At 46.6% G+C, this 576,716-nt stretch overlaps 3 protein-coding genes and 1 long non-coding RNA gene across 7 annotated transcripts; all 4 read right to left on the reverse strand.

Moving 5' to 3' along the window:
• Positions 1–78,826: 78,826 nt before the first annotated feature.
• On the reverse strand, positions 78,827–346,496 carry LOC144768244 (targeting protein for Xklp2-A-like). 3 transcript variants are annotated; one of them, XM_078651761.1, is made up of 16 exons: positions 346,354–346,496; positions 333,630–333,740; positions 328,510–328,633; positions 328,191–328,430; positions 327,254–327,304; positions 326,932–327,039; positions 324,600–324,721; positions 324,359–324,513; positions 290,681–290,855; positions 276,898–277,030; positions 261,571–261,784; positions 261,099–261,266; positions 260,828–260,899; positions 256,809–256,908; positions 256,293–256,451; positions 78,827–79,050 (listed from the first exon to the last, which is right to left on the reverse strand). In XM_078651761.1, exons 2-15 carry the CDS (start codon positions 333,730–333,732, stop codon positions 256,306–256,308), a joined length of 1,911 nt encoding a protein of 636 aa, XP_078507887.1. In that variant the 5' UTR covers positions 333,733–333,740; positions 346,354–346,496; the 3' UTR covers positions 78,827–79,050; positions 256,293–256,305. The 3 variants fall into 3 exon arrangements, with proteins under 3 accessions (XP_078507887.1, XP_078507888.1, XP_078507886.1); XM_078651762.1 differs by lacking the exon at positions 78,827–79,050 and adding an exon at positions 209,199–209,671 and having other exon boundaries at positions 328,200–328,430; XM_078651760.1 differs by lacking the exon at positions 78,827–79,050 and adding an exon at positions 209,199–209,671.
• LOC144766666 (uncharacterized) lies at positions 120,816–128,008 on the reverse strand. The gene is made up of 4 exons (XR_013597872.1): positions 127,918–128,008; positions 124,632–124,700; positions 124,441–124,529; positions 120,816–123,833 (listed from the first exon to the last, which is right to left on the reverse strand). It is a non-coding gene; the product is annotated as an uncharacterized LOC144766666 (long non-coding RNA).
• Positions 346,497–380,492: 33,996 nt separating the features above from the next.
• Positions 380,493–415,145, reverse strand: LOC144768971 (uncharacterized). The gene is made up of 3 exons (XM_078652962.1): positions 414,870–415,145; positions 414,542–414,655; positions 380,493–381,146 (listed from the first exon to the last, which is right to left on the reverse strand). Exons 1-3 carry the CDS (start codon positions 415,143–415,145, stop codon positions 380,520–380,522), a joined length of 1,017 nt encoding a protein of 338 aa, XP_078509088.1. The 3' UTR covers positions 380,493–380,519.
• Positions 415,146–422,819: 7,674 nt separating this feature from the next.
• LOC144768247 (targeting protein for Xklp2-A-like) lies at positions 422,820–547,189 on the reverse strand. 2 transcript variants are annotated; one of them, XM_078651768.1, is made up of 13 exons: positions 547,059–547,189; positions 537,183–537,293; positions 515,162–515,285; positions 514,880–515,083; positions 513,454–513,561; positions 511,194–511,315; positions 510,961–511,112; positions 503,004–503,184; positions 495,278–495,410; positions 472,741–472,951; positions 469,375–469,471; positions 468,880–469,035; positions 422,820–422,962 (listed from the first exon to the last, which is right to left on the reverse strand). In XM_078651768.1, the coding sequence occupies exons 2-12, from the start codon at positions 537,283–537,285 to the stop codon at positions 468,893–468,895; spliced, it is 1,578 nt and encodes a 525-aa protein (XP_078507894.1). In that variant the 5' UTR covers positions 537,286–537,293; positions 547,059–547,189; the 3' UTR covers positions 422,820–422,962; positions 468,880–468,892. The 2 variants fall into 2 exon arrangements, with proteins under 2 accessions (XP_078507894.1, XP_078507893.1); XM_078651767.1 differs by lacking the exon at positions 422,820–422,962 and adding an exon at positions 463,720–464,165.
• Between the last annotated feature and the right edge of the window lie 29,527 nt (positions 547,190–576,716).

Consider the following 576,716-nt stretch of genomic DNA (forward strand, 5'->3'; position numbering starts at 1 on the left):
AGGCCTTCGATGCATACAAGGCCCTAGATGTTGACGACAGATAGGGCTACCGTCAGGGTGGCAGCTGCTCGTTTTTGGAGGTAAGAGAAGGTGGGTGTGGCTGGGTTGTTGAACACCTGCATTTCAATCCGTTCTTTGGCAGGGATGTCCATGTGAACAGAGGCATTGGATGTCAGAGGGCAAAAGGGAGCAGCAGTTTACCTGTTTTGTTCAGCCAGACCCCATGATAAAAGTGCGACATAGTTTTTCTGGAAGTGGCATTATCCCTGTAACTCTCTTGCAAGAGGATCAGCCAAGCAAGGCAGGAACCATGGACAGAGAAAGGTGAAGGAATGAAGGGGATGGAATGTCCAGTGGCATGTGGTATCAACCCACAGATCCAGCAATTTGTGGCATTGGCAGCAAGGTTGTGTTGATGCAGCAACTGCACGAAGGAGTTGTTCCAGAACTCCTTACGTCTTTCTCGGAGTTGAGGTGAAAGAGAGACCAGGTAGTGTTCTTTCATGGTGGTAGGCTGTGCAGTAGTTAGAAATGTCTTAGGAGCTGGTGCGCTCTCTTCCACGATCCAGAGGGTAGTCATGAGGAGGAGGCAAAAGAGAAGGGCGATAAAGAGGGCAATAGTCTTTGAGCTGTGTAACCTGTCAGTCTTTGGGTTTCTGTAGTGGGTCTTCGGATGTCCGGTTGCTTCCATCACCTTCTTGTCGGGTGCTTCCATCATCTTCGTATCGGGCGCTTCCATCACTTTCAAGGGGCTCGGTAGCGGGCAGAACCACAGACTTCGTTTGGCTTCTCTCCTGGCAGCCTTAGTAGTGTTAGGCGGCCGCTCTGAGAATTGTAACTTAGCCAGTGGTCTGCTTAGCCGAAGCTCCCTCCTTTCGTCGCAGGTTAAACCCTTCTCTGGATGGCACAGTGGGATCGGGGAATTCAGCCAGTTCAAGTGTCTCTGTATCAGTGTAACAGCTCAGGGATGGTCGGTCTTGGTTCAGGAGCTCTTCTTGGGTGGCCACGTCTTCGGTCGTCGTCAGGGTTGAGGAGATTTTCTTACAATGATGTGCGTGCAGCCAGTGTTTCTTCCCTTCCACTCGAAGAGCTGTTCGGGTGGTGATCATGACTTGCCAGGGGCCCGTCCACTGAGGTTCCAGACTCTTTGCACGCTGGAAGTTTCGGACTAGCACGAAATCTCCAGGTTGGAGGTCATGTCCGGGACCCCTGGAAGCATCGGGGATGGCCTGCAGCACCTGTTGATGGATAACAGACAGTGTCTTAGTCAGATTGTACAAATAGTCAGACATTAGGACGTCCGGGACGTCGTGAATGGACGTCGGTTTCGGTGCAGACCAAACGCTCATAGGTCGGCCGAAAACGACCTCGTAAGGGGTCAAATGGTGTTTGGTGGGGGTGGAACGCAATGCCAGTGGGAGAGCGTCTGGCCATTTCAGTCCTGTAGTAGCCACTATCTTAGCTAGTTTGAGCTTCAACGTGGCATTATGTCGCTCAACCAGTCCGGCAGATTGGGGGTGGAAGACTGCATGAAATTTTTGTTTGACACCCAACCCCTTCAAGATGAGTTGGATGACTTCGGCTATGAAGTGGGGGCCATTGTCGCTCCATAAAATTCGACAAAGGCCGTAGCGAGGGAAGAATTCCTTCAGTAATACCTTTGTGGTAGCAATGGCAGTGTTGTCGCGAGTTGGATAGGCTTCCACCCACTTGCTAAATGCGCACACGACAACAAGTACATATTTCAGACCTTGGCATCTTTCTAGTTGGATGTAGTCCATTTGTAGGACTTCAAATGGATGATTGGGGACCCCAAACCCACCCAGAGTACGACAGTTCCTTTCCCAGGGTTGTGCTGCAGGCATATCAGACATTGTTGGACTAGGCATTTAGCTGAGTCTGTGATCTTGTCATTGTGCCAAACTTTGGAGACAGGTTCGGCCATAGGGGCAGATCCTATATGTGCAGGGGAGTGTGCCATGGTCAGTATGGGGATCAGATATGAGTTGGGTAGCAACCATTTGTTCGTGTCTTTTGTCCGCCAGCAGCCTTCATCGTCTTTCAGTCCCACCCGTGCCCATTCAGTCAGTTCGTGGGGTGAGCTGGCCATTTGGATGTCCCTAATAGTTTCCCTAGCGTCCTTCCATTTTTCTGTTTGTGACCTGGTCACATACATGCGTGTCGTTGTCCTATTCTCAGCTGTGGTCCGGGCAGTGATGTCGGCCAGTGCATTCCCCTGCCCAATGATGTCCGTCACCTTTTTGTGTGCCTGGCATTTGATTACAGCAAGTTGTTTGGGAAGGAGGACCACTTCAGTCAGAGCAGAGACTAGATCTCCGTGTAGGATGGGTGTGCCGTGTGAGGTCAGGAATACCCTCTCCTTCCACAAGAGCCCGAAATGATGAACCACCCCGAAGGCATACTGGCTGTCTGTGTAAATATTTGCTGTCGTCCCTGCTGCTAGGATACACGCTCGTGTGAGGGCAATCAGTTCCGCTGCCTGTGCAGATCGTTGTGTGATGCAGGCGGTCTCAACTACAGTTCGGGCTGTGGTAACTGCATAAGCAGCTGAGGTGGTGCCATCGGGGAGTTTGATACAAGAGCCATCTACCCATAGTTCTCCGTCAGGATCTGGAAAAGCAGTGTCTCGGAGGTCAACCCTACTCCTGGTCTGTTCGTCCGTGAGGGTCACACAGTCATGTATAGGGGACACATTGGGGTCGTTTTCAGGTAGGGGCAACAAAGTGGCTGGATTCAGCGTGGTGCATCTTTTCAGTGTGATGTGGGGTGCAAGCAGAGTCAGTTCGTACCCAGTCAGTCGTGCACTAGTCAGATGCTGCGTCTTAGTCTGGTTTAGGAGGGTGTCAACCGCATGGGGCACTAACACCGTAAGGGAGTTCGAGAGCACGATCCCCTCACTCTGTCGGATAGAGATAGCAGCGGCAGCTACAGCTCGAAGGCAGGCAGGCAAAGCTCTGGCTACGGGGTCAAGAGTGGCAGAGAAGTAGGCACATGGGCATTGCTTGGGGCCAATGGACTGAGTCAGGACAGACAAAGCGCACCCCTCCCTTTCGTGAGTGTAGAGGGAGAAGGGCTTTGTATAATCGGGGGTTCCTAGGACTGGTGCAGAACAAAGGGCGTCCCGTAGTTCTTTGAAGGAGGACTGGCATTCGGGGGTCCAAGGGAGCGGGAAGGGGACATCTTTGGCCAGCAGGGAAAGTAGTGGTTTCACAATGAGGCTGAAATTTGGTAACCACTGTCGACAGAAGGAGGTGAGGCCTACTAGGGAGCGGACTTGTTTCTGTGTCTTAGGGACAGGGGTTTCTAGGATGGTCTGAATTCGATCGGGTGTAAGTTTCCTCCCGTCTTTGGACAAGAGATGGCCTAGGTAAGTGACCTGGGGTTGGCAGAATTGCAACTTCTTCTTGGAGACCTTGTGGCCATTTTCCGCGAGGAAGTGCAGGAGTTGGATGGTGGCTGTGACTGCAAGTGGAGTGGTGTCGGCCGCTAAAAGGATATCATCGACGCACTGTATCAACACCACTCCATCCGGTAACTGGACTGCGTCCAGCTGTTTCTTGAGGGCCTGGCTGTAGATGCTGGGACTTTCAGTGTAGCCTTGGGGTGCTCTACAAAATCTGTACGAGCGGGATTTTAAGGTGAAGCTGAAAAGGTAGCGGCTGTCTGGGTGGATGGGGATGGAGAAGAATGCGTTCTTGAGGTCGATTACCGTGAAGGTGGTGGCAGTGGAAGGAATCAGAGTCAGAATGGTGGTGATGTCTGAGACTACGGGGTACTGAGGTACAACTACTTTGTTGACCTCTCGTAGGTCGATGATGAAGCGGTACGCTTTCTCATCTCCCTCACCCTGCTTCTTTACAATGGGTAGGATAGGGCTGTTGCAAACATTGCTAACTACTTCCTCTACCACTCCTGCATCTATCAGGGACTGGATGATCTTTACCAATGCCTTCTCGCCCTCGGGCGATATCCGATATTGTGGAAGTTTTGGGAGCACTGCGTCCTGTCGAACAGTTATATGCACAGGGTCAATCATCATGCGTCCTACGTCCGAGTCAGTTTTGGCACACAGGTACAGAGGTAGAGTGTCGAGTAGGGACAAGTCAGCATCAGTGATGGAAAACATGCGTGGAGTGGGACAAGATCTGAGCAGAGTCGGGTTGTCGTACAGAATGACTCGAACCCCGTCTTGTGAACACCTAATAGTAGCTCGGAAATGTTTCAATAAGTCAAGTCCCATAATGACATCGGGGGTGTTGGATGAGAGAAAAACGTTGTGTCAGTGGTGTTATTTTCCAAGTCAAAGGAGATCAGTGTGGACAAGGGGTTAGTGGAGGGCGTTCCATCAAAACCTATTGATGTTACATGTGAGCCAGACAAGGATGCCCTTGGAATCAGTCGTTTAGATAACGCGCTACGTGTTGCGCCAGTGTCTACCAGAAATGGAGACTTCGTACCCAGGACCTTAGCGGTGACATAAGGACCTTGCTGGTCAACATGGAGCTCGACTGGATCCCTCCCTTGCCCTTGGCAGTCCTATGCGAAGTCGTGGGCGTCGTCGCAGTCAGACTGTTGGTACTGGTTCTGTCGGGGACGGTCAAACGTGTTCGGTCTGCCTGGCCTGTCGGTGTTGGTGTCGTTCGTGTACCCTCGTCCTTGTCCTCCATTTCTTGGCCCACCCGCTACGTTTCTTGTGTCCCTATTTTTGTTTGCTTCTTGCAGAACCGGGCACTGGGATTTCCAATGACCAAATCCTTTGCAAAACGCATACTGGTTCTCATCGATGTCTTTACGTCCAGCGTAGGGTGCGGATGTACGGTCTCTAGGGGGTGGATTTCTAGGAGCATTCGATTGGTAACTACCTTTGTACTGTTCCCTTCCTATTGTCACCCCTTGCAACTGTGCAATCATCACCCTTTCCTTTAGGTCCTTTTTCTTTTTCTCAGTCGCCCTATCGTTCTCATTCTTTTGATGTTCGTAGTACTGGGCCATCTGAAGGATAGCCGCAGGTTTGGAGGCTGCCTAACTACTCTCACTAGTCTGTAGTTTCTGTGAGACTTCCTGCGACAGACCTTTGACATAATTCTGGACAAACAGATGATGTCCGGTTGCGGTGGTCATGTCCTGGCCACTGTAATCGGAGAACACCGTCTCAAACCGGGAGAAGTATTCTGATACGTCTTCCTGGGGTTTCTGGCGGCAGGCCGTTACTATCGACCAGTCCGACCTTCTTTTGTGGGATTAGTGTTTTCAATTTCTGGACGATCTTGTCTGGGAGGTCTAGAATGGATTTTAAAGGTTTCTGTCCGGGCTCTCGTTGCCTATCTATGCCATCGAGTTGTGACCAGGTATGTCCGAACAGCTCAAGGTGGTCGACTTTCCGGATTTGCTTCCACACATCAGCTGGCAGACATTGCCCAAAAAACAAATCGATGTCCGCTAGGGTCATAATCGTCGAACCCAAGGCTGTGCCTAATTCAGTATAAAAGGCAGTGGGTTCTTTCGTAAGTCAGGCAAGGATTTTCGGAAAGTCAGGATGTCTTGCCGATCCCATGGTTGGTAGACCCAGTTGTAAACCACTCTCCCTCTCGCATCTTGGTGGTTAATGTTGTCATGCGTTCCCTGTCCTCTTGGGGGAACCCAGTAGGGGGCGGCCTCCTTTATCGGCATCATTGTGTCAGTTTTTTCTGTTCGAGGCTCGGTCGCTACAGGAGTCGTAATGTTAGTTTCTAGCCTCTGTTCAGTGAGGTGGCAGAAAACTTCAAGCGTACGTGTGAAGAGGTCCGTCACATCACACTCGCCTTCATCCCCAATGTCAACTTTCCTATACAGAGTCGTTAGGCTCTCAGGACCTTTGTCTTGGTATCGATCCTCATAGGCATTGAGGGTGTGATAACAAAATCGCACAACAAAGTGTCGTCTGTGGCTATTGGCATATGAGTTGTACATATCCGTTACGTATTCCTCACTCTCTTTTCGTTCCACCAGTGTTCTCACTATCTTATCGATCCCTACTCGTTCATCTTTGCTTAATCGGTTCATTCTAGTGGAATCTTTCCTTCTAGTTTCAGGGTCATCTAGTGTTACTGCTTGCGCTGCGTTGAGTACAAGGGGCTCGGCCGGCGCGGGGGCCGTGAGGACCGAGGTCCTGGCACTATTCTCACCTGTACTTGGGGGCTGCGTGTGTTGTATTAAGGGTTGGGAAGGGGCATATGGAGGGGGCATGTAGATGATTGGGGGGCCTAGTAATAAATCTTCGTTCGCTCGTTGTTTCGAGGGCAACTCAGGGTAGAGCGTAGAGGGTGTTCTAACGGGACACTGGCCCGATGTTTCGGACTCTTGCTTCTGCTTGGCTTCCTCTCTCTCCTTTATCTCTTCCTTTCATTTTCTAGCAGCTAGGTGAGCTGCTTTTCGTAGCTCTTTCTGTAATCTAACTTCATTTCTCTTTTTTCGTTGCTCAGCTTCTTTGCGCCACATGCCGAGGCTGTCAAGCATAGTGGGCGTTGTCTTATTGTTACGAAGGGCTGTTTCCAGCACGTTTATTTTATCGTCATCAAAGGATCCTATCAGTGGCCACTGACTTTCCTGATCCTTTCTTGTATATTTATGCCATAGCTTACTATAGGCTATGGCGACTAGTCCATATTTAGTGAACATGTCCTTATTAGGGGTGCCTTCCAGTGGAGCTGGATGGTTCATCTCTAATAAGCGGTCCGGGCTGATCCAACTACCGATCAGTGGGGAGAAGATAGGCATGACAGATTACAAAGGGGGACAAAGGTCCGCACTACCTATCCTTTCACTACTTGCAAAGACTAGACAGAATATTTCTATTCTACGTTATTTGCAAACAGAGAATATCTCAAAAAGAACCAACTTCGAACAATCAATGTTTGGACAATCAATCAATCAGTGGGGAGAAAAATAGGCACGACAGATTACAAAGGGGGACAAAGGTCCGCGTTACCTATCCTTCACTATCTGCAAAGGAAGAGAGAATATTTCTATTCTTTTAACATACCCTCCGGCTACAGTTAATTACTGGGTAATCACACCATTCGTTATGTTTAAGCTTCGAATCCTGGAGGAAGGTGCGATTAAACCTTTAGATTCTTCACAAAGTCAGACCTCTCATGAATGCGTCGCCTAAGATCATACCATCCACTATTTGTTTTCACCTTAATGCTGATTTCTAGAAGCTTCTGTCATTGAAATATGTTGTCGTGTAGTTTGATTATTTACGTTTTAGGTCTCACACCTGGCGATTACAGCGCAAAAGCGCTGTCTCGCCGCAAGACCTATAGTCACCGGCTCTGCTTCCCAGGAGACAGGAGATGGGCACGAGCAGCATGCCGGAAACTAATCAGGTCACGCGTGTGTACAAGCGCTCCGATTCCGGCATGCTGTTCACACTCACAATGGATCAGGACGCACGCACACACACACACACACACACAGACACAGGCGCACACACACACAGACAGACACACGCACACACAGACACACGCGCGCACACACAGACATACGCGCACACACACACACGCAGACAGACACACGCACACAGACACACGCGCATACACAAGAGCACACACCCCCCTCACTGACCGGGCTCTTTCCGCTACAGGCTCCGTCACTCCGCCGCATCACCTGGCACACGTTGTGTGCGAGAGGGCTCCATGCCTCCATCACACGGGCTAAAACACGCGGGGCTCCCTCAGCTCACGGGAGCCCCGGACACTGCCGAGCGCTCCATGCCCCAGGCAAAGTTGGCCGCACGCATGCGCAGTGCGTAAGGACTGCGTGTGTGTTCCTGTGAGGTCGCGCGCTTTCGCTTTCACTTTCCTTACCCCCTATGGCTAAACCCGTCTGGTGGTCCTGCCTCTAAGGAACACTCATCTCCACCCCCAGTGCTCCAAGCTTCTCAACACGACCCACAAGCTTGTTTTCTAACCAGTCGCATGATTTATAGGGAAGTACTGGTATTAGGAACCTCCCAGGAATGTACCTCAGCCTGTCAGCCGCCACATCACTGGCTTTCCGGTTACCTGCATCAGTGCTCATTTATTTCAAGTTGGATTAAGTCGAAAACAGAAGAGAAGCAGTCTCGGTTATTTAACTTCTTCTTTCGAGAGGAGGAGGTGAGACTGACGTTCGGAAAGCTTCTGGTTGTTTTTGGAGACTTCACTTGCAGAAGAGTGTGAGCAGGGAAATGGAACCCCTAGATTAGGGGCAGAGTGGGAGATTACAGGTCAGGGCCGTGTGCTGTCCGACGAGGCTGCTGGAGGGAGTGCGAGAGTCAGTTTGTTGGGCTGGGGCAGAGGAGGGGGTCTACAGCTTGATGGGGGTGGAGGGTGTTTGTTGGCAGGCTGGGGACAGCAGCGGCAAATGATGGAGTTGAAGATGGAAGTCTGCAGGTTTGGGTAATCTACAGGGCGATGTGTTAGTTAGAGGATGAAGCCTACAGGCAGAGCGGTAGCGGATGGAGTACAGAGAGGTTACGCAGAGAGACTACAAGCGTAGTCGAGGCAGTGTGCATTGCAGGCTGGAGGGCTAGACAACAAAATCTGCAGGAGGAAGTAGTAGACCGAGTGTGCAGATGAGGCTTGGGTAGAGTAGGGAGACCAGAGGCGGCCGTAGGCATGTGCAAGCTCTGCACCTGCACAGGGCCACCAAACCCCAGGGGCCACCACGCCAATATATATCCTTAATATAATAATCCCCTGAGGATGGATACATATTTGCGTGGCGGCCCCTGGCAGGGATTTGGCGGCCTCCAGCTCTGTTTCACTTCCAAACACCCTAACCTCCCCCTCTTCACTGGCCTCTGCACTCCGCCCCGCCCGAACCCCCTCCTCCGGGGCCCCCTACCTACTCTCCCTGCCCAGGGCCGCCATGAGCCTAGAGCCGTCCCTGGGGAGACTATATTCATGGGGCCGAGGATGCAGACTGCAGGCCAGGGGTGGTGTGGGGTGGAGGAGGTATCGTGGAGCTTAGAAGGCAGCAGAGGGAGCTGCAGAGAAGCAAGTGCGTGCTCATGGTTAGAGGAAGGTGTGGACAAGCTTGAGGTGAGCAGAAGGTGGAGTTTGTACTCTGCAGATGTAGACTTGGGATGTGCATGTTTATGTATGTACTACAACTTATATTTGTTGTTCTGTAAAGTGTGAACTTCCCCCAATCGGGTTTCAAAATGCGATACAGAAGAAAGGTGTAAGAGGGCATCAAGTAAAAAGTCATCAGGTAGGAAGTCAACCATGAAATGATCGGTAGTGTATCAGTGTATTACAGAACAACGTTGGTCATGATTCACAATGACAGGCTTGTTATTTAAGTAGAGGTTTTATATACAAGGACAAAAATCATCCAAGCACAACCTCAAGCATGTTCGGAGGGTTACATGTATTTAAGATTTCCTGAGTGTATTTTGTGTTTTAAGGAGTGTAGCATTTTTGCTTTGTGTTCATATGTTTTCTCCTAATTATAATAGTAACAGCAGCATTGTGTAATTTAGGACCTTTAATAAGTGTTATAGCCTAGTGAACCAGCAACCTAATTTGTTTAATAATTTTAGTTAAAAATAAGGTCGTAATATTTTGCAGCAATTCATAAAGATCTATGTTATGTGTCTTAAGAAATGCCTGTATGTCAATGAAGTGCAGTTCGATTTTTTTCCTACTTTTTTGTGTCACTGACTTCAGTTAATTCTGAAAAGAGCCATTTGACACCATTATGTATAGTAACTGAGAACAGTTAAAATTGTCGCTTCTCTGGGGGCGTGGCTTAGCCAGCTAACATGTCAGACGTGCTTTAGCACCGCTCCTGCAGCCTGCCAATAATCCGCCATTTATCCTGTCTATAAGTGGGCATTCTCCTGCCTCGGAGCCTGTAGATGCCTGGTGAACCTGCTCCACAGCTGCAGAAGCCTTTCTGAGCCCGCCCTGTCGAGATTGCCGGGTGACGACCTGACAACGTGGCGGCCTGGTTCTTGCGGGACACGCTGCCTGCCCTGCCTGCGCCCACCTCCCCACTTGTGCATCCCCCGCCCTGGAACCTGCGGCTGCCTAGAGGCACCAGGGCGCAGTGACGGAGAACTCCTTGTGCCCGCCCGGTCGTGAGCCTGAGGCGAGGCCCTGGTGACATGGCGGCCTAGTGACTGCGGGATGCGCTCCTGCCTTGTGGGCACCCGTTGGTACACTCTGCTTGGTGGCTGGTTCGGCGGGGCTGTGGCCTCAGAACTGGCCGTACGGGACCTGGTGGACCGAGTCGGGTCATGGCGAGGGCTCCGGGCCGCCCCCGCTTGTGTTCGGGCCTTTGCTGCGGTGGACCTCACGAGTGTTGGCACCGAAGCCTTCGCATGGGCCTGACCTGAAGGGATCACAGCCATACCTTGCCTCTATGACACAGGGGGAACATTCTGGAACCTAGGCCAGCCTGGAATGACTGCATTGCCACCTGATGGACAGGCTAATGTCGCTGCCTGCCTCCTGTGTACTTTCAGGGCCTTGCCTGATTGGTGACGCGGGGCGCCGTCGCTGTCCGCTTTGCGCTCCCCATTGACCTGTGTGCTGCCCTGCTGTTCTACACCTCTCCTGAGTGCTGTGTTTGGTGCCAGCGGCTGGGGGACACTGACCTACGACCTGTACAGCTACTGCATTGTGGACTGGGAGTTTTAACTGGACACCCATTAGGGAAGGCTGGGGTGCCTAGCTCGCGGAGGCGGCCAAACAAAGGTTTGATGCGGCTTGTGGGTGCGGTGCGGACCGCGGACCCTCCCTCCGCCCGCCATGGGCAAAATACCTGGCCCATGTCGCCCATGACCTTTCCGCACACGCAGTGGGAGATTGCAGTGCCCAAACTGCTGGACCGCCCTCTTTGGCCCAGTGAGGCTCTACAATGGCCAAAGTTAAGCCTCTTGGCGCGTCCTCCAAGCAATGTACCATGGACAAATATGCTAGAACTGTGGCATCGGGACCCTCATTGGGCGTCCCGGAAGCCCATATGCCGGACAATGTGGCACTGCTGGCGGCAATCACGCAGTCGCGGGAAACATTGGAGACCAAGATAGGGGCAGTGGGCGCAGACGTTATGTTGCTTCGGCAAGATCTCCGAAATGCCGTGCAGCGTATCACAGAGGCAGAATCCCGCATCTCGAACGTGGAGGACACAGTGGGCACGATGACGAAGAAAGCGTCTACCCTTGAATCACTTACTCTGGGCCTGGCAACGCGAGTGGAAGATGTGGAGGGACGTGCCTGCCGCAATAATCTCCACTTTATTGGGTTTCCGGAGGGGTGCGAGGGAAATAATGCGGTGGAGTTCCTTGCCATGTGGCTCAGGGGTTGGCTCGCACCAGACTCACTTCCATCATGCTTTGTGCTGGAACTCGTTCACCGTGTGTTGTTACAGAAGCCGCCGCCGGGCGCCCGTCCTCACCTCATCATCGCCTGTCTCCTGAACTATAGGGACAGAGATGTAATCCTACAACAGGCAAGAGCGAGGGACTCTCTTACCCATGACTCTCAGCACATCCTAATATTCCTGGATTACACCAGGCTCGTACAGCAGCACAGACAGTCCTTCCTTGAGGCTAAGGCTCGCCTTCAAGGTCCTAAGCTTCCATACTCCTTGTTGTACCAGGCTCATCTGCGGGTGGTGTACCAGTCACGCACCTACGTTTTTGAGTCCCCGGAGGAGGTGTTACAGTGGCTTGAGGAGACGATGCGGGTTAAACTCAACACTCCACCCAGGATTGACTCCGACTCATCGTCTAGTGGACCTAGACATGGTCCCCTGGGGGTGAGTGGCGTACAGCGACATTGTTCCCAATCTATGAAGAGGTCCAAGACTCGCAGCAAATCTGAAGATCAACCAGAACCCTCAGCGTCCTGAATGATGTAGCTCCGAGAACTGTAACTATTCATACCATATGACACTTACTGTACTTTATATTGCAGGCTTGCATTGTCTAAAGAGTCCCTGACCGTCCGTTGTTTGCAGGAGACTCTTACTGGGGATCCATTGGCTGCTCTTTGCCGCTACCCCCTATTGGGGTCTTGGCCTGGATCATGCCGCGACAGATACTTCCATGTTTGTGAGGTATTGGGGTAGGGGGTTGTTGGGGATTTCATGTGGGAATGTTTGTTGTTTTCTAGTAATCCCACTATGTCTTCTGCTATGTGCGATTCTGGGATAGCCACTGTTACTCAATTTGTTACTTCATCTACATATGCCACTGCCAGTCATGCTGCAGGATTTAGCTGAGGTCGGGAGTAGAGAGCTCCGTGACCTTAGTTGGAATACAAACGGTCTGCTTAATAAGATCAAGTGGGGAGCTGTGCTGCGCCAAGCTAAGCATCACATGGCGAGCATTCTTTTCCTGCAGTAAACCCACTTAGCAGGTACCATTAAACCTTGCTTGGGTAGGTTTGGATTTGCACACACTTATCATGCAGGATTTACTAGAGACTCCAGGGGGGTTGCAATCCTTATACATCGCAGCGTCCCCTTTGTTCATAGTCAAACGTGGTCGGACCCCCAGGATAGATTAATTGTGATATATGGGACACTGTATGGGGAATCCATTGTTCTGGGTAGTGTCTACACCACCTCCCCTCTCCTGGTCCCTTGTGGAAAAATTGACGACACGCTGGACTGAACTTCCGTCGGGGTTGACCCTGGTTGGGGGAGATTGGCCCGATGTTATGTCCCCGTCGCAAGATAGGTGGCGTGCCACGGCCTGAGTAGCAGACACCCAGTACTCTAGACTATTGCCCCTAGTTCAGGGATTGGGGTGGGTTGACTCGTGGAGGACCCTACACCTCACCACGTGTGCGTACACTTATTTCTCTGAAGCCCACAAGTCCTTCTCTCGCCTAGACTACATTTTTCTCCCAGGGGCGCTCACCCATAGATTGACCGCGGCCGAAATTCTCCTCAGGGGTTTATCAGACCATTCACCGGTATCCCTCCTCTTGTCTCTGGATCCCAGGCGCTCCCACTTTCGGTGGTGTTTGTCACCGTGGCCGCTACGTGGCAAGAAATATAGAGCACATATTCATAAACCTCTAGTGGACTATCTTCTACTAAACACAGGCACGGTGGAATCTCCATTCATTCTATGGGAGGCAATGAAGCCCACTTTCAGGGTAGCGCATATTGCCTTTTGTACTGCGAACCGTCGACAGCGCCACGATAAATTACTTCAACTTGAGGCCCAGTTACTCAATCTGGAGCGCGCAGGTAGGGTCGCAGAGGGATGTGTTGCACGCAGACAACTGTTGAACGTACAGCAGATGTACCCCAGAGAGCTCCTGGATGAAGCCCGGCTATATTAGCTCGCCACCCGTAGCCGGATATACCAGTGGGGAGACAAACCTAGTGCCTTGTTGTATCGTCTGTGTCAACAGACACTGCATCCTCAGAAGCTCCCATGCATACGCAGTCCCGACGGGACTGCTCCTACGGACCCATCCACCATTGCTGATTGTTTGCCTCATATTTTGCAGACTTGTAGGCTCCCCATGAAGTTCTACCTGCGGCACGTGTTCAGAAGTTTATCGATGATTTTCCCCCTCGGGCCTTATCTGATGAGGTGCAAGACATGGATGCTCCCTTGTTGGTGGAAGAACTGCTGACTGCCCTGCTTGGTATGCGAGCAGGAAAGGTGCCAGGCCCGAATGGCTTCCCCTGCAAGTTTTTCCCGAAATACCACCCGCAACTGTTAAAACCTTACCTAGTGGCACTTGAGGCTTCTGCGGAGAGTGGTGGTGATCCTGACGGATTGGCGGCAAGCCGAAATTGTTGCGTTCTTGATGCCGGGTCGTCCTCCGGAACAATACTCGTCCTACCGCCCGATCTCTTTACTCAATGTGGAAGGCAAACTTTTGGCCAAGGTGATCGCCAACTGCCTGGTCCTACATATTACGGATCTGGTTCACCCGGATCAGGCAGGCTTTATGCCTGGCCGTGCCATGCGGCATAATATCAGGCATGCACATAATGCTATTGCCGTGGTTGATAGACTTGGGAGCTCGGCCGCACTCCTCGTGGCGGATATGAATACGGCCTTTGATTCCCTTAGCTGGACGTATATCTTTGTCTTGCTTGGCCGTCTAAACATTGGCCCCCGGTTACAGAATCTTATTCATCTGCTGTATACTGACATAACCGCTTCGGTCCGAGTGGCCCACTCGGCTTCCAGACGCTTTCCTATCGGGCGGGGTATGCACCAGGGCTGCCCACTCCCCCCTTATCTTTTTGCGCTCACCATGGAGCCTTGGATTTGAGTAGACACGCAGATGCGCGGTTTCGAATGGGCACTGGGAGTTTCCGATCGCATAGCGCTCTATGCGGACGACGTCTTGTTTTTTCTCACGAATCTCGATCGGACTGGTCCGTGTCTTCTTCGCATTATGCAGATCTTTTGCGAGACCTCAACCTCTATATCAATCGGGGAAAATCCTTTCTGTGGCGGCTGCGGTGTGGGGATCGGCTGGGCGACTGGTTGCGGGCGGTAAAGGTAGTCCTGGACGGCTTTAAGTATTTGGACGTATTTCTCTCAGCAACTCAGACTTTGGGGTGGAACAAGAACCTCGCCCCCCTTTGGATACAGGTGAGTGACCAGACGTGCATGTGGTCTCACCTGCCCCTATTTCTCTTTAGCAGGTCCGCCATTTTTAAAATGATTTTCCTACCTCGTCTTCTTTATCAATTGCAGAATTACCCCTATCCAATAAAGCCAATGTCGTTTCGTCAATTAAACGCTATTCTAGCCCGTTTTCTTTGGGGGGGAGGTGCGTCGCGAGTAGCCCTGAGGACCTGCTTCTAGTCTACATACTCCGGTGGATGGCCATCGCAGGCGTCCAAGTGTACTACATGGCCTCCAACCTCCTCATCCTCAATGACTGGTGGTACGGCGACCGCGGAGACCCGGCGTATGCCATGGAGCGTTGGCTGCTGGGAGATAATGCCCTCCACATGATTCTCTATTCAGCGGCGCTGCTCAAGGGGCTACCGCCCGCTACAGTCACGATCTTCAAGATCTGGAAATCTGCGCTTCCTCTGATGGGTTGGTGGGGGAGAGTCACCAGGGAAACTCCACTGTGGAACAACGGACAGCTACCATAGCTGGCACAATTGTCCGGCTTTCGGGGCTGGAGAGCCATTGGGATAGACACGGTGGGGGCAGTTGTACGTGGCTGCACCCTCAAGTCCTTTCTTGGCATACAAACGGAGTGTGATATGCCCCACATGCAATTCTACTGCTATCTTCAATTCAGACATGCCTTCACCCCATACATATCACATCTAACAGAGATACCCGAATTTAACCCAGTTGCAGCAAGAGTATTTATGGGCGAACTGTACACTTATCAAGAACACACCTACTACATTGTAAGTATGCATATTTAGCCCATATCAGTTTAGGAAGTACATCCCTGTGTCTTTTCAAATATTAAGGTCCTGTGTACTGCATTTCACCTGTAGCACATTTTTGTTACACATTTTCCTACAGCAATATTGCTAAGACTGTCCAGAAAAACCTTTTATTGCAAATAGCTAACAGGGAGTATATGGATAAGTGGTCCATGTAGACTGCTGGTGCTCCAAGCATCTAGCTGCACACGGTAGGCCCCACCATGGGCAGAATCCTGGATGTTTCCACATCTCTGTTTGTAGTGTTCTGTGTTATGTGGCTGGATCAGTACCATATGGAATTAACAGTCAACGTGGTATCTTTCATGAAACGGTGTTAGAGAATGTCCACACCAACGTTCTCAGGCTAAATTGTTGTAAATTCTTCTAAAATCAAGATTTCTCACTAAAGAGTTAAAGGGAATTTGTAAAAGCAATTGCAAGACTCACACGCTTGCCATACTGTAATGTCACAAGTGTAGGAGAGTAGGGTCTGCAATCCTATGATCACCCAGATTTTTGCTTTTTGCTGCACTGGTTTACGACTTTCCCTGGCTGTGGGCCTGCTAATCAGACCCACAGCCTAGCTGTTCTCTCTATCCAAATTGTACTCAGGTACTGAATTGGCACTGGGCCCTCTCTAAGTCCCTGTACCCAGGGCTGAGGTGTACCCAGAAGTCTCCCAGGGGCTGAAGCACGTATTGTGCCACCCCTGGGCTGACTAACTAAACTGACACAACTGGCTGCACGACAGCTGGGGCAAGGTGGTGTAATCACCCTTTGCTTTAGATATAGTATACCTATATCTAACCCTAAAATGGACACACAGATCTCCTATCAGTCACTCCTATGGCAGGCCTTAACAATCCTGAAGGCAGAGTGCTTGGAATCGTGTGAGATAGTGCTCTGGCATGAGCTGGGCCTGTCTGCGGCTTTCGGGATCCATCCCTTAGCCGTTTCCATGATATCGCATACCATATACTCTTAAGTGCATTATAATCCTCGCGGTTATATGCCAACTCTGCTATCGCTTTATCAAAACATGTCGAGTAAGGTGTCATACGAATTGGAATACTAACCCCTCGCCAATTCTGGCGACGGGGTTAGCATTCCACCCTTCTAGAGGGACACGACATGCATGTAACCTATAACCCCGGTTAAAGTCAAACAGAGCCTCAGCTCCACAAAATGGATGCTGCCACCGAGACACAAGTCTGCCCTCCTGCTGCTGGGAGTCCTCCCAGAGCAGGAGATAAGGACAAAGGGTTTCCTGCCAGGGGCGGTGCCAGCACCGTCCCAGACAGGGTTTTGTGTATTCTAGGTAGGCAGGGCTACAGAGGAAGGTGACTGCAAGTGGCACCCCGGTGCTCACTGTGCATAGGCCGGCCTGAACCAGTTCCAGGGGCACACCAGCCCCTGAGCTGGGGAAAGCCCGCCAAAGGAGAGGGGTGTAACCACCCCCCTCCTGGTCCCACCCATAGGGCAGGACTTAGTCGCGTGCCAGCCCCCTTTTCCCAGATAAAGGTAGGAGCAGGCCCCCTTCCAAATTAGATCATCTTTGGAATCAAGACACGACTTTCTGCGAAAGGACTTCAAGATTTCTTCTTCAAGATTCTCCCTTGTGACTAAGGAGTAGTCACCCTGCATCCGCAGGCACCATCTCAAGAACACTGCGGCCTGCTGCAAGTCCTTCCTCCGGAATCCGACTGCCCAGCTCGACAAGACCCGGCTTCCCTGGCACCTCCGACCTCTACTCACCTCTACAGCCAAGCTGAGAACCGTGAGTGCGACGAGACCTCAAGGGACCGGCTATTGCCAAGACTGCACATCAGGCCAACTTCTCACAACAAGTACACTAAGTTAATATAATACTGAAGAGAAGGATATTATATATTGGATCATGGCTCCTTGAATGCAGCATGATTCTTCATACTGTGCAGCTGTCAAAGTCTCCTCACTCCATTTTTAAATAAAAGCTTTGATAGAGTGGACAGAACAAAACTGAATTAAAATGTTGGGTTGCAGTCCCTCAAATTGGCTAATGTGTTATCGTTAGCAAGAGTTATCGTTACATTTGATTGCACATTAGACTTTCAAGGATTGCCATAGTTTCGGAGCCTATAAATATCAGCTATGGGGTTGAACTAGGATGAGTGCTTGGCCCCTACTCTTTAACATTTACATAAGCAATTTTGCTACAGATGTTGGGGAGTGACATATTTCCACCTAGCTTGGTGCTAAATACATACCCTCAGTATGTACGTCTCCGATGCAGCATTTGGCTAGTGGTGGTAATTTATCATTTGGGAGTCCATGCTCTGGCCAACAGTCTTGCCTTAAATTTGGGGAAAACCCAGGTAGATCTTTAAATTTACTACAAATTCTCATGAACTTGACTGATGGAGGCCAAAAGTCATTTGTCCACAGTTTGTCTGAAGCCCTTATGACTTTCAGTATCATCTTTTTTTTTTAAAAAAACCTCTTTTTATTGAACAAAACAACGAAAAGCACAGCAACACAGATCATCAGGAGCATACATTCAAGTACAGAAAATTTACAGATGACTCTCAATGTATTATTCCAGAAATCGTTCTTTATCCAGTATCTCCCCCTTGATACTTGATAGATCTTGCAATCTTGCTTCACAGTAAGGGGCAAGCATATTTCACCCCGTGTATATTCCAGGCCACCCACTTACAATCCCATTTTTTTGGGCATCCCCTATGCTTGAAAACATCCTTCTCCGCAATCATGGCTCTATCCATATCTGCAACTCATTCTCTGATAGTTGGTTATCCCCCCACACACCATTTTTGTGCAATGTTTTGCTTTGCGAGGGCCCAACCTAATGAATTCACAGTTTGGGTTATATCCGTGGCCTCCCATATGTTTAGGAAGCATAATTTCAGAGTGGCAATTCTTTTTTTCCCCCCTGCTCTCTCCATTTGTTTTGTGACTGCTTTCCAGTATGTTTGGGCAACTGGACATTCCCACATTGTGTGAAAGAAAGTTCCCTCCTGGTGGCACCGTCTGAGGCAATAAGCATCGGCCCTCCTACCCATCTTGACCAGAACTCCCACGGCAAGATAGATGCGGTGCACAATTTTGAGTTGGACAAGCCGCAGTCTCATGGGAATAGCTATTTCCCTGGGGGAGTCCAGCGCCCCTTGCCAATCATCTTGCTCTAGCTCACCCAGGTCCGCCTCCCAGTGCTGCCGCAAGCGCATTAACAGGTTAGGTTGGTTATTAATCAATTTTTTGGATGTTAGTGATATGGCCTTCTTCGTCATGGGGTCAATATTAGCCTGTCTTCTAGCAGGAAAGCCTCAGGAAGTGGGCCACTCCACGGTGTTGCTGTTTTAAGAGCATGGTTGATCTGCAGATATCTAAATGTTTCAGTTTGTGCGAGGTCATAGTCCTTCTGCAGATCTGTGACTGTGGCCAACCGTTTGGAATTATACATGTCTCCCACTATATACCAATCAGATCCCACTTATCAAACCCGGGGCAAGTACTCAGACGGCCCAACTGTTCAGGCTCCCAGAGAGGAGTTGCATGTGTATGTTTGTTGTGCCAGCCCAATTTTTTGTTGACCGCATGTCATATTTCAATTTTGGGGCCAGTCGGTCTATTAAGGCCCAATTTCCTGGGGTTCGTGTATAATGCCTTGTGATACCCACCTTGTCCCATGAGCCACCAATATGTATGGAAACTTGGGTCACCCTGATCACCGTGGGCCCAGTGGTTGACCACCATGAGTTGAGATGCCCAATAGTATGACCTAAGGTCAGGTAAGGCGATTCCCCCTCCATACCATCCCGCCGTTAATTTCTGCATCGCTATACGCGGCGCCCGTCCGTCCCACAGCAGGGTGCCCATGGCGCTATCAATGTTTGAGAAGTAAGAGTCAGGGACTCTGTAGGGAGTGTTTTGCAGAGCGCAGAGAAAGCGGGTCAATGCCAACATTTTAAAAAGTGCGTGACGTCCAAGGAGAGTCAATGGAAGGGAACACCAGTGTTTTCCGTCAGTGCAAAAGTGTGTCAGGTGCCCTTTCAGATTTTGTTTGTAGAAATGGGTTGGATCTGTCGTTCTATATATTCCTAGGTAGCGGAAGCCCTCCTGTGCTACAGGGATGTCATACTCCCTTGGTATGCGCGACTGCGGGCCATGCAATGAGTAGAGTTGCGACTTAGACCAGTTTATTGTATACCCTGAGTGATTGCAAAATATGCAGAAGACGTAAAGAATATGATGGAGGGTAGATGTCGGAGAGGCCATATATAACAATATATCATCCACATAGGGCGAAATTCTGTCCTCGTGATTCTCAGTCCATTTAAGTTCCCAGATCAGAGGATCTCCCCTCACCCAAATCACTAAAGGTTCTAATACTAAAGCGAATATTAGGGGGGACAGGGGACACCCTGCAGAGTTCCCCTACCCAGCTGAAACTGTCTAGATGTGTGCCGGTTCACCACAATTTGGGCTGTCGGGCTGGTGTATAATAACTTAATCCATTTTATGAAATTGAGCCCGAAGCCCATTCTTTCGTGGACAGCAAACATATATGTCCATTCAATAGTATCAAAGGCCATTTTGGCATCAAGGGACAACAGGTCCACATCTTCCCTTATCATGTATTCCCTACCCAGGACCCTGTGAAGGCGAAGTAGATTCAAGGCAGTGTCCCGGCCGGGCATAAAGCCTGACTGGTTCGGGTGTATCAGACCAGTTATCAATGGGATGAGTCTATTGGCCAGTAATTTTGAAAGTATCTTAGCCTCTGTCATGAGGAGAGGAATAGGCCTGTATGCCTTACAGTCATTTGTTGGTTTGCCCTGCTTGTGTATTACCACAATCGTGGCTAACCGGATCTCTTCTGGCAACAGCCCTTTCTCATAACTTTCTAACTACATCTGGCAGAGGTAGGGAGTTAGTTTGGTAGCAGTCGACTTGAAAAGTTCAATTGAGAGTACATTAGGTCGCATGGCCTTGCCCGAACCTATGTCACGAATAGCGTGTTGAATTTCATCTTCTGTGGGTTTCCCTTCAAGAGAGTCTCTCTCTTCTGGTGATAGGCAATTAACATTGATAGTGGAGAGAAGATGCCGTGCTTGCAGTGGCGTGACCGCCACTGCCAATGTATATACCGATTCGAAGTAAGTGGCGAATGTTTCTGCAATATCTCGGGTGTCAGTTATATCTTCCCCCACGGGCCCTTGAGGTTGGTGTACCCACCTCGAAGCCTTCTCCCTCTTTTCCAACCAGGTCAATAGCTTACCCGTTCTCTCTCCATGTTCATATATCTTGTGGTAGATTAACTTTTGTTTTGCCTTGGCCGCCTCCGTGAGGAGTTGTCTGTAGTCTAGAGTCTTGACCGCCAATAACTGCTGAGCAGCATGGTCGGGGGACTGTGCCAGAGTTCCCCCCCCCCTCAGGATTTCTACTTCAAGTTGGTCAATCCGCGTAGTTAATTCCTTCTTATGTCCTACCATCAAGGCCACTGCTCTTTCCTTTATGACAGCCCAAATGCACCCCATAGAGTTTGGGACGAGGTTACACAGCCAACATTTTCCTTAAAGTATTGGATCGGTATCTTTTGATAGTGCCGCCTTGATATGAGGTATTTTAAATGCCCACAGATTTATCGTCCGGGTTGTACGTCTAGATTGAGGCCCACCATGATTTTAGTCAGAATGGGCGAGTGGTCCGAAATACCACGTGCCACGAAACGAGCCTCACTAAATTCGGACAAGTCCTCAGCATGTGTAAGCATGTCATCTGTAAGCATTTGATTGTTGTGGGCCCCTGAGTAAAAGTTGAATTGTGTGGTCGTGGGGTTAAGTTGTCATAAAATATCCACCAGGCCGAGGGACGAGAGGAATTCAGCCAGTTTAGACCCGGAACCAGGATCTCTGCGCGGGGGCAATTGGTCAAGTGAACCGTCTACGGTGAGGTTAAAGTCTCCTCGCTAGCTGTTTACCTATTTTTCATGTTCTATTTTTTATCTCTGTTTTGCTTCCATACTGCCTTCCTACTATGTAATGCAATTTCCTTCTGTTTTACAGTGTGTATGTAAAGCGCTCTGATACCTACGGGTCAAGCTAGCGCTATATAAAACTTTTAAAATAAATAAAATGCCAACCTGGAGGTCAAGGATACATTTACTGAGATCTTGTAGAGTGGACTGTTGCAGTGCAGGGGGAACGTAGACCGAGAGCACATTGAGTGTTTTTCCCTCCCAGGAGCCAGATACCACCACAAATCTACCCTGGTCATTCGTCCATGTTTTCTTAACAGTATAGGGGCAGTTCCTCCGCAAGAGCACACCTGTCCCATGGGAGCCGGAGGAAAACCCCACATGCGCTATCAATTGATAACCCCATCTGTTTAGGGCCTTGCAAGTATTGCCTATCAGAAGGGTTTCTTGCAAAAGGGCTATATCAGGAGCCTGTCTCTTTAGATACTGGAGGACATTTCCTCGCTTCAGTTTGTCCCCAAGCCCATTTATATTCCATGTAAGGAACTTAAGTTCTGCACTTGGCCCCATTAGCGTAGATGCGTGTGGAACCCATGTATGGTGATAGCGGAACACCAGTCACCCAGGGATTACAGTGATATTCCTTTTTACGGGCACTCGTGTTGTGTATTTGTTTATAGATTGGACTCACGCTGCTACGTGAAGACAGACACAGATTACACCCCCACGTGAAGACAGACACAGATTACACCCCCATACATTGTTGTAAGGCCGCTGAATATCCAGGAATGAGAATCTAGAGCCAATATTTACCCTCGAGTAATCACTCGTTCCTGTGCTAATCTAAAACTGTAGTGTAGTTCCTATTTTCCCAATAGGCTCTGCGCATTGGAATAGTACCTACAGCAGTAAAGGCCTAGGCCAGACGTTAACTAGGTCTACTACTGTCGATACTAGACTTAATTTTTGGGTTTGCCAGCTAAGCTCAGAGTTCGCTAGAAACTTTCTCGAATGTTCAAGGAAGGATTAACTCCCCTGATTAGACAAGAAGGGATTTAGTTTCTGACAACCATAGAACATGACAACTTTGCTCTCCCCTAATCAAGAGTCAATCTCAAGAGTCGTGTGAGCACAAGGCAATTATTTTACTCAGTCAGTACGTGCATTCTTAGTCTCATCAGAATGTAGAGAAAAGGAAGAGACGGGCGTGTTCAATAAAAGATGTTATTTATTGATCAGTCTCTTTTCTCGTACAAGAGAAATGGATCGATATTATTGCGATACTTATAGTTAAGTAAAGTGCATACATTAGAAGCAATAGTATAAAATAATACTGTAAAAACATTGATATGGTTTCTGAGCCATATGATGTTTAAAATGATTAAAATATATTTACATACACATATACATTTGACTAAACGTACTCAACTGGTGTTTCTAAATACGCCTACCCCGTGTACCTGACCTAAGTCTAATGCGTGGGCAGGAATAGAAAGTTACAGTTTAAGTTAAGTTTGTTTTTGCCAAGTGAATAACTAAAGAATTCTCTAGGAGGGGTTATTCAGTTCTGTACCTGGAATTTAGGATGAATGAGGAATGGTATCTCTTTCTCTGCTCTCGATATTCCAGGCTGCCTGCGAGGGCTACCCGGAAGCGCCGGTGCTGGGTCTCTCGGCTTGAGATAGCAGCGCGTCTCTCAGCGCGTCAGGAAGGCGGGGCTGCTGCCAGCGGGGTCTGCTTCTGCTCTCGGCTTCGGCAAGTGTGGCTGCTCCGTCTTGTCACCACGCGTGTGTTTTGCATAGGGCAAGATCGGCAATATTTATACCTTAAAGGTGCCGGGATTGACGTAAGGATGGACATAGGTACGTCAATAAAGATGTCATACGACTTGCTCGTTAGCACATTCTTTACTAAAGTTCTCTGTGAAATCAAAACAATGGCCGCACGGATTATCCAGGTTGTCATAGGTTTGATTTGTTATGAGAACGTCGTATGCCTTATCAGGGGCTGGAGGAATATCGCTTGTCTAATTAGATCTCAAGCGTTATGACCTAATCAGATAACACGTTCCTGTGCCGTAGTGTGACTGCGTCAGATAACGGTATCTGCATCATGGGGAATTTCTTGCCTCATGGGCTGACTGTTAGTTAACTAGCTAGGTAGTTTAACCAGAATAGGGTCAGGAATAGGGGGATCGATTCAGAACCTATAGAAATACACGACACCCACTCCACGCTAACTATGGTCATATCTACTAATCTATGCATAGTATAACATAGTACAACATACTATAGAGTATAGTGTATACCTTACCACCCCAAAATACATAAATGCATTTTGAAATTTTCAAATATACTGAAAAATTGCAGTCATATATATCGTATGCACTTAAGCTATGAATCAAATGCAAAAGTAAACACGCATTGTTATGCATTATTGTTTGTTGGTATATGAGAAATACACATGAAATGGCTCTTAATATGGCTATACAGAAAAAAAGTCGAAACCATTTCATCACATAAAATATATTGTGAACATACCAGTGGGCAGCTAAAGTCTATATAAAGTCTATAAAGAATCTAAAAAAAAATAGAAATCTTAGTTCTCTAGGAATAGTTTCTTACTTTAAGCAGAAGATCAGTGTCCCGGGAAAAAATATATAGAAAAATATTTTAGGGGCTTGCTGAAAAAGTTGCTGTCCGTGAACTGGATTGTAATTGTTCATGTGACTTTATTTTTAAAGTTGAAGGCCGAATTCAGGGAACGCCGCGTGCGAGTTTACTCAAAAGTCTCTATTTCTGTTCCGGAGAGAACATCATATCATTCAGGCTTTCGAAAAAACTGTCAACAGCTTCATGGGAAAGTTCCACTAAGTCGGAAATAGGGGTAACCATGCATTCGTGCGCATGATTGTCTCCATTGACATTCTGATTTGCATTGCTGACAGAAGGTCGTACCTGTTCGATGCTGCTTTCATCTTGAACTTCACTACTCTTCAATCGCAGTGGTGAAGATTCCAGGAATGCCGTCATCAGAATTGGCAGCCTTTGAGGGCAGCACAGTGCGTGAACCTTGGTAGGAACCAACAGTGTATCTGCATCCACTGGCGCATCCGATTGTAGCGTCAGACAGGTGTCTAACACGCATTCTTCTCCGCATAGCAGACACCTTAGTACAGGTAAAACACACCTTTGCCACATTGGTCGAAATGATAGAAACCAAGTCATGTTTAGGTCTCTAAGCCGGGAGAGTCCCAGGATTTTTGATATCCGGTCCCGGTATCCAATGGCTAGGATCGTATCTTCCATTGTCGTGAGATTTTGTTCTGTGACATGGGTTGCCATAACGAAAAATAAGGACCAGGAATAGGATTCCTGCAATTAGTCCTAGGATCAGGGGAAGTCCGCCAAAAATCGAATGGACGAAGTCTGGAAAAATACCCAGTATGGCTTTGAATGGTGTTAATGCCATCGAAAATACTGTCTTAAATACCTTTGAGACCCCTGTGGTATCAGAAATATTTAAGATTTCGCTCAGGATTTCCGCGAAATGTACGGGGGAATTGGTTGATAATAATGTATGTATCTCTGCAGTCGTCCTTGCGACTTGTAGATCATACGTTTCTTTTGATGACGTGAGCCTTGTAGGCGTCTGAAGAAGCACTGTTTTCATTCTGCTTAAAGTGTCTATTCGAATAGAAGTAATTTTCAGACCGGGCCATGCCCTTGCCTCCCTGTCTGGAAAGGAGCTGGGGAACAAAGAACGTCCACAGCACTTGACCTTCGCCGTCGTAGTGACGAGATAAGGAGTCCCGGGCATAAGACTACAGCATCTGCGGTCTACAATAAGAATGTAACTCCCATTATAGAGTCTTTGAAAGAATGGTTCTATTTCAGTTGCAGGTGCGCCTTGCTGGTGACATGAAAGGTTGTATGAATTCCCTTCACAGGCTCCGTGCAAACTAATACCGTTACACAGAAGCGTGCCGCTCAGTGACATAGCACAATTGTTGCCACTAAGAAACACTTTCTGTCCTTTGTTACTGACACATGCATGTGAATAGGGCAGGTTCCAAGTTGTTTTAAGGTACCCTTTTCCCAATTTCTCGTACATGCCAGCCTGTATATATTTTTGGCAGTATTGAAACCTGAAGGTTGAGATTGGAATATTTATGATTCCGTGTATTATCCATTCACTGACAGGTCGTTCTGACATTGTCATTGGTAATCTTTCTAGTTTTTCAATGCTCAAGATTGTATAATCAGCACCCTTCTGCGCCATACCGATTTGTCTATCAGTAAGGTTAAAGATTTGAAATAGTGACGTTGTGTTGATTAAACGCCAAGGCACATAGCCTGAACGCAGATTTTGTAACGTCCAACCAAGCTGTACAAAAGAACGCAATTGTGACTGACCATGTTGTAATAATAGTAAGTCTTGCGATAATATATCGATTGCTGAAGACACAATGCTGTCCAATGAAAAAATTCTGGAGGACAGAGTCATTAACCCATTGTCCACTACAGAAAGTGATTTTTCCAATTTCCCGTATTCTTTCTGCTGTCTTAATTTGAGTAACCTTCCAGGCCTCATTGTATGCTGCATATACAGAGGCTGCTATGAAACGCTTATGACGCTGTTTGCGTGGTCCCAGTATGAAATCACGCAAGTCAGCACCATCAGTAAGTAAAGTTAGGTGTTGCTTAATTTCAGGCAGTGTGGAATACTGTAGCCATTGGAGGCATAATTTGCCCACACTGTAGGTTGTTATTATCCCTGGGTGATGTCTTTGAGGATATCTAGGGTCTGGCCTGTTCATTTTGAAACCCTGTGTTTTATTCAGGAATCTATCTTGACAGTTATTTGTATCTGTGGGCCAGATCAACCATTGTTTCCAATCAGGATGTGTTCTGTTTTGGTTAAGTATATGGTTTATGTCTATTTCTTCATCTGTATCAGAGTTATTGCTAAACATTGTTGGCTTTGGAATAGACAGGTTATTTAAATCTTTGATTTTTGCTAGGCCAAGACAGGTGGTTTGTTGGACGGTGTCATTTAAAAATATCATTTGTTCTGGGATCATGCAGGCTCTAAACAAAGCTTCTAAACCCTGTACTTGCCATTCTTTTGTACCCCAAACACTTTTCAAATCAACATGTTTGTCCCAATAATCAAATCCAAAAGTATTCATTTTTTCAAAGAAAGAATCTGAATATATCAATTTTGTGTTGGTTATCATGGTTTTCATCCCTGTCTTGTTTGACAATTTGTAATAAAATGTTTCAGCATTAGTTATGTTAAAACCTGAAAAATATGAATATTTGTCATATACGGTTCTAGAGCTCCCTTTTGGAGGTGTAGCACAATGTTCCCATTGATTATAACTTAAAACATTTCTAGGTTGTGCAGATTTATGCAAGAAATGGTTACCATAGTGGTTATAGCAATACATACTATCATAATTTGTAGAACCCTGCAAATAATCATGTTTTGTAAATTTAGCAGACATTACTAAGTCAGACATCATATTGTTAATACTTTCAAAGTCCCAATCATCAGCAAATGAGTTTGGTTTTGCAAAGTCACTCAAAGAGATCTTGATTTGGTGTGGATATTTCAGGATCTCGACCGGACCATAAATTTCATAGTCAGTGTTGTCCCAGGCTACCCCACCAGGTATTGGAATTGCTGTGAAGTTGGCTGAAGAAAGTTCTGAAGAAAGTTCTCGTTTCTCGACGTGTGAAGATGTGTGTGGTTTGAGGACCAAGTTGATGTTCTGACTTGCTGTGTCCATTTTAGCATATTTTCCCTCAATGAAGCGTCCCAAGGTAAATACCATGATGAGCCAAAGTATGAGGATAAATGCACCAAAACCCACCCAAAATTCAATCCATGGAGAAATCAGATATGTTTCTTTTAGTTGTTTCAAAAGCTCCTTTGCTTTGTCTTTAAAGGATTTTGATGATGGCTGTGTCTTTTGTTCGCTGAAGCCTTCAGAGGAATCATCGAAGTTGATGAAGTAACCGGATGCAGTTCTGTCAATTGTTCCAATTGGTTCAGGATTTTTGTTTCTTGCATTTTCACTTGGTACTTCTGTATAGATTGGTGTGTCTCTACTAAATGTCTTTATTTGGGTTTTCAGAGGTCTAAGTTCTATTGCATTGTTGCATAGTTCTTGTTGTTCTTCTGTAGGCGTTTCGAATGTGATGAGCCTCTTTGTCAGGACCTCTGTACTGGTAGCAAACCTTGGTGTTCTGCTACTTATTGGGAGTCCACTTGGCCTACTGTTTGTTATCGGCCACATGTTGTGGTTTTACCAGGTCGATGGATACAACTCGGTTCTCCTTTTTTCCAGCAAGTGGCGGTAGTACAACTGATCTTGTCCCGTTGACAGACAAGACAGGAACTGCTTTTCTGTAAGAAGGCCCAAATTCCTTCTTTACCGCGATCTTTTCCCTGACTAGATCCCCGACTTTTGGAATCCAGACAGGTCTTGCTGGGACAGGTGGTGAATCTTCAGTGGTTGTTGGCTGTTGTTTCAACTGTATGTTGCTCAGGTCTTTTCTTGTTTTGTTTAAGTCCTGCAAAATAGCCAAACGGTCTTTGACATCAAAGGTTTTTTCTGTTACCACTGAAGTCTGACTATCAAGGTCAGAGATCAACATCCTAGTTCCGAATAATAATTCGTACGGACTGAATCCCTTCAGAGAATTTCTTGGCAAGTTATTTAGACTACGTTGGACACTTATTAGATGTTTGACCCACCCAGCTCCCGAACCTAATATCCTTTCTATTATAGATTGCTTTCTGTCTTGGTTTTTTCTTTACACCATCCCATACCCTCAGGAAGGAAGTGAGAAGATTCCCGCTGGGCTGTGCTCATTTGGCCATTCCTTCCCCCCCCAGGCTGGATTGCTTGAGAAAAAGAAAAATTGGTCGAACGTAGCATGCTCTTAGCGTATATGCCATTTAGACTCGCAAATCTTGTATAACAGTCCGGACGTCAGCCGAGTGCTGTGGATCTACATTATAAGTGGAACTAGCCTGTGTATGTTAATCGCAAGCCATTCTTTTTGCTGGTAATATTATCTGCCTTGATACGACGAGGTATTAAACTGCTTCTCTCCCCACTGCGATCTCTGTTACAGTTTGGGCAGTTTTTTACAAACATGGTGTAGTGCAGGCTCATGCCTGGCCACCAGTACCGTGATTGTAATTCTTCCAGAGAATCTTTTAATTTAAGGTGTCTGTGACCCTCGCCCATGTGTGCGTCTGCGATTAACAAGTTTCTCCTGTCCATGTTTGGAATCACTCTATCCCCCACTCCAGGGATTCGAGCAAAAGGGACGGAGTTTGCATCGATTATGTATGTATAATTGAGTGGATAGTTGATCGGTAACGCTGAGCAGTCGCCTTTTGATGACGTTTTCACCGCCAGCAATGTTTCCCCGTCAATGTATTTTAATGTACGCTTTTTTCGATCTACGGGAGCCGATTTAGTGGCTGCCGCTGCGGCTGTCTCAGCCAATGAATTCCCCACAACGTGAACGCCATCACGTTGATGACTCAGTGAGTGTGTCACGTGAGTCTTTGGTAGTTCTTTTTTCAAAAGAGCTACTTGTTCCCAGAGAAGTCTCTGCTTTATTGGTGCACCTGTGTCATCTTTGTAACCGTTCTGAATCCATGTCTGCAAATCCTTGTTATATGCTTTGACGCAGAAATATGAATCTGACACTATAAGTGTCGGGAATTCGCGATCCGCATTATCTAGCGCCATTTTCAAAGCTAATATTTCAGTTTGTAGTTCTGAATTAGTTTCTACTGAGTGTGATTTTGTTAATAGAGGTTTTAGTTTACCTCCGCGCCACACTTCTTTTGTAATCTCACATGTGGGGTTGTATGCATGTTTTCCCCAAACGGAGGGTTGAGCATGTCCGTCTGTATAGATTACACAGGCGTAATGTCGTAGAGGCAGAATGTCGATTGGCAGAGGATACGTTTTTTCATATTTTAGATTTTTTAATTCTTCTAGTTCTTAAAAGACTGTCAACCAGGCAATACTTGATAATTCATATCCTCCGTACTGAATTTTCAGATGGGCAATTCTGGACTTTTTGAAGTTGAATTTGTAACCCTCTGCAGTGAAACCAAGTATTATGGTGTTCACTCTTTTCAAGTGAGTTTCCAAGTCATCATCTGTTAAGTAAATGTCATCGACATAAGATAATGCTTCATCATCATATTGTTGTAGTAATTCTGTTACTCTCGCTGAGAATACCCCCGGGCTATTCTTGTACCCCTGGGCTAACCGACAGAATTGTTTTTGAGTGCCATTTACTGAGAATGCAGTTAAATATCTGCTCTCTGGTGCTATGTTTTGACAAAAGAATCCGTTGGAGATGTCCAAGGTTGTTTTGTATTTTTTGCGCACTATGTTATTCATTAGTGCAGCACTGTGTGAGTTTTGCACTGCAAAAGTTTTGCAACATGTGTTAAGGTGTCGGTAATCCAAAACTAGACGGTACGAATTGTCTGGTTTGGAGACCGGAAACAAAGGATTGTTCATTTGTGAGGTGCAAGTTTCAATCACCCCTTGGTATTCTAGCTGATCTAGTATTTCATTTACTTGTTTTTTAGCTTCTTGCTTAATTGGGTACTGCCTTTGTGCAGTTGGTTGTGATTTTAACTGGACTTTGTGAGGAGGAGAATCCTCATCCCATCCTACATGATTTTTATATAAAGCAGGTGCTAAGGCCACTGCCCACTTTCTAGCAAGTGTGTATTTTTTATGAATCGGTATTTGATTCGAGAAGGCAGGCATAATTACTTCTTCGCCATGAGGGCACTCCCTGACAAACTCCGGTGGCCAGTCTTTTTCAGCTAGAAGGATGTCATAGCCTTTGGATAGGTTATCCCAAAATAGTCCCCTTATTTTCCTAGTCTTATCTCCCTCTATACGTAATGTTATCTCGTATATTTTGTGGGGCTTGCTAACTCTGGTATCTGCAGTTTCCACTTGAAGGTATTCATTCGTGTCCACTGTCTCCAGATGATTCATAAGGACTTTGCGAGCTATGCTCACCTCTGCTGCGCTGTCTAGCATTGTCTGAGCCCACTCTCCGTTTTTCAATTGTGTCCTCAGTATTCTCGGCATTGTTAACTACCTTGATACTGGCTACCTTCTTTTTTGGAAATTGTGATTTCTTTTTCAGTTGAGCAGGTTCCTTGTCTTTGGACTTGGCGTGCTCTTCTGATCGTCCTCTTCTTTCCGATTTCTGCGAGGAATTCTGAAAAGATTGAGAGGGACGTGTATCAATGTCTTGATATCTATCAGGTTTTTTAATATTATCCCTATTTCTAAGGTTATATCTATTCCCAGAGGGTTCACTCTGAGGTGACCTTTGTCTCGGGTTTGGAGATTTCTCTCTTCGCCTAGGAGACCTTCCTCTGGACTGGAATTTCTTTTCTTTTGGATTGGATTGTTTGTTTCCATCCCAGTTCTTTTTTGGTGAATTATTATTATTAAAAAATATTTTTTCTGGACTTGTAGTCAGTTGCGGTTTTACCGGTATTCCACCTAGACTATCTCTGCCTAGTTCTTCATAGGATTTTTCTATGATTCTGGCAATTTCAGCTGGTTGGTCTGCTATATCTGTCTCTTTTAACCTCTGGCGGATCGCCACGTTTGCTGCTTCACCTTTTATGTTGGCTAGTAATATAGCCGAGACCTGCTTGAAGTCTTTCAGTAATTTCATACCAAGAGTTAAAGCAGGTTCTGGACCGTATTCATCTTGAATTTGTTTTTAGCACATCTGGTATCACCGAAATGGATGGGACACCGTGCGTTTTTGTGTAGATGGAAGCAAAGACTGTACCCCAAGTGTCACAGTCCTCAATGTGTGGTGCGATTCCCATTGGGAGACATATAGTCAGAATCCTGTGTTTTTCTAGCGGGGTGGTGTCAGGAAACACCGCCTCTATTTGGGTGATTTTCTGTGCCAACCAGAATGGTATCTGTTCCCGTTTAGCTGGAACCTTACCTAGGCAGGATTGGATGTTCTGTGGTGTAATTTTATTTGTGTTCCCCTGGTGAGAAGTCAGCTGTGGTAGTTTAATCGCTGGCTGAATTGTAGAAGTCCGCATTACATACTGAACTAATTGTCTGTGAATTTTTAGTAGTTGTTTTAGCTGTATTAATAGCTCTGGTGCAGGCATCTCGTCGATGTCTGGATGTGGTGTGTATCCGGCTAAGACCGGCCACGTTGCTCCTGGTCTTCCTAAAGGACCGAGCCTTGTAATGTGATTATTATGTTTTAGGGCGCCATCAAATAAGAGCAAATGCTCTTGGAATTTGAGTGGTACTTCCACCTCCTCGAAAGGAGTGTACGTTTCTGGAGGAACCTCTATTTTGTAATAGTGGAAGTACTTTGTTACAGCATTTGCTGCTGGAAAATGTATCCATGTATAGTATACCTCTGTCTGCCGATATTCGTGTGCCTCGATTACGAATATGACTGTGCCACCTCTAGGTGTCAGTCCATTTTCTATAAGTTTTAAGGTTATAGATCTCCTTTTGGCGACCGGAATGAGTATTATATCCGCGTCCGCATCTAGTGCAGCATTATCAGCTGCTGCTATTTCAGCCGCTAATCTAACTGTTTCTCTTTCTCCATCACTGTCTCCCATTTTACAGACAGGATGGTATTATGTTTATTTGCAGATCAGGTTTCTTTATGGAAACAGAGATTAGGTGCACAATATTTTGGAACTGTTTTATCCTTCAACGTTGACTATACCAAGAACCATACATAGGAGTTCCCTCCTGCGAGGTTTTGGAGGATATTATAACCTTTCACCCACTCCAGACGTCTTTGGAGTATTTGGGAAAAGGGGTCTGAGTGAGAAAGCACGACTGAGTTACTCTAAATGTCTTACGTTAGTTTTATCGCCCTTTCCAAACGCGTTGGGCGCCATGTAGTGTAGTTCCTATTTTCCCAATAGGCTCTGCGCATTGGAATAGTACCTACAGCAGTAAAGGCCTAGGCCAGACGTTAACTAGGTCTACTACTGTCGATACTAGACTTAATTTTTGGGTTTGCCAGCTAAGCTCAGAGTTCGCTAGAAACTTTCTCGAATGTTCAAGGAAGGATTAACTCCCCTGATTAGACAAGAAGGGATTTAGTTTCTGACAACCATAGAACATGACAACTTTGCTCTCCCCTAATCAAGAGTCAATCTCAAGAGTCGTGTGAGCACAAGGCAATTATTTTACTCAGTCAGTACGTGCATTCTTAGTCTCATCAGAATGTAGAGAAAAGGAAGAGACGGGCGTGTTCAATAAAAGATGTTATTTATTGATCAGTCTCTTTTCTCGTACAAGAGAAATGGATCGATATTATTGCGATACTTATAGTTAAGTAAAGTGCATACATTAGAAGCAATAGTATAAAATAATACTGTAAAAACATTGATATGGTTTCTGAGCCATATGATGTTTAAAATGATTAAAATATATTTACATACACATATACATTTGACTAAACGTACTCAACTGGTGTTTCTAAATACGCCTACCCCGTGTACCTGACCTAAGTCTAATGCGTGGGCGGGAATAGAAAGTTACAGTTTAAGTTAAGTTTGTTTTTGCCAAGTGAATAACTAAAGAATTCTCTAGGAGGGGTTATTCAGTTCTGTACCTGGAATTTAGGATGAATGAGGAATGGTATCTCTTTCTCTGCTCTCGATATTCCAGGCTGCCTGCGAGGGCTACCCGGAAGCGCCGGTGCTGGGTCTCTCGGCTTGAGATAGCAGCGCGTCTCTCAGCGCGTCAGGAAGGCGGGGCTGCTGCCAGCGGGGTCTGCTTCTGCTCTCGGCTTCGGCAAGTGTGGCTGCTCCGTCTTGTCACCACGCGTGTGTTTTGCATAGGGCAAGATCGGCAATATTTATACCTTAAAGGTGCCGGGATTGACGTAAGGATGGACATAGGTACGTCAATAAAGATGTCATACGACTTGCTCGTTAGCACATTCTTTACTAAAGTTCTCTGTGAAATCAAAACAATGGCCGCACGGATTATCCAGGTTGTCATAGGTTTGATTTGTTATGAGAACGTCGTATGCCTTATCAGGGGCTGGAGGAATATCGCTTGTCTAATTAGATCTCAAGCGTTATGACCTAATCAGATAACACGTTCCTGTGCCGTAGTGTGACTGCGTCAGATAACGGTATCTGCATCATGGGGAATTTCTTGCCTCATGGGCTGACTGTTAGTTAACTAGCTAGGTAGTTTAACCAGAATAGGGTCAGGAATAGGGGGATCGATTCAGAACCTATAGAAATACACGACAAAACAGGTAACTAAACTACCACCCTCCCAACAGGGAACTCCCTCCACCCCCCTCCCTGCCTCCCCGCACAACGGAATCCACTGACCCTCTTCTCCAACTGTGCTGAGTGCCCGTCGCCCTTTCAACCCTGAAATGAAGGAAATGTAGGCTCAACCCGACCCTCCCATCCCCTCCCCGAATAATCACAACTTAAGCGACAGGAATGATAATGTGCAGTGAAATATACTCATCGCAGTCCAGGACAACGTTCCTCAGTCATTGGTGCAGATTTCCCATTCAATCTGTACCTGTGACTGGACCATACTGGCAGCCTGTAAGTTAACAGTTCCAAGTTGATGTTGCAGCCCGTTTTGCCCCCCCCAAGGGTGAGGCGACACAGTTTGAGTGTTGAGCTGAATGTTCACCACTCGAGTCTCGGCTCCAGCTCCTGGGGTGATGTAAAAATAAACTGTTGTGTGTTGTTCTCCAGCGTCCTGGGAGGATTCTTGCCTATTTTGCATCTTCACCTCTGACCGTTCTTGTCGATCCAGGCGTCCCTTCTCACCCACTCTCTGCCAGCCATTGAGCCAGTCCATCACCTCTGCGGGGTCTGTGAAGAACCAGCTTTTGCCCTCGGCCCACATACACAGTTATGCAGGAAACAGCATGGAGTACTTGACTTCCCTGTCCCTGAGAGCCATTTTAACCTCAAGGAAAGATTGTCTTTGTTTCTGGACTTTGAAATCAGGGAAAAATGTGATCGTGCTGTTTTCAAATTTGAGGGTGAGGAGGGGGCACACTGGCCGTATGGAGAAAATGGTCTTGATCTCTAAAGTCAAACAGGTTGAACGGGCGCCCCAGGCTTGGGCCTACCTCCTGGAATACAGTGGGCTCTCTCAATAGAGAAGTAGTTGGAGAGGTACTTAGGTTGCAGGCGTCACAAGGTCCTCAACAAGAAGGTGCACTACTGGCCCCTCAGCCCTCTCCGGCACCCCTAGGCCGCAGACGTTGGTGCGCCACAATGTTCCTTCATAGTCGTTTAGTTGGGTCACAAGGAGCTCGGTGCTTTGTTGTAGTTCAGAGACTTGTTTTTTCAAAGTTGATGCGTCGGTGACAAGTTCTTGTGTGACATCCTCCACCTCCTTCACCCGAGAGTCCATTTTTCACAAGTCTGCTCTGAGCAAGGAAATATCAGTGACAACTGATCCAATGCAACCCTCCAAAGATGTGTGCACCCCATTGATAGCCTCCAGGACATCTTGGAGCGTGGGTGGTTCTTGCTCCCTCACTTTCTGCTGGGCATCTTATTCCAAACCCAGATTCGGCTGACCCCCATCTTGAACCTTCTGCCATGCAAATTTGTCAGCTTTCGGCTGGTGCGTACCACAACCTCCCTTATTCGTCGCCATTTTGTAGTTGAGTCCACGGGCTTCGCAAGCAGGGGTAATCACCGCTGCCTACCGTGGCAAATACCACAAGGCCTGTCGATTTCTCCCCCCCTGCAGAGCCATGGCCTCTCTGTAGTAAGCTTTAGGATATAAGTGTTGGGACAAAATGTTTAAGCACCTGTTTTTATAGTGCTAGTCCAGAGGATGACATCTCGGGTTCCCACTATAGGCAGACAGCAGTTGTTGGGAGCCTAGGTGGGAGGCACCATCTTCCCTTGAACCCCGGCTCTCCCCCCAAACCTTGTGCTAACCTCCAGAGAGAGAACCCCAGTCAGGGCCCTTCAGCTATCTGGCAGCCGTTCCGCCACACCTCAATAATTGTTCAGCATGTGTCCCCTTGGGCAAGGCCTTCCTTATACATTGTTCTTTCACCGTCACCCCCACACCTTTCACCTGCATCCAGGTTAGGGATTGTGGGTCAATTGTCCCAATGATGCCGCCAGGACAAGCCTCCCAAACAAGGTTCTGAGTCAGAGGAGCTCCCGGGGTCAAAGCCGCTGGGTGGTAGATAGTGCTCTGGCTTGCGCCTCCCGCTCACTCATCCCTAGGGGTCCATGTGCATGAGTGCACCGATCTGTGGCTCAAACTGTGCAGTCTTAATGATTTGAGGGTTGCATATGCCCTGTGTCGCCGGTCGTGCCCAATGTCAGGCCTTGCACGGGGGAAAAAGGAAAATCAGCGTACTTGTTGGCGTTAACAATGGGTGCGCTTCACCAATCTCTCTGCATCCACTGGGATTGTGATTATTTGCATGGATAGCAGAGCGGGGCTCCCGCCGGGCAGAAGTCTGTGTGCTCCGTCACCAGCGCGAGACGCAATGTAAGTAAGTGTCCAGATCCTCCTCTCCACGTCTGAGCACTGCTCTACCTGAGTCCGTGGCTGCTCCGCTGGGCCGCAAAGCCACCGACGGCTTCTCCCGTTTGCCGATCACACTCCAGACCTCGGAAATAGCTCCCAGGAGCCACCAGAGCCTCTCACCCAGGAATTGGCCTCCTGTAGCCGGATGGATTGCAGGATAAGTTAGGGGAAGAGAATAGCCGGGGCCGGAGCCGCGCTAGTAAGCAGCCATTTTCTCCGGCAGTTGGCCGCGCCCCCCCAACAATGTTCCATCTTGATGTAATTAAATAATTTCTTCAAAGTCCAAACAGTTTTTCTCTTTGTCTGGTACATTGAGCAAATGTTACAGTAGAATTATATTCTGCTCGATATAAAATTTGAATCATTCAAGCATCACCATGACCCATCAAAGGTAAATACAATTTATTTCCAAATCATGAAAGCGAAAGCGCACGATGCGCGCTTTCTTTCCAAGCAGCCCGGGACAATGGCGGACGCTAATTTGACATTTATAAGAGTTTGAGCTATTGGAGTTGTTAACGACAATGCCTTTTATTTATGTGTTAATTATCAAAACAAATAAATAAAAGGCATTGTCATTTACAATGCCAATAGCCTAAACTCTCACAAAGTCGAGACCTATTGCATTTCAAATACTTGTTTCTTTTTTTTTTTTCAGGGAATGGGAAATTAGTACCCAAGTCCTAAAATGAATGCCAAACATCTTGCTTGATGTGAGGCAGCCAATTAGATCTTAATTTTTTATTTACTGATCCTGCAGTGCTCACGTCTCTAGCTATCTATAAATTATGAATTTACATGTTTTTAAACTACTGAATGGATTTACACCAACTCACAAAAAGCAACTTGCTGGGTAAAGATCTAGCTTTCTACCAAATTTTGTGTAATTCTGTTCATCTGGTCCGGCTGTGCCCATGTCTAAAGTTTCTAAGGGAAATTGCATGTGAAAAACAAATTTAAGCCCTCCCTTATCTCTGCCCTACTCGATGAGTCGCCCAAAACTTTCCAGGAAAGAGCTGAGGTGGATGAAGATTTTCTTTACAATGTTTTTTAAAGATTTATTAAACAGTGCCAAAGTTATTAGCAAACTAAAAAAATTAATTTCCTATAGAAACCTTATCTTAACTATAACTACACAGTGGCAATTGCACTGTGTTATGTATGTATGTATGTATATGTGTGTGTGTATATATATATATATATATATATATATATATATATATATATATATATATACCGATAAAAACAAGTCATCTTTCTTTGCAGGGTTATTGCATACAACTGGGGTTCTGTTCTTAGTTTTCATAGTTTTTGTACTGAATTTTCATGAATTGCGGATTTTTCTAGATTAGACGGTTATGATGGGTCTCGCGTCTTATGTATGTTATTTTTAATAGGTGGGGGTTATGCCAGGATTAATTTTGGGATTACATATTTTTTTGCACTTGCACACGCACTTTTCAAAAATATATTCACATAAACGACTCCTAGTGACCAGTAGGATATCAATGTGACTTGTGGTCAGAGCCAGATTGTAGACTAATTGGTTTATGGCCCACATGGGCAATATCAACAATTTGTACAGCATGGTTGAGAATTCTCTATTTGAAGTAGCTATTCTGTTGAAAGAAAATATTCATATTTGGATGGGCTGCAGTATTAATTTGAATCTTGCACTTGCAATTGACATCAATCTGCAGATACACGTGTTTTTTAAAATCGAAAATGGGATTTTTTTTAAATTGTAATAATATTATGAATGATAAATGATTTTACCATATTTATTCATTGTATAATTAGCCAGATCAGATATTGCACTAACTTGTAATTCTGTATAGCTACTGAGAAGTATGTCTTCTATGTTGTTCGCTATTGGCTCTGCTTAATCCTTGCACTAGCAATTTAAATACTGGTCACCGCCTAACGCAACTTGCCATGTGATCAAGCTTCGTTGGAAGCGAAACGCGTTATGGCGGCTGGCTGACTGAGAAATAAAGCACTCTGAGTGAAGCACAGAATTCGGGTCTGCTTTTTGTCATTTACTACTAAGGCAGGAGCCTTGTCTTTGGTGGCGAGTTACTTGCATATACATATATATATATATATTCACTGAAAAAAACAGAGGTTAAAGTAATGTTATAGTTAGGTGACTTTCCCAGTGACAACATTAACACTTTGAACTAAAAAAGCACATAAATTCAGCAGGTATAGTTAGCAGCACTAACTGTAACTTGCAGCCCGCAATGCACTGCTTATGACCTCATATATGACATCACTCATGACATGTTCTATGACATCACTCATGAAATGTCAAATGACATCGTTGAGGACATCATGATGGGTCTGTTAGTTTGTTTTATAGTTTACATAATGTAGGGTAACTACCATATTACTTTTCTACCTGATTGTGTACAGCCGGTGCCCATCTAATCGCGATAAGTATTTAAAAAATGTGCTCCTAATACACCATAGATGTGTAGAGGCATTGAACATGTTATACATTTTTGTATTGAAGACTAATTCTGTGTGCAGGTAACAGTTGACTTGTGTTCATTATGTTCCACACAACACAATTATTTTGGTATTTCAGAAAAAGCTTCCAGCAGGACAAACATTTTACGTACTACATATTAAGGTTTGTAAGGAGCCTCGAGTTCTTGCAGAGAATTGTCTCAGCATGACAATTTCTACTTAACAAACAATACTGTGTGCACCAGGTACTAACCTATGTACATGTACTTGTTTTGCTCCAGAAGATGGGCTACCTGTAAAGTTTTCACCACAGTATAATGTCTGCATGTAGTATGATCTTTAGCACCTTCCAACCTTGGTTATTTTAAGTGAATAGTCACTCTTTGGACAAGTTTTGCTTGAGTGTACACAGCTCTCAATAGATAATTTATAATACTTTGTGGTGTATCTTTAATGAGAGTTTCACTGTCTGCAAACAGTGTGGTAAAGAGTAAACTCTCTCCATAGAGTAAACAGTGTTAACAGTACCCACTTTTCTACTCATATCCACTTCACTTCTCATTGTAGGGTTAGTGACTGTCAGGGGTTTGATACAGGTAAAGACTGTCCGTAGTAAGGCATTAGTTATGAAACAGGGCTTCACTATCTGGGGGAACTTGGTTTCCCCTGAATATTTGTATACAGATCGAACACTATGTGCAGGATAAGTTACCCTGTCATCTGTGGCTAATAATAGTCAACATTAACTCCACCACCCATGAAGTGTATGGTATAGGGTTAATTTTGCAAAGAACACAAGCTTGCTTTACCTATGGTGATTGTATGTATGACAGCAGTAAAGACACTTCATATTCTTCTGAGCTATTGTGCACTTACTTTCATAGCTCTAATGGTATGCCTGTTTATAGAGCAATGTGTACAAAAAGCTTGGATGTCATATATGAGATCATGTCATGAGTGATGTCTTTTGTGAGGTCATAAGCAGTGCATGGGGCGCAAGTTATAGTTAGTGTTGCTCACTCTAACTGCTGATTTTTCTTGTTTTTCTTAGTTCAAAACATTAATGTTGTCACTGAAAAATTCACCTTACTATAACATTACTTTAACCTTTGATTTTTTTCAGTGACTTTCTAGTTTTTTTTATTTTAAACAAAAACAAATCTTTTTATTACACCTAACTATAACATTACTTTTACCTTTGTTTTTTCAGTGAATTTCTAAAGTTTTTTTTTAAACAAAAACATCTTTTTATTACTCCTAAAGATATAGCATTGCTTTAACCTTTGTTTTTTCCATAAATTTCTAGGGTTTTTAAAAAACCAAATTAATCAGTGTGTGTAGTAGGGTGTGGGGGGGACTGGCCTCTCCTTTCAGACCCCTCTCTCAGCTGATGGGTGTGTCTAGTAGGGTCGGGGAGGAACTGACCCCACCTTTCAGACCTGTCACGACAGGTGTGCGTAGTAGGGTATGTGGAGGTACTGGCATCTCTTTTCTGACCCCTCTCTCAGATCACGGGTCTGCATAGTAGGGTGTGGGGAGGGACCGGCCTCTCCTTTGAGGCCTCTTTTTCAGATGACGAGTGTCCATAGTAGCGTGCGTGGATGGACTGGCCTCTCCTTTCAGACCTCTCTCTCAAATGATGGGTGTGCATAGTAGTGAGCGGGGAGGGACTGCCTTCTCCTTTGACACCTCTCTCTCAAATGACAGGTGTACATACTAGGGTGTGTGGATTGACTTACCTCTCCTTTGAGACCTCTCTCTCAGATGACAGCTGTTCATAGTGGGGTGTGTGCATGGACTGGCCTCCTCTTCAAGACCTCACTCTCAGATGATGGGTGTGCCTAGTAGGGTGTATGGGAAGCAACACGCCTTTCCTTTGGAACCTCTATCTTAGATGGGTGTGCATAGTAGGATGTGTGGATGGACTGGCCTCTCCCTTGAGACCTTTATCTCAGATGATGTATATTCACACTAAGGTGTGGGAAGGGACTGGCCTCTCCCGTGAGACCCCTCTCTTGGTTGATAGGTGTGCATAGTAGGGTGGGAAGAGCCTTGACTCTACTCACAACTCTTTCCAATCCGATGGGCATAAATAGTAGGGCCTTATAAACATCATCTCCCCTAAGACTCCTTCCTACAATAACAAGTGTGTATGCCAGTGTGTATTCAAAGAACACCTACTCCTTCCTATTGTTCACAATCCTGCGAGAGTCTCGCAAGATCGTAAAAAATGTTAAAACAAGAATTAATGTTCAACTCATCACAGTACTTATGTCTTACAATAACAAGGGCCATAATATGCATTTCTGTTAGTAGAATGTATTAAGAACTCACCTACTCCTTTTTACGTCGAGCCTCAGGCATTGCTTTAGCAATGCTTGTGTGGCGAGATTTATAGTAAGGCTTTCAAAAGTCTAACCAAACTGCGGATTAGGTACAGTTCGTGTGAGCCAGGCGTGTGCACATCGCCAGCCACATAGCACAGAGCCTCAGCATCAGACTTCAAAGGAATTCGCTCCCCCGCCTCCCTCCCATCAGAGTTCAAGGGAATGCGCTCCCCTGCCCCCGCAATACCGAGAGCTTGTTGTCTAAAACCCGTAAAGCACATCTGCAGAATTGTCCCAGCAGCTGCCTCCCGGTTTCAAAAGAAAATCATTGTTTGATAAACCGTCCTGATTCACCACTTTCTCTCGAGACGGTACACTCACCTTTGACCTTTCTATGATTTCACATCAGGCCTGCTTTTCTTTGCTCCTCAAATTGCTGGAAAAACTTTGAAATGCATGCCTTGCTTTCCCCTCAGCTCAGGCCCGCCTCCATTTGCCACCCCCTAGCTGCACCCTCTGTTCCAAACACCTTTCGAGTTGTGTTTGAAACCTTCCCAGTTCATTGGCTGGTGATGCTCCTCCGTGTGGGAGAAGGGTAGGGCTTCGATTCCCTTCTTGCACAATATTCCTTTCTACCTCAGGACCGGCACCGAAGCTGATGCAAGGCCGAGAGGGACGTCATCCTTTTCACTTTTACCCCTGCCTCCTCCCTGGACCGCCCAGTGCTCTGTGAACTCTGCGTTTCCGGTGCCCCACCTTCTGACCGGTTCTCCTCTTACTGATCACCCCTTGGCTCTACGGTCACAGTAGAAGATCTGAATCGTCGGAAGGGTGCACCTACCTGTGAGCCATGGCAAGCCACTGAACCCCAATCATCCCGCCCCCTTCCCTGTTCCATTGGAAAACCACCCCCTTGAAGTTGTTTCCCACCTTTTCTTGCCTTTCACCTTTGCTCCCCGCTCTGTTCCTTCGGGCTTTGTGCCTGTGCCCTGACTGTTTCCGTCTCTTACTGCAGCTTCTTTTTCCCAGCTTTGCCCTAGATGCCGACTCGCCCACAGGGTGCCCGCGGGGGCTCACTCCCCCATTATATCATTGTAATCCCCCCTCCGGGAAAGCACGTGCCTTGTGCAATGAACCCAGCTGCAGCTATTTACCCACCCAGCAGCCCCTCCGTAAGGATCTACCTGACTACTCCCCCTTTGACTAGCAGCTGGCGTTATTGCCCATTGCCCCCAGAGGCAGGACTGCAACTGATGCAGGAGACAAGGGGGTTCATGGATTGATGTCATTATGGACCCCATTTTCCCACCGTAGAAGATTTGATCCCTGTGTCTGCTCCCTAACCTTTGAATGCCCCACACGCCCCGACCCACCATTAGCACCCTTCTCAGCGTCACATTGACCCCTAGGGGCCCAGCTGTAGTAGACTTGTCCCCTTGTGTCTGCTCCCAGCCTTTGAATGCCTCCCCCACCACCCCTGACTGACCGTTAGCACCCTTCTTAGCGTCACATTGACCCCCAGGGCCGACCCTGGTAGACTTGTTACCTTGTGTCTGCTCCTATCCTTTGAATGGCCACCCGACTCACCGTTAGCACCCTTCTCAGCGCCACATTGACCCCCCAGGGCCCACCGTAGAAGACTTGTTCCCTTGTGTCTGCTCCTATCCTATGAATGGCCACCCCACTCACGATCCACCGTTAGAACCCTTCTCAGCGTTGCATTGACCCCCAGGGCCCACTGTAGAAGATTTATTGCCTTGTGTCTGCTCCCTAACCTTTGAATGCCACCCCACCCCCTGACCCACCGTTAGCACCCTTCTTAGTGTCAAATTGACCCCCAGGGGCCCAGCTCTCTACACCCCTCTCTCTACACCCCTCTCTCTCTACACCCCCCCTCTACACCCCTCTCTCTCTACACCCCTCTCTCTCTCTACACTCCTCTCTCTACACCCCCTCTCTCTACACCCCTCTCTCTACACCCCCTCTCTCTACACCCCTCTCTCTCTACACTCCTCTCTCTACACCCCCTCTCTCTACACCCCTCTCTCTCTACACTCCTCTCTCTACACCCCCTCTCTCTACACCCCCCTCTCTTTACACCCCTCTCTCTGCACCGCTCTCTCTGCACCCCTCTCTCTGCACCCCTCTCTCTCTACCCCACTCTACACCCCACTCTCTCTACACCCCACTCTCTCTACACCCCACTCTCTCTACACCCCACTCTCTCTACACCTCTCTCTCTCTACACCCCTCTCTCTAGACCCCACTCTCTCTACACCCCACTCTCTCTACACCCCACTCTACACCCCACTCTCTCTACACCCCCTCTCTCTCTACCCCACTCTACACCCCACTCTCTCTACACCCCACTCTCTCTACACCCCACTCTCTCTACACCTCTCTCTCTCTACACCCCTCTCTCTAGACCCCACTCTCTCTACACCCCACTCTCTCTCTACACCTCTCTCTCTCTACACCCCACTCTCTCTACACCCCACTCTCTCTACACCCCACTCTCTCTACACCCCACTCTCTCTCTACACCCCACTCTCTCTACACCTCTCTCTCTCTACACCCCTCTCTCTAGACCCCTCTCTCTCTACACCCCTCTCTCTAGACCCCTCTCTCTCTACACACCCCTCTCTCTCTACACCCCTCTCTACCTCTCTCTCTACACCTCTATCGCCCTCACTCTATCACCCTCACTCTATCTCTCTATCTCTCTCTATCTATCGCCCTCACTCTAACTATCGCCCTCACTCTATCTATCTATCAATCGCCCTCACTCTATCTATCGCCCTCACTCTCTCTACACCCCACTCTCTCTACACCCCACTCTCTCTCTACACCCCACTCTCTCTACACCTCTCTCTCTCTACACCCCTCTCTCTAGACCCCTCTCTCTCTACACACCCCTCTCTCTCTACACCCCTCTCTACCTCTCTCTCTACACCTCTATCGCCCTCACTCTATCACCCTCACTCTATCTCTCTATCTCTCTCTATCTATCGCCCTCACTCTAACTATCGCCCTCACTCTATCTATCTATCAATCGCCCTCACTCTATCTATCGCCCTCACTCTATCTATCGCCCTCACTCTATCTATCTATCTATCTATCTATCTATCTATCTATCTATCTATCTATCTATCTATCTATCTATCTATCTATCGCCCTCACTCACTCTATCTATCGCCCTCTATCTATCTATCGCTCTCTGGGCTGTTTAGGGGGCCTACCCTATGGGTGACCTATAAGTATTAAAAAGGAAGGTTTGGGTTTGGCAAAAGGTTTAATTTACTAGATCGAAATTGCAGTTTAAAACTACTGCATACACAGTTTGCAATGGCAGGCCTGAGACATGTTTAAAGGGCTACTTAAGTGAGTTGTACTATAAGTGCTACATGCCCCCTAGTATCCTTTCATTTACAGGCCCTGGGTACAAGTAGTGCCACTTTACTAGAGATTTACAAGTAAATTAAATGTAGCAATTGGATGTAAGGCAATTCTACCATGTTTTATGGAGAGAGCACAAGCACTTCAGCACTGGTTAGCAATGGTAATGTGTGCTGTCCTAAAGCCAGCAAAATGGGTTCAGAAAACAGGAGGCAAAACGTCTGGAGATGACCTTGCAGAAAGGGCCAAGTCCAACAATAACCCTTATTTATTTCAAACTACATTGAATACGTAACCTGAAATCTTAATGCATTTAAACTGCTCTCATTTTAAATACATTAAAAAATGTGTCCTAGCCCTTTATTAATTCCAATTATATGACTTCCTCATCTGTGTACCATGTTCCAGTTCTTACATAATTAACATTTTTCCCAATGCACAGACATTCTTTACCTATCCAAGCTAAACTTAAATTGACTCCAATATGGCTTCTTCTTGACTCCGGTAGTGTCTTCCCCTCAAAAGCACTAAAGGAGGAAGCCAACCTGGGTACCTGTTTGTTTTTCTGTCCCAGGAAATAATTAGATTTGCCTAACATCGGGGTGAAATTCTTTCATCAGAGTCCAGTGCCCCACTGCAGCCTTCAACACCAAGCACTGAGAAAAGTAACCATGAATATTGAGCAAGGCAGCAATTGTCCCAGTGCCACTAGCAGAAGTAAGTTCAGGGAGCTATTCAGTCCTATTATAGGGGAACAAGGCATCAGGGAACTTCAAACCATTCCTGGTTTTAAAGCTGTGAATTTCTGCATCCTTCATCAATATTTCAAGATTGTCTCTCCTCAGGCCATTCTTCCCTTGATAATTCCCGGGAAATCTCCTGTTTTTGCTGGATCTGCTAGATGCCTACCTTTATAGTCCAATTCACCCACACTCACAAAGATATATTTGCTTCTGCAGCCAGCATCACATTTACAGTCTGAAGCACTATCTTTATGTTTGGCTTCTGCTCCAAGAGGTTTTCCACAAGTCTTGGAACCGCTGGAGGTCATGATTCATAGTCAATGCCATACAGGTATTTCCATGGCTGGGTGACTGGTTTATCTTTTCTTCTTCTGTTTCTAAAGGCTTCAAGGATGTTCAGCTGCTTTTCAGCATTCAACAAGGTGATGGCTTCCTGCTCAATCTGAAAAAGTCTCATTTTATGCCTATTCAGAATCTTCAATTCATAGGTGCAGTCACTCTTCCAACTCTAAGAAAACAAAAGTTGGTTTCCTGATGTTCTGCTCTGCTGTTCAAAGCATCTTCAATGGTATGAGACTGGTAGAGGGCCAATGTCTACGTGGTGTGGACTCTGCCAACCCTTACCTGGGCTTGTTGTTATTTACAACCACTGATCAAACATCTTCATAAGTATTGGAACCCAGTGTCTCAGAATCACAAGGCACTGACTCCTGAAACTCCGCGGATTCATTGGTGGCTAATTTTAGACATCCTGAACAGAGATCTTTAGTAGCTTTGAATTGAATTGAATTTAGTAGCTTCACCTGCTGCCATGCTTTTAAAAACAGATGCCTATGTCCTGGGGAGGGCAATCTGGCAACTGATGGCCACTAGGACCTGATGGAGAAGGAGAACTCTTCAATTTGGAAAGGCTATTCATCATGCCCAGCTTCACTAATATCCCGTTTGACAAACCAATCTGTACGAATCAGAACCGACGACCAGGCCTATCTTACATCAAACAACAGAAGGTATTGAAGATTTCGAAAACTGTTACTGTCGCCACAGAAAATATGCTTTTAGGTGGAGGCAACTTTGCTTTCTCTGTCAGCAGCATTTCTTCCAGGGAAGGCGAGTGGCAGGGGCGGCTCTAGGCTCGTGGCGGCCTTGGGCAGGGAGAGTAGGTAGGGGGCCCCCGGAGGAACAGGTAGAGGTCCCCCGGAGGATACGCAGGTGCAGAGGCCAGTGAAGAGGGGGGGTGGTCAGGGTGTTTGGAAGTAGAACAGAGCCGGAAGCCACCAAATCCCTGCTAGGGGCCGCCACGGAAATATGTATCCATCCTCAGAGGATTATTATATTAAGGATATATAGTGACGTGGTGGCCCCTGGGGTTTGGTGGCCCTGTGCAGTTGCACAGCTTGCACATGCCTAAGGCTGTCCCTGCGAGTGGGCCTGGAGACTATATGATCCATATGTCTCCTTCCTCAATTATTCTTTCCCTCCACCCCAGAATGTTTTTGCAGGTGGGAGAGTTTGGCCAGCTTTGCTAGATCTTTTGCTTCTCCCCATTTTTTGCAGATCTGGTTCCATCTCAGAGAGCCTAAAGGATATTGCCCCCGTTGCCTGGCCACAGGGTCTACCATATACATTTCCACTGTTCCAATCGATTCCCAGGATGCTTCTGAAAATTCAAAACAGTCATGCAGAGGTTGTTTTAGTAGCCCTGTGTTTGCCTTAAGATCCACAGTACATCTTTTTCTACAGATATCAGCCACATTGTGTAGTTCCAACTTTGACTACCCTCGCAGAGCTCCTTGCTTGCCAGCATCTCCCCTCGTTTGCCTGCATCTGAGGGTTTTGAGCTTGAGTGTTTAAATCTTCAAGCCCAGGTTTGCTCAACTAAAGTTGCTGCCTGTATCCAACAGCAAAGAAGGTTGTTTGACCATTAAAGTTTACACCCACAATTGGAGTTATTTTAATGATCAATTTTTATCGAAAGGGCTTCATTTTTCTAGAGATTCATCTAGAATGTAGGATTTTTTTACAGTAGTTGTTCTGGGTTCAGCAGTGTCTTCTATGTAAGGTTTCAGGAGATCGGAAGACTAGTCTTTTCATTACTAGGTACTTGCCGTTTTCAAATGGATTTTCTTAGGAGACTAGTCTGTCATTATTCTGTTTTTCTTGGGATATTGGCTATATTCTACAGGTTTCACAGTGCTTACCTTTTGAGTCACTACATTCTGTTAACCTTAAGTTTCCTTTGTTTAAAGTAAAATTTATAGTGGATATTTGTTTAGACAGGAATGTTGGAGAAGCAAGTGTCTACTTCTGTTCAAAATCTTTTTTGCATTTCTTGCCAGATAAAATAGTTTTCCACCAAAGTTCCATGTTTGTGCCTAAGGTTCCTTTAAATGTTATAGTCATTAGATGTATATACAGCATTCTCCATATATTTGGTCCAAATTGACTCTTTTCGGAAAGTGAATTATTTGTTTGTAGCTTTTGAAGGTTAGAGGCCTGGGCCGTCATTGATTTTCTTCACCTCTTAGTCACTGCCATAGGCAGGTCCCTTCTCTTTCCCACAGTTTGGCAAAAATGGACCTTCAGGGCTGCTTCAAAGTATGTCCTCTAAGAGATTGGTGTTTTTAGGTCTCGCCTGAGCCAGCGCATGCGCTGATCTGCGAGACATTTAGAAAGCTAGTTTTTAAAGTGCTACCACAGGCATTTTGGTGGCCTCAAGCTTGTGTGCACGCTTGCCGCAATCTGTCTTTCCTCCTGTCATGGGTCATTAAGTGGATCGCGATGCACTTTCACTATCGCGGCGCGCGATGCAAAAAGAATTCGGATTCTTATTACCATAAACGTTAAAGCCTTCCTGCGGTCCCTTTAAGAATGCAGGGGGCGGTGCTAAGGGGTCTACTGTAATTCAGTTTAACACGAAGAGGAAGCAGCATGGATGTGGAAAGCCATGGGCCCTAGAGGGTGAGTACATTTCTTGCAAGTTTGACTTTAGCCCGGGGTGGGGCTCTCCACGCAATAGGACAATGTCTTCTTGCCTTGCAGACAGCAAAGTTTTTGTTATCCTTCTCCGATTTTGCAGCAGCACAGATCCAAGCAAGCCCATTTCCCAGGAAGCTTCTGCGCCCTCGGCTGTCCCAGTGACATGCGCGGCAGCCTTCTAGACAGTATTCCACACGTCTGCCAGTCCAGCATGTCTCGAGAGCAGCCAGGTGTACCTAAAACCCTCTATGCCCCCTTCCTGTAGGTCGATTGAACCCACCCGAGCATGGCTGCTCGTAGTGCTGACGTCCAGCATGTCGCTCCTGTAGTGGTTCAACATGTCTCTCCTGTAGACTCTCAACGCTGTATTTCCAATGTGTCCCGCCTCTAGTCATAACTATGAACGCACCCTTGGATTGCCACCTTTCTCAAAGCAAAATAAATACATCTAGTTATTAATTCAATGAATGATCTGTTTCCTAGGAATGGCCTTGCTAAAATAAATACTGGCAATTTTAATGCGAGTGCCAAACATTCTTTTGGTAGGTAGCCACAGCATTTTTTAAATATCCCAGTTTCTTCAGTGAGCAGCTTTGCTCTTTCTCCTAGCAGATATTTACAATTTTCTGAATATTCCATTGTGCAAGTTTCCTTACCACCAGCCATTTTACTTTCTAATGCCTACCTCTCTTTATAATTCCTGAATAAAAAAAGTGCTAATGCCACAGATAATCCGATTATGCTTTCTTACATTTGTTTGTAATGCATCTCCCAATTGCTCTGATCCCGCTTTCAGTTCCCTGCTCAGTGTGCGCCATGGCTCGTCCCATTGGTTGTCTTGTCTTTTTTGGACTGACTGTCAACTGAGCCCAATATTTGCATCTCTGATTAACATGCCTCTACCTGTGTGTGGTAGCCAGCGTAGTTGATAGTCGGCTTAGACAAAGAGATTCTTCAATTAAATAATGAACGCCTGTTAGAGCTTGCATGTTTTTGAACATATGCAACTCTTGGTACATTCATTTGTCCTGTGTTAAGTTACTCAATGAAAGCTTTTAGTGTTTTGTTTTTGTTGTTTTTTAAAAAAAAACTTTATTTGTAGGAAAAGGAATACAGTTACAGGCCTACAACCACCAGGGCCGGCCAGTTATACGCAGTAACAATAGCACAATAATACACGGCTGTGGGGATTCCAGTGGTGTATCGAAAAGGTTGACAGACACGGGGGCTCGTGGTAAGGAGGCTTTTATTTTAGTACACAATCTCCGTTTCTGTACAGGCACTCTGTAGAAGGGGAGCGGGGTTTCAGCTTTCTCCGACGTGGTGGCTCCCGCTCCGGACCGCCGTTCCCACTGCCTCCTGGGGGTTGTAGGCCGTCTCTCCGCCGTCTCGATGACTCTCGGTACCGGCAAATGAAAGTAAAACAAGTGTCAGGCAGACTGTCCTCACTCTCGGACTTGGTACAGGGGAAAAGGGGTGAGGATACACACGTGCGCACAAATACCCCTGTCAAGTGTTGGGGTTTCAGTGAGGGGGGGGCTTTTAGTGCTGAGGAGGGGTTAGGGTGTGTGTACTCAGGACGGCTTGTTCCGTCTAGTGCCCGCCCACCCGCTGAATCTTGACCGTACCTGGTCAAGCCACACTTCGCGGGAAGCGTGGCTGGGCGATGCGTTGTCCCGTTGGCCTCCCGGCTTGTTGTTGTTGCCGCCGTCTCTGTCTCCCGCCTTCGCTGGCCTCGGTGTCTCCGCCCTCGGATCCTCTGACCTCCGCTCCTCCTCAGGATACTTTTCCGCTGCTCTCCACTCCTCTTGTCTGTCCTCTTCCTCCGTCCTCCGCTGATCTTCCTCCGTCCTCCGCTGATCTTCCTCCGTCCTCCGCTCTTCTTCCTCCGTTCTCCGCTGCTCTTCCTGCTCCCTCGAACTCCACTCCTCTTCGCTCTCGCTCCACTCTCGCCACCAGTCTCCTTCGCCTCCTCCGGGTGTCTCGCACACCTGTGTGCTTTCTGGGACGGGTTTTACCGCGGTGTAGGGGGTGTGTCCCAGGACAGGTGCCGCCCAGTTAAGGTGCAGGGTCGCAGTGCGGACTCCTCCGGCCGGCTGCTGATGACGTCAGGGGTTTTCCATGCCTCCGTATGCTGAGAAGAAAGAGGAGACACATTACTAGGTAAGCCAGGGGGGCCCGCATCCGGGTCCCCATCGTCACACACCTCCCCCCTAGGAATCTCCCGATCGGGGAGAGGAAACCTGGACAGAAAGTCCGCATTGACGTTCTCACACCCCTTCCTGTGGCGGACCTGAAAGCGGAATGGTTGTAGGGCCAGGAACCACCGCATGACTCTAGGATTGTTGGAAATGTTCCTGCTCATCCACATTAGGGGGGCATGGTCTGTATACAACACAAACGGACGCCCCTCCAGGTAATACCTCAGTTTACCGATGGCCCAACGTATGGCAAGACACTCTTTCTCGATAGTCGGATAACGGATCTCACGGGGAAAGAGCTTTCTGCTGATGTAGAGGATGGGTTTTTCCCCACCCACCCCTGTATCTTGCAACAACACTGCCCGATGCCAAAGTCAGAGGCGTCCGTATTTAGGATGAAGGGTTTATTGAAATCAGGGGATGTCAATACAGGACTTGTCGTGATGGCCTTCTTCAGGGTTTGGAAGGCGTTCCACATGGCAGGGGTGGGGCTGTGGTAGTCCACCCGTTTGTGCTGTTTCTTCAATGTGTCCGTCAGTGGTGCGGCCACGTCCGAAAATGAGGGTATGAACCTCCTGTAGTATCCTACGAGCCCTAGGAAGGCTCGCATGTCTTTGGTCGTTTTAGGAAAAGGGGTGTCGGCGATTGCCCTCACCTTTTCTATTTGCGGCTCTATGGCCCCATGTCCCAAGAGATATCCCAGGTACTTGACCTTCTGGTACCCAATCCGGGATTTCTTCGAATTCACGTGGAGGCCGGCGTCTTTTAAGTGTTGGAGTATTATCTGTAAGTTCTGTAAGTGCTCTTCCCAGGACGGGCTAAAAATGATGATATCATCAAGGTAGGCCGAGCTGTATCGGTGATGCCCCTGCAATACCCTATTCATCAACCTCTGGAAGGTGGCCGGGGCACCATGGAGGCCGAATGGCAGCACATTAAAGTCAAAGAGGCCGTCCTGGGTGGCAAAGGCAGTCTTTTTCCTGTCGTCTTCTCGTAACGGCACCTGCCAATATCCCTTGGTCAGGTCCAGGGTACTGATGTACTTGGCTTCCCCTAGCTTTTCAATAAGTTCATCGATCCGAGGGATCGGATACGAGTCAAAGGAGGATACCGCGTTCAGGGCCCGAAAGTCCATACAGAAACGGCTACTGCCATCTGGTTTTGGCACCATTACGATGGGCGAGGACCACTCGCTCCGGGACGGCCTGATGACTCCCATTTTCAACATTTCTTCCACCTCTCTCCTTATGCCCTCTCTCTTGGCTGCGGGTATCCGGTATGGTCGTTGTTTGACGGTGGTCCCGACTGGTGTCTCTATCCGGTGTTCAGCTAGTGAGGTCATGCCGGGACGGTCGGAAAAGATGGGAGCAAAGGGGCGAAGGGTCTCTTGTAACCCCGCCCGTTCGTTCACAAACAGTTCGTCGTTCACCACCAGATCCCCCAACGTGGTTTCCGTGGTGGTCGCTGCAGGAGTCGCCAGGTGGGCCGCCACCGGTTTAGGTCCCAGCCATTTCTTTAATAGATTTATGTGGAAAATCTGGGTTTTCCTCCCGGCGAGTCGCAGGCGATAGGTGGTCTTCCCGACGGTCTCGATGACTTCGTAGGGACCCTGCCATTCGTTCCGGAATTTCTTCGCCGTCGAGGGCAACAGTACCAGGGCCCAGTCGCCCACCAGCAGCGATCTCCACTTCTTCCCTTTGTTATATTGTACCTGTTGACGGGTTTGGCTGTTCTCAAGGTTAGTGAAAGCGAGTTCCCTTATTTTACCCAGTTTGTTCTTTAGGTTCGTGCTATATTCCAACAGGGTTCGGGATTCCCCCGTCTGTTCCGTCTCCCACACTTCTTTCGTCATATCAAGGAGACTCCTGGGTTGTCTTCCGTATAACATCTCGAATGCGGAACATCCCAAGCTGCTTTGTCTCTGACCGCGAATGACGTAGAGGGCTAGCGGCAACAGAGAGTCCCAATCCGTGTTGTTCACGGCCAACATTCTCTTTAACACGGCTTTTAGGGTCCCGTTATAACGCTCTACCAGACCATCGGTCTGGGGATGGTACACCGAGGTTTTGATTTGGTGTAGTCCTAGCAGCTGACATACCTCCTTCATTACTTTGGACATGAATGGGGTTCCCTGGTCCGTGAGTATTTCCTTGGGAAACCCCACTCGTGAGAACAACTCCATGAATTTCTCCGCTATGTTACGAGAGGTGGGTGTTTTCAAGGGAAACGCCTCCGGGAAACGAGTGGCGTAGTCCACTATGACTAGTGCATATTTATGTCCTCTTTTGGTCGGTGGTAGCGGACCGATCAGGTCCATCCCTACCCTTTCGAAAGGGGTTCCTATTATTGGTAGGGGTTGCAGAGGAACCGCTGGAGGTCTCTGTGTGTTTTTCCTCTGACACAGGTCACACGTCTGGCAGTGTACTTTGATATCTTGATATATCCCTGGCCAATAAAAGTTCCGGAGCACGTTTTGTGTTGTTTTTTCGCTCCCGATATGCCCTGCTAGCAAGTGGGTATGGGCATAAAACATGATCTGTTCCCGGAAACAGGACGGTACCAGCAGCTGCAAGGGGTCTTCCTGCTTGGCTTGGCGGTATAGGAGGTCGTCTTTTATTACAAAGCGCGGGTATGTTTCAGGCGTGGTGGCCATCTCGCTATGGGCCTGTTCCCATGCATTGAATAGTGAGGTATCGTTTGCCTGGGCAAAGCGGAAACTCCTATCCCCCTCCCAGGGTCCGGCAGCCACTAGGGCGGGGACGGTCACTTTGTCTCTACCCTCTCCTTGTGTCTGGTCTTTGAAGAGATCCAGGAAATGGGGATTGTCTGTACCCAGGATCAGGGGTTCTGGGAGCGTGTTCAGGACCCCCACTTTCACAACCATCGTGTCTTTTCCTTCTACTTCAAGGGGGAGAAACGCCACCGGGTAGTCCTTCACATCCCCATGCACACATTTTATGAACACCACCGCCCCCTGCATTACCTGAAGGGGCTTCACGTAGCAACCCCGGATGACAGACTGTTTACACCCCGAGTCTAGGAGAGCCCTCACTTCCATCCCGTTGACAGTAACACTCACGTGGTAGGCTCCTCCTAGTTCTGCGGAATACATGACGGTCTTGGGTAGGTAGTGGATGTCCATGGGCTCTTCCGGGGCCCGTTTCTGGGGGCATAGACGAGCAATGTGCCCCCACATTCCGCAGTCAAAACACTGAGGACCTCGGAAGGGGGTTTGTTCTGGTGCAGACGGTCTAGGGTGAGGGAGGGGGAGCCCCGGTGGAGCTCTCATCCGTCGCTCTGGCCTAGGTGGAGGCTTGTGTGGTTTCTCCGGCTCAGGGTTGTGGAGACGTGGCTGTGCCCGGGCGTAGGTGGAAGCCATTTCCATGGCTTGGGCGGTGGACAGGTTTGAGTGCTGCCTAAGCCATCGTTGTGTTCCGTAGGGGAGAGCCTCGAGATATTGCTCCAGGTAAATTCTATCCATGATCTGTTCCTTGGAGCTGGTTGCTGGGGCTAGCCATTTGTCTGCTGCTGATTTTAGACAGAAAAACAGGGTCTTCGGGTTGTCGCCTGCCTGCCCCCTTTCCTTGCGGAATCGCACTCGATAAGCTTCCGCGTCCAGGCCCAGATGATCCAGTATTATGGTTTTAATCTGTCCATAAGGGGTCTGGCCGTTTCCGTTGGCCACTTGATAGGCCGCCTGAGCCTCCCCGCACAACAAGGGGGCCAAAAAGAACGGCCATTTCTCTATGGGCCACCCACACGCCAAGGCCACCCTCTCAAAATTGGTCAGGAACGCATCTGGGTCCTCACCGGCTACGTATTTCTGCAGGGAGATGCCCGGAGGTGTTGGAGAGGGGCGGGGGTCTCGCACTTGCAGACTGGCCGGGTCGCCCGTAACTCGCATACCCTCCAGCTGTGTAACCACTGTATTGCGAAAGGTGTCCCGGTCCAGTTGGGCGGCGGCGAGTTGCTGTTCCACCGCCCAGGCTAGCTGTTCTTGTCCCTTTACAAGCGCCTGTATCATTTCATCCATCTTTGTGTCCTGGATGGAATCTGTTAAGCTGCCCGCATTCTCCACCACTTGTGGGGATTCCAGTGGTGTATCGAAAAGGTTGACAGACACGGGGGCTCGTGGTAAGGAGGCTTTTATTTTAGTACACAATCTCCGTTTCTGTACAGGCACTCTGTAGAAGGGGAGCGGGGTTTCAGCTTTCTCCGACGTGGTGGCTCCCGCTCCGGACCGCCGTTCCCACTGCCTCCTGGGGGTTGTAGGCCGTCTCTCCGCCGTCTCGATGACTCTCGGTACCGGCAAATGAAAGTAAAACAAGTGTCAGGCAGACTGTCCTCACTCTCGGACTTGGTACAGGGGAAAAGGGGTGAGGATACACACGTGCGCACAAATACCCCTGTCAAGTGTTGGGGTTTCAGTGAGGGGGGGGCTTTTAGTGCTGAGGAGGGGTTAGGGTGTGTGTACTCAGGACGGCTTGTTCCGTCTAGTGCCCGCCCACCCGCTGAATCTTGACCGTACCTGGTCAAGCCACACTTCGCGGGAAGCGTGGCTGGGCGATGCGTTGTCCCGTTGGCCTCCCGGCTTGTTGTTGTTGCCGCCGTCTCTGTCTCCCGCCTTCGCTGGCCTCGGTGTCTCCGCCCTCGGATCCTCTGACCTCCGCTCCTCCTCAGGATACTTTTCCGCTGCTCTCCACTCCTCTTGTCTGTCCTCTTCCTCCGTCCTCCGCTGATCTTCCTCCGTCCTCCGCTGATCTTCCTCCGTCCTCCGCTCTTCTTCCTCCGTTCTCCGCTGCTCTTCCTGCTCCCTCGAACTCCACTCCTCTTCGCTCTCGCTCCACTCTCGCCACCAGTCTCCTTCGCCTCCTCCGGGTGTCTCGCACACCTGTGTGCTTTCTGGGACGGGTTTTACCGCGGTGTAGGGGGTGTGTCCCAGCACAGGTGCCGCCCAGTTAAAGGTGCAGGGTCGCAGTGCGGACTCCTCCGGCCGGCTGCTGATGACGTCAGGGGTTTTCCATGCCTCCGTATGCTGAGAAGAAAGAGGAGACACATTACTAGGTAAGCCAGGGGGGCCCGCATCCGGGTCCCCATCATCACAACGGCCCATCAGCCGACAACCCGAAGGCCCGGCGGTGAAAAAGCGTGATGTTATCTAGGGCTCATGGCAACAAGAGGATAAATAAAAGGTTTCATATTTTATACAAGATAAACAACAAAAACTGAAACATAAAAGGAATCGAGGCGGTACCCTGCAATGTAATGACTGTCTCATACGGCAGGGGGAGAAGGCGAACAATAAGCAGTGCTATGAAGAAGGAGAGACCCTGGGAGAGGGGGGGGGGGGCAGAGAGCAAGCAACACATCACACACAGTGGAAAACTAGGAAACCGAAACGCACAGTCAAGGAGATTGAGGAGTGTCGAGAGCTTCAGTAAGGGGGGGAGCGCATATCTCTCCTCGGTATGAATTCCATTGACCCCATATCCTGCCCCATTTCTTGGGCCTACCACGGGAAACATACACAATTTTTTCTCTAAACATGCACCAGTCCATGTTTTCTTTCCAGGTGAGGACTGATGGTGCCCTCTGAGATCCCCACAATTGAGCAATGTCTCTTTTCGCAACCATGTTGCCCAGCGTGACCCATTGAGTCTGAGCAACAGTGCAGTCATTCGGCTCCCAAACGTTCAACAAACAGCGTCTGGCCTCAGGCAATAACCCAACGCCCGTCACCTCACCCATCACCGCATGCACTCGAGTCCAATAAACCACTACCTCCGGACATTCCCATATATTGTGAAGGAAGGTAGCAAGCATACCACAGCCACGCCTACACAGCCCATCCGCAGAATAACCCATATGCATCAATCGTGGACCCGTGACATAGACTCGTTGCAGAATCTTCAGCTGTACCAGTCGAAGACGCGCCGGAATCACGACCTCTTTAGGAGAGGATATCGCAGCCTGCCAGTCTTCATCGTCCAATTCCAGTCCATCGCTAGTCCATGCACCCCGAAGCTGTATAAGGAGGTCCGAACGGTCATTGATGAGTTTTTTATAAATAAGAGAGATAGTGCTATCAGGGACGTGTCCGTCCAGCACTCTGTCCTCCAGGGGAGAAGACTCCGGGATCGTAGATCCAGCTGGGAAAACCGATCCAAGTGCGTGACGGACTTGGAGATATCGGAAATATTCTTTATCACTCAATTTATACTCCTGCTTCAGTTCATCAAAAGTCTTAACTCTATTTTTGGCCCAGAAGTCGCCCACCTTGCTGATGCCAATAAGGTCCCATCTATCGAATCCCTTCGACGTCCATAGACCACCCAATCTCTCCGCAGCATATAGGGGGGTCGCTCTAGTCAGCCTATCCTTCCACCCCGTAGCCGTAGTTGCACTACCCCACACTCGCACCGCCACCCCAGTGGGACCCGTCAGGTTCTTCCTGGCGGCTCTAGAGTAGAGCGCTCTATTATAATCGCCCCCGGGCAGTTGCCACCTATCCATCTCGAATGCGGGATTCGGGACAGGACCGTACATGGCATGGTTAACAGCGCTCAATTGAGATGCCCAGTAGTATATTTTAATATCAGGCAACGCTATACCACCGTCGTACCAGGGCAAAGTCAGTTTTGCCAATGCAATGCGGGGACGCCCGCCCCACACCAGTCTCCTCTGGAGGCCCTCAATTTCACGAAAATAGCTAGCCGGCACCAGATCAAGTGTGTTTTGGACGGCGTACAGGAAGCGGGGAAGAGACATCATCTTGAACAGGGCCGCTCTTCCCAAGGGGGACAAAGGCAAGCCACACCACGCCGTAACATCCGACCTAAGCCGGGCAAGTGGAGCTAATAAATTCCGCTCATAGCGTACCGCGGGGTCCAATGAAATGTAGATCTCCAAGTATTTAAAGCCACCTCTAGAAACGGGTATCGGGCAAACGCGGGGCAGAGAAGGTGAGTCTCCAGTGAGTGGGTAGATACAGGACTTGGCCCAATTGATAACTAAACCGGAGTTCTTCCCGAAGGAACTCAAGACGTCGAAGAGGACTCCCAGTGACTTACGGGGAGAGGTCAGGTACAACAATATGTCGTCGGCATATAGTGAGATACGATCCTCCAAGTCAGGGGACCATCGAATGCCCTTGAGCGAAGGCTACCAGTGGAGCCACGCAGCAAGGGGTTCAAGGGCAAGCGCAAATAGGAGTGGCGACAAAGGGCACCCCTGCCTCGTGCCGCGTCCGAGAACAAAGGGTTTTGAGGCCCTGCCGTTGACCACCACCTGAGCCAGCGGTTGCTCATACAGAAGCCTGACCCACTCAATGAACTTAGGGCCAAAACCAAACTTAGCAAGAGCAGCCCACAGATATGGCCACTCCACCGTGTCGAAGGCCATCGAGGCATCAAGAGAAACCAAGATGGCCGGCTCAGTGAGAGACCCCGCCCTCGCCAAGACACCGTGAAGACGGCGAAGATTGAGCGCGGTGTTCCGTTGGGGGATAAAACCAGACTGGTCCGGGTGTATCAAATCACTGATCACCGTAATCAGCCGGTTTGCCAAAAGCTTCGCCAGGATCTTGGGTTCCGCATTCAAAAGCGATATCGGCCGATACGATGAACAGTGTTCGCGAGGTTTGCCATCTTTATGGATGACCAATATGGACGCCAATCTCTGATCCCGGGGAAGGGACCCAAGGTCTCGCGATGCCGAGAACACCCGACAAAGATAAGGCACCATTTTGTCAGGACATAGCTTGTACAGTTCGACTGGTATACCGTTCGGACCGGAGGCCTTCCCCGAGCGAGGTGAGCGGATAGCGAGCGCAACTTCATCGGTGGAAAATTCCGCCTCCATAAGCTCCCTGTCCGATTCTGACAGGCTAGGCAACGCGACATCCCGAAGCAACAAGTGCGAGTCTTCCTCCGGTCTATCCGAGACCGGCGCGTAAACGTTCTGAAAATGCTGGGCAAAAACCTTGACTATCTCAACCGGGTCCACCACTCGCGTTCCGTCCACTTTCTCAACAACAGGCACCACCCGATTCAATCTATCTCGTTTGTCTAGCCAAGCAATCAACTTTCCCGCTTTGTCACCCACATCATACAAACGCCCCTGTTGCTCACGATTCATTGCCTTGGCCGCGTCAGTCACCAGAGCCCTATATTCAGACTGTTTAAGAGCCAAAAAGTGCAGTCTCTCAGGTGTAGCCCCAGACTTCAACTGTTCCTCCAACCCAGTAATTTAATTTTCCAAGCCCACCACTTCCTCATTTTTGCGCCTCCTCTCGCCAGCAATCAATGACAGAGTCTGACCACGAATCACAGTTTTATAAGCCTCCCACAAGGAGACAGGGGAGGACACCGACCCCTCATTCTCAGCAAAATAGAAGTCCATACACTTAACCACCTCCGATCTAATTTTGGGGTTATGAAAGTGCCATGGGTTGATCGGGCAATCCGACCCCCAGCCCCCAGCTGTACATCAATAGTGAGCCAGAGTGGGGAGTGGTCGGAGACCCCCCTAGCTAAATGCCTGATTTCCCTTACAGAGACCATCTGCACCGCCGGTACGAGGATATAATCGAGTCTCGAGAGACTCCCATGAGCTCCCGAGTAAAAGGTGTACTGGAGCTGTCCAGGGTGCAGTTGCCTCCAACAATCCGCCAGACCCAACACATCAAAAAATTTCCCCAGCCATAGCTGCGATGTGGGAAGGAGTCTGGGGGGGCTACGGTCTTCCTCCCCATTAACAACTGAATTAAAATCGCCACCTACTACCAACAAGCCGTCAGGAAACCCCAAAACCACCCTACCCAAATCAGTGAATGTGTTGGACTGTAGACCAGGCGGAACATGCACAGACAATATGGAGATCGTCTTCCCCTCTCACCTACCCGTAATAGCCGCATAGCGGCCTCTATCATCCAGCATCGTGCCATCTATCTCCAGGGGGAGGGAGTTCCTGACCAGGATGCCCGCCCCCCCTCGACCCAGTGGTAAATCCGGAATGGGCTACCAACCGGTAACCCCGTCTATTCAGTGCTTGGCACGTACTTCCTACCAAATGCGTCTCTTGGAGTAGAACTATATCCGGGGAGCATCTCTTCAAATATTGCAGTACTATCCCCCGTTTTACCCTATCACCCAGACCGTTGACGTTCCAGCTCAGTACCCTCAGCCCCCTACCCCCATCCCAGAAGTAAACATTCCGCCCCCCGCCACGAAACAGGCACATAGCAGCAAATATGGAACAAAGCGCAGCCTCGATACAAACAAGAAAGAAAAGACCCCCCCACCACTCCCAAAGAACCCTCAAAACACACACCCCCCACCCTGCACCCCTGCAGTAGATCAAAAAACCACCCCAACTTGCAGTGTGCCTGTCGCCCCATTAAACTAACCTACAAGAGAGAAAAAGTCCCCAGAGGAGGAAGAGTCCTGAATCCCCCCACCCCCAGGTATCCATACTGTATAAACATAACAGTCACAGAACCACTGCCAGAAAGTCAGGCTCGCCGGTGTAGACCCACTACTCCTGTTCTTCCAAGCCGCCATCGGCGCCCCTCGATCTCTCCGGGCTGGTATTGTGCGTCGACAAAGTGTCTAACCAGTCACTGGCCACCTCGGGGCGGTCAAAAAAGAGCGCACGATCTCCATGTTCAATCCGCAGGCGGGCCGGGAAAAGCATGGCGTATTTCAGTCCCATGTCCCTGAGTCGCCGCTTCACCCCCGTAAAGCCCATACGTTGTTTCTGCACCGCCTGTGTAAAGTCCGGGTAAAAACTGATCGACGCGTTCTCAAATTTGGTGGGACCATTGGTACGTGAGGCTTGCAGGATAGCGTCCCTGTCCCGGAAATTAAAAATTCTGGCTATTATGGGCCTCGGAGAGGCTCCCAGCTTAGGCTTCCCACCAGGGACTCTATGAGCCCGCTCCACCGTGAAAAGTTTACTGAGGCCCTTTGGTGCCAAGTGGTTCAAGACAAGGTCTTCCACCAGGACGTCTGTAGGCAAGTCTGTGGAGGTCTCCGGAACACCCACGATGCGGACGTTGTTGCGTCTGGCCCGGCTCTCGAAATCATCCAGCCGACGGGCAAACAGGGCATTGGACGTCCGGAGAGTGCGGACTTCAGTCTGGAGATCCGAGACATCCGGGGTCAGGCTCGCAGTCTTGATATCAAGGGACTTGACCCGCTCATTGGTTTTTCCCAAGTCCGCCCTGATGAGATTGACTTCGATCGCCACCGTGTCTATCTTAGCCGCAAGGGTTTCATACTGCTGACCCATAGTAGTCCGAACACTTGCAATGGCGCCCATAACATCCTTCAAAGTTGGCTCCTCAGTTTCAGGAGCACCCTCACCAGTTTCCTCGAGGACCTTACTCGCTCCACCTGGGGATCCCTTCAGGCGAGTAAAACGATCTATAGTCTGGGATTGGGCAACCCCTCCACGGGATGGGCCTCTGGTGGTACGCTTCTCGACATCGGCCCTGCCCGCCATGATGGGCGACGAGCTCTGACGGAACCTTTGGGATCTGGTCAGAATGATTACCGTCGTGGCAAGCGCGTAGAGGCGAGAGGGCAGGGATCCAAAGCCGGCTTTGGGTTGGCAGCAGAATCAGGGCAGACGCGCCGAACGGCAGCAAGTCGCCGTCCACAATGACCAAAAGCGAAACCGAAAGTACCACAGGGGCAGCGGACGTGTCGCACCAGCCGTTGTTGTTCAATTGCCACCTGGGGACTCAAGCCCCGGGATGGTCTTCGGTATAGGCCGCAAAGTTCAAAGTGCAGTAAGTCCGGTTCCCGGCGGCCAATTCGATTTTCGGAGAAAGTGTGTGCATCAGCAGGGCATCAGCAATAAGTACCTGTCGTCCAAATCAGGATTGTTTACAGGATAGATGCGGGAGGCGGAAAGGGTCTCGGGACCCCTGTGCTCACGCGTCCATCTTGGAGACGCGCGAAGCTCCTCCAGCTTTTAGTGTTTAAAGTTTATACGTAATTTCTCGATGCTCGGCTCAAAATTCTTAGTGACCAAAGCAATAATGCACAACATGTTTGCTTATTACCTTCTGCACATGTAATCGTACTTTGGCGCCTTTACTTCATAGTTACTTTGACTGTGAAGCATCATTTACATAATCTGAATATTAAATTCACCATATGGCTTCAACCTAGGATGCCTCTTGTTTTCATTTTTTGTCGATGTTTTAATTTTCTTTGTTTATGGGGAAATGTGTGTAATTTTAGTCTTGTTTCAGGAGAAGGGCTATTTGAATGAAAACGGGAATCTGTCAGGGTTTAGTGAACCTTGCTCAGCTTAGGTGCTATGATGGGAAATCATGACGTCCTTCAGAAGGTTGTAACACTATTTGTACCACAAGGGTGCAGTGGGTATTAAGTGCTGAACATACAGATTTAGTAAAGTTGCCTGCTTTTGTCGCCCATGTTAGCTAAACAATTTAGATGACATTGGAAACAAGCATTAAAAATGCAATAGGTCTCTCCTTTGGGACCTTATAAGTGTTTAGCCATGCAACAGTTGCTGATGTTGCAACAAGGATATGTTGCTGCATAACTAAATACTTATAAGGTCCCAAAAGCGAGACCTATTGGCTATGCCAATGCTTGTTAAAGGTGCCACAATGAAAGACATTTGTAAAGTTGGAACTTTAGTAACACTGCATACTTTTATGACACATTACTGTCTACAGTTGGGCAGGGGATTTCTTATCTGAATTTGTTTTTTGCGTTCTAGACTCAGTATTTGCTGAGCGTTCATAATTCTTTCACTGAGTGTTACAGTATTTTTGATTACAGTATTATTTCTTTGTCGATCTGTTTAACGCCCTCTCTTTTACATGTTTATATCCTTAGCAGATAAGGGCTGGGATGAGAGAGTTAATTAAAGCAATCCGAGTCTTGATCTACCTCTTAACAATGCTATTTTTCCACCAACCATACCTGGGAATTTGCTGATGCACCCACGGGAATAATAATGCTTGCTATCAAGGGGAAGTATGAAGGGCGGCTTCCTCCTGTAGTGTTTAGGGATGGTGGAGATGAAGGGAGTATAGGAGTGTATAGGTTTGGCGTGGATATGTAAACAATGACCATGTATTAGGAAAAATGCTTATCAGGTAAAGAATCTGAAGACCAGGATTCGAAATAATAAAAATTACCAGTAAGTAACTGGGCCAATAATTTAGGTCAAATTATATAAGAACCTTTATCTTAACCCTGACGCTAAGTAATCCTAGGAATTTCCAATGTATTCAAATAATTAACCCTTGATTATTTTATTTAAATATTACCCCGTCCTAACTTGTAATAAATAAAATTAAATTAAATAATTTACCATAACCCTTAAGTTAAGTCAGAAAGTAAACTAAATAAGCCTTACTAAGACCGGTAATTGAAATTAAATGGATTTACATTACCCCTTAACTAAATAACAGTATTCTCAAATGTAATTAAATGTTTTTGTACCTTTCTAAATAAACATATTTGTGTTCTCTGTAGTAATAACATCGATGTAGTGCTTTTGTTGTAGTGCTCCCATGAGGTTGTTGCCTCCGTCTAATAGGGGTTCACCAGATCTATCTAGCCCAAGGTCACAATGCATTTGTGGATGCTTACCAGTGCTTAATATGAGCCAGTGGTTTCCGGTGCTGGGCCCCCGGCACATAATTGTCAACACCGGCGCTAGTGACAATCTGCCACAAGGTGGCCTTGTCTTCTGACTAATTTAGAGATGACCACAACAACAGTCAATTATTAATTCAATATACATAAAAAATGAATACTAGGAGGAGCTACGCTGCGAAGCAAGATGGCCGCATAAGCTCCTGGCTCCTCCGACCTCCGCCGGCAGCTCGGATATCCTGCTTTCTATCCTTTCCTCACGCCGGACTCCCGTGCATATGAAGTGCTCCTGACTCCTGCGGTGCAATCCCGGAATTTCCAATTTACCGGGTGACGAAGATATGTCGTGTTTTCTTTTCGGCCTACTTCAGGGCTGAAGCCGGGGCCTCGATTTCTAGCCCATCCGGGTTAGAGTTGATCAACATCGGCTGTGGGACCAGGGTTGCGTCCGGTCTTCCGAACTCGGATCATACTTGCATTTCCGATTGGCTACTCAGTAACTGGCTTACGCTAAGGACACGGTACAGTGACGCAAGTGCACATCGGTAGCCGCGGTCGGGGGTCCGACGCCCGGAGACCCTGCTGGGGGGGCCGGGGTTGACGGGCTTGGGCCCCGCGAGCGGCGAAGGTGTCGATATTGCCAGTTTTGAGAGCGCCCACTGTTGTCATCGGCTCCGTGTGTGCCTGGTGCCTCGGGGTTGTCCTCTCCGGGGTTCGAGTCCTGCTTCGTCGCTTCGCGAGAGGAGATGGAGGGGACGGACGGCACACCAACGTTGAGGTTCGTAATGGCCGCCATTGGGGCGCTCCACTCTCAAATCACCGTCATGTACCATCAGTTGTCTGTAACGCTGGACAACGTCTGTCTGAGACCGGATGACGACACTCCGACATTCTATCAGCAAACTGTGGTTCCCGTGGAGTACTCTGCCTACCTTTTTGAGGCCCCCGTGCGGAAGCCTGATTCAGCCCGCTTTGATGACTCTGGCTTCATAGATAGCGCACCTATGATCATCGTCAGCTTTCCCTGCTCGAACCCTGCTCGGCGGAACATCGTTGCTAAAGGTTTTGATCGCCACAAACAGTTCTTCAGTGACTATCGGAGAGGCTTGCCATTCTTCTTCACTCTTCCTTGCCGGTTTTGTAGATGTCGCGAACTTATATCCTGTCTTCGATCCGATTTCATTGACTTGAACTTTTATGAACGCTTCAATTTCCTCATGGTGACTGTGGCCTGGGCGACAAGGGCTCTCGTAAAGAACCGTACTGGCCAGGGTTGACTTTGCCTTTTAGGGTTTGCTAATTTACGTTATATGTACCGGGATTGTACATTATAGTGTAACGGGAGTCGGGTGGTTTTGTTGATGTCCTCCCCAGGCTGGGGTTTAATACTTTGCTTCAAACAGTGGATAATACGTCTTGGGGAGGTCGCTGATGGCGGGTGGTATGGGAGCCCGGGAGTGTGTTTTTTGTTCTCCTCCTCCGCTTTTCTTTTCCTTCCTTTAGGGCGAGTTTCGGGGCGACAGGCACGCTGTTAGTGGGTTAGGCTGTAGCCATTACAGGGGTGCAGGGTTGGGGGATACGGGGGGGGTTTTGTTATTTTAGTTTGTTTTGTTCTATGGTCCCTTTCTTTTCCTTTCTTTCTTTTCAGGGTGGTTGGCTGTTTATCCTTCAGTTACTTCTTACTCTATTGGGCGTCTATACTAGCTTTTCCTTACTGTCTCCTAAGAGTGGGTTTTCTGGATGGTACTCGCACTAGATCGCTCGCTAATTGATTATCCTTTACTCCTTGTCTGCCTCTGCTAGACGTTGCGTCACTACGGCTATATTATTCGTTACCTTCTATTGACTGCAGTGCGAGTACATCCCCCCCATCTCTAATTGCTCCTTTTTATATGGTGTGACGCCACTTATAGTAATGCCACTACTGCTTCTTCAAAAAAGAAAAAAAGAAACCTCTGTATTATCCTTTTTATTGATATCGCATTCTACCATACGCTGTAACTTGCATCACAGCTGGTGCCAGGGCTGTTGACTGATAAGTAAATTTCCTATTTGATTTGCTGAGTTTACGGCCGGCCCCTGTGGTTGTAGGCCTGTGCTTGTAATGCTTTTAATTGCTTCAATAAAGGTTTAAAAAAAAAATGAATACTACTTGCCGTCCAATCCATTAGCGTTGGGGGCCTGAAATAGTCCGAACAGTCACCCTTGTAGGAGTATGATGGTTAGTAGTTGTGTTGTTACTATCATTGGCAGCGCGGGTAGGGGCAGTGTGTGGTGCAAGCTGCAGTGGCCTCCTGACGAGAGCCCTGGCACTTATCGTTTTTTCCAAATTAAGCACTGAAGTTTACGTTACGTTAAACTGTCCCTTTTGTGGCAGGTATAATGCATCACTTGTTCAGAACCTGAGACCTCAGTAAGCCATCACTGAAGGAACAAACTGAACTTTTCCAAAAGAGATATATATCTTGCCTCCAGCCCAGGCCTCCCTTCTCAAGCTGGTGTTTCTCTATGTTTCCATGTGCTACAGTCTTGTCCCTGATTCAGTATTGGCCATGTTTTGCTACTCGCGACTCATTACTTTTTGCTCAACCTTTGAGCATATTACTTGACTTTCCTCGTTTCTCTACAAGTTTTGTCTCATAGCACTTTGCATCTTTTGGTTTCTATAATCATACCATCTTTGGGCCAGCAGGACCTCTGTTTTAAGGCTGTAGTTCACTAACTTAATTGCTGCTGAAATTGGTCTGGAAACAAGTATTCTAACCTACATTCCTCCTGTTCCGCCTGTGTGCATCAGCAGTACCACTGGACGCTGCTTAGAAGTTACTAAACAGTAGTTGCAGCTTCCTGTGTGCAGTGTGACATGTTTCTGGTATAGAAACAAAACAAGCAATGGCAATGCCAACAGTTGTGTCTTTAAACCGGCGATGTGATATAATGTATTAGCAGCATATTTCAAATGTTCCTGCGGTTTGGCAGGTGTGACCGAGCCTGCAGGAGACAGCCTGACTGAGTCTGATGCACATAGGAAATTGTGCTGAGGTATGAAGCACGGGACTAGCTGGGATGCTTGCAATCGAGGCAGCAAATTAAACCTGACATCTGTGTTTCATGTCTACGAGTAATAGTACAGACTTGTTTCCAAATATAGCTCACTACAGCAGTCTTTCAGTTTCATAGCTCTAAAACAGGAGTTCATGTTGGCTCTCTTAATCCCTTGCATGCTGCCGCGATTCTGCGCCTGTGCGGCAAAATCGCGAGTGGGCGGGTTTATGACGGCCCCCAGCCGTCACCAGCACACGAGCGCCGTAGTGCATGACGGATGGGGCTGTCATCAGCATGCAAGGGGTTAATGCCAGTGAATGCATCGAGCCCTGTAGAATGAAAGATTGAACTGGCCATTCTAAGATTTGACATATCCTCCAATTATTATAAGTGGACATCTATACCAATGTTCAATTCAGTGAGTCACGTGACTCGCAGGAACGCGCAATTACTAAAGAACATGAGGGGGTTTTGCTGAGTGACAATCTTCCTGGTTTGGCCATCGTCTACTGAAGCAGAGAAAAGAAGTGGCAGGTGCAAGTGTCTTTGAGATCATGGTGCAGTATGTCTGGCAACGGGGGCTCCTCAGCTATGGCGTTGGAGCATCGCCCCACCCCCCATGTGGGATTGGCCAGCTACCTTAGGACGGCCGAACCGACATGCGCACTGAGCTGTCTTCAACTCGAGCTGCGTTGGAGGCAGCAGGCACAAGATCCCAGTCTCTTTGGGAGCGCAAATCCAGGCCGCTCAAGCCAATCCCGACGATGCTGTCATGCTGAAAGCAGCATCAGGATTGGCCATAGGGGAGTCTGGGAGCCTGTATGGAGCAGAAGAGCGGCGATGCAGCAGGCGCCAGGTAAGTCATTTTTTTTAAATGTAATTTTGTAGTCATTGTTGATTCCCTCCTGCCCCCCGCTCAGGCACTCTGCCATGACACTAGCTGCTACTGGTGTCTGGCTGATTGGACTCGAGTAGCTATTCTGGAGCCGAGCCTGGTATCATTTATGAAGATCGGTGATGTTGGAGACCATGAATCCTGTAAGAGTACATATCAGCAGGGTCACTGGAATTACGAGATTTTGCGGCCACAGCTTTGTTCGCATAATTAAGAATTTGCCACAATTGCTACATAATCCGTCATCTGCTGCATAATCTACAGATTTTAACCCAAAAATGTTGGGGCATTCCAGGTTAAACAGATCAAAGGTTTCTAAAAACGTGGCAATATGTGTTTGCACGAGTTGGAAGACCCTTGGCAAAAATTAACAGGTCATCTTTAAGTTGCTTAATTATGTATTTGGGTGTGAAACCTGTACTAATGAGGTGAAATCTTTGCCCAGATAGTGATACCATGTGTGAAAATGGCAAAATAGTAGAGCAATCCGATAAAAAAGTGCCTCATTATGCCGCATAATTTGTATTTTCTTACCGCATAATTTAGTCAACCCTGCCACATAATTTGGGGCACCCCTGCCCCACAGTTCCAGTAGCCCTGCATATCAGTCACAAAAAAGGCTGGTTAGATTAACGGCGAGAAGCCCATGAGTGGGAAATAAACCCAAGTGCAGTGTGTAGGAACCTAGGGGCATATTATCAAGTACGGCGTTAAAATTATCGGCGGTTTAGCAGCAGAAAACTGATGCTAAAGCGGCGATAATGGGCTTGATAATATGCCCTGGAGAATTCCTATAGAAGCCCATGTTCACACCAGAACATTGACTTCTATTGGAATTCTCAAGGGCATATTATCAAGCCCATTATCGCCGCTTAAGGGGCAGTTTTCTGCCGCTAAACCGGCGATAATTTTAACGCCGTTCTTGATATTATTGCCCCCTACAGCAGTGCCTCTGTCACGACTGAGACAAAACCCATTCCTCACAAGAAGCAATGCTCTCGCAAAAAACCCACAAAAAATAGTGCTAACAAACATTCTTGACGTTGTGGGTGAAAGTGCCCTTGTGGAACATGCTGGAGGCCCTGGGCTGCTGGAATCCGGAGGAACCAGTAAAAACGAAACAAACCCAATTGAGTTAGTTTCGTTATTATTAAGTTGCAGGCAATGATACCAGTGGCACAGAACTAGCAACGTGCTCAAGGGCAGTCAGATGACCTTGTGGGTGCTCACTCTGAAAATCAGGAATATTCAATTAACAAGCCACTGCACGTCTGTTTAGCAACATACAATGTGCCAGACAGCTTCACTTACCACTGCTGATTTTTTTTAAACAAACATCTGTGTTTGCTCTTCCTTTCTTTCAATCCAAAGCGAGGGATTTTTGCTGTTTTTTTTTTTTTTTTGCAGTTAAGCCTGGGCCCAGGGACACTCTTGCTGGGGTGAAGCAGAATAAAAGGGAAAGGCTAAAAGCACGCAAAAGTTTTTTAAAGCATGTAAACAAAAACAGCTACTTGGTTCACAAAATTGACCTTTAAATTACTTGAAAATAGCTCAAAAAGCAATGAAACACATTAAGGCACGTTATGAGACCCCACCAAAGAGAAAGATAATTCCACACCCAGTTAAAACAAAAGTGAAATTCGGCGCGTGAGGTTACGCAGTCACACCCCCTTCACTTGGTAACATTTGTGCAGGGAAAAATGAAGTATCCTCATACATGTTGGAGTCCGTCAGTGCAGTCGACATTTCGCGCGCCCCCCCACCACCACCCTCGCAAATCATGTCCTAATACGTTTTTAATTTTACCAACCTACAATTGTAATAAACCATTTCTATTACACAAGACCAAACATTAACAATTATTAATGTTATTAAACACATTTTTTTAAATAAACCAGCAAAAGTTTATATATTCAATGGGCACATTACATTAATACAGTATTTTCTCTATTGAGTATTTCATGTAAAGTTTTTGTTTCTTTGAGTTGATTAGTTTTTTCTATCTTTTTGGAAACAATTTAAGAAAGCTTGATTGCAATTTGCTTTCAAGATCAAATCAATATTATTTTGATCAGTTGTCGCGGGCCCCTAAAAAGGAGTGGGGCCTATAGGCCGGTGCCTGCTTTGTCTATTTGATAATCCGGCACTGGGAATCCAAATTCAGATGCAAACACAACTTTCTCCTGCAGAAGGCTTTCTGTGGATTCAGATTACAACCCACTACCGTTTAATCCTGAAGTGTGATTAAAACTAACATTTTAGTGAGATCACAACAAACCAAGCCATGTCCATTTCACTTTGTTCCATGAATACAAAGTAAAAACAGGTTTGATTTATTACATTTCCATTCTAACGTTTTTATGTTTCACATTTATAATTGTCAAAATTAGAATCCCACAAATGAATGTTTGTGGTAGGACACCTACAGAGACTTGCCGCTTTTTCCGGGGAATCGGTGTCGCATAATTCAAAAAGCCCCAGGGGAGGAGGGGTCGCCTACATCTCCCTATGCTGTGCGCCTAAAAATCACCCACCACTTTCCGCTGCACAGGGCGCCTACAGAGTCTAGCGGCTTTTGCTGGGGACTCTGTGTCTCTTAATTCAAAAAGTTCTAGGTGAGGAGGGGCCACCAACATCTCCCCAGTGCTTTAAAAGCACCCTCCACCTCTGGAGCGAGGGACGTACGTGTGCAGCATCCGTTGTAGCCCGGAGGATACTCAGCTGGGCCACCCCTCTTGATCTTTGGACAGAGCCTTCAGATTAAGGTAGGACCTTTTTACTACCTTGGTAACTCTTGTTTGGGGCATTTTAACAAGGGCTGGAGATAAACTTATCTCCGCTTTAGCGTCCGTTTTTGGGCGAAAAGCAGCGATAATTTTATCGCTTCATCCGAAAGGACATAGCTAGCGCGTGTTTTGCATACTTGCATACTTAGCGCCCGTACCCAGCACGCCTAACTTTGCATCGCTAATGAGATGCAAAGTAGGTGTGCCTCAAAAAAGCTCCATGGATAAATATCGCGAAGGCAGCGTCGCAATATTTACAACAATGGCCCGGCCGGCGTAGCGATGTACAAAATCATGCTAGCTGTCCATTATCGCAGGATTTGAACGTCTGGTAAAATCCAGACTTACGTTGGGGGTGGATTATGGTGGTATGACCACAGGGTCGTATCACCAAGGCTATCGCCGTTTTGAGTGTTGGCCCATTTCCCTGGATATCGCTGGAATATTATCGCCCTGGAGTAACGCGTTGTTAATAGCGCGCTAACCGGTCGATAAATTCCAGCGATAAATATAAAAACACTACGCGCGCTATGCGATATTTATCGCTGTCTGTTGCTGACATGCCCAGTTTGTTTTTTGTCCATCTACATTTACAAAGATGGGAAAGAAAAAGTCTATTCACCAGCCTAACCCTGGAGACAAAGGTAATTCATCTCCCCGCGAAACATATCATATTACTCTCATACTATGGTGCAATATCAATGGAGTTAGAGCAAGTGGAAAATCGGATAGATGCTGTCCAGAAGCTAATTAAGTATGCACAAATCCCACCTCCTAAGAGTAAGCGGAGCGATGGAAAAAAATCAAAGGGTTGCAACTAAGATCCACAAGCCAAAGTCAAAATCTGATGTTCCACCGAACAATCCAGCTTTCCCGGTCTTATCCGGCCTTAGGTCTGAATTACTTAATACTTGCAAACCCTTCTTTGACAACTTAGAGTCCCTACTGATAAGTTTAGCCAAGATGTAACCTCGAAATTATAAAATATTGGGGATAAAGTGCAAATCTTGTTAGATAACCAGTGCAAGCAACACTTCTTGCTACTCCTTAGAACCTACAATATGTGAAAAAGCCCTTCCTCTATCTGTGACTCCAGTGGTAAACACAGATTTGAATCCCAATGACACCAGCCTGATAAAGGCCTAATGCCTCATGATGTACCAATATTGAACAAAATGTTGATAGACGCCAGGCACCTAACATCCCAGATCATTATCATCCAGTGGACTATTTTAGATATGAGTCTGTAAGTAGCGGGCAATTGGTCCGTCTTCGATTACCGCCTGAGTGCACCTTAAGTGATAGTTCTTACTGGCGTCCCTTCCCTGGATAAGTACTCATCTGAAGACTGGAGGGATTTAAAATACAAAGCTGCTCAGAGGTACAAGAATAAATCAGGCTGGTCTGCTGGCTTGGTAGATGAGATTTTCATGGTACAGAGGGTAGGATGACTAGGTCATGGCCCGAAACCTGTACAGGGGACTGTGTTGTTGTGAACTTCAAAAAGACCTCTGTTGGTGGGCGCACTTCTTCACCATTTAGACTTTCAAACAATCAATTAGGGCAAGATTTGTGCGGTCCCACTGGGTTTCTTTTATCGCCCTCCTTCTACACCAGCCTCAAACAATGTAAAGCCTAGAGAAGTGCTATGTTGGCCAACCCTATTTCTAATCCTAGTATCCATGGGAATCGTTTTGCCCCTCTCTCTGGGCTATGGGACAACGATTGACTGGAAACTCCTAATCTGGCAAAAACTACAATTGGTAAAGACCTGGAGTTGATGCCTCTGGTAGTCGAGGAGCTGACTGTTAATAATACAACATTGCCGAAATTACAAATGTGGGCGCTTGTTCGGGTACAGCAACTGACATTGACGCGCCACTGGTTGTCTCTAAATCTAATCTTAAATGCCTGTTCTGGAATGATGCTGTTCTGCGGTTCAAATTGGACCAATTTAGTTAAAGACTTCAATGTAATTTGTCTACAAGAGACCTGGACTCGGGATGTAGCTCACATAAATGGTTTTATGTCTTTTCATACACCAGCTGTTTATTCGAGTGGGGATCATCCCAGAGGTGGTCTGCTGACACTTATTTCCATCACTTTAGATTGGAAGATCCATACAACACATCTTGACTCACCACATTTTCAAATCATCACTTTTCGGCATAAAACCAAGGAAAAAGTTATTGTGGTTGATTTCTATCACAATAATGTTGTTGTGAGCAACACAGAGCTAGCACTTTCCCTTAACCAATCCCTTAGAAAGATCCTGAACAAGTTAGACAAGGTTAATATTGTGATTTGGGGGGGGGAGGGGGGGTGACTTTAAGTGCAAGTTATGCACAAATCCAAGTAACCCTGTCTGTGGGGTACCAAGTAATGATACTGATGAATCCTTGCACTTCGAACAGAATCAATGTGGACAGATTTTGAATTCCATTTTGATAAAGTATCTTCTTGCCCTCGCCATTGACCATATTTCTACTCCCACACAAGGTCTTATCACCTATACCTGTAGAGGTCGGGGCAGTCTCACTGATTTTATTGTTCTTCCTTTACAATATAAGCACAAGGTTATTGATTTTCAGATATTACAGATTGGTCGAAATGACCACAATCCCCTGGCAATTTCTTTAGAATTGGGCAAGGAAACGCACTATTGTAAACTTACCATCGCCCTAATTATTTTGAATAAAAACAAGGTACTTCTTTGGAAGTGGGCCACGGTGGACACAGGGTGTTTGCTGGAAGACCTTGTTGTGAATAACGGGGCACAGTTATCGGTCTGTCTGGGCAATGAGTTAGACCCTAAACTAATCCTGGGAGCATTTAATGGGATCTGTCAAATCCTTACAGGGTTTTTGACAGACAAAAAGGTCAGTCAAGATAGGCCTCAAAAATGGTTTGATAAAGCTCGTTCAGAAGCACATAAAGATCCCATTTCTGCCCTGAAATAGGTACAGAAAAAGAGAGGTGATAATAGAATTCAGAAGGTATTATAAGCAAGCCATTCTGAATAGGAAAACGGCAATAAGGCAAGAATCATGGGAGAATCTGCATCAAGCCAGTATCAAGAATGATGCTCGTTTATTTTGGAAAGCTGTTAATGCCCCCTACTTTGGCGATAATCACAATTTCCCCTTAGATATTGTTATACCGCATAATAAAAGGAAGGAGCATTTTTCCAGGCTATATGAAAGAGAATCTGATTCTGACGCTCGTCGCGACACTGCAAAGGTTTTTACACAGTATGCAACCTTTGGCCACAGAACAGATCAAACTAGCAATCAAGCGGAATGTGATGAATATGGCTCCTAGGCCTGATGGAGTGTCAATGGAACTTTTTAATAACAACATCAACTTATGGACTCTACTTATCAGCAATGTTTTAAGGTGCACAGTTACTAGTGGCCTACTTAAATCATGGTCAAACTCCATCATTATCCCTATTTTTAAAAAGGGCGATAAAGCAGATCCCCGTTGTTATTGCTCTTTCTCTACTTGATTCTACAAGCAAAAGTTTGGCCCAAATGCATGAATCAGTCAGAGGTTGCATTAGGTATGGAGTTTATGGGCAATGCACTGACTCTATGAACATGAAGCGAGGTGTAAGACAATGGTGTTTTTGGTCTTGTTTCTTTTTTATCTGTATATTAACGATCTGGACACTTCCCTGATTATGGGAGAGGCAGACATTCATAGGGAGGGATCAAGAAAACGACCTGCTTTGTTATGTGCAGACAGCTGTGTCTTGATGTCACTAACCAGGGCTGGGCCTTCAGAGGTTCCTAAATAGATTTCCCTTTTACATGAGTGATTTGGGTCTACTGACAATGACAAATACTGCCAACTCATATACTATGGACGTAGGGCGCACTCATACTAAGCCCAGATCACATTTTATTAATAAGGAAAAACTTGTACCTGTTTCAACTTTGACCTATTGGGCATCCCTTATGATCAGAAAGCCACTGGATGTCATGACTAGGATCTATACTGTTCACTGCTGCTCTGCTATGATATTTGAGCTGGGTTAAGGGGATACTGTGATACTGCGCTCATACAGGCTAATGAAAACATGTTTGTAAGAAGACTTTTGTCTGTCTCTAATTCTTTACCTATATTCCTTTGCCACATGGAACTAGGCTTATTGAATATGGAAGATTGCATCAAGCTAGCTCCCTTCGAGCTGTGGCACTCGGTCTGGGCCAAACACGAAGTCTTGAATCAGGGAATAATTGATTGTCTACGACTAGACAATGCTCGCAGTATTTCATTGCTAAGATGCATATAAAAGAACAATTAGCATTGCTAGGAAGTGCTGATGTATTTTATAGCCCCAAAAGTTCCACTTCTATCTCTAAAAACCAATGAAAGACAGATTCCTTGACTGCCTGTAGGCAGCAAAGAGAAAGCAGTGAGGTGGGGAAGAAATGCCGCTGGCACCACGACACGAAGGGGAGTATGGGGGGACAGCGCCCTAGTCCCACACATCTGGCGAGCGCAGCCTGCAGCGCGCCCCCGGTGCCGCCCCCCCGGCCATCAGCCAATGGGGAGGGCTCGCTGTGGACGGGGGAGGGCGCTGCCAAGGTATATACTGGCCAGCAGCTAGGCTGGCCTTTCTCTCCCGCGCTGTGGCTGCTCTGCGCTGTAAGACAATGCTGCAGTAGCACAGCTGTACCAACCCTATATTCTGCAGTTTGAGACAATCTCAGCAGTAGCACAGCTGTACCAACGCTATGAGCGATCGTTCAAGGAGGGACGTAGTTCAGCTCCCCGCCGGATCGTATTGTACAGTTTCCGGAGCATAAATCACTCGTGGGAAAGGAAAGGGTTTTAACTGCCATCCTTTCTGTTGAAGCAATCTTCAGGCAAGGATGGCTGATCAGGGGGGATTTACCCAACAGTGACAATTTTGATGTCTTCCAAGTATGAGAAGAGATAACACGCATACAATGCAACGGTCTCGCCTTTGCAAAATTTAGAGCATTGGCCTTGTAAATGACACAAATTTATGTATGGTTGGTCTTTGAAAACAGACGAAGGGAAAACAGCAGGGGCAGTTTGAGGAACGTGCGAGGCAGTTGGAACACAAAACAAAGTGTGCACAACGAGTACATTTTTGTTCTGTCAGATCACGCCAAATACAAAAGAGTACCACACACAGGTGCAAGGACAATACTGCAGAAATGGCAAATACTTCACAGGGACTGCATCACTCTTTCCAAGGCAGGATGGGGAGCGCTTGGAGGCAACGTGCACACGATACATGGACATACATTGCGTAAAGGGGTAATTACAGCAGTATACAGGAGGGGTTGCAGGAGACGGCGAGGGTTACAAGGGATAGTAGTACCACCACCTGTTAGGTGTATCTGCCAGGCCATGCTATAACCATTCAGATAATGACCTTACAGTGTTTAGCCAGGACATGCACTGTCATAATTGTTTCGGCTACTGTGTTCACGCAGCAAGTAATTAATCCTGATCACAGGGTGACTTCCATAATGCTTTCGCTTGCTTGGTCACATATCACGGGTTTTCCAGCACCAGTACAGTAAGGCAAATAGGCACTGGCCGAATACTGCTTACGTTTGTTCATTATGCAGATAGTAAGAAAGGTGTACTACTATGACATCTTGAAATAACATCCTTAACCACTTGGCTGCTATGCGTTTTCCCCCCCGGTGCTGGGATCCCCCATTTTCCATTATTCATGACGAGCTGGGCTCGTCATGAGCGTGCGAGGAGGCTACACCATGACGAGCCCAGCTCGTCATGAGCGTGGAAGGGGTTACATTCCCTGAGGGGAAGGGGAGCATGAAGGCGTGGTCATGGCACTTGGAAGGTCTCTAGCAACTATACCGTATTTACAACATTACACGGGAAGGAGGATTGCCGGAAATCCATTGTCATAATGACTACTATGCCGTGCCCGTATTACGGTTACATGTTACAAAAGAGTGCTAAACACAAGTACAGGGAAATACCGCAGCAAAATGGCAGTGACTTAGGATAGTCATGCCTTGACTTGTTCATCCTACATATAAGTACAGACACTGTAAGATTGTCAGATGTCTTTCTCTGTCCTTGTACTTACCCAAATAACGTGATGAAGCACTATTCTTCCTTATAGCACTACTCTTCTCATTACAGGATGGTAGAGCGCTTTTAGTAACATGCACATTATACAGGTACAATACATGGCGTAAGGGGTAATCACAGCAGTATACATAGTATTCATGTGTCGGCGAGGGTCACAAGGTACAGGAGTCCCATATCTTTCACAGTCCACGGTGGTACGTTAGAAGGATTCCAGTTATGAGCTGCAAGTAAAGCATAACAAATACTAATTTAATGAGTCATCTGTTGAGACATGATGGCTTTTCACTGCAGGCATTAATGTTATGCCTGCCATACCCTCCTCTTTTGGTTCCTGGGATCAACACCGGTCTTTCAATAGCAGACGATAAAATCCTGCAAATAACATGCAGAATGCAACAGAGAAGCTCAATACAGGTCTTCCATTAGCATCCGATAAAATTTTGCAAATAACATGCAGAATGCAACAGAGAAGCAGGGACCAAGCGAGGATGTGCGGCCCCTTTGTAGATATTGACTGCTAATGCCAAACAGCTTAATTCAAACTGCGGGGTTCACAAGAGGTGGAGGGCCCTGGGCCAGGTACAAATTAAGCGGGTGCCCTGAGTCAGTGAATTATGGGTTATTCAGGTCCCAAGGTGGCGAGAGCAATGTTGTGGTAACTAGTCCTGTGTGAGTGGGACCTACCCTTGTAGCATAATCTAGTGCGTGCAGGTTCAGATGGGGCGTTACCATGCGACAACTGGGTATCCAGTATGTATTAAAGCACTTTGAGGCTCAAAAAAGTACAGCACCCTGTGTACAAAGGTGTCTTTTCTACCTGTACCTACGCATCCCCATATGAGGTGCGGCTTCTGTAACTAAGGGCGTGTCTACGCAATCCTCATTAGAGGTGCGGCTTATGGAACTAAGGGCGTGTCCTAAGAACGGTTGTTAAGATATCCCCATAGTGGTGTGGCAAAGGGGACTATGATAGAGGTGCATGAAACAAAAGGGGAAGATGATAGAGGTGCACGAAACAGTGTCAGAAAATAGATAGGTGGGTGGGGGGCTCTGTCATCGACGGAGGCCTCCTCCAGAGCTGTGGCGGAGTACAGGGCGATCTGGAAGCAGATGGACAGTAGGGGTACCTCTGCGGCAGAAGGATACAGTCTAAATACCTCTGCCTGGCACAGTAGGTTGCCCGAGCCATGAACCTGGAGCCGAGGGGGCTCCAGGAAACAGCGTCGGCGCCCCGTTAGTCCTTCGGGCGGTCGGGGGGCCTGAACCGACCGGGGGTGTGCCTCATCTCCCGCCCTGACAGGGGGGGCGGGAGTCTAACAAAATAAAGTGATAATGTACTGCACCGTCTGAGCATCGACTCGCCGTGCAAGCAAGATGGCTCCTTGGGCATGCGGGTCAGCGAGAGGCTGCTGCATTGGATCGCCTGTAAGATGACCCACCTATCAGTACCAGTGTTGTACGCAAATAAACCTGCACCACTGCTTTCCCACAAATATGTCTCATGGTATTCTTGGTATGTAAGTGTATGCGCGCAGGGCGAAGTGAGCACTGATGGTGTGGGCACTATGCCGCTGGCACCACGACACGAAGGGGAGTATGGGGGGACAGCGCCCTAGTCCCACACATCTGGCGAGCGCAGCCTGCAGCGCGCCCCCGGTGCCGTCCCCCGGCCATCAGCCAATGGGGAGGGCTCGCTGTGGACGGGGGAGGGCGCTGCCAAGGTATATACTGGCCAGCAGCTAGGCTGGCCTTTCTCTCCCGCGCTGTGGCTGCTCTGCGCTGTAACCCACCCTGAACCCTGACCCAGCTGCAGAGCGGTTGTCACAGTTTGGAATACTTTAATGATCTTGTTTATGTTGCAGGCGGAGTCACAGGGCGATCTGGAAGCAGATGGACAGTAGGGGTACCTCTGCGGCAGAAGGATACAGTCTAAATACCTCTGCCTGGCACAGTAGGGTGCCCGAGCCAAGAACCTGGAGCCGAGGGGGTTCCAGGAAACAGCGTCGGCGCCCCGTTAGTCCTTCGGGCGGTCGGGGGGCCTGAACCGACCGGGGGTGTGCCTCATCTCCCACCCTGACAGGGGGGGGCGGGAGTCTAACAAAATAAAGTGATAATGTACTGCACCGTCTGAGCATCGACTCGCCGTGCAAGCAAGATGGCTCCTTGGGCATGCGGGTCAGCGAGAGGCTGCTGCATTGGATCGCCTGTAAGATGACCCACCTATCAGTACCAGTGTTGTACGCAAATAAACCTGCACCACTGCTTTCCCACAAATATGTCTCATGGTATTCTTGGTATGTAAGTGTATGCGCGCAGGGCGAAGTGAGAACTGATGGTGTGGGCACTAAGAGTGTCCGCCTACATTCCAATGGTGACTTCGGACTAAATGGAATCATACACTTTCTCTTCAGCAATGACAGAGATTTTACCTGATAAGGTTCAGGTTCAATATAGTCCATTTACTGGTTTCATAGCCTAGTAAAGTATTTTACAAATATGACCTTGAATCTTGTCCTTGTGACTCAAGTTCTGCCCATACTACACTTTTTCTTCTTCTGTAAATTATACGCTATACCCAGGCAAGCATTCTTACTTCCACTGCTGAGGTCTTTGAACATCAGAAGATGTAGGCCTGCCATACAATTATTCCTTTCAGAATATATTTGCTTTATGCTCTACAACTTCATCTCTGCTGCAGTTAGCCTGAGGAAATTGGTGGGTAAGTAAATATATTGATGGTTTTTACTGTGGTATTGTAAGCCTGTTGATCTTTTATTTCAACGACCGCACCTGTATAATTTATTCATGTTCTTGTCCTTTGAGGGTCGTTAGTTGATTCAACTGCTGATTTTGTACATGTATTGAGGAAGTTTTAATTTTATTGCTACCTGTTTAAAATGTTTAATACAGGAACTTTTATAGGTTGGCTTTGTAACGAGAAATATTGTATGGAAATGTTAATGTACCTATGTTTGCACCTTACTCACCTTGCACTAGGAAGCTATTTTAATTTATTTCGATCATTAGACGGAACCCCAACAAGGTTTATTGCACTTTATTCGCAACTCATGCACTTATTTATAGCTTTTATGGTGTCATTGATTTTAATATGAAAATGAAAAATTTCCTAGCGCCCGTAAAGGAAAGTTTGAATTTAATTAAGGACTCGGACGTGAGGATTAGGCATAACTTTCTTCGTTTATTTCATCCACCAGCCATTTTGAAACAGGTAACAAATAAGAGCAAAATACTACATCTCCCATGATGCTTGCTGGAGATGAACTAAAATGCAACAGCCAATCAGCACTACACATTCTTTACTCCTTCCTCTGAGGACGCTCCTTCCTTCTCTTTCTTCGTGCGAACACCGCCGGAGACCTCCAATTAATTCCTGCTTGCCTGAATCGAACCTGGGAATAGAACAGACAATTTTACCCCAGGAAGGATCCATAGCTATCAAAACACTCAAATAAAATATCATCCAACTTTTACTATGTTTAGATAATAATGCACCTCTTAACATTATATTCCGTACAGGAAAACAGATTACTTACAGTGTCAACGAAGGTCACGTAGGGAAGGCAGTTACAAACCTCAGCGTCCTTAATAGAATTGAATCTTTCCTTTATGATAGCTAGGACATTTTTTAGGTCGAGCTGGAGAAAGCAATGCGAAGCATTGCGTCCAGCTCGACAACTAATGTTGCCCGTCTCCTGGGAATCTGAGACAGGGGTCAGGCACGCGCGGCGATTGGGATCTGTGGACGCGCACTTCCAGACCGGCGCCGTGCCCATCTCCTGCCTCAGATTCCCTGAAGAATGCAAACACACACGCACGCGCGCACACACACACAGAAACACACACACACACACGCAACAGCCACACTCACTCACTCATACACACACACACACACGCGCGCGCAGGCGCACCCCCCGCCGTTCAAACAGCCTGCAAGCTCTTACCGGCTCGGTCCATGGCCTCCCGGCACGCCGCGGGGCTCTCCTCACCACCTAACCGGAAAAGGCGGATCTGATGGGCGGGGCCAGAGAAGGGGAGGCGGGCCTCTTACCCGCTGACTGGCGATGGCCGCGCTTATGTGAACACCCTCCGTTGTGCGCTCTACGCCATGCTGGTGGTAAATGTCTATTGCATAATCATCCGACGCTGCCGCTGATTTGCAGCAAATTGCTGAAAGGAGGAGTCGGACTGGTCATGGAAGTAGGTGGACTTGTGGTGGCAAGGCATGAGTGTGGTGCCCGGAGATGGGTAAAGGGTGGCGGGGGAGGGACTGGTGCGGGGCAGGAGACGAGCAGGGGCTGGGTGGCACGCGATGGGCAGAGAGTGACAGACACGGCTCTGTTGGCGGAGTCAGCTCACTGCCCCCACCGCCCTCTGTCACCGCTGTGCGTGCTCGCCACATGATCTAATCTTCAGTCGCCGCTTCCTCTTATCTGTCAGTGCCGCCAATTCAAGGGAATTTAGACTAAAGTTGCCACGGAGGGAGGTTAACCCTTTCCAACCCAGATGACGCCCACGTGCCACTGGAGCGCTCCCAACTTTACTCAGAGTTTGAAACTCTCATTAAAGTTCGTCAGAGAGTGAGCTGCAGGCAGCAGCACCCCCGGGTTGTCTGTCAGCCCCTGCAGCGGACAGACAGAGGACGTCTTGTCGTTTGCCCCCCTCCCTCCAGAGTCAATACATCTTGCTTCTTTGTTCAATTGTTTGGTATAACATACTTTTCCGTGGGACAGCCGGTCTTTCTCTCCATTCCCTTGCATGCACAGATCTCCCCTCCAAATGACTTCCTTAACCTTGTTTCACCTTGTAGACCAGCGCTAAGATGTTATAAATGGTGGCCTCATCAGAATGGTTATGGCCTGAGATCTTCTCCAGATCCTCCGATGCTGTTTGCAGAGTGGCACGGCAACCTCATAGCGGCCCTGAGAGGCATTCTGGATCAGCAGGTTGTTGAGCACACATAGGCATACTAGGATCCCTTAGCCTCCCTTTTCACCTGCAGCAGCAGCAGGCCCTCCCAAACAATGCCTCTCTCCCCCTGTTTTCCAATTCCCCTCTAATCAGGGCTGCAACGCAGCCCACTACAGCCCCTGCCCCCTCCACCTTTCAGTTTAAAACCCATGGATACCCGTGTGTTATTGGATTTTGAGGGTTCCCGGACCACATTCGGCAGGGGGCCCCATCACTTTGCGTCATGGCACGACCTCAACATATCTCCCTGTACACTTGGAACTGGTACAACCTTAACCCGGAGGTTAGATTGTGAATAACAAACAAGCCACCCCGCTGATTTGTGTTTATTACTATTCTGGTTCTACGCAGCTGTGCTTTGTGATGTACATGCTTTTTTTTAACAATAACATAATAAAAAGAATGATTGCTGCTCCTGAAAAACTAGAACGGCACATACTAATTATTGTCATGGTAGATAGGGAGAGAGAACCATGGCCCATTGACCACAGCCTCTCTCCCGCACTCAGAAGTGATGACTTCATATTCAACTCTGCACACCTGCCCTTACGGTAATAATTATATATGCTATACCTCTGAATATAGAAGTTACCCAATACGCGTGTTTTTGAAGCAAGTGCAGTGGTAAATGCAAATTCAGACACTTATTCGTACAATGTATTGTATTGCAACATTTATATAGCCCTTACTACCCCTGTGAGGCACTAAAGCGTTTTCCTAAATGTGTAAAGATAAAACTCGTTATTACTTAGTACCATAGTAATGGGGAGATGTTTCTAAATGATAATACTCTTAACTTCACTGCTTCACACTAAGGGTCTCTGAAGTCAAGATAAATAGTGTTCTAATTCAGTTTAAACCGTATTTATAAATATTAACTGCGATAGAACTATTTTGAAGGGTGGAGGGTATTCTTGTAGAAAAGTTTGATCCGACACTTGGGGCCCGTCCACTGCAACAATGCTGGCATGGAACAGAGAAGGTTTTTCAGGACATGCCGTGCGTCGGCCCGCTGGAGCTGTTTGTAACTGGTTGTATCGAGCAGTGTTACATGCTCTTAGTCAGTGAAGCAACCGTTGCTGTTGTTGGTGCCTAATAAGATGCTGCTGCTGGGGGATGTTGTTAAAAGCATTACAACTCGAGGGCGTGCCATTTAGGTTAAGGGACACTGGCCAAGCTGCTAAGGCAACGAAGTGGCAGCTGATGCGGAGAAGAAGCCTTTGATATTGAGAGGTTCCCGACTTTGTGCAGTTAATGGCTCATGCTGATTGTGAGAAAACAAAAATAACCTATTTTACCAAGATTTTATGTGAACGGGTGTGACTTATGAAGCTTTCCTGAATTTCCAATCGTGTCTCGCCTACTCATGGAAAAAAGACTGCCTCACTGTTTTGTCTTTCGACAGTTCTTGCCTTTTGGATAAGTGCTTCCATTGTATTGCATTTGTGATGTATGCATGACATTGGACTCGTTGGTGTAAGTGTGATGTGATAATTTACGTTTTGCTTTTGCAAGATCAGTGCTGATCTGTTGGGACTGCTGTGGTAGGCTTTAATTACGGCCTCTGAGCATTATTTTTAGGTCTCGCCTAAGGCATTGCTTTAGCACACACTCTGCACCCTCACACACACTCTGCACCCTCACACACACTCTGCACCCTCACACACACTCTGCACCCTCACACACACTCTGCACCCTCACACACACACTGCACCCACACACACACACACACTGCACCCTCACACACTCTGCACCCTCACACACACTCTGCACCCTCACACACTCTGCACCCTCACACACTCTGCACCCTCACACACTGCACCCTCACACACTCTGCACCCTCACACACACTCTGCACCCTCACACACTCTGCACCCCCTGCACCCACACTCTGCACCCTCACACACTGCACCCTCACACACACTCTGCACCCTCACACACACTCTGCACCCTCACACACACTCGCACCTCACACACACTGCATCCTCACACACACTGCAACATACATTCCAAATACCACTCAGTGCCACATAACTACACACCACATAATTACACTGCACTCAATGCAACATACACTCCAAATACCACTCAGTGCCACATAGTTACACAACACATTACACTCTACTGAATGAAAACACACTCCACACAATACCACTCATTGCCACATAATTACACGCCACACAATTACACTCTACTGAATACAACATAAATATACTCCACATAATACCACACAGTGCCACATAATTATATGCTACATAATTACACTGCACTCAATGCAACATGCACTCCAAATAATACCACTCAGTGCCACATAATTATAAGCCACACTATTACACTCTACTGAATACAACATAACCTCAACATAATACCACTCAGTGCCACATAATTATATGCAAAATAATTGCACTGTACTCAATGCAACAGACACTCCAAATACCACTCAGTGCCAGATAATTACACACCACATAGTTACACTCTACTGAATGCAACACCCACTCCACACAATACCACTCAGTGCCACATAATTACACGCCACATAATTACACTCTTCTCAATGCAACGTAAATACACTCCACATAATACCACTCAGTGCCATATAATTACAAACCTCATACTTACACTCTACTCAATGCAACATAAATACACTTTATCTGTCTATCTATCTATCGCCCTCCCTCTATCTATCTAGCACCCTCACTCTATCTATCGCACTCTCTTTACCTATCTATTGCATCACCACAGCATCACTCAGCACCACCACAGCATCACTCAGGGGCACCACAACATCACTATGCGCTACCATAGCATTAATCTGTGCAACCATTCAACAACTAGTTCAAATATGTTCTCTCAATGTTTCAAGCTTTATTACAAATGCCACAAAAATCTGTTAATATTTCACTTCTGTTCTTGGATTTTCGTCACAATAAAATACAATGAACATAATCTTCACAAAAGTTATTTACAGAAGCTATTGCCATTATAAATTACAATCACTTTTATTTAAGTATTATTAAAAAAAATAAAAGCCATTTTTATTTGTAATATCAATACATCTAAGTCACGTAAATACAACACATATTGCATTACAAATGCTATAGGTGTCACATTTGCGAAAGTTAAAACTATTGGCATTGTAAATGACAAAGCTATTAATTTCGCTATTTTCAAAACCAACACATAAATAAAAAATCTGTCATTTACAATACCAATAGCTCAAACTTTCCAAATGCGAGACCTATTGCATTGCAAATGCTTGTCATTCTATGTCAGGACCAGAGGTGCAGATTAAGCAAGTTCAAAGCTTATCCAACACTAGCGAAGCCAGATTTCTAACCGGCTCAAAGTAGAACCTCTTAAAGGTGGAATCTGATGACCAATCTGCCGCTTTTAGGATATCCTCCACACGAGCTCCAAGTGCAAACGCCTTTGAGGCCATGGCTCCTCGCACTGAGTGCTCGCCAAATCTAGATGTATCAATCCCTTCCTCTTGCATAGCCCAAAAATCCCAACGGGCAATAGTAGGAGGCCTTACCGCCTTGTGCGGTTTTGAAAGAGCAATAAAGAGTTGAGTCACACCGCGAGGACGAACCTCTTCAGTCATAGTCTCATAGGCCTCGAGAGCCCTAACTACACGGAGTTTAGGGGAATCGGGAAAGAAAGGATAAGACACAGTCCTCAAATTAGATTTAATTCTTCTGGAAATATGAAAAGTAACCCCCTCCGGGGTAAATACTCTACCTGTCAGATCCAGTGCTCTGACCTCAGACACTTGCCGACAAGAAATCAGGCACAGAAGAGTAGCGCGTTTAGCGGACAATTGTTTCCGGGATAAGTATTTATTGGCAGGCCATGATTTAAACAAACATACAACTGCATTTACATCCCATAACTCAGAATAACGAGGGTCTGGGGGAGAGGAAAGTCTAATACCTCTGAGTAATTTGCAGACTAGGGGATGTTCCCCTGCTGGGTGACCATCTTCCGGAATATGCCATGCAGAGATTCCTGAGTGAAAGGTATTAATCGTCCGGTAACCTAACCCATCGCCACTAAGGACGCCAAAAAATTCAAGATGGGCACAACTCCTGCCCCCATAGGATCCAACTGTTGTTGAAGACACCAACTCCCCCATCTGGACCAGACTGACCTGTACCTCTTGTTGGTGCCCTCTGCCCAGGCCTTTGTGAGTAAGGCGGTAGCCTCCATTGGAAGTCCAGGCACCGCCCAACGTCACCTGTAACCCACCATGCCATGAGGTGGAGAGAGTTTGTTAAAAGAAGGCGATGGGGATTCCCCTGGGGATCCAGTAGAAGATCTCAAAACAGGGATAAAGGGATTGGAAAATCCCAAGAAAGTTCCATCAGAACCGGAAACCAGGCTTGTGACCTCCAAATTTGGGTAACAATCACCAGGTCCGCTTCTTGACGCCTCAACTGAGTCAATACCCTTGTTATCATTGCAAATGGAGGGAACGCATGCCGCCGTTTCGAACTTCAATCCTGAATGAACGCATCCACTGCCACCGCTCCCGGATCTGAACGCCAGCTGCAGTACCTCCCAGTTGGTTGTCCAGACGAGAGGCAAAAAGGCCTATTGAGAAGGGGCCCCAGCAGCTTTGGAGACTTCGAAACACCCCCGGAAGGAGCTTCCAAAGCCTCAAGTCGTACCAGTGGCGAGAGTGCCAATCTGCCACGTGGTTAGACGTCCCCAGGAGATGTTCTGCCGACAACGCAATCTGGTTGGACAGGCAATATTCCCAAAGATCCCGAGCAAAGTCCGATAGGTTCTGAGAACGAGTCCCATCGAGGTGGTTAACATAGCGGACCACTGCTACATTATCCATCTTGAGGAGGACGCAGCATTGAGCCTTGGTCCAGCATTTCACTGCGAAAGACCCTGCCAAAAGCTCTAGACAATTGATATGGAGGGATAGTTCTGCAGAACACCATCTTTCTCCTGGAGAAAATTCTCCACAGCGTGCTCTCCAACCTGAGCCGCTGGCATCTGACTCTATAACAATATCTGGTTGGGACCCAAAAATCGGGCAGCCGTTCCAGGCCTCCATATGTGCAATCCATCATTGGATTTCCGTCCTCGCTTCCTCCGGAAGGGGAACGAACTGAGAATTAGTGGCCTTTGCGGAGGTGAAAAATGTTCAGCCCTTGAAGGGCCTGGTAATGAAGAGGCCCCGGTAACATGGCCTTGATCGAGGACGAGTGAAGACCCACTATCCTCGCCAGGTGGCGTAGAGAAATGCTGGATTTGGAGAGTGTCCATCTGAGCTTGTGCCTGATCTTGGCGAGCTAGCGAGAAGGGAGGCATTGACCGAGTCCACCATAATGCCCAGAAACTGGATCTTTTGGGTCGGGATAAGAGCCGACTTTGAAACATTGATCAGGAAACCGAGACTCCAGCAGGTCTACCGTGAGCTGCATCTGAGAAATTAGATGACGCGTACATTGGTTCATGATGAGGATGTCGTCCAAGTAAACAACCATTCTGATCCCCAAAGAATGGAGGTACTCGACCACCGGCTTCATCATCTGTAAAGCACCAAAGAGCGGAGGATAACACGAAAGGGAGGGATGTGAACTCGAAAACCTGCGACCGCCACTGAAACTGGAGGAAGCGACATTGTGGCGGGACAATCATAATCGTGAGATATGCATCACGAAGGTCCATTTCCTCCTCCTCATAATAATCATCATATCCCTCTATATTGGAGTCAGAATAGTTCTCTGTGAAAGACATGGGGAGTTAAGGGACAGGGAATACCTGCGTAGCAATAGCCAATCGCCCACGGTTTGGGACCACCACCCCTTAGGTTAAATGGGGTAATGCTGCCTGGGCTGGTCCCCGAGAGACTGCCACACACATGTCCTACCCGAAACGGGTGTCTCGCTCCAGCCAGGAGCTCTGTATAATGTGGAAATGTCCCGCCTGCGGTGGAAACAGTAATGCGCTTTAGGCCGAACTACCCCCGCGTTCACACTCGCTTGTACGCGGCTTCACCAAGCCAAGATCGTGGTGAAATGACGCAGCGGGTGTGCGGGGGTCAATACGCACAGTGCGCGTCAGGAATAGGTTGCGGCTCCCCAAGCAGCTCAGAGCCAATGGAAAAAACTAGCGGCTGCGAAGGGACGACAAGCGTTCCTGCGGCTGCGCTGAAAGAAAAAAGTTTGCGTGTCTAGGCAGTAAGAAAACAATTAACGCAGTGAACAAGGTACAACAAGCATTGGCATAGCCAATAGGTCTCGCTTTGGGGACCTTAAAAGTATTTAGTTATACAGCACAATATGCATGCAACAACATCAACTGTTGCATGGCTAAACACTTATAAGGTCCCAAAGGCGAGAACTATTGGCTATGCCAATGCTTGTTTTTGTAATCAGGGAACCCATGTTTTCTTTTGACAGATTAAAACACTTCCCACATGGGCCAGCCACGCAGTCGGACACTTTCCACCAATGCCCTAGCACCTTACAAGACTGTGCGTTTTATCTTGCACACCTTTTAGCTTGGCCACACGCCAAGGCTTGACAATAAAAGCAAACTAGGAATCAAGCTTTGGTCCTCGTGCATAGCATCAAAACACTAGTATCTCATCGGAGCGTAAGCCCCTGCAGTGGAGTGTAATCTGTTTACAAATGCGCTACGTAAGGGGTGCGAAGCACTGCATACAACTGTGATATAATGCTGTAATGTGATCAGTGTCTGTCCCTTTTTCAAACTTTCAATGTATAGGATGTACACCACATAGACTTTAACCGCAGCTTGAAGCATTTAAACATTGATCTATTTTACTTGTTACATTTTCTGAAGTACTAAAACAGGTCGCCTAATAACTCCAGGGTAATTTGATAAATAATAGTATTGGCTGAAACACAAGCGAGGTTGGCTGTGTCCGTACAAGTTATTCAAAGTTCAGATATGGGTTTCTATCAAGCATGTGTAGCTGTCACATGCGTACAGATGTACAAATGAACACTCGGTTTTGTGCACCAATGCTAATCCTAAATACTGTTTGGTGTAATCACAGCATTTCTGTCAATACCGAATTACAGATAGATACTTAAACAACAAATGAAATTAGTCTAATACAAAATATGCAGTAGAATTAAAAAGTAAAACTTTACCACAGAACATCCCCACTTACAATATATTTTAAAACTTTCTGAGTGAAAGACAGAACAAAACAGACTATGACCATTTATTTTCGAATAAACACGCAGCACCTACCTTGACATCTAGGGCCCGATGTAAGTAATTCAGATTTACCGACTCTTAAATACAGAATCATACCGAGTCGGTATTTAAGAGTCGGTATATCTGCAGCAGGCAGACGTAGGTAAAAAATTACAGAATCTATACGAGTCGGTATTTACCGAATCGGTAAATACCGAATCGCTGTTTCCCATTGATTCCTATGGGCCTTGAAGCCTATAGGAATTAATGGGAAATACCGAATTGGTATTTACCGATTCGGTAAATACCGAATCCTGCAAGGGTGCAGAGGGTGTCACTTTGACACCCTCTAGCACCCCAAGTACAGGCATGTGTGCCATGTGGCACACAGACATGCCCTAAGGGCATGTCTGTGTGTCACATGGCACAGGTGTACATGCACAGATGTGCATGTACACCTGTATTCGGTATTCTACCATCCAATAGGATTGGGTGGTAAAATACCGAATTCTGAAGGCCTGTAGCACTGTATATAGTGCTACCTACATCTGGAATTTACCGAATCGGTAAAATTACCGATTCGGTATTTTACAGAATCGGTACATTTACCGATTCGGTAAATTTACCGATTGTGCAAAAGATTGGCCCCTACATCTCAATCACCAAATACCGGTCGGTAACGGCCGAATTCGGTATTTGGTGACCTACATCGGGCCCCTAATTTCTTCCTTCCCTGCATTACCTGACTTGACAAAACGTAAAAATGACATATGCAAAAAATACTCAGGCACTATGTCGCTGATCGAGATAGGCATGTTTCCGGCTATACAAGTTTCTCCCCAGTAGATTCTCGAAAATGAAGCTACAGCGCTTTAACTGATCTGAGCCGTCACGCAGCATAATAGGAGGGAGGGGAAAGCTGCTGCCAGAGATAGAAGTAGGACGGCGCTAAAAAAACCTTGGCACATTGTTGTAATTTTTTTTATCTGCAGCATGTTTTCGAACGTAAAAGGAAATGTTTAAATCAAAGTGGTAAGACAAAATAAAGCGCATATTTTACAAGTCTGTAATTAATGCAAATGACATTTCTTACAAACATTTCACGTTAAATATATTATGCAATTTGAGCACGTAATGCAAAGATTATTTTTAAATTATGCTGTATTGTTGTCAATGGTTACACACATACAGACATAGGAAAGCTAAATAAACGAGCATTGAGGTGGATTTTAGAATACCGGTTGGCGAGTTCAGTTTACCGACGTGTGTGTTAACGGCTAGAGCGGCCAACTTGGAAGCTGAGGAGCCAGGTTCGAGTCTGACGGGAGGCAGAAACATTCTGGCCAAATCATACTTCAAAAACGAATGTGTACATCTGTAATGCAACTGGTAAAGCGCTCCGATACCTTCGGGTCGAGTTTGCGTACATCTGCAAAAAATAAATTGCATGGACTGCGTGCTTAAGCCCGGTAACCGACGAGGACAAAAAAGTGAAAGTTAACAAAAACAAGTCCGGGAGATGTGTGTGTGCGCGCGCTAAAAGAAACAAGCATTGGCCACGCTGCTGTGAAAGTAATGCAGCCGCGAAAGTGATCGCGATGCACTTAATGGCCCGTGAAAGGACGAAAGACAGATGGCGGCTGCGCGTGTGCACGCGCGCGTAACCGTAAGCTTGAGGCCAACAAAAGCCTGTGGTAGCACTTTCAAAACCCACTAACTAAATGTCTCGCAGAGCAGCGCATGCGCTTGGTCAGGTGAGACCTAAAAACCATGCACAAAGAAAGGAGCAGAGGGCACTTATATCATTGCTGCAGGAGCAGCAAAGAAAGAGGAAGAAGGAGCGCCCTATGGGGAACGAGTAGAGACTGTGTAGTGCTGATTGGCTGTTGCATTGTAGTTCGTCTCCAGGAAGCATCATGGGAGTTGTCGTTTTTTGATCTTATTTATTAACGGTTTCAAAATGGCTGCTCGAGAAAATAAACAGAGGAAGTTATGCCTAATCCTCACATCCGGTCCTGACATAAAATTGGCTACACTCTATTGGTGTTCCTGATTTGTACATATCCCGAAAGTCGAGATATGTTCCATACCTTCCTTTGAAGCCAACTCGGCCGAGCTTTAGTGCAAGAATCATGCCTGTTTTCTGTATATGTGCTTTTTTTCTAAATGCATTTATTATTATATACTGCATTTCAATGGTTTTAATAATCAAGCAATAAAGATGTATCCTCTATTTATACTTATGTGGTTTTTAACTGAATAAAGCATGTTTGATGATGATATTTATATACATAATTAGTCATTGAATGTTTTTTCACAACACAAAGACATATATCTTTTCATCTAATGTATTGGCACTTGAAAACTTGAAATTCACACATTAATATCAGAACCGTTATTAATTTAGTATATGACAGCTTCTGTGATACCTTTACAGCGCCACATACATGAAAAAAGAACAGTCCAGCGCATAGAATCCTTTCCCCATAAACACCAGCAAGAAGGCTGTGGTAAATGTGTAGTCAGGAATATGTAAAAGGGTGAAGGAGCCGTGTTACTGCACAACTGTGTTTTGCTTTATCTTTATCTGAAAAAGTACTAAATCAGGGAGGTAGATGTGAGAAGTTGGCCTGGTATATGTTGTTCACTATTCTAGTGAACACCTTGCACCAGTCCAAACAACCCTTATGGTGATGGTTGTAATGTCAACCTTATAGACCAGCTATCCTAGTGGTAGCGTGGACAGAACAGTCTTAGGCTAAAGGACTCTTGAGGGCGTGTAAAGCCAGCTGTTTTACCATATGTAACCCCTTGAATATCAAATGAAAGGACACCACACAGGATATATATAAGATATATGTATTTATTCACTAACACACTCCTCTGAACTCTTTATGAGAACAGAGGCAAAAGCACATAACAAGTTACTTAATCAGAATACGTTAAGTTGCACAATTTACGGTTAGGCCCTAGGGGCGAAGCAAACCATATACTAAGTAAGTGGCATACGTACCACGTCACGGGAAAAGGAAAGGCCTAGGGCCTAGAGAATCGCTGGGGCTACACTATCTGAACCTTAGGTTAGGAGTAGGAGGCCCACAGGCGGCGCGTGCAGTGTCTTTACACACACGTGAGAGTCAATGTTAAGTCAATGGGAACTTAGAAGTTAGAAAAAGAAGGATTTAGGACACTTCCGGTCTAGCTAGAAGGAAACAACTAAAAACCTAGACACTTGGATAGTCAATACCCTTGGGAACACCGAAGTACTCGCGTTACCTCACCCACAGGAAGCGGGTGCATAGGTGTGAAGATGTGTCGGGTTTCGCCGTTGAAGTCTATGGAGCCTGTGAAGAAAGATGCTGCAGGCGACCAGGAGGAAGATTTACGGGTGGGTCCAAGGGCGGATCGAGGATGAAGAGGACCTGAAAGCAGAGGGGACAGAGTCTGGGTCACTAGCCAGTGACCGGGTGGAACCAGGAAGGAACCAGACGACGTCGAGGAGCAATCAGGTGCTGTTGTGAAGCTTGTCTCTTCAGCCACGCGGACCAGGAGGCGTCGAGGACGACCAGATGCTGGAGAGGAGCTGTCCCACGAAGGTTCTCACAGATGGAGGGGTCGACCGCCGGATTGGAGTCAACAAGCCTTGGTAAAGGCAACCCACGCAGGATACAAAGAAGGCTTCTGATGCAGACCAGCAAGGTCTGAGGTGCCTCACCTTTGCAGGGAGGCAAGGGCCAGTCTGGAGCAACCAGACCAGCGAGGTGATTCGAAAGGTTTGTCGTCACAGAGGCTACTAGCCATCGGGCCAGCAAACGGACAACGAGTCGAGCAGAACACAAGCAGAAGGGCCCCACGCAGAACTCGTGGAGTGTGTAGGGCTGATCTTCGGTGCAGGTGGAGCTCGGATTCGGAGCTTTTCAATCCCCAGTGCACAGCGTCGAGGATACTGTGAGAAGTTGGCCTGATATATGATGTTCACTAGTTCTAGTGACCACCTTGTATCAGTCCAAACAACCCTTATGGTGATTGGTTGTAAGTCAACCTTATAGACCAGCTATCCTAGTGGTAGCATGGACGAAGCAGTCTTAGGCTAAACTCTTTTGGCATGTGAAGCCAGCTGTTTTACCACATATAACCCCTTGAATACAAGATGAAAGGACACCACACAGGTTGTTATGAAAATAAACACTATATTTATTAATAACAAACACCTCTGAACTCTTTATGAGGTCAGAGGGCTAAGCACATGACAATCTCTTGGAAAAATACGACAAGTTGCACAAAATTACAATGGTGCCCTAGGGGCACGACAAACCATATACTAAGTAAATGCTATGAGTAGAACGATAGAAGGAATGGAGCTGTCCAGAGGCTGTTGGTTCCCTAGGACTACACTATCTTAACCTTGGGTAAGTGATAGGAGGCCCACGGGACGCGTGTGCAGAGTGTGAACTCACACGCGAGATGCAGAACAAAGTCAATGGACAGTACAGTTCAAGAAAAAGGTAAGTACAGACAATCCTGACTGGTTAGGACTAAAACGACTGTGAATCTGGACACTAGGAGAGTTAATCTACCCTTGAGCACCGAAATGCTCTTGTTACCTCACCCACGGGCTGCGGGTGCATAGGTGCGAAGTTGTGTCGGGTTTCTGCGTTGAAGTCTATGGAGCCTGGAAGAAAAGATGCTGCAGGCGACCAGGAGGAAGATGTACGGTGCGATCCACGGGTGGATCGAGGAAGAAGAGGACCTGAAAGCAGAGGGGACAGTGTTCAAAGTCGCTAGCCAGTGACCGGAGTGGAACCAGGAGGGAACCAGATGCTGTTGTCGCGATCAGGTGAAGAGTGGACGCTTGTCTCGGCAGCCACGTGGACCAGGAGGAGTCTTCGACGACCAGGATGGAGGCACGAGCTGTCCCACGCAGGCTCTCGCTGTCGGCGGTGTTGGATCCGGATTTGGAGTCAACAGGCCTTGGCAAAGGCAACCCACGCGTTGAGTGGAAACGGCGTCTGGAGTGGACCAGGAGGGTCCGGGGTGCTCCTCTTTTGGAAGGGAGCAAGGGCCAGTCCAGCCCAGCCCAGTCCAGACCAGCAGTGTAGTTTTCAAAGTTCGTCGTCTAGGAGGTCACTAGCCAGCCGGCAAGTGACCAGACAACGCGTCGAGCAGCAAACAGGCAGAAGGGCCCCACGCAGATCTCGTGGATGCTGGAGGGCTGATCTTCGGTGCAGGAGCTGCTGCAGGGCTGGGGCTTCTCAATCCCCAAAGCACTTGTTTGAGTTTACCTCGGGAGTCGTGCTGGAAGCGAAGAGCAGTTTCTCCAAAATGGCCGGTCCCACGTGTCTCGTCGCACCCACGGATCTCAGCTGTGCTGCAGATGTGAGTTGAGGTCGGAGAGGTCTGGGAATGCGGGTCTCGTCGGGCTCTGAAGTCTGGATCCTCGAGGGAAGACGACAAAGTGAAGCCGCTGGACGCTTGATGGTGCCTGCAGTTGCAGGGTGGACACTCCTTGCCCACAAGGAAGATTCTTCAGTCTTCTGTGGAGCAGAACGTCGAAGTCCAGAGTTTCTTCTTGTAAAGTTGTTCAGGATAATCTAATCTGGAATGGGACCAGCTCCTACCTTTATTCTCATAAAGGGGGCTGCACTAGTGACTAGGTCCCTCCCCTGGGTGGGACCAGGAAGGGGGGTGGTTACACCCCCGATCCTTTGTCCGGTTTTGCACCAGAGTTGGGGCAGGGATGCCCCAGCAACTGGTTTGAACCGGTGTATGCACAGGACACCTTGTGTGCCCCGGGCATGTCTCATTCCTTTCAGGCCGGTCCTACCCAATACACAAAATCCTGTCTGGGGTGGTGCTAGCACCTCCCAAGGCAGGAAACCCTTTGTCCAAGCCTCTCGCGCTGGAAGGACTCCCAGCAGCAGGAGGTCAGACTTGTGTCTGTGGTGGCAGCATCCATTTTGTGATGCCAAGGCTCGAGTTAACTTTAACGGGGGTTCACAGTTACATACATGTCGTGTCCCTCTAGAAGGGTGGAATGCTACCCCCATCGCCAGAATGGGCGAGGGGGTAGTATTCCAATTCGTATGACACCTTACTCAACATGTTTTGATAATGCTATACCAAAGTTAGCATTCAACCGCGAGGATTATAATGCACTTAAGAGTATATGGTATAGCGTTATCATGGAACAGCTATTAGAACTTGGTTCCGAAAGCTGCAGACGGGCTCAGTTCATGCCAGAGAACCATCTCACATAATTCCAAGCACTCTGCCTTCAGAATTGATAAGGCCTGTCATAGGAGTGACTGATAGGAATATATGTGTCCATTTTAGGGTTAGATATAGGTATACTATATCTATAGCAAAAGGGTGATTACACCACCTTGCCCCAGCTGTCTTACCAGCCAGTTGTGTCTATTTTAGATGGCCAGCCAGGGGTGACATAATACATGCTTCAGCCCCTGGTAGGCCCTGGGTACACCTATGCCCTGGGTACCTAAGGTACACTGTACAGGGACTGATAAGGTGGCCCAGTACCAATTGGTAAATGCACCTAAAGTACATGGATGTCAATTTAGAGAGAGAACAGCTAGGCTGTGGGTCTGATTAGCAGGCCCACAGCCAGGGAAAGTCGTAAACCAGTGAAGCAAAAAGCAAAAATCTGGGGTGACCATAGGATTGCAGACCCTACTCTCCTACAGATACCTCAGGAGCTGCACAGTTAGCAAGTCGGGGACTTTTCAAGATGTCCGGTCCCACGTGTCTCGTCACCTCCACGGATCTCAGCTATGCTGCAGACGTGAAGAGAGGGTCAGAGAGGTCTGGAAGTCTGGGTCTTGTCAGGCTCTGTGCTCGGGTCCCGGCGGGAGCGTCGAAAAAGCAAGCCGTTGATTTGCTGGATGGTGCCCGGTTGCCCAGGGTGGTCACTCCTTGGCCACAAGGGAGATTCTTCAGTCTTCAGCTTCAGCAGAACGTCGAAGGTCCAGAGTTTCGTTTCAAGTTTCAGTTCAGGATCAAATCTAAAGTCTAGGGACACAGCTCCTACCTTTATACAGCTAAAAGGGGCTGGATTTGTTCCTAGGTCCCTCCTATGGGTGGGACCAGGAAGGGGGGTGGTTACACCCCCTTTCCTTTGTCCAGTTTCGCGCCAGAGCTGGGGCTGGAGTGCCCCAGCAACCGGTTTGAACTGGGGTATGCATGGAGCACCTAGTGTGCCCCAGGCAGTGTCTCATTCTATTCAGCCCTCCCTGTCCCAATACACAAAGTCCTGTCTGGAGTGGTGCTCGCACCTCTCCAGGCAGGAAACCTATTGTCCAAACCTCCGTGACTGGAAGGACTCCCAGCAGGCGGAGGTCAGACTTGTGTCTGTGGCAGCAGCATCCATTTTGTGACGCTGGGGCTCTGGTTAACTTTAACCGGGATAGTCAGTACTAACATGTCTTCTCCCTCTAGAAGGGTGGAATGCTACCCCCGTCGCCAGAATTGGCGAGGGGGTAGTATTCCAAAGCGTATGATACCTTACACGACATGTTTGGATAAAGTCAAACCAAAGTTAGCATTCAACCGCGAGGATTATAATGCACTTAAGAGTATATGGTATGGCAATATCATAGAACAGCTATAAGGACATGGTTCCGAAAGCTGCAGACAGGCTCAGCTCATGCTAGATCACGATCTCACACATAACCAAGCACTCTGCCTCCAGGATTGTTAAGGCCTGCCATAGGAGTGACTTATAGGTTACAGTGTGTCTATATATAAGTGTAGATATAGGAATACTATATCTAAGCAAGGGGTGATTACACGACCTTGCCCCAGCTGAGTGATCAGCCAGTTGTGTCAGTTTGAGTGGACAGCCAGGGGTGTCATAATACATGCTGCAGCCCCTGGTAGGCCTTGGTTACACCTATGCCCTGAGTACCTAGGGTACACTTCTACAGGGGCTGATAAGGTGAACCAATTTCCAATTGTGGATGTACCTAGAGTACATGGTGTGAATTTAGAGGGAGTGCATCTGGGCTGTGGGTCTGATTAGCAGGCCCACAGCCACATCTAAGTTGAAAACCAGAAAAGCAAAAGCAAAAAGTGGGGGTGACCATAGTAAGCAGACCCTACTCTCCTACAGTAGAACCCAGCATAAAGTTAATCCTATTACTGTACTTCACCTGAAATTTTGGGCTCCATTTGTAAAGCCATCTTGCAGTTGTAAAACCCGAAAATCTCAAGATAGCAACTGCAAAATGGATTTTTGGAATCTATGAAACACATTTTGCAATTTCGAAAAAGCATTTCGAGATCACAAAATAGGGTTACAAAACTAAACCAATTTACAATAAAGGAGGGACCTGAAAGGGGCTTTCATTCCTAATTACGATTCACTATTAGATAAATGGCCCCCTGTTAAGTATGGGTTTCAACAACATAGTGACCGCTTCAAACTACCATTCAATGCTTTACCAATGTCTTGGCCACTAAGCTTCTAATGAAATGTAGGACCAAATTATGCACCCTGGTTATCTGAATTGTGCAGCAAGAAAATTCGAATTCAAACCCTGATGGAAGCCCCTTGTCGGGACGAAACACGTTGGCTGGGCTGCAGTTTGATGTGAAGAATAAAGAAAATCTTTTTGGGAATATCATATATCATGAATGAGGAATAAGTTGGTTAAATAGGCGGATGAATGGATGAAGAGGGTGAGGGTAGTATACAGGGGTGGATGGATGAATGTATGGATATGGATGAATTGATAGATGCATCTGGGTAGGCACATGGATGGATGAAAAATGGGTAATTTGATGGATGTATGGCTCTTGGTAGGTGCCTGGATCAACTGATGGATGGATAGATGTCTGTTTTGTGTTAGGATAAATAGAAATGAACCATCTCTTGATGTGTACTGTTCACTTTCTGAACAATGTTGTGTTAACCTTTCTGTTGAACATCAGTTTTACATGAGCCCCTACTTTCTGTATTTCTCAGAGGTAAAGGGTTTCTGGCTTGGACGTTGATATAAAGTTGCTGCTGCTACCCATATGGATACCATGAATGTCTGTGAGAATAACTAAAGGTAGTTTGAAACAATTGTGTTTCTTCAGACACTCACTGTGCCCTCTAGGCTTCTCTTGGTACAATCAGAGTGAGCACCTGTCAAGCCGTCGATCCTGTCAGAGGTACGGTTATTCTATGCTACCACATCATAGGGGTGTTTGCCTAGAGATACACGCGCCATTGGCCACTTTCCTACTCTGTAGAGGGCTCCAGTACATGGCTCAGCAGCTTCTCAGCTGCTTCAGATAAGAAGGCAGACTTTAGTTAAGACCCAGTCAGCCTTTTAAGGCCAGAAACATGCTTTAAAAATTGTCAACGCATCAAAGAGGAAGTGAAAGACTTCTATATACTGGATAGTGCTAAAAATATTACTTATTGCACTGACTCAGTCTAGCTCTGTTGAATATCTTTCTGAGGTAGGGTGACCACCTGTGCATTAAATAGAAGGACTGTCTAAATTGAACCTAATGTCCCCTGTTTCGTAGTAGTAGCGCACTGCGCTTTGAATGTTGGTGGACTAGAACATTTGCAGGAGTACATTACTCAGTGGGTGGTGTTGCAGGGTTCTGAGGATGAGGGTGCAGAGTTCCTTATGTTATATTTAAATGTCCTATGGGTGGTGAGGCAGTAGTCATTGAGTGGTAGTGCCTTCCTGTTGTCTATGTGGCGGTGAACTAAACAATGTTAATGGAAGCACACTATGCAGTACCTAATGATGCACATTGTAGAGTATATTGTGGTACACTGCTTAGCACAGCAGTCTCCAACGTTTTCTGTAAAAATATCTACTCATGTTCAATGAAAATAATCCCGAGCTGCTAATATTATTAATGATTTAATAGTGACCATATCAGACAAGATTACATTATTGACCATCCAATGCATGATTATCAGCAGCAATCAACTTAGTGCATCAGTGACGGTTGTCTGTAGCAATGTAAAAAAAAGCTTCATCGGTTTGGAGAACCTCTAAATCGCTAATGAATAACAACCAGGGCTGCAATGCACCACGGTAATAATAAATCTTCCCAAAGCTGCATGATTTATCAAAAATCATCTTTAACTATAACAGAACATAACCTGTATTTTTAAGCTGCATGTGCACCCTAAAGCTGTGCTTAATTTGTGCCTGTGGTTTATGGTACTCGCTACCGGCACTTATGACAGTCTGCCACATGGGGGTGCGGTTTGTCAAATGTAGAGATTAGCACAACAGTTGTTTATTCAATACGTATTACAAATGACAGATATCTGCTGCACAAGCCATTTTTATAGCTTTGGGAGACTGGTGTAGTCTCAGTTGTTACACTTGTAGGTGTGTGATGGCAGTCGTTGTGTTAGTGCTGTCACAGGCAGCGGCAATGAGTGGTGCAAGTTACAGTGACCTCTTGACAAGGGCCCGGCACTTGTTCTTTTTACAAATTAAGTACTGCCCTAAAGGTACCTTGGCACTGAAATAACATATGTTGATTATTACCCAGCTCAGTGGATGCAATGGTTAAATTGGAAATTCAAGTAGAAATTCAACCATTTTTTCCAAACATCAGTTTATGAGTTCTGAAAATACACACATTTTCATCTCAATTACTTACTTTTCAAATTGGTATGCATAAATTAATTCAACTAAGCGAGAGCTTGTAATTTATTCAGCTGGGTTGCAAACAGGTGAGCTTCTTCCAACTAGCTTGAAAGCTGCCAGTAGCTCATGAGCTATACTCGTTGGAGACGCCTGGCTTATCACATCTCCGGTATGATTGAGGATTGTATGTGGGGGGATTTTTCCAATTTGTCAATAGAGCATAGCTTCCGGTGCTGTTATTCAGACTCGGCAGAGCACTGTGTAGTAACTGTACCTCTTATGTGGGATGTCAAAGTTTGCAAATTTTTGCAAGCTGTAAATAAGCCCCGTTACATACGATGTTCAATACTGCTTTGTATTATACAAACCAAAGAACTACTTTGATTTCTCCTTGTGTTATCAGTCTATTTGCTTATGGTTATATTTTTGCGTGTGTCCGTAAAATTGACCTTTCCTACAGAATTTTGACTTTCTGTTCCGAAATCGTACATGCTTCCCATCTACATTCCAATGCCAGAACATTGCATTAGCTGCATTGGAAAATAGCCCTTGCCACAATAACCCTGCACCATAGAATAACAATGCCTCTATGGCAAATGGCCACACTACTATTTGCTTGTTTAGTTTTAAGGAAACTTCTTCCTAACTTGCTGTCCACGAGAGAGCCCTCCACGCAAAAACCCCAAACACTTGCTAATCTGCAGACTTCTAGGTTGAAGCTCGCTTTCGCCGGGGGGGGGGGGGGGGGGGCTCTGCAGGGCGGGGGAATTCTTACTGCGTCAGAAGCAACGTTCAGCTGAATGAATCCGAGAGAGGGACTTTCCAGCTCGGGCCGCCATGGGGACCGTACGTCACGTGTGTTTATTTCTGGGTTTCAGAAAGGAAAGCTTACGCCTTAAAACAATATAGGAGCATAAACCAGAACAAAAAAAATGCGACAGAAAGGGAGTTCCAGTGTCGAACCTATGTCAGAAGCCACTAAATTCGCGCGCCGAGCAGTAATGAAGTGGGCCACCCGGGCTGTATTTTAGAGTAATCTACTTCCTGTCACATAACTGTCGTAACTAAGGTTACAAGATGACCCCGTTACCAAGGGGACAGTGCTCCGGTCCTGGGCATGTTTATCACCCCATTGCATTCTAGACGGTTCAGTTATTTACACTGCAGTTGATCCAATTAAACTAAGACCGTTGAAAATAATGGTTTGTAAGATAAAGCCCTCGTTGTATGATGTTGTTTATTTCATGGTGGTATGTTCCACCCTTTTATGATTTTAACAAATCAAATAAAATTATCTTAATTCACTTACTTAGTGGCAGAGTCAATCTCAAACTCATAGCTGTATTTATGTGTGACATTTTCATAGTTTGTATCAGTTATGAGTGACATTCAATGACCAATGTGTGACGCTTTCTCGCAAGCAAAAAAAGTCCATGGAAACAGATAGATACCAGAAGTTACACGCATTTGAGCAACGAGAAATTGTAAGAGGATCTTGAAACTGCTGCAAAGCGCCCAAAATGGAAGCGGACTAATCTCTCTTTCGCGGGCGGAACCAGTAAAACAAGCCCTGGCTGCAACCGCTTACAAATACACAGAACACACGGGCCTCTGCATTACATGGGGGTCGGAGCTACGATGGAGTGAGCAGCAAGCTCACGAGCTTCGGTCGGTTGGCCGCCATCCGACGTCATCCGGACGCCCTGAGCAAATCCGGGGATCCTACAGTGCACCCTCAAAGCTGCACAAGGTAGTGCTGTACTGATAGAGCGCGCGAGGTCACCCAGCCAATGATTCCGCCGTTTCCGGCTTCAGGGCCCATATACTTTCAATTCACACTACTCATTGACAGGGCGACTTCACGGGCTGCTACCAATTGTGTGTGTTCCCTACCGTTATTGCTCAGAGTACCCGACTTACCATCCACCGACACGGGTACCTATGACCTCAACGGATCAGGGGCCTAGCTGTAAAAGGAAAGGCAGCAAATGCAAATTCAATTGACATTCAATACTGTTGGAAATGACCACGGACAACTGGAAGTTTTAAAATGTTTATCTAAAGTTCGTTTTCATCAAGCATCAAACTTACAAGAATAAGGCAATCAATAACCAAGATAATGAAAAGTACATAACTATAGAGAAATAAAGTCAGGGTAATCATTAAATGCGAATATGAGATGCAAAAGAAAAATGCTATGCATTCAAGGCAAGAACTCTTTAGAAAATTTAAGTAAGGCCGTTCTAGACCATATCAGGAAATGACAAACTGCAATGCAAAATATGATTTCTAAAAGGTAGGGTAACATGGGAACATATCAAGAGAATATGCAAATGACTTTTCGTTTCAATAGTTGCGGCAAAAGCATGGAAAAATCAACATATGCAAAATGTGTCTTTATTAAAGCAAAAGACAGAAATATAGAAAGGTGCAAGTTTAAAGAATTTAGAGCAGTATTTACCTAGACTGGTGTGGAAACCAAACCCTGGCCACGGGTCAGTTAAGGACAGGAAACCCTCAAGGAAGGATACCCCTCAAAGGACAGCAGGTGCAGACTGGACACCCAGGACAGGACAGGATACCCTCGGAATAGGAATCAGGACAGGACCCTCAGGACAGGACAGCAAACCCTCAGGACAGGACCGCTCAGGACAGGACCGCACCCGCAGTTTGGAAGCAACGCCTGCGCTCCACCCTCTCTGCAGCTATCGATCAAGACCCCGATTGGGTCAGCGAACTCCCAGCAAAGTGCTTCGCCAGCACTTTAAGGCTCAGTAGAACCTTAGTCTATGGTCAATTTCGGACAGAGTGCTCCGCAGCGCTCTGTATCTTCAGTCACCTATTGAGTATGATGGGTCAGGGACAGGTCAGCTAAACCAGACAAGTCGGACAAATTCCCTAGGTGAGCCTAGGGTAGATATACTGTTTTGGGACAGGGTACCACCCCCCAAATGTTGCAAAGTGTCAGAATCCCCAATTTCGATTGGTCCTAAGGTAGGTTTTGGGTAACACACCAATCATAACACACTATTTGGATGCTTCATTTACATATTTGGGTACCGCCTAGCGAGATTGGGGTTCCCATGAGAAACTGCAGAGAAATACAATGATAATTTTACAATGTATCGGAGCAGGAACACATGACTTCGTCCAGCCGAGTTTGCTGGTCAGTTCTCAGGAGCATCTTGCCCATCACTGCCAGCTGGCTAAGTTCCATCAGCCAAGGTTGTCAGGTCCCCGGAAAGTCGCATATGCGCAGAAGGGACCTCCAAGATGGCTTTCGGTACAGACAGACCCCCATTCCCCGCGGTACATGAAAAGCAAGCGAAAACAAATTAATACATGGAAATAACATTATGAAAACACATCATTGGGTTTGTACTTTCAACTTATCATAAAATATACTTATGCAGTCTAAATGTTAGCTACACATACACAGGAACAAGAGCGAACTGCACGAGCAGTACAAGCTATGTATTACGCATGCGCATTATTTTCCCTCCAATTCTGCAGACACGTCAGGACACGTGAGTGTGGCTGACGCATGCGCAGTATCTAAATACAAGCGGCGGCCATGTTTTAAGGACACGGATTAAATGCATTAGAAATACACATAGGCAAGCTTCAAATCCTTGCTTAAACTTAATATGAACGTTAGTAAAACATACAATTATTACCTTGTTACACACAAACGAGGTTCATGAATACAGAAAGTCGCAAAATATGCGAAGCTTTGCTTCATCAATCCCCTCTTTGATGATATTTACTATCATCACAAAATATAATATGGAACCAGATGCCAACTTTTCTTTCACACTTTATACAGCTCTATTTCTTCCAGCAATCGCTCCAGCTTTTCTCTTTCAGTTTTGGTAGGGTGAGAACTTTTCACCTTTTTATAGATCTGATTATTCATCTCTTCTAATTCGAGCTCATCCACACTTCGTTTCACCCCTCTTGCATTCACTTCATGCTTTCTGGTGCTCTTACGGCATTTACAACAGACAAATATGGAAAATAGGATGAGACCTATAATTCCAATTGGCATCAGTACTTTGAGCAATAAGCCTTTACCTACGCTAGCAAGCCAATGACCTACATTTGAGAGACCATCTACCAGTCTCTTCCAGGCACTATCAACCTCGAGTGGTCTGAGTTCCTTTGTCAAATTAGTAATGTTTTTCACATATCTTTTGAGCTGTACACTTTTATCCGGAATATAAGTGCAACAATGTTGCGCCTTCAACATCCGGCAGACCCCGCCCTCTTTCGCTAATAAGGTGTCAAGAGCAAGTCGATTCTGCAAAACCATTGATCTGATCGCAACCATTTCGGTATTGACCAACAGAAATCCATGAGCTGTCTCAGTAGACAATACATCCACTATAGTGGACAGTTTACAAATTCTGTGAGTGTTGAGAACCACTCCCACTCCAGGTATCAGTGCACTGAAAATACTACCCATAATTTCACCTATACTTTCTCTTTTACTACGCACTAAGCCATTAGTATTTTCACTGCTTCCAGCAACTCCATTCACGTGGTATATTTTCGGGAAGACAATGCCAAAATAGCAGCTTCCATACCAGTGATCCGGCAATTTGAAATAAGCCTTGTCCCCACAAATATAATAAATTCCAGGAAACACAGGCTCTGACCCATTTTTGAAACCCCAACCTCCAATTACCTTGTAATTATGTTCGCATTCACTGGAACCAATGAAAATGTTATTATAATAGCTAGTCTTCTCGCGGTGAAGACATAGCTTGCCTTTCTTTTCAAAATCCAGCAACAGAGCAGGACCCGCCCCACCAGTTGAGGTGCCTTCCATGTTCTCTGCCCATCTTGGCCTTTTCTGACTTTCGTCATTAGCCTTCTTTTGTATTTTAATTCTCCTTTTCTCTGCCATGTTCAGGAACATCTTTTCCTGCTCACGCAAAGAACAAGTCAAGTTATTTCTGTGTGCGTCCGCTATGTCAATGTTACCTATAGTCAGAAAGTAGTCTCCCATATATCGTATTACGTCACTTTTGGTATGTACAGGATTCAAGTTCCCACGTATAGGAAGTTCAGAAAAGATCACGTCATTGTTAGAGTAATAGTACTGTAACGGTCCTCTTTTGTAAAATAAACTAGCTAAAATGCTACAGGAGATTCCATATGTCAACGGCAAGTGATGGTATGTCACGCCTTCAGCCACAGAGGTAGGTAGCTTCATGCAGACATAGCAATCTTCAATTTCCATAGTCTATACATAGTGTATTAACAAGTTTGCGAAAACATTTAAGTGTGTCTTGTTCTTAACTCCATGATAATGTAGTCCTCTCTCATCTGATGCTTCTAAGTCTTGTTTTGTTTGTCTCAGTGCTCTCTCATGTCTTGCTACACTCTGTGTTGTCAGCTCCTCACTGTCAGTATTTACAATTTCAGTAGGGACAATATTAGTATCTTTACTTACAGCAAAGGGAATAAAAATTGTTAGTCCTATCCAAAGTAATATCAGGACAACTACACTACAGACACATACCTTACAGCATGTTTTGCAACAGCTGCGACTAGGTCTACCATTCACGTTTGAATCAGACATTTTGGCTTCAGAAGAAGTTTCTCGACCCCTCTTTGTGACTTTACACGAGTATCTTACTTTGTGCAAATTCACGGCGGCTCGTCTTCTTCCTCGTCAGAGTACTCAGGGACGGGCTCTCCGTCGCTTACGTCAGTTATATCAAGATCTTCAAGTTCTTCCAACACAAGTGTCCATTCAGGTGACTTGTACTTTTTGTTTTGTTTCTTTATTCGATCACTCCTTCGGTTGGAGGTATCTTGTTGTTGCTTAGCTATGCGTGCACTTCTCCTTTCTTCTGCACGTTTCTCTTCCACCGTTTTTATCCTCAGTCTCAATTTCTTTACGAACCTGGGCTCAAGATGTTTTCTTTTCTTAAGTCTTTTGGTTGGTATTTGGACTTCGTTTCCTTCTCTTGCCCTTTTGTTCTCATTAGCTGTTGGCAATTCTGTTTCAGTTTCTTCTTCTTCTATCTGACTAATTCCAGGACTCGCATCTATTTCTTCTGCCTGGGTGCTAATCTGGCCTTGTTCAGGTAAATTGGGTGTTTGCTCTTCAAGTATCTCTGATTCTGTTTCCTGAACACGTTCTTCTAATTCTATCTGATCCTGTTCAAGCACTTCGATCTCTGGACTTTCTTCTGCTCGAACTATTACACTATGTCTAGTCTGTCCCTTCCCGATATCAGGAGTCAGTGGAGGAGTATCAAACGCTGGCTCTGTATCCTTCACTTGTTCAGTATCGGGCACTTGTTCAGTATTATTCACTTGTTCTGTATCATTCACGTGCTCTGTCCCTGTCTGACCTTCTCCTTCCTCAGTTTTGATGTGAATCTCAAGATTCTGAGGTTCTTCGCCTGTGCCTTGCTTTTCCTGACTAGTCCACTCTCTACCTTCCCAAAGTCTCTCACTTGTTCGAATAGGGTCTTCAGTGAGGTCAATCAATGGAATCCACTCTTCTGGCCATATGCTTGGCAGCTCGTCTTCAGCTACTTCTGGCTCAGCTTCTTGGACCCCTTCAGCAGGCTGGACTCTTGGTAGTTCGTCATCAACTATTCTTGGGCCAACGTCTGCTGATCCTGCAGCTCGACTGGTACTGGGCTGTACGTTGTCAGCTACTTCCGGTCTGGCTCCTGCAGAGTCCTCTGCTGGACGTCCTTCTGCTTCAGGCACCTCGTCTGGTAATACCTTCTGGGTGTGGCTGGCGTGTACCCAGCGTGGAACTCCTGCACACTTTACTGCTGTGGTAGTTACCAGGATCACCTGATGTTTTTCTCCCCACCTTGGCTCCAGGCAGCTCTTCCGAGTATGCTTCTTTATCTTCACCCAGTCCCCTGGGACCAGTTTGTGGAGAGGAGTCGTTGGATTGAGGATGGCGTCTTCTCCGATCTGGCGAGAGATAGAACGCACTTGGTCACCCAATCTCTTGCAGTATTCAAGCACCAAATCATCAGTAATACTCAACAGTTTGCTTCCTGGTACCCATGCTTGTCTCATCACTCTTCCCATAATGATTTCATGGGGACTTAGGCCTGTCTTGCGATCAGGAACACTTCTGAGTCCCATCAGGACCAGGGGCAGGGCCTTCACCCAGGTCAATTTAGATGCATCACACAGTTTTGCTAGTCTGTTTTTGATAGTTCCATTTATTTGTTCCACTACTCCAGAAGCCTCTGGACGGTAGGCACAGTGAAGCTTTTGGGAAATTCCAAAGGCCTTACAGAGTTCGTCGATCACTGCATTCTGAAAATGTGAGCCTTGATCTGATTCAATAGTGACTGGAACCCCGAACCTAGGTATCAGTTCTTTCAACAAACACTTGGTTACTGTTTTTGCGTCATTTTGGGGAGTAGGGAAAGCTTCCACCCACTTTGAAAATAAACAGACCATGACAAGGACATACCGCTTCCCTTCACAACGGGGCATGGTGATGAAATCAACCTGTATTCTCACAAAAGGACCCCCGGACCTCCCAATTTTGCCCAGTTCCACCAAAGTTTTCTTCCCTGGGTTCATCTTTTGACATGACAGGCACCTCTGGCAGAGGGACTCTGCTACTTTCCTGAACTTTTTACTGTACCAAGTCTGTTGGAACACTAGAATCATGGCATCCCTACCAATGTGTGATCCTTCATGTATCAACCTCGCCATGGTGCTAAGTAGGTGTCTAGGCAACACAGGCATACCAGTTGGACCTAAGATGACACCATCCACACGTCTTGGTCTACACCCATCGTCCTTCCACTTCTCTCTTTCTTGCCAAGGTGCCGCCTGCTGCCACTCTTTCACTTCATCCCATGTAGGCACTTCTTCAAACACCTGAAGTTGGCAGCTGGTTCCTGGCCCCCCTCGTTTTGGATTTACGATATACCGATCTCTGGCGCACCATTGGGCCACTCGATCAGCATAATCGTTTCCCAGTGATACTTTGTCCATGCTCTTCTTATGAGCAACACATTTTACCACTGCCAGTTCCTTTGGTAACTGGATTGCCTCTAAAAGGTCCTGAACAACCTTTCCATTTCGAATAGGGGTACCTGATGAAGTCAGGAACTCCCTCTGTAGCCACAATTGGCCAAAGTCATGCACAACCCCATAACAGTACTGACTGTCAGTATACACTGTTATGCGTAAGTTCTTCCCAATTTGGCAAGCTTTTATCATAGCAATCAATTCGGCTACTTGTGCAGACTTTATGTGATACAGGTAACCTGCTTCTTCAATTTTCTCTAAGGAGACTACCGCATAGGCAGCACTCAGGCCTCCTTGTTCATGCCTTAGACATGAACCACCCACAAATAGTTCTTTGTCATGCTCAGGCAATGGCATTTCTTTTATGTCTGGGCGTGGCTTGGTGTTGAATTCTGTTAGATCAATACAGTCATGTTCATCATCCACCCCCCCCTTCCATGTCCTTTGGGTCGGGGAGTAAGGTGGCTGGGTTCAGAATACTGCACCTAACAATGTTTACATTTGCAGCACCCACAAGAATCCTCTCGTATTTAGTCAGCCGACTAGGGGTGAGATACTGAGTTTTTGTTCTGGTCAACAAAATTACCACTCCATGTGGAACATACACAGTTACCGGATGTCCCATGACAATGGACTCACTCTGCTCTAAACTTGCGCAGGTAGCAGCTACTGCTTTCAGACAACCTGGTAATCCAGCAGCCACTGGATCCAAGGTGGCAGAGAAATATGCCACTGGCCTTCTGGTTGTGCCATGTTCTTGAGTTAGGACAGACAACGCGCAATTATCACGAGTGTCACAGAATAGGGCAAATTCTTTAGAATAGTCTGGCATTCCCAATGCAGGTGCTGTACACAGACAATCTCGCAGTTTGGTGAAAGCTGTTAAGCTTTCATCATTCCATTCTACCATATCGGGTGCTCCCCTCTTGGTCATTTTTATCAAGGGCCTGGCCAGGACTGCAAATCCCAGAATCCACTGCCTGCAGTATCCTATCACACCCAGGAACATTCTGATCTCTTTCTGAGTACGAGGCAACTGCATCTTCTGAATTATTCTCACTCTTTCAGATGTCACTTTCCTGACACCTTTTTCTATCTGGTGTCCCAGATATTTTACCGATTTTGCACAAAACTGTAACTTATCAGGGGCCACTTTATGTCCCTTTTCACACAGGTGATTCAATAGGGCAATGGTGTCAATCACACAATCCTTATGACTTTTAGACGCCACCAAGAGGTCGTCTATGTATTGCACTAAGACGGAGTTCCCAGGTAAGACCAAAGTTTCCAAACATTTTTTCAAGATCTGATTAAAGATAGAGGGGCTCTCTGTATACCCTTGAGGGACCCGGTTCCAGCAATACACGTGACCATTGAAGGCAAATGAGAAAAGAAATTTGCTATCTGGATGCAAGGGAATGGAAAAGAATGCATGACACAGGTCTATCACGGTGAACCACTCAGCATCCCAGGGAATCTGATACAGAATCACTGCTGGGTTCGGGACAATAGGGCAACAGGGAACTACTATCTTGTTGACTTTTCGTAGATCCTGCACTACTCTGTACTTGCCACTAGGCTTCTTAATGCCCATAATTGGGGAGTTACATGGGCTACTCATTACCTCCTGTATGATGTTCCCTTCTAGCAATTTCTGTATTTCCACAGTAACACCAGCTTTCACTTCTGCATTCATTCTGTAGGGTTTAGTATTGGGGTATACTGCATTGTCCTTTATTGCTATCTGTATGGGGTCCACGTTTTTCATTAACCCTACATCTTTCCCAGTAAAGTCCCACACCTCTGGCTTCACTGCTTCTTGGAGTTCTTTGGGTAAATCCTGCATGGTCATTCGTTTAATTTCCGAGTCAGGGCGGACCAACATTAATTTATAAATGCCGTCTTCATCTGGGGTCTGAATTTCAACACCCTTTGGTGTGCAAAAGATGGTACAGTTCATTTTGCACAGCAAATCACGTCCCAGCAAGTTCACTGGACTGGTGTCGCAAACGACAAATCTATGCATTTCCTTAAAGTTTCCAATTGATATTTCCATGGGCTTGGTAACAGGAGTACTAATCAATTGATTAGATACACCCACTACTTGGATGGCTTCTCCCGAGAGGGGTAGGTTTGGAACGTCCACTGTTCTCACAGTAGAACGGGTAGCGCCAGTGTCCAACAGGAAGGTGACATCATTTCCGTCAACCTTTCCTTCAATGTATGGTCCGGACTGGTCTACCGGCAAGGAGGCGCCAAGTACGCACTCCTCGTCCTCCCCTCTCAGGCCCCGTCAGTACTGGTCATCACAAAGTAAGGTATCATTTAAAAGATACTGCGAAGTTGCTGCATTTCTGTTCTCATTGCTTTCCCAGACTTCTATCTCATCTCCCTCTGCCTGTTTTCCCCTGTATACTTGCTTTGGTGCTCGGGGCACCTGAACTGTTTTTACCTGTGGTTGAGTCTTTCTTGGTCTTTCTTTCTGCGTCTGTGGAGTTAAATCAGGTGTTTTGGGGTTATCATCTGGCAAATAAGGACACTCGTTACGCCAGTGTCCAATTTCGCCGCACTGATGGCAGGGAAATTTCTTCATAGCCTCTTCCCTGCTCATTTTGGGCCGGGGCTTGCCTCCTCCCCCTCCTCCAGGACCTTCGTTCTTAGCATTTTTGACCATGTTACTCAACTGCTTTTCCTGCTGTTCTGCGAGCTTCACCTGAGCCCACATGACTTTCTCTTTGAGAGCCTTTTTCTTTTCTGCCATCTCGTCCTCGCAGTACTTTGCGTACCGCAGGACCTCGTCTACCTTTTTGGAGTGCCAACAGATTTTGTTATCTTTTATCCACTGACAAATTTCAGGTCTTAAACCGTTTACAAACCTGTAAATAAAGTGCGTCATATCCTTCATCTCGATGTTATCTATACCACTGTAGGTTTTGAACACCTGCAACAGCCTTTCATAATAGGAGTGCACTGTCTCATCCCTTTCCTGCGTTGTTCTATCTATCCTGGTCCAATCAGTTTCCTTTGCGGGCACCTTTTCTTTCAAGTGCTGAATTACCTGCTCATACTTTCTCATGACTTCCTTTGAAGGTTCCCCTGTTTCTTTATCTCTTGTGTACTCCTCACTAGGCCAGGCTATGGCTATTTTACACTCGGTCCATAGATCGACCGGGACCACAATGTCGAAAAACCCATCCAGGTCTTTCCACAGGCATTTTTGCACCTTTACGAACCTTTCCACTTGCCGGAACCATTCAACCGGTTTCTCGCGCAGTTTCGGAAAATCGTTAGTAAAGGACACAATATCCTGTCTGGACCATGGAACGTGCACATACCTCCCACCCGGTACTTCACGCATGGGGCATAACGTTTCGGGCTTATCTACTTCTCTCAGAGGGAACTCAGGGGTCGCTTGTCTGGATCGGGCCTCATCTTTCTTTCGTGCCCACCTCGTTTTCCACTTTTCCACGTCTCCCCATTTTTGCAAAACTGCAAGCAACTCTTTAATCTGCAACTTCCTCCCTGACACATTCAAGTTCTCTAAATCCTTGTCTGAGAACTCAGCTCGGTATGGTTTCTGCAAGGGCTTTGATCTCGATATATCTATCCCCATACTAGCTGCGGTGTCTGTCAGTTTCTCGTGGAGCACCCTAGTACTCCAGGTAAGGCTTTTACACATAAACAGCAACTCCTCTTCAGAATAGGTATTCAATCTGTCTAATCCCACATTTCCTGCCATTAATTCTTCTATTTCTACCCTCAGCTTGTACAGGTCTAAAGGTTTCGTTTGCGGAGCCTGTTTCTCTAATTCACGACTCCAATTCTCAATTTCTTCCGGGGTTACCAAAGAGACACTCCTGGTACCCGTTGCTGATTCTAATTTAATTTCTTTCGCGTCAAAAGGATTATGCCGCTTCGGCACTCCTTTTCCGGTCTGTTTGTTTGGCAGGTCCAAGAACGCAACTTCAGACTCACACTCACTGGACTGATCATCTATTATTATGGGTTCCTGTCTGGGTGGTGCCATAATTGGGTTCATAACTGGAGGATTCGGATTTCCCTGACTATTCCCATACAATGGAACCACTGGTCCGATAGTTACCGGAATAGTCAGAGCTTCCGGACTGGTATTTAACTGGGAGATTTTCTGAATTATTTCTGTTCTCTGTCTAGCTAGAACTTCTTGCTCCCTCTCTTCCAGTATCCTTCCTAATGTTCGTTCAGGCACTATCTGTGGGGTCAGTTGAGGCGTACACTCGGGGCAGTAGGATGCGTTTTACTTGGTCCCCCACCATAATTTGGTTTCGGGAACAAAGTTCCTGTGCCGAATGACCTGCGCTCCTCCCCATATGGAGGCTGCAAAAAGGGCACTCCTGAGCTTACTGGCTTTTCTTCGTTTTCATAAAGAGGTCTGGGGAAAAAGAGCTTTTCTCGGGAATATTTTTCTTCCGGGCTCACGGGCATACTGGGATATATATTTCGTACCCCCGCGGGTCCGGGATTCTCAAAATAGGGCAACACCTGGCCACCTCCCCCCCTACATAGGGATCTGTCCTCCTCCTTAATAGATGGACGCTGGAGATTCTCTCCTGCACTGGAAGGTCGGGCTCCCTCATTATAAGGGGGCGGACTTCTCGTAAAGATGTCATCTAACAATTCATCGTCTGACTCCCCAGGGGCTCCCCAATGCTTACTCTTTTCTGTCTTTTTCTCTCCCGCCGAAAGGTTACCTGCTGGCATCATGGGAAACAGACCCTCAACAATCATACTCTGTCTCCACTGTTTCATCCTTTTATCCCTGCTCTCTTGTTTCAGCCTGGGGTACCACTTGGTCAGACCTTTGTCCATTCGGGGTTTCTCTCTTTCAAAAGCCTCAATCTCCCATTCCTCCAACGCCTCATACTGCGTTAGTCTCGGTCTGGGATGCAATTCATTCATGCGGGTTCTCAAATTAAATAAAATTCTGCCATTGAAAGTACCGTCTAACGGAAAAGCCAATACTCCGTCATCTTTTGTGTACTTTACCCAATTCTCCAACCACACACAGGTATTGTACCCTCGGTCAAACATCATGAATGAGGCGGGAGTATTCGGTGGCGGGACAATAACGCCCTCTCTAGACTTAATTGGTTTGTCCGTTTTGAAATAATTCTTTACCCTATTTACAAGGGACATCTTTCTCTTTGTTCCGTACATAATATCGTATCTATTGGCTTTCCACTGATCCCTTTCAAACCCTTGGTTTCTCGGATCGGGTCTAGTCTCTGGACAATACGAGTGCCACATACGATTTCTACGCTTAATTCTGTTTACAAAGTTACCTCCAATCAGAACGCGCCTTGCAATTCCGTGCAACCAATGGGGTGCACGCGTTCAAATAGTTTCGACCAATGGGTGCGCGGCCCCTTCGTGAGACAGTTCTCACTCCTCGGCGCTTCACCCCTCCTTTACAATTCCAGCCCCGCTACCCGCCCGCTGTTTCTACCAATCCCAGCGCGGCACGGAGTGACGTCAGAGACGCTTCGCGGCTGACTCCCTCCCTTCACAAGGTAACGGAAACTTTCTTTCTTTCTAAAGTGCTCAGTGCTTGGTTATTTAACAACGAATACACATTCGCCACAGTGCTCAAGTGTCTAGACAGAAAGATTTCTTTTACTGCAAGTAAACTACTTCCATTTACTTTTCACACGCTGCGGGTAGATCTCTTCCACCTACCCTTCACTCTAGCATCAGTGAACCTGTTATTCCCCTAAACTCATCCACTTCTCTGGGATATATCCGAGTCTAAGGTTTCCCAGCGGACCCCTCTGCTTTCACCCAAGCTCCGAGGAACCTGCTACTCTTCCGATGTGACCCTTACTAGGTTACGCCACTATGGGAATTTTGCCAATGAACCTCGTTACTAACATTTATTCACACATGTATTCAGAAAACCCTAGTTAGTGCTTCCCGGTTATCCTAACCTGCACCTAACTTTCCTTAAGCCTGTGACCTCAGGACAATGGATTCTATTCACCACTTGCCCTTTCAATTCCCTGGGGAGTTCGGACAACAAGAAACAATACGGTTTACAAACGCATGGATTAATACATATAACAATATAAGAACAAGAATAATAACAATACAACAATTCATGAATTTCAGCAGCGTATTCACAAGAGAGTGATCGGGTCCCTCGGAACAGCCGCTCTTATAGCAGCATTAATGTACTAGCAGCTACCGACTTAACTAGTTTAACTAGTCCTACCTAACCTTTAGCTAGTCCCTAACCATCCTCTGATCTACCAGAAAACTGATAGAGCGCGCGAGGTCACCCAGCCAATGATTCCGCCGTTTCCGGCTTCAGGGCCCATATACTTTCAATTCACACTACTCATTGACAGGGCGACTTCACGGGCTGCTACCAATTGTGTGTGTTCCCTACCGTTATTGCTCAGAGTACCCGACTTACCATCCACCGACACGGGTACCTATGACCTCAACGGATCAGGGGCCTAGCTGTAAAAGGAAAGGCAGCAAATGCAAATTCAATTGACATTCAATACTGTTGGAAATGACCACGGACAACTGGAAGTTTTAAAATGTTTATCTAAAGTTCGTTTTCATCAAGCATCAAACTTACAAGAATAAGGCAATCAATAACCAAGATAATGAAAAGTACATAACTATAGAGAAATAAAGTCAGGGTAATCATTAAATGCGAATATGAGATGCAAAAGAAAAATGCTATGCATTCAAGGCAAGAACTCTTTAGAAAATTTAAGTAAGGCCGTTCTAGACCATATCAGGAAATGACAAACTGCAATGCAAAATATGATTTCTAAAAGGTAGGGTAACATGGGAACATATCAAGAGAATATGCAAATTACTTTTCGTTTCAATAGTTGCGGCAAAAGCATGGAAAAATCAACATATGCAAAATGTGTCTTTATTAAAGCAAAAGACAGAAATATAGAAAGGTGCAAGTTTAAAGAATTTAGAGCAGTATTTACCTAGACTGGTGTGGAAACCAAACCCTGGCCACGGGTCAGTTAAGGACAGGAAACCCTCAAGGAAGGATACCCCTCAAAGGACAGCAGGTGCAGACTGGACACCCAGGACAGGACAGGATACCCTCGGAATAGGAATCAGGACAGGACCCTCAGGACAGGACAGCAAACCCTCAGGACAGGACCGCTCAGGACAGGACCGCACCCGCAGTTTGGAAGCAACGCCTGCGCTCCACCCTCTCTGCAGCTATCGATCAAGACCCCGATTGGGTCAGCGAACTCCCAGCAAAGTGCTTCGCCAGCACTTTAAGGCTCAGTAGAACCTTAGTCTATGGTCAATTTCGGACAGAGTGCTCCGCAGCGCTCTGTATCTCCAGTCACCTATTGAGTACGATGGGTCAGTGACAGGTCAGCTAAACCAGACAAGTCGGACAAATTCCCTAGGTGAGCCTAGGGTAGATATACTGTTTTGGGACAGGGTACCACCCCCCAAATGTTGCAAAGTGTCAGAATCCCCAATTTCGATTGGTCCTAAGGTAGGATTTGGGTAACACACCAATCATAACACACTATTTGGATGCTTCATTTACATATTTGGGTACCGCCTAGCGAGATTGGGGTTCCCATGAGAAACTGCAGAGAAATACAATGATAATTTTACAATGTATCGGAGCAGGAACACATGACTTCGTCCAGCCGAGTTTGCAGGTCAGTTCTCAGGAGCATCTTGCCCATCACTGCCAGCTGGCTAAGTTCCATCAGCCAAGGTTGTCAGGTCCCCGGAAAGTCGCATATGCGCAGAAGGGACCTCCAAGATGGCTTTCGGTACAGACAGACCCCCATTCCCCGCGGTACATGAAAAGCAAGCGAAAACAAATTAATACATGGAAATAACATTATGAACACACATCATTGGGTTTGTACTTTCAACTTATCATAAAATATACTTATGCAGTCTAAATGTTAGCTACACATACACAGGAACAAGAGCGAACTGCACGAGCAGTACAAGCTATGTATTACGCATGCGCATTATTTTCCCTCCAATTCTGCAGACACGTCAGGACACGTGAGTGTGGCTGACGCATGCGCAGTATCTAAATACAAGCGGCGGCCATGTTTTAAGGACACAGATTAAATGCATTAGAAATACACATAGGCAAGCTTCAAATCCTTGCTTAAACTTAATATGAACGTTAGTAAAACATACAATTATTACCTTGTTACACACAAACGAGGTTCATGAATACAGAAAGTCGCAAAATATGCGAAGCTTTGCTTCATCAGTACCACGCAGACTTAGAAATCCCAGATGAGAGGCTGAAATCGGCAAAGTTCGGGGAGCCGATCGCAGCTGCGAGGCGAGCAAAGATGGCGGCGCCCAGGGTGGAGCAACACGGCTGGGATGATGGCCGGGATGGAGCCGGGACAGATCAAAGCAGTGGGTGTCCCCCCTTCCTTTGCCAACCGCAAGCCCTGAAATAAGCCCAGAGACACCCCCCCACCAGCAATCACACCGGAGGGGCAGAGCGGGAGCTGGTGCGGGCTGCACTGCGATCCCGCGCGGCAAGCGCTTCGGAGACAGAGCACCATGAACAGCCGGCTGCAGGAGAGGCAGTGCCCCCCCTCCCCCCCCACGGATGCGCTCGTGGAGAGTGAGCCCAGCAGAGACGGGTGCAGAGGTGACGGCTCCTACAGCGCTCAGTATGGAGGCAACATTGAGCAGGTCACCATGCAGCCCCTGCCGTGAAAGGTGAGCCCTGGCTGCGCTGTAGAGAGCGCTGTAGAAAAATGCCATTCTACCCCGGTGATCACCAGGCCCGTCTGATGTTACAAAACAAGGGAAGAAAGATGCCGAAAAACAAGAGTGAGCTCGGGGTCGTCCCCCTTGTTTAACTTTCTTTTTCTGACTTTGTTGCCTCCCGTTCTGCGAACAGCTGCCTTGGCGCCTGAGGTCTTCCTTCCCTGATCCCTGGTCTCCAGATCGAACTCCTCAGCCCCAGCTCCTCATGGACGATGAGGCTGTGACTTTGCTGCAGACTGCCTTTCTCCCACCGGACTTCCTGGCTATGGCAGCCCCCTCTTCCTGGACTTTCGGACTTGGACCTTTGCACTCCCCGCCATTTTCCTTTCTTTTTATGACTTGCTTCTTCTGCTACCTCTCTCCTCCGCCATTTTAGCGTTCTCTGACCTCTCCCCTCTCTGTCCTAGAGACCTTTCTATTGTCTCTCCTGTTGCCTCTGACACACTCCTCGCTGTTGTTACTATCTGCTTCCCCCTCTTGTTTGTCTCACTTTCCTGCCCTTCTCTGTCCCTCCCCTGGTGCTGTGACTGCATCCCCCCTCCGACTGCATTCCCCCTCCAACCACACTTAATGGAACTCTGCTTTTCTGTATATAGAGATAACTCTACTCGCTAGTATATGCAGTAGACCGTTGTGCTCTCTACCATTCCTATGTGACTCAGAGTATATCCAGTCATATCCTTCCCTATGTATATAGAGATAACTCTAATCACTAGTATATGCAGTAGTCCGCTGTGCTCTCTACCATTCCTATGTGACTCTTAGAGTATATCCATGCGTATCCCTTCCCTATGTATATAGAGATAACTCTAATCACTAGTATATGCAGTAGTCCGCTGTGCTCTCTACCATTCCTATGTGACTCTTAGAGTATATCCATGCGTATCCCTTCCCTATGTATATAGAGATAACTCTAATCACTAGTATATGCTGTAGACCGTTGTGCTCTCCACCGTTCCCATGTGACTCTTAGAGTATATCCATTTGTATCTCCTCCTTGTGTGACTTTACATCTTGTACATTTGCAATTTTTTTCTGTTTGTATCCTTTATGTAACGCATGTAATCCTAAGTCCTTATGTTTTTCAACTGGTTCTTATGTAAAGCGCTCTGACACCTTCGGGTAAAGTTCGCGCTATATAAAATCGCATAAATAAATAAATAAATAAAAAAATAAACATGCAGTAAGGTAAAAGCAAAGTGAAACACCGTCAAGAGATGGAAAACTGGCTTACGCAACATGCGGGCCACTGCACCACAACAGCTGAAAGAAACAATATTATTATTAAAAGAAAAACTAATCCTACCTTAGAAGTCAAACCACATAAAAACTATTTCTAAAGGAGGCCCCTGCACTTTGAGGTATTCCTGCAGCAACCTTCACAGAAAGCCAGGCCCATGGTGCCACAACTCCGTGCTGAAGCAACGTGCTGCCCTGAGTGTCCATCGGTTGAGGTCAAGGAGGACAGTCAAACACCGGCCGGTGGCAGCAATTACTGGATTACATGAAATTGAAATAAAAAACACATCAGGCTGACGCAGCCTGCGCTGAGTTCGGACCCTGCAAAGTAGTCAGACAAACTCTGTCCACGTGCACCGACCTGAGAGGCGCCAGCTTCCCTACTCTGGGGGAAGGCGCCAATTTAAGATAGCAAGAATCGTTCCCATTGTGATCCTCTGCAGAAAATGCAGCACACAGCTGCTGAAAGGTGTAAGTGGCACTAACCAGGGGTTAGTAGGGTGAGTGCAGCAAGCAACCGCCAAAAGGTGTCAGTGGCACTAACCAGGGGTTAGTGGGGTGACGACATTCGTTAAAAATAAAAAAAATAGCAACCCAGGAAGGCACCACCCCCGATTCACTTGGCTGGCTCTATTCTCACTGCTATGACCAAGATGGCATTTCAGACTGCACAAAATGGCAGCGACGGGTCTTACAGCGGTTTATAATGCAGTCAGCTGGTCCCAGCCCGTCGCGATAGTCGCTCACAATCAATCACGTGTCTCCCTCACAGTGCACCAGTAGTGTAAAGGAGGTAAAAATGTGTGACTAATGTATTTTAGTGCAGGGATGCGGACCACCACACTAAAAAGCGTTAGTGTAATGCCTGATGCGTGGTACTTGGCAGGACTGTAAACTTGACCTTAACCAGAGACTGATGGGTACCACAAACATGGCAACATTTTAGAAGAGGAAAGTGGGAGATTACAAATAGAGAAATAAACATCAGGAGAATGTATTTCTCCCATTGACTTCTATTGAGGCCTGAATTGGGTTAATAGTCATGTGTGGGACTTGTAAGTGTGCTGCTGCAGGAACAGATTAAAAAAAATTCAAAAATGCAAATACTTTTTTTTCATTATCTGTCAGGAGCACAGAAAAATCACTGTGGGAGGCAGAGAGAGCATGCCAGAAATGTTGTGCACTGCCGTGTATGAGCAGGTTTCTGGCAGTGCATACTCAGATGCACATAGGACCAGTCCCTGTCGGCAGAGGCCCACAGAGGAATCAGGAGGGTTGTCGTGTATGGTTCCAGGACAGCCCAGGGAGCACTAAGGAGATCAGTGGGTGAGGTCAAGTCCACATTCTGTCCCCAGGCCACTGTACTGGATGAAGGTGGGTAGACAGCAACATGTGACTAACGAATAAATATCACAAAATGCGATAGTGCAAAATCCTTATCCATCAGAAATTCCTCTGCCAAAGACATAAGAACATCCTGAAATGTCAGAGATTGACTTCCTAGCAAATCTTTATTATTCTCTAGCATAATGTAACCATGAGCATCTGATTCTCAGCAGGAGAAGATGGTCACACAGGAACCAACAATGACTCCTTGCTCCAGCCCTCCATGGCATTCTAAAAATGGAAGCACAGAAACAAAGTTTCTTATAATCTGCAACAATAAGAGGGACCAAGATGGCAGATACGAAACCTTTACAACAGAAACACAATGTCATGTGCACAACCTCAACATATGATACACACCGCCAAAAAGGAACTGATGAATGGAGGAAGGTCAAAGACAATGCCAGTACAGAGAAGTTCCTCACAGCACTACCCTATAGAAACTCTACTGCAGGACACTCAAGGCCATACTTCTACAACTTCAACAGAGAATGAACAACGCTACGAAGGAACCCATGTATAAGGAAGGTCGAATAGACTTAAAACATATACAGAGACATCCACAGAGTCACTACCCTAAATGTACTCAATTAGAAGGTACACAGGTCCAGGCATGGAGCTATACAAGACTCACAAACCAATGTTGGGAATATGTAAGGCAACCTGGGGTCGTATTACATGAAGTTCCCCAGGGGTAACAGGCATTTGTGTCCACTTTACGTGGCCTCCAGGCACTTTCGTGTTACAGAAGGCAATCCCTTTTCCTCTGTGCCCGGGCCCAATTGCAGACGCAGGCGTAGAGGAAAATAAGCTCTCAGGCTGAGCACTAACATTGTGCCACCTAAAAGGTGGTGCCCTGTCGGTGAGCACCCTGACAGCAGCCCTCTGGAGGGGTGAAAGGGGGTCCCATGGACCCACCCTGACATCCCCTTGCAGGCGGGTGTAGTCACTGACTGCACCCACCTGCAAGGGGATCTCTAATCCCCTTTAAAAGTGCAGGCGAGTTGCCACCTGCATTGTGAAAACAAGGAGTGGATTTAAAGCAGCCGCTCCATTTTTCACATGAATGCGCTGCCCTCAGCATGAGTTTGCGGCTGCCCTGGGAGCAGAACTTTCCACGTAATATGGAGCACCTTTCCTGTTTGCAGCTGGTGCACCTGCGTTAAGGTTCCACCAGGTCAAAAATTTTTAACTGCCCAAAGATGGTTCTTGGAAGGATTCAGTTTTCCATAGAGTGAAGATGCTCCTAGGAATTCAGCTGCAACCAGAGAACTATATGATCATCGCAAATTATAGGGGAACATCCTTTACAACGCAACTTTTTCTACGCACTACCATTACAAAGCAACTTTTACAACGCAAGTGCTTTTACAACACATATCTTTACAACGTACGTATTATGTTTTATTTTTATTAAAAAGTATTTTCTTTTTCGTTTAAAAATGTTCTTAATTTATTATTAAAATATTTAATTAATACTCAAGTAGCATAGAAAATATTTAGATTATATATATTTTTTTATGATTTATAATTAACATACAGTTAGTACTCAAGTAATAATTTGAAAAAACGGCAAAAGATATTTAATATTTATTACTGTTATTAATTTTATTTAAAATTAATATTTTACATAGAATTAATACTCAAGTAAAAAATTATAATTTGAAAAAGATATTTCAAATTTATTTTTAAAATATACTATTAATACTTAAGTAGACTAAATAAAAATTAGATACATTTTATTTATTTATAATTAAAATTAAAAAAAGAATACTCATGTAACAATTAAAAAAAGAAAAAGATATTTAATATATTTAAATAAAATATCCCATGTATACTTATGTTGCATAAAAAAATTAGATTTAATTAATTTATTATGTAATAATATTTAACATAGTATTAATATTCAAGTATTAATTAAAATAATTGGTAAAGATCATTACAAAAATTAATTAAATTATCCCTTTAATTCTTAAGTAGCATAAAAAAAGAAAAAAAGATTTTCTAGTATTTATTCTTTATATTTAAATTTTAAGAATTAGATTAATTTTATATATTTATAAATATGTAAAATAGAATTAATACTCAAGTAACAATTTAAAAAAGAAAGATATTTAATATTTTTTGATAAAATATCCCATTAATACTTATGTTGCATAAAAAAATTAGATTTAATTAATTTAATATTTAATATTATTTAACATAGTATTAATATTCAAGTATTAATTAAAATATTGGTAAACATATTTAAAAAAAATAATTAAAATACCCCTTTAATTCTTAAGTAGCATATAAAAAAGAAAAAAATATTTATAGCATTTATTCTTTATATTTAAAATAGAAATAATACTCAAGTAGCAATTAAATACGAGAAATTTAAATATTTCATATTTAAAAAATATGATTTGAGAATACATTTACAAGAATAAAAAGTAACTTAGATCTAAAAATTATTGCAAATATAAAGTTAATGAAGAGAAATTAATTTTACAAGAAAAATGAGGATTAAAAAAGTAAAATAGATATTTTCCCACGCTTTTGTATTGAAATCAATGGAGAGTATTGTCCTTTATTTATTTCCATAGTTGAAGGTATGAATCCCACGGAACTTCTTTACAAGCTGCTAAAATGGGAGAAAAAAGAAGTTTCGGATGGAAAAGGAATAAGCATAGAGGTAAGTACATTTAAACATTATTATTTAAGATAAAACAAGATTAAAAAATAGTTATTTCATATTAGAACATTATTAAAAACATACACACAGTAATTTTAATTAGTTTTTTTATTAAAATAATTTTTGCAGAATAAGTATATTTTTATTACTTTTAAAAAAATATCAGGAAATTTTGAAATGAAAAGTAACTATTTTAAATAAATGTTTAAATACGTTTATTATATCAAAAATAGAAATAGTCCTTTTTTCATCTTTGTAGCTCCTGATGACGTCGACGCGTAAACGTGTATGTAAGCGGCCATTTTGAACAGCGTCGATGGTGGAAGCAGCAGGAAGCTGATCTGCGCTCAGGTAGGAAACACTTTAAACTTTATTTATAAATATTAGAATGTTAAAAAGTATATATATATTGTAAAGAAAGGATAAGGAGAGGTTGCATATGAAAAATGTTAAGTTTACGATGTTATTTCAGCATGTCGCCGATCATGTTGGAAGAATATGCCTTTGTCGGGTCGCTATAAATAATAGGTTAAAGTTAAAAAGGTATGTTTTTTAAAAAAAAAATAGAGAATGTTATTGTTATTGTAGATGTTTCATTACTTCTTGCTTTTAGGAAAGATATAATTAAAAATGCATTTGGAAAAAATATCTTTTAGTTAATCGAATACATGTATTTGGAAGAACTTTGGAGAACCAGATTGAAATTGCGATTGTTTCGTGAATATAGGATAATTTGGGTGTTGTAATTTGAAAGAGCATTGTTTAATGAAATGGTGGTTATTAGGCCGTTTATGTTTTTTGGAAAGATTGGCTTACGGGTACTTAGTAAACTTAAAAGATGAACTTTGGAGGAAAATGTATTTGTAGGATTTGTAATTTATTTATAAATGGAATTCGAAATGTTTTTGGATTGCGTGCATGTAATTTTATTCACAGGATGCACATGGAATTTGGAAATATTTCCAGATTGAATATGAAAAAATATCTTTTTTTGGACTATTGATTATTAACAGGATGAAGATGGCTTTAGAAAACCATATCAGATTAACTATTGGAAAAAACATCTATGTCGAGGGCTTTGGATTCCAAACAGGATGCATATGGACTTGGGAAACCTTACAAGATGGACTTATTTAAAAACATGGATTAAGATGAGTTTGGATTATTTATAGGATGCATATGGACTTTGGAAATCTTTACAGATGGAGATTGGGAAAAACTTGGATTTCGTTGACTTGGAAAAACAAACAGGATGCCTATGGAGAATGGAAACCTTAGCCGAGGAACTTTAAAAAAAAACATTTTCTTGGACTTATAAATATTTAAAATAATTAGAAAAAAAATAGAAAAATTAAGTTAATAGTCTGGGAAAGAACATGGATTTCGTGGACTTTAAATAACTTAAAAGGATGGACTTGGGAAGGTCTTGCATTACAATTTATAATTTGAAAAAGAAGATTAATGAGAGGACTCCAAAAGAAGCTTTTTAAGGGAATATGAGGTTGGATTGGAGAAGATATTCTTTTAACGATAATAAATGCATTTTTAAATTATCTATAGTGCATTACAAAACATTTGGAAAATCAAAAAGATGAACAAATTAAAAAAAATTAAAAAATATTTTAAGTAAACATCCTTGGATTGCTTGGGAGATTGGATTTTGAAAAATATGGATTTAATTTGGCGAAAGAAGATGAAGATTAAGAAAGAAGACAACTACAGGTAAGGTGACCCGACGATATTTAAATAAAAAAAAATTTGAAAAATGAAAATGCCAATTGAATTAAATTGTTTATATAATTTAGGTAACAGCAGGAAAGTAAGGTGTAAAACATATTTAGAAATGTAGAATGTTAGCAACATTATCCAGGTAGTCTAAAGCCACACACAACGAAAACTGTTGTAAAATAGCCAATAGTCTCTCAGACATTTCCTTTGATTTTTTTTAAATTCGTGGATTTAGGCTACCAGTTAATGTTTGAGAAATTCTCATTCCTTGAAAACTTTGCTCCTTCTTCAAAGTTTCCAAAAATGAATAGAAGTTAGGGTGTGGTTTGCCAATTGTATGGTTGAAGGAGTTATGCTATCCCTCCTCTATGGCATTGTTTGTTTTTGCTTCTCCTTCTAAACAGCTCGTGTAGCAGTTCCACCACTCCACATGGAAACGTGGCTTCCTCCTGCGACCCGATCTGCTTAGATGCCCAATCCATGTGTCCTCAAAATAATTTAGTAAGGGTGCCAATTTATCTTCGTTTTCGTTAAAAAAATCTGATTCTGTGATTGCAGTGTAGTACTCGTCTACACTTTCAGGAGGAACAAAACAAAGAGCTGTTAATTTTTTTAATTCAAACTGTAGTTTGCTATCAGTTGAGTAATCTGCAACCAGGGATGTTTTTTGAAGTTTATGCCAAAATGCCTGGGAAAAATGAAAAAAACATCCCTGAATTTGGGTATCCGTGTACGTTTTAGTGATCACATTGATCATAGTCAATTCAAAATCCACAATTATCTTCCTAGGACTTTTATTGGAGGTTTTGCTTTTAATCACTGATAAAAGCTCAGTGTAGGTTGTTCACGCAAAGATTAACCATAATGTAATTCCCTTAGTGTATAGTTTGCTACCAGATAAGCAATCTGCAGTGTAAACTTGGGTGAAAGGATGGGGTGTACTTTTAAACGTCCCATCCATCATCCAAATTTCACTGTTCTCTAACTTCACAAGGTTGCGGGGTGTACTAAAAATAAGAATACGTTTATGAGGGTTTTGGTTGTCATGTAGGAGGAAAGGTTCATTAGAAAAAGAAATAGTGAGTTCAGTAGGAATTTGAATGTCAGAAAATGTATGAGGAGTTGTAGTATGTGTATTACTTGCCTGCTTTTGTCTTTGAATAATTCTCCTCAAATTGGGAATAATAGGCATATTACTAGCAACATGACTGGGGACATGCTGTGCAACCTCTCTTAAAATAGATCCAGTAGTGTCATTGGAGGTGCATGCAATTTCTTTCCTGTCATTTATTGTTTCCCTTACTTCAATCTCCATTGCAGAGGCAGAGTGGTTATGTTCGGTGGTTTTAATAATGATTTCATTATGGGTAACCGCTCTGCCACTGCAATGGGATGAGTAATATTGCACACACCTCCAATGTCTACGTGGTTCACTTATCCTTTCTTTACAATATATATAACCAGCATGTTTCAACAAACGGTTTCCTTTTTTTGATTTGATGTAGGATGCTGTTTCTTGAGTTGACATTTTCTGCTAAAAAAATATATAAATTAATTATGTGATTTATTAAAAATTTTTAGATTTACAAAACCATAAGACACTTTTTCTACAGATTATCCTTTATTGAGTGAGAAACGTAAATTACACCTCAACATTCTACCTCATTTTCCTACTGCTGCACCTTTCTGGAGTTGGAATAGAAATGTATACTCCTCAATATCCTACACAATCCCTACTGCTGCAAATTCCTGGAGTTAGAATGGAAAATTGCACTCCTCCAGTATCCTAAAATTTCACTACTGCTGCCTTTTCTTAGAGTCAGAATAGTAAATGGAATGCTTATATTTTTACACACTTGCCCTACTGCTGCATCTTTATGGAGTTAGAATAGTTTGTAACAACCCTACACTATCCTTCACTTTCCATGATGATATGTCTTTTTGGAGTTAGAATATTTAATTATAACCCTACATACACTATCCCTTACTTTCCCTATTGCAGCACCTTACTGGAGTTAGAATAGAAATTCTTATGCTTACACTATCCCTCACTTACCCTACTGCTTCAACTTGTTACATTTAAAAAACTAAAGTATTATTATAAGTTTCCTATTATAGTGTCGCATTTTGATTAGATTTACCTTTTTAGTCTTGTGTTTTCTCTTTTTACTGTAAACTGTGTTTTTGGTTTTGGCTTTGCGTTGGGTTTCTTTCTTGGATTGTTGTTATTCTGCAAAAAGACAAAAAGAATAAATATGTTATAGCATGGTTTTCTTTTTTGAAAAAGCTTAGATGTCTGTATTCCTGTGCAGTATCTATCCTTTCGATTTACCTTTTTAGTGTGCTGTTTTTTCCTTTGTTCAGAAAACTGTGATTTAGATTTTGTCTTTTCGTTGGTTTTCTTTGATGGGTTGTTGAGATTCTGCAAAGATTGTAAAGAAAAAAAATGTTATAGCATGTTCTAAAATTGATAAAAATTTACAAGACTGTATTTCTGTGCTCTATCTTATCATTCCCATAATGATGCACCTTCCTGGGGTTAGAATAGTAAATGGTACCATTACACCATCCAACACTTTCCCTAATGTTGCACCTTCCTGGGGTTAGAATAGTAAATGGTACCCTTACACTATCCAACACTTTCCCTACTGTTGCACTTTCCTGGAGTTAGAATAGTAAATGGTACCCTTACACTATCCAAAACTTTCCCTACTGTTGCAGCTTCCTGGAGTTAGAATAGTAAATGGTACCCTTAACACTATCCAACACTTTCCCTACTGTTGCACCTTCCTGGAGTTCGAATAGTAAATGGTACCCTTACACTATCCAACACTTTCCCTACTGTTGCACCTTCCTGGGGTTAGAATAGTAAATGGTACCCTTACACTATCCAATACTTTCCCTACTGTTGCACCTTCCTGGGGTTAGAATAGTAAATGGTACCTTTACACTATCCAACACTTTCCCTACTGTTGCAGCTTCCTGGGGTTAGAATAGTAAATGGTACCCTTACACTATCCAACACTTTCCCTACTGTTGCAGCTTCCTGGGGTTAGAATAGTAAATGGTACTCTTACACTATCCAACACTTTCCCTACTGTTGCACCTTCCTGGAGTTAGAATAGTAAATGGTACCCTTACACTATCCAACACTTTCCCTACCGTTGCACCTTCCTGGGGTTAGAATAGTAAATGGTACCCTTACACTATCCAACACTTTCCCTACTGTTGCACCTTCCTGGGGTTAGAATAGTAAATGGTACCCTTACACTATCCAACACTTTCCCTACTGTTGCACCTTCCTGGGGTTAGAATAGTAAATGGTACCCTTACACTATCCAACACTTTCCCTACTGTTGCACCTTCCTGGAGTTAGAATAGTAATTGGTACCCTTACACTATCCAACACTTTCCCTACTGTTGCAGCTTCCTGAAGTTAGAATAGTAAATGGTACCCTGACACTATCCAACACTTTTATTTGCGGGTTTGTAACGCGCTGGATTCGACTCCCGCAGGAGTATCTCCGCGCCTTTGGCGTCTAACAGCATAGAAGAAAGGACAGACCGCCAGATGGCGTACAGAAACTAATTAATTGGTAGATCTAAAATAGGAAAGTTTTAAGGAGTTTTCTGAACGGGAGGTGGTCTCTGCATTGTCTGAGAAATTTAGGGAGGCTATTCCATAGGGTGGGGCCTGCCACAGATAAGGCTCTGGTGCCATGTCTGGCTTTCTTTGCCCTAGGTACGCAAAGCAAACTTTGCTCGCTTGACCTACGAGAGCGGGTAGGGACATAGGGGATGAATTTATTTGCCAGGTACACTGGCCCAAGTCCGTTAATGCTCTTGTGGATAATACAGCATATTTTAAATTTGGCTCTCTGTTTAACTGATAGCCAGTGTAATTTTTGCAGCAAGGGTTTGGATGGAGTACGTGGAGGGGCGTTCAGTACCAGGCGAGCGGCGGTGTTTTGGACTACCTGGAGTCTGGCCGTCACCCCTTCATTTACAGACAACAATAAACCGTTACAATAATCTAGTCGGCTCAAGACCAGTGCCTGTACTAGTGTCCTTCTGGTGGAGTCTGGAAGCAATGGGAACACTTTACGTAGCAGACCGATGATGTGGAAACAGGAACCCACTACCTGACTGCCGTGTTGTTTCAGGGAGAGTTCCTGGTCCAGTCGTATTCCCAGGTTTTTCACTACCTGTTTGGGCTCGGGAACTGGGCCAAGGTCTAAAGGCCACCAGTCCGGAGTCTACAGAAGTTTGGCTTCCCCGAATAGCATGACTTCCGTCTTTCCAACATTGCATTGCAAATAGTTGGAGGACATCCAGTATGCCACCGCTTTCATACCCTGGGAGAAAGAGTTTCTGACCTCAGTGGTGAGAGATTTGAAAGGAAAGAGGAGTTGGGTGTCATCCGCGTATGATACCGGGATGAAGCCGTATGTTCTCATGATGTTAGCTAGGGGTGCCACATAGATGTTAAAGAGAGTTGGGCTCAGACAGGAGCCCTGTGGCACCCCTTTAGAGAGCTCCACCTCCTCTGACCGATATCCTCCCATAGACACACACTGGGTACGATTGGACAAGAAACTCTTTAACCATGCTAATGCCTTATGTTTCAGGCCGATGTTAGTGAGCCGGGTAGTCAAGATGTCATGTGACACGGTATCAAACGCCGCGGACAGATCTAGTAGCACCAGGATCACAGAAAAACCTCTATCCCGGTACATATGTAGATCGTCCGCGACTGAGAGCAAAGCGGTCTCGGTGCTGTGTCTTGGCCTGAAACCTGACTGAGAATGATCAAACCCTCCTGCTGACTCGATGTATTTAGACAGATGTTTATTAACAAACTTCTCAGTGAGTTTGCTTAAAAAAGGGAGCAGGGAGATGGGTCTGAGGTTTGACAGTTCAGTCCAGGGGATGGCGGCATTTTTCCTTAGTGTTTTTCCCTACTGTTGCACCTTCCTGGAGTTAGAATAGTAATTGGTACCCTTGCACTACCCAACACTTTCCCTACTGTTGCAGCTTCCTGTGGTTAGAATAGTAAATGGTACCCTTGCACTATCCAACACTTTCCCTACTGTTGCAGCTTCCTGGAGTTAGAATAGTAAATGGTACCCTTACACTATCCAACACTTTCCCTACTGTTGCACCTTCCTGGGGTTAGAATAGTAATTGGTACCCTTACACTATCCAAAACTTTCCCTACTGTTGCACCTTCCTGGAGTTAGAATAGTAAATTGTACCCTTTCACTATCCAACACTTTCCCTACTGTTGCTCCTTCCTGGGGTTAGAATAGTAAATGGTACCCTTACACTATCCAACACTTTCCCTACTTTTGCACCTTCCTGGAGGTAGAATAGTAAATGGTACCCTTACACTATCCAACACTTTCTCTACTGTTGCACCTTCCTGGAGTTAGAATAGTAAATGGTACCTGTATACTGTCCCTTTCTTTCCCTACTGCTTTAACTTTCTGGAGTTAGTATGGAATAATACTCGCCTACACTATCCCTTACTTACCCTACTATTGCACATTTCGTGAGTTATAATACTAAAGTATTGCACTATGTTTTGCTTTATACTGTTGCATTTTGATCTGTTTTACCTTATTATTCTAGTCTTTTTTCCTTTTGCTGAAGATTGGGTTTTTGGTAATGGCTTTCGTTTGTTTTTTTTGGTTGGGTAGTTGAGATTCTGGAAAGATTGAAAAGAAAGAATATGTTATAGCATGTTTTAAATGTTTAGAAAGGTTTTCATGATTTTATTCTTTTGCACTATCGATCATTTTGCCTACTGCTGCAGTGTAAATTTTAGATTTGTAAATCACATCCCTTCATTACCTTTCATTTTCTTTTTTGATGCACATTCCAAAACTTGCAATATTTAAATATTGCTCCTTGTTTAGTTTTATATTGAAACCTTTTAGAACATTTTACCTTTTTTTTGGGATATTGCCTTTTCAGGAAATGTTTTCTTTGGATTTGCTGCCTTTTCCTTTCCTTTGGAAGGTTATTCAGAATCTGTAAAGATCGAAAAGAAAGAATATGTTTTTGAAATTTTCAAATAGTTTTAAAATTTTATTTGAATGTATTTAACTGCATTTTCTATGCTTTTTACTACACATTCAACTCATAGGAAGTACATTAGAATTTTAAACCCCTAAACTATCTCTCACTTTCACAAATTCTGACCTTTCCTAGAGTTAGAATAGTAAATTATACCCCTACACTATTCCTCACTTTCCTTACTGCTGCACCATCCTGATTATACCTCTGTATTATCCTAACCTTTCCCTACTAATGCATCTTCATGGAGTTAAAATAGAAAATTACACCACTACATTATCACACATTTTCTCTACTGTTACACCTTCCTGAATATAGAATAGTAAATTGAATTATTACTTTAACCTACACTTTCTGACTGCTACATATTATTTCTACACTATCTCAAATTTATACTTTTGCAACACATTGTAGGATTTACAATACTAAATGGTACCCCTACAGTATCCTACACTTTCCCTATTGTTCCCCCTTCCTGGAGTTACAATAGTAAATGGTACCCCTACACTATCAAACTCACTTAACTACTGCCACAATATGCTGGAATTAGAACGGAAAATGCTATCCCTAGACTTTTGGAAAAAAATGTACCTTTTGAAATATCGTCCTTGGTATTTTCGATTAAGGAAGCTTTTTTTTTATTCTCTTATCTGTGTGGAAATGGTAATACATTTCTTTGTATCAGAAAATGCTCTATATGTTTTACGACTTTCCAAAAATGTAGTAATTTTCATTAAAAAGTACCTTTGAGATACTGTTGATTTGGAGTTTTGCTCCTTTGCAAAAACGCTGCTTTTATGGTGTTTTTCGCTTTGTCAGATTAAAATCGTTTGCTGTTGAGAAATTATATTTGACATTTGTTTATTTAAAAATGGAAGTAAATTGATTATCTCTTATTAAACATTATTTAAATACATTTTTTATAATAAAAAAAGTATTACGCTCTGATCTTTGTCATTTAGCAAACTTGTTTTCATTACTTTGAAAATAAAATTATTCTTGCCCTTTAAATATCTTTTTTATACTTTTATTTATTTACAAACTTACTTGTATGTGTCAAAATATTGCTTTTTGAAATACTCCGGGTCGTCGCAGTTTCAATAGGTCAGAGGGTCAGGTTTTGGCTCTGCTCTCTCTGGGAGTTGATAATCAACTGGTTTCAAAATGGTGTCTTGCTCGTATTTATACGTTTTTGTCAGTGTGTTCTTTATTTTAGAGAAAAAGTGTGTTTTAAATCGCTTTTGACACTATTTTTTTTCTGTGGAAACATGCAATTTAATTAATCGATTTAATAAGTGTAGTTTTAACTTTCTAAATCCGTTTTGGCATCCATTTTGTTATCACTGTTTTGATTTTACGTTCATGAAAAGAGTTGTAGGACTATTTTGTTATCTACACTATTCAAAATGGCTGGTATGTGTTTGTAAATAGTTGGGTATTTTGTAGAGCTATTTTCTTTACTCGTTTATTTTTTTAAATGTTATTTTTAAGTCGTGCTTTTTAAAAAAAATAACATCTTTTAATGTTTCAGTATTTATTTTAATACTCAAGTATTCATTTTAATATTCGAGTATTTATTAAATAAGCCCTTTTTTTTCGGAAAATTTACGTGCAGTTTCTTACCACATTTGAATACACTTCCCCACCCAAAACCCCTATTTTCCCTGCATCCCGTGCCAGGTTTTATTTGACAAAATTAAAAAAAATATATATATATTTTTTTTTATGCGTTATAAAGGTATGCGCAATATGTTTTTTCGTTGTAATGGTACTTTTCCTATGTTTAGACTAATTCGCGTTGTAAAGGTATGCGTTGTAAAGTCATGTGTTGTAAAGGTACTTGCGTTGTAAAAATGCGTTGTAAAAGCATGCGTTGTAATAGTATGCGTTGTAACGTCATACATCCCAAATTATATGTCAAATGTAACTAACTTGGGCAAACCTGAAAATAACAAAACAGGCAGTAGTTCACATCAACTTCTTTGGTATAAACATTGTTTTGTTTATTGAAAGGTGAAAGTCACTTCTCTGCTGGAATGTAAGGTTATTTCATCTCGTACTCAGTTAACACTATTAGGGGCAACACTTTTCTCTTATTCTTGTTTAACTATGAGAAGAACAACTTGATCTTGCTGCCTCATATTGTAACTTTCATTTAAACACCAGGTTCTGGAGACAGGTGCAAATCCACTTAAGACATCCATTGTAGATATTTCTTCCCTGTAACCTCTTGCAATGTACATGCTAATAGCTGGTCTGTGTATTGCTCCCTACTTAGTGTTTCTAGTTGTGCTTAATTTGTGTCAGCCTTTGCCACCTGCATTTACTGATGGGGGCAGGGCTCTTGCCGCAGTCCCAGAGGCTTCTGTCCTGATAGTAAGTTTGCTACTTGATTTTGCAAGACCAGGTATTGGCGGCTTAATTTTAACATGTAACGTCACCACCGCACACTCATTGGGAGCACACTTCCCTTAGTCCCAAGGCCTGCTGATCTTGTTAGCAGTCATTCACTTCAACAACCAATGACTGGCCGCCCTGACAAGAAATAGGATGTACATATTTTTCTTCCTGATCATTAATCTCCTTGCGAGCTCATTTCCCGATACTCGGCTCGGCTCAGTCTCTTAGTGAAACAATCTTCTAAACCTGACTTCTGGGTTTCCTCGCTGGGCCTTAGCCAATGGCAGTGGTACCTGCACATGTGTGTCACTGTACATATCCGCCCATACTTCTGGAACTGCAGCATTTGTGCTCGCTGCCCTGGCATTTCCTGTTTCTTGCATCCTGCCCATATATCACAGAGTGGAGTGAGCCCTGCTGCTTAATCTGGGAACAAGCATAGGCAATGCCAATGATTCTTGCTTAAAAATTAAAGTGCCTTTGATTAACTGATGAGTTTAGGCACTCAATAAGTCATCATACATGTATTCTTTCACTCATCTTTGCACTCATGAATCCATTTATTAATCCACTGACTCATTCTTGCATTCAAGCTGTGACGTAACCACAATAAAGCACTCAAACTCACCATATGCACGATAAATTAAAAGAACAGAAGTAGAACAAAAACAGCAAGGTACCTTAAGACAGCATCACTTTCTGCCACCTTGGTAGCCATATCTTTAATCTTGCAAAGGTGGAAGTCTCCTGAGGTTCCCACTTTTAACTCATTTGTAGGCAAAATGAAGAAGGTTAAGCAACAAGAAAATCTCTACGCTCGAACAATTGGGGTCGTTAAAAAAGAAAACCAGGTAGATTTGGTGTGATGTGCCAGATTTATTGAAGTATTACGACTTAGGGCACCAGTGTGCTCGTGATATGTAAGATAACTTTATTTCTACAGCACAATGTCAGTGCGCAAGAGAGATCACCGTTGGTCAGTTCTACTGTTTTCATATTCATGTTATGAATGTTGGTGCTATATTTTGCTAATGTGTATGAATTTTGAATCATGGCAATTGTTTTATAATGTTCTGCCTGATCAATAAAATATTTTTTTTTTAAAGAAGAAAAAAGAAAACATAGTACCATCTAAATATGGTGGGCATATGCTTGCAATAACAAAACTAAACATAGCAGTGGGTGTCCGTCTTGCAGTGGTGTTTCCTACATAGTCTACCATTGCCTTAAAGTTCCAGCATGACCACCATGTTTAGAACCAAAGCATTGTGTTAGCCATCTTGGAACAGTAAAACTACAATACACTTGAACAACGCCATACCATAATGGTTGCCTTGTATAGAGGAAGTAGCAGCACAGTATATGGCACATTGTAGATTAAATGAGCTGCAAACAAGATTCCCGTTAGCACTACTTGGAGTTGTAGCATCCTTTGAAGAAAAATCTACAACAAAAAGAGGAGAAGGAAGGAAAGGAAAAGGGAACTATAAAATGAGAAAACTAAATGATTGGCAAACAATTTAGAAACTGAAGCATACTCATTTTCAGGTGGACGGGCACATGATCAGAAATTGTGTCAGAGACTGACGTGGATGAACTGTTACCCCGGGCAGCTCACCACCATGGATGGAAGCAGTGTAAATGACACTGAGATAGACCAATGGCAGAACATGGCTGACCCAGGCCCTCAATGTATCCATATGGATATATATGTCTTTATATGGATGCAAGTATTATTTATTTTATTTTGTACTACAAGATCGTTGCAGACAGCTAACCAGGTCAGGCCTTCCAAAGACATTCTAGCAAGAATTATTACAGTGCAAATCTTATGTGTCTAAGGTTTGGCAAAGGAGATAACCAACACCAGAACACTTCCTTGCAAAGTTAATCTGAGATTTATAGTAGCCAAATACCGGACTACATCCTTTAACATATTGCGAAAACAATTGTCTCAAAGTTTTTTGGGGTTTTAAACGTGTGCAACATAATGAATAAACCAGGCCTACTACCTTTCTTGTAACGTTTCGTAATACTAAAATCAGACCTATGAAATACCTTTTCCTAGTGAAATAATCCATTCAAATAATCTATAGCTCGTTCTAAACTGCTCATCGGGACCTGACATGACACTGTCTGGGCTACTCGCTGCTGAGTGCTTCTATAGCGCTGGGACACCTCTGCCGGAGGTAACTGTTCGCGCTCAACAAATGGCGTTTTCATTATTATTAATTATTATTAAAAGTCATAATCATTAAAAAGTCCCTTTAACCAACCCCGGGCTACTGTATTTAACCTAGCGTCAAGGCAATACTTTTTATTGAATAAGACCCCGACCGGGATCAACAATATAAAATGAAATAAAATTACCAGAATCAAACTGTAGAGCAGAATGTACAAATACATAAAACATTTAAAACAATTTCAGAAACGATTTAAAAAATTTAAATACATTTTAACACACAAATTCATTTGGCGGAGACCTTATAACACTTAACATTTCCTCTATACTTGTTATGCTGAACTTAAAATATAGCAAAGATATGTAATGACGTATTGAACTTAAATTTTACCACAATGCTACCATCAGGTTTACAGTCATAAAAGTTAAAGTATATACAAAAGTACTATTAGTAAAGCCAAATACTATTTCTTCTATGTGGGTCTAAGAAAGATTCTCAAAGTGCAAATCTTCTGTCCTCCCAGTCTGGTCTGTCACAGGGGCTAACCAACACCAAACCTCATGCCTACTACCATAATCTGAGAGATTAAATGTAACAAAATACCTCTATGCTTTAATAGAGAGTAGGAATCCACCCTTAGATGTCTATTGACTTTACATATGCTTTTCACAATAAATAAGTCAGGCCTACTGCTGTCATCGTAACTTGTCATAACTAACAAACAGGTGTATAACCTTTATCATTAGCTTATCACTATAACTTTATCAGACCTTCTCTGTTGTGCATAAACTTTCCCATCAAGCAATATTTGTAATACAATTACAGATATGGTAAAAAAAAAAAGAAGAAGTTGTTAAAACAATATAACCCCCCCCCCCTATGAAAAATTAATAAGGATTATCACAGTGTACATTTTCTATCTCTATGGATTTTACAGGATGGTCACCAACACCCACGCCTACGCCTACTACAATAATCCTTGTGATTGCATGTAACAAAATTACCGCCTACAGGAAAGTATAAGAACAGACCATAATGGTCAGAAAGGGGGTAACAATTCACACAGGAGAAAGTGGCGCCTGCAAAATAACATAATGCAAAACACAGCATAAAAATCAAAACGATGCAACAGGTGAGGGAAAAACCCCTAAAACCCACAATTTGGGACCAAAAGGTCCAAATAAATATAGACCGATCCTGTGCACAAGTATACGTGTAGTTCGAAAGTTCGTCGGCAGTGGGAATGAGACCAGCGTACTCGCTGTAGGTCCCGTGGCATACTTCGCCCAATTACTGAATAAGGATAAGCGCACTTGTCTGAGATTTGGAAGACAATTTGGCTGTTGCTAACTGTGTTATACATGTCGCTAAGAATTATTGACATTGAAGAATTACAATTTTGAGATTGGCGAGCCCTACTCTCCGGATACATAGTACATAATTGGAAAGACCTAGCCGGGTCGGAAGTATAACCGTAAACTAGGCATTGAATTGACATAGCCCTGAAGAAGTTGAGGGTTATTTTCCCGGCGACGAAACACGTGTTGGCTGGACCTTGTGGTGTTCTTAGAAATAAAGAATACGGATTCTTACAAAATACTTACTGGCTCTATTTTCAACCTTGGATTGAACTTTCAAACTACACGTATAAGTGTGCACAGGATCGGAATCTAATAACAGACCATCCTTACAGCCTACTGCATTTAACACATGCTTTTCACTTTTAGTCAGGCCTACTGGCTTTGTCATAACGTTTCATGATTAACAGATCAAACCTATGGAATCGGACATAACATTTCTCCATGATCCGAAGAGGCCAATAGCCTTCACCAATGGCTTGACACCACAACCTAGTTAAGTGTGCATAAATTGGCAACCATCATGCATACTGTTATAAATTTAGAGATATGTAGAAAAACAGTTTGAATAACAATATACATCAATATCTCAATAGGGCCTAACTAGAATCATCACCATAAAATGCACCACAGGTTTGTCAGAGTGGGTGGCTATGACCAACTTCTGGCCTTCTACATTAATAAACACGATCACGTGTAACAAAATACCTCTCTATAGCTTGTAGCACTGTAGGTGAAAACCCACTGTTAAAGGTCTGCTTGATTTAACAAATGCTTTTTGCAATAAATAAGCTAGGCTCACTGCCTTGGTCATGACTTTCATAATACACAGATCAGACCTATGGCATTGAATATTACTTTTTCCCAGGACACCAATCGAGCCTAATGCTCATCGCCATATTCATCTCAGACCTACTGTGTCAGCACAGGTTTTCCAACAATGCAACCATCAGGCTGACAATCATAACATGATGGTATGGTATGCAAAATCACAGTTGACTAACCAAAATACTATCTCTCGTGCGAGGGCCCCCACAAATATTCACACAGGGCAAATCTTTTACATCCACAGTTTATCGCAGAGGGGTAAGCAGCACCAAAACACTGGCCTACTACAGAAATATGCGAGATTCCATGAAACTTTCTCTGTAGGGCATTTGACATACTAATAATACACCCATAAATTGATTGGTTCCATCATATGCGTTTCACAATAAATACACCAGGCCTACTGACTTTATCATAACTGTTCATAACAAAAAAATCAGGCCTATAGCCACACAAAGACTGTGCCTGATATTTAGACATAGTTTTAGGAAGCCAGCTACACATTTTGCATTATATACAGAGTCCAGGGACTGTAGTGCCAAGTAAGCGGGTCAACACTTTCGCAAACCCATTGTGCGCAATACAGGCAAAATCCAGCGCTTACGTGGGGTCGTATAATATCTACAAAACAATATTATATGAATTGTTGACTGGTCCGAGATCCCATCACAGGGACATTTCATTAAATTGTGTGACCAGTCTTGTTGCTTTGGATATGTGACTAGGTGGTAAAATGTATTAAATCTAAACCTAGTCAATAAATATTTGTCGTAGGTACTTAAATAAAAAGTTAAGTAAGGCTGGATCCCCAGAGTAGTCTGAAGTGTTAAGATATGGGCGTTTGAAGGTTTGCTTATTTCCTGTGTCAATCGTAGTTCCCTGAGATGGGAGAGGCAACGTTTTTTCAAATCTTTCAGGTGGATCCCAGAAATATACGATGCGATCCAGGTCACCTAAGAAATTTTTTACATATTGGAGCCATGGAATATTGTGCCAATTAGCTAGGGCCAGGCAGTCCGTTAGGAGTGAGCGGGTTAGGTGGCACTGCGTTTTGGTCCAAACACGGTGCCACAAAAGGATCGGCTGAACCCTGATGTTATCGGTCAGATAGTCGATTCCCAGCTCAATATGGCAGCCGTATGTAGGGGCACTTTGAGGTACAGCCAGCAGATATTTTATAAACCCATTCTCAACTACTTGAAGGGCTTCAGCTGGTACATACCCCCAGACCCCTGCACCGTAGGTCGCTACGCTATGGCATTTAGCGTAATAGATTTTTAGTAATTCCGCTGCAGCAGGCTTACCCAATTTCCTTGAAAAGGAAACTAGGACTGAAGTTGCTCTCTGAAAGAGCAATTTTTTTACTAACTAGACCTTGCTTCCAGCTTAATTTATCATCCACTAGGATTCCTAAGTATGGATACTCCCTGGTTCGCTCCAACCTGACGTTATCGATAACTATTGGTTTGGTTTTCCTCGCCCTGGGCCCAATATGCATTACAAAAGTTTTATTTTTATTTACTCTTAAACCCAGGGATGACATAAAAATTCGCAGTACTTATTTAATTGTAGTTGGAGTTGGTTGAGTGTTCTTGCTAATATAACAGAATCATCTGCATATAATAATGCAGGGATAGGGCGATGATTAATAGTTGGAAGGTCCTGACTCCCTGCAAGCATGGCCACTTCTAGGCCATTTGTATACAGATTGAATAGGAAGGGAGCCAGGACACAGCCCTGTCTAACCCCCCTATTGATGGCGAAAGATGTTGATAATTCTCCGTTCACTCCATATCTGGCGCAAGCTGAAGCTTCAGAATAGAGTTCGCGGAGGAAATTGATAAGAGGGGGGTCGACCCCTAGCTCGCCGAGTATAGACCACAGCTTTGAATGGATGACGCAATCGAAAGCTGCGCTAAGGTCGACGTAAACTAGATATAAATTAGCCCCTTTAACTCCTACATACTTGCCAATCATCACAATCAAAACTTGTACTCAGGGGACCCAAAATGTGTGAGAAATCTAAGCCACTCTCTCAGTAGAACTCTGAAAGCTCTTTTTTGTTAATCACATAAGGTCTGACAACAGCTGTGCCATTGAGCCTAAAATCGTAAGTTGACTTGGAACAATGTGACATTGTGGTAACAGATTTTGCTTTCGCTCCCCTAAGCTGTATGTAGTCAGGCACCCCAAGTGAGAGTTCTAATCTTCTCTCACATGCAATTGGGAATACAGCACATGCTCCCCTACATGTGATTGCGTGTTTTCTGTCTAGAGAATGAACTTGGCCTGGCACTAGGGACATTCTCCTCTTAAGACCTTTGCAAAGTGCTAAATTTGAGCCAGTGGTTTCCAGTGCTCAGCACCGACACTTATGACAGCTGCCACATTGTGGCGCTGTTTGTGTAATTTAAAAATGAACCCAAAAACAACTATTTACTAGTTCAATATACAGTTGAAACTACTAATACCTACCTCTCAAGCCATTCTTATAGCTTTGGGGGCCTTGAACAGTCTGAATTGTCACACTTGTAGCAGTGTGATGGTTAGGAGTTGTGTAGGTACTGCCAATGGCAGAGCTGACAGTGACAATGTGTGGTGCAAGCTGCCATGGCCTCCTGATGAGGGCCTTGGCACTTATTATTATTTTTTACAAGTTAAGCACTGCCTCTTTACCCTCCTTGAAGGTGCGCTGCAACTACAGCTCGGACTCTTCAGGGACTGGAAGAGGCTGAGCCGAACAATTGTTTGACCGCATAAACGCCTGTGATCTGTCGGATATGTTACGATGTCCCAGCTGGCCTTCTAGGGGCACTACATAGTCATTTGGTACCTGACTGTTCACCTGCTTTCTAGTACCACTAGCTTGACATGTGACTGACACTGACCCAGTCTTACAAACTTCACTAAAGTGCTGGCCTAAACTCCTTAACATTAGTAACTCTTCCATACACCTGACTTTCACAAGCACCGGACTGACAATATGACTGACTGTGCAAGCGTGGTTGTCTTTCAGAAAGAAGAAGCTGGAGGGGCATTTGTGGGGCTCAGGTGACATTGCACCCCTTGCCGAAAGTTTGACCACACAAGCTTTACTAAAGGGGCGGCTCCTCAATGTGGGCTGGGGAGCGTCGCCCCACTGCTTTCTCGCAGTGCGGGACCCGACCAGGAGCTGAGATGGCACGAGACCCAGGAGGGTAATTTTTATTATTATTAACCCCCCCCCAGCATGGCCCCCCACAGTGCTAGGTGTTTATTTAGACGCAGGGCACTGGAATTATGCAGCAGGAGAGGGTCAAATTATGCGGCAGGGTTCAGTAAATTATGCGAGGAGAAAAGGCAAATTATGCGGCATAATGCGGCACATTTTAAAAATAGTATTCCTTCATTAGTTGGCCATTTGTAAACTTAGTAACACTGTCTGGGCTTTGGTTGCACCTCATTAGTACTATTTAATATCCAAATATAGCAATAATTAAGAAAAAGTGGGTGACCCTGTGTCCCTCAGCGATACAGAAAAGGGGGTGGTGATGAACAGAGTGTCTGAATTAAGCAGACCACTCTTACCCAGTCCAAAGATCAGGGCTTGATCCATCACCGTTATTTATCTCACTGCCCCATCCCAGCTCAGAACCTGGCTATATGCAAATTAGTCTGTCCCTGGCCCAGTGCATCATGGGAACAGGGCAGACCAAACTACCAAGCCAATTCTTCACCAGAAAGGAGACAAGCTACCGGGGACCGGTTTCTGGCATTTCAGCCTCTTCGGCCCGGCTTGCTTGAATCCTGATGGAGCAGTGAGAAAGGGACTCATGTCTGAGTATACCCTGCCACACCTATAGTGGCCAAAAACGATACAGAAAAGGGGGTGGTGATGAACAGAGTGTCTGAATTAAGCAGACCACTCTTACCCAGTCCAAAGATCAGGGCTTGATCCATCACCGTTATTTATCTCACTGCCCCATCCCAGCTCAGAACCTGGCTATATGCAAATTAGTCTGTCCCTGGCCCAGTGCATCATGGGAACAGGGCAGACCAAACTACCAAGCCAATTCTTCACCAGAAAGGAGACAAGCTACCGGGGACCGGTTTCTGGCATTTCAGCCTCTTCGGCCCGGCTTGCTTGAATCCTGATGGAGCAGTGAGAAAGGGACTCATGTCTGAGTATACCCTGCCACACCTATAGTGGCCAAAAACGATACAGAAAAGGGGGTGGTGATGAACAGAGTGTCTGAATTAAGCAGACCACTCTTACCCAGTCCAAAGATCAGGGCTTGATCCATCACCGTTATTTATCTCACTGCCCCATCCCAGCTCAGAACCTGGCTATATGCAAATTAGTCTGTCCCTGGCCCAGTGCATCATGGGAACAGGGCAGACCAAACTACCAAGCCAATTCTTCACCAGAAAGGAGACAAGCTACCGGGGACCGGTTTCTGGCATTTCAGCCTCTTCGGCCCGGCTTGCTTGAATCCTGATGGAGCAGTGAGAAAGGGACTCATGTCTGAGTATACCCTGCCACACCTATAGTGGCCAAAAACGATACAGAAAAGGGGGTGGTGATGAACAGAGTGTCTGAATTAAGCAGACCACTCTTACCCAGTCCAAAGATCAGGGCTTGATCCATCACCGTTATTTATCTCACTGCCCCATCCCAGCTCAGAACCTGGCTATATGCAAATTAGTCTGTCCCTGGCCCAGTGCATCATGGGAACAGGGCAGACCAAACTACCAAGCCAATTCTTCACCAGAAAGGAGACAAGCTACCGGGGACCGGTTTCTGGCATTTCAGCCTCTTCGGCCCGGCTTGCTTGAATCCTGATGGAGCAGTGAGAAAGGGACTCATGTCTGAGTATACCCTGCCACACCTATAGTGGCCAAAAACGATACAGAAAAGGGGGTGGTGATGAACAGAGTGTCTGAATTAAGCAGACCACTCTTACCCAGTCCAAAGATCAGGGCTTGATCCATCACCGTTATTTATCTCACTGCCCCATCCCAGCTCAGAACCTGGCTATATGCAAATTAGTCTGTCCCTGGCCCAGTGCATCATGGGAACAGGGCAGACCAAACTACCAAGCCAATTCTTCACCAGAAAGGAGACAAGCTACCGGGGACCGGTTTCTGGCATTTCAGCCTCTTCGGCCCGGCTTGCTTGAATCCTGATGGAGCAGTGAGAAAGGGACTCATGTCTGAGTATACCCTGCCACACCTATAGTGGCCAAAAACGATACAGAAAAGGGGGTGGTGATGAACAGAGTGTCTGAATTAAGCAGACCACTCTTACCCAGTCCAAAGATCAGGGCTTGATCCATCACCGTTATTTATCTCACTGCCCCATCCCAGCTCAGAACCTGGCTATATGCAAATTAGTCTGTCCCTGGCCCAGTGCATCATGGGAACAGGGCAGACCAAACTACCAAGCCAATTCTTCACCAGAAAGGAGACAAGCTACCGGGGACCGGTTTCTGGCATTTCAGCCTCTTCGGCCCGGCTTGCTTGAATCCTGATGGAGCAGTGAGAAAGGGACTCATGTCTGAGTATACCCTGCCACACCTATAGTGGCCAAAAACGATACAGAAAAGGGGGTGGTGATGAACAGAGTGTCTGAATTAAGCAGACCACTCTTACCCAGTCCAAAGATCAGGGCTTGATCCATCACCGTTATTTATCTCACTGCCCCATCCCAGCTCAGAACCTGGCTATATGCAAATTAGTCTGTCCCTGGCCCAGTGCATCATGGGACCTGGGTAATTAATGGTTAATTAGAAAGTGGTTATGTCGGGTAGAAACACAAAAAATGTACAACTGCTATTTAATGCAATCAAAGAATCCCCTCTGGAAAACCCACAAGACCAGGCCCTTACACTGAATGAAAAGGAGACCTGTGCGTGATTCGTTGTACTTTGTATTTATCTGAATTAAATTCATTCAAATTGATATTTCATACATTAAGTACAATGACTGTCAAGATAAATTTAAAGAGCAAAAGTGTGACAATGGTGAATAGTGATCACGTGGTGAAAAAATATATATACAATGACGATACAATCCAATGCAATCGATATGTACAAATATATACAACTGTTTTATTTTCTGAAGGCCGTCTGCTGGTATGATTTTCGAGAATCCTATTTATTTATTTCAGTTTGGTAGAATTCTAGAGGTGCTGGGCCTGTGAAGAATGTCTACGTTTCGACCCTTCAGCGCCCATGTGTAAGGTCGCGGCGGGTCTTTCTCAAGACGGGTGTGCAATGCACGACAGTCCTGTTGTTCAGGTCGGTCTGAGTCGCCTGAAGTGGAAGGGCGCAGGGGCCTCAAATCCTAGTCTGTGGATGGATCGCGTCGCTGGTCTGTGGCACTGCTACTCATCAGACAGCTGCAGACAGTCTGATAGCATTAAGTAACAAAAAGGTGACCAGTCCAGCTATGCAAAGGGCCTTTCAGTGAGCTAAAAATCTGCAGATTATTCGGCACATGATGGAGTATGTGGCAAATATATAATTCTGCAAAAATCGACGCGGCCGCACAATCGCATAATTCCAGTGGCCATGTTTATAAGTCCTGGTGAAAGGCGTGAACCCACAGGGGCCTTGGTTGTATGCCTGATTCATGCTGGAAGGATGCCAGGAGAATTGTATTCCTGAGTATCTACATAATTCCCTTTTAACTTTACCAGGGGCTCCCAAAATAAAGGGATACCAAGGTAACCTTTAGGTATTTTATATTTCTTTTCAGCGTGTTTGGAAAGATTAAAAAGTGTTCCTTCCAGTTGTGGTTGAGCCCATCCTGGTTTCTAGGGTACCCATTGAGATCCGATGATGAAGCATGCCACTAATAGATTGGGAAGGGGTCTTACAAAAAAACAAATAGACTCCTGCTTTGAGATTAACGGTTTTAGGACACTTATTGATTAGGCTGGGAGGCAGTATAAAGAGAAGGTTCTGATTCATCCTTTTCCCCTCTGTTACTTTTGTATGTTTTAGAGACCCTGGCCTGGCATGCCCTATCCTCCTGCAGTCTTTAGCACAGGCACTAGGACTAGAGAGGAGGTTGGGAGGGAGGCTATCCATTTGATTTTCCCAGTGGTTAATTTGTAAAATAAAAAGTGCCGGGGCTCTCCTCAGGAGGCAGCGATAACAGGAGAAATAGGCTGGTGCAAACTGGTGCAAACTGCCTCCTGACAAGAACCCCAGCACTTATCATTCTGGAGAGGACTGGGTCTAAAAGCTAGAGCTGCCGATTTAGGAGCTGGGAAACCGGGTTCGAGTCTTGGCGTGGTTCAAAATCCTGTGATTATGGGGAAAATTGCCTGCCTTCCAAATGAGTAGGTCTTTAATTGGTGCTATAAGCACGGGTGCTGAGGATTAGGTGCTGAGCACCTGAAAGCCCCTGCTCAAATTAAGCACTGGATTTTCCCTGCTCTGGTATTCAGGCCGTTGATGAATAGGAGCTCTGGACCCTGACTGTGGTTGCAAAGGTGTGATTTTGGAGCAAAGCAGATCCAAATAGCACTTAGTGCAAACTGGCAGTGGTGATGTACAGAGCCCCTGATAAAAACCCATAGTGGAACACTCGCTGTGGCAGTTCCCTGATAACAATCCCCCATTGGCAAGCCAATCGGCATGACCTGCATTTTTCAGTCCTGGCTAAAACTAGCAGCAATGAGGGAAAAAAATTGTTTTCTCTATACACTATATCGATGAGATAAATTAATGTGTGATGACTGTTCTTATAAAATAGCCCCTCAGGGCATTGCAATGCACGCACTACATAGAAGACGGAATAACATACCATACAGCCAATAGCATGAGGCAAGAGGATAATGCTTCTCTAGTGGGAGCCCAAGTCCACTTTCTATTGGTTGTACAACTTACCACATGCCTTTTCCATGTTATAGTTACTTGAGATAACACAACTCCTGAATTTCTGGGGTTTTTAAGAGTTTAAAACAGTAAGTTTTCACCTAACTATAACGCTACTTTAACCTTTGTTTTTTTTCAGTGAATATATGAATATATATATATTTAAAAAAAGCCATCTGTTTTAGGAAAAGTATGGATGGATAATTATGCTGCGAACGTTTTAGGTGTTTTTAAATAACACAGTAATTTATGTTCTTAACTAAACACTGCTCATACCTATAGTGCCCGCTGCATGATCCTTTTCTTTGTACTGTATACTGTGTCTCTTACATGTCATATGCAATGAATTGTCTGGAATGCTTTTTAATGTGTACTTATGAATTGTACTTTTATGATTGTATTACTTACAATCGAATAAAGATTTTTGAATTTGAATTTGAATATATATATATATATAAAATAATCCTTCCACTCCTGCTCTAGCCGTATAGGAACAAGACTGACGCAGCACAGAATTCCATTGATACTAATTTATTCAAACAAACATTTTGCCAAGTAAAACGTTTCAGCCTCTGAAACGGCCTTTCTCAAACTTGGCACACACCATTTGAAATACATCTTTTATACTTTTCAGCAGTGCACATGATATATAAACATAAAAAAATACCACCAGGGTCACTGCCTTCCACATAAAATACATAAATAGCTTTATAACCCCCTTTGATGTGTATTATACAAATATAACATTTTGCACTTGTGATCAATATCAAACCTGGCATGTCGACATTATGGGCAGCAAGGACCTCCGGTAAAATACCTAAGACCAGTGTTGGGTCCTCGGTGCGGACTCCAAACCACTGCAACTAATCAATAACCGCACATGCATTGTGCTAAATTATAATATATTTATACATATATCTTTTACTGAAAAAAACAAAGGTTAAAGTAACGTTATATTAAGGCAAAAGAATTTAAAAAAACTTAGAAATTCACTCCAATACCCTACTCCTTATCCCACCTAAAGCTCACAAGCAAAATAACATGGCTTGCTCTCTCTCGGGGAAAGCTCCAAAAATCTGGAACTACATTCCAGTACATACGAGGACAAACCCCCTCCTTCTTGAGCTTCAAGAGACAGCTAAAGGATCCCCCTCCTCAACCAAAATCTCAACCAGCAGGATGTCAATCACCATCAAGACATGAACTCAGCCCTGCTGCTGAACCGCTGTCGTATTTCTAGCTTATCCCAAATGTATGATTATATTGCTATTTGTAATGATCATGCACTGATGTAAAGCGCTCTGATACCCCCGGGTCTTGCCAGTGCCATGTAACATTCTTTAAAAAATATAATACTTTAGAGTCACCTAAGCTAACTAGAACTTACGCCCCCACAATATACTGCTTATGACCTTTTTTTTTTTGTCCTCATAACCACCATATAGACAAGGTACCAAAGGAATTAATGGAGAATAGCTGTCTCAGTTTATCTGAAAAACTGGAAGGGACACGCGTCTTATGGGGGCCAACTATCCCTCAGCTTTCAACCGTATTCCAGGGAGGCACAGAGTCCATGATTTACCAGTCTGTGGCATACCTTGGGGTAAATTTAGCAGCCAAGTGGGGGCCGGGCATGAACCAGATAACGGCTGTTCCATTGAACAAAGTATAGAAGCACCATAGTAGATCAATCATTGGACCCGGGGAAAAAGCCACGAAAGTAGATGCCATGAGGCCCTTTTTCTGTGATTACCAGATCTGGCCAGATCTGTAACTGAGGTCTGCAATACTGAGTTTTGCCAGTCTCCAAAAGTAGGAGGTAAAGGGCTTTCCACTTCCTGCAGATCTCTCTTCTTGCGAGCAGGATGGCATAAAAGACTAGACATCTGGCTGGGTATTGTACGCCTTCTAGGACTCCAAATACTATTAGAGCCAAATCCATGGTGACAGGTCTTCCCAATGATTCTGTGAGGGAACTGCTGATATCCTCCCAAAATGTGGTTAATACTGGGCATTCAAAAAACATATGTGTGTCTGAAGCAGCGATCAAACCACATTTAGTACAAGACACTGACTGACCTCCTGCGAATTTAGATAGTCTAAGAGGGGAATAGTATGCCCTATGCAGGATGAAAATATTATTTCTGCGAAGCCAGGGCGGCTTGACAATGTTCCACAGAAGCTCGAAAGAAGTCATGCAAAGATTTTGTAAATTCTGATCCATCAGAACAGAACCCCATAATGACTCTGGCAGAACAAAGTCCCCATCTGACTCCTCCAGAATAAAATTATACCATATAGATATTTCTTTCTTTGCTGGACCGCTACTTAGTAAATCAGAGATAAATGGGCTATGCCCTCCGAGTTTAAACTTATATTTATTGGCAGGAGATGTTTTATAGGCTACAGTCCAGCTGTGAATCTGTATATATTTAAAACGTGAAAAATTAGGGCCAACCTTGGCTTACAGATGTTCCCACGAAAGTAAATCTCCCTCATAAAAGAGGTCACCCCACACTTCCAAGCCTGCCTCTCTCAAAGGAATTGCTAGAATGTCATCAAGCCAGGCAGGATTTTCAGGCAAGTCCCACAGCGGAGTTTTTTCACAAAAGTAATTTACTTTTATGGATTTCATGATTTCAGCCCATGTTCTGGCAAGCCCTTGTAGGGTCTTCAGTTTAATTTTTTTTTAAAACATAGGATTACCAAACTTAAGAAGAAAACCAGAATAATTAATTCTTTCCCCATCCAACATAGCTGCATACATAAGACCCACCCCCGAGGCTACAGGACCCTTCAACAGAATTCGTGAGTGAGATAATTGAAAGGCCCAAGCATAGATTTTTAGATCTGGAGCCGCCAAGCCACCCTTATCACGTCGCCGTCTTAGTTTTTTCCAGGCGATCCGTGGAAGATGATTGTTCCAAATAAAGGATGAGATATTTGATTGAAACTTGGCTAAGGTATTTTGATCAAAGTATAAAGGAATGGTGTAAAATAAAAAAGAAATTTTTGGAAGAATAGACATTTTGATAAGATTGGCTCTACCTATTAATGAAAGAGGCAGGTGTGACCATGATTGGAGAAGCTTACGGCAATCTTTAAGAACTGCGGACAAATTAACTTGGACTATTTTATTAATATCTTTTACTATTGTCAAGCCTAGATATCGCATTGAAATGCCTGGTTGGGGTTCTGTTGGAGAGTTCTCATCATTCCAAAGAAGCATTTCGGTTTTGGCTGCGTTAATTTCATATCCCGACACTTGTCCAAAAGCATGAGCCAATTTCACTATAGCCGGAAGAGCCGTAGTGGCTTCTGATGTTAAGATAAGCACGTCGTCGGCATATAATGCCACCTTCCTCATCCAGCCTTGATAATAGAAAGGTTTGATGGAGCCCTCCTCCCTTAGATATTGCGCAAAAGGCTCAATGTAAAAATCAAAATGCAAGGGGGAGAGCGGGCATCCCTGTCGAGTTCCCCTAGTAATGGAAAAAGGACTCGATAAATCACCATTGACGAGAAGGGATGCAGAGGGATCACTGTACAGCAGGCCAATCACCCTACGGAATCTTTCCCCGACACCAAACTTGGCCAAGGCCTCCGACAGGTACACCCAGTTAACCCTGTCGAAAGCCTTGGTTGCGTCCAGCATAAGGGCCGCCAATGGAAGATTATTGGATGTTGCAATATCTATGGCACCAATTAAATCATAGGTTAATTCATATAATTGTCTGCCCTTCAAGAACCCCTTTTGATCAGAATGAAGGACAGAAGGTGCGATATCAGCCAATCTTGAAGATAGAACTGTGGTAAAAATTTTATAATCCATGTTCAATATGGAAATCGGCCTATACGACCCACAAGCCTCCTTGGGTTTACCTGGTTTTAAAATAAGGGTAATAGAGGCGTTATCCCAAGATGTTGGAGGGGACATTCCTTCTAAAAGTATTTGATTAAACAGCTTAGTGAGGAAAGGAGCAATCTCTGAGTCCAAGATTTTATATAATTCAGCTGGCAGCCCATCGGGTCCGGACGCCTTCCCTTTCTTACCTCTCTTAATGGCAGATCTCACCTCGCCCTCTGTGATGGGTTTATCAAAGTATTGGGATTGTTCAAGAGAAAAAGAGGGTAGAGTGATATTGTTCAACCAGCTCTTAACAGACTCAGGCGATATTACTTTGTCTTCTTGATATATTTCTTAGAAGAATTCCCTAAATGCCTTCCTAATTTCATCGTCTGAAGAAAGATTGATGCTTCCTACCTTTATAGATGCGATGTTGTTCCGGACCTGATCTACTTTGGTCTTCCAAGCCAGTAATTTACCAGCGCCTTCACTGTATTCGAAGTGCGCCAACTTACTGGCTTCCCATCTCTGTTGAACCCTCAAATTTAAAATCGAAGCCAAACTTCCTTTCAGAATCAACAGTTGATTGTGAAGAGGGTCTAAAATAGACCCTGAAGCTGTGCTGTTAATGTCGATCTCATGTTGAACACGAGCCATATCTGATTCAACGGAGGAAATCTTTTCGTTATAATTCTTCCTCGAAAGGCAACTTTAGCAATAATCAACCCTCTCAACGTTGCCTTAAATGAGTCCCAAATAATTCTATTTGAGGCTGAGCCATTATTTAACAAAAAGAAGTTCCAAGTCTCCGACTTTAGATATGAGATATCCTCCTCATTAGTAAGGAGAGAGCGATCAAAGGACCACGTAGTCGAGGTTTTTTTACTACGAAAACCTAACACCAATTTAACCGCAGAATGGTCTGAGAGATGTGAAGGAAAGTATTCTATTGTTTTAACGGAATCAACCAATCTTTGAGTGATCAAAATATAATCAATCCTTGACTTATGATGATATTTAAGATTCCGATAGGAAACCCCCTGTTGTTTTCCTGACCTTTGTCGCCAGACATCTACAAACCCGTACTGCCTCATAGCGTCTAGTAGAAAGGATCTAGTTTTAGACGGAACCAAAGATCGGTTGTTAGGAGACTTGTCTAAGACAGGGTCCAACACGATATTAAAATCGTCGGCTAAAATTATAGGTCCTGAAATGGAAAGTAACTGGAAGAAAATTGTTTCCAAAGAAGAGGGGTCATCCTGATTCGGACCATAATAGCCGACTATTGTAACGGAAAACCCAGCCATAAGAACCGAGGCTATGGCCCATCTGCCGGAAGAATCTACAACCTGTGAGATTAACTTAGCTTTAACTCCTTTTTTAAAAATAATCGCAACTCCTCTTGTATTAGAAGTTTGAGTGGTAGAGACCATAAAATCAATCCATCTATTCTTCTTGGTAAGTACAGACAATTCAGAATGGGTTAAGTGGGTTTCCTGCAACACCATGACCTGCGCATCCGAGTCCTTCAGATATTGTAGAATTCTATTGGCTCAGGGCTTGGTGCGGAGGCCATTGACGTTCCAGGAAAGAAAACCTACACTACTCATCTCTTAACCAGTAGACCACGATGAATAAATACTATACCAAAGAAGATATTTATAGTCACGTTGATAACTTGTTTACAATAATTGTGTGCGATATGTGAATTACCATTCCAAAAACTACTTTTTAGGACTTGTTTATATTTTTGCCACCCCTTCGCACTCACCCCCTCAGGGTGAGAGCCCCTCCCCCCGTGAAGAACCCCAGCATTATCTAACCGGAACAATGTCCAGTAGATAGTGCCCCACCGGTTGAGCCCCTGCAGGAAACATCAACCGCTTACTATTCAAGTGACTAATAAAGAGTGAAAAAAATAAAAAGTTTTTGAAACAAAGAAGAGAGTTAATTGAAACTATGAGCCTCTTAACTAATGCATATAAGGTGCATATATATATAGGTGCAACTACCTCTTAGTTTGAAAAAAATGGAGGATTAAATGGAAGGTCCTGTTTAAGTAGTTGGAGTTTAATAATGGGCGCCTAATGTTAAACCTTGCGGGCCTCTTTGCCCAGATCCATTAGTAACTCATCAGCTCCTTGCACGGACCTGATGTTAAACATCTTGTTGTTGTACATTACTTTAAGGGCTGCTGGAAACATGAGCAGAGCTGTTGCGCCAAATTTTCTGAAGGCATCCAGGGGCCTCCCAAATTCCCATTGCTTTTCAAGTGTTATTCTGGAAAGGTCTGATCTTATCAAAAAAGTAAAACCTTTCCCTGACAAAGACTTTTGTTTCAAAGCCATGTTTAAGATGCGTTCCTTTAAGACATAAGTGTGAAAATTGACTAAGATTTTGCGAGGTTTAGACCTCTGTGGATTCAGTTTGAAGGGATCCCTGTGAACCCTCTGAATATCGGCCGACAGTTCTGCAGGAGTATGTTCTAGAGACAGTGCATCTTTCAGTAAGGAAACGACGTATTGTTTAATATCTGACCCTTCAGATCCTTCCGGAACATTCAAAATACGGATGTTCCCCCTTCTCGCATTGTTTTCAAGAGACTCCATCCTCTCGGTGAGAGCCAGATCTTCCCTTGTGAGTTTCTGAATGTCCTCCTTCGCTTGATCCAGGTAGATTGAATGAATGCCCACCGTCTCATCTAACACTCCAGTTCTTATAGTGAGGCCTTCAATTTTACTGTCGAGTGTTTCACAGTAGTTTTTGAATTCTAGTTGATTAGCAGATGATTCCGCGAATCCTTTTCTTATCTCCAGAGTAAGAGCTGAGAACATCTCCAGAACAGATGCTGCCTTCATCGGAGGGGGAGAAGAAGAAGAAGAGGAAGGGACCAATAATGAATTAGGGTCAAGTAGAACAGGGATAGCAGAGTCATCTACATCTACACCCCCGGATGCACCTCCGAACTCGGTAAAACCTAATTCTTCAGCCTGTTCAGAGTATACTGTAGTGAGAGCTTGATGTAAGCTCTGCTCTTGCACGGATGAAGACTGGGGCAGAGATTGTTCTGGCAGGGGAGACTGCATAGGCAGCGCAGGCTGTTGTTCTGTCTCTGGATCAAGCATTCCTTGCGTTCCTTGTGGGCTTGCTGCTAAATCAGTAGTTACATCTGTTTCTATCGCTTGACTAGAGTACCTCTCAACTCGGACTTTCCACCCAGATAATGATGTATCTGCTGACACAGAGGGTTGGCAATAAGATAAAGAATTTGCTTCTGAGGTTGATGCCATACCTGTATCGTCCATGACTTCAGGAAGATGTAAAATCTGAGGAACGGCTTTAAAGTAGGAGCGAAGTGAAGGAGTAATTTTTGAGCCAACTGGATGTACTGATTTAGAATCCTTGGTCTTCAACTTAGTTTTACTCTTCACAGTTGTGTTTTTAGATTTAAATTCAGTGTTTAAGAAAGAAGATGATTTCTTCTTAGATAATGTATTGACTCCTTTCCCAACCTCTATTCCCCCTTCTGGGACTCCGACTTTGCTTACTCCAGGTTTCTTTTTACGTCCACGACCTCAACCTCGTTTGAGCTCGCCTTTGGGAGTATTAGGGGAGCTGCCAGGAGTCTTTAATGTGGGGATATTAAAAGTATTTTTACTAGAAGAAACCTGTAAGTTGTCCTCAACATCAATAGCACAGTCAGGAGGAGTAGGAATGGCTTCTACAAATAACAGATCTGTGAAACTTCCACTGCCCAGTTCATGCACAAAAGACCCCTCCACTGCGGCAAAGGGACCGGAATATTATATATGTTGGAGCTGACCTTGTGATCCTTCTTTGAAGTTTGAGGCTGTAATTGTGTTAGTAGGGTTCTCTAAATCTATTGCACCTCTAGGGGGAAACAGGTTTCTTAATTTTTTACCCTTCCTTAGCTCCAGCGCGGCTACACAGATCCTCGGGCTAGATATAAGAATAACTGGTAGCACTGGTAGCACTGAAAGACTTTCCAGGAGGGGAGAGAAGGAGACCAAACAGCTGCTCTTTAGATGGGCTGGTGAGCTGGTGGGCGCTTTAATATCCGACCTCCCTCCTACACCAAAACTCTGAGTAGGACAATTCCCCAAGCTTAATTCATCAAAACCCCACTTGCCTGCACCGAAGGACTCCACACAAAACCCACCACAACACCCGCTACCTCGGTGTCCTCCGTAGTCGTCTTCAACACCGCCCTCACATCGACCGAGGTACCATGGAGACAGAGAGAGGACTCCGGAGCCCTGCCAGCCGCTCTGCGAGTAACACACCAACCGTGTGGTAAGCGAAACACGGCAATGTAGATTTACCATCTCCGTCGCCAGAAATTTCAACACAAAAAGCTCTCACAGGTCCCAGAGACCTTTACACACATCTCCGTGTTTGCACACTCTTTTCCATAGCGGGAGACGACCCTGCAGGGAGATCAACACGGAGCACCGCGGCGAGCTAGCTTGCCGCCGCCATGTTCTTCATACCCGCGTGTTTAACCTCCCATACCCGCGTGTTAGTAACACTGTCTGAGCTTTGGTTGCACCTCATTATTGCTATTTAATACCCAAATATAGCAATAAGCAACAAAAAGGTGACCAGTCCAGCTTTGCAAAGGGCCTTTCAGTGAGCTAAAATTCTGCAGATTTTGCGTCACATGGAGTATGTGGCAAATATATAATTTTGCAAAAATCGTCGCGGCCGCACAATCGCATAATTCCAGTGGCCATGTTTATAAGTCCTGGTGAAAGGCGTGAACCCACAGGGGCCTTGGTTGTATGCCTGATTCATGCTGGAAGGATGCCAGGGTAATTGTATTCCTGAGTATCTACATAATTCCCTTTTAACTTTACCAGGGGCTCCCAAAATAAAGGGATACCAAGGTAACCTTTAGGTATTTTATATTTCTTTTCAGCGTGTTTGGAAAGATTAAAAAGTGTTCCTTCCAGTTGAGGTTGAGCCCATCCTGGTTTCTAGGGTACCCATTGAGATCCGATGATGAAGCATGCCACTAATAGAGTGGGAGGGGGTCTTACAAAAAAACAAATAGACTCCTGCTTTGAGATTAACGGTTTTAGGACACTTATTGATTAGGCTGGGAGGCAGTATAAAGAGAAGGTTCTGATTCATCCTTTTCCCCTCTGTTACTTTTGTATGTTTTAGAGACCCTGGCCTGGCATGCCCTATCCTCCTGCAGTCTTTAGCACAGGCACTAGGACTAGAGAGGAGGTTGGGAGGGAGGCTATCCATTTGATTTTCCCAGTGGTTAATTTGTAAAATAAAAAGTGCCGGGGCTCTCCTCAGGAGGCAGCGATAACAGGAGAAATAGGCTGGTGCAAACTGCCTCCTGACAAGAACCCCAGCACTTATCATTCTGGAGAGGACTGGGTCTAAAAGCTAGAGCTGCCGATTTAGGAGCTGGGAAACCGGGTTCGAGTCTTGGCGTGGTTCAAAATCCTGTGATTATGGGGAAAATTGCCTGCCTTCCAAATGAGTGGGTCTTTAATTGGTGCTATAAGCACGGGTGCTGAGGATTAGGGGCTGAGCACCTGAAAGCCCCTGCTCAAATTAAGCACTGGATTTTCCCTGCTCTGGTATACAGGCCGTTGATGAATAGGAGCTCTGGACCCGGACTGTGGTTGCAAAGGTGTGATTTTGGAGCAAAGCAGATCCAAATAGCACTTAGTGCAAACTGGCAGTGGTGATGTACAGAGCCCCTGATAAAAACCCATAGAGGAACACTCGCTGTGTCAGTTCCCTGATTACAATCCCCCATTGGCAAGCCAATCGGCATGACCTGCATTTTTCAGTCCTGGCTAAAACTAGCAGCAATGAGGGAAAAAAATTGTTTTCTCTATACATTATATCGATGAGATAAATTAATGTGTGATGACTGTTCTTATAAAATAGCCCCTCAGGGCATTGCAATGCACGCACTACATAGAAGACTGAATAACATACCATACAGCCAATAGCTTGAGGCAAGAGGATAATGCTTCTCTAGGGGGAGCCCAAGTCCACTTTCTATTGGTTGTACAACTTACCACATGCCTTTTCCATGTTATAGTTACTTGAGATAACACAACTTCTGAATTTCTGGGGTTTTGAGTTTAAAACAGTACATTTTCATCTAACTATAACGTTACTTTAACGGTTAACCTGTGTTTTATTTTCAGTGAATATATATATATATATATATATATATATATATATATATATATATATATATATATTGCAAAATGTTCCTGGTCGCCAATGCACGGCGAGAAAGATCAGGTGCAGACCTCAGGGAAACCTTCTTTTCAATCGGGAAAGACAGGACACGGCAAGCAGTCTTAAATTATAAGCAGAGTGAACATTTATTCACCAAAATAGTAAGACTAGTGTCAATCCATGAAGCGTTTCGCTCCACGAAGGAGCTTGGTCACATGAAGCGCCCCAGAGTGCATTGCAAATTTATAGTAAACATAGAACAGAAAAGAAATTTACACACACCTAAAGTGATAAAAATAAATGACAGACGTATATAAACAACCGCCTGAAGTAATCAACAGTGCTAGTTGAGACAGGAAAACCTGAAAATAAATACTTGCCCAATTGATGCATGATAAACCGCAATATAACAATATTATTCTGACAAGTGTCAAAAGAACCAATTTGAGAGTTAAAAATGCGATTTTGACTGACTGGAACAAGTTCATACATTGTAGAGAAATGATAACGACAAATGTCACAAATTGACTGCACCCTTCATGATTTAAATATAAATTTTGAAATAACAACAGTACAGCGGTGAAGCCAAACATTCCTAAGTCAATTCCAATGGCAATTATTAGTTAGTCAAATAATTGTGGTCAATAAAATTCATCAACAAAAATAAATCAGATTTTCATCAAAAGTCTCTCAAAGGCGGTATATTTCTGGTCCCAAAAAGTGCAAAAGTGCTGTACAATAAAAAGACTTTAAATTGTGTAAAATAGTGCATAGATATTAAGTAAAAGTTAAATATCAGCAGTTTATGAGGCAACTGAAAGGAGAGCAAAACCTTCTTGATATTTTGTTAAAAGTTATCGGTACATAATCAAGTAGATGTACATTTTGGATTGTGACTGCCTTTCAATGAAAAAGAGAACCTAAATCGCTATAAGATTAAATATTAGCTGATTAGTAATCATGATATATTCTAAATGGAAACACTGTTGTGCAAAGATATAAATTACCCAAATATGTAACCACTCCTCATTCATCTGTATATTGAGAGAAGTTACTCTTTTGTGCATAACAGAAGAAGGGGGAAAAAGGATACACAGAAACCTATGTATGCGTTATCCTCAAAGAAAATTATGTAAATCTTCTGTTAAATATAACCCATTGGGAGCTCTGGTGTCGAGGGATAGAATAAAGTGAGATTCCTTTTGTCTTAGGAACTTTTCGCGGTTCCCATCCCGTCCGGGGTTCGGAACAGAGCACAAGACCGTATATTCAAGGTCCTTCAGTTGGTTTTTGTGAATGGCCTTGAAATGTCTCGCCACCGGGTAATTGATGTCAGAATTCACGATGGCCCTTATTTGCTGCAAAATGTGTTTATGCACAGGGAGCTTAGTGCCCCCTATGTATTCAAGAATGCAGGTACATTTAAGTTTATAAATCACAAACTCAGACCTGCACGTTAAATATTCTTGAATGGGTATTTTGTCCGCACTAAAAGCTGTTACATAGTGGGTGCTGTTTTTTTGCAAAAATGCAGGTGCGGCACGATGTACATTTAAAGAATCCCATTTTACAGAGCCAGGATTTTTTAGGTAAAACCTCGGGCATAGGTCTATCTAGGGCGTCACGCATGGAAGGCGCCCTTCTGAACGTAATTGCTGGCAAACTGGGCATAATTGGTCCCAAGATATTGTCAGTTAAAACAATAGGCCACTCTGCGCAAATAATGCGGCGAATAGCTCTTTCTTGGGTGCAGAAGGTAGTAATAAGTCTTACTGAGGATTCAGTGATATTGGAGGCAGGTTCTTTAGGAGTAGATGCTAATAAGACTTCCCGATCAGGTAACTTCGCTTTGTTTAAAGCTTGATCCAAGATTTTTTTAGTGTAAACCCGGTTTCGGAAACGCTGTACTGATTCAGCTAAGCAAATATCAGCTGCTGCCCTGTTACTGCATATTCGACGGATGCGGATAAACTCTCCGTACGGAATGCTGTTGATCGTATGGACAGGGTGGGCCCGCCGTGGACTTACGATAGAGCCTGGTGTTAAGCTCATCATTTTCCACATAAAGCTGTACATCTAAGAACTCGGCCATCTTGTTGTTAATAGTGGCCGTAAATCTGAGATTAAGATCATTATTATTAATGTCGTGTACAAATGCCATCGCATCATCAGTAGAACCTCTACAGATTATGCACACATCATCGATGTAACGCCAAAAGTGGACAATGTAATGCCACCAGTGTTGGTGTGTGTTGCCGAGCACGTGCTTCTCCCACCAGCCAACATGCAGGCATGAATAGCTGGGGGAGAAGCACGAACCCATTGCCACCCCACGCAACTGCTGGTAGATGTTGCTCTGAAATCTGAAGAAGTTCGAAGTGAGACAAATTTTGATCATTGCAATTAGCATCTCATTATGACCCCGGAAAAGTACATCACGCCTGCTCAGAAAATACTCAATGGCTCTAATGCCTTGGTGATGATTGATGGAAGTATAAAGAGATTCTATATCCATCACCAAAAATACATAATTTGCACACCAATTAACATTCTTGATCTTAACTAAAAAGTCAGTGGTATCTTTCAAATATGAGGGTAGATTTGTCATATGTGGCTGGAGGTAAAAATCCACATATTTTGAAATATTCTCGTTCATGCTGCCCTGTGCAGATATAATAGGACGCCCCGCGACAGGGGTAACCATCTTGTGAACTTTTGGGAGGAAATACAGAATAGGGGTTATTGGATATTCCCCTCTTAGAAATTTAGATTCTTCCTTAGAAAGTAAACCCGTCCTATGCCAATTATTGATTTTCTTGCGTGTGATTTCTTCACTCTTGTGCATCACAAATTGGGTTGATTTGGCATAACATGAAGAATCAGACAAATGTCTTTCCGCCTCAGTTAGATAATCAGACCGTGGCCACAAAACCGTATTTCCTCCTTTGTCCGAATTTTTAATTATAACATCATGGTTACTTTGCAATTTTCTGACCAGTTGATAATATTGGCTGTTGTTATAATTGGTTTTCTTGGTATTGTTGAGAACTTTACTGTTGAAATCCTTAAGTTCTACAATGACCCTATCACTGAAAACGTCCACAGCATCCTTGGGCATGAGCGGTAGGAAGGTTGACTTTGGACGAAATGGACTTGGCGCTGGTGTATTTACATTTATGATCTGACTGACTGTGGGAGCAGGTGGTGATTCATCTTCACAAGCTAGATCATATAGATTCTGAATACCAGAGATGTCCCTTACTTGCAGAGATGTTATTGCATCGTCATCTACAGCGTCACTTGACAATTTTTTGCGTGAAGTATTAAGTTGAAAATATTTAATCAGTTTGATCTTGCTAATAAATTTGAAAACATCAATGCGGGTTTGGTTATACGAAAATCTATTGCTAGGAAAAAAGGTTAACCCTAATGATAGTAATTGCTCCTCTGCTTTAGAGAGTGTTATGTCTGTCAGATTCTAAACTGTATTTTCTATGGCCGATGTTACTTTCTCCAGTTCCTTCTTGTTTTGCCTTGCGTAGAATTTTTGTTTGTGTTTACGTTTCCTTGAGCGCCTACATTGGCTGTTGGATTTCCTTGCTTGGGCTGAGGTTTGGGGGGGGCGCAGGGAGTACTTTCGGTCCTCGCTGACAAAATTCAATTTGTCTATCAGTGAGAAGTTAGCAAGACCTATATATATATATATATATATATATATATATATATATATATATATATATATATATATATATATATATATATATAATAATCCTCCCTCTCCTGCTCTAGCAGTATAGGAACAAGACTGACGCAGCACAGAATTCCATTGATACTAATTTATTCAAACAAACATTGTGCAAAGTAACATGTTTCGGCCTCTGAAACGGCCTTTCTCAAACTTGGCACACACCATTTGAAATACATCTTTTATACGTTTAAGCAGTGCACATGACATATAAACAAAATACCATCAGGGTCACTGGCTTCCACATAAAATACATAAATAGCTTTATAACCCCCTTTGATGTGTATTATACAAATATAACATTTTGCACTTGTGATCAATATCAAAGCTGGCATGTCGACATTATAGGCAGCAAGGACCTCCGGTAAAATACCTAAGACCAGTGTTGGGTCCTCGATGCTGACTCCAAACCAGTGCAACTAATCAATAACCACACGTGCATTGTGCTAAATTATAATATATATATATATATATATATACATATATTTTTTACTGAAAAAACCAAAGGTTAAAGTAATTGTTATAGTAAGGCAAAACAATTAAAAAAAACTTAGAAATGCACTCCAATATCCTACTCCTTATCCCGCCTAAAGCCCACAAGCAAAAAAACATGGCTTGCTGTCTCTCGGGCAAAGCCCCAAAAATCTGGAACTACATTCCAGTACATACGAGGACAAACCCCTCCTTCTTGAGCTTCAAGAGACAGCTAAAGGATCCCCCTCCTCAAACAACATCTCAACTAGCAGGATGTCAATCACCATCAAGACATGAATTCAGCCCTGCTGCTGAACCACGGTCTAATTTCTAGCTTATCCCAAATGTATGATTATACTTGCTATTTGTAATGATCATGTACTGATGTAAAGCGCTCTGATGCCTCCGGGTCTTGCCAGTGCCATATAACATTCTTTAAAAAATGAAATACTTTAGTCACCTGAGCTAACTAGAACGTACGATCCCGCTGGTTCTGCTTATGACCTCACTAATATCACTGATGATATCTCAACTGTGTCTAAGTGTGAGTGTCTGAGTGGTTTATGAGGGTCTGAGTGAGTGTGTATGTATATATTTTTTTTTAATCGAATGCGCAAATCTGTTGAGAAGTTACACAGGGGGCCACTCTGAGTGTCACAATTAATTCGTAAATCCTTGTATGTGGGAATAAAAGGTTTCTGGGCATTTTCTCGCTCATCAGGGGCCCCTCACAGATCCCTATATTGCACCCAGGGGGTCAGAGTACCTCTACCATGCTCCCTTCTACATTTCATGTCAATTTTCCCAACCAGGGACTGTTCCCAGATTTCTAAAATGGCAGCCGCAACTTTGTACTCAGGTTGATGCTGCTTTTTGGCCGCTGTCACAATTACAGAATCCGGGACCGGATCAGACCTCAAAAATGCCAGATCAGAGTCTGGGGGCATGAACTTCTTTTGAAGTCAAGATGGCGCCGACTTCATAGAGACCGGCGTCAGAAATAGCTCCATAGCCGGTTCCTCCAGTCCTAGCACCAAAGGCAACGGAGATGTCTTTTGTGCAAAGTCTCAAAGATCACAGAGGTAGATGGAGTGGGTACTGTCAATGTGATCCCTAACTTCGCTGCCCCCCTCAGCAGCATCTCCTGGAATGTCACAATGTCGTCCACAGGCGACACTCTGGTAGGAGGAGAATCCGACAACGTGGGAGAATACCTCCGATCACTTGAGGAGTCCGTGTAACGGGACCGTGACCAGTCCCTCCGATGGTGATGACGGGATCTTGTCGAGGAGCGATGCCTACTGCGAGTGTGGTCCCTCCCTCTGGACCTTGATCTAGACCTCCTGGGTCTCGCAGGAGCCGCCGGTCTTGGAGGAGGCGGAAGCGAGGTGTCGGAGCCGGAACCCAAGGCCGTTGTTGTGGAGGCCGGGTAGGCGGGGGAGGAGGAGGTGGTGGAGGCGGAGGAGGAAGCGGCGGAGGAGGAGCTGTAGGAGGCTTGGGTGTAGGCTTCCTAGGAAGCAGTGGCGGTAGAGCAGGAGGCGTAGGCGGCCTAGGCCTAGTGGGCGAATAGGTCCGTGAAGGTCATGGTTCCCGGGGTCCGTCCCGCAGCGCGTTTCCATCTCCTTCGCGCATGCGTGGTCAGGCTCCCTCACCTCACGGGCGTGTTGTGTTGCGGTCCAGTTGTTGGGCCGGAAGCCACCAACTCGCCTCAGCGCTTCCGGGGGAAACCGCATAAACCACGGCGGTGCCTGTCCTACTCCCGTGATCCGCCCGCATCTTGGTTTCAGCGCGGGACCTCTGTTCCTGAGACCGCGCTTGAAACGCTCTTCTGCTGCTAACACCGCGCTGGAGCGCTGACAGGCTGCTAACACCGCGCTGGAGCGCTGACAGGCTGCCTGCATCTCGCCGCACTGGAGCGCTGAGAGGCTTCCTGCATCTCGCCGCGCTGGAGCGCTGACAGGCTTCCTGCATCTCGCCGCGCTGGAGTGCTGAAAGGCTTCCTGCATCTCGCCGCGCTGGAGCGCTGACAGGCTTCCTGCATCTCGCCGCGCTGGAGCGCTGACATTTTCTTTTCATTTTAGTTTCATGGTGGGAGAACTGCTACCCGCGCAGGAGCGCTTCGGTTTCCTTTTTCATCTTGTACTTAGCGCAGGAACGCTTTTGGGTTTCCTTTTCATTTGAACACATAGTGCAGGAGCGCTTCTATTTCCTTTTCATCTTGTACATAGCGCAGGAACGCTTTTGGGTTTCCTTTTCATTTGAACACATAGCGCAGGAGCGCTTCTGTTTCCTTTTCATCTTGTACATAGCGCAGGAGCGCTTTTGGGTTTCCTTTACAATAGTACATTGCGCAGGAGCGCTAGTTTCTGTTGCTTGCCTAGTTTCCTGCGAGTCTCACCGTGCTGAGACTACTGTCCTGATGGAGTCACATTCATCTCCACAGAGGATCCTACCCTACCCGAGGTAAGAGCTGGTCCGCATGCGCGCAGGGGGGTAGAACCTAGATAGGGTTATTCCTAAGCCAGAGCTTACTGGGTCCATCTGTCTTCCCTGCAGCTGGAGCCGACGGTCCTTCATCATCCCAAGGGTGGTCCTCTTCTGATCTTCCTAGCGCCATCCCAGTCATCTCTGGCTATCATCCCCCGTCCTACCTTCATCCCGGTTGATGTGCATTCCATAGCAGGCGTAAGGTGGGTGCAGTGGTGAGAGCTCCTGTCGTCTCCGCGAGAATACTCCGCAAGCAGCAGGTAAGTCTTGTGGGGTACCTGACAGAATCAGAAGCCCAAGTGTTTCTCCTCGCCTGGACGACATGGGTGATCCTGAGATTACGTTGCAGGACATAGCGACTATGCTCGCTAGCTTGCAAGCGGAAAACCTTAGTCTACGACAGGACATTACGACCTTACAGGGTCAAATGGCGGCTGGGGGAACAGGTCCTTGGGGTCCCACTCCTATGTATAGGGCCAGACAGGAAGGGGTTCTGCGTCCTCCCTGGTTTACCTTTGGGGGGCCTTCCTCTGCATCCAACCAAGACCAGACCATACAGGTGTTAGCACCCCATCCTGTGCAACTGGCGCTACCAGAACGCTTTTATGGTGACAGCACCAAGTATAGTGTGTTCCTACATCAATGCCACCTGCACTTCATGGCCAGGGCAACTGCTTTTCCCGATGATGCTTCCAAAGTCGCTTTCATTCTTTCATACATGGGTGGCGATGCCGCCCAATGGTCCATATCCTTGGTGGAAACAGACGATCCAATGCTGTATGATCTCAGTGTTCAAGGAGACAATGCAACGGATGTTCGCTCGTCATTCATTTGTGCAAGCCGCTAATAACGAACTTCTTAACCTGAAGCAGGGTAACACAGACCTGCTACACTACATCACGACATTCAGCAGACTCGTAATCGAAGCCCGTTGGCCTGACTCTAAGAAAGTATCCGTCTTCTATAGAGGCCTGAGAGACGAGCTGAAGGACCTGATCTCTCAGATGCCAGACCCCCCGGAGGACATAGGACCATTCATTGATATGGTAGTCAAAGTGAACTTCCGGATACAGAAGCGAAAAAACGAGAAAACAAAAGGGGACGAGACCCGGATCCTGTCTTTTAAGGAACGCACAAAGGATGAACCGGCTCCGGTCAATGATGTACCTGAACCTATGCAAATAGGGGGCATACGGGGACCCCTCACCAGTGAAGAAAGCGAGAAGCGAAGAAGACAGAACCAGTGTTTATACTGCGGCAAGAATGGCCACTTTGTGAGGGAATGCCCAGTAAAGCCTACGCGAACCAGGGGAAGGAACCGTTCGCGCTACCTGTGTCCAAAGGAGAGAAGCCGGGAAACGGAGAAACCCAGTAGACAGTGGGGTCCGACTACTGGGTTCCTCGGCCTGCAAGACAGCGACCCCTGCCTTTTTGGGCGGTAACCGTCATTTGGGTGTTGATGTGGTACTGCTTGCCCGATCCGGCCAGGTATGGCAGGTGACTGCTCTTCTCGACTCAGGAGCCACCGGCAATTTCATCGACACCCAGTACTCAAAGGACCTGGGTATGGCCATCGTACCAAAGGAGAAACCAGAAACAGTCAAAGCAGTGGATGGCACGGACCTTACCTCCGGTCTCATTCGGTATCACACAGAAGACTTGGTGATGACGTTTGTGAACGACCACACAGAAACTATTGACTTTGACATCAGCAATGCACCACAGTTCAGAATCATATTGGGCCTGCCCTGGCTGGTGAACTACAACCCACGGATCGATTGGGTTTCTCAGACCATAGACCTAGAATCAGAGCATTGTCACCGTTCCTGCTACTCTCGGACTGAAAACATTGGAGACAGAATGGTACAAGCCCGCTCGCTGCCTTTGACAGGAATGGGTGTGGTGATCCAGGACAATGTACCCAAAGAGTACCATGACTTGGCGGTTGTGTTCGGCAAGCAGGGTGCCAACACCTTACCCCCTCACCGCTCGTTTGACTGCCGGATAGACCTTATCCCTGGTTCTACGCTGCCCTGTAGTCTGGTCTATTCCCTCACTGAAAAGGAGAATGAACACCTACACTCCTACCTGGATGAGTACCTCAGTAACAGATTCATCCGCCATTCCAGGTCAGTATCCTCTCCTCTTTTTTTTGTGGCGAAGAAAGAGGGGGATCTGAGGACTTGCATAGACTTTAGGGCGATGAACGCCATCACCGTGAGAAACAGGTACCCACTGCCGTTGATTTCCAACTTGTTGGATCAAGTGAAGAATGCCTCCATATACACCTAGCTGGACCTGCGGGGGGCATACCATCTGGTCCGAGTCCGAAGGGGTGATGAATTGAAGACCGCCTTCAGGACCAGATTCGGCCTCTTCGAGTATCAGGTCATGCCCTTCGGTCTCTGTAACGCCCCTGCAGCGTTCCAGTTCTTTATCGACGAGGTACTCAGGGATTTCATTGACGTCTTCTGTATAGTATATATCGACGATATACTGATATACTCAAGTAACATCACGGAACACATCCAACACGTCCGTGCCGTCCTTCAGCAGCTAGTACACCATCGGTTGTACGTCAAACTAGAGAAGAGCATGTTCCATACCGCTACAATCGAGTTTCTAGGACACATCACACCCGCCAGGATCCAAATGGACAACAAAAAGGTGGAAGCCATTCTTCAGTGGCCGTCTCCAACCACTGTGAAAGGAGTCCAGAGGTTCCTGGGCTTCTCCAATTATTACTGTCGCTTTATTACAGAATTTTCTAGGATCATTACCCCGATCACTCGTCTACTCCGGAAAGGGGTCCTTTTTTGTTGGGATGCTAAAGCCGAATACGCCTTTCAGGAGCTGAAAAGAAGGTTCACCACGGCTCCCATTCTACGACATCCTGACCCTGAGCTTCCGTTCATTGTGGAAGCCGATGCCTCACAAGACGCCCTTGGAGGTGTGCTGTCTCAAAAGGACAACGAATCTGGTCTCCTTCATCCAGTGGCATTCTACTCAAGGAAACTCCAAAACGCCGAACGTAACTATACTGTATCGGACCAAGAGCTCCTGGCCATAAAAACAGCATTTACGGAATGGTGCCAGTACCTCAAAGACGCCAAACATACAGTGATCATATACACGGATCACCGTAATCTGCAGTTCCTTCGCTCAGCCCGGGGCCTGACGTCGAAGCAACTCCGCTGGACACTGTTCTTCAACGAATATGACTTCTGCATCACGTACCAGCCTGGTAAGGAGAACGCTAAGGCGGACGCGCTATCCTGCCTGGAGGAATCCACAGAAACCCTGGCCAACCCAGACCCAGTGTCTATCATTCCTGCACACCGTTTTCAGGGGGTGGTTCTATCTTCCGAGTTCCTTACTCAGCTACAAAAGGATATAGACCAGACCGATACGACCGAGGTAACAGCGAACCTAAACGGTGTAACCAGACGGAACGGATTCCTATATAAGGACGGGAAATACTACCTGCCTTTGAGATCTCACCAACAACATGGGCTGTTTCTGTGTCATGACCACTTACTGTCCAATCATCCGGGATGCCACAAAACCATAGAACTCATACAAAGGCTCTTCTGGTGGCCGACGTTGGAAGCGGACACCAGGGACTACATCGCACGTTGCACGGTGTGTGCCCAAGGAAAGAACCTATCGGTGTCTTCAACCGGGTTGCTGCATCCCATCCCGGTTCCTCCTTACCCGTGGCATACCATCTCCATGGACTTCGGGTGGAGTTGCCAGCCACAGAAGCAGGTTACATCACTGTTCTTACCATCGTCGATCAGCTTACCAAGATGGCTCACTTTGTACCACTGAAAAAACTACCGTCAGCAGCTGAACTGGCGGTGGTGTTCCTACAAAACCTCATCCGGCTACATGGTATCCCATCCATACTTATCACAGACAGGGGCTCTCAGTTCGTGCCCCGTTTCTGGAACGAAGTGTGCGTGATCATGGACCTGGATGTACGCTTGTATTCCGCCTACCATCCCCAGACTGACGGCCAGGCGGAGAGAACAAACCACACCATGGAACAGTATCTCCGCTGCCTGCTACTTGTAGTGGAAAGGGAATGGGAGGAAGTCCTGTGGATGGTGGAATATGCCTACAACATGCATTCCGCCATCGGCATGTCTCCCTTCTACTGCCTCCAGGGTAAACATCCTCGTACTATGGCTTGGGACGAACCTCAGCCCAGTCCTCTGCCTACGGTTCAGGCTTATCATGCCAAGCTCTGCGAACTGTGGCAAGGCCAAGGCTAAGGAAAGCATCAAGCTGTTCGCCGATTCCCATAGGAAGAAGGAACCGAAGTACAAAAGAGGAGACAGGGTATGGCTTTCCATTCGCAACCTCAACGTGCACGGTCCTAAGAAACTTCTGCCTCGCTTTGTGGGTCTCTACATCATTGAGAAGGTTATCAACCCTGTGGCCATGAAGTTGACCTTGCCTCGTCAGATGAAGGTGCACCCTGTCTTTCATGTCTCCTTGCTACTTGCTGTTCATCCTGAGTGCACGGTCTCTTCCCCTCCTTCCCCGATACTCAGGGACGATCACCTTGAATACGAGGTCAGGGCCATACTGGGGTCACGTCGCACTAGGGGGCACCTGTACTACCTGGTGGACTGGAAGGGGTATGGTCCTGAGGAACGTTCCTGGGAACCCCTGTCCCATGTGCGTCATGCTCCCCAGTTAGTCCGCGCTTTCCACGTTAGCCACCCATTGAGTCCTCGCCCTGCCACTCCTGTCTGACCTGTGGGATGGGGGGGGGTGTCTTGGGTAGGGGTACTGTCATGGTTCCCGGGGTCCGTCCCGCAGCACGTTTCCATCTCCTTTGCGCATGCGTGGTCAGGCTCCCTCACCTCACGGGCGTGTTGTGTTGCAGTCCAGTTGTTGGGCCAGAAGCCACCAGCTCGCCTCATCGCTTCTGGGGGAAACCGCATAAACCACGGCGGTTCCCCCGGCTCAGCGCTTCTGATTGACGCCGTCCTTCGGATGCCTGTCTTGCTCCCGTGATCTGCCCGCATCTTGGTTTCAGCGCGGGACCTCTGTTCCTGAGACCTCGCTTGAAACGCTCTTCTGCTGCTAACACCGCGCTGGAGCGCTGACAGGCTGCCTGCATCTCGCCGCGCTGGAGCACTGAAAGGCTTCCTGCATCTCGCCGCGCTGGAGCACTGACAGGCTTCCTGCATCTCGCCGCGCTGGAGCGCTGACATTTTCTTTTTATTTGAGTTTCATGGTGGGAGAACTGCTACCCGCGCAGGAGCGCTTCTGTTTCCTTTTTCATCTTGTACTTAGCGCAGGAACGCTTTTGGGTTTCCTTTTCATTTGAACACATAGCGCAGGAGCGCTTCTGTTTCCTTTCCATCTTGTACATAGCGCAGGAACGCTTTGGGGTTTCCTTTTCATTTGAACACATAGCGCAGGAGCGCTTCCGTTTCCTTTTCATCTTGTACATAGCGCTGGAGCGCTTTTGGGTTTCCTTTACAATAGTCCATCGCGCAGGAGCGCTAGTTTCTGTTGCTTGCCTAGTTTCCTGTGAGTCTCACCGTGCAGAGACTACTGTCCTGGTGGAGTCACATTCATCTCCACAGAGGATCCTACCCGACCCGAGGTAAGAGCTGGTCTGCATGCGCGCAGGGGGGTAGAACCTAGATAGGGTTACTCCTGAGCCAGAGCTTACTGGGTCCATCTGTCTTCCCTGCAGCTGGAGCAGACGGTCCATCATCCCAAGGGTGGTCCACTTCTGGTCTTCCTAGCGCCATCCCCGTCGTCTCTGGCTATCATCCCCGGTCCTACCTTCATCCCGGTTGATGTGCATTCTATAGCAGGGGTAAGGTGGGTGCAGGGGTGAGAGCTCCTGTCGTCTCCGCGAGAATACTCAGGAAGCAGCAGGTAAGTCTTGTGGGGTACCGGACAGTGAATAATCAGATTCCGGTGACCTAAGCACTCTCCTCTACTTACGAGCAGGCCTCAAGGAGGATGCTCTGGAGGCAGACCTCTTTGCGGACGAGCGTCGGCGCCGCCGCCACTGGGAACTCTCCGTTGAAGATGACAGACTAACCACGAGGCACTGGACACCGTCCTGGGCCTTGACTGTCTCCTCGTTGTCGACTTGTCGCTCCTTGACGTCGACCTTTGCGTCGACGTTGACGGCGAGCGCCTTCGGGACTCACCACGACGTCGGTGAAGTCCTCGACGTCGACCTCGTCCGAGGTCTCGAAGTCCTACCCCTCGACGTCGAAGCCGCTTCGAGCCAGAGCCCTGGGTTGACAGGGAGCATATGGTGGTCATACCTCTCGACGCCGAAGCCATCGACGTCGACCGGGACCGGTGCCTTTTCTTGACTGGGGAGCCCCCAGAGGTCGATGCACAGGCAGAGGAAGATGACAGAGTCCCTCCATGCCCAGAGGTCCCACCTGGTTTTTGGTGTCTCCTCTGCTCCAGGCCTTGGATACGAATCTTCTCCCTGTCACACAGGGTCCTCCTGGAGAAAGAGTGACAGATTTCACAGGAGTCAGGGACATGGCTGGAAGGAAGGCAGAGTATGCATACTCTGTGGGGGTCAGATGTAGCCTTCTTCCTACCAAACTCAGGGCACTTGTCGAACAAAGCTGGCATTTTCGACAAAAAGAGGTGGCAAAACTGGCTAAAAAGCACAGCAAGAGGAAGACCCCAGATGTCGAGTGAAACACTCAAAACACTGGAAAAGTGCCAAAAAGTGAAGTAATACCCAAAAAGGCAGAGCTCAATGCTCCAGGGTCCTGCTAACAGGAGCCGGAAAAAAGAACTGAAAGTAAAAGGACTTTGGCTGTGCATCCTGGGATAGGAGTAGTTTCTGTCCTGTAACTCCAGTTCTGTAGTAGGGGTATCTCTGTTATAGTCATAATCTAGTGAATAGTCCCGCCCATGTGCGAGGACCCTGGCAATCAAAAATATTCTCTTAAGTTGTCAGAAAATTGCAGAACTGCAAAGACACTTAAGAGAGAATTTAAAGACATATAATGCAGCCTATATCCACAGGCTACACTGTCCAGTACTTCAACTAGAAATTCCACCAAAAATCCACAAACAGCAAAGCCTGTCCAGATTTCCCTTGCTTTAACAGCAAAAACCCGCTGGAATGATAGAGAGGAGGGAATGGACAGACAAGCACCATAGGCTGCCATTATGTGGCTTAAATAGGATACTGTGCCTTTAAGAGAACTTTCCAGAACTTCTCCCAGTATCCCAGAATGCACAGCAGGTCCCTCTTACTTTCAGTTCTTTTTGAAGGCGTAACACGCCAGACCTGTAGCATTCCTTTCATGAACATTTCTCTCCACCGGGGAGGCGGGAGGGCGCTTATGACTATAACAGAGATACCCCTACTACAGAACTGGAGTTACAGGACAGAAACTACTCCTTCTGTAGTAGAGGATCTCTGTGTATAGTCATAATCTAGTGAATAGAATGGCAAGCCCATCCCCACACCAAAGCGGCAGAGGAGAAAAGAGAAATAACACCACTATTGTGCGAACAGATTTCGCAGCGAAGCCTGCCCAACCTGAGCGTCTGCCCTAGCATCAGTGTCCAGGCAGTAATGCTTAGCAAAGGTATGGACCGACTTCCAAGTGGCCGCCTTGCAGATTTCTGCAATTGGAACATTACAGAGCAGAGCTGTCGTGGCAGCTTTGCCCCTGGTGGAATGAGCCTTAGGCTTACCCCCTAAGGTCTTATTAGCTTTTTGATAACACAATTGTATGAAAGACACAATCCACCTAGAGATAGACTGCTTGGAGGTCGCAAGACCCGTCCTGACCGATCCATAATTAATAAACAATTGGTCTGACCTACGAATATCTTTGGTTTTATCCAGATAAAATTTCAACACCCTCCTAACATCCAGGGAATGCAACGGCCTTTCCGCTGGAGATGAAGGGTTCTGAAAGAACATAGGCAAAGTTATGGTCTGGTTGACTTGAAAATCAGAAATAACCTTGGGAAGAAATTTAGGGTGAGTACGCATAACAACCTTAGCAGCATGAAATACAGTATAAGGTTCTTGGCAACACAACGCCTGAATTTCACTCACCCTGCGGGCCGATGTAATGGCCACAAGGAATGCCGCCTTCCAGGACAGGTGCTGCAACGAAGCCTTATGAATAGGTTCAAAAGGCTCCTTCATCAATCTGGACAGCACCACATTCAATTCCCATGAAGGCGAAGGGAGCCTGACAGGAGGGAACACTTTCTTCAAGCCTTCCAGAAAGTCTTTGATCACAGGGATCTGGAAAAAAGAAGTCTGTGAAGGGCATTTCCTGTAGGCAGTCAATGCAGCGAGATGAACCTTAATGGAATGAACATTAAGGCCAGACTGTGCCAACTGTAGAAGATAAGGAAGGATGACATCTTCCTTACATGTCGTCGGATCATAGTTCTTGGACTTGCACCAGATACAAAATCTCTTCCACTTGTACGCATAAGAAGTCCTAGTGGAAGGTCTCTTAGACTCCTTCAGTATGTCCATACAATCTGCAGGGAGATTCAAATGGCCATATTGCACTATCTCAGGAGCCATGCTGCCAAACTCAAAGACGAGAGGTTGTGGTGCAACATCTGCCCCCCGAACTTCGTGAGAAGGTCCGGCCTGCACGGCAGCCGCATGTGAGGAAGGAGAGACCGGTGAAACTGGTCCGTGAACCACCACTGTCTGGGCCATTCCGGGGCAATCAGTATCATCCGCGCCCTGGACTGGGACAGCTTGATGAGAACCGTCGGAATCAGGGGAATGGGTGGAAAAGCGTACAGAAAGCTGTTCGACCAGTTGATCCATAACTCATTCCCCAGCGTCCCCGGCTGGTAGTACCTGGAGGCGAAGTCTCGGCATTTGCTGTTTTCGGCGGTGGCGAATAGATCTACGTCTGGAGTCCCCCACCTTGCGAAGACTTCTCCTAGTACTTTGTCGTCTATGACCCATTCGTGGTTTTCCTGGATCAGTCTGCTCAGTGAGTCTGTCTGAACATTCTGCACACCTGGTAGATGGGTAGCCGTTATCGTCAGTTCTCTGGCCAGAAGCCAGCGCCAGATCGCCTGTGCTTCCTGCGACAGGGTGCGCGATCTCGAGCTCCCCTGCTTGAGGTAATACATCGTGGTCGTATTGTCCGTCTGTACAAGCAGAGAGTTGGTCTGGAAGGACGGAAGAAAAGCCTTTAGCGCCAAGTGAACAGCTCTGAGTTCCAGGAAATTGATGTGGTACGTGGACTCCGTCTGTGACCACGTCCCCTGAATCTGTAAGTCTCCGGAGTGCGCCCCCCAACCGTGGAGAGACGCATCCGTCACGATAGTCTGCGTGGGAATGTCCTTGTGGAAGGGAACCCTTCTCAGGAGATTCTCCGCCGAACACCACCACTTCAGAGACTGAAGAGCCTGCAGAGACAGTCGTATCTTGTCGTCCCACGATCCTTTCCTCTGATCCCACTGGTCCTCCAAGCACTCTTGCAACGGTCTCATGTGCAGTCGTGCATGAGGTGTCAGGAAGATACACAAGTTAATCGATCCCAGTAGAGAAGACAACGTCCTCACTGTTGTAGATGGAGAGGTCATAAGAGCCTGAGCCTTCCGAAGCAGTGATAATCGTCGCTCGTCCGAAGGAGACACGCTTGCTGACAGCGTATTGATGGAGGCTCCCAAGTACTGTATGCACTGGACTGGAGTCGGGACCGACTTGGACATGTTGATGTGCAACCCCAGCTTGTTCAGTAGAACGCACGTCTTCTGGATGTCAGCTTGCGCTTCCGAGAAGGAGGAGGCCTTGATCAACCAATCGTCCAGGTACGGGTAGACAAACACCTTGTTCTTTCTCAGGTGCGCCGCTACCTCCACCATGCACTTTGAGAATGTTCTCGGCGCAGACTTCAGTCCGAATGGCAGTACTGTGTATTGATAATGATTGGCGCCGACTTGGAACCGCAGGAACTTCCTGTGTTTGTGTGCAATGGGCACATGGAAGTATGCATCCTGGAGGTCTATGGCACACAGCCAGTCTCCCCGTTGCAGCTGAGGATAAATCTGATGCAACGACAGCATGCAAAACTTCTCTCTGCGAATCCACTTGTTTGCCTGTCGCAAATCCAGAATGGGCCTGAACTCGTTCTTGTCCTTTTTTCGAACCAGAAAGAAGCGGGAGTACAGACCTCTTCCTCTTTGAGACTGAGGTACGTCTTCTATCGCCCTTTTCCTTAGCAGGATATCTGACTCCGCCTGGAGCTCATGCAGCTGAAACAGCGAGCTGACCGGTGGGATTGATGGAGGCGGGCTGGTGAACCGAAGACTGTATCCATTGCAAACAATATTCAGCACCCACTTGTCCTGAGTAATTTTTCTCCACTCTGCCAGAAAAGATTGAATGCTTCCCCCACCGGAGTGGGTAACAGTTGCAGGGGAAGTAAGTGCTCAGGGCCTAGACCCGGCCTGGCCTTTAGTCGCTGGTGTCGACTGGTGGCCACCTCTACCTCTCTGGCGCTTCTGGAACGGTCTTCTGAACTGCTGCTGTTGTTGCTGCTGCTGTTGTCCCGAAGACTGGCCATGCCCTCTGCCTTGGCCACCGAACCGCCGTTGGAATGGGCGGTACGACTTCTTGGTCTCCTTGGGTTTCTCCAAACCCACCGCTGTGAGGGTTTCGGCCTCCGCCTTCATGTGGGCCATTTCATCATCCGCGTGCTTTCCGAAGAGGGTTTCGCCAGAAAATGGCAGATTGGCAACCCTTTGTTGTGCGTCCGGTTTGAGGGACGTGAGGCGGAGCCAGGCGTGTCGTCGCTGGTTAATCCCATGGCAGAAACCATGCGCCGCCAGCAGGGAAGAGTCGGCTGCAGCACTGATGACCTGATTTGCCACCAACATCTCCTCATTCAACACCTCCTGGAAGTCCTCTCGCTTGTCACGCAGCAGATGTTCCGCAAACTGTTGTAGGGATTCCCAGAGGGCTCGGTCATACCGTCCCAACAAGGCCATGGCACTAGCGGCCTTCATGGAAGTTGCCGACGTCCCACAAACCTTTCTCCCAGACGAATCCAGCCACCTAGATTCCTTATCTGGTGGAACCGTGGATGATGGAGTGGTGGCTTGCTGCTTACGAGCCGCCGTCACAATCACCGAATCTGGAGGGGGTTCCACCCTTAGAAAGGCTGGATCCGATTCCGGGGCCCAGTATTTTTTCTGCAGTCTCGAGGGTACCGCCTTAGTCACCGCCGGGGTGAGAAAAAGGTCCATGGCCGGTTCTTCCAGGCCCGGTACCAGTGGTAGCAACGGCCTTGAAATGCTTCTGGTGTAGCGTCTCGAAGATCACCGATGTCTTGGGCGTGGGCACCGTCAAAGCAATGCCCAACTTCGCTGCACCTCGTAAAAGTACGTCCTGGAACGACACCAGATCATCAATCGGTGACACCCTCGTTTCTGGCGAATCCGACAAGGTCGGAGAATGGTCCCTGGTCCCTGAAGACCTTGTCCGGGAACGAGATCTGTGCCTCCTGTGCCGTCGTCTCGACCGTGTGGCAGACCTGTTGCGCGATCGTTCCCTCCTCCTGGAACGAGAGCGCGATCTCTCGGCACGTGGACGCTCCACCGGTTTCCGTGGGGGCGTCTTCCGCGGCCTATCCTGGGGTTTAGGTTTTGGAGTCCCCTTAGGAGGCGTCGGAAGCGGAGGCAATGACACCGATCTCGGTGGTAGGACAGGAGGTACCTCCGGACGAGGAGAGGCCCCATGAGGTGGGACCGGTGGAGGAGGTTGCCCCGCAGGAGGAAGTGGAGGCAGTGGAGGCAGCGGCGGATTGGAGGGAGGAGCCTCCTTAGGTAGAGGAGGAGAAGTGGTAGCCCGACGTGGTGTGTAGACCACAGAGTACACCGAGCCCGGTGACTTCTTCGGGGGAGGAGACTGCGAACCAGACCCCCCAGAATGTGGGCGGCGCCTCCGGCGTCCTTCACCAGATCCAGCATGACTTTTCGCGCCAGAATCCCTTCTGCGCCGTTTATGGGAGGTGGAACTCCTCGGGGACGCCGATCTCTTTCTGCTCGCCGTCGAGCGTCGTTTTTCAGGCGTCGAACGTCGACCCCTCGACTCCGGCGTCGAACGCCGTCTCCTCGACGTCGAGTACTTCTTCCTCGACGTCGACCGTCACCACCTCGACGACGAGCGGTCAGTCCTCGACGACGAGCGTCGACTTTTCCGCCGCGTCGATAGTTTCCTCGCGGACCTCGACGTCAAGGATCCCCTCGACGGCGACCGGCGGTGTCGCTTCGACGGCGAGCGCCGGTCTGTCCTTCTTCGACGTCGACGGCTCGACGCCGACGACGAAGACGCCGTCGGCGGTGACTTCGACGGCAGCCTACCCAGGCCTCTCGACGTCAACCGTCCACGCTGTCTCGACCCGGAGCCCCGGGGAGAAGGGGAACACACCGTCGTCATCCCTCTCGACTTCGTCGTCGATGCGATCGACGTCGACGGAGACCGGGATCTCTTGCTGGGCTTCCTGCCTCTGGGGAGCCCCCCCAGAGGCCTCAGCAGGGGCAGAGGGAGCCTTCCCACCTGCCCAGACCCACCTGCAGCCTGCAGTCGCCTCTCTTCCAGGCCTTGAAGCCTAATCTTCAGCCTATCCCTCAGGGTCCTTGTAGTAAAGGTCTGGCAGATGTCACAATCTTCAGGGACATAATCTTCAGGGAGGCAGAGTATGCAGACGTCGTGTGGATCAGACTTGGCCTTCTTTCTTCCACTTGCTGGGCACTTGTCGAAGAGAGCAGGCATTTTAGAGCCCTAAAAAGCCTGAACAAATACACAGCAATGAAGGGAATCACCAAGTACACAATAGAAAACACTTTTAAAGAAAAAGTGCACAAAAATCCAATAAACCCTTGAAAAAGGGAGAGCTCAATGCACCAGGGTCCTGTTAGCAGGAGCCGGAAAAAAGAACTGAAAGTAAGAGGGACCTGCTGTGCATTCTCGGATACTGGGAGAAGTTCTGGAAAGTTCTCTTAAAGGCACAGTATCCTATTTAAGCCACATAATGGCAGCCTATGGGGCTTGTCTGTCCATTCCCTCCTCTCTATCATTCCAGAGGGTTTTTGCTGTTAAAGCAAGGGAAATCTGGACAGGCTTTGCTGTTTGTGGATTTTTGGTGGAATTTCTAGTTGAAGTACTGGACAGTGTAGCCTGTGGATATAGGCTGCATTATTTGTCTTTAAATTCTCTCTTAAGTGTCTTTGCAGTTCTGCAATTTTCTGACAATTTAAGAGATTATTTTTGATTGCCGGGGTCCTCGTACATGGGCGGGACTATTCACTAGATTATGACTATACACAGAGATCCCCTACTACAGAACCGAGGGTCTCTGGAGAGTTCCTTAAAGGCCCGGTATCCCTTTTCCAGACACATAATGGCAGACTATGGGGGCTTGTCTGTCCAACCCTTCCTCTCTATCATTTCAAAGGATTTTTGTGAAGGGAAGTTTCTCTATGTGTAAAATTTGATATTACTTGGCTATCCTTTTCCCTTCCTGATGAAGTGCTGGCCAATGTAGCCTTGTAGTTTTAGGCTGCATTATACAACTTAAGAGACTATTTTGATTGCTCCGGGGTCCCCGCACATGGGCGGGACAATTCACAAGATTATGACTATACACAGAGATCCCTTACTACAGAACTGAATGTTGGGGCTGCGGCCAACCCCACGCTAAGTGTGGCGTGGGGTTCGCGGACTATGGGGGAGGCAGGTTTGGAAAACTGCACACCGTGCCAGGCTGAAGTCCATGCGCAGTGTGGGGTTGGCGGTCTGCATGGGGTTGGCTTTGCATATGGAAACAACATTTTTATCTACATTAAAAAGCCCTTGAAATTCATAGAAGAAAAAAAAAACTATAAAAGTAACGTTATAGTTAGGGGAGATTTTCGGTGCCAAAGTAACATTTTAAACATACAAAACCAATGAAAGTCACCAGTTCTAGTTATTTCTGGTAACTATAACTTAAGCCCTAAGCTAACTAAGCTGTGCCCTCGCCATGCACTGCTAATTATCTGACATATTATATAATTCATGACATTATACGAAATCATTGATATCACTGCAACATTTACGATTAAATTATTGATAAGAAAACTGAAATGCAAGGGCATGGGTTAGTTACCAGAGATAACTATAGCTAGTTGATTTATGTAGATTTGTAGGTTAAGAACAGTAGGTTGGCACTCAAATTCTCACCTACCTGTAACATTAATTTAACCTTTGATATATATATATATATCGCTTCATGTTGCTTCTTTTGGACCACGGACCCAAGGAAGGTGGTGCGTACGCCGGTGAAGCACACCAGCAGAACAGCTCCATGTAATCAAGCCCAAACGGGAATAAACACTCATGTTACGTAAAGCAAAGAAAAACTTGAGAATTTAGTTAACTATTGTGTGTCCTGAGAGTGCGTTATTCCCGTTTGGGCTCGATTAAATGGATATATATAATTTTTAAATGCAATTATTCTTCAGCAGAGATCACAACCACGTCTACACATTTCAGCTGTTCAATACCCTTGTTCTGGATGCACGTCTCCATATTCAAAGCTGCTTTCTACAGTGTGCAATGAAGACATACTAACATCTGTGATTCAGATACAAGAATACATTGCAGTCACGTCAAAATTAGTTACCAAAATATGCCATCAAAGAAAAAAGCTAATCTTTCAGATATCAACCAGACTGCATTTAAAAAGATCCTGAACCAGTGGGCCAACACGTTTTAACTGGTCAGCAACCTATTTGATCATTTACACCGCCATATTGAAAGGTAGCTTATACAACATATAGCAGTGAAAAGAATTGCACAAATTCTGTATGAACCTTATAAAATATGGCTAAATTATCTATACATTAACAAGAAATAAAAAAAATTAGCTCATCCTTTTGTTAATCAATTGCAAACCTATGGCTTGCAATATAAATCACGTCCCTGTGAGCTAAATATAATACATTGGATTCTATAATCTCTGTACCAATACCAGTTTCTAATTTCTTTAGAAATCGGTGACTTGTGACTCATCCAGTTGCTGATTATACAGAAAAGATGTCAGAACTTGAACATTATAAGTTAATAAAGTAGAGTTCCGACATCACAATGCAGAGTCAGCAGCTTAAGGAAAGATCAGGTCACAGAGCATTACTGGAAGCAGCTGATTAAAGCAACAAAAACATAGGTGCTTTCCTATCTTCTGCTCTTTTTTTTTTCAGCTTACAATGACAAGCAGAAAGAACATTTATTTTTTGGACTCCTTTAATAGTTGGAGGAAACCTAGAATCTTTCTACATGTTTCTACACATGCCGAGCTAGTAGTTTCCCCCCCCCCCAAAAAAAAAATTGTAAATCTAGAATTCGATCTCCCGGTCACAAAATCAGAAGTTAATTAAAATTGGTTTCGAGCTTATCACCATCAATCAGCCAATCTACACTTTGAAATTCTCGGACTGGACCACCAGAGAGAGAGGGGGCTATGAGTTGGCCTCCTGCTTTCCAGAAGGGAAATTCAAGTTTGTCCGAGAGCAGTGCTTTAAATGGGCCGGTACTGTCCGGTACGGAGCACCAGCACTTTATTTTGAGCGGGAGAGTACTAAATGCTATACTTTTAATTGGAAAGTACTGGGAGACATTTGGATAGAGTGGCCCCCTGAACTCTTGAACATCTCCTGCGTGGTATGGGGACTGCAGACAATTTACTCTCTTTTGGGTCTTCAGGCAAAGTTGGACCACTCTAGGAAAGTAGCCGCCTACTGGAGCCCTGCACCGAGCAGCCTTGAATCTGTGGGGGCAAGAAGAGCCTGCCAGGTGGAGGAACTTGCCTTATAAGCCAGAGGTTTATGGGGCAAAAGAAGATCCCAACACTACAGGGAGCTGCTACTGGTGTACAGCACACCCACAGGGCTAGGTTTCGGTATACCAGCTTCGATGAATTCTAAAACTCACACTGTGGCTTTGGGCTGCCCGCTTAAATTCAAATCACAATCACACCTTGTGGTCAACCAAAGACCTAGGAAAGCAGTGCTCGCAGAGACAGCAATAGGCTACAGCCACAGGTGGAGCACTTACCAGTCTCACAATATCTGAGCTGATCGGCTTACAGCCAGATACTCAAAGCCACCTGTACCTGCGTCAAACAACATCACGACCAACTGCAGTCTGTGACTGGACCCACACTCCAATGATATGATGCCATCAGGCTGCCTTGGGTCAGAGACTCAACATCAAACTGCCCATATGTTCTCGAGCTCTGTGCCAAATGACAACACCAGCAAATGTGAAGTTCGATTCCTCATCAAGAGGATCAATGCAGCACCCAACAAGTTTGGTCAGTTTCGCTGCAATTTGACTTTACTACCACACTGATTTGAACTGATGACTTGGTAAAACTGCCAAGTACAACAAAAACAAATATTGCTATCACCTTCCCTTTCCGCTGCCCAGGGCCACTCCCAGCCGAGTATTGACGCTGTGGAGTTGGTCCCAAACACAGAACAACGGCGGCCATTTTGAGTTGTTGTGATTCTTCGCGCCCTAGTTGCTGATAAAAGGGACGGACATGCCTCCGCACAGCGGACGCGATCAGCGGCCGCGCCGGATCTGCGCCGGAGTCGTGCCAGAGTCCTGCCCGTCTGCGCCAGGCCACGGCCGGACGGGTCCAGGGATGCTGTTACTCCCCTTACATACTTATCCTCTGCCCTTAGGAATCTACAATCTGCACATTGCGTATTACCTCCGGTGAGCCAAGATCGTATCTCATCACTCGGTATTGCGCGTAAAGCATCTCTCCCACATTTTAGCTGTAAGCCCTCAGCCTGCCCCAGTACTAGCGAAACGCGCATCCGTTTATTATATTTAAATACACGTTCATTTGTAAAACACCAGGCTGAACTCTTTCTTCTTCTTAGCCCTGATATCCTTCTAATCACCGAGACCTGGCTGACTGATGACTCTCTCCCTGACATCCTGGCAGCATTGCCCCCCCGACTACTATATGCTCAATATGAACCGACCCTCGGGGCGCGCTGGTGGAGGGGTGGCAGCTGTCATATGAAAGGAGCTTAAATTCATCTCCACGTCCTCTTTCACCCTCGCTGATGGGGATAACCTTATCATCAGTCTTGAAACTGGAGAGGGAGCTCTTACCCTTATTGTTCTCTATCGCCCCCCCTATTCTATGCCTCTGTTTCCCGTTGCTTTTAGCGAACAGCTAGCCAACTTGATCACTTCATCTGCCCGAGTCGCTGTCTTTGGCGACTTTAACTACTGGTACAATGATAGCGACGCTGGCCCGCACGCGTCCGAGCTGTTTGAAGTCCTTTCCAACCTGAACCTGACTCAACTTGTCACTTCTCCCACCCATATCAGGGGCCACATTCTAGACCATATTTGGACCCACAACCTCACGTTCTCCCGCCCTGTGATCACTCCTTGTAACTGGTCGGACCATTATATGATCGACACCGCGATCACAGTCAGGGGTCGTGTAAAGGTCCCTCCTTTGGTGGCTGGGGTCGCTCGTAAATGGAGCGCCCTTGATTCTCAAGGCTTTCTTTCCTTCTTGGCTGAGACTCGCCCCCCGCTGCGTAGTGTCGCGACTGTCCACACACTGGAGGATGATTACTCCAGTTGGGTCACCAAAGCCAGCGATCATTTCGCCCCCCTTTCCAGATTCCCTCGCTCCCGGCACAGCAAGTCACATAGGTGGTTTAATACCACCCTGAAAACTCAGCAACTCGAACTGCGCCAGATGGAGCGTAGGTGGAGACGTAATTACTCGCCCATTGATAGAGGTATACGTTGCTGCACGGAAAAAATATAAAAGTGCAATTATAGCAGCAAAATCCTCACATATCTCTGAAAGGATCCTCATTGCCCCTAACAAGTCTAAGGAGATTTTCAGAGTCATGAGTGAGCTCACGTCTGATGCCAGAACCCTTCCTTCTCAGGCCCCTACCCAAGAGTCCTGCAACGCCTTAAATAGTTTCTTCATTGAAAAAATTATTAAGATCAAGAATACTATTCCTCCTTCCTCTCCCGCCGCCATATCAGCTTCTTCTCCTGGTAACCCACTTTCACTGTCATGCTTCCCTGTCCTTGACCCTGCCACTCTGGCCAAACTCGTTGCCCAAGTCAAATCTGGCTCACCCAATGACTGTTGTCCCCCTTCTGTCTTTCATGACATTTGCCTGGCTTTGCCGGATTGCATTCTGCCTCTGCTAATTACCTCCCTCGAGACGGGCACGGTACCCAACTCCTTTAAGGAGGCTGTTTTGGTGCCTCTGCTGAAAAAACCTGGAGCCGACCCGGTGGACCTTGCCAACTATCGGCCCATCTCCCTTTTGCCCTACCTGTCCAAACTCTTGGAGGCACATGTCACCAGTTGCCTCTCTCATTTTATCAAGTGTTCCAACTACCTCGAACCTAATCAAGCCAGTTTTAGACCAGCCCACTCCACCGAGGCTGTGATCCTGGCAGTCATGGACTCTCTAAGGGGTAATGCCGATAGAGGGGCCCCTCAGGCGCTCGTCCTGTTGGACTTGTCAGCTGCGTTCGACACGGTGGACCATAACATCCTTCTCCACCGTGTCGAGCAGGCCGGCATTCGGGGCCTGGCCTCTGCCTGGATCAAATCCTTCTTGTCAGGCAGAACCCAGGCGGTCCGTTTAGGCCCTTTCACGGCCGCTAAGAAACCATCCACCTGTGGAGTGCCCCAAGGATCATCCTTGTCCCCTCTGCTTTTTAATCTCTATCTCCAACCGCTTATCCACTCTTTGAAGAGGTGGGACATTACCGTCTTCAACTATGCGGACGATCTGCAAATTATCTTTCCCCTCAATACTCCCAATGCAGCTCTTGATTGTCAAGCGGTTATGTTACACATCCAGCAATGGATGAATCATAACCAGCTCAAGCTGAACCCAGGGAAAACAGAGCTAATCCTCCCGGGTAACAGCCCCATTCACTGGGGCCCACAGTTTTGGCCGGAGGAGCTTGGCTCCCCGCCTGCTCCGGCTAAGTCAGCAAAGTCTCAGGGTGATCATTGACACAGAGCTCTCCCTTAAGCCTCAGGTGGGTGCCATTGTGTCATCATGTATGTTCCAGCTAAGAAAAATCAGGAAAGTCGCCCACCTCCTTACATCTGAGGCTCTGATACAAGTTCTGATCGCCCTGGTGCTCTCCCACCTGAACTTCTCAAACTCCATGTACTATGGCCTACCCAAATTCCTTCTCCACAGGCTCCAAATTGTGGAGAACCAGGCGGCTAGACTGGCCTATAAAATCCCGAAGTGGCAGTCTGCAAAACCGTTACTTCGCAAACTCCACTGGCTGCCAGTTGAACAGAGGGCTGCCTTTAAGATCAGCTGTCTGACATTTAAAGCTATGTTCGGGATTTCTCCAGCCTTCATTAAGTCCCTGATTTCCCTCTATTGTCCGGTACGCAATCTACGGTCTTCCTATCATCAGCTCTTAGTTGCCGTCCCAATCAAGCTCAAAAAATTCGGCGGCCGTAGATTTGTTCACCTGGCCCCCAAACTCTGGAACCCGTTGCCCCCCTTGCTTAAATCTTCTAACTCCCTTCTTGAATTCAGAAAACTTCTGAAAACTAGTCTCTTCTCTTGTGGAGAAGTGTGGCTCAATGGTTAGAGCAGGCAGACCTTGATGCAGAGCTCTGGCCAGGGTTCGATTCCTGCCTCGGCGGGTCTCCGGCTCATTGATTCCCCTGACTGGATATTCTTGCCTCAGTGCCTGTTCTGATCATGGGTCCCACGCTGCAACTCTGGGCAATAGCTTGCTTAGTCTCCACAACGGCCCCAAAAGCGCTGGGATGCCTGGCTGCACCTGGGGGTGCCCAGGAGTGGACATTTCCCAGGAAAGCCAGGAAGGGTTCCTAAGCGGTATACGGACAGCGCCGGGACACCTCCGGTGGAGGTAGCTGTGCACTTTACAAATTCCGACATTTACATTGACATTTTCACACAGTCTGGCTAGATTTCCTCCTTCGCACCTCTCAGCACCCAATCAGAGCCAGGAAACTTATGGTGTCAGAGCGCTATAGAAGTACCCCTTAAGATAAGATCGGACAACTTCAGACAACTTTTTCTTCCCTTGTGCCACTTCACTTTAATTATGATTCTCTCCCCAACTAAACGCGATTTTGCATTTTTCATATCTTACCTTTACTGTTTTTTGGTCAGCCACTGAACACCTACCACATGCTTGGGAGATGCCTTGATCGTGCCATCAAAGGAAAGGCTTCCAGAATCCAGTCTACCGTGGCAGGTCAGAAGATGTGGGCCTGCTGGGAGCTCAGTCATAAGTTCAAGATTGACATTTCTCAAGACTGGCCTCTTTGTCAACCAATTCAATCCCCAAGCTCATTGATTAAAATTTCCCCTGTCCCTAATAAAGAAGCTAGACATCCAAACACTGCTAAATTTGGATCCAGCTGGTGATCCCAAGTTGAAGAAAATTATTCCCATCATAATGAATTCATTACTTGCCCATCTTCCAAGCCATCACTAGCAATAAAAAAAAACGAATGCCTTTATTTCACCAAAAATGAACGAGGACAGGCGGAATGACAGGATGGAAAAAAGGGATATATATATAGCCCTGTTCAGGGAAGATGAAAGAAGGATTTCCATCAACTGCCCTTCGTGGCCAGTGTCATCATTTGGAATCCTAGCTTCCCTGTCACATCACCCCATTAACTCAGGGGATGCTACCGTGATCTAGGATTGTGAACCAGAAAGCCAGAACACCTTGCAAAACAGTGTTAAATGACTAAAAGCCTATAGTCCCGAGTACTCCGACTAACTAAAAAGATTCCAGTGCAGTATTAGTCAATGAATTTAATGGCAGTAAGACCAACAATTTTATTAATGTCCACTCACATGCCTATTAAAATGATGCAGATGCAGCTTCCAACAAATGTGCCGCAGGTCTCAGGTCGACTAGTTTCAGCCAATAGGGCACCCTGCCCTGGCTTTCTTCAGGACCTTGCTTAAATGTTTGCTACTGCAACACACAAAACAAAGTAAGTGTGAAAAAGAAAAACTTCAGTGTTCACGTTTGTGTTTACCACAAATACCTCTAGACAGGATGGAGGATTTCCACACATAGAGAGGAAAAAACATAGTTGTGTTTTTGAATTAGTCATAAATACAGTACCACACAGTACCCTCTCTTCTCCAATATCAAGCATGCAAGTAGGTACACTCACCTATCCTGCGTAGGGTAATGGCCTCACCTCACCTGGCACAGACTCAGGTTATGCAGGAGACCCCGCCCTATAAGAGAATATGCTGATAAACTCCCATTCATATTCACACACATGATAACTATGCATGTACCACAGTAACTGCCTAAATGCCAGTCTCTGCTGACCTGTGATCGCAAACATGTCTCCCTACCAATCTAGACTGTATGTCCACTCTTTTCCTGACGACTTCCTTCTGGCTCCGATTAACAAAATAGTTATAAACTAAAGCGCTTGTAAACCTAGTGTTTTTCCTGCAAAAAGAGTCTCTACACAAGAAGTCGAGGCCTCCTAATTTTGACAAGATACAGTATTTTAAACACTTTATGTATGTTTAGTACATAATGACAGAACTGGACATACAGTCTAGATTGGCAGGGAGACATGTTTGCGATCACAGGTCAGCAGAGTTGAGTTTTTTAGTTTGCACATCTACACAGTAATGCTTTGTGAATGTTTGCGGTGTAAGCCAATTAGCTGCTCTGCATATGTCATCTAGGGAAATGTTCCCTAAGAATGACATTGAAGCCCCTATCTTTCTTGTTGAATGGGCTTTTGGAGGAATTGTTAACGTACGTTTGGCTTTCTGGTAACATATTTGTATGCATTTAACAATCCATCTGGCGATCCCTGATTTTGAAATGGGGTTGCCTTTAAGTGGCGGTGAAAAAGACCCAAAAAGTTGTTTTGTTTGACGAAAAGTTTGTGTCCTTTCAATATAGTACAGTAATGCTCTTTTGACATCTAAGATGTGTAGAGCTGGGACTGTTTGAGGCTGCGAGAAAAATACGGGCAGCTCAACTGATTGATTTAGATGGAATGGTGAAATGACTTTAGGATTAGTACGAAGAACTACTTTGTTATTATGGATTTGCAGAAAAGGTTCTTGAATGGTAAATGCTTGTAGTTCACTAACCCTTCTGAGAGAAGTAATTGCTACTAGGAAAGCTACTTTCCAGGTTAGGAATTGCAATTCACATTTATGTAATGGTTCAAAGGGAGGACCCTTTAATCTTGTGAGAACTATGTTCAGATTCCACACTGGTGCTGGTGGCGTTCTGGGAGGAATTATTCTTTTGAGGCCTTCCATGAAAGCTTTTATAGCTGGTACTCTAAAAAGAGATAGATGTTGTCTATTTTGTAATTATGCTGCAATGGCAGCAAGGTGTAGTCTGATAGACATATGCTAAATTACACTTTTGAAGGTGTAATAGATATCCTATGATGTGTTGAATAGACACGTCTAAGGGATTTATTTGGTTGTTTTGACAGTATATGACAAAGCGTTTCCACTTAGCAGCATAACATGCTTTAGTAGTGGGACGTCTAGCTTCTTTAATAATGTTCATGCATTCTGGAGGAAGGTTGGGGTAACCAAACTATGACCTCAGGAACCAGATCGCTGGGTTGAGCTGAGCTGGTTCCAGGTGTCTGATCTCTCCATGGTTCTGTGTTAATAGGCATGGAGATAGGTTTAGTTTTTGGTGTGGTACTACAGACATCTGCAACAGCGTGGTGTACCACGGTTGTCTGGCCCAAGTTGGAGCGACTAGAATGAGCACCAGGGAATGCTGCTGTAGTTTGCGTACCACTAACGAAAGTAGTGGGAGAGGAGGAAAAGCGTACGTAAATAGTTTTGGCCAGTTCATACATATCGCATTGCCTTTGGACAATGGGTGTGGGTATCTGGCGGCAAAGCTTGGGCATTTTGCGTTTTCGTGGGTGACAAAGAGGTCTATCTGAGGTTGTCCCCACATTTGAAAGAACTTGCGGATGAAGTTCCCACTCATGGATTTGCTGTGTTTGTCGACTTAGCAGATCTGCCATAGTGTTTTGTACTCCTGGGACATGTTGGGCTAAGAGGAAGATCTTTAGCAGTATAGCCCTTCTCCATATCTGCTGTGCTAGCTGAGAGAGCTGCAGAGAGTGTGGTCCCCCCCATGTTTGTTTATGTAGTACATAGCTGTCATATTGTCTGTGCTGACTAAGACAGCTTTGCCTGACACTTGAGTTTGAAATGCTTTTAGGGCTAGAAACACAGCTAGCAACTCTAAGTGGTTGATGTAGAGTAGCTTGTGTTGCAGTGTCCACCTGCCTTGCATGGTGTGATGCAGTAGATGAGCTCCCCAGCCAGAGAGCGATGCGTCCGCTGTCATGAATATTTGAGGAACTGGCTCTAGAAACGGTAGCCCTTTGGAAAGGTTTTTGGTGTTCCACCATTGCAGAGAACGAGGAGTCCGACCGTTTACCAACACTAGGTCTGTCAATTGACCTTGCGCCTGGTTCCATTGGCGTGCTAGGCACTCTTGAAGTGGACACATTTGCAGTCTTGCGTGAGGTACTACAAATATGCAAGATGCCATCATCCCTATGAGCTGCATGAACACTCGAGCTGGTAGCAAGTGTTGCGGTCTGAATTTTGTTAGGAGAGTTTGTACACTTTTTATCCTGGCTGGAGAGGGATAAGCTAGTGTTAGTTGGGTGTTTATTGTAACGCCGAGATACTGTTGTATGTGCGAGGGTTGCAGCAGTGATTTGGTGCGATTTACTGTGAATCCCAAATCGTGAAGCAGTTGAATAGTAGCGTGAGTGTGTTGCACACACTGCCTGTATGAGGTGGCTTTTATGAGCCAGTTGTCTAGATATGGGAAGACATGAATATGTTGTCTTCTTAAGTGTGCTGCTACTACTGCTAGGCATTTGGTACACACCCTTGGCGTTGTTGTGACTCCGAATCAGAGCACTTGGAACTGGTAGTGCTGCCCGTCTAGCACAAATCTGAGATCTTTTCTGTGCACTGTGTGGATGGGAATATGGAAGTAGGCATCCTTGAGATCTAGAGTGACAAGGAAGTCGTTTAGTATCCGCAGTGGAAGGACTTGTTGGAGTGTGACCATATGGAAATGATCAGACTATGTAAATGTTTAGAGGTCTGAGGTCTAGGATGGGTCTTCGAGATCCGTCCTTCTTTGGTATTAGGAAATATAGGGAGTATACTCCTTTGTTTTTCTGATGCTCTAGAACTATTTTTATTGCATTTTTCTGCAGGAGGGATATTACTTCCTGTCTGAGCAGTGTTAAATGTTCTTGTGACATTGGACGCGGTTTGGGGGTGGTTATTAGTTCCAGACAATAACCTGATTGAATTATTAGGAGCACCCACCTGTCTGATGTGATGTTTTCCCAGGCTGGCAAGTATTGTTGGAGTCTTCCCCCGACAGGAGTGGAATGGGACAGGGGAAGGGAGTCATTGGGCAGGGGTAGAGGCAGAGTTGTTATTTTTGCCTCTGCCTTTGTTATTGTTACCCCTGTAACCACCCCTTTGGAAGCCCTTGCTGTAAGTGGACTGTGTAGGGGCTTTGTACGAGGTAGAAGCTGCGTCTGAAGTATATCCCCTGGTGGCACCTCGGTAGGATGAGCGACAAAATGAACATCTGGGAGCCTGCCATAGATTTGACGGTGTCTGTATCCTTTTTCATTTTCTCTAGTGATACATCTACGTTGGGTCCAAATAGGTGTTGCTCATCAAAGGGTTGATTAAGAATGGCACTTTGTACCTCAGGTTTGAACCCTGATATACTTAGGCAGGAATGTCTGCGTAGTAAAACGCTGGTGTTAACTGCCCTAGAGGCAGTATCTGCTGCGTCGAGTGCACACCGGATAGCGCTGTTTGTGATGTTTTTCCCTTCTAGGATAAGCTGGTTTGCACTATCCTTGTACCTGTCAGGGAGGTGCCTCATTAATGACTCTAACTTGTCATAATGTGCCCTGTCGTATCTGGCTAATAATGCCTGTGTATTGGCGATATGCCACATATTTGCCGCTTGAGACTCTGTTCTTTTGCCTGATGCGTCAAGTAGCTTAGACTCCTTATCTGGTGGGGCAGCCTCACCTGATGTTTGTGAGTTTGCTCTCTTGCGTGCATTGGAAACTACAAGTAAGTCTAGTGGTACTGGGCCTTTAATATATGCTAGTATGAGGGGGCAGCTTTATATTTTTTCTCTATACAAGGGTAAATGTCCCGAGTTCTGAATGGGTCCTTGAAGACTTCAGGAGCATGCTTAATCACTCCTTTAAGCACTGGTAAAATGGATGAGGACCGTTGTGCATTATCAAAGGTATCCATTAGGAAGTCTTCCTCTACAGGGTATGTATGTCTACCCCATGATATTGTGCAGCCCTGTGGATTAATTTCTTAAAACCTATAGTGTCTTCTGGTGGGGAAGGCCTTGAGGGGTATAAATCGTCCTGAGGGACATTTGGGGTGGTATAATCATCCCACGGGTCAGGGGATCTTGTAGGAGTGGCTGGATCAGGTATGTTACCCCCACATCATCAGAGCTATCATCCCTGTTGTGATCGTCTGGTATGATAGAGGATGTTGGGGAATGCTGTGGTATGGGAGGATGTGGTGATGGTGAAGGGGAAGGCAGTCTTAAGGGGGAGGTGGACATGTCCTTCTTTGAATGCGGAGCTGGAGCCTGTGTGTCCAGTGGTCGCTTCTTTGAAGCCAAAATTAAGTGTCCAGTGATTGGATCCTTAACCAGAGTCTTTTGAGCAGAGTCTGGTTAGGGTAAATCCTCTGCAGGAGGTCGATCTTTTGGTGCGGAAGAAGGTTTAGGCACCGAAGTGGCTTGTTTTTTTTTTTTGACAATGTCTTTCACCGGGGAAGCAGGAGTCTCTCGGCTCCGAAGCTTTTTTGGGTTCCGAGGATTTTTTCAGTTCCGGTATGGTTTTTGGATCAGATTTTTTTTTCGGATCCGACGTTTTTTCCGGTTCCGGTGGTTTTTGGAATCCGAAGCGGGTTTGCTTGGTTCTGACCTGGGTTTCGGTGCCGAAGGAGTAGTGGTTTGTTTCGGCGCCGATGGTTTGGATGTAGGTGTAGTCGGTGCCGTTGTCTTTTTCGGTGCCGGTAGGTGTGCGCCGGCACCGTGGGAAGGCCGACTCGAGCCAGAGTCGCCTGAATGCTTAATTGGTTTCTTAGCCGGGCCCAAAGGTGGGGCAGTAGAAGCAGTGTCTCGGTGTGCACCATTGGGCGAGGGTGTGACCGGGGCCTTCTGTGTCGAGGATGGGTCGGGGTCGACTGTCTTACTTACGACCCACTGAGCTGGAGTGATGTCCTCGACATCAGAATCTTCTGCCTCGGAGCTGCTGTCGACGCCATGTTGTTCTGGAACATTGACGCCTTCTTTGAAGATGTTGTTCAGAATCAGACCTGAAGATCTTTGAGCCATTGTTCTCCTCGCTCTTCGGTCCCGGATAGTCTTTTTGGAGCGGAAAGAGGCACAAGCTGAACAGTCTTTCGCCTAGTGCTCCGGAGTGGCAGAGGTTACACACTTCATGAAGGTCAGCGTGGGGAAACTTCGACCCACATTGAGGCCACTTTTTAAATGGCGTCCTTTCCATGAGCTGTAGTAGAGGCCAAGCTAGACCCGAAGGCCGTCGACGACAACCGGAATAGAGATGTCCGATGTTGAAGAGTAGCGTCGACTGGAAAAGCGTTAGAAACTAAGTTTTGTAAGTTGGTGAGGATTACGCGCTGAAGGAATCGGTTCCAACACGGAGCGCTGGAAACCCATCCGAGCCCGGTGGCAGAAAAAAACAATCTGGGAATGGAGCCCATGCGCAGCATCATCCAAAGGAGGAGTCACCTATCCCGGACTTCCAAAGACTTTTCTACAACAAAACAAACTGCAAACATCCGGGCCCAACACTAGGTGGCCATCTATGGATAGTGTGTAATCTGCAGATCATATGCCTTGAACTTGTAGTTTTAACGTGCCTGTGATTGGATATTTTATCACCTGTTTTGTGTTTTAAACTTGTGTTTTTTTCTGCCCAGGATTGCTTCCATTTAACATGTTGAATTATGGGATTTGCAGTCCAAACTCTGTAGTTGTTCCCTCTCATTGCTGATGAGTCACTTTTCCCTCCAAATTTCTCTGTACTAAGACCTGCATGTTAAAACCGTGCACCCCCAGCCACCATTTTGTGTTCACAAGCCAGTGAAACCAGCCCCCCTGCCTCCCCCTCCAGCAACAGGGATAATCTACATTAGAGGGTGCTTCTGTGAGCTGTTTAAACTGTTTTCTAGGGACTGTGCATTTCGTATTTTGGCCAGTAGAGGGAGTAAAGTTTTATTCAAACAGTATTGTTAGATTTCAAGTTAGTGAGGCCTTTACCGGCAGAAGTCCAAAGTTTCGATTGAGCCTGTCTGTCTCCTAGGAGATTCTGAACAGGAAAAGCAGCTTCCAACTCCCTGGCCAGCAAACCTTGTCTGAGGTTGCTGGGACCTTATATGGTCCGATAAGATTTGGTACATGTGTACACTGATTGGTGGTTGTATCTGATGTTTCTTTTGGATTAGGGTCAGTGCCCTCATTGGTTGGGTATTTGAGTGTTCCGATTGGTTTCTGGGTCTGTGATTCAATCAATGTAGGGCTGGGGATGGGATTTCTATTAGAAGTAGGGACTAGTGTTTCCGGTGTTATTGGTTGTTGGGACGAGGGTGGGACTGGGGCTAGGGTTAGACTTAATTGGAAGTAGAGATTACGGCTTCTGGTGTGATTGGTTGCTGCACTGGTTGTGGACTAAGAGTAGGGTTAGGCTTTCTATTGTAAGTAGGTACAAGGGCGTCCTGTGCCATTGGTTGCTTGGACTTGGGGTGGGACTACTGGTAGGGCTAAGGCCTCTATTGTACTTAGAGATTAGGGTTTTTGAACTAATTGGGTGCTTGGACTAGGGCCAAGATTGGCTGTAAGGTCCTAGTCTCCTATTGGTTCTAGATTTTTAGGGCTAGTGTTGTGATTGGATAGTGTTAGGGCTAGGGTTCCCATTGGCTGACAGGGTCACCTGATTACTAGGGCTATAAAAGACCATGCTTAGGGCGTCTCAGTCCGGGCGTCGAGGCTAAGGGCGGCGAGGACAAGGGCAGTGGCCTGTTTGAGCCTGTTAAGGGCAGAGAGGACAAGGGCAGTTGCCTGTGAGCCTGTTTGAGACTGACCAGGGCCAGAAATGCTGCCCAATATACATACCTCCATTATGCATCTATATACTTTCAATGTACTTATGGATCTATATATTTATCACTTTATTCTAATTTAGCATTTAGAATGCACTTCCCTATTTCATTGCCTTTACTTCGCTCAATATATCCTCTACATCCACTTTCATTTAACCCCTAACCCCATACTACTATGATCCCCAAAATAACCCTTTCTAGACTCTCTCCTACTCTACCGTTGCATTATCTTAAACCTCTTACTATACCGATCCCCCCAAAACAAACCTTTCTAAACTCTTGCCTCTTTTCTACCCCTCCCCAACCCTTCTCAATCCAAGTAACTAACATATCCACCACTAAAATTACTTTCATGTTTCACCATACTAATTCAACAATAGTCCTGATGGGTTCCAGAGTAGCGTTCTGCTTGCGCTTCAAAACCCCATTAGGGGTAGCATGTGCTATATAAATACAAACCTCTTTCCCTTCACTATCCCGCCTCCTACTCTTCTCTACCCAAATAACTGAACAACATATCCACTACTCAGATTACTTCATATTTTACTATACTAATTTTCAACACTAATCCTTCATGAGTTCCGGAGTGGCGTGCTACTCGCCATAAAAGCGCTTCAACATCCATCAGGGGTAACAAATGCTATATGAATGCGAACCTTTCTTCCCCTTTTATCCCGTCGCTATCCTTCTCACTCCAAATAACTGACTAATATTCACCACTGAAATTGCTTTCATATTTCACCATATTAATTCACCACTAATCCTTTATGGGCTTCCTGAATAGCATGTTTCAACACCCCATCAGGAGTAACAAGCTCTATATAAATACAAACCTTTTTTCCCTCCTCTATCCTTCTGCTATCATTCCAAATCCAAATAACTGACTAACCTATCCACCACTTAAAATGTACTTGCATGTTTCACTATACTAATTCAACACTAATCCTCTATGGGTCCCGGAGCAGCGTGCTACCCGACGAAAAAACGCTTTGACGCCTCGTCAGGGGTAGTAAGTGCTATATAAATGCAATTACTATACAATACAATCTGATAGAGACATCTAGCCGCAGATTCCTTAACTTAGAATAAATACCACAGCCGTACCGCAAGGGGGAGGTGGGTCTGCGACAGAACAGAGAGTGCCCAAGAGCACAGAGCTGGCAAAAGGGTGACAGACTACCGGGAATGCTGTGGTGGAGAGGTCAATCAGCATACCAAGCAGCTCAGAAGACAAGATAACCAGAAGGGAACGAGACCTCACCAGTGTGAATACCAGATGGAATAACGGCACTAAGCCACAATCTCAGAACGGAAGAGTTCAAAATGAGGGAAGGAAGAAGAACTACTCCCAGAGCCCAATGGGCGCTAAGGTGTCACCAACCAAGACCCAAAGGACAACATGGAGTGACATAATCAGAGCCTACCCGGCGGGCCTGCACAAGGTAGGCCAGACAGGCAGCAGCCAGGAAGCGGAGGACAAGGGGCAGGGACTAAGAAACGTCCCAGAAGCGCAAGCGTGAAACACAAGTCACGACAAGTGCAATACTCAGTCACAAGAAAGTGACAAGGGCGGACAGCTACACGCTGAAGAACACTGAGGCGGACCAGAACGAGGAACATGCATAGTAGACCGCTATGGAGACAAAGCAAGTGATGTGGCTAATACGATTAAGGGACTACCCAACAAGGCAACATGAAGGCCAAGGGGAAGAACGCACCTAAAGAGACACAGATGCAGGGTGCAGCACCTGAGACGACCCTCAGAAGAGGAACTGTCCTGCAGGCACACCAGACACAGAGAAGGATGAAACCTGAAGGAAAAATACTCATCCGAAGGGTGTGTCCTCCGAGGCACTGAAGGTGCCCATAGGGACCATAAAGAAGTGGATGCAAAGTTGTGGAGAACAACCTCAGATCTCCGGAACCACCACCTCCGACTGGGAGGAGAAATGCATCTCCACAGAAGAGAGGCCCCGTTTAGAACATGAACGGGACAGACAAGACCCCCAAGAAGAAGAGCAGCCAGAAGAGAAGGCTCACCCCAGGGAGCAGAACCACAAGAACCCGGGTTGCCAAAGCAGCATGAAAAGGCACCAAAGCGCATATAAAACGAGCAAAAGAAAAAACGCTGCGTGTAGAACAATGGCAAACTTGAGCACAAGGCACCCAACTGCTCCCCAACAAACGGGGATATACGACCAGACCTCCCAGAGGCGAAGAAAGGCAGAGGCGTATAAAAGGGATACCCAGTGGTAATCAACATGCGGGTATATATAGAATGGGCGAGCCACGAGACCAACGCAGTCGTGGGCACTAAAGCAGGAACCCGCCTAATGTACCGGTGGCAGACTCGGAAGAAGCGTGTGGAAACACACTGAAAAGACGTCCCAAAGGACAACGGGTGGAGAACATTTAGTAACAAGGGAAAAAACCTCTAGAAGAAAAGTATGAGACACACAAGGGCATAGGCAGGGCAAAAGCGGTGGCCTGTGGGAGGCAGTGCCAGAAACGAACAACCTGTGGAACACCGCCACAGTTGGGTTACTGACAGCCCAAAAACGCACAGCCTAACTTGTGGACGCTGAATTAAAGTTGTAAAAAGGAGGGGTAACCACCCCAGGGTAGGATGACCTGAGAACTGCCAAGGACAAGCCTATGGGAGGGGGTCAGCCCAAAAATGAACAGCCCAACTTGTGGACGCTGCGGCCTCAACCACAACAGGCTCTGGTTTCGAAGTAAGGAACGGAGCCGGAGCTGGGGAGGCAAGTCTATGGCGCCCGACCGGTGCTAGCTCGGCCTCTGAAAAGGCAGCCACCTGTTCGAAGGGCAGAGGGGGACTCTGAGACGAGCTATGAGCATCAGTGGCCACCTGTGACGCCACAGGGAGCCTCACTGGACTATGCGATGGGTTAGGGGTGCTATGGGCTGAAGGGGACCCAGCCGGGCTGCGCCCTGAAGCCATACCTCCATTACCTGAGGCAAGGTGCGCAGTCTGCGCTGGGAAGGAACCCACTGGCAAGTCCACCGGAGACCCAGCACGCAGCGGGGGGTCAGAGGACACCCCACGGAGAAGAGGGGACCCAAGGGAGGCCTGCAGGGCCGCAGCATAAGCCACCATCTGGGTCCGAGTCGCCCCCACGCCAGGAAATGGCAGATAGGGGAGGGCAGACCCTGGGGCGCACGTCCACAGAAGTCCAGGAACTAGTGCCCCCTACAACAGGAGGAAGGGAGGTCGATGACTTCAACAGGACTTACCAGGGACGAAAAGCGACACAAATGGGAACCAGACTGCAACCGGCGTCGCAAACTGAACCCTCTGCTACCAGGACCTGCAGCCGAAGAGGACGCCAGGGGCCATACAGACTCAGGACAGGTGAGCCGAAAGTAGCTTCATCCCGGCTTGAGTTGTTGACAGGCGTCGCAATCAGTCGAGTCGTGGTGTTCGCCCAGGCACCACATGCAGATATGGTTTGGGTCAGTCGCGGTCATTTGCCGCTAACAGGAGGCACACGTCCTAAAGCCCAAAGGGATCGCACACTGTTCCATACGCAAAAGCACCAAAAGGGGCCTGAAAACAGGCCAGAGGAAACTTACTCCGGACCCGCATTGCACGCGGAAAAGAAGGAAACTGAGGTCAGCGCGCCGGAAGGGACTTATATGACCTCGCTGACATCCCATCCGTGAACGACGTCAGGGCGGAGTCGCGTGGCGCCGTCCCCCAGCGCGCAGAAGTGCTGCTGCAAACATTTTCTGGATCCAGTCCGACACCTGGGGATAATTCTAAGCTAAGGAATCTGCGGCTAGATGTCTGTCAGATACTCCAAGCCACGCAACGCATAGCAGGAGGCCCTTTGGGTGCTATGCATGCACAGTCACGCGCACCCTAACAGACCGTGAAAAACAGTCACCATGCCGGTTGGAAATGGCCCTTTTTGCAGGGTTATCCCCAAACTTTTTGCTTCTTCCTCCCTTGTTTTTCCTGACCGGTGGTTGTTGGTAAAAGGACTCTGGGCACTTTACCACTGCTGATCAGTGCTTAAGTGCATATGCTCGCTATGTAAATTGTTATTGTTATTGGTTGTCCATGATTGGCATGTGTATCACCAAGAAGTCCCTAGTAAAGTGCACTGAGTGTGCCAGGGCTGGTGATACAAATGCTACTAGTGGGCCCGCAGCACAGATTGTGCCACCCACATGAGTAGCCCTAAAATGGTGTCTCAGGCCTGCCACCGCAGTGCCTGTGTGCAGTCTGTACTGCCATGTCCTCCTGGAGAGTGTCCCCACTGACCAGGCCTAACCCTTCTCTTTCTGTACACATTGGTCACCTCTATGGAAGGCCCAAGGTACCCCCTTAGGCAGGGTGCAGTGTATGTGAAAAGTAGAGCATGTACTAGTGCAGGTGACATGCTCTGGTAGTGAATTACAGCCATTTTCGTTTAACTATTGTAAGGCTATCATGGGGAATGGTGTGTACAGTGGTTACCTGCATATCTTCCATAGGAGCAAGATGGGACATAAAAGTCTGGTATCCCTGAACTCAGAATTTAATAACGCATCTTTTGGGAAAGGTGTTTTTTAAATCCTGTGTTTGAAAGCAGCACTTTTAGAAAGTGGCTGCTTTCTTGTCTGACCTTTGTGTCCCTTTAGCTGTTTGTGAATTGGCGGTCTGGTTTGTCAGCGACAAAGCAGGGGGATTCCAGGAGACAGAATAAGTCCACCCAGTGGTGAATAGTGAGATCTGCATCTAGATGGGAGGGAGGAGTTGCACCTGGGACCTGAATAGGACTGCGCCTGCCCCCCACAGTGCTGGCTCCAACCCCTGTGGTGCGTCTAATGTATTTTCCCTGCACTGTGAAAGGCGAGAAGGAATCATGTCAACAAAGTGCTCCAGGGCTGTGCTTTCTCTCCACAATACTGGCTCCACCTCCTGTGGAGAGTCTGTGGTTTCTGCTCTGCACTGTGAAAGGACAGAAGGAGTCATGTAAACAGTGTGCTCAAGAACTGGTTTGGACCGGGCTCAGAGCCCTCCAGCACAAAGCGAACAAAGACTTTTAGGGGTATAAGTACAGGACCCCTGACTACAGAAAATTAGATCATCCTGGAATAAAGAAGGAACCTCTGCCAAGGAGAAAGCTGAAACTGAAGGAAGACTGTCCTACTGTTGCTCTGCTGGACTTACCTGCTGTTGCTTTGCTGTCAAGGAGAGGGGAAGGACTTTGCTCTGTGCTGTGTCCCCTTGCTTGAAGGAATCTCCAAGGGCCTGAGAAGAGCTGGCTCCCTGTTAAGAAGTCCCAGGAACAAAAGGACTTCACCCCCAGCTTCCCTGAACTTTGAGAGAATTCGGTCCTTCCTAGAGTGCTTGGGCCAGTTGTTGTGCCTCTGGAAGGTGTACATGTGTTGGGAAGCTGGAAACCAAGATTTTAAAGACTTCCTGCAAGTTTTATCGCATTGCTCCCTTGGGGAGCGCATCCCAGTCAGTGCGAGGAAATTCCCACCGCTACGAAGGCCAAGATGGTCGCAGCGCCTGTTGCCGCTGCCAGAGTTATCGCATCCTTTGTTTGCGGGACGCACCAGTCCGGGAAGATACCATCGCTGAGAGTATCGTTGCAGAGCCGGTTGTCACTGGGTGAGATCGCCGCACCGCTTGCGGACCGCATCACGTCGCTGCGAGAGTCTGAGCCATCGCATCGAGGGGCAGCGAGAGGAGAAGATAGACGCAGAGTCGCGCATCGTCGCACTGGAGTTCGTCACCGCCCCAAAGATAGTCGCATCGTACCTTTTGCGAGCCGCTTCCACAGAAACCTGTGCACCGGAGTCCACGCAAGGTATCGCATCCCTCCCCATACAGACTGGAGTCACCACAACACGCCCGCTACGTCCATCGTGGTTGTTGCATCGCCTCCCCAGGGTCTCAGGAGTGACGCATCGCTTGCTTTTCAACACTACAGCTTTCACTTGTAACTTTTGTCGCATCTAAAATGTACAGTTGGCTAAAACGTGACGCAACTGTGGATTTTTTTTAACACAACCTTAGGAACTCTTTTGAAACCATATTCTTGAACTGTGTATGTTGGATTGCCGTTTTGGTCTTGTGTAGTTTATATTAAATACCTTTATTTTTCTAAACTGTTGTGGAGTTAGTTTGTGGTGTTTTCACTGTGTTACTGTGAGAGTTCGTACAAATACTTTGCACATTACCTGCAGTCGGACTACTCATGCCAAGCTACCAAGGTGGTGAGCAGGGGTTATCTAAAGAGTGTATCCTTCTTACCCCGACTAGAAGCAAGGGTCCCTATTTGGACAGTGGTACCTACCTCTGCCAACTAGAGACCCCCAGTTCTAACAATGCCTCAATCTGAAAATGCGTTTCTTCTCCACCACTATGACCACATGCATCTCCACCGTTGTACCCCAAACAAGCAACTACCCCCAGCCACGTAAGATATTGAAGTTGACTAGTTAAACTCACTTCTTCAAAGTCTCAGGTTTGTGCAACAAGATCCAGAAGTAGGGGCTTCAGGCAGCATTTATTGTTGGACAGTCAAAGCGCTGTTTTCACAAGACCAAAAGAGTGACCATCTGAACCACTAAATGCTGCACAAATGAGAGTTAGGCCTTTAATCTGAACGAACTTTGGGGTATGAACCCAGCAGTGATCCCCCTCTAGTACATTGCCTTTCAAGGAGGAAACTTACAATATATACAATGTGCAGGCACACAGCCAAGTGATCCATTTCAACAGGTGGACCACGTGTGGTTACTGTGCTTGACCGATCAGTCTGACAGCTAGCAGGTGAAACGGAGTCTCACAAGTCTACCCTCTAACCAATCCAGTAATAATGCTCTAAACCAGAGGTCTTCAATCTGTGAGGCGCGACCCTCATGGGGGCCATGGGGTCAAGTGAAGGGGGGGGGAGGGGAGCACGCATTCCCCAGCCTTATTGTCTGCACACAAGGATTGCTGAATGGCATCTGCTCAGATGTTGTACCAGACAGAGCCTCGCACTGGGAGCTGCTCTTAGAAGCAAACCTGTTGTGCACACTTACCAGCGGATAAAAGGACAATGGGACTTGACGACCACAACCATTAGGAGGCAGTCAGGCTCTGCAGGAGGTCAGTACTAGCTTAATTGAGCCCAGCACGCCAGTTTATGCACGGTCTACAAGAAAAGGTGCGAGCTGGGCTTTAAGGGATGGTGGGAGTGGAGGGTGGCGTTCTAAGCGAGGGGAAAATGGGATGGAAATCAGAGGCCAGAACCACCCAACTACGAAGGAGTAGTTGGTCCTGTAACTCCAGTTCTGTAGTAGGGGTATCTGTTATAGTCATAATCTAGTGAATAGTCCCGCTCGTGAGCGTGGACCCCGGAGCAATCAAAAATAATCTCTTAAGCGGTCTAAAAATGCAGTCCTGCAAAGACACGAGAGAATTTAAAGACATAATGCAGCCTATATCCACAGGCTACACTGTCCAGTACTTCAGCTAGGCATTCCACATTCCACCAAAAACCACAACCAGCACAGCTTGCCAAGTTCTCTTCACAGAGGAAGAACTTCCCCCTTTACCAGTAAAGCCTCAGGAATGATAGAGAGGAAGGGGAGGACAGACAAGCCCCATAGGCTGCTATTATGTGGCTCAAAAAGGGATACCGTGCCTTTAAGAAAACTTTCTAGAACTCTCAGTATCCCAGAATGCCCTGCAGGTCCCATTTAATTTCAGTTCTTTTTGAAGGCGAATAACGCCAGACCTGTAGCATTCCGAACATAAACATTTGTCTCCACCGGGGAGGAGGGCGGGCGCTTATGACTATAACAGAGATAGCCCTACTACAGAACTGGAGTTACAGGACAGAAACTACTCCTTCTGTAGTAGGGGATCTCTGTGTATAGTCATAATCTAGTGACTAGAATGGCAAGCCCATCCCCACACAAAAGCGGCGGTGGAGAGAAAGAGTACAACACCACTACTGTGCGAACAGATTTCGCAGCGAAGCCTGCCCAACCTGAGCATCCGCCCTGGCATCAGAGTCCAGACAGTAATGCTTAGCAAAGGTATGGACTGACTTCCACGTGGCAGCCCTGCAGATTGCTGCAATGGGAACATTACGTAGCAAAGCAGTCGTGGCAGCTTTGCCCCTGGTGGAATGAGCCTTAGGTTTACCCCCCTAAGGTCTTATTAGCCTTTTGATAACAATTGAATACAGGACACAATCCACCTAGAAATAGACTGTTTAGAGGTAGCAAGACCTGTCCTGACTGACCCATAGTTGATAAACAATTGGTCCGACCTACGAATATCCTTGGTTTTATCCAGATAAAAATTTCAACACCCTCCTGACATCCAGGGAATGTAGAGACCTTTCCGCTGGAGAGGAAGGATTCTGAAAAAACGTAGGTAAAGTTATGGTCTGGTTAACATGGAAATCAGAAATAACCTTTGGAAGAAATTTAGGGTGAGTATGCATAAGAACCTTAGCAGCATGAAATACAGTATAAGGTTCTTGGCAACACAATGCCTGAATTTCACTCACCCGGCGGGCCGATGTAATGGCCACGAGGAACGCCGCCTTCCAGGACAGGTGCTGCAGCGAAGAAAATGAATAGGTTCAAAAGGTTCCTTCATCAATCTGGACAGCACCACATTCAATTCCCATGAAGGCGAAGGACGCCGGACAGGAGGGAACACTTTCTTCAAGCCTTCCAAAAAATCTTTGATCACAGGGATCTGGAAGAAGGAGGTCTGTGAAGGGCATTTCCTGTAGGCGGTAAGCGCAGCGAGATGAACCTTAATGACAGTTAAGGCCAGCCTGCGCCAAATGTAAAAGGTATGGAAGGATGACATCTTCCTTACATGTCGTCGGATCATAGTTCTTGGACTTGCACCAGATGCAAAATCTCTTCCACTTGTACACATAAGATGTCCTAGTGGAAGGTCTCCTGGCTTCCTTCAGTATGTCCATACATCTGCAGGGAGATTCAAATGTCCATTTTGCACTCTCAGGAGCCATGCCGCCAAACTCAAAGACGAGAGGTTGGGGTGCACCATCTGCCCCCCGAACTTCGTGAGAAGGTCCTACTGGCACGGCAGCCGAATGTGAGGAAGGAGACCGGTGAAGCAGGTCTATGAACCACCACTGCCTGGGCCATTCCGGGGCGATCAAGATCATCCGCGCCCTGGACTGGGCTAGTTTGATGAGCACCGCCGGAATCAGGGGAATGGGTGGAAAAGCGTACAGAAAGCTGTTCGACCAGTCGATCCATAGCGCATTCCCCAGCGTTCCCTGCTGGAAGTACCTGGATGCGAAGTTTCGGCATTTGCTGTTTTTGGTGGTGGCGAACAGATCCACGTCTGGAGTGCCCCACCTGTCGAAGACGTCTCCGAGTACTTCGTCGTTTATGACCCATTCGTGGTTTTCCTGGATCAGTCTGCTCAGTGCGTCTGCGTGAACATTCTGCACACCTGGCAGAGGAGTAGCCATTATCGTCAGTCCTCTGGCAAGAAGCCAGTGCCAGATCGCCTGCGCCTCCTGCGACAGGGTGCGCGATCAAGCCCCCCTGCTTGTTGAGGTAATACATCGTGGTCTTATTGTCCGTCTGTACAAGCAGAGAGTTGGTCTGGAAGGACGGATGAAAGGCCTTCAGTGCCAAGTGAGCCGCTCTGAGTTCCAGGAAATGGATAGGATACGTGGACTCCGTCGGGGACCACGTGCCTTGTATCTAACTCTCCGGAATGCGCTCCCCAGCCATGGAGAGGCATCCGTCACGATGGTCTGAGTGGGAATGTCCTTGTGGAAGGGAACCCCCTTGAGGAGATTCTCCGCCGAACACCACCATTTCAGAGACTGTAGAGCATGCCGAGACAGTCGTATCTTGTCGTCCCAGTTTCCTCTCCTCTGGTCCCATTGATCCTCCAGACACTCCTGCAGCGGTCTCATGTGTATCTGTGCGTGTGGAAGATACAAGAGACCATCGACCCCAGTAGAGAAGACACCGTCCTCGCTGTTGTATATGGAGCGGTCATAAGATCCTGAGCCTTTGGAAGGAGTGATAAACGTCTTTCCTCTGAAGGAGACACGCTTGCAGACAGCGTATTGATGGATGCTCCCAAGTACTGTAGGCATTGGACTGGAATCGGGACAGACTTGGACATGTTGATGTGCAGCCCCAGCTTGTTCAAGAGAATGGACGTCTTCTGGAAGTGCACTTGCGCTTCCGCGAAGGAGGATGCCTTGATCAACCAATCGTCCAGGTACGGGTAGACAAACACCTTGTTCTCTCAGGTGTGCAGCTACCACTGCCATGCATTTGGAAAAGGTCCTGGGCGCTGACTTCAGCCCGAACGGCAACACTGTGTATTGATAGTGGTTGGCGCAGACTTGGAATCGCAGGAACGTTCGGTGTTTGTGCGATGGGCACGTGGAAGTATGCATCTTGCAGGTCTATCGCGCACAGCCAGTCTCCCCCTTGCAGTTGAGGGTAAATCATGTGGATTCGCAGAGTAAAGTTTAGCATGCTGTCCTTACACCAGTTTGCTTGTCTCAAATCCAGAATAGGCCTGAACTCGTTCTTGTCCTTTTTGCGGACTAGAAAGAACCATGAGTACAGACCTCTTCCCCTTTGGGACAGAGGGACGTCTATCGCCCTTTTTCTTAACAGGGTATCGGCCTCCGCCTGGAGCTCGCGCAGCTGATACTGCTAGCAAACCGGTGGAATTGCTGGAGGCGGGCTGGTGAACCGAAGACTATCCATTGCAAACAATATTCAGCACCCACTTGTCCAGAGTAATTTTTCTCCACTCTGCCAGAAAAAAATTGAACGCTTCCCCCCCCCCCCCACCGGAGCGGGTAACGGATGACTTGAAGTAATCGCTGAGGGCCTAGACCCGGCCAGGCCTTTGGTCGCGGCGGCAGACTGCTGTCCACCCAGCCCCTCTGATGTTTCTAGAACGGCTTCCTCTGGAACTGATGCTGCTGTTGCTGCTGTCCAGACTGTTGACCTCGCCCTCTGCCCTGCGCCCCGTACCGTACCGTCTCTGGAACGGGCGATAGTTCTTCTGGTCCTTGGGCTTCTCCAAGCCCACAGCCGTGAGAGTCTCGGCCTCCGCATTCATGCGGGCCATCTCATCGTCGGCGTGTTTCCAGACTAGGGTCTCGCCCGAGAAGGGCAGGTTGGCCACCCTCTGCTGGGCTTCAGTGACGTCAATCTGAGCCAAGCGTGGTGCCTCTGATTAACTCCATGGAAGTACCCGTGGGCTGCCAGGAGGGACAAGTCTGCAGCTGCGCTGATCAGCTGGTTGGACACCAGCAATCCCTCATTCAGGATCTCCATGAAATCCTCCTTTTCCCGTGGGAGGAGGTCGGCGAACTGTTGGAGGGACTCCCACGGTGCCCGATCATAGCGCCCCAACAGCGCCGATGCACTGGCAGCCTTCATAGAGGTAGCGGCCGTCCCGCAAACCTTCCTGCCCGCTGAGTCCAACCAGCGACTTCTTGTGCGGAGGCACATTGGAGGACGGGGTGGTGGCGTGTTTCCTTGCCGCCGTCACAATGACAAAATCCAGAGTTGGATCCATTCGGAGGAAAGCCGGGTCCGCAACAGGCGCCTTATACTTGTTTTGCAGCCTGGAGGGAGCTGCCTTCGTAACCGCCGGAGTGAGGAAGAGCTCTAAAGCGGGTTCCACTAACCCAGGCACCAAAGGTAACAGAGGTCTCGATAGGTGCTTCTTGTGGAGTCTCAAAGATTACGGAAGTCGTAGGCGTGGGCACGGTCTGTTGGATGCCCAGCTTGGCCGCACCTCTCAACAACACCTCTTGAAAAGAGACCACGTCGTCCACAAGGGACACCCTCGTCAGAGGGGATCCTGACAGGGTTGGTGAGTTATCCCTTGCGCTGGACGACTCCGTGCTGCACCAAGAACAACCCCTCCTATGGCGTCTTCTTGATCTCGTCGATGGACGGCGACTCCTGGATCTCCCTCTCTGTCCGGCGCGAGATCTGGGCCTCCTAGGCCTTGGATGCTCAGAGGGTGCTTGCGGCGGCACCTGCGGTTTTGCGGCGTAGGGAAGTGCATCAGAGAGACCGACCTTGGAGGCCGTGGAGGTGCATGTGGAGGCACAGGAGAAGGAGGTGGCGGAGGAGTGCGTGGAAGCGGCTCCTTCGGCAGTGGAGGAGGAGTAACTGACTTTGGCTTGGGAGGAGAGTACACTACAGAGTACACCGAGCCCGGTGACTCCATTATCTTCTTCCTCGGTGTAGGGGACCGAGAAGTAGCGCCCAAGACCTGGAAGGACTCCTGGCTCCAGAACGCCTCCTGGAGGGTGATCTCTTCCTCTTCGGCGTCGAACGCCCCTTCGGCGTCGAAGAGCACCTTCTTGACGCGGACGAACGTAGTCTCGACGTCGAAGACCTATGCCTCGACGGCGGGCTTCGCCGCCTCGACGCTGAAGATCTGCACCTCGACGTTGAAGATCTACGCCTCGACGTCGAACGCCTCCCTTGACGCGGATCGCCGAGTCGACGTCGAGGGTGAACGGCAGTGTCACCTCGACGGCGAGCGCCAAGTCGTCGCCGACCGGCGGTGTCGCCTCAACGGCGAGCGCCGACGCCTGGAATCCTCACGACGTCGATGATATCTTCGGCGGCGACCTCGATGGTGGTCTCGTCAGTCCCCTCGACGCCGAGCGTAGACGTCGCCTCGACCCAGAGCCCTGGGGTGAAGGGGAGCAGACCGCCGTCATGCCTCTCGACCCAGTCGTCGATGGAGAACGTCGACGCTTTCGGGCTTTGACGCTGGGGAGCCCCCCAGAGGCCTCAGCATGGGCAGAGGAAGCAGATCCAGCCTGTCCAGACTCACCTTGACTCTGCAGCCTTCTTTCTTCCAGTCCTTGGAGCCTGATCTTCTGTCTCTCAGGGTCCTGGAGGAGGAGGTCTGGCAAATCTCACACTTCTCAGGAAGATGAGTAGAATGGAGGCACAGGATACACACAGGGTGTGGGTCCGACTTGGCCTTCTTCCTCGAGCACTCCGGGCATTTATCAAATAATGCAGGCATTTTTGATAAAAAGAACTGCACAGAACACTAGAAGAGGAAGAGGGCACCAAAATATGTCGAGTGTAAACACTCACACACTTTAAAAGTGCAATAATAAACCCAAAAAGGGAGAGCTCAATGCTCCAGGGTCCTGCTAGCAGGAGCCGGAAAAAATAACTGAAAGTAAATGGTACCTGCAGGGCATTCTGGGATACTGAGACAGTTCTAGAAAGTTCTCTTAAAGGCACGGTATCCCTTTTTGAGCCACATAATAGCAACCTATGGGGCTGGTCTGTCCTCCCCTTCCTCTCTATCATTTCTGAGGCTTTACTGGTAAAGGGGGAAGTTTTTTTCTGTGTAGAAAACTTGCCAAACTGTGCTGGTAGTGGTTTTTGGTGGAATGTGGAATGTCTAGCTGAAGTACTGGACAGTGTAGCCTGTGGATATAGGCTGCATTATATGTCTTTAAATTCTCTAAGTGTCTTTGCAGGACTGCATTTTTAGACAGCTTAAGAGATTATTTTTGATTGCTCCGGGGTCCACGCTCATGAGCGGGACTATTCACTAGATTATGACTATACACAGATCCCCTACTACAGAAAAACAATTACGTGCTACTTAATCCATTTCAAATAGATTAAAAGAAAATAAGCACGGGGGGCGTGGCTTGACTGCCGCGCAAGATGGCCGGCTGGTTACGGAGCTCCGCCGCACCACCCAGCCTCCTTGAAGCTTCCCCGATGTGAAGGGGATTGTTTTCGCCTCTAACTCCTGGATTCTCCTGTCGGAACCTCCGGAGAACACACGGAGCGCCAGTGCGGCTTTTCAATTGCCGTTTTTCATCGCCTTACACGATGTTGCTGCCGCTCCTCACGCAGCCGCCATTTTAGGCATCCCTCGATACACCGGACCTCCGCCTCCTCAACAAACCAGCGCTTCCTCGACCGCCATGAGTCGCTTGGCACCAATAACTTTTGGGGTGAGCATTTAAAGTGATTTATGCTACACTTATTCTCCTCTGAGGCGCGTCTGTTCAGATTTTTACGTTATGAAGCTCCCGCTGTGAGAACTGCTTCCTCAGACGCTTTGCCACTTCAGCGTTCGTCACTGGCGGTGTATTGCGACTGTTTTTAATAACTGTTTGCTCACTGACTGCCTCACAGCTTTTTTCTTCTATGGCAGGTTTTGTGCCCTTTTTCTTCAAAAACACCGGCATCCACACCATTCAGCTCGCTGGCGCTTTCCAATGTAATTTACTTGCGCTTCCTCAGGTCTGTTTTGGCGCAATCCTGTCATATTCAGCTGAAGTATTCAAAGAATATTACTTTACTCTTGTCCGACGAAACCCACAGAGATATGTCTTTGAATCATCTTATGTATCTCCAGTGACTGGCTTACCTTATACTACGGTGACCTTCTGAATCACTACTGTCGCCTTTCTTTCCACTTCTACGCGCCTTGAACTTAATTGTTGTCTGAAGGAGAGCTCCCTATGGTGACATTACGTAAACCTAAGTTTCTCTTTGACCCTTCGATGAGTTCTCCGGTGCTTTCTTCAACTGCTGTGTCTACATTACCTCAGTCTACAAAAATGTCGACTTCTTCCTCTCAGCGTGCCTCCTCTGGTCACTCAGCTTCCAGTAGAACCTCTCCACCGGCTCCAACTGGCAAACGTCTTAAACAAAATTCTCCCACACCGGACGACCCCTCTTCCTCATCTCCTATTGATCAAATTTTGGAGGAACTTCGTGCAATGCGTCCTTTTATCGAAGAGACGAGCAAGGATATGCAGCTTCTGAAAGATAAATGGGAATCCATGGATGCTCGCCTTTCTTCTGTTGAACTACTCACACCTGAGGTTCAGTCCAACACGCAACGCATTGTATCGTTAGAAAAGACTGTCCTCTCTCTGCAGAAACACACGGAGGATTTGGAAAATCGCAACAGAAGAAACAACCTTCGTATTTACAATCTGCCAGAAAATCCTGAGGGGGACAATCCAGTCTCTTTCTTCACTTCCTTCCTTCCGAAACTTTTGGACATGCCCACCTCTACGTCCATCAGTATTCAAAGAGCACATAGACTTGGCGCCAGACAATCTTCATCTACCAAACCCCGTGGGGTTATTATCCTGTTTTTGAAGTTCACCGACCTTCTTTCGATCCTCTCAGCAGCAAGAACCAAAAAACAATTGACTTTTCAAGGTCAGCGTATTTACTTCTCTCAGGATGTCTCTAATGCTACTGCCTCCAGACGCAAAGAATTTCTGGCAATGCGTCCCTCTCTGCGATCTCTTGGGGCACGTTATGGCTTATTTCATCCTTGTACCTTCAGAGTCACTCATCGGAATAAGACTTGGACTTTTCAGGAACCTGGTGAACTACGTAATTTTCTTCTTCTGCAGAATGAGGAAGGGATGGAAGCCTCCTCCTCTCCTTCAAACAGTGGCTGAAATGTTTCTGTTGTATTCATGTCTTGCTCTCTAGCTCTCTTTTTCTCTGGTTCCATGTACTCTTCTCGGCTTTTTTCTCTTGATCTTTTCATTTTTCTCCTCTTGAATTTTTTCTTTTCTTGAGTCGCCTTGACTACGCTCAGCATTCCTCTTCTTTCTATTTTCTGGTTATATTTCTTGTGCATCTTGTTCCGTATGTCCTTAATTAATTTCTTTTTCCATATGCAGATCTCCTCGGATGTTCCCTTCACCATCTTGTTCCGTCCTTCGTTCCCCTTTGTGAGGTCTTTGGTGTGGTTCCGCTCCTGTTCCTGGTCCCCCGTCTTGTAACGCATCACCACCTCCCCGCCTTCCCTTTGTGTATTTACCCCCTTCAGGTATGTTTATTACAGTCATCCTTTTGGATTTGTACTGTCTTCTATGCCTTCTCTCTTTTCCTTCTTCACCATCCTTTGCTGACCTTCTTTCCTTTCCCCACGCCTTCTCCCTTTCCCCCTCTCTTTTTCCTTTTCCTCCTACTCTTCTTTCTACCTTTTCAGTGGTTTCAATATTTTTCACTCTTTTGCAGTTTAACCTATTGCTTATACAATATGTTTATCCATTTTTCCATTTCCTAGTTATAATGGCTTATATTGTTTCTACTTCACCTTATTGCATGTACAGTATATTTTGGCACCTGTTATTTCTAAATAGTGTTATGTGGTCTCATGTTTAACGTTATTTCATGGAATGTGAAAGGCTTTAATCATCCTATTAAGCAGCAGAGAGTACTTTCCCACCTCTCCTCTTATAATCCTGACATTGCTCTTATCCAAGAAACACACCTCTCTGACGTTGAGTCTTTGAAACTCAAAAGACTTTGGGTGGGCGATGTTTTCTTTTCACCTGCTTCTCATAAAAAAAAAATGGGGTTGCTATTCTAGTTCACAAACGTCCCAAATGTAAAATGCTCCTTGAAGAGAGGGATGAAGAGGGTCGTTGGATCTTAGTTAAACTGCTTGTCAATGCTATCCCGATTACTATACTGAATGTTTATGGTCCTACATGCCCTGATTCTTCTTTTTGGCCCGTGATCACAGCAAAATGTATCCAATACAAGGACGATGCCTTTCTATTAGGTGGAGACTGTAACCAGATTGTAGACCCCTTTTTAGATCGTAAATCTTCTGTTCGTTTCATTCCTCATAAACCTCACAAGCAGTTCCTTGACACTATCTCTCAGGTTCATCTCATAGACTCCTGGAGGATCACACACCCTGACACTTTAGATTTTTCCTTTTTCTCTCCCCCACATTCTTCCTTCTCCCGCTTGGATTATATTTTCCTTTCTTCCTCCTTATCTCAAAATCTTCTTTCCTCTTCCATTGAACCTATTGTCATCTCTGATCATGCCCCTATTCTTACTGTCTTTGATCTTCTCCCCCCTACCCCTAAATCCTCTCGCTGGCGTTTTAACTCTTCTCTTCTCACTGATCCCATTGCCTCTTCCGCATTTCGTTCTTTCACCTCAGAATTTTTCCACCTTAACTCTACACCTACTACCCCTTTGCACACCCTCTGGGATTCGTTTAAAGCCACGGCCCGAGGTTTCATTATTGACTTTGTCTCCAAGAAGAAGAAAGCGTTTCTTCAAAAACGCAAGGTCGCCCTACAACATATTAAGTCACTTGAACACCAATTTTATACCTCCTCTCCAAATCAGATGTCTCCTGAACTTCTTCGCTCTAAAATTGCCTTTAATAAGCTCACCACGGATTCAGCCTCTTCTTATCTTCTCCGCAGTAGTGCTCGGTATTACGGGGGTCGCAACAAGTCCGGTAAGCTGCTTGCTAATTACCTCAAATCACGGAAGGAGCGGACTGTTATTGATGCTATTTATTCCCCTTCCCATACCCTCCTCCATACAGATAAAGATATTTTGGAACAATTTCATTCTTTCTATGAAACTTTATATACTCCTGAAAATCCCCCTACCCCAGATCTTCTTCAGTCATATTTTGCTCGTCTGCCTACACCTGATACCTCCCAGCTCAATTTCTCGACTCTAGACTCTGACATTAGCCTTTCTGAATTGTCCACTGCATTAACGTCTCTCACCAAAGGCAAGACCCCCGGTCCTGATGGCTTCCCGGTTGAATTTTATCTACATTTTTCCGATATTCTTTTACCTCATCTTCTTCTCCTTTTTCAGTCCTTTTGTTCCGAAGGCCTAGCTCAAGGATCATTCCAAGATGCCACTATTTGCCTCATCCCTAAAGAAGGTCGTGATCCCAAATTTTGCAAAAACTATCGGCCAACATCTTTGGTCAACGTGGATTATAAACTGTTTGCTAAACTTCTCGCTCTTCGCCTTGATCCCCTTCTACCTCACCTCATAGGGAAAGAGCAATGCGGCTTTGTTAAAGGTCGCCTCACTTCGGACAACTCTAGACTATTCCTTAATGTCCTTAGTAAAGCCCCTTCCTTATCCATCCCTCTTGCGGCCATCTCAGTGGATGCTGAAAAAGCTTTCGACCGAGTTGATTGGTCATTTCTGATGGCTTCCCTGAAGTGGCATGGTTTTGGCCCAAAATTCATTTCCTATGTTTCCTTAATCTATTCCATGCCCAAAGCCTTTGTTTTAGTCAATGGTAAACTCTCCTCATCCTTTACTCTTAAACGCGGTGTCCGCCAGGGTTGTCCTCTTTCCCCTCTTTTGTTCATCCTAGCTCTTGAACCCTTTTTGACCTCTATCCGTAATAACCCTTCCATCTCTGGCTTTCCATATGGACCCAATCACCTTAAACTATCTGCATATGCTGATGACATCCTTCTTTTTATTTCTGACCCTGCTACCTCAGTCCCCTCCTTATGGGCTGAATTTGAGCATTTTTCTTTGGTCTCCGGGTATAAAATCAACTCGGATAAGACGGAGATTCTTCCCCTCACTAAATTCTGTCTTCCACACTTCTTTTCTTCCACTGGCTTTGCTTGGCAGAGTAAGAAACTTAAATATCTAGGTGTACTTTTTTCCAACTCTATCTCATCATCTGTTCGACTTAACATGAACGCCGTTATTTCTAGGCTAGATGCCCTACTCTCCTCCTGGAAACCCCATTTCCTCTCATGGTGGGGGCGTCTCGACTCCATTAAAATGATGATTGCTCCAATCTTAATTTATTTACTTTCCATGCTCCCGATCCATATTCCGACTCTTTACTTTCGTCGTATTGACTGTCTTGTCCAAATTTCTCTGGAAACAGAAAAAAGCACGCATCTCACTCTCATCCCTTCGTAAACCCAAAGTGAATGGTGGTACTAATTTTCCGGATTTCCGTCTCTACCACAAATCCTTTTCCCTACGTCAAGCTTCTCGCTGGTTGTCACAGGACATCTCCTTTTTGTCCCCACTTTGGCTTTCTGTTGAACGTGATCTGTTACTTCCACATTCATTTAAGGAAGTTCTCCTATTCACCGCTAAAGCTCCGTGTCTTGTCTCCCCTATATTTCGGCATACTTCATCTCTTTTGCGACCCTTGACCTCATCTGTTCCTATTTCTCGTGAGTCCTTTCTGCTACTGCCCATCTGGTATAATTCACTTATTCTTATACGGAACAGACCTATTGCCTGGCCTACCTGGAGATCGAGGGGTGTTATCTGGGTCCATCATCTTTTCGATGGCTTATCCCCTCGCTCCTTCCCTCAATTTCAGTCCTCCTTCCACTGCCCTTCCTCCTTCGCAAAGAAATACTTCATTCTTATGGAAACTGTTCTTGAACGGTACTACTCTCTTGATTCTGACGCCTCACCCCCATCATCATCTTCTTTACTTACCCTTCTTTCCACTGTCCCTAAGGCCTCCCTTAGCTACCGGTTTTTCTCTGCTTCTGACCCTGATCGCCCCAAATCGAAATTGGAACTCTCTTGGGAAAGAGATCTCGATTCCATATGGCAGATTTCTCTCTGGGATAAAATTTGGGCTAAATCTCTAAAAACCTCCCGCAATGCCTCTCTTACTCAATCTCTCTTTTTCTTCTATCATAGACTCTATTTTTCTCCACTTTCCCTATCTCGTTTTATCTCCTCTTCTAGTGCGAATTGCTGGACCTGCACTGCTACCAATGCGGATTCCTTTCACCTTTTCTTTCTCTGTCCTTCCGTCCGCCTTTTTTGGACACAGGTGTGGACCCGTATTTCTCATATCTTTCACTTCTCTCTCCCTTTCTCAGCCTCCTTGGTGTTTCTAGGCAGTCTGTCAGATTCCCTTGACCTCCCACCACACTCGAGAGGTCTCTTTGACCTCATGCTTGCCCTTGCCCTCCAACACATTTCTTCTAATTGGAAATCTCTACACAAACTTTCCGTAGTCTGTTGGTGGAACTTACTCTGTCACTCCCATAGGCTCGACGTAGCCTTCGCAGCCTTGTGCAAACCCTCTCGTAATGTTGATTTATACTGGTTACCTTTAACTTTACATTTGGACCAATTTGCCAAGACGAAACCCTCTACATTTTCCTCTGCCAACTTTAAACCCCCTTGAATACGTGTACTCCTGTATATACTCAATTTACTTACTCTTTCGCTTATGCCGTTTTATACTTCATAATATGTTATGTACTGCCTTTTAGACCATATATTTATCGTTATTTATCGTTATTGGTGCTTTTACTGTACTTTCTTATGCTTGTTGTTCATAATTACTGCAATTTTCCGTTTATGACTTATTGCTAGGTTTTTCTTACTCCCCCCCCCTTCCCCTCCCCCCTCTTAAAAACACTTAAAATGCTTTGTTCCTCATTTGTACCATCAGCTTTATTTTTATTCTCTCATCAGATTCCCTCTTCCTCATTTATATATGCTGGTGTTACCTTGTTGGATTGATTTACTTCAATAAAGCTTTCAAACATAAAAAAAAAAAAGAAAATAAGCACATGTTCTTTAATAGGTGCATGCACGCTTGTTGAACACAAAACTGTGCCTAAAAAATGCAGGTGCCACATCACTGCCTTTTTTTGGTCACGTGCACAGTCATTATGCGGACAGCATGGCTAAAAATATTAGCAACGCCAATAGGTCTCATAAGCGAAACCTTTTGGCTTTGACAAGGATGGTTTTGATCCCACTCTGCAGTCTCATTTTCCCCCTGAAATTAACTCCCAAAAGTACCCCCCACCCCCCCAATAAAAGAAAAGCCTCGACAAGCAAGGACATTCCTCCCAGTGCGTCAGGGCTATAGAGTACTTCCATGCTTGTGATCTTGGCAGAAAATACTGAAAGTAACCCCGCCAGTCTGGTAGAGTAGACAACCGGATCAGTGGTTTCATGAAGGGAGTACTCAAACGAAAACCTAGTAGTTCTGCCACATCTAAATAGGGCACGTGAACCAGGTGGGGTTGGAGGAGGAGGAGGAGGCATCGTTTAGTTGCCAATGTCCCACATACAAACACCTTTACCTGACCCACTTAAACTCTTTCCTATAGGGCCAAATCTTGCTATAATGCAAAATGCTGAAACTTTAAACCTCTGGCAATGTTCCTCCCATCAGCAAGCAACCTCTGAATGTATATGCGCTGCAATCTAACCTATCAATTAAAACCAAAAGCACGTTTTTAATGGGACATGTTTATTAGAAAAATATAAAATTAAGACCTAGACAGTGGTCCATCTTATTTGTATATAATAAATAGAAATTAAAGTCTAAAAAGTGATCAAGTGACAATGTAAAAGAGCCATAGGATTTTTTTAATAAACCGTTCAAAAGATAAAATGACCTACTTGGAGGTCAGAAGACAAAAATACACAAAAATATACAAGGCACACAAATGGTGCATGGAATATGTAATTACAAGCTGAATAAATTATCCATGCCAACCAGAGGACCAAGCTATATACAACAGCCACATAAATCACAAAGCACCCACAAATCAGAACCGGATTCCTTCGAAGTTCTTGTGAACAATGTCATTCATGAGGACAGGAGCATTTGCTGAACTTGAAGTGGTTTGAGGTTGGGTGACCTCAGGACAATCTGTGGCTCCCAGCAGGCCTCCACAGTCGCACAAGTCAGCGGTTGAGCTTCACATGCCTGCAAGAGGGTGGGTGAAAAAGGATAGGTGTTGAGGTGAGTCAATGGGAAGGTAGAAAACAGCAAGCACACAGTAGCGCTAGACTGACACTTAAGACTGTGGTCGAGCCCTTCGTGGTTTACTCTACAAACCCACCAATCAAAAAGATCATTTATTTACAAGTAAAGGCAAACTGTACACCTCTCCACACCGCTATGCTTGTGAATGCGAGATGAATCTCCCCATACCCATCAGTAACTTGAAGAGGACTAGGATGCAGAAATTGGTTTCAACCCATAAAAACCCAATTCTTCGCTTGCTCACCTGTACTGTTTGGACCTCTATCATGAGCCTCCATAAGTGAGACACAGTGAGTTCTGTTTAAGCTGAATCATGAACTGAACCCTGTAGTGCACACCTTTTAAAACTAGGCCAGCTGCACTGGGGCATCTAGGGTAAAGGGCTCTAGGTAGATTGCAGGGGGCATGTAGAAAGTTTATGCTCTGTACATATTGTATGTGGATTAGACAGTGACCAGGGAGTATGGAGTGCTTTACTATATTGGGTGGTACACAAGCAGGTTGGGAAGAGACTAAGACAGCGTTGTGAATTTCAGGACTCCTTCAAAACATTCCCGAGCTCCTATTAGGTGAACCACACTTGATGTGGGGAAACAAAAGAAAGAACCGTTTTAAAATTGTAGTAGAAGTCTCTCCCCTTCATCTACTCTTCCAAGAGGAACAAAAGTTACTTACCTGTAAACTGTGGTTCTCCAGTATTGGTGTCTTTCATAGATTCACATGCTTTAATAATTCCCCGTCGTCAAAGTAAAATAGTAGTAAGAAAACATATATACATAAAGTACATATACACACCCAAAATTAAATTTCAAGATATATCTAAAAGAAATAAAACCTTAAAGTACCATAGAACATTGGCCCATATAAAGTATAGAGGCAGAATTCACTTCAGTAGCATATCCATGTCATTATAATGGTCCACATTCTAGCCAATCAGGATGTAGCACCCTCTAGAACCTTCTCAGAAGCTCAAGCCCTCAGATTTTCGTAGCACAAGAGTGACCAAAAGTGCATGAGGAGAAGAGAGCCTCTAAGGGGAGGAAGGGTGGGTCGCATGTGAATCTATGAAAGACACAGTTCCGTGACCAGTGGGCGTGTGTATGTCGCCCACTGTACAGATACAGGAAGAGAGGGTAGAGGGTAGAGCAAAGGAGGAAAAAAAGGGTTGAAAAGAGGTAGATGCTAGTCCCCGGTTTCAAGGATACACTCCCGAAGGGGAAGATCAAGTCTTGCCTCTCTTACGCCCTCACACACCCTGAAGGATGTCATGCTTCACCATCGGGCTTTTTTTGTGCTCCTCGTCAGACCGGCGCTGCAATGTCTGACGGGCCCCCGAAGGGTCTCTTTGGCGGAGATCTTTTAAAGAGAAAACACCGTATGGTGTATGCAGGTGTGGGGGCAGGGATTGAAGCACGGAGGGTTTCTTTTTAAGTGAAGTGCGCGCTAGTGAGTTAAAAATACCTAAGGGCATCCAGTCTGAGGTACCTTTATTTAGATGGTGTCCTTGGTAGAATAAAAAACCAACAGGTTAGTGTGTCACGTGAGGCTTCTATGTGCCGATGTGACTGGTCAAAAGGTCGACATGTTTCACGCCTGTGTGTCAGATAGATCGGTGACCTACCCCTTCCAGCGGCAGCCGCTGGAAGGGGTAGGAGCGGAAGCAAGAGCATTCTGCAACAACCTATTCCTGGATGCTTGCACGACCAGCGCCGCATAGCCTCAGGCACCTGGCTTATGACAGAGGGCACACACATCAGTATCTACCTACGGAGATCCTGGTATGTACCCTATGATCAGCTCTAGGACACTACACCACTAGTGACAAGGATACTAACAGATATCCTTATGTATGTGCCCCCTCCACCATTTTTAATTAGACGTGCACTTCAACTTTGGTCCTGAAGAAACGCCACTGATCTATCAGACACACAGGCATGAAACATGTCGACCTTTTGACCAGTCACATCGGATAACCACGATCCATGAGGATGCACAAACAATATATTCATTGGTCAAAGAAGTAAGGGAATACGGAGCATCATCAGGCACTACGACACAGCAACTAAGACAGTTAGAGTACTTAATGAGAAAAGAAATAAATCAAAGATTACATGCCACTACTTTGATAGAATATCACAAAGTAAGACGGATACCCCGTGGATTGAGAATTGCACTTCGCCCGATGCTCTTCAAATTTGATAAATCATTCATGGCACGTTGGTATGCCATTCTCAATAAGTGTTCGTTGGACCTTATTTTACTCATTATTGAGGAGATTTCTTCTTTACTTGGGGAATTGACATTTGACATACTAGATATACTAGAGGAAGCTGCTCGCATTACATCACAAAAAAATGCGTGAGGAACTCTTGACAACTCAAACTAAGATCTCTTCTAAACGTGAAGTATTCGTTTTGAAGAACTCTGTTCAAGCATCTAAAATAAAAACTATCATCAGAGATCGATGGGACATAGAGAATGAACCAGACTTTGCTGAAGTATTTCATAGCACTCCACTGTTTGCGCACATGAGAACTAAGAACCTACGAGAATTCTTGAAACCTTCAAAGACTACAATTAAATCTAGGGAAAGGGGCATGATGAAGTGTTATAATTGTGGCCAATGCGGCAACGTCTTCACTGGAAATCAATTCACGCATCCACACACAGGTCAAAACATAACACTGAGACACAATGCGGATTGTACTACGGAGGGAGTAGTGTATGCTATCAAATGCCCATGCGGGCTAGTGTACGTGGGGAGAACAAGTAGGAAGATAAAAACGCGTATAGTAGAACATAAAAGCCGCATTAGGAATCAGAACATTAATTAGTCATTGGCCAGACACTGGGTAGAAGCAAAACATACCATTCCCTAACTCAGATATACTGTTTTAGAACGTATCAAACAGATATCTGGAACAGATTTTAATACACTTTTAGCCAGAAGGGAGACTTACTGGATAAAAACTTTAGGTACGATTATTCCAGGCGGTCTCAATGACCACTACGAATGAATATGCTACTTACCAGTATGCATCTGTTCTTGGCATGTAGGGCTGCTAACATTCATATCTATTGCATAGATCGCCGCCTAGTGTTGGGTCCGGATGATTGCACATTGTTGTCCTGGAAGAGTCTTCGAAGTATCACGAGATAGGTGGCTCCTCCCCTGGACTACAGTGCGCATGGGCATCGACTCCATCCCCAGATTGTTTTTAGCCATTGTGGCAAAGATGGAGTGCAATAGTAGAAATGATGTCCATGCTAGTGATGAAATGCAAGAAGTAATCTGCAGCTGCTACAGGCGCCGGGGAGGAGGGTGGGCGATATGAATGTTAGCAGCCCTACATGCCAAGAACAGATGCATACTGGTAAGTAGCATATTCAGTTCGAGGCATGTGGGCTGCTAAATTCATATCTATTGCATAGAATACATAGCAGTCCCCTCATTAACGGCGGCCGCCCGTGCCAGCTGCAGAAGTCTGAAAAAGAGTTTTGAGAGCAGCCTGTCCTACAGCTGCCTGCTGTTTGGAGTGCACATCTACACAGTAATGTTTGGTAAATGTATGTGGTGTAGCCCACATGGCTGCTCTACAAATGTCTTCCAAAGGAATGTTACCTAGGAATGCCATGGAGGCCCCCAACTTGCGTGTGGAGTGTGCCCTGGGGGGGACCGTTAAAGTGCGTTTAGCCTTCTGATAACAAATCTGAATACATTTAACGATCCACCTGGCGATTCCAGCTTTGGAAATAGGGTTGCCTTTGTGCTGTGCTGAGAAGGCAACAAAAAGTTGCTTTGGCTTTCTAAAGTGTTGTGTTCTGTCAATGTAGTATATTAATGCCCTTTTAACATCCAGCGTGTGGAGCATTCTTTCTGCTACGGTTTCTGGGTTTGGAAAGAATGCGGGCAGTTCAATCGTCTGATTGACATGAAACTGTGACACCACCTTTGGAAGGAACTTGGGGTTAGTGCGGAGCACTACCCTGTTTGAATGCACTTGTATAAATGGCTCTTGTATTGTGAGCGCTTGTAGCTCACTAACACGTCTTAGAGACGTGATAGCAATGAGGAAAGCCACTTTCCATGTCAAGAACTGAACCTCACACGAATGTAGAGGCTCAAAAGGTGGGCCCATCAACCTAGTGAGGACCACGTTGAGATTCCATACTGGAGCGGGTGGGGTCCTGGGAGGAATGACCCGCTTCAGCCCTTCTAGAAAAGCTTTAATGGCAGGCACCCTGAAAACAGAGAGATGCTGCCTGTTTTGAAGATAAGCCGCTATGGCGGATAAGTGTATCCGAATGGAAGCGTACGCTAGATTGCATTTGTAAAGATGCAACAAATAGCAGATGATGTTTGGAATGGATGCATCTAGTGGGTTTATGATTCAGAAAAGGGGGTGGTGATGAACAGAGTGTCTGAATTGAGCAGACCACTCTTACCCAGTCCAAAGATCAGGGCTTGATCCATCACCGTTATTTATCTCACTGCCCCATCCCAGCTCAGAACCTGGCTATATGCAAATTAGTCTGTCCCTGGCCCAGTGCATCATGGGAACAGGGCAGACCAAACTACCAAGCCAATTCTTCACCAGAAAGGAGACAAGCTACCGGGGACCGGTTTCTGGCATTTCAGCCTCTTCGGCCCGGCTTGCTTGAATCCTGATGGAGCAGTGAGAAAGGGACTCATGTCTGAGTATACCCTGCCACACCTATAGTGGCCAAAAACGATTCAGAAAAGGGGGTGGTGATGAACAGAGTGTCTGAATTGAGCAGACCACTCTTACCCAGTCCAAAGATCAGGGCTTGATCCATCACCGTTATTTATCTCACTGCCCCATCCCAGCTCAGAACCTGGCTATATGCAAATTAGTCTGTCCCTGGCCCAGTGCATCATGGGAACAGGGCAGACCAAACTACCAAGCCAATTCTTCACCAGAAAGGAGACAAGCTACCGGGGACCGGTTTCTGGCATTTCAGCCTCTTCGGCCCGGCTTGCTTGAATCCTGATGGAGCAGTGAGAAAGGGACTCATGTCTGAGTATACCCTGCCACACCTATAGTGGCCAAAAACGATTCAGAAAAGGGGGTGGTGATGAACAGAGTGTCTGAATTGAGCAGACCACTCTTACCCAGTCCAAAGATCAGGGCTTGATCCATCACCGTTATTTATCTCACTGCCCCATCCCAGCTCAGAACCTGGCTATATGCAAATTAGTCTGTCCCTGGCCCAGTGCATCATGGGAACAGGGCAGACCAAACTACCAAGCCAATTCTTCACCAGAAAGGAGACAAGCTACCGGGGACCGGTTTCTGGCATTTCAGCCTCTTCGGCCCGGCTTGCTTGAATCCTGATGGAGCAGTGAGAAAGGGACTCATGTCTGAGTATACCCTGCCACACCTATAGTGGCCAAAAACGATTCAGAAAAGGGGGTGGTGATGAACAGAGTGTCTGAATTGAGCAGACCACTCTTACCCAGTCCAAAGATCAGGGCTTGATCCATCACCGTTATTTATCTCACTGCCCCATCCCAGCTCAGAACCTGGCTATATGCAAATTAGTCTGTCCCTGGCCCAGTGCATCATGGGAACAGGGCAGACCAAACTACCAAGCCAATTCTTCACCAGAAAGGAGACAAGCTACCGGGGACCGGTTTCTGGCATTTCAGCCTCTTCGGCCCGGCTTGCTTGAATCCTGATGGAGCAGTGAGAAAGGGACTCATGTCTGAGTATACCCTGCCACACCTATAGTGGCCAAAAACGATTCAGAAAAGGGGGTGGTGATGAACAGAGTGTCTGAATTGAGCAGACCACTCTTACCCAGTCCAAAGATCAGGGCTTGATCCATCACCGTTATTTATCTCACTGCCCCATCCCAGCTCAGAACCTGGCTATATGCAAATTAGTCTGTCCCTGGCCCAGTGCATCATGGGAACAGGGCAGACCAAACTACCAAGCCAATTCTTCACCAGAAAGGAGACAAGCTACCGGGGACCGGTTTCTGGCATTTCAGCCTCTTCGGCCCGGCTTGCTTGAATCCTGATGGAGCAGTGAGAAAGGGACTTGTAAATAATCTAGTGGGTTTATGTCATGTGCTGTACAATAAATGACAAACCGCTTCCATTTTGCTGCATAGCAAGCTCTTGTAGTGGGCTTCCGTGCCTCCCTGATGATGTCCATGCATTCTGGAGGCAGGTTAAGGTAGCCAAACTCTAAGACCTCAGGAGCCAGATCGCCAGATTGAGCTGTTGCGGATCTGGATGCTGAATGTCGCCATGGTTCTGCGTCAAGAGCCTGGGTGTGAGGTGCAGCCTTTGATGCGGTACCACGGAGAGTTCTAGAAACGTGGTGTACCATGGTTGGCGTGCCCACGTTGGAGCAACCAGGATGAGTGTCATCGAGTGTTGCTTTAGCTTTCTTGCCACCAGCGGTATTAGAGGTGCTGGGGGAAAAGCGTACGCAAATCTGCCTGACCAGTTCATCCATATCGCATTGCCCTGCGATTGTGGGCGAGGGAACCTGGCGGCAAAGCTTTGGCATTTTCCGTTTTCCCTTGTGGCAAACAGGTCTATCTCTGGATGACCCCACTGCTGGAAGTACGGGCGGAGTACTGATGGATGTATCTCCCACTCGTGCATTTGATGGCTGTACCTGCTGAGCAGATCCGCCATCTGATTGTCCTTGCCCGGGAGGTGTTCCGCCATGAGGAAAATGTTCCTCTGAATGGCCCACTTCCACATGCTCTGAGCCAGATGAGACAGCTGTGGAGAGTGCGTACCTCCCTGCTTCTGGATGTAGTACATTGCAGTCATGTTGTCCGTCCGGATCAACACGACTTTTTCCGCACAGATGTACCTTTAAGGACTTGAGTGCCATGAAGATTGCCATCAACTCTAGATAGTTGATGTGCATCTTCTTTTGCTGTGTCGTCCATAGTCCCTGCACCGTGTAGTGGAGCACATGAGCTCCCCATCCCTGGAGAGAAGCGTCCGTCGTCATGATCTGCGGCACAGGCTCCTGGAACGGTCGGCCCTTGCAAAGGTTGTGTGGAGTCCACCAATGCAGAGAGTGGTATGCCCGACTGGTCACCAACACTAGGTCTTTCAACTGTCCTTGAGCCTGTGTCCACTGATGCGCCAAGCATTCTTGGAGCAGACGCATATGCAACCTTGCGTGCAGGACTATGAAGATGCAGGAGGCCATCATGCCTATCAACTGCATAAACACTCTCGCTGGGAGTGAGTGTTGCGGTTTGAACCTTTGGATGAGCGACCGGATGTTGTCGATCCTCACCTGGTTCGGCTGAGCCGTAGCAGTCAGAGTATTTATCGTCGCGCCCAGATACTGCCGCACATGGGCTGGCTGAAGGTGCGACTTTGGATAGTTCAGTGAGAACCCCAGACTGTGAAGGAGGTGGATTGTGTGCGACATGTCTGCGGCGCACTGCTGGTCCGACTTTGCTTGAACGAGCCAGTCGTCTAGGTAAGGGTAGACATGTATGTTCTGCCTCCAGAGGTGCGCCGCCACGGTCGCCAGACACTTTGTTAACACTCTGGGGGCAGTGGTCACTCCGAAGGGTAGGACCTTGAACTGGTAATGCCTGTTCTGTATGGTGAACCTGAGGTACCTTCTCTGGGATGGGTGGAGTGGTATGTGAAAATAAGCATCCTTGAGGTCCAAGGTTGCGAGGAAGTCTCCCTGGTTTAACAATGGAAGAACCTGCTGCAGTGTTAACATATGAAAATGTTCTGAGAGGATGTACAGGTTGAGGGGGCGTAGGTCCAGAATGGGTCTGAGTGAATCGTCCTTTTTCGGGATTAAGAAGTACAGGGAATAAACCCCTGTGCCTTCTTCCTCCACCGGCACGAGCTCTATTGCGCCTTTTTGCAGCATTACAAGAACCTCTTGCTGCAATAAGTGCAAGTGCTCTGCTGACATAGGTCGTTGTCTTGGGGGTATGTTGGGTGGAGTGGACGTCAACTCCAAACAATAACCAAACTGGATAAGTTTCCTTACCCACCTGTCTGTGGTGATGGACGTCCAGACTGGCAGGAACTGCTGGAGTCTGCCCCCCGACAGGTGATGGATGGTCGGGGGGCAGTGACAGAGAGTCACTGTTTGTTGGCAGCAGAGGAACGGGAACTATTGTTGACTCTGCCCTTGGCGCTGTTTCCTCTGTAACCACCTCTATTCTGTTTGGGGTACGAGGCCTGGGCGCCTCCTCTGCTGAAATGTGATTGCTGTGCCAAGTGTCCTCTGGTAACACCCCGTGTACTTGAGCGACGAAAAGTGTTTCCTCTGTATTGCTGAGACTGAAGTGCCCCCATGGACTTAGCCGTCTCAGTATCTTCTTTGATCTTTGAGGGTGGTGTCAACCTCAGGCCCAAACAGTCTGTCTGGATTGACGGGCTGGTTGAGGATAGTCGTCTGTATCTCTGGCTTGAACCCTGAGATGCAGAGCCATGCCAGACGCCTCAACATAACACTAGTGTTGACCGCTCTCGCCGCTGTATCAGCCACGTCTAGCGCACATTTAATTGCAGCGTTAGAAATGAGCTTGCCCTCTTGTATCAGCATCTCAGCTCCTTCTTTAAACTTGTCTAGAAGGTGTTGTAAGAGCTGCTCTAAGGTGTCATAGTGCGCCCTATCATACCTGGCTAATAGGGCTTGTGTGTTAGAAATGCGCCATATGTTGGCTGCCTGCGCAGCCACCCTTTTGCCCGCTGCCTCAAGCACTTTTGACTCTTTGTCCGGGGGAGGAGCTTCACCCGTTGTCTGCGAATTCGCCCTTTTGCGGGCATTTGAGACCACCAAAGAGTCTAGAGGCAACTGGCCTCGTATATAAGTAGGGTCCCCAGGTGCCGGCCTGTATTTCTTTTCAATTCGTGGGTTCACCACTCTGGCTCTGGTGGGTTCCTTGAAAATGTCTGTGGCATGCTTGAGAACCCCTTTAAGCATTGGAAGGGTCTTCACAGTCTTTTCTGATGCAGAGAAAGTATCAAACAAAAAGTCAACTTCCACAGGGTCGGCATGCATCTCCACCTTATGGTTAGTAGCCGCCCTTTCAATTAAGGCATTAAATGCCGCAGAGTCTTCAGTTGGAGAAGTTTTAACCCCACTAATATGTGGGTCACTGACCACCTGTTGGTCCCCTTGATCACCAGAGTTTATCCATGAGTCCTGCTGCTCATCAGGGTCAGTATTGTCTGGGAAGTTATACCCCTCATCCTGTTCACTTTCATCTCCATTTGAGCAAGTGGGTGAAGGTGTAGGACTCCTAGGCCGTTGAGGAATGGGTTCAACAAGGTCTGGTGCAGCCTTTTTCTTCTTTAGAGGTATTACATAGGATTCCACAGGCTGGGATGTAATTTTCCTCTTGTAGAGCGTTAATCTACCCGTGTCGGCGTCGATAAAATGCTCCGCTTGGTCGTCAGGTAAAGGTGGTCGACCAAAGCCTCCACTTAGCTGAGTCTGCCTCAATGCCTCCGAGTCCTCGGGCACCGTACGAGGTGCAAAAGCCTTCGGCGCCACCTTCGGTGGTAGAGTATAGAGGATCGGCATCGAAGTCTTTTTCAGTGGAACACTTGGCTTCGGTACCGAAGGTGTTTTCGGCTCCGACGCCTTGTCTCTTATCCGTTTCAGGGAGTCCGAGATTTGCTTCGTAAAAGAAGCGGACGGCTTCGTCGATCCGACCGACGACCTCTGTCCACCCACAGGGGAAGATCCGAGCGTCGACGATTGTTCTTTGGGTGGCGGAGGCGCGGACGCACCTTCGACAGCTGCGCTCCGCTTCTCTGTCCCGGCCTTAGCCGTCGACGTCGCAGACTTTGGATCAGCAGATTTTTCTTTCTGCGTCGGGGCTCCAGACGTTGGCTCGGTGCCCCTCGCCGACTTCGCTTCGACTGTCCGTTTGCCTGTCGGTGCGGCAGTCTTGGTTGAAGGTGTCTCGACAGTCTTCTTCGACTTTGACTCGACCACCTTTCGACACTGGCTCGACGACCTTCTTCGAGCTGGGGTTCTTGGCCCCTTTCGGTTCCTTTGCCTGTTCGACAGCCTTCCGCGGCTTCGAGGGCTCCGAAGACGACGGTTTCGATGTAGTCCCAGACGTCTTCAGTGTCGATGGTTTGTCGGCCATCTTTGTGGTTTTCGATTCCGATGGTTTCGGTTTAGATTTGTGTAATGGAGGCTCCGCTGGTATGTCCGTAGCCGGGCCAGGAGGCGGGGTCGAGGACTGAGGAGTAGGGTCGTGGGTAAGGCCGTGTGGCGATCCCGTGACCTGAGCGCCTTAGTAAATGTACGCACGGGGCATAGCTCTTCCTCCGAGCTATCTTCCGCGGCCCCATAAACTTCCTCGTCGTCCCCTACCTCCGCGATGTTTTCGTCTAGGTCCAGGCCCTCAACGGGTTCTCCGCAGTCGGCCTCGACCTCCGCCGATGTAGGTGAGATCTGCAGGTGAAGCTCTTGCTCGTCTGCTTCGGGGTCGCCAAAGATGTCTGCCGGTGCCGATCGCTGGGCCTCGAGGCGCGCCACGCGCCGAATCTTGAGCGTCTTCTTCGACCTGAATTTCGAACAGGCCATACAGTTGGCCTCGTTGTGGTCCGGCGACAGGCACTTGTTGCATACAGGATGCACGTCGATGTGTGGGCATTTCGAACCGCACACGGGGCAGTACTTGAACGGGCTTCGTTCCATCGTAGCGTCGTCCGGGTCTTGCTGCGTCGACAGGGCCTCGATGACCGAAGAGTCACCCGACTCCACAGTTACCCGACTCGAAGAGTTGGAGTACACACGAGACCGAACGCTAACAATACTGACGAAGTAAAGAAAGCCTTGTGGCCTTCAAGAGTTGTTTTATCGATTCCGAACAGGAGACGTCGAAATCACATCCGAACCCAATGGCGGAAAAAAACAATCTGGGGATGGAGTCGATGCCCATGCGCACTGTAGTCCAGGGGAGGAGCCACCTATCTCGTGATACTTCGAAGACTCTTCCAGGACTACAATGTGCAATCATCCGGACCCAACACTAGGCGGCGATCTATGCAATAGATATGAATTTAGCAGCCCACATGCCTCGAACTAACTGTTTTCTTGATTAGTGTGATATCAACATATAAGATTGTACGGGAGTACGCCGGGATTTCTCCTGGTTTCTTCTTCCCCCTTTTTCTCTTTGTCTTTCTATTTAGATTCATATACCTTGGGCTTTTTCCATTTGAACACCACTATACCGTTTACAGATTCTTCACACTTCCAAAAATCATTCTACCTCCTCTCTGAGGTTCACTTTGCGCTTTTTTTACAGTAGGATTCATTTATCTATTTATTTTTCCATTAATTATTTTTTCATCACTTATTTATTTTTTCCATCATTATTTTTTAGCATGGTAATCATTTTTGTGGTTATATTTTTAATTAATCTTTTAGAGAGGTCGAGGTTTATTCTTTTTTGACCTTCAATCGCATTCACTATCAAAAAAACGCAGGTGATGGTCGTCTGACTGAACCTGCAATATTTCCTCGTGAACTGTATATATCCTTGGTAGTCCGAGGTGAGTCTCTGGACACTACCATAGTCCGTTTTTTAGTTTTATTTTGTTGCAATATAATCAGTTCCGGAGCTCTGCACCACGTGGTATGCTGGGCGGACTGAGGTCGGATACAGATGATTCTTTGGCGGCGTCTTGAAGATTGAGGTACATTACGGACGTTAAGTCCGTCTGAACACCATTTTTAGTTTCTTTATGTTTAGTTGCCCCGGGAAGTTCCCATCCTTGGAACCTTTTTTTAATTCCTTGCAGAAAGTTTCCAAGGGCGAGTACAGCACCAGTCATCGTTGTTGTCACGTCACGGGTAAGCTGAACGCATGTTCGTTTTTGTACCCACTCTAAGCGTCATGAGTCCACTTAACTAAGTCCCCAGTATATTTTCCTTTCACTCTAGGGCAACAGGATTGTTTTTTCTGAAGATTACTTTTGCGATCGGGGTAATTGATCGTGATGTGCTGCACTTGCGACAGTACACAGTAAGCGAATTCACCAATGAGTTGGTTTTCTTTTATTTGACATTCAGCATTATCTGTATAGGTGGTCTTTTCGGCTTTCAAGCACGATGGTGCGTTAATAATGTTTGCTCTTTCGATTTAGCTGTCTCTCTCTGGGTTTGACTCGCATCATTTCGTTTCACATTAGACCACATAGCCAGGTGGGTTCTTTTCTTTATCACGTTTTCTCTTCGGGTGTAAGAATATTGATTAGACACAGGAGCGTTACCGCTCCAACAATACATTAATTACATCACTCTTTTTTCACACGTTGGCACTTTCCCGGCAACACCCCCCAGTTTCTCTACCTTTACATTTGTAATCCATGACAGATGTTACATACAGATCTTTTCCGTTGCTGTTTTGTAGATCCTGAAATGATTTCAACGTAGAACTTCTACATCTCAAGAATGTACTTCATAATTCCTCTATTTCTACATCCCTGACGAAGGGTTTCATTTAAACCCGAAATGCATTGGGATTTTGGACTTGTACTATGCTTTTTTTTTTTTTTTTTTATTTGTTTTTATTGTTGCAACAGGTTATCACATGCAGCAATTTCAGGCAATAATAGGTGCGGCGTCAACATTCAGCCACATCCAATCAGAATCGCAACATTTTCTTTAATTACATAACAGTCAACATTCAGGTTTATAGATTGGAGTATCGGAGGCATGTAGAAGAAGCATCATTTTTTGCAGTTGTGTTAGCACAGCAGACAGAATTATACAACCCACAGGTATTCCAACCATCGGCCCTGCCAGGAGGGCACGGGAAGTCCTAAGGCAGCCTGTACCCATACACCCCCACTACTCTCGCCTTCCCACCCTTATTCCATATCGTCTTCCTCCTCTGAACTATCTATATCTTCTTCCTCCGGCAGCGGGTCACAAGGCTCCCCCCTGTACACGTTCCATGGCAACCATATTTTATTCCATTTACGTGGATTAGCCCTCTGCTGGTATACCGCCCGCTCCACCATCATGAGCATGTCCATATTTCTGCACCATTGTGCCAATGTTGGCGCCGCAGACGCCCCCCATTTTTGCGCTATATCCCGCTTTGCTAGCACCATACCAATAATTACCCACTGGCGCCCATGTAGTGTCAGGTTGATCGTGTCCCATACATTTAACAGGCACATTCTGGGGTCAAGCGTGACCGGGAGCTGCAGAGTCTGTGCGACCGTGCGCGTCACTCGCCTCCAGTAGTCTATTATGATTGGACAAGACCACAGGGTATGGAACAGTGTTCCCTCTTCCCCACAGCCTCTTAAACAATACGGGTGATCTGCCCTCTGGAGTTTGTGTAGGGTAGTGCGTGTGTAGTATCTTGAATTGTACCAATCGGAATTTCGCCGAAATTCCCGCTTCTCTAGGCGACGCCAGTGCGGCATTCCAACTTGCCTCATCTAGGTCCCCAATATCATCTTCCCATTTTTCTTTCAATTTTTGCAATGGGTCAGGCAGGTTGTTGACTAATTTGCGATATGTAAGGGAGGTAGCGCTAGCCTCCATGCAGTCGGTGAGTAATCGGTCCTCTAAAGGAGCCGATTCCGGGACCTTAGTGCCCGGTGTCAGTACAGCCAGCAATGCATGTCTAATCTGTAGGTATCGGTATGTTTCAGTAGTACTCAACTCATACTGCTCCCTCAGTGTATCGAATGGAACCACCCCCTCCCTGGTCCACATATCACCCACCGTGGAGATCCCGATAGTATCCCATTGGTCGAAACCTTTATAGCGTCGTAGGTGTCCCAGTGACTTGGAATCCCACAAGGGTGTAAGTTGCGTGATCACCCCCCCCCCCATTTCAAACGAGATTGGGCTTTATGCCATAATGTTACAGTGTGCTTAGTCGGGCCGACCAGTTTCCTCATCAGGCCTTTGTGATAAAGCGGGGCTAAAAGTGTATTAGTGCCAAGCTGCCTTCTGTCTGCCAAATACGCCGGATCCTCCTGCGGTGCGTGCACCCATTGGTTGATCACCTTGAGGTGCGCCGCCCAATAGTACAATTCCAGGTTGGGGAGCGCAATCCCCCCACTGTACCAGTCTCTAACCATTTTCACCTGCGCGACCCTCGCCGGTCGATCTCCCCACAACAGGCCCTACAGCTGCCCTGCTATTGGTCTAAAGAAGGAAGGCGGGACCAAATGCCGGCGTATTTTCCAAGACATAAAGGAACCGGGGCAGTGCCATCATCTTGAAAAGCGCCGCTCTACCCAACAACGTTAGCGGGAGTGTCTTCCAGTGGCGCACATCCGCTTTCAATCTGTCGAGTAGCGGTCTTAGATTCATATCCTGAAAGGTCACGTGGTCCTGTGTGATCTGAATCCCTAAGTATCTAAAGGAGACGGCCTCCACCAGCAAAGAGCAGTCCATCCCCAGGCGTGGCGGGGTTCCATGTAGCATGTAGAGCACTGATTTCTTCCAATTGATCCTGTAACCGGAGGCAGTCCCCTGTCTCTCTCACAGTGCCAATAATACCGGAATCCCCTCCGCCGGGTCTGCTAGGTATATTAACATGTCATCAGCATATAATGACACTCTGTCCTCCCAGCCATCTCCCCATTGTATGCCCCGCAGTAGCTGAGTGGTCCTAATGATAGCTGCCAAGGGCTCTAGTACCAGGGCGAATAGAAGCGGTGAGAGCGGGCAACCCTGTCTCGTGCCCCTTGCTAACGAAAAGATTCTTGAGGTGTGGCCATTTGCCGTTACTCGCGCCACAGGATTCTTATACAGTAGCCTAATCCATGCTATGAATTTTGGGCCGAAACCTCTTTGCAGTCCTACAACATATGGGCATCGCCACTCTACCAAGTCAAACGCCATCCTGGCGTCCAATGAGAGGATTGCAGCGTCGCCTGTCAACAATGGAGCCCTCGCCATAACACCATGTAGGCGCCTGAGGTTCATTGCTGTACTCCGGTGCGGCATAAAGCCCGATTGATCTGGATGAATGAGTTGTCCAAGATGGGGCAGCAGCCTGTTGGCCAATAATTTCGCCAAGATTTTGCTTTCGGCATTGAGGAGGGATATCGGCCGGTAGGAGCTGCATTCCTCAGGGGGCTTGCCAGGTTTCGGGATTGCCACAATAGTGGCCATGTACTGATCAGACGGAAGATGTCCCTGTTCTAAACTGTCTACGTACATGTTGAGTAGTGGTGTAGTAAGCGTCTCCGACACAGTTTTGTACCACTCAATCGGAATCCCATTGGGGCCCAAAGCTTTTCCTGAATGCAGCGCTGCGATAGCTGATTGCAGCTCCTCAGCCGTCAGGTCTGATTCTAGGTCTTCTACATTTTCCTGCGACAGGGTGCGGGTGGGCACTCCCACGAGCGCTGTCTCCGCCATTGCCTGTGTAACCTCTATTTCAGGGGTATATACCTCCTGGAAGTGATCAGCCAGGAGCTCGATTATCACGGCTGGGCGAGTGTGCATCGCCCCCGTAGAGTCTTTCAATTGCAAAATAGTCCTCTGTCCCTCTCGTTTCTTCTATAGCCAGGCTAAGAGCTTGCTCGCCTTGTCCCCGACATCGTATACCCTATTCGCTGTGTCTGCTATATTTTCAACCACTCTTCGGCACAGAAGATCAGTAGGACGCTGTTGACACAGCTGAAGAGTGTGCAGCGTGTCCCCGGTCGGGTCAGCCATATGATCCTCATGTGCCTTGGCGAGTCTGTCCTCTAAATCTAGCAGTTCCTGTTTCTGGGTGCGCCTATATCTTGTTATAGTGGAAATGGCTTGTCCTCGGAGAACCGTTTTGTAGGCTTCCCACAGGAGCGATGGGGACGAGACCGAGCCTGTGTTCTCTGCGAGGTAATATCTCGTCGCTGTTTTAAGCGCTTTGGTCACCTGTGGGATCCTAAGGTAACCCGGGAATATCAGGTATACGCGTTGTTGGGACCGTTCCGGGCTGGAGAGAATCAGTGTCAATGGGGAGTGGTCCGAGACACCCCTCGGTTTGATCTGTATGTCGTCGACAGTGAACAGCCCGTGGCCCGGTGTCAGGAAATAGTCGATCCGCGACAGACTGTCATGGACCGCTGAGTGGTAAGTGTACTGTTGGGCAGTTGGGTGTAGGCGTCTCCAAAGGTCTATCAGGCCTTGCGCTTCTAGAAAGTCATTCAGTCGGGAGGAACCTGGAGCCTGTGTCCGTGCCGGGAACCTATCTAGTGCATTGTGCGCCACTGCATTAAAATCTCCCCCTATTATGAGATCTCCTTCAGGGAGCTCTAACAGAAATTTCCCTAATTCTGGGAGAGCTATCGTGTGCAGCGCCGGTGGAATGTACACCGATACTACATTCAACTGTCTCCCCTCCCACTGTCCAATTGCCGCTGCGAAGCGCCCCTGCATGTCTACCTTCGTGGATTGGAGTATAAATCTAGAGGATCGATGCATTAGTATTCCTGTCCCACGGGACCCTCTAGTGAATTCCGAATGAGCGATCATACGGTAGCCTTTCCTGTCTAGAGCACGTGGGGCTGTGCCTGTGAGGTGCGTTTCCTGCAGCAGGGCTGAATCTCCTAATACTGTGTAATACTAAACCTCGTTTGACCCTATCCCCCAGACCTCTCACATTCCAGGACAAAAGGTGCAGAGGTGCCACCGGCCCAGTCCTAGGTACCCCCTTCCCTACGTCATCCCGTGTGTTGTGTGCCATAGCTTCTGTGGGTGAAAGTATCTATGTGCCATAGAAAACGCGATCTAGTACCTTGACAGGAGCTCGCCATACTTTGTGTGTGTGCCTCGCGATTCCAATCTACACCTGTGGAACAATACGAAAAAACCAAACCTCCCCCACTCCCAACTCCCCCCCTCCCTGCCCCCCTGCTAGACGGACCCAGAACTGCCCGCCCCCCCAACTTAGCAGAGTGCCTGACCCAAATCCCAAACACAGTACTTGCTCGTTGGGGTGAAGGACACTCCGGAGTCGGCGGCCTCCTTCCATGTCCACTGAGGACCTCCGTCCAGGACCCCTGACGGCCCGCCCGGCCAACGTTACATGAAGTCTATTCTATCAAAACCCAGGAAGTCATTGTTCGTCAGTATTCTCAGTTTCGTGAGCCTCACTCATGGGGGAGTGTGGACCTGCGTCCCCACCGGATGCTTGGGAGCCTGAACGGAATCCATTAGTGCGATGCTTGTTGGGTCTAGTGGAGCGGCGAGGCAGGCCAGTCTGTCTCCATCCTTCTAGCCAGTCGTGTGCCGCCTCCGGATTGTCGAAGAACCAAGTTTTGTTGTCCGCCACGACTCTCAACTTGGCTGGGAATAGCATAGCATAGGGAATTTCTCTCGCCCTAAGTTCCTTCTTGACTTCAAAGAATGTCCTCCTCCTGCGTGCGACCTCTGCCGTATAGTCTGGAAAGAACGCCAAGGTCGCATTTTGAATTTTAACTGGGGGTGAATTTTGTGCCGCTTGCAAGATCGCATCCCTGTCCCTAAAATTGAAGAGTCGTGCAATGATCGGCCGTGGGGCTACGCCTTGCTTCGGACGTCCTCCCGGGACCCGATGTGCTCTTTCCACTGAGAAGAAGGCGGAAAGACCCTTGGGTTTGAGTTCTTGTACGATCAGTTTTTCCACATAAAGGTCCATCGCCCTCGTGTCTTCCGACTCCGGAACTCCTATAATGCGGATATTGTTCCGTCTCGAGCGCCCTTCTTGCTCGTCCAGCTTTTCCCGCAGATCTCTATTTTCTTTCGAGATCCGTTCCACACTAATCTGGAGCTCCGAGACGTCCTCCACTAACGATTTGGTCACGATCTCCATAGAGGAAACTTTTTCGGACATTTTGTGGAAGTCGGCTCTTATTAGTGTTATTTCTGTCGAGATCGATCCCATCGTCGCCTGTACTTGTGTCAGGGCTCGCATTATGTCCTCCAGGGTCGCCTTCCTGCCTCCCGCCGGATCAGTTGTCTTGCTCGCCTGCGCTTTAGCGTTACTATGCTTTTTTTTTAAAAGTTATTTTCATTGGAATATGAAATGCAAACTGTTCATTGAGACCTTCTGAATTGCTTCTGTTTACATAGGAACGTATGTGAAAAGTTACAGTGAAATATTTGTGTTCAGTTGTATCCTCTCTTTTATCTTTACAAATACCTTATGTTATGAGAATAAAATGCATTTGTAGTAGCAGTACAAAAAGATTGACTAATATAGGTTTATATTTTTATATTTTGAAAGGCTGATAGCCCAAAAAGTTGTGCCTCTAGTAGCTCGGGATTTTGCTTGGGCTCATATTTACATAGTTAACACGTAGGGAGCAGGGCACGCCCCCCAAAACTAGAGAGCACGCAAAAAATTGTGTACATTTCGAGAAAATTAGGTTAACTTTTGAATTTAGGTGTGCAGTTCCACCCTTAGTACAGATCAGCTTGCGTAACGTAGGCATTTGCGGTTGAGTGAAGTCGCAAAGAGGTCCAGCTGCGGCTGGCCCCACTGGCGAAAGACATACTCCAGAGTTGACCGATTGAGTTCCCACTCGTGATTGTCTGTGGCCGATCGACTGAGAGGGCGTTGGACACACCCGGAACGTGAACTGCAGTCAATTGGACTCGATGTTGTAATGCCCATTCCCAGATCTGCTGTGCCTGTCTGGAGAGCAGAAGAGACCTCGTACCCCTGGTTTGTTGAGGTAGTGCATACTGGTGGTGTCTGTACGCACCATTAGAGACTCTCCTTCCACCAGCAGACGGAATGATTTCAGGGCGAGGAAGATGGCCAAGAGTTTCAGCCGATTGATGTGCCATTTGCGCTGGTCCCCAGTCCACTTGCCCTGGACTGATAATCCTTCGAGGTGCGCACCCCATCCCTCTAAGGAAGCGGCCGTCATAAGGGTAAGCGTGGGGGCTGTGTCCTGAAACGTACGTCCTGTCGCAATGTTCGGAAGGTGAGCCCACCATTCCAACGCACCCTGAATGCGAGGGGTTAGGAAGACTGTCGTTGAACGACCCTGAGACTTGCTTCCATGGTTTGTCCTTTGAGAACTCTCATGTGCAACCTGCAATAGGGGATTAGTGGTATGCAGGACGAGGTCATGCCCAGAAAGGATTTTAACATTCGGACAGAAACGGACTTGGAGCGCAGAAGAGCCGCCAATTTGGTAATGTGATACTGGCGTTCCTGAGAAACAAACACCTTCGCTATATGAGTGTTGATCAATGCCCCCAGAAAGACTTTGCTGTGTTGGATGGCCATAAGACCCAAGGCTCTAAAGACAGACAGGCAAGTCTGAGTGTGCTCTTGTGCTGCGAGAAAGGTTGACGCCTTTATCAAGCAGTCGTCCAGATAAGGGTAGATTTGTATGCGTAGATACGCCGCAACCGGAGCCATGATCTTTGTGAAGACTCTCGGGTCGGCATGAAGGCCGAAAGGCAGAACTTTGAATCGAAGGTACTTCCTGTGCCGTTGATGGATTGGCACATGAAAGTATGCATCTTGGAGGTAGACTGTGGAGAGGAACTCCCCGGGGTTGAGGAACTGCAAAACTTCCAGCAAGGTCAGCATTCGAAATGTTTGTGATTTGATGAACTTGTTGAGGGCTCGGAGGTATAATATCAGGCGCCACTCCCCCGATTTCTTCTTGATAAGAAAAAGCGGGAATTAAAGCCCATCCCTTGTTGTAATAGAGGAACCACTTTGACTGCTCCCTATTGGATCATAACTGCAACTTGTGCAACAGTTCCTTTAAGTGCGCTGGTGGGGGGCCAGATGGTGGATGGTTGGGTGGAAATTTGAGAAATTCCAGGGCATGGCCCTTTGAGATGACGTCCAAGACCCAACGGTCTGAAGTTATTGTCGACCAATTGGAAAAGTAGTGGGAGATTCGACCTCCAATTCACTGAGCAGGATAAGGCTTGGATTGTGAAAAGTTATTGTTTTTTTTAGAGGCGTTACCTTCTCTGTAGGTGGTTTTCCTCTCGTAAGGCCAGGAATCAGACTGCCGACTCTGGTTTTGGTTGGAATAACGCGGTTTGTTACCGCCATAGGAGCAGTACTGGGATGAGCCTCAAATTGGAGGATGTGCCCCTGCCACGTGCTCCCCGAAATAGCCGCTTCCTGTACTGGAGAGAACCTAGGGCTAGAGCAGTGTCCGTATCTTTGATGGACTCTAAAGCATCGTCCACGTGCTTGCCGAAGAGGGACTCTCCGTCGAAAGGTAAATAGAGTACCTTAGCCTGTACTTCAGGCCGAAAAGACGTAGCCTTAAGCCAGCCCTGCCTTCTTAAAACAGCGGCACCTGCAAGCTGCCTGAAACCAGTTGACGAAATATCAATCGCACAGTCTATAATTTCGGATGAAATCTTTTCACCTTCTTGTACGATCTTTAGTGCCTCTGCCTTGGAAGATTCAGGAATTAGATCGACTAGAGCTGCAATCTTACCACATTTGTCGGTCGAATCTGCAGAGGATGGCTAAGGAATTTGCCGCCCTGACCGTAGTTGCAGCCATCGTGGTGAATTGTTTTCCGATGGTATCCAGACTGCGACCTTCCTAATCCGGCGGTGACGACAAAGGAGAAGCTGGGTTACTGGACCTCTTTTGGGCAGCCTGTGCAATGACAGAGTCTGGCTTCGGTTGAGAAACAAGGCAGGCAGGTAAATCCTGTGGCGCCTTATATTTTGTCGAGGCGTGGAAGCACGGCAGGAATGGAATTAGGCCGCTTCATGAGTTTAAGACCCTCCTTCCAAATGAAATCAGTTATTAGAATGGTATGCACCTGCTTTAAAGGCTGATCCTTGAAATCGTAAAGAAAACAGTTTTGCTGTTTGACGACCATGGGCAGGTGAAAACGTTTTGCGGCCGTCATCATTAAAAGGTGGAAACCCCCAATATCCACTAGGGGAGAAGCCAGAGGGGAGGCAGGAGGAGGAGACGGCGTCTGGGCCTGATAATTATCCCAATCTGCTAGGACAGCATCATCATCTAGGTCAGTGTCAACATGGACGTCATCATCAGTACCAGGGTCCTGAAGAACTGGCGACCGTGGCGGTGGAACTTGTACAGGCTCCTGTGCTGGAGGCGGTGTTGGAGAGGCCTGCGAAGAAGGTGGAAAACGACGATTATAGTCGTCTAGCATGTGCTGCAGATTTGTAATTAAAGACATTGGCAACTGTGCCATAGGAACTCCAGGCTCCAAGTGCTGTTGCTCATCATGAATTGAGATGTGCGACTCACTCTCGTAGACATACTCATCCTGATACTTGATATGTAGCTCCAATGGACTACTGGCGGGACGAAAAGGGTCATCAGCATAGGAGCCATCAGAAGATTCCACCTTAGCAGATGCAAAGAGTTGAGCTGGGGGACCGGACCCGTGCCGGATGGGGCTCAAAAACAGTGGAGCAGGGCGTTTAACCGTAGTTACAGTCACTATAGTGAAGGTGGTTGCAGTGGCCAGTGAAAAATGCTCTGTCGACGGTCCTGTCGACGAGCTCGCCGACGATGTAGTCACCGAGGGATTCGTCGTCTATGTTCCATGCGTCGACGATTAGGTGGATGCAGTTGACGGAGTCAAGGCCTTTGTCAAGGATGTCATCGTTGTCGACAAAGTCTTGCGCATCGACTGAGTCATAGACGACGAGGTACTCTACGTCGACGATGCTGCCGTCGACGAAGCTGGTAGGGTTGACGAAGTTAGACGACAAGTGTCGCTTAGGCTGGGTCGTCGGCGAGACATTTCTTTGCAGTCACGAGATTTTCACAATTGAAGAAATAGGGGTAACCTCTTTGGCCATCGTCGTCGATACAGAGCAGGTCGTAGTCAACGGGCACGTCGACAATCTTGCACTTGTTTTGGAGGACGAGGGCACCGGATGGGACTGCGACGCCAGAGAACTAGGTCCCGCAGGCGCAGAGGCCGGCAGTTCCCGTGGGGAGATGGACTTGGAAGTGTCCACAAGCTTCTTTTTAAGGAATGGAGAAGGAAGCTCAGTCTCTGACCCACACTTTAGAGAGGTCTTGGAATGACAGGACTCTAAATCAGACACGGGGTTGTCTGACGTCTTCAACCTCTGTAGCCACAGAAGGAGCCGGGCCTCTATCTTCTAAGGTCTTCGCTGAAAATGTTCTGCAAAACTTGCAACTCCTCACCTCATGGCCCGGGTACAGGCAGTAGATGCATTTTTTTATGAGGGTGCTCAGAGAAAAGGCGAAACTTTCCACAGGCAGAAGATCTTTTTGTAGAAGACATGTTGAAGAAGATTTGAAAAGTTGAAGATTGAAGAACCTGAGCAGAGCTCAGGGAGACGCCCTTACACGACGTGCGGTAGAAAATATGAGGGCTTGAGCTTCTGAGGAGAAGGTTCTACAGGGTGCTATAGCCTGATTGGCTAGAATGTGGACCATTAGAATGACATGGATATGCTACTGAAGTGAATTCTGCCTCTATACTTTATATGGGCCAATGTTGTTCTATGGTACTTTAAGGTTTTATTTCTTTTAGATATATCTTGAATATATATATATATATATATATATATATATATCTCCAACAGCTGCAGTATCTCAAAATGCCGATTACCACGACAGACACCACGCAAGTCCAACGTTCCTTTAGGCACAAAGTTTATTTAGGTAGGGTTTCCAAAATCTGACGCGTTTCGGGCATCCGCCCTTGCTCACAGACAGTCAGTAAATGAAATGGCTCTCACTTAAATAATACTTGTTCCACAGTTTTTTTCGCAAAGGCATTTTTTTCGTACTTGCATTTCAACCACGTGTAAAATAGAAAGTGAGGACACACTACTCAGAAAAAGACCATATTGAGTACCTCTTCCAAACAATTTAAAGTGCATAATGCAGACACAGAATAAAAGTCAACATTATTAAAATTCTGGTGTGCGTGAGGTAAAGCAAATGATTATACATTGAAAATGTTCAAACAATGCATATTGAAAAAGGGGGCGAGACCTTTTTATATAGCAGCATAAAATGCATTTAACCAACCAAACTTAAAAATCTTTTTTGATTATAGTCCATATTAATTGATACCTGTGCAAAAGAAGCAAATCAACCAGTTGTGCAAATAACGCACCATTTTCTGGTGTGCAAAATATCGCTCAAAAAGTGCCATTAGGGGACAATTTTGTGCAAAATCATGCTTATTAAAGTGCAAACATCGCAAAATATAGACAATTAAATAGTTTCCAGCATCTATATTAACGTTTCTTTAGACCTCAAAGTGCAAAAGACACATAGGGTATATGGACCGAAAAGTATATATATAAATATATTTCAATTGATAAAAGTGGTTAAAATAGCATTAAAATTTTGAATATCTGCATAAAATGCAATAATGCAATGCTAGTTGCTCACAAACACTTATGTTGGCCTGATACCCAACAAAACAGAGGACAGAGGAAACCGAAATGTATATACTGTTTATGTCCTCATAAAATTAAATAAGGGATTTCCAAAATAGGAAATAATAAAGTTTGTGGAGAAGAAAAAAAGGCATCCAATCACCATGAAACAAAAATTAAAAACAACAACAAATTTGTTTAGAGATTCAGGAATCAGAAATTCATATCATACAATCTTACCGAACTAAAGAGTGGACATTATCGAATTAAAGAAAAACAAAGATCTTCAGTGGTGTTAAGCCCATTAGGGAATTTGCTATCTAGTTCCAAAATAAAGTGTGACTCCAGCCTCCTCAAGATTTTATCTCTGTCCCCTCCTCTTCGTAACTTGGGGACTGAGGCAATGACATAATAGGTCAGGCACTGCAAGTTATTATGCATGGCTTTGAAGTGCCTGGCCACTGGATACTCCCCATCATTGTTAACGATGGCGCGTAGGTGCTGGAGAATCCTGACATGCACCTGCAGTCGAGTACTGCCAACGTATCTCAAACCACAGGTGCATGTCAGGACGTAAACTGCAAATTCCGTTTTACAATTGAAAGATCCCACTATGTTGGACATGGTAGGGCTAAAAGGTGTGGAATATTTGGTGGTATTTATACCAAATTTACAAGCTCTACAAGTAGAGCATCGTTTGAATTCCGGCCGGGATTTCAACCATTCCTCCTTCTTGCCCAATTCTGGGAAGTCATGACAGATCTGGGTCCTAAGAGAAGGGCCCCTTCGATAAGTTATAGTAGGACCCTCAGGTAACCTAGGAGCTAGAACCAAATCTGTTTTCAGGATAGGCCACCGTTGTTTAATAATGGACCTGATTTGTCTTGCCTGTTTACTGTAAGAGGTTATCAACCTGGGAGCCAGTTCAATATCTGAAGGAATAGTATTAGGGGGAGAGATGGCAATAGGTGCCAATAGTGACTCTCGACTCCTAGTCTCCACTTTCTGTACAGCTGACTTTAAAACGGACTCCCTGTAGCCTCTGCGTCTAAATCTATCCAGGGCGTCATTAGTGCAATTGGCGAGGTCCGTGTCAGTACTACAAATTCTCTTAAGTCTGAGTAACTCACCAAACTGGATGTTATCAATCACATGTTTAGGATGGGCACTGCTGGCATGAAGGGTGTTATTGCCAGCAGTATCCTTCCTATGTAGTTTGGTTGCCAGATGACCTTCATGTACAAATACTTTAACGTCCAAAAATTCAAACTCATGTCTGTTAATATTTGAGGTGAACTTTAGATTGATGTCATTATCATTTATGGACCTAATGAAGTTATTGGCACTATCTGAGTCACCTCTCCACAAAATAAAAACATCTATATATCGCACCCATAGTGCGACATGTTTGTTAAAAAGAGTACCAAGCGTACCTCTGAGGACCCACTCCTCCCACCAGCCAACGTGTAAGCACGCATAGCTAGGGGAGAAGCAGGCCCCCATCGCAACGCCACGTTTCTGAACATACATATCATTGCCAAATAGGAAAAAGTTGTTATGCAGACACCAAGAGGTAAGTTCAATTAACATTTTGTTATGGTTATAACAATTGATGGGTCTTTCACCCAGGAAATGTTCTGAAGCATTTAAACCAGCAGTATGTGAAATGCTTGTATAGAGCGATTCGATATCTAAAGTTATTAAAAGCATATCGTCACTCCATTGAATGCCCTGTATTTTCCTGATAAAATCTCCAGTGTCTGATGTATGTGGGCAAATTCTTGACCAGATCTTGCAGGAAGTAGTCTATATATTCTGTGATATGTTCCGCTACTCCTGCAATTGCCGAAATTATAGGTCGGCCGGGAACTGGGACAACCTGTTTGTGAACCTTTGGTAAAAAGGTATAACTTTGGCAAAACTGGACAATCTACATGTAAAAACTCAAACTCTTGTTTAGAGATCATGCCCTCTCTTTTCCATTTGTGTAACAATTTTTTGAGCACCTCTCGCATCATTATATTGTTTGATGTTGGTACGAGAATAACATGCAGAGTCACTTAGTTGTTTGTTGGCCTCCTCAATGTAGGCATCCTGTGGCCAAATTACTACATTGCCCCCCATGTCTGCAGTAGCAACAACAATTTTGTAGTCCTGACTTAGTTTTTTAGTCAATGATAAATATTCCAATTTTCGTACTCTTGAATCTTTTTGTGTTTTATTTTGTGGTGTAGTTGTTTGAGGTCCTCAACCACCACATCCTGAAAAATATCCACTGCGTCTCTAGGCATAGTGGGAAGAAATTTGGACTTGGGTTTAAATGGGCTGATGTTTGCACCCACTTGATCCAATGAAGCTGCCTTGAGTTCCTCCTGGGTTGTAGCTATATCCGTATTTAACACGGTATTAGTTGCTAATTGATGCATTGTAAGGAAAGTTTTGGTTTCTTTGGCAGTTAGTATAAGAGGCTTATTCACAGCAGTCATATTTCCAGATAGTTCCTTTTCATTGGAACACTCCTTAATACTGAAGAATTTTTTAAGTTTGAGATTATATATATATATATATATATATATATTTCACTGAAAAAACCATAGGTTATAGACCATATATAGTTAGGAATTAGCATTTAAAAAACCTTATTTTACTCACACAAAACCATTGAAATTCCATATATAGTTAGTTGCACTAACTATATATCGCGCACCCGCAATCCACTGCTGATCATGTCACATATTACATCATTCAGGACATGGTCAGTGACATCACTGATGACATCACTGATGACATCTCAAATGACATCACTGATGAGATCACTGATGACATCTCATTTGACATCAATGACCACATCACTGATGATATCATTCATGTGACAATACAATGCATCTCCTCACATTTTAATATAACCTCTGTTTCACCCAGTGTTAAATACAGGAGTATAATTTTTGAAACCATTGACACACCAATACTAGTTACTACATACATACTCACTGATTCCTACGTCTACACACACATTCACTCATTCACCCATACAATCATTCATACATACAATCACTCATCTTTACAACACTATCATATGCACTCATACACCTATACAGACACTCACACTCTGCCACTCATCCATGGAGTTACTCACACACCTAGTCAGTCCTGTAAAGAATCAATCACACTTCCATTTTCTTGTCTATACAGTTAAACATAGAGCACCTTACATTTTCAAACATATACTAACACATACTTACTTTCTTATACAATCATTGATACAAGTACACATTGATCTGCACAGAGTCACACACCTCCCAGCCAGCCACACACACTCAGTCTCCCATACAAATACTTGGACAATCAATCAATAACCCATATAGTTAATCATATAGCTACTGATCAACACATGCAGCAGTTTACAGAACAGACATAATGATGCACAAATTAAGACAGTTTAGTCACTAACCCATGCACTCAGTGAGACACATTTAATCACTCACTCATACATTCAGTCATGCACCTACTAAATCCTTCGTCCAGACACTTATACATCTACTCATTCTTCAATATGTAAAACATATTTAAACTTTACAGAAACACACAGTCACTGGATGATGTCATCAGTGATCTCATCAGTGATGTCATCAGTGATGTCATTTGAGATGTCATCAGTGATGTCACTGACCATGTCATGAATGATGTAATATGTGACATGATCAGCAGTGGATTGCGGGTGCACGATATATAGTTAGTGCAACTAACTATATATGGAATTTCAATGGTTTTGTGTGAGTAAAATAAGGTTTTTTAAATGCTAATTCCTAACTATATATGGTCTATAACCTATGGTTTTTTCAGTGAATTTTCAAGGTTTTGTAAATGCTAATTCCTAACTATATATGGTCTATAACCTATGGTTTTTTCAGTGAATTTCAATGGTTTTTTAATAGCAAATATCATAAGCTGTCGAATGTCAAGTACGTGGTAAGTGAAAACATTTTCGTGTTTATGCACACTGATCTGCTTTGAATGGTGCCCCCCCCCCTCATTTCTATTAGGAGTACTCTCTCTTTGCACATAGTGAAGGGTAGTTAACGCAGGCCTTTGCCTCCGTTGTAATACGTCGTGCCTGCTTCTCTCTCCATTTGATTGATTGTTATCCAAGTATTTACTGTTTTAGAATTGGTTCTCTTTGGTTCATTCTCTATTTACAAACAAACACAGAGTCGCAATACTCTGTTTAGTCTTCGCAGATAACGAAAAATCGTGTAAAAAAAAAAAGAAAAGGAATCGAGCAAAATCAGTAGGCCACTAATGGGATCTCTTTTTGACCTCGCTAAAATAGAAACATTAGGAACAACCCCTCATGACAAATACAAAACTAGTGAGATGAACTGAACTCCACACAATGATGGCTGCAAAACAGCTTGGCTCCGCCACCCACCCCGCCCAAAATAACGATAAAGAGCGGCTGCCATGATTGGTTGCGGAATGGCCACGACGGAGCTACGAAATGGTGCTGCTCTCATGCTAACCCCAGCTTCAGTCTGAATATCCAGAAACACTGTAGACTACCAATTCGATCAGTTCCGGTAGCGCCCCAATGTAACCCGGTAGAGAAGAACTAGCCCTCCCCTCTTTGACTGATGGTTCTTGTTGCCTGTCCCTTCTGTTGTCATTTAACAGAACTATTTAGCCTGCTGAAAGGGGTTGTGTTCCAACCGCTGGTTGGTGGAGACATTTTGACTATATTCTGGACCTGCGTTGTCGCGTAATGCGTCATATGACGCGCCGCGTTAGCGCATCCGGAAGTCATCCGGGGCGCGCAGCGCGTAACGTAAGCATAACAAGTCATGTGACTTGTTAATAAAACTTTTCATTGGTTCATTTTACTTTTCTTATTCTAATGATGAAAGGCTTGGTCATATGACCTAAAAATTACGCTTTTTATTACTTCCGAACATTATTTTTTCTTAAATATATGTTATAATGTTCCAGGCTAATGTACTTTCCCGGAAAATTTACAACTGTCCTGCAAGTAAAATATATTCTTTTTTCGAGAAAAAGAGCGTTTCTTCATCCCATGACGGAGCCGTTGAGCAAAAGAGGGTCGACCTGCTGTCTTAGTCGCCGATACGCCTGAATATGAGATTCTTATCGATCACTTTATGTTGCAGGAGTAGAAAACACAACAGCCCTTGACCATTTATCTTTACTGCGTTCCTTCGAATTATACCTTTTACCCTTCATGTAATTGGTCTGCTTTATTTCACTTGCCTTTTACTGATTCTAAAACAGTGACTATTATTAAAAACTTTACCAATGTATATACTACTACCATGTTTTCTTTTAAAAACCTTTGTGAAAATTTCATTATACAAATACGAGCCTATAACCACGTGGGCCGGCCACGGAGCAAACTGTAATCGTATATGATGAGTAGACATTTACACTGTAGAGGAACGTAACGGGCGGGCCATTAGGTTGCAAGAACTAAGGTGTCTAACAGTTACGGAATCGGTGGACGTACATTTTATAATTAAAATACGACAGGGCCAGTTACAATAAAATTATCTAGATATACATTTGCGGGCAAGTACCATGGGTGACGTTAATTCGAACTTTCAATAGTACAGTAATCAATAACACATCAGAACTTAATATCAATAGGGATGTCGAAATATTCAATCAATTCTCGTCCCCGCCCGCCATGTGCTTCAAAACTGCATACGTATCTCGTGATTTCAAGGTTCTGCAACCAGTACACAACAAGGAGTTACGAGTCCCATTTATTCCGGCGCCATTTTGGGCGAGGACGGGCAGGTCCAGGATATAGTCAAAATGTCTCTACCAACCATCGACTATGATGATGTTCATATGCTGTATTTATTAGAGTAACTCATATCTGTCCACATGAAATTAATTTGCCACAATCTAAACATGTCATTTTAATCTTTCCAAAGTTCTTCTAAATATTTGGGACCGTTTCCCTTGCCTCTGATGCTGTCAGTGCCACTTCTTTGATGAATGTACTAGCAGGTCAGGGGTTCTCCTCCAAATCTCTTTTATGCAGCACTATAATTAATTTGTGCCACCTCTCCATATGACGATGCATGGTATAGTTACCATAACTATATTTTTTTTCGGTTCCTCTGGAGAGTTCATCGTGGCAGATGAAGCGTGTAACGTACCGGGCATTTACCTTTTTTTGCATGTACAGGAAAGGAAAAAAAAAAAAAATCGAGCATCCGAGTTCTAAGGTGTCCCAGGGCCATTTTAGTGGACCAGGCCCAAATCCAAAGAACAGGCCGCCATTTTGAGAGTCCTGTTGCAGCCGCCTGTCGCTGTAGCATCAAGAGCAGCCGAAACTCAGCTGAATGGCAACTGAAACGGTAAAGGGGCGCCCCACTACAGCAGACGAGCCTCCACCTAGGAAGGCCCGTTCACGCCGCCTCCCCCCCCCCCCCCCCCTTCGGGCACCCCACGCCGTTATTCGGAGCAGTATTGTAGGATGGCCACACCAGTGCGGCAACTTGCTAGACATCACCTCGGTGGTAACCGAATCTCAGCCCCTTGTGGTGTCTCCTCTTCAGAAAATATTCTTGCGCTACCTTTGCCCCATTCACACATCGGTCCGCTACTGACGCCATCTCACAGGCTAATGGGGCGCCCCACGCCGAGTTTCAGCATTGTAGGATGACCACACCAGTACAGCAACTTGCTAGACATCACCTCGGTGCCATCCGGATCTTGGCATCTCAACGCCTAGTGGTATCTTCCATACAGAAAATATTGTTGCGCTGCCTTTGGCCCCATTCGCACATCGGTCCGCTACTGACGCCATCTCACAGGCCAACGGGGCGCCCCACGCCGACTTTTACCATTGTAGGATTGCCACACCAGTGCGGCAACTTACTAGACACCACCTCGGTGCCATCCGGATCTTGGCATCTCAGCGCCTTGTGGGGTCTTCTATTCAGGAAATATTGTTGCGCAGCCTTCGGCCTATTCGCACATCGGTCCCCTACTGACGCCGCCTCACGTGCCAACGTATTTTCTCCGCATTTTATACCCTATGCCGCATAACAGGTCATGTGACTTGTTTATAAAACTTTTCATTGGTTCATTTTACTTTTGGTTTCCTAATGATGGAAGGCTTGATCATATGACCTAAAAACAACACTTTTCATTGGATGAAACCTTTTTTTTTCCCCCAAACGATGAAAGCCCCACCTTGTTTCTGGATGTTTCAGACTGAAGCTGGTGTCAGCATGAGAGCACCACCATCTCGTAGCTCCGTCGTGGTCATTCCGCGAGCAATCATGGCAGCCGCTCCCCACCAGAAGCCTACAGGAGTCGGGGGCCCCCAAAACTTTTGATGAATCCTCAAGGCGGAGGGGACGCTTTCGAGAATGGGGTCCAAGACCTAGCAGACAAGCGTCCGATTTCCAAGGTGTCCCAGGGCCATTTCAGTGGACCAGGCCCAAAAAGGAAACAGCCTGCCGCCATTTTGAGAGTCGTGTGACAGCCGCCTATCGCTGCACCGCAAGAGTGGGCGCAACTCAGCTGAATTGCGGCTTTTGACACAGTGGACCAAAAGCGGACGGAATGGCAACTGAAACGGTAAAGGGGCGCCCCACTACAACAGATGAGACTCCACCTGGAGAGGCCCGTTCACGCCGCCTCCCCCGTGGCGCCCCACGCCGTTATTCGGAGCAGCATTGTAGGATACCAAAACCAGTGCGGCAACTTACTGGACATCACCTTGGTGCCATCGTTCTGCTGCCTTGGAACTATTCGCACAACAGTTTGCTACTGATGACCCACCCCCCGCGACGCCCCACGCCAGAAATCTGGACGTTGTGCTGCATTGGGACTATTCGCACAGCCGACCGCTACTTCGTTGTTTTTCCCTAAAAATGTTTATATGTTATTACTGTTTTTGTTTTCTTGTATATATTTATAAGTTATTAAAGTTTTATAATCTTACTACTTTGTTGGAGTGCTATATATTTTTAATGTGACACATAATTGTAAAAACTTTCATGTACAAAGAGTCATCCCTGGAATCTTCCGCTTCAGGCTCGGTCCCCTCCCCTCCCCAATCACAATACAGGATGGTTTTCAGATAATAGGAACGAGTCTGCTGTGACGGATCTCATAGAGTGTGGGCCTTGATCTACTATAACTCCTTTGAAGAGGGGTGATTCTTTACAGCTGGGGCCATAAACTACATCTGCAGGGCTAGCTGATACCCTAGGACCGGCCTGGACAGGCCTGGACAATCGGACACAGAGGAAAAGGAGTGTCAGAGGGTGCGGTAGTGAATAGGGCGAAAGGGAGGTGTCGGGCGGGCACAGGGTGTGATTCTCAGGGAAGAGCAGCGCAGATGGGGGTGGTTTATTACCCATGCATAAGACAGAGAGCGGGGGTGACCACTGCCTGGGGGAGATGCTTGCGAGGGTGGGGAGTCATGCTAAGGATCGACAGCGTGCACAGAGTGGGTCTGGTCAAGGCATCTAAAATGACTGCCGTGCACGACAAAAGTGTGGCATTTGAAAAAAGGCAAGATGGCGCAGACAATGTTTTTCAACACTTCCTGATTTCCTTCGAATCGAACGTTAACAGACGTTGGGGCATATTACCAAAGTTAAGCGATATTTATCCCTAACGATGCTTAGCAACGATTTTTTTACCGCTAAGCATCGTCAGAAATTATCGCAGATAAACCTTGATAATAGCAAGGTTTATCGCAAATACGATAAAAAACGACTGCAATGCATTAATATCGCTGAAAACTCAGCGATATTCATGCATTACCGAGCTAATGCTCTTAGCCATGTTATCCACCTCCCATTGGATAACGTGCCTTAGAACTGCTCAGGGCAGGTGCTAGCTTTTGGAGATATTCGCGCTTATCGCGAATATTTCCAAAAGTTGATAATAGGAGATAGCGATGTTAGCGACTGTTTCCAGTCGCTAACATCTTGGCATGCCCACTTTGCATGTCATTAGTGATAAATATCACTCACATGCAAAGTGGGGCCCAAGATGGTCGCTATCTCCTACTAGCCGTCGCTAACTGGTGTTAGCAACAGCTAGGTAATACAGATATAATTTTATCTCCGCGAAGCGGAGCGCTGTTACAGATATATATCTTTTTTTGAACGTTAATTTCTCAAAATCCACTGGAGCACATATATTGAGACCTAGCAAAGGCACATCGGGCTACCAGTCCCTAATATTTTACCAAGTTTCGTGCAAATCCATTCAGCCGTTCGATTATTATTATTTTAATTTTTTTTTGCCCCGCGGGGCCCTTTTAAAACCTCCACATCAAACCTAGGGGGTCAGCGAGGATCTACTATGCCCCCTTATGGTCATTTGCCCCTTCGCTTTGGCCTCCTCTTGTCTCTCGATCCTACCGAGAGACAAGATGGCGGCCGCTACGGACTGTTTGGAATGTTTACAGACGCCGGAGAACCAATCAGCTTCGCTTCACAAAGCTCCGTTGCGCGAAAAGTACGCGAACTAGAGCGCTGCCCGGTCCGCTGTTACAGATCTATATCTTTTTTTGAACGTTAATTTCTCAAAATCCACTGAAGCACATATATTGAGACCTACAAAAGGCACATCGGGCTACCAGTCCCTACAATTTTGCCAAGTTTCGTGCAAATCCATTCAGCCGTTCGGGCTAAAAGTGAGGCCAACCACCCTATGGAAAACTCAATGTTAAAAACACGTTTTGGGACCCCCCTTTTTTCTCGGCCCCCCCTTGACGAACCCCCCCCAAATTTTCAAGGGCTGCTCAGAAACAAAATGTGCCATTTTCCTGAAAATTTCAGCCAATTCCGTCCACAAACGCCAAAGTTATTAGACATAGAATTTTCAAAAATCCCATAGGGAAAAAATCCTAACTATATATACCTACTGGCGACCGCCAGTAGGTAATATATATATATATATATATATATATATATATATATATATATATATATATATATATATATATATATATATATATATATATATATATATATATATATATCGTTTTTCCTTACTACTATTTTATGTACCATGGGCCTCCCACTTCAAGGACGTGGAATTAGTCAAGCATGTGAATCTATGAAAGACACCCCTAATACTGGAGAATAGTTAATACCAATAGGTTGCGCGGTAACTGTTCAAGAAGACTCCTTTTGTGTTTGGTCCCTGCAAATCGAGAATCACAGTTCCAATTGGTGACGGATATGCAGTCTGTGCACGGACGTCAGCCAATCCATAAAGGCTTGGCCCTGGTACCAAGACTGAGCCAATCAAATCATTGCCTAAGCGATCCAGTGCCCGCTTTTCCTTCACCCCAACAACCATGGCTGCCTTGCCATTGAGCAGAATCTTAACTATGGCAAACTGATACTCCGTGGGGCCAATTGTAGAGGCATGGAGTATCTGCTCAGGCTTAAGGTACTTCCACTCAACCATAGTAAGGAAGGCTCCAGTATCCCTCAGGGCAGACACTTCCTCCCATGCATATTAACTTACTGCACAAAACCCATCATGTTAGGATGAATGTGCTTCAGAGTATCCGGATCACTGCCAGATGTGCATAGCTACCAGGTTGAGCACAAACTGTTCCTTCCACTCACGTGTAACATGCTTGCTATCACGGGTGCTGCAGGTTCAGGTTCTTTTGCCTGAAAATCTCCTTAAGTGTCTCACCTTGTGAGAAGTCACGACCTTGGAAGAACTTACTGGTTCTCCCTGCTCATGATGTTCCTTGCCAGACACCATTACCATTCACATTTTTCCTGGAGTTCAAGGAATTCCTTACCTTCTGGTTTGGAGCCAGACTGACTAGTTCCTCGCCCCTTTGGCTAAGATGGCTATGGTGCTCTAGCACTTAGTGAACCCTGTTAGCTAACCACTTGTCAGCTAACATAGCAAGCATCTCTGGATCCCTCTCTGTAACAGACAGGTATTACCTAAATCTTCAACTGGTTAAAGACTAAAAGCTCTTGGCCTCCATCCATCTCACCCATTAATTCATAACAATCACAATATAGCTGGATTCCAAATCTCAAACAGACCCACACTTGCAGTTCAGGAATCTCTGAACGTACTGAGCTGGCTTCAGCACAAACCACCTAATCAGAGCATCCTTCGTCGCTCATGTCTGCCACAGGCATACTTCGTGATAGCTGCTCCTTCCACTGGTATACACCCCATTAAGGCACTTGCCTCGGACACCTCATACAAGACCTGTGGCTTACAAGCGACCTTAAAGCTCACCGACCATTCCAAGAGACAATTTACTAGTCTGTTTACAAAGATCCAATCCCGCAAAACCACTTTTTCCCCAGGAAACTGCTTAGTCCTCCACCAGCAATGAGCATCACATTCGTGAATTCAAGGAGCTAACATCCAGACACAAACAGCATCCCCAGAGCTGAATTTTCAGATCTGGAGATCATCCAAACGGTCCTGCTGTAGAATGCACATTTCGCCATAACAACTAGTAATGTGACCAACACTAAATGTGTTTTACTAAGCACATCCCAGGTACAAACCAAAGGGATCAGGTGTCCCGCTGTAAGGTTCTCTTGTGTCACGGAACTCTGCAGGCTTTGCAAGTATCTGACAAAATCTACAGGAGAGCTCAAATTAGAGACAGGTGCAATCTAAACTAGAAAACAATTGCTTGCAGCACCACGGACGGTCCACACAAGCATACAGACTTTCAAAAGCTTCCCTTGGTCAATGAGGAGTTGGACCTAAGAGGAGAGTAAATTGTAGACAAAAGAATCAATAGAATATAGTGTGAAGAACCTATAGCAGTTCAATGTTGAAACAAGGCAGTCACCAGTCCTGCAGCATTCCAAAGGCTGGCAATTTAACACCACAAAGAAACGTTACAAGCTGATTGCAGGCTTTTGCCAAAAGGTGATTTAAACCATTTAGAGAGATACTCCCAAAATATTGTGCTCAGACAGTTTCTCAAGTAAGAACAACCAATTGTACTGAATGCCCTGGGGAGTGGAGAAGCAGCAAATATAAACTACATGGGGAGACATGAAAAACACAGCCTGGAGGGCACATTGAGGCACTTTCGTGAAATGAAGGATCATAGTCACATAAGAGGCATGGGCACAGGCAGTTGTACGCAGTGAAACAGATTCAATGAAGGGGGAAACAGGACTAAGAGCAGGCAGACAATGGAAAGGGTAACGCAGATTATGAAATTACACTAGAGCGCATGTCAACAGCACCACCATACTGTTGCAAACAAACTGATTTGAAAAGATATTAAAAACAAAATCTTATGAATGATCCCACTAAAATGTACCCGCCTGGTTGATCAGTTTGAAAGGAGGCAGGACCATTTTTCGTAGGGATCGGCTGGAGACGCAATAGGGCCTTGTAGAAACGAGTAGCTAAGGAAAACTCGAGGACCAAACTATCATGGGAGGTCTGTTCTCAGAGTAGCACAAGGTTTCATTGTGATAGAACCACGATGAAGCACACTGCAGCTGGTAACATGCGCCGCCTGCAGAGGTATACAGCATTCACAGAACCAGTGGAAGTTGGGTCACCAAACTCCTGGTCCTAGTTGGTTGGACGAAGCCAGAACGTGGTGGCGTTTGCCCGGCTGAGAGAAGGCCTCTCTATTTTCCCAGTGTAATCTCCGAGCTTCCCTTCCTTTTTTGATCAGTGGCAAGAAGTTCATTGCTGCTCTCAATTGACAGAGTGGGTTGCCATGGGGACTGTTACCCATGCACTGGTTCTGGTTCAGGGTTTAATGGGCCTGAAAAAGTTATGGAAAATGCTACTTACCAATATGCATCCGTTCTTGGCATGTAGAGCTGCAGATTCTTACACTGCATTAGATCGCCACCTGGTGTTGGGCTCAGAAGATTGCATGTTGTCATCTTGGAAGAAGTCTTTGTAGTCAGAAGATAAGGGACTCGTCCCTTGGACGATAGTGCGCATGGGCATCGGCTCCATCCTTAGATTTTGCCATGATGGGAAATGGAGTTTGCAGAAAGAAGAAAGGCTGTCCATGCGTGTAGATCTAATTAAGATAGAACTGGAACAGATACAGACCCCGGGGAGGCAGGAGGGCGTGTAAGAATCCGCACCTCTACATGCCAAGAACAGATGCATTTTCCGTTCCAGGCATATGAGCTGCAGATCTTACGCTGTGTATAGATTGTACAGCAGTGTCTCCCCTAGCTGTGGTCACCTGTATTTGTTGCAGTAGTTTGAAAAAGGGCTTTGAGGACAGCTTGTGCAAGCTGCAGTAGGCCATTGTGAGAAAGTGGCTCTATATATACTGGACAATAAGGTAGTACAATGTGTATAGTCCACAAACCCCAAAGGTACAACAGAGGTTAAAGTCAGAACTGACCTTACTCTCCAAAGTGGTAGCTTGGTCGAGCAGTAAGGCAGTACCAGAGGGCAGTGCAAAGCATTTGTTGTACACACTCAGTCAGCAAAGGGTTTCACACTCAAGAGACTGAACTCCAGGCCAATTGTTATTATACCCTCAGATATGGTGGTTTTATTTTTAGAACCAACAGTTATAAAAATATGCCTCGATATGAGTACTCTCATGTAGATACTTTGCAAGGAAGCAATAAAGGTTGTGCATACAGTATGAGAAATGAGCAACACAGTTCTGAATTACTCTCTAGCATTGAGCTCAATGGGTTTTGCAATAAAAATTACAGTGGATTACTTTACAGATTACTTTTGCAGTTCCAGGGCTAGACCCAAGATTCAGTCCCGGGGTGCAAGTTGAAACCAAATTAGCAAAAACGTTTTAGTTACTGCAGTGAATTTTCAGGAATAGAATACAGTTTTAAAAGTTCACACTTAGAAACTTTAAGGTAAATCTGTCAATGTTATTCAATGGAAGGAAATTCAGGTTGCAGGTAAAGTATGATCGCGTTATTTTTGTAACCCAGTACTAGTCTCCTAGCGCCAGCACTGGGAGCGTAACTAAACACAGGTAGGTAATTGCGTTTCAGGATTTCATACGATTTAAGGAATATTTGTAGTTTTCAAATGTACACACTTAGAAATTTCATAGAAAAGCATACAATGGATTCCTATGGAGAAAATACAGGTTTTTCGGTTCAGTACTGGGATGAAAGGTACAGTACTGGCTTCTCCCCTGGTCACAGGTGAGTATTTTCGGATACAAAATTTGCATGATTTTATAGGAATATTTTCAGTTTTCAAAACCTCACACTTAGAAAATGTTCGAGTCAAGATGGGTCAATGTTATCTAATGGCAGGTAAGTGACTGACCGGTTTCCAGGTGAGTACTTGGTTGATGAAGTCAATGTTCTGGGCATAGACTCAGGGGTCCCCCAGGGTCAAGTTAGTACAGTTGGTTCACCCTCAGCGGCACAGGGGCGGACGGGTGCAGAGGTAGGTAGGCCCAATGATATCCAATGAGGGAAAGGGGGCCTTCGGTTGGTGGCTGCTGGCTAGCAGGCCACGCGGTTGTGGGAGCTGGGCTCCTGGTCACTTGCTCAGGGCAAGGGGGGGAAGGAAGTTAGGACAGAGGGTTCACAGCCAGCGGCACTCGGGCGGCTGGGTGCAGGGTGCTTTTGAGCAGTCGGGCGCTCAATGTTATCCAATGAGGATCTTGCAAAAGAGAAAAAGGCTGCAGGCTCGGGGACGGAGACTCTCCAGCGGCGACCAGCACTTCGAGAGGAAAGTTGGGATCTTGGAGCACAGGTAGGTACCCCAAAGGGAGGCACAGGGCGCCGGGGCGTCTGAAAAGCTTACCCTCGGCTGGTCGCGGTTGGGGTGGCCCCTGGTTCTGAGTCTGCAGGCATCGGCTGGTTCGTCGAGGAGGGTCTTTGGGCACTGGACTTCGGGTCCCAGTCGCCGGGGGGACGTCCTCGTGGTCTTGGTTCGGGTTGGCGCGGCCCAGGCTCGGCACAGAGTGGGCTGGTCTGGAGCTTCCTGGCTGGCACCAGGTGGGTCGTTGCAGCAGAGCCTCTGCTGGAGGGAGTCCCAATCGTCGAGAGGGTCACGGCAGGCAGGTCCTCTGGGTGTCCTAAAGTCACTGCCCGTCGAGGTCGCCGGGTTCCAGCAGGAGCAGGTTCCAGGATCAACAGGCCGGTAGGGCTGGAGCCAAGTCAGTTGGTGTTGTCCTGTTAGCAGCTGCGCGGCGGGTCTTCTTTATCTTCTTGCTTCTTTTTTCTATCGGGATCTGAGGAAGGAAGGTTCAGGGAGCCCCTAAATACTAATTGTAGGGGCGTTACAGGTAGGACAAGGGCAAGGGCCAATGGGTCCCTGTCCTGGGGTGAGTACACCCCCTAGCCTGCTCCTCTCCTAGGGGAGGTGGGGCAGGAGCCTAGCTGGGATTGGGCAGGGCTCCTCATCTACAAGATGGCTGGAGACCGGGGTCGTGCTTCACCTCTCCTCCTCCGCCTGAGGAGTGGAGTTTGCACCCTCCCTTCCGGACGTAGTTTTTCCCGCCAGTCTTCCCGCCAGATGGGGGGTAGGACTGGTGGGGGTCTGGTTGCTGGGTACAGCAAATGGTCTGGAGAAGCTCTCAGAGGCGGTATGCCTTTGAAGCTTCCCCCTGTCCATCCTGGGGGAGGAGACATAGCACCTTGCCCAGGATGTGCTTTGTTGCAGACCCAGGAGAGTTGGGGCTCTCCTTCCCAGGGGTCCAGCAACAGGTCTGCTGTGTGGCAGCCTCTGCGGCCACTCAGCCCAGACGTGGATTGTAGGTTAGGTTTTCAGGGGGCATCTCTAAGATGCCATCTGGTGCATGTTACATTAAATCCCATACTGGCATCAGTGCGGGTTTAATGTGCTGAGAAGTTTGATAACAAACTGGTCAGTCTTCAGTGTAGCCATTATGGTGCTGTGGAGTTCGTAATGACAACCTCCCAGCACCATATACTCTTAAATGGCATCACTGCACTTAGTGCTCAGGATGGCCCAGTGTACTGTAGGGGCACAGGGATCATGCACCTGTGCCCTCACCTCTGGCATAGGGCACCCAGCTAGAGGGGTGGCTGAGGTATGCCAGGGCAGTGGGTTCTGTGGGCATGGCCATGTCGACTCGTTTCAGTTCTGTACCTAGGCACTCAGCCGGCAAAGTGTGTGGGTACCAGGGTACATGGCCCCTGAAGGTGGCCCAATCAGTGCTGCAGCCCTCAGGGGTTTTCTCTGGGGTCTTCTCTGGTCCCCATGCCCTGGGTACCTAGGATACCATTTACTAGGGGCTGACAGGGGGCCAGAGCTGCCAACTGGGTATTTTGTTTCAGCATAGTTTTTAGGGAAGGAACACAGGCCCTGGGTACCCGATTGGCAGGGAACCAGGGCACATTCAGTCAAAGCACATCAGCAGTTCAGAAAAAAGGGAGGGCATACCAAGGCAAGAAAGATGGCACTTTCTCACAGCCATCAACACAATAGTGTTTAGTGAAGGTGTGTGTTGTAGACCATGTTGCTGCCTTGCAGATGTCCTCTACGGGAATGTTCCCTAAGAAAGCCATGGAGGCTCCTAGTTTGCGTGTGGAGTTCGCTCTAGGAGCAACGGTTAATGCGAGTTTTGCTTGTATACATTTAACAAGCCACCTTGCAATTCCTGATTTTGAAATAGAGTTGCCTTTACGTAGTGGAGAGAAAGCTACAAACAGTTGCTTTGTTTTACGAAAGGATTTGGTCCCATCAATCTAATAGAGAAAAGCTCTTTTTACATCTAGTGTATGTAGAGCTCTTTCTGCTACAGAGTCTGGGTTTTGAAAAAACACTGGTAACTCGGATTTAGATGAGTAATTACTTTAGGAAGGAATTTAGGATTAGTCTGTAGAACCACCTGGTTATGGTGAAATAGTAAAAATGGCTCTTGTATAGTGAAAGCTTTAATCTCACCAACTCTAAGAGGTAATAGCAATAAGAAAAGCTGTTTTCCATTTGAGAAATTGCAGTTCACTTATGTAAAGGTTCAAAAGGGAGCCCCATGAGCCTTGTAAGTACAATGTTTAGGTTCCACACGGAAGATGGTGGTAACCTAGGAGGAATGATTTTGTAATCCTTCCATAAAAGCTTTGATTGCAGGTACTCTAAACAACGACATATTGTCTGTTTTGTAGATATGATGCAATGGCTGCAAGATGTAAACTTATAAATCTTTGTAAATGGAGACGGTAACAGATTAGATTGTGGATGGAAGCATCCAGAGTATAATTTGATTGTTAGTGCAGTAAATAGCAAATCTCTTCCATTTTGCAGCATAGCGAGCTCTAGTAGTAGGTCTTCTGGCTTCTTTAATGATATTCATACAGTCTGGTGGTAGGTTAATGCAACCAAACTCTAAGACTTCAGGAGCCAGATCCCCAGATTCAGTTGACTTGGATCTGGATCTGGATCTGGATGCCCGATAACTCCATGGTTCTGCGTTAGCATTGGTGTCAGAGACAGTCTTTGGTGTGGCACTAGAGAGAGTTCTAGCAGTGTGGTGAACCATGGTTGGCATGCCCATGTGGGAGCTGCCAGGATCAGTTTGAGAGAATGTTGTCTTAGCTTGCGTACTAGTGGTATTAGTGGGGTTGGCAGAAAAGCGTACGCATGCTGCCTGACTAGTTCATCCATATTGCATTGCCCTATGACAACAGGTGTGGAAACCTGGCGGCCAAGGTTGGGCATTTCGCATGCGTTTGTGGCAAACAGGTCCATGTCTGGATGACCCCACTTGTTAAAGAATGGTTGAAGAACTTGCAGATGTAGTTCCCATTCGTGAATCTGTTGTGTCTGTCGACTTAACAGATCGGCCATCTGACTGAACTCCTGGAAGGTGTTCTGCAAGCAGATATATTTTGTGGAATGGCCCATCTCCAAATGTTTTGTGCGAGCTGGGACAGTTGCAGGGAGTGTGTGCCTCCTTGTTTCTGTATGTAGTACATGGCAGTCATGTCCGCCGGATTAAGACAGCTTTGTTTTGTAAGTGTACTTGGAAGGACTTTAGGTCCAGGAACATAGCTAGTAACTCTAGGTGATTGATGTGAAGCACCCTCTGTTGAGCAGTCCATCTTCCGAGTTGTGGTGGTGAAGATGTAAATGTAAATGTGGGATACTTGTAAAGCGCACTGTTACTCTACCCGAGTGTCCTGGCGCTGTAGACCGCTGGGGAACCCGTCCTGGTTTTCCGTGTGAGATGGTCCCTTTCTGGGTATCTCCAGGGTGAAAGCAGGCATCCCGGGCGTCTGTGGGGGGCCGTTGTAGAGATGAGGCAAGCTTAATGCCCAGAGTTACAGAGTGTGTTCCCTGGTTAGAGTAGGCACTGAGGTGAGAATTATCGAGTCCGTTGACCCTGGTCCAAGACCCTGCCGCTTCGGGAATTGAACCCTGGTCCCGGGCCGTTCTTTTGCTTACAGGTCTGCCGCCTCTAACCAGTGAGCATCACCTCTCCACTGTGCGCCCCATCCTGTCAGGGATGCGTCTTGTCAGTACCATTTGTGGAACAGGCTCTAGGAACAGCTGCCCTCTGGACAGCGATGTGTGCAGCTGTCCACCAACATCAGGTCTGTTAGTTGTCCTTGTGCCCGATTCCACTGATGTGCTAGACATTCCTGCAATGGACGCATTTGCAGTCTTGCATATGGTACAATAAAAATGCAAGATGCCATCATGCCTATTAGTTGCATGAACACTCTGGCTGGGAGAGTGTTGGTTTTGAAACCTTGTAATTAAGGCTTGAATGCTCTGTAGCCTGGCTGAACTGGGATAAGCTAGAGCTGCATTGGTGTTTATGGTAGCCCCTAGGTATTGGATGGAAGGACTTTGAATTGATAGTGTTGTCCTTGCACAAATGAGATACTGCCTGTGAGAAGGATGTATGGGAATGTGAAAGTAGGCGTCTTTGAGGTCTAGTGTTGTGAGGAAATCGCCTGGTTAAAATAATGGGAGCACTCGTTGTAAAGTGATCATGTGAAAATGATCTGAGTGTATATAGATATTGAGATGCCTCAAATCTAGAATTGGTCTTAGAGTCCCATCCTTTTTGGGTATTAGGAAGTAGAGCGAGTAGACCCCGGTTCCTTGATGTTGCAATGGAACTAGTTCTATTGCATCTTTTTGTAGCAATGAGAGAACCTCGTTAGATGTTCTGTGGACATTGGACGCTGTCTGGGTGGTATATTTGGAGAGGTAGCTGTAAGCTCTAGGCAGCAACCATACTGGACAACCTGTCTTACCCACTTGTCTGTTGCGATGGAATTCCAGACAAGTAGGAACAGTGTTAATTTGCCCCCCTACAGGAGTGGTATGCTGTTGGGGGAGCTGAAGGAAGTCACGGTTTAGTGGTGGAAGAGGATAGATTGTTATCTCAACCTCTTCCCTTATGGTTGCCTCTGTGGCCTCCTCTATAGTATCCTTTATTGGAGGATGCTGGTGTATTAGTTTTAAAGGAAGCTGAACTGTCTGCTCCAGCTTGTTTGGAGCCTCCTCTGTAAAAGGAGCGACGAAAGGAGCCTCTTGCTTGGGTGGACTGCAAAGCTCCCATAGACTTGGCTTGATCAGTGACTTCTCATCTTTTCCAGAGCTGGGTCTACTTCTGGACCAAACAACTGTTGTTGGTTGAATGGTTGATTTAAAATAGTAGTTTGTACCTCTTGCTTAAATGCTGAAATGCGTAGCCACGCATGACATCTAAGAAGGACACAGGTGTTTATTGCCCTGGATGCAGGGTCTGCTACATCTAGTGCGTATTTAATGGCGGCATTAGATAGAAGCTTACCCTCCTGTAAGAGGTTGTCTGCTTGTGCCTTATATTGATCAGGTAGATGTAAGAGCTGCTCTAGCTGATCATAGTGAGCCCGGTCATATCTTGCTAGGAGGCCCCATGTGTTCGCAATGCGCCATGCATTACTAGCTTGGGCAGGTCTTTTCCCTGAAGCATCTGCGATTTTGGATTCTTTATCAGGAGGTGGTGCTTCTCCTGATGTTTGTGAGTTTGCCTTTTTCCTAGCGTTTGAAACTACCAGGGAGCCTAAAGGTGTAGCTTGTCCTTAATGTAAGCAGGATCCCCAGGAGCTGCTCTGTACTTTTTCTATCCTTTTGTTTAAGATTCTAGCCCGTACAGGATCTTTAAACACTTCTGGGGCATGTTTAATAACTCCTTTAATCATTGGCAGTATTTGCACAGATTTTTGAGATTGTTCATAAGTGTCTCATCAAAATGCATGGTGACATTGTGATAAATGGCAGCCCTATGAATTAAGTGTCCAAACCCAATATGGTCTTCTGGGGAGAAGGTTTAGATGGATATAATGTGGGTCAGGAATATCTGGTATATCCTGTGGGTTTAGATACTCCCAGTCTGGTGAACCGGTTGGGTAGGGAAAGGGGTCATCTGGGTCGTTCCCTCCCCCTCCCCATCCTACACTGATCATCATCATCCTCATCCTCCTCCTCATCATCATCATCTTGAGGTGTATGTTGGAGAATGAAGAGGATAATTTTGAGGTTGAAATGTTTAAAGGGAGAGCAGGAGAGGGAGATACAGGAGAAGAAGGGTGCATAGGAGATGTGGCAGAGTCCTTCTTGACAGGCACTGGAGGTGTAGGTGCTGTATCTGACTTACTCTTCCTGTGTGGTAGAAACGTGTCCTGTTTCTGGGTCTATGTATATCCTCCATTGTAGAGGATCAGGTCTGAAAGCTCTTCTTCAGAAAATGCTTTCGGCGCTGATTTTTTCGTCTCTGGGCCTGGTCTGTTGGTCTTTAGCCTTAGGAGGAGTTTGTCCTGTGGCGCACTTTTCGGCACCAAAGTGATCTTCTTCGGAGTGGAGGCCTGGTTCGAGGGCTTGGAGGCATTGGAAGCAGGTTGTGGGTTTTGGTGCCGAAGATTGGGGGGTGGAAGCAGGTTTCGGTGCCGTATTGTCTTTAGGAGTGAACGATTTCTGGGTCTTTTCAGGACTGGGACCGGGACCTTTCGGTGCCGAGGGAGCTGGTCGTATCGGCATGTGCTGTTTGCTTGGAAGGCTTTAATAATTTCTTCGGAGCGGGGCGTTTTAAGCAATGTCTGGGTCTCGACTGGGCCCCGAAGGCTGAGTTTTGACCTTAGCCTTTGGTTTAGGTGGTTGGGCTGGGAAAGGAGCAGTCGTACTCATGCATTGACCTGATGGTATGGAGTCAACGGAGTAGTCTGCCTCAGATACGATCTGGAGATCGGAATCTTCCTCTGGGACACATGGACCGTCGAAGATATCCACCAGTTCCAGAGCTGATCTCTGCATGTTGCGTCGACGGGCCCTCCGATCTCGAATGGTCTTCTTGAATCGAAAGGACGCACAAGCTGTGGAGCTCGACTCATCGTGATGGTTGCCGTGTGGAAATTTTGCTCCACACCCGGGGCATTTTTTGAATGGTGTCCCTTCCATGAGGTGTAGGCCTCACCGCGTGGCTAGGCCCGAGAGCCCGCGTCAACGACCGGAATCGAAGTGATGTAGAGTATGTATATTGAAGTTAAAGTTCGTTTTTAGAAAGTTTTGCGCGTCAAAGTATTCGAAAGTCGATTGTCGAACCAGAGCGGAAAAGTTGCATCCAAACCGAGTGGCGGGGGGGGAAAAAAATAAAAAAATCCAAGGATGGAGCCGATGCCCATGTGCACGATCGTCCAAGGGAGGAGTCACCTATCTCGTGACTACAAAGACTTCTTCCAAGACTACAACATGCAATCATCCGAGCCCAACACCAGGTGGCGATCTAATGCGGTCTAAGATCTGCAGCTCATATGCCTCGAACGAACAGTTCTCACCCCAATATATGCAATCCCTCAGGACATCTCCAGCAGAGTAAAGGCCCAGATTCCTGGTGATTGGGCAGGACAGGGGCTCTGACACAGGAGGATAAGAGAGGTAGAGGCATCAGGGCTGAGCCCTGCACCAGACGGCCTTAAAATGAGTCTTTACATCCACACTGCCACAGAGGCTAGGATGGCTGTCATGCTAGTAAACAAGGTTAAGCAAAAGGGAACAGAAGTCCAGGTGCCTTATAAATGAACTGCTCCATGCTAGAGGGCATGAACAGGTTGCAGCTTTTGGGGTGGAGCCATTAGTGAATCTCCATCTGAGATCCAGCAAAGACCGATCAGAGATCTTGGCGACAGCGTGGACTCGCCATCAGGAGTAATGTTCATCTGGCACCGAGAGCAGGACATAGAAAGCAGCCTGTAGAGTGGGTTTATCTACGGAATGCAGTGCAGTACACTATCAACTAAGTATTACACACCCGTCAAAGTTTGATACTTGTATAGGCACATGTACCGCTGGTCATGATTGGTAATTGTTCACATTTCTTTAAATAAAAAAAACATGGTGTGCCTGAAGGTGGTAGGTCTATTCAAAGTTCCCAAACATGGATAGGAGGATGATAATCTGCTCCATTTTAGACAAAGTGGGTCGCACAGGATTATGCGTTTACAGACCAGGAGTGCATACATGAGGTTCTACATGTGTTTCAGGTATACTGTGATGAAACACTAGGCTGTCAATGGGCAGATTGCTCAAATGTACACCATTGGGAGGGTGGATTTATATTCCTTCTTAGTTTCGATTTCTTTACATTTTATGCATGTGTAACCCATTAGGGAAAGTCGCTTCTTATAGGACGTAAGAGGGTTTGTTTTGTTTGTATTCATGGCTACCATTGTATGATTACATAGTTAATGGCCTAAGATGGTTTCAGGAGCCACACCAGATTTTCGTTCTTAGTTCAGTAAGGGTAACAAGTGTTTGAGCTTCTGTAAACATGTTCAATAGCTATACCAAAACAATATGGCGGAGGCTACTTCCTCTTACAAGGCCTGGTGAACTGGATGAAAAAGGGACTTCTGTGCACCTGCCCTTTAAGTAACCTAAAGACTAGACCTGCAATATTGATTTTGTTTAAATTAGACATAAATAATGGTGGAAACTTGTGTTCCAGAATCCGATTTTTTGTTTAAAATTGTGTAATTTCACATGAACCAATGACCGCCTGAGTGCCCAGATGTTTGCATTGACCGATACTGCTGTGCATTCAGCATCGGTGGATGCAGGAGTACTTCAGCACCAGCTGTGTCCTACAGCAGTAGGGTCTTTGGCAGTCGTGGAAGCACTGATGAAACTCCAGCATTGCTGTTACTATAGCAAGCAGCCCACTGGTCTAAGGACCCATCTGTTCTACATTTCTGGTACAGTAGCTGTAGACTCACCATAATCATTCCTTCAGTCCTGCTCTTTGGCCCTTTGCACTTCCTTCCCAAGCCTACTCTCCTCTTCCAACACCGCCTTCAAGGATTGAACTTCAGCCATCTGCCTCTCGAAATCCTCTTTCCCACACCTCCTAGTGACCAGATGGAATGGGTCTTGAACTATACAGAGAGAAATAAAACAACTTTGAGATACAAAATTGTTCTTACTGGAAAAAAACACCATATATAGTATGCTTGTTAATCTGACATCTGGTATCATGAACGGCAGCTGTATCACTTGGAAATCTGTGCTAAACGAAGGCAGAAGAGTTGTACTTGGGCATGGAGACAACCCTAGTCAAAGCAAGACTATAGCAGATAGCAGCATGAAAAGGAAACTGGGGTAATGGGGGTCAAAGTTCCATCCCTTCCTCAGAATAAGAGTCTTCCTCCCATCTGTCCCTTCAAGCCCACCACCGGTAAGAAATGTGAAGGGGCTGCAGTGAATGTTAGTCAGGTGGAAGCAGATGGACTCACCCAACAACTTCTTTGGTGCAAAAGCTTCCGGACAAATGACACTGTTCGGTGGAGTGTTGCAGTGTGCAGCTTCATCCTGCGGTCTGAGCGCACCTTCTTTCTGTAGATAAAGAGCAATTTGTAATCAGGTTTATTCGGTCCCTGCACTTCGGTTCTGGCTGTAGACAATAAAACACACTAGAGGGAGTACTGTACCCCCAAAAAGGTTAGTGCACTAGAGGAATCTGCAGTTAGTCATTATCAGAAATTCATCTTTCGAATATTCCCCAGGCCTCAAACGAAATACAGAAACATTTGAGCAGCACATCTAAGCACCAGTACCTGGCGTTGCAAGGACAATGGTCCACTCTGGAGAGGACATGAGGGGCCAATGACCGCCAATCCCATGCACGGACAGTTCCTTTCTCTCTGCTCAACCAGATGTGGATCCAGAGCTTTTTCATCTCCGAGACAGTTTGTTCCATTGCACACTGAGAATTTTGTCAGTCTTCTCCCTCAAGGACAGGTAGGACCACTGAGGCAGATCCAAGACTTCTGAGTCGCCATGTTGCGATTCTTCGATCCCTTCCAACTCCCGCTGGTACACCTTTGGGCCCAAAGGTGCTGTGAGGCACTCTAGCTGGGTTACTGCTGACGGGTTCACCCTCTATGCCAGTCGGACCCAGCTGCGGCAAGTAAGCGCGACGGGGCCAGGTGTAAGGGGGGAAGGGGGGGGGAGGATGACAAGAGTCAATCATGAGGGAAAATTAGACTCTTGAAATCCCCCCCCAGCCCCAACGCTCTTACCTGCATCAGCCACGGCTGGTCGGACCCCACAAACTACTTGGTTGCTTCTGGGGCCCATACCAATTCTGCCTCATTAATTGACACTACCTCCCGGAACACGAGACTCCATCAGGGACGATTGAGGTACCCATTGGGCACCCAATCGGAAAGTCGGCACACTTTCATCAACTTAGGTCAAGCTGCATTGATGTTGAATCACACCCTGCACAGCTTGACATTGCACCTCTACAAAGATGACCCCATACATAGCTTCCTTGTTTGCCGCATACGGACTATGATGCAAATAAAAATGGCCAACCCTACCATTGAGATAACTAGTGTGATGGCCTACCAGACACCTCTGAATCTAGCCCCCTCTTATCCCCAAGTCCTGCCACTAAAGAGATCGCTTCTTTTGCAGTCACCAAGGACAGACGAAATTCTTGACCTCCAGCAGCGCTCACTGACTCGGCAGTTAAGGTCAGTGAGCCAATAAGCCTCCCCCAGGCCCCACCTGGCAAAGCCCTTTAGCATATATCATACCAATATATGATGTTTATGTTTCACATGTGTGTCTCGAAATTTGGGACTATTTGATATATTAGAAATTGATATATTAAAATACAAAAACTATTTGATCTATATCATAGTCAAAAATTTCGAGACAAACATGTGAAACATAAAAACATCCTATATTGGTATGATATATGCTAAAGGGCTTTGCCAGGTGGGTCCTGGGGGAAGCTGATTGGCTCACTGACCTTGACTGCAGGGTCGGTGGGCACCGCTGCCCCAAAACTACTGAGCAGATTGCTAAAGCTGTGCTTGCTGGCAGGGTGGAGTTACTCTGCCAAACTTAATCAATGTAAAAAAAATGATCTTGTACTCACAAAGAATATTGTTAAAATCATCAGTCAAGCATACATCCTTTGTCATCAATCGGCCGTCTACTCACTTGCGTCTATTAACAGTCACGGATGCAGACCACAGAATAGTTGTAAGCATATAGATAAAGGCTCCCCTTAGTATCACAATCATTTTATTGAAATTTCCCATTCGTCTTAGAAATTGATATAGATCAAATAGTTTTTGTATTTTAAGACGAATGGGAAATTTCAATAAAATGATTGAGATACTAAGGGGAGCCTTTATCTAGGCTTACAACGATTCTGTGGTCTGTATCCGTGACTGTTAATAGAGACGCAAGTGAGTAGACGGCCGATTGATGACAAGGATGTATGCTTGACTACTGATTTTAACAATATTCTTAGAGTACAAGATCATTTTTTTTACATTGATTACGTTTAGCAGAGGAACTCCACCCTGCCAGCAAGCACAGCTTTAGAAATATACTCAGTAGTTTTGGGGCAGCAGTGCACACCGACCCTGCAGTCAAGGTCAGTGAGCCAATCAGCTTCCCCCAGGTCCCACCTGTCAAAGTCCTTTAGCATGGAGGGTAGTCACCCGGATGGAGGGAGGATACAACAATTCTTGCCCGGTTTGGTTGGCAGACCATATCAGATAGGTGAATCCTGCAGATAATTCAGAAGAGCTCCTTCTTGCCACTCCCACACCTTCCTTTTTGGCCAAAGGAGCTATTGAAAGGGTGCTTGTGCCAGAAGTAGCGGTGGTTATCCGGCTACTTTCTGGTGTCAAAGAATGATGGAGGCCTTAGTCCTACACTCTTAAAGCATTCCCCGTAAGGAGGAATTTAACATGCTCATACGCCCAGGATTTGTCTGCCCTCGAGACTGGATGGTAGTGTTGAGTCGGCAGGATACCCATTTCCATATACAGCCCTGCAGAACCATCAGCATCACCTATAGTTCATTATGTCAGGACAATTTTTAGCTTGTTGTGCCACCCTTCAGTTTCATTAGAACCCCTCCGATATTCATGAAAGTGATAGAGGTGGTAGAAGCACACCTTCGAAGGTCAGGGTTCCCAGTCTTACCACTACCTTGATCTCTGCAGTCAACCACCTTCAGACTATGGATAACTTACTGTTCTCTTTGGGGATCACTATAAACGTGCCAATGTCTCATCCCATTCATTCTCACACTCCATCAGAGCCATTTCGGACACATTCGGTTTCAGTGAGGTGGACTCTGAGGCTGTCTGGACCGAGGGCCTGAATCCTGCTGGTAATGCACGTCAAACAGCGTATGCAGGCTCTGCAATGCGTGCGATCTGAAATCTCAGCGGGCCCAACATCAAGGGGACCTCTGTCCAGATTTCGAAGGAGACTTTAAAAGACCTGCAGGGATGGCTACTGGACCATGATAGGGGCAGGCGCATTGTAACACCACGCACAGCAGCGAGGGGACAGATGCGTTGCTTCTGCGTTGGGAGGGCCTACTTGGTTCTCACCATGTCTCTGGAAATGGTTGGACCACCAAGGAGTCATCGTGGAGGTAACCACTTGCCAGGATCATTGAATGATAGGGTGGATGAACGCAGCTTTAGATGCCTAGTCGATCACAAGTTGCAGTTACACCTAGAGGTGGTGCAAGGTCAGCAGTTCTGCATGTTGGGAGTTTCCAAGGGGTCTCGCAGGAGACCCCTTGCACCATAGAGTGGAACTTAGGACTCCTGTGGGCCTTCCGAACAATAACTCTTCTGCCCAGAGTTCACTGAGAGGCGCATCACCAGTTCTGCTCTACAGGACTTTTTGGTTTGAGGCACTTCCCTCCTACTACGTACTGCCCTGGATTCAAAAGGTAAGCAATCCTAGGTTAGAAGTCTATCAGAAGAACAAGCTACTTACCTTTGGTAACACTCTTTCAGGTAGAGATTAACTGTAGATTCCTTACCATTTCAGTCAATTGGACTCTACCCAATAATAAAATCCCAAGTCTAGGCGTCCCCACACTAGTAAAAGTCATTTTGAAGTTAATTAAAGCTCTGCATCTGGGGCGTGGAGAGCCTCTAAATCAACTTACGTTAGCGCAAATTGTTGCCAGCAGGCAGGAGAGCCACCCTTAAGGCCCACAGGTCATTTCAGGAATGGCATCCATGAAGAACTGCATGGCGCCATCTGCCTTAGCTCCACAACAGTACTGCCTAAAATGTTCCATATCCAGTCCAACGCCAGGGAAATATTCAAATGAGGAATCTGCTTCGTTTCAACATGAAACAGGGTCTCTAAAGGAAAGTAACGGGTTTGTTACTTCGACATGGTATCCACCATCACCTCAACATTAAGCCTTCCTTTATTCTAATGTACAGAACGGACACTTCAAAAAGGCACAAACCGTCTTTTTTGCAGCGCTCTCATCTACTTTTAGGTAAAAGGCCGGCAGCGATCTAGCTCTGAACACTGGAACCTGTATAATATAAGTGCAAATACAAAAATTAATTCAAGCATGCAATGCCATGTATTGACGTTTCCCCTCCTTTAAATTCAAATAGTAGGTGGCATCCCGAGATTAATCTTCAAATTAAGGTAATATTCCACTGATGACTCAACTTCACTCTAATAGACAGTCGTGCTCAAAGATATTCAGTGACCCAAGTGGGGCTCACCTTTTCTTTCCTTAGATCTTCCAGTTTCTTAATCTTCTTTTCCAAGGAATCTTTATCTCTGGCGTCAAAGGAGAATGGTGCAAGCTTGGACCGTCTTTGGTTTAGAGACACTGGTTTATAGGGCACACCATTATGTGCCTTTCTGGAATCTTTTAACATGGGCAGTGTCTAACAAAATAGAAATGAAAACATTCCCAACAAATTCTAATTAACTGCCAATACCTGCACTGAAAGTGAACAGAGTAAGAAAAAACCAAAAACAGGCAAGCACTCTCGCACCTCCTCCACCACCATCACCCTGGCATAGTCACAGACCTAGTTTCTTAAAGCAAAGACAGGTGACTTGGACACTGTACAGCTTGAAAATGTTTTTCCAGTAATCTCCTACAATGCAACAAGGATTAGGCCAGTATGGAAAAAAAAAAAATCAGTGGGCTGTGAGATAAAGCAATTCACAAGCATGACGTCTTACCACTACTCCCATCAGCAGCTCAGTTGGACAAGAGCTCACAAGGAACATGCCCTTTTCCAGTCCAGGCTGCTGCGACTTTGCCCCTCGCTCTTGGAACCTTTTCTCTTGTTCCAGGTTGAAGCCAGTGGGTTCAGGTGATTCTTTCATAGACTGCTTTTTGGAGGGCAATAGGTCTCCATGAAGTGATCTGGCATCCAGTACTTGTGCTCGGCATCTATAAATAAAAGTGAAAGCCTCAGAAAGAAAAGTCACAATCCATTAGAAGCAGGAGAAAATTCACATTTAGTGGGCAAGGTTCCTAAACCACAGGGCATCTAAGCGGAGTTACATTAAGCATACCAGGAGAAACCCAGCACAACTTAATACAAACTGGAACAGTAAAAGTTAGTCAACTCCACACATAAGAAAGTAAATGTACTATTTGGAAGAAAAGTTAAACCTAAATACAGGCATTAGAGGGCAAGATCACCCCACCTCTATTAAACACAGATCTGAAAATAACCATTTGTACTACATGGGTACAGAAAATGGTTACAGAATTAATTGAAAGAATTTTTTATTTTTAAAAACAAACTCCCAATTGCAATCACGGATTATCTATAATAGTTTAATGGAGGTAACTTACACCTAGTTGGTAAATTTACCTAAACAATTTGAATTGCAGATCTATTTTATCAGGCTCATGACTAACCTAATTTCGTTAAATATATACAGACACATACACACACACACACACATCAGACCCATTCATGTCTCAAACATTTTTCAATTCATTTCAAATCATAGTGTACAAGTTTGGGTCTGGGCAGTGTCAAACCTTCACAATGAGGGTCAGAGATAGGCAGGCCCCTTCAAGAATGGATAGAATATGAATAGATAAAACAAATCCATGGTTTAAATTGTAATTATGATTGATCATAATACTCATCTTGTTTATTCTCCAAGTTGAATACACAATTTTCTTGGTATTGTCACTAGCAAAATATTTTAGAATTATCTTTCAACAGGTGGGATTGTGATGACCTCACACTGGGGAATTAAGAGTTGAAAATTCAGAAAACGCAAGTAAAAGATTGTTTAAGTTATTTTATCCTTAAAGAGGATGGTGCATCAAAAAAGATTGTTCACACCTTTGGAGACTGAGTTAATCCACTTATGACATACAACTAGTCAACAAAATAGATTCATTAGAGGTGGATCATGCGAAAGCTCCTTCATGCTTTTAAGAGTATACGGCTCAATGCTGATCAAGATCATATTGAAACAAAAACAACAACTTGTTCCAACTGAAGGGTTCCCATCAGATCGTTCAACCTCAGAATTTAAAGCTTAACCCCAATGATTGTCATGCTCGGAACAAACATATGATGTGGGAAGTTAAGAGGTGTAAGACTGCACGGAGATTAACTGCAACATGTCACATTTCTGCATCGGGCACCTTCCAGTCTGGTTTCATCTGTAAGGTTTTATTTCATGCTAACCGATGCCAATTCTGACAGCCAAGAAATATTTGACTTGGTGGCGATAAAGAGTCTAGTGATCTTAAAGCTCACTATAGTTGAAAGTGACTGAACAGAGTGATTGTAAACGTGGGATGTAGCACCTTACATTTCTGATCTTGAGATGGAGATACATTTATAAAAATCTACTTGTTAAGATTATGGTTAACGCGTTTTCAATAAACCGGTTTTTGTAGTGATCTTAGAACAAAAGTGTTTATATTTAAGGTGGATACTCTTAATTAACCATCCATTATAGAGAACCTTCCCATCATCTAAAGTTAGTAAGCAGTTTACCTTCCTTATTACCTTGCTATAAATTACATTCAATTTGTGTAAGAGACTATACTTCTCAGACCCTACAACATTGGGATTTCCCTCCATTTTTAATTGAGTAAAACGTGTTTAGTCTATTTAAGGCTAGTATCCAGTTAAACTATTTCTGCCTTTCAGTTCTCAATCAAGCAAATTGTTGATTTTAACCTCTTTGCACATTAAGTGTTTCCACATAGTTTGTTGGCTACCAGAATTCACATTACGGTAAAAAAACAAAAAAAAAAAAAAATTACTACAGCTTTAAAATATGCTGTCATAACAAACAAATCCAAACATATGAAGGTATGTGTACATTTCAGAGAGCTGTATAAATTATATTGATTCTCCTAGGACTCCATTGAACGCTTTCCAATTTTACCCTCCCTTTCAGTACATTTCAGAGAGCTGTATAAATTATATTGATTCTCCTAGGACTCCATTGAACTCTTTCCAATTTTACCCTCCCTTTCAGCAGTCAAGTTAATGTAATTTCTAAGCTTTGTATTAAAAAAAAAAAAAAAGTATTTTGCATGAATTTGATCTGTCCTCCACAAACTTGCGAGATGATCCTTCTAACTACCTCTATTGTCACACCAGTAAGAATCAACAATTCCTTAACTACAGGAATATTTCTAGAAAACCTAACAAAGTCATAACACCCATTAATAAATAAAACCAACATTTACTGGCTTAACCCAGGCTAATTACAAAAAGGACATTTCCAGGGCAAACTATTTGAGAGGAGCAGCATTCGACCATATGTCACTATTCATTGAAGATAATTCCATACTTTCACACTTTCAAACAGGTTTTCGTCCAGGAAGAAGCATAGGACCCGCCCTCATTGCCATCTGGGAGGACCATAAGAACACAGTTGACTGTAACAGGGTTGCTGCACTACTTCTCTTGGACCCCTCAGCTGCCTTTTGACACAGTTGACCATGACACTAATACAAAGACTCTACACAGCTACAAAAATTGGGGTCCTTCAAGAATATATCATCTTACCCATGCTTTTCACCTCATATGCTGCAACTATGCAGATGATACAAATACTCCTTAAACGGGAAAGCCCCAAAGACATTGAGGCAACTGCAAATGTGTGAGTTCCAGGGCCATTGATCAGTACATGCCATGAAGTCATCTCAAATTGAGTACTTCCAAAACACAAATACATGTGAAGATTGGAAAAATTACCCCAATCGCCGCCTGGCCCGACGATCTGGGAACACAGCATAAAGTACCTAAGAACTAAGAAACTCTGGCATTCATTGAGAGCTTGGAGTACATGGTAATTCCAAAGTAGACAAGCTAGCAAGATAAAGCTTCATTACTATAAAAACTCTGCAACGCATCTTCCCCACCTGGGTTTTCCACACAAGGTCCAGGCTACTACCTTGTTCTGTAGAAACAAAATTACGCCAATAGTCTCTACCACAGATCTAACAACTATAAAAATACTACAGCTGAATTAGGACTCTGCTGCCAGACTACTTTTACATATGAAGCCACAACCCCACATTTCCCCTGCCTTAAAGGCCCGACATTGGTTACCGGTTGCCAGAAGATACTCATTCAAGCAGTTTTATATCACCCACTGAGCGATAAATGGAACAGGACTGCTCTTAATCAGTAATACAATTACCAAATCCATTCAAAAGGAACCCCTGCTCAAGATTGGCCCCTTGCCTCAAAATCCTAGCATACAAGAAAAACCATAGGTGGCACATCTTTCTCTGTTCAAGTAGCCAAACCTATGGAACTCTTTACCCCCTCCCACCCCCCACCAACATAAGATCCATGGCTAACTAGCTTATCTTCAGAAGACGAAGCAAGAATTGGCTTTCCCCACATATCCACCGTCCTCAAATATACATCATATCCCTGTGTATATAAGCAGTTATTTGGAATATATACGCCCATTGAGGCGGAGGATAATTTGCTGTGTAGATGCCCACAAACTGTTTGTCTTGGAGCCAGAGTCTAAGCCTCTGAAGAAGTTTTAAAAACGAAACGCGTCAGGCTGACTTTTGAAAGCGTTTGCTGGATTTGCATCCATTTCGCAAGCTGCTCCCAACACTGAATAAAAGCCGAATTTTGTACCTTGCTTGTGGGCGCTTCTCCTTGCAGGCAAAACTTGGTGGAATTTGAGCGGCATGTCTGAGCCGCAGAGAGAGCCCTGGGGCTTTGTTAGCCTACCACGGAGACGATTTACAACGCCACCGAATGGGAGCAGGGGGGCTGTTGGAAGATAATGGACAACTGCGCTATTGAGGTACAAAGCAGCACACCCCACTGTGGTTTTATTGAACTTAAGATTAAGTGGGCCCCGAGGCTGGCAACTCACTGAAGGGGAAAGGACACTACAATTACCATGAGGCCATGTGTTTGGCAACGCCCATTGAGGCTGAGGATAAATTGCTGTGTAGATGCCCACAAACTGTTTGCCTTGGAGCCCGAGTCTAAGCCTCTGAAGAAGTTTTAAAAACGAAACGCGTCAGGCTGACTTTTGAAAGCGGTTGCTGGATTTGCATCCATTTCGCAAGCTGCTCCCAACACTGAATAAAAGCCGAATTTTGTACCTTGCTTCTGGGCTCTTCTCCTTGCAGGCAAAACTTGGTGGAATATATATATATATATATATATATATATATACACATATATATATATATACACATATATATATATATACACATATATATATATATACACATATATATATATATATATATATATATATATATATATATATATATATATATATACACATATACACATATACATATACATACATATATACATATATACACACACACACACACACACATACATACATACATATTCCTTTGTATAAATGTGTTTAATTTTGTTTATAAATGGATATTATTTCTGCTGAACAAATCTAAATATTACTTCTGGTTATATTATTTATGCAGTGACCTATAAACCTTTTAAACATACAATAAGTATTTTTATCATAACTTTATCTAAGAGTGCTTCACTATAGAATAAAAAAAATAAAAAACTAGCTTAAAGTACAGCAAAACTTGAAAGCGAGTTTATTGAATACAATTTAAATCTAGATACATTACCTCACTTATACATACCTTCCATGTAGCTTCTGTATCTTTATATTCATTTCTTTACTCCTAATTCAGCATCTCAAATTCACTACCCTATAAATCTCAATATATCCTCTACATCCACTTGGACTCATGCCAAACACCATTCTACTAAGATTATCCCCACAATAACCCTTTCTAGTCTTTCCTCATCTCAAACCTTTTACTATTCAAATCCCCCAAATAAGCTTTTCTAAACCCTTTCTTCCGACTCTTCTCTCCCCCCCCCCCCTTCCCTAAACTCATACCAAACCTCCTCCTGCTGCTAGGTTCCCCAAATAAACACTTTCTAGACCCTTGCCTCTTCTATCAATCCATTAGCCTTATCAATCCAACTAACAGACTCGCAAGTCCACCGCTCAAATTAATTTCATATTTCCCTACACAAAATCGCCACTAATCGTTTTTGGGTTCCGGAGTAACATGCTACTCATGGAAAAACGCTTAAATGTCTTGTCGGGTGTAGTAAGTGCAATACAAATGTGTAACTAGAATTACCATCTTTGGAAATTATGGTGCACTTATCAAATAAAGAAATGTAGGGTTTTCCCACAGGGAAAAACGATAGGTATTGCTAATGCTTACATTTGAGCCGGTAGTGTCTGGTGCTCTGCACTGGCACATAATCGTCAACACTGGCACTTATGACAGTGCCACAAGGTGGCGATGTCAGCCATATTTAGAATAGAGCAGTTTATTTCAAACTACACTTAAAATGACACCCAAACCATATTTGTAGCTTTGGGGACATGAAATAGTCTGAATTTTCACACTTTTAGGAGTGTGAGGGTTAGTAGTTTTGGTAATGTCAGAGGCAGTGCTGGGAGGGACACAGGGTGGTGCAAGTAGTTGTCAGCTTCCAACATGGGTCCTGCCACATTTTATTTTTTTACTAATTGAACACCGAATTATAGGAAGCATTGAGAATTTGCAGTGATTGCTTACAGCCAAAGGGTGCAGCATGTTTAAACCTATAGGCAAAATACAATTTAATGGCAGAAAACTATGTGAAGAACTTCCAGCCTTGCAACCTCCCTAGGGTACTGTTTTATACCCCCACGTGGTTTAAAACCGCTGCAGAGCTTTCATTTACTCTTATGAATATGGGGATATTTTTTCATAACACAAGATAGTAAGGGGTCAAGACATGAGTTCTAACTGAATTAAATCTCTACAAAAATGACTGGAACGGAAAGGAAAGGGAAAAACAGATAGTGTGTAAAGTAAATCACACCTAGGGTCTCCTGTTTCTCCGAGAGGATTCCCATCAGTCACCACTCAGATCCGCCCTTCATCATCTGGGATCCTTCACCCTCTGAGCTACAGATGTATAGACCCACAGTGGATTGGCAGATGTCAAGAAGCCTAATCCTACTTGTGGCGTACACTGAGAGGGGAACTTAAGGTGTGTGGTGGTAACCGGAAGCAGTGCTAAACAAGTGCTATAAAGTGAGGTGCACAGTGAGATAGTGAAAAAATGATTATAAAATTAGGTAGAGAAGCGAGAAAGAAATTTTAGGGTTCGCTTCTTTCCTAAATTTTAAAAGAGATGAGTGCGTAGTGGTCTAAACAAATAACCACTGTTGGAAAAAGAGGTCGACATGTTTCTGCAGACTTATAAGATCCACATAGTATCTGGCTGCTTCCTCAGGACCAAAGACGCTACTGCTTATACAAAAAATAAGTGGGAAAAATGAAGACGACAGCCCAGAGGGACGCCCGGGGTACCGACGGACAGAGCGGTGCCCCGCTTTACCTGCGCTGTAGCCAGGTGAGGTGGGCTTTTCTCTCCTGCCAGTTAGTCAGGAGAAGGATGGTATCGCTACATTTCAGGTGATATCTGTTTATTTCTTCATTTTTCCCACTTATTTTTTGTATAAGCAGTAGCGTCTTTGGTCCTGAGGAAGCAGCCAGATACTATGTGGATCTTATAAGTCTGCAGAAACAGGTCGACCTCTTTTTCCAACAGTGGTTATTTGTTTAGACCACTACGCACTCATCTCTTTTAAAATTTAGAAAAGAAGCGAACCCTAATACATTTCTTTCTCGCTTCTCTACCTAATTTTATAATCATTTTTTCACTATCTCACTGTGCACCTCACTTTATAGCACTTGTTTAGCACTGCTTCCGGTTACCACCACACACCTTAAGTTCCCCTCTCAGTGTACGCCACACGTAGGATTAGGCTTCTTGACATCTGCCAATCCACTGTGGGTCTATACATCTGTAGCTCAGAGGGTGAAGGATCCCAGATGATGAAGGGCGGATCCGAGTGGTGACTGATGGGAATCCTCTCGGAGAAACAGGAGACCCTAGGTGTGATTTACTTTACACACTGTTTTTCCCTTTCCTTTCCGTTCCAGTCATTTTTGTAGAGATTTAATTCAGTTAGAACTCATGTCTTGACCCCTTACTATCTTGTGTTGTGCATATGGTTATTGGGATACTAGTATTGCTAAGGGTCATTAAACTATCCCTCAGACCCTCCCCCACCTGGTTTGTATAATGATATTTTTTCATACGCATTTCACAATTCCAAATAAATGACTACTAGTAGAATATAGTCAGCTTGGGAACTATACATTACACTTTGCTGAATAAACAGACGGTGGAGACTTTACAAAATAACTATCAAGGTGTCCAAATCGGCAATGTTTCCTGATACACTGCTGCCTGGTTGCACTCCAGTTAGATTCCCATAACTCCTGAGAAAACGCACTGCAGGAACCTCAGTTGATACAGTGGATTTGTAAAACCAAGAACTCCTTCCAGCAGATAGGTCTGCGACTATTTGAATTCGCAGACTCCATAAATCAATGGACAAAATGACCAAAGCACCTCTCCCAAATGGTTTGATTAACACAGATACTTTACTAGACAAACAAACCTGTATAAGGGGTGCCATAAAACGTAGCTCACTGGTGTAGACAGGAAAAAAAAGGTTCTCCCAGGGACGCTCTAAACCTGGGCATGCAAGCGAAAAGGTTACTTACCGTTGGCAACGATCTTTCTGGTGCATACTAGATCCGCTTGCAGCATCACCTCTTATATAGCGCAAACTAGACCCGAAGGTATCGGAGCGCTTTACACAAGAAAAAGTTGCGTTAGACACATTCATTTGGTTAGATACAGGGATATTAAGTGAATTGCACAGAATCACAGGAAGTTGAGCAGGACATATCTGTAGTAATGCAGACTACACAGGAAGTAGGTTCAAGCAGGTTTATTCGTAGGAAGAACAGCTTAACAACCACAAGTAGCAAGAGATGTCTTCATCAGTAAAGCAGTAACTGTCCTTAGTCAAGGGAATATATTCTAAGGTCCTAACACTCTACTGAGTGACATGGGAAGGTTCCAGATGACATAAGGTAATGGAATACCACACACCTCCCCCCCTTTAAAAAAAACAAAAAAAAACAAACACAAAAAAAACTAAAGCCTAAATAGAAACAAGATAATAGAAAAAAAAAAATCAAGTTCTAATGTAATCTCTAAGCTTTGAAGGAGCACATTTCACGCGCTCACTACGTCTTAATGAAATGTCTTCACACTCTACATTTGATTGGTTGTCTATAGCGACACACGGAACAGGTCAAACATCAGGATTAATCACAACATCAGAATTATTTACAATCACCTTTTCTAAATTGTCATAAACTTCATGCATACCAGAGAAACCATCTGGATTATGATCTGATACGAGTTTGTCTGAGTCAAGTGTGTCTGAAACAAATTTGTCTGAAACAAGTTTCTCAGGAAGAGTATTTTTCTGAGAAGAGGTAACAAAGGGTTTGCATAGAGAAATCCTTCTTAAATTCCATATTTTCCCCCCTTCAACTCTGACAGCTTTGCTGAAAATTTCAATAACTTTGATGGATCAGACCATCTAGACACATTCTTGTGGAACAAACCACCCATTTTTACACGAACTCGATCACCAACTTTTACACTGCAAGTATTATACTTCTTTTTAGCAGAATGCTGGATCATACTTTCCTGGTATTTCCCAATTTTCTCCCTCAATACCTTAAAGTCTACCTCGTAGGGAGAATCACCTTTTAGCCACCAGCGTAAAAGCCGAGAGCCTGGTTTCCTCCCGCGCAATAATTCAAAAGGAGATAGGCCAGTGACTGAATTGGGAGACAACCGATAAGTTAATAAGGTTGCTTGAAGCGCTTTCTTCCATTTCAAGCCACTTTTAATAGCCAATTGGCAAGATTCTTTAATGACTCTGTTGAACCTCTCAACTTGGCCGTTGGCTTGCGGAAAATAATTAGAGGTTCTTTTGTGAACAATACCACAGTTTGAGAAAACACTCAAACTCTTTGCTAACAAACTGTGGACCATTGTCTGAGATAAGTTCCTCCGGTAAACCTTCCCTAGCAAATATCTCATCAAGAAAATCGATTACATGCTCTGAGGAGATTCTCAACAATTTTTAGTTCAGGCCACTTAGAGAAGTAGTCAATTAAAACTAATGCAAACATTTCCTTACCGGACTGGTAACTGAAAGGTCCAATAATGTCAATTGCTAACCTTCGCCAAGGACCATTGGCGTACTCAATGGGAGTGATATCAACAGACATACTCTTTACAGATTTGTCACTCAAGGAGCACGGAGAACAATTCCTGACCCAACTGTCTACCATGGCATCAATACCAGGCCACCAATAGTGTTCCCTGATTCTTCTTTTGGTGGTGGACATCCCCATGTGCCCTTCATGTGCCAATGTGCAAATTCTTTCTCTTAACTTTGTAGGAGGTATAATTTTATCTGATCTGACAATGTCTCGACATAACATTAAATCATCCTTAACTTTATAAAACGATCCCAACTCACCAGAAAGTTTTTTCTTCAGGCCAACCTCCAATCAAAAACTGCTTAACTTGATTCAAGACAACGTCATTCTCCATAGCTTCTGACCAATCCTCCTCTGAAAGGATCAAAGAACTCTCTTGATCTGAAATTATATTGACATCTGCAAACGAGTACGCCACATCACAATCAACACTGTCACCAACTTCTACACTAGCTGGAAAACGTGACATGCAATCCGCGTGAACGTTTAAACGTCCTGGAACATACACAACCTCACAACGGTATTCCTGTAATTTGGCTGCTAGTCTCGCTAATCGAGCAGTAAGAACTCTTCCACCACCTGCAGCTAACATAGTGATCAGAGGCTTATGATCAGTTTTCAAAAAGAATTTTGTTCCCCACAAACATTGCCTGAAATGCTGAGAGGCCCAAGTACAAGCAAGTAATTCTCTCTCAATGGTTGAGTAGTTCTTCTCGGCATCACGTAGAGCTCGAGAAGCATACGAGACAACAAACTCACCAGATTTATCCTTTTGCATTAAAACAGCCCCCAAGCCAACATTGCTTGCGTCAACATAAACAATACATTCCTTACCCACTGAGTAAGGTTTCAAGAATGGGGCCTCAACAATTTTACGTTTCAAGATTTCAAAAGAATTTCTGTTCTTTGCCCCAGACAAACTTTGCATTTTTTTTTTTTAAAAGAATCCTCAAAGGATGCACAATGTCAGAATAATTTTTAACAAATTTGCCATAGAATTCAGTCAATCCTAAAAAAGAAGGTAACTGTTCCTTTGAATTGGGAGAAGGTGCATTAACAATATTTTGAACATGGTTAACTTTGGGTTTGATTCCATAACTTGATATTTCATGACCAAGGTACTCAATCTGGTCTTGTCTGAATTTGCATTTGTTATATTTCAGAGTAAGACCCTTAGATCGAACTTTTCCCAAAACACAAGCTAAATTCTCATCATGTTCAGTATAGTCTTTCCCAAAAAATCAAAATGTCGTCTTGGAAAGCTATAGCCCCCTTGCAATCTGTCAATAATTCTTTCATAAGACGCTGAAAGACGGAAGCTGCACTTGCTAACCCGAAAGGCATGCGTAAGTACTGAAACATGCCCTCCGGGGTGACAAAAGCAGTTAGTTTCCTTGAGTCTTCATCTAATTCTACTTGGTGGTAGGAACTAGCCAAGTCAATTGAGGAAAACACAGTAGCGCCTGACAATGCGGAAATCAACTCATGTATATTTGGCAAGGGATGTTTATCTATCCATATTTCTTTATTAAGACTGCGCAAATCCGCACATAGGCGAAGTTCGCCTGAACTCTTAACTGAAATCACAATAGGTGAAACCCAAGGGGAAGATTCAATTGGCTCTATTATATTCCTTTTTACTAAATCGTCTAGAATTTCTTTTAATTTGGGTCTATAAGCTAAGGGAACATTTCTTACCCTATGCCTGACAGGAACAGCATTATCATTTAGGACAATTTTGTGCTGGAAATCAATGTATTTTCCCAGTTTGTCATTAAAAATTTCGGGAAAATTCTTAAGTACACTCTTAGTGAAATCAGAATTACTAGATGTGTTCAAAGTTAAGTTAACTAGAGAGTCAGTAATGTGCCTTTCAAACCGGGGTTCGTCAACATAAACTGGTGGAACAGAATTTGGATCCAACTTGATCCCTAAAGCGCGTTGATGAGGCCAACCAAGAATAGAAACACCCTTGGTAGCGACCTAAACCTTAGCTCTGATATCCCAGTTCTTAAAAAACAACTTAGCCCAAAAGAAACCCTCTAATGCAATCTTTCGTCCTGTGTACCCACCAGGATATATATCTGGATTTAAAAGTTCCCTCTTATTCCAAAGTTGTTCAAAAATATCCTTACCAATAATAGTGTACCATGCACAGGAATCGACAAAAATTTCAATGGGTTTGTCATCCATAAAAATTCTGCAAGAAGGAAAATTATTTTGAATACATTCATCAATAGAAAGTATGCAGTTTAAACTATTGAGGACTTCTTCAGGAGAGATATAATTAATTCTCGGACCAGATCTGCACACATTCCCAAAATGTCCTTTCTTTTTACATTTGATGCAGATTTTATCCCAGGCAGGGCAACCTTTGTAATTCCCAACATGGTTGGTACTACCGCATCTGTAACAAGATATTGTACTTTTCTTAGTAAAACTCTTATTATCACTAGCATTCCTTACATATTCTTTCTTAAAGGTAGGTCTAGAACTGAAAGTGTTCGAAATGGGATTACCGGTATGAGTTTTAACAATGGCCACTTCAACTTCAGGAACATTAGTTTTCAGGTTTTTCCCTCTTATTTCAGATACAAATATTTCAGAATGTTCTATACCCTTGGCTATGTTCACCACTGCAGCAAGAGTGGTCTCCGTACCCAACCAAAGCCTTTCTTGGATCTTTTTGCTTTTTGTTTTCATCATAATCTGGTCTCTGAGGACTTGCTCATATGATATAGTTTCGAAAGAACAAGTGCAGGCAAGTGAACGCAAAGCTGCAACGTAATCCTCAATTGTTTCATCTGGTTTCTGTTCACGAGAGTAAAATGTAAACCTTTCCATCACAGTATTTATCCGTCTACCAAAACGAATTTTCATTTGCTTAGAAGCTTTGTTAAACACATCCAAATCACCAGCATCTTCCAAGGGTGGTAAGTTATTGAATTCTTTTATTCCTGCACCACCAAGACAATGGTCTATGCACGCGTGGGTTCGTATCCCATCCTCGTCGCCAATAATTGTGTAGTAATGCAGACTACACAGGAAGTAGGTTCAAGCAGGTTTATTCGTAGGAAGAACAGCTTAACAACCACAAGTAGCAAGAGATGTCTTCATCATCAGTAAAGCAGTAACTGTCCTTAGTCAAGGGAATACATTCTAAGGTCCTAACACTCTACTGAGTGACATGGGAAGGTTCCAGATGACATAAGGTAATGGAATACCACAATATCTATGCCACTAGACCCACCCTGGCAAGTGCTGACGTTGAAGACACTGCTCTGGCAGTTCCTTCTAGGCAAGGGAAGGACATTTTGATGCACAGTATGATCCAGAGTGACTAGGTCCTCTCCTGGACTGCCTTGCTCTTTGCTACCTACATTTCCAACAAAAATCAGGTTGTCAGAACTAATCTCTTTTGCCTGGTCCCTCGAGAAGATTGTAGGTAAAGTAATGAATTGATTTCCCCAGATGATGTTGTCACCGCCTTACGGCTTGAAGACGAAGGCAGCTTTCATGCCTGTTTGGGAAGACACATGAAAGGAAGGCAGAGATAGCCTGAAACTCGCAGATACCTCACCCACATGAAAGTCTCCAAATCAAATCTTAAACAGGCAACTGTCAAGTGGTCCCAATACAGCTCCCATCAAAAAGATCAGAAAAAGATTCAGCCCCACCAGGGGAACAATGAAGGTTTAAGAAACAAACAGAAGGTCCTTCGGTGATCTGATGTTATTTGGAGATTTGAACATTGAAAGCTGATCGGGGAGACCAAGAAAAGAGCCAGGAGCAATGTAGTTATGCAATGCCCACTGCACACTCCTGTTGGGCTAGCGAAAATGGTGCGAAGCCTCCAACAGATATGCTCGCAATGAGTTTGCTCTAAACACCCTGTGACAAACCAATTTCATCCCCCAGCATGGGCCGATTATGTGGATGGGGACAAAATTGAATGGACATCAATCACCTCAGGCACAGTGGAAGCTCCAGTCATGAAGATGGAGGCAAGGGGGAAAATTAGTATGCAAGAGGTGTACACCTCCAGGATGGCTGGCCACACCTCCAGCATGAGCAGCCAGATATGTACACCTAAGAAATCTACCATCTTCAGGATGGCAGAAATATTGGGTTCTGGGTAGAAAAGGTGAACTACACCGCCGGATGTGGTCACCTCCGGGGCAAACTAGCTGCAGGGACTAGCTGCCCATTGGCTACTAGCTCCCACACCCCTAAATCTAGGATTTAAGGTACCCCCCCCTCCAACTGAACCTCAGATCTGAACAACTTACTTGAAGGAAGGACCAAGGACAACAGGATTTCGCCCCCTGCACCACAGCAAAAGATGGATACGGTGTCCCTGAGGCAACAGACTTGGACGGCCTGAACGACCCTTATTCTTGGCTAAAACTTAGCACTTCCTGGTTGAGGGTCCCCTGTAGAAGCCAGAAGCACCTTTAATCACCCCTTGGACTAGTGGGACTAGTCCCCTGCGAACTGCAGATAAAAACCCACCTGATCCAAAGAATCACTAGCCGTTGGGTCCTCCATGGGAATCTCCAAATCCAGACAGTCCAGTGCATTGTGGGAGTTGTAGTCTCGCCTGCCCCGAAATCTCAGGCCACTACATTACTCCTCCAGACCCAGTGAAGTACCAGAAGCTTTCACTGTGCTTACCGCTACCAAGGCTTGTTGGTTATCAGCCCCGTAACTAGATGCTGCTTTAAGAGGATATTCCACAAGACCTGCAACCGATGTCGGAAACGTGACTCATCTTTTTAGCAGCACTGCCACAGTAGTAAAAAGCAGCGATACCGCAGGGGTTGTTTAGCACCAAAGACAGACAGGACAACTTTGCACCTGGACTCCAAGGGCTACGTAAAATTGACCCGATTGTTGGGGCTTAGTCCTGAGACCTGCACCACCTTTATCCTGCAAGGGTACAAGATAACTCGATCCCCAAGTGACAGACTGTAACTAGTAGTTTGTCATTGACCACAATGCTCAATGTTTGCTGTAGTCCATGCATTTATTTTCTATTGCTTTGAAAATCTATAACTGCAGGTATACGTATACTATTTTGTTAGTTTGGTTTCTCATTCAAGATAACTACACCCTATATAAATTGGTGTTGGAGTTCTATTGAGTTGTGTCAATTACTTATGAACCATAAGGGTACTGTAAAATGCTAAACTATGTTGATACTGCTCTTTTCCACAATGAGGACTGAGCCAAGGATTTTTGTGAGATTCCAAGGACCATCTTTGAGGAATTGTGATAAACCTGGTAAGGCTACCCAGACATACTACAGATTACCCTTTCCTACAATTACCCAACATGCCAAATGATACGACAAAAGTAAAATCATTTATATTAAAATACAAAAACAGTAAAAAAAAAAAAAAAAAAAAACTTTCGTCTGCATTGGAACCTAACTTAGCTGCAGAGGTGAAAGCAATCAATGTCTGCAATACTGGAACTGCAGCAAGCCTGAAGGTCACCCTGGTCAATTATATTCCCAGAGTACGTCATTTAATTCACAGCTGTGGATTACAAACTATCTGGGAGCATCATGGTAGTTCAACTTTAATTTGAAATTGAAGAGTGGATTGCAGCTACTGGGCTATGCAACAACGTATCTTTTCGAACATTGAAACAATACCATTAAGGAAATGGAAGGATACGCCGCAGCAATATACACAAATTAATAATGCAGGTAAATATGAACTGAGGTAACAGTGGTTTGGCAAGATATTTTCATTACAGAAACCTTTGAATCGTCTGAAATGAAACGGTATGCAGCAACCACTTACTTCTGCAGCTTTTGCCCACCAGTCTCTTGTTGAGCCGCCCTTTTGCAGGTTACTTGTTTGCAGCGTTTTGTCCCCAACTCAGGACTTCTGGGATTAGCGGACTTGGCTCTCCGACGTTCCACGAATGATGGACCTTAAAAGGAAGTGTACTTTAGGAACCCAGATGTTAGGGCAGCAGAAGTGCTTTACTAACAAACCAACGTCCAGCAACCCCTCACCCTTCGCAGCCAGTCCACCAAGCCAACTTTACCTAACTTCTACTACTAAGCAACCACAAAGACACCGTCCATACAACGTCCCACAGTAAACCACTTTCACAAACTCCAAGTTCAAACCAACCACATTCAGGTCTCAAGCATCTTACTCTGCATGACTCAAAACTAGCCCCCACCTCCCCCCCCGACCGAAATGTCAGCTGTTGATTCTGAACATACATCCACCTTCCCGATTCGACTTGTTGATTTACACAACCTTAGAGTTGAAACCTTTTGGACCTCGGCAGACTCGAGCAGGAGCCTTAAAGAGGTAGTTCACAAACCGGACAACCTCAATGATGTAGCACACTAGTTATCCATCCCTGGGACTACCATACCCGCTACACCCACTCATTCCAATCCAGAAATCCACATACATACCTGCCTTTGCTGAACTGCTGGCATATTGTATTACGAGAAGTTTATGCAGCAATTCATACCACGATAAGGCATCAAAGTGATTTTAATGACAGCTAGCATGCTACTGCATAAGTTGTCCTTGGTTTCATGGTGTAGGCTCTTAATGTGGCCTATATGGCAAGTGTGTGGGTGTTGTATGTAAAGACCAGAGTAGTGCTCCCAGGTCAGGTATTGCACCTCAGCACAATGTGGGTTCAAGAAGAGCGGCAGATGAAATACATGCTCTTGTACAGTAATAGTAATTTGTTGGGGAAGAGGAAGGGCTTTGTAAGTTCCGGGAGGTCAAGGATGTGGTCTTTGCTGGGGGAGAATACTATCCCTTTGTTGCCCGTTGGAGAAGGCAACCCACGATGCATGAATTCTTATATGGTGGGACGATCAGCAGTGGTGCCAGGCTCGATTGAAGAGTTTAATTCCTTTGACTTTTACTTTAAAGATGAATGGACCTGTGACAGTTGGCCCTGCGGGCAATAGAGAGGGCCTTAAAGGGGTGGAGATGTGGCAGATATTGCCATAGCAATTGTCCTGCTGCTGCTTTTTGGATCCTTTTGACCTTTTACACACTCCAATAGTCTATTTGCAGCCTGTGAGAGAACAATGTGCATGAAAGCTTATAGATGCGGGAAACCAAGGTGTGGGAAGAATCAATAGAGTTTGCATTGTGTAGAAAGTACTTCTTGTGACTTCATTCACTTTGGGAATAGTGATAGGGTGGGCTCCATGATCAGACTTCCTTCTAGTAATGGTTACTGGAGGACCGTTCTTGGGTCATTTATCGATGGGCTAGTAGTTCAATCCATCACAGGTTAGGAACTTTGCTTTTGAGGAGTCCTTTTTAGGTGATCTCACAACATTCAACAGTTAAAGGCTCGAAGTAAGAGTGGTCCAGGGTAGGGCAGAGGGCTGTAGGTTTGTCATGTTTTCCAGCTTCAGAACGATCAGAGTACTTGGCATGACTGTAGCAATTTGAGACATAGTGACAGACCAACTTGTCCAACCTTGCATCAAAACATGAAGGCAAAAGTCAAACTATTGCCACCCTGTCTGCAACCCTTCGCATACTAAAATTTTGCCCAGACCGGCTCTTCGCAAAGAGTGAAACACTAGCCTACATACTATGACACCAAAACAAATTGTAACCATTGCAAACAAATACAGATTCTGCAAGGTTCATTTGAGTCTTAATCCATTTCCAACTAAGCATATCGATTATGGTGGTGGCTAGAGTAGCAAGACCACAATTCCTCTAGAATGCTAATGAAATCACTCTTCACTTGGCATTTTTTGCCAATAGGTTTCAAAAGAGCAAATTCTCTGCAAATACCTGCAATAAGGTGAAAGCAGTCCCATAAGAACCACTCTAGCAAAACTTACATTTTCCTGTGACCAAAATTACAGTTTCGTGTACCTACTCCATATTGGAGTGAGCTCTGAGACAAAAAAGAAAAACATTCTAAGATTAGCCTATGTATCAACATTTAAGTAGCAGTGCCATGTAACCCCATTTACTTGCTGTCAGGTGGCTTTTGTCTGGAGGACTTGTACGGATATTGCAGTGTAAAAATCAATTGCCGATTCTTTAGCACTGGTTGAATGACCTACAATCCTCCTGGTTAGCACATTCACATCCGTACCAGAATGGTTCACTCGACCCGATCCATCTTGATACTCCTTACATTGATGAAGGCCTAATAACCCAGGTACAGCACCGCAGGCTTAGAATACCTAGAGATGGGTTAATCTTTTAGTCTATCGCTTACAACAAATTAATACTCTTCACACATTCAAAATACAGATCTGCTGGAATAGAATGGCTCTCAAAGTACACAAATACGAAAATACTTTAACTTGGAACTTAAATGGCATGATTAGAGAAATAACATGGTCATTAAACAACCTGGTAAATTCAAGTGATGAAACAGGCTAGTATGCTTGCTCACACATTTTGAGATTTTTCTGGACAGGAAAATAGTAAAGATGCCTTTATGAATTCAGAGGGCTGTCATAATATCAGATAGATTCAAAAATATTTCTCAAGGATAAACAACGTTTTTCCCTGCAGGGAAGCACAAAGCAGTCTTTAAAAGGGGAGGAGAGGGAGGTGTTGGATTTACAGTCTCCGCACAGACTGGAGTTGGAATAGTAAATTATACTATTCCAACATCCAGCGCTCCCCCTCCGCAAGCCGTTGTTCGACTTGCGGAGTATTGGTTGAGATTCCCGGGGGGGGGGGGCGACAAAAGGATAATTGCGCATTCTCTCTCAAGCAGGTACTAGTTTGTTCACCAGGCTGCAGTTATATAATCAACTACATTTTCTCATTTTCTATTCTGAAAATAAAGATCGGACTGGATTGCCTTCTAGATTGCCAAATAGCCAAGGAATGGATTGATAGTTACTTTACAGCATTTATGGCAACAAGAAAAGACAAAGCTGTGGGCCGAAGAGCACTGACGGGTGCGTTGAAGGCTTTTGTGCTGACACCACATTCATTTCCATTTTGTTTTTCAAAACCACTCCATTTCTCATGTGAAGGCCTCCCTAGATCAAAGTGATCACATTCTCTAGGACATGGGGATGCTTACAACCAGGTTTAGAGGTCACATTGAAGGATACTCTGGCCTTGGTCTTTGGTAGATGTGAATGTTGAGAATACCACCTCTGTTAAACAGACTGGTCATGTCCAGATGGGGCCCAGCAGATTTTGCAGTGGTCATATTTCTAAAAGGCTTGGAGAAAGTAGTATTTAGGGAAAAGGGGCAAAAAAATTCTAAATAGTTTGTTGCCCACTTGGAATTGTAAGAGTTTGTGGCAGTGGGTTTGGGAGGACAGCAGGCAACTTGATATCTTCGTCACTACGCTCATTACTACAGGAAAGTCACAATATTGGCGAGTTTATACGAAGGTGCTGATCAAGTTTTACCTAGTGTCTGCTGGCAATTAAGTTTCTCCAAAAACGCTTCCCCCTTCCTGGGAGTGAGACCTGCTCAAAGGTAAAACATCCAGAAATGGAGATTCCTGGGTGTTTGGTTTCCATTTACCAGATAATCAGTCTTGAAAGAAGTGGCAACCCCGTGCTTATTTTTGTTTACTCTCATTGTGCATCTAGATTCCCCTGTTCACTGCATCTGAAGCGTTTAGCATGGTTTTCAGAAATGTAACTAATTAGTTGGCGTATAGTCAAATAATTGTGTGACCTCTCTCCCCTAAGGGTCTCAAGTCCTGTCAAATAAAGACAATTCTGCTCCGAGACATTATCCTTCAGGAGGGTCTGGCATGATTTTGGGGACTAAACACTTTAGAGATCTGAAAGGTCTAGATCAATTGAAGAGCTGTCTGTACTAGATTGAGATGGCAGGTCTGGGCCAGTCACTGGGGTAAAGATGCATATTTCTCCCCCCCCCCCCAAATGATAACCTGTCAAGATGTGTAGGATTTTGAGTGAGGAGTCTGGGCAAAATGTCATCTATTTAAGGTAGGCTTTTATTCAATACCACAACCCTGGCTTTAGAGAGAAAACCAATGTCCATAGTTATTATAGCATGTAAAGAAGTTTAATATTAAGCCTTGATTGCCGTTGACCACACCTGCTTGGCCCCTGTAATGTGACACATCTAGTCCTATCAAGTGTGTGAGGAGGCAGGGTCATCAAAACTTTAAAACCCACATTGTCTATCAGAGTTGAAGAGGACTCTGTTGAATAGACTGAAAACATTAATGCTGCAGTAACCAGAGACTATCTAGGAGGTCCATTTAGACAAAGTGATGTCAGATATCGAACACCCATTTAATGTGATGACAGGTGTGGAAAAGGACAATTTGACATTTCCAATATAGAATCCAAAGTCTAGTGGATTTCTTTAGCTTCACTTGTGGATAGGTTTAAAACGAACTGCACTGCTAGCCAAGGGAAGCAAGAGCTAGGCACAAACTCAAGGTCTGGGGGACAACACACTTCAAAACTACAAATTTCAGAGGTAGGATGTAAAGGGTCAGTTTGAAGTTCTCATGCTACTTATATTATAGGAGTTGCTTCTTTGTAGAACGCAGATTGCCATCATGCTCCTCTAGCCTGCAAACAAGTTAATAGACAGCAGGATGAAAGATATTTACATATTTCTATTTAATGTTAGAAAGGTACCCCGGGCATTGTCCAGGTGTAAAAGATGTCCCATCCCAGTTTGCCTTCTAAAGCTCCTCGTCTACCCATGTGCTGAGATGGGAATGACGAACAAACATCTTAGGATCTTTCTCTTACCATATAACTGAGGGCTTAGATGACAAAAGCAAATACCAGAGGTGGGTCAATTAACTACCTTAAAAAAACAAGCATTTGCAATGCAATAGGTCTCGCATTAGGAAAGTTTGAGCTATTGGTATTATGGAAATATTTTATTTATGTGTTGGTTTTGAAACTAGCGAAATTAATAGCTTTGTCATTTACAATGCCAATAGTTAGAACTTACGCAAATGTGACGCCTATAGCATTTGTAATGCAATATATTTACGTGACTTAGATGTATTGATATTACAAACAATGGCTTTTAATTTGTTAATACTTAAAAAGTTATTGTAACTTATAATGGCAATAGCTTTAACTTTTGTGAAGATTATGTTCAGTGCATTTTATTGTGACGTAAATCCAAGAACAGAAGTGAAATATTAACATCTTTTTGTGACATTTGTAATAAAGCTTGGGGACAGTGGAGACAAAAGCAGGAAAAGTGAAGAGAAAGCGGGACAAACGTGTGGTGCACTGGCCTGCCAGGAGTAGTACTTAGATTCTCACAGGACCAGCACCTGCCTTCTGAAGCCCACCGAGAAATTTGGAATCAGAAGAGTATATATATCGCTCTCAAGACAACTGGCGCAGCAATGACCTCGGAGCCACTTCCACAACCCCCGTCTGTCCTCCTCTCGTCCCACTTCTCTCCGGCTGACTTCATGGGGCAGCTATTAGAGTTACGGCGAGGGAGCGTGCAGCCTTGAATCTGTTTAGCAAGCACAAGACCTCGACTTCCCCATCTGCTGTGGCACGTCACGCTTGCCATCCAAAGGTTGAGAAAGCACCAATTGCCGCGTTCCTAAGCCGCCCACGTTTATGACGCAAGCACCCTCGAACAGGGCTGGGGGGTGAAACGAGTTTACGCCACCTCCAATTCCTATGGACTTGGGCTCCTACATAAACTGCGAGATCACCGGAGCTACCGGCAATAAACAATATTTAGATGTACATTTTTAAACAAGGAACCTATTAGTCCCATGCTCAGAGTGAAGCCACGCTTGACAAACAGAGCATCTAATACAGGGGCGTAACAAGGGGTGGGAGGGGTTGCATAGGCACTCTTCAAAGAAGGTAGGGGGGATTCGAATAAGAGGCCAATGAATGTCTGAGATAATCGAGAACCAGGGGGGGGCCTCATTCTGCACAGGGTCCCATTTGGTGAAGTTACCTCACCTTCTCCCTGCATTAGTCTGGCCTGCTGTGTTGCTCTCTTCCAAAGGACAGTTCCACCTGTGCTGCACCACATGGAGACATGGCGGCCTCTCACTCTGCTCTCCCGAGGCCTAGATCCTGCTCTTCTTGGGATTATAGGTGGCAGGAGTCTGCCCCGACCTGCAGAACAACCCTGGACAACAAGCATGGTCAGGAATGTGACCATTGAAAGGAAGGCAGGGGTAGAGAATAGAAAAGGGCAGTTGTCCGAACGGGTCAATGGCTGCGGCCCACGACTTTGTCGTACAGTGCAGCCGCTGAGTGATGTCAGGGGGCGCACGCACTTCAGAGCAGGCGCTCTTGGCCGTTTCTCCGCTTGCTGAGGTGGTAGAAGAGGCGACGGACAGAGAAAGAGCAGGGACCGGTGAAAAGGCGGGGATCTGGGGGTGGGGTCAATGCACGAGAGGGGAGGTAGAGCAGAAAGTGGGAACAGAAACCTAAGCTTTGGTGGAAATTAAGAGACGTGTGCAAGTTGCGTGCACTGGCCGGGGGAAAGAAGAGAGGGGCATGCGTGCGCGCATGGGTGTTAAAATAATGCAATTGCAGGAGGCTGACTTGCCGCGGAACAGGAGATTGGCACAGCGCGTGGCTGTAGGTGCGCGTACACCTGTGCAAATCGCCAAAAGCTCTGCGCGTGACCATCTCCTGTTCCACTTCCGAGGCAATTCCCTAACTATAGCGCTCGCTGGAGACAGCAGCGCTTTGCACTGCTTACTCCAGCTCGACCTATTAGTCTGATGATTTCAGTCAAACAGTTCCCATCTCAATCCTCTACCACACGGGCAAGACACAAAGCAACAACTAGCACTATGACGTTACTGGAACTAAACTTTTTCAACAACTTATGTAAAGGCATGTTTGCTTTAGGCTAGTCAATCTTTGGCTTTACAACCAAAATGCGTTTTTTAAACCAGTTCGGAGGGTAAATAAGATTATTGTAGACTCCTGACCGCACAAGTCTTTAGTTAAGGAGGCAGCAACTCTAAGTCTTAAAAGGCTACAGAAGTCCAGCATAATAAACAGTAACGTTCACAAATCTCCGAAGTGCAGCAAATGTAGAATCCTTAGTAGAATTCCCCCCAAAAGACAATTAGTGTGGCAAACGTATCGGAAGATTGACACAGCCGCCCAAAGGATTTGAACATACTATATCAAATAATTTTTGGTTTTAATTCAGATGTGGTAATGAACATGATTATCATCCTAACAACGAAATCAGAAAACGAACCTATGAAAAAACCAATAAAAGGTTTTCCAAATGATTTTTTTCTTTTAAACCTATAAACTTAGAACCTTGCCAATAAGCATTTAGACCAAGTAATTGAAAACTCTACCAAGATCAACAAAGCCCTGTTCATTCTACCATAGTGGTCAGTTCCCCCCTGAACCCTAGCTATAGCGCCACTAGTACAACTGACCTGGGTCAGATTCTTCCCATGTCAAAAACAGACTAGCATTCTCAGAATGAGTCAGTCTTACAGACACCCTGTTCTACAGCCACACGCCGCATTCAACTTTTATAATTAATCATACCATCTTCAAACAAATTCTACACAAACCCATGTATGAGCTGGCTCATTAATGGAGGGTTAAAATTAGGCAGGCAATTCAACCTAAAGATAAGCTCTCATTTCAACCAACTGTTTGGTAATATGGGTTAACTTATAGCTTAAGCAGTTCAAAATGGTGTGTCTGCTGTACAATACACCCGAGAAAATACCGAGTGGGCTACCAGTCAGTCATACAGAAAGAAAAAAAACAAAACAAAAAAAAATGTCTTCAATGCAGGCTGCTGTCAGTGGACATAATTATTTACAACAAGGGGTGGTGATGGACAGAGTCTCTGAATTAAGCAGAGTACTCTCACCCAGTCAAGAGATCAGGGCTAGATCCAACACCGTTTTTTAGCTCATTGCACCATCCCAGTTTCAGAACCTGGCTGTATGCAAATTAGTCTGTCCCTGGCCCAGTGCATCATGGGAACAGGGCAGACCAGACTACAAAAGCCAATTCTTACACTGGGAAGGAAACAAGCTTCCGGGGACCGGTTTCTGCCATTTCAGGCGTCTTCGGCCCGGCTTGCTTGAATCCTGATGGTGCAATGAGCAAGGGACTCACATCTGAGTATACCCTTCCACGCTTAGGGTGGACAAAATTATTTACAACAAGGGGTGGTGATGGACAGAGTCTCACTGCTCCATCAGGATTCAAGCAAGCCGGGCCGAAGAGGCTGAAATGCCAGAAACCGGTCCCCGGTAGCTTGTCTCCTTTCTGGTGAAGAATTGGCTTGGTAGTTTGGTCTGCCCTGTTCCCATGATGCACTGGGCCAGGGACAGACTAATTTGCATATAGCCAGGTTCTGAGCTGGGATGGGGCAGTGAGATAAATAACGGTGATGGATCAAGCCCTGATCTTTGGACTGGGTAAGAGTGGTCTGCTTAATTCAGACACTCTGTTCATCACCACCCCCTTTTCTGTATCGTCAGTGGACATAATGCACATGGTTGTAAGCCGCCAATGATTGTTTGGGAATTGGTCTGACATCACCCAGTATTTAGCGACACACACTGGTTTTGGTACTAATGTTGGGGACAACACTGAAGGTCACAGGTCATTAACAGCTATTGCCATTACCCTCCTAAATCAGTTAATACTCCTTCACACAAATACTTGGGTCCAAGTAAAGCTAGGAGACGGAAAGTACCTGTCCAGGAAAATTCCAACTACGATGGGGCTTAAACAGGGGTGTGTTCTGGCCCCTACGCTTTTCAATCTATTCATGCCTGACCTATCAACAGAACTGGGTACTTGTAACTCTCATACACCTAAGCTGAGAGGCTTCCCACTCTCCAACTTTTTCTATGCAGACGATCTCGTACTGGTCAGCCAGACCCCCATCTGTCTTCAACTCTTATTGGACACTACATCTAACGGCCTAACCATTATGGCAAAAACGCAGGTTATGAGGATACAACCGAAAAAGGAAACCTCAAATACTGCTGGCACATAGCAGACTCTTCAATCGAAGTAGTCGACCAGCACAAGTATCTAGGTGTGACCATTGATAATAAAAGGACTTTCAATCAGCAAAAAACAGCAATTAAAAGAGGCAACTCTATTGCGGTAGCCATAAAAAAAAAAAACTAAAAAAAAAAAGATCAAACAGAAAACAGCCGGCCAAAGCCTTATCCCATGGCAACAAGTCTGGAAAGCAAAACTCATCCCAGCTATCACTAATGGGAGTGATTGTCTGAGGGGAAGCAAGGCATTGACTGGACAGAACTGTGTCAAGAGCTGCCAGAATATTTAGTTTAACAAAGTAAGTCTCACCAGCCCAAATAAGGCTAGAATTCGGCATGCAAAGCCAAGAAATAGCCCACAAATGATCCTATGCTAAGGCCTGGTACAGGATTAAAAAAAAAAAAAAAAATCTGTAGCAGGCACACTGAACTCCCATTTATGGAAATAAATAAATCTAAATAATGATTGTGCAGCAAGGTCTTACTTGACATCTATAGACAGTCTGGGACTCCATAAACTCTGGGCAGCCTCAGGAACCCATCCCTGTTTTAAACAAATAGTGTTGCCTTGTCTCCTGCTAGTGATAACGTTTTCACTGTTTTGTTAACTAACAGAAAGAGCCCACGGATGGTTCGTGGTTCACAGTTATGATAAATGCTCCCCACAACCATACTTAGGTACGGGCTTCAATAGAAAGAGGCAACATCTTCACCTTCGTTTGGGCATTTTACCATCTTTACCGCATCTTCCCTCATGGAAGTGACTTCATGGTCAGTTGATACGCCACTCATGTGAGGATGCCAACGAAAGTGTTTTACATCTGCTATGTATTTGCAGAAATCTACAGGCCGAACGGCGACAGTTACTAAAGCCGCTCTTTGTAAGTAAGCAGATAAGATCCTGCAGACAAGCTGTGAAGGCATGTTTGAGGTGGAGATTTACAACTAGTGTGTTGCGTTCAATTCATGGAAGTTGCAGGGGAAAACGCTTGTGTCAAGTAACCAGATTGCTCAATCACTGCGCCAAATGGCCCCTTAAAGCTAACTGCATATCTTCTCTTACTGCTGCGAACAACTAACTGATGATGGAACAGTCCCACTCTCACTTTGAAAATGGAGTCCTGCCTTCTTAATTTACAGACTAAGTATTTACTGACTTCAAGAACAGTATCTCTGAGCTCCACAGCAATATCTTATACAGCATTAATCCGCCAATACAGTATAAAAACAGTTATTCTCAAGTGCAGGAGTTACAGTTTTTCTTGGGTGAATGAATAGACCATTAGGTAGAATGTAAGTTGCAGCTGGATCATCTCATAGGCCTTGTTACATATGCAAGGACAATATTATGGGAATGTTACATGTACCTATGTCCTATTTCTTGTTTTGACCATTGGATGTAAATCAGCTTATATATTGAACATGAAGTATGGTTTTTGTCAATATTCATATTGAACATATGATGGTAATGTCTCGTATATGTTGGACATAAGGCTCCTGCTTATTCTGAATTGATGTAGTTTACTTATGGAGTTAACGTATATTAATGAATTTTTTCAATATAGATAAAATTGTATCTGTTATATGAGGTTATAGAGTTAATATTGGTACAACTGATATTAGTTCTTTATTGCTATCGATGACTCTTCATTCTTTTCCTTTGACAATTCCTCTGTGATATATTGATATATTCTTAAATTTCTTAAATTATCGTTGATTAGAAGAAAATAAAGAGTAAAGTGTTCAGGAATCTGAATTAAGGTATACAAATATAGGTGCCTATTTAAAATAACCTTCGTGGCCATGATGTTTGGAGCGAGACAGTGAGTTTTGGAATCACTGTTTCGAATGAGCTGTTGGTAATAATTATGCTGGGTCCGTTTTTTGTTTTTTGTTTTTTACTTTTGAAATCTATTTTGATCATAACGTATGTGAATTATATAAAGGACGATTCAGGAGAATTATATAAATAATCTGCAGAGATAAGTTAGTTGCCGTTTGATTGCGTAAATAATAGAGAGAGGACTAATGTTTTTAACAGAACGTCGGATTTAAAACAGCATTGGTTATTTATAATGATTACGGATTAAATAATTTCTGTGTTAATCTTAGTTTTTGGAGAATAATAAGAATCTTAATGGGCGACTAGTCCGACATTAATTAAATATCGCAATCTAGTTAAATTATCAAACGACTTTATCTAATAATTATATAAACACCCTTATAACTAATTTAGGTATATAAACATGAATAAATGATACAAATATTCATTAAATAAAACACAATACTCCATTTCAATATGGCGCTTATGGTTTTAATCCGTGACTAACCATTTAAATATGGCGCCAGTGGACAACGCGAAAGCCGGGAATCACACGAGGAAACTCAGCAGTGAGAAGACAGGTGAGCGTGTATAACGATATGACGGGGGCAGTTTTATATGTCATACTGCTTCCCAAATGGCATTTGGTACACGTACTCGTGCATCATATGATTGGAATTCGGGAAAGTCTTGTATATCAGACTGTTCCTTATTGGTATTTTTGTTTGACTTTTTAGGTACATGTACCTGTGTATCCTGCTATTGGGACTAAATAACCACGTTGTTGACCAGTTCGACGTTATATTCAGTGAGGAACAAACGTGCTAGAAGTGAGGCGAGGAGACATATGTATAATAATTGTTTTTTTGTTGGCTTTATATAGAAAAATATCTGAGTATTGAGACGATATACCGCACAGTGAGATAGGTTTATTACATCGTGGCTCTGAAATTATTATTGACCTTTATAAAACATGAAAATGATTAGGACAGTATACCTTTATTTCAGGTAACTTCTCACTTTTCTAGAAAAATTGGATTATGTTGATCTATTGATCATAGCAAGACTTGATTTTGTCTGAGGTAAAACCTTAATTTCATGAGTTGGTTTTTATGGTACGTTTGGGATTATTCTATTTTTGGTTAATACATGGCACATACTTATTTCACACTCGGGTGACTTCATCTTATATTTGGGACTTTGGTAGCCTCTCTATGTGACTTTTTTATACACCATATACCCTTTCGGTGATTTCGATAATGGGTAATGTAATTACCAGCTTTTGGACTGGTGGGTGTATATAATATTGTAAATTTGTTTGGGTTTCCGCCCTGATGAAGTCTGTTGATGCAATGATTAGCATCAGACGAAACACGTGTTGGCTGAGGCTGAATGGCAATTAAAGAACTGGATTGAAGATAAAAACCATTAAAAGATTTTGGAATACCGTGAATACAGGATTTGTGGATTACTTCCTATAACGGACACATATATTTTTTGTTACAAGAATGACATTACTCCTGCACTTGAGAATAACTGTTTTTTATACTGTATTGGCGGATTAATGCTGTATAAGATATTGCTGTGGAGCTCAGAGCGATACTGTTCTTGAATTTGATATAACCCTGGAAATCTGGGGTTTCTGGGGACTGTTTGACAACCTATCCCTTTCTTAGAGTTCACCATATAATTGAATCCTATTGTTATTGCTTTTTACCAATAGCTGTGCGCCTGACTTTTGGCCTGGTTGCCATTTTTTTGATTGAAGTATTTACTGACAACTGCTCTGTGCTGGTTATACAATTCAAGAAAGTTTCAAGTTTTATCTAAAAGGTTTTAGAATATGGAAGAGGTGTGGCGCCACGGCTAGGGCGACTGACTCCGGAATCTGGGGATCAAGGTTCGATCCCCGGCACCGGCGGCAGATTAACCCAGCACCATGTGATGCTGGGCAATAGCTTGCTTAATCTTCCCGACGGCCCCCAGCGCCTAGAGACCCTTACAGGTGATTGTGCGCTTTATAAATGTGGATTATTATTAGAATATGAACTCAAGCCACATAATGATTGGTTGATACTTATGTGCCAGATCTTTGCAACAATCCACCTTTCTAAAACTAGAAGGGGAATAAGGAACTTTAGGGATCTTATCTTATCTTATGTGCCATTTGTAGAGCGCACTGACGCCGAGGCTTCCTGGCGCTGAAAGACAGAATGAGTGAGGGGAAAACGGAGGAGCGGAGGGATCAAATTAGACCTGGTTTTAGAAATTATGAATAGTACATTTTACAAGACAATGCTGTGTTTCTTTCTCCCTTTACATAGAGAATAGGATTACGGCATTTGAACAGCTTATGACCACTCTATCTGGCCTTGCTTTTTTAGTGTTATGGTTATTTAAAGTGCAAAGACAGGTGTTTCTCCAAGCAAACAACTGCCACACTCCTCACTCCCAAACCAGTCTGAAGAGACGAGATTCTATGTTCAAACTCATTCAATCTCCAGAAGTACACACACAACAAAACAAAGTTACCACCTTCAGCTCTAGCATTCCAGTTGAATTATCCTCCTGCCTATCAACCAAAGATCAAGTAAACATCCAAAATGACATAATAGCAGAAGTTCAACACATGTCTTTGAAGAAAGTGTGCCTGGCACCATACAAACCAAAGTTTTGCAGGTAGGAAATCTCTACCGAAAACCAGAGGCAATGAGAATGGCTCATTTTCAGACAACCTCGCCAACCACAAAGTGTTTACAGACAGACTAACCCACATTCTGCTGAAGTCTGCGAAAGCGTAGAGGTGTGTCCTTGAAGAAAGCCGCGCATTGCTCAGCCATCGATACAAATTTGCCTGGTCCTTCTTCCTCAGTAAGTTTCCTCTTGTTTTGCTTTGAGAGCTTGAAGGGTTTCGGGATAGTGCAGCCACCTTTGGGAAGACGCGCCTAAAGACAAACAAAAATGTATGTAAGTGTACACCATTTTGTACTTTTCAGCCTAGATGGGTAAAGCTCCACAGCAACTGCCCTTGCCATGTCCAGACAAAAGAAATTGCCAGCAGCAATTACACAAATGCTCCTTTGGGTTATATAGTGGTCAAATCTTCTTGAAGGCATCCACAGGCTATGATAAAGTGATGGCAATAGTGTTAAATTGATTCTTGTAGGTAAATATACTGGATGTTTAGTTAATAAGAAAACAAGTTACTTACCTGTAACTACGGTTATCCAGTATTGGGGTATCTTTCATAGATTCACATGCCTGAATCATTCCCCGTCTTCGAGGCGGGAGTCCCACGGTAAAAATATATACAATAGCAGTGCCTAAAAAATTCTTGTAGTAGGCTGGAAAAGCCTAAAGGCCTAACTAGGCCTCAAAATTTACCAGCCTATCTACATCATTATGTAAAAATACCTGAAATAGTAGCCTCAGCCAATCAGCTGTCCTCACCCTCTAGAACCTTCCCAGCCCAGGCAGTTCTCCTCAGATTTTCCCAGCACAAGTGAGAATGAGTATCCATAAAGCAGAACTGCCGTGCCGGGGAGGAGGGTGGGTGCATGTGAATCTATGAGAGATACCAATACTGGATAACCGTAGTTACAGGTAAGTAACTTGTTTTCTTATCCAGTATTGGGGTATCTTTCATAGATTCACATGCCTGAATCAGAGTAGCAAGCAGTGACATCATGTCGGTCGTTAGAGGAAGGTGGGAGACAAAAGAAACCATATAGATCCCCACACAACCAGGAAGGTAATAGAGCACATACTTGTTGACATAACATATGCATCAAAACCTTCATAAGTACATTATATACATTACAGCATTTTAAAAACGCTAAAACATAATGAAACATATGCTTAAAATAGGCAAATGAAGAATAAAAGACTGTAAAAAGTCTAACCTTAGTGAAGAAGATGCTGCAGCACCGCTTCTCCAACTGCTGTATCATGAACTGCCGACTGCAAACAGTAATGTATGGTAAAAGTGTGCACACTTTTCCACGTAGCAGCTCGACAAATGTTCTCCAGCGTCACTCCAGCGAAAAGGGCCGTTGACGCCGACATTGTTCTGGTGGAATGCGCTTTGACCTTTCTTGTTAAAGGTTTGTTGGCTTTGTCATGACAGAAGACAATCGTAGAAGACAATCGTAGAAGACAACCATCTAGCTATAGTTGCCTTCGTTACAGCTTGACCCAAGGTGGCTTGACCATAAGCAACAAAAAGTTGAGTAGATTTGCGGATGTCCTTTGTTTTTTGAAGCTAAAACATCAGGCACCGTTGCACAACCAGAGAATGTAAAACTTTCTCCGCTGAAGTCTTAGGATCCGGGAAAAAAGTTTTGAGTTTCACCGGTTGATTGATGTGGAATTGAGTTGGTACTTTTGGAATGAATCTTGGGTTAGTCCTAAGTGACAAAGTCTTTAGAGAATTGTAAGAAAGGCTGTGTAACAGTGAAGGCCTGTATCTCACCGACTCTGCGGGCTGAAGTGAGAGCCAGTAAGATAGCAACTTTCAAAGTTAGAAACTTTAGATCCGCCTTATGAATAGGTTCAAAAGGTCTTTTTAGAAGTTGAGAAAGAACAATATTAAGATCCCACTCAGGAGGAGGACGACGAACTGGTGGAAAAGCTCGGAATAGCCCCTTAAGGAGTTGTTTGATCAAAGATGAGGAACATAAGGATGGTTTGTTGGAACTCTTCCTGAACCTGGATATAGCCGCCAGATGCACCTTGATGGACGAAAAAACCAGTCCAGCCCTAGCTAAAGAGCAGATCTGGAAGGATGGCTTCCGGAGGAGCTTGAAGTGGATGAACATTATTTTCTTCACACCATGAGCAGAATCGTTTCCACTTAAAACGATAGGTCTTGATGGCCCTTTGAGCACGGGCTTGCGATAAGATCACCCTGCAGTCTGAGGAGATGTTAAGATCCTTGAACTCTAGGAAGTCAGGAGCCAAGCGTGCAAGTGCAGTGATTGAGGATCCGGATGTTGGATCTGGCCTCCCTCCCTTGTTAACATCGACACTGTCGGTTAGAGACGAAGTGGAGGCTGCTGAGATAGTAGAAGGAGCTCCTGAAACCAAAACTGCCGTGGCCAACGGGGAGCAATGAGGATGAGAGTGCAATGTTCCCTCTTCATCTTTTGCAGTACCTTCGGAATGAGCGGAATCGGAGGATAAGCGTACGCAAAGATTCCGGACCATCTCATCAAAAGGGCATTTACCCTTGACCTCGGTTGAGGAAACCTGCTGGCATAAAACAGGCATTTGCTGTTCTGCTGCATGGCGAACAAATCCAGCGTTGGTGTTCCCCAAGTTTGAAAGATCCTTTCTACTTGATGTTGTTCGAGCTCCCATTCGTGACAGCCCGTGAAAGCTCTGCTGAGGTTGTCGGCTAGAGAGTTCTGGACGCCTTGCACATGTTCTGCTCTGAGGGATATGCCGTGGCGTATGGCCCATTCCCACATCTCCTGAGCCTCTAGCGACAGGGTGAGAGATTTTGTTCCTCCCGGTTTGTTGATATAGTACATGCTGGTGGTATTGTCCGTACGCACCGGCACGGACGAATTCGCAATCCTGGGAAGGAAGGCTTGCAGGGACAGAAAAATGGCCCTCAGCTCTAGGCTGTTGATGTGTTTCTGTCCTCACCCTCTAGAACCTGCCCAGCCCAGGCAGTTCCTCAGATTTTCACCGCACTTCGTGTGTAAGGGAGTCTCCCTGAGTGCCTACTCAGTTATTTGGCTTTTTTCCTCAGAAAAATGTCTGAAAAGAAGGCTCTTTTCAAGGCTTGTGGAACCTGCTTTAAGAGGAGGGTCCATGTGGATGACCAGCACTCTGACTGCATTTATTGTCTGCACCCATCACATGTTGTGAAGGACTGTAGAAATTGCCGTACCTTCCCTTCAAAAACAATCATGGATAGGGAGGCAAGGGTTCTTTTGTGGTTGAAATCTTCTTCCACTGATGATGAAAAGGCCTCTACCTCCAGCAAGAGAGCCAGATCCAAGGAAAGCTCTTCTCCTGAGAGAAAGAAGAAACTTAAATCCTCTCAGAGAGCCTCAGAACCCTCAAAGAGTGCATCTTCTCCTCGGACTACAACTGTGAGGACAGCCCAGGCTAAAACTGTTTCTCTGGTGTCTGCTCATACTACTACTTTGACTTCTACGGTCACCACTTCAGCTATTACCTCACCTCTGATGTCTATAAAAATGTTGTCATCTGTGAAGTCTTCGACGACGAAAACCAAGTTACCAACTGTCCCGTAGTCTACGTCTCCGTCGACGACGGCCCCGTCTACCAAAACTTCCGGTCCGTCGACGACAATCCCGTCGACGAAACCATCATCGTCGTCGACGAAGGTCTCGTCGCCGAAGTCACCAACGACGCTCTCGTCGACGAAGGGCCCGTCGACGAAGACACCATCGACGGCCTCGTCGACGAAGACACCATCGACGGCCTCGTCGGCGACGACACCATCGACGGCCTCGTCGGCGAAGACACCATCGACGGCCTCGTCGACGAAGACACCATCGACGGCCTCGTCGACGAAGGACTCGTCGACGAAGACACCATCGACAGCCTCGTCGACGAAGGACTCGTCGACGAAGACACCATCGACGGCCTCGTCGACGGCAAAATCATTAGTTCCGTCAACGGACAAGCCATCGACGGTTCCGTCGACTGAGAATCCGATTACAATGGCTTCATCGTCATCGACGACAGCAGTAGCATCTGCTCATCCGTTGCCCAGTTCTACCCCTACGAAAGTCCAGTATACACATTTTCAAATGAAAACGTATCAGCGAGATTATTCCCACATTGCTCCGCTTTTACCATCACATATTTTGGAGACCTATATGGAGGAAGATTCAGATGACGGTGAGGAGGATGAGGGTCCTTTTGGGGTTGCCCGTCACCCGTCTCAATTACATATCAAATATCAGGAGGTTTGTTCGCCATGCAGCAGAACAGCAAATGCCTGTTTTATGCCAGCAGGTTTCCTCAACCGAGGTCAAGGGTAAATGCCCTTTTGATGAGATGGTCCGGAATCTTTGCGTACGCTTATCCTCCGATTCCGCTCATTCCGAAGGTACTGCAAAAGATGAAGAGGGAACATTGCACTCTCATCCTCATTGCTCCCCGTTGGCCACGGCAGTTTTGGTTTCAGGAGCTCCTTCTACTATCTCAGCAGCCTCCACTTCGTCTCAAACCGACAGTGTCGATGTTAACAAGGGAGGGAGGCCAGATCCAACATCCGGATCCTCAATCACTGCACTTGCACGCTTGGCTCCTGACTTCCTAGAGTTCAAGGATCTTAACATCTCCTCAGACTGCAGGGTGATCTTATCGCAAGCCCGTGCTCAAAGGGCCATCAAGACCTATCGTTTTAAGTGGAAACGATTCTGCTCATGGTGTGAAGAAAATAATGTTCATCCACTTCAAGCTCCTCCGGAAGCCATCCTTCCAGATCTGCTCTTTAGCTAGGGCTGGACTGGTTTTTTCGTCCATCAAGGTGCATCTGGCGGCTATATCCAGGTTCAGGAAGAGTTCCAACAAACCATCCTTATGTTCCTCATCTTTGATCAAACAACTCCTTAAGGGGCTATTCCGAGCTTTTCCACCAGTTCGTCGTCCTCCTCCTGAGTGGGATCTTAATATTGTTCTTTCTCAACTTCTAAAAAGACCTTTTGAACCTATTCATAAGGCGGATCTAAAGTTTCTAACTTTGAAAGTTGCTATCTTACTGGCTCTCACTTCAGCCCGCAGAGTCGGTGAGATACAGGCCTTCACTGTTACACAGCCTTTCTTACAATTCTCTAAAGACTTTGTCACTTAGGACTAACCCAAGATTCATTCCAAAAGTACCAACTCAATTCCACATCAATCAACCGGTGAAACTCAAAACTTTTTTCCCGGATCCTAAGACTTCAGCGGAGAAAGTTTTACATTCTCTGGATGTGAAACGGTGCCTGATGTTTTAGCTTCAAAAAACAAAGGACATCCGCAAATCTACTCAACTTTTTGTTGCTTATGGTCAAGCCACCTTGGGTCAAGCTGTAACGAAGGCAACTATAGCTAGATGGTTGTCTTCTACGATTGTCTTCTACGATTGTCTTCTGTCATGACAAAGCCAACAAACCTTTAACAAGAAAGGTCAAAGCGCATTCCACCAGAACAATGTCGGCGTCAACGGCCCTTTTCGCTGGAGTGACGCTGGAGAACATTTGTCGAGCTGCTACGTGGAAAAGTGTGCACACTTTTACCATACATTACTGTTTGCAGTCGGCAGTTCATGATGATACAGCAGTTGGAGAAGCGGTGCTGCAGCATCTTCTTCACTAAGGTTAGACTTTTTACAGTCTTTTATTCTTCATTTGCCTATTTTAAGCATATGTTTCATTATGTTTTAGCGTTTTTAAAATGCTGTAATGTATATAATGTACTTATGAAGGTTTTGATGCATATGTTATGTCAACAAGTATGTGCTCTATTACCTTCCTGGTTGTGTGGGGATCTATATGGTTTCTTTTGTCTCCCACCTTCCTCTAACGACCGACATGATGTCACTGCTTGCTACTCTGATTCAGGCATGTGAATCTATGAAAGATACCCCAATACTGGATAAGAAAACAAGTTACTTACCTGTAACTACGGTTATCCAGTATTGGTATCTCTCATAGATTCACATGCACCCACCCTCCTCCCCGGCACGGCAGTTCTGCTTTATGGATACTCATTCTCACTTGTGCTGGGAAAATCTGAGGAGAACTGCCTGGGCTGGGAAGGTTCTAGAGGGTGAGGACAGCTGATTGGCTGAGGCTACTATTTCAGGTATTTTTACATAATGATGTAGATAGGCTGGTAAATTTTTAGGCCTAGTTAGGCCTTTAGGCTTTTCCAGCCTACTACAAGAATTTTTTAGGCACTGCTATTGTATATATTTTTACCGTGGGACTACTGCCTCGACGACGGGGAATGATTCAGGCATGTGAATCGATGAAAGATACCCCAATACTGGATAAATGACTCTGGACAAGAATAGCAATTTCCTTCGTAGCACAAAACCTTCAAATAGATCATGGTTAGTGGGATGCTTGAGGATTTTTGGGCATGAAAGGTTTATAGAGTTGCACTTCAGTGGTAGGTCAAGGTTTACGGATGTAAGCCTGTACTATAAGCGTGGCAGTGTTTGCCAGAAGACATTATCCCAAATATTGGAAACCATTCCCCCCCACCCCCCACTCAGATCACAGCTGTAGGCAGGGACCTACCTGTTGACATATGGAAAGCTCTTGCCCGTTAATACAGTTGCTGTATAGACTGCTTTTATGGGCTTCCTTACTTTAGAAATGCTGCCAGCCTGGAAATCTTGGGCGGGGGGGGGGGGGGGTGAAGAGATCATATTCAAATACATTAGTCTATGATCTGGAACAGGGGAAGGTAAAATGCAGAGGATGCGCTCCAGTCACAGTGCAAGAGTCTTACTCTCCGCACCTTCTGAGCTATTACATTCTTAAAGCATGGTGTGCACGGCATCCTTGAAGTAATTGAGAAGAGTATATCGGGGGGGGGGGGGTCTATGAAGTATCCCAAATCAAGAGTTGTTTTAACAGGTAAGTAGCCTTTCTTTCTCTAGGATTAGATCCTTCATGTATTCACTTGTCTCAAAATAGAACGAGTGATTACTTGGGTAGGCAGAGAAGTGAAGACCAGTTCCGTATGGAAGAGTCCTTCGGTACTGCTCATAACATTAAGACTCCATCCAAGCATTACAGTGATTCTTTAGAAAGATCTTCCAGTTGTGAAAGACCAGTTTTCTTGGAGGTATTTGCCAAAAGAGTTATGGCATCTTTTCTAGCGCAAGTGGAATTAGCTGGGATTCTACCCAACAGATCCATTCAGATCTAACAGTTTCACATCTGTAACTATCCATTTTAGCAAAGTTGGAAGCGGTTCAAGAGCAAGATTTTACAGCAGTTTCCAGTGCTGCAAGGTAGGTATGGAACAGATCCCATGAAACATACAGGGTAAAACTTTGGCATACATCTGGTCAAACATCACTCTGATCTGTTTTGAGAACAGACAACTTTACATAATATGAAGATGCAAGGGGCATGGTCTGGCGCCGATTGAGTGAGCAGCACAGCTCACAAGCTCCAGCCGGCTGGCTCCCATCAAATGCCATCCTGAAACCCTAAAAGGTGCATACACCCCTGCGGTGTGGGAAAGACAATGTGCACCCCATAGGCAAGGGAAGTCCACCCTGCGGCCAGAAAACCAATAATTTAAGACCTGCGAGCGTGGCCAAACCTTGGGACAAGCTGGCGGCGCCCAGAAGACAGTAAGGAGATCGGGGCGAACGACTGACTCCCGGGGCGGTGTGGACTGGGTCAGAGAGGGAGCCGAGGTGCATCCCCCCCCTCGGCCCATACACCGAACTGATTGCAGAGCCCAGAGACCCGCCGAAGTGCAGAGCGGGGAGCAGACGGCTCAGAAAGTTAAAATGCCATCGCCCACAGCATTGAAGGAACAGGGCTGTGTGCGGGGCCCTGCCCGGGGTCTGGAGTGTCCCCACCTCTCCCCTCCTGAGGTCATCTGAGTGCTGAGCCTGAAGGCCCCTATTGGCACCTGCGAGAGAAGCAGGCAGAGAGCCCGGGAACTCTGGAGGACTCCATGCAGCGGACCTGGGGGCAGGGTTGGGGGAACCCCGGAGCGGTGGAACCAACTAAATGTGTGTGAATCCGGTGGAGAGGTGACAATGCCTACCGGGCATTATAAGAAGTCCAGAGCGAGAGTGCATGTGTGACCTTACCTGGGAAAGGTGGAGTCCAGACTGCCATTCCCTCAACCCCTCTGGGCAGGACTGAGAACTGAGCCTGGGAAAAGGTCCTGGAGGGGAGGAGTGGGGTGCTGGGAGTATCAAAGGCGGCAAAGGCTGCAGAAACTGGACTGTGTGCATGACGGGGCGAACATCAGACCGGCAGAGATAATGGAGTACCCCAAGTGTATATTTCTAAGGGCCCACCCCGCCGAGTAAAGCTTACGGTGAGACAACATGCAGGAACAGAAGTTGGCACTGTGTAAAACAGGCAGCCAAAGAGTCGGAGGGAGCAAACCTGGGCCTCGCAGTCAGCAATGACAATAAGCATCTGCGCAGTGCCAAGAGAGGGGGACGGAGTGGCAGACCTGGCATGAACAAGGACAAGACCCAAGAGAGAAGGGAGGTTTAAGTAAAGGGATCTAGAGAGGCCTGAAATGCAGCTGAGATTGGAAAGCAGACCCTGGAGCTGCCTGCGTTGAGGCCTAAATTACGGAGTGGCAGACAGATCCTCCAGGAGCGCATAGCCTGGAGAATCACGCCATGAGGCATAGGATTCATTAAATCTGAAGGAGACATTGGCGGTAATTGTTAGAAGGGGCGATCTCAGAGGGCCAGGTTATGCTCACCCGGTCACCCCCAGACCCACCTGTTCCACAGTACTTGCAGAGTCTTGATTGTGAGGTCCTCACCGGGGAGGACTTCGGGTCTAGGATCGTACACACGGAGCTCACACCACACTATGAACAGACACCACACCGTTGGATTCTAGTAACAAGTTCTTTATATAAGCAATAAATGAAGAAAGCACTCATGTATACACAGTGATCGAGGGACCACAAAAGTCTTTGAGGATTCGGGAAGGGGGAAGCGGGACAGTCTTTTAGTCTCTGGGTCAGTACGAGGCGTACCCTGCGCACAGCTCTCAATCCTCGAGCCGGGGGGTACGGGATGGTGGTCGTGCCGACTGCTTCACCTCTGTCCTGTCGGCTCGGTCGTGATGGTGGTGTCGATGGTCCAGCCGGACCAGAGTACTCCTCGAGCCGCGAAGAGGTCAGCAAGGGTCAATCTGGAGAAGTTCGGGAGGAGCCGCGACAGCGTCAGCAGGGCTCGGATGGTTGCAGGTTCAAGCTTGAGCCGCAACAGCGTCAGCAGGGCTGCGGTGGTCTGAGAGATCGAGCCGCGACAGCGTCAGCAGGGCTCCGATGGTTACAAGTTCAGCTTGAGCCACGACAGTGTCAGCAGGGCTCCGGGGTTCAGGATGAGTCTTCTTAGGGTCAGCCGCGATCAGATCAGCAGGCTTCAGGTCCAAGATACAACTGCCCGCTAGTTGTCGGGCGGGCCCAGTTATAGTCCTTTTGCTCTTTGATCTCCGGACCCTCGCAGGCAGAGGTCTCCTACCCGGGGGGCTGGTCGTTGGCGGGGTCCGGCGGTCGGCTCTTTGATCCCTTTGAAAGGTCGTGGAGCGGAAAAGGCAGGCCTGGTCGAGGTTCTCGGGGGATCTAGGTTTACTGGGAGGGGGACGGCCAGGCTCGGGGTGCAGGCTTACGCTCACAGGGTGTGGAGGGACAGAGGCGAACCACGCCACGAGGCCGGGTCCAACACGCGTCCCCCCCCAGCTGAAGGCGGGGAGAACTACCCATCCTCTTGGGAGTTCTCTTCGCTGAAGCGGAAGAATCGGGACAGGCAGTCGGCGTTGGCGTGGTCAGAACCAGGCCGGTGCTCAGTGAAGTCCATCCCCTGGAGGGAGATGGACCAGCGCAGCAATTTGGGATTCTCCCCTCTCATCTGCATTAGCCACCGGAGAGGTCGGTGGTCGGTCTGGACCCGGAAGTGAGTACCGAACAGGTAGGGCCTCAGCTTCTTCAGGGCCCAAACCACCGCGAAGGCCTCCCGCTCGATGGTGCTCCACCTTTGTTCTCAAGGGAGTAGCCTCCGGCTAATGAATGCCACGGGTTGGTCTAGGCCGCTCTCGTTCACCTGGGACAGGACGGCTCCGATGCCATGCTCGGACACGTCCGTCTGAACTACAAACTCTCGGGAGTAGTCGGAGGCCTGGAGGACTGGGGCAGTGCACATGGCGTCTTTTAAAGTTTCGAACGCCTCTTGGCAGGCGGAGGTCCAGCTGACTTTCTTCGGCTGGTTCTTGGAGGTTAACTCCATGAGGGGGGCTACGATGCTGCCGTACCCCTTGATGAACCGTCGGTAGTACCCCGTGAGCCCTAGGAATGCCCCCACTTCCGTCTGGGTTGTGGGGGCCTCCCAGGCCACGATGGCATCGATCTTGGGCTGGAGGGGGGCTACGAGGCCACTTCCGACCTGGTGCCCGAGGTAGACTACGGACCCTTGTCCGATCTGGCACTTGCTCGCCTTAATGGTGAGACCGGCCCTTCTCAGAGCAGTCAGCACCGCCCAGAGGTGCTGGAGGTGCTCGGGCCAGTGGGAACTGTACACTGCGATATCGTCCAGATACGCAGCGCTGAACGCCTCCAACCCCGCCAGTACCTGGTTCACCAGCCTCTGGAAGGTGGCGGGGGCGTTTTTCATCCCGAAGGGCATCACCCGAAAATGGAAGTGACCATCCGGGGTGGAAAACGCTGATCTTTCCTTGGCTCCCTCAGTGAGGGCGATCTGCCAGTAGCCACTGGTCAGGTCGAACGTGCTAAGGAAGCGAGCAGCCCCGAGGCGATCGATAAGCTCGTCGGCTCGGGGGATGGGATGCGCATCAGTTCTGGTGACTGCGTTGAGCCCGCGGTAGTCAACGCAGAACCTCAGCTCGGGGACAGCACCGGGGGCGGCTGCCTTCGGAACCAGGACCACAGGGCTAGCCCATGGGCTGTCAGAGGCTTCGACCACCCCGAGAGCTAGCATCTTTGATACCTCGGCCTTGATACAGGCCCGGACTCGGTCAGGGACGCGGTAGGCTCGGTGCCGTACCGGGGGACTGTCCCCGGTGTCCACGTCGTGGACGCACCAGCTGGTGACGCCGGGGGTGAGGGAGAAGAGGTCTGAGAACTGTCCCAACAACTGGCGACAGTCCTCGCGCTGCTCGGGAGAGAGGGAGGAGGAGAGACTCACCCCCTCCACGGAGCCATCTTTTTCTTTCACGCACAGGAGATCGGGGAGAGGCTCCGTTTCTTCTTCTTCTCCATCGTCCGTGGCAAGGAGCAAGCTCAACTCGGACCGGGCGAAGTGGGGCTTGAGGCGGTTCACGTGAAGGACCCGCAAGGGGTTCCTGGGGGACTCTACGTCGATGAGGTAGGTCACCTGACTCTTGCGCTCCACTACCTTGAAGGGCCCTGTCCATTTGTCTTGCAGGGCACAGGGCTCCACGGGGGCCATCACCCAGACCTGTTGTCCGGGCTGAAACTCGACCAGAGTGGCATTCTGGTCGTACAACCGTTTCATTTCTTCTTGACTGGCCTCGAGGTTTGCCTCGGCCAGTTCTCTGAACTTCCTTGTCTGGTTCCGGAGGGCCAGAATGTATCGAAACACATCGGGAGGGGGCTCTGGGGCCGCCGTCTCCCACCCTTCCTTGACCAGGGTGAGGGGTCCCCTGACGGGGTGCCCGTAGAGGAGCTCGAAGGGGCTGAACCCCAGGGACTTCTGGGGGACTTCGCGGTATGCGAAGAGGAGACAGGGAAGGAGGACGTCCCACTTACGCCTCAGGGGCTCTTCGAGACCCATGATCATTCCCTTGAGGGTCCGGTTGAATCGCTCCACCAGACCGTTACCCTGGGGGTGATATGGGGTGGTAAATTTGTACGTCACCCCACATTGTTGCCACAGGGACTTCATGTATTTCGAGATGAAGTTGGTCCCTCGGTCGCTGACGACCTCTCGGGGGAATCCCACCCGGGAGAAGATGGCCATGAGGGCCCGCCCCACTACGGGGGCGGTCACCATTCGGAGGGGAATGGCTTCGGGGTATCGGGTGGCATGGTCCACCAAGACAAGGATAAAGCGGTGCCCCAAGGAGGTCCGGGGGTCGAGGGGGCCCACGATGTCGATTCCCACCCTTTCAAAGGGGGTGCTGACCACGGGGAAGGGTCAGAGGGGAGCCTTGCGCTTCCCCCCGCTCTTTCCGCTGGACTGACACGTGGGGCAGGACTTACAGTGGGCCTCCACATCGGAGCGCATGCCCGGCCAATAAAAGTGGGTGACTAGGCGGTGATAGGTTTTGTCTTGACCCAAGTGTCCCGCCAGGGGCACATCGTGGGCCAGGTTCAGGAGAAAGCCGCGGAAGCGTAGGGGTACCACCAACACTCTGCCTGACCCTAGCTCGGCGGACTTTTGTTCGCTATACAGGAGGCCGTTTTCCCAATAGACAAAGTGGGAGCCGGACTGGTCACCGGCGGCAGCCTGCTGCTGCGGCCCAACCAAGGATTGACAGGTCTGTTCTAGGCAGAATTCTTCTCGGGACGGTCCTCCTTCCCGGCGCCACTGGGCCAGCTCAGGAAGGTCGTCCAGGCTCGGGGTCGGTTCGACGCCAGGGCCGAGGGGACCTGCGTCGGGGGGGGGAAGCTCTCTCCGGGGAACAGCTCAGGGGTCTCAGCGGATTCAGGGACCTCGGGGGTCGCCGGTGCCGCCTCTACGGTCACCCCTTCGGGGGTGGTCCTTCGGGCGGTCATTGACCGGGTACTCACACAGGCCCACTCGGGCAGGCCTACCATCTCCAAGTGGGTCCTTTTCTCAACCCGCTGCCATGGGGAGCTCTCTAGATCGTTGCCGAGCAGGCAGTCCACGGGCATGTCTGAGCGTACCGCCACTCGTAACTCTCCTGAGACGCCCCCCCATTCAAACGGGACTTGAGCTATCCGGCAGGTGCGGACGGAGTCATCGGCTGCGATCACCCTGCAGGAGATGTGGGGAACAATCTGGGCTTCGGTGACGAGGTGCCGTTTGATGGCGGTGATACTGGCCCCAGTGTCTCGGAGCGCCCCTATGTGATGGCCATTGACAGTCACCTGCTGTCGGTATTTCTCTGTGTTGTCGGGTAGGGGGGCTATTGGGACCATCTCCCTATCACCCAGGGAGACTAACATCATCGCTGCGGGGTCCGCTCCCTCGAACTCTTCCTCCCCCTCCTCTTCTAGGGCTACTAAGGTGATGTGGCGCACTGGGGGCCCTGCAGCGGCAGGCTTCTTGAACAAAGGGCAGCGGGGGTCATTGGCATAGTGCCCGGGTTGCTGGCAATGGTAGCAGGCTTGGCTGACCCGGGGCCCTGGCTTAGCTGGGGGGAACCCTGCGCGCGCTGTGGGAGGCGAGGTGCCAGGCTGGTTTCTGGGGGGGCTGCGCGGGGACCCTCCCTGGGATCCCCTCGGTCTATTCTGATTCCCCCCTCCCCTTTGGCGGGAAGATCCCTGTTCATTTCGGCCAGAGTCTCCCCCGGGCCCCCGGGGTACTCTGGTGCTCACCCAGCGATCGGCCTCGACGGCCAGTTTCCGTGGGTCAGCCAACTTGCTGTCCAGGAGGTGCTGTCGGAGTTCCACAAAGCAATTCAGGGACAAATGTTCATACGCAATGAGGTCGATGAGTCCCTCGAAGGTGGATACTTTGCTGCCCTTGATCCACCCTTCCAGGGCCCGGCTGTAGAAATTGACATATTCTACCCATGTGGTGCCGGGGATCTTCTTGCATTCTCGGAAGCGTTGGCGGTACATTTCAGGGGTGAGACCGTACCTTGTGAGGAGGGCCTCCTTCATGTGGCTGTAGGAGGTCTGTTCGGCAGACGGTAGGTCGAGTAGGGTGTCTCTCCCCTCACTCAGGAATCGACCCCACAGCCCTGCTCCCCAATCTTTCTGCGGAACTCGGTGGGAGGTCATGGCGACCTCGTAGGCCTTGAACCATTGCTGGATGTCATCGTTTTTGTAATATTCTTTGACCACATCCTTGGGGATGTGGACCTTGGGTTCCACCGGGGGAACGGACTCTCGGGTCGCCGCTGTTCGGTTGTCCTCGTTCCGGGCTTTTAGTTCTATTTCCAATATGCTGCGCTCGTGCTCCAGCTGGAGCTTCTTTCCGTCATGTTCTCGCTGGAGTTTCTTCTCCTCCAGTTCTCCTTGTAGCCGCAGCTGCTCGATGGCTAGCTTTTTCTCGGCCAGTTTGAGTTCTACCTCCATCTTCAACCGGGCTAGTTATAGCTCGTGGCTTCGGTTGCGTTCTCGGTCGGTCATCTCTTCTCGAGATAGACCTCTCTCTGTGCTGTGAGTCCGCGTCGGGGACTCTGCTCTTTCTTGCTCTGGGGCGTGGGTTTCGATCCCCCTCCATCGGCTTCTGTCGGTGCTGGAGGTTGGGCTCCGGTCTCCGTCCAGGCTGTTAGAGCTTGTTGAAAGTCCTCTTTGGTGTTTAGTCCCGTTGTCGGGATTTGGCGATTTATGCAAAACTGCTTCAGCTGCGTATAATCTCCCAGAAGTTCCATCTGGAAGGTGGTTTCGTCGTTGGTGATGCTCATGGTTGCTCTTCGTTCGGGTAGTGTGTCAGTGCTGTACGATCCCTAGACGTAGGTTCTTATCGCGACGCTGCCACCAATGTTAGAAGGGGCGATCTCAGAGGGCCAGGTTATGCTCACCCGGTCACCCCCAGACCCACCTCTTCCACAGAACTTGCCGAGTCTTGATTGTGAGGTCCTCACCGGGGAGGACTTCGGGTCTAGGATCGTACACACGGAGCTCACACCACACTATGAACAGACACCACACCGTTGGATTCTAGTAACAAGTTCTTTATATAAGCAATAAATGAAGAAAGCACTCGTGTATACACAGTGATCGAGGGACCACAAAAGTCTTTGAGGATTCGGGAAGGGGGAAGCGGGACAGTCTTTTAGTCTCTGGGTCAGTACGAGGCGTACCCTGCGCACAGCTCTCAATCCTCGAGCCAGGGGGTACGGGATGGTGGTCGTGCCGACTGCTTCACCTCTGTCGGGTCGGCTCGGTCGTGATGGTGGTCTCGATGGTCCAGCCGGACCAGAGTACTCCTCGAGCCGCGACGAGGTCAGCAAGGGTCGATCTGGAGAAGTTCGGGAGGAGCCGTGACAGCGTCAGCAGGGCTTGGATGGTTGCAGGTTCAAGCTTGAGCCGTGACAGCGTCAGCAGGGCTCCGATGGTTACAAGTTCAGCTTGAGCAGCGACAGCGTCAGCAGGGCTCCGATGGTTACAAGTTCAGCTTGAGCAGCGACAGCGTCAGCAGGGCTCCGGTGGTCTGAGAGATCGAGCCGCGAAAGCGTCAGCAGGGCTCTGGGGTTCAGGATGAGTCTTCTTAGGGTCAGCAGCTATCAGATCAGCAGTCTTCAGGTCCAAGATACAACTGCCCGCTAGTTGTCGGGCGGGCCCAGTTATAGTCCTTTTGCTCTTTGATCTCCGGACCCTCGCAGGCAGAGGTCTCCTACCCGGGGGGCTGGTCGTTGGCGGGGTCCGGCGGTCGGCTCTTTGATCCCTTTGAAAGATGGGCCCTGGAATTCCCAGACGCCCGGCGGGTCTGGAGCCAGCCCTAGGGGAGGCCAGAGGGGTGATCGAAACTGGCCCACAGGGGAGGGCCAAAGGTGTGACAGATACCAGTCTCTCAGGGGAGGCCGGAGGTGCCATCGAAACTCCCTGGCTTATCTCACTCGGGGAGCCCTTACCCCCCCCATCCGGGACTGGCGCGCCTTTGGAGTCTGGGTTTCGCTGGGGCCGGGGTCATGCTGGGCCTAGGGAGCCAGGGATGTCGGGAAGGGAAGATGGCGTCCGGGCCTCGTGGGGCATTGAAGGTTAGGCGCTCGGAGCCGGGCGTGGAGCGGAAAAGGCAGGCCTGGTCGAGGTTCTCGGGGGATCTAGGTTTACTGGGAGGGGGACGACCAGGCTCGGGGTGCAGGCTTACGCTCACAGGGTGTGGAGGGACAGAGGCGAACCACGCCACGAGGCCGGGTCCAACAGTAATTTAAAATAGAGATTAAGCGGCGCACTGGGCCAGAGCCCGGTGAGAACCAGAGACCCCGGACAGATTTGGAGGAGGGCAAAACCAGACCTAGGCTGAGCACAAAGATGCACTGAAGGGGACATCAGAAAGTTGCCACAGAGGCGGAAGGGCCTGGACTGAACCGGAGTGGAGGGAAACGCAAGCCTGTAGTGCATTGGCCAGACAAGACAATCACATGGACGGCAAGGATAATCTGAAATCGCATGATTATGCTCATTACCAGAAGAGCTGCAGAACGTGAAGACACATTGGGGAAGCTCCCCAAAAAGGAAAGGGAAGAGACCCTGGCAGGTAAAACAGAAGAAGGCTTCGACACAGATTGAGCACTCTGGAGTCGACATGCTGCAGGACATACTACAGGGTATTATCTCCTCCAGTGAACGGCCGGAAGGAAAAAGTTGACTCACTAAGACTGGACATGGGCTTGCTTAGAGAAGACCACAAAAAGCTAGCGGACCAGGTCAAGACAAATGAGGGGGCAACTAGCTGAAGCACTGCCGGCTATAGCATTAATGAAGCTATGAGTGACCGCGCTGGACACTAAAGTGCGCGTTGGAGGGCAAGGTGGAGGACGCCGAGAACAGGTCACGCAGAAGCAACCTGAGAATCATATGCCTGCCTGAGAAAATTGAAAGCAGCAGCATGACAGACTATCTGGAAAAGTGGCTCCGGGAAGAAGTAGCGCCAAACAGCTCGTCAAACTTCTTTGCCCTAGAAAGGGCACATTGCGTCCCTGCAAAGCCACCCATGCCGGGAGCACTATTGCGGGTGGTGAAAGCGAAGTTCCTCCACTACAAGGACAGATTATAGCCTTACCCAGGCACGCCTCAGAGGAGACATACAAGTAAATAATTCCATTGTGCGAATCTTCCCAGATTTCGCCAGAGAAGGGCAAAGGCAGAGAGGGTCCTAATGGGACATAAAGCAGAGACTGCGACACCTGAACTACAGAGATGTGATGCAATACCAGGCCACGCTGAGAGTCACCTCAGACAAGGGTACAGAGTTCTTCAGAACCCCGCAGGAGACGGACTGGTTGGACAGGTACGGAGGGACAGAGCCGCCACGGGACCCAGAGAAGTGAAGACAGAAAACCACTCCAGGAACCGGCGGGCCAGGAAAGAGACTCTGGTGCCTATGCAGGAGTAGGCGCTGCTTGACCGTCAGAACGCGATGCAAGTTGTAGCACTGATCAGCGGCAAACTAGGAGCCAGGTGCCCCCTGAGGGCATCGAGACTGCTGTAGAATACAGCTCAGAACATGGGTCCAGCGACTGAGACGCAGTGGAGAGGTGTGGTGCAGCGGCCAGGGCAGCTGACTTCAGAGCACAGGGCTCACGGTTCGATCCCCAGCTCACTGTTCGATCCCCGGCTCCGGCGACAGATCAGCTCAGCACCATGTGACTCAGGGCAATAGCTCACTTTATTTCCACAATGGCCCCCAGCGCCTTGAGACCAGTAAGGGCGAGTAGTTTGCGCTTTACAAATACCGGATTTTACGATCCTTCAAGTGTCACTCCACAGATGGCGGATTACATAGTTTAGTTGGAGAGACCGGTGGGCTGCGGTGAGCAGGTCTGGAACGCTACGTACATATCATGCTAGTTTGTAGGGGGGGTTCCTGCAGGTCCTGGGGAGCGGGAGTTGGGGAAAATGTTTAATGTTGATAAGGAGGGGGGGGGGGGTGACACCTTGAGTTGCAGCGCACAGGAAATTCTGCGGGTTACAGTGGGAGCTGCACGCAGGCTGCGCAGCACAGCCAGAGAGGCGAACAGGTAATAGTAAAAACTAATAATGGCTGACAAACAGTAATACAAGTGCATGACCTGGAATATCAGGGGCATGCATACAATGTCTAAACGTCACAAGGTCCTCTCATACATCTGGAGGCGGGGAGCCCAGATAGGGGTGTTTCTTGTAAAAGAGCGAACGCAAAAGGAGGGACAAGCACTGCAAAGATGGTGGAGGGGGCAGCTCTTTTACACCACTTACTCAGCTTATGCATGGGGCACTAATATGGATTCAAGCGAGGGTTCCATTTCAACGGACGAGCTCAATGGTGGATCCAGAGGGTCGATATGTAGCCATAAAGGGGCGTCTAGAGGGTCGGGAGATTTGTATAATTAGTATCTAAGCCCCCAATGTAGAACAGCCAGTCTTCTTGGCAAGATTGAGTCACAGATTAACGCAATACCTGACTGGTACTGCTATAGTAGGGGGGAGACTTGAGCAGCGTAGACAATACACTTTTAGACAGATCAGACCCTCCATTGCGAAACTCAAGCAGTGCGTGCCTCTCATGCATTCACTACCTGGAGACAGAGCTGGGGACTGATGGATGCATGGAGGACCCTACACCCTGAGGAAAGGGACTACTCCTACCTCAGTGGTCCACGAGCGACTAGATACCTGGTGCTCAGTAGATGCCCAGCATCCTGTTACTGTTGCGGAGTACCTTGCGCGAACAATTTCGCATGAAAGTCACGAGAAGGCGAGCCTACAGATGTAGGGGGAATATCTGGCAGACTTGGTTGACGCAGTTGAGCCCAGAAGATGGGAGGACTGGGAACAGATATCACACAGCAGGAGGTGTGGGTTGCCATTAGGGTATTGCGAGAAACAAGACCCCGGGTACAGACAGGTTGCCGGCTGAATTTTACGCAACATATGTGGAGGAGTTGGCCCCCATGCTAAACATAGATTACTAAATCCGAAGTAAAATTCTTGCGACACGCTTACTCCCCACATACTTAATCTGGTCCACGCAGACCAGGCAGGGCCATACATATTAGGCGACTCCTGGCTGTAATGGGCTGTGAGGAGTACGATAAACAAGGCAGCAGTGTTCGCTGTGGACAAAGAGAAGGCCTTTGACAGACTGGAGTGGTCATACCTCTGAAATCCTGGCTAAAATGGGCCTGAAGGGGGATTTCTGACATGGGTGTGGCTGCTGTATGCATCCTACAGCCCGAGTGCACACTGGGAGGACTCTCATCTAGACAGAGGGTGAACAGGGGAACGAGGCAAGGATGCCCCCTCTCCTGTTTCTACTGGCCATGGAGTCGCTGGCGAGCAGGGCCAGGAGTGGACAGGACTAGGAGGGCCTGGGGACAGGAGCGGTGCAACATTTCATAGCATTGTATGCCGATGACTTCTTGCTATTCTTGAGCAACACGACGGACGAACTGCGAGGAGCGTGTGACATGCTGGCCCGGTTTGGCGCAGTGTCTGGCCTTAAAGTCAATTGGCAAAATCTAGCCTATACCCAAGGACACCAGATGCCCCCCACCACCTGATCTAGAACATTTGAAGTGGGAACCTGGCTGGCTACAGTATTTTCGAGTTAAAATATACCACGGAGCGGCAGCATTACTAGAAGGTAATGTGGGTAGAGCGATACGATCAGCAAAAATTGCGATGGACTTTGGGGAATGCTGTTGGTAGCAGTCCTGAAGATGGGAACACTGCTGTGAGCACTATACTACTTTGGGACTCTCCCAGTGTGGATCCCGCAAGCGATAGTCAAAGAGCTTAACTCAATGGTTACATCATTCCTTTGGGGAGCAGGACGCAGGAGTGTAGCGTTGGCCTCATTGAGACACCACACAGCAGAGGGCAGCTTAGCAGTGCTGGATTTTGAGACTTACTACTTAGCTGCACAGCTATATTGGCTGATCCAATGGCTGGCAGCAGATCTTAACCCGGAAAGGGAACAATATCCAGCTGTGCCAGATGCTGCTACCCTGGCAAAAATCATGCTGCGAGTGAGTCAGAATATGTCTGAAGACACAACCGAAACTAGGGTAGTAGTGCGCTGCTGGGCTAGATACCAGAGACTAGCGGGTGCTGAGACCCCCTATTCCCCTGACATACCCATCACAATGCTACACAGTCTTCCACAAGGGGAGCACTGGGTTGAGGCATGACCTGTATCAAGGTTGAGCACTAGGATTTGAAGAATTGCAAACTGCATATAATTTGCCCGGAGGTCACTTTCTGAAGCATGGTCCCTCACACGAAGGATTATAAAGCACTGGAAAGTTGGGGGGGGGGGGTGGTACTACAGGTGCTAGCAGGGTGTAGATATGTCACGCTGTCAGAAGGAAGAATCAAGACTGTCCTGCCTATATAAAGACAATACGTGATGATTTGCAAAAGCCTCTAGAGTGCTTGCGATTACAATGGGGAGACAACCTGGGTAAACAGATACCGGAGGGAGAGTGGGACAAAATCCTAGAGCGAACCCCGAAAGCATCTTAAAATGCAAGATTTAAATTAATTAACTTTTAGGTGTTACATAGAGCGGGGGGAGAAAAAAAAAAAAAAAGCTTGAAAAGTGGGCAGGAGCAGAAGGCAGATGGCAGACTATTGCTCAGGGAAGCCAGCCAGGGAATAGGCAAAATAGAGAGGGCTAGGGCATGGGAAACTTGTGTGTGAGTTGGCGGTTAACAGACAGGACAATAGTGGGGCAAGCACCCTGAGGTTGGTAGAGCCAGAACCAGCGAATAGACAAGAAGAACATTCAGCCTAAAGAAGTCTGACAGCACTACAACGCATGGAAATTGGGAGGTCGACACACGAGAACCCAACAAGTAGAAACACTCACATGTTTACATAAGCGCAACTCAAGGGAGGAGGGAGGATTGTTTGGCTACAAGGGGGATGTTGAGGAAACAGCAAAATAAAGGCAAAAACATTATGTACACTATGCACTAGATATGAAAATGGAAATGTCCATGTATATTGATGTGGTCTTAAAGCCAATAAAATATGGTTAAAAAATATGAAGATGCAAATTCTGCAAGAACACAAAACAGGTTGCTGAGTTCACAGACCACCACATATGATGGTACAGAATTTCCTTGCATTTCTTGGATTGCACTGAAGGTATGGATGGAACAACATCCAAAATATATGGGGTCATGACACTGATAAGGCCTCCCTGTGGTGCAAGCAGATCATAGGGTAGATGATCAATGTGTACTAGTGAGCACTGTCACAGGAAGACCAGGCCCACAAACAACAACGCCCCCTCATCCCCAGTAAGGCGGCTTGTGGTTAAGGTTAAAGGATAAAGAGTGGGCACTTTTGAGGTCTTTCATGGTCAGTCCTTCTCTGGGCTCCCCCAAAACAATTAAGATTTGTTAAAGTGGCTTGATAAGTCCTCAAACCCCATTGCAACATCCTGGGGACCCACAGGTGAGATTTGCCACAATGTTCTTTTGTCTTTGAAGGAGCTGGGCTGACAGGACTTCAAAAAGAAGCCCTAGTTGTGAACACTTGCACTCTGAAGTATCAGAGATGGAGTTGATCATGACCAGAACCAGCTTCCCCTAGAGACAGAAGTAATGACTGCAGGACAAGCCTAACTTGCTGCAGTCTTAAACTGAATCACCATCTTTACCACCGGATCTCAAAATGGCACTCACGAAAACCCCAGTCACTTTATCCACAGATCCAGAAATCCTTGGATGGGATACCCATCCTTAACCTGCAATTTAAGAGCAAAGAAAAGCACAAGCAGGTCAGTTCAAGGAGGAATTTAGAAGTTCACAGATCAAAAGTTGTATTCAAGAACCTGGTTTCAGCATGTAAGCAACTGCATCTTGCCAGTTGTTTTACCTGCCCTGGATACTTACAAAGGTTAGTTCGAGACTTTTGGCTGAATGGAAGGTGGTAGGGCCATTTACTTCGGTTTATGGACAGTTCTCATATGAACATTAGTTTTAGTTTATAATGAGCAGCCAAAGTAGCATCTGACCTAGCAAAGACACAGGTTATCTTCCCTCCTCTCTAAGACAGTCTATTACAGGGGTAAAGTCTTGTGTGTATAGAGCTCAAATCCTAAACCGAAGTATCTTTAATTGAACAGTGCTCCTTTCAAATTAAAATAGTGGTGCTTACCATAATTGATGCATGGTACAAGAAAAGCAACAACTTTTAGCTCTAGTGAGAGTAGGCAATTCCCATCTTGGAGCAGTAATGTTATAAATCTATTTTATGTGTAGGTCTGGATTGAAGTTCCAGTCTCAGATAAGTCCAGATGAAGGGACCTACATAGTTAGTAACACGAGTTATTGGACAGCTGGTCATCTTTGGATACCTGGTAATTTTCCTGCTAATCTACCAAAGTTCCTAAAAATACCAAAAAGTGCCCTTCTTAAAGCAAACCAAGCACTGGTTTGACTGTGGACTTTTGACATGCAAAATCGTTCGTGTGGATCCATTTGCAAACTTTCTAGATCACCAATGGAAAAAGTCAGAGAAAGCTTTTTGCGACCGTAGATTCATGGCTCAAGAGATAAGACCATTAAAAAGGGAGAATTAATCTTCGCGTGAAATTTTAAGTGTATGGTTTTCACTTTCACTGGCTTTCCAAGAACTGGGACACAAACCAACTTGCAGAAACACTTCGGCTAGACCAATTGCGGTTTACGGACAGTCGTTGAAGTCTGTACTTGATGGATGGTTGTAGCTCCTTCTAGTTTACTTTGTATTGCAGAAAAATAGACCCTTTTCCTTGTCATAGCCTCTCACATTTATGAAATTGAGGACTTTCTCTCCGTTATGACCGAAAGACTTTAAACCGCATCCCTTTGTCAGGAGGAACAGATAGACTTCTGTGGTTTATGGGGCTTGAACTCAAATCTGGCCTAGGTCCTTAAGGACCTTGGGCAGTTTCTAATTTGGTCCCTAATCTAAAGTTACCTTTTAATTAGCAGCACAAGCAAATTCTGTTTTCAGGCTGCTTAAGCGAACTGAAGCCTCATCACCAATCCTATGACTGTAAAGGTGACATACCAGAATGAGTAGGATGGGAGCCAAACTAGCGAGTGCCCCTCACCCCCAGTGGCACACTGACCTTATGGCACAGATTGCCTGCAGCTCAAGACCCCAAATAGTAAACACATGGACCAGGAAATAACCAATGTTGCCACTTGTCTCAGAATACAAGACTGAAACAAGTAAATGCAGAACTGATCACGCAGACTGGACATTCAGTGCAGAGGCAGTACTTATGATTTCAAACAGGTCCTCCTTGTTGAATCTCAAAATGGTTTTTTTTGATAAGAGGAGCACTCAGTTATTGACTTTTGAAATCTTATTGTGTTTTACAGATTATGTATTTTATACCCAAGCGTGCTGCTGAGGTAGCACGTCTGTCCTAACGTGCCTGACAATAGAACAACCTTATCTTAAGTGTATACAACACTTAACCTTAGCGCACTGTTGCTATTTAGCGAAAACCACTGAGAAATATAAACTTTTAGACAGTCTCAAATTTGTTTTCCACAAAATAATTGTATTTTTACATTTGTAAGCAAATCTTTACTCAAAACCAATTACATAAGTTGACAACAAAAAATGTGTTATTTATCTATCTACACAAATGTTTACATTATCACATTTCAAAACAGATGTCAATTCTTTAGATTTTGACATTTCTTTCTGTGTTTGCCCAATGCATTTCGAGCTCAATAGAGCTCTTCGTCGGGGGCCTGTAAAATAAAATACAGAATACAATAACTCGATCTCTTCTGAAGCATATAGATTCATTACAATGAAGCAACCATGTTGTGAAAATGGTAACATTACTGCTGGAGGAAAGCCTTCACCAACACCTCTGTGAAAATCAAACGCTGAAATAAACTTACAAAAATCACGCTCCTCCAATGCTTAATCCTTCTGTTGAAAAACGAGACACAAAACACAAAATAATCTAACCCTAATGTGAGGTATAGCAGACCCAAAGGAAACGTAATCTAAAGTCTCTTACCTTGACCACAATGACCCTGTGTTCAAACAACAGTCTCACGCCCCCAGTACTCGCTCTTCTCCTAAAAAATAACAAGGAAACCAACAGCTATAACCCGGGATGAATCACCCTGCAGTTAGGCTATCCACCACATTGCCTCGCGCTGACAGCTCACCTTCCTCTTCAATCCCGGTGTACAACAACCAACTCCCCCTCGTTTACAACCGCTTCGCTGTGGGAACAGTGAATAGTAAGTGACTTCCCTCTCTCGAATCTATACACGAAGCCGATAATCGACCTAGAGAACGGACTAAGACCCAAAAATTCACTCGCTATTCAGCGCCATATTGGAATGGTGCAAAATCTAAAAACCAAGGCGTATAGGACCACAAAACTTCGTGACTAGACAAAAAAATGAAATTAAAAATGTGAGGAAATCAAAAGCACATAATAAAGCAGTCATGGTTACCAATCAGTGAAATATTACAGCGTATGACAAGCAAAAGCAATACAGTACAGACATCATACTCTGTGCATTATCCGTGTGAAGGGGAATCATAGGAAACATGATAAGTCAATTTTTTCATTAAGACCCTTTGGTTCCTGTGTGGATAGATATTTAATCCAATGAATTTCTCTCTGGAGGAGGGATCTGGTAAGATCAACCCCCTCGTATGTTTTAACTACCTCCAGAATGGAAAACCTGATCTGGGCTATGCTATGATTGTTCTCATTCCAGTGTTTGGCTAAATTACTTTTTATGTTCTTGTTTCTGATAGTGCTTTTATGTTCAGAAATCCTGGTCTTCAGTTTTCTTTCCGTTTTTCCTGTGTAGATTTTTCCACAAGGACATTTTATGTAATAAATCAAGTTTTTGGAATTGCAATCTCCATTGTGGTGTAGATTTATCTCTCTGCCTGTTTGCGGATGGTGTAACACTTTGCCTTCAATCACATTGGAGCAATGTACGCAGTTTTGGCATTTCCTCATGCCTCTGTACGTTTCCCCTGTTTCTCTAGTAGGTGTCATCAATAACTCCTTTAAGTTTTTTGATCTTTTGTAGGCAAAGATGGGCTTACTGTTGAATATCCCATTAAAATCCACTTCATTTTTTAAGAGATCCCAATGTTTGTATATGATAGTTTTAAGCTTCTGTGATGTGGTTGAAAATTTTGATACAAACACTTGTCTTTCCTGGGGTTTTTTTTAATCAACAGGTTATCTCTGCTGTAAGCTTCAATTCTGTTTCTAGCTTTCTTCAACACCTCTTCGGGGTATCCTCTGTCTTTATATCTTTGGTGTTGCAAATGTAGATTCTTTTTGCATTCATCTTCATGAGAACAGATCCTCTTAATTCGCATGTACTGTGATACCGGTAGATTGTCTTTAAGATTCTGCGAATGAAAGCTTTGATAGAGTAATGAATTGTTCACATCAGTCTCTTTTCTGTATATCGTCGTCTGGATTTGTAGCTCTTGAATGTTAAATAAAACATCCAAGAACGGTAATTCCTTTTCGCTGATGGCATAAGTGAATTCAATATGCTCTGAGCATTGATTTAACCTTTCAATTTCTGATTCCAAACTTTGTTTGGTTCCTGACCACATCAAAAAAATATCTATAAACCTCCTGTACAGGGTGGTATGATCATTCCAACATTTATTGTTAAAAATGTGATCAGCCTCAAATTTGGCCATAAAGGTGTTGGCATATGCCGGGGCCCCGGCAAATCCCATGGATGTTCCATGTTGTTGGAGAAAAAAAACTTAGATGACCATTGGAAATATCTATGGTATAAACAAAAATGTAGCAGTTCTAAGATGAATACTTTGTTAGCTCTTATCGATGTTTGTTGAAGCAGAGCCCATTCCACGGCTTCCAGTCCAGCCTGGTGGGGAATAGAAGTGTACAAAGACTTGACGTCAATGGTACACAATAGTATGGGAATAGTCATGTTGACATTTTTTAATGTCAAAAGAAAGTCATTGGTGTCCTTTGTGTAAGATGGCCATTGTTGGACGAATGGTTGCAAGAATGTGTCAATATACTGACCGAGGGGTTCAAAAATGGTACCACACCCGGTCACAATGGGACGCATAGGTGGATCTAAAAGATTCTTGTGCACCTTTGGGAGCATATAGAGGGATGGTCTTCTCGGGTTTTGTACTGTGAGGAATTGTTTGTGGTTATCTGGCCTAGGTCGAAGGCTTTGGTCAAAATTTCATTGAGAGCCAATTGTAGTTCAGCTGTCGGGTCTCTGTCTAGTTCCAAATACGTCATGGTGTCTTCCACATGTTCATTCACTTTGTTATAGTACATTGATCTGTCCATTACCACAATGGCGCCTCCCTTATCTGCTTTTTGTATGTGAATGTTCTGATTTTCTTGAAGGCCCTTTATGATAGATCTGTCATAAATGGAAACATTTTTCCTTTTGGATTTTCTCAAATTCAAACTTTCCATGTCGCTGATGACTGAATTCTCAAAAGCGTCCAGGATCTTGTGAGATACGGGGGCTTGAAATTTGGATTTTGGTTTAAATTCTAAGAATTCCGGTTCTTCTTTAGCTGTTTGTGCTGGTACCACATTCGTAAAAAAATGTCTGAGTTTAAGAACCCTCATGAACTTATAGAATGCAACCTCATTCTCCAGTTTGTTGGTGTCATACGTAGGAACAAACCCTAAGCCTTTGTTCATCACTCTCATTTCGTCGTTGGTTAATTCAGTTTTAGATATGTTTAAGACCAAATTTACTTCGTGCTTCTTGTTCGAACTCCTTCTACCTCCTCTCCTTGTTTTGATTGCTTTTTTTGTTGTTGTTTCCCTGGTGGTTGACTTGCATGCCCTCCCTGGGCTAAAAAAGACTGGCTTATACTGGGTGTTTTAGTAGGATCAGTTGAAGTTTGACCTGAGCTCGTTTCTGCCATTTGAGTCTGGGCAGCCGGCCTGTTCGCGTTCAATTCACTGTCAGACACTAGACTCTTCTGATGTTGCCACAGTTTTTTTCTTTGGAAATGTTCTGCGTTGGGCATAGACTTCGGCCCATGTGTACACTTCATTTAATTTATGGAGAGATGGTTTTCGATCTTAAATAAATGTTCGCTGGACTTGATCCTTTTATTAATCGAAGAATTGGCAAAAGTTATCCACGAACTTTCTAATGAAATCGATGAAATAAAAAACACAACTTGGAGTCTCGAATGGACAAAACAGACTGGGATAAATCATTGGAGGACTTGAATTCAAAACTAGACAGATACCAAAAGGAGTTGCAAGAAGGAAAGTTGAGGAAGTTCAAACGTGACACTTTGGACTATAAATTAAATGAAGTGTACACATGGGCCGAAGTCTATGCCCAACGCAGAACATTTCCAAAGAAAAAAACTGTGGCAACATCAGAAGAGAGTCTAGTGTCTGACAGTGAATTGAACGCGAACAGGCCGGCTGCCCAGACTCAAATGGCAGAAACGAGCTCAGGTCAAACTTCAACTGATCCTACTAAAACACCCAGTATAAGCCAGTCTTTTTTAGCCCAGGGAGGGGATGCAAGTCAACCACCAGGGAAACAACAACAAAAAAAAGCAATCAAAACAAGGAGAGGAGGTAGAAGGAGTTCGAACAAGAAGCACGAAGTAAATTTGGTCTTAAACATATCTAAAACTGAATTAACCAACGACGAAATGAGTGATGAACAAAGGCTTAGGGTTTGTTCCTACGTATGACACCAACAAACTGGAGAATGAGGTTGCATTCTATAAGTTCATGAGGGTTCTTAAACTCAGACATTTTTTTACGAATGTGGTACCAGCACAAACAGCTAAAGAAGAACCGGAATTCTTAGAATTTAAACCAAAATCCAAATTTCAAGCCCCCGTATCTCACAAGATCCTGGACGCTTTTGAGAATTCAGTCATCAGCGACATGGAAAGTTTGAATTTGAGAAAATCCAAAAGGAAAAATGTTTCCATTTATGACAGATCTATCATAAAGGGCCTTCAAGAAAATCAGAACATTCACATACAAAAAGCAGATAAGGGAGGCGCCATTGTGGTAATGGACAGATCAATGTACTATAACAAAGTGAATGAACATGTGGAAGACACCATGACGTATTTGGAACTAGACAGAGACCCGACAGCTGAACTACAATTGGCTCTCAATGAAATTTTGACCAAAGCCTTCGACCTAGGCCAGATAACCACCACGACCAAACAATTCCTCACAGTACAAAACCCGAGAAGACCATCCCTCTATATGCTCCCAAAGGTGCACAAGAATCTTTTAGATCCACCTATGCGTCCCATTGTTACCGGGTGTGGTACCATTTTTGAACCCCTCGGTCAGTATATTGACACATTCTTGCAACCATTCGTCCAACAATGGCCATCTTACACAAAGGACACCAATGACTTTCTTTTGACATTAAAAAATGTCAACATGACTATTCCCATACTATTGTGTACCATTGACGTCAAGTCTTTGTACACTTCTATTCCCCACCAGGCTGGACTGGAAGCCGTGGAATGGGCTCTGCTTCAACAAACATCGATAAGAGCTAACAAAGTATTCATCTTAGAACTGCTACATTTTTGTTTATACCATAGCTATTTCCAATGGTCATCTAAGTTTTTTCTCCAACAACATGGAACATCCATGGGATTTGCCGGGGCCCCGGCATATGCCAACACCTTTATGGCCAAATTTGAGGCTGATCACATTTTTAACAATAAATGTTGGAATGATCATACCACCCTGTACAGGAGGTTTATAGATGATATTTTTTTGATGTGGTCAGGAACCAAACAAAGTTTGGAATCAGAAATTGAAAGGTTAAATCAATGCTCAGAGCATATTGAATTCACTTATGCCATCAGCGAAAAGGAATTACCGTTCTTGGATGTTTTAGTTAACATTCAAGAGCTACAAATCCAGACGACGATATACAGAAAAGAGACTGATGTGAACAATTCATTACTCTATCAAAGCTTTCATTCGCAGAATCTTAAAGACAATCTACCGGTATCACAGTACATGCGAATTAAGAGGATCTGTTCTCATGAAGATGAATGCAAAAAGAATCTACATTTGCAACACCAAAGATATAAAGACAGAGGATACCCCGAAGAGGTGTTGAAGAAAGCTAGAAACAGAATTGAAGCTTACAGCAGAGATAACCTGTTGATTCAAAAACCCAAAAAACCCCAGGAAAGACAAGTGTTTGTATCAAAATTTTCAACCACATCACAGAAGCTTAAAACTATCATATACAAACATTGGGATCTCTTAAAAAATGAAGTGGATTTTAATGGGATATTCAACAGTAAGCCCATCTTTGCCTACAAAAGATCAAAAAACTTAAAGGAGTTATTGATGACACCTACTAGAGAAACAGGGGAAACGTACAGAGGCATGAGGAAATGCCAAAACTGCGTACATTGCTCCAATGTGATTGAAGGCAAAGTGTTACACCATCCGCAAACAGGCAGAGAGATAAATCTACACCACAATGGAGATTGCAATTCCAAAAACTTGATTTATTACATAAAATGTCCTTGTGGAAAAATCTACACAGGAAAAACGGAAAGAAAACTGAAGACCAGGATTTCTGAACATAAAAGCACTATCAGAAACAAGAACATAAAAAGTAATTTAGCCAAACACTGGAATGAGAACAATCATAGCATAGCCCAGATCAGGTTTTCCATTCTGGAGGTAGTTAAAACATACGAGGGGGTTGATCTTACCAGATCCCTCCTCCAGAGAGAAATTCATTGGATTAAATATCTATCCACACAGGAACCAAAGGGTCTTAATGAAAAAATTGACTTATCATGTTTCCTATGATTCCCCTTCACACGGATAATGCACCGAGTATGATGTCTGTACTGTATTGCTTTTGCTTGTCATACGCTGTAATATTTCACTGATTGGTAACCATGACTGCTTTATTATGTGCTTTTGATTTCCTCACATTTTTAATTTCATTTTTTTGTCTAGTCACGAAGTTTTGTGGTCCTATACGCCTTGGTTTTTAGATTTTGCACCATTCCAATATGGCGCTGAATAGCGAGTGAATTTTTGGGTCTTAGTCCGTTCTCTAGGTCGATTATCGGCTTCGTGTATAGATTCGAGAGAGGGAAGTCACTTACTATTCACTGTTCCCACAGCGAAGCGGTTGTAAACGAGGGGGAGTTGGTTGTTGTACACCGGGATTGAAGAGGAAGGTGAGCTGTCAGCGCGAGGCAATGTGGTGGATAGCCTAACTGCAGGGTGATTTATCCCGGGTTATAGCTGTTGGTTTCCTTGTTATTTTTTAGGAGAAGAGCGAGTACTGGGGGCGTGAGACTGTTGTTTGAACACAGGGTCATTGTGGTCAAGGTAAGATAGACTTTAGATTACGTTTCCTTTGGGTCTGCTATACCTCACATTAGGGTTAGATAGATTATTTTGTGTTTTGTGTCTCGTTTTTCAACAGAAGGATTAAGCATTGGAGGAGGGTGATTTTTGTAAGTTTATTTCAGCGTTTGATTTTCACAGAGGTGTTGGTGAAGGCTTTCCTCCAGCAGTAATGTTACCATTTTCACAACATGGTTGCTTCATTGTAATGAATCTATATGCTTCAGAAGAGATCGAGTTATTGTATTCTGTATTTTATTTTACAGGCCCCCGAAGAAGAGCTCTATTGAGCTCGAAATGCATTGGGCAAACACAGAAAGAAATGTCAAAATCTAAAGAATTGACATCTATGTTTTGAAATGTGATAATGTAAACATTTGTGTAGATAAATAACACATTTTTTGTCGTCAACTTATGGAATTGGTTTTGAGTAAAGATTTGCTTACAAATGTAAAAATAAAATTATTTTGTGGAAAACAAATTTGAGACTGTCTAAAAGTTTATATTTCTCAGCGGTTTTCGCTAAATAGCAACAGTGCGCTAAGGTTAAGTGTTGTATACACTTAAGATAAGGTCCTCCTTGTTGAATCACCACGCCATAGAAAAAGATCAAATTTTGCCAACACTGGGTAGAGCCCTTACCTACCGTTAACTTTGCTGTGGAATCGCATGGTGAATATAAGTTTCATATATTCGCTGCACTGACCAAATACAGTTCACTGCATAGTTTAAATTGGAGTTTACAGTGATCCTTTACGTAGTGACGTCACTATACCCAGACAAGCAAAGCGTGCCATTCGAGAAATCCAGCTCCTAGATTTCAGTGGCAACAAGCAATGCTTAAGACATTTTTCTTGTTGCTCTAGTGGCCCTAGAGTACCAGCTGGACATCTTTAGCCACAAACATACAACAGTCACCGAGGTAGCTCTAAAAGGGAAATGAATATAGCTTAGGAATGCCATTAACAAATTCCAAAAGTTAAGAGGGTCAGGAGGAAACTGCCCTTCGCCTCACTTCCAGCACCAACCCCCCTCCCCTCCCACCCCCTCCCAAACCAACCCAGTATTTCGAGAGGTTTCCAGTTCAGTGATATCTTGCAGGTCCACTTAGTTGATCAGCATAGGGAGAAGCAAAGTTGGGCCCAACCCTCTCATCTCAATATGGCTGACTCTGGGTGGAGTCAAAACCAAAAGGTTGGTGCAGTGTGTGCGACAATGGTCTTATGTTCGAGTCAGAGGGGTTGAATATTGTCTGGAATGCATCAGGGAGCAGACTTGGTGGAGACAGATGAATATGTTTTGAGTCAGACACCACAATAGGTTGTGGAACCTCCTCCGGCAAAGTTAGCATCCCGGTCTACGTCACAGGGACCAGTGCAGATTTTGATGCCAGAACCAAAGTATGCTCGGATGCTAAAGCGGACCTTGAAGCTGGTTCAAGGGGCACAGATGGTACAAAGAATGTATCTGCTGGCAGAAACAGAAGGCTCCTGTTGATCCATGGGCCCTGAAGCAATGCACCCCTCCTCTGTAGGCTGTTAAGCAGGAAAGGTTTCATCTGCTGGTTAACATGCCCTGCATTTACCGTGTCAAGCGACATGGGATAGAGACATCACATGCTTAACAAAACACCAAGTATTATACTAACTGTAGCCAGCAAGGACTGTCCAGTACCTGGAACGGATGACTCCAACAGCAGATACTAGGAAACCAAAAGGAAAGAGGCAAAACATATGGAGTGTGGAGCACAACAGGTGATCCTAACTTACGCTGATAGTTATGCTATCACAACCAAAGTCAAGAGGGGCTGCCATGACTACAGAGATGGTGATGGTCCAGTCTGCCCAGTGTGGGTTTTCAGGATAAATTTGTACACGAAAGGCTCTTATGCAGGGTCTGTGTTTGGGAATCAGATGTTTTTCATACAGCTAGGAGGCTTATAGGACAGCACGCAACACATCTACAGGTCAAAAACTTTTCGAAGGATATGAACGACACTCCAAACAAGTTAAAGGCCGAGCAGTCAAACACTGAGGCGAAGCGTGCTCTGCACAAGCAAGCTACCAGAAGGCATGGAAGATCCAGCAATATACAACCCATGTACACACTAGCGCGCTTGTTGTGTTGGCAACGTTGTGTGGGAGGGAAAGGAAGTCAAACTAGATTATAAGGAACAGGAGGAAGGTGAGTGCATCAGGGAAAACTGCTTCAATCTAGTAGGAGCAGAACGCAGCTATGAATACGATTAAGATTGTGGGTGAATATAGAATGAAGACTTGAAAACAGGAAGCAAAAGCAGAGGAGGGAGATCTGGAAATTAATCAAAACAGACCGATAAAATATTTTAATTCAACATACCGTAGCCTGCAAGTTATTCAGTTTACAAATTCCAGGGAGTTTTGTTGGAGGCAGCATGAACAGAAAAGGTAGGCGCTATGCAAGAACTTTACTATTTTAGAGGTTAGCAAATTAAGATCTTTAATATGCTGAGGCACTGAGTTCCAAATCGGTGATCCCAAAACCTTAAACCTCTGGTGCCCCTTCCAATAGTTTGGTTCTTAGGATTGTCAGCGCCTGGGGGCTTAATAACTACGTTGGACTAGGCCATAGCAATTTATTTGGCCTGCTTTTTGACTAGGGAATTTACTTTTAAACGCCAGCTTAAACTGGACAAGCTTGAATACTGGCGGCGGTGCCAAAGTTTACTGCAAGAACTTCGTGGAAAAAGGACAAGAACAGATCAGTCTCAAGTAATAGGAGCAAATGTTAGATTCCTGGGCATTCACATTTTCAAAGGAGGTCTAAGGTTTAGTATTTTTTTTTTTTTAATTAACAAAGGCGAGGTTTGTTGACCATGCACTAAAGAATGCCACTGTAGAGATTCGAATTGCAAATAACTGGATTTTGCTCAGGTAGGTTTCAAGAAGCTGGCTTCCATCCAACCTCAGAACAGAGTTCAAGAGCACAGCCATAAGAATAGGAGTGTTCTTCGTTGCTCTTCTGCCATGATTTGCTGATCTGCGTGCAAGTTTTTAGCATCAAGGGATAACATCGGCAAGTCAAATGGTCTCCTCAGAAAGAAGGAATAGGAGGAGAAATTGCAGAGTACACGGGGGGTGGGGGGGGGGGAAATGCCCCATGGAACGGATGTAGATTCAGACAAAAAAAGAAAATGCAAGAAAGATTGTCTGGGACATTGCCTGGGAAGTCACAGCTGCAGATACCCATCCCTCGTATACCACCCTCCTCCAGGCCTTAGAAGAAGTCAAATGTTGAGGTGTTGAATGTCAGTCAGATCTTACAAATTATGCTTTTAGGAGCTTATGCCCTGTCAGATGCATGGGAGCCACCCTCATTGCCACAGTGGGCAGTAAGCAAGGCCAGTGATGCAAGACCAGTGGATGAGAGGTCTGTGTGCATGTGTGATCGACCAACGCCCCCGTACCCCAGTTTAGCTATCAAGTGGGCTTTTAATGAGTCAGCCATGCTGTACTACTAAAGTCACTGAGTTGTACTTACTGGACAGGAAGCAGATCTTAGTGTTGAAGGGAAATCCACCGCTTTCAACTCTTCAATAGACTTGCACACTGGATGTTGTTTGCGCCAGGTTGTTGTATGAAAGTTAAACTCCACTGGAATAGTTATCTGTAAAATTGTCCTGTTTACTGGCTGACCTAAATGTCACGCAAAAAATAAAAAAATTACTGTAACTCAAGTCTTACAATGCTGACAATGGCCCCTCCCTGGTACCTTTGGTTACCTGCACCCAAAATGGCTGCTCTAAAGCTCTCCTCATTTTTCCTGCATTGCTCGGCCACCTCCCGCTGCATTTTCTCCATCTGCCACTCCTCCGCGCTTTTACTTTTGGCCAACGTTTTCCTCCTGCACGGTAAAAAGAGGATAGAAGGGAAGACCAGATTCAACAAGTACTTTACACTTCACCACATGTCCTGGCTACTCCAGCAAACCAGGCAGATCAACCCTGGGAACTGAGGCCCAATGGATAGCTCCACAGCGCACTCATGTGACTTACAAAGTCAACCTTGCAACAAAGCAAGGAATGGGGTACACAATAAGCTTTTAACAGTCTGTAGTGAAAAACAAAGGGGAGATCGCTGTAGCAGTTTACACTTTGTGAATGGCTACTCCCTGTTCGGAAAGGGAGGTGTGGTGCCAAAAGGTTTGCTACATTAACTGTGGCCACAAACCACCAATACACATACACATACACATACACATTTCCAACTCTGAAGCAGAAAGGGTGGGGCCCACACATCTGCAACTCCGAAGCAGAAGGGGGTGGGGAGGTCCACACATCACTCCTCCTTCCTAGCTGGGACTCACAAATGGTATTTTGCAAGTAGGAAAGTAATTTGTGACTCAATGTGTCCTATGTGCATTACATCTAGTCTCTCTGCAATTGCAAAGCGCATGTTATTTTGTGATTCACAGCCTTTGCAATTGCAAAAGGTTTTGGTACGCAAAGCTAAATTTTCCATCCAAGTCGGTCTCTCGTCCACAGTTGCCATCTTTACTTTAACCCCCACCTCTTTTACCCATTCCCGGCACTCGATTTGTAGGTTGTGTGAAGGCAGATTTGACATATTGTAATCTAATTTCAGCAATTGACTTCAGATGTTGTCAATTATATTTAGGTCAGTCCACTGGAGACTCACCTTATATTTTCTGTCTCCCAATAGTACTTGAATGGGGTTTTACTCTCCCGCTCTGGACCTCGGCTGTACCTCCACTTACTTTGTACTGTCCACTGCTTCCTTTGTACTTTCCATGAACCCACGCTCTGCACAGTTATGAGTGCTTACTGTTGATACTGCCACACCTTCCGCTGCTGAGCTCTCAACTTTTGACTTGTCCACTTTGTTTTTTGTCACCTTACAGAACTGCCAAAACGTTTGCATGCCAAAAGCAGCAGGCAGCTATCTTTGAAAGGTACTTTTTATATTAATACTAGCCAAGATGGCTGTGACAATGCCGGTGCGCAAGTGTGTACAAGCAACGTGGTGCAGCAACCATCTTGGTACGGTAAAAGTATTAAACAAAAACTTTTAAAAAGCTTTCCAGGCGGTTCCCCACAGTGCCTTTACGCTTGTCTATGCCAGACCAATTGAACAAGCACTGAAAGAAGCAGTGGTGTGAGACAGCTGCCAAAATTAAAGTATTAAAAAAAAAAAGTTAAAGCCCTAATTTGGTAAGCTAGCTCTTTTGACTATGCCTTGCCAATGCTAGACTCAGCCCTTGCCACACCTCGAATATCCCAGTGCTTTCATTTAACAGGTACTCAAAAGTTTCAGATAAAGGTCACCGATAACTCTTGCATAAATTACAATACATTCAAACGTGGAGTCACAACAACTACTTAACTCACTTTCTTCAACCCATGTATTTTTTCTATTTTTTATAAAGATTCCTATAAACACGCAACCAGCATTAAAGGCAACATTCTCACACCAAGCGAAAAGCTTGAATTTCTCCCATTAAAGTAATCACCATTAACTTAGTGATCAGCCCTGGACTGTGACAGACAGTACAAGAATTACTCGTTCCTTAATGACTGGAACGAGGTATTCTTGTTTGGTGCAGCATTTTGTTTGCGTTCTTCTTGGGGAGGCGGAATTGGAAAATTAATTTGTCCAGTTTCACAACTTATTACCACGGGTGAGAAAATGGGAACTTTGCTCGTCACTAGCAACCACAACAGGAACTTTATTTTTATGGTTAGTTTTTTTCTTGTAGGACCCTGCAGTTTACAGAAACTATTTGATACTCTGCTTTAGAGCACTGCATGGACACGGATCCCCAAGCTTAACCCATCGTGGCAAGGTATATAGGCCTCAGTTGATGCTCGCCCATTAAGAAACACATGATCCCTTCAACCAGATCATTTATAAGCATACCACCAAGAGGCAAGCAAGGTAACCCCATCCCTAAAATACAGAGCTTAGGGTTGTAAAGCGTCCCCTTTCCCAGAAGTTCATTATTTTAATATGTTCTTGACAGTTACCCAGACTCTAAAATGACCAACGTAGATCAAAGTCCTCCTCCATCCCCAATTAAGAAAGCATCTCAATTACCTGAGGACAGTGTGAGTCGATGGAACGGATCGGCTGGTGCTTGGTCTGACAGACCCACCAAATGCACCAATGGGGCCTTTGCTTAGCGACTTCCCTCTAGTAAGCGTGCTTAAGAGGAAACAGAAAAGAATTTATGTCCTAGTGGATTTTGGGTTCATGAACAAGCAAGAGTCTTCAACACGTGTAAACACCCCGGCTAAGAAATCTTGTATGGTCCCACTTCACTTTTCCGGTCCCCTTTACACTGTATTTCGAAAGGTCCAGACTTGTTTAAGGGTACTTTGTCAATGCAACAACCTCACGCTTTACATGGAGCACTTACCGTTGCACCAGCGGTGACATAAACCGCAGCTTTCGGGCGCTCCTACATACACTGTGGAAAGGAAACATTATTACTACTGCGCAGGTAACAGGACTCCATTAATGTGTCATTTAGTTATTTTGAAAGACATGCACATGGTTTAAGAAAAATCAACAACAAAAACACTGCTGAACAAAATGTGGAATGAGGCTGTGTGATGCCCAAGAAGGATAACCAAGTCAGTCAAGCCAACTTGAAGCCAGCATATTCAGTGAAGGTTCTGTTCAGGAACTGCCAACATTCTAACAACTTGACCTACAACAAATTGTTCAGTACAGATTATGCTTTCCCAAACTGCAACCTACAAACAACTGCAAAGCCCAGCAACCACAATGACCAGCTATGGATTTGGGCTCTACAAACCACTACAAAATGTTGGGCTGCCCTCCAGAAATAACTAACATTTTGGTGTTGGATAGTAAAGATAGCCTGCTACTTACTTTAGCAGTAAGTGTAGTAGACGAGTGCACAGCCATTCACATACACCAGTCACTCTCCCAAAAGTAAGCAGAAATCAAATCCAGTCTTCAGACAACAGTATTGTCTACAAGAAACTCAACCTTGATGTACAGAAACCATCCCTTCACTCACATGCCTCACCCATCCCCACAGTGCATCAAATCAGAGTGGTTTCTAGATGCGCTTAACCTGCAAAGGACAACTCACACCAAAAGTCACAGAATACAGATGCAAACATTTGCACCACCACTAAAAGTCTTGCATTAAAATCGTATGCGTGACTGGTCACTTGAAGGCCTGCCGAATTACTGCAAATTTCTTACTTCCAACAGTTTTCAGAATCAAAACTGGCTAAAGCAAGCCCTCTACAGACCTGGCAATGACCGTCCCCCCCAACCCCTCCCTCCCAACACCCTACAGTAATTTTCTTCATTTTTACACAGCATACAGCTTTGGCTTCTTATTTGGTGGGTGCCTGGTGGGGGAAGTGGCATTTGTCGGCAGGTGCCCTTCAGAAGGTGTAAGCGATCGCCCATCAGTTGCAGGAGGAGGCAAAACCTCTTCAGCAGCAGGAAGGGTTGGCCCGTTGACAGGAAGTAGGACATTAATAGTGCGTCTTTCCTTGCGGATCTTTGCCAGCTGCCTCTTCTTTTGCTGAAGGGACAGTCTCCGGGATACCCTGTTGGGAGGCAGAAGTTAAACGTTATGTCAGAAGAAGTTCAGTAGACCCTCAAGGATGACTGGTTTCATAACCTTACCTCCTTGGCAGTCTCGCAGATGTTCTGGCTTCCAACACTTGGGTAGTAGAGGCATTCCTTACACTAGCATGTGTGCTCAGATTAGAGGTTGCGATATTGCCAAACTGCTCTACATTGCTGCACTCTGGAATTAATGACAAATTAAGAAGATTGTAAAACTAGCTTTGCCCCATCAAAAGGTGTGGTTAAAGAAGCAGCTATTTCACATGAATACTCCAATAGAAATTGTACAAGACTATGCAAATGTTGCTCGTTTTCTTAGAGCTCAACACAAAGGTGCGTGGAGGCCAAAAGACCGTAGCTAGAAAAATTCTTCTGATGGATTCGAATTGCTGATTACTCACCTTTAGAATATCCCAATGCACCAGACAGGATCTGTAATTCTTTAAAGCAATTGCTCTTGCAGCCCAACCAAGCGGTACAGATGCTGCGATGACCTCATCACAGCCCTTAAGTGACGGAGCCGGGTTGCTTATACCCATGCATGCAGACATCTCTGGCTTGCTTTTAGCACCCGTCTGCCCCAAACTTAATCCGCCTACTGACCATTTCAAATTTGACAGTGTTCTAGAGAAGAAATTTTCCAAAACAGGATTCAAGCCGTGGAATGGCCGAAGGAATCAGAGGAGGTTACCAGGCCCCCATGTTATGCGATTGTGGGCCAAGAGTTCCAATTATAATTCAACTTACTGTGACAAGTGTGACTTTATGCACTCAAAGGTGATCAGATAACAGGCAGCAAAACTACGCATTGCAGAAGGTCATGTACAAAGCAACAACCGTGCTACAGTCTCGCCTAGCAATCTTGTCAGAGGAGTCAAGTCAATTGAAGTCAGACGAGAAGCTATGCTGCTGGTGCAGTAAGGGCCCCCTCTATTCCATTCTAAGCCCATACCATGGCAGTCCTGTACACCTCGAATTTTTACATCGATCCCTTCGCAGATTAGAGGCCTTTAAAGAATTTTATGCTACAAATCTTCAAGACATTGCTGGCTCCCTCCATTTCCTGGAGCTTCTTGCCGTCGGGCTGGCCCTGAAAGCCTATCTACCAATCAAGGAAAGGCTGGTGCAGGTTTCATGGACTACAGGCTACCACGTAATGCCGCAGCAAGCTGGGCAGCGCGGGGTCCCTAATCTTGTAGCAGGTGGTTCTGAACCTTTGGAGATAGCTGGATCAGCAGGGGATTTTATTTGTTACCAATCACCTGGCAGAGTCACTGAACATCAGAAAAGACTATTGAAAAGGTGTAGGAGGGAGGATCACTAATGTAGGCTTCATTCCAGGGTGATTCAGGATATCTTCAACCAGTCGGGCATGGCAGGATCTTTTTGCCACCATCGAAAACTCAGTGTAGAGACTACCGCATGCTTGAGTTCGATCCAGGGAGGTTTCTAAGGGATGCATTCAACCTGCGATGGAACAAAGGCCTCCTTGTACATATTTCCACCCAGATTGGAGTTCTGAGGAAGGTTAGGATAGACCAGGCCCAAACCATCTTGATTGCGGAGGTTGGGAAAGGAGCAGGTGGTATAATCTTTGTCAGATCATTCGGTCCAATTAGGCTACCTTTCAGAAGGGCCTCCTGCCTCAGCAATAGGCCACGGTTCTGCACTATAATCTAAACTTACCATGCACGGAGACTGAAATGTGACAACCGAGTCATTTTGGCATGCAGCTGAAAGTGGTGGAATGGATCCTTGCAGTCCATGCAAAGAAATATATATATTTGCGACGTTGAGACACGTTTATGGCCTCGCCTAGGGGCCACCAATCTAGATTCCTTGCAGGCCAGGTGGTGAAATGTTTTGTTTATTTAGTCTTTGCCCAGGAAGGATTTACGGTGGTCACAGTCAAAGGCTCTATGTTGACCCTTTCACCACTTTTCTGTTTGCCTGAACAACCTCTGCTTTTCAAATCACCTGTTGTGGTTAGAATTTCGAAAGATTTGATGTAAGCTTTCCCCCATAACCCTTCATCATACCTCAAAGGGGCCTCAACTTGGTCCTCGCATTTCTTATTGGTACACTATTTGGGTCTATGCATGGTTTTTTCTCTGTGGCTCCTTACCTCCAAGACAATATTCGTCTCACTATCACTTCTGCACACCAGGTCAGTGAACGGCAGGTGCAGTCACTGAAGCCCCCATACACCTTTCTGGACCAACTAGTACAGAGGAACCTAGCGCTGCATTCCTGGTCAACATAGTATCCCCCTTTCCATCTGAGCGAATCTATTATCTTTCCAGTCTCTCTCCACCATATCCATCGAATGAGAGGCTTTGTGAGCTTGATCCCAAGAGAGCTTTAGGCCTTTATATTGAATGCATGAAGGAGCATTGTTTTAATGACCAACTCTGAGATTTGCTGCTGCCAAGAAGGGAAATGCGGTACAGAGAAGGACCCCGCCAAAGTGGATCTTATGCATTACAACATACTACACTTGGGCTCAAGTATCCCACACTCATGAACTGAAGCACCCACATGAAGGGTCTACAAACCTATTTCACGATGGACAGACCCACTAAGATGGCATAGGAAGGGGAAGATTGTCTTGAATGCATGTCAAGACGCAACATGGGCATCTGGGTGCACATTCATAAAGCACTACTACCTCGACAGGCAGGCCTGCAGAGGGGCATTTTGTCTGCTCAGTTCTGCAGGACTTTTTAGAGTTCACTCTTTATACCCGCAACCTTATGAGAGGTACTGCTTTGGTATCTATTCTAAAGAAGCAAGAAAGCGGCATTTAGCCATCTGCAGAAAAAGTTACTTTTCATAATCCTCGTTCTGGTTGACTAATCAGATTCCACAGTCCTCCTACCTCCCCGTTTTGTGGAGTGAAATTATGCGACAATTAAAAACTGTCTCAGGTTGTGTTCAGCATGTTGATCAGATTTATCACAGCTACTCCATGTTTCGAGGTGCTGAAGAAAATAGAAACTAATGTCAGCATGTATGAGTGGCACCCATATTCTACTCTGCCAACTCTGGGGTGCCTAAGGGAGCAACTGCTCTAAAGAATTCCAAAGAAAGAAGGATTCCTCAGAATATTCCATAGGAGACTGCTCTGGTTAGGGAAATAATTGTCCAGAAAGTGCATTAATGATGGAAAGGAACACGATAAACAGCATTTCCAAAAAAGGAAGCCGCCCAGAAGGGCGAGCAAGAGGCCCATAGAGTTTGTTTGGGCTGGTGGCAGCTTACCTGAAAAGGTTTATATTTCACAACACATCAAGAAGGTCACCTTGTTCTCACCTGGTATCGGAATAAATGGGCCTCTATTAGCCCAACACTAGCCCCACTAATGGTATTGTATGGTATAAATGGTAGAATCTGGTACATACTGGTAGAATATTGTATTTGACACCACTCCTCCCTTAACCAAGTGGAGTCACATCTGCTCCAAGAAGTGAAGCATTCTGGTACAAGAATTTAACCAGAGTGGAATGTTCAAAGTTCACCATAAAATCAGCATATACTGGTATAGCTCCACCCACAGCATAACTAGCTGAAGCTTCATCTGGTTGGGCTAAATCGCCAGGGCATGTAAACTTATCGCAAAAGCGAGGAACAGGTTTACTCAGACGTTTGGCTGGGTTTCGTTTCATAGAAACCAAAAATAAAAAAGTGGGTGATCACTTGCAATTGTGCATTTTTGCAATTTCCCCAAATCATGTATGGTTCTCCACCCTCTTATCTCCGCTTGGCAACTCATCCAAAAACTCACATGGGACCGCAAGACAGGGAGATGTTATCTAGATCTCCCAACCAAAAAGGAAGCTTGATGGAAAGCACTCACGACAATGGATGGCTTAGGCACCAACATAACATTGGGGAACACCAACATGAACCTAAATATTGACGGGAGAATATTAGAAACCAGCGACTGATTTATTAAGCAGGGAAAGAGCATTAAAAAAAAATTTTTTTTAAAAAAACATGCTTCACTTGGCTACCTTTCGATGCATTCCTGTAGGCAGGGATATTGTAGACAGGCCTAAATCCAAGCTTCAGTTCATTTCACGTCCCATCTTCATCCTGTTTTCCATGCTTGTAGTTCAACCAAATTGCAACCGCCTTGCAAAAGAGAGCAAGGCCCAGAAGCAATAAATCACAGGGCAGCTGTCCTCTGCTTTCTGAAGTCTAACAGTTGTAGGAACTTTACTAAGCCTGTCCAAATGCTATCCTTTAGGGTGCTTACATATGGAAGGCACAACACCCTTCTTACTCTGAGCGTACTGAACTCCAATGGGACACTAAAACACCTACCTTCACTTTCCCTAGGCCTTTAGATGGCATTTGCCAGTGCTTTGAGTCTTGGATTTTACAGGATCCTGCGGTCAAGGCCAAATAGGAGATCCAAGCCTCCACTTGCGGTGTCTGTTACTCATACCCTAATGCACTCTAAAAAGAAAAAGGTCACGATTCGAGTGATGGTCTTGGCAGGGAGAAACAATTCAGCAATTAGCTCTAAACTAAAATATTGGAGATTGCTACAAACTGGAGCCAAGAGTTGAACAAAAACACCCATCAGCATGAGCGGTGGAGGTAAAAACATGAAGTATTCAGAAAGTCATAATTAGATATTTTAGAAATAGAACTGAGAAAGTGTACTTACCACAGTACAGGTAAACACAAGTAATACCTAGTACTGTGTCAATAGTTTGGAAGGGAAAAAAACACAAAAAAAACACCCAACATGGATCTAGTTTACTAGCCTCCATTTACCAAAATCCACTGTTGAGGGTGGGAGTACCACTTTACAGCTTGAAAACACAGTCAGCCTCCACAATAAGGTAGGCGGCTAGGAGGAAAAGCACCCGAACCCTGCAACACACAACTTACTCTAAAACCACCCAATTAAGTCTTCGCTGTCTTTAAGCCACCAATATTTAGATTTCTGAGTGCAGGGGAAATTAGGCTGGTCCCATAGTAGGCTCATAAGTCAGTGAGACAGCCAAGTAATTACTTAATTTTAGAGGCTATATTATTCCAGGAATTTAAAGTACAAGACCCAAGTTCACTATGATAACCCAACTAAATACGCCCACTCTCATCCCACATTGAACTGAGATTATAAAAACCTTTATGTAGGATGGAACAAACCAGCTGAACATTACCAAATGAAAATGGTGCAACAATGGCTCGTGGAAGATCCTTTTGAGAGCTTCTTGGCTGTTGAATTGTCTCATCTTGCTCAGGAGGGATAGCCTCGGATTCCATCAACCAACCTGTAGTGGTTAACACAAAATAAAAATCATATGGGCGGTCACTTCCATAAGTGTCCAAACTTTTTCTTCATATAGAGACTTCAGATAACTTCTGGACTGGGAATAAAACTGGCTGACCTTTGGTAAAGCTGCACCCCAGTTTATAAGTACAGAGGCTTTGAACAACTTCACAGCAGTGTTAACCGTGCACTTGGACCCCTTTCGTTGCCACTTAGGCTTTACCACGATAAACTCCAGCAACAGCGGGAGTAATTCGGTCTGCAAAGCAGAAATTAACTAATTCTCAAATTGGGAAAATCCTGCAAAATTCCAATGGAAACTGCAGGTGGTGTGCCTGCATGCTTAATGTCCTTTAGAAGAACACAAATGTAAAAAAATTCAACACATGGATTAAATCCACAAGCGACAGTACAAGGAAATTTTAACCGAGATAATGCCATGAGTTTAAAAAGAGGCTAACTTGCTAATTCCAATGCAATGTTTTCATCCACTGGGGAAGCAGTTACATTTTCCAACATAAGATATACAAGTTATTTTATTTTTAAAATACGTGAGATTTTGCCTTTCAAATGGCCTCAGTCACGGGCCCAGCATCAGCACCGAAACTTGAAGTAAAGGACCAAGAAGACCGTAAGGCTTTGGTCTTCAAAGCATAAGTGAATGTTGGGAACACGTCTCAACTCGCAGCACAATTACGTAGACTTGTATGAAGATGTTCATGAAACCAAACTTAATATTCCAGAGCATTGCAGTCTCAGAACTACTACCCGAGAAAGAGAAAATCGTCTGTTAATTCTGCCACGCAATCAAACTGGTTATGCACATCAGATACAATTGCTGGTGCCTACTCACTAACTAAACCATCCGAAAAAAGTGCTCTTTCGCTCATATCACTTTACTTCAATATAAAGACCACACTATCAGTAACCCGCTGTGACATTTGATCCCCCACATTAAAAAAATAAAAAAAAACACACCAAAATGTCACTTACAGTGCATGACACATGGAAGGAAGGTGGGGCGTTCAGAAGCAGGTGAAATGGATTACCACGCTGCCCACCTGAAAATCAGAATCTAGCATTGAAAATCCACCTTATTCATGAAGGTCTGCTCCCTACTAGTAATGTTAGTTTTTGCATTACACCAAATACGCCAACTGTTCTGTGTTCTGTCACAGGTATAAAGTAAGATCTGGGTGTGGCATTCTGGGCCCTTGGTATTTAGTTGGGATTCTTTGGTGGGTAGTTTTCTTCCGCTTGTGTTGGAGTAGACTATGCTTGGCCATATAATGCAATGTTTTGATGGGGTATGTGTTGGGGTATTCAGTTGACGTCAGAAGCACATTTTGGCATTGTTGATCTGATATTTGCCTTCCATTTGTTTTGTCCCAAGGGGGAAGTTGGACTTGTAAAGTTACGCAAACCATACTGTGCATGAATTATTTATCTATAAAGCTTATAATATGCTTGGTTACACTAACTAGTGTGTCCCCGCGTTAGTTATTCCGAAATGACTCCACTCTGGCACTGTTAGGTTTTGAGCAGCTCTCTGTTCATACGTTAGTCTTTGGGGAACAGTATGGTTTTCAGCTCTTTCCGGAAGTTGCCCTCAGAGGTCCCCAGGCGCAACCTCTGAAGCAGTTTATTCCACTGAGTGGCGGTCAGGACTCTAAAAGACCGTCCTCCCATTTGCACTCTATTAAACTTTGGGACATAGACTTGCCCGGTGCCACTTGATCGTAACTGTCGAGTGGGCTCGTATCGCTTGAGAAGGCTGTGAAAGTACTTGGGGCTCTTTCCCTGTAAAATACGGTGACCTACACACAGGGCTTTGAATGTCACACGTTCCCTAATTGGGAGCCAGTGCAAGGTCCTGAGTGCGTTCTTAGCTGATGCTCTCCTGGGCAGCAATAGGATCAAGCGGGCGGCTGCATTTTGTATGCGTTGCAGCCTCTGAATACTTTTTGCACTGCCCCCCCCCCCACCCAACACATGGTTTCCCTATTATGGAGTACACTGGTGCAATTTTCTCTATCTGCATCTCTGTCCAGGTATCTCAAAGTTTAATTTGTTCAATAATCCCAGATTTCCTGTTATAATCGGTTTGTCAGAGTCCTCGTGTTTAGGTCTACCAGTTATCTGTCACTTTGATGCAGTGTCTCCATATTGACAAGCCCTTGTCCAGGGGCAGCGCGGTTTCCACCCAGATTACATTAAGATATCAAAAAATAAAATTGTTGAACCATTCCACACAGGAGCTCATCACCCCTGCAGACTGCTTGAGTGGAATGGGCAATGGAGTGTAAAAGACTATGTAAAACTTAACCTAGGTGGCTTGGCAGTCTAACCACAGTTGTAGAAAAAGTGTTATTAACCCCTTCCGTGCTCCCGTCGGGAGCACTCCCTCCCCAGTGCTGCGTTGGCCAACGGAGCCCAGCCCACTCAATAGAATGCCTGCACCCCGCGGTTCAGGCGTTAAAAAGCATTTGTGTACATGGGCAACTACAACTCCTATCATCCTCATTTTCTTTTTTATAAAGCAGGGGTCACAAAAAGGAAAAATCAGAACAGAGGCAAAAGTTGTCCAATCAAGAGGTGCCAAAGTAACAATGTACCAAGTTTCGAGTCAGCCTGCCTGGTTCTAGGTCTCTTATAAGAGACAGAACACCGATTGGTAGGTCAATATATTGCTGTGCAGAAATAAAGCCTTGCTTCCACAGACCAATCATAAAGACTCTGCCAAAGGTATAACCAATAAACAGGCTATAAACAAGAGTATCTGGACTGATTTTCTGTGCAATTCCAATGGGTTTTGCTCCAAAGGAAGAAGGCAGTGGGAATCCTGCTACAATCCACTGATCTAGGGCACATGTGCAAAGGTTTGAAGAGATTGGGTCTTGCAAGCAGTGCATGATCGGTGGGGCTCCGGATAATGGCTTGATCGAAAAGTAGAGGGCAACTTTCCAACAAAAGTGCATGCCATCAGTACGAGTCATGGGTGTGTGTCCATAAACATTTTACCTGACCCACCTTAAAGTTCATGGGTGTGCGCTCACATGTCCTCTGCACATTCTAACCCAGCATTTCATTTTCACAGCTTCGAAAAGGCCTGTACATCTCTCCTGCTCACCTCACCCGCCACTCAAATTCCCCTCTGCTGACTTCGTTGCCCTTGGATTTGTGGTAATGTGGTGGTGCATGTGTTCATCCCTGGATAGAAGGATATTTAGTGGGTTTGGACGGCAGATGGGGCAAAAGAGAACAGTAGCATGAACGGAGACTGGTCTTGAGAGGTATGTGGACAGGAGGATGGGGTATTTAAGCAGTTGGTAGTCTGATGGAAAGCATTATTTGGCATGGAGAATATGACTCCCTGTCCAAGTTAGGAGTGTTTTATCTCGGTGTCTTAGGGTTTCTTCACATTGCCCCGGCTTTATTGCCTGAATTTGCCATTGCCTGGGGGTGGGGTTTATCACTCCATCCAAACATCGGAGTCTACCAGTTTCAATTAGGGTGCCGGTTTCCCTGACCTCAAGTGTGCTCCTCGTGGCAGAGTCTTGTGTTTTATTCTTGTGCATTTTCTCACCACACTATTTTGGGTCTCTGGACGTTTCCTCCTCCCAATGACCAGATATATAGTTTGCCAACTACCACACAGCCTACATGACAGAAGATTCTTACATACAACTAGGAGCGTATTCACAAGCTTAGTATCCCAACTGCCCACCATGAGCTGCTAATTCAACACCCCCCCATGCCAGTGATATATAAAATATATAAATAGGCTTTCAATGGACTCTAGGACCAGAGATGCAATGCTGCCGCCTGGCATTCAGCTTATTTCTTTATATTCCCGCTAATAGTCAATTTTGGGCAAACCACTACCAAGAAGCTATTCTACAGACCAATTTCACATTTAAAATGAAACCGTCCTACAAAAATATAGATTGCCCTGATAAGCTGTATCCTAACATAAGCATCCCCCTGATCAGGAGTTTATCCAGGTCCTTGCAGTGGCTGGGATCAGTAAATACCAGCAAAATTGCAGTTGCTTCACAACAACTGCAGATTTGTACTCACAATGGAAAGTTCTCTTCTCACTAGGCGTGGATAAACAGTTGTGGCTTAGCTCATGGGAAATGATGCAAGATAAAAGTACTCAACAGCACAAGTTTTACAGATGCAATAAGTGAATGTCCAGAAAGAAATGCAAGCACACTACCTCAATAACAGCACAACCAGGGCACAAGTCCTAAAAAAAGAAGTGGGGGGGAAGCAGTCACTGGAAGTGACGTCACGAAAGGTGGCTTGCACCATTGGGCTCATTGCCTCCCCTCGCTCATCCCTTAGATGATATTGCATCTGAGAAGTCAGCGCGTGAGCAGCGTGCTGTGAGCTCCGATCTCAACCACGAGAGAGGCCGAAGAGTGAAGTCCAGCTGTTTGGCAGGGGTTGCGGAGTCCACCCACTAAAAGTAGGGGGGACGGCATCCACCAGCGCGGTACCCCGACTCGAGCCCTGGGCACAACCCTGAAAGCACAAATACAATAGCGATGCAGTTACTCGATTCCTGGAATTGTTCAACCATGATTGAAAACTTGCAGATTGCCAGCGGAATCAAGAACACAACATTGTAAAGTGGAGGACTGCAAATCCTGTATCCAAAAGTGCAACAATTAAAGCAAAAAAAAAAAAAAAACACAACACAGTTTACCTGCAACCTCTAATGCAAAGGGGAAAAACCCTGGCATTTGGAGCGAGGACCAACCTTGACGGAAGAGGCTGTATTCTGAAAAAAAGTTGTGTATGTTTGCTGGCACTTTCAACAACTATAGAACAATGAGGGACTCATCTGTCCCACTTCTCTGAACAGTTTCTACAGGAAGGCCAGTCTCCATGTCCTACAGGAGCGACTACTGCACCCTCAAAGAATACACTGCTACTGCTCATGGCCTGTAGAAAGGTGATCCTGGACAGTACAGAGAATGTCACCAAAGGAGGTCCCCGAAGAGCATCTATAGTTTAATAAACCCCTCAAATCAGACTTCCGGAAAAGTAAAGACAGGAGAACGTTTCAGGGAAGTCTTTGAAAGGCCTAATGAGGCCGAATTATGATGTTAGCTGCCATGTAGTCTGCCTGTATATACAATAAATAGCAATACACGGTTCAGAACAAATTATCCTATTGCTCACTTTCAAAGGCTTAACCCAGCAAAATGTCAACAAGTTCAAAGGGAAAGTCAGCAGAAAACTAAATTTAACTCTGCTGGAGTAAAAAGGCCTGTTGAGCAGAGTCAGACTAGGACCCTGCAGGACAGTCTAAGGACAATCAAAGTGAAGTAGTAATAGATCAGAGTTGCTCTAAAACGAACCCTCAAAGGCCTCAAGAAATCTACTCACCCACTCACTACGACAAATCCGTTTTCATCAGGACTAGCCATTTTTTAGGACCTACTCACCCATTCTGGCAAACTGACAACAGATGTTGTTCTGTTCACTCAAAGTAAACGAGCAATAAAGATGCCTTTAAATCTTACTTTTAACTTGAGAGATTTGCTCTGCATTCAGAGACAAACTGACTTTAGATCGGTCTTCCTACATTTACTTCTCAGACTGTGAAGTTACAGGCTTTTGTAAAGTGAGCTGTGTGACAATTGCACTGTGCAAAATTAAAGGCTGTACGATTTTAGGCTTTTTTTCCTAACACCGAAATAGCTAATAAGTGAACTGTATAAACATTTCAAAATGTTTCAGCAATTATGAAAGCACATTTTTGTATTTGTGGTAAAAAAATAATTTATAGGATGAACAATCAGAACACTTTACTCTGATGTGCATATGATAAATATTTTAGCTGAAACCCACTTTCTAAACATTTGTTTACACGCATATAGTTTAAGCAGTAAAACTGCATGTTAGTGGGAAAATGTGTGGCCACTTCAATGGCAAATGTGCTGTCTGTAAATGACAGTGCACTACCACATCATGTAGTAATATATTTATTAAAGTAGAGTTTTTAAACATGAACTGAGCAATATTCCTGCTGCCACCCCGACGACAACGCAATTAGTGAACTAATTCAAGTTAGGGGTCAGGTCTACCCAATAGGTGGGATTGATTCCTATCATACATAGAGCGACCGTTTAGTCTATTAAAGACTTAAAAGTTTGTTTGCACAGTAGAAATGCTGAACTCTTATATATGAAGGTGCTCCTATGTGATAATGAAAAGAAAGGAGGCTCCATAAAATCAAATATTTATTTAAGATCACACAATTTGAGACCGGTTTAAGGGTCAATTACATTACAGTTAGATCAAGTAAATTATTCAAGTTACTAGACCGGCAAGTCTAATAACGTTTTTATAAATATTCAAGGCCTGCCTCTGCTCCAGAACTTGGAGTGTCAGAGGCCAACCAAGCGCAGTAGAACATCCTGTAGCTCGCAAGCCAACTTTGAGTCAAGACCAAAGATCCGCTCTTCATTTATCTGAAAAGACCTAGCACTGGGGTAGAAGCTGAGGGGTGTTACACTTGCTTGACTTCTCACATCAGTGGCAAGTGAGGGCTCAAGGGCTTTGTTAGTTTCACCTACGGTAGTTGGGTATTCCCATGACAGCAAGCAATGGCAGTCTCTTACTATCTCTGGAAACAAAAACATCTTGGTTCATGCGGACCATGTCACAATGTAATACTATGCAGCACCGCTGAGAAGCTCCAGTGCACCTTTACGGGCTAGGGTCTCTATTGTCTTAATCACTTCCACCACCCCAAAGGCCAATAAATAATCGAACAGAAGGGTCATACCAATACACATGAAGACAATTTGGGATGAGAGTGAAATGACCTACATAGTTTCTACATCATATTACATCCAGGGCAATGTCTTTAATGGCTTGGTAATACCATTAAGGTCCAGACAAGGCACAAACACTTGAAATGGCTGATGATCATGAAACTAAGGGCCTCATTGGTACACTTCTATTTAACAGTGATGCACAGCATTTTGTTTTTCCTTGATTACACTGTTCAGTTGGTGGATGACAGCCAGGTGTAGAAACAGGTCACCTGTTTGTGCCTCTATTGTGGGTGCACCAGGTTAGCGTCAAGCCTCCTGTCAAAAGCAGCTCTCCAGATGAGGACTACCTAAAGGCGAGGGGACATGACCAGAGGCTGATCCCTTGCTGGTATAGCTGTACAACTGTGCTGAGGCACCTAGAAGCCAGCCTGCTTGCTGAGGTAAAGAGCCTGCAAACCCTGTATGAGGAAAGTGATTGTTCAGCACAAGCCAAGTGCAGTATGTCCCAGGTGGTGGTGGGACTTCAACATAACGTCTGTGAAGTGTGATCTGAATAATGTAGGGCATGTGGGCCTACAGTCTCTTTGGAAACATTTCCAAGCAGGAACCATGGCGACTCATTCGGAGGTCACAGAAGACTGGCTGGAGCAGCGATCAAAGTCCAAATCAGCAGGTCTGTCAGTGCTCAGATCAGCCTGTGCATGGAAACACCTCAGGAACATATCTCCTTCCTACTGTGCAACAGCACACTGGGTTAAGCGGATGCATCGCTGCACCGATACTGGAGAATCTGCCTATGCAGAGCTGGCAAGTCGCAGACCAAGATAAATCCTACCATTGGGGACCCATCGCTGCCTGCGTGACTGCAGCCAAGCCACAACCGGCTTGAGCACTGGTGGCAGCCGTTACTATAGTCTTTTTTTGGTGCCCTCCTCCCCATAACCTAATCCATAAGTTCCATCACTACCACTCACCAACTGTACACCTCATCATTCCACAGCCTCTGACACTTATTTTTATAGTGCTACTCATTGTTCACTTACACTTAGAAGTGTGATCTGCATGGTATATGTTCTTTGCAACAGGTACATTAACCCTCTGAGCAATGTTAAGATGAGACAAAACTGCCACTATACAAAATTCAAACTCACCACTAGGTACATCACCAGAGTTATCTTGACAATCTTGCCTGAAGACTGCCTGCCTCATAAGTTCAAGTGCTGTTAAACCATGTACCATTTTTAAATAAACACTGAGACACCCACCAAAGTCACCACCAGGTGCGCCTGCACTGCTCGCACCGCCCTAAAGCCAGTACTACTCCCAGCAATGGGACATGACAAGCATTTTTCCGTGGGTGAGCCCCTTAAGCCAAGGAGTACATTCAAAATGACAGTGCCAGAAGTTTACCATGGATATTTCAACTACAGTCACGGGTACCACTAAAAATTCCATCTGGTATACAAGGATCAGCCTTTTGCTGATGACACCCACTATAAAATGAGTACAGGAAAAATTACGAGTTCTCTCAACTAGCAGGTAAAACATTTTGCCATGGATCCCCCCCCCATTTGCCAAGAATTAGGTGAATCATGTCAGGGCCTTTGGCCAGGTGTGCTGGTGTGTGTTCTGTGTCCCTGCCGCTGGGTAGGACTGGGCTAGCAGCTTTCTCAGATAGTGAGAGTCACCACAGCCAATGATGGCGTCTTAATAGAAGCAGGTCAGGACCTGCAGCTTGCCATAGGTAACACCTCCCATCCAAATGCTATTAGTGCCCTTGTCCATAAGGCAAGAATAACTTGCCAAATGCCAGACCAGCCGCACACTTGCACGCATAACAGACAATCTCCCCTGCATCTTTTCGCACACTGCCACTCACACGTCCGTTAGTCAATTTGCTTTTATTGGGTTACAAAATCTTGCCCTACTGCTTCTGCTAAACCTGCCATGCCTTTCAGCAAAACTTAACCTCTTGCATGCTCAACTCGTCATGTATAATGGTATTCTAAGAATGTTAGCGCAGGACGGGAAAAGCCTTAGCAGCCAAGTGGTTAATAAAACATTCGCTATACACTACTCAAAAATAATATACTGCCTTGACATTTGTTACAATTAAGTGGTCTCTCTATGAGTTCTGTCACATTCTTGTCTCTGCGAGCAGGCAAGATGAACAGAGGTGGGCATGTATTTATGCAGGCTGAGAGGTTTGAGTGCAGGGCGAGTAGTGTGATGCCAGGGAGAGCACTGTGCTTGACTATGTGCAAAGTGAGCTGTGTAATAAGAGTGTCTATGTGAATGTACAGTGACCTATGTGACAGCAGGGTGAGGGAAGTGACAGTAGGGTGAGTTATGCGACAAGTTTGGGTGCAGGTGAAAGTGCAAAGTAGATTGAATGAATGCATGGTGAGTGATGTGCTTGTTTGAATTAAATTGCGGAGCGAGCAGTGAATGACATGTCCCATGAGTGCAGTACAAGTAGTGTGCTCGTGTAAGTGCAGGGTGAAAAGCACAAGTGCATGGTAAGTGGAGCAAGGGCAGTGTGACTTCCCAAGTGCAGGGTTAGAGGTGTGCTCATGTCACCGCAGGGTAACTGGAGGGAGAAGGGCATGAGTTCACTGCAAGGGGTACAAGTGCAATGGAGTCGCCATGAGTGTAGGGTGAGCACGGTGCTTGTGTTGCCCCATGGTGAGTAGAGGATGAACATTTTGGGTGCAGGGTAACTGCATGAATGCAGTGTGATCGCCGTGAGTGTAGTGTCATGTGTGTGCAGGGTGAGCGGTGTGCTCATGTGAGTGCAGGGTAGGAGAAGGATGAATGGTGAGACTGCATGTTGAGCAGTGAGAATGATGAGTGAGTTGTCTGAGCACAGGAGTAACTCTGCAATGTATTGACAGCTGGCGTAGGGATTTCCGATACAAGCTAAACTATTGCCATTAGGGCATCAATTGGGGATGGAGGCAATAGTGTGCTGATCCCACAGCAACCTTTCAGTCTCCTAATTAAGGTTACCAGCTGATCAAATTTCTATGGGCACCACAGATATTTTGATGTACCAGCCAATACGAAAATAAGCAAAAGTCACCTAAATCAGACATCTTTAGCACTTCCAGACATACTTGAAACAGCAACTATGAATAGAAAACACATACAAAAGGTGTTCTGGAGTTTCATTAATAATTTATGTATGACTAAATAATTAAAGGATATAGACAGGAAAGAAATGTTACAAATTAATACATATGTTATTTACAACCCTATCTAGAGTCAGGGCAAGGCATTTGCATACTCTAACAAATTGCCCCCACGGTTCTTTTGGAATGTTGGCATCCCTACTCCTAAGATGCCTTTTCACTAAATGCATTCTCACACTGTAGCAGTAAAAATAAGATACGAAATGTAAAGACTGGGAAGAGTGGGCACCCAGGGGATAGGAATCTACGAAAAAAACAGCCTTGTTTGCCAGTTCACAAAAGCAGGGCCGTTTCTACCATTAGGCAAGACTAGGCAGCCACCTAGGGTGGCATAAGGGGGGGGGGGGGGGGCGGGCAAAAACAGAGTTTGGAAATACTGCTAACTTCCACTCTCATTGTGACAGTATCAAAGCAGTGCCAGGACTCTGCACTCCAGACTGGGACAGCATGCCCCGGAGAGGCACCGGGTGCTGAGGTTAGACCTGGGCACAGGACACCGGGAGCTGGGTGGGCTGGGAATGCTGGAGGGCCACCCTGTGCAGGAGGAGACAGGCTGTGGCGCCCTGGGCTCTGCTTGAGACCCCAGGCCCACAGCCCCGCCCCCAACCCCCAGGCCACCATGACATAGCACCAGAAGCACCCAGGTGGAGCACAGCGGTGCCTGTCAGCCTGGCGTCCAACCCGCCATCCAACAAAGAATGCCACAAACACTACACATAAGGTTACTTGCAGGATTCCTCGAATCTGACACACTCGAGTACACCCTTGATTAAAATGGCTGGAAAAGGTACAGTGCCTGAACCTCTCTACTTTGGCCTGGGAGCCTTTCACGGGATTGGAAATTAAGGCCTGTGTCGGACTCGTCAAGGGCCTTGAGGGCACAAATCCAGGAAGCAGCGTCAGCTGGGCCGAGGCTTAGTCTTTTGTGAGAGAGTCGTACACGCCATGCCGACATCACTCCCAACCCATACCTGCGTGCCTGGGAACCAACGTAAAAAAAAAAAAACCCGCATTTCGACCCAACTCGAGAGGACCTTGAGTTCCCGCTACATGGCATATTACAAGCCCACACACGCTCAACCTTCCCTCTCGTGCTGTGTGTGTGTGTGCTCGACCCAACGGAGGAGAACCGAGGTTTCCGGTGCGTATTGCAAACATATGCACACAATCGACATTCCCTCGCTATCCCCACCCCCTATATTAGAAAGTTCACTAATTTATATGGCTTCGTGAAGATGGTGATAAGCGGGAAAAGCTGACTGCGCTAAAGTCATTCATTGATCAAAGCACAGACGCGAGCTGCTCTGGCAGCTGCAGTGCGTGTGACAGGGCTGCTCTACACCATGCAGTGCATTGCTGGTCTGCCCGGTGTTGAACGAATAATTGTGGATAGGCTGGGGTTCAGCGACTATAGCTGGCTCCATCTCCGTGGCTGACATCACGGGAATTCATGGCGCCGCAGGACTGCAACATTGTCCATATTTTGCCTGGGAGACAGGACTTAGAGGGCATGGCCGCCCCACCAGCGGAGCGAGCGAGGCGTCTTTTATGATTCTGAAGTTTAGTTTTGCAGCCTGCGCCACAACAACCTCTCATCATGATGCCTCCCTCCCATCACAATGCACCCTCGGCCGGACTGGGCTTCTGGAGACAGGTTATCAATGCGGGGCTCACACAAACAGGTCTGTAATATCCGAACTACTTGCATTGTAAATATATTTAATTTTAAAGGGTCAGCCTGAGCGTATGCCGTCACTGCTCTCCTCAGGTCTCCCTGGTGCCCGGCTGGCTGTGCAGGACTCCGCTCAGCTAACTGTAACAGGGAGTGACTGGGACCAGCAGGCGTAGTTTGTTCATGGCGGGGGGAGTGACGGTAGTAAAAGGGAGGAGAGGGCGGCATTGTTCAATTCTCGCCTAGGGTGGCAAAACACCTAGAAACGGCCCTGCACAAAAGGCATGCAATAATTGCATTTTAAAAACAGGGTGTGGTTGCGCTAAGACTCCAGACACTGCACAGCCGATAACACAGCAGCTCAAGCTGAGACACAGAGGGGGAGGCAAAAGCCCTTCAAGCTCTATTGGCTTTACGAACCTGCATGCAACTTGCTATCAGGTGGTCCCAGGATTCTTTCAGCCAACCGTAGCCTCTTAAACAGCTAATTGCATTCTGGCGTTTGTCTTTTTCGGTTTAATGGGGCATCTTTTGGCATACAAGCCAATTTGTCAGGGAGCTTTTGGAAGAACGAAAAAAAAAAAAGTAAGTTCATTAGGCCATTGAAGCAACAAATGTTCTAAGAGGTACAAATGTGACACGGCGCCACTTTTTGCTCAACAAGATCTTAGAACGTTTCTGCGACAGTCATGGCAGAGAGGAACGCGTGCTTTGGAGCAGTTTAATTGCTGGAATGTGTGTGCAGAACAGGCATACACCCAGGCCAATGGAAATTCCACTTATACGGGAACTAACTGTACCAAACGTTGCGATGATCTCTGTAGAATCCACATGAACAGAGAAGCCTCGTAAAAAACGGACGAGAGGGAAACATGGATTAACAATTTAATACCTATAAGGTGGCCCCAATTATTCATGGTTGCACCGCCCCGTCCCTAAAATAATAAGACTAACCTGTCTGTGCACCGGAAAGCGCGCAGTCAGTGCAGGGGTCGCTCGTTCTCCTTGAACCTCTAGCAGGTGCGTCGTTACTCGCGTAAGGTCACGAAAAGTAAGGTCACGAACAGTGAGGGTTGTCTTGGGTTGTCTCGCGGCGTCCTTCGAAAGCACGTATTCTGAGACGACGTCCTGTCTCGTATTTGAACCCGTAGCATCGCCCTCTCACGGGACCAATAGGGGTGCGGTCAGTTACCGGCGTCGCTTCCCATTGGGCGGCCGATGCGCAGCGCGCAAGCGTTTTGGGAAACGTGGTTCGTTCGTCACCGCGTAGGCTGGCAGGAGGCAGACATTTCGTTGAACACAACTACAAAGAAAATAAAGAGGAGGTACAGCATGCCTGTCCTAGGGCCTCCTTTAGGAAAATGTTGTAACAGACTGTTGTACACTGGAACTTCACATAGTATGGGGAAGTATTTTATTGGTATAGGCAGTTTTGGGATTGGAAACCAAATACTCTAGGAACCCATGAATTGGGAGTTGAGGTATGGCAGAGGAAGGTGATGGAGTCACAAGGGGCGGGGTTCGAAAAGCCGAGTCTGGCCATCTACTTATACATTTACTTTATTTTTATTTTTTAAATGCAGCAAAGAAGCTCCCTCACTGGCAGAGCCAGCAGCTAAAAAAGAAAACGATATTTGATTATCATTTTATTTGTGTAACAAAATATTTTATTCTCCTCTTGTGCGCGCCCCCGCCTCGCTACCTTTTGTATGTGGCAGACGCCACCGTTTGCAAAACGGACAAATGTGACAGCAAACCTTTTGTATCTTACCTGATTGGTTAAAAAGAGGCTGCAGTTTAAAATATCGCAAGTCACCTGATGCTGAGATCTTTGTGTGCCCAGCAGTTTTGCGGGAGTATAATAGCGGTAAGATAACGCTGTTGCAGAATGCATTTCTGGGAGAGTTCTGTGTTTTGTCCAATCACAGTTTTGACTCATAAAGTAGCATAGAGGGTTAACATGCCTGCTGCAAAGCACATGTTACATTACAGACAGTGCTTTAAATGGGCCGGTACTGAGCACCAGCACTTTTTTATTTTGCGAGGGAGAGTATCAGCACTTCTCAAGGGAATCGTAATACTTTTAATTGGAGAGTACCGGCACTTCTCAGAAACAAGCAGGTACTCTAGTACAGAGTACCTGCACTTCTATTTTTCCATTTCAAGCACTGATTACAGATTCCAAATTTGTATTTTATGTAGGTAGGTGGACTACTGCTTTTGACACTGAGATAATTTTGTTAATTACCTTCTTTATTTCAGACTAGCAGCCCGTCCCGACGTTGTACGGGTATGAATTGCTGCCGGCCAGTAGTATATTGTTTTGTAGGATTTCGTTTTGATAGCATTTCTTATTTGTGACAGGCCTGTGAAACGCTCCGATTCACAGTGCACTGCTGATGCACTTAAGAGTGCGTATTCAGTAGTGTGTGAACTCGAGTTTCCCTACTTTATTTTTCCTTGCAATATTATATAGCGCGAAATCGACAACATGGCATGAGCACAATTTACATTACAGAAGAACACATTCATTTGTGGTAGGCACGGGGAGACAAAGCGATTTGCCTGGAATCACAGGATGTTGAGCTGATGCCGAGATTCGAACGTAGCTCCCCAGCTCTAAAGTTCGAAATTCTAGAACTTGTGGCGGGAGGTGTGTCTAAAAGTGTATGTCGGTGCTGGCCATCAATGAGAGAGACCTGTGCATTTTTCAAATCGGTGGTGAAAAAATATGAGTATGTTGCTGGAGATGTGGGCCGCCGTGCCACCAATGTACTTACCGGGGGAGGGTAAACACCCATTATTCCGCAACTTTCTTTCCGCATACCATCACTCCGCATACTTTCATTACGAAAGTACCATGACTCCGCAATGCCATTATAACGCATGGCATTACATTTTATATGCTTTTACCACGCATACATTTACAACGAAATTCGTTGTAAATGCATGAATGGTAAAAGCATGTTTTTTTAAAATGTTTGGATAAGGTAAGTATGGGTATAGGGGTATATGTTTTGGGGTGCTGAGGTATATGTTTTGGGGTGTTTGGGTATTTTAAGGGTTCAGATATAGTTTTGGGTTATGGGGTACAGGGGTAGTTTTAGGGTTTAGGGATAGGTATGTGTTTTGGGGTACAGGGGTATTTTTAGGGTTCAGGGCTAGGTTTGGGTTTTGGGGTATACAGGTATTTTTAGGGTTCAGGGCTAGGTTTGGGTTTTGGGGTACAGGGGTATTTTTAGCGTTCAGGGCTAGGTTTGGGTTTTGGGGTACAGGTGTATTTTAGGGTTCAGGGGTAGGTTTGGGTTTTGGGGTACAGGGTTATTTTTATGGTTCAGGGCTAGGTTTGGGTTTTGGGGTACAGGGGCATTTTTAGGGTTCAGAGGTAGGTTTGGGTTTTGGGGTATAGGGGTATTTTAAGGGTTCAGGGCTAGGTTTGTGTTTTGGGGTACAGGGGTATTTTAGGGTACAGGGGTAGGTTTGGGTTTTGGGGTACAGGGGTATTTTTAGGGTTCAGGGCTAGGTTTGGGTTTTGGGGTACAGGGCTATTTTTAGGGCTCAGGGCTAGGTTTGAGTTTTGGGGTACAGGGGTATTTTTAGGGTTTAGGGATAGGTTTGGGGATACAGGGTATATTTATAGGGTTAAGATGGGTTAGTGTTTAACACCTTGCCTGCTAAGGCAATTCCCGCTGGGTGCTCAGCTTCATGAATTCCCATTGTTCATGACAAGGTCAACTCGTCATAAGCACAGCTCCAGTAAACTGCATGACGAGCTGACCTTGTCATTAGCATGGAAGTGGTTAATGGTGTTGGGGTATTTTAAGGAGTAAGGGTGGGTTATGATTATGGGGTGCAGGGGTATTTAAAGGGAGCAGGGTGGACACCCGGAGCTGGAATGTACCGAACCTGGGAAGAAAAAACAATTAAATATTGGGCACACCGCTCGCTTTTTTTTCCGTAATCCCGCCCCCCGCACACGCCCACGCCCCCAGCACACGCCCACAGCACACGATATGAGACATGACATGAAGGGCGGAACGTACCACACGCCCCCAGCGTTTGTCACGCCCCCAGCACACGCCCACAGCACAACGCAGACACGCCCACAAGGGACTACTTTGCTGGCACGGTACTTTTACCTTTTAAATGTATATGGTGGGCGTCTGCATAGCCTATGTCCTTCTGCTGCAACTGCCCTTTCCAATGCTGTATTGGGTGTTGTGATTGGTGTTGTGGTTCCTGCGATTACCCGCCTCAAAGGTTTGGGCTCTCTCTTTATTATATTAGTATGGATATATATATGTATATATATATAGGGCGGAAGGGCGGAACGTACCACACGCCCCCAGCGTTTGTCACGCCCCCCAGCACACGCCCCCCAGCACACGCCCACAGCACAACGCAGACACGCCCACAAGGGACTACTTTGCTGGCACGGTTCTTTTACCTTTTAAATGTATATGGTGGGCGTCTGCATAGCCTATGTCCTTCTGCTGCAACTGCCCTTTCCAACGCTGTATTGGGTGTTGTGATTGGTGCTGTGGTTCCTGAGATTACACGCCTCAAAGGTTTGGTCTCTCTCTCTTTATTATATTAGTATGGATATGAATTGTTGCAGGTTTCTTAGGGCCAACAGGATTAGTGATATGCATGTCCCAGCTTCAGCTTTAAAGACTGTGCCCACCATTTTCCTGCTGCCATCCCTCTACAGTGTCGGCTTTGCTGGAGATATTTTTTACTCTTGTTTTTGTTTTCTTTCAACAGTCTTGCCTAGGGCTCCAGGAGTTGGTGTAAATTCACTTTCTCTAGGAGAGTCCCTTAGCTCTTAGAGCCTGTCCCACACTTCCAGTCTTGTGCCACAGCCCTCCTCATCCATCAGGGGTGCCCCTGGCTGTTTCTAGTATACCAACACTCTTTCTTGCTTCTTATTGTTAGTCCTTTTAAATGGGCAGGGCGGAACTTGAAGCCCTCCATGATGTCCGCTGCGACCTTTCATGCTCACCGTTAAGGTCCAGGAGCGCTTATGCCGCCATCTTGCTAAGCGGTTTCACAGAAACCCTTTCAATGGTGGGAAGAAAGCCTCAATCAACAGTGGCAAACTTCCCATGTGTGACCGGGATATACACTCAGGGGGAACGGAACGTAACAGGTATGCTCTCAGCACTCCAGTGGCGTTGAGTGCCCGAGGAAGAGGAGTCAAACCAGAGTGCTCAGTAGCCACGATTGTTCCAGCACTCGGTCAGCCCTGCCTCCCTTGTCCCTTTTCAGAAGATGCCATCCATATCCGCAACTCTTAGCTGCTACTGAACATTATTTCAATGACGGGTTTCTTGATTATAATATTTTACATATCAGAAAGGGATACCCTAGATCCTAGAAAGAGAGATAGACTTTGACATAGTCTTTCAGTTTCTAGGACACTTCACCTAACATAATGGGAAGGTGTTTTGATGCGGGTGCAGGAATGAGTTGTGTACTCTTTCAGTTCTAGGACAATTAGTGATATTTCTGATCAGTTCATCTGTTTACCACTGGTATCAAAGGTCGTTGGTTACTATTGCAATTGAAGTTGCTCTCTTTGGCACTTTACTTTTCAAGTATAGCAAATCGATCAGCCAAGGCTTAATCTAGGAGGTGGTAAAGGATTTGGAACTTAGAAGCAGTTTGATACAAGAAATTGCACTCACTAAACTCTGGATATAGCCTTACCTACATAAATATTGTATTTATCATGCAGAAACAGAGGAAACTACAAATTAGGCAGCAGACAAAAAGCAGTGGCTGACACCTTCTACGGTTGATCCGTAACTCCACACATGATTATAGAATTTGGGACAAAAGTGTTTCTGTGTGAGCCATCGAACCAGCCTGTTGTAATACAAACCTGTTGGACCAAACTTGACACAAGGTGTTACTATACTCTTTGTTTACAAAATGCATTAATTGCTAAAGAGATACTATACAAAAGATACAGTGTGTCAAGTTGGACATATATTTGTCCACGGTTCTTCAGAGACCTTGGTGCAAGACTAGAAAAGTGGATGAGACCATGTGTTTGACTTTCCAAAATGAGGTACCACTAAAAACAGCAAATTCTCCATCCTTATGACCAAGATTGATGAGAACACTGGAGAGCTGCTAATTTGGGGTCTTCTGCACTGGGCACTGTTGCTGTGGGAGACCGGTTGAGGTCTTACTTTGTCTCTCAGTCAATGCCTGGAGACTGGGTCCTGGAATGGGATTAACTGTTATAGATTCACTTGGTTGGCAGTTGTCTCCATTTTGGAGGCATCTATCCTGGAACTGGCCTCTGACAGACAAGACCTTTGTTTGAAGTGGCTCTCTGCTGGACCCACAAGCACCACCAGATGGAACTGGGAAATGGAATTTAGGGTTAGGATCCAACTATAGATTTTAATGGCAATAGCTATAGAAAAATAAATGCGAAGAAGACTTTTAAGACAATAGTGATCTTGGGGCATTATTTCCCCAAGGTTTGGTTGAAGTAGTCCCCTTGGACTTTTAAAATGATTTCCTCAGGGGATAATGCAGGCTTGCTATAGTTATGGTCCGAGAATGAGTCGCTGCCTCAACCTCGTCAACCTGATGCTTCTTCAGTCAATTTTGGACACCGTAAGTAAAAGTTCCAGGTAAGATTTGAGCTATTAGGATCCTCCTGGTGTGGAGGGGGGGGGAGTAAATGGGAGGGTGGGGATGTATGCATAAGACCAAACACTACACAATACCCAGTAACCTTCTCTTTGTTATTTATGTTATTTATGTTATTTATGGGTCTTGTATAGCGCAACGGCTACTCCAAAGGAGTGTCCCGGCGCTTTGTGCTCCAGACCCAGAAGAGAGACTGAAAAACATAACAAACAAAGAAAGCTAAAACAGAGGATAAGGATAGCAGAGCTCTAATCAGAGAATAACCAAGGAGGAGACGGAGCATGCAGTCGCCTCCTGTAAGCCTGGTCAAGCCCCAGGCTATGACAAAATCCAGGCTGATGTTTGAAGTCCAATCCAATGCTATGTGTGCCCTACATCAATGTGGTTTCCAATGCCAATGCGGTGGAGGGAGTGATTCCCCCGTTTTGGAAAAGGGCAGAAATTGTGCAAATTTTTCAATATGGGCACCCCATTTGCCGGCACACTATTGGCCTATTAGCCTCCTAGATAACCTCCCAAAAATATTTTGCCCTAGGTACTGGAGAGAGTATTGGATTGGTGTGATGATAACAAAATCCTCTCCAACTTCCAGGCAGGTTTTAGTCAGAAGGTAAGTGCAGTGGATCAGGTCTTTCGGTTTCTCTTCACCAAGTGGAAGGTAGTAGATCTGGCCACGGGTGACCTTTATGTGGCGTTCATCGACCTGCATGCTGCCTTTGACCTTATACCCAAGGAGAAGCTTTGGAAAGCCCTCCAGGAAATGGGAGTCCCGCTGATCTTCTCCACCTAATTAGACTTTTGTATAAGGATACATTTGTGAAAGTGAGATGTGGGATGAAAGGAGAGCTAACGGATGCCTTTCTCAACCAAGGTGTTTGGCAGGGATAAGTACTCGCACCAGCCCTTTTCCTCCTTTACATCAACAATCGTATTACCTCTTTAATGGGCTGTGTGAATGATTTCCCCTTCCTTGGTCGGGGGGGGTGGGTTAAGGGGGGTACAAATACCAGCTCTCCTCTTGGCGGATGACACATTGTTGCTGTCCAAAACTAGAAGGCGCCTGCAGAATTTGGTTGACAATTTCAAACAGTTTTGCAGAGATTTTGGCCTTGTAATCAACAAGACCAAATACATTGTGTATTCCAAGAAAGGTAGGTCAAGAGGAACCTTTAAGGTTGGTGCAGAGGTTCTGAAAAGGGTGAAGGAATTCAACTATTTGGGCATCAGGCTGGATGAGACTGGATCATGGAACCTGCAGATTTAAAAAAAAACATTCTTATTGTGAAACATCGGGCAGGTGCCCATACAATATTTTGCAAAACAATCGGTCTGGTCACCCGTCCACCCAGCCGTGAAAATCTATGAGGCACAGGTCAGGGGAGCTGCACTGTATGGGGTAGAATTATGTGGGTACTCTAATACTAGAACCCTCTGCACCGCAGAAAACAATTTCATTAGGGTGCTACTGGGTCTAGGGAGGGGCACAGCATTGGTTTCTCTCTGTTTAGAACTAGGATTGCATGAGTTAAAGATCGTGCTTCTGTTAAAACCCTTGTATTATTTTTGAGTGTAGAGTACTGAAGAACTGTGTCACCTAAAGGAGAGTTTGAGGGATGAGATTTCAGCCAATGGGGTAGACAGAGTGGACTGGTTAAGGGTACTCAAAAAGACCAGGTCTCATTAGTCCCTGGGAAATTCTGGAGGAAGCCACAGGCCATTCGGGGAGGAGATGTTGCTGGAGGAAGCCAGCCATCTTCGAGACCACAACGCATTGTTATGAAGTCTGACAAGGGCATTTCTTTGCCACAAGTCTTTGTGTCAGTGCGTTGTGTTCCTGGACTTTATGCGCCCCCCACGGGTGCGAGCCCTAAAATTTAGATATGGGTGTTTACCTGTAGCAGCCATTACAGCAAAATGGAGGGAAGCAAACCAGGAATCTGAGTGTAGTCTATGATGCCAAACTCCCCGCGAAAGTGATGAACATGTGTTATTTATTTGCCCCCTCTATGCAAACCTGAGGTCCAAATGGATTGCCCCCATGTGTAGATAGATCCCTCTGTTTATGTTCGAAAGGAAAGGCATATAGAATATGCAAAAGTGACATGACCTCAATAGTGGTGGTGGCCATCTCTAAATTCTTGTATGTAGCTTAAATAATTAAAAGGGAAGTAACGTGTTCAAAGCCACGCAAGCCAAGATAACAATGCCCCACTGTGAATCTACACCCCCTTGATTGATTTTATAGGTTTTTAATGTTATTTATTGTTGTTTTATCTGTGTTATATTTTTGTTTTAAGATGTTTTTAATTGATGTATACTATTTTTATCAACAATACGATGCAATACGATTTCTTATTTATCTTGAAAACGTTTTGTGATTCAGGGCTGTGTCTTAAAAGAAGATTCTGGAGATCTTACAGGTGAACACAGGGCAAGCCCAGAAATGAAAACAAGTTTTAGAACTTATCTAGGATGCACTAGATAAATGAGTCACACCTTTTATTACAAGAAGTGTGAACATGTACACTTGCCGTGTGGATCATTGTATGTGGTTTACATAACTGTTTGGTTGTGGTAGGCAGAAAGGTCAGTGTTTGCAAAATGGTGTTCCTGGGCTTGCTTCCAATACTGCAAAAGGTGTCCATTTAATTGCCTAGTCACACACCACACTGGCAACATAGCAAAGCCCATCACCATCTAAAAGGAAACGTCAGCTACAACTAATCCAGTGCAGCCCTACCCGCAGCAACCGCCATTGCTCAAATAGACAATAATTTCAATCAAAACACATTGGGAGGTGATCACTCTGAGTTACTGGTCCTAATGAATGAACGGACGTTGAGACCTGTCGCCAAAGAGACAAGGAAATACCCAGTGTCAGAGAACAACTGAACTATTCTCTCTCTTTTTTGTTTTCATTTAAAATTTTGTGTATATATAATTTTATACCAAGTGTTATAGCACACTATATTCAAAGCACATTTCCAAAGGTAATACAGTACAACATTATTCAAAGACAAAATTTCACAATGTTTTAGTCACGTTTTACATGTTCCTTTGATCTTTCTGTCAGTAATAGTTCTCTTGACATTAGGTAGATATTGAAAAAAATAGAACATGAATTCCACACTTATTGATTAATCAGGGCGTACTAGACATCCCCCTTTTACAATGCGCAATGGGACTCCAGATTTTACTCCCGGGTACTCTAGCCCTACGTCCCTTCCTGTCGTAAATCGCCTTCTCCAGGTTGTATGTAGCCAGCAGCCTGGCAATCCAAGTTTGAAAAGTTGGGGGAGTCTTACCTAACCACGCCTTTGCTATACATATACGGTACACTGCTGTGGCAATAAAGAGGAACTCTGTAGCCTGACCTCCTGCTTCTCCCAACACCCCAAGAATGATCAATTCTGGCGACAGGGTAATCTTAACCCCTAACGATGTATCCATAAATTTCTCAATTGCACTAATAAGAGTGTAAAGTTGTGGGCAGACTGCAAAGATGTGGATTGTGTCTGCATCCGTTGAGTCGCAACGTGGACAAGTTATTCCTGTGGTGCACCCCCATTGAGCTATTCTGGCAGGAGTATAATACAGGGAGTACAGGGTTTTATAATGTTGTGCCTGTAGGGTTGCGGAGCATAGTATAGTACGTCCCATGTCCAAGGAGTCCTAAAATCCCTTAGGAGAGGAGTCTAATTTCTCTAACCATTTAGCAGCATATTTGTCCCTATTGTCTGTTTTAAGTACATTCAATTCAGCGTATAATTGTCTAATTGAGCAATTCCCACTACACTCTATGCTATCTAATATTCGTTTATGACCAAATCCCAGCGGTCCGCCCCGTTTACTAGCAAAAAAACTTCTCACCTGTAGGTACTTAAAGAAACTCCTACTGTTTATATTAAACTTAGTTTGTAACTCCTGAAACTGGAGCATACCCCCGGGGCCAATTAAGTCCCCAATTTTCCGTATGCCGCTGTTCTTCCAGTCTATCATAGCTGAATCCCTAAATATTTCCCCCGGTAGAGAGACATTAGTTGTCATACGGGTATACCTGTTGTATCTGCCTAGCCCAACTTTTTTGGCGAACGCCCTCTAGATTTTTTACGCTGCTTGTAAGGTCTTAAACCTAGTGTGCTTAAAGTAACTAAAATCAACAGTGTTTAAGAAACAGTTCTCTGCATCCCTACCCAACAGTGCAATATATACATTTTTACATGTAGGCCTATTCCCAGTTTGCTCATTTACAGCTCTTTCACCCCCTATTAGTCCTTGAAAATATTGTAGTGCCGCCGCCCAATAATAAAGCCTAAAATCTGGAGCCCCCCACCCGCCTCTCTCTCTTGATAGGGTGATGTGTTGATACGCCCTGCTTGTTTTCCCTTGTGCCCAGATGAATCTGTTCAGTATCTGTTCTAGTTTGTTGAACCAGGCATGTTAAAAAAACAATGGGATTGCTCTAAATATATACAACAGCTTTGGTAATATAAGCATTTTGATGACATTAATGCTCCCCACAAGAGTTAAATGCAGATTATGTATTTTTTCAAGGTTGTTCTTTACTTTAATTGTTAATGGCTCCATATTTAACTCTACCAGGCTGTCCAGCTCTGATGTTACCCTGATCCCTAAATATACTGCCACTGGGACCACTCTCTCTTCCTGATACACTGTAAAATTGTTTTAACTATTTGTGTCTTCTCTTTGTTTATCGCATATCCTGAGATTGCCCCAAACGTCTGTAAACCTTGTACCCCTCAGGATTGGATGGTGACGCAATGCTATGAATATGGCTTTAATAGAAAGAACACAGACACCGTTTGGGTTGGATTGAGTTCTGTTTATGAAGTCTCACAGAACTACACAAGTAAACCTTGTTAACGAGATCACACTGCTCATGTATAAAATAGCTGTGTCTGTACCGTCCTCCGCATGAGTGTCTTCCTGACACTCCCCAACGGAGGGCACCATGCTAAGAGGTGGCCGACAATGCCACCCGACCCCTCGAACCACAGCTTCTTCTCTTACGAACCGTCCCCCGCAGTGATGCCGGTCCCAGCACCCTCCAACGTGAGGTACAGTAAGTCTTGGTTAACTTCACCAACGACTGTCTATATCTGAGGGTTCTACCCCTGTGTCTGTGTGAGTTCGTTTCCTAGCAATGCTTGTTTGTTGCGGAAATGCGAGTACTGAATGGGCATAGAAGGCACACCCTCCTCCGAGGATGTATTGTCCAGGGGTGCACCGCGGGATAGTGCCTCCGCTCTTTTGTGTCCAAGGCGTGTATCTCGGCAGGTATTTTAGCGCGTTATTAACCGGGGACCTGCTCGAGCCTTTACACGAATCCAACTCCCCCTCCCCAGCTAAGACAGGCGCTGCCGTGCTGCGCGGACTTCTCCCTCCTATTCCGAAAGCGGCAAACACTTGAGTCAAGGAACGATTAAGCCCCTTACCTCCACGGCGCTCTTCCTCCGATGTTCGTTAATCTCCGATGGGGATCCTCTGCGCCGCCATTGTTCTTATGCGTCACTCAGGTTCGCGCATGCGCAGGTTCGCGCATGCGTGACGCTCGGGCTCACGGGAGTTATAGTCCCCGAGGCGGCCGGTATTGTAGTCCTGTGGTTCTTCGTGAGCGGAACTTGACAGTACAACCCCCTTCACACCGGTCCCCCAGACGGGCCGGCTTTGGCCGGATGCTTCTTGTGAAACTCCTTCAGCATCCTTGCAGCCGAAATGCCAGCCACCGGCTCCCACGACTGTTCTTGAGGGCCATATCCTTTCCACGCCACCAGATACCATACCTTGCCCCGTCTCCATTTGGAATCACGGATACCCTCGATTTCGTATTCGCGTTCCGCCTCTACTTGTACATCAACCAGGGTTGAGTGCTTCCGGGCTCGGGAGGGCTTCAGCAGAGAAATGTGGAATACCGGATGGATCCGCATGGTGGAGGGTAACGCGAGCTTCATGGTAACCGGGCTGATGCATTTCACGATGCGATACGGGCCGATGTATCTAGGGTGGAACAGGCTGCGTTTTCTGAACCGCATGTTGCGTGAGGACACCCACACGTAATCCCCGACCTTGTACAGAGGCCCCGGTCTCCGGTGCTTATCGGCTTGGGTTTTGTACCTGGCTTTTGCCTCCACCAGGCACTTTTGAGTACGCACCAGCAGCTCCCTGATGTGCGTTGTTCTTCTTGCTGTTTCGGGCAAAGTCTGTAGTCCAGCTGGTTGCCCCAAAGGCAGGAATCTTGGATGGTGCCCACAATTGGCATAGAACGGTGACACCTTGGTTGAACTGTGTGAGGCATTGTTGTATGCTATCTCCGCCAGCCAAAGGTGCTCTACCCATTCCTCCTTACCCTGGTCGATGAAACAACGCAGATACTGTTTCAGGGTTTGGTTGAGCCTCTCGTTTTGGCCGTCCGTTTGCGGGTGATAGCTCGTGGACATGGCTGATTTGACGTGCAACGCAGTGCACCAGGTTCTCCAGAATTGGGCCGTACACTGCGAGCCCCTGTCGGACACTATCACGTTGGGCAGGCCGTGAAGACGCACAACCTCTCGCAGCAACACCGAAGCCAACTTCCCTGCAGATGGTAGTCCTTTACAGGCTATGAAGTGCCCCATCTTGGTGAGGAAATCGACCACCACTAGAATCACCGTGTTCCCTTGGTCGGAGGGCAACCCAACCACGAAATCCAAGGAGATGTTTTCCCATGGTCGTGATGGCGTGGGAAGGGGTTGTAGCATTCCCTGTGGTTTGCGGTGACCCGACTTCATGGCAGCGCACACTTCGCAAGAAGCGACCCATTCTGCCACATCTCTTCGCATGCTTGGCCACCAGAACTGCCTTGCTAGGTACTCCCGTGTCTTTTCCGTCCCCAAGTGTCCCGCACTGGGCGACTCGTGACACCATCGAAACGCCTGTTTCCTTAATAGCAGAGCTGGTAGCAACATGGCCCTTCCTTTTACGGGGACGCCCTCCTTGACGCGCCACTCCGGGTGGTGACGAAGCCAGGTTTTCCATTCGTAGGTCTGTACCCCCTCTTGCACCCTTTTCATGAAGCTGCCAGGCTGTATAGCCCCAATCACGTTCTCCGGTTGAATGATAGAGGCCACCGGGGTATGGGGAACCGTTTCCCCGAAGATTTGCCTAGAGAGAGCATCCGCCTTGCAATTTTCGGCTCCGGATCGGTAGGTTATTATGAAGTTAAACCCCGAAAAGAACAGCATCCACCTCATCTGCCTTGGTGAGAGATGTCGTGCTGCGGTCATAAATTGAAGGTTCCTATGGTCCGTGAACACGGAAACCACATGCCGAGCCCCCATCAGGAGATGTCTCCACTCCAAGAAGGCGCCCTTGATCGCCAGCAGCTCCTTTTCCGCTATGTGGTAGTTTCTCTCTGCCTCCGTCAGCTTCCTGGACATAAAAGCCACTGGATGCAGCACTCCCGTACGCTTGTTCCTCTGCGACAGAATGGCACCATTCGCCACTTCTGAGGCGTCCGCCTCGACCACGAAAGGCAAGTCCGGATTCGGGTGTGCCAGCACCGGAGCTGAGCCGAACGCGCTTTTCAATGCTGAGAAGGCCTCACCCGCCTCTTCGGTCCAAGCAAACGGCTGTGACTTCTGCAGCAGATGAGTTATAGGAGCCACCAGTCCCGAAAACCCTTCAATAAAGCAGCGATAGAAATTCGCAAAGCCGATAAAGCTCTGCACCTCCTTGATGTTACGAGGGGGCTGCCAATCCTGTATAGCGTTGACTTTTCTGTCGGCCATCGTCTGGCCGTCCGGACTCAACATGACTCCTAAGAACTCCACAGATGTAATGTGGAAGTCGCACTTGCTGAGCTTGCAGTAGAGCCTGTTTTCCCTGAGAATACGCAAGACGGTGGACACATGGCGTACGTGTTCTGTTTCGCTGTCTGAATACACCAAGATGTCGTCAATGTATACCACTACAAAGACGTCCAGGAGCTCGTGCAACACGTCGTTCAAGAAGAACTGGAACGCAGCAGGGGCGTTACAGAGCCCAAAGGGCATCACTGTATATTCGTACAACCCGAACCGCGTTTTAAACGCGGTCTTCCACTCGTCCCCCGACCTCATACGCACCAAGTGGTACGCACCCTTGAGGTCCAGCTTGGTGTAAATCTTAGCTGATTTTACCTGCTCTTACAAAACGTTGATGAGGGGCAGTGGGTATCTGTTCTTTATAGTGATGGCGTTGAGGGCTCTGAAGTCCACACAAGCGCGGAGTTCCCCATTGGCCTTAGGGATGAAAAACAGGGGAGAATCTGCAGGGGACTTGGACGGGCGAATGAACCCTAGATGCAGCATGTTGTCCAGATAAGAGCGCAGGTGTACGTTCTCGGGCTCCGATAGCGCATACAGCCGTCCGCTTGGCACGCTCGCGCCCGGGACCAGGTCGATTTGACAATCGTACACACGATGTGGGGGCAGCTCTTCGGCCTGTGCATCGTCGAACACATCGGCATAAGACAAGTAGTCGTCAGGGAGGGTTACTTCTTTTTCTGCGGCCGTGGCTACAGTGTGTGGTCCGTTTCCCGGAGTGACGGATTGCTTGCTGTTCACTCCACAATGAGCGATGCAATATTCGGAATCCATAATGATCTCGTGTTTTGTCCAGTCTATGGTAGGGTTGTGTTTCTGTAGCCACGGTAGCCCTAGGATTATCCCGTACTGAGGTGCCCGTATGATGTTGAAGTCGATTGTTTCTGCGTGTTTCGTTCCGTACCTTGCCAGTAAGCCTCCGGTGTGTTGTCGTATGGGCCCGGAGGCCAAGAGGCGCCCATCCACCGCGTACACAGTCTCTGGATTTTCTTTCTCGGTGAGGACCAAGCGCAAATCCCTGGCCTTTGTTTCATCCATGAAGAGCCCTGTGGCCCCTGAGTCCACCATAGCCTCCACCGAGACCCAAGCTTCCTTTACCTTGAGGCGGATGGGAATGAACAAGTGTTTCTGTGTCAGAGGCATCCTCGTGTGCATGGAAGGGACAAAACAACAACTCCTAGAATCCCCTTCTTTCTTCCCGGAGTCCTCTAGTTTCCTGCCTCTCCGTCAACGGCGGCGGTGGTTACCCTTGTCGACCGAAACCGACTGGTTTTTGGTTTGGCTGGACATTCTCTCACGAAATGTCCTTTCTTTCCACAATAAAGGCAGAGCCCTTGTTTCCGTCTTGTTTCTTTTTCTACTGACGTCAGGCTGGCTCGAATAGCACCTACATCCATGGGCTCTAGACGTGGCGCCGGTGTTGCCTCGGACGTCCCCGCCGGGCCCTGCACCGGTATGTTTTTTTTTTTTATGGTCTCCCTTCCTTTCTCCCAGTCTATGGTCTAGGCGGAGAACCAAGGCGATGAGGTCTTCGCAGGTGGCGGGTTGCGGGTCGATCTGTGCCACCACATCCTTTAGTTCCTCACTAAGCCCTTGATGAAATAGAGCCGCTCTCTTCTCGGTGGGCCACTTCGTTTCCGATACTAGCCTTCGGAAGGCGTTCATGTAGTGCACCAGTCCCGAACTGCCTTGTCTAAGTTCAAGCAGTTCCCGATCCGCTGTGTATGAATCGGCCCTCCGGTCGAATACCTTTATGAACTCTTCTTGGAAGGTATCCCAGTCATGTATGAGCGGGTCGTCTCTGCTTACCAGTGGAACGGCCCACTGGGCAGCGTTTCCCGCTAGGTAGGAGATCAGAAAGGCGACTCTCGCCTGGTTGGTGGTGAAGGAGCGGGGTTTGCACGTAAAGTGTAGGGCTACTTGAGTCAAGAAGACTTGAACCGTGCTTGGATCTCCGCTATACCTCTCCGGCGTGGCAAGCGGTATGGATACCGGCATTTCCACCGTTACTGCGGCTTGTTGAGTAACCGGGGATTGTCCGGCGTTGAACGGATTCCTTTGGAGATGCTCCATTCTGGTCCTGATATCCGCTGTTTCCAGCATGGATGCGGCTAACTCGTTTTGTACTGCCTGCAAGGCCGCTAATACGTCATCCATGTCAGCCATGAGTCACAACCCAACCGGGAGGCAGGTTATGTAATACGATCGTGGGATTTTGTAAACCTTATACCCCTCAGGATTGGATGGTGACGCAATGCTATGAATATGGCTTTAATAGAAAGAACACAGACACCGTTTGGGTTGGATTGAGTTCTGTTTATGAAGTCTCACAGAACTACACAAGTAAACCTTGTTAACGAGATCACACCGCTCATGTATTAAGTAGCTGTGTCTGTACCGTCCTCCGCATGAGTGTCTTCCTGACACTCCCCAACGGAGGGCACCGTGCTAAGAGGTGGCCGACAATGCCACCCTACCCCTCGAACCACAGCTTCTTCTCTCATGAACCGTCCCCCGCAGTGATGCCGGTCCCAGCACCCTCCAACGTGAGGTACAGTAAGTCTTGGTTAACTTCACCAACGACTGTCTATATCTGAGGGTTCTACCCCTGTGTCTGTGTGAGTTCGTTTCCTAGCAATGCTTGTTTGTTGCGGAAATGCGAGTACTGAATGGGCATAGAAGGCACACCCTCCTCCGAGGATGTATTGTCCAGGGGTGCACCGCGGGATAGTGCCTCCGCTCTTTTGTGTCCAAGGCGTGTATCTCGGCAGGTATTTTAGCGCGTTATTAACCGGGGACCTGCTCGAGCCTTTACACAAATCCAACTCCCCCTCCCCAGCTAAGACAGGCGCTGCCGTGCTGCGCGGACTTCTCCCTCCTATTCCAAAAGCGGCAAACACTTGAGTCAAGGAACGATTAAGCCCCTTACCTCCACGGCGCTCTTCCTCCGATGTTCGTTAATCTCCGATGGGGATCCTCTGCGCCGCCATTGTTCTTATGCGTCACTCAGGTTCGCGCATGCGCAGGTTCGCGCATGCGTGACGCTCGGGCTCACGGGAGTTGTAGTCCCCGGGGCGGCCGGTATTGTAGTCCTGTGGTTCTTCGTGAGCGGAACTTGACAACGTCCTTGCCTCCAATTTGATTTCCTCGATGGCCTTACTTGGATCTGGGGTAATAATGGCCACATCATCTGCATAAGCAAATGCTTTGTAGTCACTGCCCTGCATATTAACTGGGGGGATATTGATGTTGCATTCCAACCTCCGAAGTGGTGGGTCCAAATACAGGGCAAAAAGCAACGGTGAGGAGGGACAACCCTGCCTGGTCCCTCGCTTTATCTGTAGCATGTCTGTGAATCCTTTGTTAATTTTTACCCAAGCCGAGGGGTCTTTCTATAGGGCCTGGATTGCCCTTATGTGGGTGTACTTGTAAAGCGCACTGCGACTCCATGGAGTATCCTGGCGCTGAAGACCGCTGGGGAACCCGTCCTGGTTTTCCCTGTGAGATGGTCCCTTTCTGGGTATCTCCAAGGTGAAACCAGGCATCCCCGGCGTCTGTGGGTGGCCGTTGTAGAGATGAGGCAAGCTTAATGCCCAGAGTTGCCGAGTGTGTTCCCTGGTTAGAGTAGGCACCGAGGGGAGAATTATCAAGTCCATTTTGACCCTGGTCCACGACCCTGCCGCGTCGGAAATTGAACCCTGGTCCCGGGCCGTTCTCTGCTTACGGGTCTGCCGCCTCTAACCAGTGAGCCACACCACTTATGAATCCTATTTCAATGCTGCATCATTCCATAGCCTTCCAGAGGTAGTCCCAGGAGACCCTGTCGAAGGCCTTCTCTGTGTCTCAAAAAACCGCAGCGGCAGGGTCCCCTGAAACCTCCGCTGCATCCAGTAATGTGATCATCTGCCTTGTGTGCTGTGTGGTGCCTTTCCCGGGAATAAACCCGTGCTGCGTTGTACTAACCAGGCTCTCGATTACCCTCCCTAATCTCGTTGCCAATATTTTTGAAAACATTTTGGCATCGGCATTCATCAGAGTAATAGGCCTGTAGGAGCCCGGTTCCAGAGGAGGTTTGTCTTTTTTTAGTATCACTATTATATCCGCCCCCCCCCCCCCCCCCCATGAGCTGGGGACCGAGGTCCCTTGCTGTGCTTGTAGTAGGGTCGCATGAAGATCTCTACCAAGTGACCCCCGGAAAAATTTGTAGAATTCAGCTGGTATTTGGCCCGGACCTGCAGCCTTCCCCGAGGGGAGATTGTCCAAAGCTTCCACCACTTCCTGTAATGTTATTGGGAGGTCTAGCTCCTCTTTCCCCTCCTCAGCTAATACTGAGTGTGGGGTGTCACCAAGGTACTCCGTGACCCCGAATGCCGGGGTTGGTTGTTGCTGATCGTATAGAGCTGCATAGTACCCTCTAAAAACCTCCCTAATAGCTTCGGGGCTGTTTGCCACTCCCCCCTTGCCATCAAAGATTTCTTTAATTTCTCCTGCTGCCAGTTTCTGCCTCGTTCTGATTGCCAGTATATGCCCAATCCGCTCGCTAAGCTCATAGCATTTTTCTCTCTTGATTAAATAATTGCTGGCTGCTTTGCTCGAGATAGTTTCACTTGCCTCTGCTTTATTAAGGTCAATCCTTAGGAGAATATCCTCCAGGGGCCCTTTTCTTTCTATAGCCCTAGTCAGTTGGTCTTCTAGTGCTGCTAATTCTTTTAACATTTTATCTATCCCAGCCCTCTCTTGTCTATTCCTGTGGAGCGTATAGCTCAATGTTTCCCCTCTGATGCCAGTCTTAAATGCATCCCATGCGACACCTGGGGGGGGGCGCTCCCTCTGTTGATTTCCCAAAATGACCCCATCCACTCCTGCATGTGTTTAATGTATTCCTCATCCTTTAGGAGAGCTCTCTCAAATGTCCAAATTGATTCTATTTTCGGGAAGTTTCCTAGTGTCAGTGTTAATACTAGGGGGTTATGGTCTGACTTAATTCTTGGTAGCCTTTCTATCTGACTGCTGCCTACCAGAGAACTGGAAATAAAAAAATAGTCCAGTCTAACAATGATTTTATGGGGGGCCGAATAGAGCGTGCTGCCGGAGCCAGCAGGGTTACCCTGAGCCCACAGGTCCACCAGTGCATTGTGGCGTGCTAGGTTAAGTACTGCTTGGCAAGTCCTTTTCTTTCGGCCAGAGTAGATCTGTCCGGCCACTGTATCTAACCCATTAATGTTAAAGTCCCCACAGCAGACCACCGGCTCTGGCCATAGAGGTAGTTCGGAATCCAGGAATTCGAATATATCTGGATCATCCTCAGTGGAGTCAAAGACGGAAACTACTGTGAAAATTCCGCCCCTGGTTTTAGCTTCCAGCATTACCCACCTACCCCATTGATCTTTCTTTTTCCTCCTGACCGTAACCTCCCCCTTTTTGGCTAGTATGGCCACCCCTCTTGTTTTAGTCCCCTGCCTTGTAAGTGCCAGTACCTCAAAACCAAGCTGTTCCAGCAAGTATTTTTTTAGTTCCCTCAATATGGGTCTCCTGGAGACATATTATATCCAAACGCAGCGTTCTCAGCAGGGCCGCCACACGCTGCCTTTTATTTCCGTTGTTTAGGCCACAAATATTAATAGAAGCTATTTTTAAGCTCATCTATACTTGCTAGGAATTTCCGCCTCTTCTGCCAAACTTGTGCCTCTCTTGCTCGCCCATTGCCTAAGTGTACAGATAGAGATTATGTAGTACTGTGCTATATTAAAGTGTGCTGTGCCAACCGTTCCAACACCACCTACTCTTGGACCTCGGTTTCCCATTGCCACTGTGCCTCTGGGAAGGCTCCCTTTAGCAAGGTAATCACAAACCCCCTAGCGTCCTGCCCCTCCACCCCCTCAGCAAGGCCAAGTAGTCTAGTATTGTTCCGCCGTTGGCGGTTTTCAAAATCCCTCATTTTCCATTGTAGATCCTCCGCCATCTTCTCCTGATTTGATTTAAAAGACTGCCAACCTGCCATATCATCCTCCAGTCTTCCAGTCCTTTCCTCCACATGTGTAACTCTGTCCGCCACCTCTTCATATAATTTATTTACCTTCCTGAGTGAAGTCTGGATTTTTTTGGTGGCCTGCCACCCCCTCTCTGCCCTTGCCTCCCCCTGCATCTGTTTCAAAGTGTTGAACAGTAAATCCATTGAAGCATGCTGAGGTGGGACCCCTCCGGACGTTTCACCTGTCCCTGGTGGCTGAGGAGTGTCTTCCTGGTACACGTTGGATGTGGCGGAGTAATCCCAAAGGAGTCTTTTGTTCATACTGGAGGGGGACCTAGAGCCTTGCTGCCTCGCTTTAGATCTCCTTTTTTTTGGGTGAACTATTCTCATTCCATATATTATTTTAAATACTAGCAGATCTTCAGATCCAATTTGTCCAACAGGATTCAAGAATTGGTTGCCTTCAGGTTTGAGCACTTTATCATAAATGAACCGCAAATGTCATAATAATAATAATAATGACAAGTTATGCAGCATACTCTGCAAGCTGTCATTTACAGCTTTAATTGTAGGTGTTAGTGTTATCCAATACAATACTAACTATTGCGTAACTATTGAATAACACTGAGCAATGTGAAGACACCTGTCAAGGATTCCCTCATTTAAACCCAGTGAGAGGGGTCTCCACTGACCATGCAGTGATGGAAGTCCTTAATGTCTCAGCAATTGCACCGGGGCCCCCCAATTATTATTTTGGACTCTACTGCCAAAACGAATGCCTTAAACTCACAGCCTTGGCAACCATACTCTTTGTACAGACATCTGTCTCTCTTTATTAAGATTCCCAATGATCGCAGCCTAGTTTCCCAACCTACGGGAATCCAAGCACCGGAGCTCTTCCATTCATGGGCAGCACAATGTCTGCTAAAATCCATGAGGTCTGTCCAAAGAGACCCTCAATATGCTACACCCTTTGGATCTGTCCAGGTACACCACTCTATGTATACTGTTGGCAGTGGAATAGCTCTCCAGCTCTGTGCATGTACAACCATAGGTGCTGGAAGGGAAACAGTTGGAACACCACGACCTCTGCCACGTGTGTTCCGACTACACAAGCGCTACCACTCTTGCCTTGACCACGCATATTCCTAAACCAAGCATATGCATGGTTAAGGCAGTGCGCGATCTAGCTGCTAGTTAGTGGAAGCAGCCAAGCAGCAGGAGGGATCTGGAGAGGACGTGCCGTGGTGGGGTAAGTGGGGCTGAGGCTGGGTTTTGAGGGGGTAGTTTGTATGGTTGGGGGTTGGGTAGTTTTCAGCCCTGGGAGGTTCGGGTTCGTTTTAAGAACTGGGGGATTCGGGTAGTTTTCAGGCTGGGGGGTTTCGGGGTAGTTTTCAGGGCTGGGGGTTCGGGTAGTTTTAAGGGCTGGGGAGTTTGGGGTGGTTTTTAGGGCTGGGGAGGTTTGGCGTAGTTTTCATGGCTGGGGCGAAGTTCGGGGAAGTTTTTAGGGCCTGGGGGTCAGGTCATTTCGAGGGCTGGGGGTTTGTTTTCATGGCTGGGGGAGGCGGTTGTTTCTTAGGAGGGAGGGGTAGTTTTAGGTGTCAGGACAGGGGCTTGGAAGGGCGTTTTAGGGCTCGGGCAGGGATCATAATACTTTTTAGGGCTTAGGGGGGCAGGTTAGTTTTTAGGGCTCAGGGGGTTTCAGTAGCTTTTAGGGATTAGGGGAGGGCGAGTTAGTTTTTAGGGCTCAATGGGTAGGTTGGGGTAGTTTTTAGGGCTTAGGGGAGAGCGGGGTAGTTTTTAGGACTGGAGGCAGGGAAGATGCTAGGGCTCGGGGAAAGAGGGTGTAGGTTTTCAGGAGGCAGGGGGGTTGTTTAAAGACTCAGGGCAGGTGCAGGGGGGTGAACACTTACCTGTCACGTCTTAACCATGGATATGTCTTTACCATACATGCCTTAACAACACATAATTCTTTGTGAAGACATATGTGGTTAAGACTTGAGTTGTTTAGACTGTGTGGAACCAGCATGCATGGTAAACACATGTGTGGTTCCATCACACAAACCGTGCTGGAAGTATTGGTATGGGGGTGTTGCAGCACCCCCACAATAACCATGCTAGAATTCAGAAGTTCAACGAGCAATGAAGATGCCATTAGGTTTTTTTTTATTATGTCACGTTTGCTGTGTGTTGAAAGATGGAGGTGAAATGGCAGGCTATCTCTTCTGACAATTTGCGGCTTATTATGTTAACATGCAGATTGGGGTTTACTTTTATTTCTCTGACTCCAAAGTTAGATGATTTTGTAAAGAGATCTATCTGGCAGCCTTGCAGGGGTGCAGGGAGTATGAAACAGAAGGATGCAGGATATCTGTTTTTTTTGTTTTTTTTGCACGCACATTTAAATACCAGTAAAATAACTGTACAAAGATTTCAAAATATGTCAGCAGTTAGGAAAGCACAGATGATGCGTATTATTTTAATTCTGAAGTATGATTGAAAGAAAGATTGTAATAGGATCAAAACAAATCAAGTCACTTTATTTGGTGTTGTGCAAATAGTAAATATTTGCTGAAAACCGATTTCCACACATTATCATTTTGTGCACTATATAGTTTTATCAGTAAAACTGCATGTCAGTGTGAATTTTGTGGCCATTTTAATGGAAAATGTGTTGTCTGTAATTAACGATGTGCCACCACGCCATGCATTAATGATATATTTGCCACAATGTGCTTCAAACTGCACCAATTGCTACATAGCACACCTGCACCATTCTCCTGCTGAATGGGAGAGGCTCATTTCTAAAATGTGATCTTTGTGTGCCACTTGCATTTTTCACAATCCCTATGACTTCAGTGACATATCATTTGTACCAGCAACTCCACTCTGAAAAATTGTTCCAGCACCCTGTGTACAACTCTCTGTCTATGGTAAAACCTTTCAGCCCTGTGTAAGGACACCGCTGTCTGTGGTAATACGTTACAGGTATACATGGGTGCTGCTCTGTCTCTAAATGCCCATCTTGTCTGTCCATGGAGACCCTTCTCCAGGGTAAAAATTCTGCTCTGTTCACAATCATAATTTAAAAGGAAAAACACATATGCAGTGTCCCAAAAGTAATGACAGTAACTGTAGGAAATTTCTGTTGTGCGTTTGAGTGTGTGTGTGTGGGGGGGTTCTATTATTTACAACCAAATTCTAATATTATTATTTTGTATTTCTACTTAGTGGTTGTTTGATTATTTAGGTTATTAGACAAGGGTTTCTTTATATTTTGTCTCTCCGTTTACATACTACAGTCTTTAGCTGCAGAACTGCACCTGCTGATAGTTACTGAGAGGTTGCATAGTATTACCTGCAATGCAATTGTACGTTAAAGGTTAACAAAGTTTATTCACCCACAAACAGCATATATCTATACATCCCGCAGGTTATAAAAGACCGTTCAGTGTCTCTACCCCATTTTTGTTCTGTGTTAACTTTGTGCAGATGTTCAAAGGAAGCCTACCCGGAGCCTGCAGCTTGCTTTGAGTTCTTGAGTTCAGGTGATGAATCCTCCACTTCTGGCCATTTGTATCACAAAGCTATCAGAGCTGCCAGAAGTGTAACATTGAGGTGAATATCCCTGATTTTATGGCTGAGATTTGAAGTGAAAATGCACCCTTAGCCTCCTGTGCAACACCCCTTCTTTTAATCAGAATGAGCAAGGCAAGGCAGAAGCACACCACAAGGTTTAATATAAATTTACACATCACAAGTTCTCCCATTTCATACAATCATGTGATGGTTGCACCATGTCTAAAACTCCTTTCCAAACATGTGCAGTGAGGCATTAAGCAAAGCCCTTTTGAAACATTTGCCCAATCTGTGTCTGTGGATTAGCAACTCATTTCCACTGTGACTTTCACTGCTCGGAGCTTAAGTTGTCCAGTTATTCAAAGTCAAAGTCAAAGTTTCTTTATTCGGTTAAAATTTAAAACCATCGAAGCACAAGTCACATCACAACTACTTATTATAATTTATACAATCTGAATGCTACATACATTTCCAAAAATCAGATTTAAAGACATTTGCCAACCATCTGTATACCCCCAACCAAAACCACCCTTGGCTTTCACATAAATACATTAAAAGTTTGTCACATACAAAAGTATTGGAATTAAAAAATCTCATTTTCATAAAAAAATTTAAAAAGGAAGAAGAGAACATAATACTATAATTGAAGTCTATTTCTTCGCCTAATTGCCACAGTGATATAACTGGCAACCTCAAAACAGACAAGCGGGGAGCCAAGCATTTGCAAATAGGCTAATGCTGGTCTAACTTGCACAAAGTTTGCCCCTCTTAGCAATGGCAGAATAAAATTCCTGCGCAAAGTTACATAGAAATCACAAAAGAAAATCATGTGGAGGGTATTTTTCTCTGAAAAGTTATCACAAGGGCATTGACCCAGAGACCCCTCTTTCGAAATTTTTTGGGGGAATGACAGCAGCCAGGGGAGCATATTATGCTTGAACCTGGTTAACACAAACAGGTGAAAAGGTTTGTTTATGTAAGTTAGGTATGGCTGTATTTTCCTACTCAAGCTTAACATTACAAAACACCTCACCAAGGGTTTTACAAGTTCGACTTCCTCTCTTGCCTGAGTTACCCTGTTTAAAAACTGCATCTTCAGATCTCTGATAGCTGGTTTGCTAAGAGCCCTAGGTTTAGAAAATAGCTCAGGGCAGCCCATTAAATCCAGTTGTGTCTTGATATAGCCCTGTAGACAGAGTCACTCCTGAGGCGGAAGCCGGGAGCAATAGAATCTGAACTGATACTTCGTGTGTTTTTAATATTGTATGCTGTGCTTTTAAAAACGGATTCACTTATTTAGCTAAAACCTGACACCCACCTCAACCACGCCGAACAGCTGATTACTTGCTGACGGCAAACGCTCGCTTTCCCTGCCGCCATTGCTAGGAGCGAGGAGCCTAGAGACACGCCCATCTCTGGTGGCCACGCCCCCTTTCTAATATAAACAGAGCGCGCTGACTACTAGCGCTGCCCTGTAGACAGAGTCACTCCTGAGGCGGAAGCCGGGAGCAATAGAATCTGAACTGATACTTCGTGTGTTTTTAATATTGTATGCTGTGCTTTTAAAAACGGATTCACTTATTTAGCTAAAACCTGACACCCACCTCAACCACGCCGAACAGCTGATTACTTGCTGAATTCGGCAAACGCTCGCTTTCCCTGCCGCCATTGCTAGGAGCGAGGAGCCTAGAGACACGCCCATCTCTGGTGGCCACGCCCCCTTTCTAATATAAACAGAGCGCGCTGACTACTAGCGCTGCCCTGTAGACAGAGTCACTCCTGAGGCGGAAGCCGGGAGCAATAGAATCTGAACTGATACTTCGTGTGTTTTTAATATTGTATGCTGTGCTTTTAAAAACGGATTCACTTATTTAGCTAAAACCTGACACCCACCTCAACCACGCCGAACAGCTGATTACTTGCTGAATTCGGTAAACGCTCGCTTTCCCTGCCGCCATTGCTAGGAGCGAGGAGCCTAGAGACACGCCCATCTCTGGTGGCCACGCCCCCTTTCTAATATAAACAGAGCGCGCTGACTACTAGCGCTGCCCTGTAGACAGAGTCACTCCTGAGGCGGAAGCCGGGAGCAATAGAATCTGAACTGATACTTCGTGTGTTTTTAATATTGTATGCTGTGCTTTTAAAAACGGAATCACTTATTTAGCTAAAACCTGACACCCACCTCAACCACGCCGAACAGCTGATTACTTGCTGAATTCGGCAAACGCTCGCTTTCCCTGCCGCCATTGCTAGGAGCGAGGAGCCTAGAGACACGCCCATCCCTGGTGGCCACGCCCCTCCTACGCCTAAGCTCCTACAATAAAATCATGAATACATGCCGGAAGCGCAGCGGACGTGCGCAGCGGGCGCGACGATGGCGCGCCGAAGCCGCGCCAAAGGGGTGCCAGTCTGCGCCGGACCCGCGCCCAGAGCCCTAATTCCTATCCTGCCTCCACACCTTCCTAGTAAGTCTCTGAAATACTCCTCCTCCTACCTGACGGAGATTCGAAACACCATGCTCCGCCAGGATTGCCCACTTCTTAACTTAGACGCGCATTCCGACGTAATTTACAAAGCCTGCCCTAATTGCAATCTCAAACGCACCCACCCCCTCACTCAGACACCCCCAACTCCTGGAGCACCACATAAAGAGACCATGAGCATTAAATGCGCACTAGTGAATGCGAGATCTATGTGCAAACATAAAGAAGAGGTGGCCGAACTAATATCGGCACACAAATTGGATATTCTGTTTATAACAGAAACATGGGCCGACTTGGCTTCTGACCCCGATCTCGTGACAGCCGTCCCCGAGGGCTATTACATTGTTAGACAAGACAGACCGGCCGGAAAAAAAGGAGGCGGCCTCGCTATAATCCTACTGCAAAACCTAGCAGTAAAAACCGGAACCTCAGCCACTATCCCGGCTGAAACATTATCTTTCTCCATCACGCTTTCCCCCACCCAAGTGTTCAATGGAGTCCTGCTCTATCGCCCCCCTGCGGCCCGAACACCATTTCTCCAATCCATTAGCACTTTATTAGAAACAGTGCCAGAAGTCTCTGACTTCACAATACTCGGAGATTTCAACTTTCATTTAGAAAATACTTCAGACAAAGACACTCTGAGTCTGATTGAGGACCTTAAGGCAGCCGGCCTAAACCAGCTGGTCACCTTACCCACACACAAAGCAGGCCACACTCTTGACGGATTGTTCACGAATAACCCGGCCATTGCCCCTCCTACTGTAACTCCAATTGTATGGTCAGATCACGCAGTGGTGGTTTTCTGCGTTAGTGTTAAAAAACACAAAAATCAACCCTCGGCAAAAAAACAACAGAGGCTCAGTAGGGATTGGAAAAATATAGAAATGATCACCTTAGCCGAGACTCTTGGAAATACTAAACCACCCCCAGTATCCGACCCTCAACTAGCGGCAAATAATTATAACCAATGGCTTACAGATACCTTAAATCAAGTAGCGCCTCTAAAAAGAGTGCGGTCAAATCGTGTAACACCATCAGCCCCATGGTTCTCTGAACGGCTAAGAATAGAAAGACAGAAATGCCGCAATCTAGAAAGGCGTTGGCGAGTCAACTACGATAACAACGACAAAGAAAGATACAAACAAGCGCTATCAGACTACAGGAAGACGCTAAGACTGGAAAAAAGCAAATATTTCTGTGAACAGATAGAAAGAGCACAGAATTCCAGTAAGCAATTATACCAGACAGTGGCTACATTAACAACGATACCAACAGCCAATATCACTGAAACCTCCCAAGACCTCTGTAACAAAATGGCCGACTTTTTCAGGACCAAGGTAACTGAAATTTTCGATAAATTTAACAACATCACGAATGAGGAACTGTCAGACAACACCAAGAACACAGAACTTATGTCCTCATCTCTGAATGAATTTATCCCCCCATCACTAACAGAAATAAAAGATCTCATTAATACTACTATGTCAGGATCCCCTCTTGATCCATGCCCACCAACCATTATCAAACTAACATCTGATGTAGTAGCACCAATCCTGGAGAACATCTGCAGCACCATCTGCGAGACAGGAAAATATCCCCAAAACTGGAAAACTGCAATAATAAAGCCTCTTTTAAAGAAACCAACTCTCAACACCTTGGAATTAAAAAATTACCGCCCTATAGCAGCCCTCCCTTACCCATCAAAAATCCTTGAAAAAGCCATAAACAAACAGCTGGCCAACTACATTGATCAAAATAACCTGTTAGATAACACCCAGTTCGGGTTCAGAAGAGGACATGGAACGGAGACAGCGCTCATCAAGGCCTCTGAAGAGATCAGACAGATCCTGGACCAGGGCGGTTCGGCTGTTCTGATCCTACTAGATCTATCAGCGGCCTTCGACACGGTCGATCATAACATCCTGATCGACCGTGTCAAAGCCATGGGCATAAAGGGCAGGGCTGCGGAACTTCTGACCTCTTTCCTGGCCAATAGAGAACAGTCAGTGAAGATGGGGAACTTCTATTCACCAACGTTCGTGCTGCCATGCGGAGTCCCCCAGGGATCCTCGCTGAGTCCGACACTTTTTAACATCTATGTGTCGGACCTGGCGAGGATCATTAAAACCCATGGAATGGGAGTAACTTCGTACGCCGACGATACCCAGTTGGTGTTGGCAGTACATAAAAACGGGATTGAAGTGGCAGCCAACTTTCAGACTGGTATGAGAGCCATAAGTCACTGGATGGACAATAACTGTCTAAAACTTAACACCGATAAGACCGAGGTAATGGTGTTTGGAGACCTAAAACCATCTTGGTCTCCGATCTGGTGGCCATCGGAAATGGGCAATCCACCTATCCCAGTTTCCAAGGTCAGAAACCTAGGAGTGTTGTTTGACAACAAACTGAGTTTCACCAATCACGCCAACGCAGTGGTCTCTTCTTCCTTCTTCACGCTACGGAAAGTGAAAAAGCTACTACCCTACCTACCACTGTCTGCAGGAAAAACCCTGATGTCCTCCTTGGTGTTATCCAAGGTGGACTACTGCAATGGGCTTCTGCTGAATGCCCAGGAGCAGGTCTTCAAAAAGCTACAAATGGTGCAGAACGCCGCGGCGCGAATCCTGACCAGAACACCCAAGTTTGCACCGATTTCATCAGTCATTTACCAACTGCACTGGCTCCCAATAAAAAAGAGAACAAAATTCAAGGCTCTGTGTATTATATACAGAGCACTGAACAGCCAAGGACCCGACTTCTTTAGGGAATCACTGCAGCTGTACGTTCCCAAAAGAGCGCTAAGATCAGCCTCATCCGCATCACTATGCATTCAACGAGTGAGAACAGTCACCTGGGGAGACAGACGCTTCATGGTGGCCGCCTCGAGGCTCTGGAACTCCTTGCCCCATCACATAAAAACCAGCCCCTCACTGTTGCCCTTTAGAAGGCAAGTGAAGACATGGCTATTCACTCAATAATGCACGTACAGGATGTGCCTCTTTGTCTGCCTAGCGCCGAGACACCATTCATGGTATTTGTTCGCGCTTTAGAAATTTAGAAATAATAATAATAATAATAATCCAGGGAATATCAGATGCTCTATCTAAAGATATACAATCCTGGATGATCAGCTGATTCAGATTAGGTGGTTCGTGTGCCCAAATTCTTAACCAACATGGTTATGGGGCAACCGCAATCTGGTCTGAGACATATCCGGCACCTAGGTCCTCATGGAGGTTATGAATAGGAGTGGAGGCTGGGAGCGATAGCAGCCTACGAAAAAAATCGTTTTCTGCTTTCTGTATTTCACCTGTCTCCATATAGCCCCATATATCACTCCCATATGTGACCATTGTGAGGCACTTCTTGAGGTTAGTAATTAAGTCTAGGGAATCCATAAAATCAATAAAACAATCTAAAATGGATTGCAACCCCTGCGACGTCCTAGCCACCAAAACAGCATCATCTGCATACAATAATGCCGGAATCATTTTGGAACCTGCCCTGGGGAGGTCCTCACAAGAGGAGATCAGTGCATCGCCCAATTTATTAATGTAGAGTGTAAACAGCAGGGGTGCCAGTATGCACCCCTGCCTTACTCCTAGTTTCACTGGCCATTCCTCAGTTAGGCGTCCATTTTCGTCATAACGGACGGCCGCCGATGTGTTTTCGTGGCTGACTGCAAGAAATGAAATCAACGCTGGATCAAGGCCAATACAGTGAAGAGAAGCCCATCATTTTTGCCTGTTGACAAGGTCAAATGCGGTGGATAAATCCATAAAGGCTAGATGAATGTCCCCCCCGCTTAGCGACCGTGTACTTCCCTATAACTAGGTGAAGGTTAAGGCATTGACCCATCGTGCCCTTTCCCTGCCTAAACCCATACTGCAGATCCGAAATGATGCTGTTTTTATCCAACCAGTCTGGCGGGTAAGTACGGCCTTCCCCATTAGCTTAGCTGCAGAATCCAGAAGAGAGATCGGCCTATAACAGGCTGGATCGTCTTTTGAACCCTTTTTAAAGATTGGTATTATAACAGCTTTAGCCCAGGATTTGGGGAAGCCGACCTCGGTCGCAGCTTCAAAAACAAATGTCAAAATTCTAGCCCAGACACTGGGATCAGCCCTGTAAAGGTCTGCCGGTAAGCCATCTGGGCCTGGCGCTTTACCCTTTGATGTCGAGATGATCGCCTCGGTTACTTCCTCCTCAGTAAAACGCACACTTAAAGCATGGGTATTATCACCTTGAACAATTCCATTCTCCTGGCCCACTTCTATATGTATGCATTTAAAGTGTTCACCCCATTTTTCTGGTGGAATAAGACAGTCCATAATTGTATTCGATGATTCACTGAACATTGGGCTATTAACCACTTTCCAGAATCTGGAACTGTTAGACAGGACACTTGCTTGGCTGAGTTCTTCCCAAGCCATTTCTTTTAACTGTAGTTTTCTTTTTTTAACTGCGAGTTTATAGGCCTTTCTAGCCTGCTTGACCATATTTACATCCCTTGTGGATTCCTTCAAGACCCCTAGTAGTGCAGTGTGCGCAGTAGCGCACGCTTGGTCAAACCAATTTATATGTTTCTTGGGCCTTGCTGTGCAGCGTAGCGTCAAGTTAGAAGCTACCTGCTTCATGATGCAATCAAAGGCACTTAGCTTTTCAGCTGGGTCAGAATCCGTGTTTGAACATTTACTAAAATCCTCTGGTAGCCCTCAATATAAATTTTCAAGGAAATTATCAGCTGTGATTGCATCCCATTTTAATCTCCTAGCTTGATCCTTAGTAGTAATCATGGCATTTGAAATAGGGGCTTGCTTGTTCCCCAATTCAAAAGCCTGAATATAGAGAATCAGGGTTAGAGGATTATGGTCACTCAAACAGCTACACGTAACACAGAATGTGCCCAATAGATCAATCAGCGGGCATAATACTAAAATAAAATCGATAGTGCTTCCGTGTCCCTGTCCTGTGTAGGTGGGGACTGGAGGGGAGGTATTTGCTTGTTCCGGGCAGAATAAATTAAAAGCACATAAAAGTCTCTCTAGATAAGCCTCAGACGTTGTGTGTTCAAAATGAATTGTCCCCTGGGGTCCGTGTTCATCTTCAATACCTTGCATACAATTAGATGGACAGACATGAGTGTTAAAATCGCCACGAATTAGTAATTGGTAGGGAGTGTCATCTATGGCTTCATGATCATTCAGAAAGGTAGTTAGAGATTTCAAGTGCTCCAGATCCTCTACTCTAGTATAAGAATTATAAACATTCACCACTAATAAGCCAGGTAAATTATCGCCTATTTGTTGGACCGCTAAAATGTTAGGGGTGTGCGTCACTATTAACTTGGGCCTATAAAGCAATTTAAGGCTAATCAAAATCAGAAGTCCCCCTCCTTGATTTCCCCATGGATGAAGGCACAGCATTTTTCCCAAAAGAGCAGTACCTGTCCAGATGGTATAGATCATGTGAGTCCCAGGTTTCCTGGAGTGCAATAATATTGTGCCTTCGTAGTAATGACTCCCAGTTTGTGTCCCCCCTTTTTGAATGCAAACCGGCTATATTCCATGACAGGATTTTTACTTCAGATTCAGTATTAAGGCAGCCTCCTTCGTTACCCTCAGTTTCAATTGGTGGAACAGAGACGGGCAATGTATTATGGATGTGGGCCACCAGAACATAGCCGGACAGTAATAGACAGAGGTTCTGTACAGAATTTGTACTCTCTGTAGGAAGGGCATCTATATACGCATTACCTTCTTGTAGTCAACCCTGGTCATCTAAATTGGACAGGGCCTCGTATCTATTCGATACTGCAATGTGCGGAACCACCTCCCCATATGATCTTATTGGGGGCCGATAAAAGAACCCCACTGGTAATGCAACGATGGGCGTGACGGGGGAAAAATTCTAGGGTTTCGAAAATTTACAATGACACAATATCCCTCTGTCTTTTTCTGGGTTCTTCCAAGCCATGAAACTCTGCGCAACATCAGGATGTTATTGGCTAGTGCCAGCCTAAACCCTTTATGTTTGGCCAACCAATCCACAGTTTTATTTTTTAACTGCATCCAAGATTCCTGCGGGTCCGATCTTAAAGGAGGGACATTTGCCAAAACTACAAGGGGACTTGCTGGTGGTGGTAAATCTATAACATCTTGTGAGAGTTTTAATAGTACATTTCCTGCTGGATTATGTAATGGGATTCATGCCCCTGCTGAGAAGTACCTACTGGCCTACTCCGTCCCACCTGTTCAGCCCTTACTATTTGGGTTGAAGGAATTGGTGCGTTATTTATGCCATTTATACTATCTACAGCAGTATGGATTAAATGTTTCACCTGTGTCTTGCATGAGTCTGGGCCCCCGGGTTAAATGACTAAAAGACTACCCCCCCTGATATCTTTCTCCGCATTTATGTCTTTCTTCCCTTCTACAGATTTTGCCAAACGGGCAACTTTCTCCTCAATTTCCCCTAGTTTGGCCCAGAAGGGTGCAAGAATTGTTAGCATTAGCGTTTCCATTCGTTCCCAATATGCCTGATTGACCCCTACATCCTGAAATTCCATCATATTATCAGTGTGTGCTGTTCCAGATTTAAATGGCTGTAGTATTTTATCTTTCTGGTGCTTGCCTCTCCCTTTATCCTTGTTTTGAGCTCGTACTGCTAAACTGCCCCTTGTCCTTTTTGCTAAAGGTTCACCCAAAGTGCCTACAATCCCAGTGCTTTCTCTAGACTGTCTCTTTGGCCTAGTGACCTGATTGTCTTGGGCATCCCCTTTATCGGGGTAGGAGGTGTTTGCAATGTGGGGTGTAACTAGGACCAAGGCGGCTTCAAGAATATATGGGGGGGTGGTTACCATCATAGGACCATGAGCAGTATCATGTATAGACATGTCTAACAAGATACACTCCGGAACCAGATCAAGGTGCTCCTGAGATAGACTCTGGTGCGTCTCAGCCATGTCCCCCTGTCTATGTTCAGGTGTATCATTGTTTGTTTGACTAACAATAGTTGCAGCTACCACGGGAGACTTGGCCTTGCTTATTGCTCCCAAGGACGATCTTTTTTGTGCTACTTAGGCCCCCAATGAATGCCTTTTTTCCGTGAGCTGTATCTCATGCTGGAGTACCTATTCAGCTCTATTCAAGAAGGCATCTACCACCCCACCCCCAACTCTCTGACTCCCCAGCCTCCGTTTAGCAGCCATAAGTCCTCTTATATAGTGCTCACCACCCAGCCACAAAAATGGGGCACTAGTCCTCTTTGCACACAATTAGTTCAAAGTCCCAAAGTCACATGGAAGATTCCTGCTTACTTGTGGTTGTAGCCGAATGCAGATGTTAGAAAGGTGGCCCAGCCCAGCCTCCTCCTGGCTGCGACGGGCGCGGACAGGCCCACCCTTGGCCCGGGCAGCGCCTGCGCGCGTCCCGCACTGCGAGAGGGCCGCATTGTTTTTAAACACCTCCCGGCGCTTCTGTTGCGATCAGCACGCGCCCCTGGGACTCTGGGAATAGTAGTCCCGCCGCGTTTAGCATGGCAATGGACGTTGCAGTCCCCCGGACTGTTTGGCAGCAAGTGGCAGCAAATGCGGAGTAGCTCAGGGCAAGGAGCAAAACCAAAAGCAAGTACGTGGGCCCAACACCAGGAATCGTGTCCCGTCATTGTGAGAAGGCTATGATGGTCTGATTGTGTTTATGACCCTCTCTGGTGGCTGCTGCCTAGGGTTCTTCACAGCCCAGGCTGACGGTTGTATGACATTACAACGCATTCCATTGCAACGCATGCCTTTACCACGCATGCGTTACAACGCGAATGCCATTCCCACGCCTAACCTTTACCATGAATATTCCTTTACCACGCATACCTTTACAACAATTCGCAAGGCACGGCGAATGTTGCAGGAAAGCATGTCGTGCCTGCAGTAGGAGAAACACATTAAAGAAAGTAGTGTTTTCAGACTAAATAAGACATACCTTGTAACAACCAAAGTAAAACGGCCTGTCCTCATTGGAGGTTACAAATGAAGACAAGGCAGTACTAAGGAGGGACTAACAAGCCTATTAACGAATCAGAAGCCAGCATTAATGAAGGACAATGACACAAGCCAATGACAAATATGGGTGGAGAGTGGGTGGGGGCTTCAAGTCCATACTCCAATATAGCACTGCTCGCAGAGCAGCTCATGCGCTGCCCAGGCTCGGCCTAAAAAAGCCATATAGACCACACTGCTGTACAGACGGCCAAAAGGTGTAAGCCATGTGTTGTTGATTATCAGTCTGTCACCAGAAGATATATCTTTCCTCCATGATAAAACACATACTTCCACGGTGCAGCTATCACTCTCTATGGTTAAACCCTGCAAATCTGTCCACCGACAGCCCTCTCTATAGTAAAACCATGCGGGCGTGTGTATGGCTTCCACTCTCTCTGCTAAAGCCTTCCATCTTGGTGCTTGATAATGTCTTGGGTGTGCACTCCTTTGAGCCACAACATGGAGCCTTTTTCCCATCACATCTTCACATCGTACAAATGGCGCCAATGTCCGCATCATTTTAAGCAGCTGGGGATGCAGAAGCAGCCCTGCTTCATCCGTAACACAGTGGAGTGACTATTTCTATGACCTCCTTGCACGGGCTCCTGCGGTGTTTGCCTGCTTCTATGCACCTGTCCTTCCATGTCCACTCCTCTTCGAACAGGTGTCTGCGGGTAAAGTCCTGCACCCTCCTCACATCCACAAACCGGGTCCTGCAGGGCATCTCCTGTTCCTGCCAGCTGTCTCGCGCCCTTCACACTTGTTCCCATTGAATCTTCTCTTCCATGCAGCAGTTCCTGCAGATTGGTGCTTGTTGTATCTCCAGTTGCCTGTCGTGGTTCCTGCATATTGTTAACTGTTCCTTCTGCATCTTCAGGTTCCTGCTGGTCAGTTCGTGTACCTGCAACACCCTGAGATCTGAGCTCTGGCTCCTGGAAGTCACTTTCCCTTTCTGCTGTGATTTCATGTCCATGCAGCTTGCTTCCTGCAGCTTCACTGGCTTTGGGCTCATGCTCTTGTTTCTGCAGGGCTGCGTCTGTCCCTTCTGTGCTCTGCGTCTCTTTTGGCAGCAACAGAGCCATAATGTCCTTTTTATCATCAAAAGGATTGTCTCCATATCGCTCCCTGAGGTGTCTGGCAACCTGTAAAGGAAAGACAAACAAGGCTGTGACAGGGAACTGTTGAGGGAATGAGAGCATGACTCATATATGGCAATACCCTGGGGTTAAAAGTACATAGCAGGACATGCGCGAGTTCATATTTTGGTTAAAAAAATATATAAATATGTTTTTTAAAATGTTGAATTAAACAAATGTGAAGCCATTTCTCTATGCGACTTGCACATTATGTACAATTACGGATGTGAAGTCTGTGCGTTGGCAGTCTTTGAAGTTCACAAAACTTTACAAGGACTGCAGACCTTTAATACAGACAGTATTTCGGGAAGTCATCTTGGAAAATGTAATAAAGGTAGCTGTATGACCTCATAAAGAGAGCAGTCGGTTGTAGTCAGCAGCAGGTTTATTTTGTAATCACCCCAGCCATACAGATCTCTATCCACTATCAAGCTGTCCCTTTCATGAGATGCTCACACACATTTCTATCACCTCATATCATGCTACAGCATGTCCATTTATTGGTAGAAACCTTGGTAAATTATAACAATTCCTACATCTGCACCCGTGCAAATTAGTAATCCTGAAATTAACAAAATGTTTGTGGTTTGGACAAGTAGGTGCATTGAATGACAGCAGATACATGTTAATATTTGCATTACAGTTTCAACATATTTTCAGGTTTTGCCCACACATTGCTACGGCATATATCCCACCAAAAAAGTGAAAAAAAAATTCTGTTTTCATGTGCCTTTAGAAAATACAATTTGCTGAGGACAGTGGCAGATGGAGGAGTTGGACTGTCAGGTCTAACACATAATGTGGGGTGGCTCACTTATCTAATGATCTGCTACTGAGACATGGTGTATGTAATCTGTAGGCCACAAGTTTGAATCTCATTCAATCTAAAATTCAAAGCAGATATCATTGATAATAAAAACAACTTGTTACATTGCTTAGAAATGGCAGTAATGTAGCTTAACGCACTACATAAAAACAAGCACTGGCAAACCCAATACACCTGGCCTTGGCAGGCTGGAGTGATGGTGTGGTGTTCCTCGCGTGCTGGCTGATGGCGGGGACTCTAGAGGCACTACGGACGCACTGACTAGCATTCTAGTTGCGCGGGATCTGCTCCTTTCTGTGTGCCAGACTTCTGATGGGCCGGAGGCTGGAGTGATAGGCATGTGCAACGTTGAAGGAAGGCCGGCTTGTCAAGGCAAGAGACTGATGGCCAGAGGAGTAGGGAAGAGCTGGATGACTCGGAAGTGCAGATGAGAGTGGCGACAAGTGGTGAGACCAGACCTGAGAAGCAATGGTGTTACGAGTGTGGCCGGATGGTGGAGAGAGGCGCTACCCTACCAGCATCGTTCAAGCGCACCCGAGGGAATGCGAGTCAGACGAGACGGCCGTGACTCCATCAAGGGTTCACAGCTTCAGGCAAGTAGTGAGAACACGTGCACGCAGCCTTCGTTACTTGCTTGCAGGGCTTGAAGTGGGCCGGTTCAGCACTGGCAGTTCTAAAACAAGCATTGGCATAGCCAATAGGTTTCGCCTTTGGGACCTTATAAGTGCATAGCCATGCAACAGTTACTGTTGTTGTACCAAGGATATTGTGCTGCATAACTAAACACTTAAAAGGTCCCAAAGGCGAGACCTATTGGCTATGCCAATGCTTGTTATTCTTACTACTTCTTTAGTGTGGGGCCCCACTTCCCTCTTTGTTATTTCAAGTTAAATTGCAATATTATGGTGGAGTTCAGTGAAATATACATTACTATCACTAATTTGAACAGATATTGCTTCCATGCGGAGGGAGCATACAAAACACAGCTACTTCCTCCAAGCAGGAGCAATGCCGGCTCCCGCATCATGCAGGGAGCCAGCTGGGGTCGTGGGGGCCTGGGGCTCCCCCAGTAATCCCCAACCGGTGGTTTGAGGGTGCCCCTTGTAGGCAATGGGGCACCCACCTGTGGCCCCAGGGGATGATGGCCCCTCTCCTTTTTTAGTTGAATTCAGCTCCAGGGATGTGGTCCCTGTAGCCTAATGAGGCTCAGGGATGGGCGCCGTGCACTGACCTTCTCTTTATATGTGTTGCGTGCAACATGAATGGGAAACACCATATGCTTGAGTCAACAAAGTGATAAAATTAATTTATAGATGCAAATGTAAAGGCTTTCCGGGCCTCTCTCGTGTATACATTAAATAAAGGAACGCTCTGCGTGCTGAGCTCCGCAGAGCGGAGAGCGCGAGCCCCATGCATGAATTTTCATTGTTTCTCAATGACAGGGGCTGGATGGGGCCTGTGCTATAATTGGCTGGGGTGATTTGTAATCAACGGCTACATAAATGGTAATTCAAAACTTGTTCCTACATCGGCAGCCACACAATGCCCCTCCCACCACAAAGCTGGGAGCAGCGCTTTGCTGAAAGCTGAGGCAGGACACAGAAATAAGAAATGGCGGCCTGCGGCTCTCATTGATTGACAGTTAATTTGTGCTCGTTATCTGTGACGTCAGCGCTGTCTGGAAATGATGAGGCATCACTCACTCTGAACTCAACTTCACAAGTAGAGAAGTCTTCAACCGAAGTGACTAAGCCCCAGGTTATGCTTTCAGGGTGCCCAGTTCATGCTTCCACACTATCATGGGGGGGGGGGGGGGGGGTTTGCGTGTGTGTGTTTGGAGGGGGGCAGCAGCATGACAGGAGGAGGACAACGGCCTCCACAAAGATATTGGCAGATTAGGATGGACATTATCAGCTCAGCAATTACAATAACACTGCCATGTCTTGTTCCAAGATGTCAACAAAAGAGCGATACAACAGTTTCCAATGCAGACTATACAAAGTCCCTTAAACTAACTGAGTGCCAAAACTTAAAAATTCTACCAGATAACTATAACTCAATGTAAATGCAGAAGTAGATCCCTCTCGGAACATTTTTAGCATGGTAACATCATCGTCATCACCACCTAATGATTTCGAAGTGTAACAAACATTTCTAGGCACACTAACCACTGAATATACACATTTCCACAGTAATTGAGATCGTCGTGGAGTCACCTGTGCTAGAGGTTTATATTTAACTGCAGATATATCAGGAGACCTCATATTGCTGTGGCTAGCGGTCGTCAAATAACATTTATAGGATACTGAAAAAATATGTAGAAAATATTGCTGGTATTCCCTTGGTTGACAGGTTGGATACATTGTAACAGGAAAGGGAAAACATGCACACGGGCCTGTGAGGCAGCTCTGACGCCTCAACCCCCACATTAACACACATGTGCAACAGACACCCAAAGAACAAGCACACACGGATCACCTACGCATGCACAGAGGAACATTCGCACTTCCACACATACAGACGCGCACAGAACACTGATGTAGATATTCAGAGATGCCCATATGTACAACCACAAACACAGAAAACGGACCCCACACAAACAGGTACAAACACACACTCCACGCAATAATCTTGTAAGTGTGTTAATGTGCTGCCGGGTTGAAGGGTCTATCTTTAGCATAAATTGACATAATCGCTTTCTGCACAAAGGGGGGATGTGCAGACAGCTTCAAGAGTACAGGGACGAGAAGGATCGAATTATAGACACTGAAAGAGATGGCGCACACAGAAGGGATGGGGTAACAACGAGTGACATGGGGGAAAGCATGCCTATATAGAGAAAGTGAGGCAGACGGCGAGAAAGAGGATGAAGGGGTGGGCCATGGACAGAGAAATGCCAATGGAAAATGATTGATGTGCAGTGATAGCGACAAGCAGAAAAGAGATGCCGTCCTCGGGGAAAAATAAAGGCACAGATTGCTGCAACAGCAGAACCGTGAGGATGCTGAGAACAAGCTGCAGGGGATGTACCTGAGGAAGATGGGGGACAGAAACAAGTACAGGGAAGGATTACCATAGTGAGCGCTGCGCTTATTATGAATGGACTTCAGGTCTACTAAGGGGAGTCCAAATGTACTGCGTAAGTGCTTATGGCAGGGAAATTCACACGCATTTTGTTATCCTGGACGGGAATGCTTTTACATGTTACTTGTTTATCAGGAAGTACGAGCAGGGTGGAAGTGGGCGTATGTGGCCAGGGACGCCAAGACGTGCTGCCGCGAGACGCGTTCTGTGGTGGGAGGGGGAGTAGGGGGTGAGCCTGGGAGTGGTGCGCGTGGCAAAAAAAGCTGCCGGTTGCGCGCGTGAACGCAAGCGCTAGGCTGTGTGACAGCACTTTTAAAAGCCCTATCTAAATGTCTCGCAGAGCAGCGCATGCGCTGGCTCAGGCGAGACCTAAAGAAGGAGCTGAGACGGGTCCGTATCGGGCTCTCCATTTTTGCCCTCACCATCTGAGTGAAAAAAGTGTTAGCTCTGCAGTACTACCACCCTTCACTGTAACTTCAAAGAGACACATTATAGTACTTTCACAGTCTCATCATTTCAGAACTGAAGCATTTTCAATATTACATACAAACAAAGCCATAGTTGTTGTTTATTTGTGTTATGCAACTAACACAAATTGGCAAAGTGAATAGTCATGGCTTGTTGTAGGTGTAATGTTACTTGTATTATATACCTGGATGGAATGACAGAAGCAGCAAAATACCAGTTGGGTGGAACACTATGCTAAGCGCAGATATTTATCTTATATGTTTTAAGTCACAGCCTTAATTTGATCAGCCATGCTCCGTTGAGAGACCCCCTCAGTTTTTTCATCCTACTTGAAACCCTGTATAATACATTAAATGGGCCATTGGGGTATAAGCCAATTTTTCCATGTTTAGGACAGTGAGCACTTTAGCACTGGCTCGCAGTGGTAAAGTGCACAGAGTCTAGGGCAAACAAAAGCAAATTCAGCCATTCAGATTTAGATATTTTAGCGGCAATTCCGGATGGCTACTGCATCCTTCAAGCTAATCGGTCTTCGGGGAAAGTTGGTGGTGGAGTTGCTGCAATAATCTGCAAGAATAATCAATTTACACGTTTAGAAACCACTGGTTTGCCCGCTCTGGACTTTCTGACCTTAAAATTTGACTCCCCTCAGCTGTCTTATTCGCGACCTTTTTTATGGACCTCCAGGGAGCATGCCTACTTTTCCTCAGGCGTTGGGAGAAATTATATCTCACTTCGTCATCAACAACGCCAGGATTATTATAATTGGGGACTTTAACTATTGGCCTGGAGACAATCAGGAAAGCCCTAGCCCAAGGGAATTTGTCGACCTGCTCGCTGGGATGACTTGCTCTTCGCATGTGAGGGATGCCACCCATATAAAAGGGCATACCCTAGATCAAGTCTGGACCTCCAATTTGGAGATCTCCACTCTCTTGATAACTCTGTGTGCTTCGTCTAATCATATTCACTCTTCGTTGTACTCCCTCACCTAAACCTCAACTAGTAGAGAATCAAATGTCGAGAAATTGGAAAAGAGCAGATATGGACCTCTACGTTTAACAAATACATCTCCTCCCCCAATAGAAGACCCCTAGACCCAGGCAGAGAGTATTAACCTATGTCTGGAGTCGGTTAGTTACTGTGTCGCTCCCCTGAAAAAAAAAAACAAGATCATGAGACCTCACGACGCTCAACTGTGGTTCTCGGAAGATCTTAAATTAAAGAAACTAGAACTCAGACAAGCAGAATGCCAATGGCATCATCACTACCTTCCAGAAAAAAAGGTCTTTTTTTAGCCCTGATGACAGAATATAAATATCTGATTATTCAAACAAAGGCTAATTACTTCTCTCAAAAAATAATGAATGCATCTAACAAATCTAAAGAGATTTTTTCTATAGTTGGCCAACTCTCAAAACCCGATAGAGTCACGCCAGGGCCGGTTCCCTCGCACCTCTATGTGACTCTCTTAACTCGTATTTTCTAGAGAAGATAGCCATCAAGGTCAGCATTTCTTCTGTGGCCTGTGGTTCACTGAATCTCAAAAATTATCTCAGCCCTCACCATCTTGATAGACTCCCTCCTATCTCGGAGGAGACTTTGCTGAATTTATTTAAAAAGGTTAGGATTGTTGTCCCCGCACATTCTTCGGGAAGCATTTACTATATGTCCTGACCCTCCTCGGTTATTGCTAAATAATTCTCTTGCGCTTGGCATTGTCCCGGACTCTTTTAGAAGAGCAGAGATTATTCCATTCTTCAAAAAACCAGGCACCGACCGGTCGGCTCTTAGTAATTATCGGCCCATTTCTCTGTTGCCCTATCTGGTTAAAGTTTTAGAGGCCCATGTAGCCAACTGCCTCAGCTCTTTTGTGGAACACTTCCTGGTTTTGGACACTCGACTGGCTGGTTTCAGACCCGCACACTCGACCGAGTCTGTCATCCTCACTGTTATGGACGTGCTCAGAGGGGAGGGGGGGCTGGCAGGGGCAGATCTAGGCACCACCCAGGCCCTGATTCTGCTGGATCTATCGGTGGCCTTTGACATGGTTGATCATGGTATCCTGATCGACCGTGTCAGTAACGCTGGTATTCAGGGGTTGGCCCTAAAGTGGCTTTCTTCCTTCTTGAGCAACCAGACGCAAGAGGTGGGCCTTGCCAATTTCGCTTCTAATAAAAGAGACATTACCTGTGAGGTTCCCCAGGGCTCCTCTCTTTCTCCACTTCTTTTCAATCTTTATCTTTTCCACCTAATTCACTCTTTGAGGGAAAGGAATGTCGGAATTTTTAATTATGCAGACGATCTTCAACTGGTGTTTAACGTTAATTAATCCCCATCATCCGAGTCCAACGTTCAAGATACAATGGTTAGGTCTCGCTGAACCAACGCGCATGCGTTGTTCTGCGAGGGTATAGTAGGCCAAACAGCTCTTGAAACCAGCAAAGATTGTCCCCAATGCATGTGAGTTACTCAAGCGCGACGCTTCCCCAGCGCGCGTTGAGCTCACTTCTTAATCACACCCCATATGGTGTTCCGTCCCACTCGCTCGCACATCAAAGGCTGCTGCTCCCCTACCAATGCGCTCCCGCCTTTCACACTTCAAAGGAATGCGTTTCCCGGCCGCTTTTCATTTCATTTCACGGCTGCTTTTTGTACCTGGGCTCCCCTGGTTAATAGAGTCTGTTAGACTCTGCCCTTCTGCCCTCTGTTAGACTCGTTTTTTGTGCCTTTCTGCCGTCTGTTAGACTCGTTTTTTGTGCCTTTCTGCCCTCTGTTAGACTCATTTCCCCCTTGTTTTTCTGCCCTTATGCCCTCTGTTAGACTCGTTTTTTTGTGCCTTTGTGCCCTCTGTTAGACTCGGTTTTTGGGCCTTTCTGCCCTCTGTTAGACTCATTTTTTGTGCCTTTCTGCCCCCTGTTACTCGTTTTTTGTGTCCTTCTGCCCTCTGTTAGACTTGGTTTTTGTGCCTTTCTGCCCTCTGCATCACCACATCATCACTCAGCACCACTCAGCACCACCACAGCATTACTCACATCACCACAGCACCACTCAGCACCACCACAGCATCACTCAGCACCACCACAGCACCACTCAGCACCACCCCAGCATCACTCAGCACCACCACATTATCATTCAGCACCACCACAGCACCACTCAGCACCACCACAGCATCTCAGCACCACCACAGCATCACCACAGCATCACTCAGCACCACCACAGCATCACTCAGCACCACCACAGCACCACCCCAGTATCACTCAGCACCACCACAGCACCACTCAGCACCACCACATTATCACTCAGCACCACCACATTATCACTCAGCACCACCACATTATCACTCAGCACCACCACATTATCACTCAGCACCACCACATTATCACTCAGCACCACCCCAGCACCACTCAGCACCACCACAGCACCACTCAGCACCACCACATTACCACTCAGCACCACCACATTACCACTCAGCACCACCACATTACCACTCAGCACCACCACATTATCACTCACATTATCACTCAACACCACCACATTATCACTCAGCACCACCACATTATCACTCAGCACCACCACATTATCACTCACATTATCACTCAGCACCACCACATTATCACTCAGCACCACCACATTATCACTCAGCACCACCACATTATCACTCAGCACCACCACATTATCACTCAGCACCACCACATTATCACTCAGCACCACCACATTATCACTCAGCACCACCACATTATCACTCAGCACCACCACATTATCACTCAGCACCACCACAGCACCACTCAGCACCACCACAGCATCACTCAGCACCACCACAGCATCACTCAGCACCACCACAGCATCACTCAGCACCACCACAGCACCACTCAGCACCACCACAGCACCACTCAGCACCACCACAGCATCACTCAGCACCACCACAGCATCACTCAGCACCACCACAGCACCCCTCAGCACCACCACAGCACCACTCAGCACCACCACAGCACCACTCAGCACCACCACATTACCACTCAGCACCACCACATTACCACTCAGCACCACCACATTATCACTCAGCACCACCACATTATCACTCAGCACCACCACAGCACCACTCAGCACCACCACAGCACCACTCAGAACCACCACAGCATCACTCAGAACCACCACAGCATCACTCAGCACCACCACAGCACCACCACATCATCACTCAGCAACACCACACCACCACACAGCACCACCACCACAGCACCACTCAGCACCACCACCTCACCACTCAGCACCACCACAGCATCACTCAGCACCAGCACAGCATCACTCAGCACCACCACAGCACCACTCAGCAACACCACATTATCACTTATCACTCAGCAACACCACATTATCACTTATCACTCAGCACCACCACAGCATCACTCAGCACCACCACAGCATCACTCAGCACCACCACAGCATCACTCAGCACCACCACAGCATCACTCAGCACCACCACAGCATCACTCAGCACCACCACAGCATCACTCAGCACCACCACAGCATCACTCAGCACCACCACAGCATCACTCAGCACCACCACAGCATCACTCAGCACCACTCAGCACCACCACAGCACCACCACAGCACCACTCAGCACCACCCCAGCACCACCCCAGCACCACCCCAGCACCACCCCAGCACCACCCCAGCATCACTCAGCACCACCACAGCACCACTCAGCACCACCACAGCACCACCACAGCATCACAGCATCACTCAGCACCACCACATTACCACTCCGCACCACCACATTATCACTCAGCACCACCACATTATCACTCAGCAGCACCACCACCACAGCACCACTCAGCAGCACCACCACAGCACCACTCAGCACCAGCACAGCATCACTCAGCACCAGCACAGCATCACTCAGCATCACTCAGCACCACCACAGCATCACTCAGCACCACCACAGCACCACTCAGCACCACCACAGCACCACTCAGCACCACCACATTATCACTCAGCACCACCACACCACCACTCAGCACCACCACAGCATCACTCAGCACCACCACAGCATCACTCAGCACCACCACAGCATCACTCAGCACCACCACAGCATCACTCAGCACCACCACAGCATCACTCAGCACCACAGCACCACTCAGCACCACCACAGCATCACCACAGCATCACTCAGCACCACCACAGCACCACTCAGCACCACTCAGCACCACCACATTATTACTCAGCACCACCACAGCACCACTCCGCACCACCACAGCACCACTCCGCACCACCACAGCACCACTCAGCACCAGCACAGCATCACTCAGCACCACCACAGCACCACTCAGCACCACCACATTATCACTCAGCACCACCACATTATCACTCAGCAACACCACACCACCACTCAGCACCACCACACCACCACTCAGCACCACCACAGCACCAGCACAGCATCACTCAGCACCACCACAGCATCACTCAGCACCACCACAGCATCACTCAGCACCACTCAGCACCACCACAGCACCACTCAGCACCACCCCAGCATCACTTAGCACCACCCCAGTATCACACATATCCCTTATTTTTCTGCCCTTCTGCCCTCTGTTAGACTCGGTTTTTGTGCCTTTCTGCCCTCTGCATCACCACATCATCACTCAGCACCACTCAGCACCACCACACCACCACAGCATTACTCAGCACCACCACAGCACCACTCAGCAGCACCACAGCATCACTCAGCACCACCACAGCATCACTCAGCACCACCACAGCATCACTCAGCACCACCACAGCATCACTCAGCACCACCACAGCATCACTCAGCACCACTCAGCACCACTCAGCACCACCACAGCACCACTCAGCACCACCACAGCACCACTCAGCACCACCACCCCAGCATCACTTAGCACCACCCCAGTATCACTCAGCACCACTCAGCACCACCACATTATCGCTCAGCACCACCACATTATCACTCAGCACCACCACATTATCACTCAGCACCACCACATTATCACTCAGCACCACCCCAGCACCACTCAGCACCACCTCAGCACCACTCAGCACCACCACATTACCACTCAGCACCACCACATTATCAATCACATTATCACTCAGCACCACCACATTATCACTCAGCACCACCACATTATCACTCAGCACCACCACATTATCACTCAGCACCACCACAGCACCACCACAGCATCACTCAGCACCACCACAGCACCACTCAGCACCACCACAGCACCACCACAGCACCACTCAGCACCACCACTCAGCACCACCACAGCATCACTCAGCACCACCACAGCATCACTCAGCACCACCACAGCACCACTCAGCACCACCACAGCACCACTCAGCACCACCACATTACCACTCAGCACCACCACATTATCACTCAGCACCACCACATTATCACTCAGCACCACCACATTATCACTCAGCACCACCACAGCACCACTCAGAACCACCACAGCATCACTCAGCACCACCACAGCACCACCACCACATCATCACTCAGCAACACCACAGCACCACTCAGCACCACCACATTATCACTCACATTATCACTCAGCACCACCACATTATCACGGTGGAAGAGGTGTGGCGCCGCGGCCAGGGCGACTGACGCTGGAATCTGGGGACCACGGTTCGATTCCCGGCCCCGGCGGCAGGTCAGCCCAGCACCATGTGACTCTGGGCAATAGCTCGCTTAATCTTCCCGACGGCCCCCCAGCGCCTAGAGACCCTTACGGGTGATTGTGCGCTTTACAAATGTGGACTTTACTTTACTCAACACCACCACATTATCACTCAGCACCACCACAGCACCACCCAGCACCACCACAGCATCACTCAGCACCACCACATTATCACTCAGCACCACCACATTATCACTCAGCACCACCACATTATCACTCAGCACCACCACATTATCACTCAGCACCACCACATTATCACTCAGCACCACCACATTATCACTCAGCACCACCACATTATCACTCAGCACCACCACATTATCAATCAGCACCACCACATTATCACTCAGCAGCACCACATTACCACTCAGCACCACCACAGCACCACTCAGCACCACCACAGCACCACTCAGCACCACCACAGCACCACTCAGCACCACCACAGCACCACTCAGAACCACCACAGCATCACTTAGCACCACCACAGCACCACCACATCATCACTCAGCACCACCACATTATCACTCAGCACCACCACATTATCACTCAGCACCACCACATTATCACTAAGCACCACCACATTATCACTCAGCACCACCACAGCACCACCCAGCACCACCACAGCATCACTCAGCACCACCACAGCACCACTCAGCACCACCACAGCACCACCACAGCATCACTCAGCACCACCACAGCACCATTCAGTACCACCACATTATCACTCAGCACCACCACATTATCACTCAGCACCACCACATTATCACTCAGAACCACCACATTATCACTCAGCACCACCACATTATCACTCAGCACCACCACATTATCAATCAGCACCACCACATTATCACTCAGCAGCACCACATTACCACTCAGCACCACCACAGCACCACTCAGCACCACCACAGCACCACTCAGCACCACCACAGCACCACTCAGCACCACCACAGCACCACTCAGAACCACCACAGCATCACTTAGCACCACCACAGCACCACCACATCATCACTCAGCACCACCACATTATCACTCAGCACCACCACATTATCACTCAGCACCACCACATTATCACTCAGCACCACCACATTATCACTAAGCACCACCACATTATCACTCAGCACCACCACAGCACCACCCAGCACCACCACAGCATCACTCAGCACCACCACAGCACCACTCAGCACCACCACAGCACCACCACAGCATCACTCAGCACCACCACAGCACCATTCAGTACCACCACATTACCACTCAGCACCACCACATTATCACTCAGCAGCACCACATTATCACTCAGCACCACCACAGCACCACTCAGCACCACCACAGCACCACTCAGCACCACCACAGCACCACTCAGCACCACCACAGCACCACTCAGCACCACCACATTATCACTCCGCAGCACCACATTATCACTCAGCACCACCACATTATCACTCAGCACCACCACATTATCACTCAGCACCACCACATTATCACTCAGCACCACCACATTATCACTCAGCACCACCACAGCACCACCCAGCACCACCACAGCATCACTCAGCACCACCACATTATCACTCACATTATCACTCAGCACCACCACATTATCACTCAGCACCACCACATTATCACTCAGCAGCACCACATTATCACTCAGCACCACCACAGCACCACTCAGCACCACCACAGCACCACTCAGCACCACCACAGCATCACTCAGCACCACCACAGCACCACCACATCATCACTCAGCACCACCACAGCACCACTCAGCACATTATCACTCAGCACCACCACATTATCACTCAGCACCACCACATTATCACTCAGCACCACCACATTATCACTCAGCACCACCACATTATCACTCAGCACCACCACATTATCACTCAGCACCACCACATTATCACTCAGCACCACCACATTATCACTCAGCACCACCACAGCATCACTCAGCACCACCACAGCACCACTCAGCACCACCACAGCACCACTCAGCACCACCACAGCACCACCACAGCACCACCACAGCACCACCACAGCACCACCACAGCACCACCACAGCACCACCACAGCATCACTCAGCACCACCACAGCACCACTCAGCACCACCACATTACCACTCAGCACCACCACATTATCACTCAGCAGCACCACATTATCACTCAGCAGCACCACATTATCACTCAGCACCACCACAGCACCACTCAGCACCACCACAGCACCACTCAGCACCACCACAGCACCACTCAGCACCACCACAGCATCACTCAGCACCACCACAGCACCACCACATCATCACTCAGCACCACCACAGCACCACTCAGCACATTATCACTCAGCACCACCACATTATCACTCAGCACCACCACATTATCACTCAGCACCACCACATTATCACTCAGCACCACCACATTATCACTCAGCACCACCACATTATCACTCAGCACCACCACATTATCACTCAGCACCACCACATTATCACTCAGCACCACCACAGCATCACTCAGCACCACCACAGCACCACTCAGCACCACCACAGCACCACCACAGCACCACCACAGCATCACTCAGCACCACCACAGCACCACTCAGCACCACCACATTACCACTCAGCACCACCACATTATCACTCAGCAGCACCACATTATCACTCAGCAGCACCACATTATCACTCAGCAGCACCACAGCACCACTCAGCACCACCACAGCACCACTCAGAACCACCACAGCACCACTCAGAACCACCACATTACCACTCAGAACCACCACATTACCACTCAGCACCACCACATTATCACTCAGCACCACCACAGCACCACTCAGCACCACCACAGCATCACTCAGCACCACCACAGCACCACTCAGCACCACCACATTACCCTCCGCACCACCACATTATCACTCAGCACCACCACATTATCACTCAGCAGCACCACAGCACCACTCAGCACCAGCACAGCATCACTCAGCACCACCACAGCATCACTCAGCACCACCACAGCATCACTCAGCACCACCACAGCATCACTCAGCACCACCACAGCATCACTCAGCACCACCACAGCACCACTCAGCACCACCACATTATCACTCAGCACCACCACACCACCACTCAGCAACACCACACCACCACTCAGCACCACCACACCACCACTCAGCACCACCACAACACCACTCAGCACCACCACAGCATCACTCAGCACCACTCAGCACCACCACAGCATCACTCAGCACCACCACAGCACCACCACATTACCACTCAGCACCACCACATTATCACTCAGCACCACCACATTATCACTCAGCACCACCACATTATCACTCCGCACCACCACAGCACCACTCTGCACCACCACAGCACCACTCTGCACCACCACAGCACCACTCAGCACCACCACAGCACCACCTCAGCACCACCACATTACCACTCAGCACCACCACAGCATCACTCAGCACCACCACATTATCATTCAGCACCACCACAGCATCACTCAGCACCACAGCACCACCACAGCATCACTCAGCACCACCACAGCATCACTCAGCACCACCACAGCATCACTCAGCACCACTCAGCACCACTCAGCACCACTCAGCACCACTCAGCACCACCACAGCATCACTCAGCACCACCACAGCATCACTCAGCACCACCACAGCATCACTCAGCACCACCACAGCATCACTCAGCACCACCACAGCACCACTCAGCACCACCACATTCTCACTCAGCAACACCACATTATCACTCAGCAACACCACTCAGCACCACCACAGCATCACTCAGCACCACCAAATTATCACTCAGCACCACCACATTATCACTCAGCACCACCACAATATCACTCAGCACCACCACATTATCACTCGGCACCACCACAGCACCACCACAGCATCACTCAGCACCACCACAGCATCACTCAGCACCACCACAGCATCACTCAGCACCACTCAGCACCACCACATTACCACTCAGCACCAGCACAGCATCACTCAGCACCAGCACATTATCACTCAGCACCAGCACATTATCACTCAGCACCAGCACAGCATCACTCAGCACCACCACAGCACCACTCAGCACCACCACAGCATCACTCAGCACCACCACAGCACCTCTCAGCACCACCACAGCACCACTCAGCACCACAGCACCACTCAGCAGCACCACATTACCACTCAGCACCACCACATTATCACTCAGCAGCACCACATTATCACTCAGCACCACCACAGCACCACTCAGCACCACCACAGCACCACTCAGCACCACCACAGCATCACTCAGCACCACCACAGCATCACTCAGCACCAGCACAGCATCACTCAGCACCAGCACAGCATCACTCAGCACCAGCACAGCACCACTCAGCACCACCACAGCACCACTCAGCACCACCACAGCACCACTCAGCACCACCACAGCACCACTCAGCACCACCACAGCATCACTCAGCACCACCACAGCATCACTCAGCACCACCACAGCATCACTCAGCACCACCACACCACCACTCAGCACCACCACGGCATCACTCAGCACCACCACGGCATCACTCAGCACCACCACAGCACCACTCAGCACCACCACAGCATCACTCAGCACCACCACAGCATCACTCAGCACCACCACAGCACCACCCCAGTATCACTCAGCACCACCACAGCATCACTCGGCACCACCACATTATCATTCGGCACCACCACAGCATCACTCAGCACCACCACAGCATCACTCAGCACCACCACAGCATCACTCAGCACCACCACAGCATCACTCAGCACCACCACAGCACCACGCAGCACAACCACATTATCACTCAGCACCACCACAGCATCACTCAGCACCACCACAGCATCACTCAGCGCCACCACAGCATCATTCAGCACCACTCAGCACCACCACATTATCACTCAGCAACACCACATTATCACTCAGCAGAACCACTCAGCAGCACCACTCAGCATCACCACAGTACCTCTCAGCACCACCCTAGCATCACTCAGCACCACCCTAGCATCACTCAGCACCACCACATTATCACTCAGCACCACCACATTATCACTCAGCACCACCACATTATCACTCAGCACCACCACATTATCACTCAGCACGACCACAGCACCACTCAGCACCACCACAGCACCACCACAGCACCACCACAGCACCACCACAGCATCACTCAGCACCACCACAGCACCACTCAGCACCACCACATTACCACTCAGCACCACCACATTATCACTCAGCAGCACCACATTATCACTCAGCAGCACCACATTATCACTCAGCACCACCACATTATCACTCAGCACCACCACAGCACCACTCAGCACCACCACAGCACCACTCAGAACCACCACATTACCACTCAGAACCACCACATTACCACTCAGCACCACCACATTATCACTCAGCACCACTCAGCACCACCACAGCACCACTCAGCACCACCACAGCATCACTCAGCACCACCACAGCACCACTCAGCACCACCACATTACCCTCCGCACCACCACATTATCACTCCGCACCACCACATTATCACTCAGCACCACCACATTATCACTCAGCAGCACCACAGCACCACTCAGCACCACCACAGCACCACTCAGCACCACCACAGCACCACTCAGCACCAGCACAGCATCACTCAGCACCACCACAGCATCACTCAGCACCACCACAGCATCACTCAGCACCACCACAGCATCACTCAGCACCACCACAGCACCACTCAGCACCACCACACCACCACTCAGCACCACCACACCACCACTCAGCAACACCACAACACCACTCAGCACCACCACAGCATCACTCAGCACCACTCAGCACCACCACAGCATCACTCAGCACCACCACATTACCACTCAGCACCACCACATTATCACTCAGCACCACCACATTATCACTCAGCACCACCACATTATCACTCCGCACCACCACAGCACCACTCTGCACCACCACAGCACCACTCTGCACCACCACAGCACCACTCAGCACCACCACAGCACCACCTCAGCACCACCACAGCACCACTCAGCACCACCACAGCATCACTCAGCACCACCACATTATCATTCAGCACCACCACAGCATCACTCAGCACCACAGCACCACCACAGCATCACTCAGCACCACCACAGCATCACTCAGCACCACCACAGCATCACTCAGCACCACTCAGCACCACCACAGCATCACTCAGCACCACCACAGCATCACTCAGCACCACCACAGCATCACTCAGCACCACCACAGCATCACTCAGCACCACCACAGCACCACTCAGCACCACCACAGCATCACTCAGCACCACCACAGCACCACTCAGCACCACCACATTCTCACTCAGCAACACCACATTATCACTCAGCAACACCACTCAGCACCACCACAGCATCACTCAGCACCACCACATTATCACTCAGCACCACCACATTATCACTCAGCACCACCACATTATCACTCAGCACCACCACATTATCACTCAGCACCACCACATTATCACTCAGCACCACCACATTATCACTCAGCACCACCACATTATCACTCAGCACCACCACATTATCACTCGGCATCACTCGGCACCACCACAGCATCACTCAGCACCACCACAGCATCACTCAGCACCACCACAGCATCACTCAGCACCACTCAGCACCACCACACCACCACTCGGCACCACCACGGCATCACTCAGCACCACCACAGCACCACTCAGCACCACCACAGCATCACTCAGCACCACCACAGCATCACTCAGCACCACCACAGCACCACCCCAGCATCACTCGGCACCACCACATTATCATTCAGCACCACCACAGCATCACTCAGCACCACAACAGCATCACTCAGCACCACAACAGCATCACTCAGCACCACCACAGCATCACTCAGCACCACCACAGCACCACGCAGCACCACCACATTATCACTCAGCACCACCACAGCGCCACTCAGCACCACCACAGCGCCACTCAGCACCACCACAGCATCACTCAGCACCACCACAGCATCACTCAGCGCCACCACAGCATCATTCAGCACCACTCAGCACCACCACATTATCACTCAGCAACACCACATTATCACTCAGCACCACCACTCAGCACCACCACAGAACCACTCAGCAGCACCACTCAGCACCACCACAGTACCTCTCAGCACCACCCTAGCATCACTCAGCACCACCCTAGCATCACTCAGCACCACCACATTATCACTCAGCACCACCACAGCATCACTCAGCACCACCACAGCATCACTCAGCATCACTCAGCACCACCACAGCACCACTCAGCACCACCACCGCACCACTCAGCACCACCACCGCACCACTCAGCACCACCACCGCACCACTCAGCACCACCACCGCACCACTCAGCACCACCACAGCACCACTCAGCACCACCACAGCACCACTCAGCACCACCACAGCACCACTCAGCACCACCACAGCACCACTCAGCACCACCACAGCACCACTCAGCACCACCACAGCATCACTCAGCACCACCACAGCATCACTCAGCACCACCACAGCATCACTCAGCACCACCACAGCATCACTCAGCACCACCACAGCATCACTCAGCACCACCACAGCATCACTCAGCACCACCACATTACCACTCAGCACCACCACATTATCACTCAGCACCACCACATTATCACTCAGCAGCACCACATTATCACTCAGCAGCACCACATTATCACTCAGCACCACCACAGCACCACTCAGCACCACCACATCACCACATCACCACGCAGAACCACCACAGCATCACTCACCACCACTCAGCACCACCACAGCATCACTCAGCACCACCACAGCATCACTCAGCACCACCACAGCACCACCACATTGTCACTCAGCAACACCACATTATCACTCAGCACCACCACTCAGCACCACCACATAATCACTAAGCACCACCACAGCACCACTCAGCACCACCACAGCATCACTCAGCACCACAACAGCATCACTCAGCACCACCACAGCATCACTCAGCACCACCACAGTACCACTCAGCAGCACCCCATTACCACTCAGCACCACCACATAATCACTCAGCACCACCACAGCACCACTCAGCACCACCACAGCACCACTCAGCACCACCACAGCACCACTCAGCACCACCACAGCACCACTCAGCACCACCACAGCACCACTCAGCACCAGCACAGCATCACTCAGCACCAGCACAGCATCACTCAGCACCAGCACAGCATCACTCAGCACCAGCACAGCATCACTCAGCATCACCACAGCATCACTCAGCACCAGCACAGCATCACTCAGCACCACCACAGCACCACTCAGCACCACCACAGCACCACTCAGCATCACCACATTACCACTCAGCACCACCACATTATCACTCCGCACCACCACAGCACCACTCAGCACCACCACAGAACCACTCAGCACCACCACAGCATCACTCAGCACCACTCAGCACCACCACAGCATCACTCAGCACCACCACAGCACCACTCAGCACCACCACCGCACCACTCAGCACCACCACCGCACCACTCAGCACCACCACAGCACCACTCAGCACCACCACAGCACCACTCAGCACCACCACAGCACCACTCAGCACCACCACAGCACCACTCAGCACCACCACAGCATCACTTAGCACCACCACATTATCACTCAGCACCACCACAGCACCACTCAGCACCACCACAGCACCACCACAGCATCACTCAGCACCACCACAGCATCACTCAGCACCACCACAGCATCACTCAGCACCACCACAGCACCACCACAGTATCACTCAGCACCACCACAGCATCACTCAGCACCACCACAGCATCACTCAGCACCACCACAGCATCACTCAGCGCAACCCCAGCATCACTCAGCGCAACCCCAGCATCACTCAGCGCAACCCCAGCATCACTCAGCACCACCACAGCATCGCTCAGCGCCACCACAACATCACTCCGCGCCGTCACAGCATCAATCTGTGCATCCATTCAACAACAACTGGTTCAATTATGTTCTCTCAATGTTTCAAGCTTTATTACAAATGTCACAAAAAGATGTTAATATTTCACTTCTGTTCTTGGATTTTCATCACAATAAAATACACTGAACATAATCTTCACAAAAGTTATTTACAAAAGTTTAAGGTATTGCCATTATAAATTACAATCACTTTTATTTAAGTATTAATTATTTTAAAAAAATTAAAAGCCGTTGTTATTTGTTATATCAATACATCTAAGTCACGTAAATACAAAACATGTTGCATTACAAATGCTATAGGTGTCACATTTGCGAAAGTTATAACTATTGGCATTGTACATTGAAAAGCTATTAATTTAGCTATTTTCAAAACCAACACATATAAAGAAAATCGTCATTTACAAGACCAATAGTTCAAACCTTCATAATGCGAGACCTGTTGCATTGCAAATGCTTGTTTTTATAAGTGACTGGATGAATAACAACCAGCTGAAGTTGAATCCGGAGAAAACGGAGATGAACCCTCACAGGTGGGTTGGCCAACCCCTGACACTCCAATTTTTGGCCCCCTAAACTAGATAATCCCCCTATGCCAGCTGTCCCCTCGAAGAGTCTGGGGATTATTATCAGCAATGATTTGTCCATGAAGTCTCAAATCAGCTTGGTAGTTTCTGCTGGATTCTTCCAGCTGCGTAAAATAAAGAAGATCAGCAGATTTCTGAGCAGGGAAGCCATGATCCTGGTCACTTTAGCCCTAGTGATCTCTCACCTGGATTATACCAATTCATTGTATGTTGGCATTCCAGCATACCAATTTAGGTGCCTCCAACTAGTCCAGGACCAGGCGGCTAGGCTGATTTTTCATCAGCCTAAATTGCATCATGTCAGCCCACTAATGAAAAGCTTACATTGGCTCCCAGTGAGTAAGCACTGCATTTTTAAGATAGGCTGTACTATTTGTAAAGCACTACATGGCAACGGCCCGGCTTTCATTTTGGCGTGTCTCCACCGTTACACTCCCTCTCTAAACATTAGATCCTCTCATCTCAATCTGCTGGAAATTCCTTCAGCAAAACAGAAGAAGTATGGCGGACTACGGTTCTCTGTCTTTGCTCCCCAACTTTGGAACTCCCTTCCAGTGGAGCTAAGGTCTTTGTGCTCCCTTGCCCAATTCAGGAAACAGTTAAAGACCTGGCTGTTTACTCACGTGTATTCTTGAGCACTTTCCTCGCCACCGCCATGATCCTTACATGAGCGCCAAGAAACCGTTGGTGTACGCAAGCTTAATAAGTGCTTTTAACATAACATAACAGCAAAACAGGAGGGTAGTGGGCAAAACATTTGCGGGAAAACCACACTAAGTCTGACAGGTCTAACAATGTATTTATTTTGATTACAAAATCGTATAACATAACTAAAGTTGTTTGTGGGACAGACTTAAGACGTTGTTATTCACAGAAGAGGTTATATAAAATTCTTCACAGAAAGGGTCATAAACTACCTTGAAATATTCTACAAGACTCAAGCGGAAAGAGGGCAATAACCATAGTTCTGGAGCAAAGGCAGCTGGAGAGTAAGACCAACAAGCATTGGCATAGTCAAAAGGTTGCGCCTTTGAAACTTTGTTAGTGTTAAGCCAGAGCTATTGGCTTTGCAACTGTCTTTAAGCTATGTTGTAGAGCAGTGTGGATGAATGAAATGTGATTCCAATGGCTCAATCCCCACCCCTCTCACAAATACCGAGCTGTTTGCTAGAGCCGGTTTCGGTCGGTTTTGTTACAGGAGGTCGATATTGCCGGCCCGGTAATAAAAACAGCCCCCCAGGGGCCCAAAACCCGCCCCACCCTGGCGGCCCACCGGGGAAACACACGGTGCCCGCTACAGCCAGTCCGGCCCTGCAGATGACATTGTGGGAGGTGGAAATGCTATATCCCACGTTTCCAAAATGTATAAACCGGGACCCAGACTCTGGTGTTCACACCCTATAGAAGTGCTAGGATGCACATTACCGGTCCTTCAGAAAGAAACTGAAAACACACCCTGTCTGAACTCAAACCACTACCAATCCCTGCAAAGTCTGCATAGGGCCTACTTTAGTTTGCAGAAATGTGCTGTTCAAGTCTCCTCACTCACACAAAGCTCATCACCGAAAAGTGGATAAACAAAAAATGCATCCCTATTTTCAGAGTTTCCCAATTATGACCCAAAAGAGTGTAAGCCCCATCACCCAAATAACATTCGTCTACCTGTTTTTTAGTATTCTACCCCCTCCCACAACAACAAACTTGCAAATTAAAGAAAAAAAGAAAGTTGTTTGTTGTTTGTCATGACATTACTACATCTCACCTCGTCGTTTCTCTGCCACACAAGGCTACAGGCATCGGTGAGTGGAATCAGGGGTTAAGGGGTTTCCTTTATTGAGCACAAGATGGGGATTAAGAGAGGAGACAGTGGTGAAGATTAAAAAAGGGAGCAGTGAGATGGCAAAAAAATGGGGAGATGGGTGGAAAAAGACGAAAAGGATGACAAGAAGGGGGAGTAGGTGGGAAAGAAGAGGAAAGACAACAAGCAAATGGAGAAAAGAATACCTAGCGAAGCAGTGAGATGGAGAGAGAGGATGTAGAGGCGGGAGTAGATCATGAAGAGAGAAAAGGTAGGAGGAGAGGTCAAAACTAAGAAAGAGTGAGAAAAAAGAAGGGTGGCGGGACCTATTGGCTTTACCAATGCCCTTAAGTGATGCTATGGAGCTTTGGGAAAATAAGCTTTTTGTTAGAAGGGGAATCGGTGGCAGGACACCAGCCCTCACCCCAACACAAAGTTATAAACATAAATTTTGTGTTTGTCAGGGGGAGTGGTGTAATGAATAGTGCTCAAAGCTGATGTGGCTTCTTGGCACTAATTAGCAGGAATCTGTAAGGGCTCTAGCTAGAGGAACTATATGGGATATTAGTCACAAACAAGAATTAAATATTTCAATACATTACAATATTGAAAAGCATTTCATAAAGCCTGCATTATGGTAAGATGAATTAAATGCCCGACCGTCTATGTGCCCTTTAACTCATCGAAAAGTATACAGATACATCATGCCCACAAAAATCCCACATGCTTATGTCACCGGTGGCATCTTGACCTTACATGTCTCAGTGAGCCATTGAAGACAGCAGGCAACCCTTTCCAAAGTATCATAGGTACAGAGTAGCACAGAGAAGACTGGAGCAAGGCATAGCGGTACAACATAGATGTTAAGTATCATGAGCACAGACTTGTGCAGGGTACAAACTGGAACAGACCAGACTGTCCCAAAACATAGCGCTACAGCATAGATGAACATAGATGTGAAGTATCTCAAGTACAGATTATGTTATAGCTGTATGTATTCACTTTTGGATCTCACATGACCCTTCCTCAAATGTGAATACAATAATTGCTGGCAGCGAAGCAGAGTATAACAACAGTAGGCCCTTAATATGCAAAAAGTTGCAAGAATGTTGTTATTTGAAAGTTTTGCATACTTTAGAAACAAAATAGGAGTTATGGGAAACAGGAAGCCAAGACAAGCCTGGTATGGTGCTGCTTAAGGCGAGCGTTGCTGTTATAAACACGGTAGGGAGGTCAACCACTCTCCTGTCCTCAAAAACAAGTCATCACAAATTGTAGAGCCAGCAGCCTGACAGTTTCATGTTTTTAGAGAGACATAAAAGCCCCCAGGAGAACCAGCAGGATGAAACACTGAGCCCAAGCCTGAAGAGCTCTCAAGCTTTGCTTCCAACCCTCCTAACTTTCCTGGACCCTCCCTTTGAAGAGAAACAAATGGCAGGAAAAAATGCCTGGGACATTGATTAGCAGGCTCGCTCTTTTCTGCAGCACCCTGGGGGTCCCATGCACAGCGGGGGATGGATGGGGGCATTTTACTGTCATTCCTGTAAAGACTGTCGTTTTTAAAGCCGTGCCCTGGCAAAAACTGCAGGCTTCAACAAGAATACCCAGAAGAGTAGCAGATAGTAAGGGGAGAAAAGAAAACCTGCTCACAGACTGAAATGAGGGACTTTTAGGAATCACACTTAAAATGGACGAAGCCAGAAGAGCTTTTGAAAACACGTGCCTGTGCCATACATATACATACACACATAAATATATTTGTACATTCATACATTATACATACAAATATATATACACACACACACACACACAAGTGGGGAGAAGAGGGCCACTGTATTAGATAGAGGGCATCTAGTAATTTGACCAACCTTGGTCTTGTTATAAGTGGAAAATGCCCCTATGTTGTATCACATACCGTGGGCCGCTTGAAGCAGCTGAGATTTCAAGGGTCAGGCATGACTAGAGACACACACATCATGTAGCAAGTAGCTGCACAGGAAGGACAGCAGCAATGATGGGAGGAAGGGGGTACGAGCGAGGGGGCAACAGATGGCCAGAGGTGGCCAACAAAACAATCAGTGAATTCCGATAGGAGGGAACCAAGTACCAAAAGGTGGGACAGATGAACACTATTCATCCACCAGAGCAAAGGAATTTTGAAGGGCAGGCCAAACAACCAACCAAAAGCGCTGGGCAAGTTGAAAGCCTATAAACTGAATACAGCATGTCTTGTAGACAGCGCACGCGCTGCCTAGGCTCGATCTAAAAAGGATCTGCAGTAGTGGTCTAAACCCTTCAAAGGATTGCTTATGAGAAACTCATACGAGATGCTGTAATGTCAACAATTATCTATAGGTGGCGCTGTGCCCAAACATATGAACTACTTTAGATTTTTTTTTTTTAGGGCTCGGCCTACGCCCACGAAGGGGGTGGAGCTTCGAGCTCCTAATGCTAAAGAAGAAAGAAAGGATCTCTAGGGCTCTGAACAGACACATTCCTTAGTGTATTCTGTCATCTGCCTAGTGATTCGTCTTCGCTGTGCTGTGTATGTAGTAGCGTTGACGTGATAGGCTGTAAGTAATTTACGCGTGCCCGATGTGGCATATTGTGTGCGAGAACGAGCACGGCAGAGTGATTAATCTTAATTACGAGCTGTCAGAGTGCCCGTGTAATGCAATCCAGATGGTGCGAGCGCGTTCACCATTGCATGCAACAGAACAGTGACACGGTAAGCGAGCTAAGGACCCTTTGTGGGAGCGCTGAAAGATTCTTCAGTGAAAGATGCAAATGTATGCATAGGCCGCGACTTACATCTCCTGCCACCTCAAGGCGCACGGGGGCGAATTCCGGCATTGACAGCCGCTCCTGCGAGTAATTAACATTTTTCTTTAGTGTTACACTTTACGATTGCTAAATTTCGAGAACAGATTCAACCGAAGCGCAGCTATTTAAATGAGACGTTTTCTTCAAATAGGAAATGCCTCATCAATGGTTCGAGCCAATTAGGAAGTGAAATTCGAGTCCTCTTTAAAAATGGAGAGGGAAAGGTTTGTGAGCGCTCGTTTAGCCGAGGTTATGGAAACTATAAAAAAAAATGTGACGATGAAAGAATGCTTTTAAGTAGGACCTTAAAGCATAATTCTGTGAACGGTATTCCTCTACCGTAGGCTTCTCTTCCGTTTATTAAAAATAATGATTTACCTACATGCCATTAATAAGTTAAAAAAAAATGTTTTCGAAATGCAAATAAAAGCCACAGTATGACTTTTGCAACCACAAGGCGCTCCGGCTAACTGGAGATCTGACCTGCATCCCTCGGAAGCAATTAAAAAGCAGCTCTGTGGGGGCTTACCGAGCTTTAAATCAGCAGCCCGGGAGAAGTTTGACAATGTGCATGCACCCAAAAAAAATAATAATAACATTCCATTCTTTGGCCGTACGTGGAAAAAATGCCATGTGGAAGTGGTTTCGAGTCCTCTCCTGGGTCGCGATTCAGCTCACAATCTCGGCAATAGACTGGGATGTGAATAAAACTGCCAGAAATGTGAGGTGATTTGCCTGGATGTTTGAAACCTTCTTGCTCTGCTGAAAATGTCTCTCTCTCTCTTATATAACATGCATTTACAGAGCGCCACTTTACCCCACAAGAGCTCGCGTGCTGCTGTTGACAGATAACAGATGTTTACTGTTATCCGACTCGGTGGTACTCATTTTATCAACCTCAGAAGGATGAAAGGCTGAGTGGAGTCACACGTGCGACAGGCTAGTGAAGCCAATGCATATCTACAGGCTAGTGAAGCCAATGCATATCTACAGGCTAGCGATGACAGTGCATATCTACAGGCTAGCGATGACAGTGCATATCTACAGGCTAGCGATGACAGTGCATATCTACAGGCTAGCGATGATAATGCATATCTACAGGCTAGCGACGACAGCGCATATCTACAGGATAGCAATGACAGCGCATATCTACAGGCTAGCGATGACAGAGCATATCTACAGGCTAGCGATGACAGTGCATATCTACAGGCTAGTGAAGCCAATGCATATCTACAGGCTAGCGATGACAGTGCATATCTACAGGCTAGCGATGACAGTGCATATCTACAGGCTAGCGATGACAGTGCATATATACAGCCTTGCGATGACAATGCATATCTACAGGCTAGCGATGACAGTGCATATCTACAGGCTAGTGAAGCCAATGCATATCTACAGGCTAGTGATGACAGTGCATATCTACAGGCTAGCGATGACAGTGCATATCTACAGGCTAGCGATGACAGTGCATATCTACAGGCTAGCGATGATAATGCATATCTACAGGCTAGTGACGACAGCGCATATCTACAGGATAGCAATGACAGCGCATATCTACAGGCTAGCGATGACAGAGCATATCTACAGGCTAGCGATGACAGTGCATATCTACAGGCTAGTGAAGCCAATGCATATCTACAGGCTAGCGATGACAGAGCATATCTACAGGCTAGCGATGACAGTGCATATCTACAGCCTAGCGATGACAGTGCATATCTACAGGCTAGCGATGATAATGCATATCTACAGGCTAGCGATGACAGCGCATATCTACAGGATAGCAATGACAGCGCATATCTACAGGCTTGTGAAGCCAATGCATATCTACAGGCTAGTGAAGCCAATGCATATCTACAGGCTAGCGATGACAGTGCATATCTACAGGCTTGTGAAGCCAATGCATATCTACAGGCTAGCGATGACAGAGCATATCTACAGGTTAGCGATGACAGCGCATATCTACAGGCTAGCGATGACAGCGCATATCTACAGGATAGCAATGACAGCGCATATCTACAGGCTACTGAAGCCAATGCATATCTACAGGCTAGTGAAGCCAATGCATATCTACAGGCTTGCGATGACAGTGCATATCTACAGGCTAGCGATGACAGAGCATATCTACAGGCTAGCGATGACAGTGCATATCTACAGGCTAGCGATGACAGTGCATATCTACAGGTTAGTGAAGCCAATGCATATCTACAGGCTTGCGATGACAGTGCATATCTACAGGCTAGCGATGACAATGCATATCTACAGGCTAGTGAAGCCAATGCATATCTACAGGCTAGTGAAGCCAATGCATATCTACAGGCTAGCGATGACCGTGCATATCTACAGGCTAGCGATGACAGAGCATATCTACAGGCTAGTGAAGCCAATGCATATCTACAGGCTAGTGAAGCCAATGCATATCTACAGGCTAGCGATGACAGTGCATATCTACAGGCTAGCGATGACAGAGCATATCTACAGGCTAGCGATGACAGAGCATATCTACAGGCTAGCGATGACAGTGCATATCTACAGGCTAGCGATGATAATGCATATCTACAGGCTAGCGACGACAGCGCATATCTACAGGATAGCAATGACAGCGCATATCTACAGGCTAGCGATGACAGAGCATATCTACAGGCTAGCGATGACAGTGCATATCTACATGCTAGCGATGATAATGCATATCTACAGGCTAGCGACGACAGCGCATATCTACAGGATAGCAATGACAGCGCATATCTACAGGCTAGCGATGACAGAGCATATCTACAGGCTAGCGATGACAGTGCATATCCACAGGCTAGTGAAGCCAATGCATATCTACAGGCTAGCGATGACAGTGCATATCTACAGGCTAGCGATGACAGTGCATATCTACAGGCTAGCGATGACAGTGCATATCTACAGGCTAGCGATGACAGTGCATATCTACAGGCTAGCGATGACAGTGCATATCTACAGGCTAGCGATGACAATGCATATCTACAGGCTAGCGATGTCAGTGCATATCTACAGGCTAGTGAAGCCAATGCATATCTACAGGCTAGCGATGACAGTGCATATCTACAGGCTAGCGATGACAGAGCATATCTACAGGCTAGCGATGACAGGGCATATCTACAGGCTAGCGATGACAGTGCATATCTACAGGCTAGCGATGACAATGCATGTCTACAGGCTAGCGATGACAGTGCATATCTACAGGCTAGCGATGACAGAGCATATCTACAGGCTAGCGATGATAGAGCATATCTACAGGCTAGCGATGACAGTGCATATCTACAGGCTAGCGATGACAGTACATATCTACAGGCTAGCGATGATAATGCATATCTACAGGCTAGCGATGACAGCGCATATCTACAGGATAGCAATGACAGCGCATATCTACAGGCTAGTGAAGCCAATGCATATCTACAGGCTAGCGATGACAGTGCATATATACAGGCTAGTGAAGCCAATGCATATCTACAGGCTAGCGATGACAGTGCATATCTACAGGCTAGCGATGACAGTGCATACACTCACAAGGAGACCACAGGCAGCTGAGGTGCAATCTTCTCCCACTCACAAGAACGACATCACAGGCAGCAGCAGTGCAAGCTTCTTACACTCACAAGGAGACCACAGGCAGCAGAGGTGCAAGCTTCTCACACTCACAAGAAGGACATCACAGGCAAGTGGTGCAATATTCTCACACTCACAAGGAGATCACTGGCAGTACACACCACATGAACACACTCCATAACACATAGCAACAATACATTGGCATTTACAATGCCATTAGCTCAAACTCAAATAAATCTGAGCCCGATTGCATTTCTAATGCTTGTTTTAACTTGTGCTCGGATATCTTTCAACTCTGAAATCGGGTCTCTCCCTGAAGTAGTCCCCTTTCCACGTCTTTGGAAATATATAGGAAGTGTAGACCTCAATTTACACTGTTAGTGTTGACAGATCTGGTCTCTCCCTGGTGGCCAGTCCACCTGAGCAGCTTGGGTTACTGACCCCTTGACACGGACCTTGTTTTCACAGGTGTGGGTCTTCACTTTCAGCGCACAAATTGCTTGCGCCCACTTTTGTCTGGCAGTTTTCAGCGAATGACGCAACACAAACAAATTCAATCTTGTGGCAAGTAAAACGTTTTTATTTTGCGAGCAAATGTTTATATAGTTCTTGATTATTGCCCTATACCCGAGTGTAGAAGTCTCTTTACACGTTAGTTCTTTAAATATCAGGTACTGTGAAAGCCGGGATTGACCCCAGCTTTTTTCTGCTTTATTTGCGAAATTCAGCCACAAGATGGAGTAGTTTCTTACCTGTAACTTCAGTTCTGTAGTAGGGGTATCTCTGTATAGTCATAATCTTGTGAAGTCTCGCCCATGTGCGTGGACCCCGGAGCAATCGAAATAGTCTCTTAAGTAGTCTTCTTCTGCAGTCCTGCATAGACACTTAAGAGAAAATCAAAGACAAATAATGCAGCCTAAAACTACAAGGCTACATTGGCCATCACTTCATCTCGAAGTGAATAAGATAGCCAAATAATAGTACATTTTACACACTTTGTAAAGTTTCACACCTAGAGAAACTCCCCTTCACAAAAATCCTTTGTCATGATAGAGTGGAAGGGTTTGACAGATCAGCACCATAGGCTGCCATTATGTGTCTGGAAAAGAGCTACTGTGCCTTTAAGGAACTCTCCAGATACCCTAGTTATCCCAGGATGCACAGCCAAAGGCCTTTTACTTTCAGTTCTTTTTGAAAGTGTATAAAGCCAGGCCTGTAGCATTCAGTACATTATCATTTCATCACCCCGGGGAGGAGGGAGGGCGCTTATGACTATAACAGAGATACCCCTACTACAGAACTGGGTTACAGGTAAGAAACTACTCCTTCTGTAGTAGGGGATCTCTGTGTATAGTCATAATCTTGTGAATAGAATGGCAAGCCCATCCCAACAAACCAAGCCAGCGGTGGAGGAAAGAGACAAAACCACTAAGGTGCAAATAGATTTCTCAACAAAGCCTGCCCAACCTGAGCGTCTGCTCTTGAATCAGAGTCCAGGCAGTAGTGTTTGACAAAGGTATGGACCGACTTCCAAGTGGCAGCCCTACAGATATCTGCAATGGGAACATTACGTAGCAAAGCCGTTGTAGCCGCTTTGCCCCTGGTGGAATGAGCCTTAGGCTTACCCCCTAAGGTCTTGTTAGCCTTCTGGTAACATAACTGGATACAGGACACAATCCATCTAGAGATAGACTTTTTAGATGTGGCAAGCCCAGTCCTGACCAAACCATAATTGACAAACAATTGGTCTGACCTACGAATGTCCTTGGTCTTATCTAAGTAGAACTTCAACACCCTTCTCACATCCAGGGAATGAGGAGACCTCTCCGCCAGAGAGAAAGGATGTTGAAAAACCGTAGGTAAAGTTATCGTCTGATTGACATGAAAATCAGAAATCACTTTAGGCAGGAACTTAGGGTGAGTCCTCATGACAACCTTAGAAGCATGAAACACAGTATAAGGCTCTTGGCAACACAAGGCCTGGATCTCTCTCACCCTGCGGGCCGATGTTATAGCCACCAGGATAGAGGCTGTAGAGAAGCCTTATGAATAGGTTCAAAAGGTTCCTTCATTAACCGGGACAGGACCACATTCAGTTCCCATGAAGGCGACGGACGCCTAACAAGGGGAAATACTTTCTTCAATCCCTCCCAAAAATCTTTAATTACAGGAATCTGGAAGAAGGATGTTTGTGAAGGGCATTTCCTATACGCAGTTAATGCTGCAAGGTGAACTTAAATTGAATGGATATTAAGGCCAGATTGAGCCAAATGCAAGAGATATGGAAGAATGACATCTTCCTTGCAGGAGGTAGGATCAGCGTTCTTGGACATGCACCAGATGCAGAACCTTTTCCACTTGTAGGCATAGGAAGTCCTGGTGGAAGGTCTCTTAGCCTCCTTGAGTATTTCCGTGCAGTTGTCAGGCAAGTTCAAGTGTCCATACTGTACTATCTCAGGAGCCATGCCGCCAAAGTCAACGATGAGAGATTGGGATGCACCATCAGCCCCCCGAACTTCGTTAGAAGGTCCGGCCGATATGGAAGCTGCAGATGGGGTTGGAGAGGCCGGTGGAGCAGGTCCATGAACCACCACTGTCGAGGCCACTCCGGAGCAATGAAGATCATTCGCGCTCTGGATTGAGATAGCTTGATGAGTACTGCCCGAATCAGGGGACTGGGCGGAAAAGCGTACAGAAAGTAGTTCGATCAGCTGATCCATAGCACATTCCCTAGAGTCCCCGGTTGGTAAAACCTGGAGGCAAAGTCTCTGCATTTTCTGTTTTCGGCAGTGGCGAACAGATCTATGTCTGGAGTGCCCTATCTTCCAAAGATGTTTCCTAGTACCTCATCATTTAGGACCCACTCGTGATTTTCCTGGACCAGCCTGCTGAGTCTCGTCCGCCTGAGCTTTCTGCACACCTGGTAGATGGGCAACCATTATCATCAATCCTCTGGCTAGCAGCCAGTGCCAGATCGCCTGCGCTTCTTGGGGCGGTTTGCGCGATCTCGAGCCCCCTGCTTGTTGAGGTAATGCATTGTGGTCGTACTGTCCATCTGTACAAGCAAGGAGTTGGTCTGGAAGGACGGATGAAAGGCTTTCAGCGCCAAATGAACAGCTCTGAGTTCCAGAAAGTTGATGTGGTACGTGGATTCCGTCTGGGATCACGTTCCTTGGCTCTGTAGATGGTCTGAATGTGCTCCCCAGCCATGGAGAGAAGCATCCGTCACAATAGTCTGTATGGGAACGTCCTTGTGGAACGGAACCCCCTTGAGGAGATTCTCTGCTGAACACCACCATCTCAGGGACTGTTGAGCGTGTGGAGACAGTTGGATCCTGTCGTCCCAGCTCCCCCATTTCTGGTCCCATTGATCCTCCAGACATTCCTGCAGCGGTCTCATGTGGAGGCGTGCATGTGGTGTGGTGTGAGGAAGATGCAAGAGGCCATCGACCCCAGAAGAGAAGGCACCATCCTCACGGTCGTTGATGGACCGGACATGAGAGCCTGAGCCTTCCGAAGGATCGATAAGCGTCGGTCCTCCAAAGGAGACACGCCTGCTCTGAAAGTATTGATTCAGGCTCCTAAGCACTGCAGTCCCTGAACCGGAGTCGGGACGGACTTGGACATGTTGATATGTAAACACAGCTGATTCAACAGAACGGTAGTCCTGTTAAAATGCAATTGTGCTTCCTGGAAGGTGGAGGCTTTGATCAACCAGTCGTGCAGGTACGGGTAGACAAACACCTTGTTCTTTCTCAGGTGCGCTGCCACCACTGCCATGCATTTTGAAAAAGTCCTGGGTGCAGACTTCAGACCAAACGATAGTATGGTGTAATGATAGTGATTGGTGCCGACCAGGAAGCGCAGGAACTTCCTGTGTTTCCGTGCATTGGGCACAATGAAGTACACATCCTGCAGATACATTGCGCAAAGCCAGTCTCCTCGTTGCAGCAGAGGATAAATCTGGTGCAAGGACAGCATGCAAAATTTCTCCCTGCGAATCCATTTGTTTGCTTGTCGCAAATCCAGAATGGGCCTGAACTCCTTTTTGTCTTTTTGCGTACCAGAAAGAACCTTGAGTATAGACCTTTTCCCCTTTGAGACAGAGGGACGTCTTCTAACGCGCTTTTTCTTAACAGGGTATCGGCCTCCGCTTGAAGTTCGCGCAGCTGGTAGTGCTAACGAACCGGTGGAATAGCTGGAGGAGGGCTGACAAAATGAAGACTGTATCCATTGCAAACAATATTCAGCACCCACTTGTCCTGAGTAATTTTTCTCCACTCTGCCAAGTAATTCTGTATGCTTCTCCCCACAGGAGCGGGTAATGGACGAGGGGGAAGTAACTCCTCAGGTCTTAGACCCAACCAAACCCTTATTCGCCGAGGAGGCCTGCTTGCCGCCTCTGCCCCTCTGACGTTTCTGGAAGGGTTGTCGCTGGTATTGCTGTTGTTGCTGCTGCTGTTTGCCAGCTTGGCGACCTTGCCCCCGCTGAAATCTCTGGGAAGAGTAACGCCTCTGGAAGGGACAGAAGGATTTCCGCTGGTCCTTTGGTTTCTCCAAACCTACAGCTTTCAGCGTTTCCACTTCCACCTTCATGCGGGCCATCTGTTCGTCCGCATGAACCCCGAAGAGGGTAGATCCCGAAAAGGGCAAGTTAGCAATCCGCTGTTGCGCCTCAGGCTTAAGAGAGGTAAGGCACAACCAGGAGTGGTGTCTCAAGTTTATGCCATGGCAGTACCCATGCGCATCCAGGAGAAAGGCATCCGCCGATGAACTGATGACCTGATTTGAGACCATCATGCCCTCATTGAAGATCTCCTGGAAGTCTTCTCTCCTGTCCCTTGGGAGGAGCTCAATGAATTGCTGCACGGACTCCCACAAGGAGCGGTCATACCGACCCAAAATGCCCTGATGAACGTGTCGCTTTCATTGAAGTGGCAGCTGTACTGTAGACTTTTCTTCCTGCCGAATCCACTTGACGGCTCTCCTTGTCTGGAGGAACCATAGACGAAGGGGCAGTGGAATGCTGCTTCTTGGCCGCTGTCACAATGACCGAATCCGGCACAGGATCTGCTCTTAAGAATGCTGGATGCGAATCCGGGGGCCTGTACTTCTTTTGAAATCTAGATGGCGCCGACTTCACCGAGGCCGGCGTCAGAAACAGCTCCATGGCCGGTTCCTCCAGTCATGGCACCAAAGGCAGCAACGGGCGAGAGAGGTGACTGCGCTGCAACATTTCAAATATCAGAGAAGTAGAAGGGGTGGGTACAGTCAATGTGATCCCCAGCTTTGCTGCCCCCCTCAGCAGCACATCCTGGAACGTCACAATGTCATCCACTGGTGACACTCTTGTCGGAGGAGAGTCCGACAAAGTGGGAGAATATCTCCTGTCACTGGACGAGTCCGTATACCTGGAACGTGACCTTTCCCTCCGCCGACGATGATGTGACCTCGTCGAAGATCTACACTCGCTGTGAGAGCGATGCCTCCCTCTGGATCTTGACCTTGGCTTTCAGAGCCTTGCAGAAACCACCGGCCCAGGAGGCTGCGGAAGAGGCTGAGCCCGAACCAAAGGTTTCGGTTGTGGAGGCCGAGGCGGTGGTGGAGGAGGAGGAGGAGACGGAGGTGGTGGAGGAGGAAGTTGTGGAAGAGGAGGAGGCGTAGGCGTCCTGGGCCTCAAGGGCGAGTAGGTCCGGGAATAATCAGAGTCCGGTGACCTAAGAACTCTCCTCTTCTTACGAGCAGACCTTGGTGAGGACGCTCTGGAGGCGGACCTCTGTGAGTGCGAGCGCCGGCACCGCAGGGGACTCGCCGATGATGGTGACGATAAGAAGCTAACCACAGAGGCACTAGACACCGTTCTGGGCCTCGACTTCCTCTTCGACGTCCACTTTTTCCTCCTCGACGGCGACCTCTTTGATGTCTCTCTTCTCGACGTCGTTCCTCCTGACGTCGACGAACTCCCCGACGTCTAGTGTCTTTGCCTTGACTTCGATCTTTCTCTCCTCGAAGTCGATCTTTGTGTCAACGTTGAAGGCGAACGGCGGTGTCGCCTCGACGGCGAGCGCCTGCCTCTTCAGGACTCATCACTACGTTGATGGTGTGTCGATGCCGGTGAAGTCCTCGACTTCGACCTCGTCCGAGGTCTCGACGTCCTACCCCTCGACGGCAAACGTCGACATCGCTTCAACCCAGAGCCCTGGGTCGACGGGGAACAGATAGTAGTCATACCTCTCGACGCCGACGTCGAAGCCATCGACACCGACCGGGACCTTTTCTGGGCCTTTTCTTGACTGGGGAGCCCCCCAGAGGCCGATGCATGGGCAGAGGATGATGACAGAGTCCCTCCAGCCCAGAAGTCCCACCTGGTTCTTGAGGTCTCCTCTGCTCAATGCCTTGGAGACGAATCTTCTCCATGTCACCAAGGGTCCTCCTGGAGAAAAAGTGACAGATATCACAGGAGTCAGGGACATGGGTAGAAGGGAGACAGAGTATGCACACTCTGTGGGGGTTAGATTTTGCCTTCTTCCTACCACACTCAGGGCACTAGTCGGGTAAAGCTGGCATTTCAACAAAATAGAGGTGGCAAAACTGGTCAAAAAAGACAGCAACTGGAAGAGGAAGACCCCGAACGTCGAGTGAAACACTCAAAACACTGGAAAAGCTCCAACAATTGAGGATATACCCAAAAAGGTAGAGCTACAATGCCAATAGCTCTAACTCTCCCACATGCAAGACCTATTGCATTGCAAATGCTTTTTTCGAGAAGTTGTGGCCTATGTTTCACAGAGGTGTGACTTGCAATACTTTGTTTCTAATTGCATGTTTTATTGGAAAAGGGGATTTAAAAACGAAACTAGATTCTGGACAATAAACCAGTTTCAAATACTACTGAGAACTTCAAACACAGTCCTGTTGAAATTCAGCAGCCTGTCAATGTCAATGTTTCACAAGAACATTTAAGGTAGCAACATCCAGCAAGTATCACGCCTATGTGTTTGACATGCCTACCAGCAATATCATAAGTGCAAATATAACGGCAAGTGAATATGTTTATTACCGCAATATGGGGCCCGGTACTGTATGGAGCTTACTAGCCTCTGGCCGCAGACAACTAAAGAAGTCTGTAACCAGGTGCTAAAAAAAATAACAGGATTAGCACAAAAACCCAATGCTCAATGCAACTCAATTTCGGGCCAGACTGTTAAGCTCTAAGGGCGTAAATTAAGTCACTTACATACTCTGCAGAGGTTTCAGGAGATTTAGGTGCAGATTTCTCAAAGTTGCAGAAGGCACGGAAAATAAAAGAGCAAAGTATCCAAGGTCAAACTTGACTCAAGATTTTATAAGAACAACATAGACCATATATTTTTTTTTGTTTAAATCTTTTTATTAGGGTTTTTTGACATGTTCAAGCAAGATTCCTTGCGGGACTCATAACAAATTACAAGTCTTGCAGTGTAAACATAAACAGTGCTTAGTATCAGCTAGCATGGCTCATCAACAGTAAACAAACTCCAGTCTGCAGAGTGCGGCAAGTAGAAGAAAGTGAGGGATCCATAACGTGACCCCCCTGTATATTGTGGAAAGCTATCCCATCGTTATATGGCGGTCTGGGATAGATCCGGCCTCTCCAATGGTGAGTGAGCAGAGTCAGAGGAGGTTATTGCCCCCGCCATTGTTGTGGTACCCTTGAATGGATGTGTACAGAATCATGTGTGTGTAACGGAGTCGGATCTCAAACTGCCGACTGAAACTAGGCTACTAACGATGGAAGGGGGTTACCTCCCGAAAATCAACCAGGTAATAGAAAAAGGGGGAGAGGCGGGTTATTTGAGGGGGGGCGGGGGCAGCGCGGCGGGCAAAGTCAGTCAGTCTATGCGATCAGCATGTAGAGTGGTCATCAGGCAGCGGGGACTGGCGCACGCATCCCAGAGAGGGGGGGGGAGGAAACAAAGGGTTCTCTGCACTGGTAGGCCATCACCTGAAAAGAGACTTCCCCGCAGTACGTGTCAGTGTCATTAATCCATCAGGGATGGGGGGGGGTCTTGGTTCAGAGCGGGGCTACAGGGCGGGGGTTGTGTCGGCTCTGGGGCATCCTCCACGGCTGTCTCTAACTTAAATTGGAAGAAAAGACGCGCCCATTCCATTGAGAGTGGGTGTTTACGTGTGCCTTTTACCTCTTCCTCTCTCAAGATCTCCTCTTCTGCCGCCCCCCACTTAGATACCGCTCCTATCCAGGCTGCCTCCGGTGGTCCCGTAGGGGACCTCCAATGCATGGCTATGTTTCTTTTGGCGAGGAGGAGGACCAGGGATGCGAAACGCCATTGTGTCTTGTCGGACTTCTTTTTCCTGTAAATTCCCATGGCGCAGGCCTCCCACGTGTCAGCATGCTGAAGGTGGACCAAGGTCTGTAAGGTGTGATGCACCGTAGTCCAATACGGATGCAGGGTTGGGCAATCCCAAAACATGTGTTTGAAATTCGCGTTTGGCGTATGGCACCGAGGGCACTGGAATTCCGTGTCTGGGTAGAATTTCCTCAGTTTTTCGGGTGTGAGATAGGCACGGTGTAGGATGTTGTACTGTATATTCTTAAATCAGGAGTTGCGGGAGACTTTTTTTGGGGTATTCTAGTGCTTGTACCCACTCCTTATCATGACCCGGCCCACGTCGTCCTCCCAGGTTTGACGTAGTCTGTCCAAGGGGTCTTTAGTCAGCTCTCATATGGCCTTATAGTGCCATGTCACTAGGTGACGACCTGTCCCCATCCGCAACACTGTGTGTAGTACTGGATGTGTAGGGGGTTCACCTCTTCTCAGGTCCCAGAATGCCCGGCCACTGTTTATCAATTGCCTGTGCATCAGGAATTGTCCCCTCGGGAGGTCGTACCACTCGATCAACTGGTTGTATGTTTTCAGCTGCCCTTCGTGGAACAGGGCTTCCAGGTCCGTCACCCCAGGTCCGTCACCCCACTGTCTGTCCATGCCCGTAGGTCTCCCTCGGTGTAATATCCCTCTTGTCGTGGAAAGCCCACCAAGGGGAGCAGAGGGGAATACAACGGCTGCCCTTTCGATAGCCGGTGGATTCGCATCATGCACTTATGAGCTACAGTAACCTGTATCGGGTGCGTGCCGTCCGGTTTGGAGCCCGGCATTAGTAGCCGCCTGATAGCAGGTAGTGGCAGTGGTCCCCCATCGGTAACCGTCTCGTCCATATGTTTCTCCACCGTCCAGTGGGACAGCCATTGGAGTTGCGCGGCTAGGAAATATGATTCGAAGGACGGGGCGCCCAGGCCCCCCTCCGTTGTGGGCAGCTGTAGAGTGCGCAGGGCTATTCGACGTCTCCCTTCCCCCCAGACCAATGTCGTGAGAAGTGTGTCCAATTCACGAAAGAAGGATCGGGATGGAATCACCGGTATATTTGTAAAATGATTCAATAGTCTGGGGACCATTATAATTTTGGCCACAGCTATTCGTCCTATGGGTGCCAGTGGGAGTGTCTTCCAAAACCCGACAGCAGAGCGGAGGCCAGCTAGTACTCTATGATGATTTCCCTCATATAGGTCCTCAGGTGAGCGGTAGAGGCACACTCCCAGGTATCTGGGGGCTGCCTCGCTCCATTTCAGGGTCTGTGTGCCCAGCCGCATGTCATGGGGTGCCAGATCCGAGCTGAGCGGGTAGATTGCTGATTTTCCCCAGTTAATATGGAGGCCGGACAGGGCTCCAAAGGCCTGCAACGTATGCCAGAGTGAGGTGAGATCCCTCGTTGCGTCCCGGACATAGACTAGCAAGTCGTCCGCGTAAAGGGAGACGCAGTGTAGTCTGTCCGCTATCGGAATGCCCCAATCCTCTCCCTCCCCCCACAGCCGGATGGCCAGGGGTTCCACCGCCAGTGTGAACAGGAAGGGGGAGAGGGGACACCCCTGTCTGGTTCCCCTCTCCACCGGGAACGGGGTCGAGATACATTTTCCAATCCTCACCCTGGAGGCGAGTCTTCTGTAGAGGAGTTGGGTGTACACCATCAGGGCCTATCTGTATTGCCCGCAGTACGGTAAAGAGGTGGGGCCAGGTCAGGGTATCGAACGCCTTCTCCAAATCGAAGATCAGGCAGGCAGCCCGCAGAAGCCGATCTACAACAGAGTCTTGTATGTGAAACAGCCTGCGCAGATTATGGGAGGTGTTGCGCCTGGGCACAAAACCACACTGGTCGGGATGGACCAGAGTCGGGAGGATTTGACTATAGCGGTCGGCCAGGATCTTCCCCAAGATTTTACAATCCGCGTTTAGCAGTGTGATTGGTCTATAAGAGGCTGGGAGCGTGGGGTCCCTATGTGGCTTTGGGAAAGGTACGATTAGTGATTCACGGAACGATTGTGGTAACCTGCCCTCAGTCAGGGCCTCCGCAAATATGAGCGCCAACCGGGGTGTCACTTCAGTCAGGAATGTCCTATAGTATTCCAGTGGGAACCCATCCATACAAGGTGCTTTTTTCCGCGCTAGTGAACCTATGGCATGTTTGATGTCGGAGGGTGTAATTTTTCCGTCAAGGTCCTTCTTGTCCGCCTGTGAAATTGTAGGCATGCAAGACGGGTTTAAAAAATGAGTAAGGTCACTGAGCTCCGTCGGTGCCGGGGCACGATACACTTGGGCACAGTAGTCACGGAATATGTGCAAGATGTCAAGTTGGGACTGCTTAAGCTGTCCACTTGCGTACATGAGTTCTACCACGGGGTGGGGCATCGTGTCTTGTTTGATCAGCCAGGATAGAAGCGCGCCTGTTCTGTTACCCTCCTTGTGCGCCCTAGCAGTGTAAGCACGGAAGTTATACTTGCGCAGGTCTCTCATAGCCTCTGCATGCACTAGTTTCGCCGCTGAAAGTTGCACTAGTGTGGCTATTCCCTGGTCTGTGCCGCGAGAGAGTTCCGCTAGGGTCTTCTACGCTTCGCCCAACGTCTGTTCTAATGTGCGTCGTACTCCCACTATCTGTTGGATGCAATGGCCCCTGGCACTAACTTTGTATGCGTCCCACTCTATCGCCCTGGGGGAGGCTGTGCCAGCGTTACGCAGGAAGTGGTCTCTAATATAATCCCCGTGAGTTTGACGAAAGACTTGATCCGTCAGGCACTCAAGGTAGTTTCCATGTCGGGACTGGGGGACGGGGTGGTCTCCATCGGAGGACCACTACGTGGGTGTCATGATCTGATATAACTCGCCCCAGATAATCTGTGTGCTGCAGCTTGGGGAGCAGGTCTGTGGAACATAAGAACCCATCTAGTCTGACGCGCAGGTCGTGTGGGATGGCATGGAAAGAATACAGCCTATCTGTTGGGTGTAGTGACCTCCATGCGTCCGCCAGAGTCCAGTGGTCCAGCCAGCGGGGTAGACGTTCTGTCTGTTTGTGTGCTGAGGAGTGTGCTGGTGGGGGATGCGACCTGTCTAATTGCAAATCTAGGACAGTGTTGTAGTCCCCTCCTAAGAGCCAGGGGATCCCTACGTGTCAAGCCAGTACACCTGTGAGGGTGGTCCAGTAATGATCTTGTTCGGTGTTGGGGGCGTACACACAACCTATCAGTATTGGCTGGTCTTCTAACAGACCCGTCAGGATAGCATAGCGAACCTCCCTATCAATGAGCCTGGTATGTTCCTTAAAGGGGACCCCCGGTCTAACCCAGATAAGTGTGCCCCTGGCGAAGGCTGAATACCCTGTGGCGCATATCACTCCTCGCCATTTATTTTGTAATCGATCCACTTCCTGTGATGTCAGGTGTGTCTCCTGTTGGAGGGCCACCTGAGCCTGCTGTCGCTTGATGTATGCGTATACCGAATACTGCTTCTTAGTCGTATGTATGCCTCTAACGTTCAGGGTGAGGAATTTGTAATCGGTATTTGATGTTTTATAGGCCATGTGTTACCCGTGTGGTCTGTGTGACTCTCCTGCTGTATGTTTCGTCCGCGCCCGTCCCACCCCGTCCGGCCCACCCCATCCGCCGACCGCTTGAGGGGTCCATGCCGCGCGCTCCGTTCCCCCTCCGTCTGGTTAGGGTAAAGTGGAGAAAGTAGGTTGAAAGAAGGCGGGGGGGAATGGAAAACCGTAACTCTGGGATCTGATCCCAACATCGGGGACCCATTGCCAGGGCAATGCGTCCAAACTGGAGTACATATTAGAATAAACTTTAGTTCGTTGTCACGGGGTCGTAGATGGGTATCTTTCCGGTCGCCGCCGGCTCAGCTCCGCAGCCAGTGATCGTCGTTGTGATATGTCCACTCGTGTCGTCTCTGTCCTGCATGTGCATGACTGGGTTATCGCGTCCGCAATCATCGGGCACTCAGTGGATCGGGTCAATGAGCGCCAGGTTGCAGGTTCCGATGAGCGGGAGAGTACCATAGTGGAGTCCAGTCCGGTTCATGACCTCCATCGACCACTTCAGAAGTTTCAAGCGTGTAGTAGGTCGTCAGATCAAAGTGTCAGCTGTCTGGGGGGTGACCGTAGGGGGTGTCACCGAACCCTCTCGGGTCACAGGTACGTCGCTACCTTCATCTTCTGAGCTGAATAGATGGGAACCTTCCTCCTGGTCGGGACCTCTGTTCTCGGAGTCTAAGGCAGCCACCGCGTGAAGGGCCCTCTGGCGCTCAGCAATAATCTGTGTGAGATCTGGGGAGCCCATTCCGGAAGGGCCAGGTCGTGTCTCCGGTTGTGTGAGCGTGATCTTCCGAGGCTGTCGGGCGGTTCTGCGCGCCGTGCTGCTATGTTGTGTGGACGAGGCGTTGTCTCGGTGCTGCAAGTTTTGCTCTGTCCAGGAGTCCGCCTCTTTTGGGTCTGTGAAGAAATGTGTGTTCCCGCCGTGGACGACCCGGAGGCGGGCCGGGAACAGAAGAGCATACTGCACATGCTGTTGCGCAGGGTCCGTTTAACAGCCTGAAATGTAGCTCTTTGCCGCTGCACTGCCTGGGAGTAGTCCGGAAACAGCATCACCTGCTTATCTTCCACCTGTAGGAAGAACAACATAGACCATATGTTGTTTACACAAACAGCATTATAATTATCAAGTTCTCAGTGACAGCAGGAAAGTATCCTCTTTTGATCAAAATCTAAAACCAGAACCTGAAATGTGACCTTTTGGTAAGACCAAAATCGGGACATGTTTAGCTAGGTAACAGGGCAAGCACATACTAGAAACAGCAATAAGAATGTGTACAGGCTGTGGCACCATTATCTAAAATATTTGATAGACAATTGAAAAAAAGATTTAAAAATCTAAACAAAAATGTTAGCAACTTTGTGAAGTCTTGAGGCTTGCTTCCGCTCAGAATTTGGAACAACATCCCCCTTTTACCAGCCCCACTCCCTTCTTCAAATTAGAGATGGAACATCTGGTTTAAATGCACCTTGACCAACCTTCTATACAAAGGACACATTTTAGATGATCATATCAGAGATTGACAATCCATAATGATCAGTGGATCATTAGATCTTCTGAATGAGCCAGCTCAAGGTCTGTTCCTCGGTACAGGTTCATGGGAATAAAAGTCATACAGATAACGGCTAGCCCCGGTGGCTTATCTTGATAGGTACTTATTTGCTTCTAACCTGTGTTATTTTACATCCTCATTGCTGCTTCTCCCTATGTTTTCAAATGATCTATATAGGTTTTAGTTCGGTGATACTCAAAATACAGCCCGTGGACTGCTTGTGGCCCTTTTGACTGTTACATGCGCCCCCCTGGTGAACAGAAGCACTGGCCTGCTCTTTAATTGACTGAGAACAAACATTCTGAAAAATATTGAATAAACCCGAGCATTTACTCACCAACTGAAGTAAAGGATAAGAAGCAAAACCTAGTGTCCTGCACCACTTAACTTTAGAAATTCCTTCACTTTTAAAGAGATCTTGCAACGAACATGTAAAAATGAGTTTCTTCAAAATTCAAAGACATGTATTTCATTGACATGCATGCGAAAGCATTTCACCTTAGTACATCAGATTATAGGTGTACTCAGCAGTCAGATTTATCAGTAGACTGAGAAGTATTTTTTCATATAAATGTGATTGCTTTCAAAGAGGAACTTAGTAACAGCCAAGCCTTCACCTCCCCAACCCCACCACCCAATAACAATGCCAGTGGTGAACCAAGAGGCAAGTCAGTTGCTATGTGACCCTCTGGGTGGCCAACAATGTAGTTTATTTTAAACACAAGAGAAGGTTTTGTACAGTGCACATACTGAAATCATGTATATCAAGGTGCTCGCATATGTGAGAATTAATTAAAGAGATGCAAAGTGAAATAAAACAACTGTCTAGGAATATACAATCTGGTCAAGGGCAGAAGCTGGAACTGATCCCAGGTTTTCTGGTTTACACTGTGAAATTCAACCATTAGATGGGTATGCCTTTCCCGCTCTCGTTTTACTTCACAAGTTAATGCTTTGTCTTTAATTTTTGAAGCATGGGGTTAGCTTGTGGGTGGTTGACAGAAGCTAAATGAAAACTCAGCTTGTTTTAGGCTTGAGAGTCCAAGAGAATATTATGCTGCTCAGCCAGGCACTTGGCTCTCCCACCTCTATCACATAATGTTTATGAAGTGGTCAAAGAGAAAGACAGGATATGATCTGACTATCATCAAACAACAGTGATGGACTCCTTGTTCCAAGATTCATAACGTTCTCACTCCACCATATTTTAGAGAGTGGACAGTGAAACTGGGTGTTCTTGATCCTCTAGATAAAATCAAATCATTGTTGGGTTACAATCCTGTTTTCTTCTCACATACTTACTACCAGTGTTTGGTTTGATTAAAGGTTTTCCCATCTCTGTTGAAAAACTAAAAAAGGAGCAGAGAAATGGGTTGTGAAAATGATTACCCCCGGAGCACACAAATTCTCATAATGGGCGGCTTTAAAAAAAAACATGTTTTCTGGCTCCATAGTTTCCATTTTCCTCATTTAACAACAAATGTGGTTTAAACAGTTCTAATGGTAAGACTTGAGGACTACTCTCACCAAAAGAAATCCATCTGTGCTGGGGGACCTCCTCAGACTTTAAACAGCGTTCACAACCAGCATATTTTATCAAAGTGTTAAAACAAGGATTGAATGTCAAGTCTCCTACTATCATGGCTCAAACTTTCCTACTGTCCCTTGTCTATCGGTGGAGGTTTAAGGATGTGCATCTGCCCACCTCAGTGAATTCCACACCTTGTTGGAGGGGTATTTGTCAAGGATTTTCTTACAGCATTCGGGACCTTACCTGTGAGCCTCTTTCTATGAACTCCTAAAGTTTACAGATTAAGTAAAGGCATAAACAGATTATGAGGTCTATGAATCTATTTAATTTCAATTCAACAAGTTGCTTCCTTTCTACACTTGACATGCCCAAGATAGCAATAGATAGCAGAGAAGTCTTACCTGAGGGCGCAATAGAGGGATAGTGACTCCGCTACAATGTAACAGTATTATCAAATCTATGACTCTTCTAGAGACTAGTGGCTTAAATTCGAATGCTGTATGGCACAAACCTTTCAAGATAATTGTATGACTCCCCTGTCCACTCCATGTACATGCTTCACTTCCCCCATCTCCAGCTTACTTCCGCCCACCCTCACCCTGTTGGCATCAATGTTGCCCTCGGTCAAGCAAATGACCTTACTTTTTGGCCCCTGGGGAACTGTGGGTACCCAAGTTTTAGAAATTTAATCTATAAACTATGATCGATCTTTCTGACTTTGTAATAATGCTGCTCATCTATTTTACGCAAAACGCTCCCTATATTGAGCTACGTAAATCACTCTGGTAATCCTGGGCCCTGAACAATCTGCATAAAATATCCATTTATATATAAATATAATATTTTCTCCCCTGCGCTCTGTGTTGTATGCTCCTTTTGTGAATCTTCCTCACCAAACTCCCCCCTCTCCCTATTATATAAAAAACCATTTAACTGTGACCTTATAAACTAAGCAATAATAATAGGTCCTCATAGTAAATACAGCAAGCAGACCAAAGAGCAGTGTAAGTAGATCAGATTAAAATTATAACATGTAGCAGTCTTGTTCAAAATGGAAGTAATAACTTTTTAATTCTATTGATTAAGGATGTCGTTAAGCAGTGTCAACTGGCAGGCGAGATGAATTATAGTAAAGTATGCCGCATTTCAATGGCATCTGTATACATCGCTTCAAGAGTCACCCACACTGACCCTTTGAAGGCGACATCTTCATCCGCGAATGCAAGGTGCAGCATGCTTTCTTGAAATATTATTTGCTTTTTTCAAAAAGGGACAAGGTGAACATGACTAACCAACTTGATTCCTAAGTAGGTTATTCAAATGAATACATATTAAACCATAACTCTCTGTGTCTCAATCATGAAAGTTCCATTTAAAATACAGGAACTATCACCCTGTGGTCCTTTCATAATATAACAAGCATTTGCAATGCAATAGATCTCGCTTTATTAAAGTTTGAGCTATTGGCATTGCTAATAATAATGCAACACCAATAGCTCAACATTCACTAATGCGAGACCTATTGCATTGCAAATGCTTATTATTTTTTTCTAATCAAGATAGCCCAGGGGGGAGTTGCCCTCGATAAAATCGGACAGATGCCAATTAACATATTTTTCTGCTACTTTACTAATGCCTGGAAGCAGGGAAATTAGAGGAAAATTCCCCGGCATGCAGAGTCCAGATTAGGCTTTTTTTTTTTCAACAATTTTTATTAGAGAACTAAATAGCAGCAGCAAAGACAGGACATAGGCAGTTTAGTTGTATATACATACATTCGAGTATAAGTAGAATGTGCAGTATCGTACTGGAGCATCCACAGTAGCCTCAAACATTATAATGGTCAGTATAGAGGGTACACTTATGTCTACAGGTCTGGGAGTCACCACTTCTACACATTTTTGTCGGCATGGGGAATTAGGTCGTAACATCCTTGTCCGCCCCCTACAGTATTACGTTTCTCTCCCATCTAAGTTCCACAGTGGGAGAGATACAGATATCCCCCCTATATTTATTCCAACGCCCCCACTTTTCATCCCATTTTCGAGGTCAGCCTCTATCTTTATATACAGTTTTCTCCGCTACCATAGCATGGTCCATGTCGTTAGCCCAATACCGCAAGCTTGGTAAAGTACCCACCCCCCACTACTGGGCGATATTTCTCTTCACAATACTCCAACCCATGGTGGCCCATGATTGTTCGGTTTGGGTGAGATCTGTTGCCTCCCAGATATTGAGGAGGCATAATCGGGGAAATAGATGTATGGGTTTATCACAAGACCTAGTCATTTGATGGGTCACGTCTTCCCAGTATCGCTGTATCGCTGTAGAATATGTATGAATGTGCCTAATTGGTTGCAATGTCGAAGACAATTTGTGTCTGGTCTCCTACCCAATTTAAATAGCAATTTAGCGTCAAAATAGACACGCTGTAGAATCTTTAGTTGGACCAGACAGAGTCGCATCGGGATGGCGACCTCGCAGGGGGAAGCTAGCGCCTCGATCCAGTCCTCGTCAGTGATAGCATCCCATGTCTGCCTCCCAATTAGCACGCAGTTTCAGCATTGGATCGGGCTGGTTGTTGATAAGCTTCTTATACGCTAAAGAGACAGCCTTGCTGTCCATTGGGTCCAGCAACAACCTGTCTTCCAAAGGAGAAGATTCTGGGAGGGAGGTGTCAGTAGGAAGGACGGAGTCTATGGCATGACTGATCTGAAGATACCGGAAGTACTCTGATGGCGCAAGCTGATATTTGAGCTGAAGTTCTACGAAGGAGGCCTTCTTGCCCTTAACCCACATGTCCCCCACCGTGGAAATACCGATTGTGTCCCACTTATCGAATCCTGCACAGGCACTGAGGCGTCCCAGGATATCGGGTTTCCCCAGGGAGGTAGCCTTTGTCAGGCACCCGCGCCATCCCATCCACCTCTAGACTCCATGCAAGACTTCTACTGTACGGGGCGTAGGGCTGGTCAAACCTAGTTTCTTGGGGTTTGAATATAGCGCTCTATTATAACCGCCCTTCCCCATTAGCCACAGATCAGTTCGAAAGTTGGGGTCGGAATGGGATCCAAACGCCCATTTGTTAATGGCAATTAACTGAGACGCCTGGTAGTACAGGCGTATGTTCGGCAACTCGATGCCTTCATCGAACCATCCCATATTAAGCTTATTTATGGCGATCCGAGGTGGCCCATTGTCCCATAATTCGTTTCGAACTGCCGAGTCGATCTGCGTAAAGTAGGAATCAGGGATCGGGAAAGGAGTGTTTTGCAGGGCATAAAGAAAGCGTGGCAGAAGGGTGAGGGGCAGCGTCTTCCAGTGGGTGACATCAGATTTAAATCTCTGCAATGGACCCAACAGTTTCCGTTCATAGAACGTTGCCTCAACAGTCGTTCTAAAGATGCCGAGGTATTGAAAACCCTGGATCGCCACAGGGATGGTATAACCTTGAGGGCTCTGCGGAGGATTACCCCATAGGGAATACATCTGGGATTTGGACCAGTTTATCTGGTACTTGGAGTGAGCCCCAAAAATATGGAAAATGTGGAGAACTCGGCAAAGGGAGCGCGCTGGCGAAGTGAGAAAGTAAAATGTCATCCGCATATAGCGATATGCGGTCTTCGTGTCAGAGCAAAGAGGAGCGGTGACAGTGGGCAGCCCTGTCCTGTGCCCCAACATAGGGGGAAGGAGCTCGAATGAGGGTTGTTCACTGAGACGTGGACGATGGGAAGGTTGAATAATAATTTAATCTACCCAAACAACGTGGGCCCGAGGCCAATGCGAGCCAGAACAGCGAATAGATGGTCCCATGCCACAGTGTCAAATGCCATTCTTGCGTCAAGCGCGAGTACGTTCGCTTCCTCCTCTATAGTTGCCACACGACCCAGTGCGCCATGGACGCGCCGTAAGTTACGCGCCATGTTGCGACCTGGAATAAACCCCGACTGGTCCGGGTGAATCGAGCCTGTGAGATACGGGAGCAGTCGGTTAGCCAACAGTTTGGCCAAGATTTTGGCCTCCACCGTTATCAGTAAGATAGGCCGGTAGGATGTGCACTCGTACTCTGGTTTGCGGATAACCACAATGGTGGCCTCGCGGATGTCGGCTGGGAGGAGACCAGTCTCATAGCATTCATTTTACATATTCAGTAAGTGACGAGCGAGCTTCGTCGCCATGGATTTTATGAGTTCGATATGAGGCCCGTTGGGGCCCATCGCGCCTTACCGGCTCGGATATCTTGAATCACCTTCCGAACCTCCTCAACGGAAATATCGACCTCTAAGGCCTCCCTATCCTGTTGGGAGACTGTTGCTACATCGATAGTGGCGAGGAGCTCTGCCGCCCATGGTGTTTGTGAGTCCTGTGGCATTTGTAAGTTTGTTCATAATAGTTGGCAAACATCTCTGCAATGGCCTGAGGGTCAGTGATCAGGACGCCACCCAAGCCCCTTGATTGCGCGCATCCATCTGGCTGTACAAGCATGGTTGTCTTTCAGAAAGAAGCTGGAGGGGGAGGGGGATTTGTAGGGCTCAAGTGACATTGCACCCTTGACTAAAGTTTGAATTAGTAGCCGTGGGGTGCAAAGTTCGGAAGGACGGCTACTTTTTAGAATTGCAGACGCTGAATGGTGAGATGAGGACAAAAAAAAAAAAGAAAGCTTGACTGCAGGGGCATTTCAGCAGCCTGCTACGAAGATACCTATGAGACATAGGCGTAGGGCTCCAGTCGGTGCGGAGTCTGCGAGTTTTTATATTTCCCACAACCTACACATACACCGGACCGGGAAGGGGGGGAGACAGCAATAACAGTGCTAGGTGTTTATTTATACGCAGGGCCACTGGAATTATGAGGCAGGAAAGGGTGAAAGAAAACGGCAGGGTTGAGTAAATTGTGTCAAGAAAAGGCAAATTATGCCAATGTGGCACATTTTTTGTAGTATTCCTTCATTCATTTTTCATTTTTAAACCTGGTAACACTGTTTGGGCATTGGTTGCACCTCATATGTACAATTTTAATACCCAAATATAGCAATAAGCAACAAATAGTTCACCAGTCCAGCTTTGCAAAGGGGCTTTCAGTGAACACGTGTCACTGCATTTATTAGTAACGCTTGGGCTAGAAACGAATTTTATTTTTGTTAAACCCTGCAGAATGTGCAGCAAGGTGAATGAGCATGTGGCAAATGCGCTACATATACAATTATGTGAAAATCGCAGTGGACGCACAATTGCATAACTCCAGTAGACCTGGTTATAACTCCTGGAGAAAGGCATGTACCAACAGAGGCCTTGGTTGTATGCCTGATTCCTGCTGACAGGATGCCAGAAGAATTGTAGTCCTGAGCATTTAGATAATTCCCCTTTAGCTTTACCAGGTGCTCCAATTATAAAGGGATGCTGGGGTAACCTTTAGGTATTTGATATTTCTTTTCAGCGCATTTGGAAAGATAAAAAGTGGTCCTTTCAGTTGAGGTTGAGCCCATCCTAAACTGGATCTTACAACTGGGGCAATAGGCAGTTTATCATCAGTAACCTCAACAGATTTAAGTGAAGGAGAAGCAGAAACAAGTGACACACGGCCAAAATGCTCTTTTTTAGGGGAAATGCGATTGGCCGTACAACAAAAGAATTGGGAGAAAAATGTGGGAACTCCACAAAGTGTCAATCGCGGAAAATGCAAAGGGAGAGGATTTACAAGATCAAAACCACGAGAAGAGGGAAGTGACATATCAAAAAGAGTGGGAACCATGACACGGAGCATGAGGCAAAAATGGAATTAGGGTAAAAAATGGAGAAAGCTGAAGACGAATTAGAAGTGATCAATCTGTCGAAAAAATACTGACTAATCAGGAAGGCAGTGTTTTAAAACGAGGCCTAAATTTCTGCCCAACAAAAAATGCGGATCTAGCACAGATACGAATAGACTTATACAAATATGTACGTAAGATCAAATTGGCCAAAGTATTCACAGAAAATACAAAGATGTCAAAATACAATAAAAATACTCCCAAACCCACGATGTAACTCAGTACCAAAGAAGCAAGCAGTTTTGTGACATTGATGGAACTAGACAAAGGCCCAAACTTTGAGACACAGGATGTAAACGTATACGGTCTCCAGTTAGGTGCAGGTTCAAGTGGAAAAAAGAATCGTTCAAAATGTTATCCTCAACTACCACAAGGCAACAAAATTGATTTATTTCACAAGTCTGTGATAAAAGATTTATATATTTTGAATTATGAGTCCCCAAAAGACAACTTAACAGTGAAAGAAAGCGAGGCATTACAAATTCTAAAAAAGGATGACACCATAGAAATTAAAAGAGCAGACAAAGGAGGCAATATCATTGTAATGGATAAAGAAGCATATATGCGAGAAGCCTACTACCAACTCAGAAATAAATAATACTACGAAAAAATGAAGGAAAATCCTACAATGAAGTGGAAACAGGAACTTGATGTAAAATTAGCAAAGTGGATGCAAAATAATCTCCTGGATGCAGATAAGGTTAAATATCTGACAATAGATCACCAAAGAACGGCAACGATTTATTTTCTCCCAAACATTCATAGACATCCCACTAGACCACCAGGCAGACCAATCATATCAGCAAAAGGAGCATTATTAGAAAATATGGCCAACTATCTGGATGTATACTTACTACCGTATGTAAAAAAATTGACATCTTATTTACAAGATACCGGAGACCTATTGAGACACATCCTAGAAATACCATGGGTAGAGACATACAAACTGATAACCATGGATGTGGCATTGTTATACACAAACATTAAAAATACCTTTGGGCTGCAAGCATGCAAATATTTTCTAGAAGACAGAAATATTCAACTTGTAGATCATAATAAAATGCTCATAGGAATGATTACTATCTGTCTAGAACAAAATGTCTTTTTATTTGGGGAAGACATGTTCCGCCAAGTGAAAGGAACAGCGATGGGCTTTGCATTTAGTCCTTCTACGCCTGTCTTACCATGGGCCACTAGGAAAATACTGAAGCCTGGAAAATTAACATCATGTAAACAAAACCGTATTATGGCTGCAGTATATAGATGATTTGCTGTTAATTTGGGATGGCACTAATGAAGAATTCCAGGAATAATTTGAAATTTTGAACAATACTGAGTCAGGATTGAAATGTACTTACAACATTAGTCAACAACGTGTAATATTTCTGGATACCGAAATCTACATTCAAGAAAACAAAGTTCAGACCACCTTACATCGAAAAAGCACAGCAACAAATGCTGTATTATATGCAGAGAGTTTCCACCAAACAAGTTTATTTCGGAACATCCCATATGGGGAATTTCTCAGGATCAAAAGAATCTGTTCACAAGAGGAAGATTGGAAAAGAAATTGCCAACTAGAAACGGAGAGATTAAAAAAAAAGGAAAGTACAACTCAAGAATCGTTGAGGCCTCAATCGAAAGAACTGAAAAAATCCCCAGAGAAGAAGTATTGAAAGAAAAAAATGCCTTCAAATGTAAAAGATCAAAAAATACGATTAATAACCACTCATTCCACGGAGAATAAGCAAATTAAAAAAATCATTCGAAAAAATTTGCACATTTTGCATTTAGACCCAACAGGGGCAGGGCTAATAAGAGATCATCCAGGAATTACATATCGAAGAACTGTAAATTTAAAAGTCCAACTGACCCACAGCCATTTTATCCCTAAAAAAAAAAGCAGGAGACGTGGATAAAACCTCAAGGCTTTTACAAATGTACAAATTGTAAAGTATGTGCAATTGCAAAAAAAACTAAGGAGATTCAAATGGTCACTAAGCGAACGTGGAAAATACAGCAATTAATAAACTGTAAAAGTCAATATGTAATTTACATTATAGAATGTCCCTGCGCATTAAAATACGTAGGGAGTACCAAATGCGAACTTAAAAAACGAATCCTTGAACATGTACGAGTCACAGTCAACAACGACAGAGGAAACGCAGTGGCAAAACACATGGAAAAGGAACATGGAGGCAATTGGAAAGATCTAACCTTTTATGCAGTGGAAGCAGTGGCAAAACACCCGAGGGGTGGAGATCGAGAAAAAGGTTTAAGGCAAAAAGAATCAAGACATATTTTGAAATTTCGCTCTCTAACGCCGACAAGCCTTAATCAGGAGGAAGAACTGTACTCGCACCTGTAAATATGGACTATATATCATGTATATTCTGGATATGATGTTTGCTCCTCTCAAAAAATATCCTTAGGTTTCAATTGAGATTTCATTTTTGTGGGATAAAATTAGATATTGGGTTAAAGAGCTGTGCACGAAATTAATTAATTTCACGTAAGAATTAAGATTTATAATTGAAATATCAACCTGCATCATATGGATTTAAACATGAGGTGAGTGATAATTAAATAATACTATGTTGTTAAATGAACAAGAAACAATAATTAGGAAATAGACCAACCCACTGGAGGGTTAGAAATAAGGAAGAGAGAAATTTAGAACAACGTGGAATGTTGCTTTATACTATATTTAATAAGTGAAAATAGCGTGCGTAACATAAAGATGTAGGCTAAATACCAACTGGAGGGTAAAAAAAAGTGTTAAATCTAAATAAAATCGTTAGGTAACATTAGATATAATAGCTTAAATGTATTAGCCTCAGGTCACAACAATATACTGAGACACCAATGGTATTAAAAAGATGAACATAAAAAAGTGTAGATAAAGTTTTTTTGAAGAGAAAAAAAAGTTTCCTTTGAATTAATTGAAAACAAAACAGCAGAGTACTTAAAATGGAGAAAATTTAAATATATAAAGATAACATGATGAGAAAGAGTTGATGTAAATAACCGGTTTATACTTAATTTAATTTTACACTGGGTGATATTTATCTTCAGCTCAAAAGACTATAACATCTAAAGGGACTACAGTAACCACAATGCCCGTATGTAGGAAACAGGAAATGATGCAAATTAATGCGACCAATGTGTTTTCCTTTTAAAAAACGGTTGAATGTTATTCGTGTGTAACTACTAGCCTTGTGAACAAGATCTTTGTAAAGATTGAAACGCGTAGAGGGTTACTGGTATGCTGAAGAATACGAAGAAATCTTTAAAATCATCAAGTCTGATCTGACTCGGTAATTTTGAGTGCACACGGAATTATCTCTCTTGGGAGATACTGGATTGATTTGTCAACGGCTTGGTCCTGCCGTACCGGGAACGCACCGCCATAGAGCGCCCAAAATGTCAGAACGTGGGCCGAACACGAAAGGATATATATAGATAGATATATATATACACACACACACACATATATCCCATTGGCCGGGGAAAGGGGGGTTCCAAAACCTTTTTTCCCCATTCGTTTTTCCAAAATTTAGCTACAGCCCAAACTGCAATGTGCACTCTCTCTATTTTCATGAATCAGGTCATGTGATGCACTTTAGGAGGTGTGGCCCATAGGAGGGGTTAGGGAAACACAGCATTAAAAAAGCAAGCTGACCGCTAATCAGGTGTGTGATCAAGAGTACTTGCTACTCGAAACGCGTCGCTTGAAAGGTTTCAAATAAAAAAACATCTTGCCTGAAGCCGTGGGGTCCGTCTCCTTCTTTCGCCACGGTGTGTGGTGGAGGTTTGAGGAATTGCTTGGATATAGATATATATATATATATATATACATATATATACATATATACACACACACATATATATATCCCATTGGCCGGGAAAAGGGGGGTTCCAAAACCTTTTTCCCCCCATTCAGATTTCCAAAATTTAGCTACAGCCCAAACTGCTGAATGGACTTATACCAAATTTGGTAGAAAGCTAGTTCTTAGTTAGGAAGAGTTATTTTGTGATTTGGTCTAAATCCATTCAGTACTTTGAGAAATGAATGCTCCAACACTTTATATACATCACAACGCAGATCACATAGAGAGATCAGATTGGCTGCCACCACATCAACAACGATATGACAGCAACCATCTTAAGACTCAGTACTCAATCCCGAGTCCTCAAAAAAAGTTAAATAAGACATAAGGGGGTAGAGTAGAGTATTTTGCCACAAATTTGCAGAGGATCTGCAAAGCAACTGTAAAATAAAATTTGAAACAGCCAGTGGTCCCGCCAGATATATAAAATTCCCACTGGGCGGGCCAGAGCCCGGGGGAGCAGCAGATATATCATTTAGGGGCAGCGCTTGGCCACCCCCTTCTCAAGGCTCTAAGAGACCAGGGCAGATATTTAAATGAAGGGGAGAGGGGCTCTTCCTCCCTGACCCTGAAAAGGTCCCAGGGGCCGCCCCGGTCTCTATCTAATAATAAGGGGATGAGGGCAACACTGCCCACCTCCCCAAGCCTTACAAAGCACAGGGAAGGGAAACATATGATTGCTCTGGCCTGGTGGGAGAATTTTTAAATTTCCCGTTGGGTGGGAGGAGCAAACGTGACTATACTGCGGTCAGGGAAGGCATGTCTGCTCCCACCCAGCGGGAGCTTTAAAAAGAATCCAACAAGGTGGGAGCAGACGTTTGTACGGGCAAGAAAATAGATTGCTCCCGCCTGGCAAGAGCATGCAGAAATAGTTGCTCATGCACTGTGCGGGAAACCGGCTGAGGGGGCCCTGGTGCTCCCCTGCTTTGTGGTATCCAGCTTGCTGCTATAATTAAGATGGGTCCTAGGGGATGGTGTCCTCGGAGCACAATAGGCTTGATGAGGGGGCCTTGTGGGCCCTCCACACCCTTCTTATGGCAAAGGGCCCTGGGGAATGGGTCCCCCCGGGGCCAAGTAAGGCTTAGGATGAGCACCCCCGCTTTAATATGGCATTTGGGGATGGGGTCCTTGAGGCCTAAAGGACTTGGGGGTTGGGATTTCCAGGGGCCTTTGTGGGGAGGGGAGGAACACAGCCCCCCCCACCCTTCTTTACAAATATGTTTTGACCCCAGGGCCCAAAGTGGCTTGAAGAGGGGCCTGTGCAAATGAATTTAATGTTGGTGCTGCAGCCAACCCCACGCTAGGTGTGGCTTGGGGTTCGCCGCCTGTGGGGGAATCAGGGTTGGAAAACTGCACGCCGTGCCAGACTGAAGTCCACGCGCAGTGTGGTTTTGGCTGTCTGCTTGGGGGTTGGCTTTGCATGTGGAAACAAAATATTAATTTACGTTAAAAAGCCCTAGTTATTCACAGAAAAAAACAGCTAAAGTAACGTTATAGTTAGGGGAGAATTTCAGTGCCAATGTAACATTTCAAACGTACAAAACCATTGAAAGTCTCTAGTTCGAGTTATTTCTGGTAACTATAACTTGTACCATAAGCTAACTATAAGTTGTGCCCTCGCCATGCACTGCTAATTATCTCATATATTACATCACTCATGACATATTCTATTAAATCATTGATACACTGCAACATTTATGATTAAATTATTGATAAGAAAACTGTGAAAGGAAAGGGCATGAGTTGGTTATCAGAGATAACTATCGCTGGTTGATTTCTGTGGATTTGTATGTTTCTAACAGTACGTTGGCACTCAAATTCTCACCTACCTGTAAAGTTACTTTAACCTTTGCAGTGTGAGTGAGTATACAAATATATTTATAAAAAAAATGTAGGACACTAACCCGGACTATTTGGTGGAAATTTTCTATTAAATAAATCTTCACTGCTTCACCAGTATATTTGGTCCTGATCATCTGCTGAATTGAACTGAGTGCGCTGAGGTATGTGCCTAAGTTGTTTTGGTGTGACTGCCAAACCAGGTTCTGAGGTTTTGTCATATATATATTTTTTTTGTGAAGGGGGTTTGGAAATAAACACTTTTGTAATCGGATATCCGTGTGCTTGCCGTTAATCGACCGAAAACTGGTGGATTGTGCGACTATATATATCTATATATATCTATATATATATATATATATATACACACACATACACTAGCTGTACCCTGCCACGCATTGCTGTGGCTCAGTCTGGTTAAATAGAAGAGAAAGAAAAGAGTAAGCGCACGTTTCAAATGTGTTTAATTTCACAATGCTTGTGGGTATACAATATGTTTGTGACTATTGTCTCTATGCGTCCCTTCTTAATGTTGCAAAGTGAACCAACTCCTCCCCCCCCCCCCTCCCTCCACCCACTTCCCGGTCTGCTATCATGACACCAACTGTCCTTCCTAATATATGTAGACTATTGTCTCTATGCATCCCTTGTATTTGTTGCGCAGCAAGCAAATCGATAGGGTCTGTTCGGCCTTTCAATGAGAAACACGCACGTATTCGAATCCAACGTTGTGTATCAATAAACACGTGCTAATGTTGCAAAGTGAACCAACTCCCCCCCCCCTCCCTCCACCGACTTCCTGGTCTGCCATCCGGACATCAACTGTCCATACTAATATATGGAGACTATTGTCTCTATGCGTCCCTTGTAGTCGTTGCGCAGCAACCAAATCAATAGGGTCTGTTCAGCCTTTCGATTAAAAACACGCGTGTATTCGAATCCAACGTTGTGTATATATAAACACAAACTTAATTGAATCCAACATTGTGTCAAAATTTCAAAGCAATCGGTGAAGAACTTTCACAGATTTAAGATTTTGAACAAACGAACATTGACATATTTATGTGTCTGTTCGGGCTTGCGATTTACAACACGCGCGTATTCGAATCCAATGTTGTGTTTATAAAAACACGTGCGAATTCGAATCCAACGTTGTGTCAAAATTTCAAAGCAATCGGTGAAGGCCTTTCGGAGATTTACGATTTTGAACAAACAAACATTTACATTTTTATTTATATAGATAGATATATATACACACACACAAAAAGGTGCCCTGTGCACGAAGACGCCACTCTACTGCAGGTAATTCATCCGAATTAATATTTCAGGGTGACTTGCAAGTTTCATCTTGATTTATTGAGCGGACGCGTTTTGGGGCCCTCTGGCCCCTTAATCATAGGCTGGTGATAACAGACACAGTTCACTTCATAAGAACACTTTTAATTTAAAGGTCACACACTCTGGTGGGTTGGTGCATTTCACTTCAAAGGATTCTCTTGTCCGTAGTGTTACATTGGAATAATCAAACCCTTCAGTGGGTAACTGCGAAGTTAAAGTCATTTAATTACTCCGCCGTGCTGTTAAATATCCAAAAAGGTGTCCTGTGCACGAAGACGCCACTCTACTGCAGGTAAATCATCCGAATTAATATTTCAGGAGAACTTGCAAGTTTCGCCTTAATTTATTGAGGTATTTCTTGGAACCTGATGTTTAAACGTGAAATCCACCTTCACGCAACGTACAGGCACCCGTCGTGAGTTCGGCAGGCAAGTTGGTGGGACTGGAGCATGTTTGTAATTTGTCATATTGCCTGAAACCTCTGCTGTTGGATTATTCAGCCAATCATGGGTTGTAAATTATTAAAATGTAATGACGTTCTGTAATTTGCCTGACACCTGCTGATATATTTCATTTATTTTAACAGCCAGCGGCAGGCGAGAGGTGATGGCGCAGAGAAACATTTCCTGCTACAAAAAGGGATTCACGCGGGCAGTACCAAGCCCTCTTCATGGCATTTTTCACTAAGCGGCGTGGATAGCCTCTGAATCTTAGTTTGTCTGCCAGTAGGTTTGCTTCCCTAAAATAATCCGTCTTGAGAAAGGAATTACGTCTCAGACGTAAGAATTGGGAATAGGACAAGCTATCTCTCAGGGCTCATGGGTGGCAGCTAGTGTAGCTCAGCAGAGTATTCCTCTCCTATTCCTCTAGGGAAGCAAACATACTGGCAGACAAACTAAGATTCAGAGGCTATCCACGCCACTTAGTGAAAAATGCCATGAAGAGGGCTTGGTACTGCCCGCGTGAATCCCTTTTGGAACCTAAAGAAAAAAAGCAATCTGACCAACTACTATGCGTCACGACTTTTTCTGTAGTGTCCAACAAGATCCGCAAAAGTATTAAGACAAATTGGCATATCCTCAACTCTGGTGATTTAAATCTTGAACCCCCCATGTTTGCTTTTAAGAGAAGCAAAAATCTCAAGGACCTCTTGGTAAGGGCGGCTCTTCCCTTGCCTAAACCGGCACACACACTCATTGATCTATGGGCACTTCCCCCACTGAAGGGACACTCTAAATGTGGTACTTGTGTGGTGTGTGATTTTTGTATTGAGTCAAAAGAATTTGTCTTTGGTGAAGTGAAAAATGTTTTGCGTACTTTCACCAATTGTAACAGCTGTAACTTGGTATACGCTATCTTGTGCCCATGCAACCTGATCTACGTGGGACAAACCAAGCAGAAGATCAAACTAAGAATCTCACAACACCGCAGTAGGATCAGATGCAAAACTGAGAAAGCCCCCCTCGTTGAACACTTTATCGACAAAGGGCACACCGAGAATGATCTGAGATGGACTGTGATCAGCCAAATTACTCTACCGCCAAGGGGTGGAGACTTGTCCAAACTTCTGAATAAGGAGGAATTGAAATGGATACTACGCACTGATAGCTTAAACTCTGGACTTAACCAGCAAGAGGACTGGACCAATTTAACATAGATTGCTGTGATTTGGGTCCTTTACAGTTAATTTCGAAGTGGAGTGTGTAAAACATTAAGATATGCATGCTTTAATTATCTGTTATGTCTTCCACCACGCAGTGTTGTTCTCACTGTCACTTGCTCACTTGGATCACACCACAATCCTTCCCTGGGACTCCCCCTCATGTAACATGGCTGCCACCAATGTCCTTCCTTTATTTTAGTCACCCAGCCATGTGACTGCCTCGTCCAACCACTGAGGTTCAACTCACTTGCTGGTTGCCCGGCTCGAAATACGAGTCTCTCCTTTGTGTCTATCCCAACATGTGACCGCCCCCTCCAATCACGGAGTTATAACCCACTTGCTGACCGGCTTGCCCCTGCACCGGCCCGGGAAGTGATTGCATTTTGCCGTGAAGGTAAGCCAAGGGCTGTTCCCTGGCTCTATTATGCGGGGATTACCCTGCTCCCACTAATACGCCTCAACCCTCTCTTTCCCCTAGGCTCCCTCTGACGACCTCGCCCATTGTTGGCGCGGTGCTACTCTTACGGGGTAAGCTCCTTGTCCACAAGACTCGTATTGCATGCCTTGCCGAGCATTCGCGGTACTTATCAGTTGTTTCTCCCCTCAGGACATTGTTCCCCGCCGGTTAATCCAGACGTATTGTAACTCTAATTAGAACTGCCCAAGTGTTCGAGAACCTACTGTTGTTCCCCGGGTAAGTAACCGCCCTACAACGCGGTTCATGCACCCACGCCCCGTTGTGTTCTAATTGCTCATAGAACGCCTGATCTCTTACAGATCACCACTGCAGCCCTCAACGTGTACCGGCCGGTACCCACTGCGAGCCTACCGCGGTATGTTTAACTCGTGCGGCATGCTCCTTAGGCATTCGTCACTTACTCCCTGTTAATTCCCCATGATCATTGCTTGCCTCTCGCCCACCGCGGCATGTTGGAACTTGCGTGGCAGGTTCTTTAGGCACTTTTTATCCCACAACACGCCGTTTTTATCCTTCTTCACTAATCACTGCGCCACGATTACCACGACCACCCTCCTCTTGACACAAGCCTGTCACCACGATCGTAGCACCTCCCAAGGAGTTGTTTACACTCGTCGGAATACTCTGTTCACACAACCACCTGGTACAATGATAACGGCTTGGAAACAACTCTTGCATGAAGGTTGCTGTCTGAAACAAATGGTTTTGTTAAACCTGCAATCTCCATAGACTACCTGTTTTTAATTTTTACTTAACCTCACTTGCACACCCAGGATATAGGCCCTTATGGCAACATTGGATGTCACACATGTTGTATATTATGATCATTGACAAATGGAAACCAGTAATGTTTACTAAAATGTGTCCCCCCTTGGACAATTTTCCCTTTTTTTCTCCATATTTCCTTTAGGCTATCATGGCTAGAATTATTTTAGGCTTTATACAGTCCTGATGATGATCCCTTTAACTGTGTAGTGGGATCGAAACGCCGTCGACAATTGCTACACCATATACTGTTTTGTGTACTAATCACTACAACTTAAGTAATGGTTTGAATGCGAACTCTGTTATTGCTATATGCACAGAAACAGAATAGCTTTCTGCCTAAAAACTCTTCTCTACTCTCTATCCACTCTGCTAACCATGACAATCTGTAAACGTCTGGGTACAGGCTTGTGCCCTCCTCCAAGAAATTGTTGAAGGTATTTTACAAAAACTGTGTTGAGCATTAAAATATTAGACCTCTGCCCGGCTGGGCAAGTCCACTGAGAATATAGTTTCCACTTTGTGTATAATTATTCCCTACATAGGACCACTGTTGTTTCCACATATAAGTTCCCCGAGGTCCTATGTGGACTCATTTGGGTGCCCTTGTTGTGTTTCATATTAAGGCACCCTCTCCAGACATCTTGAACAGCACAAGCTCCTGGAGGATGTTCAATTTGGCTTCCGCCCAGCTCATTGCACCGAGACGGCCCTTGTGACCGTGCTGGACGAGCTATGTTGGCGGTCAGTCAGGGGACAGGCAGGGGTTTTGATCCTGCTTGACCTGTCTGCCGCCTTCAATACGGTGACCCACGGCATTTTGTTGGACAGGTTGAGAGAGGTAGGGGTGGCAGGGAGTGCCCTTGGGTGGTTTGAGTCCTTCCTCCAGTGTAGGGGACAAGCTGTGTCCCTCCCTTTCAGTCCTCCTTCTCTACCATCTCGCACAGTGTCCCTCAGAGCTCAGCGTTTAGTCCGATACTTTTTAACATTATATGAAGCCCTTAATAGCAGTCAAACAATAAGATCGAAATTGTTAACTACGCTGATGACACGCAGTTGATGCTTTCCTTGGAGGGAACCAAATCTACCTCTTTGGAGGAAATTGACAACTGCCTGCGAGCCACAGCAGAATGGTTGAAAGCAAACCTTGCAATTTAACACAGGAAAGAGGTGTTATTTTGTCCAAGACCCAGGGTTCATTCTCTTCTACCTAGCAATTTCTGGCCAATGGATTTTTCTCCACTGGTCCAGCCTGTGAAGGTAGTACGGAATATGGGTGTGATGTTCAATAGTGATCTCACCATGGAGGCGCAGGTTTCAAAGGTGGCAGCTGGCTGCTTGACCATCATTCGCCTCCTGAGAAAAAATCCTGCCCATGTTACCACCCCCTGCTCGGATAGAGGTGGTGCGTTGCAGTGCTCAGTAGGTTAGACTACTGCAACGCCTTGCTGCTGGAGTCCCCTAGTTATCTCTTGGACAGACTCCAGTCCACCGCTGCAAAATTAGCCCTGGGGTGGCCAACTAGATCTTCCTCCTCAGGGGCTCTGGCTCAGCTGCATTGGCTCCCAGTGAGGCAGAGGGTGACATTTAAGTCCCTCTGTCTGACCTTTAAAGCCCTCCACGGGTTAGGCCCAGCCTGCTTACAAAGGAAGTTTTCATGGCATGTGCCGGCCCATAATCTACACTCCTCCTCGGCCAGGTTGGTAACCATACCGAGGTTTAGGAGATCCAGAGCAGGAGGTATATCATTCAGTGTGGCTGCGGCCAAGCTTTAGAACTCTTCCCACTGAACTCAGGCAGGTCACCGGCCTTCTTGCTTTTAGAAGGCATTTGAAAACCTGGCTTTTTCCGAATCCTTAGCCTGTTATCAGCTGCCCCCTCCTTTCTTTCGAGTCTGCCAGCGCCAGGATGCCTCTCGAGGTGATAGCGCGGTTTATAAGTGAAATAAATAAATACATTATTTTTCAAGTCTTCGGTAGGGTATGCTCATCTCTATTGCTTTACGCGAGAGCTCCTGAGCCGCTCAGGTAAACATCCGGCTCTGAATGGGACACACAGCACCCTTCTTCCAGAGAGCAGGCTCGGCTGGACTCTTGTTCCTGCCTTGGGAGAAGTCAAGTCCAACTGGGGAGTTTCCACTGTGGTCAAGGATGCTCAATTGGGAGGAGTAGTAATGTGAAAAGGGTACTCCCACAATTAATTTTAGGTCTAGAGGAGGGAGAGAATAGAAAACAATAAGGAACCTCTGAACTGACCTATATGATTTTAAAGTGACTAAATCTATAATTTTAGTGGATGCAACACATGTAAAAAGTTTCAAGCAGATATATTATTTCTCATTTTATTTATTTTTCTTTTACTATTTATTTTCATTTGTTTTTTCAAAGACCAAAAATATTTATGACATTTTTATGAAATTCATTATTACACTGCATGACTTGACAAATTCATTAAATACAAAAGTTAAGACAAAAGAATTAGACATGAACCCCAGATATAGTTAATACAAATTATCACATCATTCATACCTAAACTATCTCATCATCACAACCACTCATGCATACTCATACAAAAACTATATAGAAACAACTAAGACAACAAGGGAAGGCAGTATAGCTGAGATACTATGAGTATTCACAAATGTTTGCATCTACAATTCTATATCTTGGTGTTTCATGGGTTATATGTTGCTTTGTTCTTGATTTCTTTTTCTCTTCTCAAGTATAGATCTCAGGTGTATAGGGCCTACGTACGTTTCGGTGAACATGTATAACTTATATCACCTTCTTCAGGGCCAACAAAGACATATAAATATAAAAACTGGGGGGGATCTTCTCATATGAAAGTAAATGTAGCAGCGTCATATAGTGAAAGACTAGGAAAGCGCCGTCTCATTATGCAGAGCACAACTAATTTGCAAGATATTGGATGTCCTCTCTTGACTGTTATGTACTGAAAGGAGTGCCAAAAAAGAGATATCCCTTTAGAGATGCCAGGATGTGGGCAATATAGCCTAATGCATTGTCATACGTTGCCTCCGATTTTCTCTCCATTTCATATTGCGTTAGTGTTCAGCGTCTGTTCTCCTATATTAACGAAGTATGCCTAGTACAGGTTCTGAGATGCTCCTCTAAGCGAAACGCCGGGCGCTCAGGGTCCGCGTGGCAGCTCTGCCCCCTGAGCGCCCAGCGTTTCATGTGAGGGTCGCACGCCTCCATTAACATCACCATGCAATTTGCTGAAATTAGTAAATCAACTGAAGCGAGAGCCAATGTTCTCGCCTACAGTGAAGAAGAACGCCAACGTATTTACTCACTAATCGAAGATGATATCAGTCAAACCTCCACAGGACGTACCAAAAAGCAATGTATTAAACAGCTTTTATACTTGTCAAAACAACATGTCAATCAAAAGCTCCATGCGATCACACTACTGAAATACCACAGAGCCTTAAGAATTCCACGTGGACTACGGATAGCTCTGAAGCCCTCCCATTGTAAAAATTCAAAAGCTTTCAAAGAGAAATGGAACGGCATTCTCAATAAATGCAGTCTCGACTTAATCTTATTAATAGTTGAAGAACTATCCTGCATTCTTAAAGACTTAGACAAAGATCAAAGACATCGAAACTGAATTAACCGACTTGCAAACATCCGATGAGTTATCGAAAACCCTGGAAGATATCAATCTAATACTAGATAAACACAGTAAAGAAATTAATGAAAGAAAGGTGAGAAAGTTCAGGAGAGATACCTTGGACTACAAACTGGACGAAGTTTACACTTGGGCTGATGTATATGCCCAAAGACGCCGAAATAAACCATATAGTGCCCAAACAGATACTTCATCTGGTAGTGACTCGTCTTACAGCCCACCTAAAAAAACTTCCACACAGACTGCAACTGCTTCTAGAGCCGACCAACAGTCAAGCAACCAAGCCGCCACTTCAAAAAAAGACAACCACCTACTCCTGCCCATTTTTTTTTAGAATCAGACCAGGACGAAACAGAAGACCCAGGAGGAGTAAAAAGAAAGGAAAAGAGCCCTCCGACCACACGAAGTACTGTGATGAAGAAAGATCCGAAACCCAAAAAAAACACCTAGTTATAACATCAGATACCACTCTTTCACCACACCATATTCACCTGCTGCAAAAAGGGACGTCGTTTATCCCGACCACTCAAACCAATTTATTAGAACTTGAAGTCAGCACGTTGAAATTGACACGAAAACTTAAACTACGTCATTTTTTTGACAATGTGTTACCCCCTAACACTGAAGAAAAACCAGACCAACTTAAGGGCCTACGACCTTCCAGTAATTACCAAGCCCCATGCAGCCATAAGTGCATAGACCTATTTGAAAATCTGGTCAAAAATGACCTGGCCAAAATCAAGACAACAGCACATAGTAACATCACACAAAAAGACAAAGACACATTAAAAGGTCTGGCCTATAACCCGGACATTAAATGCATCAAGGCCGATAAAGGCGGCGCCCTCTTAATCCTCAACACGGATATGTACAACAGGAAACTTAATGAACACATCAATGACGAGACTACCTACATGAGATTGGACAACAATCCTACACATCAATTCCAAATCACGCTACAAACTATAGTGACAAAAGCACATGATGCTGGCATCATTGCGGATCGCACAAAAAGTTATCTTCTACGAGAACACCCTAAGAGCCCGTCAATACACATGTCTCCTAAAATCCACAAAAATCTTGAAGATCCGCCTTTTAGGCCCATCGTATCCACCAGAGGGTCCTTGCATGAACCTGTGGGTAAATTCCTAGATAAATATCTTCAGTCGTTAGTGACCAAGATGAAAAGCTACATCAAGGACACTACTAAATTTTTATTGAAACTATCAGAATTCAACGTCAATGAATCAGAACCTCTAGTGTTATGCACTGCTGATGTCAGTTCCCTTTATACTTCTATCCCCCATGCAGGGGACATTGAAGCCATAGAAAAAGCCATCCTCAACAGCGAGATTGACACGCCTATGCAAGAATTTCTTATGGAACTTATGTTATACACATTGTATCACAGCTACTTCAAACATGACAACAACTGGTATCTCCAACTATCTGGAATGTCTATGGGGAATTGTGCGGCTCCCACCTACGCCAATATCTACATGACAGAATTCAAAGAGATACATATCTATGGCAACAAATATTTCAATGACAGGATTAAACTATATGTCCGATATATCGATGATCTATTCATTATCTGGAACGACACTAAAGCCACCTTACAAAATGCATTGAGTTCATTAAACACCAAGGACGAAAGAATACAACTAACATGGCAAATGAGTGAAACCAACCTCTCCTTCCTGGATGTCAACATCAAGACAACGAAACAAGGATTTATTACAGATCTGCACCATAAACCCACGGATCCCACTAACACTCTACATTTCACCAGTTTCCACCAGGGATCACTTAAGAAACACCTCCCATACTCCCAAATGTTACGAGTAAAACGCATTGCGTCTGATGAAAACTCATTCGAACAGAGAATCAAAGAAATGCATGATCGATTCACGGAAAGATGATACCCTAAAACTATTCTTGATGATGCCACCAAACGCGTTGAAGCAATCAATAGACAAGATGCTTTGGAAAAAAAAAACATCACGTCAAAAGACCAACGTATGGTACTCGTATCGAAATTCTCAACGCCAAGTGCCACCTTCAAGAAAATTATCCTCAAACACTGGCCCATTTTACAAATGGAACCGGATTTCAGAGACTCATTTAAATCACAACCCTTATTTGCCTACACTCGCAGCAATAACATTAAGGAAATCTTGGCAAAAAGCACGGAAACTGTAAGAGAAAACAAAGGAACCCGTCCGTGTATGAATTGTAATAACTGCAATTGTATTATTAGAGGTAATAACATCACTCATCCCATGAAAGGCAACGTCATCAAACTCAACGTCAACGCCACCTGCGACACCTCAAACTTAATCTACGCTCTTAAATGCCCCTGCGGGAACATTTACGTAGGAAAAACTGAGGAAAATTAAAGTGAGCATTAATGAGCATAAGGCGAACATTCGTACCAAGAATGAAAAATCCAATGTTGCCACCCATTTTACAGAACTCCAACATAATATTGCTCAACTGAAATTTATTGTTCTGGAAACCATCATTAAAATTAATAGAGACAACCGTAAATTTCTGTTACGTGAAATGGAATGGATTTATCGCCTTCAATCGATGAAACCGTTTGGACTTAATGATCGCATCGAATTTAGCTGTTATTTGTAAATGTCTTCTAATTTTTTTCACCCCCCCCCCCCCCCCGACAGGTGACTTTACCTTTCTCTCCAATACGTCCTTGCACACCCATTTTATTTTCCCTTAGGTACCTCTGTTTTTGAACTTCCTTTTTTCCTCACATATTACTTTGTGTTACCCCCATTACTCCTACCCAACATGGCTTCCACTCTAGTCCATCATTTAGTTTGAGTCCCTCACTCATTCGGCTTATCCAACCACGGTTAAACTTCATATACCTCATCACGCTTTTTCACGTAACCCTGCACCGGGACACCGGCGTTGCTCAATACTACCAGGGTTCGCGCCACTAAGTTTTTTTATATTTCTCGACGGTTTATGCCGCTAGTCACATCCTGATTAACCCGATATTTAGGTGATATTTTCTATCTTCCAGCTTAACCAGACGTTCCGTACACGTATTTTGTAAGTAAATGGCTTCCGCCACAACACATATCCCCTCACCCATACCGCATAGAATTTCAAACAGCCCGACCACGATGGCCGGTTACGGCTTTAGTCTTAACCTTTTTTTAATTAATTCACCACTAACGCACTTTCCCCACACAGTTGTAACTTTACACCACGGCTTTTTTAAAATACCATGAACACGGGCACCTTGCACTCTCTTAAACCTCACCATCTTGCTTATTCCCGCAAGCCTGACAGTTTGCCATATCTTCTTAGTTTCACTTCCTTGATAAAGGGCTGGGTCAGCCCGAAATGCATTGGAGTCTTAATTGAATGGAACTTAATATGATTTGAGCCTGAAACTACTCATTACTGATATGCTATAAATATCATGAACAAAAAATAACTTTATAAAGAAAGAAATTCATGAATAACTTTGGAGTCTTTATTGAAACCTAAGGAGTGCCTCTATCACAGGGATGCATCCGCATTCAACGCGTGCATAACTCATTATTACGTAACTGTCAGGGTGAAGCAGCTTGCCTGAAAGAAATACTAAAAGATTAGGAGTTAATCTGCAAACGTAAATAAAGGGTGCTTGAAATCTGGTACTGGTTTTAATTGTCATCACAAAGCTTTGAGTGATTTGATCAAAGTTGTTTTCAATCAATCAATCACGACATTTGTATAGCGCGCTACTCACCCGGGCGGGTCTCAAGGCGCTGGGGGAGGGGTGGGTCACTGCTCGAACAGCCAGGTCTTGAGCTGCTTCCTGAAGGAGAGATGGTCTTGGGTTCGCCGAAGGTGGGTGGGGAGGGAGTTCCAAGTCTTGGCTGCCAGATAGGAGAAGGATCTTCCTCCGGCAGTGGCCTTGCGGATGCATGGTACGGTGGCGAGTGCGTGGCTGGTCGATCGTAGCTGGCGGGTGGGCGTGTAGAAGGTCATGCGGTTGTTGAGGTACTTGGGGCCCAGGTTGTGGAGAGCCTTGTGTGCGTGGGTGAGGAGTCTGAACGTGATTCTCTTGCTGACAGGGAGCCAGTGCAGGTCTCAGGTGTCCGGTTATGTGGCTGTGTCGGGGGAGGGTGCGGAGGCGTTCTGGATGCGTTGGAGTCTTTTTCGGAGTTTGGCGGTGGTTCCGGCGTAGAGGGTGTTCCCGTACTCTAGTCGGCTGGTGACGAGTGCTTGGGTGACAGTCTTCCTGGTTTCCGTGGGGATCCATCTGAAGATCTTGCGAAGCATGCGCAGGGTGTTGAAGCACGAGGATGAGACGGCGTTGACTTGTCTGGTCATTGACAGGGAGGAGTCCAGGATGAAGCCCAGGTTTCGTGCGTGGTCCGTTGGTTTGGGAGCGGTGCCCAGGGCCGGGGGCCACCAGGAGTCGTCCCAGGCGGAGGGTGATGATCCCAGGATGAGGACTTCCATCTTGTCTGAGTTCAGTTTAAGGCGGCTGCTTCTCATCCAGTCGGCGACGTCTTTCATCCCTTCGTGTAGGTTGGCTCTGGCGGTGGTGGGGTCGTTGGTGAGGGAGAAGATGAGCTGGGTGTCATCGGCGTAGGAGATGTTGAGGTTGTGCTGGCGTGCGATGGCAGCGAGGGGTCTCATGTAGACGTTGAAGAGGGTTGGGCTGAGTGAAGAACCTTGTGGTACGCCGCAGATGACTTCGGTGGCCTTGGATCTGAACGGGGGAGGCGGACTCTGGGTTCTTCCGGTGAGGAACGAGATGATCCATTCCAGCGCTTTCTCTCCGATTCCGACGTTGTTGAGGCGCTTCACTAGTGTGCGGTTGCAGACGGTGTCGAATGCCGCGGAGAGGTCCAGGAGGATGAGGGCCGCTGTTTCCCCGTTGTCGATCAGGGTTCTGATGTCGTCGGTGGCGGCGATGAGGGCGGTCTCGGTGCTGTGGTTGGCCCGAAACCCGGACTGCGAGGGGTCGAGGGATCCGTTCGTCTCGAGGAAGGCGGTAAGCTGCTTGTTGACGGTCTTCTCGATGACTTAGGCCAGAAACGGAAGGAGTGAGATGGGAAGGAGTGAGATGGGAAGGAGTGAGATGGGACGGTAGTTCTTGAGGTCGGTGGGGTCCGCCGTTGGTTTCTTCAGGAGTGCGGTCAGCTCGGCGTGCTTCCAGCTCTCCGGGAAGGTGGCGGTGTGGAAGGAGGAGTTGATGGTGTCTCTGAGATGGGGTGCGATGGTGGCGTCGGCTTTGTTGATGACGTGGTGTGGGCACGGGTCGGTTGGTGATCCGGAGTGGATGGTGTTCATCGTGCGGGTGGTGTCTTTGGTGCTGATCGGGGTCCAGTTGCAGAGGGTGGTGGTGGCGGGCTCTGGTTCGGTGGTAGGGTGCGTGGTCTGTGCGTCGAAGCTGTTGTGTATGTCGGCGATCTTGTGGTGGAAGAACGAGGGGAGTGAATTGCAGAGGTCTTGCGAGGGAGTGATGTTGTTTCCGGCACCGGGGTTGGAGAACTCTTTGACGATGTTGAAGAGTTCCTTGCTGTCGTGGGTGTTGTTGTCCAGTTGTTCTTTGAGTGCCTTCTTCTTGGTGGCGCGGATCAGCTGATGGTGTTTGCGGATGGCGTGCTTGAGGGGGGTCCTGTTGTCTGTGGTGTGGTTGAGCCACCAGGCTTTCTCGAGGGTGCGGCAGTTCTTGGACTCCTTGAGTTCGTCGGTGAACCAGGGGGTTTTCTTGCTGCCGGGTCTGCTGGGAGGGTTCTTTAGTGGTGCGAGGTCATCGGCGCAGGCGGTCAGCCACTTGGTGAGGTTGTTGGCTGCTTCGTTGGGGTCCGTTGTGCTGGTTGGAGTGTTCTGGCTGAGGGAGGCGGTGAGCTGCTCGGAGGTGATCTTGCTCCAGCTTCGGCGGGGGACCTGTTGCGGGTGGTGGTAGTTCGTAGTTCTTCTGAAGCTAAAGTGGACGCAGCTGTGGTCTGTCCAGTGGAGTCCGGTGGCGTGGCTGAAGGAGATATGCTTGCTGGATGAGACGACGGGGTCAAGCGTGTGGCCGGCGTAGTGGGTGGGGGTGTTCACCAGTTGCTTGAGGCAGAAGTTGGCGAGGTTGTCCAGCAGGGCGGTGGTGTTTCTGTCGTTGTTGTTCTCCAGGTGAAAGTTGAGGTCCCCTAGGAGGATGTAGTCTGCGGAGGGAAGGGCGTGTGGGCTGATTAAGTCTGCGATGTTTTTGCTGAATTGTGTGCGTGGTCCCGGTGGTCTGTAGATGGGGGTGCCTCTGAGGGTGGTCTTGGGGGTCGGTGTGTATCTGGAAGTGCAGGTGTTCGGCGGCGGTGAGGGTTTCGTTGGAGTTAGTCGAGATGCGGATGGTGTTCTTGTGTACGATGGAGACGCCTCCTCCAGTCTGGTTGACGCGGTCTCTTCGGGTGATCTTGTAGCCGTCCGGGATGGCTATGGCGATGTCGGGCGCTGAGGAGGCATTCATCCAGGTTTCAGTGAGGAAGGCGACGTCAGGCGCTGTCGCGTCGACCAGGTCCCAGAGTTCTATGGCGTGCCTGTGGACGGAGCGGGTGTTGAGCAGGATGCATTTCAGGTGCTTGGTGTTGGACTCGGTGGGGGTGGTGCAGGTCCGGTAGCAGGTGAATCGGCAGGCTCTGCAGGCGAAGGGTCCGTGGGTGCGCCTCGGGGTGGCGCGGTAGCAGGCAGGGTTCCGACCGGCATTGAGTGCGTGGAGGGTTGCGGTGTCGTAGGTCTGTCGTGTAGTCTTGCCTCTGCGGTGGGGGCCAGGGGTTCTGGCGCTGGGCGCGGCCCAGGCGCGGACGGGCGTAGACTGGCTTGCCTTTGGCACGCCTTCGGCGCTCAATCGGCGTGACCGCTGCGCGTGCGGGGAGGCATCATAAGAAGGGAGTCGGGAGGGAGGGTCCTCTGGGAGGCAGGAGCGGGTTGTCCAATCGGCTGGCGGGGGGCGGGGCTGCAGGGAAGGTAGCGGCGGGAAAGCGGGGACGCGAGTGCGGGCAGCTCAGCGGTGGCTGGGTCGCCTGCAGCGGAAGAAATGCAGGAGGAAGCGCCTGAAGGTCACAGGAGGCGGGAACGAGCAGCAGAAGGAGCGTGGGGGCAGCCTGGCCTAGGAAGGCACAATGGTCGTGATTGATTGGTTTTCTTGTTGAGTGGTAGTGCAAAGAGAACATTTGAGCTGCAAAGTATGTGCTTTTAATTATAATTGGATTTGTATAGCACTTACTACCCCAGGTGGTGTTGAAGGGACAGTAAAATGAAAATAATTACGTACAATCTGGGTAAATTTTAAATAACGACTTACATATTCACAGTGCTTTGTCACAAGCTGTAACCTTCTAGCAAAAAAAAATGCTAGAGTCACTATTCTTCACTGCACCATCAAATAATTAATTCTGTGGGTCCCTGGTTACACAGACCTCTGCAATGCATTAAACCAATAAAGGTTTCATAATGTACTATTGCATTTTCCACTGAAAAAGAACTTTAAATTTCACTTAAGCTACCCGTTACCCTGGCAGTGAAAAACTCAAACAATTTACAGAAAACCCGGTTTAATATTTCCCAACCGTAAAAATGATTTGCCATGGGAATTAAGGGCGTTTATGGTTATTGATGAGTAACAGGTTCTAGAATTTTTTGTCAGGCAGGGGTCCTTACACCCGAAAACTTTTAGTAAGGGGGCCTCGGCATCAAAAAGTTTGAAGACCTCTGCTCTAAACATACAAGTTACTTCCCTTCAGTAACGATGTATCTGGTAGAGACAATTCTAGCCACAGATTCCTTCTTGTAGAATTATCCCCAGGCGTGAGACTGGATCCGCGAGACTGGATCCGGAAAACTTCTCCCACGACATCCCCGCGCGCCGGGGCGGCCATCACACGACTTTGCCCGGGCATCGTCTGCGTACGTGACGTCAGTGAGGTCACATAAGACCCACCCCGGCACGCCTACGTCAGTTTTTTTGGGGAGAACTTTTCCGCACCATAACGCGGAACGACCAGATCAAAAACTAAGCATGGGAACAGTGTGCAAAGAGCAGAAAAATTGGAAAGAAGCAGTGAATAACCACACAGAATAGTGGCAACACCGTAGAACCCAAAGACAGGGAAGAAGAAAGAGCAAGCCCTGCGCACCCACCCTGTCAGCACATAGACAGCCTCCCACTCCCGTGCCCCAGAGGCAAGGAACATGCATAAAGGTCATGGCACATGTAGTCAACCTACCACCTGCATCCTGAGCAAGGAAGGGGACCAATCCCAAGACACGGGGACAACAAACCTCCAAGCCACCCAAACATTGAGGGCAAACACCCACAAGGGACAAGGTCAAGACATGGCCGGATGACCCTTAATAAAAAGGATGGCAATGGAAGGAGGGATGGGGAGGACAGGGATAGAAGCAATTCCCCTCCCCCCCCCCCCAAAACCTGGAGTAGCAAGTCACCTCCAAAGAACCAAGGGAGAAATGAACCGCCACCAGACGGAGCCACCCGTCAAGAACAAGGGAGGCACTCACAGGAGACAACCCACTACCAGGAGGAGAGTACCGAAGACCAACCAAAGGATCCTTGCAGAACCGGAAGGGTAGGCCGTGAAGTTCTCTGCGGCTAGAATTGTCTCTATCAGATAGATAGTTACCGAAGGTAAGCAACTCACACATCAGATAGACTACTAGTCTGGTAGAACCTCGTCCCTGCCAGGCAATGGGAACTCCCCCAAGCAGAACCCCACCGACCTCAAGAGGAGGAGGGAAAGAGCTGAAGAGGCCCGTACACTCAGTGGAGGAGACATGGGCAAGGTCAGAGAGGCCAAAGCACCCCCACTAGGCAACATAGCTTCCGCCCAATGCCAAAACAGGGAGAGGAAGAAGCAGAGAGGACGCAAGGAAACTAGGGAAATGGTGAACCCACTCCAGATGGAGATCAACCTGCCAACCAGAACAGTGCCGGCAGTCAAAAGCAAGAAAAACTGCCCGAGGCCCCAGGAAGGCAGAGTGGGCGGCACCTGGCAAGGGAGAACACAATCATCCCAGACCTCAGGACAGGAGCAGGGAGAAGAGGAGATGCCTGGGCACACAACCACGAGTGGCTGCGCACAAAACTTCAAGAAGCAAAAACAGCCTACATAAATGCCATGGAGAACCGGCACCCGAAAGTGACCAGAACCTCCTAGAAGAGCGCAAGTCATATGACCGCTACCACTACCCCACATAGGGTAGTTAAGTCCCAGATATGAGATCCCCCTTTGGAAGAACTTCCGCAGCAGAGGAAAAAACAAAGCTATGGGGGGAAAAACACCCCCGTGAAAGGCTTGACAAGCAGCCCAAGCAAAGCAGAAGGCCTAACCTCAGGGCCAAGTCTGCACCACAACTCTGGCAGGACACACATCACCAACAAAGGGCCGTCCAGCAGCCAACAATGCCAAAGTCCCAAGGAACGACGCAAATGGCCACAAACACTCCACAGCCAGAATAACCGGCCTAAGAAGGCCCAGAATCAGCCCAACTCAGGAGTAACCAAGGAGGGGACAGAGGAGGTGGAGGACAGAGCCCTGCCAAGAGCCTTTGGATGGCGGAGTCGGCCGGGGCATGGAACAGGCTGCCATCAAACGGAAGGTCGATGAGTAGCTCCTGAATATTCTCAGCAATTACTCCATCCCGAAGCTAAGCACATCGACGGAGAGCGATTGAGGAAGCCATGGCCCAGCCCAGCATTTCTGAGATGTCCAGAGCGGAGCGTAAACGCAGCAAGCTCCTGTCCATCCAATGCGTAATGTCGTAAGTCCACCTGATCAGTCTCCTGGAATGCAGCAGATCCCACAGACTCAGCCAAGTCCCAAACAGGAGGAGGCCCTAGCCAGAACACACAAGGTGTTCAGGGCCCTCAGGGCAGCGCTGGTCGAGGCGAACAGGTTGCGCCCCCAAGAGTCCAGCCAGCGGGAGTAAACAGTGGCGGCAGGGAGGGAAAAGCAGTCTGCAAAAGTGGACTGGCGGCAGAGGGGTGAATGAGAAGTGGACTGGCGGCAGAGGGGTGAAGGAAAAGACGGCAGGTGCAGAAGATGCTGAGGCACCGGGACCCCCGAGGCAGGAAGCCTACAAGCTCCCTCCAGAGAAGAGAAGCGAACCCTCAAAGGGGAGTAAGATCTCCCTCCCACCAGAGCCCTGGTGAAGAACCTCCAATAGATGGTCCGCCGGAAAGGGAACCACTGGGTCACCCATGCGCAGGATGCTCACAGCTGTGGACACTGCGTGAGCGAAGGCCGCACCCGCCTCCGTAGGGCCCAGCGGAGGAGAAAACCGCTCCTCCGTGGGCGACAGCTGCAAACTAAGGCGGCCTTCCCAGAGGTCAAGCTGGACGGAAGAAGCCGAAGAATGAGTGACCTGCCGCTCTTCCAACGAACCTCTGCCTCAGGAAGGGCAGGGAGCCGCCCTTAGAAGCCAGTGAAAAAGACACCACGCGCCCACCATTCTCCAGGGAGGTGGACACCAATATACAGACTGCCTCCAGGGAAGGAGCGTCCGAAGACAAATCCGCGGTACAACCCCTGCGGAACCGTAGTCTGCAGCCTGACACAGGACATCAGCACCGTTTGGAGTCACCGGACAAGGCTCCTCCAGGTCACCCTGCACCAGAGACCAGAGTGGAGCTTGAGCCGTACCGGATCCCAGGCGGCGCCGACCCAAGCCCCGCCGAGGCAGTCACCTCTGTGGGGGCAACGAGACTGGCTTGGGGAGCGAGACAAAGTCCTCTGCCAGCCACGGCCCAGAATGAGGCGGAGATCGCTTGGCAACCCATGCGGCGGTGCCAAGGACGATTCAACCAGACTCGCCCTCCAACAAGGCAACTGCCTGTGGGGAGGGACGAGAAGGGCCCAGAGAGGGCCGGCCCAAGCTCCCGCTACGCCACAGGGACTCCCACGGGAGTTTGTGGGGAGGCAGAGATGCTGTGGCCTGAAGGAGGTGCCCCAGAGGAGCTGCACCCCAACAGCACCACATCCTCCAAACCTGGATCCGAACCAGTCGGCGCCAGCAGCGGGCCCTGCGCAAGGCGAGGAGTCCTCCAACACCAAGAGGGGGATGAGGAGACGCCAGCAAGGCCTGCAAAGCCACCATGTAGGTCTCCATTTGGACTCTCGATGCCCGAACACCAGGAACAGTGGATACGACGACATGCGGGCCGCTTCTCCCGTGGAGAGTCCACGCCCCCTGCAGGCTGTAAACCAGCCCTCAGGGACAAACTGCGACACTTACCCACCGGGGAGCAACGCTCACGGGACATTGGAGAAGGGCGAGGACTAAGATCATTGCGGTATCTGAAGCCGTCCGCCGAAGCAGACGGAGGGGAGGACGTAGACCTGGAGAGATGTGCCGAGAGAGGTTTCATCCAGCGATCCCGCCGGGACTTCTGCTTCAATTGTTGGCACGCCGCACAGTCAGTGGTACTGTGATTCTCCCCCAAACACCACATAGAGGTGAGGGGGTGTCGCAGACATAAGACGCCCACAAAACGTGCAAGTTTTGAAGCCTGAAGGCACTCCCACTGTTCCACCAAATAGAAATGGAAAGAAGAGGGGCGCTAAACCGGCCCGTTACAATACCGGATCCATGATGCACACGGAAAAGGAAAAACTGACGTAGGCGGGGCGGGTCTTATGAAACCTCGCTGACGTCACGTACGACGCCTGGGCAGAGTCGTGTGATGTCGCCCTGGCGCGCAGGGATGCTGTGGCAGAAAAGTTTTCCAGATCCAGTCTCACGCCTGGGGATAATTCTACATGAAGGAATCTGCAGCTAGTAGTCTATCCGATATTTATTTACATTAAAGAGCCCAAGTGAGTCAGATCACAATTAAGACTATGGCATGTGTTCGTAAACTAGCATAGAACACTGGAAGAAGACCTTCTCCCAAACAAGTGGGTAAAAATGTTGGCAAGCATTCGTGTTAATTCCAACCATTAAAATAATTCCTAATGGACATGCTGATCTGCTGCACTCATTTGAACTGTTCTGGCAGCTCAAAGCCTTCATCTATCGCCACTCCCAAGTTCCAGAGATGTATGAAGGTTTCTGTTCCTATGCAACAGTCTGGAACCACCTCAGAGGCTTGTTGAGACAGGTGGCCTTTTAGCATGCCAGGTCAATGAAGGGCCTGGCACTACTACCCCATTTACTGGCACAGGCAGGCCCGCCATCCTTACAAGTCCAGGTTAGCCTAGCTTGGATCTCCATGGTTTCAGTGAATCTGCTGGTGCAGTCAGATGCACTGAAGGCAGAGCAGAATGCTGAGCATGCTTTAAGGTACAGCCTACCCGACCTTACAGCTGTCTGGTTAGGAAACTTTTTTTGCTCATCAGTAAGCACTGGGGTTTGCAGCTTGCCCATGCTGAACAAAGGTAGGCTTTAATGTCCCAATTTTCTTCCTTCTATTAAATGGTTTTCCTTGTTTCTGCCTGTGCATCTGGTTTGTCCTTTCCATGGAGCATGGCCGCTCAACCTGCCGGATTCCATGGTTCTGCTGGGCACTTTAGGAAGTTTTTTTCGTGTTGTTTAAACACTCCATAGCAATGCATATTTTCCAACTGTCTCTAGTTTACTTTTCTCCAACAATGTTAGCGCCTAGTCCATGTGCTTCTCTTCCCCAGCTGTACTGGTGTTGCTCTCCTCTGTGCCCCCCCCCCCTTCAAGCTGCACGTTGCTCCTTTGCACATTTCTCCCTTTGTCCCATGTTTACTCCCTCATTTGATTATACTCACATCCACGTAGCTGCTTCAACACCCCCCCCCCCCAACACGCTCATCCATCTTGCATATAAAACATACAATTACAGACTTCAGCCATTTCAAATAGATAAATACAAAAATTAAAAAAGCAAATGTTCTTTAATAGGCGCATGCACGCTTGTTGAACACAAGTGTCCCTAAAAAAATGCAGGTGCTACATCACTGCCTTTTTAGGTCTCGCCTAGACGAAAGCAAAAGCGAAGCTTTTGCTGTCTAGGGAGACAACTTATGTTGCCGCTTTCTGGGGAATGTGGACAGCAGACTGTTTCGAATTTCTTCTGCTGGAGATTAGACCTCGTGAGCGCGCCTTGACTGCATCTAATGCAGTGTGTGTTTTTTTTTTTTTTTAACGTGGGCCGGGCGCTTGCTTTAGTCAGTTTCACTTTCAAAGTGCACGTGTCAATGGGTCTGTTTGTTCATGTGGAGTGCCTCTTGACCTCGTGAGCGCGCTTTGCCTGCATCTAATGTGCACACGCACGTACACATACAGAGACATTCCCCCCCGCCCTGCCGCATACACAGAAGCGCCCCCGGCCGCCGCATACATACATAGACATCTCCCCCCCCCCCCTCCCCCCCTTCCCCCCCTCCCCCGCTCTCCCCCCCCTTCCCCCGCAGCTCCCCCCCCCCCACCTGACAACACTCACCGGCACCGGGCTCTGCTGGCGGGGGCTACACGAGAGCTCCCGCTCCTCGGGGCTCTTTCCGCAGCACTTCTTTGCTCCCGGTGTGACTCCTCGGCTCTGCAGCTCTTCTCCGGGGCCGCGGGACAAAAGCTACTCCTCTGCGCAGGCGGCTCCGGGGCACTCCGCAGCTCACGGGAGCCCCGGGAAGACTTTTCCTCTCCTTTCTCGGGTGCTCGAGGAGGCGGGACTTCCGGCCGGGCCGCGATGCAATTGGCTGTCCGGCCGGGCGGCTGGTTGCTTTCGCTACCTTCTAAGATCTGGGTTTTATTGCGGTGCCCATTTCATTTACACTATTTAGCGCAGTGCCCATTTCATGAGTGCTGTGCTTTCATCTTCAAAACTCGATCTCCCTATTCAGCGCGTACCTATTTTATGAGCGCTGTGCTTTTATCTACAAAACTCGATCCCCACGTAGGAGGCCCTCCCTCCCACCACAAAAAATAGGCTGCCTGTTTAATTCTCCACCCATTCCAGCTGCCGGTTAACGAGTTGACCTCAGGTGGCCTCTGTGAGCATGCCGTGTATTTTCACATTCCCCTCCTCCACGCCCGCTGTTTGAGCATTGTGGTTTATATTCCATAATATTTATTATAATACCCAATATATCCATTACTGATGTGTTGGCTGCGGCTGATTGCGGAGCGATCGCTCTGCTGGGAGTGTGGTGCCCGGAGTGTTAGGAGCTTCCGCGGACTCGAGTCTCCCAGCCCAGCAGTTTGTGAGGAGCTGCGGCACGGTGATGTGCTTTGTATTTTCTCACCCCGCTCTCCCACACCCTAGGAAGTGAGGCATTCAGGAATGTTGCCTTGGCCTGTAACTGCTTTGAGGGGTGCTCCTTCCCTCCTTTGCATTGGGAATAGTAGCTAATTGCGGCATGCCCGGGATGTGGTGTGTGTGTGTCTGGTTTGGCTGTGTGCGCAAGCTCTCTGCAGGTATAGTAACTCGCCATCTGTCACAACAATTAATCATGTGCTGCCTCCTGCTCAGAGCTTCGGCTGCTTTTCTCCGTTCTGAATGTAGCGCCTGCCCACAGACATGTCTCATGCCTACGCACATGCACAAAAAATTACACCGACCTGTTTACCTGCATGCAATTAGTCTAGACCGGATATTACTACAGCGCACAAGATAATTATTCAGAGCTTTCTAATTTAAAGGCTTTTGTTGCAGGATATATGTGTTTTAAGATTAAAATTAATTTCCTCGTGTTTTGCATTATTTAGACTCCCCTTTGTGCTTACTCGAGTACCACAAGCACGTTTCAATAGATCGGTGGATTATATCCATTTAACTGCCCTTAGGAATGTATACAGCTTCTGCTGAATGCATGAGTTGTGTGCGACATGCACGGTTGTGACTGCCACCACAACATACATGGATTCAGAGGCACCCAAAACTCGTGAAATGTGCCCAGTCGATGTATTTTTGAACATGCTGTTTTTCCAGTGACTCCTTTGCTTGCAAATGCACGGTATGCAAAGGCGCCGAAATGGCCGAATGTCTTTTCAACAACCATCCCAAGGGACAGCGATCCAGTAGCATTTCTCAGCTGTACGCCAAAGGTAGCCTTACGAATTGTGGGCATAGTGACAAAATAATTTGGATGCTTGTAAACGGCGGATCATGGCACCGTAGATTATCATCAGTAGCTATGACAGACATCCTGGGGAGTCACTCGAAGGACTAATAATCTTATGTACCTGTCCTGTAAAAAAAACAAAATGGAAAACACATTGTTTTCGTCTATAATCATTTATAATAAGAAAAAACTGAGTACTGTGAAACTTAATGTTAACAGATTTTTCATAAAGCCCTCTTTATATATTCTGATCAGCTTCACTTTCATGTCACAGTTGGTAACTTAAGATTCGAGTGCACTTATATCAGTTCTTCCCTTCCACCACTTGTCTACTCTTAACAAGTGCATCGTTTTACCGGTTTGTGGTTGCTTTCCAGATAAACATTCCGTTTCATACAGCGCTTCAATACCGTTCTGTTTCAGACAGCACTTTAATACCGTTGTTTACCCTGTTCCCCAATCCGGTCACTTTTGCCAGAGGGAGTCTGAGGCACACACAAATAAAGTGGAATGCCCAGTAACACACCACCCCACACACAACGCCACACACACACACACCCTCACCCAAACCCCCAACCCCCCACACACACCGACACCACCCCACACACCCCCCCCACACACAACCCCACACCCCCCATCCCCCCACACACAACACCCCCCACACACAACCCCCCACACATGCAACCCCCCATACAACCCCACACACACAACACCCACAAAACTACACACTACCACAAGCACACAACCACACTCAGCCACACACAACTATCTATTGCACTCACTCTCTCTCTATATATCTATCGCCCTCACTCTACCACCCTCTCTCTATCTGTCTATCTATCGCCCTCCCTCTATCTATCTATCTATCTATCTATCTATCGCCCTCCCTCCATCCATCGCCCTCCCTCCCTCCCTCCCTCCATCGCCCTCCCTCCCTCCATCGCCCTCCCTCCCTCCATCCATCCATCGCCCTCCCTCCCTCCATCCATCCATCGCCCTCCCTCCCTCCATCCATCCATCGCCCTCCCTCCCTCCATCCATCCATCGCCCTCCCTCCCTCCATCCATCCCTCCATCCATCGCCCGCCCTCCCTCCATCGCCCTCCCTCCATCCATCCATCCATCGCCCTCCCTCCCTCCATCCATCCATCCATCGCCCTCCCTCCCTCCATCCATCCATCCATCGCCCTCCCTCCCTCCATCCATCCATCGCCCTCCCTCCCTCCATCCATCCATCGCCCTCCCTCCCTCCATCCATCCATCCATCGCCCTCCCTCCCTCCATCCATCGCCCTCCCTCCCTCCATCCATCCCTCCATCCATCGCCCGCCCGCCCTCCCTCCATCGCCCTCCCTCCCTCCATCCATCCCTCCATCCATCGCCCGCCCTCCCTCCATCGCCCTCCCTCCCTCCATCCATCCCTCCATCCATCGCCCTCCCTCCATCCATCCCTCCATCCATCGCCCGCCCTCCCTCCATCGCCCTCCCTCCCTCCCTCCATCCATCGCCCTCCCTCCATCCATCCCTCCATCCATCGCCCGCCCTCCCTCCATCGCCCGCCCGCCCTCCCTCCATCGCCCTCCCTCCATCCATCGCCCTCCCTCCATCCATCGCCCTCCCTCCATCCATCGCCCTCCCTCCATCCATCGCCCTCCCTCCCTCCATCCATCGCCCTCCCTCCATCCATCCATCGCCCTCCCTCCATCCATCCATCCATCGCCCTCCCTCCATCCATCCATCCATCGCCCTCCCTCCATCCATCCATCCATCGCCCTCCCTCCATCCATCCATCCATCGCCCTCCCTCCATCCATCGCCCTCCCTCCATCCATCCATCCATCGCCCTCCCTCCATCCATCCATCCATCGCCCTCCCTCCATCCATCCATCCATCGCCCTCCCTCCCTCCATCCATCCATCCATCGCCCTCCCTCCCTCCATCCATCCATCCATCGCCCTCCCTCCCTCCATCCATCCATCGCCCTCCCTCCCTCCATCCATCCATCCATCGCCCTCCATCCATCCATCCATCGCCCTCCCTCCATCGCCCTCCCTCCCTCCCTCCATCGCCCTCCCTCCCTCCCTCCATCGCCCTCCCTCCCTCCATCGCCCTCCCTCCCTCCCTCCATCGCCCTCCCTCCCTCCATCGCCCTCCCTCCCTCCCTCCATCGCCCTCCCTCCCTCCCTCCATCGCCCTCCCTCCCTCCCTCCATCGCCCTCCCTCCCTCCCTCCATCGCCCTCCCTCCCTCCCTCCATCGCCCTCCCTCCCTCCATCGCCCTCCCTCCCTCCATCGCCCTCCCTCCCTCCATCGCCCTCCCTCCCTCCATCGCCCTCCCTCCCTCCATCGCCCTCCCTCCCTCCATCGCCCTCCCTCCCTCCATCGCCCTCCCTCCCTCCATCGCCCTCCCTCCCTCCATCGCCCTCCCTCCCTCCATCGCCCTCCCTCCCTCCATCGCCCTCCCTCCCTCCCCCTCCCTCCCTCCATCGCCCTCCCTCCCTCCATCGCCCTCCCTCCCTCCATCGCCCTCCCTCCCTCCATCGCCCTCCCTCCCTCCATCGCCCTCCCTCCCTCCATCGCCCTCCCTCCCTCCATCGCCCTCCCTCCCTCCATCGCCCTCCCTCCCTCCATCGCCCTCCCTCCCTCCATCGCCCTCCCTCCCTCCATCGCCCTCCCTCCCTCCATCGCCCTCCCTCCATCCATCGCCCTCCCTCCATCCATCGCCCTCCCTCCATCCATCGCCCTCCCTCCATCCATCGCCCTCCCTCCATCCATCGCCCTCCCTCCATCCATCGCCCTCCCTCCATCTATCGCCCTCCCTCCATCTATCGCCCTCCCTCCATCTATCGCCCTCCCTCCATCTATCGCCCTCCCTCCATCTATCGCCCTCCCTCCATCTATCGCCCTCCCTCCATCTATCGCCCTCCCTCCATCTATCGCCCTCACTCCATCTATCGCCCTCACTCCATCTATCGCCCTCACTCCATCTATCGCCCTCACTCCATCTATCGCCCTCACTCCATCTATCGCCCTCACTCCATCTATCGCCCTCACTCCATCTATCGCCCTCACTCCATCTATCGCCCTCACTCCATCTATCGCCCTCACTCCATCTATCGCCCTCACTCCATCTATCGCCCTCACTCCATCTATCGCCCTCACTCCATCTATCGCCCTCACTCCATCTATCGCCCTCACTCCATCTATCGCCCTCACTCCATCTATCGCCCTCACTCCATCTATCGCCCTCACTCCATCTATCGCCCTCACTCCATCTATCGCCCTCACTCCATCTATCGCACTCACTCCATCTATCGCATTAAGCTATTGCTATTATAAATTACAATAACTTTATTTAAGTATTAATTATTTAAGAAATTAAAAGCCATTGTTATTTGTAATAGCAATACATCTAAGTCACGTAAATACAACACATATTGCATTACAAATGCTATAGGTGTCACATTTGCGAAAGTTTTAACTATTGGCATTGTAAATGACAAAGCTATTAATTTAGCTATTTTCAAAACCAACACAAAAATAAAAAATGTCTCATTATCAATACCAATAGCTCAAAATGTCCTAATGCGAGACCTATTGCATTGCAAATGCTTGTTTTGGTCATGTGCACAACTGTCCGTATGCGGTCAGCATGGCAACATATGCAACGCCAATCGGTCTCATAAGCGAAACCTTTTGGCTTTGACAAGGATTGTTTGGACCCCACTCTGCAGTCTCAATTTTTTCGGAAACTTACTCCCAAAAAAGTAACCTCCCCCTCTCCCCCCCCTCCCCCATACTCCCTCTCCTGAAAGAAAAGCCTCGACAAGCCAGGGCATTCCTTCCTGTGCGTCAGGGCTATGGAGTATTTCCATGCCTGTGATAGTGGCAGAGAAATACTGAAACTAACCCCGCCAGTCTGTTAGAAAATAGACAACCGGATCAGGGGTTTCATAAAGGGAGGACTCCAACGAAAACCTAGTAGTTCTGACACATCTAAATGGGGTACGTGAACCAGGTGGGGTTGGCGGCTAAGTAGGCATCGTGCAGTTTATTTGCAAATGTCCCACATGCAAACACCTTTACCTGACCTTCTTAAACTGTTTCGTATAGGGTCAAATCTTGCTAGAATGCAAAATGCTGAAGCTTTATTTTTTTAACCTCTGGCAATGTTCTTCCCATCAGCAAGCAACCTCTGAATGTATATGCGCTGCAAGCTAACCTATCAATGAAAACCAAAAGCACGTTTTTAATGGGACATGTTTATTAGAAAAATACAAAATTAAGACCTAGACCGTGGTCTATTTAATTTTTATATAATAAATAGAAAATAAACTCTAAAAAGTGATCAAGTGACCATGCAAAAGCCACCGTAGTATTTTTTAACAGACCGTTCAAAAGATTAAGTCCTACTTGGAGGTCAGAAGACATGTACAAAGATATACAAGGGACAAATGGTGCATGTATTATGGAATTACAAACAGAATAAATATCCAGGCCATCCAGGGGACCAATCTATATACATACACATTACAAAGCATCCACAAATGCGGCTGTCCTCATGAATGACTTTGTCCACAAGAACTTCGAAGGCATCAGGTTCGGAACTTGAAGTGGTTTGATGTTGGGAGACCGCAGGACAATCTGACTCCCAGCAGGCCTCCACAGTCGCATACTTCAGCAGCTGCGCTTCAAATGCCTGCAAGAGGGTGGGTGAAAAAAGGATGGGAAGGTAAAAAAACAGCAAGCACGAGGTAGCACTAGACTGACACTTCGACTGTCGAGGATTTCATGGTTTACTCCACAAACCCACCAATCAAAAAGATCATTTATTTACAAGTAAATAAAAACTGTACACCTCTCCACACCGCGATGCTTTTATGAGTGAGATGAACCTCCCCATCAGAAACTAGAAGACTAGGATGCAGAAATTGGTTTCAACCCATAAAAACCCAATTCTTCGTTTGCTCACCAGTATTGTTTGGACCTCTGCCATGAGCCTCCATAATGGAGACAGTGAGTTCTGTTTGAGATGAATCATGAACTGAACCCTGTAGTGCACACCTTTTAACCAGCTGCATTGGGGCATCTAGGGTAAGGGGCATCTAGGGTAAAGGGCTCTAGGTGGATTGCAGTGGGCATGTAGAAAGTGTATGCTCTGTACATACTGCATGTGGATTACACAGTGACCAGGGAGTATGGAGTGCTTTACTATATCGGGTGGTACACAAGCAGGTTGGGACGAGACTAAGACAGCGTTGTGAATTTCAGGACTCCTTCAAAGCATTCCTGAGCTCCTATTAGGTGAACCACACTTGATGTGGGAAAACAAAAGAACCATTTTAAATTGTAGTGGCAGTCTTTGGCCTTCCTCTACTCCTCCCAAGAGTAGTTGATACCAATAGGTTGAGAAGTAACTGTGCAAGAAGACTCCTTTTGTATTTGGTCCCTGCAAATCGGGAATCACAATCCCAATTGTGACGGATATGCAGTCTGTGCTCTGACGTCAGCCAAGCCATAAAGGCTTGGCCCTGGTACCAAGACTGGGCCAATCAAATCATTGCTTAAGAGCGATCCAGCGCCTTGCTTTTCCTACACCCCAACAACCATGGCTGCCTTGCCATTAAGCTGTATCTTAATTATGGCAAGCGGATACTCCAGGCCTCTACACTTAGTCCCACGGAGTATCTACTCAGGTTTAAGGTACTTCCCCTCAACCATAGTACAGAAGGCTCCAGTATCCCTCAGGGCAGACACTTCCTCCCATTGATACTAACTTCCTGGACAAAACTAATCACGTTAGGATGAATGTGCTTCAGAGTATCCAGATCACTCTTCCAGGTGAGCATAGCTACCAGGTTGAGCACAAACTGTTCCTTCCATCCACGTGTAACATGCTTGCTATCACAGGTGCTGCAGGTTCAGGCTCTTTTGCCTGACAATCTCTTTAGGTGTCTCACCTTGTGGCAAGTCATGACCTTTGAAGAACTTCCCCCATCCTCCCTGCTCACGAGGTTCCTTGCCAGACCATTACCATTCAAATTTTTCCTGGTTCCTTCTGGAGTCCAAGGAAATCCTTACCTTCTGGTTTGGAACCAGTCGGACGAGTCCCTCTCCCCTTTGGATAAGATGGCTCTAGCACTTCGTGAACCCTGTTAGCTAACCACTTATCAGCCAACATAGCAAGCATCTCTGGATCCCTCTCCAACAGACCAGTATTACCTAAACGGGGTAGAGCACTTCCTTGAGGTGCACCGTCATCTTCAACTGGTTAAAGACAAAGATCTTGGTCTCCATCCATCTCACCCATTCATTCATTCATTCCAATCACAATATAGCTTGATTCCCAATCTCAAACAGACCCACACTTGCAGTTCCGGAATCGCAGAGCCTACTGAGCTGGCTTCAGCACATAATAAGAGCATCTTCTTTCGCTCATATCTGCCACAGGCATACTTCCAGTGATCGCTGCTCCTTCCACTGGTATACACCCCATTAAGGCAGTTCCCTCCGACTCCTCATACAAGACCTGTGCCTTACAAGCGACCTCAAAGCTCACAAACCATTCCACGAGACAATTTACTAGTGGGTTTACAATGAACCAATCCCTCGAAACATCACATTTTTCACCAGAAAACTACTTAGTCCTCAACCAACAATGAGCATCACGTTAGTGAATTCAAGGAGCTAGCATCCAGACACAAACTGCATCCTCAGAGCTGAATTCTCAGATCTGAAGCATTGAGATCATCCAAACGGTCCTGCTGTAAAATGCACATTTCGCCATAAGAACCAGTACGGTGACGGACACTGAATGGGTTTTGCTATGTACACCAAGAAGAGCCCTTACAGTGGGACACCTGATCCCTTTGGTTTGTACCTGCGTCACTGAATTCTGCAGGCTTTGCAAGTACCCGACAAAATCTAGAGGAGAGCTCAAATAAGAGACACAGGCGCAATCTAAACTTGAAAAATTGCTGTCCGCACCACCCAGACAATGGATGGGCCACACAAGCATACCTATGTTCAAAAGCCTCCCTTGGTCACGGATGAGTTGGACCCAAGAAGAGCAACTTGTAGACGAAAGAGAATGGATAGGATATAGTGTGAAGAACCTTTATCAGTTCAATGCTGAAACAAGGAATTTGCCAGTTCTGCAGAATTCCAAAGGCTGACAATTTAACACCACAAAGAAACATTACAAGCAGATAGCAGGCTTATGCCAAAAAGGGATTTAAACCATTTAGATAGATAACTCCCAGTTGCTCGCGTAAGAACCACCAATTGTGCAAAATACTGGAGTTGAGATTGGAGAAGCAGCTAATATAAACTACATGGTGAGACATGAACATACAGAAGGCTACAATAAGGCACTTCTGTACTGAAGGATCATAGGCAGGAGGATACAGGGACACAGGCATGGGCACAGGCAGTAGTAGTATGTAGTGAAACAGATTCAATAAAGGGGGAGGCAGGACTAAGAGCAGGCAGACAATGGAAAGGGTCAAGCAGATTATGAAATTACACTAGAGCACGTCAACGACAATACTGCTTCAAACTAAAATAAAAAATCTGAAAGATCGCACTAAACTAGATCTGCCTGGTTGATCAGTTTGAAAGGAGGAAGAACCATTTTTGGTATGTATCGGTTGGAGACTCAATAGGGCCTCGTAGAAATGAGTGGCTAAGGAAGACTCTGGTGGACCAAATTCATGGGAGGTCTTTTCTCCTCGGAGTAGCACAAGGTTTCATTGTGTGACGTTACCAGCTGCAGTATACTTCGTCCTGGTTCTATGCGTGGCTGCAGGAGGTATACAGCGTCCACATAACTAGATGTTGGGTCACCAAACTCCTGGGCTTAGTTGGTTGGATGGGGCCAGAATGTGGTGCAGTTTACACTGAAACTAGACTTAAATGGCCTTCTCTCAGCCAGGTAATATCAGTGCTCCCCTTCCTTTTTTGAAAAAATGGCACAAAAGGTAATTACAGTGGGTTGCCCTGGTGACTGGACCCATGCACGAGTTCTGGTCCAGGGTTTAGTGGGCCTGAAAAAAAGTATGTTATGAACACTTCTCACCCAAATACATGCAATCCCTCAGATCATTCGTCCTCCACTAGAATGCATAGCTACTCACTTCCACCCCGGAGCCAAAAACCTCATGGGGCAAGAGAAGCAATCTAAAGGAATATCTCCAGCAGAGATAAGGCCCAGACTGCTGGTGATAGGGCGGGGCTCTGGCCATGGAACATAAGGAGGTGGAGGCACCAGGGCTGAGCTCTGCACCAGCCCCTGCGGCAGTGTGGACATGAAGACTCATTTTAAGGCAATGCTGGATGTCGTGCTAGCAAACCATGTTACGCACAAGGGAACAGAAGACCAGGCACGGTCTTGTAAATGAACTGCTACATGCAATAGGGCATGAACAGGTTGCAGCTTTTGGGATGGAGCCATTTGTGATTTTCATGAGGACACATGGCTAGCCTTTTGCAGAAAAGCAGTGGAGATCCACCCCACTCACAATCACACAAAATTATGAATCTGACACTCCAGACACGCAGGATTCATTGCTCTTTGAAGGGTCCTGGCACCCTGTCCAGTGACACTGAATCAGACCCTTAGTACTGAAAGTCCCCACCAAGGCCATGAATACCCCTGTATTTCCGAATCCCCCATCTGAGACCCCCCCCCCCCCACAATTGTCCTCCAGTTACCAGCAACAGGTTTATAACAGTAAAGACTGATCAGAGATCTTGGTGACCGCGTTGTCTCACACCACCCAGGCTTGTGTGCTGCTCCAGCACATCAGGAGTAATGTACATTTGGCACTGAGAGTAGGACAAAGAAGGCATCGCCTGGAGTGGGTGTATATAAGAAGTGTAGTACACTCAATCAACTAAGCACTACACACCCTTCAAAGTTCGATTCTTGTATAGGCACACGTACCGCTTGTCATGATGCTTCTGGAATACATGCTTCAATAGATATACCAAAACAATATTCCTTTTACAATGCCTGGGGAACTGGACGAAAGAGGGACTCCTGTGCACCTGCCATTTTAGTAACCTAAAGACTAGACCTGCAATATTGATTTTATTTAAAGTAGACTTAATGGTGGATATTTGTTCCAGAATCCGATTTTTTTGTTCAAAATTGTGAGATTTCACATGAACCAATGACCGCCTGAGTGCCCAGATGTTTGCATTGACCGATACTGCTGTGCATTCAGCATCGGTGGATGCAGGAGTACTTTAGCACCAGAAGTGTCCTACAGCAGTAGGGTCTTTGGCAGTCGTGGAAGCACTGATGAAACTCCAGCATTGCTGTTACTATAGCAAGCAATCCACGGGTCTAAGGACCCATCTGTTCATCCAGAGTCTGTTCTACATTTCTGGTACACTAGCTGTAGACTCACCATAATCATTCCTTCAGTCCTGCTCTTTGGCCCTTTGCACTTCCATTCCAAGCCTACTCGCCTCTTCCAACACCGCCTTCAAGGCTTGAACTTCAGCCATCTGCCTCTCGAAATCCCCCTTCCCACACCTCGTGACCAGATGGAATGGGTCTTGAACTATACAGAGAGAAATAAAACGGATACAAAATTGTTCTTACTGGAACTACACTACATATATGTAGTATGCTTGTTAATCTGACATCTGGTATCATGAACAGCAAATCTGTGCTAAATGAAGGAAGAAGAGTTGTACTTGGGAATGTAGATAAACCTAGTCCAAGCAAGACTATAGCCAATAGCAGCATGAAAAGGAAACAGGAGTAATGGGGGTCAAAGTTCCATCCCTTCCTCAGAATAAGAGTCTTCCTCCCATCTGTCCCTTCAAGCCCACCACCGGTAAGAAATGTGAAGGGGCTGCAGTGAATGTTAGTCAGGTGGAAGCAGATGAAGACTCACCCAACAACTTTGGTGCAAAAGCTTCCGGACAGAGGACACTGTTCGGTGGAGTGTTGCAGTGTGCAGCTTCATCCTGCGGTCTGAGCGCACCTTCTTTCTGTAGATAAAGTATTTTTTACAAGGTTTATTCGGTCCCTGCACTTCGGTTCTGGCTGTAGACAATAAAACACAATAGAGGGAGTACCGTTACCTCCCAAGAAGGTTACAGTGCACTAGAGGAATCTGCGGTTAGTCAGAAATTAATCTTTCGAATATTCCCCAGCCCTCAAACCGAATACAGAATCATTTGAGCAGCACATCTGCGCACCAGTACCTGGCGTTGCATGGACAATGCTACACTCTGGAGAGGACGTGCAGGAGCTCATGACCGCCAATCCCATGCATGGACAGTTCCTTCCTCTGCTCGACCAGATGTGGTCCAGAGCTCTTTCATCTGACATTGACAACATTCTCTCAGTGTGCAATGTAACAGTCTACTCCCTCAAGGAGGGGTCAGGCCTTTTACAGGACCACTGAGGCAGATGCAAGACTTCTGAGTCGCCATGCTCCGATTTTTCGATCCCTTCCAACTCCCGCTGGTACACCTTTGGGCCCAAAGGTGCTGTGAGGCACTCCAGCTGGGTTACCGCTGGCAGGTTCACCCTGCACGCCAGTCAGACCCAGCCGCGGCAAATAAGAGCAACAGGGCCTGGTGATGGGGGGGAATTGCAAGAGGATCATGAGGGAAAATTAGTCTCTCAAAATCCCCTCAAATGACCTCCAGTTTTCCACCTCAGAGGTCAAAACCTCTTGACTGAAGCTTTCCAGCCAGGGAACACTGGTACCCATGAGCGCCTCATTTAAAGGGAATTGGGGCTTGGTAGTAATTTGGGGCACGGACCAAACCTTGCTCCGACCCTCGGGCAAACCGCCAAATTGTCCAAGACCAACAACTGGTACCAGGCAACCCTGCATTTTTTTTTGTCTCTGCACCCTTTTCCAAAGAGCTTAGTGGTGCATGCATTGAAGTAGATGGAATACTCCCCAGAAAGGAGTCCAGTTGACTGGGAGGCTATTCTCATGCTCTTTGGGATCCGGTGGCTCAAGCACCTCCTGGTGTCCTGAAAGCATCTGACCTGTCCTTAACCACGCTATACAGGATGGCTGTGTTGCGGCAAGTTAACAATTCATAGTGGCTCAGACACCACAGATTCCACTGGGTGACTCATGGACATGCCCTTTGAAAGGACTTGCTTTTTTGGAGCCAAGGCAGACTCCACATTAGAGGGATGGATTCAAACAGCAGGGCTACAGCACACTCCCTTATATTATCTACCTCGCCAACTGTGCCAAAACCATGAAAGGAACAGCAGGTCCGATAAAGGTACTCCATACGGCCAGCGAGCACAGCTTTTTCAATGTGCTCAGTAGTCTTGGAGCAGCAGCACCCACAGACCTCGCAGCCAGGGTCAGTGAGCCAATAAGCCTCCCCCAGGCCCCACCCACCTGTCAAAGCCCTTTAGCATGGAGCAGAGTCACCCAGTTGGAGGGAAGATACAACAATTCTCGCCTGGTTTGGTTGGCATATCAGATCGGTGAATCCTGCAGAGTTCAGAAGAGCTTCTTGCCACTCACATACCTTCCCCAGTCCCTGGACTGACAGAGTACCATCTGTCACTCTTGACAGGTAGTGAAAGCTTTTGGCCAAAGGAGCTATTGAGGGAGCTGGTGGTTATCCAGCTACTTTCTGGTGCCAAAGAATGGAGGCCTTAGTCCTATTTTAGTCCTACACTCTTAAAGCATTCCTCCGGAAGGAGGAATTTAACATGCTCATAGACCCAGGATTTGTCTGCCCTCGTGACTGGATGTGTTGGCGAGTCTGCAGGACACCTATTTCCATATACTGTCCTGCAGAACCATCAGCACCACCTATAGTTCATTGTGACAATGTTCCGCTTGTTGTGCCACCCTTCAGTCTCATTAGAGCTCCTCCGGTATTCATGAAAGTGATGGCGGTGGTAGAAGCACACCTTCGAAGGTCAGGGGTCCCAGTCTTACCCCTACCTAGACCTCTGCAGTCATCCACCACCTTCAGACTATGGAAAACGTACTGTTCTCTTTGGGGGATCACTATAAAATGTGCCAATGTCGCATCCCATTCATTCTCAGACACTCCATCAGAGCCATTTCGGACACATTTGCTTGTGTGCCCACCTCCCGCAAAGGAGAGTCCAGATCTTTCAGACTGAGCCAGATCTTTCTGGCTTTGTTCTGAGTTTCAGTGAGGTGGAATCAGAGGCTGCTTGGACGGATAGACTTCTGAATCATGCTGGTAATGCATGTTAAATAGCATATGCAGGCTCTGCAGTGCGACCTGAAATCTCAGCAGGCCCAACATCAAGGGGACCTCAGTCCAGTAGCCACCACTGCAGGTCCTTTGAAGTCTCCTTCGAAATCTGGAAGAAGATTGGGTCAGGGGCAGTCCCATCTCGACACCACCCACAGCAGAGAGGGGACTGCTGAGTTGCTTCTGCATTGGGAGGGCCTACTTGGTTGGCACCATGCCTCTGGAAATGGTTGGACCACCAAAGAGTCATCGTGGAGGTAACCACTTGTCAGTATCTTCTAATGCTAGGGTGGATGAATGCAGCTTTAGACGCCTAGCGATCACAAGTTAGTTACACCTAAAGGTGGTGCGAGGTCAGCAGTTCTGCATGAGACCCTGTGGAAACTCCCAACATGCAGGAGACCCGTTGCATCATAGAGTGGAACTTGGGACTCCTGTAGGCATTTCGGACAACACCTCTTCTGCCCAGAGTTTGCTGAGAGGTGCATCACCAGTTCTGCTCTACTGGACTTTGGTTTGAGGCACTTCCCTCGTACTAGGTACGGTCCTGGATTCAAAAGGTGAGCAATCCGAGGTTAGAAGTCAGTCTCTACCTGAAAGTGTTACCAAAGACAAGTAGCTTGTTCTTCTAACTGTAGATTCCTCACCATTTCAGTCAATTGGACTGACCAGTGTGGTGACGCCTAGACTTGGGATTTTATTATTGGGTAAAGTCAATTTGAAGTTAGGGCTCTGCATCTGAGGCGCGGCGAGCCTCAATCAACTTACGTTAGCGCAAATTGTTACAAGCAGGCAGGAGAGCCACCCTTAAGGCCCACAGGTCATTTCAGGAATAGCATCCATGAAGAACTGCATGGCACCATCTACTGGCCTGCAGCAGCACTGCCTAAAATGTTCCATATCCAGTCCAACGCCAGACATTGTAAAGCGAGAAAATGTTTATTCCAGTAATCTTACTATGCAACAAGGATTACGCCAGTCTGAAAAAGATTCAATAGGATGTTGGAGAGATCAAGCAATTCACAAGCAGGAAGTCTTACCACTACTTCCAACATCTCAGTTGGACAAGACCTCACAAGGAATACGCCATTTTCCAGTCCAGGCTGCTGCCACTTTGCCCCTTGCCCCTGGATCCTTGCCTCATGTTCTATGTTGAAGCCAGTGGGTTCAGGGGATTCTTTCATAGGCTGCTTTTCAGAGTGAAGTAGTTCCCCATGAAGTGATCTGGTATCCAGTACTTGTGCTCTGCATCTATAAATAAAAATGAAAGCCTCAGAAAGAAAAGAGTCACACAATCCATTTGAAGCAGGAGAAAAAGTTACATTTAGTGGGCAAGGTTCCTAGTCCACATGGCATCTAAGCAGAGTTACATTAAGCAAACTAGGAGTAACCCAGCACAACTCTATACAACCTGTAAAACAGTAAAAGGTAGTTACTTCACACAAAGAAAGGACATTTACTATTTGGTGTTAAAGCTAAATACACAGGCATAAGAGGGTAAGATCACTCCACCTCTATTAAACACAGATCTGAACATAACAGTTTGGACAACACGGGTAGTGGAAATGCTCACACTACAGAATTCATTGTAGGAATACATGTTTTTTTTTGTTTCACTCCCAATCACGGATTTTCTATAATAGTTTAATGGAACCAAGTTAAACCTAGTAGGCAAACGTACCCAAACAATTTGAATTGCAGGTCTATTTGGTCAGGGTCATGACTAACCCAATTTCATCAAGTACGAATAATTATACACATCTCAGACCCACTCATTGCTCAAACATTTTTCAATCCATTTCAAATCATAGTGTGTAATTTTGGGTCTGGTCAGTGTCAAACCTTCACAGTGAGGGTCAGATATAGGCCCCTTCAGGCATGGTGAGAATATGAATAGATAAAACAAATCCATATTTTAAAATGTAATTATGATTGCTCATAATACATCTTGTTTATTCTCCAAATTGAATAGACATTATTTTCTTGGTACATAGTCACTAGCAAAATATTTTAGATTTATGTTTCAAGAGGTCGGATTGTGATCACCTCATTCTGTGGGGAATTACAAGTCAAAATTCAGAAAACTAAAGTAAAAGATGGTTTAAGTTAATTGATCCTTAGAGGATAGTAGCGAAAGGTGTGAACAATATTTTTGACGCACGGAGTTAATCCACTTATGACATACAATTAGTCAACAAAATAGATTAGTGGATCATAGGAATGTTCCTTCATTCTTTAGGAGTATGCAGCTCAATGCTGATCAAGATCATATTGAAACGATATACAACTTGTTCCAACTGATCAGATCGTTAATTCAAATTTTAAGGCTCAATCCAACGATTTTTATCCTTGGAGCAAACGTGATGTGGGAAGTAAAGAGGTGTAAAACTGCACAGATTTACCGCAAGATGTCACATGTATGCATCAGGCACCTTCCAGTCTTGTTTTATTTGTAATGTTTCATTTTATGCTAGCCAACGCCAATTCCGACAGCCAAGAAATATTGGATGGTGATCAAAAGTCTAGGGATCTCACTACAGTTGTAAGGTGCTACATCTCACTTATACAATCACTTCGTCCAGTCAGTTACCTTCATTTCTGATCTTGGACATGGAAGGATACATTTCTACAAATACGTACTAGTTTGGATTATGGGTAAGCATTTTCAATAAACAGGTTTTTGTAGCGATCTTAGAACAACCATAATATTTAAAGGCGGATCCTATTAATTAACAGTATTGATAAGTCCCAATCCTCTACAGCAAGTACTTAACCCGCCATATCACCTGGCTATAAATTATTTGTGGAAGAGACTACTATACGGCTCAGACCTTAAAACATTGGGATTTTCATCCATTTTAATTGCGTAAAACTTGTAAGGCTAGTATCCAGTTTAACTATCTCTGCCTTTCAGATTTTAACCTCTTTGCACATATTAAGGGGCTGATTAGGATGGCGGTTAATCCGCATCCCCCGGGCCAGTGGAAGCCACCGCCGGCCTGGAGGATGCGGATTAACCGCCGCAGCCACATACACCCACCGCTAGATTAGGATGGCGGTGGGATTGCGGTTGGACCAGCGGCGGACGGCAGTCCGTCCGCCGCTGATCCGCGGGGTGGGGAGGGCCATTTGGTGACTGTCTGCAAGAGTCAGCCAAATTACGATGTTCACGGAGACATGCTTTTCCGCGGCGGCTTTTCCGCCGTGGAAAAGCATGTGGACTTTGGCTTTAGGGGGCCTGTTGCGGGCCCCCAGGGTGGTGGGGTGCACATGGGGGGTACCTATGGTACTCCCCAACATTTACATGCACAAAGCGGCAGGCACCGCGCGGTGCCTGCCGCATTGTGCATGTAAATGTAATTCATGCATTTTTAACATTGCGGCGGGTGCTGCTTGAAGCAGCACGCGCCGCAATGTTAAAAATACAGGATGTGACCACCAGGGTGGCGGTCACATCCTAATTTGCACGGAGGGACCGCCGCTGCGGACGGTCCCTCCACCTCTGGGGTGGCGGGCGGAGGAAGGTCCGTCCGCCATCCTAATCTGACCCTCAGTGTATTCCAAATACTTTGTTGGCTTCAGGAAGTCACATTAGATTTTGGTAAAAAAATTAAATAAAAAATAGAACCAGCTATGAAATATGCTTTAACAAACAAATACAAACGTATGAAGGTATGTGTGCATGTTCAGAGCTTATATTGATTGTGCTAGGCCTCCAATTATTGTTCCAATTTCCCCCTCCCTTTCGGCAGTCAAGTGAACGTATTTTCAAGCTTTGAATTAAAAAGAAGTGTTGGTATTCCCTATGCATGAAGTTTATGATCTGTCCACCATAAGCTTTCAAGAAAATCCTTCTAACTACCTCTGCTGTCACCAGTAAGACTAGTCAACAATTCGTTAACTACAGGAATATTTCTAGAAATCATAACAAAAAGTCATACGTACACCCATTACTAAAGAATAGACATACCTGCTTAACCCAGACAACTACAGGCCAATTACAAAAAGGACCTTTCCAGGGCAAACTAAAACAAAATAGCGCAGCATTCGTCCATATGTCACCATTCATTGAAGATAATTCCACACTTCAGACTCCAAACAGGTTTCTGTCCAGGAAGAAGCACAGAACCGGACTTAATTGCCAGGTGGGATGACTATAAAAACAGTTGACCGTAACCGGGTTGCTGCACTACTTTTCTTGGTCACCTCAGCGGCCTGTTGACACAGGTGACCAGGACACAAATACAAAGACTCTACGGAGGTACAAAAATAGGGGGTCCCTCAAGAATCTATCATCTCACCCATGCCTTTCAACATCTACATGAAGTAATTTCCAGCATTGAGCAATTAATTTCACCTTATATGCTGTAACTATGCAGACGATACAAATACTCCTTAAACTGGAAATCCCCAAAGACATTGAGGCAACAGCAAATTTATGAGTTTCCAGAGCCATTGATCAGTAGATGCCATGAAGTCATCTCAAATGTAATACTTCCAAAACAAATACAGGTGACGATTGGAAAAATGACCCAACTCGCCGCCTGGCCCAACAATCTGGGAACACAGCATAAAGTATCTAAGTAGTAAGAAACTTTGGAATTACCATGGACTCCCAAGCTATCAATGAATGCTACATTGGACAAGCTAGCAAGATCAAGCTTCATTACTATAAAAACTCTGCAACGCATCTTCCCCCACCTGGGTTTTCCACACAAGGCCCAGGCTACTATCTTGTTCTGTAGAAACAAGATTAGGTCAATCGTTTACCACGGATCATCTTGAACTATGAAAAGTCCACAGCTCATTTAGGACTCTGCTGCCAGACTACTTACATATAAAGCCACAAGCCAACATTTCCCCTGCATTGATTGCCAGAAGATCCACATTCAAGCTGTTTTGTATCACCCACAGAGCAATAAATGGAACAGTACCACTCCTCAGTAATATAATTACCAAATACATTCAAAAGGAACCTCTGCTCAAGATTGGCATCTCGCATCAAAACCCTAGCATACAAGAAGCATTTGCAATGCAATAGGTCTCGCATTAGGCAAGTTTGAGCTATTGGTATTGTATTGACAAATATTTTATTTATGTGTTGGTTTTGAAAATAGCGAAATTAATAGCTTTGTCATTTACAATGCCAATAGTTTTAACTTTCGCAAATGGGACACCTATAGCATTTGTAATGCAATATGTGTTGTATTTACGTGACTTAGATGTATTGATATTATAAATAACAATGGCTTTTAATTTTTTTTAATAGATGGATGGATGAGTGAAAGCATGCATGGATAATTGGATAAAAGGGCAGATGATGGGTGGTTAAGTGAAAGATTGGATGGATGAATGAAAGGTAGGGAGGATGGATGAAAGGGTGGATGATGGATGAGTGAAAGGAGGGATTGAGTGAATGGAATAAAGGAGTGAAAGAGTTGATGGAAGGGAGCTGAGTGGGCAGCCCTAGAGTGCCCACCTCCATGGGAAGAAGAGCTCGAGTCTCAGCGAGTCCGCCGCCGACCTCTGTTAGAAATTTCTGTTGAGCAACAGCGATATGTATATATATATTTATTTTTTACTATCAACTGAAAATACTAATTGAAATCCAGTAAGTACCATTAAGCAGTAAAGATTCATTGAAATCTCCGGGAATATTCAATTTAACAGTTCAGCAAATGTTCTGTAATTCACATAAAATCAAAGTAGTGCATGTTAGGTGCCAGGTTCAGTGCAGTTCAATGCTCTTCTGGGTCCCCCGTGAACACAAAGTGAGGCATGGCCAGCCTGAACACATTAGGAACATGTTAGAGGGTGCGTAACCCTTTTTATTCTATTCTCAACTATGAAGGCCACGTCCTGTGTGGTCTGTGCCACCACTGCATGGGGCAGCGCTAGGGGTGAACACAGCCCATTTCCCGAGCCCTTTGTCTTGTGTGACCCACACAACGCCATTCTTGATGTCAATCAGTGATGTCTTCTATATTATTTGTGCAGTCACCTCAGATGCTGCCTGTGAAGCCATGGGTTTCCCCCTAAACTAATAACACAATTTCTCATAATCCGAATGACAATTTACAAGCTTGAGAAATGAACTGACCCTGCGGTTGGGTTATGGAGCACAGGAGGATGACGTATGAAAGAATGTGCACTCAAAAAAAGCATGGTATAAAATACAGAATAATTATGGTCATTCCTTGCTTAGTTTAAATAATTAAACAAAATAAAGAACACAGACAAACAAAAATAAACTACGCCAAAATCCCATTTTCTTTTTGTTACAAAGTCTGGGGAACGAAAAGAGAAGACGAAAGTGGAAATGCATTACCCTCTGAGACTGCAAATCAAACCTGCTGGGCAGCTGCTTGTAAATCGACAAGATGTAATTTTTTGGTTTCAGCAGGACGTGCGCTCCATTAGTGCAGCTGTACGATTCATATTGCGCACTTTCCCTTTCACCCTCATTTGTAAGGCCCTGCTATCGTGGAGCAGATGAAAGGGATGATGCTTGCTATTTATTAGCTCAGAAGAACCCGGCGACATGTTCACCAGGCTGATAACAGGAAGAGGGTTTATTGAAGCAGAGACACGCCAACAAAAGTGGGCACATCACCACGGTAACAAATGGATCCATGCGAGCTGACGCTATTATCTTGAAGAAAAGTATCTCTTGAGGAAATATGGTCTCATCGCAAATAAACAAACTCGAAGGTGGGAAGAATTTACTTCTATACTGCCTTTCGCTGCCTACGCCCGCAACCCTTTATTCCACGATATTAATAGCACATGTTTCTATTTCTTTTTCACTCCTTGCCTATACGTCGCAGTGTGGCTACAACTACAGGTGCTACTAATGGAGTACTCGCTAAAAACTCTAAATCGAAACACAATATTAATTTGTAAGTCTTCTCTGCCCTGGTTTTAGTGGGGTGGGTGCGCGGAGGTTATAGATAAGTAACAGCTATGCCTTGCGTATACGAGGTATCCGACTTTAGACATGTTAAAGAGACACTTCTATTTATGGATTTATTTATTTTTACAAAATTGAAAAAGCAGCGCGAAACTTTAAGTTGTCCTGTTAGCTGGGCAAGTGTCTGCCGACCATAAATCCCAGCCGAAGCAGCAAATCAGCGGCCAGGATCACGGGGCCAACATTCCATTAGGTTTATAATTAAGATAATGGTAAAGTAATGGAAGGCGCGCAGCGCCGGCCTTAATGAATCCGGCCGCGGCGGCCCGGCCGGCCTCCCTACCTCGTTACCAAAAGCTCACCGCGTCAAATTAAACCTTTCCTGAAAAGGAGGCGGGGGAAAAAATAATATTCACAAGATGAAAAACAAGCCGTGAGCGTGCACTCTCCCGAACTTCCGGTCTTGGGATGTGCACGCTCACAGCAGTCGTGGGGCGGGACTTCTGACTTTGCGAGAAGCCCGCGCCCACAGAGTGGATGGCAGCAGAAGTAAGGAGAGGCGGCTGAGGCGGTAAGTGGGGCTTGGCACCTGTGTGTGAGCGTGTGTGTATGCAGTGTGTGTGCGATGGCGGCAGCCGGGGGGTCTTTGTATGTGTGCGTGAGTGTAGGTGCGCTGGTGTGTGTCTGGGGGTCTGTGTGTGCGTGTAGGTGCGCTAGTGTGTAGGTGCGGCGAGGGGGGGTGTGCGTCTGGCTGTGTGTGCATCTGGCTGTGTATGCGTGTGGCTGTGATGTGCGCATGTGTGGGTGCACGGGCACGCAGTGAAATCCAGCCGGAGAGCGCGTGGCACTTTCTTGTCCTTCATTCCCCTGAGTCAGCTACCTATAGTTCTCCACCTGGACCGCATCCTTCGGATGCGTGTATTCCAGGCTCGACCTAAAAACCATAGGTGGCACATCTGTTCAAGCAGCCAAACCTATGGAACTATTCTTCCCCCCCCCCCCACCATAAGTTCCATGGATAACTCACTTCAGAAGACTACTCGAGAGTTGGCTTTTCCAATACCAAACAAATATACATCATATCCCCGTGTATACAAGCAGCAATTTGGATTATACATGTGTATTCCTTTGTATAAAAATGTATAATGTTTATAAATAGATATTACTTCCGCTTAACAAAGGTACATATTACTTATGGTTATATTATTCTATAAATAGATATTACTTCCGCTTAAAGCTACATATTACTTCTGGTTATATTATTCTATGTTTAATAGGTTTATAGGTCACTGCATAATAAGTATATTTTTATAACTATTTATCTACAATTGCTTCACTAGGGAATAAAAAACAAAAATAAATTAGCTTAAAGTACAACACTTTATCAAATACAATTTAAATCTAGATACATTACCATACACAAATATACCTTCCATGCAGCTTCTGTATCTTCACATTTATCTTAACTCCAAATTCAGCATCTCAAATTCACTACCTATTTCTCACCCTATAAATACATAGTCTACATCCACTGGGACTCATGCAAACACCATTCTACTAAGATGATCCCCAAAATAACCCTTGCTAGTCTTTCCTCCTTGCATCATCTCAAACCTTTTACTATTCAAATCCTCCAAACTAGCCTTTCTAAACCCTTTCTTCAGACTCCCCTCCCCCTTCACTCAACTCATACCAAACCTCCTCCTGCTGTTATGTTCTCCAAATAAACACCTTCTAGACCCTTTTCTATCCCCCCCATTATCCTCATCAATCCAACTGAAAACGTTTTTGTTTAGCTCATTCTAGTGAATTCCCCTCTCTTTTATGTATTATGAACTAATATTTTAGACTCCCTGCTACCTCTATAGCTTTTTAGGCTGGCTGTCACAAGCGCGGAGATACTCCACCGGGAGTTTATTCATAGCGCTATAAAAACCAGCAAAATAAAATAAATAAACTAGCAGAGTTGCATGTCTACCGCTCATATTTCACATTTCCCCATACAAAATCTCCACTAATCAGGGGTAGTAAGTGAGCTATAGAATACACAATTACAATCTTTGGAAATTATGATGCAATTATCAAACAGCAAGACATGTAGGTCTTCCCACAGGGAAAGATGTTCAGTATTGCCATGTGCTTATATTGAGTCTGGTGGTTTCTGGTGCTCGGCACCAACACAATAGTCAACACTGGCACTTATGACAGTCTGCCACATGGTGGCGAGGTCTGCCATATTTAGAATAGAGCAGTTGAATTCAAAATAAATGTAAAATGACACCCAAACCATTCTTGGAGCTTTGGGACATGGAATCGTCTATTTTTCACACTAGTAGTGTGAGGGTTAGAAGTTTTGGTAAGGTCATTGGCAGTGCTGGCAGGGACAGTGGGTGGTGCAAGCAGTAGTCTGCTTCCAACGAGGGTCCAGACACATTTTATTTTTACTAATTAAGCACCGACAATTTGCAGGGATTGCTTACGGCCAAATGGTGAAGCCTGTTTAAAACCTATAGGCAAAATACAATCCTTGGAGGAAAACTATGAAGAACTTACAGCCATGCTACCACCCTAGAGTACAGTTTTATACCCCCCCCCCCTCCCGCCCCACATGGTTTAAAACCGCTGCAGAGTTTTCCTTTACTCTTATGGAGAAGTGTGGCTCACTGGTTCGAGGCGGCAGACCCTGAAGCAGAGATCAGACCTGGGACCAGGGTTCAATTTCTGACGCGGCAGGGTCTTGAGCCCAAATATCCACGGACTCGATAATTCTCGTTTCGGTGCCTACTCGAGTCACAGGTTCACACTCTGCAGCTCTGGGCATTAGCTTGCTTAATCTCCACTACGGCCCCCCCGCGGCGGGATGCCTGGCTTTCACCTTGGGGATGCCCAGTATGGGTATCTCACAGGGAAAAACGAGGACGGGTTCCCAAGGCAAGCGCCGCGATGCCTACAGGTAATCGAGCGCTATATAAGAACGCTTAATAATAATAATAATGAATATGGGGATATTTTTTTAAGCATTTCACAATTCCAAATAAATAACTAGTGGAATATAGTCAGCTTGAGAACTATACATTACACTTTGCTGTACAAACAGACAGTTGAGACTGTGCCGATTTGGACACCTGGATAGTTATTTTGCAATGTTTCCTGATACACTGCTGCCTGGTTGCACACCAGATTGCTGCCTGGTTGCACACCAGATTGCTTCCCAATCACTCCTGAGAAAATGCACTGCAGGAACCTCAGTGCATACAGTGAATATGTAAAACCAAGAACTGCTTTCAGCAGAAATGTCTGACTATTTGAATAAGCAGACTCCATATTCCATGTTTTAGTGGATGTTTTAAAAGACTCAAACATTATCCATGCTAAATCTGCTTTGTTTCTGCAAAGAGCCACTGAAATGCGTACTCTGTTTGCCACCATGAGTTTTCTGAAAATTGTTTTTAAACTAAGAAACACAAGAGGTTGATAAAATTGGTGGGATAGGAAGGAAACTAAAAAGTCATATGGAGCCTTGTGTCATATTTGCACTCTGTTTCTATTATTCACAAAAATCCCTTTTTAACTTTCCGCTCTGTTTTGTCAAAAATATCGTTATGTTGTTCAGTATGTTTTATGTGATAATGTACTACTATGTATTTTTATGATGGTTTTTTACCTTCGAAACAAATAAAACTGAACCGAAGCAGACTCCATAGATCTATGGACAAAATGACCAAAGCACCTCTCCCAAAAGGTTTCATTAACACAGATCCTTAACTAGACAAACACAACCCCGTATAAGGGGTGCCATAGAATGTAGCTCACTGGTGTAGCCAGACCCAAAAAAAATGATTTTTCTCCCAGGGACACTCTAAACCTGGGCATTCAAGTGAAAAAGTTACTTCCCTTCGGCAACGATCTTTCTGGTGCATACTAGATCCACTTGCAGAATCACCCCCTTTGAATCTATTTCCAGGTTGGATCCAGAAACTTGCCAGTTTCTGGATCCGACCTGGCACCATCTCCGCTCTATATGCAGTGCAGGTGCAACTTCACTAGGACCATAGAAAGCCACCCGTGTGCACAATTAGTTACTCATAAATTTCTCTTCAAGGAACAGACAAGGATAGCATTAAATCAGGCGGAGACGCTCAGTGTAACAAATTAACTTGGACCCTTATAGTACGAACGAGTGGCCTACGAACATCCTTCAGTTTGGGCAGGTTAGTGTGAAGTGAGACAAATCTGCCTGTGGATAAAGTATAAACCAGAATGATAGTTACCGATGGTAAGTAACAGTTCTTCCGATTGATAGTTCTTCCGATGGATACTTCCACCTGCATATTGGTTTAATACACTATATGGCAGTAGCACCTCCCAGGTTATGGGTCTGAAGGAGCAGTCAGACTAAAATTTTGCAGGATAGAACTAGCTAAATGAGCTTCCTTTCACTCTTACGCAAACCACTATTCATTAAACTCAGAAGTGGGAAGGAACAGCCAAGGTCATCACATTTTTGGGGGGTAATATAGCACAAACTAGACCCAAAGGTATCAGAGCACTTTACATGAGTGTAGGTTGCGTTAATCGCCCTGTATCTAACCAAATGAGTGTGTCTAAGTGAATTGCACAGAATGAAAAGGGGGGGCCCTCGGCCCCCCTGCCCGCATGGCGGTGCGGCGACCGCTTCCCCCCCTTTCCCCCTTTGTGCCTCTTGGTGGTGGGGGCGGGCCTTTGGGCGCGACCCACCACCGATTGGCCGGCGGCCTCCCTGACCCGGATACCGGTGTAGGATGTCCGGGTCGGGCTACTGGAGGGGCGGGGGGGCGTCGCCACCCCGCCTGGCCCCTTGGGAATAAAGAGGGGGGAGCGCCCGGGAGACCCCCTTGTCCCTGGACGCTCCCCCACAGCACGTTGTGCCCCGCGCTCGGGGCTTCTTTGTTTCCCAGGCTCGCCCCACCGTGGGGCGGTGTAATTTTTCTCTCTCCCCTATTGTAGGTGTTCGTGTGACCGTCGGTGTGGCTTCGTGGAGCAGAGTGGCCTGGTGTGCGTCGTCAGAGCAAGGAGGGAGCCCGACCCGCGTTCAGCATCGGCGGCAGGAGAAGGTTTCGGTGGGAAGCAGTCTCGGAATGAGGTTCACATCTGGGTGCTCACTTTCTACGCGGGAGGCTCCGTGCTCGATACCTGGGGTTGGCGACCGGAGTGTAAGTATCCTCATGCGGGTTAGGGATACTGCTGCATGTATTTTGATGTGTTAATCAATGTGGCCGGGACGCACGCACAGGAACTGCCTGCGCTCTGGTGGGAGAATGGTTTGAATAGCTCTGATGAAATAGCTAAATTAACTCTGCTCGACTCCAAATGCTCCTAAGGCGTATGTTTAATGTAACGCTGCAAGAGTAGAGAATGTTTAAGCGACCTCTGGCAATCTGCATTGTATCAGGAATCGGCTGTGGACATTGCAAAAATGCTAGGCAAAGCTGCCCCGATTATATGCAATTTTGCTACAGCCTTACGCCTTATCTCTCAGCCTTTGAAGGCTCCGGCGAGGGTGATCTAGCGTGCTTTTGGAGGGTAAATCAATTTAAGTATCGGTGATCACATTTGTGGGATAGCGACATGCACCAACATAATTGTCTAAATGTTTATTTTTATCATTTAAATACTTCTGCAAAATTGTCCCCGGCTGGCGAATTATTGCCGGGAATTATTGCTTAAATTTCATGGTTTGCTACAGCTTTTGCGACCATATCTATGTTTCATTCAGACTTACTCCGTTTCCTGGCTTTGTTAATGTGAATTTGGAGCCGCGCCAGCTCTCACAATGAACTGAAACAGCGCCCACAATCTTCCTGCACTTGCAGCTTTTTATACGAGTCTGGGTTTCGTTCATGAATGCATAGGTTATAAAAACAACTCACTGTAAGAATGTAGACATCGTGGCCTAGGGGCAAGGCCTTTGCCTGCCAGCCCAGGGTTTCAGGGTTCGATCCCAACATCTTCAGCTTGCGTTTTCATGTTAATATGTACAGTTTACCTAAACGGCAGTTTTTTATATTCGCCCTGCTTAAGAAATGGCTTCATGTTAACTTCAGCCTGCAGGGAATACTGTATTGCCCTTGCTATGTGCAGAATACCTCCATATAACTGTGGTGGATTCTAATAATTACACTGCTCGCCTCCTCGCCTACTTAAACTTCATGCCCCAGCGGAAGCGCAGCGGACGAGCGCAGCGGGCGCGCCGAGAGCGCGCCGAAGGCGCGCTTAAGGCAAGCCCGTCTGCGCCCGTCCGCGCCTGTACCGGGCCCAGGGCCACCCCCCCTGGTCAATACCTCGATCCTCTTCGGCCCACTCGTATCCAGTATTCCGCTGAACAGCTAAAAAGACTTAATGTAGGTGTCTCTTCACATCACTGCCCTCCTTTGTCTTGTGTGCCGTTACCTATGTCTTCTAGCATTTCTTGTCCTATATGTTTATTCTCATTTTGTGAACCCCCCCCATCGATTCTGACCCCTTGTACAGAACCTAGGTCTCCCTACACAGTGGCCCTTATTAACGCTCGCTCTTTACCAAAGCACAGTCTGGAAATTCGGGAATTGATTACTAATCTAAATTTAGACATCCTGTTTATCACAGAAACGTGGGGAGATGCTGCTTCTGGACCAGATTTTTGCTCTGCCACCCCTGAGGGCTTCCTAGTATCTAAAATGGATAGACCCGTAGGTAGGGGTGGGGGACTTGCCATAGTCCATAAAGCCAAGTTCGGTTTAAAAACTGATTTTACTCCTACCTTGAGCAGCGAGACCCTTAAATTTTCCATCACACTTAATACTAATCAAGTTTTTAGGGGCTGTCTGCTTTATCGGCCACCAGGCACACGCACTCAGTTTCTCTCCAATCTTGCTGAAATTGTACAAATGTGCATGGACTCATCGGACTATACAGTCCTGGGAGATTTTAATTTTCATCTTGAATCTCCCGTGGACAGAGATACCATCCAACTCATTACTGATTTGGAAGCATTAGGATTACGCCAACTAGTTACAGTTCCGACACATCAAGCCGGCCACACTTTGGACGGGCTATTTACTAATAATCCTGCTATCTCATTTGCTAAGGTGTTACCTCTGACTTGGTCAGACCATTATGCGGTTATCTTTAGTATCAAAGTATATTGCCCGAATCCAGCACAATTGAAATCAAAAATCCCTCAGAGTATTCGCGAATGGAGAAAATTGGATCTCCCCTTGCTTACCCAATTACTTACAACACCTCACTTCGAGATTCCTGTTGATCCAGCTGAATCATCTGCCAAATTTCACGAATGGCTTGTGAACGCACTCCATGTAGCGACTCCCTCTAAAGTCATCTTTCCAAACCGTTCTACTAAATCTGCGGGTTGGTTTTCTGAAGAACTAAGATTGCAGAGGCAGCACTGCAGGAATCTTGAGAGACATTGGCGAAGACATTATAATTTGCACGACAAACAAACTTATAAAGCTGCTATAGCCATTTATAAACGTGCCATAATCTCTCACAAGAGGGCGTACTATCTATTTCAAATAGAGTCCGCACAAAATTCCTCCAGGAAACTCTTTCAAATAGTCAATTTGTTATCCACCCCTCCCTCTGTCCCTGTAGTTGAGCCATCCCAAGACCTTTGTAATTCCCTAGCTGATTATTTTTCCACCAAAGTCACTAGTATCTATGCCACCTTTACATCGTTGGTTCAAACTAAAGGTCCTGATTCTCAACACACTTCAAATCCTGTTACTAGCCCTATTTTTTCTTTATTTCACCCTGTCCCTACGGAAACAATTAACAAATACATTATCACTACTACCTCAGGCTCACCTCTGGACCCGTGCCCTGCATCGGTATTTAATCAACTCAGTGAACTTATTACATTTCCTCTTACCAAGATTTGTAATTCCATGTTCCTTACTGGCGAGTACCCTGAGATCTGGAAGAGAACTATAATTAAACCTTTGTTGAAAAAACCTTCTCTGGACCCTTTAGAACCAGCTAGTTATAGACCCATAGCTGCTCTTCCTTTCCCAGCAAAAATCTGTGAAGCAATCATGAATTACCAACTGTCTGACTTCATTGAACAACATCATTTGCTGGATGACACCCAATTTGGTTTCAGAAGGAACCATGGGACGGAAACAGCGCTGATAAAGGCGGCTGATGAGATCAGAGCTACTTTAGATCATAACGGGGCAGCTGCTCTCATTCTGCTAGATCTCTCAGCCGCCTTTGACACGGTCGATCACTCTATTTTGATCGACCGTGTCTCAGCATTGGGGGTCAATCTTCGAGCCAGAGACCTAATAGCTTCCTTTTTGGCGAACCGTTCCCAAGCTGTGAAACTTGGTACTTTCTACTCGCCTACTACCACATTACCCTGTGGAGTACCCCAGGGATCCTCGCTAAGTCCGACACTATTTAACATCTATGTGTCGGACTTGGCGAGGGTCATAAAAACTTATGGACTGAATCTGACCACCTATGCAGACGACACCCAACTGGTGTTGGCGGTCCATAAGAATGGTTTGGCAGTTGCCTCAAGATTTCAGGAGGCTTTACTAGCCATAGGTTCCTGGATGTTGGGGAACTGCCTTAAACTAAATTCGAACAAAACCGAGGTGATGACCTTTGGCAACCTGTCTCCGGTGTGGTCTGACATCTGGTGGCCCATAGAACTCGGCCCCCCACCGGTACCGGTTGCCAAGGTCAGGAACCTGGGGGTCACATTTGACACCAAACTAACTTTTATCCATCATGTCAATAATGTGACCTCAGCTTCCTTCTTCATCCTCAGGAAAATTAAAAAACTACTTCCTTTTTTACCCCTGGCTGCAGGAATGACATTGATCTCCACACTTATATTTTCGAAATTGGACTATTGCAATGCCCTCCTGCTGAATGCCCAACAGCAGGTTGTGGATAAACTGCAATTAGTCCAAAATGCAGCGGCCAGGGTACTTCTTTCCATTCCCAAGTATAAATCTGTTGCAGCTGCCATACGTCAACTCCATTGGCTTACAGTTAGAAGCCGCATAAAATTCAAGGCCCTCTGTATTGCATACAAGGCAATACATAACTCAGGCCCTCAATTTTTAAGAAATGCTTTCAGGATTTACACCCCTAGCAGGTCTCTTCGTTCGGCATCTAATTTTCTGCTCCCCCTTCCTCGCACCAGAACAGTTACTTGGGGAGACAGACGTTTTCTGGTAGCTACGGCGAGATTATGGAACTCCCTTCCTCTTTGTATTAAAATCAGTCCAACCTTGTTTATTTTCCGAAAACAGCTCAAAACATGGCTTTTTGATCAATAAATACTTTTTTCTTTTCAGTTTACTGTTCAAATCCTCTGCGCCGAGACACCCTCGGGTATTTGTGCGCATTACAAATTGAATAAACATAAACATAAACATAAACATAAACCACGATGACTCAGAGCAAATTGCTTGTCGTCTGCATATTTATTTTAATTATCTAAGATGACTGTTAGCAGAGCGGTGGAGAATTAATAATTTTATGCCCACGCATTATCACTAGTCATTCCTCTCATCCTAATGTCATCCGCATTTAGACCTGGAGCAATTTGCTTGTCTGCATATTTGTTTTAATTATCTAAAAGGCATTAAGCATAAAACCGTTTGAATAGACTGCACATTCTTTGCCAATCGTTCATGATGGCGTGAATATATAACTGGCGCATCCGCCAGGGGAAGGCATTTTTGAAAATAAATGATTCAGAGACACATGGTTGCAAAAGCAGTGACGTGACAGACGGTGTATTTAGAGATAATGTGGTAATACGGACTTCTTTGGCAGTTTTAGAGAGCGCCATGCGGGGAAAGCACACTGCCAAAGTGAGCAGAGGAATCAGTAAACAAACACTAAAATGGGGAAGAGGTAACTCTAAATGGCTCTGCTGCAATTGCTAACGGACGGTCTCTCTCGCATGTTTTATGATTATGAGTAAGTTTGTGACAGGCTTTCACACACAACAGCCCTTCTAGAAAGGAGGCCTGCAGAACTGCAGTTCTATTCTCGCATGCCGTACTGAGACATAAAGCGTTTGGTTCCATGTTGTATACAGCAATTTCATTGGGTCATAACATAGGTTGTGTTTTGTCCGCTGAGTATACATGGACTAATGTACAATGGTAAAAGCTTGGGATGTTACGGCACAGACTATTGAGCCAAGCAGTTTTTCTGTGACCAAGGAACAAATGGGATATGAAATATCCAGGTATAGAAGTAAAGAAATTAACTCACTGTGCCAGCATACATTACACATCGCATCACTTTATTTGTAGATGCCCACCTTCTTTACTAGTCACATGTCCCAACGATGGGGGGAGTTTGCTGCAAGTGCGTGGCAGAAAACAGTCCGGGTGCTGTGTAAGGTTAGCATCCCGCGCACTTCGGCGTGTTAGGAGCACCCAATCAACGTAGGTAATGTCGGAATGAAATGAAAACGATAGATGGATTTTTCTGCATGCACGTTTTTCAAGACCTCTTTTCTGAAGACAGCCCAAGGACAGGGGGATGGCACGATTCTAAGGGGATACCGAACATGGCACGTGCAGCTGGCCCGTGTCTGAACTTGGGGTTTTCTTTTTTGCAGAGCTGCTACTTAAGTTTCATGGTTTAATTGTGTCAGTGGTGCTAGGAGTCTCTCTATTGATTGAAACGGATACGAATGTAGCACCAACCAATATTGTCTGCGCTCGTAATTTAAGATGGACTGCACTTGGTGGTACGTTAATGCGCCAGTCATGCAAATTAGCTGTGGGCAGTGAGGTGCCCATGTGCTATATGCTCACAGCCATCTGCTCGCGCTCACTCCCGTATATGTTCATGAATCGTGTGGTTCAGTGAGGATCAATGGCAATAGTTTTCTACTGTAGCAGAAGCGCTCATCGCTCATTGTTCTGCAGATTCGGGTGCGGGATGTAGATTCACGGGTACTTTTAGCCGCTGTTGTGCACATTTCTCTGTGGGCACATTCTGTGTCATAATGTGGCGGTTGTACAGGACTGATCCATGGCTTTTCTATTCTGCCATCTTGCCAGCGTGAAAGCTGCTTATGGTTAGTTCACACTTCCTTACACTGATTAACAAGGCTGCTGCAGTTTAATGGCGGCTGTTTGTTATGCAGCCCGCACACCAAGTCCGTTCTCTTACCATTGAGAAACGCGCTCTGTTGTGGACTGTAAAGGCAGCAGGTTTTTTGAGCAGCAGGTCGGGCATTGGGGACTAGTGGGACACATAATTACGACATACTAGCTTAGTAACTGGAAAAACGAAGGCACAGCACTTCTGTGAGTAAAAACCAGCTAGGCAGCATGGTTTGTTGCAAACACGATGGAATGATAATTGATACCATCTTGCTAAAGATAATTAATAATAAATATAAAATATGAAGAAGATTTAACCTAATTCCTGTCAGTTCATCTATCCAAGGGAGTGAAACATTGCAGCACCATGTATTGCAAACATTTTTATAACTTTTGATCCGCTTGAGCTGGAAAGTAATTTGTTAACCCTGCAAGTTATGCAATAGATGGCGAGTTATGTGGTCAATGTGATAAATGCAAAATGGTGTGAAAACGCAGAATCACAAAATGCCAGTGGTCCTCAATCTATGGCACTGAACATTTTTATGGAAATATTTGCTACATGGTGACTCATTTGGGTTTCATACATAATTGCGGGTGCAAATCTCTTTCGAAATCATCTACTTCCAGGTCAGTATGTAGTTATTTTCTGACAGATTTCCAGGCCATCCATGTCGTTGTGGGGTGACTGTAGGAGTTCCTGATGGGAATGGTCACTGTTGCATTTTACAAAGGGCACCTCCTGTGAAGTGTCCCCAGGCCTCAAAGTACTGAAAAGGCAGAAGCAAATTGTGAGACATTTTCTTTAGTTTCATGGTTAGAACAGGGGGCCTGGGCAATCTCTGTGGCATACTGACGAGGCTTGCAGCCTTTGAACAGCGGGGGCCAACAGGAAGCACTCAAGGGAGTGACACATGGGGACCCGCGCGAAGGAAAAGCCTTTACCTCATAGGTCACCTCAGGTGAGTACTAAGATCAATGACATCAACCGATCGGATAGTTCCAGCAAGCATCGAACTTCCCCACACTAACGACCGATTACTTGGGGTCCTGATAATACTACACACCCTGGCCCCGGATGTCACACCTTACAGCCTGGCATAGTTAGGGCTGTGCTAATCCTTTTGGGTAAAGACTTTGATGCTGCACTGTTGAACATACTGTCCTTTCACACATAGTGTCCCTTTCGAACCTAGATACTATGGCCTACAGACGTGGGTAGAAAAACAGGAATAAGAGGTGATGTCCTGGTCTGCAGCAGAATTTTAGTAGCCATGATTGTGCCGTGGCACCGCACTTCACACTGTATCGTCCTTAAGGAGTCATGAGGGCGCGATTGTATCACGGGGGACCCCCATGCACTGGGTCATTGTACTGCACACTGGATATTATTCTTTAATGAAGGTCATTCTACAGGACACTCTCCGTAACACTAATCCAATCACACTACATGGGACACAAACTGAGGCTATGCTTAACACTTACAGTCGGAAGTGTCAATGAGTATGCAGCTGGCGCTAATCTTATCTAAAACTTAGCAAGTGATGGCAATGTAAGACTAGCACGTGTACAGCAGTTATCGCCAGAAACACTAATGGTTTGTGTTTATCTTTTCCATTTATGTATGGCCGGGTCCATGGTGGATATCTGGAGTGCTCCACATCACAACAGCTGCAACAGGTGGACAGCCCAAGGGATGCTTACGTCAGTTTCTCAGACCTGTTACGCAGGGGAGGAATTTGTCGTCAGGCAGCAACGACCTACATCATCGCGGACCAACCATCGGGATAAATTCAGGAAAATTGTTTGGATTGTGGGTCACTCCTATGTGAGACGGGCCGAATGTGTTTTTCTTTCAGGTGACCGTAAGAAAAGGGCTGCGCAACTGGGGTTTGACATCTCATTCTTCGGGAGAGGGGGTTTATGTCTCAACCAGTTTAGGGACTTCTTCCAGGGGCTCTTAGCGCGCCGGCACGTCCCCCCGTCAGTGGTGATACTTCACCTGGGGGAGAATGATTTGGCCAAACTGGGGAGGCGCATTCTGATTGAAGAGATTATCTCAACTGCGGGGTGGATGGCCAGGACCTGCCCGGGTTGCATGGTAGTATGGTCCCAACTCATACCTCGATGGCAGTGGCGGGGGGGGGGGGGGGGTGGGGATTCGGTCAGGGCGTTGACTCACTCGGTAAAGAGGATCAACACAGTTGGACAAGCTGTTTCGAGCCCCCCTGTTGCAGACGATACCTCATGGGTGTATCTGGGGTGAACAGTACTACTTGGGGGATGGAGTTCACTTGAATGAGGCGGGGAATGTCTTGTGGTCTGACAATCTCTGGGCCTGGTTGGAGGGATTTGCCAAACGGGCGCGTTCCTGAATTGGGTCTAGGTGGGGAGGCCAGATCGTCGGTTAACAATGCTGGCCTGTGGCGGTAAGGTCATGACCGGTGAGCACATATTTTAAGGTCTGAGGGGGCGGGCATCATCCTATGGAGGTTCCCGCCCAGGGGGAGGGGCCATTGGCCACTCCTAGAACTCCAGGGGCAAGGTAATTGATGCTTCAAAGGGGCGCGGGTCGGAGTAGTCACACTTTCCTTAGGCTGGTAGCCACCCCGCGCGCGCATACTCATGACGTCACCGGATGGCGCAGAGTAAGGGCCCTCCTTTAGTGGTTAAATGGAGTTCACGGCGTAAACCGGGCAATTACCGGGGCACGGCTGCGCATGCGCACAGCTCTAGGTGAGGCGCAGCTTGTAGGACCTGACACCGGTTAGCGACCTTGCCATATGGCCAGAAATCAAGATGAGGATGTTAGATTCGGTTAGGAAACATGTATTAGAGTTTTTGTTAAGGTTAGCCTCTCAAACTTGTTGACGATATTGTATCTAATGTCCTGCTGATTTTTGTATAAATTGTTGACCATGCAATTAAAACCTTTTTTAATTTCATATCTTAATAAATACGGCCGGGGGACTAGCCCCCGCCTTCCAAAGATAAACAGGCCTCATGTTCATGTTTCTGGGTGCCGGATCGGGGGGGTGGGGGGGGCAGCAGCCAGTCGCTGACCATGTCACAGGATGTTGATCAGGCCATATCTAAGCCACTAGAACCACCCTGGCAAAAGAAGACTCTGCTCTGGTGGTCTTGGCAAGGGCATAACATTTTGATGCACAGTAATATCCAGAGTGACTAGGTCCTCTCCTGGTCTGCCTTGCTCTTTGCTACCTACATTTCCAACAAAAATCAGGTTGTCAGAACTAATCTTTTGCCTGGTCCCCCCAGTACGATGGAGTAGAGGGAAGATTGTAAAGTAATGAATGGATTTCCTCAGATGAAAAGTGGTCACCGCCTTCGGCATTAAAGCTGCCTTAGTCTTCAAGCCCTGTTTGGGTCGGCACATGAAAAGAAAGAGCCTGAAACTCGCAGAGACCTCACCCACATGAAGTCTACACATTTAATCTAAACAGGCCTCTGTCAGGTGGTCCCAATACAGCTACAATCAAAGAGATCAGAAAAAGATTCAGCCCCACAAGGGCAGCACTGAAGGTGTAAGAAACAGCCCCACAAGGGCAACACTGAAGGTGTAAGAAACATACAGAAGTTCCTTCGATGTTCTGATGTTATTTGGAGATTTGGACAGGGAAGGCTGATCGGGGAGAACAAAAAGTCACAGGAGCAATGTAGTTAGGCAATGCCCACTGCACACCCCTGTTGGGCTAGCGAAAAAGGCGCTGAGCTTCCAACAGATATGCTTGCAATGAGTTTGCTCTAAACACCATGTGACAAACCAATTCCACTCCCAGCATGGGCAGATGATGTAAATGGGGACAAAATGACATGGACATCAATCACCCCAGGCAAAGTGGAAGCTCCAGTCATGAAGTGGAAGCTCCAGTCATGAAGGCAGAGGAAAGGCAGGGAAATTAGTATGCAAGAGGTGTACACCTCCAGGATGGCTGGCCACACCTCCAGGATGGCTGGCCACACCTCCAGGATGGCTGGCCACACCTCCAGGATGGCTGGCCACACCTCCAGGATGGCTGGCCACACCTCCAGGATGGCTGGCCACACCTCCAGCGTGAGCAGCCAGGTATATACACCTAAGAATTCTACCATGTTCAGGAGGGCAGAAATAGTGGGTTCTGGGTCGAAAAGGTGAACTACACCTCCAGATATGTCACCTCAGGGACGAACTAGATGCAAGGACTAGCTGCCCATTGGCTACTAGCTCCCACACCGCTAAATCTAGGATTTAAAGGATTTAAAGGATTTAAAGGATTTAAGGGATTTCCCCCCCCCCCCCCCCCCTTCAACTGATCCAAAGAATCACTGGCCATCGGGTCCTCCATGGGAATTGCCAAATCCAGACAGTCCAGTGCATTGTGGGAGTTGTAGTCTCGCCTGCCCCGAAATTTCAGGCCACTAGATTACTCCTCCAGACCCAATGAAGTACCAGAAGCTTTTTTGCTGTGCTTACAGCTACCAAGGTTTGTTGGCAATCAACCCCATAACCAACCCCTTAACTAGATGCTGCATTAAGAGGATATTCCACAAGGCCTGCAACCAATGTCGGAAACGTGACTCATCTTTTTAGCAGCACTGCCACAGTAGTAAAAAGCAGCGTTATCGCAGGGGGTGTTTAGCACAAGGAACAGACTTTGCACCCAGACTCCAAGGGCTACGAAAAATTGACCCGACTGTTGGGGCTTAGTATCGAGACATGCACCACCTTTATCCTAAAAGGGTAAAAGATAACTCGATCGTGACAGATTGTGGTTAATGACCAACTACTAGTTACAATGTTCAAGGTCTGCTGTAGCCCATGCATTTATTTTCTATTGCTTTGAAAATCTATAACTGCGGGTATACATATACAATTTTGTTTGTTTGGTTTCTAAATCAAGATAAATACACCCTATATAAATTGGTTTTGGCTTTCTATTGAGGTGTCAATTACTTATGAACAATAAGGGTACTGTAAAATGCTAAACTATGTTGATAAAGCCGGACTGCTCTTTTCCACACTACGAGGACTAAGAAGGATTTTTTAGTGTGAATCCCAGGACCATCTTTGAGGAATTGTGATAAAACATGGTAAGGCTACCCAGACATAATACATATGACCCTTTCCTACAATTACCCAACATGCCAAATGTATACAATAAAAGTACATAATTTATATTTTAAAAAAACTCTGCCATGGAACCTAGACGCAGAGGCCAAAGCAATCTAGGTCTGAAATAATGGAACTGCAACAAGCCTGAAGACCACCCTGTTCAACGATAAATTCACTGCTGTGGATTACAACCTATCTGGGAGCATCATGGTAGTTAAACTTAAATTTGAAGTGGATTGCAGCTACTGGTCTCTATGCAACAACGTACCTTTTGCGAACATTAAAACAATCCCATTAAGGCAACAGAGGGATACGCCGTAGCAATATACAAATATTCATAATGCAGGTAAATATGAACTGAGGGAACAGAGGTTTTGATTACAGAAACCTGTGAATCGTCTGAAATAAACTGGCATGCAGCAACCACTTACTTCTGCAGCTTTTGCCCACCAGTCTCTCGTTCAGCCGCACTTTTGCAGGTTACTGGTTTGCAGCGTTTTGTCCTAAACTCTGGACTTCTGGGATCAGCAGACTTGGCTCTCAGACATTGCACAAATGATGGACCTTAAAAGGAAATTTACTTTAGGAACCCAGATGTTAGGGCAGCAGAAGTGCTTAACAAACAAACGTCCAGCAACCCCTCTCCCTTTGCAGCCAGTCCACCAAGCCAACTTTACACAACTTCTACTACTACGCAACCACAAAGACACAGTCCATACAACATCCCACAGTAAAACACCTTCACAAACTACACGTCCAAACAAGCCACAGTCAGGGCTCACTAGCATCTTGCTCTGCAGGTCTCAGAGTTAGCCCCCGCCCGCAATGTCAGATGTAGATTCTTAACATACACCCACCTTCCCATTCGACTTGTTGATTTACACAACCTTAGAGCTAAAACCTTTTGGACCTCAGCAGACTAGAGCAGAAGCCTAAAAGAGGTAGTTCACAAACCAAACAACTTCAATGATGCAGCACACTAGTTATCCATCCCTGGGACTACCATTAAAACCTGCTACACCCACTCATTCATTCCAGGAATGCACATACATACCTGCCTTTGCTGAACTGCTGGCATGTTGTATTAAGAGATGCAGCAATTCATACCACCGATCAGGCATCAAAGTGCTTTTAAGGACAGGTAGCATGCTACTGTATAAGTGTTCCTTAATTTCACGGTATAGGCTCTTAGTGTGGCCTATATGGCAAGTGTGTGGGTGTTGTATGTTAAGACCAGAGTAGTGCTCCCAGGTCAGGTATTGCACCTCAGCACAATGTGGGTTCAAGAAGAGCGGCAGATGGAATACATGCTCTTGTTCAGTAATAGTAATTTGTTGGGGCAGAGCAAGGTCTTTATTGCCTTCGTAAGTTCCGGGTGGTCAAGGATGAGGTCTTTGCTGGGGGAGAATACAATCACTTGGGTGGGCGATCAGCAGAGGTGCCAGGCTCGATTGAAGGGTTTTATTCTGGGACTTTTACTTTAAAGATGAATGGACCTGTGACAGAGGGTCTTAAAGGGGTGGACATGTGGCAGACATTGGCATAGCAATTGTCTTGCTGCTGCTTTTTGGATTCTTTTGACCTTTTACACACCCAAATAGTCTATTTGCAGTCTGTGCGAGAACAATGTGCATAAAGGTTTATAGATGTGGGAAACCAAGGTGTGGGAAGAATCAATAGAGTTTGGATTGTGTAGAAGGCACTTCTTGGGACTTCATTCACTTTGGGAATTGTGATAGGATGGGCTCCATGATCAGACTGCCTTCTAGTAATTGTCACTGGAGGACAGTTCTTGGGTCATTTATCGGTGGACTAGTAGTTCAATCTCACAGGTTTGGAACTTGGCTTTTGAGGAGTCTTTTTTAGGTGGTCCCTCAACATTCAAAGGTAGTGAGTGGACCAGGTGTCGTGCAGAGGGCTGTAGGTTTGTCAGGTTTTCCATCTTCAGAGCTACCTGTGTACTTGGCATGACTGTAGCAATTTCAGAGACAGGCCAACTTGTCCAACCTTGCATCAAAACATGACAGAAGTCAAACTATTGCCACCTGGCCTGTGGCCCTTGGCATACTAAAGAGCATTGCCCAGACCGGCTCTTTAGCAAAGAGTGAAACACTAGCCTACATACTATGACTCACCAAAACAAATTGTAACCATTGCAAAGAAATAGATTCTGCAAGGTTCATTGGAGTCTTAATCTGGTCCCACCTCAGCATACAGATTATAGTGGTGGCTAATCTGTTCCCACCTCAACATACAGACTATGGTGGTGGCTAGAGTAGCAAGACCACCATTCCCCTAGAATGCTAATGAAATCACTTTTCACTTGGAGCTTTTTTCCCAGAACATTCCAAAAGAGCAAATTCTCTGCAAATACCAGCAATAAGAGGTGAAAGCAGTCCCAAAAGAACCACTAACTAGCAAAACATACATTTTCCGGTGATCAAAATGACAGTTTCTTGTAAACTTAGAAAAACATTCTAAGATTAGCCTATGAATCAACATTTAAGTAGCAGTGCCATGTAACCCCATTTACTTCCCGTCAGGTGGCCTTTGTATGGAGGACTTGTACGGATATTGCAGTGTAAAAACCAATTGCAGATTCTTTAGCACTGGTTGAATGACCTACAATCCTCCTTGTTCGCACATTCACATCCATACCAGAATGGTTCACTCGACCCGATCTATCTTGAAACTCCTTACATTGATGAAGGCCTAATAACCCAGGCACAGCACCACAGGCTTAGAATACCCAGAGATGGGTTAATCTTTTAGTCTCTCGCTTACAACAAATTAACACTCTTCACATTCAAAATAAAGATCTGCTGGAATAGAATGGCTCTGAAGGTATACCGGTAAGAAAATACTTTAACTTGCAACTTAAATGGCATGATTTTAGAGAAATAACATGGCCATTAAACAACCTAGTATATTAAAGTCACAATTGTAGCAGCCATTTTGTCAACACATTTTGGGATTATTCTGGACAGGACAATAGTAAAGATGTCTTTATGAACTCAGAGGGCTGCCAGAATAGATTTTAAAGTATTTCTCAAAGGTAAACAAAGTTTTTCCCCCCACAGAGAATCGTTGCGATTTCGCATATCATTACTCCGCAACTTGGAACAACGACTTCTGGAATACCAGACTGCATTTATATAATAAGCTACATTTTTTCATTTTCAATTCTGAATAGCAAGATCGGACTTTATTGCCTTCTAGATTGCTAAATAGCCAAGGAATGGATTGATAAATGTTGCAAAATAACTATGGCAACAAGAAAAGACAAAGCTGTGGGCAGAAGAGCACCGACGGTGTGTTGAAGGCTTTTGTGCTGACACCACATTCATTCTCTAGGACATGGGGATGCTTACAACTAGGCTTAGAGGTCACACTGAAGGAGGTTCTGGACTTTTAAACAGACTGGTCATGTACAGACGGGGCCCAGCAGATTTTGCATTGATCTAATTTCTATAAAGCTTGGAGAAAGTAGTATTTAGGGAAAAGCGGGGGGTGGGGGGGGAATTCTAATGAGTTTAGTCGCTTGCTCCTATTGCCCAAATCCTGGCCTTTGTTTTCATTTGCAGCTAGCAGTTTATACCCGAACCCACATAAGAGTTTGCCCACCTGTTCTTATTTAACCCAACACTTAAAACTTAGATGGACATTTGGTCATGATGGACAATCCTGTTGCAAGTGAATGTTTGCAGAACATGCGGCCCACTTGGAATTGTATGAGTTTGTGGCAGTGGGTTTGGGAGGACAGCAGGCGACTGGATATCTTCGTCACTACGCTCATTACTACAGGAAGGTCACAATATTGGAGAGTTTATACAACGGTGCTGATCAAGTTTAACCCAGTGTCTGCTGGCAATTACGTTTTTCCAATACGCTTCCCCCTTCCTGGGAGTGAGACCTGCTCAATGGGTAATCCAGAAATGGATTCCTTGGTTGTTGGTTTCCATTTACCAAATAATCAGTCTTGAAAGAAGTGGCAACCCCGTGATTATTTTTGTTCACTTACTCTCATTGTGCATTTAGAATTTCCGGTTTACTGCAACTGAAGCGTTTAGCATGGTTTTCTGGAATGTGACTAATTAGTTGGGGTATAGTCGAATCATTTTGTGACCTCTCTCTCCCCTAAGGGTCTCAAGTCCTGTCAAATAAGGACAATTCTGCTCCGAGACATTATCCTTCAGGAAGGTGTGGCATGATTTTGGTGACTGAACACTTTAGAGATCTTAAAGGTCTTGATCAATTGAAGCGCTGTCTGTGCTCGATTGAGATGGCAGGTCTGGGCCAGTCACTGGGATAAAGATGCAAGTCTTAGCAATTGGGATGCAATTAGGGATAAAAAGGAGACTCGTCTAGTGCAAACCATACGATTTCCGTAAGCTACCTTAGTAAGTGAAATGAACACAGCCATTATCCAAGTCAACTTCAAACTGCCTAAGAGTCAGTATCTAAACAGGATATACATTGGGAGGGAAGCATCCCAAAAGTCACCTTTAAGAAATGAAGTATCCATGGTCGAGAATTGACATCCATGACACCCCCTTCTTTCGCATAACAAAGTGATGCGAGTGAACACCATTTTTCTTTCATACCTGGCCCCCCTTTTAAACTATCGCTTTCCATAAAGTTGAAATAATTTGCCCTGCAAGTAGCTATCTATTTGGAGGTTACCTTTTCAGGTCTGTAGAGTTCTTTCTGCAAAACAAAGTGCTGCTGGAAGTTTATGCTCACCCATTCACAAAAGTTCCACTACAATCATGCTTTAAAGTGGCAAATAGCCCCCCTCCCACCCCCAATCTCGGGTGGGAGGAAGCAATAGAAGGAAGGCCAGAGTGCATAACATCTTTGAATGAATTTATAGAGGGCTTGCCTACTCTACGAGTGTCCCAGCACTAGGCATGTAGCAGATAGAGGCAAGTGACCAACTACTTTCTAAACAGGTCGGTTTTCAGTTGCTTATGGAACAGCTTTAGGTCTGGTAGACATCGGAGGGGAAAGGAAGTTAATTCCAAAGTTTGGCCACAAGAAGTGAGCTGGCTGAGCCACTCCACATTATTTTGTGCATGGGGTGGATAGGAAGTGAGCAGACTGCGAATGCAGTGCACATTACGAGCAGTAGTTGGTTAGTCTACCTAACAGATAGTCTGTTTTGTAGAAGACAGTGTGCCAATGTTACTGCTTTAAATATGATCCTCTTCACCTTCAGTCTCCTTTTTTTCTTTTTCCTGTCCTGGATGGTCCTAGTCTATGCAATGGGCATAAGACTCATGTTGAGGCACTGCCGAAATTTATGGTAAAAATAGGAACCCAGACTGTTCAGTCCTGACTTGGGTCGTGAGGAAGTTGGTCCACTCCTACAAGTATTTGGAGTATCAGTGACATTTCTCCCCTCCAAAACGATAACCTTTCCAGATGTGAAGGATTTTGAGTGAGAAGTATGGGCAAAATGTCATCTATTTTAGGTAGGCTTTTATTTAATGCCACAACCCTGGCTTTATAGAGAAAACCAATGTCTGCAATGCCCATAGTTATAGCATGTAAAGAGGTTTAATATTAAGCCTTGATTGCCGTTGCTCACACCTGCTTGCCCCCTGTAACGTGCCACATCTAGTCCCATCAAATGTGTGACTAGGCAGGGTCCTCCGCTTTAAAACCTTCATTGTCTCAGAGTTGCAGAGGATTGTTTGATTACTGCAGCATTAATATTTTCAGTCTATCCGAGCCTAGCATGTCCATTTATACCTAAAGTGATGTCAGATCGCAAACACCCCTTTAGTGTGAGGTCAGGCGTGGAAAAGGACAATTTGACATTTCCAATATAGAAACCAAAATCTAGTGGATTTCTTTGAGTTCACTTGCATACGTTTAAAACGACCAGCACTGCTAGCCAACGGAAGGAAAAGAGCTAGGCACAAACTCAAGGTCTGGGGGACAACGCTTCAAAACTACATATTTCAGAAGTAGGATGTAAAGGGCCAGTTTGAAGTTCATGCTACATATATTATAGGAGGAGTTGTTGCTTTGTAAAAGCCAGATTGCCTTCCTGCTCCTCTAGCCTGCAAACAAGTTACTAGACAGTAGGATGGAAGATTTACAGGTTTCCATTTAATGTTAGAAAGGTACCCCGGGTATTGTCCATGTCCAATCCCAGTTGGTTTGCCTTCTATAGCCCCTAGTCTACCCATGTGCTGAGATGGGAGCGATTACCAAGCCTTAGGATTTCTCTTCAAGTAACTGAGGGCTTCGATGACACGAGCAAATACCGGAGAGGGGTCAAGTAACTACCTTTAAAAATTATTTCTTTTTTTTTTTAAAGTCTTTATTAGTCTGACGATTTCAGTCAAACAGTTCCCATCTCAAACCTGTACCACACGAGCAAGACAAAACTATCACTATAATGTTACTGTAACTAAACTTTTATGTAAAGGCATTTTTGCTTTAGGCTAGTCAATCTTTGGTTTTACAACCAAATGCGTTTTTCAAACCAGTTTAGAGGGTAAATAAGGTTATTGTAGACTCCGGACCGCAAAAGTCTTTACTTAAGGAGGCAGCAACTCTAAAGACTTAAGGGCTGCAGAAGTCAAGCATAATACACAATAACGTTCACAAATCACTTAACTGCATCAAATGTAGAATCCTTCAGAGAGTTCACCCTAAAGGACAATTCGTGTGGCAAACATATCGGAAGATTGACTCACAGCAGCCCAAATGATTTGAACAAATTTGGTTTTAATTCAGATGCGGTAAGGAACAGGATTCTCATCTCAACACAGAAATAATCAGAACACTAACATATGAAAAGACCAATAAAAGATTTTCCAAATAAGACATTTTTTTAAACCTAAAAACACCTAGAACCTTGCCAATAAGCTTTTAGACCAAGTAATCGAAACCTCTCCACCAAGATTAACACAATCCCTGTTCATTATGCAAGAGTGATCGGTTACCCCTGCACCCTAGCTATAGCACCACAAGTACAACTGACCTGGGTCAGATTCTTCCCACGTCAGCAACAGATTAGCATTCTCTGAATAAGTCAGTCTTCTAGATCCCATGTTCTACAGCTACACGCCATATTCAACTTTTATAATTAATCATACCATCTTCAAACAAATTCAAACACAAAGATATGTATGAGCTGACTCCTAAATGGAGGGTTAAATTGGGCAGGCAATTCAACCTGAAGATATTGAAGGTCTCATTTCAACCAACTCTTTGGTAAAAACTTAAAGCTTAAGCAGTTCATAATGAGTGTCTGCTGTACAATACACCAGAGAAAATAGCGGAGCGGGGTACCAGTCATACAGAATGCAAAAAAGGTGTCCTCGATGCACGCTGGGGTCAGTGGACATAATGCACATGGTTGTAAGCTACCAATGATGGTTTGGAATTGGTCCGACATCACCCAGTATGTAATCAACACACCTACACTCTGGTTTGTTACTAAATACAATGAATATCATGTTGGGGATAAAACTGAAGGTCACTAGTCACAGGCCATTAACAGCTATTGCCACTACTGTTGGATTAATAAGATACCCAAGCCACATAGTGATTGGTTGATACTTGTGCCAGATCTTAACAATCCACCTTTCTAAAACTAAAAGGGTAAGAAGGAACTTTAGGGATTAAATTAGACCTGGTTTTAGAAATATAGTTTAAATAGTACATTTTACATGGCTGTGTTTCTTTCTCCCTTTACAGAGAATATGATTACTGTATTTGACAACTTACGACCACTCTGCCCTTCCTTTTTTAGTGTTATGTTTTTATTTAGAGTGCAAAGACAGGTGTTTCCCCAAGCAAACAACTGCCACACTCCTCAGACTGGTTTGGGTGAGAGAGACCAGATTCTCTGTTCAAACTCAACCAATCTCCAGAAGCACACCACAAAACAAAGAAACCACCTTCAGCTCTAGCATTCCAGTTGAATGATCCTCATGCCTTTCATCCAAAGAAAGTAAACATCCAAAAGGATAAAAACAGCAGAAGTCCCAAACAAATATTTCTTTGAAGAAAGTGTGCCTGGCACCATGCTAACTAAAGTTTTGCAGATAGGAAATCTCTACCTAAAACCAGAGGCAATGAGAATGGCTCATTTTCAGACAACCTTGCCAACCACAAAGTGTTACGAGACAGACTAACCCACATTCTGCTGAAGTCTGCTCAGGCTGTGAAAGCGGGGAGGTGTGTCCTTTAAGAAAGCTGCAACTTGCTCAGCCATTGACACAAATTTGCCTGGTCCGTCCTCTGCAGGTTTCCTCTTGTTTTGCTTAGAGAGCTTGAAGGGCTTCGGGATAGTGCAGCCACCTTTGGGCAGACGCGCCTAAAGACAAACAGAAATTAATCTAAGTGGACACCAGTTTGTACTTTTCAGCCTAGATGGGCAAAGCTCCACATAAACTACCCTTGCCAAGTCCAGGCGGAAACAATCACCAGCAGCAATTACACAAAAGCTCTGTTGGGTTATATAGTGGTCAAATCCTCTTGAAGGCATCCACAGGCTATGGTAAGGGATAGCAATTGTGTTAAATGGATTCTTGTAGCTTCACATACTGGATGTTTAGTTCATAAATAACTCTGGACAAGCATAGCAATTTCCTTCTTAGCACAAAACCTGCAAATAGATCATGAACGTTAGCAGGATGCTTGAGGATTGTGGGCATTGAATTTTATAGAGTTGCACTTCAGTGGTAGGTCAGGGTTTATGGATGCAAGCCTGTACCATAAGCGTGGTACTGTTTGCCAGAAGGCAGTACCCCAAATATTGGAAACAGTTCTACCCACACATTCAGATCACAGCTGTAGGCAAGGACCTACCTGTTGACATATGGAAAGCTCTTACCTGTTAGTACAGTTGCTGCATAGACTGCTTTTATGGGCTCTTACTTTTGAAATGCTGCCAGCCTGGAAATCTTGTGGGGGGGGAAATCATTCAAATACATTAATCTATTATCTTGAACGGGCAAAAAGGTAAAATGCAGAGGATGCGCTCTAGCCACAGTGCAAAAGTCTTACACTCTGCACCTTATGAGCCATTACATTCTTGCAGCATGGTGTGCACGGCATCCTTGAAGTCATGGAGAAGAGTGAATCAGGGGGTCTATCAAGTATACCAAATTAAGAGTTGAGGTAACAGGCAAGTAGCCTTTCTTTCTCTAGGATTAGATCTTTCGTGTATTCATTTTTCTCAAATAGAAAGCGCGATTACTTGGGTAGGCAGAGCAACAAAGACCAGTTCAGTATGGAACAAGTCCTTCAATACTGCTCATAACATTAAGACTCCATCCAAGCATTACAGAGATTCTTTAGAAAGATATTCGTGCGACAGACCAGTTTTCTTGGAAAGTTATTTACCAAATTAGTTATGGCATCTTTTTTAGAGCATGTGTAATTAGCTGGGATTCTACCCAACAGATCCATTCGGATCTAACAGTTGAACATCCATTTTAGCAAAGTTGGAAGGTTCAAGAGCAAGATTATACAGCAGTTTCCAGTGCTGCGAGGTAGGCATGGAACAGATCCCATGAAACACAGGGTAAAACCCTTTTTGGCACATATGGTCAAATATCACTGATCTGTTTTGAGAACAGACACAACTGTACATAATATAAAGATGCAAGGGGCATGGTCTGGCACCGATGAGTGAGCAGCCCAACTCCCGAGCTAGCCGGCTGGCCGCCATCGAATGCCATCCTGAAGCCCTAGATGGTATGTAGACCCTGCAGTGCACCCCCGTGGTTGTGGGAAAGACGAGGTGCATCCCATAGGTGAGGAAAGCCCACCCTGAAGCCAGAAAACCAAGAAATTAAGACCTGCAAGCGCGGCCGAACGTTGGGACAAGATGACAGCGCCCAGAAGACAGTAAGGTGAGATCGGGGCGAATGCCGAACTCCAGGGGTGATGTGGACTGGGGCTCAGGGCCCTGAGGTGCATCCCCCCCCCTCAGCCCATACACCAAAGGGATTGCCGAGCCCATACGGCTAAGGATCCCCGGCGAGTAAAGCTTACAGGGACAGTGAGATGGCCTGCAGGAACAGAAGTTGGCACTGTAAAACAGGCAGCCAAAGAGGGAGAGAACATGGGCCTCGCAGTGAGCACTAAGAAGCACCTGCACAGTGCCAGGTGGGGCTTACCTGGAGTAAATGAGGACAAGGCCCCAAGAGAGAAGGGAGGTTTAAGCAAAGGTACCTGAAGGGGACTGGAAACGCAGCAGAGATTGGAAAGCAGACCTTGGAGCTGCCCGCATGGAGGCCTAAATTACAGAGTGAAATTGCAAAAAACACAGATGGACAGAATGTAGAACAATGTCATACATTCACCCCAGTACAAGGATCTGGGCCTAAATCCATCGTTTTTTGCACTCCACACCACCCTGGGTTAGACACTGGCTATATGCAAATCAGCTCTGACCCTGTGCCTCATGGGAACAGTCCAGTCCGAACTACCAAGCCATGTCTTTCCCAGACCGGAATCAAGCATCCAAGGACCGGTTTTTGGCTATCAGCCTTCATCAGCCTGGATAGCTGGACTCCAGTGGTGTGGAGAGCCTGGGACTCACGTCGGAGCATCCCCAGCCCACTCAGGGTGAAATTGCAAAAAACACAGTTGATGGACAGAATGTAGAACAATGTCATACATTCACCCCAGTACAAGGATCTGGGCCTAAATCCATCGTTTTTTTGCACTCCACATGGCTTTTGTAGTTCGGACTGGACTGTTCCCATGGGGCACAGGGTCAGCGCTGATTTGCATATCGCCATTGTCTAACCCAGGGTGGTGTGGAGTGGAAAAACAATGGATTTGGGCCCAGATCTTTGGACTGGGGTGAATGTGTGACATTGATCCACATTCTGTCCATCATTGTTGTGTTTTAAATTACAGAGTGGCAGAGATCCTCCCGGAGCACAAAGCCTGGAGAATTGAGGCATAGGATTTTTACATCTGAAGGAGACATTAGGGGAGGGGGGAGGGGACTGAAGATAACAGGGACACATCAGAAAGTTGCCACAGAGGCGGATGGGCCTGGACCTAACCAGAGTGGAGGGAAACGCCAACCTGTAGAGCACTGGCAAGACAGTCACATGACGGTGCAGATAATCTGAAAGGCTAATATCCCCTCCAGTGAATGGCCAGAAGGTATGGGCTTGCTTAGAGAAGACCACAAAAAGCTAGCGGACCACAAAGAGAAATCTGGGTCAACTAGCTGAAGCAGTGACTGCTATAGCAATAATGAAGCCGCGAGTGACAAAGCTGGACACTAAAGTGCGCGTACTGGAGGACAGGGCTGAGGATGCCGAGAACAGGTTACAGAGAAGCAACCTGAGAATCCTAGGCCTGCCTGAGAAAAGTGAAGGCCGCAGCATAACCGGCTATCTGGGAAAGTGGCCCCGGGAAGAAGTAGCGCCAGATGACTTATCGAACTTACAAGTGGAAGAGATTTTGTATCTGGTGAAAGTCCAAGAACTGACCCAACGACGTGCAAGGAAGATGTGATCCTTCCGTATCTTCTACACTTGGTGCGGTCTGGCCTTAATGTCCATCTTGCTGTGCTGACTGCCTACAGGAAATGCCCTTCAGACTTCCTTCTTCCAGATCCCTGTGATTAAAGATTTTTGGAAGGCTTGAAGAAAGTGTTCCCTCCTGTCCGGCTACCTTCGCCTTCATGGGAATTGAACGTGATGCTGTCCAGATTGATAAAGAGCCTTTTGAACCCATTCATAAGGCTTCGTTGCAGCACCTGTCCTGGAAGGCGGCGTTCCTCGTGGCCATTACATCGGCCCGCCGCGTGAGTGAAATTCAGGCGCTGTGTTGCCAAGAACCTTATACTGTATTTCATGCTGCTAAGGTTATGCGAACTCACCCTAAATTTCTTCCAAAGGTGATTTCTGATTTTCATGTGAACCAGACTAACTTTGCCTACGTTTTTTCAGAATCCTTCATCTCAACCGGAAAGGTCTCTGCATTCCCTGGATGTCAGGAGGGTGTTGACATTTTATCTTGATAAAACCAAGGATATTTGTAGGTCAGACCAATTGTTTATCTTTATCAATTATGGATCAGTCAGGACTGGTCTTGCTACCTCTAAACAGACCATCTTGAGGTGGATTGTGTCCTGTATACAATTGTGTTACCAGAAGGCTAATAAGACCTTAGGGGGTAAGCCCAAGGATCATTCCACCAGGGGCAAAGCTGCCACGACTGCTTTGCTACGTAATGTTCCAATTGCAGAAATTTGCAAGGCGGCCACTTGGAAGTCGGTCCATACCTTTGCTAAGCATTGTCGTCTGGACACTGATGCCAGGACAGATGCTCAGGTTGGGCAGGCTACGCTGCGAAATTTGTTCGCACAATAGTGGTGTTATTTCTCTTTTCTCCCCTGCCGCTTTGGTGTGGGGATGGGCTTGCCATTCTATTCACTAGATTATGACTATACACAGAGATCCCCTACTACAGAATGAGTAGTTTGTCCTGTAACTCCAGTTCTGTAGTAGGGGTATCTGTTATAGTCATAAGCGCCCGCCCTCCTTCCCGGTGGAGAGAGAGATTCATGTAAGGAATGCTACAGGTCGAACGTGTTACGCCTTCAAAAAGAACTGAAAGTAAAAGGGACCTGCAGTGCATTCTGGGATACTGAGAGAGTGCTGGAAGGTTCTCTTAAAGGCACAGTATCCTGTTCTGAGCCACATAATGGCAGCCTTTGGGGCTTCTGTCCACTTCTTCCTCTCTATCATTCCAGAGGGTTTTGCTGTAAAGGCAAGGTTTTTCTCTTGGAGAAATCTGGACAGGCTGTGCGGTTTGTGGATTTTTGGTGGCATTCCTAGCTGAAGTACTGGACAGTGTAGCCTGTGGATATAGGCTGCATTATCTGCCTTTAAATTCTCTTAAGTGTCTGTGCAGTTCTGCATGTTTTGACAACATGAGATTTTTGATTGCTCCGGTGTCCATGCACATGGGCGGGACTATTCACTAGATTATGACTATACACAGAGATCCCCTACTACAGAAATATTTGCCATTTCTCACCTGCATCTGGTCCATGCGGAAATGCAACTTGCAGATGGACGGAAGGGCCAGAACTTGGACCAGGATGGGAAACCAACCCGGTATTTCGGGAAGTATCCAGTTCATTGATATCTTGCAGGTACCACATACCAGTCTTAATCATCATAGGGAGGAGCAAACTTGGCTCCATCCCTTGCATGGTCACTATATGGCTGACTGGGTACCTTCAAAGCCAAAAGATTGGTGTAGGGTGTGCGACAATGGTCTTATGTTAAATTCAGGGGTTGAATATTGGCTGTACTGCATCGCAGCATGCCCTCCCTATCAGATTCTGATGGGGAAGGGTCCTGCATTAACTTATTGTTTTGGATGTACCCTTACACTTCAACCGAGATGAAGATTGGTCAAGGGAACACCTTTGGGAGCAAGTCTACACTCAACTTTAACCTGGACCTGCATGGAGTCTTGCAGAAGTTTGCCAAGTAGAGCTTTGGCTCAGATCGGCTGATGGCTTTTGATTGTAATCAGAGTGCAGCTGTCCCACCCAGGGCTTGGAAGTTGTAAACCCAACACCAGAGGCACCCCTTCTGGGTACTGTCGAATACATTGGTTTGCGAAGGTTCAAGGATCTCCACCTGCTAATGTTCAGTAAAAATTCAAGCTATTATACAAATTAACATTGTGTTACAACAACCACTTCATACAAGATTAGTGGCCATAGCAGCCATATTACTACAGTGAACGTCTCAATGGATCAGGTAATGTCAACAGCACTCAAAAATAAATATATTTTGAATGCCTTTATAGGTCATAGCAGTAATAGACGCAAAGGCCTTTGGGACCCGAGAACATCGGGTAATAAGACCTCAACAAAGCACGAATTACCATTTAAATATTAGCATCAAATCTAAAAAGCATTAATCCTTTCTGAAAATGCACACATTTTACTTTTAAATTCATCCTTTCAATTTGAGGCAAATTCTAAATGAAACAAAAGCTTTAAATTTACTAGGCTTTGAGATATACATAACACAAACTAATCAGACGCCTACCAGTAGCTCCAATCTGCCTGTTGGAAAACACTGCCCTACAAGGTTTAAACCTTGTATTCTTAAGTGACATTTACCCCGGCACGCTGGTAGAATGGAGAGAGAAAAATCATTGAGCAATTAAACACTTATCACTGTGTACAGAAAAGTACCAGAAGTTCTGCTCTGCATCTGAAGGCACAGAAAGAAAGTAACAGACGTATGGGTGGTGCTTCTATGCAGCTCAGCCAGTCACGTGGAGGAATGAAGTTGGAAGAGTCACACCTACATCTACCAGCACACAGGAGCACTGCTTTGAGTATCCAATGACTCCTATGACACCTGAAAATATTCATTAGGTGAAGACTCGGCAGTAAGACTTATCCATTGGAGAAGAGATGCCTTTGTGATTAATTAAAAAGGATTCTCTGGTTATAACCCTGGATCTAATTAAGCACATACCAATCACAACTGGTCATTCACCACAGTCCATATTCAAAACTTTCTGAACTTTGTGTAGACTACAGTAAAGGGAGATTTAGAAGGACTTTGGAGTATGAAGATGGATGGCCATGCAATAATAAACAGCACTTTATGGGTATATCTAAAAAGCCTAAGAAATCCGAAGATGCAAAGCCTTACTGTAGGCTACATCAGTAAATCCTTTCTCTGCACAAGCGAGCTACCAGAACGCATGGAATATCCATCAAAATACAACCTCTGTACACACTAGTTGGCTTGTTGTGTTGGCAACGTTGTGTGGGAGGGAAAAGAAGTCAACTAGATTATAAGAAACAGGAGGAAGATTGAGTGCATCAGGGAAAACTGCTTCAATCTAGTAGAGGCAGAACGCAGCTATGAATACGATTAAGATTGTGGGAGAATATAGAATGAAGACGAAAACAGGAAGCAAAAGCAGATTAGGGAAATTAATCAAAACAGACAGCAATAAAATATTTGAATTATACGGTAGCCTGCAAGTTATTCAGTTTACCAATTCCAGTGAGTACCTTCTTGAAGAGGCAGCATTAACTGAAAACGTAGGCGCTATATTAGATTTTGACCACTTTAGAGGTTATCAAGTTAAGATCATCTTTAATATGCTCAGGCACAGAGCCCCAAATCTGTGATCCCAAAACCTTAAACCTCTGGTGTCCCTTCCAATAGTTTGGCTCTTAGGATTGTCAGAGCCTGGGGGCTTCAACAACTACGTTGGACTAGGCCATAGCAATTTATTTGGCCTGCTTTTTAATGGAGGAATTTACTTTTAAACGCCAGCTTAAACTGGACAAACTTGCATACTGGCAGCGGTGTCAAAGTTTACTGCAAGAACTTCGTGGAAAAAGGACAAGAACATATCAGTCTCAGGTAATAGAAGCTATTGTTAGATTCTAGGGCATTCACATTTCAAAGAAGGTCTACTGAAGTTTCGTATTTTTTTTTTTATTTTTAAACAACAAAGGCAAGTTTGGTTTACCATGCACTAAAGAGTGCCACTGTAGAGATTCTAACTGCAAATAACTATTTTGCACAGGTCAGTTTCAAGAAGCTGGCTTCCATCCAACCTCAGAACAGAGTTCAAGAGCGCATCGATGAGTAGGAGCATTCTTCCTTGTGCTTCTGCCATGATTTGCTGATCTGTGTGCAAGTTTTTAGCACCAAGGGATGACATAGGCCAGTCAAATGGTCTGGGAATAGTCACAGCTGCAGATACCCTTCCTTCGTATACCACCCTCCACCAGACATTAGAAGAAGTCAATGGTTGAGGATTTGAATGTCAGACAGATCTTGGAGGTAAGAGACACACATGTATTTAGAAACAATCAGATTCGGTTTACAAATTATGCTTTCAGGAGCGTGTGCCCTTGTGCCCTGTCAGATGCATGGGAGCCACCCTCATTGCCACAGTGGGCAGTAAGTGAGGCCAGTGATGCAAGACCAGTGGATGATAGGTTAGTGTGCATATGTGATTGAAAAACGCCCCCTTACCCCAGTTTAGCGATCAAGTGGGCTTAACGAATCAGTTGTGCTTTACTGCAGAACTACTACAGTCACCGAGTTGTACTTACTGGGCAGGAAGCAGATCTCAGTGTTCGAGGGAAATCCACAGCTTTCAACTCCTCATTAGACTTGCTCACTGGATGTTTGCACCAGGTTGTTGCGTGAAAGTGAAACTCCACTGGAATGGTTATCGGTAAAATTGTCCTGTTTACTGGCTGACCTAAATGTCACGCAAAAAAAAAAACTGTAACTCAAATCTTACAGCGCAGACAGTGACTCCATCCCTGGTACCTTTGGTTACCTGAACCCAAAATGGCTGCTCTAAAGCTCTCTACATTCTTCCTGCGTTGCTCGGCCACCTCCTGCTGTATTTTCTCCAGCTGCCGCTCCTCTGTGCTTTTACTTTTGGTCAACGTTTTCCTCCTGCAAGGTAAAAAGAGGCTAGACGGGAAGGCCGGATTCAACAAGTAATCTTTACACTTACATCCTGGCTACTCCAGCAACTGCAGACTTCTGCAAACCAGGCAGATCAACCCTGGGCACTGAGACCCAATGGATAGCTCCACAGAGCACTCATGTACTCGTGTGACATACAAAGTCAACCTTGCAACAAAGCAAGGAATGGGGTACACAAGCTTTTACAGTCTGTAGTGAAAAACTAAGGGGAGAGCGCGGTAGCAGTTTACACTTTGAGAAGGGCTACTCCCGGTTTGGCAAGGAAGGTGTGGTGCCAAAAGGTTAGCGACATTAACTGTGGCCACAAACCACCAACACATACACATTTCCAACTCCGAAGCAGAAGGGGGTGGGGAGGTCTATACTCCACTCCTTCCTAGGTAGGACTCAAATTGTATTTTGCAAGTAGGAAAGTCGTTTGTGACTCAATGTGTCCTATGTGCATTACATCCAGTCTCCCTGCAATGGCAAGGCATGTTATTTTGCAATTCACATCCTTTGCAATGACAAGTTTTGCTAAGCAAGGTTCTAAATTTTCCATCCAAGTCTTTGTCTCTCGTCCACAGTTGACATCTTTACTTTAACCCCCACCTCTTTTACCCATTTCCGGCATTTGATTTGTAGGTGGTGTGAAGGCAGATTTGACATTGTAATCTCATTTCAGCCATTGACTTCAGATGTTGTCAATCACATTTAGGTCAGTCCACTGGAGACTCAACTTACATTTTCTGTCACCTAATAGTACTTGAATAGGAAAGCATGAGGGATTTTACTCTCCCGCTCTGAACCTCAGCTGTACCTCCACTTACAGTCCACCGCTTTGTACTTTCCACGAACCCAAGCTCTGCACAGTTATGAGTGCTTACTGTTGATACTGCCTCACCTTCCGCTGCTGAGCCCCCAACTTTTGACTGGTCCACTTTTGCTTTTCTGCCATCTTACAGAATTGCAAAAAACTTTAGCATGCCAAAAGCAGGCCGCCATCTTTAAATGGTACTTTTTATTTTAATACTAGCCAAGATGACTGTCACAATGCCTGTTCGCAAGTGTGTACAAGCAACGTGGTGTGGCAACCATCTTGGAATGGTAAAAGTATTAAATAAAAAAGCTTTCTAGGCGATTCCCCACTGTGCCTTTACGTTGGTCTATGCCGGACGGCAATTGAACAAGCACTGAAAGAAGCCGTGGTGTGCGAAAGCTGCCAAAATTAATGTATAAAAAAAAGTCAAAGCCCTAATTTGGTAAGCTAGCTCTATTGACTATGCTTCGCCAATGCTAGACTCAGCCCTTGCCACTCCTCGGATTTCCCAGTGCCCTCATTTACCAGGTACTCAAAAGTTTCAGACAAAGGTCTTCCATAAAATACAATACATTCAAACGTGGAGTCACAACAACTACTTAACTCACTTTCAACCCATGTACTTTTTTTAATAAAGGTTCCTATAAACATGAAGCCAGCATTAAAGGCAACATTGACAGAGCGAAAAGCTTGAATTTCTCCCATTAACCACCATTAACTCCGTGATCAGCCCTTGACTGACAGTACAAGAATTCCTCGTTCCTTAATGACTGGAACGAGGAATTCTTGTTTGGTACAGCATTTTGTTTGAGTTTTAGCCAAACTTGGGGAGGCGGAATTGGAAAGGAATTTGTCCAAAGATTCACAACTGGTTACCACGGATGAGAAAATGGGAACTTTGCTCATCACTAGCAACCAAAACAGGGAATTTGTTTATGGTCAGTTTATTTTTGTAGTACCCTGCAGTTTACAGAAACTGTATTTGATACTCTGCTTTAGAGCAGTACATGGACACGGATGCCCAAGCTGAACCCATCGTGGCAAGGCATATAGGCCTCAGTTGATGCTCGCCCATCAGAAGACCATTTAGGAATGCATGATCCCTTCAACCAGATCATTTATAAGCATACCACCAAGAGGCAAGTAATACAACCCCATCCGCAAAATACAGGGCTTGGGGATGTAAAGCGCCCCCTTTCACACAAGTTCAATATTTTAATAAGTTCTTTATACTGCTACCCAGACTATAAAATGAACATAGATCAAAGTCCTCCTCCATCCCAAATTAAGAAAGCAGCTCAATTACCTGAGGACTGTGGTAGTCGATGGAATGGATCGGCTGGTGCCTGGTCTGCCAGACCCACCAAATGCACCCATTGGGCCTTTACTTATCGACTTCCCTCTAGTAAGTGTGCTTAAGAGGAAACAGAAAAGAATTAATGTCCTAGTTGATTTAGGGTTCATGAACAAGAGTCATCAAAATGTGTAAACACCACATAGACTAAGAAATCTTGTATGGTCCCACTACACCTTGCCGGTCCCCTTTACATTATTTCGAAAGGTCCAGGCTTGTTTAAGGGTACTTTGTCAAAGCAACAACCTCACGCTTTACATGGAGCACTTACTGTTGCACCAGCGGTGACATAAATCGCAGGTTTCTGGCGCTCCTTCTACATACACTGTGGAAAGGAAACATTACTACTGCACAGGTAGCCGGACTTCATTAATGTGTCATTTAGTTATTTTGCAAGTCATGCTCATTGTGGTTTTAAAAAAACACTGCTGAACACAATGTGGGATGAGGCTGTGTGATGCCACAGAAGGATAACCAAGCCAGTCAAGCCAACTTGAAGCCAGCATATTCAGTGATGGCTCAGTTCAGGAACTGCCAACATTCTAACAACTTGACCTACAACAAATTGTTCAGTCCAGATTATGCTCTCCCAAACTGCAACCTACAAATCACAACTGCAAAGCTCAGCAACCACAATGACCAGCTATGGATTTTGACTCCACAAACCATTACAAAACATTGGGCTGCCCTCCAGAAATAACTAGCACATTTTGGCTTTTGATATTTAAGACAGCCTGCTACTTATTTTAGCAGTAAGTGTAGTACTAGTATGTTGAACACTAAACACGTAAACATTTGTAGGGCCCTTGGAGACAGAAATCTATTCAATATGGAGGTGAAGAGCCGCCGATGGGCAATATTAGACAAAGACTGCAGTAGACCAAGACACAATCTGTTTCAAGGTGAAACAGAAGACTAGTGGACAGCTATTCACATACACCAGTCACTCACCCAAAAGTAAGCAGAAATCAAATCCAGTCTTCAGACAACAGTATGGTTAACAAGAAACTCCACCTTGATGTACACAAACCTTCCCTTCGCTCACATGCCTCACCCATCACCATAGTGCATCAAATCAGAGTGGTTTCTAGATTCCCTTAACCTGCAAAGGACAATTCACAACGAAAGTCCCAGAATACATATGCAAACATTTGCACCACCACTAAACGTCTTACATTAACATCATATGCGTTAGTCACTTGAAGGCTTGACGAATTACTGCAAGTTTAAATTCCAGTTTTCAGAATCCAAACTGGCTAAAGCAAGCCCTCCACAGATCTGGCAAACATCCACCTGACCCCACTCCCTCCCAACACCCTACAGTAATCTGCTTCATTTATACACAGCATACAGCTTTGGCTTCTTATTTGGTGGGTACCTGGAAGGTGAAGTGGCATTTGTCGGCAGGTGCCCTTCTGAATGCGTAAGCGATTGCCCATTGGCTGAGGGAGGAGGCAAAGCCTCTTCAGCAGCAGGAAGGGTTGGCCCGTTGACATGAAGTAGGACATTAACAGTGCATCTTTCCTTGTGGATCTTTGCCAGCTGCCTCCTCTTTTGCTGAAGGGACAGTCTCCGGGATACCCTGTTGGAGGCAGAAGTTAAACGTTATGTCAGAAGATGTTCAGGAGACCCTCAAGGATGACTGGTTTCATAACATTACCTCCTCGGCAGTCTCGCAGATGTTCTGGCTTCCAACACTTGGTTAGTAGAGACATTCCTTACACTAGCATGTGTGCTTGGAGGAGAGGCTGCGATATTGCCAAACTGCTCTGCATTGCTGCACTCTGCGGAATTAATGACAAATTAAGATTGCACAAACTAGCTTTGCACCATCAAAAGGTGTGGTTAAAGAAGCATCTATTTCACATGAATACTCCAATAGAAATTGTACAAGAATATGCCAATGCTGCTCTTGTTTTCTTAGAGCTCAACACAAAGGTGCATGGAGGCCAAAAGACTAGCCAGAAAAATTCTTCTGATGGATTTGAATTGCTGTTTCCTCACCTTTAGAATATCCCCATGCAACAGACTGGATCTGTAATTCTTTAAAGCAATTGCTCTTGCGGCTCCACCAGGTGGTACAGATGCTGCGATGACCTCATCACAGCCCTGAAATGACTCATCCATGCATGCAGACATCTCTGGCTTGCTTTTCGTACCCTTCTGCCCCCAACTTAATCTGCCTACTGACCATTTCAAATTTGAGAGGGTTCAAGCCGTGCAATGGCCGAAGGAATCCGATGAGGTTACCAGACCCCATGTTATGAGATTGTGGTGCAAGAGTTCGTTATGATTCAAGTTTGTGACAAGTGACTTGATGCACTCGAAGGCGATCAGATAACGGGCAGCAAAACTGCGCATTGCAGAAGAGGTCATGTACAAAGCAGCCACCATGCTACAGTTTCGCCTGGCCATCTTGTCAGAGGAGTCAAGTCAATTGAAGTCAGATAGGAATCTATGCTGCTGGCTCAGTAAGGGCCCCCTCTATTCCATTCAAAGCCCATACCATGGCAGTTTTGTTCACCCCGAATTTTTGCATTGATCCCTTGGCAGATGAGGCCTTTAAAGAAATTTATGCTGCTAGTCTTCAACACAGGTGGAAGAGATGTGGTGCAGCGGCCAGGGCTACTGATGCCGGATGCTGGGGATCATGGTTCCATCCCCGGCAGCAGGGGTCTGCCCAGCACCATGTGACTCTGGGCAATAGCTTTCTTAATCTTCACGACGGCCCGCAGCGCCGGGAAGGAATATGCTACTTACCAGTATGCATCTGTTTTTGGCATGTAGGGCTGCTGACATTCATATCTGTGCATAGATCACCGCATAGTATTGGTCCAGATGATTGCACATTGTTGTCCTGGAAGAGTCTAAGTATCACAAGATAGGTGGCTCCTCCCTTGGACTACAGTGCGCATGGGCATCCTCAGATTGTTTTTTGCCATTGTGGCAGAGATGGAGTATAGTACAGTAAGAGATGTCCATGCAAAGAGTGAATGCTACAGCTGCGACAGGCACCGGGGAGGCGGGTGGGCAATATGAATGTCAGTAGCCCTACATGCCAAGAACAGATGCATACTGGCAAGTAGCATATTCCGTTCGAGGCATGTGGGCTGCTGAATTCATATCCGTGCATAGAATGTATAGCAGTATCTCCCTTAGCGGTGGCTACCTGTGTCAGCTGTAGCAGTCTGGAAAAGAGTTTTGAGAACAGCCTGACCTACAGCAGCTTGCTGTTTTGAATGTACATCTACACAATGTAAATGTAATATACTTGTAAAGCGCACAGCTGCCCCAGCAACGGGGCGTCCCGGCGCTGTATAACTCTGGGGAACCCGTCCTGGCTTTCCCTGTGGGATGGTCCCTTGCTGGGAGTCCCCAAGGTGGAGCCAGGCATCCCCGGAATTGGTGGGGCCGTTGTGGAGATTAGGCAAGCTAATGCCCAGAGTTGCCGAGTGGAACCCCTGATTAGAGTAAGCACCGAAGCGAGAATTATCGAGTCTGCTGACCAAGGTCCACGACCCTGCCGCATCGGGAATTGAACCCTGGTCCCAGGCTGACTTCTGCTCTCAGGCCTGCCGCCTCTAACCAGTGAGCCACACTACTCCACTATAATGTTTGTTAAATGTATGTGTGGTTGACCATGTGGCTGCTCTACAGATCGTGTAAAGGAATGTTACCTAGGAAAGCCATGGATGCCCCTAGCTTTCTTGTTGAATGCGCACTAGGAGGGGGGGGGCAACTGTTAAGGTGCGTTTTGCTTTTAAATAACATATTTGGATGCACTTAACGATCCATCTGGCTATACCCGATTTTGAAATAGGGTTACCTTTGTGTTGTGGGGAGAAAGCCACAAACAACTGCTTTGTCTTTCCAAAATGCCTTAGTTCCATCAATATAGTATAGCAGAGCTCGATTGACATCTAGAGTATGCAAGGCCCTTTCAGCTAAGGTCTGTGGGTTTTGAAAGAAAACCGGCAGTTCTATTGTTCGATTTATATGGAAATGGGATACCACCTTTGGCATGAATTTAGGGTTTGTTCTGAGAACTACTCTATTTGCATGTACTTGAATGAATGGCTCTTGAATAGTTAGGGCTTGCAGCTCGCCAACTCTTCGAAGTGAAGTAATGGCAATAAGGAAAGCCACTTTCCAAGTAAGAAATTGTAGTTCGCAGGAGTGTAGTGGTTCAAACGGTGGTCCCATAAGTCTGGTTAAAACGACATTTAGATTCCAGACTGGTGAAGGTGGGTGTCTTGGAGGAATTATGCGTTTAAGTTCTTCCATAAAGGCTTTATTTGCTGGCACCCTAAACAGTGAAAGGTGTTGCTTGTTTTGCAAGTATGCTACTAACGCAGCTAAATGTATCCTGATGGATGAATAGGCTAAATTGCAACGTTGTAGGTGCAAGAGATAGCAAATGATGTTGACTAGAAGCATCAAGTGGGTTAGTGTCATTGTTACTACAGTAAATGATGAAACATTTCCACTTTGCTGCATAGCATGCTCTGGTAGTGGGTTCTCTTGCCTCTTTGGATACCTTAACTTGCCCCCAGACTGCATGAATATTATCAAACTGTAGGACTTCAGGAGCCAGATCGCCAGGTTTAGCTGTTGCAGGTCTGTCTGGGTGTTGGATTTCTCCATGGCTCTGCGTTAGAAGATTGGGTGTGAGTCGCAGTCTTTGATGAGGCACCACTGTTGCCTTGCCCATGTGGGAGCAACTAGGATCAGTGTCAGCGAATGTTGGCGCATTTTGCGTGCCACCAGCGGTATTAGTGGAGCTGGGGGGGGGTGGGAAGCATACGCAAATTTGCCTGACCAGTTCATCCATATTGCATTGCCTTGCGACTGGATGTGGGAATCTGGCGGCAAAGTATTGGCATTTTGCGTTTTCGCTTGTGGCAAACAGGTCTATTTCCGGTTGTCCCCACTTCTGAAAGAATGGTTGGAGCACATTGGGGTGAATTTCCCATTCATGCATCTGTTGGCTGTGCCTGCTGAGCAGGTCGGCTACTTGATTGTCCTTGCCTGGGAGGTGTTCTGCCATGAGAAACATGTTCCTCTGAATGGCCCATTTCCACATTGCTTGAGCTAGGTGTGACAGCTGATGCGAGTGCGTTCCTCCCAATTCAATTTTATTTATTATGTTTTTGGCTCTCAGAAGAGGGCCACATAAAAATATACAGAATTAGGCACACAACAATTACATTACAAAAAGAGCAAGAAAAGAATATATCCTTTAAACATCCTAAGTTACACAAGACTGACATATAAAACTACAAAAATCGGACAGTCAAGAAACATCTCCAGAGACATATTAATAAATAGCTAAGAACCCTTTAAAAAAGTTAAAAATATGGAAGCAGAACATTGTTAGGAGGGCAATAAAGTGCAGACAAAAAATCGTTCAAAGTGACAATGCCTAGATGCAAACAGATAACTTTTAACCATCTAAAGCGCAATTTACGGAGCGCGGGGCAAATCAACAGCACATGCATACAGTCCTGGATATTTACTTTACAAAAATTACACAAGGGAGAGGAGCCGTACCATTTAGATAACAGTCGGTTTAAAGGTAAAAGATCATAGCGAAGCAGAAACCAAAATCTACGGATACCATGCGGTAGGGTCCATGTTACATAGGGTTGTGGAAGTTTCATCAGATAGGAATCAAGGAGAGGATCTACCTTCCTTTTTCCACAAATTACTTTTTTATCCGACTGGAAACATAAGTCCCATGAAGCTGCTTTTAAAACAAGTTTTAACTGTAAAGAAGAGTACAAAAACAAGGCAGTTTCATCTAATTTTAGAAGGGTTACAGCTTTTCTAAAGTTACGAACAAGTTGAGAAAACTCATTAAAATTACCCAATAATTCACTTTTGAGTAGAGCTCTCATTGTCCCTACCTCTGCTCTTGCCAGACAGGCCACCCATCTTACAAGGGCCGATAATCCCTGTACCCAACTACTCCTAATACCAAAGTCGAGCCTACAGGCGGCCAGAGAGCACGCAGTATTTAGGGAGGAAAGAGATCTTAGGAGTTTCCCCTCAATCTTATGGCAAAAGTCCCAATTTTTCACATCTATAGGTTCAATACCATACAAGATTGTAGCGGGGATTTTAGATCTGTACACTTCCAATAAAATCGGAAAGTGCCGTTTCCCCGTTGCATGGTATAGGGAATTTAAACCTTTGCCATGGGCAATAGCTTTGCGTGTACAATGCTCTATGTGGAGCTTCTCACTCAGGTTAGCCGTAATAATTTTCCCCAAAAAAGTATAGGACTTCACAACCTCTAGTTTTTGGCCCCCGATAAACCAACCAAAATCAACAGAGCGGCACCTCTTCGTACCAGTTATACACAACTTTACTTTTAGAAATATTAATCTTCATGTGATGAGCTACAGCGAAAGTATGGAGAGCATGAAGCCGATTTGCGAGTCCTTTGGGGGTTAGATCAAGGATAAGGACATCATCGGCATACATCAGGCAAGATATAGGGGTCCCCCCAACCACCGGGGCGATGCCCTCTCTGGAAGACAAGGCGGCGGGTAGGTCAACCGTGTACAGGGAAAACAGGAGGGGGGCCAACAAACAGCCTTGTTTAAGGCCATTCAAAGAAGGAATTATATCCGATAACCCCCTTTCGCCCCCCAACAGGACCCTACACCAGGTCTGTATGTAGAGCCCGCACCAGCTCCAACAGATAGGAAGGAAGACCAAGCACTGCCAATTTTCTCCACAGCGTTCCACGGTCCACTTTGTCGAACGCTGTGGAGAAATCAATAAAGGCCGCATACACCACCCCTCCTCTCACCTGAACAAACTTATCTGTAACCACATGAAGAGCAGTAAGGTTGTCTAGCGTACCGTGGTCCCTACGGAAGCCAGTTTGTTCTAATGGCAAAATATTATTCTCCTCTACCCAACCGGAGAGGGATTTTAGAAGACATTTCGCAAACACCTTTCCGATGGAGTCGAGGAGAGCAATCAAACGATAATTACTGGGGCTGTCCCTAATTCCCTTCTTAAAGATAGGGACCAAAATACTTCCCCTCCAAGAGGTAGGAACCTTTTTCGTCAAAAAACATGCTTTAAACAGGGGATACAGGATTTTACTCCACCTTGCAGGATCCGACTTCAGGACCGTCATGGGGAGTTCATCGGGTCCCATTGCCCCGGAGACCCGCATGCTTTTTATAGCTATCTCAATTTCTTTCTCAGCGGGGTAATTAGTAGGACCCACGGGAGTAACACTAATGGCGGTATCATTACCTGGATTAGCACCAATGGCAATATCATCACTTAAAATCCCGTTCCTGCATAGAGGTCCCGAATATAGGAAATCCATACCTCTTCCTCTATAGGGATCGGGGAGGGGCCGAGTCTAGAACCGCACCCCTTGCCAATTATAGTCCAAAATTCTCGGATCCTGCCGTGGACAACAGATTCCCTCAAATTAATCCATACATTGTCCTCCCTTGCTTTTTTAAATTTTAACTGGAATCTACCTTTCTTTTTAGCCTTGATATTTCTTTTCCACGTTCCATGACTCTATCAAGATATTGTTCGCGGACTAGTTTATTTATTTCCTTGTTCAGGCTACGCAGTGTACTCGGGACCGCAACCCTATTTCTAGGTCGGGAAGCTTTTTTAGCATAAGAGATAATGTTGCGCACAAATTCTTCAAAATATGCTATTTCATTCCCATGCCACTCATTTAAAACTAATAGGGTATCGGCTAGGAAATCCTGTACCCCATTAATGGCTGAGGGATTCCAATAGCACCTTCCCGAAGAGGCGTGAAAAGCGGCATCACTGCCGTTAAGAGACCAAGGTGCAATTGTCAAAGGCTTTAAGGAAATAGTAACAAGCAGTATACTATGGTCGCTCAAAGGAGTAAATATAATCTTAAAGTCCTGAATAAAAGGGAACAAACCAAAGTCTGCAATTGCATAATCCAGAATAGAGGACCCAAACGGAGACTTGTGAGTAAATTTTGCGGGCACGTCGGACGGAAATCTCCCATTAAATATAAGTCCATCGACGGCCACTAATTCTTTTAGCAAAATCTTCCCTCTTTTGTTTGTCACTGATTTATCAGGGAAGAGTGCTTGCGGGACAAAATACGCCTCTTCTTTAGGTTTATTCCTAAACAGATCCAGACTAACATTGGAGATTTTGCAATTCAAGTCTCCTACCAGCAGAATGTCCGGAGGGGATGGGACATTTTTAATAAGATCAATGTATCGAAATACCTGCTGTAAAATCGCATTAAAACACTCTTCCGGAGGAATATAAACATTCACAATTACAATAGGGGACTTTATGCCGTTATTAAACAGATTGTCAATGGTTATAGCATGAAAAAGTTTGCTAGAATCTATATAATGGGTGAATTTCCAGTGCAATTTATTTGATAATAAACAACCGATTCCTCCCCTGGCGTGACCTTTCTTAGAAGGGACGGCAGGGACTTCCAGGACATAATAATCCATAGAGACCTTCAGCGTATCAATACACCACGTTTCCTGTAGGCAGATCACATTTGCTCCTAGAGAAACTAGAAACTCAAATTTCTCTGGGCTACTGTGAATCCCTGCAGCGTTCCAGGAAATAATCTTTAGTGGGGTGTTAAAGATGCTGAAACAATCTAGGATCATCTTTTGATTTAGTAGATAAGGCACTGTGCAGCCAGTTCCACCGATTATTGTCCTCTACCAGAGAGGAGTTCTGAGTCAGCGGAAGTGGCTTCACTTGTGAGACCGAGCGTTTTCCCTTAGATACCCAAATCTTCAGGTCTCTAAGAGGAGAGGCTACCCCATTTTGTTCCTCCCTTCTAAATACCTCCCCGCAAAACGGGTTAATATTACCAAGGTTAAATATCGGGAGAATATCAATGCCTGTACGCTGGAAATTCTCAGCTTGCTGTAGTATCAAATTTACAATGATAGGAGAATAAAATTTCACCCTTATACTCGTTACCTTAATTTCACCAAACAGGGAGACTAACTCAATATCCCTAGTTTGGATATGATGGAGACTGTCAATCTCACTAAAACGCTTAAGAAGCCAAGCTCTGTTTAAGGGCAAGTCAACGTCAAATAAAGGTAAAAAGTCTAACACGAGAGTTTCTACTGGAGCTTTAAAAGTTGTCAAAGGGCAATCCGGGAAATGGCGGTCTCCATTCTCTGAAACTACAAGGAAAGGAGAGGCCAAGGGGTTGAGGGACCCAGACGGATTTTGAATTGAAACTCCAGTTGCGGATGGTAGGGAGAGACTGGTAAGAGGGCCCCCCGTTTGTGGAATAGATTCCAAAGACGTTGGGGGACACAATTCACTTTCTACCTTAAAGAAATTACTAATAGGTAAGTTCGGTTCAATATCAATATCTGCCTTTTCAGGTATAGAGGATGGCTCCAGATCGATCACTTCATTCTCCAGTGCAGACAAAGAATTTTGAAAAATTATCCGACGCTGCCTTTTCTTCTTATATTTACGAGTTGGTTTCCTTTTATTCCCCTTATTGCTTCTAGATTTACCATTGTTTACCTTTACCTCATCTTTATCATCAATAGGTTCTTTTTTATTTTCAGACACGAAGATGGGAAATAAGTCTTGAACCACTTTAGGGTCAGATATGGATTTATTTTCCTCCATTATCTCAAGAACTGAGTTATTTATACAGTTCGGCACTGCAGTTAAGGGAATAGCTGCAGTATGTGGTATCAAAACTGATGTCCCATCCTTCGTGTCAGAATCCACTGAAGCCACATTTATTTCCCCTATCGGCCGACTATGTTCGGTCATAAGGGAAACACTCCTCATATCCGGTGACTTTTGTAACAATGACTTCAGTATTTGGGTAACGGATTCCAAAATACAGTCCGAATTGCCAACAAATTTCCCCAAAAGAGATAAAATAGAGGCAAGTAATTGTTCCAAGGCAATCATGGATTCAGAAATTGGTTTTTCACATGCTTCCAGTGGATGGCAAATTCCAGATAGATTAAGACCCGGGGTCCCGGAAGCGACTAACAAATCAGACATATCCTGATCATTCAATGATGGTGTACTACTATACAACATTAGACCCGATGGGGTAGCACCCCCTGAAGATTTAATAGGGGCCATGGACTCCATTTTCGCTATATCTACATACCAGCCGCAAAGTTCATGGTCAATAGATAATGCGGACAAATCACCCCCCAACCTATCCTTCGGTGGGGTTTGAGGCATAGGGGGAAGATTCGTAGGTTCCCTCTCAAGTACTACAGAAGTGAGTTTACTCTCTCCTTTCCCTTCGGAAAAAACAAGGGAAGAAGACACCACTGGCACAGATGGAGGCTGCGCAAAAGAAAGCGGCGGGCATGTAATAGCTTGCATATGGACTTCCTGGGCCGAGACACAGGGGGCCTTTTTAGTAGACAAATTAATGTTCTTAGGGGAGGGCACATCCCAAAGCTCATACAGATGGCATTGACCCTTAAGGGGGGATTGTTTACCGATTTCTCGTACGAGTAGTTTCATTATTTGCACCAAGCAAACCTCCCACTTCCCTTCCAGACCGCAATTTCTTAAACATCTTTTAGAAAATGTGTCCCCAAAATTATATTAAACAATGATTCTCCACCGGATGGGTGAACACAAAATTAGTACAATATACCACAATAATAAAAACAGTCCTGGAGATGCAACAAAGGCTGCCCGAGAATAAAGTCCGAGGAAGGTACCAGTCAATTTAGATGGATGATTTCTTCCACAGACAGTCAGGCGTATTTCCAATAGGAGAAAGGATAAGACACTTCAATACGAAAATACAGTAGATGAAAATAACCGGGCCCAGCCCAGCCTACCTCGGCCACTGAGGGCCACAGAGGGCCCGCCCTTTGCCCGGGCTTCGCCCCGTGCTCCGTCCCGCGCGCGTCCCGCGTCGCGGAAGAGCGGAGTCAGCTGATAAGGAGGAGGTTGGGGCGTGGCCGCCGGGGGAAGAGGCAGCAGCTGTGTAGAGCTGAGGCTGCTGGACCTCGCAGTCCCCCGGTATGCTCCAGGCGCTGTCACTGGCTTTAGCCTCTACCTGGGAGCGCGTTAGCAATCCACCGACTGTGGAGCCGCTCACACCAGGGAGGACGGGGCAGAAGGCGGTGAGCGGCACCCGCGGAGCGGGTGTCGCGAACAGTGGCAGGAAATGCAGGGGAGCACGCAGGTCTACTCCTCACGGAGATCAGGGCAATCCCAAGAAGCAGGAAGCAGAAAGCGCTCCTCCCAGTTTTTGAATGTAATACATAGCAGTCATGTTGTCCGTCCGGATCAACACAGCTTTGTTGCATAAGTGTGTTTTGAAAGCTTTTAGGGCTAGAAAGATTGCCATCAATTCCAGAAGATTGATGTGCATTTTCTTTTGCTGTACGGTCCAGAGTCCCTGTACTGTGTAGTGTAGGACATGGGATCCCCATCCTAATAGGGATGTGTCCGCTGTTACTATTTGTGGGACAGGCTCCTGGAACAGTCGTCCCTTGCAAAGGTTTTGGGGATTCCACCAATGTAGAGAGTTGTATGCTCGACTGGTCACCAACACTAGGTCCTTTAATTGCCCGTGAGCCTAGTACCACTGCCTTGCTAGGCATTCTTGTAGCGGACGCATATGTAGCCTGGCATGAGGGACTATGAATATGCACAAGGCCATCATGCCTATTAGTTGCATAAACACTTGAGCTGGTAGTGAGTGTTGTGGTTTGAATTTTTGGATCAATGTTTGCATTCCCTTGATGCGTGCAGCGTTGGGATATGCTTTTGCTGCCAGTGTATCTATTGTTGCTCCTAGGTACTGTTGGACGTGGGAGGGTTGCAGATGTGATTTTGGGTAGTTTAGTGAGAATCCTAAACCGTGCAGGAGATGTATGGTCTTTGACATGTGGTTGGCACATTGCTGGGCTGATGGTGCGTGTATTAGCCAATCGTCCAGATAAGGGTACACGTGGATGTGTTGCCTTCTGAGATGTGCCACCACTGTCACCAGACCTTTGGTGACCACTCTTGGAGCGGTTGTGACTCCAAATGGCAGTACTTTGAACTGGTAGTGCTGTCCCTGAATGGTGAACCTCAGATACTTTGTGAGCAGGGTGTATTGGTATATGAAAGTATGAGTCTTTGAGGTCTAGAGTTGCTAGGAAGTCTCCCTGGCGAAGCAGTGGTAAGACTTGCTGGAGAGTGAGCATATGGAAATGCTCTGATAAAATGTACAGGTTGAGGGGCCAGAGGTCCAAAATTGGTCTGAGAGACCCATCCTTCTTTGGAATAAGGAAGTATAGGGAGTATACTCCTGTTCCTTGATGTTGGAGTGGGACTGGTTCTATGGCCCCCTTTTGCAGCATACGGATGACCTCTTGCTGCAGTAATGTTATATGTTCCTTTGACATTGGACGGTGTACGGGTGGTATGTTGGGTGATGCGAGTTCTAGGCAATAGCAATGTTGGATAATTTGCCTGACCCACTTGTCTGTAGTGATATTTACCCAGACTGGCAGAAACTGTTGTATTCTTCCCCCGACCGGTGTTGTATGGTCTGGGGGTAGTGGCAAGAAGTCACTGTTTGGTGTTAGTGGAGGATCCATTTGCATTGCTTCCACGACCCCTTCCTTTGGTGTTATTTCTTCTGTATCCACCCTGGTTTGTGTTGTATGTGGATTGCGTGTTACTTTTGTAGGTGGATTGCTGTGAGGTATTACTTCCCACTCCTCTATAATTGGAGCGACGAAAGGAGCCCCGGTGTTGTTGGGACTTAGAGAGCTCCCATAGACTGTTTCCGCATCCTTTCATTTTGTCCAGAATTTAATCAACTGCTGGAACAAACAAAAAGTCTGGGTTGATGGGCTGATAAAGAATTGTGGATTGAACTTCATTCTTAATGCCTGATATGCGAAGCCATGAGTGTTGCCTGAGCAGCACGTTTGTATTGACGGATCTGGTCGCTGTGTCTGCCGCGTCTAGGGCACTTTTAATTGACGCATTAGTGATGAGTTTTCCCTCTTGTATAAGTTCATCTGCTTGTTGTTTGTAAGGGTCAGGTAAGTGCTGGAGAATCTCTTCTAGACCGTCGTAGTGCGCCCTGTCATACCTGGCTAGTAAGGCCTGTGTATTGGCTATTCTCCATGAGTCTGCTGCTTGAGCTGCCACTCTTGCCTGATGCCTCAAAGATTTTTGACTCCTTGCCTGGAGGAGCAGCCTCCCCAGTAGTCTGGGAATTTGCACGCTTGCGTGCGTTAGATACCACTAGGGAGTCTAGGGGTGGTTGGCCCCTGATGTATGTAGGGTCAATTGGTGTGGCCCTATATTTCTTTTCAATTCGTGGGTTTATGACCCGTGCCCTAGCAGTGTCTTTAAAAATGTCTCCTGCGTGCTTTAAGACGCCCTTCAACATGGGGAGTGTCTTGACATGTCTTTCAGATGGTGTCAGTGTATCAAAGAGGAAGTCTTCAATGGCATCAGAGTGCATATCTACGTTATGGTAAGTTGCTGCTCTATCCAGTAGTGAGTTAAATGCTACTGTATCCTCTGTGGGTGAAGGCCTAGTTGGTATACTGAAGGGTTTGTAATGGGCAAAGTGCCTTCAGTGTCTGGTTCTCCTCCCCCGTCCCATGGCTGTGAGTGGAGGTCCTCATTTGGGTTTTGTGCATAACCAAACCCCACATCTACGTCCTGATCTCCCTCTGGGTTGTAGTCAGAGCGTGCAGGTGATGTTGGGGGAATATGGAGTAGCAGGCATAGCTGGAGTGATAGGTTCAAAGAGAATAGGAGAGGTAACACAGTCCCTTTTCTTTTTTAGTGGAAGTCCAGAAAAGTCTTCAGTTTTTGTATAGACAGTCACTTTACCAGTGTTTGGGTCGATATACAGTTTTGACTGGTTATGTGGAGGGATCTGGATGAATAATCTGACAGTTTTTGGCCTTGGTGCAGTAGCCTTTTGTTTTGCTTTGGGGGGGGGGGGGGGGGGGTCGGTGCCCGTTTTGGGTTCGACCGCTTTTTTCTGTTTCGACAACTGGTCGGTTCGATGTCTTTGGCAGGCTTCACCACCGTTTTCGGACCGAGCGGTTTTGTCGGTTCGATAGTGTCGGAGCCTGCACTTTTGGCTCAATGCCCTTTCGGTTCGATGGGGCTCAGCTTGATCGATTCTTTGGTTTGACGTTACTTTTGGGCATAGACCTTGTTGTGTCGACCGTTTTTTCCCCTTTGTCGATACTGGAGGCTGGTTTGCGCGAGTCGACGTGCTTAGTCTTAGGGGTCGATTCGACGTGCTTTTGGCCTCGGGGTTGACCTGACGGCTTTCGACTTAGAGCTAGACTCGACAGCTTTGGTCTTTGATGTCGACTCAACTGTTTCCGGCTTCGAAGGTTGTAATGGGACTAGCCTTCGGGTCGACGCCCTTCGGCTTAATGACCTTTGGCTCGACGACGTTCGGTCTGAAGACGGTATGGTCGACGAGTTTCGATGAAACCGTTGTTGTATGTTGCGTCTCAGAAGGCTCTTTCTGAATGTTCTTAGCCGGGCGGTATAGCGGGGCTGTAGAACGAGGATGTTGATCTCGGCTAAGGCCTGATGGCGATGCCGCGACCAGAGTCTCCGATAGAGGTGTAGTGTCTATATGGGGCGGGGTACTCACGGTTTGCCCCAGGTCGTCATCGGAGTAGTCTTCAACCGCTACGATGTCCTGATCTTATTCATAGAGATAGACGACTAATTCCTCCTCTTCGATTTAATATTTGGAGTCATGCTCCGAGTATTGGTCTTCGTCGTGATTAGAGTCTTCGGCGCTGGCCAGTTCCTCCTCGAAGATATTATCGGGCTCTGGCGCCGACCTCTGCATTTCTTGCCTCGCCGCCAGTCGATTCCGGATCGTCTTTTTTGATCGGAACTGGGCACAGGCTAGGCAACTATCTTCATTGTGGTCTGGAGATAGGCATTTGTTGCACACTGGATGTTTATCTGTGTGCGGGAACTTGAAGGACCTCATTCCATCGACGGTCGGTCCATGTGGTGTCGAAAAGGCCTCACGGCCCGATTCGACGACCGGAGTGCAACAGATGTTGAAAAAGTAGATAGTTACCGAGCGCTTGAACAATACCGACGGATCCGAAGGCCTTTTGGCCTTAGTTTTGATTCCGAACTTGGTGTAGGAAAGTACATCCGAACCCAATGGCGGAAAAAAACTGAGGATGGAGAGGATGCCCATGCACACTGTAGTCCAAAGGAGGAGCCACCTATCTTGTGATACTTCGAACACTCTTCCAGGACAACAATGTGCAGTCATCCGGACCCAACACTAGGCAGCGATCTATGCACAGATATGAATTCAGCAGCCCACATGCCTCTAACACATACTATGGGTAGCTGTGCGCTTTACAAATACAGGATTATTATTTACACTGCTGGCTCCCTACATCTCCTGGAGCTTCCATCTACCAATCAAGGAAAAGGCTGGTGCAGGTTTCATGACTACAGGCGACCACATAATGCTGCAGCAAGCTGGGCAGCGTGGGGTCATGAATCTTGTAGCAGGAGGTTCGGAGCCTATGGAGATGACTGGACCAGCAGGGGATTTTACTTGTTGCCAATCACCTGGCAGGGTCATGGAACATCAGAAAAGATTGAAAAGGTGTAGGAGGGAGGATCACTAATGTAGGCTTCATTCCAGGGTGATTCAGGACATTTTCAACCAGTGAGGCTTTGTCTACTGGCTGACAAATTTTACAAAATGATCAACCGAGACCCAACTCAACGACTCAGTAAAACAAGCTCTTCATTGACAGCAGACGCCCTTGAGAAAGAATGAATCACCCAAAAAAGATCATGGTTCCCAACCAAGAGGATCCATGGATACCTCTGTTTTATACAATCTCCAAAATTCACAAAGGGAAAGTACCACCTCCAGGAAGACCAATTGTCTCGGGTATAGGGTCAACTCTTGAACCCTTGTCTAAATACACTTTTTTGCGCCCTCTAGTCCGTGTATAAAATCATACGTACAGGACACTAAACACCTGCTCAACCTATTATCCATCAAATGACCCTACTGAAAACTTCATGATGACGCGCTGGTCCACTACACAACTAGAAATCCCATTTTTGGACCACAGCCTCCTTTACTTCTATTCCCTTGGTGTGCTGTCCCATTATTAAAGGCGCGTAATTTTAACACATCTAGTTCCTTTGGGGTCCAGTTCGAACTCCGTACTAGAATAGCCTTCAAGGAACTACATTTCACATCTTGCCCACCACCGCACTTTGAGACAGACGCAACGTGACGTATCAGTCACTTCTGGTCCGTGAGTGGAGGCGTGTATGCCGCTTACCGATTTTTCTTTCCTGCGCTCCACTATGAAATATAAACACCACCCTCCATAAACTCCCTGCACAAGCCAAGGAACGGTACCTACTAGGTTTGAGATGCAGGCGTGATCTTTAATGGAAGTACACAACAGCACACAGACACTGTCGCACGACGCAAGCTAGATGCAATTTCGCCCACTTTCAGCCTTCGAGCCCTGAGCAGTGCATTTCTTTTCATCCATCATTTTCCACTTTTTTACTTGGATTTGAACACGGCGATTGTTTCCGGACCACCCACATTACCATACTGGACCTGTGTGATACACTGAGCCTCCCAGAGTTGGGTAAGGTTTACAATGAATGTGGTAGATTTTAAAGGTACAGATGGGTGTGTGGTGAGTGTGAGCAAGTGCTCACTAGCACTTCTAAATTCACTTGGTCTTGAGGAATAACGCTGTGAACTGTTCTTAGAGATTGACATTGGGTGCAGGCACTGTTATGTATGAAGACTAACAAAATAAATGTTAGGATGCAAATATATTCGCCACTACACAAATAGCTGTCATAGAATCATTGTGTTACAGATGAAGAAATGAGTTGCACAAGAGGAGAGGAGACTGATGACACTCATGCACATGATTATGGTATGCGTATGAGTCTTGTTTCCACCATACACCGAAACGGTTAAGAATACAACAGCACTACTGTATTGATGTCATTTTTAATGTTGTGCGTTTGTCATCCTTTGTTTTTATTCATAGATGGAAGATCACACATAACAGATCAATTATCTGTTAAACATGGGGAGCAGCTACTCTGCTCTCGAAACATTGATAGGATATGGATTCCCCCATCTTTAAATTCCCAGAGGTGTTATCCTTTGCCCTAAAGAAAGTCCAGGACCTACACAGCCACAGAGGACTGAAACATGTCGGCACCACGGTCTCAGACCAGTTTGAAGATTTTGTAATTACCCAGACTGACCCAAGAATAAAGGGAAACCAGGGGTCTGTCTGAAGTTTTATAATCTTTAGTCCCCCTGGTCTTCATTTATCCAAAGCGCTCCCAACACTGGTTGAGCCCACTCTGACCTTTAGTAGTTGGTGACCAGATGATGAAGCATGACACCACTATTGTGTGAGAAGGTAACTAAACAAAGTTTTTTTCCTTCCCCACATGCATGGTGGAGTTAGGTGCAACCTTTCACTAGAGAGGCCCCCCCCTTACTCTTCCTGTCTTCCCCCCCCCCCCCTTGTTCTTTTTGTATATTTAGAGTACCAGCACAATTGACTACAAGTTGGTCCATTGGGGGATTTTGCGATTTATATTCTGCCCAGGGAGGACATACTCAGATTGAGAAACCTCTCAACCCTTCAGGTTCGGGCACATGCCCAAACTTCTTTGTTTACAGAGAGGATTTTTTTGCCACCATCGAAAACTCAGTGTAAAGACTACAGCATGCTGCAGTTTGATCCAGGGAGGTTAAGGGATGCATTCAAACTGCGATAGAACAAAAACCTCCTTGTACATATTTCTACCCAGATCAGAGTTCTGAGGAAGGTTAGGATATACCAGGCTCAAACCATCTTGATTGCCGAGGTTGGGAAAGGAGCAGGTGGTATAATCAGAGCATCACTCGGTCCAATTAGGCTACCCTCCAGAAGGGCCACCTGCCTCAGCATTAGGGCACAGTTCTGCACTATATTCTACACATAACATGCCCGGAGACTGAAATGAAACAACCGAGTAATTTTGGCATGCAGCTGAAAGAGGTGAATGGATCCTTGCAGTCCATGCAAAAAAATTAATACATTTGGGACGTTGACACGTTTATGGCCTTGCCTAGGGGCCATCAATCTGGATTCCTTGAAGGCCAGGCGGTGAAATGTTTTATCGTTTGTTTAGTCTTCTGCCCAGGAAGGATTTACGGTGGTCACAGTCAAAGGCTATATGTTGACCCTTTCACCACTTGCCTGAACAACCTCTGCTTTTCAAATCACCTGTTGTGGTGAGAATTGTGATGTAAGCTTTCTCCAAAACCCTTCATCATACCTGAAAGGGGCCTTAACTTGGTCCTTCTATTTCTTATTGGTACACTGTTTTAGTCTATGCATTGTTGGTTCTCTGCGGTTCCTTACCACCAAAGCAATATTCCATCTCACTATCACTTCTGCACACCAGGTCAGAGAACTGCAGGTGCAGTCACTAAAGCCCCCATACACCTTTCTGGACAAACTAGTACAGAGGAACCCAACGCTGCATTCTTGGTCAACATAGTATCCATCTGAGGGAATCTATTATCTTTCCAGCCTTTTTCTCTCCACCATATCCATCGAATGAGAGGCTTTGAGAGTTGATCCCAAGAGAGCTTTGGGCCTTTATATTGAATGCATGAAGGAGCATGGTTTTAATGACCAACTCTTTGTGAGATTTGTTGCAACCAAGAAGACAAAGGTTGTAAAGCGCATGACCCCGTCAAAGTGGATCTTTTGCATTACAACATACTACACTTGGGCTAAACAAGTATCCTACACTCCTGACCTGAAGCACCCACATGAAGGGTCTACAAACCTATTTCACCATGCATAGAACCACTAAGATGGCATTAGCAGGGAAAGTTTGTCTGGAAGGCAGGTCATGCCGCAACATGGACATTTGGGCGCACATTCACAAAGCACTACTACCGTGACAGGCAGGCCTGCAGAGGGGCATTTTGTCTGCTCAGTTCTGCAGAGTTCACTCCTTATACCCTCAACCTGTCGAGGTACTGCTTTGGTATCTATTCTAAAGAAGCAAGAAAGCGGCATTTAGAAATATCCATCTGCAGAAAAGTTACTTTTCATAATCCTCGTTCTGTCTGACTAATCGGCGATTTCTCAGTCCCCCTACCTACCTGTATTGTGGAGTGGAATTCCGTGCCAATTAAAAATGGTCTCAGGTTGTGTTCAGCATACTGATCAGATTTATCACAGCTGCACCATTTTGGAGGTGCTGAAGAAAACAAAATAGAAACTAATGTCAGCATGTAGGAGTGGCACCCATATTCTACTCTGCCAACTCTGCGATGCCACGAGGGAGCAACTGCTCTAAAGAATTCCAGATAAAGTATGAGGCCTCAGAATATTCCATAGGTGAGGGCTCTTTGGTTAGCAGAAGAATCCTCCAGAAAGTGTGTGAATGATGGTAACAAACACGATAAACCGCATTTCCAAAAAAAAGGAAGCCACCCAGAAGGGCGAGCAAGAGGCCCATAGAGTTTGTTTTGGCTGGTGGCAGCTTACCTGAAAAGGTTTACATTTTACAACAATTCAAGAAAGTCACCTAGTTCTCACCTGGTATTGGAATAAATGTGCCTATATTAGTCCAACAACACTAGCTTCAATAATAGTATTGTATGGCATAAATGGTAGAATCTGTTGTGTACTGGTAGATTCTTGTATTTGACAACTCCCTTAACCAAGTGGAGTCACATCTGCTCCAAGAAGTGAAGCCTTCTGGGACAAGAATTTAGCCTGCGTGGAATGTTCAAAGTTCACCATAAGATCAGCATATGCTGGTGTAGCTCCACCCACAGTACAACTAGCTGAAGCTTCATCTGGTTGTGCTTCATCGCCAGAACATTTATACTGAACGCAAAAGAAAGGAGGAGGTTTACTCAGACGTTTGGCTGAGTTTAGTTTTATAGAAACCAAAAACAGAAGAGTGGTTGACTTCGAATTGTGAATTTTTGCAATTTCCCCAACTCATGTATTGTTCTCCACCCTCTTAGCTCTACTTGGCAACTCATCCCCAAACGCACTTGTGACAGCAAGACAGGGTGATGTTATCTATATGTACAACCAAAAAGAAGCTTCATGTAAAGCAGTCAAGACAATGGATGGCTTAGGCACCAACACAACATTGGGGAATACCAACATGAACCCAAATATTGACGGGAGAATATTAGAAACCACAGTGAGGGATTCAGTAAGCAGGGATAGAGCACCGAAAAAACCATGCTTCACTTTGCTACTGATGGAGCAAGGATTTGCACGTAAAGCAACTTGCTTGTATCAAGAACCTCAAATAAGGTTAATAAAAATATAATCAACCTGTTCGTGTTACTAATATTGCACCTTTTACATTACACGGGGTGCCCCAGTGACGCTTGCTTATGTGTTTACTCATCCTAAAAAGAGTGCCACTAAAATGGCTGCTACGCGGGAATTTCTTCTGCGCATGCGTCGGTCATACCCATGTGACGTGGCGTACTCTCAGTTCTGGTGGGAATCCTTTGCATTTGCGCATTAGCAATAAGATGGCTGCTTTATGTTCTCACATGCCGAAGCTTGCACTGCAGCTTTCGCTATACTGTTTGTCTGCACTAATCCTAATGCTATAGTTATTATAAAGTAATGGGAGTTATAAAGGGATTCCTGGTATACAGTGTACGCCTTTATTTCTGTGTTCTAAATTGTTTTCCTTCACTTTCCATGTATCAAATCTTTTGGGCCTGGGGGTGCTTACTACTCCATTTTGGAAGTCCCTACTGCGCAAGTCACCATGGCAGAGGGAAGAAAACCTTGTAGCAGTGGAACCCACAGCCAAGATGCTCCTGGAGACCGACCTGTAAACCAGCAAGACGAAGCCGAACTGTACTACGTTTGAAACTATTGTATATGAATGTTGTATTAACCATGGTTAGGTGAAAAGCACATGTCATGGGAACCCCAAATTTGATGGGAGGTCCCAAAAATGTAAATTGAAGGCTTGAGAAGGCCAAATCCTAGTTGGTGTGATGACCTGTCCTTTCTTTTGACCCATCGAAATTGAGGATTCTTACACTTGCAACATTTGGGGGGTGGTACACGGACTTGAAAACAGTATAACTAGCCTAGGTTTAGCTAGAGATTTTGTCCGAATTGCTGACCTGTCACTGACTCAATGCACTCAATAGCTGATCGAGAAACAGAGGTGCTGCGGAGCACTCTGTCCGAAATTTCTAGATACCCAATCGAGGTTGACTGAAAGCTGCAGAGAGGGTGTAGTGCAGGCGTTGCAACTGAACTGCGGGTGCTGGTCTTGCCTTGGTGATCCTAATCTGGTTTTCCTGTACTGGGTTTCCAATCTGCACCTGTTGGCCTACTGGCGACTGCATTTCTTGGGGTTTCTCCGGTCCTTAACTGACCGGTGGCCAGGGTTGGTCTCCACACTGTTCTAGGTAAATATAACTGAGGGAACCCAATTTGCGTCCTTTATCTCCTTGATTTTAATAAATCGTACTTGCACATTGTTCCTTTTCTTACCCTCCCTGTGCTGCTGACCAATAATAAAGTTCTACATTCTGGTTTGTTTACTAGCATGTCCCCTTTTTCCCCATCCTATAAGTATATTCCTACATACAGTTCATAAAATATAGATGTTCCTTTTCTTTACCCATCCTTTAGCTGGTTTAAAGTGGTTATAGTGAATTATTCGCGTGCTCCACTTTTACCTTCCCTAGAGCTACATGTTACCTTCGAATCTTCTATAGATTTATTAAAGTTCACCTGCTTTGCCCACTTTGAGGGGTATACAATCTGTGACATTCTAGCATATTCCTTATTTTCCCGTTCTATAGTCACTCCACATCAAGTCTAAATTCCTGAACATTTCTTACTAGCATGTTCCCTGTTCTTACCTTCCCTGTAGGCTTCTAAATGGTTGGCCTTATTTTCTTACACGGATATACCTTTTTATGATGTTGGTTAGTTATAGCCTACTTACTGTTAACTTTCTGCTTGCTGAGATTGATGAAAATGATAAAGGTTTTCAAAACTTCCTGAGTCTGTGGTTATTATATGAGTGCGGATATAGTAAATGGTATCGGTCTTCATTTACAGCTAGCTCCCTGATCCTTTGTGATCATAGGTACCCGTAACGTGGATTGGTAAGTCGGGTACAGTGGAAACAATAGGAATGAACTGGGTTGCTGGTAGTAGAGTGCAAGGTTACCTGATTAATAAATATGGTAAATTGAATTTATGGGCCCAAGTGTGCATATGGTCAAAATAATAGTCGGGTGACCTGCACGCTCTATCACTACCTTTCTCGGCATTTCTGTAGGCAGGGAGATTTGACAAAATTGTAGACTGGCCTAAATCCAAGCTTCAGTTCATTTCAATCTGCACGTTCCATCTTCATCCTGTTTTCCATGCTTTTAGTTCTATCAAATTGCAACCGTCTTGCAATAGTAAGCAAGATCCAGAAGCAATAAATCACAGGGCAGTTGTCCTCTGCTTTCCGAAGTCTAACAGTTCTAGGGACTTTACTAAGACTGTCCAAAAGCTATCCTTGAGGGTGCTTACATATGGAAGGCTCACCACCCTTCTTACTCTCCTGAGCGTACTGAATTCCAATGGGGCACCAAAACACCTATCTACACTTTCCCTAGGCCTTTAGATTGCATTTGCCAGTGCTTTGAGTCTAGGATTGTACAGGACCCTGCGGTCAATGCCCAAAAAGATATCCAAGCCTCCACTTGTGGGGTCTGTTACTCCTATCCTAATGCACTCTAAAAAAGGTTGCGATCAGAGTGACTGTCTTGGCAGGGAGACACGGTTGCGATCAGAGTGACTGTCTTGGCAGGGAGAAACAATTCAGCAATTCGCTCTAAACTGAGATATTGTAGGCTGCTACAAACTGGAGCCAAGAGTTGAACAAAACACCCGTCAGCACGAGCTGTGGAGGCAAAAATGAAAAGTACTCAGAAAGTCATAATTAGAAATATAACTGAGAATGTGTAATTACCACAGTACAGAGAAACACAAGTAAAACTTACTGTGTCAATAGTTTGGAAGGCAAAAAAAGTAGGGCATGATATAGTTAGCTTTCCTCCATTTACCAAAATCCACTGTTGAGGGTGGGAGGACCACTTTACAGCTTGAAAACACAGTCAGCCTCCACAATAAGGTAGGTGGCTAGGAGGAAGAGCACCCGAACCCTGCAACACACATCTTACTCTAAAAACACCCAATTAATTCTTCCCTGCGTCTCTGCCCAACAAACTAAATGCTGAAAGCCACAAATATTTAGATGCAGAGATATTCTCCCCTTCCTCCTCGAGTGACCCACCAACAGAGCGTGGGGGAAATTAGGCTGGTCCCATAAAAGGCTCATAAGTCAGTGAGGCAGCCACTGGAGGGATCCACATTCTAGCACTAAGTAATTACTTCAGTTTAGAGGCTATAGTATTCAAGGAATATAAAAGTACAAGACCCAAGTTCACTCCTGGCCTGTCAAACATGATAACCCAACTAAATACGACCACTCATCCCACATTGAAATGGGATTATAAAAACCTTTAAGTAAGATGGAATAAACCAGCTGAACATTACCAAATGAAAATGGTGCAACAATGGCTCGTGGAAGATCCTTTTGTGAGCTTCTTGGCTGTCGAAGTGTCTCATCTTGCTCAGGAGGGATAGCCTCGGAATCCATCAGGCAACCTGTAGTGGTTAACAAAAAAAAAAAAATACACATGGGCAGTCACTTCCATAAGAGTGTCCAAACGTTTTCTTCATATAGAGATTGAACCTGCAGATAACTTCTGGACTGGAAATACAAGTGGCTGACCTTTGGTAAAGCTGCTCCCAAGTTTATAAGTAGAGGCTTTGAACAACTTCACAAAGGTGTTAAGCATGCACTTCAACCCCTTTTGTTACTACTTCGGCTTTACCAGGATAAACTCCAGCAACAGCAGGAGTAATTCAGTCTGCAAAGCAGAAAATATCTAATTCTCAAATTGGGAAAATCCTGCAAAATTCCAATAGAAACGGCAGGTTATGTGCCTGCATGCTTAATGTCCTTTAGAAGACTACAGACGTCAAAAATTCAACATGTGGATTAAATCCACAAGCGACAGTACAAGGATATTTTAACCAAGATAATGCCATGAGTTTAAAAAGAGGCTAACTTGCTACTTCTAATGCAATGTTTTCATCCACTGGGGATCAACAGTTACATTTTCCAACATAAGATAAACAAGTTATTTTATTTTTAGAATACACGCAATATTGCCTTTCAAATGCCTCAGTCACAGGATCAGAACCGAAATCTAAAGTAAAGGACCCAGAAGCCCATAAGACTTTGTTCTTCACAGCATAAGTGAAGGTTGGTAACAAGACTCAACTCGCAGCACAATTATGGAAACTCCTTGTATGAAAATATTCCTGAAACCAAACTTATGATTCCAGAGCACTGCAGTCTCTCAGAACTACAACCCGAGAAGGAGAAAAGCATCCGTTAGTTCTGCCAGGCAATCAAACTGGTTATGCACATCAGATAAAATTGCTGGGGCCTACTCACGGACTACACCATCCGAACAAAAGTGCTCTTTCGCTCATATCCCCTTACTTCAATATAGATATCACTATCAGTAACCCGCTGTGACATTTGATCATCCACATAAAATCACCAAAGTGTCACTCTTCCAGTGCATGACACGTGAAAGGAAGGTGGGGCTTTCAGAAGCAGGTGAAGTGGATTACCACACTGCCCACCTTAAAAACAATTTAGCATTGAAAATCCACCTTATTCATGAAGGTCTGCTACCACTAGTAATGTTAGTTTTTGCATTACACCAGATACGCCAACTGTTGGCCTTGGTATTTAATTGGGCTTCTTTGGTGGAGTATTATTCAGCTTGTGTTGGGAGTAGACACTATGCTTGGCCATATAATGCAATGTTTTGATGGGGTGTGTGTTGGGGTGTTCAGTTGGCGTCATAAGCACATGGTGGCATTCTTGATCTGATATTTGCCTTCCATTTGTTTTCTCCCAAGGTGAAAGTTGGACTTGAACGTTATGCAAACGTTACTTTGCATGCTGTATCGAACAGCACAGAAATGATTTAGAGGTCAGAAAAGAATGTTGGGGCAGTCAGCTGTGATGGAGTAAATTGGCAGAGCAGTGGGTGGCTCAATAGAGAAGCAGGTCTTACTCGATAATACTGATTTACCACAAGTATGCATAAATGTAACCATCTGTAGGGACTGTGCTTTCCTGGATACCAGTCTGTCAGACATTACTTGTAACTCGCAAACCTCTATTTGGTTTTCACCAATTAGGCCGAAATCAGGTGGTCAGATTTGCCAACGGCCTCATGCAGTAGTGGGTAACGACATTTATACATCTGTTACCACTCCATGGCTGACATGGTCTGTGTTTCGCGTGAAATCTGATGTCATTTGTTGTCGGGAGGTGCATGTTGCAGCATCTTTATGTGATTGTCACCATATTTGTGCCTGTGATCACCATATTGACAAGCCCCTGTCCAGGGGGAGCACGGTTTCCAAGCAGATTACATTTAGAGCTCCAAAATTAAAATTGTTGAACCATTCTACACAGCTCATCACCCCTGCAGGATGCTGGAGTGGAATGTGCAATGGAGAGTGTAAAAGATTCGGACTATGTAAAACTTCTTAACTTAGGTAGCTTGGCAATCTACCCACAGTTAGAGAGAAAGTGTTATTAAAAAGCATTTGTGTACATGGGCAACTAAGACTCCTGTCATCCTGGTTCTTTTTTATAAAGCAGGTGTGGTCACAAAAAGGAAAAATCAGAACACAGGCAAAGGTTGTCCAATCAAGAGGTGCCAAGGTAACAATGTACCAAGTTTCTTATCAGCCTGCCTGGTTCTAGGTCTCTTAAAAGAGACCTAACACAGATTGGTAGGTCACTATATATTGCTGTGCAGAAATAAAGCCTTGCTTCTACAGACCAATCATAAGGTCTTGGCCAAAGGCATAACCAATAGACAGGTTTCTGTGCAATTTCAATGGGTTTTCCTCCAAAGGAGGAACGCAGTGGAAATCCTGCTACAATCCACTAATCTAGGGTACATGTACAAAGGCTTAAAGAGATGGAGTCTTGTAACAAGTGCATGATCAGTGAGGCTCTAGATAATGGATTGATCCAAAAGGTTATTAGAGGGCAACTTTCCAACAAAAGTGCATGCCATCATTACGAGTCATGGTTGTTTGTCTATGAAAATATTACCTGACCCACCTTAAAGTTCATGGGTGTATGCGCACATGTCCTCTGCACATTCTAACCCAGCATTTCATTTTCACAGCTTCAAAAAGGCCTGTACATCTCTCCTGCTCACCTCACCCGCCACTCAAATTCCCTCTGCCTACTACGTTGCCCTTGGATTTGTGGTAATGTGGTGGTGCAGGTGTTCAATCACTGGATAGAAGGACATTTAGTGGATTAGGACAGCAGATGGGGCAAAAGAGAACAGCAGCATGAATGGAGACTGGTCTAGAGAGGTATGTGGACAGGAGTATGGGGTATTTAAGCAGGTGGTAGTCTGATGGAAAGCATTATTTGGCATGGAGACGGACTCCCTGGCCAAGTTATGAGCGTTTGTCTCCGTGTCTTAGGGTTTCTTCACATTGCCTAAATTTGCCATTGTCTGGGGGTTGGGGTTATCACTCCAAACATCCAAGTCTACCAGTTTCAATTAGGGTGCCAGTTTCCCCGACCTAAAGTGTGCTCCTCGTGGCTGAGCCCTGTGTTTTATTCTCTATCCTGATGTGTGCATTTCTCGCCACACTATTTTGGTCTCGGGACGTTTCCTCCTCCCAATGACCAGATTTATAGTTTGCCAACTACCATACTGCCTACATGACAGAAGATTTACATACAACTAGAGGAGCATATTCACAAGTTTAGTATCCCAACCGCCCACGATAACCTGCTAATTAAACCCCCCCACCCTCCATGCCAATGATATATAAAATATATAAACAGGCTTTCAATGGACTCTAGGGCCAGAGATGCAATGCTTCCACCTGGCACATTTGGCTTATTTCTTTTAATTCCGCTAATAGTCAATGTTGGGCAAACCCCTACCAAGAAGTTTTCTACAGACCAATTTCACATGTAAAATAAAACAGTCCTACAAAAATAGAGATTGTCCTGATAAGCTGCATCCTAACACCAGCATACTGATCAGGAGTTTATCCAGGTCCTTGCAGTGGCTGGGAACAGTAAATACTAGCAAAAGTTCAGTTGCTTCACACCAACTAAGAATTGGTACTCACAATGGAAAGTGCTCTTCTCTCTCTAAGCGTGGATAAACAGTTATGGCCTAGCTCATGGGAAATGATAGGAGGCTCAATACTGAAAAAAGTTGTGTGTGTATGTTTGCTGGCAGTTCCAACACAACTATAGAACAATGAGGATTCATCTGTCCCACTCCTCTGAACAAAGGTTCTACAGGAGGCCAGTCACCATGTCCTACAGGAGCGACTAACGCACCCCCAAATACACTGCTACTGCTCATGGCTTGTGGAAAGGGGCCAAGATGTGGGGAGGCGATCCTTGACAATACAGAGAATGTCACCAAAGGAGGTCCCTGAAGAGCAATCTATAGTTTGATAAACTCCTCAGATCAGACTGCTGGAAAAGTAAAGACAGGAGAATGTTTCAGGGAAGTCTTTGAAAGGCCTAATGAGGACGAATTATGATGTTAGCGGCCATGTAGTCTGCCTGTATATTCAATAAATAGCAATACAGAGTTCAAAACAAATTATCCTACTGCTCACTTTCAAAGGCTTAAGCCTGCAAAATGTCAACAAGTTCAAAGGGAAAGTCAACAGCAAATTAAGTTTAACTCGGGTGGAGTAAAAAGGCCTGTTGAGAAGAATCCGACTAGGACCCTGCGGAACAGTCCAGAGAATCAAAGTGAAGTAGTAATATACCAGAGTTGCTCTAAAACGAATCCTCAAAGGCCTCAATAAATCTACTCACCCACTCACTACGGTAAGTCAGATGTAATCAGGACTAGCCATTTTTAGGACCTACTCACCTATTCTGGCAAAATGACAGATAGATGTTCTGTTCACTCAAACTGAATGAGCAATAAAGATGCCTTCAATTCTCATTTTTAACCTGCCACATTTGCTCTGCATTCAGAAACCGATCTAAAGTCAGTTTGCCTTCCTACATTTACTTCTCTCAGACTGAAGTTGGAGGATTTTGTAAAGAGAGTTGTGTGACAATTTCACTGTGCAAAATTAAAGGCTATAAGATTAGGCCTTTTCCTAAAACACTGAAATAGCTAATAAGTGAATTGTATAAACATTTCAAAATGTTTCAGCAATTAAGAAAGTACATTTTTGTATTTGAGTGGTAAAAAAATATTTAGGATGAAAAATCAGAACACTTTACTCTGATGTGCAAATGATAAATATTTTAGCTGAAACCCACTTTCATAACATTTGTTTGCACACAGTTTAAGCAGTAAAACTGCATATTAGTGGGAAAAATTGTGGCCACTTTAATGGCAAATGTGCGGTCTGTAAATGACAGTGCACTACCACATCATGTAGTAATATATTTATTAAAATAGAGTTTTAAACATGCTGAGGGGGTCAGGTCTACCCTATAGGTGGGATAGATTCCTATCATACACGGAGTAACCGTTTAGTTTATTAAATACTTGTAAACGTTTTTTTTACAGTAGAAATGCTGAACTCATATTTGAAGGTGCTCCCATGTGATAATGAAAAGAGACTCCATAAAACAAAATGTTTACTTAAGATCACACAATTTGAGACTGGTTTAAGGGTCAATTACATTACAGTTAGATCGAGTAGTTTATTCAAGTTACTAGACCTGCAAGTAAAGGAAAGTTTTTATAAATATTCAAGGCCTGCCTCTGCTCCAAAACCTGAAGAGTGTCAAAGGCCAACCAAGCGCAGTAGAACATCCTGTTGCTTCCAAGTGCAACTTTGAGTCAAGATCAAAGATGCGCTCTTCATTAACCTGAAAAGACCTAGTACAGGGTCTGAAGCTGAGGGGTGTTACACTTGCTTGACTTTTCATATCAGTGGCAAGTGAGGGCTCAAGGGCTTTGTTCGTTACACTTATGGTAGTTGGGGATTCCCATGACCGCAGGCAATGGCAGTCTCTTAATATCTCTGGAAACAAATACATCTTGATTGATGCAGACCATGTCACAATGTAATACTATGCAGCACCGCTGAGAAGCACCAGTGCACCTTTACAAGCTAGGGTTTCTATTGTCTTAATCACTCTTCCACCACCCAATAAATAATCGAACAGAAGGGTCATACCAATACAAATGAAGGTATTGTGGGAAGAGAGTGAAATGACCTACATAGTTTCTACATCATATCACATCCAGGCCAATGTCTTTAATCGCTTGGTAATACCATTAAGGTCCAGACGAGGCACTAACACTAGAAATGGCTGCCGCTAATGAAACTAAGTGCTTCATTGGTCCACTTCTCTTTAACAGCATCTTTTTCCTTGATTACACGTTCAGTTGGTGGATTACAGCCAGGTGTAGAAACAGGTCACCTGTTTGTGCCTCTTGTGGGTGCACCAGGTTGTTGACAAGCCTGCTGTCAAAAGTGTCTCTCCAGATGCAGACTGCGTCTGCAGAGCAGTCTGGATAGGGCACTTTAAAGGAAAATCACACCACACTAGTTCTGGCAGTGCAAACTGTAGAAACACCTCCTGCGCCGTTTTGCTGTATAAATGTGGGACTGCTACCCCATCTGATGTGCCAGTTCAGAGTCCTATACGACCCTCCCCAAAAAAAACGGTACTCAGGGTTGCTGTGCAAACAGGGCTCAGGTCTGCCAGTCGGCAAGCTACCTAAAGGTGAGGTGACATCACCTGATGCTCATCCCTTGCTGGAAGAGCTATACACCTGTGCTGAGGCACCTAGAAGCCAGTCTGCTTGCTGAGGTAAGGAGCCTGCAAACCTTGTATGGGGAAAGTGATTGTTCAGCACGAGCCAAGTGCAATAGGTCCAAGGTGCTGGTGGGACTTCAACATAAAGTCTGAAGTGTGATCTGAATACCGTAGGGCATGTGGGCCTTCAGTCTCTTTGGAAACCTTTCCAGACAGGAAGCATGGCGACTTGTCCCGAGGTCACAGAAGATAGGTTGGAGCAGCAATCCAAGTCAGCTGGTCTGTCATATTGCCCAGATAAGCCTGTGCGTGGCAACACCTCAGAAAGATCAGCAAGTGCACGGTTGCACAGTAGGAAGGAGATAAACGTATGCATTGCTGCACCGATGCTGGAGAATCTACCTATGCAGAGCTGGCAAGTCCCAGCCCAAGATAAATCCTTCCATTGGGGGACCCTTCCCTGCATGCGTGACTGCAGCCAAGCCAGAACCATCTCGAGCACTGGTGGCAGCTGTTACTATAGTCTTTTTTGGTGCTCACCTCCCCCAATAACCTTCTCCATAAATTCCATCACCAACACTCACCAACAGTGCACCTCATCATTCCATTGCCTCCGATGTGCACTAATTTTTTTTTATAGTGCTACTCCTAGTTCACTTACACTTCGTTCTGTATGGTATATGTTCTTTGCAGCTGGCACATTAACCCTATGAGCAACTTTAAGGCGAGCCAAAACTGCCACTAGACAAAATTCAATCTCACCAGTAGGTACATCACCAGAGTTCTCTTGACATTGGTATTGTTGCCTGAAAACTGCCTGCTGCACAAGTTCATGTGCTGTTAAACATGTACCACTGAGCCCCCCACCATAGTCACCACCAGGTGTGGCTGCACTGGTCGCACCGCATTAAAGCCAGTACTACTCCTAGCAATGGTACATGACGAGCATTTCCTGAAATGGGGTCAGCTAATCTTAGCCAAAGTATTTTTTTCTTGGGTGAGCCCCTTATGCCAAGGAGTACATTCAAAATGTCAGTGCCAGGAATTTACCATAGATATTTTAATCACAGTCATGGGTACCACTAAAAATTCCCTCTGGTATACAAGGATCAGCATTTTGCTGATGACACCCACTATAAAATGAGTACAGGAAAAATTATGACGAGTTTCCTCAACTATCATTTCAAACATTTTGCTATGGATCCACCCCATTTGCAAAGAAGTAGGTGAATCATGTCAGGGCCTTTAGCCAGGTGAGGTGCCCCTGCCGTTGGTTAGGACTGGACTAGCAGCTTTCTCAGTTAAGACAGTGAGAGTCTCCCCAGCCAATGGTGTCTTCATAGAAACATGTCAGGACCTGCAGTTTGCCATAGACAACACATCCCATCCACATGCTATTAGGGCCCTTGTCCATAAGGCAAGAATAACTTTCAGAAAGCCAGACCAGCAGCACGCATAACAGACATTCGCACGATCTCTCCTACACCTTTGTACTGTCACACTTGCACCCATACTGCCACTCACACTTCCGTTAGTCAATCTGCTTTTATTGCGTTAGAAAATCTTGCCCTACTGCTTCACCGGCCTTGCAGCGAAGCTAAATAAAACCACTATATACACTACTCAAATATTATACTGCCTTGACAATGATCGTTACAATTGAGTGGTCTCCCTAGGAGTTCAGTCACACTCTTGTCTCTGAGCAGGCAAGATGAACAGAGGGGGCCCGTATGAATGCAGGCTGAGGGTTTTTTGAGAGCAGGGTGAGTGGTGTGATGCCAACGTGCAAAGTGAGCTGTGTGACAAGAGTGCCTAGGTGAATGTACCGTGAGCTATGTGACACAGTAGGGTGAGAGAAGTGACTGCAGGGTGAGTTATGTGACAATTTGGGTGCAGGTGATCGTGCAGAATAGGAGGAATTAAAGCATGGTAAGTGGTGTGCTTGTTTGAATGAAATTGCAGAGCGAGCTGAGAGTGAAGTGTCACATGAGTGCAGTACGAGTAGTGTGCTTGTGCAAGTGCAGGGTGAAAAGCACAAGTGCATGGTAAGTGGAGTGAGGGCAGTGTGAGCCATGTGCTCATGTCACCGCAGGGAGAATGGCATCAGTTCACTGCAAGGGGGTACAAGTGCAATGAGTCTATGTGAGTGCAGGTTGAGCGGTGATCTTGTGTTAGTGCAGGGTGAGAAGAGGATGAACGTTTTGGGTGCAGGGTAACATCATGAATGCAGTGTGATCGCAGTGAGTGTAGGTTAGGAGAAGGATGAATGGTGCGAGTGCATGTTGAGCATTGAAAACGAGGAGGGAGTTGTTAGACCGTAGGATGTATTCTCAGACACCTGGAGCAACTCTGCATTGTATTGACAGCTGACGTAGGGATTTCAGAAACAAGCTAAACTTTTGCTATTAAGGGGGGGGATGGAGGAAATAGTATGCTGATCCTACAACAAACTTTTAGTCTGATTAAGATTACCAGCTGATCACATTTCTATGGGCACCCCAGATATTTTGATGTACCAGCCAATACAAAAATAAGCAAAAATCCCCTAAATCCAGCATATTTAGCACTTCTATGCATACTTGAAACAGCAAATATAAATAGAAAACACTGTTCAAGGCGGAACAAAAATAATTCATGACTAAATAATTGAAGGAAACAGACCAGTTACAAATGAATACATACCATTTTATTTACAACCCTATCTAGCATCAAGGCAACGCCTTTGCGTAATCTTAAATTGTCAAAACAGTTCTTTTGGAAAGTTGGCATCCCTACTCCCCAAGATGCTTTTTCACTAAATTCATTCTCCCACGGTAGCAGTAAAAATATAAGAAATGTAAAGACTGGGAAGAGTGGGCACCCAGGGGACAGGAAACCGTGAAAAAGACAGCTCACAAAATGTATGCAATAAAGGTCTTTTAAAAACAGGTGAAAACTCGGGTGTGGCGGAGCTAGGACTCCAGACACTGCACAGCCGATACCACAGCACCTCGAGCGTAGACACGGAGTGGGGGGAGGCTAAAGCTCTTTCTGCTCTATTGGCTTTGCGCACCTTCATGCAACGATCAGGTGGTCCCAGGATTCTTTGAGCCAGCCCTAACCTCTTAAACAGCTAATTGTATTCTGGCGTTTGTATTTTTCGGTTTAACGGGGCATCTTTAGGAATAAAAGCCAATATTTGAGGGAGATTTTGAAAAAAAATAATAAATGGAAATTAATTGGCCCATTAAAGCAACAAATGTTCTAAGATGCACAAATGTGACAAGATCTTAGAAAGTTTCACGACAGTCATGGCAGAGAGGGGCGCGTGCTTTGGAGCAGTTTAATTGCTATGGAATGTTTCTGCAGCACAGGCATGACTCCAGGCCAATGGCATAGGGGAACTGTACCAAACGTTGCGAATATCTCTGTAGAATACACATGAACAGAGAAGCCTCGTAAAAACTAACGAAAGGGAAACATGGATTAACAATTTATAACCTCTAGGGTGGACCTAATTATTCATAGGTGAACCGCCCCGTCCCTAAAATAATAATACTAACGTGTCTGTGCACCGGAAAGCGCGCAGTTCGTGCAGAGGTCGCTCGTCCTCCTTGAACCTCTTGCAGGTGCGTTACTCGCGTAAGGTCACGAAAAGTGCGGCTCGTCTTCTCTCGTCTCGCGGCGTCCTTCGAAAGCACGTTTTTTGGGACGACGACCTGCCTCGTATTTGTACCCGTAGCAGCGTCCTCTCAGGACCAATAGGGGTGCTGTTGTCAGTTACCGGCGTCGCTTCCCATTGGACGGCAGATGCGCAGCGCGCAAGCGTTTTAGGAAACGTGTTTCGTTCGTCACCGCGTAGGCTGGCAGGAGGCAGACATTTCGTTGAATACAACTACAAATGAAATAACGAGAAGGTACCGCATGTCTGTCCTAGGTCTGTTCTTGAGAAAATGTATTAACAGACTGTTTGTTGCACACTGGAACTTCACATAGTATGGGGAAGTATTTTATTGGTATGGTCAGTTTTGGGATTGGAAACCAAATACTGTAGGGACCCATGAATTGGGAGGTGAGGTATGGCAGAAGAAAGTGATGGAATCATAAGGGGCCGGGCTTGAAAAGCCAAGTCTGACTGTCTACTTATACATTTACTTTATTTTTTTTTTAAACGCAGAGCCAGCAGCTAAAAAAGAAAACGATATTTGATAATCATTTTATGTGTAATCCGGTGGTTTAGGGAGGGATGGGGCATGGGAGGGGGTAGGAGGAGTGCTATGTGCACTCTCTAAGTGCACCTGTGTATTTGGCCGGCCGTCTCAGGCCGACCAAAACACACATGCGCACTTAGGTTTCTCCAGCCCGGCTGCATTCAGCAGCCAGGCTGGAGAAAAGGCTGGAGAAAACACACCGACTCCCTTGTCTGACCGGGCATCTTTCTAGCTAGCTCAGGCGAATCAGGGCGGGGATTGGACAGGGAGTCTGAAGCAGCCCCACGGAAGAAGAAGCACCCTGCGGGAAGCGGCCTTCAATTTATGGTACGTTTGAAATAAAAAAAAATTATTCTCCCCTTGTGCGCGGCCCCACCTCACTACCTTTTGAATGTGGCGGCTGACACCGTTTGCAACAAGGACAAATGTGACAGCAAATCTTTTGTAGCTTACCTGATTGGTTACAAAGAGGCTGCAGTTAAAAATATCTTAAGTCACCTGCTGCAGAGATCTTTGTGTGCCCAGCAGTTTTGCGGGAGTATAATAGCAGTAAGATAACGCCGTTGCAGAATGCATTTCTGGTAGAGTTCTGTGTTTTGTCCAATCACAGTTTTGACTCATAAAGTAGCATAGAGGGTTAACATGCCTGCTGCAAAGCACATCATGTTACATTACAGACAGTGCCTTTAATGGTCCGGTACTGAGTACCGGCACTTTTTTATTTTGCGAAGGAGAGTACCAGCACTTCTCAAGGGAATCGTAATACTTTTAATTGGAGAGTACCTTCACTTCTCAGAAACAAGCAGGTACTCTAGTACAGAGTACCTGCACTTCTATTTTTCCATTTCAATCACTGATTACAGATCACAAATTTGTATTTTATGTAGGTAGGTGGGCTACTGCTTTTGACACTGAGATAATTTTGTTTATTTCTGTTCATAAATTGCAATCCTTCTATTAAAGCGCAATGATCTATTTACCAGCTTCAAGGAAGTGCATGCAAACTGTAAGTCAATGGTTTAGATCCTCATTGTGTTTTTAGGTCTCGGACCGAAGGGTGGCTTGCCAGCCGGAAGTCAGAGATTTAATGATCTTCAGTAGGGCAGTTTAACCCGCCTCTCTCCTCTGTCTCTCCTCCATTGGCTGGCTTCCTAAACGGAGGCCAGCCATTGGAGGAGAGAGGCGTCCCTCGAAAGAAGCTCCGTCTCTTTCGGATTCGGGGGCGTGTTCGTGCTGTTCTTTCCACTTTTTAGCCACGCCCCTTTTTAGAACGCCGAACACGCCCCCGAATCTGAAAATGTTTTGAAGCTTGCGGCCGCCATTTTTTTTTATCGGTGAACGCTGGCACGAGTGGATCCTGCTGCTGCTCCAGAGTCTCTGCGTCTGCCGGTGATAATCGCCCCTCATTGTCTGCGTTTTCCATCCTCCCGCCCTCCTCCCGTTGTCAGCGATCCATTTGTTCCCGCCTCCTCCCTGTTGTCCATGTTCTCTATCCTCCCCTTCCCTTTGTTGTGCCTTGTATATCCCCCGCCCTCCCTCCCGTTGTCCGGGCCTTCTCCCTCCCGCCCGCCCACTGTCCGTGCCTCCCCTCGCAAATGCCAGGTACCCACTCCACCCCTGCCTCATGCTAGCCATTGCCTCTCCGCGCTGAGGTAACACACGCACACATCGTAGGCACAGCAGGCGAGTACCGGTGCATGGAGGGTCTGCAGGACTGAGCACGCCCTGTGGTCCGTAATACCTGCCCCGCGAGGGGTAGAACTAGAAACAGACGCGCGCACAGCCCAGAAGCCGCTACTTGCCGTTTCAGTGTATAGACAGCGGGTTCCGACGAGTTACAGAATAAACAACAGTAGCTTAAGATTTAACAATATCAACAACAGCTGCGGGTACAAACAGCTAATTCAGAGGCCGATTGACTTTTTATTTCCAAACACATTCTAAATGCGTGTACATTTTGCAAGTGGTGCGATGCTTCTTCATTTTTTTTCACGCACCCATGGATTAGACCATTTCTGGCAGAGGCTTGCCAGCCTCTGAATGCCCGCACCCTATCCTAATGCCCAACCCCAACCCCCTCCCACCCCTCCCCACACACTGTAGCTTCCGGGATATGACCCGCAGTCGGGCAGGCTGCAAGTGTCAGAAACATTAGTATACCGCAGAAGAAAGGAGTAAAGTATGGGGTATCAGAAGCCGACAGCAGTTTCCACTCTACTCCACCCTAGTTGCATAACATCAAGGAATACCGAACATGGCTTATGAGCAGTGACATAAACTGAATTACCCATCTCCTGCGTCCCTAAAATGAAAGTGCAACAGACAGCAATCAGAAGTGGCTTGTTAGATACGTAGCGCTATACAAATACTCCAAAATAAATACAAACCACGAACAAGTGGATTGGGGTGGGAGGGTGTGTGTGCAGAAACCTTGCTTGGGGGCTCTCTTTTACAGGGCAATTAGGGGCCACCAGCACGTGGTTAAAGAAGCCCTGCACATTGAACCCCTGCTCTCTCTTAAGACGGACCGCTGTGCGGGCTGGGGCTGTCGCAGTCGGAGCCCAGCCTCCTCTTGGCTCTTCAGTCTCTGTGGAAAAGAAGCACAAACAATCTCTCCCTTACATGTTCGTGGGTGGCACGGAAGGAGGGAGCTTCGCTCGACTATGGGGGTCTGTGGCATTGTTGTGTCTGGTAGCCCAGTGCAGTGTATATATGCCCCAGGATGCCAATCATTTTTAAGTCGAGCTCAAATAATGTCGGAGCTGTTTTCCCCACTGACATAGACTGAGAATGGCCAGCGGAAGGGAGTGCACATGTGAATGGATGGCAGGCATATCCAGGGGGCAGTGTTCAGGATTGTTGCGGGTGCACCTGGCTTTCGGGACGGGGTGGCGATCGTTTCAAATCGCCTGAGATGATTTACCTTGACTAAGACGTAAAAGTTTGAGTGCGTAGGCATATATAAAGGATGCACCACTTTACTAAACACAAGAATGCCACCCCCCTCGTTAAACTAAATTCTTCTTCTTACACTTTACCCCCCCACAATCACGGGTGCACGTTGGGGGGGACAGGGGAGGGTAAGAGGGGTGTTAGGCGGGCACCTGTTCCGTCCGACACTCAGGTAGGAACTCATATGCCTTGGGGGGGTCGGGCGCTCATGAAGCAGATAACGTAAGATACCGCCAAGAGCTGAAGGTGGCACATGCAGTCTTGATCCCCCCATTACCACGTGGCAGGAGCAGAAAGATCTCATGCACACCAATGCATGACAACCCCCACCTTTACAAAAACCCCAGACCAAGCCGACAGCAAATCATACATGAGCGACCCACTCCGGGCTGCATCTAATCAGAGAATATTCCAGCGCTGCGAAGTCACGGCAGTAATAAAAGCGCTCTAAATGCGACAACAAAAACATGGACACAAATTAATATTTACTGCCAGTACTGGTGGCATGAATACACACACGAATATGTCGACACTTAAGAAAATGTGCCCGCATGGTCAGAAATCTGATACAAAAACAGTCACGTTTTGAGGAATAACGGAGCTGATACACTGCATGGTAAGCCCAGAGGATGTGTGTAAACTTGTGAGTAAACTGAGAACTTCTTAGCTCAGCCTAAAGTAAGGGCACATTTTTTAGGTCGAGGACCGAAGGCTGGCTTGCCAGCCGGAAGTCGGAGATTTAGTGTCTTTCAGTAGGGTGCTTAAACCCGCCTCTCTCCTCGTCTCTCCTCCATTGGCTGTCTTCCTAAACGGAGGCCAGCCATTGGAGGAGAGAGGCGTCCCTCGAAAGAAGCTCCGTCTCTTTCGGAGTCGGGGGCGTGTTCCTGCTGTTCTTTCCACTTTTTAGCCACGCCCCTTTTTAGAACGCCGAATACGCCCCCGAATCCGAAATTTGCGGAGCTTTGCGGCTGCCATTTTTCTTTCCCGGTGAACGCTGGCACGAGTGGATCCTGCTGCTGCTCCAGAGTCTCTGCGTCTGCCGGTGAGGATCGTCTTGTTTTTTGGGTTGTTTTCTGGAACAGCCCCGCTGCCATTGCAGGTAAGTTACACCCCTCATTGTCTGCGTTTTCCATCCTCCCGCCCTCCTCCCGTTGTCAGCAATCCATTTGTTCCCGCCTCCTCCCTGTTGTCCATGTTCTCTATCCTCCCCTTCCCGTTGTTGTGCCTTGTTTATCCCCTGCCCTCCCTCCCGTTGTCCGTGCCTTCTCCCTCCCGCCCGCCCACTGTCCGTGCCTCCCCTCGCAAATGCCAGGGACCCACTCCACCCCTGCCTCATGCTAGCCATTGCCTCTCAGCGCTGAGGTAACACACGCACACATCGTAGGCACAGCAGGCGAGCACCGGTGCATGGAGGGGCTGCGGGGCTGAGCACGCCCTGTGGTCCAAGATGGCTTCCCTGAGCCTCAACTTCTCCCGTAACAAGAGCATTAGCAGGAATGCGACGTGGAGCGGAAGAACCTAATCATAGTGTGCAGGGAAATACCGGGGCAGGGCGAGCTGAGGGGTGGAGGGCCGCGTGGGGCGCACAGCTACGGGGAGCAGAGGCTCCCTTCATTGCGGGCAGAAGCGCCGCTCTGTCTGAAGATGACTTCATATTTGCGCCCTTGTATCTGTAATGATGAATGTCAACAGTCTTTACCATAACTCGGGGTCTGTGAGGAGCGTTGAGGGGTGATGTCACCCAAGCTTGCGAGCTTCTGATGCATGCTGTGGCAGCGTGTACAGTGGCAGTGTGTGAAGGGGCATGAGAAGTAGCACGAGTGCGAGGGAAAGGTGCGTACAGAGTGAGAAGTATGGTGGGCATGTAGCGGCAGTGTGTAGGAAGGTGGCTACCTGACTATGGTTACCCCAGATTTTTTGCCCTGTGTTTAGCTGGTTTTTGACTTAGTTGGCCTGGTTCCCTGCTAATCAGGGCCCCAGGCTATCTGCTCTCTCTGTAAAATGGATTCCATGTACCCTAGGTACATACCACAATTGGAAATGGACTCCTTGTCAGCCCCTGTACCATGCACTATAGGTGCTCAGGGCATAGGTGCCACCAAGGCCTACCAGGGGCTGCAGCATATCTTTTGCCACCCCTGGCTGGTTCTTAAATTGACACAACTGGCTGATCACTCAGCTGGGGTAAGGTGGTGTAATCACCCCTTGCTTAGATATAGTATACCTATATCTAAACCTATATCTGGACACATATAAACCTGTGAGCCACTCCTATGAAAGGCCTCATCAATCCTGGAGGCAGAGTGCGTGGTTTAATGTGAGATGAAGCTCTAGCATGAGCTGAGCCTGTCTGCAGCCGTCGGGAACAAATCCCTAAGCTGTTTCAGGATAATGCCATACCATATACTATTAAGTGCATTATAATCCTCGCGGTTATATTGCAACTTTGGTTTGGCTTTATCAAAACATGTCGTGTAAGGTGTCATACGATTTGGAATACTATCCCCTCACCAGTTCTGGCGACGGGGATAGCATTCCACCCCTCTAGAGGGAGAAGACATGTTACTTTACTGAAATGCGGTTAATTTCTAAAAGGGCCTCAGATCCACAAAATGGATGCTTCTGCCACAGACACAAGTCTGACCCCCTGAAGCTGACCGAAACTCAGCCAAAGGGGCCTGGACAAAGGGTTTCCTGTCGCAGGGAGGTGTCACACCCCCCCAGACAGGAGATAGTGGATTGTAGCAGGGAGGTTTGAAAGAAACCAGACACTGCATGGGGAGCACAAGGCTTCCCCTTGCATAATCCGGTCAAACCGGTTCTGAAGCACACCAGCCCCAGTCCCAGCACGGCCTGGATCAAAGGAAAGGGGTGTATCCACCCCCTTCCTGGGTCCCACCCATAGGAGGGGACCTAGCAAGTAATCCAGCCCCCCAGATTCGAATAAGAGTGGGAGCAGTGCCAATGCACTTCAGATTATCCTGATGAAACATAAGAAACAAAACTCTGGACCCTTCGACATCCTACTCAACGTAGAAGACTGAAGAATCTCCCTTGTGGTCAAGGAGTGACCACCCTGTGCAAACAGGCACCATCCAGCCCTCGACGTCTGCTTTGTTGCAGTTCCCGCCGGAACTCGAGCGACAGAGATCGACGAGATCAAGCTTGCCTGCCTTCTTACAGCCCGATCCACAGTCCCTGCAGAGCTGAGACCCGTGGAGGCGACCGGAAGCGTGGGGCACGCCATCTTGGAAAGACCACGAGACGCTGACCGTGCAGCCCACGAGTGACCCTCGAAGCTGTACACCGGGGTTTGAGAAGCCCCAACCCTGAGCCACTCTTGCACCGAAGTTCACCCCTCTACACTCGACGAGTGCTGCGTGGGGCCCTTCTGCTTCTTTTGGCTCAACGCGTTGGCCCGGTCACTTGCCAGCCGGCTCGTGGCCCCTGTGCCGACGAAACTTTAAATACGACTTGTGATTCTGGTTGCTCCAGATTTGCACCAGCTCCCCTGAAAAGGAGCCCCCACTCTGACCCTCCTGGTCCGAGTGAGAAGCAATCTTCCCGTTCCGCGTGGATTGCTTTTGCCAAGTGTTGTTTGCTCCAATCTTGAAGCCGACAGCGCCGACGGCGAGAGCCTACGTGGGACAGATCGTGACCTGCTCCTGGACTTCGCAGATGCCCCAGAGCCCACGTGACAGCGGAGAGAAGCTCCTCGACAACCACCTGATTGTGCCCGACATTGCCTGGTTCCGTCCTGGTTCCACCCTGGTCACTGCTGAGTGACCCAGACTCTGTCCCCTCTGCTTTCAGGTACTTTTCGACTTCGATCCACCCTTGGATCCCACCGGACACTTCTCCTTCACAGCGCCTGCAGCCTCTTCAGCTCCAAGCACCAAGAATCAGCGTGACGAAACCCGACACTACTTCGACCCTGTGCACCCGCTTCCTGTGGGTGAGGTAACATTGCAACGCCGGTGTTCCCACACTGGTACACACCTCTAGGGTCTGTGTCTTAAGTTTTGTCCCTCTAGGTTCAGCGGAAGTGTCCTTAAACTCTATTTGTGTAACTTTTACGCACCATTGACTAACATTGGTTCATGCGTGCGCTTTCAGCGCTGCACCCGAATCCCGCTGGCTTTTCCCGACTTCAGCATTGCTTGTCCCGACTGCTCCCAGCGATTCCCTAGGCCCTAGGCCTAACCACTGTTCGATTGGTATCTCTTATACCACTTGTTTAGTATATGGTCTGAGTGGCCCCTCGCCCTCATCCATAATTGTGCAACTTTGTATGTTATACTGTGCTTTTGATTTAACGCTTGTGCCCCTTTATTCATAAAGAGTACTGGGGATTATTTTGAGTAATAAATACATATATTTTTATAATATATACTTGTGTGGTGTCCTTTCATTTGATATTACAGGACTGTGATTGGTAAAACAGCTTGCTTAACACGACCTCTTGAGTTAAGCCTTTAAGGCTGCTTAGTCTATGCTACCATTAAGATAGCTTGTCTACAAGGTTGACTTACAACCAGACACCATAAGAGGTTATTTGGACTGATACAAGGTGGTTCCAGAATTGGAAACATCATATAACAGGCCAACTTCTCACATTGGTGCGCAGCGGTGCGGATTTGAGCTTGCTGTTGTTTTACCATTGCAATCTTTTTATCAAATTGAAAGATCACATCAAGTACCTTAGGTACATATAAATCAAAAGCTTAGCATATTAAGTTCTACTGAACTTAGTAGTTGTAGATTAATGGGATCAGCACACCCTGACTACAACTCACTAGCAAGGTACAGTAGGGAAACACTTAGTGTAGGTAGGTGCATCACTTACACCACATTAGAGTCATGTCTGACACAGGAAAGGCCTCAGGCTCTGCTTCTGTGACAGTTGACCTTACCAAGGCAACTTCCAGCTATGACAAACTAACCCACAAAGACTTGGTTGCCTTGTGCATCTCAAGAGGGTTAAAAAGGGGCAGAAGTCCCACCAGTCCTTCCCTGATAGCCATTCTAGAACAGGATGACTTAGAAAAGGCGAATGCAGTTCCCTTAGAGTCAGGAGATGGAGTGAACCCCCCTGTAACTGATACCACTCCAGAGGAGGAAGAAGAAGAGGAGGAAGAGGAGGAGGATGGTTCAGACTTAGAAGAACCTGCAAATCAGGATCAGAGGGGTAACCAGGTTATAGTTGCCAGGCTTAGCCAGGCCAACTTAAACCTACTTGGGAATGGAGAGGGCCAGCACCTCTGCAGATCCTATAACATTCTCCCAGGCAATAGAAGAGTGAGATCTCCAGCAGGGGACTCTCATATTTCTAGTGCCTCAAGAGAATCTCAGAGAGGAATGACTCCCTCTCAGAAAAAAGAGCATGAGGCAAGAATGAGGGCCGTCAAACTCCAGATAGAGAGGGAGGAGGTAGCCCTGGCTCAAGCTAGACTTGCCTTGGCAAGAGAACAGAAAATGTGTGGCTTAGATGCCACTGGTGGCAGCAATATTCCTAGAGAGAAACCCAGGTCCTATGATAGTAGAAACCTGACAAAGATTGTGCCCCCCCACAAGGAAGGGGATGACATCCACAAGTGGATAACTGCTCTTGAGAGAGCCTGCATGGTACAGCAGGTTCCTGAGGAACAGTGGGCAGCAATCTTATGGTACTCCTTTTCAGAGAAAGGGAGAGATAAGCTCCTCACTGTTAGACATGAGGATGCAAACAATTACAAAGTCCTGAAGAGTGTTCTGATAGATGGGTTTGGCTTAACCACTGAACAGTACAGGTTGAAGTTCAGAGACACCCAGAAGACACAGACACAGGACTGGACTGATTTTGTAGATTGTGCTACTAAGGCTCTGGAGGGTTGGCTAAATGGCAGCAAAGTACATGACTTCACAGGATTGTATAATTTGATTATGAGGGAGCAGATCCTAAGTAATTGTCAGAACCAGCTCTTACACCAGCACCTGGTGGACTCAGATTTGACCTCTCCCCAAGAATTGGGAAAGAGGGCAGATAAATGGGTCAGAACCAGGATTAGGCCTAAGAATCAGGACAGTAACCAGAAGAAGGAGTCTACCAAGCCTCAAGATAAGGGTGGGGATAAAAGTAAAGAAAAGACTTCCCCAGGGCCCCAAAACTCCAAGAATGGGGGTGGGTCCCAAGACACTTCCTCAACTGAGAAAAAGCCCTATTGCCATTTCTGTAAGCAGGTTGGGCATTACAAAACAGACAACTGTTGTCCCAAGAATGGCAATAAAGAGAATATACCTCCAAAGCCAGCTCCAACACCTCCTGTTACTGTCAGCAGGAATCCCCCAGGAAGTGGGAGCACACCCAGGAATCTGGGTGGGTTTACTTTTGGAGCCCAGGAGGACCCTGGCCTATCCAGGTCCCCATCCCCAAATAATCTTGTTTATGAGACTGGCATGGGGTTTGCCAACTTCTCTGATTGCCCAAATACTTTGAGCAAATATAGACAAGAACCCATCATCAATGGTTTGAAAGTTGAAGCTTTTAGAGACACAGGGGCTAGCATCACCATGGTGGCTGATTGTATAGTCCCCTCTAAGCAACTTTTACCTGGTGCCACATACCAGGTAACAAACATTGATGGCATCCAAACAAATCATCCCATGGCAGTAGTAAGTCTCAGCTGGGGAGGTGTCACTGGCCCAAAGAGAGTGGCAGTGTCACAAAACTTGCCTGTAGACTGCCTACTTGGTAATGATTTGGAAATCTCAGCCTGGGCTGAGGTTGAACAGGAAACACATTCTAAAATGGTAAATTCCAATGGAAAGGTTAGTGGGGCTGTAATGGCTACATCCCCAATTCAAGATGTCCTTCCTGAAAAGGTTGGTAGGGCTGAGCAACTCTCTGCCCCATCTTTAGCAAAAGCTCTTCCTGAACAGAATAGCAAAGCTGTTATGATAACAGCAGAAACCCAAACTGAGTCCCCTCCTGAAAAGGTTGGTGGGGCTGTGATGGCCACAGCCCAAACTCAAACTGATATGTGTGTTGTGAAACCTGAAATGATGGATAACTTCACACAAACTGAGAGCACAGAGGAGGACGAGAAATCTCCCCCTCACCAGACTTTAGGAAAGGATCAGCCTCCTCAGGGAACTGATCTTACCCCTGACGAAGGAACTGCCCCAGAGGTGGTTAGGCCTAGCCTGACAGAGCCTCTGATGTCAGTGGACCCTTCTCAGGTGGGACCCAGTCTGGAGCAGGTAACCTGCCCCTCTCTACCTTGCCTTAGTCAGCCCAGGGCTGCGGAGGACAAGAAGGACAGTGAGACCCAGAGGGCCCCCTGTCAAATAAAGCACCCCCATCAACAGATTAGGGGCACCAAAACTAGTAGCCCTAGTGAGGTGAAAACTTTAAAAACTCCTGAGGGAGCCCCCTTAAAAGTAGTTAGGGACCTCCCACAGATAGATTCTGTTGGGCACAGCCAAACCTGGGACCCAAAGGGCCCAAACCTGAACTGTCCCTCCAGCAAGCCAAACAGAGGGACCCAGCCTCCAGCTTTAGGTAGCCAGAGGTAGACCCTGAGAGCACAGTGCAACTCATTCAAAGAAAGAAAGGCACACATGGTGGAAGATAATTGGAGGAAGCTGAGCCCTAAATTAGTGGAGCCTCACTTCAATACTCCATATCCAAACCAGCCTTTAACTTTGCATAAACACACCCAAGGTAGTGATTCCCTATGGTGGAGACCCTCTAATACCCCAAGGGTGAGGGACTGCTTAGTGGACCAGGAGACAGGGGGTACCCATGCTAGTGCAGGTACTTCCTTATATGGCCACTCAGGCAATATAGGCTTACCTGGCCAAGGATAGCCTTATCTCCTTTCGTTTGGGGGAGGGGTTATGTAGGAAGGTGGCTACCTGACTATGGTTACCCCAGATTGTTTGCCCTGTGTTTAGCTGGTTTTTGACTTAGTTGGCCTGGTTCCCTGCTAATCAGGGCCCCAGGCTATCTACTCTCTCTGTAAAATGGATTCCATGTACCCTAGGTACATACCACAATTGGAAATGGACTCCTTGTCAGCCCCTGTACCATGCACTATAGGTGCTCAGGGCATAGGTGCCACCAAGGCCTACCAGGGGCTGCAGCATATCTTTTGCCACCCCTGGCTGGTTCTTAAATTGACACAACTGGCTGATCACTCAGCTGGGGTAAGGTGGTGTAATCACCCCTTGCTTAGATATAGTATACCTATATCTAAACCTATATCTGGACACATATGAACCTGTGAGCCACTCCTATGGAAGGCCTCATCAATCCTGGAGGCAGAGTGCATGGTTTAATGTGAGATGGAGCTCTAGCATGAGCTGAGCCTGTCTGCAGCCGTCGGGAACAAATCCCTAAGCTGTTTCAGGATAATGCCATACCATATACTATTAAGTGCATTATAATCCTCGCGGTTATATAGCAACTTTGGTTTGGCTTTATCAAAACATGTCGTGTAAGGTGTCATACGATTTGGAATACTATCCCCTCGTCAGTTCTGGCGACGGGGATAGCATTCCACCCCTCTAGAGGGAGAAGACATGTTACTTTACTGAAATGCGGTTAATTTCTAAAAGGGCCTCAGATCCACAAAATGGATGCTTCTGCCACAGACACAAGTCTGACCCCCTGAAGCTGACCGAAACTCAGCCAAAGGGGCCTGGACAAAGGGTTTCCTGTCGCAGGGAGGTGTCACACCCCCCCCAGACAGGAGATAGTGGATTGTAGCAGGGAGGTTTGAAAGAAACCAGACACTGCATGGGGGGCACAAGGCTTCCCCTTGCATAATCCGGTCAAACCGGTTCTGGGGCACACCAGCCCCAGTCCCAGCGCGGCCTGGATCAAAGGAAAGGGGTGTATCCACCCCCTTCCTGGGTCCCACCCATAGGAGGGGACCTAGCAGGTAATCCAGCCCCCCAGATTCGAATAAGAGTGGGAGCAGTGCCAATGCACTTCAGATTATCCTGATGAAACATAAGAAACGAAACTCTGGACCCTTCGACATCCTACTCAACGTAGAAGACTGAAGAATCTCCCTTGTGGTCAAGGAGTGACCACCCTGTGCAAACAGGCACCATCCAGCCCTCGACGTCTGCTTTGTTGCAGTTCCCGCCGGAACTCGAGCGACAGAGATCGACGAGATCAAGCTTGCCTGCCTTCTTACAGCCCGATCCACAGTCCCTGCAGAGCTGAGACCCGTGGAGGCGACCGGAAGCGTGGGGCACGCCATCTTGGAAAGACCACGAGATGCTGACCGTGCAGCCCACGAGTGACCCTCGAAGCTGTACACCGGGGTTTGAGAAGCCCCAACCCTGAGCCACTCCTGCACCGAAGTTCACCCCTCTACACTCGACGAGTGCTGCGTGGGGCCCTTCTGCTTCTTTTGGCTCGACGCGTTGGCCCGGTCACTTGCCAGCCGGCTCGTGGCCCCTGTGCCGACGAAACTTGAAATACGACTTGTGATTCTGGTTGCTCCAGATTTGCACCAGCTCCCCTGAAAAGGAGCCCCCACTCTGACCCTCCTGGTCCGAGTGAGAAGCAATCTTCCCGTTCCGCGTGGATTGCTTTTGCCAAGTGTTGTTTGCTCCAATCTTGAAGCCGACAGCGCCGACGGCGAGAGCCTACGTGGGACAGATCGTGACCTGCTCCTGGACGTCGCAGATGCCCCAGAGCCCACGTGACAGCGGAGAGAAGCTCCTCAACAACCACCTGATTGCGCCCGACATTGCCTGGTTCCGTCCTGGTTCCACCCTGGTCACTGCTGAGTGACCCAGACTCTGTCCCCTCTGCTTTCAGGTACTTTTCGACTTCGATCCACCCTTGGATCCCACCGGACACTTCTCCTTCACAGCGCTTGCAGCCTCTTCAGCTCCAAGCACCAAGAATCAGCATGACGAAACCCGACACTACTTCGACCCTGTGCACCCGCTTCCTGTGGGTGAGGTAACATTGCAACGCCGGTGTTCCCACACTGGTACACACCTTTAGGGTCTGTGTCTTAAGTTTTGTCCCTCTAGGTTCAGCGGAAGTGTCCTTAAACTCTATTTGTATAACTTTTACGCACCATTGACTAACATTGGTGCATGCGTGCGCTTTCAGCGCTGCTCCCGAATCCCGCGGGCTTTTCCCGACTTCAGCATTGCTTGTCCCGACTGCTCCCAGCGATTCCCTAGGCCCTAGGCCTAACCACTGTTCGATTGGTATCTCTTATACCACTTGTTTAGTATATGGTCTGAGTGGCCCCTCGCCCTCATCCATAATTGTGCAACTTTGTATGTTATACTGTGCTTTTGATTTAACGCTTGTGCCCCTTTATTCATAAAGAGTACTGGGGATTATTTTGAGTAATAAATACATATATTTATGTAATATATACTTGTGTGGTGTCCTTTCATTTGATATTACAGGACTGTGATTGGGAAAACAGTTCGCTTAACACGACCTCTTGAGTTAAGCCTTTAAGGCTGCTTAGTCTATGCTACCATTAAGATAGCTTGTCTACAAGGTTGACTTACAACCAGACACCATAAGGGGTTATATGGACTGATACAAGGTGGTTCCAGAATTGGAAACATCATATATCAGGCCAACTTCTCACACAGTGTAAGTGCGAGGGGCAGGTACATGGAGTGTGAGGGAGGTGTAGAGGCACTGTGTGTACAGAGTGAGGAGCAGGTAGAGGTAGCAAGAGTGTGAAGGGCAGGGGTATACAGAGAGAAGCATGAGTAGAGGCACTGTAAGTAGATGTGCTCTGGGTGTGTGTGTGTGGCTCTGGGTGTGTGTGTGTGGGGCTCTGGGTGTGTGGGGCTCTGGGTGTGTGTGGGTGGGGCTCTGTGTGTGTGTGTGTGTGTGTGGCTCTGGGTGTGTGTGTGTGGCTCTGGGTGGGTGTGTGTGTGGCTCTGAGTGTGTGTGTGTGGCTCTGAGTGTGTGTGTGTGTCTCTGGGTGTGTGTGTCTGTGTGTCTCTGGGTGTGTGTGTCTCTGGGTGTGTGTGTGTGTGTCTGTGTGTGTGTGTGTGTGTCTCTGGGTGTGTGTGTGTGGCTCTGGGTGTGTGTGTGTGGCTCTGGGTGTGTGTGGCTCTGGGTGTGTGTGTGTCTGGCTCTGGGTGGGTGTGTGTGGCTCTGGGTGTGTGTGTGTGGCTCTGGGTGTGTGTGTGGCTCTGTGTGTGTGTGGCTCTGTGTGTGTGTGTGTGTGTGTGGCTCTGTGTGTGTGTGTGTGTGTGGCTCTGGGTGTGTGTGTGGCTCTGGGTGTGTGTGTGGCTCTGAGTGTGTGTGTGGCTCTGTGTGTGTGTGGCTCTGTGTGTGTGTGTATGGCTCTGTGTGTGTGTGTGTGTGTGTGGCTCTGGGTGTGTGTGTGGCTCTGGGTGTGTGTGTGGCTCTGAGTGTGAGGGTGTGTGTGGCTCTGGGTGTGTGTGGCTCTGGGTGTGTGTGTGTGCGTGTGGCTCTGGGTGTGTGTGTGTGGCTCTGGGTGTGTGTGGCTCTGGGTGTGTGTGTGTATGTGTGTGGCTCAGGGTGTGTGTGTGTGGCTCTGGGTGTGTGTGTGTGTGGCTCTGGCTCTGTGTGGCTCTGGCTCTCTGTGTGGCTCTGGCTCTCTGTGTGGCTCTGGCTCTCTGTGTGGCTCTGGCTCTCTGTGTGTGTGGCTCTCTGTGTGTGTGTGGCTCTATGTGTGTGTGTGTGGCGCTCTGTATGTGTGTGTGTGTCTCTGGGTGTGTGTGTGTGTGTGTGTGTGTGTGTGTGTGGCTCTGGGTGTGTGTGTGTGGCTCTGGGTGTGTGTGTGTGTGTGTGTGTGGCTCTGGGTGTGTGTGTGTATTGCTCTGGGTGTGTGTGTGTGGCTCTGGGTGTGTTGCTCTGGGTGTGTGTGTGTGTGGCTCTGGCTCTGTGTGGCTCTGGCTCTCTGTGTGGCTCTGGCTCTCTGTGTGGCTCTGGCTCTCTGTGTGGCTCTGGCTCTCTGTGTGTTTGGCTCTCTGTATGTGTGTGTGGCTCTCTGTGTGTGTGTGGCGCTCTGTATGTGTGTGTGTGGCGCTCTGTATGTGTGTGTGTGGGGCTCTGTGTGTGTGTGTGTGGGGCTCTGTGTGTGTGAGTGTGTGTGGAGCTCTGTGTGTGGCTCTGTGTGTGTGTGGGGCTCTGTGTGTATGTGTGTGTGGGGCTCTGTGTGTGTGGTTGGCTTTGTGTGTGGCTCTTGTTGGGTGTAAATGCAATAGGTCATGCATTTGCGAGCGATTAACATATTGGCATTGTAAATGACAATGCCATTTATTTAACGATTAAGCTATTGGCAATGTAAATGACAATGCCATTTATTTAAGATTTAAAAAAAAAAAATCATGAGCTATGCCAATAGCTCTACCTTTAATAATGCCGAGACCATTGCATTGTAAATGCTTGTTTCTCAATGTGTTGATATTCTAAGATTGTGAAGAAGGGCTCCTATGGAAATAAATAAAGTCTTGTTAGTATAGGTAACCCCAATCACTGACTTACGTTTTATAGCTTGACTGTGTGTTTCTCCCAACTGTTCACTCTTAAGATATATGTAATGTATTGTATTTTATATAGCGCACTTCTACCCGGAGGCCTCGTAGCGCTGTATTCATACCGCTGTGGAACCCATCCTGGCTTTCCTGTGAAATGTCCACTCCTGGGCACCCCCAAGGTGAAGCCAGGCATCCAAGCGCTGCTGGGGCCATTGTGGAGATTAAGCAAGCTATTGCCCAGAGTCACAGAGTGAGACCGATGATTAGACTAGGCACCGAGGCGAGAATTATCAGGTCCGGGTAAATTGAGTCCAAGAGCCGTCGAGGTGGGAATTGAACCCTGGTCCCGGGCCAGACCTCTTCATCAGGGTCTGCCGCTCTAACCATTGAGCCACGCTTCTCCACAAGTGTAGATGATATGTGGTTCTAATACCTTATATAACCAGGGCCACTTAAATTATGCGGCAAGAGGGGGGGTGTGGCTTGAGGCGTCAAGATGGCGGTCGGAACTCTGAGAGTGCTCTGGACCCCCTCCGTCATCCGCCTTCAATCTGCCCGACTACAGCTGTCATCAGACCAGATACACGCCTGCTGCGGCTTCCTGACTGACCTGCCCTGCTCCGGTTTTCCCCTGAGGAGCTGCCCGGTCTCTCTGTGCACCAGCGGGCTGCCCTCCTTCCTGAGGCCTGGCAGGCCTAAGATGACGGCCCTCGATCCCGGACCTGTGGACTCCGACTGGAGGCCCTGAAGTGCTATGTGCGGTGTCTGCCCTGCGGCAGTGGCTTGAGTGACGAATTGGGCCCGGAGCAGTGGTAGCTGGCCCGCTCCTGGAGGTGAGGCCCGGGAGGCATCGGAAGACGGACGCGGCCTGTGTGCGCTGCGTGTGGCCCGGCGCTGGATGCGGCCTCCGGAGCGGGAGGCGACCTGGACCCCTGCCGGTGACGGTGACCGGTGAGTGGGGCCTCTGCTTGCTGTGGCGGCGGCCGGAGGGGTTGGGCTTCCCTCCGGCCTTCTTCGAGTCCTTCTTCGGCCCCGGGGGGCGGAGGCTCTGCGCCAGCCTGGGGCATCGTTGCAGCGGACCCCCCGGGGGGATGAGGCCCGACTCTTGGGCTAGAAGGGTTCGGGGTGGTGTTTCCGCCCGCGCCGGCCTGGACTGCTTCCCGCGCTGCCTGCTCTATATTGGTGGCTGGCCTCTGCCCCCCTCTGTGGACCTCTGCTGGCACTCACACACAGTCAACAGATCTGGGTTTAATCCATCACCGTTCTTTAGCCCACTCTGCCACCCCATTTCAGACATGGCCATATGCAAATCAGTCTGACCCTGTGCCTCATGGGAACAGTCCAGCCCGAACTGCCAAGCCATGCCTTCTCTGGACCGGAAACAAGCTTCCGAGGACTGGTTTCTGGCATTTCAGCCTTCTTCAGCCCGGCTTGCTTGAATCCAGTGGCAAAGTGAGCAAGGGACTCACGTCTGAGCATACCCTGCCAACTTATGGCGAACAAAGTGGTACAAAAGGGGGTGGTGATGGACGGAGCATCTGAACCAATCAAACACTCACACCCAGTCAACAGATCTGGGTTTAATCCATCACCGTTCTTTAGCCCACTCTGCCACCCCAGTACAGACATGGCCATATGCAGGCGACGGTGACCGGTGAGTGGGGCCTCTGCTTGCTGTGGCGGCGGCCGGAGGGGTTGGGCTTCCCTCCGGCCTTCTTCGAGTCCTTCTTCGGCCCCGGGGGGCGGAGGCTCTGTGCCGGCCTGGGGCATCGTTGCAGCGGACCCCCCGGGGGGATGAGGCCCGACTCTTGGGCTAGAAGGGTTCGGGGTGGTGTTTCCGCCCGCGCCGGCCTGGACTGCTTCCCGCGCTGCCTGCTCTATATTGGTAGCTGGCCTCTGCCCCCCTCTGTGGACCTCTGCTGGCACTCACACACAGTCAACAGATCTGGGTTTAATCCATCACCGTTCTTTAGTCCACTCTGCCACCCCAGTTCAGACACGGCCATATGCAAATCAGTCTGACCCTGTGCCTCATGGGAACAGTCCAGCCCGAACTGCCAAGCCATGCCTTCTCTGGACCGGAAACAAGCTTCCGAGGACTGGTTTCTGGCATTTCAGCCGTCTTCAGCCCGGCTTGCTTAAATCCAGTGGCAAAGTGAGCAAGGGACTCACGTCTGAGCATACCCTGCCAACTTATGGCGAACAAAGTGGTACAAAAGGGGGTGGTGATGGATGGAGCATCTGAACCAATCAAACACTCACACCCAGTCAACAGATCTGGGTTTAATCCATCACCGTTCTTTAGCCCACTCTGCCACCCCAGTACAGACATGGCCATATGCAGGCGACGGTGACCGGTGAGTGGGGCCTCTGCTTGCTGTGGCGGCGGCCGGAGGGGTTGGGCTTCCCTCCGGCCTTTTTCGAGTCCTTCTGCGGCCCCGGGGGCGGAGGCTCTGTGCCGGCCTGGGGCATCGTTGCAGCTGACCCCCCGGGGGGATGAGGCCCGACTCTTGGGCTAGAAGGCTTCGGGGTGGTGTTTCCGCCCGTGCCGGCCTGGACTGCTTCCCGCGCTGCCTGCTCTATATTGGTGGCTGGCCTCTGCCCCCCTCTGTGGACCTCTGCTGGCGGGCGGGAGTGTGGCTTCTGGCCTTCCTCGGCCCTGGACACGCGGAATTTGGTGAGCTGTGCCCTGCGATGGCTGCGCCGCGGCCGGTGTGAGGGGTGTGTCAGCCACCACGTCGGGTAACGGGCCGAGCCGTGCTGGCCCCCCCCCCCACCTCCCCCCCGGCCTGCCTGTTTGGAGATTCTTGGTGCAGCCGGGAGGGTGACCACGGGGATTGAGAGCTGCACGCTGGAGTGGGCATTCCCTTGTGATGATGTGGCGCTTGCCCCTCTGCTTGGGGGGCGGTGAACGGCCTGACCCACGATTTGCTCTCTGCGGCTGGCTGGTCCCCTGCCTTCCCCGGGATGTTGTTGCTGACTTGCCCCCTGTAACTGGAGGCCCTCCGTGGACTGAGGTTCATCCTGCGAACGTCACCCCGCACCTGTGTGGGACCTTCGCTGTGTGCCCTCTTGCCTTCTGCTGTATGCCTTGGAAACGCGGGGCCGGGGTGTGCGGTGCCGCTTGCTTCATTGGTCACGTGGGGCGATTGGCCTGTGACCGTCCTGCAGTTCCTGGGGGTGAGCTGCTGGAACCTCGGCGCAGCGTGGCCCTCCCGTCACCTGCACTGCTATCGGAGCTGTGGGGGGGCGCAGACTTTCATAGACACAGGAGCTCCCTGACCTGCCCCAGGCTCGCTGTTGTGAGGGCCTGCCCCTCCCGCTGTCTACGGGCCAGGAGCTGCGCTGTGGTTGGTGTAGGGGCGCATCGGCCATCGTGTCGGGTGGCACACGCGCGCCTGTCCCCCCCTCGCTTCTTCATCGGGGACATGGGCAGGAGCCGCAACAGTCAGACCCCCGTCCCCCCGATCCAAACAAAGATGGATCAATTCACCAAGTCAGACCGTGACCCCAGGGCCGGGCCCCCGCCTGCCCCTGGGACCGCCGAGGGAGATCTCTCCACCATCCTGCAGGCGATAAGTGCGTCCCAGGCCTCGGTGGAGGGCAAGATCAGTGAAGTGAGGGTGATGTGGCTCTAATTCGGCAGGACCTCCTGAATACCACGACGCGTATTGCGGAAACGGAGTCCCGTATCTCGATGGTGGAGGATGACGTGGGCGCACTCAAGTCCCAGGTGGCCCGCCTTCAGACGCAGACTTCGGAGTTACACCGTAGGGCCGAGGATGCCGAAAACAGGGCGCGGAGAAACAACCTGGGCCACACCGACACCTTCATTGAGGCCTGGGTCCGCTCCTGGATGCCCAAAGAGAAACTCTCCCCCTGGTTCGCGGTGGAGCGGGCTCACCGCTCCCTCGCTCCTAAGCCTCCCCCTGAAGCCCCGGCCCGTCCCATCATCCTTCGAATCTTCAACTTCCGGGACAGGGACGCAATTCTGGGGATAGCCAGGGAATTGGGTCTGTTGCTCTTCCAAAACTCCAAAATCATGGTCTTCCCGGATTATTCCAGAGAGGTGCAGACTCAGCGCCCGTCCTACGACGAGGTCAAGCAAAAACTCAGGGCTATGGGGCTCCGCTACGGCCTCCTCTTCCCCGCGTGTCTTAAGGTGATCTTCCAGGATAAGACATTCTTTTTCGACACCCCCCAGGGGGCATGGACCTGGCTTACGGAGGAGCGTCCCCTCCTGTCTGGTGCGGCCTCCCCCCCTGCCCTGAGATCGTCGACGCAGCCGCTGCACGAGGCGCCCAAGGCCCAGAGGCGCCGGACTGGATCTCGAAGGCGGGGCAACCACCGGGGATGGGATTCCCACTCACCGGGGGCGCAGTCCCGGCGATCCCCAACGCAGCCCCCGAACCAGAGAGCCTCTTCCCCCACCTTGGCTTCCTCTTTTATCGACATGGGGAGTGTCCCCCGGTCGGACGTGAATCTGTGAAAGGCCATGTCAGACTCGGACGTGTCTGGTAGCCCAGTGATCCGTGGCTCTGGTGGTGAGGAGGGGGTGTAACCAGCGCTGCATACTCTGTATCCTGCATTTCACTTGTCAAGACTTTTCACAACGGGTTTGCTCCTGACCCTATGTACGGGGTCCTACCCGGCTCCACTGGGTGGCCCGTTTTGAGGTCCACCTTCCCAATGCAGTGCCGGGACTGATTCATCCTGTTAACCTTACGCTTATCACATCTTGTCTTTTTCAGCTGTTGGTATTCATCCGCATACATGGAGGGAGGTACTCTTTAGCCACGCTCCTGGTTGTTGTTGTTTTTTGCTAACCGTTATAAATTAGCGAATCACCTCTTAAAGGGGTAGTTAGAGGTTTGGGGCCTTCGGGGCGACAGATGCTTCCACTTCAGAAGTGTAGGGTGGGGGGAGTTGGGGGGGTGAGGGTGAAGGGGGGGACCGTTGTCTCCCAGCAGTTTGTTATTTTTAGCCTCCTACGGGCCGCTGTTCGTTGTTCCTACTGGCAGCCGTAACTCCCTAGTTGTTCTCGCAGTTGACAAGCAGATCACCACTTTGTATGTTTTTTCCCCTGGGTCCTGGGCCCGAGTGAGTACCCCCCAGGGCTGGAACGGTCCCACGCCTATATCCGCCCTTCCACACATCACTCTTTTCGATGGCGAACACCCTCAATAGACCTATCCATGTCCTCTCCTGGAACCTCAATGGCCTCCTTGATCGAATCAAGCGCACAGCTGTCTTACGCGCAGCCCACCGCCACGCGCCGGACATCCTGTTTCTCCAGGAGACGCATCTCCTGGGTACACAATGCAATTTCTTAGCCCGATATGGATTTAAAAGGGTCTGGCACTCTGGCTTTGCGCGAGGTTCCCTAGGGGTGGCTATCCTACTTAGGAAAGGGTTTCCCTTTGCCCTGGCTAGAGCCGAGACCGATGCACAGGGCCGCTATGTGGCCGTCTCCGGAACGATTGAGGGACGAACCGCCTATGCACTTATATTCCACCTGCACTACTGCCCTCCACCCTTCGGCACCTTACGCTTGTCTTCTCCTCCTTTCCACAGGGCCTCACGGTGGTCGGGGGAGATTTTAATGCCGTCCTGGAACCCCAGTGTGATGCGACGGGGAACCCATCGGAGGGTCGCCTCGCCTCCGCGAGGACCCTCTCGAGTTGATCATCGGCCCTGGGACTTGGTGATATATGAAGGGTCTGGAACCCTCATAGGGAACAATACACTCATACGTCGGCGGCCCATCATACCCACTCCCGCATAGATCTCCTGCTGCCTGCCACGGACTGCCAACTGGTCTCGGGGGTCGCAATCCTGCCCAGGGGGATCTCGGATCACTCGCCCGTCTCCCTCCTTCTTGGGTCCTCCTCTGCGGGTCCGTCAGCGACTTGGAGGTTGAACGCCTGGTTTCTGCAGGACTCCGAGTTCTTCGACTCAATTGGGCAGAAACTCCGTCACTATTATTCCACTAATACAGGCTCGGTTCCCTCACCGGGGATGCTGTGGGAGGCCGACAAGGCTGTTGTCCGGAGCAGACAGCCCACCTTGTACGGCTGGAAGCTCAGGCAGCACAGGGCGAATGGTCGCAGGGGACTCCTCTCGGCAATTGGCAGTGGTCCGCGAGGAGATTCGCCAGATCTCATTGGAATCCGCGAAAATGCTCTGGCGTTCATCGGTGGCACGTATCTACGGGTGGGGCGACAAAAATGGCAAGCTCCTACACAATCTAGTGTCCTATTCTAAGATCAACCGCGTTATCCCTGAGATCCGCTCGGTTACTGGGGCGCACCAGGTGACGTCTTCAGCCATAGCACAAACTTTTGATGATTACTACGCGACCTTATACGCTGCTCGCCCTCCTGGCGTTCCGCTTGGCGGAAAGGCTGGGGAGGACCGGGGCCCGGCTGCCGTGCCTCCTTCGGGAGACCACGGAGGCGTTGGACCACCCCTTCACCCCAGAGGAAATTCACGAGGCAATATCACTATTGCACCCCGGCAAAACACCCGGTCCGGACGGCTATCCCCAGGAGTACTACGCGACCTTTCGCGAGATCCTGGTCCCCCATTTAGTGGAACTATTCTACCATGTGACAGAGACGGGATCCTTCCCACCAGAATCTGACATAGCCACCATAGTGGTCATCCCAAAAACGCAGCTGCCCTCCCTGGATTGTGCGGACTATCGTCCGATCTCGCTGATTAACACGGAGCTCAAGATCTTCGCTACCGTGATAACCCAGAGACTCAGACCCCTCCTACAGAAGTTGGTCCATCCCGACCAATGTGGGTTCATGCCTGCCAGGGGTACTCGTCACTGCATCCGTCGCCTCCACTGGGCTAGGGCCCACCATGGTCGCCTAACCCCGTATCTGTTGTTGCTCTTCATTGATATTGGGAAGGCTTTCGATACGTTGGATTGGACGTACCTTGAGGATGTGCTGGAGAGGATGGGCTTTGGCCTTCCATTCCGCCACCTGGTCAAGGTCCTCTACACCAACCCCAGAGCCCCTGTTCTCATCAGCGGCGAGCTTTCTGAGACCTTCCCAATCCGGAGGGGTACGCGACAGGGGTGCCCGCTCTCACCCCTATTGTTTGCGCTGGTGATAGAACCCCTGGCGGCGCTCATCCGGCATGATCCACTCATCAGAGGTTGGGCCTGGGACTCGAGTCAGGTTAACAAGATAGCCCTCTATGCGGACGACATTCTGCTTTATCTGGCAGACCCGGACAGTTCCGGGCCCAGATGCCTGGAGGTCCTCTCCGCTTTTGAACTGGTCTCCGGGCTCCGGCTCAACCCGGCAAAATCGAATTTGGTCCCTTTACATCCCTCCCGGGCCTGCTTTGACTGGCAGACAAATATTCCCCTACGGAGGCAATCGTTCAAATATCTGGGCGTCTGGATCACCCTTTTGCCAGAGATCGAATGGGCTTTAAATGTAGTGCCTTTGGTCACCCGAATGAAGTCCGACCTCAAGAGATGGCAGGCCCTTCCCCTTAATTCCCTGGGCAGAAGTGCGCTCTTTAAAATGGTGATTCTCCGCCACTTCCTTTACATTTTGCAGAACATCACCATACACCTCCCGGGGAGTTGGTTCCGGGAACTGGACGGCGCCCTTACCCGGTTTCTCTGGGGAGGCCGGAGGCCGCGTCTATCCCTGGCGCACTGTTGTATCCCCCCCTTCGATGGAGGCATGGGAGTGACTAATCTCCACCTCTACTACTTGGTCATGAGGCTTTTTTTTTTTTTTTTAACACCTTTATTTATTGACATTTTCTTCAAATCTTACATAATAACCATGTATCCATAGAGTGCAGCAAGACAGCGGCAATCTATTCATCTAAGCTCCTCTAGTTCAATACGTCAGACAGTAACAATCTTTGTGCGCTTCCTCCCCCCAACAAACTAACTTACAACTCCCCCCCTCCCGTTTCCCCCTCTCTTCTCATGTCTCTAGTTCTTACAGAGGGTATTCTCCGCGAGTTAAGCAACATCTGGCTTCAGGTCCACGACCTGGTTTAGTACGTGAGTTCGTTGTCCTGGGTGTTAGCGAGCCTGAAATACTGCTTAATGTACCTCTGTCCATTCATCGCTCTGCATTGCAGCTTTAACCCCAGTTTCCCCCCTTATGAGCTTCCCCTTCCGCTTGTCCATTTCCTGGCCCTAATCCAGACCTTCCTTTGCTCACACATCAGTGTTTCCCTCCCCATCCCCTGTGTCACTAGTATCTTCCTCAGCTCTCTGCCTGGCAAGGAATGTGATCAATGGATCCCATATATCTTTTGGTCGGGATTTTAACGGCAGCTGCTCTGCGTAGGCTTGAAGATTTTCCTGCCAAGTGGTCATGTCTAATATCCACTGCTTGAATTTGGGCGCCCTTCCCCTGCCCCACCTACATGCCACCTGCCTGCGCGCTAGCATTATGCCCATTATAAGGAATTAACGATGTGGTGTCTTGATATCTGCCACCAGGCCCAACAGACCCCTGGCGGGGAGTTGTTCAATATGGATCCCCAGCATTTCAGTGAGGCCCCCAAAGACCTCCCTCCAGTATGCGGCCACTGCAGGGCAGTCCCAGGCTAAATGCATAAAATCTGCCGGGCTTTGCTTGCATCTAAGGCATTTGTCGTCATCCCTAAGGTGGAGTCTGTGTAGGCGTGCTGGCGTGTGGTATAGTCGGTGCAGGAACTTAAAATGCAGCACTCGTAATCTACTACTGCCAGACAGCAATTCCGTCTGCTGGCACGCCCCCTCCCATTGCTCATCTGTGAGCGGTTCGGTCAGGTCTCTGTCCCATTCTGCCCTAGCCCTGATTTGCGTATTAGGGGGCGCCGAGCGTACCCGGGCATATAGCATTGAAGTGACATGTGCAGGGGCTTCTTTCTGTAGTATCAAATGAAGTGAGGTATATATCTCTGGTTCCTTTGGGAAGTCAAGGTTCTTGGCTCGTATGCTCTGTCTGAGTCTAGTGTACAGAAATAGATCCATAAATGTGTATGGTGCTTCCCCAAAGAACTGTTCCTTAGTGCGGAACTCTCCCTCAAGGTACATGTCTCCCCAGGTAACATATCGTAATCTAGTCAATAAGTTCTGACAAATTTTTTCTGTCGTGACTTGTAAATGAGGGCTGTTACGTAGAGGTAATCTTGGGGAGTAGAGTTGTGTTACCCCTTCCTTTTCGGCTAACCAGTTCCAGGCTTTAATCGTGCAGTCCACAGTGGTCAGGTCTCTATCTCTCTCCTTATAAGGCATAAACAAATATCCTGATGGGGGGATAGGGGCCATGTGTTAATCTTCCACCGCGAGGTGGGGCATATAGGGAGGAGGGTGATACCAATACACCGCAAAATGCGCCTGCGCACTGTGGTAGTATTGCTCAAAATCAGGCACGTCAAATCCTCCGTACCTATATGGCAGCGTAAATACATCTAGCTTCAGCCTTGCTTGTTTCCCTCCCCATATCAGCCTAATTAACTGCGTTCTCAGTGTGGTGAAAAAATGCGCTCCTGGATAGTAGGGTATGTTTATGAATAAATATAAGAATTTGGGCACAATCACCATTTTGATTATTGAAATCCTCCCGGCCATCGATAGGGGCAATTTGAGCAAACTTGTGATGCTATCAGTCACCTTATTCATGACTCGCCCATAATTAGCTCTCAGTAACGTATCCCTGTCTCTGGCGATATGTATTCCCAAGTATTTAAATTCCTCATCCTCCCATTTCAACGGGTAATTCAGGGGAAACGGGGTAGTATTGTCTGTTAGCGGGAATATAGCTGACTTCCCCCAGTTCATTTGAACTCCTGCAATAGCTCTGAATTTGGTGATTTCCCGCAACACAGGATTTAAGTTGGCTAGCGGCTTATGTATGTAAAGGGTAATATCATCAGCCTATAGGGAAACCAGGACTTGCCTGGAGGGGTAGATGAGTCCCCTATGATTGTGGTGCTGCCTCAGCTTAGCTGCCAGGGGCTCCGCCGCTATGGCAAACAATACAGGGGAAAGGCGGCAACCCTGCCTCGTCGATCTGGTAATGGGGAAGGCGTCCGAGCGGGCCCCATTCAGGACAACTCTAGCATTTGGTGCAATGTAGAGTAGCTGGATCAGCTGAGGAATGACCCCGGCATTCCCATTCGCGCTAGTGTACCAAACACGTAGTCCCACTCCACCGAGTGGAACGCCTTGGTGGCGTCGAGGAAGACAGCCACCGTGGCGCATTTGGGGTCAATGTCCTGGACGATTGCCAATAGGGTCCGAAGGTTGTGGGTGGTGGCCCTATTGCGCACGAAACCTGCCTGATCTGACAGCACTAGTTTTTCTAGGAGGAGATTCAACCTGGTGGCAAGTACTTTCCCAAGGATTTTAGTGTAGCTATTCAGCAGTGTGAGAAGTTGGCCTGATCTATGATGTTTCCAATTCTGGAACCACCTTGTATCAGTCCAAATATCCCCTTATGGTGTCTGGTTGTAAGTCAACCTTATAGACAAGCTATCTTAATGGTAGCATAGACTAAGCAGCCTAAAAGGCTTAACTCAAGAGGTCGTGTTAAGCGAGCTGTTTTACCAATCACAGTCCTGTAATATCAAATGAAAGGACACCACACAAGTATATATTATAAAAATATATGTATTTATTACTCAAAATAATCCCCAGTACTCTTTATGAATAAAGGGGCACAAGCGTTAAATCAAAAGCACAGTATAACATACAAAGTTGCACAATTATGGAGGAGGGCGAGGGGCCACTCAGACCATATACTAAACAAGTGGTATAAGAGATACCAATCGAACAGTGGTTAGGCCTAGGGCCTAGGGAATCGCTGGGAACAGTCGGGACAAGCAATGCTGAAGTCGGGAAAAGCCCGCGGGATTCGGGTGCAGCTCTGAAAGCGCACGCATGCACCAATGTTAGTCAATGGTGCGTAAAAGTTACACAAATAGAGTTTAAGGACACTTCCGCTGAACCTAGAGGGACAAAACTTTAGACACAGACCCTAGGGGTGTGTACCAGTGTGGGAACACCGGCGTTGCAATGTTACCTCACCCACAGGAAGCGGGTGCACAGGGTCGAAGTAGTGTCGGGTTTCGTCACGCTGGTTCTTGGTGCTTGAAGCTGAAGAGGCTGCAGGCGCTGTGAAGGAGAAGTGTCCGGTGGGATCCAAGGGTGGATCGAAGTCGAAAAGTACCTGAAAGCAGAGGGGACAGAGTCTGGGTCACTCAGCAGTGACCAGGGTGGAACCAGGACGGAACCAGGCAATGTCGGGCGCAATCAGGTGGTTGTCGAGGAGCTTCTCTCCGCTGTCACGTGGGCTCTGGGGCATCTGCGAAGTCCAGGAGCAGGTCTCGATCTGTCCCACGTAGGCTCTCGCCGTCGGCGCTGTCGGCTTCAAGATTGGAGCAAACAACACTTGGCAAAAGCAATCCACGCGGAACCGGAAGATTGCTTCTCACTCGGACCAGGAGGGTCAGAGTGGGGGCTCCTTTTCAGGGGAGCTGGTGCAAATCTGGAGCAACCAGAATCGCAAGTCGTATTTCAAGTTTCGTCGGCACAGGGGCCACAAGCCGGCTGGCAAGTGACCGGGCCAACGCGTTGAGCCAAAAGAAGCAGAAGGGCCCCACGCAGCACTCGTCGAGTGTAGAGGGGTGAACTTCGGTGCAAGAGTGGCTCAGGGTTGGGGCTTCTCAAACCCCGGTGTACAGCTTCGAGGGTCACTGGTGGGCTGCACGGTCAGCGTCTCGTGGTCTTTCCAAGATGGCGTGCCCCACGCTTCCGGTCGCCTCCACGGGTCTCAGCTCTGCAGGGACTGTGGATCGGGCTGTTAGAAGGCAGGCAAGCTTGATCTCGTCGATCTCTGTCGCTCGAGTTCCGGCGGGAACTGCAACAAAGCAGACGTCGAGGTGCTGGATGGTGCCTGTTTGCACAGGGTGGTCACTCCTTGACCACAAGGGAGATTCTTCAGTCTTCTACGTTGAGTAGGATGTTGAAGGGTCCAGAGTTTCGTTTCTTATGTTTCATCAGGATAATCTGAGTGCTTTGGCACTGCTCCCATTCTTATACCAATCTAGGGGGCTGGATTACCTGCTAGGTCCCCTCCTATGGGTGGGACCCAGGAAGTGGGTGGATACACTCCCTTCCTTTGATCCAGGCTGCGCTGGCACGAGGGCTGGAGTGCCCCAGAACCGGTTTGGCCGGATTATGCAAGGGGCAGCCTTGTGCTCCCCATGCAGTGTCTGGTTTCTTTCAAACCTCCCTGCTACAATCCACTGTCTCCTGTCTGGGGGGGTGTAACACCTCCCTGCGACAGGAAACCCTTTGTCCAGGCCCCCTTGGCTGAGTTTCGGTCAGCTTCAGGGGGTCAGACTTGTGTCTGTGGCAGAAGCATCCATTTTGTGGATCCAAGGTCCTTTTAGAAATTAACCGCATTTAAGTAAAGTAACATGTCTTACCCCTCTAGAGGGGTGGAATGCTATCCCCGTCGCCAGAACTGACGAGGGGATAGTATTCCAAATCGTATGACACCTTACACAACATGTTTTGATAAAGCCAAACCAAAGTTGCTATATAACCGCGAGGATTATAATGCACTTAAGAGTATATGGTATGGCATTATCCTGAAACAGCTTAGGGATTTGTTCCCGACGGCTGCAGACAGGCTCAGCTCATGCTAGAGCTCCATCTCACATTAAACCACGCACTCTGCCTCCAGGATTGATAAGGCCTTCCATAGGAGTGGCTCACAGGTTTATATGTGTCCAGATATAGGTTTAGATATAGGTATACTATATCTAAGCAAGGGGTGATTACACCACCTTACCCCAGCTGAGTGATCAGCCAGTTGTGTCAATTTAAGAACCAGCCAGGGGTGGCAAAAGATATGCTGCAGCCCCTGGTAGGCCTTGGTGGCACCTATGCCCTGAGCACCTATAGTGCATGGTACAGGGGCTGACAAGGAGTCCATTTCCAATTGTGGTATGTACCTATAGCACATGTATTAATAATTTAAAGAGAGAACAGCAGACTGGGGGTCTGATTAGCAGGCCCACAGCCTCAGTAGTCGAAAACCAGTGAAGCAAAAAGCAAAAATTTGGGGCGACCATAGGATAGCAGACCCTACTCTCCTACACAACCCCCCCCCACCAAACGCAGGGACATTAAACTAACCTTGACCAGATAAGTCTTCATGTTCTAAGTGGAAGTACCTGGAGAGACCATCTGCATTACCATGGTCGGTCCCTGGGCGGTGCTCCACTGTAAAGTCCATCCCCTGTAGGGAAATGGACCACCTGAGCAGTTTGGGATTTTCACCCTTCATCTGATTTAGCCACAAGAGGGGCTTATGGTCTGTCTGAACTAGGAAGTGAGTACCAAACAAGTATGGCCTCAGCTTCTTCAGGGCCCAAACCACAGCAAAGGCCTCCCTCTCAATGGCTGACCAACGTTTCTCCCTGGGGGTCAGCCTTCTGCTAATGAAAGCAATGGGCTGGTCTTGACCATCTTGATTAAGTTGTGAGAGCACAGCTCCCACCCCCAACTCAGAAGCATCT

The sequence above is a fragment of the Lissotriton helveticus genome, chromosome 7 (genome assembly GCF_964261635.1).
Source record: "Lissotriton helveticus chromosome 7, aLisHel1.1, whole genome shotgun sequence".
Taxonomy (NCBI): domain Eukaryota; kingdom Metazoa; phylum Chordata; class Amphibia; order Caudata; family Salamandridae; genus Lissotriton; species Lissotriton helveticus.

Coding starts and splice junctions, on each gene's coding strand:
- LOC144768244 (XM_078651761.1), bottom strand. CDS start 333,732: ATGGAATCCGAGGCTATCCCTCCTGAGCAAGATGAGACAATTCAACAG. Junction 324,514..324,599: donor AGCAGCCATTTTGGGTGCAG/GTAACCAAAGGT, acceptor CGTGACATTTAG/GTCAGCCAGTAAACAGGACA. Junction 260,900..261,098: donor AAGATCTAAGGAAAGAAAAG/GTGAGCCCCACT, acceptor TATATTATACAG/GTTCCAGTGTTCAGAGCTAG.
- LOC144768971 (XM_078652962.1), bottom strand. CDS start 415,145: ATGGAGCTGTTTCTGACGCCGGCCTCGGTGAAGTCGGCGCCATCTAGA. Junction 414,656..414,869: donor CATCAGGGCATTTTGGGTCG/GTATGACCGCTC, acceptor ACCTCTCTTAAG/CCTGAGGCGCAACAGCGGAT. Junction 381,147..414,541: donor AAGTGGAAACGCTGAAAGCT/GTAGGTTTGGAG, acceptor TTTCCTTTACAG/GTTGCCAGACACCTCAGGGA.
- LOC144768247 (XM_078651768.1), bottom strand. CDS start 537,285: ATGGATTCCGAGGCTATCCCTCCTGAGCAAGATGAGACACTTCGACAG. Junction 511,316..513,453: donor TCGACTACCACAGTCCTCAG/GTAATTGAGCTG, acceptor TTTACCTTGCAG/GAGGAAAACGTTGACCAAAA. Junction 469,036..469,374: donor TTTTGCACCAAAGTTGTTGG/GTGAGTCTTCAT, acceptor CTCTCTGTATAG/TTCAAGACCCATTCCATCTG.